We start from the raw sequence: 555560 nt of genomic DNA on the forward strand, positions 1-555560 counted from the left end.
TTGTATTCAAGGAACTGAAACAAATAAGTTTCTTACTAAGGTCATACGGCTAATTATATAGCTGGATTAGAATCCTAGTATTAGATTTAACCATCCGCTAGTATATTAGAAAAGAAGACATTAAGTAATTCCCTCCCACAGCCAAAATCCATTTGCAAAGCTATTTGCCTGGTCCCTGTCACACTTAGATTGTTTAACAAGGGAACGCTGGTGCCTCTAGCTCCTCCCATCGTCCCCTTGGCAGACTCCTCCTTCTTTCTCAGGACACAATTCAAGTATCACCTACTTTGCAAAGTATCTTCTCTCCTTCTCATGTCAGAGTTACTTACACACTCTCCTTTATAACCTTTCTTCTCTACTTTGTGAAGTCACCACCCTAATGACAGTTTACACCTATCTACCCCTCTAGATTAAGAGCTCCTCGATGGCAAGGTCTGTTTTCAATATATTTCTCTATTGTCAGACCCTGGAATTACAGCACGTGCTCAATAAAGCCTTCCTTCCTGCCTATGCTAAACATAACACATCCTACACCTTCAGATGCTGCCAACCTTCAGTTGGAATACCCAGTTACTTGAAATTCTCATCTTCAAAGCCTCAGCATATATACCACCTACTTCAAGAAGCCTTCTAGGAACTCCATACCCCCAACCTCTAAGTCGTTCTGATATGACCTTTTTTTTTTGCTCTGCCTTATTTGTAAGCGTTAGTTGAGGGCTTGTCTGCACCTCACTGCACTGTAAAATCCTTGAGGACAAGGGGCTGATTCACTACTATATCTACCTCACAGTTTAGACAGAGGCATCAATAAATGTATTTACCCAAATTGGTCTTAATTTCTCAGTCGTGGTGGCTTCCCATGACAAAAAACCGCAACTCTGTCAGGCCCACACCCATTATCATTATCATAGCAGTCCCTATGGTAGGAGAGACAACTGAACAAGACCCAGGATGGAGTTAGCCCCACCTAAGTTTTTAGACTATTGCCACCCCAGGCAAATCATTCTAGAAATTTCTGCAGGAACTCCTAATTCTACTCAGACCCCTTCTGGCAAACACCAGCTAACAAGAGCAAGCCATATAGGTCTGGTGAGCAACCACTTATTCAAGAGCATCTTCTTTGGCTTCTTTTTTTGCTGTTAATCATTACTTCGCTTCGGTACATTTATCAGCCATAACCACATATAACTAATGTTTCTACTGGTGTTTTCTACTTTGCATTAGCATATTTGAGTTTCACAACTCTAAAAGGAAGTAATCATCATACTCACTTTACAAATGAGGTAATGCAGGGTCACAGAGGCTAAGTGATTTGCCCAAGGTTATACAGCTAATAGCCAAAGCAGCTTAGTATAGTGAAATACACAGGGCTCAGACATTAGGAATGTCCAGGTTCCAGTCCTGGCTCTCCCATTCACTAGTTGTATGCCCTTAGGGTTATTGTGAGGATTAATGAGATAACAAATACGAAAGTGCCTAAAGTTGTAGCCACACAAATTATAAAATCTGAAAATCATGAAATAAATTGCTTTTGGAAGTACAATTTCACTTGCTTATTCAAGGGGACTCCTCCAAACCATATGAGATGTAAGATATTCCTCTCAGATGAATAAGATGGAATCCCTGCTGTATAGTTTCCTGGAAAAGCAGTGCCGAGTAGCAGAGAATATAACCATTTAACCTATCTGAGCTTCAATATCTCATATATGAAAATTAGTAAATTAATATTTACTAAAATAAGTAAATTAACATTTACTAATTTTGAGAAAATATAAGGAATTATTATTGTTATAACTTTTATATGATCTATTTTAAGTCAAAAGTCATAACTTAGCCAGGCACGGTGGCACATGCCTGTAGTCCTAGCTACACAGGAGACTGAGGCAGGAGCTCAGAGCACAAATTCAGCCTGGGCAACATAGAGAGACCCCATCTCTAATAAATAAATAATACCTTGTATGTATACGGTATTGCTTTTCAGAGTTTATAAATGTTTTTATTTTATGTTATTTTCTTTAAGACAGGGTCTCACTCTGTCACTGAGGCTGATCTCTACTTCCTGGGTTCAAGAGATTCTCCTGCATCGGCCTCCTAAGTAGCTGGGATTACAGGTGCCTGCCACCACACCAGCTAATTTATATATGTATATATATATATATATATTTTTCTAATAGAGACAGGGTTTCACCGTGTTGGCCAAGCTGGTCTCAAACTCCTCACCTCAAGTGATCCACCTGCCTCGGCCTCCCATACTGCTGGGATTATAGGCTTGAGCCACCATGCCCAATCAAATGCTTTTATTTATAGAATCTAGCACAACCCCTAAGTTTACTAGGTACATTATAAAAGTTTGTCCAGTTGAACTGAACACAATCTCATATGTAATTGTTATTTGTATCTTCACTTTCTCCCCATAAGAAAATCAAGGAACAAGTATTTTATAAGTAGCTTGTATAAGTAAGAGCCATTGACAGCACATTTGGGTCTTGGTTAACAAAAAATAAAAAGAATCAGATGCCTCAGCAAGGGAACACTTGCTTAAAATATTTATATGGGAATTGTCCCACATCCGCTTCCAGACCACCAGTAATTTGTAGTGACTTCTTTCTTCATTCGTAAGTTCTGGTTTAAATTAATGACATGTAATGGGAGAGGGGAACATGTCTATAGGGAAGGGGGTAATGGGCCAAACTCCCAAAAAAGGCCTAGAACTTCTAAGACTTTTTTTTTAATGACCCACCAATGACAATTTGCAAATGTGTGTCCCAGATCTCATCAGAGCACTGGGTCATATCCCAAATCTATTTTAGGAGAGGAAAACGTAGCCAGTCAAAGATATGTTATAATCTAATTCATTACAACAAGAATGAGCTTCATGGAGCAGACAAGAAGAATTTGTTTTTTTCTAGGGCAACTTAATGTCTTTGGGTCACTAAGCCTCGTTTTCCTCATGAGTACACTGAAGACAATAATATCTACTTTGTATGGATGGTTTAAGGATTAGCGCTCACGTATAATGGCCTACCAAAGAAACTGGCCTGGACTAGATGCTCAATAAGTAGTAGCTATAAGATACCATTCTTCAAGATCACCATGTAACTCTCTACCCTTCAGGCAGCCCTCCAATAACTAAGTTGGTTTGACAGATATATTAGTTACATGAATGGGGGTGCCAGACCAGATGAGGTAGCTCACACCTGTAATTCTAGCACTCTGAAAGGCCAAGGCAGGAGGATTGCATGAGTCCAAGAGTTCAAGATCAGCCTGGGCAACATGGTGAGACCTTGTCTCTGTTTTTTTTTTTTTTAATCAATCAATCAAATAAAAATAAATAAGAATGGGAGTGCCTTGAACAACTGACACATCCCTGTCATTTAAAAGGTAGGTGTTCCCTAGGTAAATAAAGTTGTATCTGATGACTAATAGTCCAAGGCATGGGGGCTCACACCTGTAATCCCATCACTTTGGGAGGCCGAGGCAGGTGGATCACCTGAGGTCAGGCGTTCAAGACCAACCTGGTCAAGATGGTGAAACCCCACCTCTACTAAAAATATGAAAAAAATTAGCTGGGCATGGTGACAGGCCCCTGAAATCCCAGGTACTCAGGTGGCTGAGGCAGAGAATTACTTGAACCCAGGAAGCAGAGCATGTGGTGAGCTAAGATCACACCTCTGCACTCCAGCCTGGGAAACAGAGGGAGACTCCAGAGACTCCATCCCAAAAAAAAAAAAAAAAAATCTGAATACTACTAATAACCAATAGTTGCTGCTTTCTTTTTGTTTTATTTATTTATTTATTTATTTATTTATTTATTTATTTATTTATTTATTTGAGACAGTGTCTCACTGTGTTGCCCAGGCTGGTCTTGAACTCCTGGGATCAAGTCATCCTCCTACCTTGGCCTCCAAAAGTGCTGAGATTATAGGTGTGAGCCACCGCACCCAGCCAAATTGGTGTTTTCATGTGCATTATTTCATTAATTCCTCATAGCAGCTCTACAAGGATTATTTTTAGTCTTTTAAAAAAAAACAAAAAAACAGAAGAGGAATTTGTCCAAATTCGTAATGACAAGGGTGGGAATTATACACAGGTCTTCCCACTCAAATGCACTTTTTCCTAGGGTGTGTTGCTGGTGTCCTGCAGACATTAATCACCCGCAAGAAGACCTGTTAAAGTGGTGCCCTTGAACATGGGAAGCTGAAGATAAGGCTCTGGATTTACAATAACCCTAAACCCAGGATGAGCCTAAAGAGGAGACCTTAAATCATAAACAGCTTTGTCACCAACCGTCTTTCCGACTCTAACTCCAATCCTCCTCCCAACCCATCCTTAAAGGAAATAAAAACTACTTTTATTTTTCTGATTTTCCAGCTTTTAGAGGCAACTGTCACATCAACTCTTCACGAACACTGCGTGTCTGTGATGTCAGCATCTAGAAAGTTGAGAAATGTGAGGTGATTGAAACTATGAAAAAAAAACTGTGAGGAACTCTCTGAATATACAAAGAGCTAGTTTATTTGCATGAGACTTTAAGAGATGGGCTTTCCATATAGATGGTGCTAAACTATATTTTAAAATTATATTACAATTCTAATGGTAATCTCAAGCTCATGCTTCTAGTTGCTTGTTTCATAAATATAGTCCATCATTGTTCGTGTTTGCCCAGGGCAGAAAGAATATGTGAGGCTGCACAATAACAACAATTGTGCTATGCAAATAACCATCCCTGTGCCAGGGACCGAGCCATGAAAAGAACAAGCAGTAAGAGATTTTTAAATGCCACACACTCATAGGGTGTGATAGGACAGTTCAAACTTGTCATCATCGCTAACTTTTCAGGGTAATGGAATACCCTGGAAAGAACTTGAGTTTAGTACTGGGAAGGCCCAGGTTGGTCCAGTTTTGGTACTGCAGCTTCTTTGTTTGGTGACTTTGCAGAAGTCAGGAACTATACCAAGTCATGGTATAGTAAACTGAAAGTAATAATAATACCTACCTGATCATGCTATTACAATGATTAAATGAAGGTTCACGGGAAAGCCTGGCACACAGTTGAAGCTAGATAAGCATTAGCTCCTTTTTCTTCCTACTGGAGAACATGTAGGGTTTGAGTAACCAGAATACAAAAATAGAAATTATTTTTAAAGGTTTTCAGTGGCCTTCCAAGGCCCACTTAATGTCTTTTCAAATAAAATTTATTTATCCATTAGTAATATTTATTGAGTACTATACAGTAAGGGAGATTATTATATTTATGTCTCCAAAGTGCCATTGGCTTCTAGTGAGAAAGCAAACACTGTTTTACCCTTGCCCTATTTCCTTCCTTTCCTCTCTGTCCTTTATGAAGAGTCCTGGGAGCCATAAGAAACCAAAAAGAACACCGTAGGAAAGAAACTATTTGCACTCATGGCTGCAGGTTCTTTCATCTGCAGGTTTCAAAGCATTTTCTACATAGGTAATTACTAGCCCTGCTTACCATGTGTGAATGCTGAGACACCATCAAATTAAGAAGCTTGCCCTAAATCACAAGGCTAGTCAGAGAATGGGCTACAGACAGAACAAAGCTGTCCTGTTTGCCAGGCTTGAGCTCTAAAGTAGGGCACATGAGAATCAACAGAAGACTTCAAGTGATGAGGAAAAAAGTTTGAGGAATCCTGGTTCTGAATTAGTGCAATAACAAAAACATGGGCTTCAGAGTCAAATCTGATTTCAAATCTCAGCTCAGCTTCATTTGACTGGCTGCCTGACCTTTGTCAAATCATAAACTAGATTTAGTTTCCCTTTCTTGTGAAATGGGGATATTCTTACTTCTGAGGATTTGGGGGAAAGTTAAATGATGCACTGGTGTGAGAGAGCCTCATTCAGTATCTGTCACTTAGCAGGTGCTGATAATGTTGGCTTATGTCATTGGGGAAAGTTAATATATCTCCCCCCCCAACACATAATAACAAATAAACAACTCTTTCAGTCAAAGATTTTCAAAGCTGTAATCACAGTTGTGTCTCAGTTTAAACCCATGACATCTCACATTATAGCACAAATAGAAGATGCCTTGTTCAGGCCTTTGTCACTTTTCTTCCTTGATTATGTGCTTTCTCTCATAGCCTGAGTCCAATCTATCAGCAAGTTCTGTTGGCTCAATCTCCAATATATATCCAAAATCCTAATTTCATTTTCAAAATGTATTCCAGGTCTGACCACTTTTCACCACCTCCACTACCATGGTCTTTCTCCTGGACTACTGCTAAAGTTTCTTAACCAATGTCCCCACTTCCATGATTTTGCCTGTGTTCATTCTCCATATCATAAACTGAATGATCTATTTTTATTTAAGATACATCACCCAGGCTGGGGCATGATTGTGGCTCACTGTAGTTTTGAACTCCTGCGCTTAAATGATCCTCTTACCTCAGCCTTAATGACTTCTTTTTTTTTTTAAGACAGGGTCTCACTCTGTCACCTAGACTGGAGTGCAGTGACCCAATTGCAGCTCACAGCAGCCTCCATCTCGCAGGCTCCGTTGATCCTCCTACCTCAGCCTCTGGAGTAACTGGGACTACAGGTGCACACCACCGCACCCAGATAATTTTTGTATTTTTTGTAGAAACAGGGTTTTGCCACATTGCCCAGGCTGGTCTTAAACTCTTGGACTTAAGCAATCCACCTGCTTTGTCCTCCCAAAGTGCTGGGATTGCAGGAGTGAACCACTGGCCTCTGCCTGAATGATCATTTTAAAACATAAACCAGATCTTATTATTTTCCTGGTTAAAACCCTGCAGGAAATTCTCAACAGGCACCTTAACATGGCCTGCCATGGGTAAAGTGTGTATCAGCAAAGCCCAGAAGAGCAAGCAGTTTGGTGAAATGGAGTATGGTAGAGAAGAACTAGAAGAGAGGGACTCATGGCTGGACTACAAGAGGCTGAGAGAAATGTTTCTCTCTGGAGAGTCTCGTTTTTTGTAAAATGAGGATGTTCTTACTTCTGAGGGTTTTGGGGAAAGTTAAATGATGCAACTGGTGTGAGAGAGCCTAGTTCACTATCTGTCACTTAGCAGGTGCTGATAATATTGGGTTTTGTCCTTGGGCAAAGTCGCTAAAGAGATTCCCAAAACTAGCTCAAGAGATTCACAGTCACCACTGGAAGCAGAGGAGATTCTTATTGTTTTCTGTTGATGACATTTTAAAATCTAGTGTCTGAATTTATTTTAGAGTCCAGTCAGGAATATATTTTACCCTTTTAAAAGAAAGAATTATAGGCTGGGAGCCCTAACATCAGGACAGTAGTTAAGAGGATGGACTTCGTAATCAAATTTGACATTGAATCAAGGTCCTCCACTTATATGCTACAACAACATGGTCAAATTATTAAAACTCTTTGACCCTCAGTTTCATGCAGACTACCATACAGAATGAGTAAAAGAATTAACTAGACAATGATTGTAAAGCACTTTCCACAGTATGAGACATAGGGAGTAAGTGCCCAACAAATGGGGACTATCCGATGATGGTGGTGGTGATGATGATGATGATGATGATGATGAAGAATTAAGTTATATGTATTTTTAAGTTTTCTTAGATACAGGGACTCACTCTGTCACCCAGGATGGAGTACCATGGTGCAATTATAGCTCACTGTAGACCCAAACTACTGGGCTTAAACAGCTTCCCACTTCAGCCTCTCAAGCAGCTGGGACTACAGACACTTGTCCCCACACCTGGATAATGTTTTTATTTTTTATAGAGACTGGGTCTCACTATGTTGTCCAGCCTGGTCTTGAACTCCTGGACTCAAGCAATCCTCCTGTTTCAGCCTCTCAAAGTGCTGCGATTACAGGTCCGAGTCACTATGCCTGGGATGAGATTTAAATTGGCTTTGTAAGCTAATAAAAAGTGAAGTCTATTTTGAGAGCAATGTGGAGTCATTGAAAGGTTCCCAGGGAGGAAAATAAAAATCCAAAATCATGTTATAGAAAGGTAACTCAGCGGGCATGGTGGCTCACGCCTGTAATCCCAGCACTTCGGGAGGCCGAGGCAGGCAGACCACTTAAGGTCAGGAGTCTGAGACTAGCTTGGCTAGCATGGTGAAACCCTGTCCCTACTAAAAATACAAAAAACATTAGCCTGGTGCAGTGGTGCACACCTGTAGTCCCAGTTACTCGGGAGGCTAAGGCACGAGAATAGCTTGAACCTGGGAGGCAGAGGCTGCAGTGAGCCAAGATCACACCACTGAACTCTAGTCTGGAGGCAACAGAGCAAGACTCTGTCTCAAAAAAAAGAAAAAGAAAGAAAGAAAACAAGAAAGGTAACTCTATTCAGCATTGTACTGGAGTTTCCAGTCAGAGCAACTAGGCAAGAAAAAAATACTTAAAAATCCACGTTGAAAAGAAGTAAAACTGTATTTGCAGATGAGATTTTCTGTGTATAGAAAAGCTAAGGAAACAAACAAAAATCTATTGAAATAAATGAGTTCAGCAAATTTGCAAGATACAAGATTAATATACAAAATTCAATTGTATTTCTATATTCTATATCAATGAATAATCTGAAAATGATAACAGGGCATGGTGGCTCATGCCTGTAGTCCCAGCTACTTGGGAGGCTGAGGCAGGAGAATTGCTTGAACCCATGAGGCAGAGGTTGCAGTGAGCCAAGATTGTGCCACTGCACTCCAGCCTGGGTGACAGAGTGAGACTCTGTCTCAGGGGGGAAAAAAGTCTGAAAATGAAATTTAAAAATTAATTCCGGCTTGGCACAGTGACTCACCTTTGTAATCCCAGCACTTTGGGAGGCAAAGGTGGGTGGATCGCGTGAGCTCAGGAGTTTGAGACCAGCCTGGGCAACATGGTGAAACCTTGTCTCTACAAAAAATGCAAAAATTAGCTGGGCATGGTGGCATGCACTTGTAGTCCCTGCACCTCAGGAAGCTGAGGTGGGACAATCACTTTAGCCGTCCCGGGCAGAGATTGCAATGAGCCCAGATTGTGCTACTGCACTCCACCCTGGGTGACAGAATGAGACTGTCTCAAAAATAAAGAATAAAAAATATCAATTTCATTTACAATAACATCAAAAAAACCTTAAGAATACATTTAATACAAGTATGAGACTTGTAAATAAAAACTACAAAATATCGCTGGGCGTGGTGGCTCAAGCCTGTAATCCCAGCACTTTGGGAGGCCAAGGCGGGTGGATCACGAGGTCAAGAGATTGAGACCATCCTAGTCAACATGGTGAAACCACGTCTCTACTAAAAATATAAAAAATTAACTGGGCATGGTGGCGTGTGCCTGTAATCCCAGCTACTCGGGAGGCTGAGGCAGGAGAATTGCCTGAACCCAGGAGGCGGAGGTTGCGGTGAGCTGAGATCATGCCATTGCACTCCAGCCTGGGTAACAAGAGCAAAAAAAAAAAAAAAAAACTACGAAATATCATTGAAAGAAAGTAAAGAAGATCTCAACAAATGGAAATATTCATGAATTGGAAGACTTAAGATTATTGATATGGCACTGATTGAATGCAATTCCTATCAGAATACCAGCTGGCTTCTTTGTGTAAATTGATAAGCTGATTCTAAAATTCATATGGAATTTCCAGTAACTCAGAAAAGCCAAATAATCTTAAAAATGAAGAACAAAGTTAGAACACTGACACTTCCTGATTTTAAACTTACTACAAAAGTACAGTAGTCAAGATAGCATGGTACTGGTATAAAGACAGCCATATAAACCAATGAAATATAACTGAGAGTTCAAAAATAACTCTATACATTAATAGTCAATTGATTTTCAGCAATGGTATGAAGATAATTCAGTGGTGGAAAGAATAGTCTTTCCAACAGATGGTACTGGGACAACTACATATTCACATGCAAAAGAATGAATTTGGACCCCTACCTCATATCAGATGCCAAAACTAGCTCAAAATGGATCCTTGACCTAAATGTAAGACTGTAAAATTCTTAGAAGAATCTAAGAGTTGCTTAAGTATCAAATTCTAAGAAGAAAACATAGATGTACATCTTTATTAGATTAGGCAATGATTTATTAGATAAAACACCAAAGCACAAGCAGCAGAAGAAAAATTAGATATGTTGGATGTCATCAAAACTTCTGTACTTCAAAGGACACCATCAAGAAAGCAAAAAGACAGTCCAAGAAACGGGAGAGAATATTTGCAAATCATGTATCTGACAAGTGCATTCTGACTAGAATATATAAAGAACCCTTACAACTCAACAATAAAAAGACAAATAAACCAGGCATGGTGGCTCACTCCTGTAATCCCAACACTTTGGGAGGCCAAGGTGGTAGGATCACCTGAGGTCAGGAGTTTGAGACCAGCCTGGCCAACATGTTGAAAACCCATCTCTACTAAAAATACTAAAAAACTAGCCGGGTGTGGTGGCATGCGTGCCTGTAATCTCAGCTACTCAAGAGGCTGAGGCAGGAGAATCACTTGAACACAGGAGGCAGAGGTTTCAGTGAGTCGAGATTGCACCATTGCACTCCAGCCTGGGCAACAGAATGAGTGAGACTCCGTCTCAAGAAAAAAAAAAAAAAAGGAAGTGATTAAAAATAGAATTTACCTCATAGAATTACCAAGAGGATTTGTTTATTTAATAAACACACCCAGCCTTTCATATCTTTGGGTTTTGCATCCGCAGAATCAACCACCTCTCTCAAAATATTTCAGAAATATTTGGAAAAAAATACAACAAAACAAGTTTAAAAACTTAAAAGTACAGTATAACAACTATTTACCTAGCAATTACATTGTATTAGGTGTTACAAGTAATCTAGAGATTATTGAAAGCATATAGGAGGGCTGGGCTTGGTGGCTCATGCCTGTAATCCCAGAACTTTGGCAGGCAGAGGCAGGAGGCTCAGCTGAAGCCAGGAGTTTGAGATTAGCTTGAGCAACACAGTGAGACTGCAGGTCTACAAAAATAAACATAAAAATGAATTAGCAAGGCATGGTAGTGCATACCTGCAGTCCCAGCTACTTGGGAGGGTAAGGTGGCTTGGGCCCAGGAGGCTGAGGGTTGTAATGAGCTGTGACCTCACCACTGCATTCCACCCTGGGCAGCAGAGTGAGACCCCGTCTCAAAAATATAATAAATAAATAAAGTATATAGGAGGGTGTACATAGGTTATTTCCAAATACTATGCCATTTTATATAAGGAACTTGAGTATCTGTGGATGTTGGTATCAGTGAGGTCCTGGAACTAATCCCCCATGGATGCCAAGGGACAACTGTGATGTACAAACTGCGTAACTGGTGTGCCAAGCACTGTTGTAGATATTGAGAATACAGCAGTAAACAAAACAGACAAAAATCCTACCTTCATATAGCTTATATTTCAATGGGGGAAATAGTAACAATTATATATGTTTTTATATATAAAATTATTTAAATGTATACACACACACACACACACACAGTCAGAAGCTAATGAGGAGAAAGATAGATGGAAGAGTATATGAGGGGGGAAGAGGATGAAAGTTTAAAGGTGGTTAGAAAAATCCCCATATATAAGTAGATACTTAAAAAAAAAAAAAAGACTTTTTTTTTTGAGGCGGAGGCTCACTCTGCTGCCCAGGCTGGAGTGCAGTGGCACAGTCTCGGCTCACTGCAGCCTCCACCTCCTGGATTCAAGGAATTCTCCTGCCTCAGCCTCCCGAGTAGCTGGGACTCCAGGTGCTACCATGCCCAGCTAATTTTTTCTGTATTTTTAGTGGAGGTAGGGTTTTGCCATGTTGGCCAGGCTGATCTGAAACTCCTAACCTCAGGTGATCTACCTGCGTTGGCCTCCCAAAGTGCTGGGATTACAGGCATGAGCCACCATGCCCAGCTGAAAAAAAGACTTCTAAGTGAAAAGGAAATATAACTAGCATGGAGAGCACTCAAGGCAAAAAGGAACAGCAGATGCAAAGCAAGGATGTGCCGGGGGGTTTCAGGAACACCAAAGAGGCCAATACGGCTGGAACAGAGCTAGAAAAATGGTGAATGATTAAAAAGAAGCCAGAGAGGTTATAGGGTCCCATATCATGGGAGGACCTTATGGACCATTTTGAAGACTTTGCCTTTTACTTTGAATGAGGTGGAAATGAGATGAAATGGAAAGTTACTAGAGACTTTTAAACAGAGGAAGAATGTGATATAGCTTAAGGTTTTTTGTTTTGTTTTTTGTTTTGTTTTTGTTTTTTTCTTATTTTTCTTTTTTTTTTATCCTTATTTTTCTTTTCACAAGTAGTTTCAGGATCAAAAATTTTAAAAGATTATTTGGAATATCATGAGATAACACCTCAGACCTATTAAGATGAATATTATTAAAAAATAAGTCTTGGTGAAGATGTGGAGAAACTGGAATCTTTGTGCACTGTTGATGGGAATGCAAAATAGTACAGCCACTGTAGCTATTTTTAAAAAATTAAAAATAGAATTACCGATTGATCCAGCAATTTCACTTTTGGGTATATACCCAAAAGAATTGAAAGCAGGCCAGGTGCAGTGGCTCACGCCTGTAATCCCAGCACTTTGGGAGGCCGAGACAGGTGGAACACTTGAGACCAGGAGATGGAGACTAGTCTGGACAATATAGAGAAACCCTGTCTCTACAAAAAATTCGAAAATTAGCCAGGTGTGGTGGTGGTTGCATGCCTGTAGTCTCAGCTACTTGGGGGACAGAGGTGGGCAGATCACTTGAGCCTGGGGAGGTCAAGGCTACAGTGAGCCAAGATTGCACCACTGCACTACAGCCTGGGCAAGAGAATGAAACCCTGTCTCAAAAAAAAATAAGGCCAGGCGTGGTGGCTCATTCCTGTAATCTCAGCACTTTGGGAGGCTGAGGCAGGGGGATGTCCTGATGTCAGGAGTTCAAGACCAGCCTGGCTAAAATGTTGAAACCCCATCTCTACTAAAAATACAAAAATTTGCTGTGTATGGTGGTGCATGGCTGTAGCCCCAGCTTCCTGGGAGACTGAGGTGGGAGAATCACTTGAACCCGGGAGGCAGAAGTTGTAGTGAGCCGAGATTGTGCCATTGCACTCCAGCTTGGGCAACAAGAGTGAAACTCTGTCTCAAAAATAAATAAATAAATAAATAAAGGAAGGAAATTCTGCAATATGCTACAATATGGATTAACCTAACCTTGAGGACAACAAATCATCGATGATTCCTCTCATATGAGATACTTAGAGTAGTCAAAATCATAGAGACAGAACATTCAGTGATGGTTGCGGGGGGCTGGGAAGATGGAGGGAATGAGGAGTTGTTTAATGGGTATAAAGTTTCAATTTTACATGATGAACAGAGTTTTAGAGATGAATGGTGGTGATGGTTGCACATTATAAATATATTTAACACCACTGAACTGTACATTTAAAAATGGTTAAGATGGTAAGTTTTATGTCATGTATACATTTAAAGAAAAAATATTATTTGGACTGTTGTGGAGAAATAGACTGTAGGTGAAGAAGGGCAGAAATTGATAAAACAAATATAAGATTATTGCAATAATCCAAATATTATGATGGCTTAGGGCAGAGTGTTAGCAGTGGTGAGCAGTGGTAAGAAGTGGTCAGATTCTGTACATATCGAAGGTAAGGCCCAGCAGATTTGCTAAAGGATTAAGGATGAGGTATGAGAGGAAGAAAAGTGTCAAGGATGATGCCAGGGATTTTGCCTGAGCAACTGGATCGATGAAGTTGCCTTTGACTAAGATGTGGAAGCTGTGGAAGAAGCCAATTTAGAGAGAATATCAGGAATCTGGTCTTTGACTAAATTTGATACACATTTAGATAGCCAAGCTGAAATGTCAAGGATGCAGTTGGAATAAGAGTCTGGAGTTTAGGGGAGAGACACAGATTGGCGATACAAGTTTGGGTATCATTAGCATATGGAGGCATTTAAAGCCAAGAGACCGGGTAAGATTGTCTGTACATCCAAGAAGTCCAACTACTGAGCTCTGGGCCACTCCAATGTTAGAAGTCAGGGAAAGGAAGAGGAATTAGCAAAGGAGATCAAAGAAAGAGCAACCAAGCTTGAAGGAAAACCAGGAGAGACTATGATGCCTGTCCTTAAGCCAAAATGAAGTACGTGTTTCAAGAAGGAACAAGGAAGGAAGTAGTAAGAAAGTGTGTCAAATCTTATTAAAGAGCTACTTAGGCCAGGCGCAGTGGTTCACACCTGTAATCCCAGCACTTTGGGAGGCCAAGGAGAGAGAATCACCTGAGGTCGAGAGTTTGAGACCAGCCTGACCAACATTGAGAAACCTCATCTCTACTAAAAATACAAAATTAGCCGGTTGTAGTGTGGATGCCTGTAATCCTAGCTACTCAGGAGGCTGAGGCAGGAGAATCGTTTGAACCTGGGAGACGGAGGTTGCAGTGAGCCAAGATCACGCCATTGCACTCCAGCCTGGGCGACAGAGCAAAACTCCATCTCAAAAAGAAAAGAAAAGAAAGAGCTACTTGACAATATCTAGAGTTAGCAACGTAGAAGTCTTTGCTGTCCTTGGTAATAGTTGCAGTGGAAGGAGAAAGAAAACTATAATTAGAGGAGGCTTAAGAGAGAATGAGAAGAGAGGACTCGGAGTCAAGAAAAACAGATAATTCTCTAGAGATGCTTAGCTGAAATGAAGAGCAGAGAATGGTGTGATACCTAGCAAGGGATATAGAGTCAAGAGAGGTTTCTTTTCTTAAGGTGAGCAATAACATGACAGTTTTTAAAAAGTGAATGGAATGATCTGGTGGAAGAGGAAACACTGATAATATAAGCAAGAGAGGGAATTGCTGGAGTGTAGTGGAAAGAATTGGCTTTGAGAATATGGAAGAGGGCTGAATATGTGGGCATGGATGCAGGTACCTGGGTTGTCTGCTGAGAGGGAGGAAAAGGAGAGGATATGAAAAGTTTGAGAAGAGAAAAGTTACAAAATAAGCGTTTTGGAAAAGTGGATGGACTTGAAAATGTAGTATGATTCCTAGGTAGCACTAAAAGCCCACTTGAGGTCTGTGGCGATGAATTTTAAGAATTCGGTTGGCCGGGTGTGGTGGCTCACGCCTGTAATCCCAGCACTTTGGGAGGCTGAGGCAGGCAGATCACGAGGTCAAGAGATCGAGACCATCCTGGTCAACATGGTGAAACTCCGTCGCTACTAAAAATACAAAAAATTAGCTGGGCATGGTGGCGGGTGCCTGTAATCCCAGCTACTCAGGAGGCTGAGGCAGGAGAATTGCCTGAACCCAGGAGGCGGAGGTTGCGGTGAGCCAAGATCGCGCCATTGCACTCCAGCCTGGGTAACAAGAGCAAAACTCCGTCCCCCAACCCCCTCCAAAAAAAAAAAAAAAAAAAAAAAGAATTCGGTTGACACAGATGTGGATTTTTCTTCATCCACTTTCCCAAAAGTAGAGAGCAGGTAGAGTTAGATTGTCCAGGGTAGGGGTCTTGTGAAGCAAAATGACAAAGTAAGAGGAGGCAAGAGAGAAGAGAACCTATCAAGGGAACGATTTTTAACATTGGACCTTGGAATTCTGGTGAGTAAAAAGGGAAGTGAGGACACAAGATAGGTGAGGAACTGCGAAGAGATATTAGGATCACTGGATTGCAAGGCCCAGCGAGGGATCAGAGAAGTGTTGAAGTCAGGGTGTTGGAAGGAGTGAGCTGAAAAGGCAAGAGAGTTGGAAAAATAAGAAAGATTATTGGTAGATTATTAATAAATGGGGGCAACTCCTAAAATAATCACAATATTAAAACCCAGTTCATGCCCTCTAGGTGCTCACTTAGTGGTGAGAAAGTCAAGACAGAATGAAATAAATGCTAAAGAGAAGTACATGCTGCTGGGTGCAGCGGCTCATACCTGTAATCCTAGTACTTTGGGAAGCTGAGGTGGGCAGATTGCCTGGGCTCAGGAGTTCGAGACCAGTGTAGGCAACATGGTAAAACCCCATCTCTGCTTTAAAAAAATATGAAAAATTAGCCAGGCATGGTGGTGCGTGCCTGTAGTCCCAGCTACTCCGGAGGCTGAGGCAGGAAAACTGAACCCGGGAGGCAGAGCTTGCAGTGAGTGGAGATGGTGCCACTGTACTCTAGCCTGGGCAACAGAGCAAGACTCTGTCTCCAAAGAGAGAGAGAGAGAGAGAGGGAGAGAGAGGGAGAGATCCAATGGCTGTGGGAGCCAAAAGGAAGCTGCGAGTAAACATGAGGGTCAGATCAAGGAAAGCCTCCAAAGCAGGTGGCATTTGAATCAAGCCTCAAAATGGAGCAAATAAACATGGCCTGAATAAATGTTCACAATTACACCATTGCTGTGAGTGCTCAGAAAACAGAAGTTGGGGTGCAGGTTGGGAGCTATGGAAGGACATAAGACTAGACAATCATCCGGGGACAGGCGAGGAATTATTGAACGCCAGTCTAATGCCTGGGCATTTTTTTTTTAAGCAGAGGAACAGATAATAGTGAGGTTAGGGGCCCTTCTAAATAATTGATCCCAGCTGGGCACAGTGGCTCACACCTGTAATCCCAGCACTGTGGGAGGCTAAAGTGGGCAGGTCACAAGGTCCAGAGTTTGAGACCAGCCTGACTGACATGGTGAAACCCCATCTCTACTAAAAATACAAAAATTAGCTGGTTGTGATGGTGTGAGTCTGTAATCCCAGCTACTCTAGAGGTGTAGGCAGGAGAATGGTTTGGACCTGGGAGGCGGAAGTTGGTTGCAGTGAGCTGAGATTGTACCACTGTACTCCAGCCTAGGCGACAGAGCGGGACTCTATCTCAAAAAAAAGAAAGAAAGAAAGAAAGAAAATTGATCCCATTTGTTTATCATGTTATGAGGTCATACTGGTTTATTTCGAACAGTCTAGTAATTTTATTCTCTATCATATCCTTAAGTCATATTAGGGAAGGTTTATGCTTCGGATTTTCTGATTATCGTTTTAAGATCATCTCCCCTCTATGGCAATGATAATGTTGTTTCTTTCCAAATAATGTTCTGTCACGTGCTCATTCACTTGTTTTTCCAATGGCCTTCAGTTTCATCCCCTAATGTTGGTAGGAAAGTCTAAGATCCCCTAGGAATCTGAAGCTCCTCTCAGAAAGTGGTGAGGAGTAGGTTGGATAGGATCAGAACTGTGCTGTTCAGGGCATTCAGACCTGTTGAAGTGGCTAAAAATTAAAGGTGAATAGTCAGATCCTCCCAGGAAGAGGAAGCCACAAGAAGCATAGCCTCACAACTGTGGTGTCAGTGTTTTCAGGAACTCAGTGCCAGTACCAACGATGGGGCCAAGCTCTTTGCAAGGGACGTTTTTTATGTCATTTGAAAACATCAGAATCTTTGTCTTCGCAGACTAACCAGATGAGTATTGAAACCATTAATTTCTCTACCATGTCAATGTGGCTTTGGGCAAGCCCCTTGCTTCCTCTGGACCCAGGGTCCTGCCTGTAAAACGAAGGGATTCTATTCATCCTCCTCTAGGATCCCTTTCAATTCTGACAGACTCTAATTTTTCTGTTATTTGTTATTCTTTATTAAACTTATAATACGTGCCAGCATTTTTCAAGATGTGAGACCCTCTCACCCTCTTACTCATCTCTTCAACCCCCTGTTATGACTTAAACCCCCTGTTGGGCTTTTCTTGTTTAAAACATTTGGGGAAAGTGGTGTGTTCACAGGGCCTTTATTAGCCTTAAGACATTTGAGAGAAAATCATGTGAAGGGCTTTGTTTTGTTCCAGCAGCCAAAACAATAAAACCACCAGAATCGCTGCAGCATCATTTTCTACTGCCCTCAAGTGGTGGTGGCCCAAATGTCTTTTCCTGGTTGTGGTTTAAGGAATAAAATGTGTTTTCAGAAGAGCTCCCATTACCTAGGAGTGGGTAGGAGAGTCACAGAGTCACTAAGGGCCTGAGTTGGAAAGGCCTTCACAGGATGTCTGATCTAAGTCCCTCATCTTAAAAGAGGGAGACTGAAACCCATCTTGGTTCTCTGATCAGTGAACAAACTTAGTTTCTTCTGTCTTTAAAGAGCTATTTTATGACACTGACTCCATTTCTGACTCCGTTTCTCTGCTCCCATTCACAGCCAAATTTTCTAAAGCATTATCTCCATACTGTTTCTGTGTTTTCATCTATCCTTTATCATTATTATTTATTTTAAAAAAATAAAACAATGATCTTTTACTCTGTCCCCCAGGCTGGAGTGCAATGGCGCAATCTTGGCTCATTTCAGCCTCTGCCTATGGGTTCAAGTGATTCTTCTGTCTCAGCCTCCCAAGTCGCTGGGACTACAGCAGAGCGCCACTGTGCCCAGCTAATTTTTGTATTTTTAGTAAAGACAGAGTTTCACCATGTTGGCCAGGCTGGTCTCAAACTCCTGACCTCAAGTGGTTCCCCCTCACCACTGCCCTTGGCTCCCAAAATGCTGGGATTACAGGTATGAACCACTGTGCCCAGTCTTATACTTTATTTTTAAAATTTTTACTTTGAAATAATTTCAAACTTGCAGGAAAGCTGCAGAAATATTACAAAGAATTCCCAGATGCCCCAGAAGTTCTCGTATGTGGGCATATACCTACATGCATGTACATGGATATGTATATTTTTTCCTGAGCCATTGGAATTGCAGTATTTACCCCTAATACCTTAAATATTTTAGTGTGTATTTTCTGAGAACAAGGACATTCTCTTATGTACCCACGTACCCACTCATTATGATGATCAAATTCAGAAATATTACATTGATAGAGTGCTTATATCCAGTCCATATTCAAATTTCACTAATTGGCCTAATAATGTCCTACATAGCAGTATTTTCCCTCATTCAAGTTCTGATCCAGTGCCTGATCCAGGTAATGCATTGTACTTAACTGTCATGACTTTAAAAGTTTTTATTTTGTATTTTTTAGAAACAGGATCTCACTCTGTCACCAGGCTGGAGGGTAGTGGTTCAATCACAACTCACTTCCAACCTTGGATCATGGTCTCAAGAGATCCTCCCACCCCTGCTTCCAGACTAGCTAGCTAGGACTATAGGCATGCACCACCATGCCTGGCTAATTTTTTAAACAATTATCTTTGTAGAGGTGGGGCCTTGTTATGTTGCCCAGACTGGTCTGTAATTCCTAGCCTCAAAGTAGTCCTCCTATCTCTGCTTCCCAAAGTGCTGGAATTTCAGGTGTAAGCCACCACACCTAGCCTGTTATAACTCTTTAGTCTCCTTTAATCTAGAATAGTTCCTCAGTCTTTCACTATTATTAATGATATTCACATTTTTAAAGAGTACTGGCCAGGTGTTCTGTAGCGTTTCCCTGTTTGGCTTTGTCTCGTCTTTTCTTGTGAAGGGATTTACATGTTTTTCTAGGCATTAATACTAGTTATGTGATGTTGTGTCCTTCTCAGTGCATCGTATGGGGAGAAACATTTTGTCACTTGATCCCATTATGGATGGTGTTGACTTTGATCAGCAGATTAAGGTGGTATCTATCAGATTTCTCCACAGTACAGTATTTTTTCCAGTGTAAGTAATGAGTAATCTGTGAAGAGGGACTTTGAAACTACGTAAATGTCCTGTTCCTCTTCAAACTTTTGCCCAATGGTTTCAACACTCATTGATAATTCTTGTCTGAATCAATTACTGTGATACTTGCAAACTGGTAATTTTCTACTTCTATCATACCATCTACATTTTTTAGTTGGCATTCTACTACAAGCAAGATCATTTCCTCCTTTCTAATTATTATCATGAGTATAAACTAATGTATTCCTAATTTATTTAATGAGTTATAAACCATTACCCTTATTATTATTTTTCAAATGTTCACCTTGTCCCAGGTTTGGCCAATGAGAGCCTCTTCAAGCTAGCTCCTGTGTCCCTTTGACATTCTTCATCTTTTTTTTTTTTAACACCTCCTTGCTTTCTGGCATAATAAAGCCTTGCTTTCAGGCTTATCTTGTACTTTTCCTGCCTAGTCTTGAAAATCAGCCATTTCTCCAAAGAGCTCCTCTTTAGTGGGGAATGGTGTTTAGAAACCAAGATATGGGCATCAGATATGATCATTCCTATTGGAATATAATTGCTTCTAGGCCATTTTAGTAAACAGAACCAAAGAGGGGAAAATAGCAACCTAATTTTATTCAATTATTATTATTTTTATTTTTAATTATACTTTAAGTTCTGTTATACATGTGCAGAATGTGCAGGTTTGTTACATAGGTATACACATACCATGGTGGTTTGCTGCACCCATCAACCTGTCATCTACATTAGGTATTTCTCCTAATGCTATCTCTCCCCCAGCCCCTCACCCCTCAACAGGCCCAGTGTGTGATGTTCCCCTCCCTGTGTCCATGTGTTCTCATTGTTCAACTCCTACTTATGAGTGAGAACATACAGTGTTTGGTCTTCTGTTCCTGTGTTAGCTTGCTGAGAATGATAGTTTTTAGCTTCATCCATGTCCCTGCAAAGGACATGAACTTACCCTCTTTTATGACTGCATAGTATTCCATGGTGTATATGTGCCTCATTTTCTTTATCCAGTCTATCATTGATGGGCATTGGGTTGGTTCTAAGTCTTTGCTATTGTGAATGGTGCTGCAATAAACATACATGTGCATGTGTCTTTCTAGTAGAATGATTTATAATCCTTTGGGTATATACCCAGTAATAGGATTGCTGGGTCAAATTATATTTCTGGTTCTAGATCCTTGAGGAATTACCACACAGACTTCCACAATGGTAGATCTAATTTACACACCTGCCAACAGTGTGACCATTCCTATTTCTCCACATCCTCTTCAGCATCTGTTGTTTCCTGACTTTTAATGATTGCCATTCTAACTGGCATGAGATAGTATCTCATTGTGGTTTTGATTTGCATTTCTCTAATGACCAGTGATGATGAGCTTTTTTTCATATGTTTGTTGGCTGCATAAATGTCTTCTTTTGAGAAATATCTGTTCATATGCTTTTCCCACTTTTTGATGAGGTCGTTTGTTTTTTTCTTATAAATTTGTTTAAATTCCTTGTAGATTCTGGATATTAGCCCTTTGTCAGATGGGTAGATTGCAAAAATTTTCTCCCATTCTCTAGGTTGCCTGTACACACTGATGATAGTTTCTTTTGCTGTGCAGAAGCTTTTAGTTTAATTAGATACCATTTGTCAATTTTGGCTTTTGTTGCTATTGGTTTTGATGTTTTAGTCATGAAGTCTTTGCCCATGTTGATGTCCTAAATGGTATTGCCTAATCTTCTAGGGTTTTTATGGTTTTAGGTCTTACATTTAAGTCTTTAATCCACCTTGAGTTATTTTTTGTATAAGGTGTAAGGAAGGGGTTCAGTTTCAGTTTCCTGTATATGGCTAGTCACTTTTCTGAGCACCATTTATTAAATAAGGATTCCTTTCTCCATTGCTTGTTTTTGCCAGGTTTGTCAAAGATGAGATGGTTGTAGATGTGTGGTGTTATTTCTGAGGCCTCTGTTCTGTTCCATTGACCTATATATCTGTTCTGGTACCAGTACCATGCTGTTTTGGTTACTGTATCCTTGTAGTATTGTTTGAAGTCAGGTAGCATGATGCCTCCAGCTTTATTCATTTTGCTTAGCATTGTCTTGGCTATATGGGCTCTGTTTTGGTTTCATATGAAATTTAAAGTAGTTTTTTCTAATTCTGTGAAGAAAGTCAATGGTAGCTTGATGGGGATAACATGAATCTATAAATTACTTTGGGCAGTATGGCCATTTTCACAATATTGATTTCCTATCCATAAGCATGGAATGTTTTTCAATTTTTGTGTTCTCTCTTATTTTCTTAAGTAGTTTGTAATATTCCTTGAGGAGGTCCTTCACATCCCTTGTAAGTTGTATTCCTAGGTATTTTATTCTCTTTGTAGCAAATGTGAATGGAAATTGACTCAAGATTTGGCTTTCTGTTTGTCTATTATTGGTGTATAGGAATGCTTGTGATTTTTGCACATTGATTTTGTATCCTGAGACTTTGCTGAAGTTGCTTATCAGCTTAAGGAGATTTTGGGCTGAGACAACGGGATTTTCTAAATATACAATCATGTCATCTGCAAACAGAGACAATTTGACTTCCTCTCTTCCTATTTGAACATCCTTTATTTCTTTCTCTTGCCTGATTGCCCTGGCCAGAACTTCCAATACTATGTTGAATAGGAGTGGTGAGAGAAGATATCCTTGTCTTGTGCTGATTTTCAAAGGGAATGCTTCCAGTTTTTGCCCATTCAGTACGATATTGGCTGTGGGTTTGCCATAAATGGCTCTTATTATTTTGAGATACATTCCATCAATACCTAGTTTATTGGGAGTTTTTAGCATGAAGGAATGTTGAATTTTATCAAAGGCTATTTCTTCATCTATTGAGATAATCATGTGGTTTTTGTTATTGGTTCTGTTTATGTGATGGATTACGTTGACTGATTTGTATATGTTGAACCAGCATTGATTGCATCCAAGGGATGAAGCTGACTTAATTGTGGTGGATAAGCTTTTTGATGTGCTGCTAGATTCAGTTTGCCATTATTTTATTGAGGATTTCTACATTAATGTTCATCAGGGATATTGGCCTGAAATTTTTTGTTGTCGTTGTTTCTCTGCCAGGTTTTGGTATCAGGATGATGTTGGCTTCATAAAATGAGTTAGGGAGGAGTCCCTCTTTTTCTATTGTTTGGAATAGTTTCAAAAGGAATGGTACCAGCTACTCTTTGTACCTTTGGTAGAATTCAGCTGTAAATCCATCTGGTCCTGGACTTCTTTTTGTTGGTAGTCTATTAATTACTCCCTCAATTTCAGAACTTGTGACTGGTCTATTCAGGGATTTGAATTCTTCCTGGTTTAGATTTGAGAGGGTGCATGTGTCCAGGAATTTAACCATTTCTTCTAGATTTTCTAATTTATTTGCATAGAGGTGTTTATAGTATTCTCTAATGGTAGTTTGGATTTCTGTGAGATCAGCAGTGATATCCCTTGTATCATTTTTTATTGTGTCCATTTGATTTTTCTCTCTTTTCTTCTTTATTAGTCTGGCTACTGATCTGTCTATTTTGTTAATCTTTTTTTTAAAAAAAACCAGTTCCTGGATTCAGTGATTTTTTGAAGGGTTTTTTTGTGTCTCTATCTCCTTCAGTTCTGCTCTGACCATAGTTATTTCTTGTCTTCTGCTAGGTGTTGAATTTGTTTGCTCTTGCTTCTCTACTTCTTTTAATTGTGATGTTAGGGTGTCAATTTTAGATCTTTCCTGCTTTCTCCTGTGGGCATTTAGTGCTATAAATTTCCCTCTAAACACTGCTTTAGGTGTGTCCCAGACATTCTGGTACCGTTGTCTTTGTTCTCATTGGTTTCAAAGAACTTATTTATTTCTGATTTAATTTCATTATTTATCCAGTAGTCATTCAGGAGGAAGTTGTTCAGTTTCCATGTAGTTGTGTGGTTTTGAATGAGTTTCTTAATCCTGAGTTCTAATTTGATTGCACTTGTGGTCTGAGAGAATGTTTGTTATGATTTCTGTTGTTTTGCATTTTCTGAGGAGTGTTTTACTTCCAATTATGTGGTCAATTTTAGAATAAGTGTGATGGGGTGCTGAGAAGAATGTATATTCTGTTGATTTGGGGTGGACAGTTCTGTAGATGTCTATTAGGTCCACTTGGTCCAGAGCTGAGTTCAAGTCCTGAATATTCTTGTTAATATTCTGTCTTGTTGATATTTATAATAATGACAGTGGGGTGTTAAAGCCTCCCACTATTACTGTGTGGGAGTCTAAGTCTCTTTGTAGGTCTCTAACAACTTGCTTTATGAATCTGGGTGCTCCTGTATTGGGTGCATATATATTTAGGATTGTTAGCTCCTCTTGTTGCATTGAGCCCTTCACCATTATATAATGCCCTTTGTCTTTTTTTGATCTTTGTTGGTTTAAAGTCTGTTTTATCAGAGATTAGGATTGCAATCCCTGCTTTTTATTTATTTGTTTGTTTGTTTATTTACTTTTTGCTTTCCATTTGCTTGGTAAATATTCCTCCATCCCTTTATTTTGAGCCTATGTGTGTCTTTGTACATGGGATAGATCTCCTGAATATACACCCCGATGGGTCTTGACTCTTTATCTAATTAGCCAGTCTGTGTCTTTTAACAGAGGCATTTAGCCTATTTACATTTAAGGTTAATGTTGTTATGTGTGAATTTGATCTTGTCATTATGATGCTAGCTGATGATTTTGCCCGTTAGTTGATGCAGTTTCTTCATAGTGTCAATAGTCTTCACAATTTGGTATGTTTTTGCAGTAGCTGGTACCGGTTTTTCCTTTCCATATTTAGTGTTTCCTTTAGGACAGACGTCCCCAAACTATGGCCCCGCGGGCCGCATGTGGCCCCCTGAGGCCATTTATCAGGCCCCCTGCTGCACTTCAGGATGGGGCACCTCTTTCATTGGTGGTCAGTGAGAGGAGCACAGTATGTGACGGCCCTCCAACAGTCTAAGGGACAGTGAACTGGCCCCCTGTGTAAAAAGTTTGGGGACGCCTGCTTTAGGAGCTCTTGTAAGGCAGACCTGATGGTGACAAAATCTCTCCGTATTTGCTTGTCTGTAAAGGATTTTCTTTCTCCCTCACTTACGAAGCTTAGTTTGGCAATATGAAATTCTAGGTTGAAAGTTCTTTAAGAATGTTGAATATTGCACCCCACTCTATTCTGGCTTGTAGGGTTTCTGCAGAGAGATCCGCTGTTAGTCTGATGAGCTTCCCTTTGTGGGTAATCCGACCTTTCTCGCCAGCTGCCCTTAACATTTTTTCCTTCGTCTCAACCTTGGTGAATCTGATGATATGTGTCTTGGGATTGCTCTTCTTGAGGAGTATCTTTGTGATGTTCTCCGTATTTCCTGAATTTGAATGTTTGCCTGTCTTGCTAGGTTGGGGACATTTTCCTGGATAATATCCTGAAGACTGTTTTCCAATTTGTCTCCATTCTCCCCGTCACTTTCAGGTACACCCATCAAACATAGGTTTGGTCTTTTCATATAGTCCCATATTTCTTGGAGGCTTTGTTCATTCTTTTTTCTCTAATCTTGTCTTCATGCTTTATTTCATTAAGTTGATCTTCAGTCTCTGATATCCTTTCTTCTGCTTCATTGATTTGGCTATTGATACTTGTGTATGCTTCATGAAGTTCTTGTGCTATGTTTTTCAGCTCCATCAGGTCATTTATGTTCCTCTCTAGACTGGTTATTCTAGTTAGCAATTCCTCTCACCTTTTTACAAGGTTCTTAGCTTTCTTGCATTGGGTTCAAACGTGTTCCTTTAGCTCAGAGAAATTTGTTATTATCCACCTTCTGAAGCCTACTTCTGTCAGTTCATCAAATTCATTCTTCATCTCATTTTGTTCCCTTGCTGGTGAGGAGTTGTGATTCTCTGGAGAAGAGGTGTTCTGGTTTTTGGAATTTTCAGCCTTTTTGTGCTGACTTTTCCTCATCTTCGTGGATTTACCTACCTTTGGTCTTTGATGTTGGTGACCTTCAGATGGGGTTTCTGTTTGGATGTCCTTTTCGTTGGTGTTGTACTATTCCTTTCTGTTTGTTAGTTTTCCTTCTAACAGGCCCTCTGCTGTAGGTCTGCTGGAGTTTGCTGGAGGTCCATTCCAGACCCTGTTTGCCTGGATATCACCAGCAGAGGCTGCAGAACAGCAAAGATTGCTGCCTGTTTCTTTGGAAGCTTTGTCCCAGAGGGGTACCCACCAGATGCCAGCAAGAACTCTTCTGTATGAGGTGTCTGTCAACCCCTGCTGGAGGTGTCTCCCCATCGGGAGGCACGGGGGCCAGGGATCCACTTGAGGAGGCAGTTTGTCCCTGAGCAGAACTTGTGCACTGTGCTGGGAGATCCACTGCTCTCCTCAGAGCCAGCAGGCAGGAACATTTAAGGCTGCTGAAGCTGTGCCCACAGCCATCCCTTCCACCAGGTGCTCTGTCCTGGGGAGATGGGAGTTTTATGTATATGCTCCTGACTGGGGCTGCTGCCTTTCTTTCAGAGATCCCCTGCCCAGAGAGGAGGAATCTAGAAAGGCAATCTGCCTACAATGGCATTGCCAAGCTGTGGTGGGCTCCATTCAGTTTGAACTTCTGGTGGCTTTGTTTACATTGTGAGGGGAAAACCACCTACTCAAGCCTCAGTAATGGCATGTGCCCCTCCCCTCACCAAGCTTCAATGTCAGACTGCTGTGCTGGAAGTGAGAATTTCAAGCAAATGGATCTTAGCTTGCTGGGCTCCATAGGGATGAGATCCGCTGAGCTAGACCACTTGGCTCCCTAGCTTCAGCCCCCTTTCCAGGGGAGCGAATGGTCCTCCTGTCTTGCTGGTGCTCCAGGCACCACTGGGGTATGAAAAAAACCTCCTGCAGCTAGCTCGGTGTCTGCCCAAATGACCGCCCAGTTTTGTGCTTGAAACCCAGGGCTCTGGTGGTGTAGGCACCCGAGGGAATCTCCTGGTCTGTGCGTTGTAACGACCATGGCAAAAGTGTAGTATCTGGGCTGGAGAGCACCATTACTCATGGCACAGTCCCTCATGGCTTCCCTTGGCTAGGGGAGGGAATTTCCTAACCCCTCGTACTTCCTGGGTGAGGCGACGCCCCACCCTGCTTTGGCTCACCCTCCAGGGGCTGCACCCACTGTCTAACAGTCACATTGAGATGAGCTGGGTACTTCAGTTGGAAACGCAGAAGTCACCCGCCTTCTGTGTTGATCTCGCTGGGAGCTGCAGACTGGAGTTATTCCTACTAGACCCTCTTGCCAGCCAACACTATTATTATTATTTTTAACAGAGACAGGATGTCACTCTGTTGCCCAGGTGGGAGTGCAGTGATGCTATCATGGCTCACTGCAGATTTGAACTCCTGGGCTCAAGTGATCCTTTCACCTCAGCCTCTGGAATAGGTTAGGACTACAGGCCACGACACTCAGCTAATATTTTTAAATTCTTTGTAGAGATGGGATCTCACTATGTTGCCCAGGCTGATCTCTATCTTCTGGCTTCAAGCAATCCTCCTACCTTGGCCTCCCAAAGTGCTGATATTACAAGCATGAGCCACTGCACCCATCCCTGTTCAACCATTTTAAATTAAGAATTCATTACTGATACTCTAATTCCAGTTTAACACCACAACATTCTTTCTCCTACTTCTTATTTGCATCTCCTTTTCCTCACAGTAAGAATTCTGGCTCTCAACAACATCAATGTCTTTATTAATTTATTTAAAATGATAGACCAGGCATGATGGCTCACACCTGTAATCCCAGCACTTTGGAAGGCTGAGGTGGGCAAATCACTTGAGGTCAAGAGTTCGAGACCAGCCTGGCCCATATGGCAAAACCCCATCTCTACTAAAATATACAAAATTTAGCAAGGCATGGTGGCACATGCCTATAATCCCAGCTACTCAGGAGGCTGAGGCAGGAGAAATGCTTGAACCGGGGAGGCGGAGGTTGCAGTGAGCCAAGATGGTGCCACTGCACTCCAGCCTTGGTGACAGAGCACAACTCCATCTCAAAAATAGATAAATAAATTAATTAATTAATAAAAAATTATGATATATGCAAAATAGAATTCAAAAATAGATAAATAAATTAATTAATTAATAAAAAATTATGATATATGCAAAATAGAATTGCTACATCCATTCTGCTAACATAAACAACCTACTAAACAGGGTTCAAGATTGGTTTGCAGTTTTGTTTTGTTTTTAGACAAAAGGTGTATATTCAAGTACTGTGTTCAAAAGTATTTGGATTAGTTTGTTTTTTCCTTCAGAGTGATTATATTACTTATTTAAATATAGTCTGGTTCACCTTTTTTTGTTCATATTCAGTTTTAGGATCCCTTCCATTCTTGTTGATTTAATTCTCTTTTTAAATATGTAAAGGTAAACATTGTCACAAAATTAAAATCCATACAAAAAGCATATAGAATGCTTCACAGATATGTGTCAACCTTGTGTAGGAGTCCATTTTCTCTGCGTTGTTCCATTTTTTTGCCTATGTGCTGTCAAAGCAAGCACACCTCTAATTCATTCTTCAACTTAGTTAATTCTTACTCAGACTACCTGCCCACTTCACTGACCCTACTTCTGCCAAGATCATCAGTGACCAATATTTTTCTTAGTCTTATTTGACCTTTGTACACTAAGCTGACCTCTCCAGTTTTCTTGAAACACTCTCCTCTATTGGTTTTTGTGATACCACATTCTTTTGGTTCCCACTCTCTTCGAAGATCTGTCGTCACTCCTTGTCTATTCTACCACTGTAAAATCTGCTGCTCCTCAGGACTCTTCTTGGCTCCCTTCACTTCTCTCCGCAGACTCTCTTCCTAGAGGATCTCAACTATTTCTGTGTCTTCAAATGCTGATCATGCTAATGACTTCCAAATTTATATCTTCATCTAAGACCTCTCTTCTGGTCTCCAAAATGTATAACCAACTGTCTAATAGACATCCACTTGGATGTCTCAAGACATCTCAGGTTTAACATGTCTAAAATAGAACTCCTGATTTCCCTGCCAAACCTACTTTGCCCAGGCTCCTAATCTCAGTAAATGTCACCTCCATCCCCCTGATTAGTCTAGCCAGAAACCTAGAAGTTATTTTTGATTCTTCCATTTTCCTTAACCCTCATGTCCAATCCATCTGCAAAATATGAAAATTTTACCTCCAAAATTACGTCAAATTAGTCCACTTCTCTCCACCATCACTTCGCTCGTCATCTCTTACCCAGACTACTCATGAGCCTCATCACTGGCCTCCCCTCCTCTATTCTTTACCCTCTTTTTTTAATCCCTCTATGTTCATTCTCCATACACTAGCTACAATGACCTTTCTAAAAACAAAATAATAATACAAGCTTACATGTATTAGTGTCTATTATGTGCCAGGAACTGTTTTACATACATCTAATCTATACAACAACTCCATGAAGTAAAACCCAAATCTACCTCAGTTTTACAGATAAGGAAACTAGGGCACAGAGAGATTAAGTAATTTGCCCAAGGTCACACAGCCTTGGACACACAGCCAGTAAATGGTAGAACTTAGGTTTGAACCCAGGCTGACTTCTTAGCCTTCAAGCTTATCTGCCATACTACGCTAGATCATGTTACTACCTAGCATCAAATATTTGATGGGTTCTTACTACACTGGAACAAAATTCCCAACTCCTTACCAAGGCCTGCAGAGACCTGTGTGACATGTCGTCTGCCCACACCTCCAAATTCATCTCATGCTTCCCTTTCTTTTCCCTTGCTCCATCTACATGGCTTTTGCCCCCAACCCCCATCATCTTCCTTGAACATGATAAGCTCTTTCCTGCCAGCAGGCTTTAAACATCTTCTATCTCAAATATTCTTCTTTTTTTTTTTTCTTTTAAATCCCCTATTCTGGAAACCGTCAAATATTCTTTTCTCTGATCTTCACACAGCTGGATCCTTCTCATTCTTCAGGTCTCATTTTAATTTTCTGTCCTGAGAGACTCTCCCTGCCATTTCTTCTTTAAATCATTATTTAATTTTTTTTTTTTTTAAGCTGGAGACCTTTAATTAGAACCATGCTATTTCTTAAGTAGGTTGCTCCTGATATGTTCCATCTTGGCCTCATGTTTGTTTTCTTCTTATCCTTTAAAACAATTTGTTGGCCAGGTGTGGTGGCTCATGCCTATAATCCCAGCACTTTGGGAGGCTGAGGTGGGCGGATCACTTGAGGTCAGGAATTCGAGACCAGACCGGCCAACATGGTGAAACCCAGTCTCTACTAAAAATACAAAAATTAGCCAGGCGTGGTGGTGGGTGTCTGTAATCCCAGCTACGTGGGAGGCTGAGGCAGGAGAATCGCTTGAACCCAGAAGGCAGAGGCTGCTGTAAGCAGAGATCGCACCACTGCACTCACTCCAGCCTAGGCAACAGAATGAGACTCCATCTCAAAAAAACTTAGCCAGGCATGGTGGTGCACACCTGCAATCGCAGCTACTCAGGAGGCTGAAGCAGAATTGCTTGAACCTGAGAGGCAGAGGTTGCAGCAAGCCAAGATCATGCCATTGCACTCCAGCCGGGCTAACAGAGTGAGACTCCATCTCAGAAAAAAAAAAAAAATGTATCTATTTATTTGATTGGTTGGTTGGTTGTCTCTCTTCCCCACTAAATTTAAATGCTGTGAAGGCAGAGGCTGTGTCTTAGTCACATTCGTTATGTTCAGAGCCAAACAGTTTCCAGCTCATAGAAAGAACTCTAGAAATATTTGTTATCTATACATATATTATTTTTTCTACTTCATAGATCTGTTCATTCACAATTTCTGCTTCTTCATCACTTTGGCTTGTCATGACCCACACTTCATCTCCTCCCACACATAACCCTACACAACCTCAAGGCCTTCCTCTTTACAGCCTGTTAGTCATAGTTTTTACTGCTGCTAATTGCCTCAATCACCTCATGCTGCCTGATTCAAATTCCTGAGAGAGAAATATTGATTTTTCCAGCTCATATTTTAGGAGCCAAGACACTTTTGTACGTCATTGGCAAACCCATGGGTTCCTTGCCTTTGGGTCATATTCCCAGTCCTAGTCTAGACAGCTGTGTGCACGTAGAATTGATTTTCATTCCTTAGGAATAATGAACAGGCAAGATGTCAGCATTATATTTGACTTGGGAGTCAGTTTCCATCCAAAGAGGACTACAGTCCTGAGGCAGCATAACTTACTAGTAGACTGGCCAGATAGCACACAGCTGAAAGCTTGGTGCAATGATGCCAAACATGGCTCCAGTTTCTCCTCTGCTTTGAGTTAGATGTGTGACTTTTGCCAGGTCACTTAAATTCTCTGAGCCTCAAAGTCCTGCGTAAAGCATGGAGGTTGTAAGAAGACCTGTCTCTTGGAGTTGTGGTAGGATTAACAGGATTATATATAATTTGGCCTAGGAGAAGATCTCAAGTTCATCAGACACAAATTCCAATCTCTTTATTGAAAATTTACCAATTTCCACTCTGCTACATTGTGACCATTTTGACTAGTTTAAGTGCAGGTTCTTCCTCATCTCTGATATATATAAGGTGATCTGTTTCCTTGGAGAAACTGTTATTCTTCTCCCAGCCTTATGTCTTCAGAATTTGGGCCAGGAATCCTTGCCCCAGGATTATAGTGTCACAAGAAAAAAAAAAAAAGATGTGAACATATACCATTTTCCAATCTCTTAGCCTCCATTTCCCCTTTTTTTGGGACTGGCACTCTGTGTTTCCTTTGAAGATCAAATACCCCTTGCTTAGCAACATTAATTCAATCAACACCTGACTCTTTGAGAATCAAACTTTGACTTTTGTGTGGGCTTTTGTTCAAACTGTAGAGAGGGAGAAGCTCTCTAAAGGCTATGGGTGTGAGTCTGAAGTTAAGGGCTACCACCATAGGAAAACAATATCATGTATGAATTTTAAACCAGCAGAAGATAATTCAGCCTATTTAATGAAAAGCAAAAATGGAGATTAAAAATAAAAAAGAATATACAGTAAATGGAGGATAGAACTAAATATTAATATGTAATAATAACATAAAATGTAAATAAGTTAATCTTACCAATTGGATTTTTAAAAATTACATCCAACAGTAAACTCACTTTAAGAGACATACTTTTTTTTTTTTTTTTTTTTTTTTTTTGAGTTTCCCAGGCTGGAGTAGTAGCCTGACCTCTCTCACTGCAACCTCCACCTCCTAGGTTAAGGCAATTCTCCTGTCTCCGCCTCCAAGTAGCTGGGATTACAGGTTCCCACCACCACACTCAGCTAATTTTTGTATTTTTAGTAGTGACAAGGTTTCAGCATGTTGGCCAGTCTTGTCTCAAACTCCTGACCTCAAGTGATCTGCCTGCCTTGGCCTCCCAATGTGCTTGGATTACAGACATGAACCACCATGTCTGACCAAGACACATACTTCAAACATAAAGAGATAGATTAAAAATAAAAGGACAAACCAGGCAAATGTGAACTGGGTTGTAATCCTAGTATCTGTCAAAGACGAATTTTAGTTTCAAAAGATGAGATTTAAAGTCATTATTTTATCTTAAAAGGAACAATAGAAAAATACATAGATACAGCAGGAAAAACACATAGATGCACCTAATTATAGTCTTAAAATATACAGAACTCAGCCTGGAGAAACATGGTGAAATCTTGTCTCTACTAAAAATACAAAAAAAAAAAAAAAGTTATCCAGGCATGGTGGCATACACCTGTAGTTCCAGCTTCTTGAGAGACTAAAGTGGGACAATCACCTGAGACTGGGTGACAGGAGTGAGATCTTGTCTCAAAAAAAAAAAAATTAAAAATATACAGAACTGAGCCAGGTGCAGTGGGTCACACCCATAATCCCAGTGCTTTGGGAAGCCGAGTTGGGAAAATAACTTAAGGCCAGGAGTTCAAGACAAGCACCATAGCAAGACCATATCTCTATAAAAAATAAAATAAAAATCAACTAGCATGGTGGCACAATTCTGTAGTCCTAACTACTCAGGAGACTGAGGTCGGAGGATCACTTGAGCCCAGGAGTTTGAGGTCACAGTGAGCCATGATCATGTCACTGCACTCCAGCTACGCACACACAAACACATACATAAAACAACTGCAGAGAAAGATCAAGAGATGCATAATTGTAGCTGAAGACTTTAACATCCCTCTCTCAGAAACTGACATACCAACGCTTGAATAGTATAATTACCATATGTCAACAATTCTATATCCTGTAAGAGCAGACTCTAGGAGGGTTAAAAACATAATAAATGTGGACTGGGTGCAGTGGCTCACGCCTATAATTCCAACACTTTGGGAGGCTAAGATGGGTGGATCACAAGGTCAAGAGATCGAGACCATCCTGGCCAATATGGTGAAATCCTGTCTCTACTAAAAATACAAAAAATAGCTGGGTGTGGTGGTGCACACCTGTAGCCCCAGCTACTCAGGAGGCTGAGGAGAAAGAATCACTTGAACCTGGGAGGTGGAGGTAGCAGTGAGCCAAGATTGCGCCATTGAACTCCAGCCTGGTGACAGAGCAAGGCTCCATCTCAAAAACAAAACAAAACAAAAAGCAAAATAAAAAACAAATAAACAAAAGCATAATAAATGTGAAAAGCAAAATTACACATAAAAATATATGAGATAATTATGGGAAGGCAAAACTTCAAATGCTCAGGCTGTAAGACAATTTTTTTTTTTTGAGACAGGTCTCACTTTGTTACCCAGGCTGGAATGCAGTAGCACAATCTCAGCCCACTGCAGCTTCAGCCTCCTGGGCTCAAGCGATCCTCCCACCTCAGCCCCTCAAGTAGTAACTGGGTCTACAGATACGTGCCACCATGCTTGGCTAATTTTCTGTATTTATTGTAGAGATAGGGTTTCACCGTGTTGCCTAGGCTGGTCTCGAACTCCTGAGCTCAAATGATCTGCCCGCCTTGACCTCCCAAAGTGCTAGGATTACAGGAGTGAGCCACCACACCTGGTCTGTAAGAAAAAAATATTAATGAATATAATGACTGTTCAACAAAGAACTTTTTTTTTTTTTTTTTTTGGAGACAGAGTCTTGCCCTGTCACCAGGTGCCAGGTTGGAGTGCAGTGACGCAATCTCAGATCACTGCAACCTCTACCTCCCAGGTTGAAGCAATTCTCCTGCCTCAGCCTCTTGAGTAGCTGGGACTACAGGTGTGTGCCACCGTACCCAGCTAATTTTTGTATTTTTTAGTAGAGACGGGGTTTCACCATGTTGGCCAGGATGGTCTCGATCTCTTGACCTCGTGATCCACCCACCTTGGCCTCCCAAAGTGCTGGGATTACAAGCATGAACCACTGCACCCGGCCCAGCAAAGAATATTGTTGAACAAAATAACTAGATAAGAGACAGCATAACTAGATAAGAGAATAGGAGAGTATTTTTGAAATATGAAACGCACAAATCTCTGGTGAATAAATAAGAGGGCAGCAAACCTTAGGGGAAAAAAAAGCAAAATATACAAATAGCTGGCACAAACATTATCACCAAAAAAAAAAAAAGAGAGAGAAAAAAATATAAACAGAGTAATTCCAAAAAGCAAAAGGCATATGAAGAGATGCCCAAAGTACCACAGAAATGCCAATTAAAACAGCAACGTACTATTCTTTTACATCTACTAAACTAAAGAAATAAGAATGCTTATGCCGGCTGGTGGAGTTGCGGGGATGCTGGAACTCTGGTGGGAGTATGCACTGGTACAGCCTTTGTGGAACACAATCTGACGTAAAGTATGCAAATTTAGAACTCATACACTCTATGAGCTTGGAGTTCAACTCCTGGGATATATTCCAAAGAAATTCTTATGCAAGCATATAGGAGTTCTGCATTAAAATATTCATTGTGTGGTGGTGGGAACTCAAAGGCAACCTGAGATCATACAGAGACTAGATAGCTAAAATGTGGCAGATGTTGTAATGTAAAGTATTATGCAACAATCAAAAGCAGTGGATTAGATGCATACACAGCAACGTGAATGCATTTTAAAACAGTGCTCAGTAAAAAATATGAAGAAACAAAATGAGATTAAAACATTATGCTATTCACAAAAATTAAAAATACCTTCGTACAAAACAAAAATTCACTTTTTGTAAGAACAGATACAAATAAAAATAACGGATACTTTAAATAAAACTTAGTTGTCTAAGCAGGGAAGAGAAAGGGAATAAAAGAAAAAAATAAATAAGTTGAGCATTGTGATTTACCTGTGGATCCCAGCACTTTGGGAGGCCAGGGCAGGTGGACCACTTGAGCCCAGCAGTTTGAAGCCAGTCTGGGTAACATGGCGAAACCCTAACTCTACTAAAAATACAAAAATTAGCTGGGCATGGTAGTGTGCAGCTGCAGCTGTAGTCCCAGCTACTTAGGAGGCTGAGGTAGGAGGATCGCCTTGAGCCAGGGAGGTCAAGGCTGCAGTGAGTGAGCCAAAATTGCACCACTACAACTCTAGCCTGGATGACTGGTGAGATTCTTTCTCAAATTTATATATATATAATAAAATAAAATTTAGAAGTGACATTGTCACCAACCAAAGATGATAAAGTACCATGTACTAAGTAGTGTGATTAATCAAATCCTCAAAACTGGAAGGAAATACAATAATATTGTAAATTATACAATAATAATATTAACTTTCTTCCTTATTTTCTTTTTTTTCCTTTACTCCATCTTGAGTTATAACTTTCTTCCTAATACATCTGTTGACTCCAGGTTTCTACACTGAATATCTATTAATTTTCAAAATTAAATTTACAATCACAATTTTAAAAAAATCCATCGGGAGGAGTATGGCTCAGTGGCAGAATGGTGGTATTCAAAAGATGTATCCTGGAAAGAAACAAAAACTTTCAAAATCTATGTGCAGAATGGGTAGAATTATGCATACATTTTTTTCTTGTTAAGATTACCATTTCTTTTTGTTTGTTTGTTTGTTTGTTTTGGTTTTTTAGAGACAGAGTCTTGCTATGTTCTCCAGGTTGGTCTTGATCTCCTGGGTTCAAGTGATCCTCCCACCTCAGCCTCCTAAAGTGCTGAGACTACAGATGTTAGCCACCACGCCCTGCCTGGTTTTGTGTTTTGTTTTGTTTTGAGACAAGGTCTTGCTCTGTTGCACAGACTGGAACACAGTGGCATCATCTCAGCTCACTGAAGTCTCGAATTCCTGGGCCCAAGTAATCCTCTAACCTCAAAGTAGCTGGGACTACAAGCATGCACCACCATGCCCAGGTAATTTTTAAATTTTTTGTGGAGATAGGGTTTCACTATGTTGCCCAGGCTGGTCTGCAACTCCTGGGTTCAAGTGATCCCTCCCAGAGTGCTGGGATTACAGGTGTGGGCCACCATGCCTGGCCTACCATAATTTCTGAAATTGGGTATGCACAATCCACAAAAACAAAAGGCAAAAGAAAATTTATCAAAGGTGAGGGCAGCAGATCTAAAAAATATATTCAAATGAATCCTTACTGTAAACAAGGATTACAAAATCCTGCCTGAAAATATCTTTATCTGGTGATACTGAAAATATGTAACAATTGGTAGAGCATACACCTGAGCAATCAGAGCAGGCTTTTTTTTTTTTTTTTTTTTTTTTTTTTTGAGACAGAGTTCCCCTGTGTCAGCCGGCTGGAGTGCAGTGGTAAAATCTCAGCTCACTGCAACCTCCGCGTTCAAGCAATTCTCGTGCCTCAGCCTCCCAAGCAGCTGGGACTATAGGCACCTGCCACCACACCCAGCTAAATTTTTATTTTTTTTACAGAATTTTACTCTTGTTGCCCAGGCTAGAGTGCAAATGGCATGATCTCGGCTCACAGCAACCTTCACCTCCTGGGTTCAAGCAATTCTCCCACCTCGGCTTCCTGAGTAGCTGGGATTACAGGTGCATGCCACCACACCTGGCTACTTTTGTATTTTTAGTAGAGATGGGGTTTCACCATGTTGGTCAAGCTGGTCTCGAACTCCTGACCTCAGATCCATCTGCCTCGGCCTCGCAAAGTGCTGCACTACGGGTGTTAGCCACCACACCTTGTCAATTTTTGTATTTTTAGTAGCGACGGGGTTTCATTATGTTGGCCAGGCTGGTCTTGAACTCCTGACTTCATGATCTGCCCACCTCAGCCTCCCAAAGTCAGAGCAGACATTTATAGCAAACAATGCCCACATCAGACTGGCATACCTAAAATGGACTGGTCACCATCCACACCGGTCCTCCAGCCCCAAAACAAAACATCTAGACTCAGCCCTTGAAGCTTAGCGCTTTTTCACAACAGAAAGACTCTTAGGCTGTAGAAATGGGTATAAAGTCAAGTTTTCCAAACCAGAATATTCCAAAGATTGTAAGACCTAGAAACCACACCAGGCACCAGTCTACAGGGAGGAAGGAAGAAGTTCTTGCTGCTCCTCCCTGACCTCAGCACCCTACTTCCTGTCTGGTGCTCTGCTCTTTGACTCTAAAATCTGTTCCACACATCCCCTTTTCCTTTGGGCAGACTCATGCATTCTTTTTTTTAACCTTCCCCAAAAGATGCATACTCATTCATTCTTTAAGATTTGACTCAAAAGTCACTTCCTTTATGAAGTCTTTTCTCAAACCACCAAAACCACGAGGCAGAGTTTTGTTCATTGTTTCAACTAGTTTTTACTGGGCATCTGCTACGTTGCAGATCCTATTAGTAGCCCTGGCTTATCATTTACTGAACTATATGGCAGTCATGTCTGTGGGTCGGACTCTGTGGCTGTTGAATACAATCATTTAAAAATATGCTTGAAGGCCGGGCGCGGTGGCTCAAGCCTGTAATCCCAGCACTGTGGGAGGCCGAGGCAGATGGATCACGAGGTCAAGAGATCAAGGCCATCCTGGTCAACATGGTGAAACCCCGTCTCTACTAAAAAAAATTAAAAAATTAGCTGGGCATGGCGGTGCGTGCCTGTAATCCCAGCTACACAGGAGGCTGAGGCAGGAGAATTGCCTGAGCCCAGGAGGCGGAGGTTGCGGTGAGCCGAGATCGCGCCATTGCACTCCAGCCTGGGTAATAAGAGCGAAACTCCGTCTAAAAAAAAATATATATATATATATATGCTTGAAGGCCAGGTACACTGGCTAATGCTTGTAATCCCAGCATTTTGGGAGGCTGAAATGGGCAGATTACTTGAGGTCAGGAGTAAGGGACCAGCCTGGCCAACATGGTGAAATGCCATCTCTACTAAAAATTATCCAGTTGTGGTCACCTATAGTCCCAAGCTACTCAGGAGGCTGAGGCAGGAGGATCACTTGAACCCTGGAGGCAGAGGTTTCAGTAAGCTGAGATTGTGCCACTGCACTCCAGCATGGACAACAGAGCAAGACTCTGTCTCAAAACAAAACAAAACAAAATACACTTAAAAAGGCATTTTTTTTTCCATATGGAGTGTTGCCTACTTTATGTTTTCTATAGCAACAGATATTCACTCACTCATTCCACAGCCTGGTGCAGTGGAAGGATAAACTGTTTTCTTTTATAGTGCTTTGAGTTATTGTTTTATGGAAGTATAAACTTTGAAACCAGACAAACTCAAGACTCTGGTCCTTTCCCTTACTAGCTGTTTGACCTTGAGCAAGTGACTTACCCACTCTGAGCAGTTTCTGCATCTGTAAAATGAAGATAAGAATGGTATCCTCTACAATGGCTGCTATGGGGATTAGATGAGCACATTGTAGAAGCTCCACGATTTATGGCCAAGTGCTTTCTAATCTATAATGAGCTGCAAGAATCTGCATGGTGATGTGTGAGCAGGTAGTACAGAAAAAAAATAATTGTGGGATTAGCAAACTTGCAAACAAGAGACAATTATTTAAAAGTTAGACAGGGTACAAAACAGCAGAAAAGCAAATGGATTTTCACAAAGTGTTTTTTCTCAGGAGGAAATCTAGTTGTTCAGTGCTTGATACATGTGCAAGAAGAAAACATCATCTGTCCACAAGTATAACCATCAGCACTACTCATAAATACTAATACATGCATTTATTTTGTTTTTGTTTTTGTTTTTGTTTTTGTTTTCAGACGGAGCTTCACTCTTGTTGCCCAGGCTGGAGTGCAATGGCACGATCTCGGCTCACTGCAACCTCTGCCTCCTGGGTTCAGGCAATTCTCCTGCCTCAGCCTCCCGAGTAGCTGCGATTACAAGCGCTCACCACAAGCCCAGCTAATTTTTTGTATTTTTAGTAGAGACAGGGTTTCACCATGTTGGGCAGGCTGTTCTCAAACTCCTGACCTCAGATGATCCACCCACCTCAGCCTCCCAAAGTGCTGGAATTACAGGTGTGAGCTACCATGCCTGGCCCCATACATTTAACAAAATAAAATCCCTGGGTCCTGGGATAAATTGAAAGTGAGGATTAAGTTTATACAGAAGTTTATTTACTGATAACTAATTTCATAAACAGCATAATGATGATAGTAATGATAGCAACCATATTTTCACTACATATTTATATCAGGCACTTCACATATATTAGTTCATTTAATCCCTACAACCTCATAACAGAGAAATGATCACTCCCTTTCCACTAATAAGGAAATAGAAGCCCCAAAAGGCAATGTGGCTTTCCCCAGATCACACAGATTAAAGGGAGTGGGATGGAAATGCAAATCCAAAGTTTATTTCAAAAAATAAGTTATTTTGCTCCCCAAATTATACCAATCTCATGAATATTTCTCCTCCTAACATTTGCCTCTGCAATCCCAGTTATAGTTCATCCTTCTGGTCAACAAGGACTTCTTCATTTTTACCCAGAAATGTCCTGTCAGCATCACATTCCTGCATCTGCCTGTCATTTCCTGGCTCTGCAGGGGGATACAATTCATTTCCCTCTTCTTCAATTCCCCAGATGTCATCTTCCTCTTCCTTCTCCTTTTCCTTTTTCTTCTTAGCCTCTTCTGCCTACTTTCTTTTTTCAATTTCTTTATACAGTTCTCACCATTGCTTCTCTAGGTCCTGTTTAGAATGTGGAATTTCAAGATAATTTACAGAGAGTATAAACAAAATTAACCAATAGAAATATCTGGTCTTCCCACAGTCAGTCTTTCCTTCTTTCTTTCTTTCTTTCTTTCTTTCTTTCTTTCTTTCTTTCTTTCTTTCTTTCTTTCTCTCTTTCTCTTTCTCTTTCTTTTTTCTTTTCTTCCTTTCTTACTTTCTTTCCTTCTCTCTCTCTCTCTCTTTCTCTCTCTCCCTGTCTCTTTCTTGAGACAGGGTCTTGCTGTGTCACCCACGTTCAAGTGCAATGGCACCTTCTTGGCTCATTGCAACCTCTGCCTCCTGGGCTCAAGTGGTCTTCCCACCTCAGCCTCCTAAGTAGCTGGGACCACAGGCACACACCACTATGCCTAGCTAATTTTTTTTGTATTTTTTGTAGGGACAGGGTTTCGTCATGTTGCCCAGGCTGGTCTTGAACTCTTCAGCTCAGGAGATCCACCTACCTCAGCCTTCCAGAGTGCTGGGATTACAGGCGTGAGACACCGTGCCCAGCCTTCCCATAGTCTTAAGATTTCTGGGATAGTGTTTATTTACATACAAAGTTTCAGTATGTGTAGGGTGAATAGAAATTTGTGTGTGTGTGTGTGTGTGTGTGTGTGTGTGTGTGTGTGTGTGTGTAGTTTGTTCATAAGTAAAATTGGTTCCAATTCATCAAACATTTATTGAATGCCTACTGCATTGCTAACCATGGTGCTATAACAGGCAATCTACACACATTATTTATATTCCTTACAGCAATGTATGAGGTATGTTACTTGTTCTACTTTCTAGATGAGGGGTCTGAGGTTTGGACTTCCTTATATGTTTCTTGTTGGTCTCCCCAAACTGAAAGTAAGCCCCATGAAGGTATAAGCTTCTCTATTTTATTTCATTGCTATATCCCCAGCGTCTACAACAGTGCTTTGAACAGGTACTCAAGTACTTGTCAAGTGAATGTAAGGCTTAATAATAATAGCTACCATGTATTGAGCACTTATTATATACCAGAAACTTATAAGATAGAGGCTATCATTATTCTCCACTTGATGAAGAGAGGTGAAATAACTTGCCTGAATTAATAAAACTACTAAATAATGGAGCTTGGATTTGAACTCAAGCAGTCTAGCTCCAAAATTCAAACTCTTAATCAATATGAAAAATCCTAATATTTAAAAACAACTTTAAATATAGTACTAAAGTAAAACAAGACAAAACCAGACTAAAAAGTATTAGAAGGTCTAATAATTTTTCCCAGAATGACCACTTCAATTTTTTTTTTTTTTAGATGGTATCTCATGCCATCACCCAGGCTGGAATCCAGTGGCCCAATCTCGGCTCACTGCAACCTCCACCTCTCAAGTTCAAGTGATTCTCCTGGCTCAGTCTCCTGAGTAGCTGGGATTATAGGCACAGGACACCATGCCTAGCTAATTTTTGTATTTTTAGTAGAGACGGGGTTTCACTATGTTGGCCAGGCTGGTCTCGAATTTCTGACCTCAAATGAACCACCCACTTTGGCCTCCCAAAGTGCTGGGATTACAGGCTGAGCCACCACACCTGGCCCTTAAATTTTTTTTTTTAAAGGAAATATTAAGTATCAAAGTTCTTTAAAAAAAAAAAAAACCAACTCTTTTTTTTGTGCCTGTGTTTTTGCAGGTGCTCCAAGCATAAGCTTAATCTGCCTATTGGATAATCAAGTACTGGCCACAAACTGGTTTTGAATCAACCTTCTTGCAGAACCAGGACATCTGGATAGAGCTTGTCACTGTCATGAGGCCATTGTCCCAAGTATCACTCCACCCATAAAATAGTTCTAGAAGGGCAGGGAAGCTGGTAAACAGCACATATCACCTTCCTTCTTTCTCATAGTCATTCATCAGAAAATAGGCTTAGGCCTGTCATTTCAAGACTTTGGGAGGCTGAGGCAGGAGGATTGTTTGAGCCCATGAGCTCAAGACCAGCCTGGACAACAGGGCAAGAACCCGTCTCTACAAAAACATTAAAAAAACAATTAACCTGGCATGGTGGCATGCACCTGTAGTCCCAGCTACTTGAGAGGCTGAGGCAGGAGGATCACTTGAGCCTGGGGGGTTGAGTCTGTAGAGAGCTGTATTCTCATCCCCACACTTCAGCCTGGGCCACAGAGCAAGACCCTGTCTCAACAACAAAAACCAAAACAAAGCAAACAAAAAAAAAAAAGAAAAAGAAAATGAGTTCAGTAGCTCTCTTCTAGATCAATGCACTAGAGCAGGCAGTCTGACGCACAAAGAGCATGAGAGGCCAGGAGTTAGAAACCAGTCTGGACAACATAGCAGGATCCCATCTTTAAAAAATTTTGTTTTTAAGTTAGCTGGGTGTGGTGGCACACTTCCACACTTCTGTAGTCCTAGCTACTCGAGAGGCTAAGGTGGGAGAACTGCTTGAGCCAAGTTTGAAGCAGCAGTGAACCACGATCAATGCCACTGCACTCTGTGCAGACAGAGCAAGACTCTATCTCTTACAGATATAGATATAAATGTAGATACATATACATATATGCACACACAGGGAGAGAAAGAGAGAAACTGCAGGGAAAAATAGATGCATAACTGTCGCTAAAGACTTGAATAGCCTCCTCTCAGAAACTGATACATCAAGTCTTGGCTAGCATAATTACCATATTTCAACAATCCTACATCCTATATAAGAGTAGACTTTAGCATGTTAAAAATATAATAAACATGAAAAGTTAAATTATAAAGAAAAATATAGGAGACTCTTATAGTTTGTGACTCAAAAGGGAAGGCAAAACTTCAATAAGTCAAAGGCTGTGGATGACTCTGGGTACTTTATACTATGAATCTCAGTTCCTATATCTGAAAAATAGCAGTAATAATATCTGTCTTGCTGGGTTGTTTTAGGGCTAAGTGGGATAACTTTTGGAAAGTGCTGACAGAGCCACAGGTGCAAAGCTATAGATGTCCAGTGAATGTGAGTTCTTTCTCCCACCTCTCAGGGCCAAGTGACCAGAAATGAGACAAAGACTATGTGGCTGATTTTTGAAATGCAAAGAACAGTAAACAACTGAGGAGTCAGACATTTGGAATTCAGAGTAGGGGAATATCTTACTTTTCTTATTCCCCAGGTCTTATTTCCAACTTCTTCAGCAAACTTTTTGTCACTTGTAAGAAGGAAATTTTCAAAGACGCTGCCTGATTTTACCTGTTGAAGTGAAAACAATGGGATTATTAAAACTAGGTGCCTACATACACACCATGGAATACTATGCAGCCATTAAAAAAAGGATGAGTTCCTGTCCTTTGCAGGGACATGGATGAAGCTGGAAACCATCATTCTCAGCAAACTAACACAAAAACAGAAAACCAAACACCACATGTTCTCACTCATAAGTGGGAGTTGAACAATGAGAACACATGGACACAGGGAGGGGAACATTACACAAAGGGGCCTGTTGGGGGGTGGGGGAGTAGGCGAGGGATAGCATTAGGAGAAATATCTACTGTAGATGATGGGGCGATGGATGCAGCAAACTACCATGGCATATGTATAACTATGTAACAAATCTGCACGGTCTGCACATGTACCCCAAAACTCAAAGTATACACACACACACACACATATATAAAGTATATATATATACACACATATATATAAAGTATATACATACATATATGTGTATATATATATAAAGTGTATATATATATATAAAGTATATATATATATATGTGTGTGTGTGTGTGTATATATATATGCTTTTTAAAGCCTTTCAACATTTAGGCACCTAGTTTATATATATATATAAAGTATATATATGTGTGTGTCTATATATATATATAAAGTATATATATGTGTGTATATATATAAAGTATATATATATATATATACATATTGGTATTTTAGTACAGACAGGGTTTCACCATGTTGGTGAGGCTGGTCTTGAATTCCTGACCTCAAATGATCTGCCCACTTCAGCCTCCCAAAGTGCTGAGATTACAGGCATGAGCCATGGCGTAAGGCCAGATTCTATACAAAGTAGATCATGTACTATAATTCTCTAGTTTTTAAATAACATTTTTATCATTTACAATTAAAGGAAAAGATTAATAAAATCCATGGTCTATAATATTTTCTGTGTTTGTCTATTGAATGAGAAAGGAACAGAATAAAAAGAGCACAAGTCATGGAGTCAGACCAGCTCAACCACATAGTAGCTGTGTGATCTCGGGCAAGTTTGCTCAATCCCTCTGAGCCTATTTCCTCATAAGTAAAGCAAGGAAAATAATAACTCCCTGAAAGTAGTTTCATGAGAATTAGCAATAATATATGCAAAGCACAGTGTCTAGCAGTTAACAGTCACTCAATAGATAGTAGAGGTTATTATCGTTATCATAACTTTTCAGTACCTGAATATGTTTCAAAAAGGGCAAAATGATGGTCATTTTGTAATTTTTACTTTTGCAGTATGCTAAATATATCATCAAGTCAATTTATGGGAGTAGTTATATGACCAAAAGGAAAGGCTGTAGTGTGAGTAATCTCGTGTCCCTCCCCTAGGCTTTGGAAAAAAACCCTGCCTTGAACTCTTGGAGATAGAGGGTAGAATGATGGTTACCAGAGACTGGGAAGCGTGGGAGCAGAGCCAGGGGCAGGGGGTAGTGAGTAGTGGAGATAGTTAATGGGCACAAAAACATAATTAGGTAATCTCAGGACTTTGGAGGCCAAGGTCAGGAGTTTGAGACCAACCTGGCCACACGGTGAAACCCCATCTCTGCTAAAAATACAAAAAATTAGCTGGGCATGGTGGTGGTGGGCGCCTGTAATCTAAGCTACTTGGGAGGCCGAGGCAGGAGAAATGCTTGAACCCAGGAGGCTGAGGTTACAGTGAGCAGAGATCTCACCACTGCACTCTAGCCTGGGTGACAAAGCAAGACTCTGTCTCAAAAAAAATATATATATATATTTGATATTATATATCCAATTAAGTAGAATGAATAAGATCTAGTATTTATAGCACAACAAGATGGCTACAGTCAGCAAATAATCAACTGTACATTTAAAAATAACTAAAAGAGTATAATTGGGTTGTTTGTAACACAATGAAAGGATAAATGCTTGAGGTGACGGATACCCCTTTTCCCTGATGTGATTATTACATGTTGCATGCCTATATCAGAATATCTCATGTAACCCATAAATATATATGCCTACTATGTACCCACAAAAATTAAAAATTGAAAACAAAAACAGAAAGCCCTGCCTTACTGTTTCATGGCCAAAAAAATTTTCTTGTTTTTAATACAAAAGGCTTTTATTTGACTAACATTACCCAACCAACCCTGCCTCCAAGAGAAAAACAAAGGATAAAATAACCACTTCGAATAGAGATAATTATTTTGCTATGTCATTTTTTAAAAATTAGTTTTTAAAATTCCTTCTGCATCTTTAAGATATTTTCTTACCTTTGGGATTTTTTTGAGTTGTCAGCAGTCTTGCTAAGATGACTGCCTATTTGTTGGCTTTTCCACTTTCCCTACTTTCAGAAGAACTGCTCCTATCTCTCTGTTCTTTTTAGTGCCCCTTTGCCCCCGTTGCCCTTACATTAAACTCATGGGCTGTGAAAGTGCCAGTCCTACATCCTGACTGGTGATCGTGGTCTACTTATGCCTTCTCTGTAAAAGAACTTTTGTGTTTTTTTTTTGGTTTGACTAAAGCCTAAGACCCTAAGAAATTTTTTTTTTTTTTTTTTTTTTTTGAGATGGAGTCTCGTTCTTGTTACCCAGGCTGGAGCGATCTCGGCTCACTGCAACCTCCATCTCCTGGGTTCAGGCAATTCTCCTACCTCAGCCTCCTGAGTAGCTGGGATTATAGGCACGCACCACCATGCCCAGCTAATTTTTTGTATTTTTAGTAGAGACGGGGTTTCACCATGTTGACCAGGTTGGTCTCGATCTCTCGACCTCGTGATCCACCCGCCTCGGCCTCCCAAAGTGCTGGGATTACAGGCTTGAGCCACCGCGCCCGGCCCTAAGAAATTTTTTAAAAGTTAATTCATTGCAAATTACCTGTGCTATCCCACTTGAGTAATAAAATGGAAAGAGGATAGGTTTGGGCACTTGTTAGCGATAGGCCCTGACAAGTCAAGTCTCCAGTCTCCTTTCAGTCGTCAGTGTTTTCATCAGTAAAATGGTAAGTTCTACTACTCTCTTGGCCTCACAGGGCTGTGGCATAGACCACATGGTGTGAGGAATATCAGTGTGCTTTGTATCATTGAAACTACCTTTGCAAAAATTATGACAGTGAGAAAAATTTGACATAGGAAAATTATGACAGTGAAAGAAATCTGATCTAATCAACTCTATCTTGCTTCACCTCCAAGCTGCCCTTGTTCATTCCTGGGCGTAGGCCAAACTAACTGTAGGAGAAATTTAGTTTATAACCTAATTTAAAAAGAGAGAGAGAGACAATAACAGCACCTTCCCAAAACAAACTCCCTACTTACTTGGTGACCAGACTGCCTTTGTAAAACTAGCAAAATAGAAATTATGGCTCAGGAGTCATGTGGCCAGAGGCCACAAGATTCCTAACCTGCCCAATTCTCCTGTAGATAACATCACTATTGTAAAACCTAAGATTGGTATGTGGGGTATTTTTCCACCTCTGCATTCTGACGAACCAGTTGGCACTACCCAAACTGATAAACTGGCTTATCTGGTCTTGTGGCCCCCACCCAGGAACTGACCCAGCTCAAGAGGACAGCTTCAACTCTCTGATTTCACCCTCGACGGGACCAATTGGCATTCCCCATTCCCTAGCCCCCTGCCTGCCAAGCTACCCTTAAAAAATCCTAGCCTCCAAAGTTTCAGAGAGGCTAATATGAGTAATAATAAATTCCTGTCCTTCTGTTTAGTCAGCTCTGCATTTTTTAAACTCTTTCTCTGTTGTGAACACTTGCTGTTCTCAGTGCTTCGGCTTTTCTGGGCAGTGGGCTAGATGAACCCATCAGGCAATGACATTATGGCTAGGTTATGCTCATTGTGGCTAGGCTATAGTCATTCCTTTAAAGGTCATAAGGAGTCCCAGCACTAAAGAGGAGAATATTCTTTGTTCCTACCATCTCCTCCCAGCCTCTGTGCTGATTAAAACAAAACAAAACAAAAACAATGAAGTCACTTCTACCTAGGGAAAAAAGGTAAAGGGGTTGTGTTTGGAGGTGTCAGAACAGGGTACAGGAGTGGTCAGGGACTAGGCAGGAAAATTAACCATCTTACTAGGCTGAGATCAAGGAGGGATGGGGAGGCTGACTGGGCTGCCAGAGCATCTGATGGCTGGAAATTGGGACAGGGACAGGTGAGGGAATGCCCATCGATCTCCATGCCGAGAGTCAATTGGCTTTTCCAGTAAAGTGCAAGGACCTCATGGTAACCTGGATATTCTGGACTGGCTGAGTTGGGTGGATGGAGTAGAACCTGTGAGTGCCAGACCCAATTAGAAGTTGGAAGGAAACATGCTGGCAAGGGTAATGTCAGCATTGGGCAGAATTCTCCCTCTCTTTCTCTCTCTCTCACACACACACACACACACATACACACACCTCACAAAGTTACGAGATAATCCTGGAATTTTAGAAATGTAGTCTCTTGGGCTTCATTCCAGACCCACTGGATCAGAAGCTGTATTTTAATAAGATCCCCCATTTTATTCATATACATGTTAAAGTTTGAGAAACACTCCTCTGGCATGGTTTAAATTCTTCAAATACTAAGGTTTGCCTACTTACACAGGTTGATAGAACCTAGAGCAATTAGTGTTAAATAGTACTGAATTTTGTATATGAACAAAGATACAGTTTAAAATGGGTACCTTAGTGTTTTCAGTGGTGGGGGGAAGCATTTTAATGAAATAACCAGATTAGGCATATTAATATTCTCACATATGTTTACAAGATGTAGGAAGTTCTTGTTATTTATCAATAAGAGACAACTGTAAAGAAGAAATGACAATGCAAAGTGTCTACATTCTTCAAATAAGAGAGGAAGAAAAAAAAGAAAAATGCAACGTATCCCTTCCTTCCTTTCCTTCTGAACCCTTCCCCACTCCCCCACGCATGCACCTGGTTATTTACATACATGACCTCCTTGTATGCCTATGTTGGTCTTCTTGAGCCAGAGAACCAAGAAAGTATAAACAAATAAAGTAGAAAATAAATAAGCCAACCAAGAAAGCGTCAAACAGAGGGTGTCTGTCCCAGAAACCTTCTGTGGCTCTGAACTGTAGACATCACTAATCAGAGATAGATTTCCACGGCCATGGGACTTTGCAGGATATGCACAAGAACAGGTGGCTGTGGCTTCCAGAGGCTGTTCTACAGTGGGTGTAACCATTACAGCAAAGGCTTTAGAGGCTAACAGACCTATGTTTGAATCATGTCTCTACCATGCATTAGCTGTGCGTTCTTGGACATGTCACTTGGCACTTCTGAGTTTCAATTCTCTCAAACATAAAACGGGGAAATAATAAAGGATAATATTACTTACCTTACAAAGTTGTGAGAATTGGGGGAGGTAATGCAAGTAAAGCACTGACCCCAGGCCAGTGTTTAAGAAAAGTGAGTTCCCTTCCGCTCCAGGGGAATTCTTCATCCACGACTTTGTAGATTATGGTTTCTAGCAGATTCCTGGGAGGAATCATGGCCAAGGCCTTTACTCTGGAGCCTTGAGGCATTCTCTTTTCTCCTGATTTGGGGAGGAGTCCTCTCCATCTTTAGTAATAAGTCTCAGAGAAGGAAGAGATGGAGAAGAGAAAAACTTTTCAAAGGCCGGAGTATTTGTCCCCTCCTCTTTACCTTACAATTAGAGGAAAGACGACTGGCAGAAAGAGGGAAGCTGGGTCAGGACTTATCATGGCTGGGGCAATCATTCCTAACATCTGTCCTGAGATTTTAATGTTTCAGAATTTTACCACGTCTCTGATTTCCTTTTATCCCTAGAACTACCTCCAAGGATCATGTAGGACCAGCAGAAGCAGTATAAAGTATTGGAACTCTGAATCTGACATCAGAAAGACTTGCACCTGACCATGCATGGTGGCTCACACTTGTAATCCCAGGCCAAGGTGCTGGATCACTTGAGGTCAGGAGTTCGAGACCAGCTTAGCCAACATGGTAAAACCCCGTTTCTACTAAAAATACAAAAATTAGGCAGGCATGGTTGTACATACCTGTAGTCCAAGCTGCTTGGGAGGCTGAGGCAGGAGAATCACTTGAACCCAGGAGGCAAAGGTTGCAGTGAGCTGAAATTGCACCACTGCATTCTAGCATGGGAAACAGAGTGAGTGAGACTCTGTCTCAAACAAACAAAAAAAGAGCTGTATTTAGATTCTAGCCTTTCTACTTACCTTAATGAATGTATGTCTTCAGGCAAATTATTTAACTGTTCTGCACCTCTCCTTTTCACATTTAGAAGTAGGAGACTTCCTCCGTGTCATATTTTTACCTCCATCAATATTATTGATGCAGCCGGGTGTGGTGGCTCACGCCTGTAATCCCAGCACTTTGAGAGGCCGAGGCGGGCAGATCATGACGTCAGGAGTTCCAAATCAGCCTGATCAACATGGTGAAACTCCATTTCTACTAAAAATAAAAAAAATTAGCTGGGCGTGGTGCTGTGCGCCTTTAATGCCAGCTACTCAGGAGGTTGAGGCAAGAGAATTGCCTGAACTCAGGAGGCAGAGGTTGTGGTGAGCCGAGATCATGCCACTGCACTCCAGCCTGGGTGACAGAGTGAGATTCCATCTCCAAAAAATAAAAAATAAATATTACTCATGCTTGATAATATGGGACCTGAAATTTACCAGGTGCTTAAAAAACCTTTTTGTTATTCAGATTCACTGATTTCAGGTAAATCAGAGGAACAAGCAACATGAATAGAAATATGTAGAAAATGCTATTATGCTGAAGCATACTTGTTCAGAAGTCCAGCATCTGGTGCACTTAACAGTAGAGAATATATTAAATTCTTTCCAAAATAAAAAAAAAGAAGTGGGAGACTTCATAGTAAAAATTACATGGCATTTGCAAAGTCTTTAATACAGCATTTGGTACATGAGAGGGACCCAGTAAATTTTGGTAACTATTAAAATTATTAGGAAGAATAAGACTTCCGCCATTTCAAAGATCAGCAGTGTGAGGCTTAGAAAGACCACAACTTATTCAAGTCTTGTGATTTCCAGCCTGAGGCTCTTTCTACTTTGTGAAAACTGAGAGACTGTGGCTCAGTGGCTCTGAACCCAGAGGGCATTACCTGCCAAAGGTCCAGGCTGAGAACCCTGATGTTATAACAATGACAAATAGTGGGATCAGGCTTATATTGAGGGTTGTCTATTTTTGGATGAATCCACTCCCCCTAGTAATTGGGATTGTCAATGATCCGAGGTTTCCATTGTTCCTAAGCAAAGAACCAAACGGTGAACATGGCATTAGTATTTTGTCATTCTTCTGATCTCATGCAATCAGAAAGGCCAACTGATATGGCTTGGATCTGTGTCTCCACCCAAATGTCATGTCGAACTGTAATCCCCAATGTTGGAGGTGAGACCTGGTGAGAAGTGATTGGATTGTGGAGGCAGAGTTCTCATGAATGTTTTAGCAGCATCCCCCCTTGGTACTGTATAGTGAGTGAGTTACCATGAGATCTGGTTATTTTTAAAGTGTGTAGCACCCCCTCCTTTCTCTCTTGTTCTTGCTCCCACCATGTGAGACACCCTGCAATCACCTTCTACCATCACTGTGGATGCCTGAGGCCTCCCCAGAAGCTCATGCCACCATGCTTCCTGTATAGCTATACCCTGCAGAACCATGATCCAATTAAACCTCTTTTCTTTATAAATTACCCAGTCTCAGGTATTTCTTTATAGCAATGCAAGAATAGATTAATATACCAATCAATTTATAAGGCAGTTGTGTATTAGACATAAGAATTCATAGAAGGATTCCGAAAGTTTCTTTCCTTTTCTTTGAGTTAATACGCAAAACTCTTTCAAGTTCCCCTTGCTACCCAGAGGAGGCCAAGTGAGGTGGCAGGGACCCATTCTGAGCTTGGCCCCCTCTCTGCACCAGCTCATTCGTGAAATAAAGAAAAGGTAGCAGCCATGATTATATAGTGGTTAGTACTCTGCATTGTGGCTGCAGCAACCTCAGTTCGCATCCAAATCACGGCACCAGAAAAAAAAAAAAAAAAAAGAAAAAAGAATTTAAAAAGAAAATGTAGCTTCTCAGCGAACATCATCTGAATATCCTGGCAACTGAGGCCATTCTCTTCCTGGTGTGTAGTGTAGGAAACTGTGGCCAAATAAAATCATGCTTGCTTCAGTCAGTTCTACCTTTGGACAATTTGACACTGATTCCTTTTGTTTTTCCTGGTTCTAACATGAGGTCAGGAGTTAGCTCTTAAAAATAAGTGTCCCAGCTGGGCACGGTGGCTCACGCCTGTAATACCAGCACTATGGGAGGCCGAGGCAGGTGGATCACCTGAGATCAGGAGTTCGAGACCAGCCTGACCAACATGGTAAAACCTCATCTCTACTAAAAAATACAAAACTTAGCCAGGTGTGGTGGTGTGCACCTGTAGTCCCAGCAACTCGAGAGGCTGAGGCAGGAGAATCACTTGAACACAGGAGGCAGAGATTGCAGTGAGATGAGATTGTGCCACTGCACTCCAGCCTGGGCAACAGAGCAAGACTCGATCTCGACAACAATAATAATAATGTGTCCCTTGGCCAGGTGCAGTTGCTCACACCTGTAATCCCAGCACTTTGGGAGGCCAAGGCAGGTGGAGTCAGGAATTTGAAACCAGCCTGGCCAATAGAGTGAAACCCTTTCTCTACTGCAAATAGTCTCAGCTACTTTTGGAGGCTAAGGCACGAGAAACTCTTGACCCAGGAAGCGGAGGTTGTAGTGAGCCAAGATCACGCCATTGCACTTCAGCCTGGGTGACAGAGCAAGTCTGTCTCAAAATAAATGAATAAATAAATAAAATAAAAAGAGTCCCTACCCCCTACCATTTTTGGCTCATTAATGTCCTACCCTTTCCCCTTCTGGCCTATTTCTAAGACTTCCAGTTCCTGACCCCAAACCCATGTCCTATTTTGACTATATTCCTGTGACTGGCTGCTTTTCACCACTCAGGACGAACTCCAGGCCCAGGGCTGCCTGGCCCTATACCTGTCAATGTTGACCTTTACCAGCCCAGTCTATCCCACATAGGCATATCCCTGAGAGCAGGGCTCAGATGAGGCTACAATCTTATTTGGTGGGTTTAAGGGAAGGGAGGATGACCAGAGAACCTCAGAATTTCTGTTTCATCAATTAACACTTACATCTCTTTTGTCTCATTTCTCATACCCCTTGGAAAGAGAGACACCCCCCCCCCCACCTTATACTTTGAGTTTGGTATCAGAGGCCTTTCCCACTCCCCATCCATAGCCTCATTCCAGTTGTCTGGCTTCTTGGCCTTTGGATCCAGGATGTATTTAAAATCTTCCCAGTCCTAAAATAAAATGTTCTTTCATGAGGATAGATGCATAGGCTGTGATGAAACTGGGGTCCAGACTGGGCGTTGTGGCTGACATCTGTTATCCCAGCACTTTGGAGCCCAGGAGTTCAAGACCAGCCTGGGCAATATAGTGAGACCCCATCCCTACCCAAAAAACTTTGAAAGTCAGACAAATGTGGGGTGGCATGCACCTGGAGGGAGTATCTCTTGAGCCTAGGAGGCAGAGGTCACAGTGAGCCATGATCACCCCACTGCACTCCAGCCTGGGTGGCAGAGCAAGACCATCTCAAAAAAAAAAAGAAGAAAAAAAAACAATAGAAAGAAAAGAGGCTGGGCGCAGTGGCTCACGCCTGTAATCCTAACACTTTGGAAGGCTGAGGTGGGTGGATCACGAGGTCAGGCAATGAAGATCAGCCTGACCAACATGGTGAAACCCGTCTCTACTGGGCAGGTAGAAAAAATTAGCTGGGCATGGTGGCACATGCCTGTAATCCCAGCTACTGGCGTGGTGGGGCGGGACTGAGACAGGAGAATCACTTGAACCAGGGAGGCTGAGGTTGCAATGAACCAAGATAGTGCCACTGCACTCCAACCTGGGTGGCAGAGTGAGACTCCATATCAAAAAAAAAAAAAAAAAAAAAAGAAAAGAAAAGAAATTTAAAAAAGAAAAGAAATGGGGGTGGTCCAGAGTGCTGTCAGGCTGGACCTGGCTCCTTTCTTCTGCCCCCTCCCATCATCATCTATATGAAGGTCCAGCTCCTGTTTACAGGACCTGTAAACAAATGCAGGGCAGAAAAGAAAGAGGCTTTAAACACTTCCAATCCCTCCTCCGGGTTCACTATCACTTTGACCTTGAGTTCTCTAAGCTTAAATAAGATGGGAATTTTCCTTGTCTCTGGCCACAGCCTCCCCCACAATCATGAGCCTTTACTGTTATAACAGGTCTTTTAGCCTCAGTCCCTCTTCTTGAAGGCTGTTTGATGACCTGCTTTGTATCCTAGTAAGCTCCCAGGTCTGCGTCAGTTTTTCCTTGTACCCCAGGACTCTCTGATTTCCCAAAACAGAGGTCTACAAGTTGTCACAAACAGCCTACCCCAACTTTTATATTTTTACTGCTGTGGAGCCTCCAAGACTTTGCTGTCTCCCTGGCAGTTCACTTTGGTTGTGACCATTGGTGCAGATTGACTGAAGGCTTCCATGCCAGCCCACCAAACTCACAGTCATTTAACACAACTGTGATTGGTAGAGTTCTCTGGTTCCTAGCCTGTCCCAGTTGTTTTATGATTCCTAAGATAGACAGTTAGCATACTATCCTGGGGACTATTGTTGTGACAGTGCCCTGCCGATTTAATCAGGTTCCATCTTGCCTTGGTCCACTCAGCAGATGACATAGAGGCCTGCAGCCTCTCTACTCTCTCTGAGCCCTTAAGCCAAGCCAACCCTAACTACATCAGGTGCATGGCCCTCACCAGGAGGGGAGGGTCCATGTTTAGCCTTCCTACCCTAAGCCTGCCTTCTGGGCCTGGCAGCAACCTAACCCCTTATTTTTCCATGGTGCTGAAGGCCCAGACACTTTGCCTGATCATCTGCATTAATTCTCTTACTGCACCTCCCTCCCCCAAGGATTGGGGCCCTTTGCTAAATCTCCCTAGACATGGCTAGGTAACTGCCCATCTCTGCAGGCCTCTCTTTAGGGGCTGGACTCTAGCTGCCTGGTCCCATGCTGACCCCTGCCTAACCTCAAGCATCTCTTCTGCATGACACTGACCCTGTTCTGACCTGCAGAGTAGCAATATGGTGGGTGAGGCCCTTCCTGGCCTGGCTCCGACAGACCTTTCCAACCTTATCTCCTACCGTGCCCCCACTTGGACCTTATGTTCCTCAAATACTGAACTACTGCTTTCAGTTCTTTACATAACCATGTCACTTCCCGCCTATCCACTGTGCCTTTGCTCCTGCTGTTCCTTGGCTCTGGAATGTCTTCCCTCCACCCCAGTTTTCCACTTAATTTTCTCTAACACATCGATTGTTTGAAATTCAGCATATTATTATCATATAAAGGCCATACATTAAGGACTTCCTATACGCCAGGAATTACATTATGTATTTTTTATTAGTTCATTTAATCTTCACAGTAACCTTCACACATAAATATTATAATGATCCCTGTTTGCAAAATTGACTTTCACAGCAGTTATGTTCCTTGCACAGTGTTAACCATTAGTAGGACGGGGTCCTATAGTTAGAAAATGGTAGTGCTCAAACCCATATCTGCCTGACCCCAGAGTTTATGTTCGCAGTTCCTAGGTTAACTCACTCCCTCAAGCATTTCCTTCTCTCTCCCAGACTATTGCCTTTCCCAGACCAACCCAGGATGGGCTGAGATCCTCTTTTGGGCTCTCACAGGCTTGCCCCCCTGGCTCTCAGCACTGATCACATATTTTGATCTTTGTTTTCTTATCTGTCTCCCTTACTAGATTCAGAATCCCTAGAGGGCAAGGGTTGTTCTACTCATAGCTATATCCAGTGCAGCTTTCCAGAATAATAATGAACCAATGAATATACTCCACACACTCCCCATATTGATAAGAGTCTAAAAGATGTCATTTCAAATCTTGGTTCTAACGCATACATGCTTGGGCAAGTTACTGTATTTTCTAAGCATCAGTTTCCTTATCCACAAAAAAGGGATCATAACGCACTGTTCATAGAGCCTGCTGGATACCCAACAAAGGTAAGTGGCTGCCCTCTTCCCTCCATGCCTCTTTGGAAAGCAGTATCTAGCTGAACACCTCCTTGAGGGAGTCATGTCCCCAGTCTCTGTCCATCATTCCCAGCCTCCTTCTCCTATCTCCACAGCCAAGATCCCACCTGCTTCCCAGCCAAACACCCTCCGATCAGGTTTCTCGTCTTCCGGATCTTCTATGTGCAGGCCTTCATCCCACTTCCTTGGTTTCCAGGCATAGCTGTCTTTTATTTTCCTGAGAGGCAAGAAGTCCCAGTCCTCCTTCAGATCCCCAGCTGCCACCTGCTGGTTGTCAATTTTGACCTCATAGGTAGCACTGGGGCGAATAATCAGAGTGAACAGGTGTCTCTGTTGATCTATAAAGGGAATGGGGGAATATTTCAGTTCCATTTTGAACATCTTTATTTGTTATTTTTATTTTTATTTTGAGACAGAGTCTTACTCCGTCGCTGAGGCTGTAGTGCAATGGTGCGATCTTGGCTCACTGCAACCTCTGCATCCTGGGATCAAGCAATTCTCCTGCCTCAGCCTCCCAAGCATCTGGGATTATGGGCCCCTGACACCATGCCCAGATAATTTTTTTTTTTTTTTTGCATTTTTAGTAGAGACGGGGTTTTGCTATGTTTGCCAGCCTGGTCTTGAACGCCTAACCTCAGGTGATCTACCTGCCTTGGCCTCCCAAAGTGCTGGGGTTACAGGTGTGAGCCACCGTGCCTGGCCTTGAACATTTTTAGATCCCAAGCATTAAATGCATGAGGCCTTCAGCTCCCTGAATGCCACCTCCCACATAGTCACAAACCCACCTTACCACACTCCTTAACTCGTTTCTCTGGTTAGCCCTATAAGGATTCTGGGTCTCTTTCCCTAGTAAATACTCCTCTGGTCTCCGTAACCTTCATCCTTCCCTGCACTGCAGCTCTCATCATTCTCTGATTTTGCCTGTCTTTCTGTCTCACTAGCCTGTGAGCAGGAGTCATATATGATTTATCTGTTGTGTCTGCAGCTTCTAGCATGAGGCCTGCCCCAGAGGAGGACCTCAGAGAGCCACTTCATGTTACAGCCTTTGTACAGTCTTGCTAAAGAAGGCCTTGGGTGTGAAATGCTCATTCTCCAGTGACTCCTGTGGGCTTTTCTAGACTTGAATCCTGCCTCTCTCCATGTTCCCGTGTGCAGTGCTACTCTTTCTCAAGTCACTTTAACTTTTCTCCTGTGATTATCTTTTCTAACAATTTAGTTCTCCCTAAACTTGTCTCACCATTTCACAAGATCAAGTCATGTTCCTCTTTCAAAGCACAGCTCAGGAGAAATCTTCTTGAGGAAGTATTTCCTAATCCTCCAGGTTGGGTAGGAGTCTGCTTCTGTGCTCCCACAGATGCCCATCATACTAGGTAGTCACTTTGCTTGACTCTTACCTTCACGGACTGTGAGTTCTGTGAAGTCACAGGCCACATCTGGCCATTCTATCCCCAGCCTAAGGCCAGCACAGAGTTAGTATTTGCTGAATACCTGTTGAGTTGCTAATGAAATCCACCTACTATCCTCTAGCCAATCTAGGTGTCTCTAACTTGATGTTACTAAGATAAACTGACCCCCTCATCCCATTTCTAAGCTCAACACTCCCCCCAACCCCGCCGTCTCCTCCCATGTCTAGCAGTGGGGAACCGGGCCATGCCAAGCATTGTTCCACAAGAGGACCTCATATGACTTCTTAGGCTTTCGGATCAACTGCTGTTTTATGAAATCCTGCAATTTACAGCATTTCTCTAGAGCTACTTTTTAATCTGTAAAATGGCGATGACAGTATTTAATTTATAGGATTTTTGTAAGAATCGAATGAAATAACACATATAAATATATCTCCTTGCCCTTTGGCTGTGGACCAGCACAGACTCACCCTGCACTTGATGGTCTTCTTGTTCTCATGGTATTTCCCTTGGTAATGAAGGATGACTCGTACTTTGTTGTTGCCAAAGCCACAGATCTCAGAGCCTGGAAATCAAACCCCAAAACATAATTTCACATTACTTTATGGCAGTTTGCCTGGTCTAAGGCCAAGACCCAAGACAAATACAGCATGTGTATTAATCAGGGTCCCTGCAGGAAATAGATGGCACACTCAAATTTGGGATTATTTGAGAAGGATATTAAAAAATGACTATTTATAAAGGCAGGGGGCAGGACATTGTGAAAACAAAGTATAGTGCTATGCTCAGGGCTAGCAACAACGGGGTTCTACTTCTAGGCCTGAAGGGGTAGAAGGAGTAATTGCCAGAGCCTGGAAGAAAGAGTCCTGTGGAAAAGACAGGCAGGAGAGAAGCTGACTTTCCCTTGAGGAATACAACTCTCTTTCCCACCTCTGATCTCCTCCCTCCGATTGATCAAATCCAACCAGAAACCCTTTCTGCGCCAGGCCTTTTATACCATGTCATTTAATTCTTATAACAAGTAGGTGTTACTATCCCCAACTTTTAGCTGGAAAATTGTGGCTCTGAACAGGTAAGCAGGTTGCTCAAAGTCGAACAGCTAATAAGTAGCGTTGTTGGTATTCAAACCTAAGCCTGCCTATAAACAGAGCCTGGGGCCCTTTACGCTTTATGAAAACTCTAGAGGGAACTCTAGAGTTGATCAGTGTCTCTGAGCCCAGAAACTCTTATCTGTCAAAGGTCAGGAAGAGATTATTTTATTTTATTTTATTTTATTTTTTGATATAGTCTTGGTGTCTTGCTCTATCACCCAGGCCGGAGTATAGTGGCACAACCTCGGCTCACTATAACCTCTGCCTCCCTGGTTCAAGCAATTCTGCTGCCTCAGCCTCCTGAGTAGCTGGAATTATGGATCCCCACCACCACACCTGGCTAATTTTTGTATTTTTTTTTTAGTAGAGAAAGGGTTTCACCATGTTGGTCAGGTTGGTCTCAAGCTCCTGACCTCAGGTGATCCACCTGCCTCAGCCCTCCAGAGTGCTGGGATTACAAGCATGAGCCACTGCACCAGGCATTAACTTAATTTTCAACCTTATCTCCCATGTTACCACTCTCTGACTAACCAAAACACACACGTGCTTAAGTAAGAGCTGGAATGCCCCAAGGAGTCCTAGTTACATATTTAGGTTACAGACGCAACACCCTGGACATATTTCAGATGCTTAAAAAAGGTCACTTCCCTGACCGCCTGTGCCTTTCTCTCACTGGAGGCAGAGTACAGTGCCTTACTGTGGTGTACCTTTGAGAGTCTACATAGCTGATGACCTCCTTCTCCTTGTCTGAGAACTGAAGAATGTCTCCCTGTGTTGTAGATTTCTTAATATGGTACCTATCTCTGTGGTTTATTTATATTAACATTCAGGTTTAGAGTTGCTTTTTTCAGGTCTTTGAAGAGTCCTACTGCATGGAGGCAGGGGTAGAGCTATCATATTAGACATGTTTTGTTCCAAGTGAATCTGAATGTTTTCAACTACTACAACAGGCTGTCATTAGGACCTAATGGAGCTGACTGACTGCTATCAGCGAGCTTACCACACATGACGTAATACTTGGATCCTGAGTGTATATCCTCCTGGTTCAGGGTGGCAGGAAAGAGTTTCATGTACCTGCCACCACAATCGATGCTTTGCTCATGTTTTACTGAAAACTGAACCACCAAGGTCTCATTCTCATTGCTGAATGGCTTAAATCTGGTTGAGAGGGCATAAAACTTGGCATCTTCACTGGTCTAGAGACTTAGGAGCAGAGAGCAAGAGTTTTCAGGCTTAAATACCCAAAAAGCAGCCAGAGAGATCCAGCGCTTGACCTCACCAGTCTCTGGTATTTTCTCGCACACCTGTGCTGAAAGCTTCGCACACATTCTTTTAATCAAGCCTCAGAGCAACTCTACAAAATGAGCATTATCTCCACTTTACAAATCAGGAGGCTGAGTCATAAGGAGGTGAAGTGGCCTGCCTAGGGCTAAGTAGCTAGTAAGGAACCAAGCTGGAGTTTTAAGCCATGTTTGCCTGATTCTTTCCCCATACCACGCTATTTTTGATTTTCATGAGATACTTGAAGACTGTTCTACAACTTTACAAAACAAAGACCTATTTTTCTGAGGCTCCCCTGGGTGACCAGAATGAGGTTCTGCCATACAAAAGTTCTGTGATAGACAAAGGCCCTGCACTTTCTGGACATCAAATAGTAATCATTGCTAACATTCACTGAACACTTACTCATTACCAGACAATGTGTGTCATTCACATATGTTACTGTACTTCATCTTCATAATAACCCCATGGAGTGGATCCTCCTAATTTCCCTGCTTTATCTTGAAGTCATTGAGGCTATTGCACTTGTGCAGGATCACTCAACCAGTTCATTTAATTCTGGAGCCTCCACCCTCAACCATAAGACTTTACTTCCTCCTCCAGAGACTATCAGGGCAATAAGAGATCTCAGATCCTTTCTGGTCTAACCACATTATTTTATAGATGAGCAAACTAGTCCAGAGAGGGAAAGTTACTTATCCAGGATCATAGAGTCACAAAGAAAATCATGCCATGCAAGCCAAGTCTCCTGGCTTCCAGGCTACTGGTCTTTCTATACTTCCAAGCTGCTGCCCAGCTTACTGGTTAGGGCTCTGTTAACTCTCTGAGTTTCAGTTCTTCATCAGCAAAACGTGGATAATTATTCCTGTCTCATAGGATTCCTGGTGAAGGTCAAGTGAGTAAGAGATATGAGAAGCACTTTGTAAACTGTGAACATAAAATGCAATGGGCTATCATTATTTGTACTTGGTAAGGGTTCTTCCCTTTTTTTTTTTTTTTTGAGACTGAGTTTCACTCTTGTTGCCCATGTGGGAGTGCAGTGATGCAATCTTGGCTCACTGCAACTTCCACCTCCTGGATTCAAGCGATTCTCCTGCTTCACTCTCCCAAGCAGCTGGCTTACAGGTGCCTGCCACCACGCCCAGCTAATTTTGTATTTTTAGTAGAGATGGGTTTCACCATGTTGACCAGGCTGGTCTCGAACTCCTGACAGGCGTGAGCCACTGCGCCTGGCCAGGTCCTTCCTTATGATCCCACAGCTTTCCTGGGTTACACTATGTTGAAACTAGGTTTCTTTCAGTCTCTTTGATTAATATTTAGCTTCTGAGGAACAGGGGCATCTTTATATTCCCTGAATCTGGAACAGGACCTGGCATAGAATAAAGGCTCAATAAATATGTGTTAAATTACACGAAGAATCACAGGTCCTAATTTAGACATCTCATAAACATTTATTGTACATCAGGCTCTGTGTTAAACACTTTCATATCTGACATTATGTTAGCAACTGTCTACATTTTAAAGAATATGCTTGGCCTGGCATGATGGTTCATGCCTCTAATCCCAGCACTTTAGGATGTTAAGGCAGGAAGACAGCTTGAGGCCAGGAGTTCAAGACCAGCATGGGCAACATAATGAGACCCTGTCTCTACAAAAAAAAATTTTTAATTCTGGACATGGTGGTGCATGCCTGTAGTCCCAGCTGCTCCAGAGGCTGAGGTGGAAGAATCACTTGGGCCCAGGATTTTGAGGCTGCAGTGAGCTATGATCACACCATTGCACTCCAGCCTGGGTGACAGAGCAAGATCCTGTCTTAATCAAAACAAAACAAAATTAAACAAAGTATGCTTACTTCCCCAAAGACCCCAAGGAGAGCTAGAATAACCAGGGAAGACTTCATGGAGGAGGGAGTGTGCACAAGGGAAAGAGCACCAAACCTGCCGGCAGAAGACCAAGTTTTGAGTCTCTATTCTGCCAAACCCTGCGTTGTAGCCCAATTCCATCTGCCTTCTCTCTGGGCTTCTTTTGTAACCCAGGACCCTTCTAGAGAACCAGGAGGAATCTAATGAACCTGAATGAGATACAATGTGAGTGGCAACAACCAAGAAATCACACTGAGAGGAGATGGGTGGCTGAGCAGACTACCCTCACTGGCATCACCAAGGCACAGCATCCCGTGGGTCATACCATCTCCAATTTCTCTCTACTCTGGAAACAGTTTTTCCTTTAATACCCTTTAGTACTCTGTAAACAGTTTTCCAGAGTGGATTTAAAATTTAAAATTCTCAAGCCAGTTCATAATTCTCTCCGTTAATCAATATGAAAATGAGATTCATAACAGTAGCCAGGAGGAAGAGGATGGGAAATCACTTCAGGGAATGATCAATGGATTCTACTTAGAGGACAAAAGCTTTCTCAAGCCTGTAGAATTTGTCCTCAGGGCTCACCCTTCCTCCACAGTATTATTTGGCTTTTAACAAAAGCCCTGTCTAATGAGCATGGCAGTCGATGGTTATTATCTCCATCTAGTATTGAAGCTCAAAGAAATAAGAATTGCCAAAATGATGCGGCTAGTAAGTCATGGGAGTCAGACCTAGGTCCGTCTGCTCCACTCTCTGCCACACTAAGCTGCCCTAGGGAAGAACATTTGGATGTTATACAGTGCCTTCCCCTGCTTCAAGTGCAGCGTGCTATTTTTAAAATCTTAGGGGGTTGGGGAAAGCAGCATAGTCGAGCAATAATGAATATTGCTAGAGTCAGACCCAGAATCAGGTTCTACCTCTTGCCAGCTGTGTATATAACCTTGGGCAAATAACTCAACCTCTCTGAGGCTCCTCTGAAAACTTGGGAGAATAATAGTAATCACATATTAAGGTTGTTAGGAAGACTATCGGGGATGTGTTTGAGGGCTTAGTTTTGAATGCCTGTTATTCAACGAATGGACATATTGTTTTTGTGGAGAGTTCGTTCTTTTCCATCTACTTATTTTTTATTTTAGGAAAGAGAAATGAATTGGGTGGGCTGGGCACAATAGCTCACACCTGGAATCCCAGGATTGTGGGAGGCCAAGGCAGGTGGATCAACTGAGATCAAGAGTTCAAGACCAGCCTGGCTAACATGGCAAAATCCTGTCTCAACTAAAAACACAAAAATTAGTCGAGCATGATGGCACATGCCTGTAGTCCCAGCTACTCAGAAGGCTGAGGCTGGAGAATCGCTTTAACTGAGGAGGCAGAGGTTGCAGTGAGCCAAGATCATACCACTACACTCCAGCCTAGGCGACAAAGTGAAACTCTATCTCCAAAAAAAAAAGGAAAAGAAAAGGGAAAAAAGGAAATGGATTTGGTGATTGGGCGATCACAGACAAAAACAATTGCATGAAAGTCAGAATTTTCCCAATCAATTAGTATATTAATATACAATCATTATATGTGCTAAAACAGAGTTCCAGTATTTACCTTTATCTTTTTCTTTGTTTCTATAAAATTTTCCTGCAGTGAGCTGAAATGTACCATAATATGGCTGATGTTTAGACTGCACCCATCATTTTTTCCATTCACCTATGGAGTAAAGGAGAAAAAAAAGAGACATGTTTTCTTAAAGACAAAGAGTGGTTAATACTGACCAAGGCTTACAGGAATGGTAAGGGTATGCCAAGGGATGATTCCAATATTCCTGAAGTTCCTGTCATTGTCCAATTATCTGAATCTGACTATTTGTGTACTACCATGTGGAGTGGCTTGAATACCAAGTAGTTGAGGCACTTACATTTTAATACCCTACCCCACCCTCCTCCATGACAGTTAAGAACTGAAAATCGCCATGGGAATGTATGGTTGAAAGGCATGAAACAAGCTAGGCGCAGTGTCTCACACCTGTAATCCCAGCACTTTGGGAGGCTGAAGCAGGCAGATCACAAAGTCAGGAGTTCAAGACCAGCCTGGCCAATATGGTGAAACCCCATCTGTACTAAAAATACAAAAAATTAGCTGGTCGTGGTGGTAGGCACCTGTAGTCCCAGCTACTCAGGAGGCTGAGGCGGAGAATCACTTGAACCCAGAAAGCAGAGGTTGCAGTGAGCTAAGATTGCGCCACTGCACTCCAGCCTGGATGACAGAGCAAGACTCCATCTCAGGCTGGGCACGGTGGCTCATGCCTGTAATCCCAGCACTTTGGGAGGCCAAGGTGGGAAGATCACGAGGTCAGGAGATCGAGACCATCCTGGCCAACATAGTGAAACCCCATTTCTACTAAAAATACAAAAATTAGCTGGGAGTGGTGGCACTTGCCTGCAATCCCAGCTACTCAGGAGGCTGAGGCAGGAGAATCGCTTGAACTTGGGAGGTAGAGGTCGCAGTGAGCCGAGATTGTGCCACTGCACTCCAGCCTGGGCAACAGAGTGAGGCTCTGTTTAAAAAAAAAAAAAAAAAAAAAAAAAAAAAAAAAGGCATGAAACATTTATTCTCATAAAAGTAGATGGAAAAATGTGCTTGGAAGGACTTAGCCCTTATACATATTTATCTTTAGTAAAATAAAATAATAAAATCAGCTCACCAAGTAAAGAGATTAGCAACAACATTTTATACCTTCTTGAATTAATAATGATGATAAAGAACAATCAATTTCCATTTACCCTGTTCTGTTGCTTAAACTTTTTAATCTTTTCCTTGTAGTTTCAAGGAGATGCTGATAAATTTGTTTTGCTTTAGCATAGATGGCATTTAGACAAAGAGGCATTCTTCTTGGATCCTGGCGCTCCATCCAAATATTCAGTGCCTTTCTGAGTTTATGATTCAGAGTTGCTGACTCCCATTTCCTGGGCCCACTATGGATCCCAGAGTCACAGGGCAATTTGGCAGCTTGAGCTGGAAAAGGCCTTCGGGGTAACTTGTATTTGATACTCTTCCTGTAGCTCAATGGATAGTTCTCTACTCCCATTCCTCAATATCTAGGGTTTGTTTGTTTATTTTGTTTTTTTTGTTTGTTTGTTTGTTTTTGTTTTTGTTTTTGAAGCAGAGTCTTGCTCTGTCACCCAGGCTGGAGTGCAGTGGCACAATTTCGGCTCATTGCAACCTCAGACTTCTGTGTTCAAGCGATTCCCCTGCTTCAGCTTCCCAAGTAGCTGAGATTACAGGTACCTGCCATCTCACCTGGCTATTTTTTTTTTAATTTTATTTTTTTTTAAGTTTTAGTAGAGATGGGGTTTCACCACGTTGGCCAGTCTGGTTTCAAATTCCTGACCTCAAGTGACCCATCTGCCTCAGCCTCCCAAAGTATTGGGATTACAGGCATGAGTCACCATGCCTAGCCCCCAATATCTAGGATTATTACTTTATCTCTACCCATGAATATCTCACATCAACACACATCCAATAAAACCACGCTGAGCTGGCTTTGTCAGCTCCTATTACTGAAGTCTGATGACTCAACTGTTTCTTCTTACGAGACTCAGGGGACTTGAGCTTGCTTTTGAAAGAGTTAAGAACATGCCACTCCAAAATATGCTGCTCTGGCATATCGACTATTTTGAATTAAAGGCACTTGTAAAATAGCAAGTGCAAGTAGATCACTCTGACCTTCATTCTATTTCTGAAAAGCAGGGGATAAAATTCCCACGTGAAAGATGTCTTCCCTATACCAAAAGGAAGGTAACATTTATATTATTAAAGGCAGGAAGTTGAAGCCAAAGGAAATCTACGTAAACAAACTTTGTTAAACTAACCCTTATCTCCCTGGTCACTTCTCCACCTAATTAATTATCCTGGCCCAAGTCCCTTTCTCTTACCACATTTCACAACTTACTATTCTTTGTCCAATTCACCACATAAGTAATTGACTCTAACTGCTTCATTAAGTCTTCGTTTTCTTAGGAAGGCTCCCATGTTACATAAAACTTACATTAAATACATTTGTATGCTTTTCTCCTATTAATCTGCCTTATGTCCATTTAATTTTCAGGCCCAGCTGAAAAAAGTCTAAAACGGAAGAAGTTTTACCTCCTCAACCCTTTCTGTGGTCTCCCCCTCTCTCTTTCAGGGTCATGGTTATTAGACAGGTCTTGGTGACCATCTACGCCACTCCCTCCTGAGAGAGGGGCCTCAGGAGCTTCTTTCTGCCTTGAGTGTCTGTGGCTTGAAAGAAGTGGATCCTGCTTCCCTGACCATCATTGACCCAGTGAACGATAAGAGTAGTTGCCAAGGCAAAAACATGTGTTGTGTGTTAGGCCCTCATAGGGCTCCCCAAAAACTTCACCTTATTCACCCTCATGGAAATGCTGTGAGATAGGTTTTTTGTGCTGTTTTTGTTTTTTGTTTTTAGGGTTTGGTTTTGTTTTGAGACAGAGTCTTGCTCTGTCACCCAGGCTGGAGTGCAGTGGCATGATCACGGCTTATTGCAGCTTCAATCTCCTGGGCTCAAGCGATTCTCCCAACTCAGCCTCCTAAGTAGCTGGGACCACAAGCACAACACTATACTTTGCTAATTTTTTGATTCTTTGTAGAGATTAGGGTCTTACTATGTTAGCCAGGCTGGTCTCTAACTCCTGGGCTCAAACAATCTTACTTTCTTGGCCTCCCAAAGTGCTGGGATTACAGGCATGAGCCACTACGCCTGGTTAGATAGATATTTTTAAATTTTGTTCCATGAAGGGCTTGGGGCATCCCCTTGGTGATCAGTGAGCTCTTGCTCTGAATTTGCTCTGAGATCTGGTCATTTAAAAGTGCGTGGCACCTCCCTCTCCTACTCTGTCTCTTGTCATTCCTGTTTTTGCCATGTGACATACCTGCTCACCCTTCACCTTCTGCCATGATTATAAGCTTCCTGAGGCCTCCCTAGAAGCTGAGCAGATGCCAGAATGATGTTTCCTGTAAAGCCTGCAGAATTATGAGCCAATTAAGTCTATTTTCTTTATAAATTACCTAGTCTCAGGCATTTCTTTATAGCAATGCAGGAATGGCCTAATACATTGCCTTTTCTCAGAAAGAAGAAAGAAAAAGTGCTGCATAGAAAAAAAAGTGTGTAATAATCATAACTGTTTAGAACCATATGTCAGGCATTGTGCCGAGCACTTGCATGCATCATGTCATTGCATTCTCATACTAGCCCTGTGCAAATCTCCTATTTTTTCTCCATTCAAAAGATAGTAAAACAGAAGCTTGGAATCTTGCCCGAAAGCCCAGTTGTAAGTGTTACCCAGGCTCAGACCCAGTTCTAAGCAACACCAAAATCTGTGCTTTTAACTTCTATATATGATGTCTCATGAAATCACATGTGAGAAAAGCCCTTTGTAACCCAAAGAGTGTGCCACAAATGTAAGATTCAATTATAGCACTTTACGGTCTGTAATTAATAGTTTGTGTATAATTTAAGTAATGTTTATCTTCCCTACCAGACTAGTAAATTCTATAACCATTCTGCTGACCATTGTGTGCCAATATCTATCACAGAGTAAATAACCAAAAATATTTGTTGAATGACTGAATGGATACATGATCATGCCTTTTGCCTGAGCTGTAAGATTCTTAGCCATATAAATGGATTGACTCATTTATTCTCCATCTGAAAAATGTTAATTGATTCTAACAAGCTTGTAGAAACAGTCGTACAACTTTGGACTTGAACTTTCTGGTAGAAGTTAGAACAGAATTCAAAACTTCTCAGTGTTAATTATTTTTCTGGGTGAACATTATCAATACAAATCAAATCTGATACAATTTAGGGTATCTCAAAATAAAGAGCCTCTCTTCTTGTTAGAAGAATAATATATGATTAATAAAATCCCTTTAACTTTTCACATTTTTTCTCTCAACATCATAAAAGGCTCAAGTCAGAATGATCCTTTAGTGATCATTTAATCTGACTTCCTCATATTAGAGGTAGGGAAACTGAAGCCCAGAGAAGGAAGTGACTTGCCCATGCACACAGAGTTCTCAGTTACAGATCTGAGACTAGAACCCAGTTCTTCTGCACCCTTGCTTTGGGCTCATTAATTTCTTTCTTCAAAAAACATGTATTGAGCATTCACTCTGCGCTAGGCATCAGGTACACAGAAATGAGAATCTGACAAGGTCCTTTCGGGGACCTGTGAGCTTTAAGGAGTTCATACTCTGGTGGAAGACACAGACAAGTAAACAATCAAACAGTAAACAAGAAAACAGAAAAGCTAAACAACAGTGTGGTAAGGGTAATAAGGAAGCACAGGGTAATAAAATTCAGAAAAACATTGCTCCTCAGTGTCAAGGCAGACTTAGAGAAGATACGGTTGAGTGTCGCATGAACTTATCTCTGTATCTGTACTTCCCAGAGTGCCTGGCTTATGATGTAATTCAAATCAAAGACCTGACTAGGGACTCATCTCAGCCACCAGCTTCAGCAATTTTTTTTTTTTTTTTTTTGGAGATGGAGTCTCACTCTGTCGCTCAGGCTGGAGTGCAGTGGCGCGATTTCAGCTCACTGCAGCCTCTTCAGCAGAATCTTGACCCTCTCTGTGATTCAGTGTCTTCATCTGCAGAAAGGGGTTACCTAAGGTATGGAGTTTCTTCTGGGAATTAAATGAAACCCCATGCAACACCATGTTAGGCACACTAGAAGTGCTCGATAAATACTACTTGAGTATTTGTGTGCATATGTAATCTGTGCATATGTATATATGTATACAAAGATATACATAGGTAAAGAGATATAAATATTTTTAGATTTACAGGTAAAGGTTGTGCTTTCTGGGCACCTAGTTCTTAGCCTCAGACAAAATAGATCCTTTAGAAATGCTTAATTAGATAAAAAATAAATTGCCGCCTTTGTTCCACATAATCAGATGGTATTCTGCAAAAGAGAATTTGCTAGATAAGCTAAAGCTTGTCTCTTCAGGTGCCAACATGTTGTCTACACTTTCAATGAGAAATTTTTCTAGGCATAATGAAAGACCCTGACCTCTTTATAGAGAATCCTAAACAAAATTTAAACTTTCCCAGGAATTTGAGACCAGCCTAGGCAATATGACAAAACCTCGTCTCTACAAAAAATAGAAAAATTAGCCAGGCATGGTGATGCAAACCTCTAGCTCCAGCTACTTGAGAGGTTGAGGTGGGAGGTTCACCTGAGCCCAGAGAGGTCGAGGCTGCAGTGAGCCATGATTGTGCCACTGCACTCCAGCCTGGGCAACAGAGTGAGACTGTCTCAGAATAATAATAATAATTTAAACATTCTTGAAGACTCAAGACCTGTATTAGGCTGTAATGTATAGCAGTGGTTTGGGTCTGATTTTGAAGTGTTTGTGTCTCCACTGTCCTTGTTCTGCGGTGAGCATTCACTTCTCTCTGAGATCCATGTTTGCCTCTAGCAATCCAAACAGTTCTCATGAGACCAGTAGACCTACATCTCTGCTTACCTGACTGCCAATTTACCTGCCTACTGCCTTTTCTTTCTTTTTGCCTGCCAGTCTACCTGTATGTCTGCCACATAGACCATAATAATTCAAATATTTATCAATTGTTAAAAAGCCTTGTGGGGTGATGAACAGCATGAGATAAGAATCTCAGCCTTTCCACCGATTTCTCATATAACCTGAGTGAATCACTTTTCTGAATCTGTGTCCTCATGTATAAATAAGGATCATATTTAAACTCTTTAAAGAAAGGAATCCTGTGTACATACTAGATTAGGCAGATTGCTTACACTTTCTGGGTCTTGTTTGTGGAATAAGAGATTGGCATGAGGGCCAAATTAATTAAGACAATAAATATAACTACTGTTGCTGTCATTGAATGAGAGCCTTTAGCAGGTCCTCCATTTATCTTGGAGGCTGTCATTTCTAATCAACTATACCCTAGAAAGCAGGCCAAATTTGCTGAGAAAGTATGCGTTAAATAAAAGCCTCTATGCTCAAAGCAGAAAAGAATATAAACTTTTCACTTAAATATTTACAGAGAACCTATGCTGTGCCAGTGTAAGTGCTAGATGCCAGGGTACTAAAGTGAGTAAGACAATTCCTCAAGCCCTTAAGCCCTCAAGGGATTCATAATCTAATTGGAGAGACAGACACATAAATCATCTGTGTTTCTTATTTTATATTTCTTTATTTTCAAAGTAAAATAATTTATTGTAGAAAATGTAGGAAGCCTAGAAGAAGCAAATAAACAGTAAAAACATCCATGATACCTACCCCTGGAAGATGACCATTGTTAACATTCTGGTATACTGTATTTCCTTCTGGCCATTTTTTTTTTTTTTTTTTTTAGACAGAATCTTGCTCTGTTGCCCAGGCTGGAGTGCAGTGCCGTGATCTTGACTCACCACAATCTCTGTTTCTTGGGTTCAGGTGATCCTTTTACCTGAGCCTCCTGTGTAGCAGGGGGACCACAGTCATGCACCGTCACACCTGGCTTTTTTTTTTTTTTAGAGACAGGGTCTCACTCTGTCACAAACCCAGGCTGGAGTGCAGTGGCACAATCATAGCCCAGTACATCCTTGAACTACTAGGCGCAAGAGTTCCTCCCATCTCAGCCTCCTAAGTAGCTGGGCATGTGCCACCACAACTGGCTTTTTTGTTGCTCGAATGTCTTTAGCCATTGGGAGCTCTTTCAGTTGGCTCCTATGTCCCTTTGACACATCCCCATCATTCTGATTTTTGAACACTTCCTTACTTTCTAGAATGATAAGATGCTCGAGGCTCATCTTGTATATTCCCTTCTTCAGCCCTAGATCAGTCATTTCTCTAAGGAGGCCTAGTTCTGTTTATTGGACAATAGTATTATAAACCATGAAGTGGGCTCTGGTTACTTTTTTGAAGTAAATGTTTTAATCACAGTATAACATTTATTCAAACCATAAATGTATAGCTTAATGAAATTTCAAGAAGAGAAATATAAGGCAAATTTCCCAGGTACCTGGAATTATAATTGTTAGCTGATGTATTAATTCCAAAGTCTCACTGCATCCAACTCATGCATCCCCTCCCATACCTTCAAAACAAAATTATCAAAACAGAGTGGTCACATTTGACAAAAGAAGAGGAAGCGGCTTCAACAGTATTGTCTTTTCTTTTCTTCCTTCCCTCCCTCCCTCCTTCCTTCCTTCCTTCTTTCCTTCCTTCCCTTTTTTTTTTTAGACTGAGTCTTGCTCTGTCACCCAGGCTGGAGTGCAGTGGCACAATCTCGGCTCACTGCAACCTCCACCTCCCAGGTTCAAGCGATTCTCCTGCCTCAGCCTCCTGAGTAGCTGGGACTACAGGCATGAGTCACTGTACCCAGCTAATTTTTTTTGCATTTTTAGTAGAGATGGGGTTTCACCATGTTGGCCAGGATGGTCTTGATCTCCTGACCTTGTGATCCACCCACCTTGGCTTCCCAGAGTGCTGGGATTACAGGCATGAGCCACTGCGCCCAGCTTTTCTTTCTCTTCCTTTTTTTTTTTTTTTTTTTTTTTTTTTTTTTTTTTTTGAGACAGTCTCTCTCTGTTGCCCAGGCTGGAGTGCAGCGACATGATCCTAGCTTACTGCAACTTCTGCCTCCTAGGTTCAAGCAATTCTCCTGCCTCCCAAGTAGCTGGGATAACAGGTGCCCGCCACCACATACAACTAATTTTTTTTTTGTATTTTTAGTAGAGATGGGGTTTCACCATGTTGGCCAGGCTGGTTTCGAACTCCTGACCTCAAGTGATCTGCCTACCTTGGCCTCCCAAAGTGCTAGGATTACAGGTGTGAGCCACCACACCTGGCCAACAGTCTTTTCAACAGATTTCCTTCCTACTTCCCTCTTTCTCTACATTCACTTGTTTAGTAAGGGTTTATTATGTGCCAGGCAGTGAACAAAATAAATCCTTTCCTTCATGGAATTACATTCCAATTGGCAGGTAAGATGACAGACTTTAAACAACATATAAAAGGGCTGGGTGCAGTGGCTCACATTTATAATTCTAGCACTTTGGGAGGCCAAGGTGGTTGGGGCAGATCACTTAAACTCAGGAGTTCAAGACCAGCCTGGGCAATGTGGTGAAACCCCATCTCTACAAAAAATACAAAAGTAGTAGCCAGGTGTGATGGCATGCGCCTGTAGTCCCAGCTGCTTTGAGGACTAAGGTGGGAGGATCATTTGAGCCCAGGAGGTTGAGGTTGAGGCTGCAGTTAGCTGAGATTGCACCACTGCACTCCAGACTGGGTGATAAATTGAGACTCTGTTTCAAAAAAAGAAACTCTATATATAAATGTGTAATATAATATCAGGCAATAATAATTCTATGGGGAAAATTAAAAGTAATAGGGTGTTATTTTAGATATGGTGGCCAGCCTCTATGCTGAGATAAGATTTGAACAGAGATTGACAAGAACAGAGAGTAAGCCACATCCCAGGTGAGCTACACGGGTAGAATGCCACAGAGAAGTGTGTAGGAAAGGGAGCTAGTGCTTACTGAGACCTTACTATGTACCAGACACTGTGCAGTATGGCTTCCACACTTCACTTTATTCAGTCTTCACAGTGTTCAACAAGGAAGTTAGAATAATCACTTCCATTTTATGGAAACTCTGAGAAGTTAGTAAATTACCCAAGGTCACCCACTGAGCAAGTGGCAGAATCAGGACTTGAAGTCTCATCTGCCTGCTCCAAGCCTTCACTCCCGCCTCCACATCCCTGTGGTCTCCAGAGAGATCCTTGCCATCAGTTTGTACTTGAGACCTGGAAAGGCCAGCTGGATCAGGCCTATTTGGTTTGGGCATCTGTCCAGGTTGATTCTTCCTCAGGCTCAGCATGTCCAAGTATCCACGATTCACAGACAGTCTCAATCACTTATCAGTCGAGGGCCTGAGCAACAGAATGTTCCTCGGCCCTGCTGAGCTGTCCTCAGTGGGTCTGAGCCAGCTGCAAACAGAGGCCCTTTGTCTCAGAATGTCTCTTTGGCCAAGTCTCCACAGTCGAATCTGAACATTGACAGAATTAACGTACACACACACACACACACACACACACCCACCCCTTGTGACTCCTGCATCATTCTGTCCCTCATTTGAATTCCTGTTTCTTTTTGCCTGATTTTGTATTTTTTCAACAGTCACTGCTGTCACCATTAGCCCTCCCCCATACCGATCTAATGATTCACAATTCAATCTACCAACATTTCTGCATTTTATTTATTTATTTATTTACTTTTTTTTTTTTTTAGAGATAGGGTCTTGTTAAATTACTCAGGCTGGTCTTGAACTCCTAGACTCCAGTGATCCTCCTGCCTTAGCCCTGCAAGTAGATGGGATTAAAGGAGCAAGCCACTGTGCCCGTTTTCTGCATATTTTAGTATGCCAGTCCCTATGCAAGGCCTGGAATTCCAAAAGCTCATGTTGTCCTTGAGGCCACTGGTATTATCATCTGCTGGTCACCTAATATTTGGCAGCTTGCAGAAGTGGCTAGTGAATCTTTTATGAGGGATGAGACCTAGGTTCAACAAACATTTCTGCCACTGACTCACCATGTGACTTTAGGAAAACCGTCTTTTCTGTCTGGGTCTCATTTTTCCCCATCTGTACAATGAAAGAGTTGGATTCTAAAGGCCTTGCATGGCTGGGTGCAGTGGCTCACACTTGTAATCCCAGCACTTTGGGAGGCCAAGGCCTGAAGTGAGGAGTTCAAGACCACCCTGGCCAACATGGAGAAACTCTGTCCCTACTAAAAATATAAAAAATAACCCAGGCATTGTGGTGGGTGCCTGTAATCCCAGCAACTCAGGAGACTGAGTCAGGAGAATCACTTGAATCCTTGAGGCAGAGGTTACAGTGAGCTGAGATCATGCCATTGCACACCACCCTGGGCGACAAGAGCAAGACTCCATCTCAAAATAAAATTAAATAAAAATTAATAAAGGCCTTGCACATCCTCTGGTTGCTGTGTGGCTCTGTAGCCTGGAATAGTCTGGGGAAAACAGTAGAAAGAAATGAGCCAGAATCAATCTCTGTCACAAACCCTTTAAATGCCCCTGACATGTTATGTTTCCTTCAGGACCTCAGGTTTCTCACCTGTAAATGGGGAAAAGGAGGGCATTTGGGGTTAGACAAGCCCTCAGGAGGCTTTCAGTTCTGACATTCAAAGAATCTCAGATTTACCTTCCAGGATGGTGCTAAGCACAACTTAAAATGTGAGTTAGCCGTGTGCAGTGGTGCATACCTATAGTTCCAGCTACTCAAGAGGCTGAGGTGAGAGGATCACTTGAGCCCAGGAATTTGAGGATGCCATAAGCTATGATCATGTCACTGTACTCCAAGCCTGGGTGAAAGAGTGAGGCCCCGTCTCTTAAAAAAAAAAAAAAAAAAAAAAAGTCAGATGGCCTTCAATTTATTGGACTCATGGGAGGCAGTAGGGTGGGTAGCAGGAATAATGCAAGAAAAAAAATTCAGTCCTGATTTAAGTCCTGGCTTTACCACTCAGTAGCTGGGTAATCTCAAATTAGTCAAATTCTCTGGGCTTCAATTTTCCCATCTATAGACCGGGAAAATAATAACTGCTTTGCAGAGCTGAGGTGAGGATTGGAGTATGTAAAGCATCATGCCTAGTGACTAAGACTGTGCTTAATAAAGGTTACTTAAGGCATCAGGTACAGTTTAGCTATAAAAAATAAAGTTTAAAAGCAGAAAATTTAACTCCAAGAACTGGAAATATCAAACAGTTCTCTTAATTTTTAATAGTTTTTTAAAATTAAAAGGGTAATGGCCAGGAGCGGTGGCTCACGCCTGAAATCCTAGCACTTTGGGAGGCCAAGGCAGGTGGATCACTTGAGGTCAGGAGTTCAAGGCCAGCCTGGCCAACATAGCAAAACCCAGTCTCTACTAATAATACAAAATTAGCTAGGTGTGGTGGTGCGTACTTGTACTTGCAGCTACTTGGGAGGCTGAGACAGGAGAATCACTTAAACCCAGGAGAGAGAGGTTGCAGTGAGCCAAGATTGGGCCACTGCATCCAGCCTGGGCAACAGAGTGAGATTGTGTTTAAATAATAATAATAATAATAAAAGGATAACACAAGTTCATTGTAGAAAATAATGAAAAAATTAAACTAATCTGAAATTTTATTATTTACCACTTACATTTGGGTACCTTTTCTCCTATATTTTAATGCACAAATATATTTTACATAGTGACAATATATACCTTAAATATAATTTTGTAAATTTTACAAAAAACATTAGATCATAAACATTTCCCTGTGACATTAAAAACTTCTCAAACATTCTATTGATATATCATATTTTACTTAATTGGACCTTTACTGTTGTGCATTTAGGTTTGTCTCCAAATATTTCCAATTACAAATAATGCTCACATGATTTACATTACATGTGCATAAAGTATTGCTCACATTTCTGACTATTTCTTGAGAGGAAAAAAAAATCCTAGGAAGGGAGTTACCTAGGAAAAGGATATGTACAATTTTAAGGCTTTGGGCAGAATTGCATACTGTGGCTTAGAAAGGCTGTACTCACAATCCTACCAGCCAGGTGCCAGGTGTTAGGTCATGATGGAAGCAGCAGAAGTTAATGCTTTGCTCCAATCCACTGGGCTGAGGCCCCTTGGGGTGGCTGGTTCCAGGGCCATGGTGGGAAGCTCTTGCAGATTGCAGGTAAGGAACTACCTGTGGAATCTTACATGCTCTGACTCATGTTATTGCTTTCTTGCCCTGATCATTCACCACTCCAAGTCCCTCCCATCACTTGCTGAAAACTGGCACCTGGGTCACAGTCTTCCTCACTACTCAGGTCCATCATGATCCAGGTGATGTCAATGTCTATAGGCCCATCCACTCCCTGGCCTCTCAGTTTCCTCATCTCTACTTCCACTTCAGGTTAGCCATTTGTTACTACATTCACACCCTGGGCCTTATCATCAGCAGAAACTGCTTTGAAATCTTAAACTCCAAAGTGGCTCACACCTGTAATCCCAGCACTTTGGGAGGCTGAGGCGGGCAGATCACTTGAGGTCAGAAGTTCAAGACTAGCCTGGCCAACATGGTGAAATCCTGTCTCTACTGAAAATACAAAAATCAGCCAAATGTGGTGGTATGTGCCTGTGGTTCCAGCTCCCTGGAGGCTGAGGTGGAAGAATCGCTTGAACCTGGGAGGCAGAGGTAGTGAGCTGAGATTGCTCCATGGCACTCTGGCCTGGGTGACAGAGCAAGACTCTGTCTCAGAAAAACAAAAGAAAGAAAGAAAAGAAGAAATCTCAAACTCAAACACCCACCTCCATGACCATGGCTTCCTATCCTCCAATTCTCACATTGTGTTACCTGAATTGCTCCTGTCCTTTGATACTTCCTGCACATTTCTTTTTAGTCACTTGGCTTCTTTCTGCCTAACTTTCACAGTCCTTCTTTCCTTCCTTCAAACTTGTAACACTTTCTGTGTGCCAGGTACAGGGGTTGTAAAGTGAAAACAGGTGTAGATCCATCGACTTGCTCTCACTTCTCAACCCCCTGGCCCATTTGCTTTTCTGCAAAACCCACTTCTTGTGTCAACCAAGCCTTCCACCTGCACTTTATATTCCAGATTGCTTCCTTGAGCTCTACTCTACTTCCCTCTCAACCAGAATTCTCCAAAATGTAACCCAACCCTGCTGTATTGATTTCCTCAGCTCCCCTCTACCCTTCAACCTAAGGTAGTCAGGCTTCCCCCTGCCACCACTCCACTGAGTTGTCAAACAGTCTTCCTAACCGTCAAATGCAATGAATGCTTTCCAAATGTTCCCTTCCTGGGCTTCTCAACTGCTTTTGACGTTAGCCGTGTAACCTTAGGAAAATCACCCAACCTCTCTGAACTCCCATTTCTTCATCACTGAAAGAGTGAATAATAGCATCTTCCTTATAGAGCTCATTAGAAATTCAATAAATGATGTCTAAAGAAAAAAATTCAGCTGGGCACCGTGGCTCACGCCTGTAACTTCAGCACTTTGGGAGACCTCAGGTGGATTACCTGAGGTCGGGAGTTCAAGACCAGCCTGACCAACATCTAGAACCTCTCCCCGCCCCGACCTACTAAAAATTCAAAATTAACCAGGCATGGTGGTGCATGCCTGTAATCCCAGCTACTCGGAGGCTGAGGCAAGAGAATCACTTGAATCACATTGGGAAGCCAAAGCAGGAGAATTCCTTGAGCCCAGGAGTTCAAGACCAGTCTGAGCAACATAGCAAGACCCCCATCTCTACTTAAAAATTTTTTTAAATAGCTAGGTGTGCACTTGTGATTTTAACTACTCAGAAGGGTGAGGTGGGATGGTCACTTGAGCCCAGGAGGTCGAGGCTGCAGTGACCCATGATAGCACCACTCCAGCCTGGGTGACAGAGTGAAATGCTGTCTCAAAAAGAAAAGAAAAAAGAAAAAGATACACTGGTACACAATGAGCATTCAACAGTATTAAATTCAGACTCATTGGTTTCCTGGGTCTCTGACAACCAGGAAGGGTTTACCTTGGCTCATGTGAGCATTTGGATCTCTGAAAAGGATAATTTCCCAGGGCAATTCATTCTTCATCAACAAAAAATTATTGAGCACCTACTATGTGCCTGATCCAGGCACTTTTCTAGGCTCTGAAGTTATAGCAATGAAGACAACAGAGCAACAGAGAGGTACTATGCCCTCAGGAAGTGGATCTAACAGTGAAGAAAGAGAAACAGAGAGAAAGAGAGAGAGGGAATGAGCATGCAAAGGCTTACATGGAAACTTTTTGGGGTGATGGAAGTGTTCTATATATTAATTGTGGCAGTGGTCACACAGGTGTATACATTTTTCTTTTTCTTTTCTTTCCTTTTTTTTTTTAAAGACAGGGTTTCCCTCTGTCCCCAAGGCTGGAGTGCAGTGGCACGATCTAGACTCACTGCAGCCTTGAATTCCCGGGCTCAAGTGATTCTCCCACCTCAGTCTCCTAAGTAGCTGGGACTACAGGCGCATGCCACCATGCCCAGCTAATTTTTGTATTTTTTGTGGAAGCAGGGTTTTGCCATGTTGCCCAGGCTGGCCTTGAACTACTGAGCTCAGGTGCTCTGCCCACCTCTGTTTCCCAAAGTGCTGGGATTACAGGCATGAGCCACCATACCCGGCCTACATTTTAAAAAATTCAATGAATAATACACATTAATCGAGTGCATATTGTTACATGTATATTATAGCTAAAAAAGTTGATTTTTTAAAGGTAAGTTACATAAACAGATTGAGTATAACCGTATACAGATGAATAATATTTGATAGGGCAAACAAGAAAATTCCTTCTAAGAAGAAAACATTTAAGCAGAAGCCTGAATGATGAGAAGGAGTAAACCATGTGAAGGTCTAAAAGAATATTCCAGGCAGAAATCACAGCAAGTGCAGAGGCCCTGAGACAGGGTTGAAGTCTGTGTGTCTGAGAAACAACAAGAAAACCCACGTGGCTGGAACATAATGAACAAGCAGGAGATAAGAGAGGCAGGCAGGGACTAGATCATGGAAGTTCTTATAGTCATGGTAAGAAGATTGGATTTTATTTAAAATCTAATAGAAAGGCAGTGGAGGTTTTCTTAAAGTTCCAGAATGACACAATCTGATTTACATTTTAAAAGGGTCATTCTGAAATGTTTATGAGGAAAGAGCAAGGAGAAACAGAAACAGAAGCAGAGGCCATTCAAGTTATTGCAGTAGTCCACTTGAGAGATGACAGATGGCTTGGACTAGATGGGTAGCAATATAGGAGGTTAAAAAAAAAAAAAGTCATGTTTGGGGTTGGGCGTGGTGGCTCACACCTGTAATGCCAGCACTTTGGGAAGCCTAGGTGGGCGGATCACATGAGGTCGGGAGCTCAAGACCAACCTGACCAACATGGAGAAACCCCATCTCTACTAAAAATACAAAATTAGCCAGGCATGGTAGTGCGTGGCCTGTAATCCCAGCTGCTTGGGAGGCTGAGGCAGGAAAAATCACTTGAACCTGGGAGGCTGAGGTTGTGGTAAGTCAAAATCTCGCCGTTGCACTCCAGCCTGGGCAACAAGAGCAAAACTCCGTCTCAAAAAAAAAAAAAAAAAAAAAATGACTTTTAGGATATGTTTTGAAGGTACAGTCAATTGAACTTGATGCTTTTTTTTTTTTTTTTGAGACAGAGTTTTGCTCTTGTTACCCAGGCTGGAGTGCAATGGCGCCATCTCGGCTCACCGCAACCTCTGTCTCCTGGGTTCAGGCAATTCTCCTGCCTCAGCCTCCCGAGTAGCTGGGATTACAGGCACACACCACCATGCCCAGCTAATGTTTTGTATTTTTGGTAGAGACAGGGTTTCACTATGTTGACCAGGATGGTCTTGATCTCTTGACCTCATGATCTGCCCGCCTTGGCCTCCCAAAGTGCTGGGATTACAGGCGTGAGCCACTGCGCCTGGCCTTTGATGCTATATTAAACAAAGAAGATGAAGTAAAGAATCAAAGACTCAAAGATGATTCTTTTTTTTTTTCCTTTGGTTTGAGATAGGATCTCTGTTGCCTAGGCTGAAGTACAGTGGTGCGATCATAGGTCACTATAACCTCAAACTTCTGGGTTCACACAATCCTCTTGTCTCAGCCTCCAGAGTAGCTGGGACTTCAGGCATGTGCCACCCTGTCTGGCTAATTTTTTAATTAATTAATTAATTTTTAGTAGAGATGAGGTCTTGTTATGTTGCTCAGGCTGGTCTCAAACTCCTGGCTTCAGGTAATCCTCCCACTTCAGCCTCCCAAAACACTAGGATTACAGACGTGAGCCACCATACTGGCCCACTCTTTAATTTTTGACCTAAACAACCAGATGAATGGTTTAGGCTATTTACTAAGAGAACACCAGGGGAAAATAGATTAAGTCTGGAGGAGCGCACAAAAATTTTGTCTTAGACATGTTAAGTCTAAGAGGCTTGAGAAATATTGGTATTTTGCTGGGCACAGTGGCTCACCCTTGTAATCCCAGCACTTTGAGGGCCAAGGTGGGCAGATCACTTGAGGTCAGGAGTTCGAGACCAGCCTGGCCAACATGGTGAAACCCCATCTCTACCAAAAATAGAAAAATTAGCCAGGTGAGATGGTGCACACCTGTAATCCGAGCTACTCAGGAGCCTGAGACAGAAGAATCACTTGAATCCTGAAGGAGGAGGTGGCGATGAGTTGAGATCATGCCACTGCACTCCAGCCTGGCAACAGAGCAAGACTCTGTCTCAAAAAAAAAAAAACAAAAGAAAAAAAGAAAAAGAAGTAATGGCATCTTGTTAAACATATGCCGCTTATGAGTTTGGATACAACAAGTCAGTGACTAACTCTTCTGAGTTCTGAGTACCCTAACACTGGATTTCTGGGTCCTCTAAGCTGAAGATAAGCCTCAGAACCTTCGACCCCACGAGCCAATCCTCCTCAACCAGTGAGCAGAATCAGGCCTTTGGCACATTTCTCTGATATTTCTTCATTCAACATAATAATTGCATTTTGGGTTGATTTCTTCAAAGTAACACCTGACTTCAACAATTACATGTTGCTAAGTCTTAATGTAGGAAGATTTCTTGTAATAGCAATTTTCTTCTTGGGGTGTTATTTTTTGGTGTATGTGTCAAGATTCAATCCAATAATTAAATCACTCAGTCATTGTTTACTGGGCTGGAAACACAAAAGAAAATAAATAGACAATCACAGTGTGGACAGGGCTGACATGTAGGAAGCACAGGGGCTAAGAGAAGTAGGGGAAACCTACGCAAGTCTTCCTGGAAGAGATGATGTCATGCAAACCAAGCCTTCTTGCACTTGAGGTAGTGCTGGACTGTGCTATGACTTTGGCCTCATCAACTGTCTTGGGGCTTGAAGCCCCTCTTTCCCTGATTCCAGAGCATTTCATAAATATTTATTGACAATATCCTTGGGTATTTGGGCATTTATTTTCCCATTAGACAAGCGGAGTTCAGTCCTTGGGGAAGTGATGGCAGGTCTGTGCATGTTCTCTCTGCCTTCTACCAGGAGGAATTATGGTGTGAGTAAAAGCCAGCCCAGGCAGGGAGATGGGCCCTCAAGCTAGCAGTCACAAGATTTAGCCTCACAGGCCTCATTGCAAAGGGTGGCTGAAGTCCATCAGGAAGTGGGAAACCTTGAACCTCTCCTTGGAAAAGGATTGTGCTTTGTTACAGTGAAGCTGAGGGGCTTCTTACATCCCACTTTTCATCCAACTCCTGAACATTTTTCCTGTTGGCCCCCTCCCCTGTACTCCTATCACTACCACTCTGGTATAGCCTCTCACCTTTTCACCATGAAGATTACAATATCACTTGTGGGGAAAAATGAGAGAGAGAAATAAATAGAAATAAATAAATAGTGGGGAAAAAAGACTACAATAGCCTTCCGGATGGTTTTTCTGTCTCCAACCTCAACTTCAGTCAGCTTCACAATCCACTTATTTTCTGAAGCACTTTCTGATATGCAGGTCAGATCTTGTTTCTCCCCACTTATCACCTTTACTAGTTTCCCACTGCCTTCAGCAAAAGGCCAGGCTCTATAACCCCCTTGGTATATGCCCCACCTGCTCTCCAGCCTCACCCTAACTCCCCTCCCCTCCACAATGTCCAGTTCCCTGAAGATCCCATTGCTGGCTGTATTATTGGTAATGCTGTTCTTCTTACCTGGAATACACTTCTCCCTCCTCTGCCCATCTGATAAACTGATGTATCCTTCAAAACACTGCTTAGGTTTCACCTTCTCCCTGAAGCTTTCCTTGCCTGGGCTTATTCCCGCCTTCTTCTGCAGCACCTCTATACCTTGCTACCTTTAATACAGTATTACTTGTATCACAAGTATTGTACCATTGAACATTTGTCTTTAGGTAAGTGTGATTGGGAAATTGAGTATCAGAAATGGGCAAGGGCTTATCCAGGTGTTCATAGCGGAATGTGGACTCAAATCCAAAACATCCTGATTCCTTGGCAAGTGCCCTATCTACTACACCCTCAAAGAATTAATCAGATTTCACACATATACACACATACACATACACACACACACACACATGCACACACACACACACACCGAGAGAGAGAGAGAGAGAGAGAGAGAGAGAGAGAGGGAGAGCGCATGGTTTATGGGCTGAAATAGTACCACTGAACATTTGTCCTTAGGTAAGTAAGCCTTTCCATAATTCACTGATGTTCATGAGGCATTCCAGGGAGGAGACTGGACAAGGTGACCTCCAAGAGCCTCTGAGCTCTGATATTTTATGAAACAGAAAATTTGGCCAGGCACGGTGGCTCACACCTGTAACCCCAGCACTTTGGGAGGCCGAGGTGGGTGGATTACCAAGGTCGGGAGTTCGAGACAAACCTGGCCAACAGGATGAAAACCCATCTCTACTAAAAATACAAAAAAATTAGCCAGGCATGGTGGTGGGCACCAGCTACTCGGGAGGCTGAGGCAGGAGAATCACTTGTACCCAGGAGGCAGAGGTTGGAGTGAACTGAGATAGTGCAGCCTGGGAGACAGAGTGAGACTTGCTCTCAACTACAAAAAAAAAAAAAAAAAAAAAAAAAAAAAAAAAAAACAGAAAAATGTCATGATCACAATTAATTTAATGATCCCCTTATCCTTCAGAGTTCACCTATTTGTGTTTACAAGATGAAGGGGAAGGAACAAACGTTTACTGCGTGCCAACTATATACTAGGGACAATGCTTTACTCACCTTACCTAATTTAATGCTCTCAACGATTTTGCAAGATCCGTATTGTTCTGATTTAATAGAGAAAGACATTGAAATGCAGACTCAGTAAACTACCTGCCCAGTGTCACACAGCTAGGAAGTAGCAAGTGAGGATTTCAGCTGTGGCTCTAAACGGGCTCCAAACCGGGAAAGTCGGCCTGACCGCTGGGACAGGTGACAGGCGAGCTCCTAGAGTCTGGTCTGTAGTCGTTGACCGGCACCGAAACGCTTACCCCAGTCTTCGAACTCCTCGAGCAGGTAGACCCAGCACTGGGCGCACTACCTCAGGGTGCAGGTCACCAGCAGCAGTGGCAGCAGCTGCAGACCCTTCATCCCACCGAGCCTCGAGTTCCAGCCTCTGCTACCCTGGCCAGGAGCTCCACCCCACTGCCGCCACCTCTACTTTGACCCTGGGGCGGGGGCTGAGATCACTTGCATCCCCGCACCTGGCTGCCTTCCATTCGAGGCCTAGGGGTAGTGAGAATAATGAGGACCACAGCCAACCCGGGAGCACCGCATCATTCCCTGAGAGCGCTGGAGGACGAAGGAGCTAATCAGGGCCAATCAGATGTTGAGGGAGCGGTAGGGGAGGGTCTCGAGGGAGCTGGGGAGTGGCAGGGGCAGCTGAGGCTGCCTCTGGAGTCCCTTGAACCTGCTCAACTTTGGTGTAGCTGGTTGAAGTCGTGCTCACATGATTCCTTTCATCATCTCTCTGTCCCTCCATCCTTCCTTCCCTCTATCCTTCTATCCTTCTATTCATCCATCCATCCACTGGGCCTATGAAGAAACAACGATGATATCTGTTTATTTTAACAGAAATGCAGGGCCCGAGGGGTCCAGAAGAGGCTCTGATCCAGCATGGAGTATCAGGGAAGGCTTCCTGAAGAAAGTGACAACAGGTTGGCCAGGGAGGAAGAAATGGGAGAGGGAGGAGGAGCAAAGAGAATACTATGTGCAAGGGCCAGAGGAGGGAAAGACCTGTAAATTCTTATCATTTCTATAATAACTCAATACTGCACAATCAATGTTATTTCCCCTATTGCGAGGAAAATGAGGTTCAAAGAGGGAAAAAAGCACCAACATTTGTTGATTATTGCACTATATGCTGAGCACCGCAGCAGGCTCTTAACAGGCATGATATCATTTAATCCTCACACTAGTGAATCACAACACTTCGGGAGGCCGAGGCGGGTGGATCACCTGAGGTCAGGAGTTGACATCTGTCTGACCAACATGGTGAAACCCTGTCTCTAATAAAAAATACAAAAACTAGCCAGGCGTGGTGGCAGGTGCCTATAATCCCAGCTACTAGGGAGGCGGAGGCAGGAGAATCTCTTGAGCCTGGGAGGTGAAAGGTGCAGTGAGATCCCACCACTGCACTCCAGTCTGGGCAACAGAGTGAGACCCTGTCTCAAAAAAAAAAAAAAAAAAAAAAAAAGGCCAAGCATGGTGGCTCCCACCTATTATCCCAGCACTTTGGGAAGCTGAGGCTGGTGGATCACCTGAGGAGTTCGACACCAACCTGACCAACATGGTGAAACCCCGTCTCTACTAAAAATACAAAATTAGCCTGGCATGGTGGCTCATGCCTGTAATCCTAGTTACTTGGGAGGCTGAGGCAGGAGAATTGCTTGAACTCAGGAGGTGGAGGTTGCAGCGAGCCAAGATTGCACCACTACACTCCAGCCTGGACAACAAGAGTGAAGCTCTGTCTCAAAAAAATAAAAACAAAAAGAAGAATCCAGCAACTGTTTATCAAGCTTCTCCTATCTGCCAGGCACTGGGATAGGTACAGAAGATACAGTGGAGAACAAGGCTGACAAGTCTTCTGCTCCCCTGGAGCTCCCTTTCCAGTGGGGGAGACAGTGTCATAGAAGAAGCAATAAATATTAGAGAATAACATGCATACTGAAAAAGACAAGGCGATGTTAGAGAGTTAGAGAGAGATGGAGAAAGCTTTCAGGCTGAGAGAGGAAAGGGGGTCAGGGAAGTCCTCCTTGAGGTGACACTTTGGTTGCCATGTATTCATCTGGGACAAGTGTTCCAAGCAGAGGCAGTAAGTGCAAAGGCTCTGAGAAGGAAGATGAGTTTGTCTCATTTGAGCATCAGAAAGAAAGCCAGTGTGACTCAAGCACAGTGAGGAAGAAGAACGATGTCAGGAGGTGAGGCTGGAGAAAGGACTGAGTCAGGACTTCTCATGGTGTAAGCCATGGGAAGGATTTATAACTGGTGTGGTGGGAAGCCTTTTAAGGGAGTGACATCATCAGATTTGTATTTTTAAGAGCTCACTTTGGCTGCTGTGTGCTAAGTTGGGATGTCAATGTATAATCAATCAGATGTCTAGTACACAGTTAAAATATACAATCTGTATCAATCAGAGTCCTGTGAAATATATATTATATATCTTATATATATTATAGCTATATATATAATATATATTATGTATAATATATTATCTATATTCTATTCCTATGGAATTTCCTATGGAATATAATATATATACACACATACATAATCCCACAGAAGAGGTCTTGACTACAAATATAAATTTGGAGGTATATAAGTGGTGTTTTAAGCTACATAACTAGATGAGATCTTTAAGAGAGAGAAGCAATTGGCCAAGAACCATGTCAAGTACCCAGCACTGGAGAAGAAAACCCCAGCCCTGGACCGGGAGCGGTGGCTCACGCCTGTAATCCCAGCACTTTGGGAGGCCGAGGTGGGTGGATCACGAGGTCAAGAGATCGAGACCATCCTGGTCAACGTGGTGAAACCCCGTCTCTATTAAAAATACAAAAAATTAGCTGGGCATGGTGGTGCGTGCCTGTAATCCCAGCTACTCAGGAGGCTGAGGCAGGAGAATTGCCTGAACCCAGGAGGCGGAGGTTGCGGTGAGCTGAGATCGCGCCATTGCACTCCAGCCTGGGTAACAAGAGTGAAACGCTGTCTCAAAAAAAAAAAAAAAAAAAAAAAAGAAAACCCCAGCCCTGAGAGTTGGGCACAGAAAATGGAAGCAGCAAGGAAAACAATGACTGGCTCTAAAAATAAAAGCCTCCTTTAGAATTCTAGGTTGTTTGCCCATTGGCAGGGTGGTCTTCCCTTAATGAGAGTGCCAAAATTGCAATTCAACCAATATTTACTAATCACCTACTATGTTCGAGGTGCTATGCCAAGTGCTGGGGAAACAAAAACAGATAATACCCAATCCTTGCTCTCCAGGAATTCTCAGGCCAGTTAGTGACCTGGATCTAACTAAGTTAGGTAACTAACTTAAGACCAAGGAAGCCTGGTTTTGGTACCCTAATAAAGGCAAGAACAGCAAGAGCACAAGGGCAGAGAGATGTACCAGATGTTGTGAAATGACTTTACTTGTATCATTTTATACAGTTCTCTCAATAGCAATAACTATTGTTTTCCTCATTTTGCAGAAGAAGGAACTGAGTCTCTAAGAAGGAGGATAGGCAACTGGCAAGTAGTAAAGCCTGGATACACAGCCAGGTCTGCCTGACTTCAGAGCCCAGGTGCTTAATCACTTTGACATTTTGTGACACTCTGATAGCTGGGACATAAGGTTCCTGCTTAGTCCTGGAAAGATGGAGGATCCAAAGAACAAGGCAGAGGGAGATTAAGAGAAAAGGGGGAACAGGGTCGAATTGGTCCAGGCCTTGAATGCCAGCTGGAGTTTGGATTTAGTTCCTCTGGGCCAGAGTTCTTCAGTCTCAGCACTATTGAAATCTGGCCCACATTTGGGGCCAGATAATTCTGTGTGTGGTGGGGGGTGGGGTGAGGGTAGAGGGCTGTCCACTGTATTGTAGGATGCTTAGCAATGTCTTTGGCTTTGACTCATTAGATACAAGTAGCAGTCCCCTACCCCTGACAGTTGTGACAACTTAAAATGTCTCCAGACATTACCAAATCTCTCCTAGGGTGTGTGTGTGTGTGTGTGTGTGCGCATGCATGTGCCAAATCGACCGCTAGTTGGGAATGGCTGCTTTAGGCACTAGTTGGGTGCAGTTTTAAAAGGAGCATGACATGGGCTGGGCACGGTGGCTCACACCTGTAATCCTAGCGCTTTGGGAGCCTGAGGCCGGTGGATCATCTGAGGTCAGGGGTCGAGATCAGCCTGGCCAACATTGTGAAACCCAGTCTCTACTAAGAATACAAAAATTAGCCAGGCGTGTTGGGGTACACCTGTAATCCCAGCTCCTCAGGAGGCTGAGGCAGGAGAATCACTTGAACCCGGGAGGCAAAGGTTGCAGTGAGCCGAGATCACACCACTGAACTTCAGCCAACAGAGTGAGACTCTGTCTCAAAAAAAAAAAAAAAAAAAGGAGAAGAAAAAAAAGGAGTGTGACATAATGAACATTAGAACGTTAGGAATGGTCTTTTAACACTAACAACTTAGCTCCGCATGGTGCTGCATGACTATAATCCTAGCTACTCAGGAGGATGAGGCTGGAGGATCACTTCAGCCCAGGAGGTCGAGGCTGCAGTGAGCTATGATTATGCCACTGCACTCCAGCCTTAGTGACAGACTGAGACCTCATCTCTAAAACAAAAAACAAAACACTGACTACTTCTGTTATAACAACCACTGTTATATTTATAATGTGTTAGCCTTTGTGAGAAATTGTATTGTTTCAATTCAGATACGTTGGAATCATGTATACTACTTTGGTTACATTCCCATAGAGTCTGTTCATTTTCTGTGAAAGGATAGATTGAGTTTAACATGTGCTCCTCAAGGGCAGTGAGCACAGTGGCTTCTTTGTTTTTATATTCTAAGTTCCTAGCACAGTGAATGTTAAATGAATAGACAAATTTTAAATAAATTATTATATACATATTTATATTAATTTTTAGAATATCATGCTTAGATCAGAGATTTGTCAAAAGTCTAATATATAGCAACAAGCATCTTTATTTGTAAGCAACAATGTCTGTTTTAATCTTTTGACCCAAAAATTATACAAGCTGATAAAATGTGCAGGCTTTATTTTCAGGTCTATTTTCCAGATTAAAAAAATCCACATGATATTCACAGCATCCACAGGGTTTTCTTCAATCTGTAGGAATATATTATTAATTATTCACTTGTCTTAGTCCATTTGTGCTATAACAAAGTACCTAAGACTGGGAAATTATTTATTTATTTATTTATTTTCTGAGACAGAGTCTCACTCTGTCACCCAGGCTGGAGTGCAGTGGTGCAATCTCAGCTCACTGCAAACTCTGCCTCCCAGGTTTAAGTAATTCCCTGCCTCAGCCTCCCGAGTGGCTGAGATTACAGACGCTTGCCACCATGCCTGGCTGATTTTTGTATTTTTAGTAGAAATGGGGTTTCACCATCTTGGCCAGGCTCATCTTGAATTGCTGACCTAATGATCCATCCACCTCAGATTCCCAAATTTCTGAGATTACAGGCATGAGCCACCGTGCCCAGCCAAGACTGGGAAATTTATAAAGAACAGAAATTTGGGCGGGCATGGTGGCTCACACTTGTAATCCCAGGACTTTGGGAGGCCGAGGTGGGTAGATCATGAGGTCAGGAGTTTGAGACCAGACTGGCCAATATAGTGAAACCCCATCATTACCAAAAATACAAAAATCAACTGGGCATGGTGGTGTGTGCCTGAGGTCTCAGCTACTCAGGAGGCTGAGGCAGAAGAATCACTTGAACCCCTGGAGGCGGAGTTTGCAGTGAGCCGAGATTGTGCCACTGCACTCTAGCCTGGGTGACAGAGCAAGACTCTGTCTCAAAAAAAAAAAAAAAAAAAAAAAAGAGAACAGAAATTTATTTCTCACAGTTCTGGAGGCTGGGAAGGCCAAGATCAAGGTATCAACTGCTCTCTGAAAGCTGCTCTCTGCTTCCAGGGTGGTGCCTCTTGCTGTGTCCTCACCTGAAAGAAGGAGGCAAAAAGGGACGAACATTGTGTCTTCACATGGCAGAATAGATGGAAGGACCAGGCTGCTCTCTGAAGCTTCTTTTATAAGGGCATGAATCCCACCTATTAGAGCAGGGTCCTTATGGCTTAATCACCTCCCAAAGGCCCCACTTCATCTCTAAACCTTGGGGTTTAAGTTCCAACATATGAATTTTGGAGGGACACATACATTCAAACCATGGCTGTATAAAGCACTTTGGGTTAACTCAATGTGATTTAATTCAATAACTATGGAGCTACCCCTATGAACCAAACACTAGGAGAGAAATAAAAGCACAATATTTATCCTCTAGATATGTCTAATTGAAAGGGAGGTCAGGCTTATAGTGTCTGCCTCACCGTGTTCTGTCCCTTTCCAACTACATGACCCTGAGCTAATTGAGGTCATATTACGATTTTGTTGGGTTCTAGGCACTTTTGCCTTCACGGACCCCTTCTTCCATAAAAAAGTATTTAAATATCTATTTGTGACTGCATTGACATAAAGACAAACATAAAACAGGCTGGACTTATTATTATATATTCACTTTTTTCTTCTGGTTTTAAAAGAAATTAAAATTACAACATTTTCTTAGGCTCCTGTATTATGGGCCCTAAGCACTCTACCTGCTGTACCTAATGGGTAAGTCGACTTTGGGGCCAATTATTGACCTCATCTAGTTCTCATTTCCCTCTCTGTAAAGTTTTGGTCTTGAAGGTTATTATAAGGATTATGTGAGGTACTTAGAAGCTGCATAAGGTCAGAAACCAAGCTCAATTTGTTTTCCACAGTGTACCTAGAGCACTTGGCACAGAATAAGCACTCAGTAAGATGAATGTGAAATTACTAACACAGAGTCAGGGTACAGTAAACACTTGATAAATATCAGATTTAGTTCACCAGACCTCCCAGGGGAACAGTTCAGGACATACATAATAGATATCAGAAAGCTGTCTTACATGGTACATACCCTGAATGTCACAGGAATTCAGATCAGGAAGGATTGTGTGGATCAGTCGCTTCACATGCTTTTTAATTTTTTATTCATTCAGTGCATCCATTCCACTTAACTGCAGCCATAATGCTCTCATTAGCAGTGTAGGTAGGAAAAGGATGTGTTCAAAACCATCAATTTTACATTCCAGCCTGGTATATGTACATATGCAGGGAGTTGTACTGGCATGGCCATGTAGCTCCAAATCCTCTGCAGATTTAATTACAAAGCTACAAAGTGAGTGCATAAATTATGCACTAAGGCCATGTTTGGGAAATTACTGTGCAGTCCTGGGAATTAGATAGGAGGTTAGATCTTTGTAATTGATACACTTCCACTTAAGGGTTGAAACCCTGCAGATCAGTGAGAACTGCTGTCTAAAGACAGTTTGTCTGTGGTTCTGCAGGGCTAGCTGGACATTTAAACTCCAAACACTAGCTATTGGGAGGAAAAAAACTTTTTAAGTTATCCAATTCTGTCTGGTCTCCCTCTTCAGCCTCATCTCCTTCATGGACTCACTTGTTCCATCACATCTGGGAGATGCACAATAAATAGTATCAAGCCTTTTTGCCTTTTCCTATACTGTGCTCTTTGATGGAATGTTCTTTCCCTCTTCATTCTGGGAAGCCCCAGAGAGAGTGCCTATTTCTAGTAGCTACTCTACAAGCATTAGTTTCTTCTCCCTGAGTAAGAAGGCAAAGGTTTCATGTCAGTAAGCTCAGCTCAAATACTTTTTCTTTTGGAAGCTCTTACTACCTTCCCTAGGAGGAAGGAAAGCAAAGAAATGCACATATATTGGACACCAATTGTGTACAAGCACAATGCTGGGTCCTTTACATTTATAATCTTATTTAATCCTCAGGGCAATATTATGCAGAAGATATTCTTATCCTTAGTACCTAGTCTAAATGGTTAAGTATCTTGGCCAAAATCTCTCTGCTAATAAAGAGCATAGATGGAATTGGAATCCAGGTCTGCCTGGCTGTCTCCCTCAGGCAAGTCAGTTGTTTCATTCTTGAGGCTCTTAAAATTCTTCCATAATATGTCTCTACCCTAATGCATGTCTCACTGTATGGTAATTTATTCATATAGTTTTATAATCTGTTTCATTCACAAAACTCTTTTTTTTTAATTATTTTTTTTTGAGACGGTGTCTTGCTCTGTTGCCCAGGCTGGAGTGCTGTGATATGATCACAGCTCACTGGAGCCTTGACCTCCTGGGCTGAAGGGATCCTCCCACCTCAGCCTCCTGAGTATCTGAGACTACAGGCACAAGTCACCACACCCAGCTAATTAAAACAATTTTTTTTTTAATAGAGACAGGGGTTTCACTGTATTGCCCTAGCTGGTCTCAAACTCCTGGGTTCAAAGGATTCTTCCACCTCTGCCTCCCAAAGTGGTGGGATTACAGGGATTACAGACATGAGCCACTATACTCAGCCAACTAAACTCTTGAATCAGAGAACAAATCTTCTTTCTGTATCTTTAATGCCTGGCACAAGGACTAGCATGCAGTGGGCACTCAAAATATGTTAATGGAATAAGGTAAATAATAACAAAACACTGGGCCTGGGGCAGTGGCTCACACCTGCAATCCCAGCATTTAAGGAGGCCAAGGCAGGAGGATCACTTGAGCTCAGGAGTTCAGTGTCAGCCTGAGAAACATGGTGAAACCATTTCTCTGCAAAAAATACAAAAATTAGCTGGGCATGACGGTGTGTGCCTGTAGTCCTAGCTACTTGGGAGACTGACGCAGGAGAATCGCACATCACTGCATTCCAACCTGGGTGACAGAGTGAGACCCTGTCTCAAAACAAAAACAAAAAGAAAAAGCACTTTGCAGTTTGCGAACCATTTTCAAATATATGATTTCACTTAAGTATGAATAAGCATAACAGTTCCTGCTTTTGTTAACTAGCAATATACATAAGAAAACAAGTCATGTACTGGTGAAACAAAAACGCACCAAGCAGTATCAGGAATAACTGTACTGTATACAGATAAAGTAAATTAACCGAGGCCAAAGAGAATGAGAACTGAGGACAAGATTTTTAGATTTGGAGAGAAAATGATCTTACAGCTCTATTTAGGGAACTGGATGGGGCATTTTAAATGCCTTATGTTATTTCATCCTCACAAAACGCAGTGAAGTGCATGATATTGTCCCTCTTTCCTAGAAGGAGGATAAAAAAAATCTTAAAGAAGTCAAGTGATTTGCCTTAAGTCACACAGCTGGGTCATAGCAGAGCCTATTCTATGTTCTAGTCTCTAAGACTCCTCTTCTTTTTTATTGTAGTTGTATTATTCTGTGCCAATATTTTAGGAGATACTAGTAGTTAATATATTTCTCTTTATAGGCAACAAAAACATTTCAGCAGGGGTCTTCTGGCTAAGCCCTGAGGTGCTTAGAAAAATTATGTGTCTTGGTTTGGGTTGGAGTACAAGCAAATTATTTAACACATGACATCAGTAAACCTGAGTAGGAGTTGGGTAGTAAGAGAGGAAGTGAAGATAGTAATGTATACATTATTAAGCTAGTTACCATAGTGGACAACTGGACCTCAGTTATGCTGTGGAACTCTGGGAGACAGTGCAGGGTACATTCACAGTATCCCAATGGAGGGGTGAGAAAACAGGGGTATTATTCAACTCCCTATACATCATTGGTTCTGATAACATGAAGTCTCCGAAACTCCCAGCTTGCTCTGTGCACAGGACAAGCATGTTCCCTGGTCAGAAAGAAAGAAAGAAAACCAAAACCCTCAGGCAATGAGCTGCATGTGCTCCCTTTAATAGCCTTCAGTGTCTGGAAGTAAATGTCAGGAAAATATGGATAGAAAACCAATAGCATCTGCTACAGAATGTAATGGGATGCAAATCCTGCCTCTACCACTTCATCTGATATTAAAAAAAAATTCATTAGGGCTGGGCGAGGTGGCTCACTCCTGTAATCCCAGCACTTTGGGAGGCCAAGGTGGGTGGATCACCTGAGGTCAGGAGTTCAAGACTAGACTGGCCACAGTGGTGAAACTCTGTCTCTACTAAAAATACAAAAATTAGCCAGGCATGGTGGCGGGCACCTGAAATCCCAGCTACTTGGGAGACTGAGGCAGGAGAATCGCTTGAACCCAGTAGCCACGAGATTGCAGTCTAAAAGGATTAGCAAACTGGTTTTGAAAGCCAAATATGATCAGCTTCATGGTTTTTTCTTTTCCTTTCTTTTTTTAAGATGGAGTGTCACTCTATTGTCTAGGCTGGAGTGCAATGGTGCAATCTCAGCTCACTGCAACCTTCACCTCCAGGGTTCAAGTGATTCTCCTGCCTCAGCCTCCCGAGTAGCTGGGATTACAGGTGCCCATCACGAGGCCCAGCTAATTTTTGTATTTTTAGTAGAGATGGGGTTTCACCATGTTGGCCAGGCTGTTCTCAAACTCCTAACCTCAGATGATCCACCTGCCTTGGCCTTCCAAAGTGCTGGGATACAGGCATGAGCCACTGCGCTCAGCCTAGCTTCACGTTTGTGTAAGTAAAGTTTTATTGGAATACAACCATGCCCATTCACTTGTGTTTTTGCCCTACTACCATGGCAGAGTTGGGTGTTTCTGATAAAGAACATCTGGCCCTCAAAGCCTAAAATATTTTACTGTCTGGCATTTTATAGAAAATGTTTGCCAATAGAGTTAGGTATTTGGGATAGTGAGATGAATAAAATTATTCCCCTGTCCTTAAAGAGTTTATAATCTAATGATCAAGATAAATGTGCAAACCAATAAAGGCAGAAAATTATTACAAGTGCTACAATAGCCATTTAAATAAGGGAACTGTGATTTCTAACTAGTTGGAGAGATAAATCAAGAAAATCGGCTGGGAGCAGTGGCTCACACCTGCAATCCCAGCACTTAGGGAGGCAGAGGCAGGAGAATAGCTTGAGCCCAGGAGTTTGAGACCAGCCTGGGCAACATAGTGAGACCCTCATTCCAAAGAAACAACAACAAAAAAAGATAAAAAATAAAATCTTCATAGCAGAGATGACAGACACTAATAGAGTCCTGAAAGATGAGTAGGTATTTTCCAGACAAACATAGAGGAGTAAAGGCATTCAACACAGAGGAGACAGAAATGGCAAAAATGTCCCACAGATCAATAATGACCTGAATTTAGGGAAATAGTATCATATTTGGAGGTAGGGAGACAAATGACACAAAAAGTAGTCTGGAAGTAAGTAACTAAATTTTGTCTTTTCCTTAGAAATATGACTGGCTCTCACAAATAGTGTGGAGACTAGGTTTAAGGTAGCAATAGTGGAGTGGATAACTACAAGCTATGTGGCAATCCAAGCGTGAGATGGTGCAGGTTTGAGACCAGTTAGCAGCAGTGGACATGGAAAGGAAAGGCTCTGTGTTTCTAACGCAGGCTGGTTTAGTTGCCCCTCTTTGCCCAGAACACATTTACTCCTGCCTAGGCATGTGTCACCATGTGTGGCAACATAGACTCTGAAATCCTTGAGGACAGGAACTATGTGAGACTGATTTCTGTATCTTCAGCGCTTGGTTCACGATTCAGCATAGAATTGCTGTTCAGTGAAGGTTACTTCCTTGGGAAAATGTAGCAAATGAATATACTGGAAATTTATGGCTGTGATGATTTCTCTTTAAGTTATGGGGACCTAGATGGCTATAGACTGAAGAAGAGGGCATGGGAATTCTGCAAGACTTCTGGTTGGCACAGAAGGCTGTTGCAATGTGACAGGTTGTCCCTGTTTGAACTATAATGCTTGCTCCTTAAGGAGGCAGGCATCTGATTATAAATGGCAGATGCCTGGCAAATTCAGAGCTGATATAATTACCTAGTGGTACTTTTCTTTCATATATTTTTTATCCTTTACAAAATTGCTTTTTTTTTTTTTTTTTTTTTTTTTTTGGAGTCTTGCTCTTGTCTCGAAAGCTGGAGTGCAATGGCATGACCTCAGCTCACTGCAACCTCTGCCTCCTGGGTTCAAGCAATTCTCCTGCCTCAGCCTCCTGAGTAGCTTGGATTACAGGCGCCCACCACCAAGCCCTGCTAATTTTTGTATTTTTAGTAGAGATGGGGTTTTGCCATGTTGGCCAGGCTGGTCTCGAACATCCTGACCTCATAATCCACCCACCTCAGTCTTCCAAAGTGCTGGGATTACAGGCGTGAGCCACTGCGTCTGGCCTCCAAAATGGCTTTTAAAGTAATTACAAGTACAACGTGTTACTTGTAGAAAATTTGGAAAACACAAAAGTATAATGAAAAAGAAAATAAAACCAGCCATAATCCCACAAACTGACTACAGATGTTTTTCTTTTCTCTTTTTGAGACAGAGTCATACTCTGTCACCCAGGCTGGAGTGCAGTGGTGCAATCTCTGCTCATTAGCAACCTCCGCCTCCCAGATTCAAGAGACTCTCCTGCCTTAGCCTCCTGAGTAGCTGGGATTAGAGGTGTGCACCACCATACCCAGTTAATTTTTGTATTTTTAGTAGAGATGGGGTTTCACCATGTTGGTCAGGCTGGTCTCAAACTGCTGACCTCAAGTGATCCACCTGGCTCAGTTTCTCAGAGTGCTACGATTACAGGCATGAGCTACCACGTCCAGTCTACAGATGTTTTTCTGTAGCATTTCTATATAGTCTTCTGGATAGATACGTATATTTTTAATAAAATTGGAACCATACTATGTGTGTATATACGCACACAACTTTCCATCCTCCCAGCTTTCTTATTCCCACTAAAGCTCTCTTTAACCTCACAGGAGATCCAATCCAATCTCTTGGCTTCTCCTCATCTGTTCTCCTTTCCTGCCACAATCATCCTAGATCCATGAGCTATGTGCATCTGTTAGCAGCAGTGAATCCATACAGGTTTGCAGCAAGCTCAATTCTTGCCTCCTTGGAGAAAAGAATTTGGCTAAGGGGCATAAAGCAGAGTGAGAGACTGAGTCAAGTTTTAGAGCAGGAGTGAAAGTTTATTAAAAAGTTTTAGAGGAGAAACGAAAGAAAGTACACTTGGAAGAAGGCCAAGCAGATGACTTTAGAAACCCAAGTCCCCCATGTGACCCCTGACTTGGGGTTTTATACATTGGCATAGTTCTGGGGTTAGTGTCTCTCTTCCCTTGATTTTTCCTTGGGGCAGGCTGTCCACATGCACACTGGCCTCATACATGGTGTATTTACTGAAGTTATGCATATGCTCATTTCAGGCATTTTTCCCTTATCAGTCTAGTGTTCCTAGAGGAAGGTCGTATACTAGTTAAACTCCGCCATTTTGCCTCTTAGTGCACCTGCTTGAGCCCACTTATCCAACTCCTGAGATATTCTCCAGAAGCTCTGTCCATTGAGAGACTGCCTTTCTCTGGCACCAGCTGCAACCAATTATTATTTAATTTTATTTATTTTTTTCGAGATGGAGTCTCGCTCTGGCACCCAGGCGAGAGTGCAGTGGCACGATCTTGGCTGATTGTAATCTCCAACTCCTGGGTTCAAGTTGTTCTTTTATCTCAGCCTCCCCAGTGGCTGGGATTACAGGAATGTGCCACCATGCCAGCTAATTGTTTATTTATTTATTTATTTATTTATTTTTAGTAGAGACAGGGTTTTACTATGTTGGCCAGGCTGATTTCAAACTCTTGACCTCAAGTGATCCACACTTCTCAGCCTTCCAAAGTGCTGGGATTACAGGCGTGAGCCACTGCACCTGGAACTCAATGATTACTTTAGAGATAGTTTAACAATCGCCCGACCATCATCTGATGGTCACTTGGCATTCCTGGATAGGGAGGCTTTCCTGCCCTGCTCATGTCTGCCTAACTACCTACTCTAACATATAGGCTAACCAGCTACTCTCAACTCCTTTCTTCCTAGTTTTTTTGCTTCATCTACCTTATAAATCTCTCTCACCTTGGGCAATTCCAGTGATGTACCTCCTTTGTTCCTAGATACAGGTTGCGGAGAATTGCTGCGGGGGAATAATCCCTCAGTCATTCAAAACAAGATAAGCCAGTGCTACCAATAGTTTGTATGTTTAAACTCAGCTGGACCCTTATTACTACTTCTATCCCTTTTTTTCACTTGACAGAGCCCCTCTGTCTCTCCTTTCACACTTCATCATCTTCTTAAATTTCACTATGTAAATCTATGACCTCCCCTTTCCCCTACCTATCTGTTAATGACCAATTCACATAGAAACAGAGTTCACCGAAGAGAATGCCTCTTAATTTCCTGCATTTGAGCTTGAAGATTTCCCCTAGGCCTTGACTTTCTCAAGCCACTCTCATTTTTCCTCATTCTAATTGTTCATTCTTAATCCCTTTTTCCTGGCTTCTCTTCTTTTTCCTCTTCTTTACATTTTGCTGTCCTCTAGGGTTCCATCCTGAACCATACACTCTATCCACATTCCCTGATCTCAACTGCTTCCCATGCCTTCAGCTACCTTTCTCTCTCTCTCTCTCTCTCTCTCTCTCTCTCTCTCTCTCTCCCTCTCTCTCTCTCTCTCTCTTAGAGATAGGGTGTCACTCTGTCACCCAGGCTGGAGTGCAGTGATACCATCAGGGCTCACTGCAGCCTTGACCACCTGGGCTCAAGAGCTCCTCCCACCTCAGCTTCCTGAGTAGCTAGAACTACAGGCAAGTGCCATCATGCCTGGTTTTTTGTTTTTTGTTTTTTGTTTTTTGTTTCAGTAGAGACAGGGTCTGGCTATGTTGCCCAGGCTGGCTCGAACTCCTGGCTTCAAGTGATCCTCCTGCCTCATGCCTCAACCTCCCAAAGTGCTGAAATTATAGGCATGAACCACCACTCCTGGCCAACTACCGCCTATGGATTAAAACTCTAATGTGTAATTACAGCAGTGGCTTATTTCTTGAGCTCCAAATTAGGATATCCACTTGCTTGCTGAATGTCTATTATTTCGTTTCTTTTCTGAGATGGAGTTTCACTCTTGTCACCCAGGCTGAAGTGCAGTGGCACAATCTCAGCTCACTGCAACCTCTGCCTCCTGGGTTCAAGCAATTCTCCTACCTCAGCCTTCCAAGTAGCTGGGATTACAAGCATGGACCACCACATCCAGCTAAATTTTGTATTTTTAGTAGAGACGAGATTTCACCATGTTGGCCAGGCTAGTCTCGAACTCCTGACCTCAAGTGATCCACCCCGTCTTCAGCCTCCCAAAGTGCTGGGATTACAGGCATCAGCCACTACACCTGGCCCTGAATGTCTATTTCAATCTGGGTGTGCTATATACTTCAAATTCAACATATTCTACATTATATTTCTCAATGTTTCCTTAAACTCACTTTTTTCCCTGTGCTCCCAACTTGGAAATCTAGAGTCCACCTGATTCTTCCCTTTTCCTAACTTCTTTAGCATTTGTTCTCTCCATTTTCTTCCTTTCCTTTCCCTGTGTATTTCATCCAGGCCACTCTGTCTCTCAGAGCCTTTGATCTCCGTGACTCCAGCATGACATTCATCCTGGTTACAGTAGATAGAGTTGCCCTTCTAAAACACACATATCTTTTTTTTTTTTTTTTGAGACAAAGTTTCACCCTGTCACCCAGGCTGGAGTGTAATGGCAGATCTCAGCTCACTGCAACCTCTGCCTCCCGAGTTCAAGCAATTCTCCTGCCTGAGCCTCCCTAGTAGCTAGGATTACAGGCACACATGCCAGCACACCCAGGTAGTTTTTGGTATTTTTAGTAGTGGCAGTGTTTCACTGTGTTGGCCAGGCTGGTCTCGAACTCCTGACCTCATGATCCTCCTGCCTTGGCTTCCCAAAGTGCTGGGATTACAGGCGTGAGCCACCATGCCTAGCCACACACATGTCTTACAATGTAGAATATTCTTGTCACAATGCACTGTGGATGAACTCAAAAAGGATGCTGTGAGAAAATTGCTACATTAATTTGAATATGTAATTTGCTGTAGAACATAGTAAAGGTAAGATTAGCTTTGTTTGGATGTGGGCACAGGTGTGAGTGTCCACAGAAACTCTCAAAAAGGAACTGATATTTGTTGTTATTGTTGTTTTTGAGACAGAGTCTTGCTCTCTTGCCCCAGCTGGAGTGCAGTGGCATGATCTTGGCTCACTGCAATCTCTGCCTCCTGGGTTCAACAATTGTCCTGCCTCAGCCTCCTGAGTAGCTGAGATTACAGGCATGCACCCACCATGCCTGCCTAATTTTGTGTTTTTGGTAGAGATGGGTTTTTACCATGTTGGCTAGGCTGGTTTTGAACTCCTAACCTCAGGTGATCTGCCCGTCTTGGCCTTCCAAAGTGCTGGGATTACAGGCATGAGCCAAGATGCCAGGCCAGGAACTGATATTTAAATTGAGGCATGAATAATCAGTTCCTTAGGCAAAGAAAGAAGGGAAAGATATTCTAGGAAGAGAGAATAACAGGAGAAAGGCAAAAAGCTAAATTCAGATAATCTTCATAAACATTCAACACGGGCTGCTATGCCCCAGGCAGTATTCTTATATTGGAGCTATAGTGGTGACTAAGTCACTGACCTCAATGAGATTTTAGCTAGCGAAGCTACTTTTTCCTTGACTATCATTTATTCAGGACAGTGGCTTGGGAGAATTAGCTCCCTAATCTCTATGAGCTCCTCTCAGCCAACCCAACTAAGTACGAAGTGTAAGCAAAAACGGTTTCTGGCAATCCAGCTTCCCTGGCCTTCCCTGACCCTTTTATTCAGATTGCCTGCTGCTGCTAAGCAGATTGCCTGCTGCTTTCTGTTCCATGCTGTCTATGTGAGGCACTGTGCTAAGCTTGTGGATACACATTTGACTGAGTCCTCAAACAACCGAAGAGATGGGAGAACCAGACATTCAATGAGTAGATGCAATAGGTTGTCCCAGACACTGTTACATGTTTGTTCAGGGTACAGATGGAGCTGTAGAGAATGAAGGGTCACTTCCACCTGTGAAGGAGGGTATTTGTAAAATGTTTAAGGCCCAGGGTAGCTGGGATGTGGGTCTCCAAGGGGACATTGGAAGGAGAAGGCAAAAGATCAGTTCATTCCTCTCATCTTTTATTTCCTTAGAAGACTTACGGAGCCTAACTCTCCTAAAATATTTTCTCTCCATTCCACAACTCCCTTTTTTCTGAAAGTCATAGCCTTTCCTAAACTTGATGTTCACTTTCTTGCTCTGTAGCTAGAGGTAAGGGTGAAAAAAATAAAAATAAAAAACAGGACTTGCTGTCTGTGAACAAAACAGGCTATATCTTATTTTGCTTCTCCCAAATGTAAGCATGATCTTGTTTTCTCTATACCCAGCAAAGGACAGTCAAGTTCTTGTAGGTTTCTGTGTTTTCCCTTAATAAAGCAGCAGTCTAGAAATGTTTTATTTGATACCCAACAAATGCCAATTAAGAAACATGACAACAATAACAGCAATAACAAAAAGCAGTTGCCGTGAAGTTTAGGAAGAGAAGGCAGCAAACCAACAACAGAATACATTATGAAGTAATTTGTACCTACACTCTTGGCTGTGAAAAAGTTGAAAATTATTTTTACTAGAAACTAAGGGGGAAAATTCATGGTCTAAACAGTTGAGTAAAGGAAGGAAACTTCCTATTGAGAAACACAAGCCATTTTTGTACTTCCTTTGTAAAAATAAAACAGTCTGGGCATGGTGGCTCACGTAATACTAGCACTTTGAGAGGCCAAGTTTGGGCGGGGGTGGATCACCTGAGGTCAGGAGTTTGAGACCAGCCTGGCCAACATGGAGAAACCTCGTCTCTACTAAAAATACAAAAATTAGCCAGGTGTGGTGGTGGGTGCCTGTAGTCCCAGCTACTTGGGAGGCTGAGGCAGGAGAATTGCTTGAACCTGGGAGACGGAGGTTGCAGTGAGCCGAGATGGTGCTACTGCACTCCAGCCTGGGCGACAGAATGAGATTCTGTCTCAAATAAATAAATAAAGAACTTGGCTACTTAAATAATTATTCAGTTACAAAAGTTAGAAACCTTGGTATTATCTCTGATTCTCCTTACTCCCTCTTCATTTAATTCCATTGCTTAGTGAGTTTTAAAATCTTATCTCCGAAATGTTTCCCAATAAATATAAAGAAGAATAACTTTCCCATTCTTCATCCATGCTGTCATTGTCCAAACTGAAACCCTCTGTTGCTTGATTAGCTTTTTAAAAGTCTCTGTGTCTTCTTATCCCATATTGCTCCTCTCCATTTTGTCCTCAATTTTAACGGTCTTTCAAAAATCATGTCTTTAGTTTAATATTTATTGATATTCTGAATCGCAGGATGAATCTGTCCCAATTCCTGTCCTTGACAAGTTTTTGATGTTTTATGGTTAACATTGACTCAACCTTTCAGTTCTGAGTCTAATCCCCTTTTTCTGCCATGCATCAGCTGCCACCTCAGTCCACAAGATGCCAGTCACTGAGGAATGTAGCAACGATAGCCAATGTGTCTCCACCATGTGTAATTTTAGCTAATTATCTAAAGTATGTAGTTTGACACTTTATGCAGAATGTAGAAAAGGTGCTGCGGAATTGGACATGGTCTTAGGAGTCAAAAATTGCACTTGCTTCTGGCTCTCCCTGATGACCTGTGTTTTGACATTTGAAGCTAAGTAGAGCCTGCTGATGCCTGGTGACCCTGATGAAAGTTAAAACTGATTTAGAAGTTGATGATGCTGGCTGTGTCATGTCCAAGATATTTATTTACTACACTTAATCTTAGCCAAAAGACCAAGAAGCAATGAAGACATTTACACATAGACAATGCAAATATAGCTTGCTGCTGGGGTGAAATGGATCTGGCATGAAAAGATCTAGATTCTAATTCTGGTTCTGCTGTTTACTAGTTATGTGAGCGTGGGCAAGCCACTAAATAACTCTGTGTCACAGTGTCCTTATCTGTAAAACGGGTATAACAGGACAAATCTTGAAGGATTGTTGAGGGGAATAAAGGAGACAATGTAAGAGATGGAGTTTAGCACAATCCTTGAAACTTTTTGGTCAGTTTCAACGGAACGCAGATTCAATTCAAACAATAATTATTTCAATGGAACATACCACTCAGATCAAACAATAATTACTAAGCACCTTCTGTGTTACAAGAACTGGGCTAGTTTCCAGGGCTACAAAGATAAGACCTGGTTAAGAAGCTAATGTAAGGGTGCTAATGAACACTATGTAAAATTTTTAACTTAATCTGAGTCATGATGCTTCAAGATCCCCACACTTTGCTTATCCCAAAAGACATCAGCAACATGAGCCTTTCTGCTGATTAGTCTGGAACATCAAGTTTTGATTGGAAGTGTATAGTGTGCTTTGAGGAGGCCACGTAGCATGATGAAAAGGCAGATCGGTGTTTATATGGACTCAGATGCTTGCTAATTCGCTAATTAAAACTCTTAAGTACTTGGGTAAGTTTGTTCATTTCTTTGAATCTCAGTTTCCTCATTTGTAAAATGTGAAGATTAAAATACTCACAGGGTTATTGTGATTGTTAAATGTGATAAGGTATATAATATTCCTGGCACAGTCCCTGGCATAGGGTAGATAATAAGTGGTGGAATTAATGAGACAAAAATATATCCAAAAGGAAAGAGAAATGGCTTTGTACTACACTCAGTTGCACTCATGCTTCATGTCCTGGTTAGCTCCTGAATAGGTACTATATTTCTTAATCTTTGGCCTCCTCCCCTCCCCTTCCCTCCGATTTCCCCTCCTCTCCTTTTGTTTTCTTTCTTTCTTCTTCTTCTTCTTTTTTTTTTTTTTTTTTTTTTTTTTTTTTGAGACAGGTCTTGAACTGTTGCCATGCCTAGGCTGGAATGCAGTGGTGCAATCTCTGCTCACTGTATCCTTGACCTCCTGGGTTCAACTGATCCTCTTGTCTCAGCCCTACAAGTAGCTAGGACTACAGGTGTGCACCACCACGACCTCACTGATTTTTAAATTTTTGGTAGAGACAAGGTCTCACTTTGTTTCCAGGCTGTTCTCTGTTGCCCAGGAGTTTCACTTTGTTGTCCAGGCTGGTCTGTAACTCCTGGGTTCAAGCGATCCTCCCATCTTGGCTTCCCAAACTTCTGGGATTACAGGCATGAGCCACTGAGTCTGGCCTGGCTTTCTTGAAGAAGCCAAACATCTGCCCTACTCTCAGAAATCTTTATTAAATTGTAATCTATAGAAAAGAGGCTATCCCAAGGAAAAGAAAGGAAGGGAGAAATAGGACACTCATTTTTGGCTGCTATCCCTTTCAGATATATTATTTACTTCTTTTGAAAATTTCTTGTAGATATATATTCTTATTTACTTCTTTTGAAAATTTCTTGCATAGACAGGATCTCACTCTGACATCCAACCCAGGCTGGAGTGCAGTGGCGTGATCTTGGCTCACTGCAGCCTTGAACTCCTGAGCTAAGCAGTCCTCCTGCCTCAGCTTCCTGAGTAGGTAGGACTACAGATGTGTGCCGCCACAGCCAACTAATTTTTTAAACTTAAAATTTTATTTTTTTGTAGAGATGGGGTCCCGCTATGTTGCCCAGGCTGGTCCCAAACTCCTGGCCTCAAGTGATTCTCCCACCTCAGCCTCCCAAAAACACTGGGATTACATGTGTCAACCACCAAGCCTGGCCCACCTCACATTTCTTTGGGAATATAATATAGTTCTTAGGATACATAAATAAATAAATATATTTATTTATATTATTTCTTATATATAGTTCTTATATATATTTTTACATATATAAGAATTATATATATCTAGTTCATATATATATATATATATATATATATATACATATATTTATGTATGTGTTTCCCCTGCTCCCAGTATAAATGCAGAATATAAAGAGCTAATATTAATTGAGTGCTTACTACCTACCAGGCTCTGTTCTAAGCTCTCTACCCATAAGAGCTCACTTAATCCTCAAAACCACCTTTGGAAACAGCTAGTCTTGTCATCCACATTTTAAAGAAGGGGAAACCAAGGCATAGAGAAGTTCACAAACTTGCCTAAGACCATATAATGATGAATCTGGCTATTAAAACCCTGGTACTATGGCACCAGAATCCACATTCTTAACTACTAAGCTTTGAGCCTCTCCTCTGCTAGAAACAGAAACTTGGCCTTGTGCAGTGGCTCACACCTGTAATCCCAACACTTTGGGAGGCCAAGGCGGATGGATCATCTGAGGTCAGGAGTTCGAGACCAGCCTGGCCAACATGGTGAAACCCCTTCTCTACTAAAAATACAAAAGTTAGCTGGGCATGGTGGTGAGCGCCTGTACTCCCAGCTACTTGAGAGGCTGAGGCAGGAGAATCACATGAACCCAAGAGGTGGAGGTTGCAGTAAGCCGAGATCCTGTCACTGCTCTCCAGCCTGGGCCACAGGAGTGAAACTCTCTCTCAAAAAAAGAAAACAAACAAACAAAACAAAAAACAAAAAACAAAAAAAACAGAAACTCATTCATTTCTATACCATCTAACTACTGACCCACTGGCATCTGAACCCATACTCTCTGCTCTTCCTTCTTACTTTGGATGAAACATCTCTGCTCCTATCAAAAGTCAACCCTTGCATTTGGGCTCAGGGTCTGTCTTTTCCTTTCTTTCTTTTCTGTATTTCATTCCAGTGTTTTGCCAACACAAAAAGAGATCTCAATCTTAGGAAGGGCTTCATGGCTGCTATTCTCTCCTTTCTCTGGGATGTCCCCAGTTTTTCCCTCTCCTGAAAATCAGCAAAATAATATTCTCTAGTGTCTTCAATCTAAGTAATAATTTTTAAAAAGGACAAAGAAAACCCTTCTCTTGACCTCACCTCCATTTCCAGCTAGTGCCTTACCTTTTAGTTTCCTTTTCAGCTCTTTCTCTTGGCTGGGTTTTTCTTATCCTCCATATCTAAGTTCAAAGCCACTTCCTAAGAGGCCTGCCCTGACCACCCACTATAAATTAGCTACCCATTGGCTTCCTATTACAGTAATTTATTAAATTATCTGCAGTATTAATCAGTATTGGATACTTTTCTTGTTTACTTGTTTAGTGTTTGCTTTCATCACAGAATTTAAGCTCTGAGAGAGCTTATTCACTGGTGTATTCCCAGGACCTCCAACAGTGCATAGATACTGCAGGTGGTCAATAACTCATTATTATTATTATTATTATTTTGAGATGGAATTTGACTCTGTTGCCCAGGCTGGAGTGCAGTGGTGCAATCTCAGCTCACTGCAACCTCTGCCTCCTGGGTTCAAGCGATTTTTGTGCCTCAGCTAGGACTACAGGATGCACCACCACGTCTGGATAATTTTTGTATTTTTAGTAGAGATGGGGTTTCACCATGTTGGCCAGGTTGGTCTTGAACTCCGGACTTCAAGTGATCTGCCTGCCTTGGCCACCCAAAGTGCTGAGATTACAGATGCGAGCTACCACGACTGGCCAATAAATACTTAAATTGCCCTTGTAGGCTGTTAGTGATCTAACCCTACTTCTCTGACCTTGTCTCTCACCTCTTCCTCCCTGGTTCACTGCTCCACCTACACTGACCTCCTTGCTGATGCCTCAAGATGCCATGCTCACTCCTAACATCTGGTCTTTGCATTTGCTATTCCTTCGTCTTGGAAGGCTCTACCACCAGGCTCCCTCCTTCACTTTCTTCAGTTCTTTGCTTAAAAGTTACCTTCTTGTTCAGGCTTTCCGTTTGGGAATTTAAAATAGCAGGCCCAACGCTCTTTCCTTGCTTATGTTTTTCTCCATAGCATTTATGAATTTTTAATGTACGGTATAATTTGCTATTTATTTTACCATTTCCCTCACCTGTCATGAAGGCTCTGCTGTATCCCCAATGCCTAGAAGAATACCTAGCACAAAACAGCGACTATTTATTAAATGAATGGATTTGTGGAATGAATGCATAAATGAATATCAGATATGAAATCTTTTGAAAGTAGAATGTATCATCACGGCTAGTAAAATATTTATTAATATGTTCATGAATAATATTTTTTTCTTTACTCTAAACCATGACAGATTATAAATAATCTTAACAGCAGTATTCACGTTTGCATTCTCGCATCCCTGGCATGGAGTCCAACACACAATAGGCGCCCAAAGAAAGCAAGTTTGACTTGATCGCTGGGGGCGTGGGTCGGCTAGTCTGCGCAGAGGAGCACCCGCTGGCCCCGCCCAGGAACCGCCCAGGACCCGCTCCGCCCCGGGAGGCTCCGCCCACCTCGTGCTGAATGCCATATAGGCGAGTGACGTCAGGCCGTTTGTTGTCATTGGCGGCTCCTAAGATGGCGTCCATCATGGAAGGTCCGCTGAGCAAATGGACTAATGTGATGAAGGGCTGGCAGTACCGTTGGTTCGTGCTGGACTACAATGCAGGACTGCTCTCCTATTACACGGTGAGTCCTTGGAGGGCTCAGCTCCGGGCTCCTTGGGGCCGCGTTTTCTGGGGGACCGGGGTTTTAGGTGGCTGAGTTGAGGTTGCTAGTCTGGGGGTGCCGCCGTACGAGAGGGTTCCCTTATGGGGGAGGGTTTTACGTCTCAGATAGCCAATGAGGGTGAGGGAGATAGGGGCGCAGCCAATAAGTAGAAACTAGCTGTCTGATTTATGGGTTGGGGGTGAGCCAAGTTTCTTTTTCAGGGTCTTCTTTAAGCGGTGGTGGGGTCCGGCACGGTTGTGAGTGGGTAAGGGTGGTCGTAGCCATGGTTTAAAAGGTCCAGTCGTGTGGTTCATGCCGTCTTCATATGTTGTCATGGACTTTATACTGTCCCACCAAGGCCCTGTAGTCGGCCGCACCCCTTAGCTTCCCTCCAGGGATTGAAGAGCTCTGCTTCCTCGGAGGAGTGGCCAGAGGAGCCGGGACAGGTCCAAAGGTGACCGGCCCTTGGGCAACACCAGGGGGTCCGAAATTCCTCCGGTCTGTTCAGGTTGTGTGTCTCATTCAAGGGACGCACGCCTCTATTCAGCAGGAGGCGAGCTCAAACGACGCCTTAACTTTTGAGAACCGAGGATTTCCTACACTAGAGTCTCTTTTCAGCGCAGAGAGAGAAGGGACATTGCAGTTTCCCCTTATAATTATATTCCGCGGAGGGCTGGGCTCAGGGCTTCACTGTTAACATAAGTTGGTGGCCGTGGACAAGTAGATATATTGCTATGAATCTTTTTTTTTTGGAGACAGTGTTTCGCTCTGTCACCCAGGCTGTAGTGCAGTGGCGTGTTCTCGGCTCACTGCAACCTGCCCCTCCCAGATTCAAGCGATTCTCCTACCTCAGCCTCCCGAGTAGCTGGGATCACAGGTGTGCCCTCTACACCCAGCTAATTTTTGTACTTTTACTGGAAACGGGGTTTCACCATGTTGGCCAGGCTGATCTTGAACTCTTGACCTCAGGTGATCCGCCTGCCTTGGCCTCCCAAAATGCTGGGATTACAGGTCTGAGCTACCGCGCTCGGCCTTGAATCGTAAGTTTTGACTGTCCCTTCCATCCTCATCGCATTTGATATGGAGGGTGGGTGTATTAGGGAGAAATATTACTTAGAAAGTTACTTTCTCTTAATGGTGTATAGTTAACGATAGCCGATATGAGGGAAGAAAACACTTAAAAGGACAAAATATAATGCCCAGAAAGCTTTAGAACATAATAGAAGACAGAAAGAAAAACATATGATTATGGAAGAAGGATTAATGTTCATGAGAGAAAGGGTACACTTAATTTATTTGTTCATTTAAAAAATATTATTGAGCTGGTTTGCAGAAGAAAAGAGACCGAAGTAAAATATACATATATGTGTGTGTGTATACATATGTGTGTATATATATATATATATACACACATATGTATACACACACACACACACACACACACACACACAGACACACACATAAAATTGAGCTGGTATGTGCGTTTTCATGCCAGCAAGAATGAACAGTAATAAAGACACTCACTGTTCCTCTTCTCTGGAGCTTATATACTAGCTTAGTAAGTCCTTTAATTCATTTTATTCCTAATAGCTCTGCAAGGTGGTTATTCATTATCTCCATTTAATATCCCCAGTTACAGTTTTGAAATCTGAGGCTCCAGGCTTTTAAAACAATTTACTCAACATCACATAGCACTAAGAGGTGGAATTGGGATGCCAAATTATTGACTTTTTCTACTAAACTTCACTTTCACTACAGGAAGGAGAAGTGTTAAGTTGTGAGTTACTAAAGGCAAGCTTTTGCAAGAGTAAAAGTATTACTTGCATCATCCTTCAGCTTCAGCTTTCTTTTTCTACATAGTTTTTAAAGGGAAAAAGACTAAACTGTAATGAGTCTTAAACACATTCTTCAAGATTGTCTTTAGGTAGGCATGAAAGAGAGGCAACTGAATATTATGTCCTGAAAACTCTGGAATTATGAAAGCCATGGCCCAGATAAAGTAAAAGCAATATTGGGTTTCAGTAGATGTGATAATCAGAAAATCCTGTGGACCTTATTCAAGGTAGTGATTTCAATTAGTGGCACTATGCAATTAAGTTACTCTACAAATCCCAGATTTGTGTGGATCTGAATCTAGGACCATACTGGAGAGGCCCCAAGCTGAGGTTCTTGGGAATGCCTAGCCCAGAAAGAATCTTCCTTTCTACTATTTTTCTTCCTTTCACGTATCCTTTTTCTGCTTTGGTGCCCTTTTAGTTTTTGAATACTTGGACAAATATCTCCTTGTCTTAATAGCTAAATATAGGTTTTAAAAAATATATTCTTTTTTCCCCCTCAGTATTTATCCTTTCTGTGACTAGATTCCATAAAACATTATCCTTGCCAGCAGAAGGAAGTATCATATTTCTCACTAATGGCTATTCAGAAGATATTTTTTCTCTTCTAATTCTTTGATATTAAAGTATTTGCTTACAGAGAAACAGCAGACAATTGTACCATCTTGTGAAAATAAAATGATACCCAATCTCAAATTAGAGAAGGTTCAGTAAAGATAGGAAAAAGATAGGTATTTACTTAAAAGGGAAAGTAGGAGCCACAGTGGATATTGGCAATGACTTTTACACATGTGACATTATTTCAGTCCATTCGGATTCGGAAGGATTTGAAGGTACATGTTAATGATTTGCACGTGGAATAACTTGGAGCCGCATCTTCCAGGAAGGATATCTGAATTAGTTGCATAGCCTTCCAAGCAAGGCAGTAAATAGCATAACTTTATTTCTTGTTTCCAAAACCACTTGGCCTGTTGTCTGTCTCTGTGGTTGTAAATGTATTCCAGGGTGGTCCTGAGAACCCGGACTAGAGTGGCCTTGCTTTAGAGTTGGCCTTACTGAGCATTGTTACTGAGATAATCTCAGGATTGGGTTGGGATTGTTGGGATTGTTGTGGACAGAATAGATTAACCCAAGCCTCACTTCAGCCTGTGTCCTCGCCAGACTTGGTCTCAGGGGATGGAATGTTCTTTATTCTTTTCTTTTGTTTCATAATTTCTTTTGTTTTAGTAATCTGTGAGTCTTTAGTTTTTTAAAAAGAGCTTGTTATATTTTTATTCTGCCCAATACAGGAACAGGGAAACTGATTATTTCCTTTAGGAAAGTAGATTTAGGCAGTCTTTTCAGCTCTAGCTCTCTCTCTTATTTATTAGAAATCTAATGTACCATAATTCATCCAGCAAGCATTTATATAAGGCTGACTGTAACAGGCATTTTACTTTATATAATAGGAGTGCAAACATGAAGGGGAGATAATTCTTCTATGTAGGAACTCACAGTTTAGCAGAGCAGATACCTAAACATCATTTCAAAACAATATGCCAAATTCTGCAATAGAAAAAAGAAGAGTGCTGTGGGAACATTGCCTGGAAAAGGCCAGAGAGATATTTGGGCTGAGACTAAAAGGATAAAGGTAGAAGAGAAGAAGGGCATTTCAGGTAATGGGAAAGGATATGCACAGACTGAGAAGCTTGAGAACACAAGCTGCATTAAGAGAATATTGAGAATTTCTGAGCAGGTCTAGTATTAAGGTGTGTGTGAGAGGTAACAGGAGATTATGTCCAGAAGGTATTTGGAGCCATGAGGTCAGGCCTGGAGATTATCTGTTGGAATATAGCACAGAATTTATTAGTTGAATTTTTATTAGATAAAATGGCCAGGGAGAGTTAAGGATATAAATTTGGGAATACTGTGTGAATAACCAATTGTCTATGTGGCAGATGATCACCAAAGACGATGTGAAAGGAAGGAAAATTGGGGGAGATATAGATTTATGAGGATTGGGAAGGTTAGAAAGTTAGTGGAATTTGTGCCTTTTGTTAATTTATCAAAGTTACTGAGTACCTACTGTGTGCCCGGCACTGTGTTAGGAAATGGGATTAAAGTGGCAGATAAGATGGAAATTGTTCATACTCTCATGGTACCTATAGTATGTTGGGGGTCATACCAGATAAGAGCCGTGATAAGGGAAGCACAGGGGGATACATAGGTGGGCTACTTGACTAAGTGTTGTAGGGTTAGGAAAGCTTTCCTTGAAGAAGCAGGCTTATGACTCGAATGATGGGTAGAGATTAGCCATGTGAACAGAGAGGGAGAAGTGCTTGAGACAAAGGGAATACAAGTTTTTTGGTGGAGTTTTTTAAAGGGAAAAAGACTAAACCGTAATGAGTCTTAAACACATTCTTCAATATTGTCTTTAGGTAGGCATGAAAGAGAGGTAACTGAATATTATGTCCTGAAAACTCTGGAATTATGAGTAAGCAGCTTGTCAGTCCTGAAGGTTGGGCTGTGAGGTAGGCAGTAATGAGAGGCAGGTAGTAGTGAGAGATGAACTGGAGAGCTAAGCAGGGGGACAGATAATGAAAGGCTTTCTTGGCAAACCATGTTAAGGAATTTGAACTTTATCACCAGGGCAGTGGAGAGCTATTTCAGTGTTGTAAAACCTTTTATTATTGAAAAAACTTTTATTATAGAAATTTTTAAAAAATTTAAATCTATTTTGTTTATTTATTTATTTTGAAACCGAGGTATAAGACTGGCTAATTTTGTATTTTTGGTAGAAACGGGGTTTCACCATGTTGCCGAGCTGGTCTTGAACTTCTGGGCTCAAGCAGTCCACCTGCCTCAGCCTCCCAGAATGTTGGAATTATAGGCATGAGCCGTTGTGTCCAGCCTATTATAGAAAATTTTTAATATTCATAAAAGTAGGGCTGGGCGCGGTGGCTCAAGCCTGTAATCCCAGCACTTTGGGAGGCCGAGGCAGGTGGATCACACGGTCAAGAGATCGAGACTATCCTGGTCAACATGGTGAAACCCCATCTCTACTAAAAATACAAAAAATTAGCTGGTGGCGCGTGCCTGTAATCTCAGCTTCTCAGGAGGCTGAGGCAGGAGAATTGCCTGAACCCAGGAGGCAGAGGTTGCGGTGAGCCGAGATCGCGCCATTGCCCTCTGGCCTGGGTAACAAGAGCGAAACTCTGTCTCAAAAAAAAAAAAAAAAAAAAAAAAAAAAAAAAGTAAAGAGGACAGTAAAATGAATTCATTTCATCCAGCTTGCACAAATATCAACATATGGCCAATCGTGTTATTAGTTATCCCATTAACTCCTTCCTCCTCTACTGAATTTTTTTAGAGCAGATCCCAGACACTGTATTATTTCTTTGTGAATATCTCAGTATGTGTCCAGGCACGGTGGCTCATGCCTATAATCCAAGCACTTTGGGAAGCTGAGGCCAGGGGATCACCTGAGGTCAGGAATTCAAGACCAGCTGGCCAACATGGTCTCTGCTAAAAATACAAAAATTAGCCAGGGGCAGTGGCAGGTGCCAGTAATCCTAGATACTCGGGAGGCTGAGAATTCAGCCTCTCCAGTTCAAGGAGAATTACTTGAACCAGGAGGTAGAGGTTGCAGTAAGCCGAGATTGTGCTTCAGCCTGGGTGACAGAGCAAGACTCCATCTCAAAAAAAAAAAAAAAAAAAAAAAAAAAAAAAAGTTAGAGTTCCTCTCTTTTAAAAAAAAGTTATCAAAATACTTTTATTACAGCTAAATAGTATTTATTAATATCAAATATCCAGTCTGTTCAGTTTCCTAGAATGTCACAAACATTTCTTCCATACCAGTTTGTTTGTGTCAGAATTCCAAACAAGATCTGCTTATAAAGTCTCTTTTAATCTCTAGTTCTCCCTCTTTTTTTTCTTGGCCATTTATTTGTCTAAGACACCCGGTCATTTATACTGTCCAGTTTTCCACATTTTGGATTTTGTTGGAAGCATCATTTTGGTATGTTTAAACATACTCCTTTGTCCTCTGTATTTCCTATATAAATTGATAATTTGAGCTGAAAGCTTAATCAAATTTATTATTTTTTTCTTTTGGGCAAGAATACTTGATAGGTGGAACCTATCAAATCAAGAGGCACATGTCAGCTTGTCTCTGTGAGTTAAAATTGATCAATCAGTTCAGGTGAAATGTGTTGTTTTTTTAAAGAATATGGTTGCAGAGAAGTAATGAGGTCACTTTTGATGGGATGTAGTAATTGTGAGTGAAAGGGGAAGAGTCTGAAGATATCTAGGTTTTCAGCTTGAGCTGGATGAATGATAGGAAGATAGGAAAGAACAGGTTGGGGAGAAAAGTGGTTGCCTTGGGGCATGTTGAAATTGACATAAAGATGCGTTAAATCTGGAGCTTAGGACAAAAATCTGGACTGCATATCCTCTTATCAGTCAAACTAAAAAAATAAATTTGGGTGGGCTGCTGATAAATATTATTTCAAATAGTATTTCAGTTTTTCATATATGGAGAGTTGAAAGGGTGAGTAAAATAGAGATCTTTGGATAGGACTCTGGAAAATACCACTGGATTTAATTATCTATTGCGTTATGACTGATTACTCCAAAACATAGCAACTTAAAACAACAGTTTGTTACCTCATAGTTTCCGTGGGTCAGAACTTCGAGTTTTGGCTCAGGGTCTCTTATGAAACTGTAGTCAATATATTAACCAGTGCTGCAGTCATCTGAAAGGCTTTACTGGAGCTAGAGGATCAGCTTTCACGATGACTCACATAGCTGTTGTCAGAAAGCCTCACTTCCTTGCCGGGTGTTGGAAGGTGGCCTCAGTACTTCACCAGGTAGCCTTTTCATTGAGCTGCTTAAGTGTCGTCATGAAAGAGCAGCTGGCTTTACTTAGGAGTGATCCAAGTGAGAGCAAAGAGGAAGCCTCAATGCCCTTTATGATCTAGTCAGAGACCACCACTTTTGCCTTATTCTGTTCATTAGAAACAAGCCATTAAGTTCCACTCATGCTCCTGGGGTTGGAAATTTCAGGCATGAGGAATTAGGCTTTACCTTTTGAAAATAATTTGTGGACAGATGTTAAACCACCACAATCACAATTTAAGGGATTGGCAGAGGAAGAGAGCCTGCACAGGAGAGTGAAAAGGGATTCCAGAGATGTAAGAAAAACCAGAAAAATTTACTACTGCTGCCTTGCCAGTCATGGATGGCAAGGTGGAAGTAGTAAATTGGCTTGAATACTGCTGAAAGGATTAAATAGATGAGGTCTAAAGCATATTCATTGGAATTATCAACTTGGACATCATTGATGTTCTTAGGGAGAGCAGTTTCCATGGAGTGGTAGGTATAGAATGCAGATTGGAGTGGCTTGAAGAGTAAATAGGAGGTAGGAAGAATATGAGGGGAATGGGGATTATTCAAGATTTTTTATGGTAGAAGGAACAAAGAGGTTATGGAATGTGTAATGGAGGGTAACAGTTTCTCAAATAGGAATATGCTTATATGCTGTAGGAATGGGAAGCAAGGTCCATGTTAAAAATGAGGATACAGTCAGTACTCAAGGAATATAGTAAAGATTTAGGACAGTGACACTGGGAACTGGAAAAAGGAATAGCTAAATATGATTTGTTTAGTCATTACCCACAAGTGTTTAACCCTCTCTCTTGATTTGTGTTGCTTTTGGAGAGAAGGTTAGAAACTGAATTTGTAAGTTACTTGGGCTACTCAAGATATTCTTTGTAAAAGGAGTCATTAGAGAAATCATTTGTTCTTTGCTGTTACACACTGTCTGGAAGAGACTTATAATGACTTTGCATTTTAAAACCACTGCTAGTCAAAACACATTTAAGTGTTATTTGGCAGTCTTTAGCGATGTTTAGTAGATGATAAAAAAATCTACCATCTAATTCTTGGATTTTAGATTTTTGAATAGCTTTAACTGTATATATTTCTCTTGCAAATATGTAAAAGAAGTAGTCTCAGATTCTCCTAGAAAGATATCAGCACCACTCCCATCAAATATTTAAAAGCAAATTTATTCTTTTCTAAGTAAACCATTCTTGAATATATCAAATATGATTTTTATTGTGTCTATATATGGTACTTTTTTTTTTTTTTTTTTAAACAGAGTCTTGCTCTGCCAGCCAGGCTGGAGTGCAATGGCGCAATCTCCGCTCACTGCAACCTCTGCCTCCTGGGTTGAAGCACTTCTGCCTCAGCCTCCCAAGTAGCTGGGATTACAGGTGCCTACCACCATGCCTAGCTAATTTTTGTATTTTTAGTAGAGACAGGGTTTCACCATTGGCCATACTGGTCTTGAACTCCTGACCTCAAGTGATCCACCTGCCTCAGCCTCCCAAAGTGCTGGGATTACAGGCATGAGCCACTGTGGTGGGCTACATGGTACATTTTAGTAGTTGAAATCTAATAGAGTAGCTTTAGAATTATATAAGGAACAAAAGAAAAATTGTATCCAAATCTAAATGAGGCAGACATGGTGGCTCATGCCTGTAATCCCCTAGCACTTCGGGAGGCTGAGGTGGACAGATCACTTGAGGTCAGGAGTTGACCAGGAGTTTGAGACAAGCCTGACCAACATGGTGAAACCCCATCTCTACTAAAAATACAGAAATTAGCCAGGTGTGGTGGTGCACTTCTGTAATCCCAGCTACTTAGGAGACTGAGGCAGGAGAATTGCTTGAACCCAGAAGGCAGAGGTTGCAGTGATTGCGCCACTGCACTTCAGCCTGGGCAACAGAGCAAGACTCTGTCTCAAAATAAATAAATAAATAAAATTAAAAATAAATCTAAATGCCCTGAAAAGACATAAAGAAACTCCCTAAGACAGTAAGTAGTATCAATGGGAAGAATTATTTGGAAATTTTATATCTTTTACTTTCCTTGAATACTTAAGACAGTCTTGATTTTTTCCCTTTTCCAAAACTCCTGAGCCTTGCTCATATAATTCTTTTGGGCATTAATAATTTTACATCTGCTACAATTAACTAACTATATCTCTAGTACATTCTTTATCTGTACAGCAAGCTTGTAAACTCCTTGATGGCAATACTGAACATTATAATCTTCAAGCCCTACAATGAAGCTATTATTCTCCTAGTGAATAGATTATGAATGGCTCTTCAAACTAGACTTATAGGTTAGTGAGATGCAGAATACTGTTTGGAATTCTTGTTTACACAGCCTTGTAGGTTTTTACAGAATATACTAATAGCAAATATGTATGTTTCCACAGTTTATGTAAAACCTGATTAAATTTATGTTAACAACAGAGGTTTTTTGTTTAATCGTCCAGAGCCTGTGGAACTGTGTGTGATCTTTTGCTTCCTGTGTTTTATCAGACAAGCAGTCAATTCTTGCTTCTGTTGCAAGCAGTTTTCTTAATGGTATTAAGTTGTAGAAAGATGCAGAGTTGTTCTTAAATATGCCACTCCAAATGTGGCAATTGTATGATTAGCTTTTCTTTTTAAAATTAAATTTATTTTTAACTAATCTAGACCATGCCAGTTGGAAGGATTAGATTTTCAAATAGGTGATCACAATTAAAAACTAGAATAGTGTACAGGTTATTTAGATTAAGGACTGAGTTTCTTTTACTGTTTATAGAGAAATACAGACAAAGAAATGGCCACCCCAATCAATTGTTTTCCTTCTCATTTATTTAATTGTAAAGGATTATCTTCTTCTTCTTTTTTTTTTTTGTTATGGAGTCTTGCTCTGTCACCCAGGCTGGAGTGCAGTGGCATGATTCTGGCTCACTGCAACCTCTGCCTCCCAGACTCAAGATCCTCCCACCTCACCTCAGCCTCTAGAGTAACTGGTACCATAAGCATGCACCACCACACCTGGCTAACTTTTTGTATTTTTGGTAGAGATGGGGTTTCACCATGTTGACCAGGCTGGTCTTGAACTCCAGAGCTCAAGCTATCCATTTGCCTCAGCCTCCCAGAGTGCTGTGATTATAACTGTGAGCCACTGTGCCCAGCCCAGGATTATTTGAAAAATGGAATTTACTTGCAGAAGATAAATTTACATGTTACATGGGATCATATAAATGGAATTATATTCAAGGGAAGTGTTTCCAGATATTCATAATTAATTTTTTGCTATTCACATGACAATGTTAAAATTATTATAAATGTCAATTCTCTATTTCTTGGAGTTTTGTTCCATTGAGGTCCCAGGATAATATTGTCTACTTATTTCTTGTATTTTATTTTATCAGTACTGTTATGGCACAGCTGGGTGAAAATATACTGGATAAAAATCTGATCTATTGCTCTGGCAGCTCTCTTCAGTGTCTCAATCCTCTTTTTTCTTCCTTCACTCATAGGAGATGCCATGCTTACCAGAGACAATAGTCCATTAGGTGGAAACACTCTCAACTCCTTGTTCTCTCACCTATTTTAATATGTCTGTTTTCCTCTATCCTTGTTGTTACCTTTCCCTATCATAGTGGAAGGAGGTAATCCTGTGTTCTGGATTCCATTTGCTCACAGACTTTTTGGGGATCTCAGTCTATAGATTTTCTCCTCTATCTGCTTTCTCTCCTCTCTATTTAACTTCCTCACTACAGATTTTTGTTATTTAAGAATATTACTATTATGCAACATGACAAATAGTTGTAACCATTTTATACAGACATTTTTAGATAGCCTGTTGCTTTTTTTCTTTTTTTTTCCCCTAAGACCACATCTCACTCTGTCATGCAGGCTGGAGTACAGTATGCTATCACAGCTCATTGCAGCCTTGACCTCCCAGGCTTAAGGAATCCTCCTGCCTCAGCCTCTTGAATAGTTGAGACTGCAGTCATGTGCCACCACACCAGCCAATTTTTGTATATATATATTCATGTGTGTGGATATAGGGTCCCACTGTGTTACCCAGGCTGGTCTTGAACTCCTGGACTCAAGTGATACTCCTGCTTTGGCCTCCCAAAGTGCTGGGATTACAAGTGTGAGCCATGACACCTGGCCATCTTTAATTTTTTAATTTTGGTGATGTCCAATTTTTTTGTTGTTTTGCTGCTTATGCTTTTGGTGTCATATCTGAGAAATCATTGCTTAATCTAAAGTCACAAAGTTTCATATCTATGTTTACTTCTAAGAGTTTTATATTTTAGCTATAATATGTAGATCTGATCCATTTTTGTTGGTGGTGTTTTTTTTGTTTGTTTGTTTGTCTGTCTGTTTTGAGGCAAGGTCTTTCTTTGTCACCCAGCCTGGCACCATCATGGCTTATAGCAGCCTCAACCTCCCTGGGCAAGTGATCCTCGCCTCAACCTCTCAGGGTAAGTGATCCTCCCACCTCAGCCTCCTGAATAGCTGGGACTACAGGCTTGTGTCACTATGTGAGCTAATTTTTTAAATTGTAGAGGATGGGGTCTTGCATGTTGCCTACACTGTTCTCCAACTCCTGAAATGATCCTTCTGTCTCATCCTCCCAAAGTGCTGGTATTATATGTGTGAGTTGCTGTACCTGGCCAGTTTTTTTTAATATGGCAAGGTAAGGGTTCACCTTTATTCTTTTGCATGTGGATATCCAGTTATCCCAGCACGATTTGTTGGAAAGACTTCTTTCTCCATTGTTTTGGCATTGTTGTTGACAGTTAACTAACCATAAATGTGAAGATTTGTATTTGGACTGTTAGTTCTATTCCATTGACATATTTGTCTGTACTACGCCAGTACTATACTGTCTCAATTACTGTAGCTTTGTAGTAAGTTCTGAAATTGGGAAACGTAAATCCTCTTTTTTTTTTTTTTTTTTTTGAGACAGAGTCTTTTTGAGACGGAGTCTTGCTGTGTCGTCAGGCTGGAGTGCAGTGGCGCAATCTCGGCTCACTGCAACCTCCACCTCCTGGGTTTAAGCGATTCTTCTGCCTCGGCCTCCCGAGTAGCTGGGAAGACAGGCATGTGCTACCATGCCCTGCTAATTTTTGTATATATATATTTTTTAGTAGAGACAGTGTTTCACCATGTTGGCCAGGATGGTCTCGATCTCTTGACCTCGTGATCCACCCACCTCAGCCTCCCAAAGTGCTGGGATTACAGGTGTGAGCCATCGTGCCCAGCAAATCCTCGAACTTTCTTTGTTCTTTTTCAAGATAGTTTTGACTATTCTGGGTCCTTTGAATTTACATAGGAATTTTAGGATGGACTGACTTTTTCATTAATGATTTAACATGTTCATCTTTCCTACATTGAAAAATGTCTCTCCTATTTCTGTGTCTTCCTAGAAATATCATCCTAACCTGTCTTCCTCAATATACATATGTCTGTTGAAATCCCTGTCTCTTTTAGTCCATCTTGCATTTACTTGACAGTACTCTTTTTTACCTCCACATTTCACTGAAAATTCCAGCAGAGGTCCTCAGTGATAGCTTTGTTGCTAAACTCAATGGGTGCTTTTTCCGCTCTTAATCTTAGCGCTGTCTCTACAGCACTTGATGACACCGATTACTGTTTTACAGCTTTAAAACTCATTTTACTGTTCTTGAAGAGGTGACAATGTATTCTTAATTATTTTTCCACTACTGTACTATTGAAGGTCTATTTTTTCTTAAGAAAGGACTGTTGTAGTATTATAAATTTGTAAAAGAATACTCAAACTATAGTGGAAGGTCTATACAGTATGAGGAAGAAAAGTCCCACCTGAAATCCTACTTATCTATGTTTTGAAGAATAGCTTTCCTAACAACTCTTTATGTACAAATACACATCTGTATACTTTACATAAATATAATCATTTTATACATGATACTCTACAACCTAAAAGCATTTTAAGATTTTTATGTGTAATTTATTGTACCATTTTTTATTGTATTTCTTCAAGAGGCACATGATTGAAATATAACATTTTTCCTTCATCTTTACTTAATAAGATTTTAGTCATCTGGGTTTGGGAGACTAAAATTCCTACACTGGCCTGGTGCAGTGGCTCATGCCTGTAATTTCAATACCTTGGGAGGCTGAGGTGGGAGAATTGCTTGAACCTGGGAGGCGAAGGTTGCAGTGAGTGAAGGAAGGAAGGAAAGGAGGAAGGAAGGAAGGAAGGAAGGATCCACATTTTTTTTACTATGACTTTGTGATCTGCCTCCCGGGTTCCAGTGATTCTCCTGCCTCACCCTCCTGGGTAACTGGGATTATAGGTACACACCACCACGCCTGGCTAATTTTTGTATTTTTAGTAGAGATGGTGTTTTACCATGTTGGCTAAGCTGGTCTTGAACTCCTGACCTCAGGTGATCCACCCACTTCTGCCTCCCAAAGTTCTGGGATTACAAGTGTGAGCCACTGCACCTACCCTTCACTTGCCACTCTCCATCCACTTTAGCTTTTCTTCTGTTCCTTTGAAGTTCTTCAAACTTGTTCTTGCCTCAGGGCCTCTGCATGTTTTCTGTCTTCTTGGACTGATGGTACCCCAGGTCTAGTGTGGTTGATTACTTATACAGGTTTTCATTCATATGTCACTGTTCAGAGAAGCCTTTCTATAACAAACCATCTAAAGTAGGCCTCTCACCCTCAGTCACTATCGTAATGATTTCCTTTGATTTTTCATGGCATTTATTGTTACCTGCTTTAATTATTTTGTTTTTCTTGCCTATTTTCTCTGTCTTGTATTAATAGAATATAAGTTCCATTACAACGGAGACTTTATTTGTCTTCATCATTTTATCTCCAGCATCTAGAGCAGTGCCTGACACTTAGTGGCTTTTCAGTAAATATAGTCATGGATTGCTTAACAATGGGGCAGGAGTGTGGGGAGATACCTTCTGAGAAATTTGTTAGGTGATTTTGTCATTGTGTGATTGTCATAAAGTGTCCTTACAAAAACTTAGATGATATAGTTTACTACATACCTAGTCAGAAACCTAGTCTGTGTGGTAAGCTACGGCCCTGTACAGTGTAAAACCATATGGGTGGGCCAAAGGGAAAACTTCTACTTTGGCCTTTGGTTTGCTGAAAATCATCTGACAAAAGGCAGAGTAATAGGAGAAAAGGCATACAGATTTACTAATGTGGCTGGGTGCGGTGGCTCACACCTGCAATCCCAGCACTTTAGAAGGCTGAGGTGGGTGGATCACCTGAGATCAGGAGTTCCAGACTAGCTTGGCCAACATGGTGAAACCCTGTCTCTACTAAAAACACAAAAATTAACCCGGTATGGTGGTATGCACCTGTAGTCCCAGCTACTTGGGAGGCTGAGGCAGGAGAATTGCTTGAAACTGGGAGGTGGTGGTTGCAGTGAGTTGACACTGCACTCCAGCCTGGGTGACAGAGCCAGATTCCATCTCAAAAAAAATTTATCAATGTGCATGGGGGAAGGGGAAGTTATGGAGTGATTACCTCATCTCCTAATGGAGTATAGTAGTTTATATACCCCTTTTCACAGGGGAGGGAGGAGATGGGGAGTGTAGACAATTCTTTTAAAGGGTACTAAATGATTATTGGGGAGAATTAATAGACCAGGGAGACAGAAAAGTCCATCCAGGTTTAGTTGCATTTCTCAATCTTCTTTTCTGTGATAGATAATGAGATTTCAGAAAGGGGATAGAAGACAATTGTGTTTCTTTCGGTAAAATGCTTTTTTGATAAGATAAGGAAATGCCAGGGTCCCTCCCAGCACTGGGTCAAGGAGAAACAAGACAAGATTAGAGGGACCTTGATCCTAAGATTTATTTCTGAGGCCTTTCAATTTTCAAAAGCACTCATCATGCCCCAGTGCCGTATTTTCTGGGGTAGTCATTTTGTGTACTACAATATTACTCTACTGAATACTTTAGGTAATTATAATATAATGGTAAATATTTATGTATCTGAATGTATCTAATCATAGAAAAGAGACAGTAAAACTATGGTATAAACTATTAAAAATGGTACACCTGTATAGAGCACTTACCATGAATGGAGCTTGCAGGACTGAAAGTTGCTCTGCATGAGTCAATGAGTGAGTGGTGAGTGACTGTGAAGTCGAGGGACAAGACTGTGCATTACTGTAGACTTTGTAAACACTGTACATTTAGGTAACAGTAAACATAAAATTTTTTTTCTTTCTTCAATAAATTAACCTTAGCTTACTGTAGTGCTTTACTCGATAAACTTTTATATTTTTAAAAACTTTTTGACTCTTTTGTATTCACATTTGGGTTTAAAACACAAACACATTGTGTAGCTTTTTGTACAACAAAATACTTCTGTTGTACAGAAGTATTTCTTTATATCCTTATTCTATATACTCTTTTCTATTTATAACTTTTCTTATGTTTTCATTTTAAGCTCTTTTTTGTTAAAAAAAAAAAAATACAACTGTCCAACAGGTTCTTTCTGCCCACTGTGCAAAGAAAATCAATTCATGGAGACCATGGCATTACAGTAAAGAACGTTTAATTGACACGAGACCGGCCTCACTCTGAGGTTAGCAGTTTTTCAAAGACAGTTTGGTGGGCAAGGGCCTAGGGTATGGGGAGTGCTGATTGGTTGGGCTGGAGCTGGCTTCTTGTGCTGAGTTGCTTCTAGGTGGGGCCGCTGGAGCGGCTGGCAAGTCCATGTGGAGCCATCAGCTGTAAGACATGCAAAAAACTTGAAAAGGTATCTCAAAAAGGCCACTTTGGCTGGGCACAGTGGTGCATGCCTGTAATCCCATTGCTTTGGGAGGTAGCAGCAAGAGGATCATTGAGCCCAGGAGTTTGAGACCATCTGGGCAACAAGTGAGAGCCCATTTCTACAAAAAATTTTAAAAATTAGCTGAGCATGGTGGAGTGTGCCTGTGGTCCCAGCTACTTGGAGGCTGAGGCAGGAAGATCGCTTGAGCCTGGCAGGTTGAAGCTACAGTGAGCTATGATCATGCCACTGCATTCTAGCCTGGGCGACTGAGCAAGACCCTGTATCAAAGAGAAAAAAACCCCCACCAAACTTAGGTTCTATAATAGTGATGTTGTTTGCAGAAGTAATTGTGACCTCCAGAATAATGACTGACAATCATTTATTAGCAGAATTCAGGCTCCTCTAATCTCCTAGACTGGTGGTCTCTATTGGCTTTACGAAGGCAGTTGAGTTTTGGGGAAGGATTATTATTATTATTATTATTATTTTTTTGAGGAAGAGTTTCACTCTTGTTACCCAGGCTGGAGTGCAATGGCGCGATCTCGGCTCACTGCAACCTCCGCCTCCTGGGTTCAGGCAATTCTCCTGCCTCAGCCTCCTGAGTAGCTGGGATTACAGGCACGTGCCACCATGCCCAGCTAATTTTTTGTATTTTTAGTAGAGACGGGGTTTCACCATGTTGACCAGAATGGTCTCGATCACTCGACCTCGTGATCCACCTGCCTCGGCCTCCCAAAGTGCTGGGATTACAGGCTTGAGCCACCGCGCCCGGCTTAATAATGTACATCATTATCACAATTAAACTTCTTTCTGCACTGGACTTTCTAAACTACAGTGATCTATTGTAATGCTAAGATTAACTAAGGACTCTTCCTCTTAACAGAAAACCTACTTTGAGGGGAGAAGTGGCAGGGAGCAAATACTGAAGTCTCAGAATTTGTGAATGATGGGTTTTTTATATTTACGTGGCATAAATGTAGAAAAGCAGTGGCAAATTCTCCAAGCAGATAGGGTATACCTTGGAATTTTAGTCACCTGGAAAGAGAGTAAGTTTATGTTTCTTATAGGCAACATCCTCTGTGACCATTTAAAATGCAAGTAATTTAAACTCTTCTGCCTTCATTTCTTTTTGAAAACCCATAAATTGTGAAGTGAAGTTAGACTTGATTAAAAACATGAGTTTTTAGATTGCCTTTAAACAAATACTTCTGTCTTTTTTTTTTTTTTGAGACGGAGTCTCTCTGTCGCCTAGGCTAGATCTTGGCTCACTGCAGTCTCCGCCTCCCGGATTCAAATGATTCTCCTGCCTGTCTCCCAAGTAGCTGGAATTACTGTAGCCTTGACCTGTAGGGCTCAAGCGATCTTCCTGCCTCAGCATCCAAGTAGCTGGGACCACAGGCACACTCAGCCATGCTCAGCTAATTTTTTAAACTTTTTTGTAGAGATGGGCTCTCATTTGTTGCCCAGATGGTCTCAAACTGTTGGGCTCAATGATCCTCCTTCTGCTACCTCCTAAAGCAATGGGATTACAGGCATGCACCACCACCCAGCCAGAGTGGCTTTTTTGAGATAACCTTTTCAAGGTTTTTGCATGTCTGACATGTTTGATGACTCTATATGGACCTGTCAACTGCTCCTGTGGCCCCACCTAATGTTTTGTATTTTTAGTAGAGACTAAAAATACAAAATGGTTTTACCATGTTGGTCAGACTGATCTCAAACTCCTGACCTCAGGTGATCCACCTGCCTTGGCCTCCCCAAGTGCTGGGATTACTGATGTGAGCCACTATGCCTGGCCACTTTTATCTTTATTATAAAAGTAAACTAAGGCCACGGTGGCTCACACCTCTAATCTTAGCATTTTGGATGCCAAGATGGGAGGATTGCTTGAGCCCAGGTGTTGAAGACCAGCCTGGGCAATGTAAGGAGACCCCATCTCTATTAAAAAAAAAAAAATTGAAAATTAACCAGGTCTGGTGGTGTACACCCATGGTTCCAGCTACTGGATGGGAGGTGGAAGGATCACTTGAGCCTGGGAGGTAGAGACTGCAGTATGCCATGTTCTTGCCATTGCACTCCAGCCTAGGCAACTCAAAAAATAAAAATAAACAAAGTAAAAGAAAATAAAAATAACAGTCTTGCTCTCTGTCACAGGGCTGGCATGATCATGGTCCACTGCAGCCTCAACCTCAATTGGGCTGAAGCAATTTTCTTTCTTAGCTTTCAGGTAGCTGGAACCAACAGATGTGAACCACCATACCAGCTAATTTTTAAAAAATTATAGAGATGGGGCTTTGCTGTGTTGCCCAGGTTGGTCTCAAACTTCTGGGCTCAAGTGAGCTACCTACCTCAGCCTCCCAAAGTGCTGGGATTACAGGTGTGAGCCGCCTTACCTGGCTTGGAAATAGTTTTTAACAGTTTCATTGTGAACATTTTTCCTAAGTCCCAAGCTCCAGATTTGAGCAAGGAGCTTTGGGAGCATAACCCCGTTCTAAATTAGAGTCTGTAGGATGAGACTTGGAATTAGGACTAAGCATCTGAAATTTCATGGATCTGGCTGTTATTCTTGCTAACCACATTTTTGTGTGTTGCACAAGTGTTTCTATATTCTACAAATTTTTGTAGTGCTCTTCTTGTTGTTCCCTTTTTATAATCTTATTATTCTGGACCCTGGATTAGTCTTTGCTAAATAGGAAAAAAGGTCGTTGGGCAATTTTTGAGAGAGGAGTGAACTTGAATGTTAATAATGGATTGTCATTTCACAATTTGGTGGGAGAAGTACTGATAGTGGAGGAGCATAAAACACTTCAAGTTTAACACTCCCTCATTATTTCCTTTAATCAACTCTTGTGAATAAACATGAATCAATATTTAGTATTTTGGGTGAATATCTGAAAAACAAAACAAAATAGAATATCTGCGTTGAGGTTGTAGGGAAGTTGCAACGTTCCCTCTCAGGGTTTGAATCCAATTCTGCTGAAGTGAGTGGACAGTTGCCAGATTAACAGGAGAAAAGGTATACAGATTTATTCACATGCATAAGCATGGTAGCCATACAAAATATGAGACTAAAGAAGGGCCAGCTGAAGTTTTATACCATATGGAAATGAATAGAGGCTTGGGGGGATCCTAGAGTTGTGGGGGAGGGGGATTGCCACAAGGTTGAGAGTGAGGGGAGGAAACATGGTGTATTAATTTGTTCTCATGTGGCTGATAAAAAGCCATACCTGAGACTGGGTAATTTTTAGAGAAAAAGAGGGTTAATGGATTCACAGTTCCACGTGGCTGGGGTGGCCTCACTATCATGACAGAAAGTGAAAGGCATGTCTTATATGGAGCAGGCAAAGAGAGAATGAGAACCAAGGGAAGAGGGAAACCCCTTATAAAACCGTCAGATCTCATGAGACTTTTTTTTACTACCATGAGAACAGTATTGGGGAAACTGCCCCCATGATTCAATTATCTCCCACTGGGTCCCTCCTACAACATTCGGGAATTACGGGAGCTGCAATTCAAGATGAGACTTTGGTGAAGACACAGCCAAACCATATCACGTTGCCAGCAAGGGCTGGGCTGTCTTGTTGTGCAGGATCTTGTGATCTCTCAGTAGTTCATTTTATCTGTGGGAAGTTTCTCTGTCAGACCTTGAAAAGTGTGTCAAGAGCAGAGTGTGGTGGCTCATGCCCGTAGTCCCAATCACTGGAGAGGCTGAGTTGGGAAGATCCCTTGAGCCTAGAAGTTTGAGTCCAGCCTGGGCAACATAGATAAACCCCCATCTCTATTAAAAAAAAAATCAGAACTTCAGTCTCATTTTCCTGTGAGGTAATCTTCCTAGATTAGATAAGGCAGATAAGGAGGTCTCAGAAAAAGGTGTTTGCGCCTTGCTGTTATTCCACTAATGTAGATTACCTTTACAGATACAGGTCTCTCCAACCAAAGGACAGCTTTTCAGAGTTATTCTTGTGTCTGAAGCCCCTCTGCATAGAACTTGGGCTACTATTTAGTATTTAATATCTAACGTTATGAAGGATGCAAAAACCCGAAGTCATCATGGCTGTACTTAATTGAACCCCATGAAAGTGGTTCTCTTCACTGATCTCATGGCCTGAAATTCTGACTTGAAGATAAAATTGTCCTTTTTTAAAAGCAGTGAAAAACCTGAGACTTGACAAATGTAATAGGCTACTAAATCAAAGTCCATAATCCACAATCCTTTGCCTGCAATTTTGAATCCCTAAAGCTCTGAATTAAAAATATTTTCTTCCCGTAAATTTATGATATACTCATTTGGAAGTAAAGCCTGTCTTGAATTGATGTGTGGCTATTTATAATATTTATCGTGGTTAGTGTAAATATATGTATATTGTAATGTAGATATATTAATATGCTTGGTTGTGAAATTAATATCCTTGACTACCCTAGACCTCACTGCAGGTGACACAGTTTATGTACTATATATATATCCTTTCTAAAATTGTTTTCTTCCTTCTTTCCTCCCTCCTTCCTCCCTCCCTCCCTCTGTCTCTCTCTCTCTCTTTTCTTTTCTTTTTGAACAAGGTCTTGCTCTGTTGTCCAGGCTGGAGTTTAATGACATGAACATGGTTCACTGTAGCCTCAGGCTCAAGTGATCCTCCCACCTTACCCTCCCCAGTAACTAGGAATATAGGCATGTTCTACCTTGTCTGGATGCCACTTCATTCTTTTTTTTTTTTTTTTTCCATTAAGACAAAGTCTGCCTTTATCACCCAGCCTGGGGTATAGTGGCATAATTCAGTTCTTTGCAATCTCTTGCCTCCTAGGCTCAAACTATCCTCCCACCTCACACTCACCAGGCTCATTTTTGTATCTTTTGTAAAGATGGAGTTTTGCCATGTTGCCCAGGCAAAAATGGTCTTGAACTTGTGAGCCCAAGTAAACCTTCTGCCTTGGCCTCCCAAAGTGCCAGGATTCCAGGTATGAGCCACCATGCCCAGCGTAAATTGTGTTACCTTTCTAAAATTGTGAAGGCTGGGCACAGTGGCTCATGCCTGTAATCTTAGCATTTTGGGAGGCTGAGGTGAAAGGATCACTTGAGGCCAGGAGCTCCAGGCCAGCCTGGGCAGCAGAGTAACATCCCATCTCTATTTTTAAAATAAATAAATTAAATTGTCAGTTCCAAAACACATCTGATCCAAAGGTCTTGGAATAAGGGACATGGACATGTATTTGTAATCTAGTGACCTAGGAATTTACATACTAGAGATGGTTCAGAAGTCAGGGGTACCACCCTCTAAGGCACTGCTGAGAGGCTTTACAGGGTGACATACTCCTCTGATTTCAGAAAGATCACTGATTTTATACCCAGCCTTTGTGGTTCAGAAAAACCTTTAAGGAAAACTTAACTAGGTTTATAGTGACTATGGTATAAATGTGCCTTTGGATCAATTATGGGTTCAAATCCTGTTTCTCTCACTTGCAATCTGTGAGTCCATGGACAAGTTACTCAAACCTTTCTGAGCCATTATTCCTTTGTTATAAAATGAGTATAATAGGCTGGATGTGGTGGCTCACGCCTGTAATCCAGCACTTTGGGAGGCTGAGGCAGACAGATTACCTGAGGTCAGGAGTTTAAGACCAGCCTGACCAACAGGTCATTTTTAAAAAAAAAAAATATTTAAACTGAATTTAATTAAATACAAATGTCACATACTTCCATCTTCCCAGAAATGGTCACTTCGTCTTAATTAAGGAGATGGAAACTATTGATGACTTAACTCTTATTCTGTGGAATGTGTTTAGACAAGTTCAGGCAAACAGCGAAAACTGAGAAGTCCCCACCACCATACCTACAATGTTCTAAAAATGCTTGAAATTAACTCCATTCTTTGTCTAGCCGTTCAATATGAACTTAGTCCAATTAGTCAGTTCCAAATAATGTAGGCTCTTTGGAATCTGGAACTGTGGAGTGGTGACAGTTCTCCTTTGACAGTGGACCAGGATGCAGGAGCTCCTCCTTTCAGATTCCTTCAGTTGGGTTGGGCAACTGTGGTTTCAGAACCATGGAAGTTCAACATGGTAGTAACCAACTCTGGAAGGTCAAAATCGTGTTTCCATCCCTAGTCTTTCTGGGCATTGCTGTCGTCAAAGTTCATCGGCCAACTATCCGCTATGGCTTGCTGGATGACATCCTGTCCAGTCTCTAATAGAAAGAGGAGTTCCCACAGTGATTGATGCTGCTTCAGGCTTATTTTCATTCCAGGAAGCCATGGTACCTTTCTGAAAGACAGCCAAAACAGTGAAACGTGTGCTGCTTTCTTTAACTTTGAGCTAAAGAAGCCCCATAGATAAAGAATTGGACTTTTGTGAGTAATTCTCTCTTTAGCTACCTTCAAGGTTCAGATCCCTTTTGAACAAAACATGTATGTTAACACATTTTTTTGAGTGAATAATGTTTTGTTGTGGAATGTTCATCCACTTTATCTAATAGGACCAGTGGTTTGTTGTTAACAGAATTGCTTTCTATGTCTGTGGAAAACAACATCTAGGCTAACAAAAATCTAGGTAGCAACTCTAACAAGATTGAGGCTAAATGATTTGAGTTCTTTATGGAAACAAATTTATGGGAAAATTTTGTTGTAGATTCTTCTGTTAAAAAGAAGCTAATAAATTTTTATAATTGCTTCTGAAAAAAAAATCTTACTGTTATTAAAAATTGAAAATGGCAAAACAAAGACCATAGAACTAAAAAAAATTGTAAAAAACCCAATACAAAGAAATAAAACTATAACCCATATCTTCTCATCTCTACCACCATCCACTGCTAATGCAGAATATCTTATTAGAATTTTTTTGCCCAAATTATTCATATGATTTGTTTATTTTGTTAAATTTCACCAAATGTTAACTTAGTTTTCCTGTTCTTATCCTATAGAAAGAACTTTAGCATGTTTATCTCAGCAGGTTGTGTAAATGTTGAGAGAGAATGTTAAGAGGCTGTGGAGCACTGTGCTAGGTATACAGTAAGTGCCCAGATATAACTATTATCATCATTAATATTTAGTACTTGTTTCTGCTTATAAAGATGATAAAATCATGGATTTCTTGAAGACTTCCTCATACCTCTGTCTAGTCTCAGGTATAATACAGTAGCTTTAACCAATTGTAATTTCTCCTATTCTTGACACATAGAGACTTTTATTTTTTCCAATTTATGGTTGAAAAATCTGCAGATTGTCCAGTTTGCTTATTTTTGATCTGTAGTCCTGATCCCATTTGAATTCCAAAGACAACTCTTCTGCTTGCTATCCAAAGACTAGTTTACCTTTCTCTGTCAATAGTTTCCCTTTCAGTTTCCTCTACTAGTTTGTTTCAACTCAATTGTATGTGGTAGCGAAGCTAGGCCATCTCTGTTTAAAAAACTATCAATAAAGAGTTATATTAAACTGTAAATATGTTGAAATGTAAGACCCTAAGTGTTGGTGTACTGAAATTTTATAAAAAATAATGAAATGTTCAATGTCTGAGTACAGAGATGTTAAAATTTTCTTTCTGCATATCGTGTTTGTTACTTTGCAATTCCCTGATATTCACTTTAATTCTAATACAAATTGAAGCACGTGTAAAATTAATTAATTAATTTTAAAAAATTCTCTACTAAAAATACAAAATTAGCCAGGCATGGTGGTGCATGCCTGTAATCCCAGCTTCTCGGGAGGCTGAGGCAGGAGAATCTCTTGAACCTGGGAGGCAGAGGTTGCAGTGAACTGAGGTCACACCACTGTGCTCCAGCCTGGGCAACAAGAGTAAAACTCTGTCTCAAAAAAAAAAAAAAAGTAAAAAAAAATAAAATAAAATGGGCATGATAAAAGAACCAATATTATAAGATTATTGTGAGAATTAAATAAAATAGTATTGAAAGCACTAGCACAGTGTCTGGCGTGTAAGTACTCAGTAAATGATAACAAAAAGCTCAAGTTTATGGAGGTGTTCAACATGGTAATATTCACTAAATGTACACTGTGCTCACCATTATATGAACCAGTATTTCAATGTATTAATTCATAACAAGAAATATAACTTAAGAAGACTCTACGTTTAGGCTATTTAACTGGTACATTTATTCTCTGAATGCAAACTATTTGAGATGCCAAATTATAAGCAGCAGACCAAAGTTATATGTTATAGGTATTTTGTAGCATTAGATATTAACATCAAGATGCAGTATCTCTATATTAGAGACATAACCTATTACCGGAATGGAATAGGTTTAATCTTTGGTTAAAAAAAACCTTCTGTCCTAGCCTTCTGATACTAGTTCTGGCCTTCTTTCTCTAGTTCTAAAATACTTGGTATAATGACCTACAGGCTGATTACATCTCTTAAAGGTGATCTTGTATATATCTCTGATATATGTCTCTTTTCTTTAAGGGAAGGCAGCCTTTTTCCCAGGATCTTGGAGAGATTCCCCAAAATCACCTTGTTTACTGATGTGCTTTTTTTGTGTGTTGAATCAACAGACATTAACTCTGCTGCTCAAAATGTGATAGGGAAGGGAGGGGATGAGAGAATTATCTTGATAACTTGAAGGAAGAGTGATGGAGAAAATTTCCCCATTATTGTGAGTCTGTAACTCCTCAAAGTATTTGCTGGTATAGTTTTCCAGGAGCATAATGAAATTTTGGGCTATTGAGTGACACAAGGCAGTAAGTAACCAGGGAAGGCTCTCTAGTACATTAAATGCTATCAGGATGGCTTTAGGAGTTTGCGTTCTCCTAAATAGAAAGAAGACTACATTCTGGGTGTGGTGGCTTACATCTGTAATCCCAGTACTCTGGGAGACCAAAGCAGGAGGATTGCTTGAAGCCAGGAGTTTAAGACCAGCCTGAGCAACATAGTGAGACCCATCAGTATTAAAAAAAAAAAAAGTTTTTTAAAGAAAAAAAAGGCCTGGCATGGTGGCTCATACCTGTAATCCCAGCACTTTGAGAGGCTGAGGCAGGCAGATCTCTTGAGTTCAGGAGTTTGAGACCAGCCTGGACAACATGGTGAAACCCTGTCACTACAAAAAATACAAAATATTAGCTGGGTGTGGTGGTGTGTACCTGTATTGAGCTATGATTGCACCACTGCACTCCAGCCTAGGTGACAGAGTAAGACCAGGTGCAGCAGCTTTTTGTATCAAAAAAATAAAAATCTGAGCAGGTGCAGTGGCTCTTGCCTGTAATCAGCACTTCGGGAGGTCAAGTCTGGAGGGTTGCTTGAGGCCAGGAGTTCAAGACCAACCTAACATAGAAAGAACAACCCCTCCTTAAAAAAACAAAACAAAACAAAAAAAAACTGCAGGAGTGAGTGAGAGGATATTGTTGCTATCATTTCCTATTTTGAAATTGTAATTAGTGTATCTGTGTAGAATTTTGGCAAGTACTATTTATAAATTTACTTTTATTGATGTATAATTTTCTTCCAGTAAAAACACATCTTTTAAGTGTATAATTGGATGAGTCTTTGCAATTGTTTACAGACTTGTTACCAATATCCCAATCAAAATATGAAGCATTGCTATCTTCCTGCATATTTCCCTCCTCTCCCTTTCCTGTCTGTCCCATGCCCTAGAGCCATCCTCTTGTGATTTCTGTCTTCATAGGTTAGTTTGCGTGTCAGGTTTTCCTCCTTAGTGCCAGTAGTAGATGGTCCAAGGTGCAACACTGGCTATGAGTGCAATCTCTTATGCTCTTGGAAATGAACCAACATGTCTGTCATTGTGGAAGCAGTGTTTACATTTATGTGAAAAGGAGAAGATCTGTTGTGTCATTTGTCCACATTCATTGTCCTCATGTCTTCTACCATCAATGTATTAAATGTTTATTCTTTGCAAAGTACACTGTAGCAAGGGTAGCATATTGGGTGGGTGGTGGTAGGGACAAGGATGAGTCAGAAACTACCTTCCAGGAGAAGTGATGAGACATGCACATACATTGTTATCATATAAGATAGAAATAATAAGTGCCTTAAGAAAAGTAAGATGGCATGCTATGTGTTAAGTTCAGAAGGAGACCTCACTTTTAGCTGTGAGAGGTTCATAGAAAGTCAGTGAGTTTCTTGCTTGATCTTTAACACAGTGTACTTTAAGCAAAGTAAATTAACATTCAAGTAAATTTAAGGGTCTTTATATAACAGATTTGGGGAGGCATTCTTAGCCTTTTTTTTTTTTTTTTTTTTTTTTTGAGGTAAGGTCTCTTGCTCTGTTGTCCAGGCCAGAGTGCAGTGGCTCAATCAGGGCTCATTGCAGCCTCGACCTCCTGGGCTCAAGAGATCCTCCTGCCTCAGGCCTCCAGTAGCTGGGACTACAGGCACATCCTACCATGTCCAGCTAATTTTTTTTTTTTTTTTAATTTCAGTTAAGAGGAAGTCTCACTATGTTGCCCAGGCTGGTCTCAAATTCCTGAGCTCAAGCAATCGTCCCACCTCTGCCTCCCAGAGTGCTGGAATTATGGCATGAGCCACCATACTTGGCCATTCTTTGCTTTATAAAAGGATTGTAGAATTATTTTAAATGGCAAGCAGATCTTCCTTACTGAGTTGTAAATATATTTGCGCAAAACTTTTTCAGACACGTTTATTTTGTGAAGCAGAGTAAATTCATATTTATATTTCCAATTAAACAGGTTTTTATTGATGGCACTATATACTGGCACCAAGCTAGATTTTATGAGTTAATTTGTAAACTTAATAAGATATTTTTAGTACTTAGTGTATGCTAGGAATATACTGAACTAATCTTCTGAAAGTTTGCAGTCCTGTTGGAGATACAATTAAAATATAATCAAGAAGTTACTTTTGTGCTTTTGATTTAGTGCTTATTATTAGAGATTGTTATTAATCTCTCATTGTTTGATGGCAATAATTTAAAATGCAATTTTAAAAATTTGGTTGATGAGGACTGAAAATTATCAGAAAGGGGAAGTAAGTTTCCCCTGTGTTACTTGGGAGAGTTGAATAGCTTGAATTGGGACTGAATGAGCATTATTTCGAGTGAATTATGTTTGTTGAATGAATGAGGTACCTGGGAAAGTAGGCTGGGACCATTCATTAAGCAGACCATTTATTTTATTATTTATTTATTTATTTTTGAGATGGAGTCTTGCTCTGTTGCCCAGGCTTGAATGCAGTGGTGTAATCTTGGCTCACGGCAGCCTCTGCCCCCCAACCCCTGGTTTCAGTGATTCTCCTGCCTCAGCCTCCTGAGTAGCTGGGATTACAGGCGCATGCCACTAGCCTGGCTAATTTTTTTGTGTTTTTAGTAGAGACAGGGTTTCACCATGTTGGCCAGGCTGGTCTCGAACTCCTGACCTCAGGTGATCCTCCCACCCCAGCCTCCCAAAGTGCTGATATTACAGGCATGAGCCACCACGCCTGGCCCACATTTATTTATCAATAATACCTTCCAGGTCCCAAGCATTACTTAGGTTCTGAAAGATAGGGTGGGAATAATAGTAATGTAAAGATATATATGTGTGTGTGTGTGTGTGTGTGTGTGTGTGTGTATTTTTTTTCTTTTCTTTTTTTTTTTTTTAAGATGGGGTCTCACTCTGATGCCCAGGGTGGAGTACAGTGCACTGTAACCTCTAACTCCTGGATCTAACAGGATCCTCCCACTGTAGCCTCCTGAGTACCTAGGATTATAGGTGTGTGCCACCATACCTGGCTAATTAAAAAACATTTTTTTTTTTTTGAGACGGAGTTTCGCTCTTATTACCCAGGCTGGAGTACAATGGCACGATCTCGGCTCACCGCAACCTCCGCCCCCTGGGCTCAGGCAATTCTCCTGCCTCAGCCTCCTGAGTAGCTGGGATTACAGGCACGCACCACCATGCCCAGCTAATTCTTTTAGTATTTTTAGTAGAGACGGGGTTTCACCATGTTGACCAGGATGGTCTCGATCTTTTGACCTTGTGATCCACCCGCCTCGGCCTCCCAAAGTGCTGGGATTACAGGCTTGAGCCACCGCACCCGGCCCTAAAAAAACATTTTTTAAAGAGACAGGTTCTCACTATGTTGCCCAGGCTGGTCTTCAACTCCTGGCCTGAAGTGATCCTCCTGCCTCAGCTTTCCAAAGTGCTGAAATTATAGGTGTGGGCCACTGTGTCTTGCCATATTAAAGCAGTTTTAAGACTTGACATTTAGCTAAATAGTTCTAAGTATGTCCTTAAAATTACTTTTTCCTAAGGATTTAAGAAGTGGACAGAGCAGGCAGACTGCTGTGTAATTTGAGATTACTGTGAGCTATTCTATTGAGAACGCAGGTCATCTCACTGTTGGTCATTACCTTGCTGTGACTGGGGCCTCTTTTATAAGGGAACTAATCTCTTTCATGAATGTTCTGCCCTCATGACCTAATCACTTCCCTAAGGCCCACCCCCTAATATCATCACCTTGGGGGTTAAAATTTCAACATAGGAACTTTGGGGGAATATAAACATTCAGTCCATTGTAGTATGTATTCCTATAAATACATGTTTCTCACATTAAGTAAGCCTTAGAAGAGTATTTTCTAGAATAGTTTGAAATTAATTTTGGCAAGGTAAGTTCTACTTTCTGATAGATTTGTATGATTTTTTTCAGAAATTTCTTACCCTGGGAAAGTAAAAATTGTTTCTGATTTTACTAATTTACTGATTTCCAGAAGGTTCTTAATTCTGTAACCAGCAAAAAGCTGCTTTTGGTTGCTTAACCCCATCCTATATTACTTCTAGCAGGGCTTGTGTATGTGCTGATTATATCACCAACTATTTTGATAACATAACAGTTAGAGGTTAGAATCTGTTTCTCAGCTTCCTGGGAGCACCAGTCAATGCCAAGGTAAATATCTGTTTACATTTAAAGAATAAATCAGTTTTGGCCGGGCGCGGTGGCTCAAGCCTGTAATCCCAGCACTTTGGGAGGCCGAGGCAGGTGGATCACGAGGTCAAGAGATTGAGACCATCCTGGTCAACATGGTGAAACCCCGTCTCTACTAATGGTGCAAAAAACTAGCTGGGCATGGTGGCGCGTGCCTGTAATCCCAGCTACTCCGGAGGCTGAGGCAGGAGAATTGCCTGAACCCAGGAGGCGGAGGTTGCGGTGAGCCGAGATCGCGCCATTGCACTCCAGCCTGGGTAACAAGAGCGAAACTCCATCTCAAAAAAAAAAAAAAAAAAAAAAAAAAAAAGAATAAATCAGTTTTGACATTGACAGTATACTGAAGAAAATCTAGATATCCTAAGAGGTTTGCTGCCTAGAGCTAGGCACACAGTATTGATTAGAATGTTTGGAATCAGCATTCCTTAGATGTTTCTTTACAGAAAAAAGTACTGATTTTTAAAAAAGAAAAGTGTCAAGCGGGTATAAAGATGGTAGCTAGCATAAAGGCCAAATGTCTTTTTCCTTCGAGTCAGATTTAACAGACTTAGTAACACACTAAAATCTATGAAGTTTAATTTGTCTTTGGGCAGCTAATTTTAGTTTTCTGACCAACATAATCAGAGTAATAATAGAAACATCAAATTACTGGCTGTTGAGGCATAGCAGATAGTTATGGGTTATGTTAATGAAAATTTAAATGGCTAGCTGTACTTATGTGTATCCTTCCTATCATTTATTCAATATTTTTTTGTTTCCTCTATGTACTAGGTCATTATTGTCCTAGAATTTAAGGCTAATATGGATGATGAAATTAAGCAATTTCGGAATTGTTTAATTATAGATTTACAGATTAAGTACTTGGCAGGCTCTTAATTACACATCTTTATTAATTTCATCATGAATGCACATATCTTTTAAGATATTCTGGATCAGAGACATTTTATAATAATAAATGTGTTGGCCTCCTTTTGCTCTAATTCTTACCTGTAGAGTGATGCTACAAAAGCGAGGTCAGTTGTCCTACATGAGTAGCTAGACATTTTGTAGGTGGCGGACAAGGAAAATTTATTTTTCTGTCCTATGAAGGGGAAATAGGCATCTGTCCTTCTCCCCTCATGAAAGGGTCACTTAGGAAAGGTAATAAGCCTAAATCCTAACTCCAACCCTTTGGCATATAAAAAGGTCTCTTCATCAGACTGAGTTCTGGAGTCTCATTTTACACACAGATATCTAGGGAAATAGCTGTACCCCTTTTCTTAGCACCTTGGAGGCTTCTCTGGGAAATGAGACAGGTTTTTATTATCCTTCCAGACCAGTTGAAAACAAAAGATCTAACCCTTATGGCATGTGGAAATGTTGCCAGGACCCTAGAGCTTTTTACAAGAACACCAAGAAATCCATGGACGTTTTATGTCTTAGTCTGTTTTCTGTTTCTACAACAGAAAACCACAGACTGGATATTTTATAAAGGAAAGAAGTTTATTTTGGCTCATGGTTCTAGCAACTGGAAGAGCACAGTGTCCTCCTTGCTCCTTTATAGCATGGTGGAGGGCATCTTGTGGTGAGAGAGCTGGAGCAAGAGAGGTGAGAGAAATAGCTTTTACGACATTAATTAACATTCTATTAATAATGAGCACACTCCTGTGATAGTGACATTAATCCATCGATGAGGACAGAGTCCTCATTAATCTATTCATGAGAACAGAGGCATTAAGTTTCTAACACATGAACTTTTGGGGGACACACTCAAACCCATAGCATTTTATTTTCCCACAGTATTATGGGGAAAAAGGGTTTTATTATGCCCATGGTAGAAGTGAAGGGTAATCTACTCTAGAGGTTCAGGTAAAGCTTTCCTTCTTAGGAACTGAGGGTAAGTAGGAATTAGCCAATAAAAGGAGTGAGGGTAGATGAGTAAAGACACTTCAAGCAATGAGAACAATCCATGTAAAAGTCCTTAGGCAAGAAAGTGATTGGCTGATTCAGGGAACTGAAAGATTAGTATGGCTGGGGCCCAGGGATGATGGGGTCTTTTGGGCTGGAGCCAGGCCAATCAGGGTCTTTATAGAGAGCAAATTAAGAAATTTGCATTTTATTTTAAGTGCAATATAGAGCCATGAAGTATTTTTTTGCTTGCTTGCTGCTTGTTTTGTTTTTTGTTGTTGTTGTTGTTTTTTTTTTTTTTTTGAGACGGAATTTCGCTCGTTACCCAGGCTGGAGTGCAATGGCGCAATCTCGGCTCACCGCAACCTCCGCCTCCTGGGTTCAGGCAATTCTCCTTCCTCAGCTTCCTGAGTAGCTGGGATTAAAGGCACGCACCACCACGCCCAGCTAATTTTTTGCATTTTTAGTAGAGACAGGGTTTCACCGTGTTGACCAGGATGTTCTCGATCTCTTGACCTCGTGATCCACCCGCCTCGGCCTTCCAAAGTGCTGGGATTACAGGCTTGAGCCACCGCAACCGGCCGCTTGTTTTGTTTTTTAATTGAAGAAGTAACCTGATGAGATTCATGTTTTGAAAAGACTCCTGGCTACTGTGTGGAGAAAGGATTAGAGGAGAGGAAGAAGAGATAGAGAAGAATTAGAAGGTGATACATGCTGAGTACAGTGGCTCATTCCTGTAGTCCCAGCACTTTGGGAGGCAGATGGGGTGGATCACTTGAGCCCAGGTGTTTGAGACTAGCCTGGGCAACAAGGTGAAACCCCTTCTCTATAAGGAAAAAAAAAATTAGCTGGGCGGTGCCATGTGCCAGTAGTCCCAGCTGCTCTGGAGGCTGACGTGGATCACTTGAGCCTGGGAGGCGGAGGTTATAGTGAGCCAAAATCATGCCAGTGCACTCCAGCCTGGGCAACAGAGTGAGACCTTGTCCAAAAAAAAAAAAAAAAAAAAAAAAAAAAAAAAAAAAAGAAGGTAATACAATACAGAGATGTATTGTAGAGTGCTGGATTCGGGTGGCTAATAGTAGAGATGCGGTTAAATGGAAGAATTTGAGAGTTTGTTTTTCTTTTTCAATTATGACCTCATGAAAGAAGATTTGAGAGTTTTTCTGAGGCAGAAATGAGGGGACTTTGATTGATTGGATGGAAGAGTGACAGGATCATGAGTTAGTTTTATACATGTTGAGTTTTCTTTCTTCTTTTTTTTTTTTTGAGACGGAGTCTTGCTCTGTCACCCAGGCTGGAGTGCAGTGGTGCCATCTTGGGCCACTGCAACCTCTGCCTCCCAAGTTCAAGCGATTCTCCTGCCTCAGCCTCCTGAGTAGCTGGGATTACAGGCCTGTGCCACCACATCTGGCTAATTTTTGTATATTTAGTAAAGACGGGGTTTCACTGTGTTGGCCAGGCTGGTCTTAAACTCCTGACTTCATGTGATCTGCCCACCTTGGTTTCCCAAAGTGGTGGGATTACAGGTGTGACCCACTGTACCTGGCCCATGTTGAGTTTAAAATGCCTGTGAGAAAGCCAGGTGGAGATGTGCTGAGGGAGAGAGCACAGAGAAAATGTGAGATAGCCCTTGCTGAGAATGGGAGAGCAAGTTTACTGATGAATCATTTCCTGCTTTTCCCTCTACCTGGGACTTTGCCCCGAGATTCTTCACTTCACTGGGTTCTCTAATTCAAATCTCAGTTTCAACTCCTTAAAGAAAACTAGCTGGGCATGGTGGTGCGTGCCTGTAATCCCAGCTACTCGGGAGGCTGAGGCAGGAGAATTGCCTGAACCCAAGAGGCGGAGGTTGCGGTGAGCCGAGATTGCGCCATTGCACTCCAGCCTGGGTAACAAGAGCGAAACTCTGTATCAAAAAGAAAAAAAAAAAAAAAATTTTTTTTCAAGCTGCTTAAGTTAAAGCAGAACCTCCTTTCCCAACAATAACTTTCTGATAATCTCTGATATAATGTAAATGTGTCCCCCAGCATTCATGTGTTGGAAACTTAACTGTACATGAATGCTGGGGGACAGATTTACATTATATGTTGGGAAATGGGGGCTAATGGGAGGTGTTTAGGCATTGCCTTCATAAACAGATCAACGCCATCATAAAAGGATTTCCTCACTTGTGCTCTTTGCTTTTCCACCCTTTGCTCTGCAGTAAAGAAGGCACGCACCAGATGCTGGTGCTTGGATCTTGGAATTCCCAGCCTCTTAAAGCTGTAAGAAAGTAAATTTCTGTTATAAATTATGCAGTCTCTGGTATTCTGTTTTAGTAGCACAAGATGCACTAAGATAATCACCTTCTTTTATTTTCTTAACACTTATCACCAGCTGAAACTATCTTTTTAACTTGGGTTTTTTAGGCAAAATATCTACTCACATCTTTTGCCCATTTTTAAATTGGGTTGTTTGTCTTTTTATTGTTGAATTGTGTGAGTTCTCTGTATATTCTTGATACTACACCCCTACCCAGATGTAAGTGATTTGCAAATATTTTCTCCTATTCTTTGTTTTGTCTTTCCACTTTCTTGGTAGAGTTTTTTGTTTGTTTGTTTGGTTTTATTTTTAAGACAGGATCTCATTCTGTTGCCCAGGCTGTGGTGCAGTGACATGATTATAGCTCACCATAACCTCAAACTCCTGGGCTCAAGGGATCCTTCTGCCTCAGCATGATAGTGTTCTTTGAAGTACAAATATTTTTAATTTTGATGATGCTCAGTTTATTATTATTTCTTTTATTGCTTGTGCTTTTGGTGTCATGTAACCATTGCTGATTCCAAGGTCACAAAGATTTATACCTACGTTTTTATCTAAGAACTTAATAGTTTTACCCTTTAAATTTAGGTCTTGGATCCATTTTGAGTTAACTTTTTTTTTTTTTTTGAGGCGGAGTCTCACTCTATCACCCAGACTGGAGTGCAATGGTACGATCTCGGCTCACTGCAGCCTCCGCCACCTGGGTTCAAGCAATTCTGCCTCAGCCTCCAGAGTAGCTGAGATTACAGGCATCTGCTGCTACGCCTGGCTAATTTTTTTATTTTTCGTTTTTTAGTAGAGATGGGGTTTCCCCATGTTAGTTAGGCTGGACTCAAACTCCTGACCTCAGATGATCCACCCACCTTGGCCTCCCAGAGTGTTGGGATTACAGGTGTGAGCCACCATGTCTGGCCTTGAGTTAACTTTTTTATATGGCATAGGGTAGGTATTCAGCTTCGTTTTTTTGCATATGGTTTCAGCATCATTTGTTGGAAAGACTATTCTTTCCCCATTGGATGGTCTTGGTAAAAAAAAAAAAAAAATTATTTGACTATGTACTTTTGGGTTTATTTCTATACTTCCAATTCTATTCCATTGATCTTTATGTATATCTTTTTTTTTTTTTTTGAGACGGAGTTTCGCTCTTGTTACCCAGGCTGGAGTGCAATGGCGCAATCTTGGCTCACCGCAACCTCCGCCTCCTGGGTTCAGGCAATTCTCCTGCCTCAGACTCCTGAGTAGCTGGGATTACAGACACGTGCCAACATGCCCAGCTAATTTTTTTGTGTTTTTGGTAGAGATGGGGTTTCACTATGTTGACCACGATGGTCTCGATCTCTTGACCTTGTGATCCACCCGCCTCGGCCTCCCAAAGTGCTGGGATTACAGGCGTGAGCCACTGCGCCCGGCATCTTTATGTATATCTTAATGTCAGTACCACACTGTCCGGGAGGCAGAGGTTACAGTGAGCCAAAATTATTACTGTGGTTTTTGTATTACATTTTGAAATTAAGAAGTGTGAGTCCTCCAATTTTGTTCTTTTTTTGAAGATTGTTCTGGCTATTCTGGGTCCCTTGCATAATCACTGAATTTTAGCATCAGCTTATCAACTTCTATAACAGAAAAGGGCAGTTGGGATTTTGATAGCAATTATATTGAATCTGCAAATTGATGCTATTATAAATGGAATTGTTTTCTTAGTTATATCTCCAAATTTTTTAAATCTAAGAGTATAGAAATACAATTAATTTTTTTTTTTTTTTTTTTTTTGAGACGGAGTTTCGCTCTTGTTACCCAGGCTGGAGTGCAATGGCGCGATCTCGGCTCACCGCAACCTCCGCCTCCTGGGTTCAGGCAATTCTCCTGCCTCAGCCTCCTGAGTAGCTGGGATTACAGGCACGCACCACCATGCCCAGCTATTTTTTTTGTATTTTTAGTAGAGACGGGGTTTCACCATGTTGACCAAGATGGTCTCGATCTCTTGACCTTGTGATCCACCCGCCTCGGCCTCCCAAAGTGCTGGGATTACAGGCTTGAGCCACCGCGCCCGGCCTACAATTAATTTTTGTGGCCAGGCATGGTGGCTCACGCCTGTAGTCCCAGCACTTTGGGAGGCCAAGACAGGTGGATCACAAGGTCATGAGTTCGAGACCAGCCTGGCCAACATGGTGAAACCCTGTCTCTACTAAAAATACAAAAATTAGCCAGGCATGGTGGCAGGTGCCTGTATTCCCAGCTACTCAGGAGGCCAAGGCAGGAGAATCACTTGAACAGGCAGAAGTTACAGTGAGCTGAGATCATGCCACTGTACTCCAGCCTGGGCAACACAGCAAGACCCTGTTTCAAAAAAGAAAAAAAAAAGGAAGAAGTACAATTCATTTTTGTTATTAAATTTGTGTTTGAAACTTTGATGAGCTCATTTATTAGCTCTAATAGTTTGTTTTTGGTGTGGATTCCTTAGGACAGGGGTCCCCAAACTATGGCCCACGCATGCAGCCCCCTGAGGCCATTTATCTGGCCCCCGCTGCACTTCAGGAAGGGGCACTTCTTTCATTGGTGGTCAATGAGAGGAGCACAGTATGTGGCGGCGCCGCAAAGCGTGGTGTCGCTCACGTGCAGTACTACTTCCGGTGACGCGGGACGCACGCGTCACGGCTCTGGAAGCGCATCATATGACGCACATCTGGTCTGCGGCTGCGGTGCCCCACGTCACCGAAAGCAGTGTGAGATAACAGCAGAAGTAGGAAGAAAGGCAAAGCACTATAACCATTACTACACAGTACAATGGCCCCCATACTTCCCCAAATGTACAACATAATGGCCCCTATAACCTCCCTTTGCCCAAAAGTCTCCCCCCACATTACTGCATACCGTGTTTTCCCTATTACATGACTCTGTCTTATACTAATTTTACCCCCAAAAGACGGGGGCTGTCTTATTTTTAAGAGGTGTCTTATGATAGGGGAAACATGCAGCAGTGGGCTTCCCACAGAAGAGGCCCACCACTGCTGCAGATGTCCAGGATGCTGTATACACAGTGTCACAGGCTGATCACCGCCATCCCTGTATACAGCACTGGAGGTGGTGCTGGGCCTGTGACACTGTATACCGCTGTCTGGGATAGTGGAGGCAGCAGCGCTGGCTGTGAAGGGTGTCACACCTTGCATAGTCTGGCCCTCCAACGGTCTGAGGGACAGTGAACTGGCCCCCTGTGTAAAAAGTTCGGGGACCCCTGCCTTAGGATTTTCTTTTTGTTACTGTTTTTTGTTTTTCAGTTGGAGTCTCACTCTGTTGCCCAAGCTGGGATGCAGTGGTGCAACCTCAGCTCACTGCAACCTCCTGGGTTCAAGAGGTTCTTCAGCCTCAGCCGCCCTAGTAGCTGGGACTACAGGCACCCACCATTCCCAGCTAATTTTTGCATTTTTAGTAGACATGAGATTTCACCATGTTGACCAGGGCTGGTCTTGAACTCCTGACCTCAAGTGATCCACCTGCCTCACTGCACCTGGCTCCCTAGGGTTTTCTGTATGTAAGGTTATGTCTTCTTCAGATAAAGACACTTGAAGTTCTTTCTTTCTAATCTAGATGCCTTTATTTCTTTTTCTTGCCTGATTTCTCTGGCTAGTACCTCCAGTATAGTGTTTAGTAGGAACGGCAAGAGAAGACATTTTTGTCTTGTTCTTAGTTATAAATCTTTTATCATTACATATGAGGTTACCTGTGGGCTTTTTATATATGGCCCTTATTAAGTTGAAGAAGTTCCCTTCTGTTTCTAGTTTGTTGAGTGGTTTTTATTATGAAAGGGTGTTAGATTTTTTTTTTTTAAAAAAAAACAAAAACCTTTTCTGTGTCTTTTGAGATGATCATGTGATTTTTGTTCTTTATTTTATTAATACGATATATTCTATTGATTTTTATACATTGACTCAACCTTGTATTCTTGGGATAAATCCCACTTGGTTATAGCATATAATCCTTTCTATGTGTTGCTGGATTTGGTTTGCTTGTATTTTGTGGAGGATTTTTGCATCTGTATTCAAAATAGACACTGATTTTTTTCTTATTATGCCTTTTTCTGGTTTTGGTATTAGAATAATACTGACTTTGTAGAAGAAATTGGGAAGTGTTCCATCTTCTATTGTTTAGAAGAGTTTGTGAAGGATTGTTGTTAATTCTTTAAACATTTGATAGAATTAACCATCTGTGCCTGGTCTTTTTTTGGGAGAAGTTTTGTGATTACCGATTCAATGTTTTTACTTATTTTACCTCTATTCAGATTTTCTATTTTTTTCTTTAGTCAGTTTTGACAGTTTATATCTTTCTTGGAATTTGTTGGTTTCATCTAATTTGTTGTTGATTGTATTTCCTTGGATTTTTTTATTTTTGTAAGATTGGTGGTAATGTGTTTTTCTTTCATTCCTGATTTTAGTACTTTGAATCCCCTTTTCCCTTGGTCAGTCTAGCTAATGGTTTGCCAATTTTGTTGATCTTTTTAAAGAATCAACTTTTGGCCAGGCACAGTGGCCTATAATCCCAGCACTTTGGAAGGCTGAGGCAGGTGGATTGCTTGAGCTCAGGAGTAGCCCTAGAACCTCTTCAGAGTAGAACATATCAGTTCAGTATTCCCACTTCACTGGGGTAATCCTGTTTTCTCATCCAGCTGAAAAGACTGTAGCATTCATTTCAGAGTAGTCCTTTTTAAGGTACGGGGCCTTGTAGCTGGAGACAGAGAGAGGGACAGTTACTGGGCTGTAGATCACGTATCTGTTTGTGCCAGTTTGCTAAGAAAAGTACATTTGTTAGCAGGTTTTGGAACACTGGTAAGATAACACTCAGCAGGAAGATTGTTGGGGTTATGTCAGCTACCTTTCATTACCAGAAGCTACTAGGATTCTTCAGAAATAACCTAATATTTGGTGAATGGCCTTGGCTTAGACAGATTTGCTTCAGACTAGGATGTAGCTGAAGCTCACTGGCAGCTGGGACTTTCCTCCTGATCTCACAGCTTCTCTTGCTATGTAGGCTTTCTTCCTTTGCATAGAACACACAGGACCGATGGCCTCCGTATCTCACAGCTTCAAGAACAGATAGGAAGGAGCTCTTCCCTTCACCCCAGTTGAGAAACTTCCTGAGAGATGATGACTCTGTCCGGACCTGTGGGGTAGTGGGTGCTGTGATTGGTCATCTTTCTTTGTCAGATAAGGCTGTGTCTGGTGGAAGCAGTCATACCAGCTTCCCTATTGCCCCACGTTAAAGCTGAGTGGGGAGAGTGATGCTATTAGAGCTCAGATAAGGTCTGGGGAGAATGATTTGCAGGACAGCCATTTCCAACTGTGCAACTCTGCTACAATTTACATGTGTAACACTGGGTAACTTCCTTGATCTCCCTAGTGTCACTTTGATTTATAATATGTGAATAATTCTTACCATGCAAAGGCTTGTAAGGTTTATTGTATATAACGTGCACATCACATAAGGGGCGTCAACGAGTGAGAATCTGCTGCTGCGACTATTGTTATTAATAATGTTGCTATTATCCCTTTCCCCAAATCTTCATATTTAACAGTGTTATTTTTCTAAAACACACCTTTATGAATGTTAATATCCTCCTTGTAAACCTTTAGTAGCTCCTCATTAACTATTGAATATAGTTGAATTTCCTTAACTACTCCATGTTTTTTTCAGACCCTTCAGGATCTGGTCCCTGTAATCTTTTCAGCCTCATTTTTTTTTTTTTTATGTTTAATTTTTTTTTTTTTTTTTTTTTTTGAGACAGTCTTACTCTGTTGCTCAGGATGGAGTGCAGCAGTGCCACCTCAGCTCACTGCAGCCTCCGCCTCCCAAGCTCAAGGGATTCTCCTACCTCAGCCTCCCAAGTAGCTGGGATTATAGGCATGTGCCACCATGCCCAGCTAATTTTTGTATTTTTAGTAGAGATAGGGTTTCACCATGTTGACCAGGCTGGTCTTGAACTCCTGGACTTGCTTAAGTGATCCACTCACCTTAGCCTCCCAAAGTGGTGTAATTACAGGTGTGAGCCACTCTACCTGGCCTTTAGCCTCATCTGTAAGTTCCTCTCTGTACCCTGTGCTCTTGTCTATACATTCTTCCCCTATGAATAGGAAAGTAAAGTGTTCTACATCTGTGCCTTTGCTGATGTTTTCTTGTGTTGTAATGAACTTTCACCCACTACTTTCCCTCTTTTTTTATTAGATTGCTCCTTTCCTCCTTTCTTTCTTTCCTTTCTCTTCTCTTCTCTTCTTCTCTTTCTTTTTTTGAGACAGGGTCTTGCTATATTGCCCAGGCTAGAGTGTAATGGCTATTCACAGACTCAGTCCCACTACTGATCAGCATGGGAGTTTTGACCTGCACCATTTTCATCCTAGGCTGGTTCACCCCTCCTTAGGCAACCTGGTGATCCCCCACTCCCGAGAGGTCCCCATATTGATGCCAAACTTAGTGCAGACACCCAATTGGCATAGTGCACTACAGCCCAGAACTCCTATACTCAAGCAATCCTCCAGCCTCAGCCTCCTGAGTAGCTGGGACTATAGGCATGCTCCACTGCGCCCAGTGTCTTTTATTTTTTTTGAGCCCTAGGTTGAAACTTGAAACCTGGTCATTTCAGTTTTGCTTCCCTGATCTTTTTCCTTGACAGGGAGGAGCCTTCTGAGTCCACAGCACTTATTTTTGCTCTGTTACAATTGTCTACATGTTAGTCTTTTTTCTTTTTTACATTTTGCAAGAATCTAAGCCAATGATTTTGTAGAATGTCACACATTCTGGATTTGCGTGATTATTTCCTAGTTGTATTTGTTTTAATTGTTTTCAGTTATCTCTCTTAGTATTTTCTTTTTTGTTGTTGTTGAAAAAGGGTCTTGCTCTGTTGCCCAGGCTAGAGTGCAGTGGTGTGGTGGTCACTGTTCACTGCAGCCTTGACCTCCTGGGCTCAAGCAATCCTCTTACCCCTCAGTCTCCTGAGAGCTATAAAATATTAGCTAGATGTGGCTAGCTAACATTTTGCATTTTTTTTTTTTTTTTGAGACGGAGTTTCGCTCTTGTTACCCAGGCTGGAGTGCAATGGCGCGATCTCGGCTCACCGCAACCTCCGCCTCCTGGGCTCAGGCAATTCTCCTGCCTCAGCCTCCTAAGTAGCTGGGATTACAGGCACGCGCCACCATGCTCAGCTAATTTTTTGTATTTTTAGTAGAGACGAGGTTTCACCATGTTGACCAGGATGGTCTCGATCTTTCGACCTCGTGATCCACCGCCTCGGCCTCCCAAAGTGCTGGGATTACAGGCTTGAGCCACCACGCCCGGCCTACATTTTGCATTTTTTAAAGATAGAGTTTCGCCATGTTGCCTAGGCAGATCTTGAACTCCTGGGCCTAAGCCACCCTCTTGCCTCAGCCTCCCAAAGTGCTGGAATTTTAAATTAGGAAACTGTTAGGATTATAATTGGCCCTCTTAGTGTTTTTTAATTTGTAACCCTAATAGTTGTATTACCACTGAGGCCTGTTTTGCCTTTTTTCTGTTTACTGTAATTTTATTTTAAAAATTGTGTTATAGTAGAAGAGGATCAAGGATGAATATATTTGTTCTTACCTTGTTTGAGTTAATTTTGCATTCTAGCCTTATTAGGGATTTTCAAACCTAATTATTACTTTTGTGTATTTCCTTCATGCTTTTGAAGGGAAGATAAGTATAGGGTACAGCAAAAGGGCTACTAAATGCTTAAGGAATTTTTTTTTTTTTTTTTGAGACGGAGTTTCACTCTTGTTACCCAGGCTGGAGTGCAATGGCGCAATCTCGGCTCACTGCAACCTCCGCCTCCTGGGTTCAGGCAATTCTCCTGCCTCAACCTCCTGAGTAGCTGGAATTACAGGCGTGCGCCACCGTGCCCAGCTGATGTTTTGTATTTTTAGTAGAGATGGGGTTTCACCATGTTGACTGGGATGGTTCAGCCTCCCAAAGTGCTGGGATTACAGGCTTGAGCTACTGTGCCCGGCGCTTAAGGAATGTTTTAGTCAACTGTTTTCCTTCACTAACTGTATGATTAGTAAAGAACTCTTTTCAGCTCTGCTTGGTATTGAGAAATTTTATTCCTAAAATATATGAGTCCTGATATTTATAGGTAGAACAAAAAGAATACTCTTTAGTATCTCAGTAATCACTCCTTAACATAAATTCTTATGGCTCAGGACTTTGGATGTTGGACATCTATAGTTTCAAGTGGGATAATCATCTTTAAAACATAATCTTGTTTTGCTTGTTTAGCTTCTTTCTCACACAGGTGGAATACAGGAAAATACCAGTTGTTCAAGTATTAAGTATTTGTTCAACTTCCATTATTTGAGATTTTACTTTATTGTATTACACATGACTAATTTACTTTTAGGAATATTTACTGAATGTAAACTTAGCACTTTTGCATAAGATAGGCTTTGCAGGCCGGGCGTGGTGGCTCAAGCCTGTAATCCCAGCACTTTGGGAGGCCGAGGCGGGTGGATCACAAGGTCGAGAGATCGAGACCAACCTGGTCAACATGGTGAAACCCCGTCTCTACTAAAAATACAAAAAAGTAGCTGGGCATGGTGGCACGTGCCTATAATCCCAGCTACTCAGGAGGCTGAGGCAGGAGAATTGCCTGAACCCAGGAGGCGGAGGTTGCGGTGAGCTGAGATCGCGCCATTGCACTGCAGCCTGGGTAACAAGAGTGAAACTCTGTCTCAAAAAAAAAAAAAAAAAGATAGGCTTTGTATGGTTCAGTTTAGTAAGGAACACAGAAAGGGTAAGTTACATTCCATCAGCAAATGTTTTTGAGCACCAAATGTGTATCAGACACTGTTCTGAAGCATAAGTCAGAAACAATTTCTACCCCCTAAGAAATGTGTAGTCTTGTGGGTGAAGTAAACCAGCAATTATAACGCAGGGTGATGCATATTACAACAGGGGAACGCACAGGAGACTCTGGGATCCCATGGTGGAAATCTAAATCAGACAGCTAAGGTGCTTGGGATGACAACAAGGCAGAACATTTGGGTCAAGGAAATTCCAAACAGAGGGAAATTGGATGAGAAGTCACAGAAGCAAAAAATATCACCCGTTTGGGGAATTGCAAAGAGGTAAAGCTAAAGCAATACTTAAAGTGTGGTCTTCTGTTTGCCTTTGTCAGAATTATCTGGGAGCAGCTGGGTATGGTGGCTCACGCCTGTAATCCCAGCACTTTGGGAGGCCAAGGTGGGCAAATCACCTAAGGTCAGGAGATAGAGGCCACCAGCCTGGCCAACATGGTGAAACCCCGTCTGTACTAAAAACACAAAATTAGCCAGATGTGGTGGTGGGTGCCTGTAATCCCAACTACTCGGGAGGCTGAGGCAGGAGAATCACTTGAACTCGGGAGGCATAGGTTGCAGTAAGCCAAGATTGCACCATTGCACTCCAGCCTGGGAGACAGACTGAGACTCCATTTCAAAACTAACCAAAAAAGAAAAAAAAAAAAGAATTATCTGAGTGATTCTTAAACCTCCAGGTGATTCTTAACCTTCTAGGTGGTTCTCTGACTCCCTAAAGTATGAGAAATATTCATACTTAAGAGAATGAAGAAGGAATGAAAATAATGATGTAATCTGGTGACAGATGCTGGCGACGATGTGGAGAAATAGGAACACTTTTACACTGTTGGTGGGAGTGTAGATTAGTACAACCATTGTGGAAGACAGTGTGGCGATTCCTTAAGGACCTAGAAATAGAAATTCCATTTGACCCAGCAATCTCATTACTGGTTGTATATCCAAAGGATTATAAATTGTTCCACTATAAGGACACATGCATACAAATGTTCATTGCAGCACTGTTTACAATAGCAAAGACTTGGAACCAACCCAAATGCCCATTGATGATAGACTGGACAAGGAAAATGTGGCACATATATACCATGGAATACTATGCAGCCATAAAAAACAATGAGTTCATGTCCTTTATAGGGACATAGATGAACCTGGAATCCATCATTCTCAGCAAACTGACACAAGAACAGAAAATCAAACACTGTATGTTCTCACTTGTAGGTGGGTGTTGAACAATGAGAACACATGGACACAGGGAGGGGAGCATCACACACTGGGGTCTGTCAGGGGGGAAATAGGGGAGGGACAGCAGGGGGTGGGGATTTGGGGAGAGATAGTATGGGGAGAAATGACAGATATAGGTGATGGGAGGAAGGCAGCAAATCACACTGCCATGTGTGTACCTATGCAACAATCTCACATGTTCTTCACATGTACCCCAAAACCTAAAATGCAATGAAAAAAAAGAGAAAAAAGAAAAGAATGATGTAATGCATGTTCTATTAAAGATATGTATAAATTTCTATGATTAGGTTAATTTATATAGACTATATAACATTTTCATTTAAAACCTATTTATTTTCCTATCCATAAATAATTTCTTTTTGGAAGGGAAGTCAGCAGAAGGAATGGGTATTACTGTAAATCTTGTCCTTTTATCTCTGGATGATTCTAAAAACAACCAGTCTGTTAATGTTTTATTCATTGACTACTTTGTTTTTCTTTTAGTCCAAGGACAAAATGATGAGAGGCTCTCGCAGAGGATGTGTTAGACTCAGAGTGAGTATTCATTTTTATGAAAATCAATTTTGACAGAAAGAAGAAAAACGTATTTTGATAGAATTATGGAAGTCTAAATTTAGTTTAGCTTCTTAATTGTTGGGGCAGCATCTAAGTCTCAGAGAGAAAATGTGATTTCTCCAAGTAACTGCTAGTCAGTGTCAGAACCAGGACTAGAACTCATTTATTTTGGCCCGTGATTCAATGTTGTATTTATGACTTAATGCATGTACTGATTTTCTTAAACCTCTACTTTACAGACAAGAGACAAGGGCTGGAAATTAAGTGAACTATAGTGTTAGTGGCATGTCAACAATAGAAAAAATGGAAAAATCCCCACTATTAGCTGCTGCTGCTTTGTTTTTCCTGTTTAGCACTATTTAATAATGGTATATATATCAGTGCTGTCCAGTAGAAATACAATATAAGCCACAACTATAATTTAAGATTCTCTAGTAAGCCACATTTCAAAAATAAAAAGAAACAGGCAAAATTAATATTTTGTCTAGGTCAGAATATCTGAAATATTATTTTACCATGTAATTAATGTTTGCAGTTTTTTTTTCATACTATTCAAAATCCAATGTATCTTTTACACTTAAGGGTACATCTCAATTAGCTATACTTCAGAGAAGGCGATCAATAGCCACATGTTGCTAGTGGCTGCCTTATGGGGCAGTGCAGACCTATAGCTTCATGCTGTTTTCAGTTTCCACCATTGTTCAAACAGGTAAAGGCAAGAAAGAATGGATGGCTAGGGATACAGTTCTAGTACTCCATCGTATATTAAAAAAAAGTATGCCTCAATCATAACTAGGTTAATCAGCTTCTAGGAGTCTTTTCTTTAGGACCCTGTTGCCTTCTTTCCTCCATCTGCTTTTTTTCTGCATCCTTACTTTTGAAGATGTGAATATATTTGGTAAACATATTATTGCCCTTATTAACAGTCCTTGATATAATTGGGAAATAACTTTGAGAAAGAAACCAAATTATAATGGAAAAATCCTGGCACTGAGACAGGAGTAAGTATGGGAGATTTGCAGGATGGAAATGAGACAGGCCTTTTTCAAGCAGATGGTATATGTGATAGCACAAAGATTTTTAAAAATTCAACTTCTAGTTTTTGTTTTTGTTTTTCCTAAAATTTTCCTTTGGTTTCCCTTTTGTCTGTTTGGTGTCATTACTTTTCTAAGAACTTGCTGTTGACCTCAGTCACCACTTAGTCTGGTATTAACTGCTCTTTTGGCTTGAGATAGGTTCAATAGTGAGACTTTGGCAGAACTGTCTTGAGAGAGCACTACAGTTGAATTCCATCTGGATTTCGGTCACTGTCTCATTGTTACAGTTAATCCACTGGTTTTGTCTGTCTTTATTTTTTTGTTTTTGCTTTTAAATATAGCTTAATTAATTATTAACCCTTCTAACTACCACCTTAAGAAATAGAATTTTGCGAGCCGGGCGCGGTGGCTCGAGCCTGTAATCCCAGCACTTTGGGAGGCCGAGGCAGGTGGATCACAAGGTCAAGAGATCGAGACCATCTTGGTCAACAAGGTGAAACCCCGTCTCTACTAAAAATACAAAAAATTAGCTGGGCATGGTGGCACATGCCTGTAATCCCAGCTACTCAGGAGGCTGAGACAGGAGAATTGCCTGAACCTAGGAGGCGGAGGTTGCGGTGAGCCGAGATCGCGCCATTGCACTCCAGCCTGGGTAACAAGAGTGAAACTCCGTCTCAAAAAAAAAAAAAAGAAATAGAATTTTACCAGCTGCACCTGAAGCCTCTCCACCTGCCCCAATTAAATAAATTTCATCCCTTATGTGTATGTGTCTCCTAAAGTAACCAATTACATTATAGCAATCATTTCTTGCATTTGGTTATAATTTTTTTACCCAAATGTACATCCCTGAGTCCTATAGTTTTCTTACCTATTTGTTTAGCTTGATGTCTTTTGTTTACAATTTGTCTGTTGAAGAATCTGGACTGGCCGGATGCTATAGCTCATGCCCTTAATCCCAACACTGGGAGACCACTCAAGGCAGAGGATCATTTGAGCCCAGTAGTTCGAGACCAGCCTGGGAAACATGATGAGATCCCCATCTCTACAAAACATTTGAAAAATTAGCTGGGTGTGGTGACACATACCTATAGACCCAGCTCCTTGAGAGGCTGAGGCAGGAGGATTGCTTGAGTCCAGGAAGTCAAGGCCGTAGTGAGCTATAATTGTGCCACTGCCTTCCAGCCTGGGTGACAGAGTGAGACCCTGAGACGATGTCTGAAAAAAAAAAAAAATCCAGACCCTTTGACCCATAGGAATTTGCCATAGTATAGATTTTACTGATTGCACAGTGGTGCAATTCACTATGTTCCTCTGTCCTTCGTTTTTGCTGCAAATTGGCAGCTGGATCCAGAGACTGAATCAGACTCAGGTTTGATCCCTTTGGCAAGACTCTAGGTGGTGGTGTGTTCCTTTAGCAGGAAGAACATAGTATCTAGTTTTTGCCCTTTGTTGATATTGGCAGCTATTGATGTTCAGTACCTACACCCATTAACTCATTGAGGGTTGCAAAATGATGACAGTCTATCATTTTGTTTTAATTTTTATCAGAAATAATTTTATAAGGAAACACTTCATCTATTATTTGGTTACCCATTGGTGCAGTTAAAATAGGATGACTGCTTGATTATTTCCTTTTATTTACCAAATTTTTAGGATAATAAATTGGCTTCAAAAACAACCATTTATATGTGTGTTTATATATATATATATATATAAATTTCCAAAAGAATTGGAAGCAGGGACTGAAACAGATGCTTATATATTCATGTTCATAGGAGCATTATTTCCGGTATTCACAGTAGCCAAGAGGTGAAAAGGATCCAAGTGTCCGTCCACTGATGAATGGATAAAAAATGTGCTATATAAATACAGTGGACTATTAGTCAGCCTTATAAAGGGAGGAGATTCTGACATATGCTGCAATATAGATGAACCTTGAGGATACTATGCTAAGTGAAGTAAGCCAGTTACAAAAAGACGAAAAAGGTATGATTCCACTTGTGTGGGGTACCTAGAGTAGCCAGATTCAGAGACAGAAAGTAGAATGATGGTTTCCAGGGGTTAGAAGTAGGGGAAATGGGGACTTAGTGTTTAACGAATATGGAGTTTTCAGTTTGGAAAGATGAAAAAGTTCTGGAGATGGATTTGATGATGGTGATCATCACATCATGAATAATGTGAATGTCCTTAATGCCACTGAATTGTACACTTAAAAATAGTTACAATAGTAAATTTCATGTTAGTATGTTTTATCATCACACAAAAATACCCATTATTTTTCAGTTTTATAGGTCAGACGTCTCAGTTGGGTTTTGTGCTTAAGGTCTCATATGACTAAAATCAAGGAGTTGGCTGGGTTGGGCCCTTATCTGGAGGCTCTGAGGAAGAGTCCTCTTCCAGGCTTACTCAGGGCATTTGCAGAATTCAGTTTCTTGTGGTTGTAGAACTGAGGCCCTGTTTTGTTGTTGTTGTTGTTGTTGTTGGTTGTCTGTTGTGTTCTGCTTTCAGCTTCTAGAGGCTGCACATATTCTTGGTCATGTGGCCTAGACCCCTCCATCTTCATGTCAGTGATGTGCACTGAATCCTTCTGGTTCTCTGAATCTCTGACTTCCCATTCTGCTGTCAGCTGCAGAAAATGCTCTGCTTTTAAAAGACCTCATGTGATGACATCAGATTAGGTTTACCAGATAATCTTCCTTTTGCCATGTAATGTAACATAATCACTCCTGCGATATCTCATCATATTCACAGTTTTCATCCATACTCAAGGGGGAGGACATTATACAGGGGCAAGGGTCTGTGAGAGTCATTCTTAAAATTCTGCCTACTACACAGCATGACAGAAAAGAGCCAAATGTACCTGCGTTTGAATCCCATTTTCACCCATTGCTTTGTTGGCTGGAAAAGGGAAGGTATCATAAGCTTTCTGAGCTTGAGTTCTTTTCTTTAAGGTGGAGATAATACTCTTCTTGCAGAATTTTGTGAGGATTAGGTCCTGGCACATAGATAGAACCTATTAATTAGAAATGTGTGTGTGTGTGTGTGTGTGTGTGTGTGTGTGTCCATGTCCCACCATGTGTGCACACGTGCATTTTACTAGGCTTTGTGGTATTTTCCAAAAATTAGACTGCTGAGGCTTCTTAGTCAATAAATATCTGGAGGGTTTGTTTACAGTACAGATACCAAGTCCACCTTCTAGATAGGTTGCTTTAGTGTAGTGTTCTGGGATCTTTATTTTTAAACAGATTATGCAGGTAACTGTTGTGTAACCCAAGTATGAGACCACTGGTGTAGAAACAATCAGAAAAATCTGGGGCTGAATTTTACTCAGCTCTTCCCTTACTGACTCTGACATTGGGCAAATTTCTTAACTTTTATGAGAATACCGTGATATAACTGGTAGGGTTGTTGTGAGGCTTATTAGTTATGTATTTATAGGAAATGGTAACTGCTATGGATGACGGTAACTGCATGATGATGATGATGATGATGATGATGATGATGGTAAATATAGTGCTGATAGACACTGCATCTAGATTCCAAATGAGCTTAATGGGCTATCATTGACTGCACCACTGATCTTGCCCCTGCCTCATCCATCCCATCCTATATTTGAATCACACGATGTTTCTTCCTGTTCCCTCATTGCTTCTGACTTTTTTTTTTCTTATATCATGGAAGTGTTCTGCACCCCTTATCTGATGAGCTCACCTCTTAAGAGACTTTTAAAATGTTACGTCTTCTCTGAAGCCTTTCTGATTCACATAGTTCTAATAGGTTTAATTCTCCCCCATCCTCTACTTTTTTTTTTCCTTCTCCTGCTCCTCTTCCTTTTCATTCTTCCCTCCCTCCTCTTTTGACAGGATCTTGTTCTGTCACCCAGGCTGGAATGCAGTGATGCAATCACAGTTCATTACAGCCCCAAATTCCTGGGCTCAAGCAATCCTCCTGCCTTAGCCTCCTGAGTAGCTAGGACTATAAGTGTGTGCCACCACACCAGGTAATTAATTAATTTTTATTTTATTTTTTTTTTTTTTTGGAGACGAGGTCTCACTGTGTTACCCAGGCCGGTCTTAAAATCCTGGCCTTAGGCAGTTCTCCTAACTCAGTCTCCCAAAGCATTGGGATTACAGGTACCAGCGACCATACCTGGCCTATCATTTTACATTTGTAATTCAGAGCCTTGAAATTACTTGTTACATTGTATTACATGTTAATGTTTCTGTTTTCCCTGCTTGGATAATAAGTTCCCATCCACTGTCATACTTGCCTGGCACATAATAAATACTCAAAAATATTTGTTGTTAATTTTATGTATTTATAAAAATAATCAGTAAATGTTGGGAAATTTGCCTTTACTATGATTTGTATACAAAAGAACTATGGGAGTTATTTATCTTAAACATAATATGAGCTAGTAGTATGATATATTTTCTGAAAAAGAAAGCAAAACATCCATGTGAGTATAAGCTATGTAAAAGAAGAATGGGGAAAGGAACCATAGAGGAAACCAGATCAGGCACTGTGCTAGATGATTTTCAGACACATTCCCATCATAACCCTGTAAGGTAAATGAGCTTATAATTTCGTTTTGCAGATGAGAACACTGAGACTCACATTACTTTTAGTAACTTATCGAGGTCACATAGACATGGTGAATCTGAGATTGGACTTGGGTCTTATTTCAAAGCCCTGTTCAGTTCTTGACGTTACTAGGCTCCCATTCCTCTGGACTAGAAGAGTGAATTCAGATACTGTAAGTTGTAAGGTAGTGTAAAATGAGTGGAGGAAAGCAGAAAATGAAAAACTTTTTTTGTGTTGGTTACGAAGTGTGTGCCACTAGGTGGTGCCCTTTCCTTGATGAAGAAGTAAAATGTTGCTTGAATCCTGTGATCTGTTCCCTTCGCATAGCAGTCAAAACCAAAACGTTGACATTTTCAGATAATATCTGGAAAATGGAGACGTAACAACATTAAAGAGGCAATGTGGCCTGGCCTCGGTGGCTTATGCCTGTAATCCCAGCACTTTGGGAAGCAGAGGTGGGTGGATCACGAGGTCAAGAGGTTGAGACCATCCTGGCCAACATGATGAAACCCTGTCTCTACTAAAAATACAAAAAACTTAGCCAGGTGTGGTGGCACACACCTGTGGTCCCAGCTACTCGGGAGGCTGAGGCGGAAGAATCACTTGAATCCAGGAGGCGGAGGTTGCAGTAAACCGAGATTGCGCCACTGCACTCCAGCCTGGTGACAGAGCAAGACTCTGTCTCAAAATAAATAAATAAATAAATAAATAAATATTGGGGAAAGGGGAGAGATATTTTTAAAGAATTGAGCCGGGCGCGGTGGCTCAAGCCTGTAATCCCAGCACTTTGGGAGGCCCAGGTGGGTGGATCACGAGGTCAAGAGATCGAGACCATCCTGGTCAACATGGTGAAACCCCGTCTCTACTAAAAATACAAAAAAAAAATTAGCTGGGCATGGTGGCGCGTGCCTGTAGTCCCAGCTACTCGGGAGGCTGAGGCAGGAGAATTGTCTGAACCCAGGAGGCGGAGATTGTGGTGAGCCAAGATCGCGCCATTGCACTCCAGACTGGGTAACAAGAGCGAAACTCCGTCTCAAAAAAAAAAAAAAGAATAAGGAGTTGGTCAACTTGCCACTCCAGATAATAAGGTTTTTAAATGAAAGTATGGTAATTAAAATGGTATAGTGGTGTTAGAAGAGAAAGAAATGATTAGCAGAATGGAAGAAAAAGCTGAAAAATAGAACCATTTGGACTTGGGTCTTGGAATAAGCTGGAAATTTGGTATATGATAAAGCATTACAAATCAGACATTATCACTTAGTAAATGAAGCTGGATAAATTGAGTGTCTATATGAAAAAAAGAATATTACTCTTTCTCCCATGTGATATACAGAAACAAATTTCAGGTGTATTAGAAGTATAAAATGAAATTTTGAACTTAGAAAAAAGGCATAGACGAATGTCTTTATGATGTCAAAATAGAGCAGAAAGCATAAACCATGATAGCAAATATTTGTGGATTTGGCAGCATTCAAAATTTTAAATCTTTGAACAAAAAAAGATACCTCAATCAAAGGGAAAGGACAATTCATGGATGAGAGAGAAAATACTGACAATACATAAATTGGCAAAGGATTAATACTCCATGTGTATAAATAACTTCTGCGTATTAATAAGACAAAAAGAAAATCCCCCCAAATGCATACACATCAGTAAAGAAGACAAAAGAATACTCAAAATGTAGAGAAGTTATATACTTTCTCTAGTTATAGGCCTGGTAGCAAAGAGGAGTTAAAAGAAAAAAAAAAGAAGGAAAGTTATATACTTTTCAATTCATATAAGAGGGAACAAGAAGGTAAAATTGAGTACAAAAAGCAAAGCAAATTGTTTACTGCTCTGTTACTGGCACCTAGGACTGTGCCTAGAAATTCGATAAATACTTGTTGAATCAATAAATGAATGATGCTAAAGTAGGTCCTCCATGCGACATCTTCTTTAGTGAGCAGGTTGAACCTCAAGCTGTCCTGCTTCCTTCTATGTTACTGATTCTCTCACTCTTCTCTAGACTGTATGCTCCTTCAGGGCATAGACGTTTTATATTCCCTGGCTGTTACCGTTCTTGGCCCAGAATAGGTATTTAATAAGTTTTTTTGAAGTAATTAGTGAATATTGTTTACTGTCACCATGTCCTGTTAAGAACAGCCTTTGGATCAGGGGTTGCAAGACCTATTATTCTTCTCCCTTTTAGTTGTTGGACCTTTGGCAAACTTAAAAATTTTTTGTTAAAAAAAAAAAAAATTTTTTTTTTTTTGGCCAGGCGCAGTGACTCACGCCTGTAATTCCAGCAGTTTGGGAGGCTGAGGCAGATAGATCACAAGGTCAAGAGATCGAGACCATCCTGGCCAACATGGTGAAACTCTGTCTCTACTAAAAATACAAAAATCAGCCAGGCATGGTGGCTCTCACCTGTAGTCCCATCTACTCAGGAGGTTGAGGCAGGAAAATCCCTTGAACCTGGGAGGTGGAAGTTGCAGTGAGCCGAGATGTTGCCACTACACTCCAGCCTGGCAACAGAGCAAGACTCCATCTCAAAAAAAAAAAAAAAAAAAAACAGAAAAAAAAATTTTTTTAACCTGAGTCTTAGTTGCTTAATCTCTAAAGAAGAGTAATAACCTGTTTTGCCTAAATCTCAGGGAGCATATTTAAATGCACTATGTGAATATGAGCAGACATCTAATGTGGTTGTGAAGTTATAATGGGAGTAACTATGCTGTATATTCTTAGCACTGTCTACATTCCTTTTAGGAGCATGTGAGCAATCTGTGTCCCAGAGGAGTCATCATTCTTTTTTTGTTATCTTTAGAACCAATTCACCAGCCCACTTTTCTCTTCTTTTTGCAAAGGGAGATTGGCCCTAAAATAGCCAGATTTCTGTTTCTTTCTTTCTTTCTTTCTTTCTTTCTTTCTTTCTTTCTTTCTTTCTTTCTTTCTCTTTCTTTCATTCTTTCTTTCCTTCTTTGTTTCTTTTCCTTTCTTTCTTTTCTTTTCATTCTTTTCTTTCTTTCCTTTCTTTTTCCCCCAAGCCATGAGAGCAAAACTATCTTTCTGTCTTTGGCATCAGAATGACGATTCATGTCTGAAGTATGTCTGTGTGTATAGCATAAAAGGAAAAGAAGGTAAAGTCAGGAAATTCATCCAGTTGGATAAGATTGTGTAACTCGGGTTTCTATTTGGTGCCAACAATGTTAAGCCCCAGGGACAGAATCTAAAAGCCACGTTGACCCTGGAGTAACAGGCATCTTGGTCACTTCAAGTACTGATAGAACTTTAAGAAGTTGACCATCTGAAACCTTCAGAAAAAAAATCGTGAGAGGTCACTGAAAGATATATATGTTTACTATGTTAGCCCAATGGGTCTTAGAAGTGGAGTTGATATAAAAATGATATTTTTGTGGGTTGGTATAACAAATAACTTTTCTTAACAATATAACACCATTTTATATACAGATTATCAAAGGGAGTTTTGCCTTACCAGATAGAAACAGAAAAAGTACTCTAAACCCAGATAAAGGGAGAGGAAGGATGAACGATGTTTGTCTCAGGCAGAGGGAACATGTGGAAAATGTGTTGATGGGAGAGAACTTGGGGCAGTTGGTAAGCCTTAAGCTATTTAAGTGTAGAATAGAGAAGTAGGCATGGAGCAAATCACTAAGGGCCTTGTAGGGTAGGCTGTGGCAGAAAGTGACTATGTCACTTAAACCAGAAGCACTTGAGAATGAAAGAGGATCTAGTCATTAGTGAGTCAGGATAACAGGAATAATCCAGGATTGTTTCAGCCAAACCAGGTTGTGAAGGTGAAGAAGAGCCATTGATATGGTAACATCCTCCAAGGAATGGAATATTAAAATAATTAATAGACTAGAGGATTGGACAGCTGAATTATCTTGACTAAAAGAGAGTAAGAGGGGCAGGCCGGGTGAGGCATTGCTAGGTGAGGACATGGAATTGAAAAGGGCTGTTGTTAAAGAGGGTAAAGTCTTGAGTCTTGAGGATGTGTTAATGCAGTTGGGAAAAAGAGAGAGACAGAAATTGAAAATTGGCAGGGATATGGAACATGAGTGTAGAAGGACTAGGTTTTAGATAGAAGAGTGGATGCCTTTTTTATTATGATAAATGGAAAGGAAGCACACTGAGTTTAGATGCAAGTGAGTCTTCAGATGGGAGACTATTGCAGGAAGGTTTAGAATTTCTACCCAGTGACTGCTTTTGTTGTTGGGAGTCCTAACCAATGAATAAAGCAGTAAAAGACATATAAGTTATAAGGATTGGAGTAGAAATATTAAGACTACTATTCACAGCAACTTAATTGAGCATATGGAAAATACAAAAGAATCTACAGATGGGCCGGGTGCGGTGGCTCATGCCTGTAATCCCAGCACTTTGGGAGGCCAAGGCAGGTGGATCACAAGGTCAAGAGATCAAGACCATTCTGGCCAACATGGTGAAACCCCATCTCTACTAAAAATACAAAAATTAGCCGGGCATTTGGCATGCGCCTATAGTCCCAGCTACTCGGGAGGCTGAGGCGGAAGAATCACTTGAACCCAGGAGGCAGAGGCTGTAGCAAGCCGAGACTGCACCACTGCGCTCCAGCCTGGTGCCAGAGCAAGACTCTGTCTCAAATAATAATAAAAAAAAGAATCTACAGATATAACTATTAGAATTGAGAACTGAATCTAGCAAGATAACAGGATACAAAGTCATATAAAAATCAATGCTATTTCTATCCTAACAACTAGCAATGAGAACATGAATTTTTAAAAATGGAGAACATTTATAATAGCATCAAAAGACATTGAGTTTTTAGGAATAAATATTAACAAAAGATGGGTGAGACCTCTACTCAGAAAATGATAAACATTATTGAAATTTAAAAAGACCTAAATAAAGGTAGCCTGTTTATTTAGACTGGCAAATTCCAGTCAGTTGAGTCATTGTGCTGACGTGTGTGTGTGTGTGTGTGTGTGTGTGTGTGTGTGTGTAATGTGTATCTGACTAAAAATTTATAAAGAACCAAGAATATCCATTCCTGATTCCTGCCTTCTCAGCCAACATACAGAACCCAGTAGAAATGATGATTTGCTTTCACCCCTTTGGTGATGGCTAGCTATGACTATGGTGATAATGTTTGTTTATTTAAAAAAAAAGAATTTAAAAATTGGATGATTTACTCTACCTGACATCCAAATGTAAAGCCTTCTAGAAGACAATGTAGGAGAATATTTTCATGGCCTTGGGACTGGGAAAGACTTCTTAAAGGAGACATAGAAAGCAGAACTATAAAATGTAAAGTCAATACATTGTACTATATTAAAGAATTCTTTGTTGAAAGATATGATTATGTGAGTGCAAAAGCAGGCAACAGAGTGGAAGTAGATACTTGCTTAATTTATAACCATTGACAGACTCATACCCATTATATAGAAAGAACTCCTACGAGTAATTAGAAAAAAATAGTCCAGTCTTGTCAATGGAGAAGAAACTTAAACTATTTCACAAAAGAGGATATTCAAATGGTCAAAAACCATGAAAAGATATTTAACCTCATCAGTTATTAGGGAAGTAGAAATTAAAACCGGTATGAGATGTCACTACTTAACTTGCCAAGAATAGCTAAGATGAAAAAGTATTAGTGAAGATGGTGGAACAGGTGAAACTGTCATATACCACTGATGAGCTGACACAACCACTTTTGAGGACCAGCTGATAGTATCTCCTAAAACTGATATATGTGATATATATGTTGCGTGAAAGAAGCCAGAGACACAAAGGAAAATAAGTGGTATGAGTTCATTTGTGTAAAATTCAAAGACAGGACCAGGCATGGTGGCTCGTGCCTATAATCCCAGCACTTTGGGAGGCTGAGGTGGGTGGATCACTTGAAGCCAGGAGTTTGAGACCAGCTTGGTCAACATGGTAAACCCTGTCTCTACTAAATATACAAAAAATTAGGCTGGGTGTGGCGGCTCACGCCTGTAATCCCAGCACTTTGGAAGGCTGAGGCGGGTAGATCATGAGGTCAAGAGATCAAGACCATCCTGACCAACATGGTGAAACTCCGTCTCTACTAAAAATACAAAAATTAGCTAGGCATGGTGATATGTACCTGTAGTCACAGCTACTCGGGAGGCTGAGGCAGGAGAATCATTTGAACTCGGGAGGTGGAGGTTTGCAGAGAGCCAAGATCACACCACTGCACTCCTGCCTGGCGACAGAGTGAGACTCTGTTTCAAAAAAAAAATTAGCCAGGTGTGTGGTGGTACATGACTATAATCCTAGCTACTGAGGAGGCTGAGGTATGAGTATCATTTGAGCCTGGGAGGCAGAGGTTGCAGTGAGCTGAGATCACGCCACTGCAGCCCAACCTTAGCAACAGAGTGAGACTCTGTCTCAAAAATAAATCAGTTCAAAGTCAGACTAATTTGTTATATTAGAACTAAGGATAGTATTTATCTTTGGAATGGAGGGTAGGGTTAGTGGTTAAGAAGTGTTACAAGGGGAACTTTTCTATACATTGAGCTTGTACGCTTATGATTTGTATATATGTTACATTTCAGTGTAATGTTACTTTCAAATGAGATAGTATGTGTAAGCTGCTTAGCATAATGCCTCACTCATGAAAATGAATTCAGTTCAATAGTTGGCAGCATTAACCATTTACTGTGATTTAGTGCTCTGTGGTGATAAGATTCACGGCTGTGTTATCCAGCAGAACTTTCTGCAGTAATTAAAATGTTCTGTATTTGTGCTGTTCAGTTTCACAGTCATTAGCCACAAGTAGCTGTTGAACATTTGAAATATGACTAGTGTGACTGAAGACTTATTTTAAAATTTTGCTTAACTTTAATTAGAACTTAAATACCCAACATGTGGCTATTATATTGGACAGTGCAGGTCTAGGGTTTTTGTCATAAGAAATGAATGACTAAAGGAGAATACCAATGAAGTTCATTTGCGTAATTGAACAAATCAGGAAACTGAGAGACCAGAGTGTCAGATCAATTGTGTGTACATACATTGAAGAATGTTCAGGATCATGGCAAGATCTGATTGGAGGAGGAGCCTGTTAGCTAGGTTCCAGAGTCTTCAAAGAAGCCTCAGTTAATGTTTTCTCCCATATAGACTATCTAAAGTACACAGAGAGAAAGGTTTCTGCAGCAGCAACAGATACTCCAGAGAAGTTTGTTTTTGTTTTTGTTTTTGTTTTTTAAGACAGAGTCTCACTCTATCATCCAGGCTGGAATGTGGTGGTGTGATCTCAACTCGTTGCAGTCTCTGCCTTGAAGTGATTCTCCTGCCTTGGCCTCCCGACTAGCTGGGATTACAGGCATGTACCACCATGCCTGGCTAATTTTTGTATTTTTAGTAGAGACACGGTTTCACCATGTTGGCTAGTCTGGTCTTGAACTCCTGACCTCAGGTGATCCGCCCACCTCGGCCTCCCAAAGTGCTAGGATTACAGACTTGAGCCACTGTGCCCGGCCTCCAGAGCAGTTCTGTGCAACCAAACTAGAGTAGGAATGTGGTCATTGAAGATCTGTGAGGCAGAAGTTTGATGCAGTGAGAGGAAGGAAGCCAGCGTGTAGGAGTGGATGAAAGATTAAGGTATGGCCAATTTTCAAAAAGCTCCTCTCTGAAGGCAATGTGAAGGGAGGTGGTAGCTAGAGGAAGATGTGGAATTTTGCTTTTGTTTAACAAATGCTGAGGAATAGAGCTTGAGAAATGACCTTAAAAAGTGAAATTTGTTCATATTTTTAAAAATTTAAAAGTTTAAAATATTAAAATAATAATAATTATTATTTTTTCGAGACGGAGTTTCGCTCTTGTTACCCAGGCTGGAGTGTAGTGGCACAATCTCGGCTCACTGCAACCTCCACCTCCTGGGTTCAAGCAGTTCTCCTGCCCCAGCCTCCCGAATAGCTGGGGCTACAGGCATGCACCACCATGCCCAGCTAATTTTTGTATTTTTAGTAGAGATGGTGTTTCACCATGTTGACCAGGATGGTCTCGATCTCTTGACCTCGTGGCCCACCCGCCTCTGCCTCCTAGAGTGCTGGGATTATAGGTGTGAGCCACCACGCTTGGCTTTATTATTTTATAATTAAAAAATTTTAAATAAGTTCCTCAGTCAACTAGTCATATTTCAAATGTTCAACAGCCACTTTGTGGCTAGTGACTGTGAAACTGAACAGCACAAATACAGAACATTTAAATCATTGCAGAAAGTTCTGTTGGATAACAGTGCCATGGATCTTGTCATCACAGAGCAGTAAATCACAGTGAATAGTTAATGCTGCCAGCTGTTGAACAGAACTCATTTTCATGAGTGAGGTATGTGGGAGAAATGTTGAGGCTGAGTTCATACAGGGTCTCCTCTGTGAGGTGGGGCGGAAGGAAGCTGGGTGACGATAGTGGAAATGTTGGTTGCACCAGATTTTAAATAGCCTTGAATGACATTATGAAGTAATGCTGACTTTATCTGTTAGTACATAGAGAGCCAAGGAAGGTTTTAAACAGGCGAGTCTCCTATAAGAGTCTGCGCTTCAGAAATATTACTCTGGCAATAGCAAGGACTGAGAGCTAACTGTAAAGTGTCCAGACTAAAGGCAGACAGATTGTTATCAAACAAGAAACAATAAAAGCCTGAATTATAGCAGTAGCAGAGAGGATGGAGACAAGTTGGTGAACTTAGTAGTTTAGAGGTGGAATGAGCACAACTTGTGGTGATGGAACAAGGGGAAGTTGTACAGACCTGTTTCTACTGGCGTTTACTAGGAGACTGGTGAGCTTACATTTGGGTTCTTTATTAAGGAGCTCAAAAGCAAGAACAGGCATTCGAGAGTAGAGTGAGTTGCAACAGCTTCATTAAGATATAATATCTATACTAAGCAATTAATCTACTTGGAGTATACAATTTATGTTTTTAGTGTACTCACAGAGTTGTTCAACCATCATCATAGTACATTTTAGAGTGTAAAAGAAACCTAGTATAGAAACCTAGTATACTCATTAGCAGCTATTCCCCATTTCACCCCAACCCTCCCAGCACTAGATAACTACTAAACTACTTTCAGTCTGTGAATTTGCCTATTCTGGACATATCTTGTAAGTAGAATCGTGTAACGTGTCTTTTTTTTTTTTTTTTTTTTTTTTGAGACGGAGTTTCACTCTTGTTACCCAGGCTGCAGTGCAATGGCGTGATCTTGGCTCACCGCAACCTCCGCCTCCTGGTTCAGGCAATTCTCCTGCCTCAGCCTCCTGAGTAGCGGGGATTATAGGCACGCGCCACCATGCCCAGCTAATTTTTTGTATTTTTAGTAGAGACAGGGTTTCACCATGTTGACCAGGAAGGTCTCGATCTCTTGACCTCGTGATCCACCCGTCTCGGCCTCCCAAAGTGCTGGGATTACAGGCTTGAGCCACCGCGCCTGACGTGTCATTTTTTTAAAATAGAGATGGGGTTTCACCTGGTTGTTCAGACTGGACTTGAACTCCTGACCATAGGTGACCCACTTGAGTCCCCTTCAGTGATTTCAATTCCCGTTGTTCGGGGCTCTGTTTTTATCCACAGCATACTGCTTCTCTTATCACCAACCTGAGGCATTTGACCTATTCTGTGTTCTTTAGTCGTTCTCTCTGGAATACTTAAGATACTTATTTCTTAAGGACACTGACCAATAGATTCCCTATTTTGCTTAGTTTTCTGTCTCTTTTCTTAATTTCTGTTGTCTTCACAGAATCCATATAGTTGAATATTTTTAAAAAGGGGGCCAGGTGTGGTGGCACACTTCTGTAATCCCAGCACTTTGGGAGGCAGAGGCGGGTGGATCACTTGAGGTTAGGAGTTAAAGACCAGCCTGGCCAACAAGGTGAAACCCGTCTCTACTAAAAATCCAAAGGTTAGGTGGGTGTGGTGTCATACACTTGTAATCCCAGTTACTCAGGAGGCTGAGACAGGAGAATCGCTTGAACCCGGGAGGTGGAGGTTGCATTGAGCCGAGATTGGGTGAGACTCGGGCAACAGGGTGAGACTCTGTCTCAAAAAATAATAATAAAAAAATATTTTTAAAAAAGGGTTAAAATCTACCCAGTCCGCCTCCCCAAAATAACTTATAAATGCATTTTCCCATTATATGTAACCGCCCACCCTCAGTTTGGAGAGTTGTTCATATTCTTATTTAGAAATATATACTAATTATGTACTTAAGTGCCATGTGTCAAATAATATAGTCCTTGATTTCTAAGATTTCATAGTGGTTCAGTAGGAAGAGGCTGATATATGAACACATAATTACAGTATATTGTGAAAAGTGCTCTTGCAGGGCAATGTACAAGTGGTTATGGGAGCACCTGGAAGAAGGGGTTGGGGCAATGTTTTGAAGCAAATGTCTCCTGACATTTCTACACTAACAAGTATATACTATCACAGAAGCAGCCTGATGAAGAGCACCTGCCTTCTTTCAGCCTTACAACAACCTGGTGAGGTGTAGGTTTTTGACTCCCATTTTACAGAGCATTCTGAAGTTCAGAAAGGCTCAGTGGCTGGCTCTTAAAACACAGATTCTAGATTCAGCTTCTGTGTTTGTCCCCTCCCCCTTCCAGGACATCTATGCCCTTCAGCAAGGCATAGAATGTACCTATGCACGGTACTAGAGTGTCCTCCCAGCTCCTCTCCTTTAGTTCTTTCTCCTTAAGCAAAACTAGAGTCTCAGATTCCTCTTTTCTGTGTCTAGCCTGCTTCCAGTGTCGTTGGTGCATTGAGTATTCCAGGACTGTAGCAGTAGTGAATATTGCTGATGTCATTGTTTGCCTTATTGGGATTTTGCTCTTTGTTTCACAGGGAGCTGTGATTGGTATAGACGATGAGGACGACAGCACCTTCACAATAACTGTTGATCAGAAAACCTTCCATTTCCAGGGTGAGCTGAAAGAAGAGATTCTTTCTCTTCATAGTCCCATCTGCTTCTTTCCTTCTCTTTTGGGTTGTTTGCTGGATGACTTTAATGGTTTTGCAACTGATCCTGCATGAACGAGTACACAGGAACGTTCTGGATGAAGTGGTACTGCAGGTTAGGCAGGGATTTGTATCTGCGGTGGATGTAGATCAATTTGAAACGACTGTGGATCTGGCTGCAGTTGGAGATTAAAAATTTTAAAGGATAAAAATCAGTGAAGGGAGAGAGTAATGGGCTGCTGCTGCTGCTGGCTTGTGTTTACAGAAGGTTGCTGATCTTTATCAAGGAGTATGGTTCTGCTTCTGCATGAAGAATCTAAAGACTGATTGCGAAGGTTGCAGTGTTTGTCTGTGTAAAACTCAAAATATAAATTAAATTGAAGCTTAGTGGCAACCTTTGACTTAAAGGTTTTCCTCTGCTTCAAGAACTACAAGTTTGCGTTCATTTCATCTTATTTCTGTTTTGTCTGCCAGCCATCATTTCTCTGCTGTTATCCTTTTTATAGTTAAAAACACCAATGCCATCTGCCACTGCTATGTTTCGGCATTGCATTCTATGGTTCACCGGTAGAAAGGGTAAGGTACTGTATGATCATTCTTATTTCATCTTGCTTTGAAAACTCTAAACCAGAAAATAAAAGTCAATTTTAATGATCTTGTCCTAAAGTATCTCTTGTCTGTTAGGAGTATCTGTTAGTTTTAGTATTCATGGTTTTGCTTTTTTGCCTTTTCAGAGTAATCATTCTTTTCTGATTAGAGCAGTCCAAGAAACTTAGAAATGAAAAGATTAGGAGACGTTAGCACTTTCTCCCAACTACAAGTAACAGTGCACTGTTAGAGATGCTAGGTATGCCAAGATAAATAAATATTAAATACATTTATTGCTTTAAAATGTTTTTGGTTATGAAGTCTAACAGAGGCCAGATAGGTTATGTGAGGTATTTAGGCAGCTGTTGTCTTTTTGTGCTAGGATAGTGAACTGCAGTTATTTTTCTTTATTGTCTTGTTTCAGAAATTGACACAGTAATGAAAGATGCAGGTTATATTTAACAAACATAAACCAGTGTACTCAATAGTGATATCTCTAATACTTTCTTCTGTGTATCCTTAAAGTATGTACTGTGTTTGGTGATATTATTTATTCAGAGCTGCTTAAATAATGATGCTCTCCTGAAATTTTCTGTGTATTTAACTTCATAAAACATTTTAAATCCTTTTATGAAAGCCCAGAGTCTTTATTTTTAGGTTAAATATGTAATGCTGCTTATAAACCAAAGCAGATAATTCCTACACCCCGGAACTCTACTTGAATGGAGTTGAATATTTTAATGCATTTCAAGAAAGAGCTGCTGGGTGCAGGTAGGGCTGCAGTATGGAATTCTCTTGTCTGTAGTTGCTAAGGAGATACCTCCTTTGGACCCTCAGAAGTTGTATTGTTTGCTTGTTTAAAGGAAAAGAGACTCAGATCTCTAGAACAAAGGTACTTCTACCTTCTGATTTACTTCTAAATTATTTATCTCCCCATTAGCACTCTCATATTTATGTGGCTTATAAAACAAGAAATTTTCCTAAGGAAGGATTTAAATGATAGAGTTACAATTTAAATATTAAAAATAATTGATTCATAATTCTGAAACTGTCAGAATATTCAGTTTATTTTCTATTGTAGTAGTTATGAGAGTCTTAGCTCTGGATTCTGGATTTTGCAAAGAACTTGGTAAGACTGTATTTTTTGTTGTTGTTAATAATGAGAGCTATTTCACATTCATAGGTCCTTCATAAAATCTCTGCAAATTTGATAAAAAGTTATCAATGAGAGATCTTAAATTCTTGATTAGAACTGAAAGCAGATTTTAGCTATATATGTGAACATATGTTTAAATGTACTGCAAGTTTTTATTGAATACACCAGGTTTTTTGAAAGCAAATGAAATATTAGTTCATGCATTTATAAAACAAATTCTACTCTCAGCTATTAAAGGGAAAGCTAGAGTTTGTTCAGATACATTCATTTATTCATTCAACATCTATTTTAGACATTATTCTGAGGATATAGTGGTATACAAAACAGATAAAACTCCTTGCTCTTTGAGTCATCCATTCCAATAAAAGAGAAAGTTAATCAACACGGTAAGTTCATAAAATAGAAGTAAATGAAAGTGGTAAGACCTGGGGAGAAAAACATAACATAGGAAAGGAGACAATGAAATAGAAATTCATGCAGGGAGGGAGAAGGTGTTGAAATTTTAAATAGGGTGGTTAGGGTAAGACTCACTAAGATGGTGCCCTTTAGTTAAAGAGCTGAAGAAAGTGAGGAGACAAGGTATATGGCTGTGTTGGGGAGGGAGATGGGGTCGATACGTCATTTCTCTGTCTGGAATGATGTACTCACTCTGCCTCCCTTCCCAACACTGTCATATACTTTGTCTTGTTTTTGTTTTTCTTTTTTTAGTTTATAGTCATATATTTGAAGAACAGCTGGAGGCCAGCTCTGATTGGAGTGCAGATAACCATGAGAGAGAGTAATCGGGGATGAAATCCGAGAGGACACAGGAAGTCCAATCATATTAAGCCTTTATATGGGCATCGAATTTGACCGAGATAAAAGGCCATTAGAGGCTTTTTGAGCAGAGGGGTGACATGGTGTGATTTATGTTTTAACAGGATGACTCTGGCCACTGTGTTGAGAGTAAAATTCAGAGGGGCAAGGGCAGAAGTCGGGAAACTATTTCTGCAATAGGAGACTATTGTAAACCAGAGGAGTGGTGGTAGTGCTCCCACATGTTAGCAGTGGAGATGGGGAGATAGAAGTGTTTGAATTGTGTGTATGTTTAATCAACTTTATTGAGGTATATTAACATATATCATAACTACCACCACAATCAAGATATAGATTCCATCATTCCAAAATATTCCTTTATACCTCCATCAGTCAGTCCCCAGCTGCAGCCCCTGGCTGCAAGCAACCACTGATGTGCTTTCTGTCATCGTAGAATAGATGTTTTGTTTGGAGAATTTCACATAAATGGAATCATACATTATGTACTCTGTTATCTGGCTTTATTTTAGCTCAGCATAATGTTTTTAAGATTCATCCATGTTGTTGCATATATTAGTAGTTTCTTTTACATTGCTAAGTAATATTCTGTTATATGATGGTATATTTATTCTGAAGGTTGAGCTGTAGCATATGACAGAAAGACAAGTCTAGGTCGAGTAACAAGAATGGAGTTGCCATTAGCTGAAGTGGAAGATCACAGGAGGAACTAATTGGGAGGGTGAGGGAAATGTGAGCATTGGGAGCTTAGCTTTGGACATATTTATTAAACAAGCTTTAGATATCCACCAAACAGGCAAATGGAGATGTCAAGTAGACAGTTGGAGTTCAGTGGAAAAGTTTGGACTGGAGAAATAAAGTCGGGAGTCATGGGCACATAGATGGTATATAAAGCCACAAGAATTTGGGAGTAAGGATGGAGAGAAAAGGGGTCTGAATAATGAGCCCTAGGGCACTCAGCATTTATTGAGAGGGCACAAGATGAGATAAAACCAGCAAGAGATTGAGAAGAAGCAATCAAAAAGGAGGAGGAAAACCAAAGGAATGTGGTATCCTGGAAGGCAAGAAAAGGTGTTTCTAGGAGGAGAGAAGGATCAACAACTGTGTTAAATTCTACTGACGGATCAAGTAAGATGAGGACTGCGAAACAGGTGCAGGATTTAATAATGAGAAGTTTATTGATAACCCTGAGAAGAGTGATTTTTAAGATAGGGGTGTAAGGCCGGGCGCGGTGGCTCACGCCTGTAATCCCAGCACTTTGGGAGGCCAAGGAGGGTGGATCACGAGGTCAAGAGATCGAGACCATTCTGGTCAACACAGTGAAACCCTATTTCTACTAAAAATACAAAAATTAGCTGGGCATGATGGCGCACGCCTGTAGTCCCAGCTGCTCAGGAGGCTGAGGCAGGAGAATTGCTTGAACCCCGGAGGCAGAGGTTGTGGTGAGCCGAGATGGCGCCATTGCACTCCAGCCTGGGTAACAAGAGTGAAACTCCGTCTCAAAAAAAAAAAAAAAATAGGAGTATAGACAATGCATTCAAATTTTGATGTAATGGGAAGATGAGAAACATAGCTGAAACTGGAAGGGGAAGTTGTAACAAGGGAGCTTTTGTTTTGTTTTTGTAGGATAAGAGAAATAATAGCATTTCTATGTTGTTGGCAGTGATTCAGTAAAGAGGGAAGAATTGATGATGCAAGAGAGAAAGGAAAAAGTTGCTGGATCACTGTCCTGGAGAAAGCAAGAGAGGATGAGATCTAACACACAGGTGGGAGCAGTGTCTTTGGCTTGGAGCATGGACACTTTATCTAAAGTGTTATAACACAGCTGTGATTGTTGATGAGACCTTAAACAGATTAAAGCAGTGGTAATAGGGAGGAAAACAGACTAGATTTGATATTTTAAAAAATCTATAGAACTGGGGCACAGTGGTGTCCACCTGTAGTCCCTGCTATTCGGGAGGCTGAGGCCAGAGGACCACTTGAGCCCAGGAATTTAAGATTGTAGTGTTCTATGATCACATCTGTGCATAGCCACTGCACTCTAGCCTGGGCAGTATAGTGATGCCCTGTCTCTAAAAAAAATTTGTTTTAATCTATAGGAACTGGTGATTGCTCAGAAATGGGAGGTGAGAGAATTTGGGTACTAAAGGTGATGCTCTTGGCTTGGCTTACTGTTGGATGTTGTCAACGTCTCCTTCCCTCCCTCCCTCCGTTCACTTTTTCTTTCTTTCTTTCTATTTTTAGTTATATATATATATATATTTCTTTTTTTTTTTTGAGACAGGGCCTTGCTCTGTCACCCAGGCTGGAGTGCAGTGGCATGATCATGGCTCACTGCAACCTCGACTTCCTGGTCTCAAGTGATCCTCCCACCTCAGCCTCCCAGGTAGCTGGGATTACTAAAAAAATTAGCCTGCACCACCATGGCCAGTTAATTTTTTTTTAATAAACTTTTTTACTTTAATAGTTATTTTTTGAGTTAAAACTCATATGTATGTATGTTTAATCAACTTCATTGAGGTATAACTCATTATGTTGCCAGGGCTGGTTTTGAACTCCTAGGCTCAGGCAATCCTCCTGCCTTAGCCACCCAAAGTGCTGGGATTTCAGGTGTTAGCCATTGTGCCTCACTGTCAACATCTGAAGTAGAGCATATAGGAGAGCAGAGGTGGTGGTGAGAGGGACCTCTTATGTTTGAGGTGTCTGTGGGACACACAGATGATGGTAATTGGATCTGAGTCTGGGCTGGAAATGGAGATTTGTGGTCATCAGCATACTGCTGGTAGGTAGAACTAGAAGTTGAAAATATGAATGCCTAACGGCTAGGCGGGTAAGTACAGTCAGGTGCTGCATAAGGACATTTAGGTCAATGATGGACCATGTATAAGTTTTTGGTTCTACAAGATTATAATGCCGTATTTTTACTGTACTTTTTCTATGTTTAGATATACAAATGCCGTTGTGTTGCAGTTGCCTTCAGTATTGAGTGCAGTAACATACTCTACAGCAGGGTATCCAATCTTATGGCTTCCCTGGGCTATGTTGGAAGAAGAATTGTCTTGGGTCACACATAAAATACACTAACGATAGCTAATGAGTTAAAAATGAAAATTCCAGAAAAACCTCATAATGTTTTAAGAAAGTTTATGAATTTGTTTTGGGCTGCATTCAAAGCCATCCTGTGCCACCTGCAGCCTGTGGGCCGCAGGTTGGACAGGCTTGCAGGTTTATAGCCTAGGAATCATAGCCAAACCCGATAGCCCAGGTGTGTAGTAGGTTTTGCCATCTAGGTTCATGTACTGATGTTTGCACAGTGATGAAATTGCCTAATATATGCATTTCTCAGGACACGTTTCTCAGAACAGATTCCAGTCATTAAGCGGTGCATGACTGTAAATGAGTGAAGAGTATGGCTGCGTAAAGACTAGCAAGTTGAAGCAGGGCGCAGTGGCTCACGGCTGTAATCACAGAACTTTGGGAGGCTGAGACGGGCAGATCACCTGAAGTCAGGAGTTTGAGACTAGCCTGGCCAACATGGTGAAACCCCGTCTCCACTAAAAATGCAAAAATTAGCTGGGTGTGGTGGTGTATATCTTTAATTCCAGTTACTTGGGAGGCTGGAGAATTGCTTGAACCCAGGAGGTGGAGGTTGCAGTGAGCCGAGATCGTGCCATTGCACTCCAGCCTGGGCAACAAAAGCAAAACTCTGTCTCAAAAAAAAAAAAAAAAAAAAGACTAGCAAGTTAGAGAGGTCACATCCTGTTTAAAGGGGTAGCTGCTACTTAGTTCCAGACAGTTGTAGACTTGGAATGTTTGCCCGGTGTTGTCAGTTCATCCATTTTTTTCAAGAGAAGCCAGAAATTTCATTTTTGTTTTTTATGGGTGGAATTAAGCCTGTGTGTGTGTGTGTGTGTGTGTGTGTGTGTGTGTGTGTGTGTGTGAAATCTCTAGTTTAGAAATAATTTTTTATGTAGACCAAATAAAATGCATCTAAGGGCTAAATAAAACCTTTGGATTTTTAGTCTTTGATTAAAATCAGAATAGTAATGGGTGTTATCCTTCTGGAATATCAGAGCGAAAAGAGAGCTGATTATTAAATCCTGGATCACACTAGGGTGGAACTGCTAACAGGCTCATAGGAATGATCATAGAGGTTAGGATGAAAGCTGTTAGCTTCAACCATATGAAATTACTTTTTTTTATAGGTGAAAAGTAGTTGCATATTAGCAGTTCATGTGGCTCAATCTAATAGAAGACTAGTTCACACTAATAATTAGAAAAAAATCTAATTATTTGAATTTTACCTTCAAATAAAATTTTATCTATTTAATGACTTAATATATATCATGATTCATAATGTTACTGATAATATATTGGGGTAATAATAATAATGGCCAACATTTATTGAATGTTCATGAGTTTTAATTGAATAGTGTCTACCATAAAATAAGCATTTTAACTCATGCAGTTTTCCCAACCTTATGAAGTAAGTACTGTTATAATATTAGTGTTTTTATTTTATTGATTAGAAAACTGGGAGCCACAAATACATAGCTAATAAGGCAGAACTGAAATTTTAACACAAACAATTGTGCCCTCGAGCCATTTTCCTCCTCACTGTTATAAACTGTATTGTAGAGATTTGTCAACTAGTTTACAATTAACATTTATCAGAAAAGATATTAAGAGGCCAGGCATGGTGGCTCACGCCTGTAATCCCAACACTCTGGGAGGTTGAAGTAGGTGGATCACTTGAGGCCAGAAGTTTGAGACCAGCCTGGCCAACATGGTAAAACCCCGTCTCTACTAAAAATACAGAAATTAGCTAGGTATAGTGGTGCATGCTATAGTCCCAGCTACTTAGGAGGCTGGGGCAGGAGAATCGCTTGAACTTGGGAGGTGAAGGCTGCAGTGAGCCAAGATTGTGCTACTGCACTCCAGCCTGGGCAGCAAAGTGAGACATCTTCTCAAAAAAGAAAAAAAAAAGGAATTAATATAAAATAAGGAACTTTAAATTACAATGCAGTTTAATGCAGTTAAAATTTTGGGCAATAACTAGCCAGGAGTATAGGTGATGTGCCTGTAATCCCATATAATCAGGAGGTTAAGGTGGGAGGATGGCTTGAACTCGGGAGGCAAAGATTGCAGTGAGCCAAGATCGTGCAATTGCACTCCAGCCTGGGTGACAGAGCGAGACTCCACCTCAAAAAAAAAAAAAAAATGACAATGACCACAAAAATAATGATAATTATGTGAAGTGATATATTTTTAAAAAATATATTTTATTGCACTTCAGGTTCTGGGGTACATGTGCTGAACATGTGGGATTATTGCATAGGTACATACATGGCAATGTAGTTTGCTGCCTCCATCCCCATGTCACCGATATCTGGCATTTCTTCCCATGTTATTCCTCCCCAACCTCCCTACCCCCTGTTATCCCTCCCCATTCCCCACCAACAGACCCCAGTGTGTGATGCTCCCCTCCCTGTGTCCATGTATTCTCATTGTTCAACACCCACTTAGGAGTGAGAACACACAGTGTTTGATTTTCTGTTCTTGTGTCAGTTTGCTGAGAATGATGGTTTCCAGATTCATCCATGTCCCTACAAAGGACACAAACTCATTGTTTTTTTATGGCTGCATAGTATTCCATCGTGTATATCTGCCACATTTTCCTTGTCTAGTCTGTCATTGATGGGCATTTGGGTTGGTTCCACGTCTTTGCTATTGTGAACAGTGCTGCAATGAACATATGTGTAGGGCATGTGTCTTTGTAATAGAACGATTTATAATCCTCTGGATATATACCCAGTAATGGGATTGCTGGGTCAAATGGAATTTCTATTTCTAGGTCCTTGAGGAATCACCACACTGTCTTCCACAATGGTTGAACTAATTTACACTCCCACCAACAGTGTAAAAGTGTTCCTGTTTCTCCACATCCTCTCTAGCATCTGTTGTCTCCAGATTTTTTAATGATTGCCATTCTAACTGGCATGAGATGGTATCTCCATGTGGTTTTGATTTGCATTTCTCTAATGACCCTTGATGATGAGCATTTTTTCATGTTTGAAAAATGCTCAAAACTGTTTGTTTTTTTTTTTCTGGTGCAGAGATGCTTTTATTTCCAGGATATTTTCACATAACAAAATCCCAACAAGTCCTCGAGGGGCCACACCTCAGGGGTGGGAAGCGGGGCAGGCCTGCCAGGGGGACTTGGTCTGTATCAGCACAGACAAACACAGTTGTGAGGCTGGGGAAGCCTCATAAATGTCTTCCTTTGAAAAGTGTCTGTTCATATCCTTCGCCCACTTTTGAATGGGTTTGTTTGTTTTTTTCTTGTAAATCTGTTTTAGTTCTTTGTAGATTCTGGATATTAGCCCTTTGTCAGTTGGGTAGATTGCAAACATTTTTTCCCATTCTGTTGGTTGCTGGTTCACTCTACTGATTGTTTCTTTTGCTGTACAGAAGCTCTGGAGTTTAGTTAGATCCCATTTGTCTATTTTGGCTTTTGTTGCCAATGCTTTTGGTGTTTTGGTCATGAAGTCCTTGCCTATGCCTATGTCCTGAATGGTTTTGCGTAGGTTTTCTTCTAGGGTTTTTATGGTTTTAGGTCTTATGTTTAAGTCTTTAATCCATCTGGAGTTAATTTTAGTTTAAGGTATCAGGAAGGGGTCCAGTTTCTGCTTTCTGTACATGGCAAGCCAGTTTTCCCAACACCATTTATTAAACAGGGAATCCTTTCCCCATTGCTTGTTTTTGTCAGGTTTGTCACAGATCAGGTGGTCGTAGATGCGTGGCATTGCCTCTGAGGCCTCTGTTCTGTTTCATGGTCTACATATCTCTGTTTTGGTACCAGTACCATGCTGTTTTGATTACTGTAACCTTGTAGTATAGTTTGAAGTCCAGTAGCATGATGCCTCCATCTTTGTTCTTTTTGCTTAGGATTGTCTTGGCTATGCAGGCTCTCTTTTGGTTCCATATGAAGTTTAAGGTGGTTTTTTCCAGTTCTGTGAAGAGGGTCATAGGTAGCTTGATGGGAATAGCGTTGAATCTATAAATTACTTTGGGCAGTATGGCCATTTTCACAGTATTGATTCTTCTTAACCATGAGCATGGAATGTTTTTCTATCTGTTTTTGTCCTCTCTTATTTCCTTGAGCAGTGGTTTGTAATTCTCCTTGAAGAGGTCCTTTGCATCTTTGTTAGTTGTATTTTATTCTCTTTTTAGCAATGTGAATGGCAGTTTGTTCTTGATTTGGCTCTCTGTTTGTCTGTTATTGGTGTATAGGAATGCTTGTGATTTCTGCACATGGATTTTGTATCCTGAGACTTTGCTGAAGTTGCTTATCAATGTAAGGAGATTTTGGGCTGAGACAATGGGGTCTTCTAAATATACAGCCATGTTGTCTGCGAATAGAGACAATCTGACTTTCTCCTTTCCTAATTGAATACTCTTTATTTCTTTTTCTTGCCTGATCGCGCTGGCTAGAACTTCCAATGCTGTATTGGATATGAGTGGTGAGAAAGGGCATCCTTGTCTAGTGCCAGATTTCAAAGGGAATGCTTCCAGTTTTTGTCCATTCAGTATAATATTGGCTGTGGGTTTGTCATAAATAGCTTTTATTATTTTGAGATATATTTTGTCGATACCTAGTTTATTGAGAGTTTTTAGCATAAAGGGCTGTTGAATTTTACCAAAGGCCTTCTCTGCATCTACTGAGATAATCATGTGGTTTTTGTCTTTGGTTCTGTTTATGTGGTGGATTACGTTTATAGACTTGCATATGTTAAACCAGCCTTGCATCCCTGGATGAAGCCTACTTGATCATGATGGATAAGCTTTTTGATGTTCTGTTGCAATCAGTTTGCCAGTATTTTATTGAAGATTTTTGCATCTATGTTCATCATGGATATTGGCCTGAAGTTTTTTGTTGTTGTTGAGTCTCTGCTAGGTTTTGGTATCAGGATGATATTGGTCTCATAAAATGATATGGGATGGTTTCCCTCTTTTTGGATTGTTTGGAATAGTTTCAGAAGGAGTGGTACCAGTTCCTCTTTGTCTGGTAGAATTTGGCTGTGAACCCATGTGGACCTGGGGTACATTTGTTAATTGGCTAGATCAAACCATTCCACAATGTGTATATACTTCAAAATATCATGTTGTATGTGATAAATACAATGAAATAACAATACCAATTTGGCATTTTTAATGGTCTACATGTTCCATTACTTAGTAGAAATAGTAGTGGCAGTGGTGGTGTTGGTGGTAGTTGATAACAACTATTATTACTACTACTAAATATCTGTTTTGAACCTGGCACCATAAAATAGGCTGGAGTGCAGTGGTGCGACCTAGGCTCACTGTAACGTCTGCCCCCTGGTTTCTACTGATTCTTCTGCCTCAGCCTTCCGAGTCACTGGAATTACAGGTGCCCACCACCACCCCCTGCTAATTTTTGTATTTTTAGTAGAGATGGGGTTTCACCATGTTGGCCAGGCTGATCTTGAACTCCTAACCTCAGGCAGTCTGACCGCTTCAGGCTCCCAGAGTGAGCCACCATGCCCGGCTTAAGTTTTCTGTTTTCGTACTAATTAAAATAATGGTAGTAGAGCCATTTATGGAAAACAGGATGGAGGTTTCTCAAGAAACTAAAAATTGAACTGCCGTATGATTCAGCAATTCCACTGCTGTATATAAACTGGGTATAAGGTTGTCTCTCAGTATCTGTGGGGAATTGGTTCCAGGACCCCCACTCCCCACCCCCAGTACCAAAATCACAGATGTCCATACCCCTTATATTAAATGGCACAATATTTGCATAAACCTTTGCATATTCTCCTACATACTTTAAACCATCAGTAGATTTCTAGATTACTTCCAGTACCTAATACAGCCTACATGCTATGTAAATAGCTGTCATACTATACTTTTAAAATTTGTGTTATTTTGGCTGGGCTCGGTGGCTCACGCTTGTAATCCCAGCACTTCGGGCGGATCATCTGAGGTCAGGAGTTTGAGACCAGCCTGGCCAACATGGCAAAACCCTGACTCTACCAAAAATTTAAAAAAATTAACCATGTGTGGTGGTGGGTGCCTGTAATCCCAGCTAGGCAGGAGGCTGAGGCAGGAGAATTGCTTGAACTGGGGAGGCAGAGGCTGTCACCCAGCCTGGGCAATGGAGAGACTCTGTCTCAAAAAACAACAGCAAAAGTTATATTATTTTTATTGATGTGTTATTTTTAATTGTTTCTTTTTAAAAATATTTTTAATCTTTAATTGGTTGAATCCATGGATGTAGAACGTGCAGATCCAGAGGGTCCACATAGATCCAAAGGAAATGAAATCAGTATGTTGAGAAGATATGTAATGCACTCCCTACATTCACTGCAGCATTATTCACAGTTGCCAAGATAGGGAATCACTCTAATTGTCCATCAATAGATGAATGGATAAAGAAAATGTGTATATTGTATACACAATGGAATACTATCCAACTTTCTTTATTCCTTTTTAATATTTTTTGGCCAGGAACAGTGTGTTGAGACCAGTTTTTGGTTTTTCAGTTTTTTTTTTTTTTGAGATGGAGTCTTGCTCTTATCATGCAGGCTGGAATGTAGTGGCACAATCTTGGCTCACTGAAACCTCTGTCTCTGGATTCAAGCAATTCTCCTGCCTCAGCCTCCCAAGTAGCTGGGATTACAGGTGGCTGCCATCATGCCCATCTAATTTTTGTATTTTTAGTAGAGATGGGGCTTCACCACATTGGCCAAGGTGGTCTCGAACTCCTGACCTCATGATCTGCCCATCTTGGCCTCCCAAAGTTCTGGGTTTACAGGCATGAGCCACAGTGCCTGGCCAAGACCAGTTTTTAAAATATATATATATTTAATATAAATATAAATATATATATATATATATATATATATATATATATATATCTCAAAATATATTCAAATAGTTTCCTGTGCTACTTGAGAGACAATGATGCATTAAATTGTATGGGCTTATAAGAGCAATAGGAGTTAAGGGAAGGGAATGATGAATGGACCCTAAATTTGAGACAGAAAAGTACATTTGTTATGGTAGAAGTCAGAGGATTGAGGACCTACAGCCCTTCCCAAGGGAGCCCTTAGACGCTTCTAGAAAATACCAGTGCTCAATTTATTCCCTTCTTGTAATACATCCATTTTTATTATCAAGCAATATTTGAGCATTTATTGCATAGCAGGCACTAAGTTGGTTTCTGAGTATAAAGGGTGAGCAAAGCAACATGCCTAATCCCAAGGTTTTCACATTTTGAAAATCATCCTTCTACAAGAGGCTTTCTGGTTGCACACAATTTCAGGCAGTTCTCAGAACCAGGTTAAGTATCTCTGAGTTGATCCTCTGGTGCTTCTGGTATGTGTAGACTGCATTCATCCTTGTTTTTACTTCTAGACTGCCAACTGGTAAATTCTCCAAGAAAATGCTTACTTCTATCATGATCATCTTTTTTTTTTTTTTTTTTTTTTTTAAGATGGCATCTCATGCTGTTGCCCAGGCTGGAGTGCAGTGGCATGCTCTTGGCTCACTGCAACTTCCGCCTCTGGGGTTCAAGCAGTTCTCTTGCCTTAGCTTCCCAAGTATTGGCTGGGATTACAGGTGCGTCATCACACCCGGCTAATTTTTGCATTTTTGTAGGAATGGGGTTTCACGATGTTGGCCAGGCTGGTCTCAAACTCCTGACCTCAAGTGATCCATCTGCCTTGGCCTCCCAAAGTGCTGGGATTACAGGTGTGATCCACCACACCTGGCCCCTACCATAATTATCTTTGTCTTTTCAACCTCCTCCATTAACCTCTTACAAAAGACTTCTACAAGGCATTCATTCTTATGATCATGGTGCTTTCATGAATGTACTCCATATGTAACATTGATCCAGCATATAAATTAAAGTTGAGTTTTATTGTTACATTTTCTTAATACTAAATTTGGGACCATAAGACAGTTTGAATACCCAGGAAAAAAGAAATCAAATAAATATAAGAAAGGCTCTGTCTTTGCTAGGGGACTGGCTTTAATGAGGACATCTGCTTTTGGTGACTGCCTAGTGGCAGGAATCAGTGGATCATGCAAAAGAAAATTGAACTGGTCCTTGATTATCAATATTTAAATCAAGTGGAGTTATGTATCAATGGGACTCTTTATTGGAGATGATGATTGTAAATTTTTTCTGGAGAAGATTATTATGATATAGAAGTGAGCCTTGGCCGGGCGCGGTGGCTCAAGCCTGTAATCCCAGCACTTTGGGAGGCCGAGGCGGGTGGATCACGAGGTCGAGAGATCGAGACCATCCTGGTCAACATGGTGAAACCCCGTCTCTACTAAAAATACAAAAAATTAGCTGGGCATGGTGGCCCCTGCCTGTAATCCCAGCTACTCAGGAGGCTGAGGCAGGAGAATTGCCTGAACCCAGGAGGCAGAGGTTGTGGTGAGCCGAGATCGCGCCATTGCACTCCAGCCTGGGTAACAAGAGCGAAACTCTGTCTCAAAAAAAGAAAAAAAGAAAAAAAAAAAAAAAGAAGTGAGCCTCTAGAGGTGCAGAGGATGCAGATGCTTACTTAGGGTTCAGTTAATGTTGTGCTAGGAACTGTAATTCTCCTAGGTACCTCACACCTACTTAAAAAGTAGATATTTTTATTTCCATTTTATAGATAAGGAAACTGAGGCTTATATACATTTTTATTACATGTCACACATGTAGGAAATGGCATAACCTGGAATCAAACCTATGTGTTTTTCATCACATGGTGCTGCTTGTTCATGCCTTTCCTTCCTTGTTACCCTTGGCCACACTCATGTATGTCTCTTTTACCATACCTTAGTCTCTTTGCAGCTCTAGCTTCACTGCTGTTCTCTCTGCTAAACAGTGTAGCACGCTTCCTACACTGATTGTATTAGCAATGTTTTCTTGCTGTCAGGTAGTTTTGGTTGTCACCTTTCTCCTGTGCTTAGTGTATATATATCTTGTCACTGAGCAGGGCCCCGCTGAGGCAAAGGAACCAGAGCATTGATTGGAAAAGATGGGCTTGAGTCATGGCATGAGATGAGCAAGTATGTTAACAAGTTTGTGGGAGGTTTGGAAACCTGGCCAGAGAAAGGCCTAGGGATGTTCCCCATATGGATTTAAGAGGGAGTAAAACATTAACCTGAACTCAATTTAATTTTAATCCTGTTCTGACACACAATTTTCTTACTATGTCAACTGAGGGAGTATTCCCAGGTTGTTGAGGGAAACAAACCAGTTTTTCTCATATTTACTCCTCCTTTGCAGAAGTCCTGCTTTCCAAAGAAGACTGAATGTAAAGCATGGGGTTACCGGTAAAATAAGGATGCCAATGCTGACTCTAGAAGTGTGAGATTAGAGAAATACATGTAAATACTCAACGTGGTGCCTGCCAAATAGCAGGGCTTGAAACACCATAGCTGCTGCTGTTACTTTGTATGAATTTACTCGTGATAATGTTGCTGCTGTTTCTGGGATTCCCCATTTCTCCTTTTTCTAGTCTAGGGTTTGGCCTGGAGATAACCCAAAATACGTTCTTGAAAATCTCACACGCTGAGGCATGGTACAGGGGATACAGAGCTTATTGAGTGCTATTCGGGGAGTCTCAGTTTGATAGGAGAATGATCAATGAGCATAGCAGCTGGTACAGCAGGAACTGTACCAAAGGCTTAATTATATTTTCTCATTTAATTCTTTTAACAACCCCAAAGACAACTATGAGGAAACTTAAGCATAGAATGCTAAATAACTTATCCACCGTATATAGTTTTGAACAAGTAATTATAGTACAACATGTTGTATAGAGACCTATGGATGTGTTGAAGAGAAAACTAGTAGAGGCAAGGAAAAGCTTCACAGAAGAGCTAATATTTGATGTGGGTTTTGAAGGTTGAAATAGAGGTGGAGATTGGCAAGGATAGAAGTGGAAAGAAGGATCATTTAGCAACCTGCAGAGAAAGGGGCAGCATATTCTAAGTGAAGGGAACCTTGTGTGAATGAGCTTGGACGTGTGGAAAAGGATGTCTTGTTTGAGAAATGTAAGAAGTGCCCTGTATTTTAGAATACATGGGAGGTGAGGAGAAGGCGGCTTGAGTTGAGCTGGAACTAGATAGATTATCAAAGATCTCATACACCAGAATGGTAGGTTAAAATACCTTTTCTGTAAATTAGGAAAAGGCAATTTTTTTTTTTTTTTTTTTTTTTTTGAGACGGAGTTTCTCGCTCTTGTTTCCCAGGCTGGAGTGCAATGGCGCAATCTCGGCTCACCGCAACCTTCACCTCCTGGGTTCAGGCAATTCTCCTGCCTCAGCCTCCTGAGTAGCTGGGATTACAGGTACGCGCCACTATGCCCAGCTAATTTTTTGTGTTTTTAGTAGAGACGGGCTTTCACCATGTTGACCAGGATGGTCTCGATCTCTTGACCTCGTGATCCACCCGCCTCGGCCTCCCAAAGGAAAAGGCAAATTTTAGTCAGGGAAGCCTCCTTATCACATTTGTGGCTCCGAGGGAACAGTAGGAACTGGTAGTGAAGAGAAGTGAGATTGGAGGAAAGGACCCTAGTGTGGAGCTTACTGCAGAGGCTCTGGTGAGAGGTGATGAATGTTTAAACCAAGGTAGTAACGGTAGTTGCTTTTACTTACACTGGATACACCCTGATTATCAATGGATAGACTATGTATGGAATATGACTATTTTAAGTATAAAAATTGATGCTTGACCATGTTCTCTGTGGGAGTTTTTAGATACCTCTCAAAACTTTTGAGTATGAATCTTTTAGGAGTTTACATTTTCAACTAATGAGATAAATCAGGATAATGCCATAAATGCAATATACAATTGAATTTTAGCAATGTGGACAGTTTGGTTCATGGTAAAGAGAAGTGAATCTGAGTTATAGCCTATCTGAAAAGAAATACCTTTTTATAGCTTTATATATAGAAACTAGAACTAAGTTTAACATCGTTGTCTAATTTATCTTTTTTGGTATGATTTATTATCAGTAAGAATTACCTGTGCCAGGTATGTATGTCTGTAATCTCAACACTATGGGAGTTTGAGGCAGGAAGATTGCTCAAGCCCAGGAGTTCAAGACTGTCCTGGGCAAAAAAGTGAGACCCTTTTTATAAATTACCAGGGCATGGTGGTGTGTGTCTATAATCCTAGCTACTTGGGTGGCTGAGGTGGGAGGATCACTTGAACCTAGGAGTTCGAGACTGCTGTGAGCTATGATTGTGCCAGTGCACACCAGCCTGAGCAACAGAGCAAGACCCTCTCTTTAAAAAATAAAAATAAACTAGGCCGGGCGTGGTGGCTCAAGCCTGTAATCCCAGCACTTTGGGAGGCCGAGGCGGGTGGATCACGAGGTCGAGAGATCGAGACCATCCTGGTCAACAAGGTGAAACCCCGTCTCTACTAAAAATACAAAAAGTTAGCTGGGCATGGTGGTGCGTGCCTGTAATCCCAGCTACTTAGGAGGCTGAGGCAGGAGAATTGCCTGAGCCCAGGAGGCGGAGGTTGCGGTGAGCCGAGATCGCGCCGTTGCACTCCAGCCTGGGTAACAAGAGCGAAACTCCGTCTCAAAAAAAAAAAAAATAAATAAATAAATAAAAATAAAAATAAACTAAAAAAAAAATTTTTTTTTTTAAATAATTTTAAAAAATGTTTTTCTTTGGGAGGCCAAGGCGGGCAGATCATAAGGTCAAGAGATCGAGACCATCCTGGCCAATGTAGTAAAACCCCATCTCTATTAAAATACACCAAAAAAATTAGCTTGGCATGGTGCTGTACACCTGTAGTTCCAGCTACTCGGGAGGCTAAGGCAGGAGAATTGCTTGAACCCAGGAGGCAGAGGTTGCAGTGAGCTGAGATCATGCCACTGCACTCCAGCCTGGTGCCTGGTGATACAACAAGACTCTGTCTCAAAAAAAAAAAAAATGTTTTTACACTTTGTACTTAATGAATTTGATTTAACCATAGTGATTGGTATAAATTATTGTAAATCCTAAATGTAGGGAGGACTGAATCTGTGACATTTTACTATAAATAGATTGTGTTTTATGAGATGGAGTTAAAGCTTTTGGAATGTACTTAGATTATGTCTAAGTTTATATTGCAGTCTTGGTCTAGGACTATATGCTCTCTGAAAGAAAGGTGAAGATATTATGTTAACAGCTTATGCCAAATATAGAGAAAGGAGGAAGTAGCTTACTGCTAGTTCTTTGCCCTGAGCAGAAGTCTTTGGAAAGCTACTGGGGGCAAAGAGGGAAGCCTTCAGAAAGGTGGTTTACTAGGAATATTATAAGAATCTAATGCAGAAATGCTTTCACTCTACCTTATACCCTGAAGAAATATTTGCATATTCTTTTTAAGTCTAAAGGGCTTCCTTACCTGCAATATGTAAGGAATAAAATCTAATTTCAGAAAACTCTCTAAAGATTTTATTTATAGTAACATAAATCAATCATGATAATTTCTTATAATCTGGTTCTGTTACTCTGTTAGGCTACATCTGTTTTGGCGTTGCTTGCCTTGGAAGCCGACAAAAGAATTCAGTAGCAAATTCTCTTTTCCTATAGATTTATATATTTGGCCTTGCTTTAGTTTCTTTCCTGAATTTTCTAACAGGCATTTTCCCTCCCTCTTTCTTTCCTTTCATTGGCTTACTCAAAAGTTGAGTGATGTATAATATTCTTCCTTTCTGAAACTCTTTTTTTTTTTTTTTTTTTCTTTCTGAAACTCTTAACCTTGGTAATCAATGGGCAGGTATTTTTGAAGTTCTATATTTTTCCTCATGAATTGAGATTTTGCTTTAGCTTCTTGTAATTACCTCCTGTCATCTTTCTTTCTCTTCTCTATGGTAAAGATACCTTTTATGTTGGCTTTTCCTGGAGAAGGAAAGTTAAATTAATAAATTCAATGAAACCTCTTTTAATAAGATTCTTGCAGAGGTCAGGTTTACCTAATTTCAGTATTAAATAAGCCTGAGGCTCTTCAAACCCCAAGTAAAACTTTGGTAACCTACCACCTCCTAATCTGATTTTCTTCCTGTATTCTCTGTGTTATGGAACAGCACTTCCATTTACCCAATTAGCCAAATTTGAAGCCTGTTTTCCCTATGTCTGCATTCCCGCTACATCTGATGAGTTACCATGTCCTTTGGTTTTCATCTTTTCTTTATTTCCTGTCAACGGGGCTCAGATTCATACTTTCTATCGCTTTTTAAGCTTTCTTTTCTCCCATTTTCTAGATTCTTTTCTGCCAGAGCAACCTCCTTATTGACATTTGAGTGAATTCTCTAAAACCATCCTATCTCTAACATTAGTCCCATCAGTATTATATTAATGTGTCTTAAAGATTGAAAACTCAAACCCTGATTTTTCTAGATTTCAAAATTAAGAAATAATGACCTAAGATTAGACCTCTGAAGCCTAGAGTTGAAATAGGAAATATTTACTGTAGGAGCTATATTTTTTAGGATATATTTACAGATAAATTTACTGAGGCTTTCTATTGACTAGGAATAGTTTAACTTAGAAATGTGTAATTTTAGAATGAACTGAAAAGAACCCATAAATCTGCATCTGGTTTTCATTGTCTGCTGATACCTGGTTGCCCAGTATAGTGCTGACTTTGTTCCGGAGACTTACAGCATTGCCTCATTATCGTCAAAGCAGAAGTTGTGGGGGAGAAACACTTTTGTAAATATTTGCCTGCGTTTTATCTGAGAGTTTGGAGACTCCAGCTAAAACTATTCATAAACTGTTCAAGGAGCCAATTGTGGCAGCTTTAATAGGATTATTAAGCAAAAATAATGATTTCTTAGGAAATCTGTTTTTAAGATTCTAAATGTAATAATGGAGCCCTACATAGCTGAATAATAAATTAGTGGATCATCATTCTTCATTCAACAAATATTTATTGAGGACCTGTATGCCTGACATGATTCTAGGGGCTTGGGATACATCAACATGTAAAACAAGTAAAGATCCCCGCTTTTGTAGAGCTTATATTTTAGAGGCAGGAGGGAGAAGTAAACGTGAATACGTATGCAATCATGTGTTGCTTAATAATGGGGATTCATTCTGGGAAATGCATCATTAGAGAATTTCATCATTGTGCCAACATCATAGAATGTACTTACAGAAACCCAGATGGGATAGCCTAGTATACACCTAGGCTACATGAAATAGCCTATTATTCCTAGGCTACAAACCTGTAGAGTATTACTGCAGTAAATACCGTAGGCAGTTGTAACACAATGAAAAGTATCTGTGTATTTAGACATAGAAAAGATACAGTAAAAATAGAGTATAAAAGGTAAAAACTGGTATGCCTGTATAGGGCACTTACCATGAACGAAGCTTGCAGGGTAAGTTGCTCTGGGTGAGTCAGTGAGTGGTGAGTGAATGTAAAGGCCTTGAACATTACTGTGTACTGCTGTAGACTTTGTAAACATGGTACACTTAGGTTACATTAGATTTATTTAAAATTTTTTCTTTCTTCAATTATAAATTAACCTTAGCTTGCTGTGACTATTTTTGCTGGATAAACTTTTTAATTTGTTTAACCTCATGTCTCTTTTGTAATAACACTTAGCTTAAAATATAAGCATATTGTATAGGTGTACAAAAATATTTTCTTGCCGGGCGCGGTGGCTCAAGCCTGTAATCCCAGCACTTTGGGAGGCCGAGGCGGGTGGATCACGAGGTCGAGCGATCGAGACCATCCTGGTCAACATGGTGAAACCCTGTCTCTACTAAAAATACAAAAAATCAGCTGGGCATGGTGGCTCGTGCCTGTAATCCCAGCTACTCAGGAGGCTGAGGCAGGAGAATTGCCTGAACCTAGGAGGCGGAGGTTGCGGTGAGCCGAGATCGTGCCATTGCACTCCAGCCTGGGTAACAAGAGCGAAACTCTGTCTTAAAAAAAAAAAAAAAAAAAAAAAAAAAAAAAAAAATTTCTTTATATCCTTATTCTCTTAAGCTTTTTTTATTTAAGATTTTAAAAAAATATATTTTAAGGTTTTTTCTAAAAAACAAAGATACACACATATGAGCCTAGACCTACATAGGGTCAGGAACATTAATATCACTGTCTTCTGCCTCCACATCTTGTCCTACTGTAAGGTCTTCAAGGGCAATAATAGGCATGGAGCTATCATCTCCTATGATAACAATACATTCTGCTGGAATACCTCCTGAAGGACTTGCCTGAGGCTGTTTTACAGCTTTAAAAAATAAATAGATAGAAGGCATACACTCTAAAACAATGATAAGAAGTCCGGGTGCAGTGGTTTACACTTACAATTCCAGCACTTTGTAAGGCCAGGCAGGAGCATTGCTTGAGTCCACAAGTTTAAGACCAGCCTAGGCAACATAGCAAGACCCTGTGTCTACAAATAATTTTTAAAAATTAGCCAGGCATGATAGCATGCACTTTGTATTCTCAGCTACTCAGGAGGCTGAGGTAGGAGGATCGCTTGAGCCTAGGAGGTCAGGGCTGCTGCAGTGAGCTGTGATTGTGCCACTGCACTCTAACCTGGGCAACAGAGTGAGACCTTGTCTAAAATAAATAAATAAATAAATAAATAAATAAATAAATAAATAAGTAAGTAATAAAGTAAAATAACATTTAAAAAATATAGTATAGTAAGTACATAAACCAGTCACATCTCATTTATTATCATTATCAAGCATTATGTACCATACATGATTGTATGTGTTATACTGTTATATGACTGACAGAGCAGTAGGTTTAGACCAGCATCACCACAAAGTTAGGACAGCATCAGGATGGCTATGTCACTAGGTGATAGGAATTACAGTCTTATAGGACCACTGTCAGGTATGCAAACCCTCCCTTTCTCCCCCTCTCCTCCTCTCCCTCCTTTCTTCCCTTACCTTTCTTTCTTTCTTCCTTTCTCTTTCTTTCTTTCCTTTTTTTTTTTTTTCTCTCCGAAACAGGGTCTTACTCTGTCACTTAGGCTGAAGTGCAGTGGCATGACCATGGCTCACTGCAGCCTTGATCTCCTGGGCTTAAGTGATCCCTCCTACCTTGCCCTCCCAAAGTGATGGGATTACAAGAGTGAGCCACTGCACTAGCCTGCAGTCTATCTTTGACTGAAATGTCATTATTGCAGCGCATGCATGACTGTATATGTTAGAAGGGATAAGTTCAATGGAGAAAACAAAAAGGTAGTACAGTATAATGGGAATTGGGAATGCTGGGTTAGGGGGCCAAGTTTAGTCTGTGCTGGTTAGAAGAGTTCATTGAGAAGGTAGCATTTGAAAAGATGACAAATTATCATTTGCCTTATAATTGTGACTACCAATTAGTTGCTAAGAAAATGTCAGGCTCTGAAAATTAGGAAAATACGGATCAGGCCAAGTGTGATGGCTCACGCCTGTAATTATTATATTTTGGGAGATAGGAGGATAGGTTGAGCCCAGGAGTTCAAGACCAGCCTAGACAACATAGCAAGACCCTGTTTCTAAAAAAAAAAAAAAAATTAAACCAGCATGGCACTTGCCTGTGGTTGCAGTCCCTTAAAAGGCTGAAGCCAGAGGATCGACTGAGCCTAGGAGGTCAAGGTTGCTGCGAGCCATGTTGGCACCACTGCATTCTAGCCTGGGCAACAGAGTCTTTTTTTAAGACTCTGTCTTTAAAAAAGAGAGAGAGAAAAAAAAAAAAAGAAAAGAAAATATAGATCACTTTTCATCCCAAACCTCGGGATAGCTGAACGAGGGAAGGGAAAAAAATGTAAACAAATTGGAGCATTATAGTGTTGTAGATGCTTTGATAGAAGCATATACAAGGTGTAGTAAGGCACACAGATCTTTCTAATCTGATCTCACCTCTGTTCTTATTATGATAGCAGTTTATTTAAATAATGACTCAAACTTCCTGGATATCAAAGCATGGGCTTTGATTACTTTAGAGTTAATCATAAGAATTGGTCATTCTCGGCCGGGCGCGGTGGCTCAAGCCTGTAATCCCAGCACTTTGGGAGGCCGAGGCGGGTGGATCACGAGGTCAAGAGTTCGAGACCATCCTGGTCGACATGGTGAAACCCCGTCTCTACTAAAAATACAAAAAATCAGCTGGGCATGGTGGCGTGTGCCTGTAATCCCAGCTACTCAGGAGGCTGAGGCAGGAGAATTGCCTGAACCCAGGAGGCGGAGGTTGCGGTGAGCCGAGATCGTGCCATTGCACTCCAGCCTGGGTAACAAGAGCGAAACTCCGTCTCAAAAAAAAAAAAAAAGAATTGGTCATTCTCTCTCCTCACTTCTTTTTTACCTTTTTAAAAAACACCATCTTAGGTTGAATTCATGTGAGCTAATTTTTAATTCTAAAAAAAAAATACCATCTGACTACTCAACATGTCCCAACTTGTTTCAAATTTAGTCAGTTGCATTTTGAGCCACCTAATTATCTAAGCAGAATATTTGTATTGAGCATCCATCCTGCTATTCGTAGTGTAACTACCCACAGATACATAATGAGCAAGACACTAAAATGTGCAAGGCACTTTGCAAAATGCTAGAGATACGGCAGTGAATAAGACTGACAAGCTTCTGCTTTCTAGGAGCTCACATTCTAGTAGAGGAAGAATCAAGTAAGATTTCACGTATATTATATGCCAGTAGTTCCCAGTTTTTGGTCTGAGGATCCTTGTATACTTTTTAACGTTATTTAAGGACTTTAAGGAGCTTTTGTTTATGTGGGTTATATTTATTAATATTTGCCAGGTTAGAAATTAAAACTGAGGGATTTTTAAAACAAACTTATTTATTTAAAAATAGCAATAAGAAACCCATTATACTAACATTCATGTGAAAATAATAATTTTCCCAAACAAATGGAAGAATGACATCATGTTAGATTTTTGCATTTCTCTTTCATAGAAGATAGCTAGATTCTCCTATCTGCTTATGCATTCAATTTATTATGATGTGTTACTCGGATTGAAGTGTATGAACATGTAGCCTCAACAGATACGTAGTTAGAAAGGGGAGGAATATTTTAATAACCTTTTTAGATAACTGTGAATATTCTTTGCTACTTCACCGAAATTTAAGTGATAGTTACTTACAGTTTCGTTGCAGTGTGAAATCTGAAATTGTATTAATGACATTGATATACAAAAATACTTTATCAGCCGGGCGCGGTGGCTAAAGCCTGTAATCCCAGCACTTTGGGAGGCCGAGGCGGGTGGATCACGAGGTCGAGCGATCGAGACCATCCTGGTCAACATGGTGAAACCCTGTCTCTACTAAAAATACAAAAAATTAGCTGGGCATGGTGGCGCGTGCCTGTAATCCCAGCTACTCAGGAGGCTGAGGCAGGAGAATTGCCTGAACCCAGGAGGCGGAGGTTGCGGTGAGCCGAGATCGCGCCATTGCACTCCAGCCTGGGTAACAAGAGCGGAACTCCGTCTCAAAAAAAAAAAAAAAAAAAAATACTTTATCACATTAAAATCCATTGGTTTGTGTGGCACCTTGAATGGACCTTTTATGCTTTGTATGAATTTGTAACATCATGCGTTGGTTATTTGAAAATATTGTTTACTGAATTATATGGATCTTCCAAATACTGACACATTTCATTTTATAACATAAAATAAATAACATTTGTTGATATTGCTCCAGACTCATCAGAAAAGGCTTTAAGTTTTCAGAATCTGTCAAGGTCATGCTGGCTGATGAATACATGTTTTCCAAAATTCTAATGTTTGCCTACAAGCTTGAATTTTGTAATTGCCAACAAATAGTGTCAATTTTTTGAAATGACAGACTTCATTCATCTTCAGGGAAATGTTTGCCAAATACCCGAGAGTGAATAATCCAGTTTGTCAATTGTTCTATTTTTTTTTTTTTTTTTTTTTTTGAGACTGAGTTTCGTTCTTCTTACCCAAGCTGGAGTGCAATGGCGCGATCTCTCCTCACTACAACCTCCACCTCCTGGGTTCAAGCAATTCTCCTGCCTCAGCCTCCCGAGTAGCTGGGACTATAGGTGCGCTACCATGCCCAGCTAATTTTTTTTTTTTTTGAGACAGAGTTTCACTCTTGTTACCCAGGCTGGAGTGCAATGGCGCAGTCTCGGCTCACCGCAACCTCTACCTCCTGGGTTCAGGCAATTCTCCTGCCTCAGCCTCCTGAGTAGTTGGGATTACAGGCACGCGCCACCATGCCCAGCTAATTTTTTGTATTTTTAGTAGAGACAGGGTTTCACCATGTTGACCAGGACGGTCTCGATCTCTTGACCTCGTGATCCACCCGCCTCATCCTCCCAAAGTGCTGGGATTACAGGCTTGAGCCACCGCGCCTAGCCTAATTTTTGTATTTTTATTAGAGACAGGGTTTCACCTTGTTGACCAGGATGGTCTCCATCTCTTGACCTCGTGATCCACCCGCCTCGGCCTCCCAAAGTGCTGGGATTATAGGCATGAGCCACCGCGCCCGGCCGTCAATTGTTCTTTGTAGTAAAAATGATATCCCATTAACAAAGTACCCGTTAGTTCACAACTCAGACATCTGCACAAGTGCTTTTCCTTGAGATAACCATTACACTTTAGTATGTAGCACAGGTACTTTATGTGTACTTCCCATTTGTCACAGAGACTATGTATTTAAACAATATTTACTCTAGGGTCGAAATTTGATAATGTTTAATGCTTTTCTTCAAGGGCATTCTTAAATAGGAATATTTTATTTTTTCCTGCAAGCATGTAGTGGCAAAGAACTTAGTGACTACCAGTTCTGTTTGGTGCCGTTGCCTTGATTTGTGCTCATGTGCCAGCAGTTTTACCACCATTTCTCTAACATCATCATTGCAAAGATGACAAATAGAGGCTGTTTTAGTATTAATGCGAAAATAGTTTTGCATTAAGGACCCCCTGATCTCATTGGATTCCCAGTGTTGTTAGGTATCTTATTTCCCTTGATTTTCACAGTGGAACCGTGAGGTAGTTGGTGATATTACCACCACTTGAACCCAGGTTTCCTAACCAGAGTTTCTGGCGTTCATTCTTTCTGTTTCCTACAATATCTCCAAACTGTGGGAAAGTTTATGTTGTCATTCCTTAAGAAGGACTTTGTTCAGCAAAACCAGAATGGGATAGGGTGAGTTTATTTAACAGAACTAGGGGTGTTTGATGCCTAGAGACTCCATTCTCGTTACTGCTTTTTAGGTGCCATGTCGTTGTGAAATACTAAACTTTTCTGTTTCCTTATTCTAGAAAATAAGGATAATAATAATAATACCTATCTCATGTAATTGTTGTGAAAATTTAGTTAATTCATGTTATGTGCTTCAAACCATGCTGACACAAATTAAATGCTCAATTGATTTGGCTTTTATTATTTACAATTAGAGATGGGGTTCAGGCATTCCAGCCGAGGGAACAACTTGAACAAAAGCAGAGAATTGTGTCATATGAGCAGTAAAAACAGTCTGACAGAAGTGTAGTGATTCATGGAAGAGTATGTTGGGACTTAAAACTGGGAAGGTAGATTTGGACCCTGATTACTGCTAGACTAGAGCTCTAAACCACTGCTCCAATTTGTGTCCCTAATGCCTAAGACAATGACTGGTACATGGCGTTATGTATTTTTATACTGCCTGAGCATTGGAATGTTTGAATAAATTTAAGGAAGGAGAGAGCAGGTGCTCTTATATTGAGCTACATATGGGGAGAAGGTGACATTTTAGCATAGCCCAGAAGAGTGAATAGAATTCTAATAAGCAAAGATATTAGAGGTGTGAGACAAAGCAGCAAATGTAAGAAAATGAGAATGTTTGCTTATTCTACTTGCCAGCAGAATTTCACAAAATTTCTTGCCAACAAAATTTCACAAAGACCCTGACTCAGTGACTGAGCATAGTCCTTCAAAAAAACAAAAAGCCCTGAAGACAGTAAATAGGGTAGAACACGGTTTCCCATGTCTCTAGTATAAATCACTGCATTTTCAGAAAAGGCAAGTTCATTGACCCTAGTTATTGCCTCTTTCTGCACATAAGGTAATGTCCAACAAGATTAGCAATTATGGCCCCATGATATATAATACCCTTACATCCAAATTTGAATCAGATTTTGCTCTAATTTAACTTCTAAGCACATACAGAACTGCCACCGTCAATATATAAACTGTGGTCTAAAACCCTACTTTGGAACAGTCTAACAAAAATTCTCTTTTTTTTTGAGACGAAGTCTTGCTCTGTCACCAGGCTGGAGTGCAGTCATGCAATCTTGGCTCACTGCAACCTCTGCCTCCTGGGTTCAAGCGATTCTTCCGCCTCAGCCTCCCAAGTAGCTAGGACCACAGGCATGTGCTACCACGCCTGGCTAATTTTTTTGTATATTAAGTAGAGACGGGTTTCACCATGTTGGCCAGGATGGTCTTGATCTCTTGACCTCGTGATCCGCCTGCCTCGGCCTCCCAAAGTGCTGGGATTACAGGCATGAGCCACCGTGCCCGGCCCAAAAATTCTCTTAAAGACTCTCCTAGGTAACAGTCCTCAGAAAGACTTCTAAATAAAACTAACTTTAATTCTTTAAAAGCTCTCCCTGTCCCTGTTTTGTTTTGTTTTGTTTTTTCTTAGTTGACAGAGGCTAATAGAATGGGTGAAGATAGCTGAGCACTGTGGCTCATGCCTGTAATTCCAGCTACTTGGGAGGCTTAGGCAAGAGGATTCCTTGAGGCCGAGAGTTCAGGACCAGCTGAGCAACATAGCAAGACCCCATCCCTCCATCTCTAAAAGAATAAATAATTAACTGGGCATAGTGACCTTTGCCTGTGGTTCTAACTACTTGGGAGGTTGAAGCAGGAAGATCACTTGAGCCTAGGAATTTGGGGTTGTAATAAACTATGATCCTGCCCTTGCTCTCCAGCCTGGGCAGCAGAGTGAGAAAATAAATGGATGAATGTAATACCTCACTAAATTATATACTACCCAACTAATTTATTGTACTTTTCAGGAGACTGTTAATTACTTGAGATCATGAATTGTTTTTATCCTTGCTCATATCCCAAACATAGTACCTCATAGGTTTTGGGGCTCAATAGCTATCTGAGCAGTGTCTCAGCAGTTAATCTTGTAAATGTGATTTTTGTGTAGTAATTTCACAGTAACTTTCAGAGAAAAGGAGGCCTTCCTGATTATAGAGGTTAATTTTTTTTAATTAAATAGCCATTTCCTTTTGCATACAGGCAGTAATATATTCATAGCTGTTTGTGTCTTAAAGGAGAGGATAGGACTTTAGGAGGACAGATTCCTAAGCAGTGGATCAGGAATGGTAATGTATAGGAGTTTTGGAAAGTTGTCCTAAAAGCTACTTCTTGTAGTTTAGATTGTGAAAGTTACACTGGAAGGGTTAAATCTTTTGAATGACTTCATGTTCTTTTTCAAATGTATGTAATACAGAAAATGTGATTAGATATGTAATAAATGAGCAAAGATTTTAATATCCTGAAAAATGAATTTTACATACTAGACAAATACTGTTTTCCTCTCTGCATCTTATATTGTTTCCATATAAGCCAGGCATTATTGGGAATTAGGAATTACTAGTAATCTCTTCTCTACTAATTTTCTCTGGCAAATTGTTCTCTGGATTAGTAGAGCTTGTTTTCTCTGTTGTATTAATAGAACATGTGATAATAACATTGATATTTTCATATATATCAGGCATTGTGGTAAATATTGTACAGATTAATTATCTCATTTAAATCTCACAGCCTTATAAGGTCTAGGTACTGTTACCATCCCCATAGGTAATATTATCATTCTTAGATTACAGGTGAGAAAAGCAAAGCTTAGAGAATCTCGCCCAAGGTCAGAATGAATAAGGTCAAAGCTACGTATCAAACCAGGATTTGGACCCAAGAGTCAGCCCTCTTGGCCTTTACACTTTGCGGCTTAAGAGATACTAAAAAGTAATAGCTTTGTGGGACATTGGGGTGGCTTACAGTAGTGTTTTCCAAACTGTGGATTGCAGTCCATTAGTGGATTATAAAAGTCTGTTTAGTGGACCCAAGTTGGCATTTTTAAAAACGAAATTACAACAGAGAGAAAAGCATCAGTTAAGAGCAAACACTCTTTTATGAAATAAATGTTCCAGTTTATATGCATATGTGTAGGTACACATATGTGTGATGTTATAAAATGTACATTGTGGGTCACAGTCAAACAAAATTTGGAGCCCACTGGCTTAGAGGATGGAAAGCAAGCTTGAAAACATAATGAATAGAAGTGGTAGATGCTAAAGAAGAAATTCTAGAGATAAACTGGATGTACAAATAACATTATTAAAAAAAGGGAAGAAGAGTTAACTTGTCTATATATTTGGTAAAAATACTGTAGTACTCAAAATGTTTTTTTTGAGACGGAGTTTCGCTCTTGTTACCCAGGCTGGAGTACAATGGCGTGATCTCGGCTCACCGCAACCTCCGCCCCCTGGGTTCAGGCAATTCTCCTGCCTCAGCCTCCTGAGTAGCTGGGATTACAGGCACGCACCACCATGCCCAGCTAATTTTTTGTGTTTTTAGTAGAGACGGGGTTTCACCATGTTGACCGGGATGGTCTCGATCTCTTGACCTCGTGATCTACCCGCCTCGGCCTGCCAAAGTGCTGGGATTACAGGCGTGAGCCACCGCGCCCGGCCTTCAAAATGTTTTAACTAACTCATTAAGTTAACTCATTCACTCAGAGTTAGTATAGCTTTAGTTTTATCTCTATAGAGAGCTGCCTCTGCAGGTGGTTTGTGAATTGTGTATATCATTACTGTATTTTTATTTCTCATATGAACAATCTGTTATGATTTAATAATAACCAGACCTCTCTGGTGCTTCATAGACACAAAGTCCCTTTTTCTATTAGATCCTTTTGAGTAGAGGTTTATTTACTGACATGCTAGGAGAATGGGAGAAGGTGGATTAGATTAGTCAGAATAATATTGACTCTTGAATTTTCAGCTGGAAGGGAGAATTTAGTTCACCTTCCAATTTTAAGGTGCAAAATGAATATTCATTTTTGAGACTATCATAAAACAGCACAAAAATGCGTATTCAGACAATGCAAGTGGCTTGTTAAAGTCAATACTAGAAAAAAGTAGCAAAGCTCCATCTTCAAAAGATGTCCTGCTCCCGCTTCTATATGTTAATTTGCTCTCGTTTGCTTAGTCTGTTTTTTAATTTTTTTATTTTTTTTTATTTTTTTATTTTTTATTTTTTATTTATTTTTTATTTTATTTTTTTTTTGAGACGGAGTTTTTGCTCTCGTTACCCAGGCTGGAGTGCAATGGTGCGATCTCGGCTCACCGCAACCTCCGCCTCCTGGGTTCAGGCAATTCTCCTGCCTCAGCCTCCTGAATAGCTGGGATTACAGGCACGTGCCACCATGCCCAGCTAATTTTTTGTGTTTTTAGTAGAGACGGGGTTTCACCATGTTGACCGGGATGGTCTCGATCTCTTGACCTCGTGATCCACCCGCCTCGGCCTCCCAAAGTGCTGGGATTACAGGCGTGAGCCACCGCGCCCGGCCTTCAAAATGTTTTTAACTAACTCATTAAGTTAACTCATTCACTCAGAGTTAGTATAGCTTTAGTTTTATTTCTATAGAGAGCTGCCTCTGCAGGTGGTTTGTGAATTGTGTATATCATTACTGTATTTTTATTTCTCATATGAACAATCTGTTATGATTGAATAATAACCAGACATCTCTGGTGCTTCATAGACACAAAGTCCTTTTTTCTATTAGATCCTTTTGAGTAGAGGTTTATTTACTGACATGCTAGGAGAATGGGAGAAGGTGGATTAGATTAGTCAGAATAATATTGACTCTTGAATTTTCAGCTGGAAGGGAGAATTTAGTTCACCTTCCAATTTTAAGGTGCAAAATGAATATTCATTTTTGAGACTATCATAAAACAGCACAAAAGTGCGTATTCAGACAATGCAAGTGGCTTGTTAAAGTCAATACTAGAAAAAAGTAGCAAAGCTCCATCTTCAAAAGATGTCCTGCTCCCGCTTCTATATGTTAATTTGCTCTCGTTTGCTTAGTCTGTTTTTTTATTTTTTTATTTTTTTTATTATTTTTTATTATTTATTTATTTATTTTTTTTTTTGAGATGGAGTTTTTGCTCTCGTTACCCAGGCTGGAGTGCAATGGCGCGATCTTGGCTCACCGCAACCTCCACCTCCCGGGTTCAGGCAATTCTCCTGTCTCAGCCTCCTGAGTAGCTGGGATTACAGGCACGCGCCACCATGCCCAGCTAATTTTTTGTATTTTTAGTAGAGACGGGGTTTCACCATGTTGACCAGGATGGTCTCGATCTCTCGACCTCGTGATCCACCCGCCTCGGCCTCCCAAAGTGCTGGGATTACAGGCTTGAGCCACCGCGCCCGGCCTTTTTTATTTTTTATTTTACCTGGAATGTCTTCCCTGTCAGTGCCCCCTTCTTTTCCACATACCCCTACTTCTTTCTCTCTCTCTTTCTCTTTCTTTCTCTCACCCAGACACACACATATACTCTCACATACCTTTGCCTCTAATTTCTACTCAGTTTTAAAACTCAGCTTTAATTTCCTTGCCTCAGAAGCTTTTCCTGCGTTCACCTTTACAAACACAAATCTTACTATTTTGATGCTCAATTTGTCCTCAATTTGGCCAGAGGAATCCTATTTAAGCTGACTTCTGTGTTCTTTTAACATGCCCCTGTCATTCTTTAAGTATTTCCTTACTTTCTGGTGCAGAAAGACATTCCAGGCTCATTTTATACCTTCTTTGTCCTAGTTCTGGAATCAACTGTTTTTCCAGGGAGTGCTGGTTTCTTCTAATGAAAATGATATTTAGAAATCAATACCTTGTGCTAGGTGTAGTTACTGCTTATGGAGTGTTATGGCTCCCAGGCCCTCTGAGAGCTAAGAAACGTATGAATGTTACATAAATAGGTGTGTGTGTATGTGTGTGTGTGTGTGCGTGCACGCGCGTGCACGTGTGTGTATACATGTGTACATCCATGTTCATATTTATTTCCATATGTATTTATCTACATGTATACTGAAAACCATTATGAGGTCATGCTGATACTTCCAGTTACAGTCTATCACAACAGAAATAATTCTGTTTTTTCCATTACCATATTTAACTCCATTTTCCAAAAGTGATAAAAACTCTATCTTTGTTGTATTTACTTATTTGATCAATCCTTCTGTATGGAATTATTTTCCAATCATCCACCTCCCTTTATAAATGTCACTATCGCTCCATTCAGCCTTGGAAACCTTGTGCCGGGTGGAGCCTGTTCACTGCAATGTGGACACCTTCCTTCCTTTTCTTGGGTTCTGTCTGACTCCCTATGTTGGACTTTCCCATTGTGTAGCTTCCTTATTTCTCTTGCTTTGGTCTCTGACGCCCTATGCTAGCTTGCGCCTTTACATGATGCATGCCCTCTTCACCCTACTCAGGCTCTGATGTCCTGAGCTGGATTTTCCACACATTTGGTACAGCACTTTTAACTTAAACTACAGAGCTCATTTGAATTTTCCCTCTAATGCTCCTTTTCTTTTCCAGGATTCAATCCAGGATGCCACATTGCTTTTAATTGTAGTAGTTCTTTGTTTTTTATCTTTCATGACCTTGACATTTTTTATGAGTATTGGTCAGTTATTTTGTAGAATGTCTCTCATTTTGGATTTATCTGATATGTTCTCATGATTCGATTGAAATTATGTATTCTTGGCAAGAATACCACAAAAATGATGCCATTTCCTTCTCAGTGGATTGTATTGGGAGTTATCGGATGTCAGTTAATCTTATTACTGGTGATGTTAACCTTGATCACTTGATTAAGATAGTGTCTACCACATTTTTTAATTATAAAATTATTATTCATTTGGGGGAGATACTTTGAGACTATGCCAATTTCCTGTTTCTCTTCACTTTTGCCCACTGATTTTAGCTGTCACTGTGCCATCAGTGGATCTTGCCTGAAGTAATTATTGCTGTGGTGTTGGTCTAATGGTGATTTTTAATTTTTCTCAGTCCTTCTACACTCTTCATTCTAATTCTTCTAAAGGGAGAGATGTCCCATTTCCCCTATTAATTTCCTTATTTAATTATTTTATATCAATATTGGATGCGTGGATATTTATTATATTCTATGGGTTACAGTCTAGTACTCTGTGAATTTATTTACCTAAAATGATGAGTTCATGCCGAAACCTCCAATTGTAGTTCAACATCAGAAGGTTTGTTCTATTCCTCTTCCTTTCTGTATTTCTAATTTTTTTCTCTGATAGTGAGAAACCTGATTCTTATTATCTATAATACATTCACTTGTTTGTAGTTACAGAATTGCTAACCTGTATTCCTATGAAAATCAGATTTACTAACTAGAGTATTGTATATGGTTCTTTTTTTCTCTTTTTTTTGCTTACCCTTTCACTATATAGTCAAAACACTGTTTTTCAAAGTTATTTCGTGTTTTAGTTAGTTTGGGCTGCTGTAATAAATTACCATAGATTAAGTAACAGCAAACATTTATTTCTTATAGTTCTGGAGGCTGGAAGTTTCAGTCAGGATGCCAGCATGGTCAGTTTCTGGTGAAAGCTTTCTTCCAGGTTGCACAATCAACTTCTTGTCCTTACATCCTCACATGTTGGAAAGAGAGTGAGACAGCTCTCTGAGGTGCCTCGTCACATTAAAAAGGGTTCCACCCTCATGACCTAATTACCTCCCACAAGTCTCACCTCATAATACCATCACATTGAAGGTTAGGCTTTCAACATAGGAATTCTGGGGTCACACAAACATTCACTCTATGGCATTGTTTCAATTATGTGAAACATGATGGTTCTGAGAGGCTGAATATTATACAAAAAGATATGTTCAGGGCCGGGCGTGGTGGCTCACGCCTGTAATCCCAGCACTTTGGGAGGTCGAGGTGGGTGGATCACGAGGTCAAGAGATCGAGACCATCCTGATCAACATGGTGAAACCCCGTCTCTACTAAAAATACAAAAAATTAGCTGGGCATGGTGGTGCGTGCCTGTAATCCCAGCTACTCAGGAGGCTGAGGCAGGAGAATTGCCTGAACCCAGGAGGCGGAGGTTGCAGTGAGCCGAGATCGCGCCATTGCACTCCAGCCTGGGTAATAAGAGCGAAACTCTGTCTAAAAAAAAAAAAGATATGTTCAGAGTGTCACTGCCTCCTTAATCCTTACTAACCTGTTCCCATTCTACCTGACTTCCCATCCTTTTTCACCCATGGCTTGTAAGGTGACCAATTTCTTTAGTTTTCTTTAGAATCTTTGTATTTCTTTTGCACAAATAAGCAGATGCAGGTATGTTTTCTGATACCCCTTTTTTCTTATAGTGAAGGCACACTTCGCTTTTTAAAAATTTGATGGTATATCTGAAAATCACTAAAGAAATCTTCCTAGTTCCTTTTTTTTTTTTTTTTTTAAGATAGGGTCTCGCTGCACCGTATTGTCCGGGTTGGTCTCTCAAGTGAGCTTCCCATCTCCTGGGACTGCAGGCGTGTGCTACGGCAACTGGCTTTTATTCTTTTTGATACCTGCATAGTACTTGTTGATTTATTCAACCACTCTCTGCTGTATGAGTATTTAAGGTGTTTCCAGTATTTTAAAGTTACAAAAAAAATGCCATAGTGAATAACCTTGTTCCATATGTATTTTCATGCTGTTGGATGTTGATTGATTTTTTTCACATATTCAGCCAACTTTGTATTTCTTTTTTTTTTTTTTTTTTTGAGACGGAGTTTCGCTCTTGTTACCCAGGCTGGAGTGCAATGGTGCGATCTCGGCTCACCGCAACCTCCGCCTCCTGGGTTCTGGCAATTCTCCTGCCTCAGCCTCCAGAGCCTGGGATTACAGGCACGCACCACCATGCCCAGCTAATTTTTTGTATTTTTAGTAGAGACGGGGTTTCACCATGTGGACCAGGATGGTCTCGATCTCTTGACCTCGTGATCCACCCGCCTCGGCCTCCCAAAGTGCTGGGATTACAGGCTTGAGCCACCGCGCCCGGCCCAACTTTGTAGTTCTAGAGTAAACCCAACTTGGATTTGATACATTAATTTTTTAAGGTCATGGTTATTCATTCACTTCACATTTCATTCTTACTACATTCAGCTGGGAGAGGAAAGAGTCATGCATCAGTGTATAGATTGTGCTATTCTATTGTAATGGTTTTATATAGGATTTTTGCATGTCTGTTATTCTGCTAGATTTGCCTACAATTTTTCTCTAATAACAGTCTTGTCAGATTGGTATCAAAGTTATGCTGGCCTTATAAAAGAGTTGTGGAGTGTTCAGTCTTTTTCCATTCTCTAAGAGAGTTTGTATTAGAGATTGGCATTATTTTTTTCCTTAAGAATTCTCTGGTGAAGGCTTCTAGGCTTGGATATTTCTTTGCAGGATGATTTTCAATTTATTTTATTTTATTTTATTTTATTTTTTTTTTTTTTGAGATGGAGTCTCACTTTGTGGCCAGACTGGAGTGCAGTGGCACAATCTTGGCTCACCACAATCTCTGCCTCCCAGTTGAAGCAATTCTCTTGCCTCAGCCTCCCTAGTAGCTGGGATTACAGGTGCGTACCACCACACCCAGCTAATTTTTGTATTTTTAGTAGAGACAGGGTTTCACTATGTTGGCCAGGATGGTCTCAAACTCCTGAGCTCAGGTGATCTGCCTGCCTCAGCCTCCCAAAGTGCTAGGATTACAGGCGTGAGCCACTGCGCCGAGCCCATTTTCAATTATTTTCATATTAGAGTGTTTTTTAACCTACCAAAAGGGTACTTTCCTGTGGCCCGACCTAATAGTTATAGCACTATCTAGGTTTTTAAATTTGTTATTGAGGTAGTTTTGGTAAATTGTATTTCTTTAAATATTTTCCGCTTAGTTAAAATTTTCAGTTTTATAGTCAGGGAGTTAAGAATATGTGCATCAGTTGTGGTGTTCTCTTTCCCATTTATGACATTAATGACCTGTGCCATCATGTTTGTGTTGTCTTCCTCCCTTCCTCCTCCTGTCAGTTTTGTTAGAAGCTGATCAATTTCATTAGTTATTTTAGGTAACCAGCTTAGGTTTAGTGACCTATCTATTGAATGTTTGCCCTCTATCTCATTAATTTATGTTCATTATCATTTCCTTTTCTACTCCTTTTGAACTTCTTGTTGTTTTCAGCCTTTGTGCTTTCATATATACATCTATGCAAATTTTAAAATATATTTATAAGCAAATATATTTGCTTATCATATATAAGCAAAAAGGCTGAAAACAACAAGAAGTTGTATATATACTTGCATATATAAGTTGTATATATAAATGCATACTTATATAGTTGGTAAATGTATATTTAAATAGTTGTGTATAAAATGCATATATATATATTTTTTTTTTCATTTAAGGCTACAAATTTCCCTTCATGTACTACTTTAACTGTATCCGATGAATGTCAGTATGTCATATTTTCATTTATTCAGTTCTACATGTTTTCTAATTTGTAGTGCAGATATTTTTTCCTGGCCTATGGATTATTTAGAAATACATATTTTTTAAAATTTCAAAACCTCTCAGTATTTTATTTTATTTTTACTTATTTATTTCTTTTTTTGGCTACATACAGGGGACTTTATTGATGGTACATGACAAGGTGGGGCCTCTCAGACCCCACCCTCTTTAGGGGGTCTGGCATGGAAACTGTCAAGAAGAGATTCTCATTGTTGGAGGGTACTGAGTACAGCAGGTATTCCCCAGAAGCTGAAGTCCTCTCTTATCCTTTAGTGCTCTTGCTGGGGCTGCTGGTCCTGGGGCACTTACTCCTTGGAGGATATGTGGAACATGAGGTCCATCTCCCTGCTGCTATAGCCAGATTCATTTTCATTGTCATTACCAGGAGTTGAGCCTCATCAAGTGGTCATTGAGGGCAGTGCTGGCCCCATCATGGAAGGTAGAAGAGTGGGTCACACTTAAGGTTGGAGGAGACAACCAGGTGCTCATATAGCCCAGGATGGCCTTGAGGGGGCCCTCCAGTGCCTGTTTCACTACCTTAATGTCATCGTATTTGACAGGATTTTCTGGATGGTAGATCAGATCTGACACGTAGGTGGTGGGGATGTGGAAGACCATGCTAATGGTCTTCCCATTCATCTTGGAGATAATCTTGCCCACGGCCTTGGCGGCCCAGTAGATACAGGGATGATGTTCTTGAGAGCCTCGTGGTCGTCATGCCAGCGTTTCCCAGAGGTACCATCCGGCCACGTCTTCTGGGTGGCAGTGATGGCATGGGCTGTGGTCGTGAGTCCTTCCATAATGCCAGAGTTGTCATGGATGACCTTCGATGGCGGCGGGTAATCAGTTAGTGGTACAGGAGGCATTACTGACAATCTTGAGGCTGTTTTCGTACTTCTCCTGGTTCATGTCCATCACAAGCATGGGGGTGTCATCAGAAAGGACAGAGATGAACCTTTTGGTGCTTCCCTCTAAGTGAGCCCCAGCCTTCTCCATGGTAGTGAAGATGCTGATGGACCCAACAACATAGCACCAGTGTCACCCCCATTTGATTTTAGTGGGATCTCACTCCTGGAAGATGATGATGGGATTTCCCTTGATGACAAGCTTCCCATTCTCAGCCTTGATGATACCATGGAACTTGCCATGGGTGGAATCATACTGGAACATGTACACCATATAGTTGAGGTCAAAGAAGGGGTCATTGATGACAATACCCACTTTGCCAGAGTTAAAAGAAGCCCTGGTGACCAGGTGCCCAATACAGCCAAATTCGTTTACTCCATCCTTCACTTTCACCATGGTATCTCAGGGACACGGCTGGTGCTGCCTGAAAAGAGGCAGCTGTCTGTTAGATGAGAGGAGCAGAGAGCATCAAAAACTCTAGCATTTTCTAATTTATCTTTTTTTTTCTTTTTTACTGTTTTCTAGCTTAAATTTTCACTATGGTTAGAGAATGTATTATTTCAGTCCTTTGATATTTGTTGAGACTTGTTTTAGGGTCCAATATTTAGTGAGTTTTTAGAAATATTCTGTGTTCTGCTTAAAAAGAATATCTTTTACATTTGTTGTATTCAGTGTTCTGTATATGCTCATTGAATCAAGTTTATCAGACTGTTTAAATCTTCTATATCCTTATTAATGTTTCATTTGCTTGGTTTATTGATTAATGAGAGTGATGTAATATATGTCTCTTAAGCATCATATAGTTTTATAAATCTTTTTTTTTTTTTTTTTTTTTTTTTCCGAGATGGAGTTTTGCTCTGTTGCCCAGGCTGGAGTGCAGTGGTGTGATCTTGGCTCACTGCAGCCAACCTCTGCCTCCTGGGTTCAAGCGATTCTCCTACCTCAGCCTCCCAAGTAGCTGGGATCAAAGGCATGCATCACCACACCTGGCTAATTTTTTGTATTTTTAGTACATCTTAAAGCTTTTTTATTTTAGTTAGCATATTTACTTCACTCACATTTAATTATTGATTTTTTAGGCTTAACCGTTTGCCATCTTTCTTTCGGTCTCACATATTCTATTTCATTTTTCTCCTTTCTTGTCAATTTTTGGATTATCTTTATTATTGGATTTATTAATTTTAGAAGTTAAACAATTAAAAAGCTTTTCTTTTAGTGATTACTTTAGATATTATAGCATGACTCCTTCAGTCATGCACATGTGCCTAACTTGTGAAATCATTGATAATTTTATCTTCTTCCCAATGTAAGAAACTTAAAACCTTTTATTCCATTTTCCCTTTTCCAATCCATATGCAATTGTTTTGTATATACAATCTATATGCAGTTTAGTTTTGCATATATTTATTTAAAAACCCACCAGAGTTCTTGGTCCCAGCAGCAGCAGAGCTGAGCCAGCAGCTCCCTCCCTCCCTCCACTGGCCACTGGCCAGCAGGATGGAACAGGCCACACTCCTTTGTCAAGAACTTACTGGATGGAAGCTTTGCTCTCACTGTCTCCAAGAAGGCAGCAACATGAGTTGAGCAGTTCAGGGCACTGCCGCAGGTGCAACATGCCAGTAAGCAGATCATGGTGACACAGTACAAAGGCATGGTGGGCTGCAAGATCTGCATCCCCAAGGAGCAAGGCATTTGTCCTGGAGGGGCACCTGGCCAGCATCATCTGCTGCTTCCTGACGCAAGCCCTCAACTTTGCCTTTAGGGATAAGTACAAGCAGGTCTTTCTTGTACTTATACACTGTGCTTCTTCTACCTCCTGGAATTCGCCAGAACCCATCTGGCTGCCAACATTGGAGAAATTGGGCACGGAGTGGGAGCTTAAAGGCCTGGCAGACTGCCTGGAGAAGGTCAAGGCTGATGGGATCCGGGGCTTCAGCGTCTCAGCAGGGCATCTGTATTGTACCTGGCAGCCTACCTCAGCGTGTATGATATAGCCAAGAGCATGCTCCCTGACCCCAAGAAGTGACCAGACCACATGATGAGCTGGATGATTGCCCAGGCCATGACAGTGATCCATGCATTCTCCTACCCACTCCTCACAATTCGGGTGGATGGTGATGCAGTCCAGACGCAAAGGAGCTGACATTATGTACACAGGCACCCTTGATTGTTGGCAGAAGCTCTCCTAAGATGAAGGGGGCAAGGCCTTCTTCAAGGGTGCATGGTCAGCATCCTCAGAGGCATGGGGCCAAGACTGGTCCTGTGTTATGAGCTGAAGAAAGTCATTTAAGTGCATATGTCTCCTCCATAGACATGGCAACCCAGAGAATCATGTAAAATACTTAACTATTACAGATTATGGACCTTCAAGAAATTCCTGTTTTCTTTGTCCCGGCCAGAGATCATGTCTGTAGAGGGCTGAGGTAGGCTCTAGAAAAGGGGCTCATTGTGATCACATTCCCCATTGGCACCTGATTCCATGTATTGATTACTGGGGATAGGAGAATCATGATGTTATTGTGAGCCTACAGGGTAGGAAACTCCAGCTCAGACCTAGAGTCCAGATGCTTATAGGACCTCAGTTGTGTTTCAGTATTTATTTAAATCAAAGGAATTGTGTTTCTCATTTGTACTTAAGCACTAACTCTTCTTTTGCAGTGAGTATTTGTAATTATGTTCTGTTAGGCATGCTACTGCAAAACAAACAAAAAAACAGGACGCTGAGAGCCAGAAAAAAACCTCACAAGATATTATTAAATATTATGATTGTATAGAGAGAATATTAGTTTTACCCACATACTTATAATTTCTGTTGCTCTTCATTCTGTGCAGCTCCTCCCAACTTCCATCAGACATTATGTCTAGAAAAGAATACTTTTTATAATTTTATTTAATGAGCATCTGCTGATAGCAGATTCTGGTTTTGTCAGTCTGAAAATGAGTTTATTTCATCTTAATTCCTGAAGGATATATTTCAGTGAATTCTAAATTGACAGTTATTATCTTTCAGCCATTAAATATAGTACTCTGTTGTCTTCTGGTTCTCATTGTTTCTTTTGAGAGCCTACCTGAATTTAATTGTTGTTTCTTTAAAAGTAATCTGTTCTTTTTCCTCACTAGCTGTTTTAAAGATGTTTATTTCCTATTTCTTTGGTTTACAGGAATTTTTACTGAGATGTGCCTAACTTGTGAATTTCTTTGATTTGTCTTGCTTGAGATTCCTAGGACTTCGGAATCCCAAGTCCTAGGAATCCCAAGTCTTTAATCGGTTTTGAAAAATTCTCAGCCAGATAATGCTTCTGTGCCATGCTCTATTTTGTCTTCTTCTGGGGATCCAATCACATGTTTGTTACACTTTATCATAGTCTGTGTTGCTTACCCTTTCTCTATATTTTCTGTCTCTTTGACTTTACCGTCTTTTGTTCCAGTGGGTTCCTTCTGACTGCTCCTAGTTTTGTAATTGTCTCTTTAGTTGCACTTAATCTGCTGTTAAACTCATCTATTGAATTTTTAATTTTGATTATTGCATTTGTCACTTTTGTAATTTATATTTGATTATTTTATAAATCTAAGTGAAAAACACACCAAAAACCCTAAAAATAAAAAAAGGAAAAAAAACTACATCATTTATAAAATAATTGAGCTCCTGTTGATCTGTTTCTGTTGTCTTTTGGTTCTCATTTGTGTGTGGTTTTGTCTCCAAATGTGTCTCCATTTATGTGTACTTGGTTATCTTTGTTTATGTGCTAGACATTGTATTTTTAAAATTGTTTATGTAAATTTAATTTAGCAGCTAAGATGATGTTCTCCTCCTACAGAAAAGATTTTCATTTGCTTTTGCTAGTAGATACCTGGAGTCACTAAAAATCTGGGGTCATTTAAATCAATTTCAGGCATCAAGATTTTTCTGGGCCACCCATATGACCAAGCAATTCTTTTAATTCTACAGAGAAGCTGTTTGGGGTCCCAGCCAGAACATGGCCTGTTTACTAGAGCTCCCATTGTTGGTGGGCCCTGGCTTCAAACTTTTGGCCTGAAAAGGCTTGTGTGGTTTGTTTTATTTTTATTCATTTATTTTAAGACAGAGTCTCTCTCTGTTGCCCAGGCTGGAATGCAGTGGCACAATCTGGGCTCACTGCAGTCTCCACCTCCCGGGTTCAAGCGATTCTCCTCCTGCCTCAGCTTCCTGAGTAACTGGGATTACAGGCACCCACCACCACAGTCAGCTAACTTTATTTTTTTATTTTTTTATTTTTTTATTTTTTTTTATTTTTTTTTTGAGACGGAGTTTCGTTTGTTACCCAGGCTGGAATGCAATGGCGCGATCTTGGCTCACCGCAACCTCCGCCTCCCGGGTTCAGGCAATTCTCCTGCCTCAGCCTCCTGAGTAGCTGGGATTACAGGCACGCGCCACCATGCCCAGCTAATTTTTTTGGATTTTTTAGTAGAGACGGGGTTTCACCATGTTGACCAGGATGGTCTCGATCTCTTGACCTTGTGATCCACCCGCCTCGGCCTTCCAAAGTGCTGGGATTACAGGCTTGAGCCACCGCACCTGGCCACTTTTTTTATTTTTAGTAGAGATGAAGTTTCACCATGTTGGCCAGGTTGGTCTTGAACTCCTGACCTCAGGTGATCTGCCCATCTCGGCCTCTCAAAGTGCTGGGATTATAGGCATGAGCCACTGTGCCTGGCAGTTTTTTTGTTTTTAAATAGACCTTATTTTTTAAAGAAGTTTTGACGTGGCGTGGTGGCTCATGCCTATAATCCCAGCACTTTCGAGGCCAAGGTGGGCGGATCACTAGGTCAGGAGTTCAAGACCAGCCTGGCCAACACAGTGAAACCCCGTCTCTAAAAAAAAAAAAAGAAAAAAAAAGTTAAAGGCTCACAGCAAAATTGAACAGAAAGTAGAGTCTCACATATCCACTTCCCCCACATGCTGACAAGCTTTTAAGTGCATTGTCCAGTCTGCAATTCCTCTCCTGGAATTTTCAATGCTTCCATGAGAAAAGTGTTCCTAAATACAAGATTTATATTCTAGATTTTTTGTCTTCTCCCACATTTTGGCTTGGTAATTCTTTACTACCTTGTTGGTTTGTGATACCATCAACCAGTTTTTTGTTTTGTTTTTTTTTTTTTTTGAGACGGAGTTTCGCTCTTGTTACCCAGGCTGGAGTGCAATGGCGCGATCTCAGCTCACCGCATCCTCCGCCTCCTGGGTTCAAGCAATTCTCCTGCCTCAGCCTCCTGAGTAGCTGGGATTACAGGCATGTGCCACCATGCCCAGCTAATTTTTTGTATTTTTAGTAGAGACGGGGTTTCACCATGTTGACCAGGATGGTCTCGATCTCTCAACCTCGTGAACCACCTGCCTCGGCCTCCCAAAGTGCTGGGATTACAGGCTTGAGCCACCGCGCCCGGCCCCAACCTGTTGTTTTTTAAAAATCAGTCCAGCTTTTCTAATTGTTTTCAATGGGAAGGTTGGTCTGAACTATGTAGCCTGATGTTATTGAACAGAGTTATTCCCTTTCTTATAAATTGTTGCAAGTAGATTGTGTATCTGGAAAAGATATTAATAGATCTAGCTGAACCCATTAAGGAAATGGTACAACTAAAAACCTTTTCTGTTAGCCATTATAGTTTTAAAATCATACTTTCAAATATAGTGATATAGAAATTAAACTTTTTTTTAAAATGTATAATCTTTTTTTCCAGCTCGTGATGCTGATGAGCGAGAGAAGTGGATCCATGCCTTAGAAGAAACAATTCTTCGACACACTCTTCAGCTTCAAGTAAGGGTCTTTACATGGCTTCCAGATAGTTCATTAGTTGTTGCTCTTTTCTTTTTGTCTGTTTCCTGTTTTTTTGTTTTTTTGTTTTTTTTTTTAAATAACTGTGATGTGATATAATAGGAACTTAAAATTTCTGAGTTGTTTATTCTTGCCTTTACAGTGTTATAATATATAGTAAAGTTATGCTCATTTATTTTCTCCTGCTTTCTGCAGGGTAAAGTACTGATTTTTGTCTAGAAACAAGACAGTGTTGAAAGTGAAATTCAGTGTTAAAAATATGCCAGATTCATTTTAAAATTTAATATCTATAGTTAGTTATCGATACAACCAAATTACATAATTATGCATGATAATAGGTAAGTGCTGAGAATTTGACCTCATTTTCTTGTTAAAGGATTTGGCTATTACCATATGTGTCATTTAGTACTCTTTTGTATGGTAGTGAAAGAAAACTTAACCCAAACTGATTCACAAAGAAGACAGTAAACCTGGTTAGATGTGGTTTGAACCCTAGGTAATTCATGTCATGAGGACTCAGATCTCCAAGCTCTATTTCCAGGTTCCACTTCTTTTGCTTTGGCTTCATTTTCGAATAGGTTCTCCCTTGGTGGTGGTGGTAAGGTGGTTGTAGCAATGTCAGCCTCACATTTTTGGAACTGAGTCCATAGCAGGCTCTTATTTCTAGACCTTAATAGGGTTAACACAGTTAGTGCTGATCACCTTAGCTTTGGCCATGTGTGGAATCCTGACCAATCACAATTTCACAGTCATAGATTCTACCCTGGAGCTGGAATGTTACTGGCTTCACTAGAAACACATTGCTGGTAGGTAGAAGGTGTGTTTATCCTACCCCACCACCCACACCAAAGTCAGAATAGGGAAAAACAGATGCTGGGTGACATGCAACTAATATTTGCTCTACTACACTGAAGATATTCTTCTGTTTATTCTCCAGCGAAACAGCTTATATTTGTGGCACATGGGGATTTTATTTTATATTAATTTAAAAGATTTAATTGTAGAAAACAAGTTTTATAACCCTTTCTCTCTACTTTGTTCTACATCAGGAAGTGACTTGATTAGATAGGTGTCATACGGTATCCTAGGCCCTACAAGATAGTAAGCCCCCACCCCCCCATCACTTGAAAGTGTTCAAGTAGAGGATTAAAAAACATTATTCAAGGATGTGGTTATTAAGGGACTTTAAGAAATAAATATGGGGCCGGGCGCGGTGGCTCAAGCCTGTAATCCCAGCACTTTGGGAGGCCGAGGCAGGTGGATCACAAGGTCAAGAGATCGAGACCATCCTGGTCAACATGGTGAAACCCCGTCTCTACTAAAAATACAAAAAAGTAGCTGGGCATGGTGGCATATGCCTGTAATCCAAGCTACTCAGGAGGCTGAGGCAGGAGAATTGCCTGAACCCAGGAGGCGGAGGTTGCGGTGAGCCGAGATCGCGCCATTGCACTCCAGCCTGGGTAACAAGAGCGAAACTCCGTCTCAAAAAAAAAAAAAAAAAAAAAAAGAAAGAAATATGGAATTGAAGTAGAAAATCTATATGCTACTCTATGAGTTATGCTTTTTAAAAGCAATTTGTAATTTCTGTAGATTTCTTGTAAATTTAGGCAGTTTCATAAATGACTATAGCATCATTTTAGCAAATTTGTGATACTATAAGAGGAGGAGAAGTTTTGTTTGTTTGTTTGCTTGTACATTTGAGACAGAGTCTCACTGTCCCCCAGAAAGTAAATCTGGTTAGGTGTGGTTTGTCTTGGCTCACTGCAACCTCTGCCTCCTGGGTTTAAGCAATTCTTCTGCCCCAGCTACCACACCTGGCCTAAGAGGGGGGGATAAGTGTTTTAATGATCATATTAGACTGAATGTGGCAGATGGGATTTCCCTCCCATTGTTAATTAGACTGACATTCAAGTTTTTGGCATGTTTTCACTTGCCCTTGTAGGCATTTCTGTCCCTATACCCCCACATAAACCTTCTAGAGTACTATTGCTTACTCGGTTTCCATCAAATACATTTTTTCATTTCTGGTCTCCACATTCTTGTGTGTGATGTTCTTTCTCTGTGAAATGTCTCTACCTAGTTTAGAACTGACCTCTTCTATGAACCCTCCCCCAACTGGCCTTTCCTTCCCCAATCCCCTAAGTTTAAAATGATCTCTTTCCTTTGAATACTGTAGCATTTGCACGATTCACTAAGTCCTTATCATATTCTTGTTGTTTATCTGTTGTCAGCTGATGTTGACATCATAAGTTCAGGTTCCTAACTAGATCCAATTTTGGAATTTTTAAGCTTTTGCTAAAAAGAGAGCTTGTATGTCTTTGGGAATAATGGGGAGAAAAAGATAACTTTGAGAAGTCTTAGACTTTTGATAGCTTTGATATTTAAAGTACATGTAACATGAGAGTTCTTTTTGTTCCCCAAACTTAATGCATAGTGAAGATAGGACATTTAGAAATACAGAATTAATGTTCATTTTGAAGCAGGAGCGGCTGTGAACAAAAGACATCTAGGACACCGAACTAGGAAGGAAGAGGTTTATTATGGCCTGGGAGCGAGGCAACAATTTGTCTAACCACCAAGCTCACCTAACAAAGAGAAGCTCTGCCTTTATATAGGCTTACACTCTAGATATTACAAACGAAAGAATCTTAGGTTCACAGCCTTAAAAATTACAAGTGAAAGGGTCTTGGGTTTACAGTTTTAGAAATCACATATGAAAGGGTCTTGGGTTAGGTTCACAGCCTTAAAAATTACAAGTGAAAGGGTCTTGGGTTTACAGTTTTAGAAATCACATATGAAAGGGTCTTGGGTTTACAGCTTTAGAAATCATGTATGAAAGGGTCTTGGTCAATTGAAGAGTGGGGAGGGGGGTTGATCTTGTTTAAGTAAAAACAGTGTCTTCCGAGAGATTCCCCCACACCATGCCTGCTATTTACAGGAAGGCGATTTAGGAGGCACCAGTTGGCCAGCCTTTTCTTCTATTGAAATGCAATGTGGAAGTCAAGGGGGAGGCGATCCAAATGCCTGGGTCTCCTTCCTCAATTTGACTGGCAAAAGATTATCTTCTCAGAGGTAGCAAAGTGTGGTAAAGAATTTCACTCTAGAGCCAGAATGTCTGTGTTTGTATCCCAGAGCCACCACTTCTGTTTAACCATTAACATTCAACTTATTGTCTCTGAGTTTCAGTGGCCTCATCTATAAAATGAGGATAATAAGAGTACCTACTTCATAGAGTTGTTTTGGTGATTAAATGAACTAACATAAACTTGCTAGAACTTGATAAACTAACATAAGATGAAAACTGGTTGAAATAATGCCTGGCTATAAGAAGAACTTGGAAAATGTTAGTTGCCATTACTAATATAACTACTATTCCTACCATTCCCTCTGCCAGTGCCTGGTATTCAGTAGCGCTCAGTAAATGTTAGTTAAGAAATAATTGAAGGAATGAATGAATAACCGGTTGATGTAGAGATTGCTTTTCCATTGTGGTTTATTGAATATTTTGAGATGTATAACATACTATCTATCTATTAGGCACTGTGGGATGGGCACTCATGGAACTGTCTTCCAAAGGGGTATAGGAGAGAAGACACAGTGATCTCAACAACCTACCTTTAAAACATCCTAATATCTGCTGCTGTGTTAGGTTATCTTCTTTTGCTTTTATTTCTCACAAAACTCTGATGTGTATTCCCCCCGCCCACTTCTGTTTATAGATGAGGACACTCCTACTACATAGTACTTTCCCAGTTTAACACTTGACCTCATTGTGTTTATATGTCCTTGTTTTTTATTTTTGAGACACAGTCTCACTCTTTGCCCAAGCACAATTAACAGCTAACTGCAACCTCTGCCTCCCCTGCTCAAGTGATCCTCCCACCTCAGCCTCCTGAGTAGCTGGGACTATAGGCTGCACCACCATGCCTGGCTAATTTTTGTATTTTTTCATAGAGATGGGGTTTTGCCAGGTTGGCCAGGCTGGTCTTGAACTCCTGGGCTCAAGCCATCTACCGACGTTAGCCTCCCAGAGTGCTGAGATTATAGGCATGAGCCACCATGCCTGGCCATGTTCTCCTTTTCCATTGAACTTTATCTCTGCTTTAGCCATTAAACTCCATTGCATTGGTGTCATTACTAAGAGCTGAACCACCTGCAAAATATTAAGTTAAAGTGTTTTCTTCAACAACAGTTTTCTTATCTTCATCTTCCTCTATCACTTTACTTCTTCTGAACTTTTCTTCTCTCATTTTGGTCTGAGCTCTACTTCTCCATTTTTCCTGGCCATTTAGTACTTTCTTGTTTTGCTCATCTCATTCCCAGTGTGGACCTTCTGGTCCGCTGCTTTAACATTGCTTTTGCTAGAAGACATACAAATGGCAAAGAGGTATATGAAAAGGTGTTCAACATTATTGATCATCAGAGAAATGAGGACCAAAACTACAATGAGATATCATTTCACCCCAGTTAAAATGGCTTTTTTTCCCCCAAAAGACAGGCAATAACAAAGTGCTGGTGAGGATGTGGAAGAAAGGGAACCCTCATACACTGTTGATAGGAATGTAAATTAGTATAGCCACTGTGGAGGACAGTTTGAATGTTTCTCAAAAAAACTAAAAATAGAGCTACCATATAATCCAGCAGTTCCACTGCTAGGTATGTACCCAAAAGAAAGGCAATCAATATATGAAAGAGATACTTGCACACCCAGATTTATCTCAGCACTATTCACAATAGCCAAGATTTGGAACCCAGTTGTCCATCAGCAGATGAATGGATAAAGAAAACATGGTACATAAACATAATGAAGTTCAGCTGTGAAAAAGAATGAGCTCCTGCCATTTGCAATCCTGTCATTGGATAAAACTGGAGGTCATTATGTTAAGTAAAATAAGCCAGGCACAAACTTCACATGTTCTCACTTATTTATAGGAGCTAAAAATTAAAACAATAGAACTCATAGAGCTAGAGAATAGAATTATGATTATCAGAGGCTGAAAGGGTAGTTCAGCCTATGTATGGGGTGAGTGGGGATGGTAAATGGGTACAAAAAAATAGAACGAATAAGGTCTATTTAATAGCACAACAGGGTAACTACAGTCAACAATAATTTAATTACACATTTAAAAATAACTGAAAAAGTATACTTAGATTGTAACACAAAATATAAATGCTAGTTTTTATAGGCTATCAGAAATGAAAACAGCAGATTGTTGTAGAGACTTTAGATTCAAGTTTGAAGATGCTCATGTAGATGTTTAACTGAGTGGTATAGACCTTTATGTTTCTTGACTTTATGCTATACGTGAGTTAATATTTTAAAAATTTAAATTAAATGGTTTCTATGATTATTCTTTGGGCTAAGAAATTGGGAATTAATTGTCCTTATATGTATCGTTTTTGCAGCCACTGCATGTACATTTTATTTTTGGTGGTTATCAAATGGATTTTTTTTTTTTGAGACAGAGTCTCATTCTGTTGCTCAGGCTGGCATACAGTGATGCAGTCTCAGCTCACTGAAGCCTCGACCTCCTAGGCTCAAGCAATCCTCCTGTCTCAGCCTTCTAAGCAGCTGGGACTACAGGCACGCACCACCACACTCAACTAGTTGTTTATATTTTTAGTAGAGTTGGGGTTTCACCCTGTTGGCCAGGCTGGTCTTGAACTCCTGGCCTCAGGTCATCCACCCACCTTAGCCTCCCAAAGTGCTGGGATTACAGGTGTGAGCCACCACACTTGGCTCAAATTATAATTTCATTGGTACTGCCTGTAATTTTATATTAATAATTTTGCTGTCACTAGCTTTGATCTAAAGCCCCTAGAAAGAAAGGTCGTGACACCTTGTATAAGAGTATACAAGGAAACAGGGAGGGCTGAAGGGAACAGTGCTAAAGAGAACAGGGAGGGCTGGCACAAGCCTCATTAGAAATACCATTGAGTCTGTGGGTAAAACATCATTATACAAAAAGGCGATATAGTATTAGTGTGGTGCAATTACTTTTGCACCAGCCTAATAGAATTACAAATCATTTTTGATGGAGACATTGTGAAGCTTTTTTTTTTTTTTTTAAAGAAGATACCCAGGTATGATAATTACAATGTTTGCACAACTTTTGTTATAGACTAACATAACTTAATTGTATTTAAGGTACAATTTAGGAGACTTGCTGAAAAATTAATCTTTAGTATTGAGATGCCTTGGTTTTACCCTCCGTAGCTATAATGGCTTATGTGTTTCAGTAGATAAATAAAATCTTTTGAGCATTTTCTTGATCATTAAACTACTTCACTGAAGATTAGCTTTTTAAGCATCCATTTTAATTTCTCAATATATAAGGATCTGCTTATGTAGTTTTGTTTTCCCTGGCCTCATTAGATTTTCATGTCATGTAGAAAAATAGGTGTGTTTTTTCTCCCTTGAAGTCCTTTGTTTCCCAAAGGAAATGGTTCCAATATAGATAGATGTGTCACCTCTTCCACAGCAGGTGTGTCACCTCTTTCACAGGTAAAGTAGAATGGAGAAGTAGCCAGTTAAATAGTGCATGCTCAATCTGGAACACATAGAGCATACAGGAAAGTTGTTTATTTGGTAAATATTTGTTGAGCACTCACTGTGTTCCATGCATTATACTAGTTGTAGAGGATATAAAATTGAATATAACTACACATAGTCCTTGCCTTTATGGAGCTAGTCTAGTTTAAAGATTTAAGATTGCCTGGCACGATGGTTCACGTCTGTAATCCCAGCACTTTGAGAGGCCAAGACAGGATTGGCTGAGGCCAGAAATTTAAGATCAGCTTGGTCAACATAATGAGACTTCTATCTCCACAACAGATAGATAGATAGATAGATAGATAGATAGATAGATAGATAGATAGTAGATAGATAGATAGATAGATAGATAGATAGATAGATGGATGTAGTTAGACAACACAAAGCAGTTTCACTCATCTTGTGGCAAGGAGTTATGTATTTCTAATCAAATTTGGCAACTCAAACATTTTCAATAAAATCTACATGTTGTTTCAGAATGAAGTTAAGTGACCAAAGCAGAATGTTACCTGTAAGAATCAGAGCAGTAGTTGCTATCTAAAATAATTTTGAAAATTAAATGGTACTGAAAAGCTCATATAGCAAAAATATGGCCTCGTGTCATTGTACTTTCTCTGTTCTACCCCCTAGACTCACCATTTTCAAATTTTTTTAGTAGTTTATTTTGCCATTTCATAGCATAGCACCTGACATTTCATTCATTCAACAGACATTTATTAAGTACCTAATATGTGCCATTCCTTGTTTGAAGATATGCTAAGGATACAGTGGTGAACAAGGCATTGTAGGGTTATATAGAGATTGTTCATCCTAACTGTGAACCGAATATTTCTTTCTGTTTGGATAATGCATTAAAAATTGCAGACAGTTTATAAACTTTTGGAACAATGATGGCCTTGATCATAAAGTAGGGACTGCTTCTACCATATATATGCTAAGTGGTATATTTATAACATCTGGCTAATGTTTCTACGTGGAAATTGCCTGACTTTAGTTTTGTGACTTCTAGCAACCAGTCTGGCAAATTGGTGAAGAGTTGTCTTTTAATGTTACCTGCTTCATTCATTTGGCCTGAGTTACTAGGTAAATGCCTAGGGTAAATATGATTTTATTAACTAACAACAACAATGACAACTATATTTTTTAGAGCAGTTTTAGGTTTACAGCAAAATAGGGCAAAATGTATAGAGATTTTCCCTATCCCCCTTCCTCTACACATGTGCAGCCTCCCCTGTTATCAACATCTCCCACCAGAGTGGTTTGTGAAACAGTTTATGAACCTACCTTGACACATCATTATCACTCAAAGTCATAGTTTACATTAGAGTCTACTCTTGGTGTTGTATATGGGTTTGGACAATTTTAGTGCCATTCATAATAATCTTGCTACCCTAAAAATCCACTGTGCTCCACCTGTTCCTCCTTCCCTCCTCCCTCATCCCTGGCAACAACTAAACTTTTTAATATCTCCATAGTTTTGCCTTTTCCGGAATGTCATATCATTGGAATCATACAGTATGCAGCCTTTTCAAATGGGCTTCTTTCCCTTAGTAATATGCATTTTAAGTTTCTTCCTTGTCTTTTCATGGCTTGATAGCTTTTTTCTTCCCTCCCTCCTTGTTTCCCTCCCTCCCTTCCTTCCTTTCTCTTCTTCCTCTTCTTTCCTCTTTCCTCTTTCTTCTTTCTTCTTCCATTTTTTTTTTGAGATGGAGTTTCGCTCTTGTTACTCAGGCTGGAGTGCAATGGCGCGATCTCAGCTCACCACAACCTCCGCCTCCTGGGTTCAGGCAATTCTCCTGCCTCAGCCTCCCGAGTAGCTGGGATTACAGGCACATACCACCATGCCCAGCTAATTTTTTGTATTTTTAGTAGAGACGGGGTTTCACCATGTTGACCAGGATGGTCTCGATCTCTTGACCTTGTGATCCCCCCGCCTCGGCCTCCCAAAGTGCTGAGATTACAGGCTTGAGCCACCGCGCCCGGCTCTTCTTCCATTTTTAAGAGACAAGGTGTCTCAGTCTATTGCCCAGGCTGGAGTGCAGTGACATAATCATAGTTTATTGTAGCCTCAAACTCCTGGGCTCAAGAGATCCTCCTGCCTTAGCCTCCTGAGTAGCTGGGATCACAGGGTCCAGTCATTTCTTTTTAGTGCTGAATAATATATCACTGTCTAGATGTACCCGTTCATTCACCTACTGAAGAATATCTTGGTTGCTTCTAAGTTTTGGCGACTATTAGTGAAATTGCTATAATCATTGTATCCAAGTTTTTATGTGGATATATGTTTTCAGTTCCCTTGGGCAAATACCAAGGCGTGCCACTGTTGGATCATATGGTAAGAGTATCTTTGGTTTTGTACAGAACTCTAGGTTGGTATTTTCTTCTCTCTCAGTATTTTGTTTTATTTTGAGACAGAGCCTTCTATGTCGTGCAGGCTGGAGTGCAGTGGGCTCACTGAAACCTCCGCCTTCCAGGTTCAAGTGATTCTTGTGCCACAGCCTCCCGAGTAGCTGGGATTACAGAAACGCGCCACCACGCTGCTGATTTTTGTATTTTTAATGGAGACAGCGTTTTGCCTTGTTACCCAGACTGGTCTCGAACTCCTGACTTCAACTGATCCACCTGCCTCAACCTCTCAAAATGTGTAGGATCACAGGCCTGAGCTACTGCTCCTGGCCTCTCTCAGTACTTTAAATAAATATTTCATTCCACTCTTCTTGCTTACATAGTTTCTGAGGAGATGTCATATGTAATTTTTATTTTTGCTCCTCTGTGGGCAAGTTGAGTTTTCCCTCCACTCTATCTTCTCAGGATTTTTTCTTTATCTTTGATTTTCAGTCGTTTGAAAATTATATGCCTAGGTGTCAGGTGTCAGGTTTTTTTTGTTTGGTTGGTTTTGTTTTTTTCAGATGTGACTCCAGAAACAATATAAAGAGGAGCTTTAGAATCTCTTTTCTGGGTTTTATGGAGACTTCCTTTACCCTTCTGTGTTAGCCCCTTAAAGCACTGCATCAACCTTAAAAGCACACAGGGAAGGGTGTCTATGCCATTTTTATGCCATTTATCCTGCTTGGTGTTTTCTGAACTTTCTTGATCTGTGGTTTGATGTCTCTTATTAATTTGTAGAAGTTCCCTGTCATTGTTTCCACTTTTTCTTCAGTTATTTTCTCTGTTTCTTCTTCTGGTGTATAGTTACACTTTTTGTAGTTGTCCTGCAGTTATTGGATATTCCATTCTGGGCTTTTTTGCCCCAGTCTTTTTTTCCCTTTGCTTCTCAGTTTTGTAGGTGTCTGCTGAGATATTCTCAAGCTCAGATATTCTTTCCTCAGCTTCGTCTAGTTTACTAATAAGCCCATCAAAGATATTCTTCATTTCTGTTACTGTCTTTTTGATCCCTAGCATTTTTTTGATTCTTTCTTAAAATTTCTATCTCTCTGCTTACATTGCCCATCTGTTTTTGCATGGTTTCTACTCTGTTCATTAGAGTTCTTAGGATATTTATCATAATTGTTTTAAATTTCTGTTTAATAATTCCAGCATCCCTGCAACATCCAAGTCTAGTTTTGATGTTTGCTCTGTCTCTTCCAGCTGTGTTTTTTCCTGTTTGTATGTCTTATTATTTTTTTCTTGATAGCCAGACATGATGTATTAGGTAACAGGAACTGCTATGAGTGGACCTTTAGTAACGTGGTATTAAGGTGTGCATGGAGGGGAAACATTTTCAGTCTGTTGGTGAACTTTTGTCAACTTCGCATGTGCTTCTCAAGTCCATCCTGTAAGTGGAACAGTAAGGCTTTTAAGGCTAGAGAGGACTGAAGTTGGGTATGGATTAAATACCTTCTCCTACAAAGAAGCTTAGAGGGTACACATTAGGGGATTTTTTCCCCCTAGTATTCACTGTGATGATCCTTATGGAGCTCCAGCAGGTAAAACTCACAAAACTGTGGTTGCCCCCACCCCTGCCCCGTGCCGATATTACTACATGTCCCTGGAGTTTATATCTTTCTGATTTGTCTGCACTTAGCTTCCACCAACTTGTCAAATACAGATAAGGTGTCCCTACCGCCCATGCAGTTGAAAACTCACATATACATTTTGACTCCCCCAGAACTTAACTGCACATGGCCTGCTGTTGACTGGAAGCCTTGCCAATAACATAAACAGTTGATTAACACATAGTTTATATGTCTTCTGTATTATACAGTGTATTCTTACAATAAAGTAAGCTAGAGAAAAGAAGATGTTATTTAGAAAATCATAAGGAAGATAAAATATATTTACTATTCATCAAGTGGTTCCTGTGGGTGCTGGTTCCCATAGAGGTTGACCATTGTGAGTTTTTGCTCAGGGAAGTTTTGATTCTCTATATTCGCCTGCTGGTCTCCTAATATGGGAGGCAGCAGTTTTCCCTGTGACCTCACCTCCCTCAAAGATGTAAGGAAGAGTTGTTGATTTTTCAGTTTGTTCAGTGTTTTACATGTTAGAACACAGTGGTACTTCCAAGCTTCTTAACATGCCAGATCAGAAACCTGAAGTTTCACCTGATTTGGCTTTTTATATTTTTTCTCCTTTTTTTTCCTGTTGCTACCGAAAGCATTTTTAAATCTGTATCTGGGATGACATTAGAGCAGAATGTGTTATCTAAGTAAACATTATTGGGCTCTCTAGCAGAAATAATATTTTTGAAAGTAATGCATGAATTCTGTATAATTAAAGTTTTCTTTTCATCTTAACAGGTATAGGTAATAGGCATGGCCTATTTTTTTGCTCAACAGACTAAAATAGTAATCACCTAATATATTACCTTAGTTATACAGTTGAAAGATGAGTTGAAAATCTGATTCATGGGTTGGAAATCACCTGTCATATATGAGTTTTAGGCATTGGTCACTTTGTTTTGAAACAGCTTTGGGTTTGTTTTTTTTCTTTTCTTTTCTTTTCTTTTTTGAGACGGAGTTTCGCACTAGTTACCCAGGCTGGAGTTCAATGGCACAATCTCGGCTCATCGCAACCTCTGCCTCCTGGGTTCAAGCAATTCTCCTGCCTCAGCCTCCTGAGTAGCTGGGACTACAGGCACGCACCACCATGCCCAGCTAATTTTTTTTATTTTTTTATTTTTGAGACAGAGTTTCACTCTTGTTACCCAGGCTGGAGTGCAATGGCACAATCTCGGCTCACCACAACCTTCGCCTCCTGGGTTCAGGCAATTCTCCTGCCTCAGACTCCCGAGTAGCTGAGATTACAGGCACACGCCACCATGCCCAACTAATTTTCTGTATTTTTAGTAGAGACGGGATTTCACCATGTTGACCAGGATGGTCTCGATCTCTTGACCTCGTGATCCACCTGCCTTGGCCTCCCAAGGGTTTTTTTTCTTTTCAACTTCTAATGGACTTTAACAGCTTGTAGTTTAGGTGGGTTTTTTTGTTTTGTTTTTTTTTGTTTGTTTGTTTTTTTAACAAAATGAGTTGTCAAATTTGGTTATAGTTGCTTGATACAAGATGGGTAAAGTTGCTTTGCATTGTGTAATTACTTTTCATTTTAAATGCTGCATCTTTTATGCAAACTTTACACTAAGATTAGGAAAATCAGAATTGTATGTCTGCAACAAATAGCAATCTCTAGTATTAAACTGTGACAATGTAGAAATGGGATCTCTTAATATGTAATTGTAACATAGAGTAAGTAAGTATTTTGTCCCTTGTAAGGTCAAACAGTACAGTACAGGCAGAATTAGAGATGTAGGCTTCCCCGCCCCCTTAGAGAACCATTTGATCAGCTAATATGGAATTAAGTCCTTAGGGCTCCCCTAGGCACAACAATAACTGCTAGAAAAGCAGGTATTAAAGGAAAATTTAAGACTATTAGTGAAGGTTAGTTTTTGACCATGGACATCTGGCAAAATTAATGTTTTCTTTCTCTCCACCATTGTTTATCTTTTATTATTATTTATCAGAGAATTAATGTTTCTTTTCAGAATCTATTAACATAAGAAATCCATTTGAGGACTTAGTATGTGCCAGGAATTCTGCTAAATAATGATGATATGGTGCTGAAGACAATTAGATGGGATCCCCACTTCGTTAAGCTTACAGTCTAGTGGTATAGATCAACATTAATCAAAGAATAACACAAATAGAAAGCAGAGCAGTGGTTCATGGGATTGACTGCAGAGAAGCATGAGGGAAGTTCCCAAATGATGGGAAATACTTTCTTTTCTTTCTTTTTTTTTTTTTTTACCAGTCATCTTTTATTTGGAGGTTAATTCCATTAGGATATGAAAGGATTCAGAAATAATCGAGACTGTGTTCCTTATGGAGGGGTTCAAGCCAAGAAGGTCACGGACGGGAGTGCAGAGCTTGTCTTCAGTGGTACTTGCGTCACCGCTCGTGCTTGAGTTCCTTGTAGGAAATGGTGTAGTTGAAGACTATGTAGCATGCCAGCACCATGGTAAGCCCCGCGATGCTCCCCTTCTTCACGTTGATATATTTGTTATAGTACCGGTAGTAACCTCTTCGAAATGCTCTGACAATGCCACTAGGGCTGAAGTCCCGCATCAAGATCCAGCTTGGCAGCTCTCCTAGTCTGACCTCCAGAAGTTTCCTGTCCTTCAATGGTACAATTGACGCCATCTTGGAGTACTGGTGTCCGCTGTGCCCGGCCGCGCGGGGGAAATACTTTCTTAATCATGGTAGTTACATGTGTGCATATGTTTATGAAAACATATTATACCTTTAAAACGGATGCATTTTATCACATGTAAATTATGACTCAATAAAGTTGATTAAAAATAATAACTCAAGTTAGGCAAGGTGGTATGTGTACCTGTAGTCCCAGCTATTCCTGAGACAGGAAGATCACTTTGAGCCCAGGAGTGTGAGTTCAGCATGGGCAACATGAGACCTATGATCTTGTCTCTAAATAAATTTAATTAATAACTAAGATAAATGTAAAATTACAGCTGTAGTAAGTTCCACAAAGGAGAGTTACATGGGCTGTGACGATGTATGATAGGAAGAACTGACATTGGCAGGGAGGAAATGATGAATAGAAGTAAATAAGTGAAGTGTGGGGATTAACGTTAAGGGGATGACATAAAAGAAATAAGAGCATGTGCCAAAGCCCTGAGATTGGAAGGTCCTTGGCAAATTAAAGGAGCTTGAAAAATGCCATTGTGTGCAAAGCAGAAAATAGGTACTACAAGGTAAAAGACGGAGCTAAGGGGTAGGGAAGGCTAAACCTTGGCGGCCATTGTTAAATATTGAATTGTATCCTAAGCACAACTCAGTGGAAAGCAGTTAAAGTTCATTAACTGGGGGAGGCAATGAAGGGGGTAATAAAATTGGTTATAGAAATACTGCTCTGGCTATAGTGTTGAGAATGAGTTGGAGTAGCCAGAGTAGATTCAAGACTTTAGTAAGATTATTCCAACAGGCCAGGACCTGTTCTAGGGTGGTGGCAATGGAGAGAGAGATGGACAGAATGGAGAGTGTATTTAGTAGGTAAAATGACAGAACTTGGTGATGCACTGAATGTGGGAATGGGGGAGGTGTCTAAGAGGACTGCTAGGTTTGCATATTAGGGTGGATGATGGTGGTTTCATTTACAGAGACAGGGAGCCCTGGCAGAGGACCCAGCTTTTAGAGTGGGTAGGGGGAAGAGGAGACTGCATCTGGTGTTGGGCATTTTGAAGTGATTTACATAAAACAAACTGAAGGTATCTTTAACACTGAGTCCAGCTTAGCATATTTATTCAGCAAGCATTGCGCCCTTTGTTTTTGGGGTCTTCAACTCTTGGCCTCGGATCCACCCCCTCCCGGCCTCCGCCTCCCAGAGTGCTGGGATTACAGGAGTGAGCCACCGCGCCTGGCCAGCATCGCGCTGTTTGTGCAGTGTGCCCTGTGCTAGGTTTGTAGTGGGTACCAGTAGAGCCATAAAAATACAAAAGATAATTGGACGTTTAGTAGAGTCCTGAAAAGGAGAAGAAACCTAACCATAGGAAAAACCAGCAAGAGGAGAAAAGGCGCTCGTCCTCCAGATCAGTAAGTTATATCACTTATGTCTGTGATTCCCTGCATTTTGGGTGATTCTCTGTCGAGGTCCTCCAAGTCCAAACTTTGGATATAATTTGCAGTTTGCGCCATTTGGATTCCTGAAGCATCTTCACAAGCCACCTACATTCCTTATGGAGCTGTGGCACAACAGCAAGCCCACGATGTCTCACCGGATTAATAAAAACAGAGGCGCCCACGCTTTTGTTTACCGATACAGTATTTCCTCCTCCCCTCACTACCTCAACCCCCAGGCGACACAGCTTTTCGGAAGTAAGCAAAATCCGTTATCAAGATGAAACTCCGGGGCCCAGGCCCTACAGCTGCCGGGAACTCACGCTAGAAGCCGGTGGGTGTACGTGAGGCACGCTGGTGCCCACGGGCCCTTCTCCAGTCGCTGCTTAGTGGGAATCAGCGGCCCTGGAGCCCCGAAGCCAAGCCGAGCTTCCCAGAGCGCAGCCTCGCTTTCCCAGGGCAGCCCCAACGCCGCGGAAGCCGCTTGTCCCCAGGCACAGTTCCCCTAGGTGAGCCCCCGCCCCTCGCAGAGGCAGCTGGGTCGCGGGTCTGGGCGTGGCCCTCGAGACGCCCGCCCGCCGCTGCGCACTCTTCCCGCGGGCGGCTGGCTCCCTCGGCCTCTCCACCCAAAATTGGCCCAACCGCCAATCGTCGGCCGCTCACCTCCTACAGCAGGTGACCCATGGCCAATCGCCAGGGGTCTCTTTGCCAGGAGCCGCCAGGGCCAGCCAATCGGGACGGCCCCTCCGCCGGGGAGGGGACAAAACAGGGGTTGGGGGGTGAGGTGGGGGTGTCCCGAGGGACGGGCTAAACCTCACTCTGGACCGCCTGCGCCGCAGTCCGGGGATCTGGTCGAAAGGGGAAGAAACTGGGGTGCCGGGAGCAGCCCCCGGCTCCCTCCCCTGGAGGCACAGAGGGCGGGGGCCTTGGCGAATGGCTTTCTTGCTGGCCACTGGCGGAGTGAGTAGACCCGGAGTATCTGGGAGCGGGGCCAGCCCCCACCCCTGAGTCCCCAGGGCCAGGCCGGGGCGCGAATGTCTAGCTCACCCTGCCTCCTTCCCTCGGCCCTCTGGGGTGAGTAGGACGACGTGGCTACCCGGGCCCCTCTTCCTGGGCAGCTCTCTTCACTTCCTCAGCTGACGTGGGGTGGAGGCTGAGGCCAGGGCCTCCAGTTCCACCGAGAGGGCATTCGCCTCCAAAGCAGACTCTGGAGGAAATCTTGTTTTTTAAATTCATTTTTGTGGAACTCTTATTTTCTTTTTGAAAGCTGTCTCAATATGATTTTAAGCAGAAAAGTTAAGCCTTCCCTTACGTGAAAGCTTAATGCGAAAGCTTAATTTAGACCAATTGCCCATTAGTAGTATCTCCAGTTGCATTCCAAGTGTTTTTTCACGGTGTTTTAGTTTTGGCACCGTGTTCATGCCTGGCCCTGTATTTTTTGTGCATAAAGTAATTATGGTTGCTATTGTTTTTGAGTACGTATGTAGGGAAGCGGGTGATTTTATGCTTTTTGGGTAGCTTGTGCAAAAATACTGAAAACTTTGGTATAGTTTATGGGGTTCTCAGCCCAGTCGAATTATGGAAAGTTGAGAATAATTAATGAACTAGAAAGCATATTTGAGTAATGCACTTTTTTGCTGACATTCATACTGTATTACAAATATTTCTTATGAAAGGCTGAGAGATGTATTGAACAAGAAAACTAGTTTTTGCTCATTTGGAGTAATACTTTGTTTTGCTTTTTGATTAAACTTTACTTTTAGCTGTATTAAGGAAGTTAAAAACAAATCAAGTAATGTCTAGTTTCTCAGTGGAGAAGCTGGAAGGATCTTAGAGTAGTAGTTGCAGTTTTAGGAATTTTTACAGTGAACTTTAAAAATGGAAATTCTCACGTAGTTATGTATGAATAATCTCTCTTGAACACTGCCTAGCCTATAATGAACTAAGTAGGTGGTGAAGCCCTTTAATGAATAGTGTTATCTGTCATTTATTTTTATTTTTTATTTTTATTTTTTTTGGTGCACCCCAACAGGAGACAACCTAAATAAAAATACCATATTACCTTTCCTTGTCCAGGGAAGGTACATGCATCATTAAATCAGATTTGGGCCAGACGTGGTAGCTCACACCTGCAATCCCAACGCTTTGGGAGGCTGAGGCAGGAGAATTGCTTGAGCTTAGGAGTTGGAGACCAGCCTGGGCAACAAAGCCAGAACACTGCCCCTGCCCCAATAAAAATTTTAAAAAGCTGAGCACAGTGGTGTGCACCTGTAGTCCCAGCTGCTTGGGAAGCTGAAATGGGAGGATCCCTTGAGCCCAGGAGTTGCAATGAGCTGTGATCGCACCACTGAACTCTGGCCTGGATGACAGAGAACAAGATTCTGTCTCAAAAAACAAAACAAAACAAAATCTCTTAAAAAAAAAAAACAAAAAACAAAACAAAAACAAATTTGTAGTCTGATTTGAGAATTTAAATGAGAAACAAGAAAGATACCATACAAGTTGCATCTGTTTCCAAAGTGTCCTGAGTTTGGCTTTGACAGAGATGGCATTGTATTTGAAAATGCCCTTCAGTAAATACTAGGCTGCAAAGGCTGTCTGCTGGTCCCATTCACTTGGGTATTTCTAAAGTTTTATGGTTTTTTTTAATGTGAAACTTTTCAAATTTTTATAATGTGAAAAGATGATTATATTTTGCATGCTCAGCCATCCCCACTTCAACCTCTGTTGATGTGAAGAATAGCAGGGAATTTAACTGTAAGTTTGGTTCAGCCAGGAAAGAGCATTATTTTTTTGGTAGCACCATGTTCTGCTGGATGGAAAGTCAGGCACTCTCATGGTTTACACTATTGATTAAGAAAGGGGACAATGACAATAAAGCAATCTGATAATCAGGCTTTTATTCTGAGAAGCAAGCTCTAGGATGTCCCCTGAGATATGTTGAGCTCTGTCAATTGCTAAACTTTATACTGTAGAGTGATAACATGTTTATGATGATTCTTTATATAAAGACTTTATGATTACTGTAGTATACTTAGAAAATTATATTTGGGAAGATTTTCAGTAAAGGTTTAAACAGATGTTATGCTTGAAAGAATAGTTCTTATACTAACAATGCAATTAACCCTAGTATTCCTCCTTGAATATTTTAATCAAGTTCTACACACAGTCATTTAAAGCTGCTTTCCATCTTATTTTCCATCTCCAGTCACCAGAGGTCCTATTATATTTACCTTAGTAATATTTTTCAGATTCAGCACTTTTTTTCTAGATGATAATACCTTAATTCAGACCCTTATGGTCTCTTACCTAGACTTTCACAAGGCTTTCTGGCTAGTCTGTCATTGGACTCCCCTTACCTGTCATTTTTATCCAAAAACAAATTCGGAGTGGATTGTCACTCTCATAGCTAAGAATGTGTATTGGCTCCCCCTCGCCACAGCATGTCCAGCTGCCCAGCATGTCCTGGAGGCCCTTCTTCATAGTCTGGTTCCGATTTATATCTGCATCCTGACTCAGTTTCAGGTGCTTTACTCACGACATCTGCTGTGAACTGTTTCTCACTGAGAACATGGCATAGCCTCCTACAGTTGTTTGTCTTTTCACAGCCTTTCTCTCTTAGATTACCCCACTATATCTCAAGTGATAGGCCTCCAATTCTTCCTTAACATACAGCTCCTGTGTTAACTTTTTCTATGATGCCTTCCTTCAGGCAGGGTGAGTTTGTTACTCTTGTGTGTGCTACTACAGCACTTTGTTCATCTCTATATTACAGACTTCACTAAGTTGTATTGTAAATTTTTTAACATCTCTGTTTCTTGCATTAGACCCTGATTTCCTAGAGATCTGGGGTTCTTACTCGTCTTTGTATCACCTGTGCCTTTTTCCCTAGTCCAATGCGTGGCACATAGATGTTCAACAGATGCTTAAGTGACCAAAATGTGTGACAATAATAGCCTAAGTGTGCAAACATTTGGCTCAGTTTTGTTGGAGTTAGGTTTTTCCCTGTGAGTTAAAAATGTTTCCTAGGTCACCAAGCTCCCTGATACCTACCAGACATGAGAAACAAGGGATTGGAAAAATGTTTAGAAACAGTGTTTGTCAGGTGCAGTAGCTCAATCCTGTAATCCTAACACTTTGGGAGGCCGAGGCAGGTGAATAACCTGAGGTTGGGAGTTTGAGACCAGCCTGACCAACAAGGAGAAACCCTGTCTCTACTAAAAATACAAAATTAGGCAGGCGTGGTAGTGCTTGCCTGTAATCCCAACTAAGGCAGGAGATGCTAAGGCAGGAGAAATCGCTTGAACCTGTGAGGCAGAAGTTGCAGTGAGCTGGCACTCCAGCCTGGGCAGCAAGAGCGAAACTGTCTTAAAAAAAAAAAAAAAAAAAAAATGTTGAAAATGGTGGGCAGAGTGGGGCACAGTGGCTCACGTCTGTAATTAATTACAGCACTCTGGATAGCTGGCGGATCATCTAGGGTCAGGAGTTTGAGGGCAGCCTGGCCATTGTGGTAAAACCCTGTCTCTACTAAACGTACAAAAATTAGCTGGGCATGATGGTGGGTGCCTGTAATTGCAACTACTCAGGAAGCTGAGGCAGGAGAATTGCTTGAACTCCAAGAGATACTGCAGTGACCCAAGGTCACATCATTGCACTCCAGCCTGGTTGACAGAGTAAGACTCTGTCTAAAAAAAAAAAAAAAAAAAAAAAAAAAAAGGTGGGCAGATTCCTGGGACTCCCCACCACCCTTTACCCAATCTAAAGGACCTCTAACATGATTAAAATTATAATAATAGTAGTACTAACACTAATAGGTTCTGGGGTGCTGTTAGTATCATAGGAAAAAGCATGCAGCCTAGCTAGAATGTCAGGGAAACTGCCTTAAAGGTGAAATTTTGGCTGATTCCAGATGATTAGGTAATGCCTGATTACATAAGCCGTTAATATTATCTCTATTGTCCTTGGACATCCTTTGAAGATGGTGATAGTACCTGGCCATAATAGACATTTATAAATATTTTTGTCATGAATGAATGAATGGTTTGGTTGCTGTTTGTGTGTACACGTGCGTGCACATGAAAGAGAAAAGAGAGCTGTAGTTCCTCCCATATTGAAGTTCATTTATTTCTGGAGACACCTTTAAGAACTTGGCTTCTTTACTGTATTGCCTAAACAACTCATTTTTTTTTCCAAGATGTGTCATTTCAGCCAAGTTATTCTGCTTACTCCGTTGTTTCTTTGCATTCTCTGCATTCCAGAGCATGTTTTTAAATCTGGTTGTGTTAGTCTCTCTTATTCAGTTTCAAGGTTACACTAAATGACGGAGTTTGCTTCTGTTTTGACATGTTTTGTCATAACATGGAGGAGTTAGGCTGCAGTTGGAACCTACAAATTGGTACTATGTTTATTTAAATGAAATTAATTTTTATTAAGGTGAATACATAGGCCCCAGGTTTTCCAATATGGTGATGAATTTATTCTCCTGGTGAACCTGGTTGTTTACCTGAAGTATTGGTATCACAGAATCCTAGAGCTGGAGAGAATTTTCAAGTTCTAATTCCATTTCTACTTTTTTTTTTTTTTCTTTAAATTGTGGAGGAATCAGTCTCAAGCCAAACAACTTGCTCATGGTCACATAGCTAGAGAGTAGAATGGCGAGGTGAGTGGATCACCTGAGGTCAGGAGTTTGAGACCAGCCTGACCAACATGGAGAAACCCCATCTCTACTAAAAACACAAAAATTAGCCGGGAGTGGTGGTGCATCCCAGTAATCCCAGCTACTCAGGAGGCTGAGGCAGGAGATTAGCTTGAACCCAGGAGGCAGAGGTTGCAGTGAGCCGAAGGCACGCCATTGCACTCCAGCCTGGGTAGCAAGAGTGAAACTCCGTCTCAAAAAAAAAGAAAGAAAGAAAGAAAAGGAATGACTAGGACTAGAGCCTAGAAGACTCTTGCTCTTTTATTTCCTCCAGAGAGAATCAGAGTGTTGCTCTGGCAAGCTCCATCCTATGGTCACCATGCCCCTCAAACCCTGTTACTTACTCCATTTTAGTCACTAATTTGGTTTCCTTGAGATTCAGCATCGAGATCCGAATCTTCTGTAAGAGACTATTGTTCCTCAGTTGGCCTCCTTGTGCTTCCTAGCCCCATCAAGGAGTATGCCTCTTCTGGTTATTCTCCATTTTCTTTTCTTTTCTTTTTTTTGGGGGGGATGGAGTCTCTTTTGCCAGGCTGGAGTGCAGTGGTGCAACTTGGCTAACTGCAACCTTGGCCTCCCGGGTTCAAGCGATTCTCCTGCCTCAACCTGGGACTACAGGCACGTGTCACCACACCCAACTAATTTTTGTAATTTTTTTTAGTAGAGACAAGGTTTCACCATATTGGTCAGGCTGCTCTTGAACTCCTGACCTTGTTGTGATCTGCCCTCTTCCACGTCCCAAAGTGCTAGGATTATAGGTGTGAGCCACGCGCCCGGCCATATTCTCCATTTTTTTTGCAGATTTGTTCTCTGCCCTTCTCTCCTGTGCTCTAGGAGGCTGACTTTTACAGCTTGTGGCATCTGGGATCCTTTATCCTTTGGCTTCTGGTTGGGGTTTAGCCAGTGGGAAGCAGTGACAGAAAATGGAAGGGACAAAAGGCCTTTGGAGTATTTGTTTCTTCTGTTCCTTCCCTACTTTGAGACAGTTCTGGCGGTGACTATCTTAGAGCCATCCATGTCCACTGAGTAGTAGCTCGTCCTCTGGCCTCTGGGAACCTTGTTTTTTTCCTTGCTCTTTCAGACTACTTGCAGCTCCTAATTCCTGAGTACCTCAGCATCCCTTGTTAGTTTTCTTAGCCCTACTCTAACTTCTATAGGTACTGTAGTCGCTTCATTAAAGAAAAGTTCAAACATTGTATCTGATTGTGCTGTTTCCTACCAGGGCCCACTGCTTTAGTACTTTACCCCTCCCATTTCTGTCCAAATCCTACACTCTCTAATGCTTCCTCTGTGAAAGCTTTCTCATCCTTCTAACTTTCTCCTTTGAATTTCGTAGCATCTTTCTGATAACATATTTGAATCAATTACTTGTAGACAGATACATATTTCCTCTAATAGAATGAACTCTTTTAGATCTATATCTGCTTCATCTTGGCATCCCCAAAACATCCAGCACAGGGCATAGTCATAAGAGATGCCCAGTGAATAATTATTATAACCCTAAATTCTAAGACCCAGAATAGTATGTGTAAAAATGTGCTCAGAATAAGATTTGGCATGAGAGAATGAGTTTTTAGAGGGACGCAACCATTGTCATTGCCTCATCTTGATTCTTGTTTTACTACCATTTATTTCAATGTCTTTTTCTCCTAGTCAATTTCTCTTTCTTCTTAAAAACTTTTAATTAGCCTTAGAAAAATTCAACAGCCATACATTACAGCAACCAACTAATATAATAAATCTCTAACAATGAGTCTGAGTTATTTATGATTTTTCCATGAATATTCTGATTTATAATCTGCCAGAACTTTCAGTTCTTTGATTACTTTTTGTGTTTAAATGTTAACAGGCACATTGCAGAATTCCTTAATTCATTTCCAGAATTTTTATTGAGGACTTGCTACAAACCAAACACTAGCCTGGGGGAGATAAAAAGAATAAAACAAAGTCCTGTCTTGATTGGCTTGTATTTTAGATCATCTTGATAGATTTCTGACAGTTAAGCTAAATCAGTAATTTTGTATGCACTTTTTAACAACTTTGGCAAAAACCAAATCAGTTTTTTTCTAACTGATACTCGTTGGCAGCTAAAATCAGATATAGGAAGGCAGCTTTAGCATGTATAATTTCTGAGAGATAAATGTCAGAACAATTGTTGAAACGTCTATTCAAGTCAAGGTCGTTGTTTTATTTTGTTTGCATGTGATTGATCATCTGTTAGTCTGATTAGCTATCCCCTTGAGTATTAATTTGTCAATTTGTTATATTCTGCTGTAGAGATCCAGTCTTGTTAGAAGACTATATTAGGTTTTGTTTCTGAAAACATTTCATAATCCAATTTTCAATAAGTATTAGGCTGTAAGAATTTTGCGGTTAGTTCAGAACTTGAACTACTAAAATACTCAGTTTTGAGGATTCATGTATTTAATGTTAATTTTTCCTAGTTTGTAGAACATTTGCAGGAAACTTACTCATTTTTGATGGATCCTTAAAAATAGACTCCAGATAGGTTTTCCAAAATGTTCTTAATATGAGATTGGGGAATGGAAGAATTTTTTTTTTCATCCTCTCAAGAGTTTATTTAGATCTGGAATGATTTACCCTGTGACTTTTAAGTAAGATATTACAAGTAGCCTAACCAACTAAAGTATTCAGAGGAAAAGCCTTGGCTGATTGCTGGCACCATGTAGTCCAACAGTGCTTTGTTAGGTGGTATGATGAAGTAGGTGTTTTCTTCTTTAAGAGATTGCTTTCTTGAATGTTGAGTCATAATCATGTTGGCAGGAAGGATGTGGAAAAAAAAACTTTGCCATTTCACTTTGTTTTATTGGCCACTTTTCATTACTTTATTTATTCCAGTATAGTAGTGATTACGAAGTTTTAAGTGCTTTTTGGTAGTGCATGCCTTACCTTTAAATGATATTATAAATTTGTTATCCTACTTTTTTGCTTGGAAATGTGCATCTGAGCAGCTTCAGCATTTGCCAGATTTACTCCTCAAAAACATTTTAGAATTTTATAGGTAATTTTAAAAGAATAATTCTTATGACCTTGCATGCTAAAATGGTTATAAAATTTTCTAAAAATGTTTATAACCTGTAGTTTCTGAACATTTTTACATAAAGCTTTTGAATGTAAATTATAAAATAAATGCATATTTATTTTAAAAATTAACATGAATTTGTAAAGTAAAAACTAAGAGTCCCTGTCTCAAATGCCCCCTTTCCTCAATCCCATTCCCCAGGGTTAACTGCATTTCATGTGTTGTGTCGCACATGTTTTGTTTCAGGTGTGTGTGTATGTTTGTGTACATTTTTAGAAATGAAACTTCTAGTGTGTAAGTAAAATAAAATAAAAATGCAACTCCAGTATTATTCATGTGTCTGCTTATCTAGCATAAGGTAACCACTCGGTTAATACTAACTGCGTTGAATTCCAGTGTTTTTTATTTCTGTAGTTTGCTTTCTGGATTCAGAACCTGTAAACTCATTTCATTTTAGGTTTTATAATTTTTTAAAAAGACAGTTTGCTGAATTCTGAATAATCTGAGGCAATTTTATATGCCTTTCATGACATTTATGTCTTAAAAATGCTAGCTACATCTTATATAGAGAGAGTGACTGTATAATTTAGTCACCCTCTCTGTATAGGATGCAGTAGCCTAAACTGGGATACTTGAAAGTGAAGGAGGCTGCTAATAATAATTTTGCTGAGACAACCAGGCATACACTGACTGTTCCAGGCAAACAAAAGTATGTGGTCATCCTATTTACAGACTTAAGGGTTTTGTTTGTTTTGGTTAGTTTAGTAACTTCTTATATGGCTTTGTTGAATAAACTGGGAGTGTCTGGGAAAGACAAGCTGTCAGTGATTTAAATAGAGGAAAATGGTACCAATCCCAAACCTTTACTGTTTAGTTGTTTAAGTGACCAAATCACATTACAGAGTTAGTATTTGTGTTTTGTTTTATAAATCAAAGGGTATAGTAGTATTAGATGAGGGTATCATGAAGAGTAAGAAATTGTGCCAAGGGTTATGATTGAAGTTCATGAATTTTAGCTGTACTTGATTCCTGTTTGTAAAGCGGCTCTTTTCTGTCAGGACCATATGTGAGCGATTCATACTGGTTTTGTGTTATTTATATTTTAACAGCAACTGAACCTCTCTTTGTAAATTTAAAGATAAAAGCAATTCTGGTTTTTCGAAGAACTAACATATGTTCAAAAATTAGATTCTCTTATGAAAAAAAACCTTTCTTTATATTGTTTGATTCTTTGTTACCAAGGTAGTAAGTACAATTTACCTTTTGTGGTTCAATCATAATACTCAGTGCTTTCCTGAACATCTCATATTGGAATATTTTTCCTGGTCTGTTTTCCATACTTTGTTTTACCACTTGTTTTGTCTGTTATTCATTCCTTTTTTATTACCATTCTCTATTATCTTCTTGGCAGTTAATCAACTTACAACTTGTTGTTTTTAAAACGTATGTTAAATACAATTTAACTTATGCTCATAGCCTTTACTTGATTGTAGATCTCTATGAAAATTGCCTGTGGTTATAGTATTATCTAGTTATGTATTCATTTTTATTTTATCCATCAGTACTCATTAAGTGCTTTCTATATGTAAGGGCCTGGAGATATAGTGGTGAATCCTGGTTATCTCAGGCTCCAAATTATTAAAGGGAAGTAGAACACCTACCACTGTGTTACTTTGCACCTGTTACTTATTTCATCTCTCCAGTGACCTTGAATGGTTTATTATTATACTCATGGATGAGAACATGGAGGTAGAAAAAGTAATTTGGCTAGATCACCCAGGTAATTCATTAGTAAGTTGAAGATTCAAGATTTAGAACTATTATTAGTCCTTAAAGCTTGTGCTCATTTCCACTGCGTCAAGAGCCTTCAGGCAAATTTTAGATTATATTTTAGTGCCCTGGTGTCATGAACTCCTTTTAAATATCATTGTGATTTAATAGAAAAGTATAATGGATTTGGTCAGAGGACTAGGTTGATATCCCAATTGAAAAAAAAAAAATCAGCTGGATGATTTAGGCAAGTACTTATAAAATAGGGTTTAATATCTGCCTACCTTACTGTGTTAAAATGACCAAATGAGAAAGCTGGAAAGTGTTTATTAGAGTACCTAATACTCTGAAAAATCTTTAATATACAGTGTGTATCCATGGTGTTAGAACTGCTTACTTAGAACTACAGAAAAAGACCTTACTTTTTAAGGCATTCTTGGAGTACCTAGCAGTTGGTAAGGTAGCTACAGCTACCATGTCGACAATAGAAAACCTAATTTGAAGGCTTAGATTATCAAGACATTGGCTTAAATGGAAAATAACTTCCATAAGGTACAGTGAAAGGAAAGGTTTAATACTAGGCTCAATTTTATGGATATTTTTGAATTGATGATCTTCACTCCAAATGAATTGATAGTTGAATATTCCTTAGGATTAAAAGAGGTGAAATTCTTAAGCTCAGAACTTCTCTGTTCTTCTAAGTCCTGTTCTTCCTTTAGCAGAAGTGAATAAACCACAGGGACAAATAGGGGTTTTATATATTTCCAAATTTTCAATAATCCAAGGAAATCACAGATTAGTATGCCTTACATAAAATCATGGTATAATTAATATTTCAGGTTTCTTTAATATGCTTTTTTTTTTCATCATCAAACCCACTTTTGGTAGGGAGACAAAATGTCATTTCTCTAAAGACTTAATTTACTAATTTAAATTTCTAAGGAACTGAAAGGCCATTATGTTTGGCATAATCTTTTTTTTTTTTTTTAACTTGCCACTTGCTGCTCATTTACCTACTTTTCCTCTGTGTAGTTACAGATTTTTCTCTTATTATTCCTTTACTTGATTATTGATGTTAGACTCACAGCATGGTAACTTTCTATTCTCTCTTTTCCTTACCTTTATGGAAGATCAGTACCACACTTGCTTTTTTCCAGTCTTCTGGTATCTCTCCAGTTCTTGAATTTTCAAAAATAATTGTAAGTGATTGAATTGTAAGTATGCTCTATACTTCTTTCATTGGATGAAAGATTATCTGTGATGCATGTCATCTCAAATTGCTAATTGTGAACATAAACTTTCCAATATTCTCATATTTTAATCAAAATGACGTTCCTACTAAGTTTTCATTACTTTTATTATAGGCTATGTGTTTTTGCTAATTTTTAAAAAATGTCTACTTTTGTCCAGATTCATGCCATTTATTTTTCATTAGGAGGCTAGTTCTGTGTTTTTCCTTTGTTAAGTTTTTAAGCTGTTGTTTTATTTTATGGTTCTACTACTGATAACTTACCTGTTTTTCTTGTTATTCTGAATTTTTCTATAAGACAAGAAATAACTTATTTATAATATATTTTCTTTCTCTTTTTATAACATTTTTATTATATATGATTTTGCCGTATTAAAAAAAGTACTGCATGTAGGGCACTTAATCCTTTAAGTTTTCACTGTGAAATAAAATTAGATATGAAAATAATTACTCATTTGTGAATTTCTTTTTAGAATGTTATTACTCAGCCTTCCTGTTCTACCTTATTCTCAGTTCCTCAGGTCACCCACAGGTTTCTTAATTTCCTGATTGTGGACTCAAGAAGCTCACCTTTATCTCAGCTGTTCATTACTCTTCCTCTGTCAGCAGGAATTACTTTAAAAGCTCCTTCTCTGCCTCAGGAATTGACTTGTATTGTTTTACTAAGGAAGTGTCTCTCCAAAGCAACTGTAATTCATATGTACTTAAGATAGTTTTAAGGACTTCTCTTTCAGTACTCCTTTTAATGGGAGTAAAACATTCAGTTATATATATGTGTAAATAGTGTTTAATGTCCCAACTAAAATCATTAATAAGAATTGATTTTGCTGAACATTTGTCAGCTTTTAAGTGCCTTCTGAAAAAAGTAGTGTTACTTTATTAGAAAGGTACTAGGAAGTACTGACATACAGTTTCGAGGCAGTTTGATATTCTTCTACAAGTCTAGATATATTATTTTAGAAATTCCCCTTAAATTGGTTTAGATGTATATGTTTCTCTTCTTCTGTTAAATTGGATACGTAGATCCCAGATGATAAAGAAGTATGTGTTACTGAATTTATGTATCTACTTTCTCTCTTTTTTCCTTTTGTTTCTCTTTCTTTTCTGTTCTTCTTTCTCCCTTCTTTCCCTCTCTCCTCTCCCTCTCCTCTTTCCTCTCCTTTCCTCTTTCCTCTCCTTTCCTCTCCTCTCCTGTTTCCTCTCCTTTCCTCTTTCCTTTTCTCTTCCTCTTCCTTTCCTTTCCTCTTTCCTTTCCTTCTTTCCCTCTCCTCTCTCCTTTCCTTTCCTTCCCTTTGTCCCTTCCTTCCCTTGCCCTTCCCCTTCCCCTTGCCCTGTCTTCGCCTTCTCCTTTCCCTTCCCCTGCCCTTTCCTTCCCCTTCCCCTTGTCCTGCCCACTTTATACCCTTCACCTTGCCCTTCCCTTTACCCTGCCTTCCACTTTCCCCACCCCTTACTCCTCCTCTCCCCTCCTCTCCTCTTCCCTCTCTCCCCACTCTTCCCTCTCTCCCCACTCCCTTCCCCCAACCTCTCTCCCTCTCTTTTTCTTTTTGTTTCTTTTTTTTTTTTTTTTCGAGACAGGGTCTTACTTGGTTGCCTAGGCTAGAGTAGATTTCCTTATTAATAAAGTGTTTTTGAAAACCGGAGACTTTTTTTTTTTTAGCATATTCACCACAGAAATGGTTTTTCTTTACAAATTTCTAAATTTTACGGTTAGATTGAAGTTTAATTTCTATTGAGATTCTTCTAATTTAATTTCTTGTTACATCACAGACCACTTTGTTTTTATTTCTCTAATAATTTAAACATTAAATGAATTCATACAGGAATCATCAAATTATAGCTGTGGCTCTCACATCAGTATAATAATCCAAAGAGCAGCAACCTCTTTGGTCCTGAGTGCCAATAATGTGACATAATTACTTCAGTTACTACTGAAGGACTTGGACAAAAGAGAAGGAAAGACAACATGAATAAAAGGCTTGAGGGAGTAGAGAAGAGGAGAAAGAGAACAGAAAGACAAGAGAAATCTCGGAAGAAGAGGTCATGAAGACCGATGTTGTGATATCAACAATTTCCAGTCGTGGTAGCCAGTGCCTTGAGCATTTATTTAAGACTGAGCTGGCCCTGATTAGGATACTGATGAATGAATGGCATAGTTCCTGCCCTTATGGAGTTTTAATCCTTCAGAGAAGTCACTCAGATATTCAATTATGATAAATGTTAGAGCAAGTACAGAGTACTGGAATGTGTATCTATTTGACTCCCAACTTACTAGTTCTCAAAAGCTACTGTAAGAAGTATGAATTCACACTGTCTGAAAGGGTCTGCCCTATTTCCAGTTCTTTTCAAGGACCACTCTCAACATGGTAAAGGAGTTAGTCCTGTTTAAAACTTGGTCAGGCACATTCATCCACACTTTGTAATCTCAGCACTTTTTGGGATGCTGAGGTGGGAGGATTGCTTGAGCCCAGGAGTCTTTATTTTTTTGTACAGACAGCTTCTTGCTATGTTGCAGAAAATAATAAAAATAACAAATTATTTGGGCTTGGTGGCACATGCGTATAGTCCCAGCTACTTGGGAGGCTGAGCTGGGAGCATTCCTTGAGCTCAGGAGGTTGAGTTGCAGTGAGCCCTGATTGCACTGCTGCACTCCAGTCTGGGTGACAGAGCAAGACCCTGTCTCAAAAAAATAAATAAAAATAAAACTCCATTAAAAAGGATTAATATGAATATTGTGCCTTAATCTTCTAAATATTGAATGGAAAGAGGAACAATTAATACTTAATTTTTATAAAATAATCTACATTAGGAAGTAATGGTTTTCTCATCTCGTGAGATACTTAAGACTAGATGACTTTCAAAGATGTTATGAAAGGAACTTCTGTGAGTGGGAAGTTTAATTAGGTGACTGATGCTGTAAGTCACAATATATAGTCATACTTGTGCTTTCTTCTAGTGCATTAATTAAGATTTGAGAAAACAGTTCTTGTTAACTACTGATTTGTATTATTGATGAATTTGTACATGATATTTTACTGGTTGCAGTTAGGGCAACTATATACATAAAATTTCCTTTTAAGTACATGAAAAAAAATTGTGAATTACTATGCAAGGGTGATTGGGCCAGTTCTGGGATTTTAAGCTGATAGCTGTCATAAACTTCCTGTTAGAAGGTTTACAAACCAAAGAAAAATGGGTTGATGAGTAGATCTTTGGCTTGGATCTTGTGAAGTGTGAAGTTTATTCTAGGGTTAAAAGAACGTTGTGGAAGACTATCTAGAGCAGGCGTCCCCAAACTTTTTACACAGGGGGCCAGTTCACTGTCCCTCAGACCGTTGGAGGGCCGCCACATACTGTGCTCCTCTCACTGACCACCAATGAAAGAGGTGCCCCTTCCTGAAGTACGGAGGGGGGCCGGATAAATGGCCTCAGGGGGCTGCATGCGGCCCCGGGCTGTAGTTTGGGGACGCCTGATCTAGAGGCAATTCCAAGAGCCAAGGTGAGCTTTATATGATTCTACGAACATCAGAGGGTTGCTTTTGAAGAATTAATTTAGGTAAGGTTCAGATAGCAGTAATGTAAATCTGTTTCCATTCAGTCATTGGATGATTTTTAATAGGATGTTTTAGTTAGATTTTTACCATGGTAATTCTAAATGGATTCAGAAGAGTGAAAATACTTAAAGATCACTTTTCTCCTCTCACTTAGATGCTTTTTTATTCATTTATGAATATGCCATTGATCTTTAAAAATATTTAGCATAAACAATGTATTTGGCTGATTTTAACTGGATCTTGATAGTTTATTGATAATCATGTTACACTGCTATGTGAAATAAAACAAAACCAAAAAAAAAAGCCAAACAGTTCTGATTTTTCTGTGGTACAGTAACATGGAAATAAATTGCTTCTTTCATAGTGCAGTACTCTAATATCTATGAAATATGATATATCCATTTCTATATCTTTTATCAAACTATATATATTAAATGTCTGTAATAGGAAATTCTTTGAGTCATCTTTATAAACAAAGATGTTTAACCACAATTTTATTAAAATACCTGGATTTTATATACATTGTTTATTAAAATTTTTTTCTTCAACTTTGTTTTTATACATATTATCTCATTGGGAAGGGGCTTTGTAATGCTCATTGTCAAATAGTTTCTTGACATGTATGTAAAAAAAATTAGACATATTTATCACCTTTGAGATAAGTTGATTTTTCCCATGGTCTTAATTGACTTAGATTTTTAATCAAATTCAATTTTTTCTTTGGTTCAAAATTTGAATTTTAGTTTGGGAAGAATAACGGAAGTACTATAATAGTAGTAATTGATATTGTTATTAGTTGTTGTCTTTAGTAGAAGTAGTAGCGGCTGTACTAATAATAGGAGGAGGAGGATGCCTGTATTTGGCAGGTAAGAAAACCGAAGTTTGGACAGCCACAATACCCTGATAGATATTAGAATTAGAAAGCAGATTTGCTAGCCCATTGCTATTTCCGTAATACCGTACCATCTCAATTTGGTGTTTTGAGATAATGGTTGTAAAAATGCTTTATGTTAAAGTATACAAAGATCAGGTGTTGCTGTAATATAAAATAAACTTTGGTTTCAGTTTACTAAAATGAGAACGTGAAAATTTATCAGCATGCTTTGGGCAAAGGCAGGGAAGAGATGACAAGTGAAAGTCAAGTGTGAGATGGATATGTTGAAGTATATTTTACCTATTTAGTGCAGAATTTTGTGGTTGGGTTGGGATTTTTACAGTAGCGGTTCCTAACCCTACTGCTTAACAGTATGACACTCCTGCCTAACAGTATGAAGACTGGGCATGCAAATGTGACATGGTGGTTGTGGTATTGTCTCCAGCTATTTTGTTTTACACCCAGGATTGATGTATTTTTTAGTCAGAGATGATTAAGAACTCAAAAAGTTTCTTTGGGTAAAATTAAAACGTAAGAATCCCATGCTCTTAAGTATGCAAAAAGTAGCACATGCAAATGCTGCACTTTTAGACTGAGATAAATAAGTAGGCCTTTTAAATAAACAAACGTTTATACCCTGTCTAGAGTGTAATGTTCATGCCAAGGGTGAAAGTGAGTAGGAAACTTGATTAGGTAGGAGAGGTGTTGCTACTTTCACTTAGAGTGGGGTCACCTCTTAGAAGAGAAAAATTCAAGGTTCTTTCTTTAATAGGGGAGGAGGGAGGAAAACTTCAGAGATCATGGGGTGGGTTGAGGAATGGTAGAACTAAACAATATGAAGTTAACATTAAGGGAAAGGAGGAATAAACTGAACAAAAAGGGGGAAAGTAGATAATCTAGGTGGGTTTTGTTTATCTTTGTTAAATTACTGTTGTTCTGGTGGTGATTGGGAGCCAATTATAGGGCTTGGGGGAAATAAGAAAGTGATTCTTTAGAGAAGAATAAATCCAGTCTGAGCAGCAGCATGTGTAACTGATGAGAAGGGAAGCAGTGCTCCAAGTTGATGAGGAAGATTGGTGTGCCACTATTGAAATAGACCTATTATTTGTGTCAAAGTAGAACTATATTTTAAAATTGAAATGTCTTCATGTATGAAGGAAGAAGTATTTTGTGTACTATTAAACATTCATTGCATGGGTTCTGGTAGATTTATTGCAAATTTTCTCTTTCTCTAGGGTTTGGATTCAGGATTTATTCCTAGTGTCCAAGACTTTGACAAAAAACTTACAGAAGCTGATGCTTACCTTCAAATCTTGATTGAACAATTAAAGGTATGGCATTAGTTTGTATATTAAATTTATAGAAATAGAAAATGTTACTGAGCTTGATTTTTGAGTAAAAACAGCCCTCATGTGGTTCAGCAGTTTTTAAAGCAGACTTCAAAGATCTAGGTGACTTATTGCTGATTATATTGGTAAATGGCATATTTACATAATGCTTTTTTTGGTCATTAAGAAAAAGGTAAATATATAGGCATAATTAGAAAAATAAGGCCAGATTTTGTTCATATTCTGTTTAAAATTTTCATGAAACTGTGTTTTAGTGGCTCAATTTTTACTACTATTTTAATTTGAGGGAGATGGAATATGGGGAGGTGATTTCTCTATCTCCTTTATCATTACTGAAATGAATCGTCTCCTTCAGTTTCTACTTAAAATTAATTAAAAGCAGAGGTGCTGGGAAAAGGACTGATCATAAACTTGAAAAACAAAGCAGAAAAAACTTCAAGTTTGAATTGATATTTTAATTTCTTAAAAGTCATCTGTTTTCTTTTACTTATAATTCTTCCAGAGTGATTGACCTTGATGAGTTAAAATGATTTCATACAATAGAATTTGACTTTGATTCAGTGCCTTGAAAAAAATATATGTTGTCTTGAAAATAACGTAAAAATCATCCCTGGAGGAAATGTGTTTAAGAACTAATGTATGCTTTTCTGTGTTTAGTAAATGTATACAGTGTAGCAAAGTGGCTTGATACTATAACCATTTTTTTAAAATCTTGTAGCTTTTTGATGACAAGCTTCAAAACTGCAAAGAAGATGAACAAAGAAAGGTAACTTCCATAACCATGATTTTGACTTTAAAGATTTGAAATTCAAGAGGCTTTTGGAGAACACTAAGTATTTTAGTGTGTTTTTACTTGCTATAATAATATTATTGACCTGTTATAATATTATTGCCATATGGACCACAAAGGGGACTTTTCTGATGAATTTCTGTTATGGTTTCATAATTAAACAAAAGGATAATGTACAGAGTTGTTTGTTTTTGAGACAGTCTTGCTTTGTTGCCCAGGCTGGAGTGCAGTAGTGTGATCTTGGCTCACTACAACCTCTGCCTTCTGGGTTAAAGCGATTTTCCTGCCTCAGCCTCCCAAGTAGCTGGGATTACAGGCATGCACCACCGCACTCAGCTAATTTTTGTATTTTTAGTAGAGATGAGATTTCACCATGTTGGCCAGGCTGGTCTCAAACTCCTGACCTGAGGTGATCCATCTGCCTCAGCCTCCCAAAGTGCTGGGATTATAGGTGTGAGCCACCACGCCCGGCCCAGAGTTTTAATATAATACCTTTTCTGTATCATATCCCTAGAAGTAACTTCTTTCCTTTTCATGTATCATATGTTGAAGGTAGAAAGTTATTATATTTACATGTGGTCACTTCAGATACCAATAAACCAGCAAGAATATTCAGAATAATATTATGAAGAAACAAAACAATAATGCTTTATTATGGTTCTGCTGTTCTCTCCCTTGCATTTCTGACAGCTGCTTTGTAGTTTGAATATTGTCTTTTTTCTAATTAACGTTTCCCCCCCCTTTTTTTTTTTTTTTTTTTTTCTGGCATTTCTGTTGACTCTATAGCCTGGCATTTGGCTCTTTTATGCCTGGTAATAGTAACTCATGTTCTAACTCACCTTTCAGTCAGTTTTGGGATTTAGTTCCATGTCATTTTAAAGCAATTTAGGGCTGGGTGTGGTAGCTCACGCCTGTAATCCAGCACTTTGGGAGGCCAATGTGGGTGGGTCACCTGAGGTTTGGATTTCGAGACCATCCTGACCAACATGGAGAAACCCTGTGTCTACTAAAAATTCAAAATTAGCTGGGTGTGGTGACGCACACCTGTAATCCTAGCTACTGGGGAGGCTGAGGCAGGAGAATCGCTTGAACCTGGGAGGCAGAAGTTGTGGTGAGCCAAGATGGCACCATTGCACTCCAGCCTGGGCAACAAGAGCGAAACTCACAATTTAGGAGAGATTAATGTGATTTTAAAATAAGTGAAGTTCATAGAAAAGAAAAAACTTGTTTTCAGGTAAGGAATAAGAATGTTTCATACTATTATTACAAACTTTAATTGAATCACATGAATTTTATTAAAGAGGGTATATAATTCATAAAATATCTGGAATTCTTATATAAATAATTGATTTAGATTTAAAAAAAAACGAAATAAAAAGTACTGCCTTCTCAACTTGGTTGTACTCACTTAGAATGAGTGCATTTTGGTGAAAATCTTTTTATTTATTTTTTTATTTTGTTTTGTTTTGTTTTCTCACTGAGGTCCTAGGTAGGTAAAATTCTTTAAATGACTAGTCAGTAAAAAACAATTTTGCTTCTTTATGCTTCTGATTATTTCTGTTTAAACATTATTTTTCACAGAAAATTGAAACGCTCAAAGAGACAACAAATGTAAGTTATGTGTTTGATACACTCTGACTTTGCATTAGAAAATGTTTTAAAATGTTATTTCTATTTTAAGCTGCCACTATTGATGAGAGCAATTGAGATGTTTTTATGAATTTATACAGGGATGCTTAAGAATTGTATTATTTTCTAAAGGAATTAAAAATGGCATTAATAGAATAAGCCCCATAATTGAAATTGACTTCATGTACCATTTTCCTGTTTCTGGTCTTGTCTGAAACCTTGGATAAAAAGTGTCATCAATGCACAGTGGATATATTCTTTCATATTTAAAAAAATTAATTAGTTGATTTCTTTGATTCTTGAGGCAGGGTCTTGCTGTATTGCCCAGGTCTCAGCTCCTGGGTTCAAATGATCCTCCCTCCTCAGCCTTCAAAAGTGGTAGGATTGTAGGCATGAGCCACAGCAGCTGGTCTCTTTCTTATTATAATGTACTGTAATTCAAGTTTTCTGATATAGTGGACTTCTGACATTATATGAGATGTGTCCCTTGATCAAAATTTTAAAACAGGCAAAATAATAGTTTGGTTCACCAGTGTTGTGACAGGATCCTTTATTCTCCATACTTCAAATTCTCCATACATCAAACTCTTTTTTATTTGTTTTAAGAAACAGGGTCTTGCTGTGTCTTCCAGGCTGGAGTATAATGGTGCAGTCGAGTATAATGGTGCAGTCATAGCTCACTGCAGACTCGAACTCCTCATGGGCTTATACAATCCTCCTGCTTCCGCTATTTGAGTAGCTACAACTACAGGCACCTGCTACCATGCATGGCTAATTTTTATTTAAATTATTTGTAGAAATGGAATTTTCCTATGTTTCCCAGGCTGGTCTCCTAGCCTCAAGCAATCCTCCTGCCTTGGCCTACCAAAGCAGTGGAATTACAGGTGTGCACCACCATACCCAGCCCATCAACATCTTAAGTAGATTTCTTTTTTTTTCTTCTTTTTTTCTTTTTAGCATTTTCGGAAGCATAAAGTAGATTTCTTAGGGTTACTGCTGTTGATGTAAGAACTAGAAAGTTAATCAGATTTGTATGTCTTTCTGTTTGAAGTGTTGAAAAACCGTTTAGAGCCAGGCATGGTCGCAAGTGTACATAGCGCCAGTTACTCGGGAGGCTGAAGGAGGGGGATGGCTTGAGCCCATGAGTTTGAGGCTGTAGTGCGCTATAATCATGCCTGTGAATAGCCACTGCAATAATGAGACCTTGTCTCATTAAAATTTTTTTTTTAATTTTAAAAAATTTAAAAAGATATATAAATAAATTAACAATTTGTGGCATTCCTTAAAGTTAATAGAACTGCTAATGAATAACTTCATTTGACATTTTCAGCATATTAGGGCCCACTAGATCCAAAGAAGATATTTCTTATGCAGTATGGACTTAAACCCTACACATTTGAACTGATTCTTGTATTTTAAGCTTTAACATTATACATCCTTTTATTTGGGCCAAGATCCTAAAAATCAGTGTTTTGTTTTTATAGAGCATGGTAGAATCAATTAAACACTGCATTGTGTTGCTGCAGATTGCTAAAGTAAGTAAATTTTACTTTCAATTTACCTTTATGCATGGAATTTAAAAATTATAATAGCGTTTTTCTTTAATAGCCAAAAAAACTCAGACCTGAAACATAGTACCTTTCTGTAGTAAACTGTATTGTGAGCTTATACTATGGAACAACTCTTGTGTTTGGATGTTATCTTAGCTACTGTTTCTGGTAATGTCATTTCTGGGAACCGGGAAGGGGGGAGCATGTTTGAATGACTCACCCCTTCCTTCCATTTTATCCATTATCACTGTTTGGGACAGGGACATATTTTACTAAACCTTCCACAAAAAAAAGTTTTTCTTAGAAAATAGAGAAGTAAGTTCTGGCAGTTATTGTGCAAAATGAAGAGTATAATAATGAGATACATTTTTAAAAATTATTATAGATTTGTTTCTGGTTGTGAACTACATGAGCGAATTTTAATTGCTTTTCTTTATTCATGAAACAAAACACATTTTGAATTATTGTGGGTTAAAAATTTCATATACGTTGTCTCCTTTTCTGAAAAATTTTGGTGTATTCAACCTAAATATATATTTTATTGCCTGAGATTTTCAGAAATAAGAATATTATTGTTTGAGAATAGGAATTATTTTTTAATTTTTCTACCTCACTATGCCCTTTATTTCCAGCAAGTGGCTAGCAAGGGGTGGGTGACCATCAGCAGCCAATTTGAGAAATGTTGTTTATATAAGTTTATAATTACTCATCTCTTTTACTTCTTCAGTTGCGTATGTTTATCAATTCATAGAGACTTGTTAGTGACTATTTTTTTACTGTTAATGACACAGTAGTATAGGACAATCCATTTGTGTTTGGATAGTAAGGATGTTTAGCTTGTAAATTAAATAGGGCAATGCCATTTTCTTTTCAGGCCAGATTTAAAATATACTTTTATTTTTTTTGAGACAGAATCTTGCTCTCTTGCCCAGGCTGTAGTGCAGTGGCACACTCTTGGCTCACTGCAACTTCTGCCTCCTGGGTTCAACTGATTCTCGTGCCCCAGCTAGGGTTACAGGCATGCGTAGCTAGGGTTACAGGCATGCACCACCACGCCTGGCTAATTCTTAGATTTTTAGTGGAGATGGGTTTCACCATGTTGCCTGGGCTGTTCTGAACTCCTGGCTTCCCAAAGTGCTGGGATTACAGGAATGAGCTACCAAACCCACCCCAATATATTACACTTAAAGTATCAGAACTTAGGGCTTAAATGTTCCGTTTCTAGATGTTAGTGATATATAGATTTCCTATGTATGTATCTAAATTTTTCATTTCCTATTGTAGATCATAGTATATTCTAAAGCTAAACAGAAGGGAAGTTAGGATTAGAGGCATAAAAGGGATTGGGTTTTATTTTAGTTTTTCTTGGCTCTGGAATTACATAGGTGAGTAGAAGCACCTACCCTTATCCAAAAGCTTACTTATAACCAGTAAATGACACCATGCCTCGTTTGAGTGACTAGGTATTTTAGGGAATTCATACTGCCTTCTCTTGAAGATTGAGGAAACAGGAGCTGATACAGTGTTTAGGCCAGTTTGAGTAATCTCTGAAGATCATTCAGGACTTTAGTTAGTTGTACAGTAGGTCAGCCTAGCCTATTTCAGTAGCTCACGGTTAGCCAATCATCAAAAGCATTTTTAGTGTTCTCTGTCTTTGAAATGTGTTATAGTTGAAATTTATAAAACTCTTTTCTAGAACTTTCTACAAGCTAATTTGTACTTGCTACTTATCTATCTTAGCCCAGCTTAATAAAACTACATTTTAAGGTTCTTCACAGTGGGTAACTTGGATCAAGTAAATTAAATTTGGCCTTTTATTTATTCCGGAAGGAAGTTTTATTGTTGTTAAGGCTTCTTAGGTACAAATACAACTCAATTATATTTGTACCATGTATGGACTCTGTATTTTTTTTTTTTTTTTTTTGAGACGGAGTTTCGCTCTTGTTACCCAGGCTGGAGTGCAATGGCACAATCTCGGCTCACCGCAACCTCCGCCTCCTGGGTTCAGGCAATTCTCCTGCCTCAGCCTCCGGAGTAGCTGGGATTACAGGCACGCGCCACCATGCTCAGCTAATTTTTTGCACCATTAGTAGAGACGGGGTTTCACCATGTTGACCAGGATGGTCTCGATCTCTTGACCTCGTGATCCACCCGCCTCGGCCTCCCAAAGTGCTGGGATTACAGGCTTGAGCCACCGCGCCCGGCCTAATTTTTTGTATTTTTAGTAGAGACGGGGTTTCACCATGTTGACCAGGTTGGTCTCGATCTCTCGACCTCGTGATCCACCCGCCTCGGCCTCCCAAAGTGCTGGGATTACAGGCTTGAGCCATCGCGCCTGGCCTTGGACTCTGTATCTTTAAACTTAATTTAAATGTAAATCACATCATGTCACTTGTCTGCTCAGATACCCCTGATGTTTTCCATCTCATTTGGAATCAAATAGAAACTACTTATGTTCACTGCCCTCGTATCTTCTACCCTTGCTTGATCACATCATTCCAATAACATTGGCTCTTTTCTTTTTCTCAGGCAAGACAAACTTTTTTTTTTTTTTTCTTTTTTTCCCTGCTTTAGAGATTTTTACTTGCTTTTGTCTTCACCTGGAGGGCATTTCCCACAGATTTCCACCAGGCTCACTCTTATTTATTCAGGCTTCTGCCACAAGGAACATCTTTGGAAAGACTTTTCCTGACTCTTGCATCTAAAGTAATCTCTACTTCCCACTAGTTTCTTTCTATTCATGGCCTTGTATCACTAGTCAAGTTTATATGATATATTTGTTTGTTTACCTCTTTATTTGCTGTCTACCCTAGAGTGCAATCTTGGTGAGGACTTTGGTTGTCTTACCACTTGTATTAATCTTTGTGGGCTGCCATAACAAAGATTGGGTGGCTTAAAGAACAGAAATTTGGCAGGTGCAGTAGCTCATGCCTGTAATGTCAGTACTTTGGGAGGCCTAGGCAGGAGGATCACAAGGTCAGGAGATCAAGAGTTTCCTGACTAACATGGTAAAATTCCGTCTCTACTAAAGTTACAAAAAATTAGCCGGGCATGGTGCACGCACCTGTAATCCCAGCTACTCAGGAGGCTGAGGAAGGAGAATTGCTTAAACCTGAGAGGCAAACGTTGCGGTGAGCCAACATTGTGCCACTGCAGTCCAGCCTGGGTTACAGAGCGAGACTCCATCTCAAAAAATAAAAACATAAAATTTAAAAAACCAGAAATTTATTTTCTCACCACTCTGAGGGCCAGAAGTCTGAGATCCACATTCTGTCCTGTTCAGTTTCTGATGAGGGCTCTCCTCTTGGCCTGTAGACAGCTATGTCTTTACATAGTCTTTCCTTGGTGAGTATGCACTCAGAGAGGGAGCGTGTACATGTGAGAGAGCAAACTGTTTGGTGTCTCTTCTTATGAGGGCACTAATCCTATTGAATCAGGGCCCCACCCTTATGTCCCCATTTAACCCTAGTTACTTCTGTAGAGGTCTCATCTCCAAATATAGCCACCTTTGGGGTTAGGGCTTCAACATAGGAATTTGGGGAGGGACACAAATATTCAGTCCATAACCCCATTGTAGCTTCAGTGCTTACAGTTGCTTGCCATATAGGAGGTACGTGATAAATAACTGAATTACTGAATGATTTTTCTAATGTATTACTTTTAATGGTTGCATGGTTTGGTATTTTCACTATATGTATGATTTTTTTTTTTCTCACTTAGCCACCTTTCTGATGTGCTGCGATGACCATCCCTATAAACTAAACTTTAGGTAGATTTAATCAGTTAATCTGTGATTAAGATAAAACATTTTAAAATAGTAATGACAATCAACTTTGCATAATCTTGAAGAGCGTGGATTCTGGACCCATACTGAGTTTGAATTCAAGACCCAACACTGGAGCAATTTTATTAATCCTCTCTGTGGTTTGGTTTATATGCCATATACAAGAGGGATAATAATAGTGCCTGTCTCTTACTGATGCTGTGAGACCAAATGAAGTATTATTTGTGATGCTCTTGGTAGCTGGCATGTAAGAAGCTCTAAATAGCGGGCCGGGCGCGGTGGCTCAAGCCTGTAATCCCAGCACTTTGGGAGGCCAAGGAGGGTGGATCACGAGGTCAAGAGATCAAGACCATCCTGGTCAACATGGTGAAACCCCGTCTCTACTAAAAATACAAAAAATTAGCTGGGCATGGTGGTGCGTGCCTGTAATCCCAGCTACTCAGGAGGCTGAGGCAGGAGAATTGCCTGAACCCAGGAGGTGGAGGTTGCAGTTAGCCGAGATTGCGCCATTGCACTCCAGCCTGGGTAACAAGAGCGAAACTCCGTCTCAAAAAAAAAAAAAAAAAAAGAAGCTCTAAATAAGTGTTCATTAAGTTAAAAAAATAGAAGGTTGCAAATTGTAATGTGACAGTAAAACATCTGGTAAAAATTGGAGAATTTCCATCGAGTACTGATGAAAATATAAATTGTTATGGCCACTTTGGAAGACTGTTACTCACTGACAGGTTGATCAAATATCGTAGTCAACTACTTTAAGGGAGATAATACCATTTGAAACCCCAAAGTGATATGAGAAGACAGCTGATTTGATACCTTTCTTGTTTGGGGCTGATTAGTATCAGCTTCTTAGAGACAGCATGCTTAAGTAAAAATTTTAATTTTAAGCTTCTTCCAGTTTTGACTCTTTCATTTGAATTCCCACTCCCAGTAGATTCTCTTCTGCCTAAATGATTAGTGTATTGGTTCCCGAACTTTACTGCACATTGGAGTCATTTGGAGATCAGTTCTGATTCCTGGCTCCCACCCCTAGACATTCTGTTATAATGCTATTGTGGTATGGAGTATCACCTGGGTATTGGGGTTGTTTTAAAGCCCTGGATGGTTTTAATGTGCAGCAGAGTTTTGAGACCATCTGGTTAAAGAAATTTTCAAGTGGGCTTTGTTATCTCAGAAGACATCCTCTCTCTTGCCCTTGGTGGAGGCAGCTAATGTTCTACTCGTGGGAAACTGCAGTGGAGCTGGGAGGTAAGGGGAGAAAAGGGGAGTAGGGCAGGACAGAGCAAAGATAAGCTGGGAGACTCCTGCAGGTGGGGACTTGACCAGTATTAGAGTCAGGTGATGTGACCACATACCACAACTCAGAATGCCTGCCAGAATGGCATGTGCAGAGGATTGACTGTGATTTACCAGAGCACTATTTTTGCTTTGTTTAATTATCACTGAAATTGAGAGAAAAGAGATGCTAGACATGTTTTGGTTGTGAAGTGTAGTTGGTACAAACTTAAACTCTGGTTGATTTTTTACCAAACAGTTAAATCATGCAGTAAAACAATATTTTAATGTAATTAAAATCAGGTACTTCAAATGGTTATTCTTACAGGCAAAGATAGAGACTATTAACATTTTTCAAGTTAGAGACAGATCAGTTTGATTTATGTAGTTTTTATAGTCTTGCATAAAATAGGTACAGATAAATACTGTTGATTACTTAGAATTTAAGGCTTTAATTTTGTCAGTTCCTATTGAATATCCTAAATTTAGACCAGTGCTATTCAATAAAAATATGAGAGCTATAAATGTGATTTAAAATTTTCTTATAACCACATTTTAAAAGGTGAAAAGAAACAAGTGAGATTAATTTTAATGAATTTTATTAACCCACTATACCAAAAATATCATTTCAATATGTAATCAGTGTAAAAATTTATTAATGAAATAAATAGTTCATATTCTCCCTCTCTTCTCTCTCTCTCTCTCTCTTTTTTAAGAGATAATGTCTTGCTCTGTCACCCAGGCTGGAGAGCAGTGTCACAATCGTAAATAACTCACTGCAACCTCAGACTCCTGGGTTCAGGCAATCCTCCTGCCTCAGCCTCCTGAGTAGCTGGGACTACAGGTACTTGCCACTGTGCCCCACTAATTTTTAAGTTTTTTTTTAGAGACAAAGTCTTGCTTTGTTGCCCAGACTGGTCTCAAAACTCCTGGCTTCAAGCGATTTTCCCTCCTTCGCCTTCCAAAATGCTGGCATTATAGACATGAGTCTTTTTCTTTTTGCACCAAGTCTTTAAAGTCATGAATGTATTTTATACTTTGAGCTAGCCATATTTCAAACATTCAATAACCATGTGTTACTATAGCTATCAAACTGAATCTCACAGACTAGATTATCCTTGTAGGACTGAGTTGTCTAACTGTAGATACTTTTATTATTATTATTATTATTATTACTATTATACTTTAAGTTCTGGGTTACATGTGCAGAATGTGAAGGTTTGTTACATAGTTACACACGTGTCATGGTGGTTTGCTGCATCCATCACCCCATCATCTACGTTAGGTATTTCTTCTAATGCTGTCCCACCCCAGTGCCCCACCCCCTGCTATCCCTCCCCTATCCTCCCACACCCCGACAGGCTCTGGTGTGTGATGCTCCCCCTCCTTGTGTCCATGTGTTCTTATTGTTCAACTTCCACTTATGAGTGAGGACATTTGGTGTTTGGTCTTACGTTCCTGTGTTAGTTTGCTGAGAATGATAGTTTTTAGCTTCATCCATGTCCCTGCAAAGGACATGAACTTACCCTATTTTATGGCTGCATAGTATTCCATGGTGTATATGTGCCACAGTTTCTTTATCCAGTCCATCATTGATTTGGGTTGGTTCCAAGTCTTTGCTATTTTGAACAGTCCTGCAACAAACATATGTGTGCATGTGTCTTTATAATAGAATGATTTATAATCCTTTAGGTATATACCCAATAAGGGGATTGCTGGGTCAAATGGTATTTCTAGTTCTAGATCCTTGAGGAGTCGCCACACTGCCTTCCACAGTGGTTGAACTAATTTACACTCCCACCAGCAGTGTAAAAGTGTTCCTGTTTCTCCATAGCCTCTCCAGCATCTATTGTCTCCTGACTTTTTAATGATTGTCATTCTTTTTTTTTTTTTTTTGAGACGGAGTTTCGCTCTTGTTACCCAGGCTGGAGTGCAATGGCGCCATCTCGGCTCACCACAACCTCTGCCTCCTGGGTTCAGGCAATTTTCCTGCCTCAGCCTCCCAAGTAGCTGGGACTACAGGCATGTGCCACCATGCCCAGCTAATTTTTTGTATTTTTAGTAGAGACGGGGTTTCACCATGTTGACCGGGATGGTCTTGATCTCTTGACCTCGTGATCCACCCTCCTTGGCCTCCCAAAGTGCTGGGATTACAGGCTTGAGCCACCGCACCCGGCTCTTAATGATTGCCATTCTAACTGGCATGAGATGGTATCTCATTGTAGTTTTGATTTGCATTTCTCTAATGATCAGTGATGATTAGCTTTTTTTAATATTTGTTGGCTGCATAAATGTCTCCTTTTGAGAAGTGTCTGTTCATACCTCTGCCCACTTTTGATGGGGTTGTTTGTTTTATGTACATTTGTTTAAGTTCTTTGTAGATTCTGGATATTAGCCCTTTGTCAGATGGGTAAATTGCAAAATTTTCTCCCATTCTGTAGGTTGCCTTTCACTCTAATGATAGTTTCTTTTGCTGTGCAGAAGCTCTTTAGTTTATTTGTCTATTTTGGCTTTTGTTACCATGCTTTTGGTGTTTTAGTCATGAAGTCTTTGCCCATGCCTGTGTCCTGAGTGGTATTGCCTAGTTTTCTTCTAGTGTTTTTATGGTTTTAGGTCTTACGTTTAAATCTATAATCCATCTTGAGTTAATTTTGTATAAGGTGTAAGGAAGGGATCCAGTTTCAGCTTTCTGCATTTGACTAGCCAGTTTGCCCAACAACATTTATTAAATAGGGAATCCTTTCTTTATTGCTTGTGTTTGTCAAAGATCAGATGGTTGTAGATGTGTAGTGTTATTTCTGAGGCCTCTGTTCTGTTCCATTGATCTATATATCTGTTTTGGTACCAGTACTATGCTGTTTTGACTACTGTAGCCTTCTAATATAGTTTGAAGTCAGGTAGTGTGATGCCTCCATCTTTGTTTCATTTTTTGTTTTTTGTTTGTTTGTTTTTTGCTTAGGATTGTCTTGGCTATATTGGCTGTTTTTTGGATCCATATGAAATATAAGGTGTGGGTTTTTTTTTTCCAATTCTGTGAGGAGAGTCAATGGTAGCTTGGTAGGGATGGCATTGAATCTGTAAATTACTTTTGGGCAGTATGGCCATTTTCAGGATATTGATTCTTCCTAGTCATGAGCATAGAATGTTTTTCTATTTGTTTGTGTCCTTCTTATTTCCTTGAGCAGTGGTTTGTAGTTCTCCTTGAAGAGGTCCTTTGCATCATCCCTTGTTAGTTGTATTCCTAGGTACTTTATTCTCTTTGTAGCAATTGTCAGTGGGAGTTCACTCATGATTTGGTTCTGTTTGTCTGTTATTAGTATATGGGAATGCTTGTGATTTTTGCATATTGATTTTGTATCCTAAGACTTTCCTGAAGTTGCTTATCATTTTAAGGAAATTTTGGGCTGAGACGATGCGGTCTTCTAAATATACAATCATATCATCTGCAAATAGAGACAGTTTGACTTGCTTTTTTCCTAGTTGAAGACCCTTTATTTCTTTTTCTTGCCTGATTGCCCTGGCTAGGACTTCCAATACTATGTTGAATAGGAGTGGTGAGAGAGGGCATCCTTGTCTTGTGCCGGTTTTCAAAAGGAATGCTTCCAGTTTTTGCCCATTCAGTCTGATATTGGCTGTGGGTTTGTCATAAATAGCTCTTACCATTTTGAGATACATTCCATCAATATCTAGTTTATTGAGAGTTTTAAGCTTAAAGCGCTATTGAATTTGGTTGAAGGCTTTCTCTGCATCTATCGAGATAATCGTGGTTTTTGTCCTTGGTTCTGTTGATGTGATGGATTATGTTTATTGATTTGCATATGTTGAACCAGCCTTGCATCCCCCAATGAAGCCGACTTGATCATGATGGATAAGCTTTTTGATGGGCTGTTGGATTTGGTTTGCCAGCATTTTATTGAGTATTTTCACATCGATGTTCATCAGGGATATTGGCCTGAAATTTTCTTTCTTAGTTGTGTCTCTGCTAGGTTTTGGTATCAGGATGATGTTGGCCTCATAAAATGAGTTAGGGAAGATTCCCTGTTTTTCTGTTGTTTGGAATAGTTTCAGATGGAATGATAACCTGCTCCTCTTTGTACCTATGGTAGAATTCGGCTGTGAACCTGTCTGGTACTGAACTGTTTTTGGTCGGTAGTCTATTAATTGCTGCCTCAATTTCAGACCTTGTTACTGGTCTATTCAGGGATTCAACATCTTCCTGTTTTGACTATAGGTACTTTAAAAGTAGATTATATCTTTCAGATGTCCTTAGATCCCAGGTTAGATGAATTAAATACATCTTTGACTTAATAATATTTTCAACTTAAGATATTTCCCCAAAACTTTTTTCTGCATAGACTTTGTTTTCATTAGTATTTGTTAATTTCTCATCAGCTTTTTAAAAATAAACAGCTTTAAAAATAAGCTTACCATCTTAAAGTACACACTTTAATGGTTTTTATAATATTTATAAAATTTTACAGCCATCATCATAATCTAATTTTAGAATTATTTTATCACCACAAAAAGAAACCACTTACCTATTAAGCAATCATTTTCTATGTAGATGGTCCCTGACTTAACAATGGTTTGACTTAGGATTCTTTGACTTCATGATGGCAAAAAAGCGATATGCATTCAGTAGAAACTGTACTTTGAATTTTGAGCTTTGGTTTTTTTCCCTAGCTACTGATAATGCTATATGATATTTCCTCACTATACTGGGCAGTGGCAGCGAACCACAGCTCCTAGTCAGCCATGCAATCACAAGGGTAACCAGCTGAAACTCTGCACTGTACTGTGTTGCCCAACTGTAGGCTAATGTAAGTGTTCTCTTAACACATTTAAGGTAGGTTATGATAAGCTATGCTGTTTGGTAGGTTAGGTGAGTTAAATGCATCTTTGGCTTACAATATTTTCAACTTAAGATAGATTTATTGGGAGGTAAACTCCTTCATAAGTTGAGGAGCATCAGTGCCTCCCTTAATCCTCCAGCAGCCTCCTACCCCGACTCCATCTAGCCCTTGAGAATCATTAATCTGCTTTCTGCCTTCAGATTTGTCTATTCTTGACTCTTCATGTAAGTTGAATCTTACAATATGTGGTCTTCTGTAACTAGCTTCTTTCACTTAACATCATGTTTTCCAAGGTTCATCCAGGTAGAGATCACTTTTCTCTAAAATTTTGAACATGACTGCAGTTCTACAGGATATTTCCACAGTGAACTTAGTAAAATCCCTGTATAGAAAAATAATTCCCATGCTGTTGGTATTGATTGTTGTGTAGCCAGTGTTTGAATTGTGTTTTGCTAAGAATGTACACATGGAATTAAAATCTTAGTGGAATCAGAGAAATCATGTTCTAACATTATTACTTACCTGGTAAAATACGCTTTCTTATAGTAGAAATACACGAGGAGTTACTTAAATGTAAGAATGAAGTTAATATTTTTAACATTTTTCCTTAAGGACCAGAGTAATGCGGAGAAACACGCAGATGGAATGATAGTAAGTTTAATCTAATCTTTCTGTTTCCCTTTACTTCTGCAGAGCATTATAACCAGTCATATCAGGAGAAGCCTGAATTACTACTCATTTTTCAATGCCAACTACTCACTGCTTTTTGTTGTTGACTCTTGCGATTTCCTTTGAGCTCCCATCTTTCAGCAGTCATTTGCAGGGGAAATGACAATCTTAAAATTTTTCTAAGTGTGGCTTCAGATTGAATCACTTTGCATGTATTAACTTGAAGGGTTAATCATGGTATGAGTACTCAGCTTTTACAATTAAATAATGCATAACTCAGTGCCACATTTCTTGTCTAACTTCTTTTTTTCTCAGATGAAAGAGGGGTGGGGGAGAGTACAATATTGAAACACACCTTAATCTATTTATATATGTTTATAGGTTCTTATTATTTTATCATTTGTGTTAAGTTTTGTGTGTATAACTGTCATTGTTAATGTGGTATGTACTGCATTTTTGTTGGGACAATTTACAGCGTGAATTCTTTCTCTTCTAGCCATTTTCTTATTCTTTCCTCTCTCTTGTCTTTTTACCTTTCCCTTATATTCAACTTCCCCTCTAAAAAGAAAGAAGAAAATTGTATTATTAGGATTGCCCATCTGGAAATAAAAAGAGTTTGAAGGTTTGTAGTTTGTGCTTACCCTAGTTTTATGGTAACTGAGTGACCTCTGTTCAGTCTGTATTCCTGAAGCAGGAGGCAGCCTCTTATTTTGTCCTAGACTTTACAAATGCCAGCTTGTCTGAGATCTGGAAAAACATTTTGTAAATCTTCAAAAAGATCTCATGATTGTACTTGAAAGGATGAGCATGTTATCTTTATATTTGGTTTAAAAATTTTTTTTAATTACATATCTGTGTTTGCATATTAAGAAAGCAGAAATAAACATGTTTGAAATTTGAATTCAGTACATCGGAATTTTTGTCAGTTCAAAGTGTGAGCCAGGGTGATACAATACAATTTATGATATAAATGTAATACAAACAAATATTTCTTTCTGAGATACTATCAAAAATGGTGAGCCTCATAGGAAAGGACTGTATGTATTGTCTAGCATTTTATGGTCTCCAGAGACTCCAAAACCAGGCAGGATTTTATAAAACATACCAAAAACACTTGATAGTTCGCAGTGAAAAAAATCTAGAAAGTTTGTGCTCATAGAAAATGTAACAGAAAAATATTTTTAAATCATTTGCTCAGGGACTAGAGCATATTTTCCTTAAGAGTTTTTATTTTGAAAAAATAGAGGAACTGTTTATGGTATAGGCCTTAGAGGCAGGCTGCTGGGGTTCAAATAAAATAGCCCTGCCACTCACTGCCTGTGACCTTGGGCAAATTACTCAACCTTTCTGAGTCTTAATTTCTTTTTATGTAAAGAAAGCTGACCTTAGAAGGTAGTTGTAAGGTACAGAACAAGCACAGTTAGCGATACATACATGTATTTGTATGTGTATGTACAGTACATTCCATTACACGGGTTTCATTAATGTCATAACAGATTAGGGCTGAGTAGTAGTATTTTCGCCTCTCAAGCTCTGCACATTTATTTTTAAAGCAAATCGTAGAATGTAATGTGACATATTTTAACCTGAAGTTGACTAAGAACTGTGGATAAGTATAGCATAGTTATTTTTTCTATCATAACAATAAGAAAAAAATTGAATACTTTTAATATACATGCTGTCAAAAGACAAAATTACAACAAATATAATCATAGATCTAATTGGCTTTTATTCAAGATGCATAAATTGGGTCAGCCTCCATTCTACAAAATAGAATGAAAGGTCCCACTAGGCAATGGCAGAGCAGTGGGTTTTGTAAGGTGGAAATTGTAACAGGAAAAAATGCTGACTGGTTAACATCAGATTACTTTTCTTTTAAGGGTTAAAACAGAGGGCACTTCCATATTACACTGACTCAGACAGGATTCTCCTATTTTCAGAAAAAAGAAAAAAAAAAAAAGGTCTTTTTTGAGATCTACTTGCTTTCTTAGAGTTTAATTATGTGGCATTTAGCAAGAGTGACTCCTTTTTGGTTTGGTCTAGTCTGTTGGGCCCTAGTGCAACAGCTCAATACAAAACAGTGGCCTCCCATAATTTTTTATTAGCAGTGCCAAAAAGTTTTAAGTGTTTTCTTTGGTTGACAAGCCTAATTGTAAGAACATTTCATCTGGAAAACAAAATATTGCATCCAAAAGAGAATTCTTGTCCCTGTTCCAAAGTTATTTTATTTCTTATTCTCTTCAATGGGAGGGGTAAGGAGGTGACATATTCACTCCTGTATATCAAAGTGTGTTAATGGTGGGATTTTGGTTTGTTTGTTTGTTTTGAGGAAAGCACTGTATGAACAAGGAATTTATTTTAGAAACAGCTCCAGGTTTGTTGAGATACTTGTTTAGTTATTTTGGCTTGGTCCAGTATCTGAAAATAGAATCAAAGTAATAACCAGAAAGTTCTTAGCACCCATATAAACACAGACTTTATTTTGCAGACTGGGAAACTGAGACCCATAGAGAATAAGAGACTTAAGGTTTCTTAGGAATTAAAAACTCCAGGTCTCTGTTTCTTTGCTTTTCTCAATGCTTCAAGATATTCCCCAGTTCAGTTTCTTCACTTTTTGGGTTTTTTAAAATTATTACTGATTGTTTTGGGTATGTCTTCTCTAAGTGTCCTTCATTTTTCAGTTAAAGTATTTATAGCAGATAGACTGTTGTAGTGACAAGAATCAGAATTCTTGTGTTCTCACTTGATTGAAGAGATCTTATTTAATGAGTTTTAAATAATCATGCAGAACGGGGGCTGGGTTTTTTTTTTTTTTTTTTTTTTTTTTGGTTTAAAATTTTTTTTCTTTAACAGTCCTGGACACCATGTTTGTTTGTTTTTCATGTGGCCAGGAAAGAAAAAGTCTTTTAACTTAGACATTACATGAGAATGCTACAAAAACTTTACCATTATCTCAGTTTCTATTATTAGATGATTTTAAGGGTCTTTTTTTTTGTGTGTTTTTGTTTATTTGAGATGGAGTCTCATTCTGTCATCCAGGCTGGAGTGCAGTGGCATGATCTTGGCTCACTGAAACCTCTGGCATCTGGGTTCAAGCAATTCTGCCTCAGTCTCCCAAGTAGCTGGGACTACAGGCGTGCACCACCATGCCCAGCTGATTTTTAGAAGAGATGGGGTTTCACCATGTTGGCCAGGATGGTCTCAATCCCTTGACTCATAATCCACCTGCCTTAGCCTCCCAAAGTGCTTGGGATTTACAGGTGTGAGCCACCACACCCAGCCAGATGATTTTAAGTTTCTACAACTGCTTTTTTGGGCTTATTCATTGGCAAAATATTTCTTTTACATTTCTGTTTAAGTATCTTCTGTTATAAGCACTACTTTATATATATATATAAAGTAGTATATATATATATATATATATATATATATATATGTATATCAAGTTCAGTTTTCCAGATCAAAGAAAGGTAAATAACTTAGGTTTTTATTTCTTGGGTTTGCCCAGTTTAGTCTTCTAAACGGTGAATGTAAACTTTGCTTTGGCAAAGACCTTGGTTTAACATCTACACACACCTCCCACCCAATCAGTAAGTTATGGAGTTTTCTTTTTAAAATGTCTTCATGCTGTCAGAATAATTCCTTGACTTACAATCAGGGAATCCTAGACTTTTCTCCCCTTTAAAATTAACTACATGTCTGAATTTTTTGTCTCTCTTCTAAATCCTCAGAAATCAAGCCCTCTCCTCCACACTCCCCAGTTAGAAGATACATCTTCTTTCTCTTCAGTGACCATAAACTAGACACTTACACAGTCAGCCTTCTGCATCTGTGGATTCAACCAACCATGGATTAAAAATATTGGAGGGGGAAAAATAAGTGCCTCTTTACTAAATATGTATATACTTTTTTCCTTGTCATTATTTCCTAAACAATACAGTAAATGATTTATATAATATTTACATAATATTAGGTGTCAGATGATATAACTTAAATGGGAAGATAGGTGTAGGTTGTATGCAAATACTACACCACATAATATCAGGGACTTGAGCATCTGTGGATTTTGGTATCCTCAGGGGGACTTGGAACAAATCCCCCGTGGATACCCAAGGAATGACTGTACTGTGTGATAGCAGCAGAATGGGATAGAAAGATGAGATCCTAGTGGTGCAGATACATTAGCTGGACATTTGGTATAACACACCAAAGCAAGTGAAAGAGAAAAACGAAGATTTGTGGTGAATTAAGAATTCAAGAGGCACTAAATTGACTTGAGAGGTGGTTTTGACTTCCTGGTATCTTCCCCACACCATTTTATAACTCCTCAGTTTTTCCATTTAGCTTTACCTTCTTCTGTAACAGAGATTCATTCATTTTCTTTCCTTACTGTGCTTTGTTAGAAGAAACTCTTAGACTTCTGTATAGAAAAGGTGTTTAATTTCCTCTTTTCATTTTGATCAACGTATCTATATAGCTACCCTCAGGATTTTGCGCTCATAAATGTGGGCATTTCATTCATTTGGGAGGGTAGCATGAGAAGAGCATTTAATTGAAAATAACCATACTGTGTTTCTTTATCTTAGAGTACTATTAATCCTGTAGATGCAATATATCAACCCAGTCCTTTGGAACCTGTGATCAGCACAATGCCTTCCCAGACTGTATTACCTCCAGGTAATTTGGGAAAATGTTTCACAGATTCATTGATTTAAAAAACTGAATTTATGTGGCTGTTATAGCAGTCTTAGCTCTTACTGTTTGTTTTTTCTTGTTTTTAATTTAAAAAAAAGGACTCAAAAAATACAGCTAAAAGTGAACTGGAAAAAGATGATAGTGTTTTGATATTGGGGCTTTACTGAAATGTGATGAAAGTGATTTTGGTATTCAAGGTGAGATAGAAAACAAACATGGTTACTAAGATTTGGATTTACTAGTAGGACAGAATCCTGTGACTCGGAATTCATGGCTAGCAAGGAAAATTTACTATACCTTAATTAGGGTAATCCAGGGATGTTCCGTTTTGGGGTATTCTTTGTAGCTCTGAACAATACAAATGGCATGTTTATGGTAGATTTTAAGGATAATGAGAAATGGAAGAAGGAAATAATATGATGCCTACTGATCAGATGACATCTGTATTTTATTTTTTAAGAATAGAGTAATAAATGCTATTTTTAAAAACTAGCAAAGAAGGGCTCAGGGCTAATACCTAGCTACACTAATTCCTTTTGCCCTTTTGTTGTATCTGACATTTCTGTGTTCTCAATGATGGCATAGTGAAGTCCGAAAGTATACTATAAAAGGGAAAAATCTTTTTAAATATATTAGTAAGTATGTGAAATCCTTTTGTGAATTTTTACTCCTTAAGTGAATTAGCTTAAACTTCCTCTCGGAGCTAAAGAGGAGGACGTACTATATGCCACTTCAGATTTTATGTAGTTTGAGGCTCAGAAACACATCAGAAACATTTGTTGGTTTTACAGAGTAGTTATACTGCAGTATTGGCCTACTATGGCTGGTCTTTTGATATCCTGCCTTTTATCTTAGTACCCTTTAGCCTATCATCGAGTTTAAGAAGCTAGGAAGTCAGAAGGAAGGAGTAGCGTGGAACTAGACTTAATGAAATAGAGTTTCAGAAATTACTGGTCTTCAGGATTTTGAATCCCAAACAATTATAGGCAACAGAATGTGTGTTTGGCTGTTTCTGTACTTTATTTTACATGTGCAAATTTCCTAGAACCTGTTCAGTTGTGTAAGTCAGAGCAACGTCCATCTTCCCTACCAGTTGGACCTGTGTTGGCTACCTTGGGACATCATCAGACTCCTACACCAAATAGTACAGGTACAGATTTGCAAAATTTCTTTATTTCTCATAACTCTTCATTAACATTTAATATTTGTGTGTGACCTGTGATGAGGGAGGGGGGAAAGTTGAATAAATGTGTTGTATATTTCTGTTGGAGATATCTTAGTTTTACCATTACAGTTCCATACATGAAGTGGTTAGCTTTGCGATTGAAAGAGAAGCTTTCGTAAGTAATTATTATTTATTTTTTTAAAAAACTTTTTTAATTTTTATTTTTGAGACAGGGTCTCACTCTGTCACCCAGGCTGGAGTGCAGCAGTACAATCAGGGCTCATTGAAGTCTTGACCTCCCAGGCCTCAGCCTCAAGTAGCAGGGACCACAGGCACACACCACCACATATGGCTAATTTTTTTATTTTTGTCGAGAGGAATCTCTCTGTGTTGCCCAGGCAGGTCTCAAGCCCTTGGGCTCAAGTAGTCTTCCTGCTTCAGCCTCCCGGTGTGCTGGGATTATACAGGCAAGAGGCATCATGCCCAGAATAATTATAGTTTAAATAAAATAAAATACTGCAGTTGTTTTTTTTTTGTTTGTTTGTTTGTTTGTTTTTTGTTTGTTTGATTTTTTTACCTTAAGATATATTTGGGTAATCTATGTTGACTTTGAAAAATTTACTCCAGCTAGACTTGCATACTGTCTTATTTGTGAAGCTGATACAGAAGTGCGCAGAATAAAAGCTGAAAGTCCTCTTTACTCTCCCCTTACAATTTGCATACATGTATGTACATGTACAACACTTATGTTGTGTATTTTCGTTGTTTTTGTTTAAACCTGTTAGGTCATGTGTTTCCGTGACTTTCACTTTTCCTTTAACAAAGAACACGTAGAGAACTCTCCATGTTTGTAAAATTAGATCTATAGCATTCTTTTTACAGCTGCCTGGGCAGATATTGTTTGTTTTTTCTACTGATGGACATTTAAGTTGCTTCCAGTGTCCTTCTGTTATAAGCAATACTTCAGTGATATCTTTGTACAGGACCTTTGGCATATGTGTATTTTTTTTAGAAAACATTTATTGATCTTCACCTTTTTGCCAATATTATAGTCAGAAAAAAGATACTTCATTGTGGTGTTTTTTGTTTTCGAGATGGAGTCTCACTCTGTCGCCCAGGCTGGAGTCCAGTGGCATCATCTCAGCTCACTGCAATCACGCCCCTATAATTTTTAGTAGAGACAGTGTTTCACCATGTTCGCCAGGCTGGTCTCAAACTCCTGACCTCAGGTGATTTGCCTGCCCCAACCTCCCAAAGTGCTGGGATTTCAGGCATGAGCCACTGTACCTGGCTTGCATTTTCTTAATTTGTTTAGACTTAGGGTCTTTATTTTTTTTTCTGTTTTACAGGGATGCTATCAGTGCTAGATACTAGATTTATTGTTTTAAAATTAATTAAATTTATGTTGAATAACTTGTAGAACAAAACTCAAGGAAGCACCTAGCATTTTTCACACTGTTAAAACTGGAAACCAGAATCACTCTTGAAGAGGTAGGAGATCAGAGATCAGCCTCTTTGTTCATCCTCAGATTTTTTTTTTTCCTGGGTAGGACTTTTCCTATGTAATAATGAATAATGGCCATGTGATTTAAAAAATTCGAATTAGTAAAGGTACTTATGCTATTACTTTAGTCTTTACTATTTAACAGCATGGGCAGGTGTCTTTGAATTTTGAAAGAAAAAAAAACAGCTCCCTCACTTGAAGCTCTTCGAAAAAGACTGATAAGCAATTTGATAAGCAATTTGAATAATAAAATTGAAATATTTTGGCTGACTTCTGTATTTCCTGAGCTGTGTCACCTCTTCTTCATTTAAAAAAATTACCTGTTTGTTCTTATTCATATTTTTATGTCAGAATTTTGAAACAGCCAAAATTCCAAAATTTTTCTGTATTGGAATACATAAAACTAGCAAGAGACTTTGAAAAAGTGAGGAGTTCAGCTGGGCTCAGTGGCTCATGCCTGTAACCCCAGTACTTTGGGAGGCCAAAGCAGGTGGATCACAAGGTCAAGAGATTGAGACCATCCTGGCCAACATGATGAAACACTCTCTACTAAAAATACAAAAATTAACTAGGCATGGTGGTGCACCCCTGTAGTTCCAGCTACTCGAGAGGCTAAGGCAAGAGAATTGCTTGAACCCAGGAGGCAGAGGTTGCAGTGAGTCGAGATCACACCACTGTACTCCAGCCTGGTGGCAGAGTGAGACCTCCGTCTCAAAAAAAAAGAAAGAGGCCGGGCGCGGTGGCTCAAGCCTGTAATCCCAGCACTTTGGGAGGCCGAGGCGGGTGGATCACGAGGTCGAGAGATCGAGACCATCCTGGTCAACAAGGTGAAACCCCGTCTCTACTAAAAATAGAAAAAACTAGCTGGGCATGGTGGCGCGTGCCTGTAATCCCAGCTACTCAGGAGGCTGAGGCAGGAGAATTGCCTGAGCCCAGGAAGCGGAGGTTGCGGTGAGCCGAGATCGCGCCATTGCACTCCAGCCTGGGTAACAAGAACGAAACTCCGTCTCAAAAAAAAAAAAAAAAAAAAAAAAGAAAGAAAAAATAGTGAGAAGCTCTTCTTATGTACATTAATTTTAGTAAAAATTATTTCCAGAAAATAAAAATTAAAGATTGTCTTCTGAAAACTATTTCAGTTGAAGATGTTCCAGAACTCTAACACTTTAAATAGATTTAAAGAAAATTTTAAAATTACGTTTCTGTGATTTATGTCTTACTTGATTTTTCATCCTAACTTCATTTACTCTACTTTTCTTTCCTTTACTTCTCTTGCTAATACAAAAAAGTAATAAAGGAATAGGAAATGTTAGCTCTCCTGAGTAAATCTCAGATCTTTTGTTTGTACTTCCCACTTATTTTCTTCTTAGATACATTTTCATTTGTGTGATCACCTGGAATATTTGCATATTACTTAATCATTTGCAATTCCTGGTCATTTTTTAAAATTCTAATAAGAAAAAGCTGCTTTTCTCTCTTATTTTTTCTGTTGGGTAATAAAGAGAATATGAATTTATTTACTAAGAAAGTGAGCTACCTTTGAAATTTCCAAAATAAGCATGACCTTTTAGTGGGTGAACTTTTTGTGTTATCTTTTACAAAGGGCCAGGCACAGGGGCTAACACCTATAATCCCAGCACTTTAAGAGGCCTAGGCGGGTGGATCACGAGGTCAGGAGATCGAGACCATCCTGGCCAACATGGTGAAACCCTGTCTCTACTAAAATCCAGAAATAGCTGGGCATGGTGGCACGTGCCTGTAGTCCCAGCTACTTGGGAGGCTAAGGCAGGGGGATCTCTTGAACACTCAAGGTGGAGGTTGCAGTGAGCCGAGACTGCGCCACTGTACTCCAGCCTGGTGACAGAGCGAGACTCTGTCTCAAAAAAATAAAATACTTTTGTGAATGTGATGACTAAATGTGGCAGACTGATATGTTCTTTTTCATAGCTATTGAACCATAGTTCTAGGAACAGGCAGAAATCCATAAATGACGCTGGATTCTTTTTTTGAGGCAAAGTATCACTCAGTTACCCATGCTGGAATGCAGTTGCACAAACACAACTTGCTGCAGCCTTGACCTCCTCAGATCAAGTGATCCTCCTGCCTCAACCTCTCATTGAGCTGGGCCCACAGGCACGTGCCACCACACTCAGCTAATTTGTTTTATTTTTTTTTTAGAGACGTGTTCTCACATTGTTGCACAGGCTGATCTTGAACTCCTGGACTCAGATAGTCCTCCCATCTGGTCCTCCCAAAGTGCTCGAATTACAGGCGTGAGCTGTTGTGCCTAGCCTGAATTCATTTTTATTGCTGTCTTCAATTTCTTCCAGAACTGTGGCCCTGGCTTTCAGATTGCCATCAATGACTTAATAAACTTTAGTCCTCACCAGACATCTGTAGATTAGTATAAATTGCCTGACAGCCCTTAGATGCTCAGTAAGTTATATTGATTTTAATACTCCATTTGTCGATTGGTTTGATACTTTTTTGTTCTTGCTTTATTATTAGACAAGGTACCAGATGATCATCTCAGAGATTAGATGGCAGTCCTCTTTCTCTGGGTCTCCATTAATTTCCATTTCTTTAGTTAGACTACTTAGGAATAGAAAAATCTTCTTCTGAATCCTTTTATTTTCTGTATTCTTCTCATAGTAGCCCTCTATTTTTATCTCCACCTCTGAGCTTCTGACTTAAGTGGAAGAGAAGAATTTGGATGGTTTGTGCATTTTCCATGTGATTGCTAAAAAACGTTGAATGATAGGAATGTGATATCCTGCAATATTTTAATGTTCATGTGGTCTTAATATTCTTTCCATTCTGCATTCCCAGTGGTTCACTGCTGATTTTTTTTTTTTTTCTTTGAGACTGAGTTTTGCTCTGTCACCAAGCTGGAGTGCAGTGGCACATCTCGGCTCACTGTAACCTCCCAGGTCCAAGCAATTACCCTGCTTCAGCCTCCTGAGTAGCTGGAATTACAGGTGTGCGCCAGCACGCCTGGCTAACTTTTTGTGTTTTAGTAGAGACAAGATTTTACTGTGTTGACCAGGATGGTCTCAATCTCCTGACCTCATGATCCCCCCACCTCAGCCTCCCAAAGTGCTGGGATTACAGGGCTGAGCCACCATGCCTGGCATCACTGCTGCTTTTTTTTTTCTTTTTTTGAGACAGAGTCTCGCTCTGTCACCAGGCACCAGGCTGGAGTGCAGTGGTGCAATCTCGGCCCACTGCAACCTCTACCTCCTGGGTTCAAGCAATTCTCCTGCCTCAGCCTCCCAAGTAACTGGGACTATAAACGCACGCCACCACGCCCAGCTAATTTTTGTATTTTTAGTAGAGACGGGGTTTCACTGTGTTGGCCAGGATGGTCTTGATCTCCTGACCCCATGATCCACCCGCCTAGTCCTCCCAAAGTGCTAGGATTACAGGCTTGAGCCACTGCACCCGGCTCTCACTGCTGCATTTTTAGGTATATGGATCTGCAGTGTAAAATAACAGCCCTGGTGTCCCATTGGTAATGGTATCTGTTGTGGGACTTGGAACTCTATAACTCATATGATCATAAGAGCTCCCTTCCTAATATTAATGATAAGCTTTATAGAATGAATGAGGACATGGCTTTTTGTTTCATTTAAAAGGCTGTGTCCCCATTTTATATCATGATTTGCCATTTTCTGTATGGAATTTAAGTGTGGATTGTTTTTTATAAATAGTGTAGTGACTTTTAAAAACTTAACCGAACTCTTGATTTTAGAAAAGTCTGCTTTGACTCCACCTCCCTAATTTTTTCTCTATCATCAACATTTTTCTCTAATTAAAGCCTTTTTAACCTCCTAGGCAGTGGCCATTCACCACCAAGTAGCAGTCTAACTTCTCCAAGCCATGTGAACTTGTCTCCAAATACAGTCCCAGAGTTCTCTTACTCTAGCAGTGAAGATGAATTTTATGATGCCGATGAATTCCATCAAAGTGGCTCATCCCCAAAGCGCTTAATAGAGTAAGTAGATGATTAGAATATGTATTTAAATGATTCTCCAGATTTTTAAAAATCTAACTTGATTTTGAGACTAGTGTTAATGACAGACTTGGCCTCATCAGTTATTATTTGGAAACAATAAAAAGGGCAACCTTTTAGTAGAATTTTTTTATTGATATGTAATAGTTGTATGGACAACTTGTTTTCATTTGGCTTATTGAGCAAAAGCTAGTTTCTGTGAGAGTTTTTATTTTAATCCTAAATTACTCCAAATGGAATAAATAGCATTACCTGTAGTAATGTGCCAGTGTTATTAGTTGAATTCTGTCCGTTTTTACAGTACCAGCATCAGGAGAGGGTACAGTGAGAGTGAATAAGCTATGAAGCATTATACAAATAGGTTTCTATTACTTTTTTCTTTTTTAAATTAGAGTGGAAATACTCAATACCTATCAGCCAGGCACTGTGCTAGGTTGATATCAAGGTTACAAAGACCCAGGCCCTGCCCACAAGGGACTTTTGGGGGAATAGGCAGGCCTTTATACTCTAATGGATACATGGTGTGGTATCTTGGTCCTGGTAGGCTGGCATAACAAAATATAGTAATCTAGGTAGCTTACAAGCAACAGAAATTTATTTCCTACAGTGTTACGGAGCAAAAGGGGCTCACTGTCCAATGCGCTAGAAGCCGTGACCTGGGTTTTCGAAAAAAGAAGAGTTTTTTATTGCAAGTCTACTTACAGGGAAACAGAAGTCCACCTCAAATCTGTCTCTCTGTGCCAGCTTTAAGGCACTAATTTTATTTAAAAACGTTTAGGGAGCCAGGTGTGGTGGCTTATGCTTGTAATCTCAGCAATCTGGGAGGCTGAAGCAGGAGGATCAGTTGAGTCCAGGAGTTTGAGGCCAGCCTGGGCAACATGGTAAAACCCCATCTCCAAAAAATATAAAAATTAGCCGGGCGTGGTAGCACACAGCAGTAATTCCATCTACTCAGGAGGCTGAGACAAGAGAATCACTTGAACCCAGGAGGCGTTCAGTGAGCTGAGATTGTGCCACTGCACTCCAGCCTGGGTGACAGAGTAAGACTCTGTCTCAAAAAAAAAAAAAACAAAAAACAAAAAACAACAACAACAGGTAGAATTACTGATTTACTTTCATTTTACTTGTGTTTGCTATAGATATATTAATAGTTGGCTTAGTTTTTCTTGGGAATTTTTTTCTAATTCTGCTTTCTCAGGAGTTGGTACTGTTACTATAGCTAGGGTTTTTGCTTTTTAAGACAGTACAAATTTGGAAATAATTAAATGTGAGTTTTCAAGCTAATTACCTGCAGCCAGTCCTTAGACCTTGAATGCTGGTTTCTTTATGAAAGGCTCTTCTCTTAAGTATGGTCATGAATTGCCGGGCACGGTGGCTCAAGCCTGTAATCCCAGCACTTTGGGAGGCCGAGGCAGGTGGATCACGAGGTCAAGAGATCGAGACCATCCTGGTCAACATGGTGAAACCCCGTCTCTACTAAGAATACAAAAAAAATAGCTGGGCGTGGTGGCGCGTGCCTGTAATCCCAGCTACTCAGGAGGCTGAGGCAGGAGAATTGCCTGAACCCGGGAGGCGGAGGTTGCGGTGAGCCGAGATCGCGCCATTGCACTCCAGCCTGGGTAACAAGAGCGAAACTCCGTCTCAAAAAAAAAAAAAAGTATGGTCATGAATTAAGAAATATAGCATTTGTGTTATGACTATATAATAGCTGCTCAAAATCTCAGCACATATATGGAAAGTGACTGTATTGCTTCATGAAGTTTCTGACTTAGGATCAATTCAGCTGTTGAATGTGGGAAAAAGTGAAATATATGTGGTCTAGGTAAATATATGTGGTTAAGATGTAGAAGGGAAGTTTGAATCTACAACTAGAGAAGCCCAGTATAGCAGAAAGGACTTAGTTTAGCATATTGGTTTCTTTTCTTCATTTTGAATATGAAAACATAAACTATTGAGAAACCATTGTTAGCAGTTTGCCAATAGAAATTTAATTTTGAAAAGAAGTTTTTATAATGGGGTAAAAAGAAAATAAGATATGGAAGAAAATTCCAAAATAAAAGGTTGTTACTAATTTTTGAAGGGCTCAATCATTATTTAATATTTAAAACAGAATTAAAGACAGTCATTTATTTATTTTGAGATGGAGTTTCGCTCTCGTCGCCCAGGCTGGAGAGCAATGGTGCAATCTCTGCTCACTGCAACCTCCACCTCTTGGTTTCAAACGATTCTCCTGCCTCTCAGCCTCCTGAGTAGCTGGGATTGCAGGCACCCACCACCACACCTAGCTAATATTTGTATTTTTAGTAGAGATGGAGTTTCGCCATGTTGGCCAGGCTGGTCTCGGACTTCTGACCTCAGGCAATCCGCTCGCCTCAGTCTCGCAAAGTGCTGGGATTTACAGGCATGAGCCACTACGCCTAGCCTAAAGACAGTCTCTTATATTGGACATTTGCTGTTGTTCTAAATAAAGTGCAACTGAATATCACTTGCTAGTAAATGCCATCCTTTAAAAGCATATGACTATATTCAGTAAAAGCTTGATAATATGTGGTTAGCTCTTGGTAACATCACTGATAGTCACTCTCTGGCCCCAGTTTAAGGGATTCTCCCAAAAGTTCTACAAAATCAAAACATTTAAAAAACTTACCTGTTGTACCTGTAATAGACAGGTCTACAAAGTCACACACAGGCTCATAGACTTCTCCTATTCCTGCTGTTAAGGTTCTTTCTGTGCTCTCCCTGTCCCATAATAAACACACAGTTCATGAATCTCTTTGAAAGGGTCCAAAGTTAAGTTTTTATGTCCAACTAACCCAGTCTGGGTTCCTTTTCTCCCTCAATTTCAGTCTTCCTTGTATACCCTAATCTAGAAGCCCAAACCAGCAAGGACTGCAGATGTTTTATTTGGGCACAGCACGGTGTTCTGTTGACTTGTTTTTTGTTTTATTTTAACAGGGCTTTAGATCCTTTCAGGTTGGGTATGCTGGCTCCCAGTTCCATATTATCTTCTGTCTTGGCCCTATCTACATATTTTCTGCCTGTCATCTGTAGGCATTTGAGCTTGTGACACCTGCTGGTCATCAGCTGCTACTGCTAATTTTCTAACTCGGAGGTCAAATTTATTTTTACTGTTTTTTGTTTGTTTTTCCATTTCTGAAGGAAGAGAACTTGAAAGCTTAAGTCCTTTCACTATTCTGTTTCTAAAGACCTATACTAATGATAGCTTCTATGTGAACTATGTTATTGAGCAGTGTAGTTTACACATTTATAAATGAGATGAAAGTATATGTTGGAAAGAACTTGTACTTTGGAGCCAGACATGTGTTATAAATAGCTCCACTACTCACGAGCTGTGTGACTTCAGGCCAGTCATTGAAACTCTGAGCATCTGTGTATTACGAGAATCATTATGTTTAGGGTTATGTAGATATAGACATAATGCGTATGGCCTATACAGGGTACACAATAAATTGTTATTATAATTCAGAACTTTAAATTTTTTAGCATACTTAATGATTTTATGCCTATATTGTAGACAACTTAGAACATTGCAGGCAAAACTTTCCTGTATACAGAGATGTTGTTTTTAACTGTTTTCTTTGTTCTGAACAAGGTAAATAATGAAATGGCTAAAAATGTATCCCATTTTTTCCCATTTACAGCCTTATTGAGTATCTCACTTGGCCCAGACATGGTTTCTAACCATGGGTAAGGAGAAAAAGCACTGCTTAAATAGGACCTTTGGAAATGCGTCTAAAATAAGATTCATATTTTATAGGATTGGGGGTTTTTAGGTCAATTGATTTTAAAAGACTTACTCTATTTCGAAGATATATCGCAGAGGCACAAAGCATTTTAAAGATAAGTTTCATGTACTTTTTTTTTTTTTTTGAGACAGAAGGTCTCACTCTGTCATTCAGGCTAGAGTGCAGTGGCACAAACACAGCTCACTTTAGATTCAACCTCATGGGCTCAAGTGATCCTCCCACCTTAGCCTCCCCAGCAGCTGGAACCACAGGCACACACCACCATGCCCAGCTAATTTTTTTTGTGACAGAATCTCACTCTGTCCCCCAAGCTGGGCTCTGCCTGTATTAGAACACTAGAATATTAGGATATTCTAAGATTATAATATATTATGTATTCTAGTTTGCCCTGGTTACTTACCTATTTTTCAAAATTCCTTGAGTAGCTGCATATTATTTCTTTGATAATTGAGTAGTATAGATCACAAGGTACCATAACTAATGTCCAACTCACCAGTTTTGAGAGGCAGTGGAAAATATGTCTAAAAGACCCAGGTAAGAGAAATCAAATTATCATTAAATGATAGAACTGGGGCCAGGCATGGTGGCTCATGCCTGTAATTCCAACACTTTGGGAGGCTGAGGCAGGAGGATCACTTGAGCCCAGGAGTTTGCAGAGGTGCGATCTTGGCTCATGGCAATTTTAATAATTTAGTAACTTATTTAATGATTTTATTTATTTTATTTAATCATTAATTTAATAAATTTAATAATTTAGGCCGGGCATGGGAGCTCACGCCTGTAATCCCAGCACTTTGGGAGGCCAAGGCAGGTGGATCATGAGGTCAAGAGATCGAGACCATCCTGGTCAACATGGTGAAACCCCGTCTCTACTAAAAATACAGCTGGGCATGGTGGCGCGTGCCTGTAATCCCAGCTACTCAGGAGGCTGAGGCAGGAGAATTGCCTGATGCCAGGAGGTGGAGGTTGCGATGAGCCGAGATCGCGCCATTGCACTCCAGCCTGGGTAACAAGAGCGAAACTCCGTCTAAAAAAAAAAAAACAGAAACACAAATTTAATAATTTAATTATTTTTTTTTGTAGAGATGGGATCTCACCTTGTTACTCAGGCTAGTCTCAAACTCCTGGGCTCAAGTGATCTTCCCACCTTGGCCTCCCAAAGTGTTGGAATTACACCACGCCTGGCCCCAGTTCTACCATTTAATGATAATTTGTTTCTCTTACCTAGGTCTTTTAGACATATTTTCCACTGCCTCTCAAAACTGGTGACTTGGACATTAGTGATAATACCTTGTAATATGCTAAATTATCGAAGAAGTAATATTTAGTTACTCAAGGAATTTTGAAAAATAGGTACGTAACCAGGGCAAACTAGAATACATAATATATTCTAATTTTAGAATATCCTAATATTCTAGAGGATATTCAGAGCCCAAAGGATTTTTAGAGCAGTGAAACTATTCTGTATATACAGTGGTGGATACATGTTGTCATATATTTATCAAAACCCATGGAACACGCAACTTAGAGTAAACCCTAATATAAACTGTAGACTTTGAGTTATAATGATGTATCAATGTAGGCTCATTGATTGTAAGAAACATACCTCTCTGATATGGGATGTTGATCGGGAGGTTTGCATGTTTAGGGATAAGGGAGTATTAAGTTTATTAATTTAAAAAAATAAAAAGAAGGTAAGTAACAAGGGCAAACAATGATTAGATTAGAAAACATAATGTTTTCATACCTGTAGATTTGTAATAAGACTGTTATATGTGTACGATTTTATAAATACAGTGTGAGAAATTTGATTTCAATTTTTACATTTAATAAGTAAATTATATGCCTTTTTGATTTTTTTTCTTTATTTGGGCGGCTGAGGTGGGAGGATCACTTGAGGCTAGGAGTTCAAGTCCATCCTGGGCAACATAGGGGGACCTTGTCTCTAAGAAAAATATAAATACATGCACACACAAACACACACACACGCACTTACTTCCCTGGATAAAATATGACTACAGGTATGATAATTTAATAATAGAAGAATCTTTCTTTAGACCTGTTAACTGGCTCATAAAAGCCAGTTAACATAAATTTACTTGTATAAATAATTTATTTTATTATTTCAAGTACAGTTTTTTAATGATTAGGAAGTGTTAATACCAACGTGGGCTTTTATTCAAAGGATCTCAAACGTAAAGACAAAGACATCTTTCTGAGACTTGCCGTTTTTGAGTTTCTGGAATTGTTGCCAAGAAATGTGACATATTTAGATTTATACCCGGTAACAAAATCAGAAAATGGAACTGTAGTTTTAAACTTAAATGCAGAGGCAAAGATCTTACTAAATTTTGGTGACTTCTCTAGGCCATGACTATCAACATGGCTATGTTGAGCATGTCCTATGCACAAAGGGTAATACAAGAGACCCTGTCATCACATTTTACAATGTTGGATTGAGGGTAGCAAGGAGAGAATTCTAAAGCATATGTATACATGCATGTAACCAGCATGCATATACAAGTCTAGCTTACCATAATTCTAAATTGCTTTCTTTAGCTTAATAAGGTGATTAATGTTTTTATAGTTCTGGATCTGCCTCAGTCCTGACTCACAGCAGCTCAGGAAATAGTCTAAAACGCCCAGATACCGCAGAATCGCTTAATTCTTCCATGTCCAATGGAACAAGTGATGCTGGTGAGTGACCTTTGAGAATTTAACTTTCTTTCTTTAAAAATATTTGTAATTCTAGTAGCAGCGGAGATTGGCCCAATTTAGCACCAGTCTAATAAGATGTGCTTTATTTTAGACCTTTTCGATTCACATGATGATAGAGATGATGATGCGGAGGCAGGGTCCGTGGAGGAGCACAAGAGCGTTATTATGCATCTCTTGTCACAGGTTAGGCTTGGGATGGATCTTACTAAGGTAAGAACTAAATTCGCTTTAAGTCTAAATGGGTATGTGTGGATTCTCAGTGATTGCATGGTGAGTGTGCCTGCAAATGTAGAAAAATGACATAACTTCTGTTTATACTTGTGTTTTCTTGTGATTTCATGTATGTGTAGATAAGTAAAAATTTTATAAATGATAAAATAAGTGAAGCTAGGATAATTTCATAGAGAATAGTGTGTATGAGTTGTATGGATTAAGATTTGGTAGAGTTCTAGCCAGGCGCGGTGGCTCAAGCCTGTAATCCCAGCACTTTGGGAGGCCGAGGTGGGTGGATCACGAGGTCAAGAGATCGAGACCATCCTGGTCAACAAGGTGAAACCCCGTCTCTACTAAAAAAAATACAAAAAATTAGCTGGGCATGGTTGTGCGTGCCTGTAATCCCAGCTACTCAGGAGGCTGAGACAGGAGAATTGCCTGAACCCAGGAGGTGGAGGTTGCGGTGAGCCGAGATCGCGCCATTGCACTCCAGCCTGGGTAACAAGAGCGAAACTCCGTCTCAAAAAAAAAAAAAAGATTTGGTAGAGTTCTAATCTTAGGGTCAGAGGATCTGTGTTTTCATCCTGCCTCTGCTATTAGCAAACCTTGCATGGGCTTCAGTGAGTTTCTTCCTCTGTGGACTTCCGAGTTCTCTATGCAAATTGGACACACAGTAACCTGTTTCAGAGGGTTGTTGTAAGGACTGGAAGAGACTGTAGTGAATGTAAAATTGTATGACACATATTGAGTCATACAAAATTATCATAGTCTGGATTTGAATTTGAATTTTAACTTGGAGCTCTCAACAGAATGCACACATGAATTAGGAGACTGGTGTATGGGTGCCTTTGTATATTCCTGCCACTGTGCTTGAAGGCTTACCCTTTCACTTAATTCTCACCACAGTACCACAGTGTAGGCATTATTGTTAACTTCATCAGGAAACTAAAACTCAGAGGTAAAGTAATGTGGCAGAGTCGTATTAAGTCATATCAAGTGGCAGACTGAAATTCTAATCTGGTCCATGATTTTAAAACCTGTAATCTTTCCATTGCTGCCTTTGTCTTGAAGGCTTGAACTGTAGTAGCTTTCATATTGATTAAATTAGTGTTCTGCCCAGCTTTGGGGAGTTTATTAAATTTAGGGTTTTCACTTGTGTTAGAGCAAAATCAACTCCAGTGCTATTGTCTTTGTCAGTAGTTAACTCCATTTTGTTTTGGATTTAGAGGACCATTAAGAAAAAGACTGATTCATAATACCTTCAAATAAGTGTCTATAATTAAACCTTATGCCCCTAATCTAAGTGAGAACAGAAACACAAGGAGCACATTTATTTGTGGAGCCCAACAGACTTACCAGGAATATTCTAGGTAGGAGAATATTTGCAGGAGTTTGTCCCTAGAAATGCTTCCGTAATCTTTAGATTGCACAGCTGCTGGCTCTGTTGTTGTTGTCGTTGCTGCTGTTATTAGGAAGGACATTCTTTTCCAGAAGTGACCCATTAGGCCTCCTGTTAAATCTCATTGGCCAGCATCAGGCATATGCTCGTGCCTAAACCTGTCACTGGCAAGGGGGATGTTCAAAGATTGGTTTAAATTAATCCACATTCACCCCTTGAGACGTGGGAGAGGGCCATGGCAGCGCATAGCTGAACCTGAACTGAATCAGAGTTCTATTGGGGTGAAGCATGGATGTGGAGAGGCAACCAAATATGTTTGCCACAGTCAAGTTGTAATTCTTGCCTCACACACTTTTCTCTGCAAATCCATATTTGAGTCCATAGCTGCTAAAAGCTTGTTATATTATGAAATTAATCATAATTATTTTTTACTGAATGTGTTTAAAATATTTGAAATATTTATTGGCACAGATGGCTATGATTGCCAACAGATTCTGAAGTCTTGATTCCTTTTATGCAGTCCAAAGTATTATTATAATCATGTCTTAAATTTGTGTCTTTTATAAGAATGTTTTCTCACTTCAGAGACTTCCCAAAAAGTTTGTTTTCCAAATACTTTGTAGTTAAAAATACTACACAGTCACCTCCCATTTAACCTCACTTAGTCTTTAAAACAACCCTAAGATATAAGCAGGACATGTAATTATCTTCCTTTTCAGGAACTTAGAGAAAGTGAGTTAATTTTTTAGGGCCTCCTCAGAGGCTAAGAAGAGACTAAACAAGCCCTTGAACCCAGGTTGAAGACAACCAAACCCAGCTCTCTTCATCATTGTTGCAGCAATTTGACATCATGGCATGTATCAATACAGCACTGCAAATATTGAAGAAAATCTGTTAAATGAGAGTTCTCAGAAAAATCCCAAGTAGAAGAAAAAATATTTCTATTTCAATTACATGTGAAATTAAACTTTTTTTTTTTTTTGAGACAGAGTTTCGCTCTTGTTACCCAGGCTGGAGTGCAATGGCGCGATCTTGGCTCACTGCAACCTCCGCCTCCTGGGTTCAGGCAATTCTGCCTCAGCTTCCTGAGTAGCTGGGATTACAGGCACGCACCACCATGCCCAGCTAATTTTTTGTATTTTTAGTAAAGACGGGGTTTCACCATGTTGACCAGGATGGTCTCAATCTCTTGACCTTGTGATCCACCCGCCTTGTCCTCCCAAAGTGCTGGGATTACAGGCGTGAGCCACCGCGTCCGGCCAAAATTAAACTTTTTAAAAATGTTTTTTGGCTATTCTTTTTCCTTTAAATTGGCTGTTCAGTTCCTTTGTCCATTTATCACTAGAGTAGTGATCTTCATCTTGAATTGTAAGAGCTGTTTATATATTAAAGGTATTTACCCCTGTTTTCTTCTTTAGCCTTCTTACTTGGTGGTTTATAATTTCTGAATTACCTAAAGTGGTAAGAAGTTGCACTAAGTCAGTTTATCAGCTTACCTGCTAATCCACCCCTATTTGGATTATGAATTTACGTGTTCTGTGGAAAAAAAATGTTTACCTAAAATTTAAATGCTGAGAGTCTGATAATAAACACTCTAAGTGTTACAGTCTTAGTGTCCCTTTCCAAACTTGTGTTCATCAGCCCACTTTATATTTTCATTGTATATCCAGCCACACTGGTTCACTGATTAATCGCTGTCACACCCCTTTTCCTATCCTTGTCTTTTTTTCTCTCTCTCTTCTCCATGTCTTCTTCTTTTATCACAGCATTACTCTTTAAGGCTTTTCTCTAGTGTCATCTCAATGAATTGTTTCCCAGCCCTGCCCTCATTCTGGTCCCCCAAACAGAACATGGTATTTCCTTGAACTGAACTTCCAAGGTGCTTAGAGCATTTATTGTATGATGTTTGTCACAGTCCATCTACAATTTAAATGCTCTTGTAATTCTCTCATACTTACCTTTGCTTCCACCATAGTTTGCATTCATTCATTCATTCATTTAGAGATGGAGTCTTGCTCTGTCCCTGAGACTGTACAGTGGCGCAATCTTGGCTCCCTGCAACCTCCACCTCCTGGGTTTAAGGGATTCTCCTGCCTCAGCCTTCCGAGTAGCTGGGACTACAGACACAAGCCACCACACTCAGCTGATTTTTGTATTTTTAGTAGAGATGGGGTTTGACTATCTCAAACTCCTGACTTCAGGGAATCCACCCACCTCAGCCTCCCAAAGTGCTGGGATTACAGGCATGAGCCACTGCACCCAGCCTCCAACTGGGCTGGGTCTTGAATGTCCACTATATTCAAGGTCCTGTATTAAAAGGACCTTGAATATAGTGGATATGTAGTTATTACTAAATGTGAAGAAATTTTTGCTTACTCTGGTGTTCTGCTTCATAATGGATGATTGATAAGCTGATACTCATTTCACAAACTCTTCTTCCATTCCCATTCTGTAATGGAATTCTTCTCTTTTTTCATTGGTTAATCCTCATCTTTCTCATGTATTCCTCTATTCCAGTTTGTTGGTTCCCAGTCTATATTCTCTTCCTTTTGTTTATTCCTTTAATTGCTCATTTAAAAGTTTCTTACTGTATAAATAGTAATGAGAGCACAAGTGTGAATAAAACTTAGTTCTTGGATTGTAGGTGCTTATCATAGATTTTCTATACACTTGTCTAATGATAGAGCAACAGCAGCAGAGAGGAAAGTGCACACACACTCCAAACTCAGATCCAGTTTTGAATTCCACATTAATAATGGGACAGTGAAAAAAATGTTTCACCCTTTCTGGGCTTCTTATTTCTTCATTGTGATAATTTCTTCATTTTAGGGCTAATAATTTCTTTAGGGCTGTTGTAAGATAATGTGTATGTAATATACAAATAATAAAATAATGTATCTGTAATGTCCAGCAGATAGGAGGCATCACAGGATTTCTCTGAATGAGTCTGTTGAGTAGTGTGTTGATGTTACTGCACTCAGGGAAAAAAGGAAAGTTGCATAGAGGAAGTGACATTTGAACATTCAAAACCCCTTCTTTGTTTTTGATCTGCTGGGCGGGTTAATGGGCATTTCTGAATCTGAACAGTTTGATAATTAGTTTTTGGAAGCATGCCTGGGCAATATGTGGTGGATGTTACCATGATTTGAATGAGATGGTTTTTTGTTTTTTCTTTTTAAAAGATCTGTTTATCTGAAGAGAAATTTCTTCAAGGGTCAAATGTGTATGTTTTTCAGGTAGTTCTTCCAACATTTATTCTTGAAAGAAGATCTCTTTTAGAAATGTATGCAGACTTCTTTGCACATCCGGACCTGTTTGTGAGGTATTTGACTGAACGTGGTAGTTTCCAACTTTTAAAGATGTTACTCAATAGCTTTCTGCCTTTTTTGCAGGATAGATGGATTCCTTGTTACCTTTCAAACATTTCTAGGTATTTTGTGGTATTGAATAATGTATTTATACTGGATACCTATCTGTTTGATTAAGTTATATGGGGGTGATGTTGTTAGGCAACCAAGTTTAACACTAAAAAATTCTCAGGAACCCATTAATAGGTAGCCAATATTTACAAGACCAATGGTATAAGTTTATTTGATCCAGGTACTGGCAATTACTGTTAAATTATTTGTACTATATCCTAATGAAGTTTAATTATCTGAGTTCAGCAAACCTTTTTAAAGCACCTGTTGTTTGCTAGGCACTTTCTTAAGAGTTGGAGAAAGGAAACGTCAGTGTCTGTCCTTGAGCTTACAATTTAGTATCCAAATTATAGGTGATTTATAAATTTTAAATGTAAGGCTTGCAATATTATGTATGTATGAGAGATGGAAGTAATGTAAAGGTGAATTCATTTACAAGGAGGTGAGTTTACATTGCCTTGGCTGGCAGCAAGAAATTTTTTTGTAATGGGGAATGTTGATAGTTCATCTTCTCTTCATTCCTTAGTCTTGAACTGTGGTTTACTGAGACAGATACATATCACTGAAGTTTCATGCTGGGTAGACACGTTGGCTGACATTGATAAATACATTTTTTTTCCTTGAAGATTTAAAAGAATAACCAATTCCCAAAAAGCAGAAATTTAAATAAATATGGTAGTGTTTAAATTAACAGATAATTTTAAAAGTAAAATGTAAGCATTTATTTGTAACATGTGTAAGTAAAAATGGAACATACCTGTTGTTCATTGGGTATAGATTTGAGATTTAAGGGTAGTTTTTAATGTGTGAAAACTTAAACTTTCAGGCCACCAAAACAACCACTTTATTTACAGGTCGGGTGCAGTGGCTCATGCCTGTAATCCCAGCACTTTGGGAGGCCAAAGGGAGAGGATTGCTTGAAACCAGGAGTTTGATTCCAGCCTGAGCAAGATAGCATAACCCTGTTCCTACAAAAAAAAATTTAAATAATAAGCCAGGCATGATGATGTGTACCTGTAGGTCAAGCTACTTGGGAGGCTAAGGCAAGAGGGTCATGCACTCCCAGGAATTCAAGGCTGCAGTGAGCTATAATCACACCACTGCAACCTGGGTGACAGAGGAAGACCCTGTCTTAAAAAACTAAAAGTACAGCTCAAAAGCCAATAGATAAGATTAAACAGAATAGTACAAATACTCCATTACTTCTAAGAAAGGAGAAAAGGAGAAATCATGGAATAAGAAACAAAGGGGAAATGTGGAAAACCTATCAAGATGGTAGAGTTAAACCCAACTATATCAACAGTTACACTAAATGTAAATAGAATATACACTCCATTTCATGTCAGACTGGATTATAAAAAGCAGGATATATCTATATATTTTCAAGAGACAAACTTTAATATAAAGATACTGGTTAAAAGGATGGACAAAGATACACTAAGCACAGCAAAATTGGCGTAGCTGTGTTGGTATCAAAGGAGACATTTTTTTATTTTTTTTTTATTTTTTGAGATGGAGTTTCGCTCTTGTTGCCCAGGCTGGAGTGCAATGGCGTGATCTCGGCTCACCGCAACCTCCACCTCCTGGGTTCAGGCAATTCTCCTGCCTCATCTGGGATTACAGGCACATGCCACCATGCCCAGCTAATTTTTTGTATTTTTAGTAGAGACGGGGTTTCACCATGTTGACCAGGATGGTCTCGATCTCTTGACCTCGTGATCCACCTGCCTCGGCCTCCCAAAGTGCTGGGATTACAGGCTTGAGCCACTGCGCCCGGCCCCAAAGGAGACTTTTAAGACAAGAAATATTATTAGAGACAAATAGGAATATTTTGTAATGATAAAAGCATCTATTTATCAAGAATAAATAATACTCCTAAATGTATATGTACCTAATAACAGCTTAAAAACACATGCAGCAACAAAAATTGACTAAAATGAGAAATAGCCAAGTCCACAGATTCTCCCTCAAGGTCTGATTAAGCAAGTAGCCTCTGCCTTCACCACCTCCCTGCCCCCTAAAAAATCAGGAAGGCTGTAGAAGATTTAAACAGCATTATCAAATCAACTTGACCCAATTGACCTTTCTAAACACTACCCAACAATTGTATGACACATAGTCTTTTCCAGGTGCATGTGAAATGTTCATCAAGATAGAACATATACAGAGAAGTCTTAATAAATTTAAAATAGTTGGAATCATACAGGGTATATTCTACACCTATGAAAGAATTAAATTAGTAATTGATAACATGGAGAAAATATCCAATTATTTGACAATTAAGCAATGCACTTACATGGACTTAATCTATGATACTAGAAACCAGAATCGGTATTACCCTCAGGGTAAGATGTGGTGATTGTTTGCAAAGGGAAATATGGAAACCTTCTGGATTAATGGAAATATTCTATTTTTTTTATTAAGTGATGATTAAATCAATATATGCATTTGTCAAATCCTCAAACAAAACACTAAGACCAAGGCACATAGACCAATGGAACAGAATAGAGAACCCAGAAATCAAGCAAAATACTTATAGCCAACTGATCTTCGACAAAGCAAACACAAGCATAAAGTGGGAAAAGGACACCCTTCTCAACAAACGGTGCTGGGATAACTGGCTAGCCACATTGTAGAAGAATAAAACTGGATCCTCATCTCTCACATATACAAAAATCAACTCAACATGTATTAGAGACTTAAATCTAAGACCTAAAACCATAAAAATTCTAGAAGATTCCTTCTACTAGTGTCTGAAACAAACAAAAAAATTCCAGAAGATAACATTGGAAAAACCTTTCTGAACATTGGCTTAGGCAAAGACTTTATGACCAAGAATCCAAAAGCAAACGCAGCAAAGATAAATAGATGGAATTTAGTCAAATTAAAAAGCTTTTGCACAGCAAAAGAAATAACAGAGTAAACAGTCCACAGAGTGGGAGAAAATATTTGCAAACCATGCATCCGACAAAGGACTAATATCCAGAATTTACAAGGAACTCAAACAGATCAGAAAAAAAAAAAAAAAAAACCATCAAAAAGTGGTTTAAGGACATGAATAGACAATTCTCAAATGAAGCTAATGATAGTAAAACAAATGGCCAACAAACATGAAAAAATACTCAACATTATTAATTATCAGGGAACTGCAAATCAAAACCACAGTGAGATTATTCCTGCAAGAATGGCCATACTCAAAAAATAATAGATGTTAATGTGGATAGGTGAAAAGGGAATGCTTCTATACTACTGGTGGGAATGTAAGTACAACCACTATGGAAAACACTGGAGCTGCCTTAAAGAACTAAAAGTAGATCCACCATTTGATCCAACAATCCCACTCCTGAGTATCTACCCAGAGGAAAAGAAGTCATACGAAAAAGACACTTGCACATGCATGTTTATAGGAGCACAATTTGCAGTTGCAAAAATATGGAACCAGCCCAACGCCCATCAGTCAAAGAGGAAATAAATTGTGGCATACATATACTGTGGAATGCTTCTTATCCATAAAAAGGAACAAAAAAATAGCATTCACAACAGCCTAGAGGGAGTTGGAAACCATTATTTTAAGTGAAGAAAAGCAGGAATGAAAAACCAAACATCGTATGTTTGTACTTATAAGTGGAAGCTAAGCTAGGGGGATGCAAAGGCAAAGGAATGATACAGTGAGTCCACTTCGGGGCTTCAAGGGGAAGGGTGGGAAGGGTGGGAAGGATAAAAGACTACACATTGGGTACAGTGTACACTGCTCAGGTGATGTGTGCACCAGAATCTCAGAAATCGCCATTTAAGAAGGTATCCGTGTAACCAAACACACCACCTGTTCTCCAAAAACCTGTTGAAATTAAAACAAAACACTAAGACCAATGCACTTAATTATATATATTATACCTCTATTTTAAAAAGAAACTTTGAGCTAGCTCCTGGTCCTAGGTCCTCAGTCCTCTCAGCCTGACTTAGGTGGACCTGCTGGGGGTTGCTGCATCATCTTGTCTTCTGTCAAAAAGAAGGACATTAAATTTTGTCTTTCTCCCTTGTAGCATTAGTGACCACAAGGATCCCAAGGATCGAATGGTTCAGGTTGTGAAATGGTACCTCTCAGCCTTTCATGCAGGAAGGAAAGGATCAGTTGCCAAAAAGCCATACAATCCCATTTTGGGCGAGATCTTTCAGTGTCATTGGACATTACCAAATGATACGGAAGAGAACACAGTGAGTTCTGCATTGACATTTTTAAATTATCTTAAGTTGTATACTGATTCAAGATTTCATTTTATTTAGGGGCAAATAATGATGAAAGCAATGATCAAAAGATGGTCACCACCCATAGAATAAATTTTTGATAGATCAGTATAGTTTGAATTTACTGAGAAGGGGAAAAAGAGTAGGATGAGATGTGGATAGGGATGTAGAAATCAGATCTTGCGAGGCCTTATAGGCCATATTATAATTTTATGGCTTTTCAGGATCTCATTTTTGTCTTGAGAAGATCATTAGAATGATTTTGTGAAAAATGAATTGAGAAGGGGCATAAATAGAAGCATGGAGACCATTGTGGAGGTTTTGACATTATTCCAAAAGAGACATGGTAATTCAGGCTTTATTTTGGAGGTAGAAATGATTGATGGACTGGGGGAGGTAAGGAACGGGAGACAGCATGGGCACTTAAGCAGTGGCAGTGTCATTTACTGATAAGGAAAAGATTGGATTTGCGGAGAGAAAATCAAAAGTTCTAATATAAAATATAAAGTTTCAGAGGTCTGTGAAGCTAGTCAAGTAGGGAGTTGGAATTTAGGAGTGTGGAGTTGAAGAGAGGTCTGAGATGAAGATGGGGCTTTCAGAGATTATAGTGTATTCAGATGGCATTTTAAAGCCATCTGAGTTAGGCACACAATCCTTGCCTTTAAGAATGTGTTAGTCTACTCAGGGAGACTGACACAAAGCAATTAAAATGTTGTAATTAAGTGCTATAGTAGAGATATGTATGTAGAGTGCTTGGTGTGTGTAGAGCGAGCAGAGACCCCAATTATCAGATTCTCAGAGATGTCATTTGTGTTTTCTCATCAAAAGAAAATTATATTTGCTTGCAGGAACTAGTTTCAGAAGGACCAGTTCCCTGGGTTTCCAAAAACAGTGTAACATTCGTGGCTGAGCAGGTTTCCCATCATCCACCCAGTAAGTTACAGAGCTGTTCTGCAATCTCTGCTCTCAAACTCTTCTGTCTAAAGTGGGTGATTAAAAGCTCCATGGCTGTGTGGCTAACTGTGTCTTTGCTATTCCCTGAAATGGAAATGATTGGTTCCTCATATCTTTTACTTTTGTAAGCTCCAGACTCTTAGCTTCACCAATTAAGTATGTATAAAAAGAAGGGATTTAGGAAACCAACTTTTAATGCTTCCAAAGTCATCTTACATATAGTAATTTGTGCTGTAGAGACCTCAGCAACTGTGAGGCTGTTTATATAAGTGATATGTAGTTTCTACACAGTATATTCCTGGTACAATGCAGATACCAAAACCGGGGATGCTCAAGTCTCTTACATAAAATGGTGTGTTTTATATTCATATAACCTATGTGCATACCCTCTTATATACTTCAGTCATCTCTAGATTACTTATAATACCTAATACAATGTAAATGCTATGTAAATACAAATTTTTACTGTATTTCTTTTTATTATTTTTTTTTCTTTTGAGACAGGATCTTGCTGTGTCCCCCAGGGTGGAGTGCAGTGGCACAGTTATAGCTCACTGCAGCCTCCTAGACTCAAATGATCTTCCCACCTCAACCTCCCAATTAGCTGGGACTATGGGCATGTGCTACCACACCCAACTAATTTTTTTAATTTTTTTGTAGAGTCAGTGTATCACTGTGTTACCCAGGCTGGTCTCAAACTCCTGGACTCAAGTGATCCTCCTGTCGTGGCCTCCCAAGGCCTCCCAGGCGTTAGCCACTGAGCCCAGCCTCTGAATACTTTAGATCCACAGTTGGCCGAATCTGTGGGTATAAAACCCATGGATATGGAGGATCAATTGTAAATACCCTCAACATCTTGTTTGTTCAGTGCAGTATTAAAACTGGAAACACTGGATGGGCCTAGGTTGGGGCTGGGGCCTGGGCGTACTTGCAGACCAGAACAGATAGCCCTTTTGATTTTAAGCTTCCTGGATCGATCACAGCATCGTTTCAGGGATGGTCCTGCCCACATGGCTCTGAATGAATGCCTGCATTGGGGAAAAGGGTATAAAAGGCAGGTGGGTACCTTCTGGCCTAATTGGAGGCTGTTTGAGATGTAAAGGATTTCCCTGTGAAGCAAGTTATTTCCCCAGGTTATGTGATTTTGGAGAGGTGGCTGTAGGTACATAATGTACTTACGGAAAATTTCTATTCAGTTTCAGCCTTTTATGCTGAGTGTTTTAACAAGAAGATACAATTCAATGCTCATATCTGGACCAAATCAAAATTCCTTGGGATGTCAATTGGGGTGCACAACATAGGGCAGGGTAAGTCTGTTGGCACTGGGTGGACTACCGTGTTACAGGATTTTATGTCATTCTAATGTGTGATGTGGACACTGTCTAGTAAAAGAAAATGGCCCTGAAAGCCAGACTAGATGTCACTGTTAGCAAGTAAGCATTGGTGTTGGGGGTAAGAGCAAGGGAGGGCAACTGGATAGGTTGTCCCTAAATTGAATGGAGTATCCATCAACTCAACAAGAAAGCCTTGTAGCCACTTGACACTACTCATCAGATATTCTATCCCTTCTCTCCACAGGCTGTGTCTCATGTCTAGACTATGATGAACATTACATTCTCACATTCCCCAATGGCTATGGAAGGCAAGTGTGTCCATTTCCTCTGATCAGCAGTAGACTCTGCTGTTCCTTGAGACATGCCCCCTTCCCTGTCTTTCCTCTTAACTGTCAGCCTTACCTAAAAACTTTTGATTTTGCAGGTCTATCCTCACAGTGCCCTGGGTGGAATTAGGAGGAGAATGCAATATTAATTGTTCCAAAACAGGCTATAGTGCAAACATCATCTTCCACACTAAACCCTTCTATGGGGGCAAGAAGCACAGAATTACGGCTGAGATTTTGTAGGTATTTTTTCTGCCTCAGAGCCCTAAAGCTTTTCTGAAATAATTGCCTTTTGTCTTGAACTATAGCTTCTGGATTAGGACTGTCAAAGAATGGTTCTGTCTTTGTAAGCTTGTTTCACATTTGATGTGTCATGTCTTTTGTTAAAATCCCGTATCAGAAGACCTAAAACCGATATTCAGAGCAGTCAGAGGTCATTGATAGGTTTCCTTCCCAAGAACCTGACTTGAGATGTTGAACTGAAAGAGGGCTTTCTAGGTTGGCTAGCCAACCCCAGTTTGGATTGCTAATTTATTCTTGCCAGACTGGACCATGAGCTGGTCCTTACAGCAGATTTTGTGACCCCCGCAGCAATGCCTCCAAGTCCTAACATCTGTGCCTTTGCTGGGGAAAAACAGTAACCATCACATTTTGCAGGCATCTGGCTTGTTTCCATTTGACACTCTTGGGTTAGATGAATGAAGATGACAGTGCCAGTCAGTTGGGCCGGTCCAGAGCCTAGAAGAGGAACTTCTACAGTGATGCCACCTTGACTTTCTCTGCCTCTGAAGCCTTTCACTGGGGGGAAGGGGACAGTGGGAAAGAAAGTTTCAGGCGTTGATAGCAGCTCTCCTCCCTCTGCCCTGTTCATTTCTCCCTTTTCTGGCCTCTTTCAGTCTTGTTTATGCCTTGCCCTTCCTAACCAGGCCATTGTTGTGTTGCTTAGTCTTCTCTCATTCCATACTTGTGTGTCCAAGTAGAGGTCTGTTACGGCTTTTGCAGAATGGATCCTTGCTCAGGGAAAGTGTTCACACCATTTGGCATAGAGGTCCCTTTCAACCTGAGGATGAAAGCCTAGTCTCCAGCATTATATTCTGAAGCAGAACTTTCCCTGACCCTGACGTCAGCAGTTTTTTACTCCTGAACCCCAGTGCCCACGTAAGCTCACCACAGCACTTACCACCTAGAATCTCAGTGGTGATGTCTGTCTCCACTAGGCTGTAGACAGCTTGAAGTTAGGGAATTTTCCAAGTCTGTTATGGTCCTAGCACCCAGAATAGGACGTTCTTGCCCCTACCCACTGTTCCTGGGATCTCAAGTTCATAAGCATCTTGTTGAAGGCCCTCATTCTTAAAGTTAGCCCTGGGGAGTCCAGTTCTGTTGATACTTTTGTCAGAAACTTCACAGTTGCTCTTCTGCCCTCTATTCTGTAGTTGGGCCACATTGAGCAGATTCTTTGGTAGAATAATTTTCAACTTGAGACTAACACAAGTATTTCCTTTTCTGTTCAGTTCTCCAAATGACAAGAAGTCTTTTTGCTCAATTGAAGGGGAATGGAATGGTGTGATGTATGCAAAATATGCAACAGGGGTAAGATCCTCTATTTTGCCACTTGTTTAGGCTACGTTAGATTGTACCCTACCCCTTGTTCTGGCTTCCTTCATTAGTACTTCTGTTATAATGCACTTCCTTCTGTAGTACATTAGAGCTGGAACTTTAAGACAGCTTCCCCCCACCTTCTCCCAGCAGTATAGCTGATTATTACCATTTTTACTTTTCTCTCTGCTCTCAAACAAAACACTTGAGAATAATATATGTAAAACAATGCCTGGCACATAGTTAAGAACCCAGTAAATGTTAGGTATGTGTGATATGTTTATAAAATGAAGCAGTAAATGGTGTGTATGCATATACACACAGTTAAAGATTCTGTATAATAAAATTTGCTGACTGCCTGGCACCAGAGATACTGAAATGAGGAAGATGGTCCTTTCCTTCAAGGAACTTGCACTCTGTACTCCTCTGCACTCAGTGTTCTCCTCAAGGAAAGAGGAAAGCTGGTATGAAATTAACAGGCGGAGCCAGTAAACTATGTTTTGGACCTAGAGAATTTGAAATGTCAAAAGCACTACAGTGCGCTTAACATTCAGATTAGGGGTTTATGGGTCTAGTTCCCCATCTACCTCTATTGTTTTCTAGGAAAATACAGTCTTTGTAGATACCAAGAAGTTGCCTATAATCAAGAAGAAAGTGAGGAAGTTGGAAGATCAGAACGAGTATGAATCCCGTAGGTAAGCCGACATTAAGTGGAACTATTGCTGCAATGCTTAAACTGCCTAGGCGGAGGCACAAGGCTGGGTTTTACAAACAGTAGAGCAGAGCCTAACAGAGTATAGACCAGGCTTGAATGCCTGGGTTCGATACATCAGAACTACCACTTACTACCTTTGTAAGTAGTAAGTGGTAGTGGATGACTAAGTTAGCTAACTTCTCTTTACCTTCTTTCCTGAAATGGGAATAAAGGCCACATCTTAACTACCTTAAGCCACTGTAATTTACATCTTGATCCTTATTCTCTCCATTCATACTGTTTTTTCCACCACCTTGTTAAATCCAAGGGAGTTAATCTGAAGTGGGACTTCTCAGTTCCTCTAACACTTTCAGTATATAATAAGGGACACTCAAGCCCTAGAGAGGTAAACTGATTGACCCAGAGTTGCACAGTCTTCACAGAGCCTGAAGTAGAATGTCTCAGCTTCCCTATTTTTCTTCTGTTGACCTTATCATGTTATCAGGCAGCCCTTATTTCCTTGTTTGACAACTAGCCGTGGAGTCTTCTGAGCCCGTATCTCTGTTCCTTACTCCAGTGCCCTGGTGCCAGCATAACGAGATTTAGTCCATGGCCTACAGCACTTGAAGCCATTTGACTTGTGCTATACTAGATTCAGGGTGGTGGTAGGCTTTCATTCCCAACATCTCTTATCTTCTTGTTTTAGCCTTTGGAAGGATGTCACTTTCAACTTAAAAATCAGAGACATTGATGCAGCAACTGAAGCAAAGCACAGGCTTGAAGAAAGACAAAGAGCAGAAGCCCGAGAAAGGAAGGAAAAGGAAATTCAGTGGGAGACAAGGGTAAGCTTTCCTGCCCCACCCTTCTAGGTGCTACTCCTCCTATACCTGAGCAGTAATTTATTTCGGTGAATGTCGAAGAAGTGATGTGCCAAACACTGTTAATAAACAAGGTGATCCCTGGTCCCTACTTAACTCATTTCAGTCCAATGGTGGGGCGGGGAGAAGACATGAAGTAAGTATAGAAGTACAAAGCAAATATGTAACTAAATTCTCCCCCTTTCTCTTACAGTTATTTCATGAAGATGGAGAATGTTGGGTTTATGATGAACCATTACTAAAACGTCTTGGTGTTGCCAAGCATTAGGTTGGAAGACGCAAAGTTTATACCTGATGATCAGGGCAGTAGGCATAATTCAGCAAGAAATAATCTTCCTTTGGGAGAAACCTGTTTACTCCCTTCTTATTACAGTGGTTCCTATCTCAGGGATACTGGACTTTTCTGACACAGATGAACAATTAAAGTGGGAAAGTTCTCTTTTCCCTCTGTGGCAGTTAGGATTTTGACTTCAGTCCTGAGAAAAACTTCAGGTTTTGAAAACAAAGTGATGTCTGCTCCTTTTCCAAACCTCACATGTTGAAAAGCATTTATAAATCCATGTCTGAAACGCCACACTCTAGTACTGCTGTTAAGATATACAACCTGTTTCTTAGTCCATATAATCTTGGGATACATACACATACACATCTATATACACACCACATACAAACACGTATGTCTACACACACACACACACACACATATATATATATTAAAATATATCTGATGCCAGATTTTTTCATAAATACTCTGCCTAGTGTAAATATGGGTTCCTCTGAGTTGTTTTAGAAAATTAGCACAATGTATTAAAATCAAGTGTTAGGAAATTTCATGGTCTTACCTACAATAATTTTTATTTTGGAACTGAACTATTATTAAATTGTATCTAATCCTGAATTAGTTTAATTATTCTTAGTGCTTAAGGCTTCATAAAGTAATTTTTTCCAACCTTTTTTTAAAATGTGCATCTTTATTTATCTTTACAGTTAAACCTGGAAGCCAGTTACTCAACAACCTTGAATTCAGGAGCTAACTTTTCAAAAAGACACTTTAAAAAAATGGAGGATCTATTATTTTCCTTTTTCCTCTCTCAGACTCTGTTTTCTGTCTGTAGCCCCTGCCAGGCGACGACTTAGAATCTTCACTGAACTCATGTTGCAAATGTAGGGCTACCTGCCAACATTTTATCCAAAAATGTTTTATTGCCTTAGAGGATTTGGGAAGAGTGTATATGGATCCCCACCCCATAGTGAACCAAAATAGATCCAGTAAAATGAATGAATGCCACAGCAGCAGATGGCTCATTCTGAAGGGAAATACTATCTTTATTAAAAATACATCAAAAAAAAAAAAACAAAACAACTAGGTATTAGTACCTATCATCATTTAGGTACTAACACTAATACCTAGCATTTAGTTATTCAATATACTGGTTTCACAGGGCCTTTCAAGAAGTAGATTCTCAGTCTCAGGACGCAGGCCAGGGCTTCTCAGAAGTGCTGCTGTAAGCTTTCTGGTTTCAATTGGCCCACTCTGCTAATAATTTTTCTCCAGCTCCTATAGTAACCCTGGGTTTATTAGTCTCAACAAAGAAAGGATAAAAAGTAAATCAAATGCTATGATGCCAGTGCAAAAATTCAAAGGCAGTAGTAGTATAACTCCATAAAATACAAACACATTTTAAAACACACATTGCTTCAGGCCAACGCGACTGCAGTTTATTTGACTATTTTATGGTAGGGGAGAAGGTTGAGTGTTGATGTGAAAGCCCTGATATCAGTAATGGGGATGATACAGTCTGCCAGCAGAGGAGACGTTGGCAGGTATGTTAGCTCCATCACTTCACAAGAAGAATTTGAATCCTCACCAGAAGAGGTACCATCCTCTTCCAATTCATACTTCCCATATCCAACAACCTAAAAAAGGTCAAAGACAAAGGTGAAAAATATGCTGACCAGACTTAGGGGTTTAAGATCTCTGATAACCACCCAAACTCAGTAAGTGACAACTCTAGAAAGGACGGAGTTAACCATACTCACATGAACGCTGAGCATTTTACTTCCTGGTCCTCTATGAGCCTTGAACCAGTTGACCAGGTCTGATTTTGAGAATGACTTCAGTGCTTCAATCTTACAAGTGAAGGGAGGATAGGAAAGAAATTAGAAGAAAATAGCTCTGGTTAGGTTACTCCTAACCTTCCAGACCAGAATGATGAAGCTCTCTGGCATACCTTGACGTTTTATGATCATCTACAATGGCCAGAGAGGTTAGTAGATGCTATAATTACAGCTAAATACCAGACACTGAGCCCAGCACCCAGATCTCAGTAGTGTCACCTCCCAATTACATGGTAACTGCATACTGTGGCTTTAGGAAATCTACCTTCTATTAAGAAAACTAAAGTGTGTTAAGGTGAAGCCTCTTGTTGAGTAACCTCTTTCCATCACAGAGCAATGATGTCCTATGGTAATTCACCATATAGGGGCTATATATTGCCGAAAGTCACACTGGACTGCAGGATCCAGATCTCTTTTTCATAGGTTTTACTACTTGGGAATAGAAATTGTCAAAAGACCTGCCTGGAAAAATGAACTCCATAAAAACAAGAGTCCTCAAATTTTCTTTAAATGGCAAAACCTTTTTTCTCCACAAAATCACGTAAACCTCAATATAAAGCACAAAAATAGAGCTTCTCTAACTGAAATTGGTGGTAGTGTTACAAGGATTAGCACCCAGCTCACATGGCCACCTAAGGTGCTAGAGAGGCCAGTATGAAAACTCAAGAAGTGAGCGAGTAACCAGGCCAGGGCTACTGTTCAGGCTTCTCCACATGACGCTGGTTTGCATGGACCTGTGACTACTGTAGAATCAGGAACCTTCACCAGTTTGTCTGGGCTGTCTTATTCTGAAAACCATGTTACCTCATGGGCAAGGCGGTCAAAGAGGTACTGCTGTGTCACCACTTCATTCCAGTTCCTATCCACCTCCTCCCCAAGGTGGGTATCCTCGCACTCCTTCAGCTTGATAAGAGCTGTGACCTGTTCCCACCGAAAAGAAAATGCTCAGGTATGGGAACATATCACTTCCCCCAGAACACACCTGGTCATGTCCAGCCTGGCTTGTGATGGAGCCAGCATGATAGAGAGGGATGAAGCTAGGGGGACACTATAGTAAGAGTAAGGTGGGGCTGCAAAGCTAAAAAGCTAGCCAACAAATAGACCTGTTAAGACTTGTAGCTGGGGGGCTTCTGTGAGCCAAAGGCCAAAAGACCAGGCTGGCTCAGTCACCTGAGTGTTGAATGCCTCTTCAGTGAGGTTCTCGATCTTCTCCTCAAAGCTAGAAAGGAACTCTTCTATCTTCTTATCAACAACTTCAGAACTGAAACAAAACACCTTCAATTCAGTCATCAAAAACCTGATCTCAGGCACAAGGCAAAGAAGGAATTAAAACGTATTTCCAGGAAAAAAGGCTAACGTGTTTTCCTTAAGTTGAAGAAAGGAAGAAAACAAAATCTCCCCTTCACCCCACCTCCAGCCCAGTTTCCTGGTATCCTCATAATGAAGCTGTCACAACCATGTTTGACCATTCCAAAGCTGAAAACAGGATTCAGCATGCATGTCAGATCAAGCATCCTTTCCCTTCTTGTCCTCAGGTCTTCCTGAAGAGAAGAAACATTGGCAAGCCCTGCACAATGACCACAGGACTTGAATCAAGTCCTACAGGGCCACTGGAACTATTGATCAGTCCTAGAACAGGGCATCTATAACAACCACCATCTTCCCAGCTTCCACTGACTAAACAGAACAAACCTAAGGTTTCAGGAAGCACATGTAGCCCTCGGCTACTCTCCATGTCCCATCTATTCACTTCCTTACTCACTTGTATTTGGTTGCCTGAGTCCCCACGGTGACAGAAAATCCTAGAATCCCAGATGTGTTCCTACAGGTAGGGTAGACATGGTACCTACAGCCAAAGAAAAAAGTTATATGAGCTCAGGTGGTCATCTGGGCCCTGGCCTTGGAGGCATTAGATCTGAGTGGGAAACATTTCTGCCCATCCTTATGGAACTGGAGGTCCTGAAAGAGGACCCAAAAATGTTACGGTGGCCATACCTCTCCTGAATTGGGGAACATGAACTAGGTTTTTTTCTTATCCTGAAACTTGGCCAAACTGAAAACCTGATTATAGTCCAAGATACGAATTCCAAAAGTTTGGATGAGTAAGTGTCACCCTATGAGATGGAAGGAAGCTCTAACAGGCTGCTCAGTAAGGATATCTAATAAACTTCAGCCCTAAGCCCTTATTTGAGCTCAGGGCCTTGCCAGCAGACTTACCCAAGAGTCTGCTTGGTTCGAAGGAAGTCAAAACAAGGTTCTTCCATGTGCATCTGTAATTCAACATATCGCCCATCAGCCCAACTCCTCCCAGCAGAGAAACTTCCATTTCTTCCCCAAGTCCAGCCTCCCTTAGTGCCTTTTTCCTAATTGGCCCAGGCCTCCTGCCCATGCTTATACTGGGTGAGAACAGTAAATGACCATCTCACCTTGGAATCAGGTCTCTGACCACCCCATGTCCTTATCCCAGGCAGAAAACGCCAGGCTTCACAGTGGGTCAGGGGGCTGCTGAAAACCTCAGCATCTCCTTTATACACTTACCACCAGCAGCTCCATAAGAGTATATTCTCTTAGACTCCTGGTACCTGACTGAAAAGAGAAGGTAGTCAGGCCAACTGAATATCCAATGGTTTATAGGGCTTTTAAATAATCCAGCTATTCTAGGCAACCACTTAGGCATCGCCACCAATGCTCTCCCCCAAGAGAGTTAATCATACTTTGGTGGTGGTTACATATCTGCCTTCCCACCAGACTGAAGGTCTATGAGGACAGGAGTCATGCTTGATCATTTGTACTCCCAGCACTAGCATAGAATTGCGGGTGCAAAGAAAGGTGGGATTAATAATCTCTGACTTTACCAGATCCCGCCTAGAGGACTCAAAGGACCCAGAGGACACATTCTAAAATTAAGTACTTCCAATTCAAAGCCCTAAGGAAGACAGCAGGAAATGTTTGGGGATCCTAAAATGTATGTGGGTCTATTCCTCAGAAGGACAGAAAACAGAGACTTGGTGCCACACACAAGGAACAAAACCAGTTGATAAGAAAAATACTTAAGAGGAAGAAACCATGCTTTGGAATCACATGCTAGCTGCCGAGGTTGGCAAAATAATGCATTCAGAATGAAAGGGCAGGAGGCCAGTAAACAAGGATGTTGCTAGTGCAGCCCAGAGTCAGCATCTTGTAGGGTCCTCTGACACAGTCATTTGTTTCCCACTTACCAGAGGAAGAGGCTAATGCCCATGTGCCTTTGCAAGCCCTGATTAGTCAGCATTGAGATTTTCTGCTTCCCTCCAAAAGGACCACAACAAAACCAATGCTCTATGTGAGACAGGATATGGTTTCCTAAAGGAAACAATTTGTACTAGAAGCTAGTGCTAAAAGGTGACTGATGGAAAGCATTTCTGTGAACAGTCTTACAATAGGAAATCCTGCTGAAAATGAGAGGTTCTCCTGTTCTGGGGTTGTAAGCAGTCAGAGACACTGAAAATGTAGACTAGGTTAAGAAAGCCTAGGCCATACCATTTGTGGAGTTTGAGATCTGGAAGTCATAACCTAGAAAAGACTGCAGGTTGGAATGCTACAGCCACAGAGGCGCCAGAGAGAAGCAGGGCCTCTACAAAAGGACAAAAATTTATCAACCTAGCTCCAGAACTGCTGATTCTTCCTGAATCAAAGTACCTATAAAGATGACTAGGACAAGACACAACTTCACTAACAATCAAAAGATGACTGTGACCTCGGGCAAGTGAATTGGCTCCTGACAACCACACCAGGATAATGTCAGAATAAGGCTGAGGCCCAGGACCAGAAATAGAAGACACAGATGATGATAATCAGAACATCCCACCAAAAGCCCAGTCAGGGATCTTCACAAGACCTAATAAAAAGTGAATTCCTGATGCAGGGAACCCAAGATGACAGCAGTAGCTAGAGGAGCCCCAGAATTCGGGAAGTCAGCAATCAGACTAGACATGCACAGGTTTAAGGAAGGTCTCCATAGTTCTAGAAGCGCGTGGGACAAACCACAGGTTAAAGCAGGCTATGGGCTAGCTAACTGTGATTATTGCTAAGTGCTTCCTTACTTTAAATACCACCCTCCCCAATAGAATGACATGGAAAGAACACAGAATCTGAAGATAAAAGGAATAAATTTAAGACCCAGCTGGTAAGACTTAAGAAGAGGCTCTGGGCCATGGAGTTGTCACCCTAAAACAGAGGTGATAAATCCTTCCTCTCAGGTGCTTTAAAACATTTATGACTCTGGTAGTCATTCTGTTTGCTGTGTCTTAATTGTTTGGCTATGTTTACTTCTGTATCCTTTTCAAAACTGTCCCTAAACAAATGTCCTTCTGCTACTTGGGAGTTCTATCAGAGGCATATGTACGGATTTCCATCCACACCTCAGTTTCTGGCCCTCTAGATTAGTACTTAGGTGATTAATAAAGCAATACCTCACTGTGATTGAAAAAGGATCAATTTTACCAACAGGAGCAATTTTTAAATGTAGTTGCTTCAAGAAGACAAATGGCCCCAAGCATGAAACGACAGAAGTAACTATAAAAGGGCCTTGAAGGTCACTGGGTCAGGTACTGAATCTTCCACTAGTCTTTAATACCCCCAACTGACCTGGTAGTACACAGTGACTTCAGAGTTGGCATCACCCTTGTTCAGAGCTTTCACTTTGCATAGATGGTGGCCCCTGGGCAGCTCTACCACCTGGAACTGCACAGGCATCTCCTGCTCCAGAGGCATGAAGTTTAGTTTGCTGCAAAAAAATTAGTATGGGTCACTGAGGCACCTAAAAACTGTAAGTAGCTAGGCCTTCTACAGCACCTTTTCAATTGCTTTGTATACCAGCCTCGAAAAAAAATCTACCACAAGCAGTATTTCAATTGTGTGTTTAGTAACAACTGGATTGTGGCTCCATGCCCTCTCGCTGGTAAGAACACATAACCCCAAAAAGAAAATTCAAACACTTACTCAACAACATATTTCAGGAAATCCATAGATTCCTATGAGGCAAAAGAGAATAACTACATTAGGCTCTCTAGACATTCATTTCAGCCAGACTCAGCTAACATCAATGTTCCAATTGCTTGGGGAGCCCTGCATAGCTTTAGAAAAGCAGATAGAGTTGGTGACCTAAATGCTGGACAAGTTATTCATTGACTGATTCAAGACTGATTATGTTTGTGGAACACTCAGTGACTCTTAACTGTTCTGGCTCCCATGGCAATCTATTTACCCATATACAGTTTCCCAAATGGATCAAAATTAATTGTACAGTGTTAGTTTACCCAACTAGGCTGTGGCCTTTATGACAACTATGGACTATGTTTCAGAATCCTGAGCCCACTGACATAGAACCTGGATTAAAGCAAAGAAAATAATATTTAATACTGAGTGAATACATTCTCTTCCCCTTTTAAGAATTATGTGTTCTTATCTATAAAATAAGGAATAAGTGGAGGGATGAGCTCTTCTGTGAAGTGATTTCTACTGGTGAAAATTCATGGTAGTAAGTATTCTGTGCCAAAAGCCTTTGCCTGGAACTCCCACGGGGCTCAGGAAAACAGGCAACTATTCCTTCTCTTCCCTTTGTGGATTGAGACTTAAAATTTTTTTGGAGACCAAGACGGAAACTAAGGCTGGTTTTGGGGTTGGAGAATGAAGATAGAAAGAAGGGGAGGATAGCAGCCACAATTTCAAGAGTGACCATTTATGTATTCCAATCAAAGGGCCAGCCCTGAGAAAACAGGAAACCATGGAGGAGGATGGTTAACAGCCAGACAGTTTAAGGAGAGAATCTTGAACAAGTATCTGACTGAGGAAAAGGCCTTAGGTGCAAGGCTCCACAGACATGTCCAACTCAATATGTACCAGAACAAACTTCTCACATGCTCCCAATCTTAATACTATTCCTGCTCCACCAACCTACTGCTTCAAGCAAGACCTTTGGGCATCATTCTAGATTCCCTTCTCTCCCACCCCCACTGAGTGAGTTCTGGTCATCTTCTATTTCTTAAGCACTTTTTTTTTTTCTTTCTTTTTTTTTTGAAACACAGGTTATGGATAACTCATATGAGTGAAATCATATCTATACAAGTTTTTATAACAGCTTCATAACTTGTCTCTCTGGATATTTCTTAACCACAAATCTTAAATCCTTTAACGGTTCTCCATTTCTACAGGATAAAGCCCCAGCACCTTAGCTTCACAAACAGGCTTAACATACTTGTTCTGGCTATGTATGTATGTATGGATGGATGGACACACATCCCTCACATTTCCTTCTATTTTAGTCTCTATACTAAATTGTTTATGGTTTCCACAAACAATCTTCAACAAATCTAAGTCCTGGTCTATTACCAGCAATCTATTTTTTAATTTCTCTATTTCTTTTCTTTTGAGACAGGGCCTTACTCTCTTGCCCAGGCTGGAATACAGTGGTGCAGTCATAGCATCCCGAGCCCCAAACTCCTGGGCCCAAATGACCCTTCTACCTAACCCTCCCAAGTAGCAGAGACTACAGGCATGTGCCATCATGTCTGGCCAATTTTTTTTTTTTTTTTTTTTTTTTTTTCCCGTAGAGATGAGGTCTTACTATGTTGCCTAGACTGGTCTTGAAATCCTGGCCTTAAGTGATGCTTCTGCCTTGGCCTCCCAAAATGCTGAAATTATAGGTGTGAGCCATCATGCAGCCCAGCAGTCTTCATTATAAGAAAACTGCCCAGCATCAGAGAGGTCAGGTTCCCTCCTAAACAGAATATGATAATGCTGGCCTGACAAAACTACAGTTTCCCCTTTAGGGAAGAATTAATGCAATTCCAAAGTTCACAACTGCATTCAGACCTGGCCTATGCTAACAGAGCATCTCACACTCACTGTGCTTGTGACATTCCCTTGTACCAGGCCCTCAACAAAGAGCTGAGATTTGAATTCTTTGACGAAGCTCAGCAGACACTCAAGGGTAAGGCCATCCATCAACGCCTGGTACTTGTCAATCATAGACCAACGGGCATATTCCAGGATTAAAAGCCGCACATCTCTGTACAGAGGGCAGAAAAAAAATATGCAAAGTTATGTTATCAGAAATGAATCTTGAGAATAAAGGAGTATTTGGTCAAATTTCTATAAAGAATGATTTTCTAAAGAGAGACCATTTTTATCTCAATATAAGATGGGAAAACAGTATCATAATCACCAAAAAAGTACTTAAAATCGCATATGCAAACTTTTAAACAAATTTGCTTAACACTACAAAAATGCACTTAACTGTCTCAGTTGCAGAGTAAAATATTTCACATAAAAGTAAAGCTGCCAGATGAGTAAAGATTACTTAGTTGTACATTGACTTAAAATTATTACTATTTTGGTTTGAAATCTAGTATTTTATTAATTTCTAGAGGCCATCATTTGGGTATCTATTACTTTAGTGACAATATAATAGAGGTAACGGCTCCGGTCCAGAATCAGATTAACTTCATCCCCCATCTCCACAACCCCAATCTGAATTAGCTGTTTGAATTTGACAAGTCTACTAACATCTATGACTCAGTTTCTTCATTTGTAAAATAGGGGAAGTAATTTATAAGAGGTAACCATTTTGGTTAGAATTAAATTAATCAATGTATATAAAATTCTTAGATCTAGCACAAAAATCTTCAAAAAACAGGTTTATTATTCTAGCTTTTATAAATTTCAGGAGTTGAATTTTAATAAAATAGAAGGTAGTATTTAATAATGTGGTATTTTTATAAATAAATAAAGTAGTATTCTTGAGTTATTGGCAGGGGTATTATCATATCAATCGTTACAGATAACTCTACTTTCTAACATACATATATCTGGTTAATAGTTTTTGTAACTTTCCGTGATCAGAATATCAGTTATTACATGCCTGACTCCTAACCCCTTCTAATTCTGGAAACTGATGGGTTCATTATAGCTGTGTCAAAAGCAGAACCTCTACATAATGTTGTGCTGTTCACTATTTATAGATCCCCAGAGCAAACTATTTATAGACCCCCAGAGCAAAAAGGTCAAGTAGGGGCTAGCCAGCCACGTGCACAAAGGGCTATGTCTGTTCAGAAGACTTTTCTCTCCCTCCCACAAAGGCTCCACCTGCTAATGAAGGGTACCCCTAAGGGATACTTTTTTCTGATTCGCACAAACCTGTCCTACAGGCTACAATTAGCCCTGGACTAAAGTAGTAAGAACAGGCTCTGATGGAAGGCCCAAGGGGGTTGCCTATAGGCAAAGGGTTTAAGTATTAGCATACAGAGTGTTCGGCTACCTTTCTGGTCTCTTCTGGAACCTTGGCTGAATTTGGAATAGTTAAGATTGCTAGATAAGTGACATGGTTAGAAATTTAACTCAGCTACTAATCACCAACATACTAAAATCACCAATAAATCATTGAGGGCTACAATAAAGCCAGTATTTCTTTATGGTTTTTTTGTTTGTTTGTTTTTTATGAGACAGGGTCTGTCTCTGTCATGCCGGCTGGAGTGCAGTGGCATGATCATGGCTCACTGCAGCCTCAACCTCCTGGACTCAAGCAATCCTCCCACCTCAGTCTCCCAAGTAGCTGGGACTGCAGGCATGTGCCACCACACCCAGCTAATATTTAGATTTTTTGTAGAGAGAAAGTCTTGCTATTGCTCAGGCTGGTCTTGAACTTCTGGGCTCGTGATCTTCCCACCTCAGCCTCCCAAAGTGCTGGGATTACATGCCCGGCCCAAAACAAGCGCATCTTTAACTGTTATTTAGTTATGATGATTGGGGAAAACACCCTTCTTTACTTTTAGTCTCTAAGTACAGTAGGCTGCTTTCAGTCCCATTCACAGCTAACTACATAAGCTGGGTTTAGAAATACTATAACCCTCTGGACTGGTTTCCTAAACAGCACAATTCAAACATGGCTAAAAATTAGCACTGGAATATAGTGTTCCCCCACACCTACCCACTAGGAAGACTAATACTTTCAGGCCCTCAAAATATAAGCTCATCTCATTTATACTCACTTGGCCAAAGTCTCTGGCTTGATGAGGATGTTAAAGTAAGTCTTCTTCAACTGCTCAGTTATCATTGTAAAGACAGCTGGTGTGGAACTGAACTCTGCTAAGTAGTTAATAATGAGCTGAAACAGTAACTAAAAGAAAAAGAATGAAGCATTTTAAGAAGCATGGAAATCCGCTATGTATTAGGGAGGAAAATGCTTTTCTTTGGTTTTTACCAGGGGCTCAGCATGGTACTAGGAATGTGGGGGGACATAAGAAAATTACTAATAACTCAATTTTTTGTTTGTTTGTTTGGATGTTATTTGGAGACAGGATATCATTCCAGTCATCCAGGCTGGAATGCAGTGGTATGGCCAATCATAACTCACTGCAACCTCAAATTCCTGGGCTCTAGCGATAATCCCATCAGCCTCCTGAGTAGCTGGGACTAGAGGCACGCACCACCATCCCAGCTAATATTTTTGCTTTTGTAGAGATGAGGTCTTGCTATGTTGCCAGGCTAGTCTCAACTCCTGGCCTCAAGTGATCCTGCCTCCACAGCCTCCCAGCCTCAAAGAATCTTAAGGGTCCAAAATCCTAAATATTATCAAATTTGAAACAATTCTTCCTTTTTTAATCATTTCATGGGTGTTCTCAATAAGATTTGTAGTTTGTCTTTAGATAGGACCTATACTTTTCCTGTTTATTAGCCATTTTATTGTTTTTTTTCCTCAATATTGTAAATAAATTTAAGACTGTTACCATCCATTTGTTTATTTTTTTAAGAGACAGAGCCTCGTCATATCCCCCAGGCTAGTGGCACAATCATAGCTCACTATATGCTCAAACTCAAGTATTTCTCCTGCCTCAACCTCTGGAGTAGCTGGGACCACAGGCACATCCACCTGGCTTCCATTTCTAAGTGGTTATTGCTACTATGCAGGAAAAAAAGCCATTGATTCTGATATACAGCCATATCACACCTAATTTTTTATTTAATTTTAGTGGTATGTGAGGTTTTCTAAGAATATAAATAATCATATCATCTGCAGGGAAAAATATTTTTCCAAAAAAGTTTTCATTTTTTCATCTTACTGTAATAGCCAGAACCTCTAAAACAATAATAATAATAGAGATGATTGTGGATTATTCTTTGATGTCAGTGTTCATCATTTTATCAGTTAATATGATGTCTGCCGATAGTTCTTTACCTGAGGTTTTTATACTTAAGTAATTTCCTTCCATTCCTACTTATTGGGAATACCAACTCAAATATATCAAATGATTTATCAGCAGTTATCACTATATTCATATAGTGGTTCTCCTTTGACTTGTCTTATGGTGACTTATGATCATCATTTTCCTAATACTACACACCCTAGCATTCCTGGTACTTGAATTACTCTTTCTGCTATACTGGATTTAATTTTCAAATTTTAAGAAAGTTTACATTTATATTCTATAGGTAAAATTGATCTCTAGTTTTCCATACATATATATATATATATAGATATGTGCTCTATATTAGGTTTTAATATTAAGGCTAAGCAAGCCTCACAAATTCGGGGCCGGGCGCGGTGGCTCAAGCCTGTAATCCCAGCACTTTGGGAGGCCGAGGCGGGTGGATTACGAGGTCGAGAGATCAAGACCACCCTGGTCAACATGGTGAAACCCCGTCTCTACTAAAAATACAAAAAATTAGCTGGGCATGGTGGTGCGTGCCTGTAATCCCAGCTACTCAGGAGGCTGAGACAGGAGAATTGCTTGAACCCAGGAGGTGGAGGTTGCGGTGAGCCGAGATCGTGCCATTGCACTCCAGCCTGGGTAACAAGAGCGAAACTCCGTCCCAAAAAAAAAAAAAAAAAAACCTCACAAATTCAAGAACATCAAATACTTTTCTATGGTTTGTATCTTTAATAAGCTCTCCAAGTAATTCTAAAACATATCTTTTAATTGACAACCACTGAATTAGGCTTTAATCTGCTTGAAACTTAAGCTACATTATATTTAGGCCTTAGAAGGTTGACAAAGTAAAATACTCCATGGTGTCTCCTTCTGACACCAATTTTTGTTCCCTGGGGAGATGGAGAAGGGAAAAGGCATAAAAAGGTGGGAGCTGTACTCTTCACTTGTGTTTTTTGCCAACATGGAGGCTATTACACCTAGCACAGGTCTTTCTGGCAGGTGCTTTTCTCTAAAATCTTTCTTATATAAACCTATTTACCTAAATATTAAAATAATATATATTATACCCAAGAAACCTAGATATAAAATTTATTATTGAGTATATTATATTACTTTACCTGGTATTCAATAATTAACTCTATTTGCTAATAACTCATTATTTTTTTCTCTTCTTTCGAAGTTTCTAATGAAGCAATACTGGAACATATTCCTCACTAAGAGATTAATAATTGACATGATACAGACCCTGTTTCAAAAAGGTTCATAAACTTAGAAAGGAAACAGGACACACATACTTGAAACAATGAGAGGGAGCATAGATGAAGAAGTAAGGGCACAAGCATTTGAGTTCTACTCTATTTCAGGCAATGTACCAGTCAAATTTGTTATTCCATGGCTGGCATGGTGGCTTATGCCTGTAATCCCAGCACTTTCAGAGGCCAAGGCAGGCAGATCACTTGAGGTCAAGAGTTCAAGACCAGCCTGACCAACACGGCAAAACCCCATCTCTACTAAAAATACAAAAATTAGCTGGGCATGGTGGCATGTGCCTGTAGTCCCAGCTACTCAGGAGGCTGAGGCACAAGAACCAATAGAACCTGGGAGGCAGAAGTTGCAGTGAGCCAAGATCGTACTACTGCACTCCAGTCTGGTATGATGGAGTGAGAGTATGTCTCAAAACAAAAATTGTTATTCCTGTTTGGTAAAAAAACTTAACTAGAACCAATCCTAAATGCCAATGTTGCTGTGGAGAAACCGATAGCAAAGGAAGTGAAATCAATCCTAAAGCACAGGCTATAATCCTATGTACTGCCAGTAATTAATGAAACATATGTTGTTCTTACTATGGTTAAAGTTAGAATAGTTGTCATCAGCCAAGAATACTCATGATAATCCATATTAATAAATATTTTTTTCTCTGTACAGCATCCCATGCACAAATCTCCATATAAATATGGTATTTTAATGCTCTCTACAAGGAAAACAGAGTACTTATACTTACAGGTAATTTGTGGTTAAATCCTTTTACTCGAATAACTAAACCATATTCTCCAGCTACCAGTTTATACTCCAGCTGTGCCACATCTGCTTCATAAGCTGGTTCCGCAAGGTTATGAGTAAGGATATTGACAAAGATATCAAAGAGGACCACACTAAGAAGTACAAAATGCAAATGGCATCTTTAATTAGTAAGAAAAACACATGAAACAGATTTGCTTCAATTTAGGGTAAGCAGCTTCATTTTTAATAATTGTAAATTCTCTACTCCAAAATGTAAAACTGTATATTAATTTAGTTCAAAGGTAAAAAAGCTTACTCAGAATTCAGTTTCAGAGGTGCGTTACAGAATTCCTACATTCAGCAGTGTTTCCCAATCTTTATCATGTCATATACACATAGAAAATGATAGTATTTATACTTCACACTGAGGTAAATAGAATGGGCAACAGCAGCACTGGCCTGAAGGCTCTATCTACCTTGAAGCCTTGGCGTTCAGACTAATTAAAAATATGAGGTATGGGTTGCATTTTTTAGAGTGAATGTTAACAAATTCTAGTGCTGCTTGTCATTTTAAGTTTGGATTTTACAGTTAAGTGGGAGAAGAAAGAAGAACTGCACCAACATTTCCCAAGTATCTCCTATGTTCAGATACATTTTAGGCTCTCTGGCTTTCCACAATGAAAGTTATCTATATAAATACTAAGTGATTTGCTAAAAACAGAAACAATCACATTCCTTTGTATTCTGTAAACACAGAATCAACAGATCCATCAGTCTCATTATAGACTGGACACTCACCCAAAGTGATCTTTACTTTAAGGACTTTTCCCCATCCAGTAATTGGGAATGAACTGCTCTAGTCTACACTACCCCATCCAGTAATTGGGAATGAACTGCTCTAGTCTACACTATCAGCATGTTTCACCTATATGGGTACTAGCAATGGAGCAGCAACATAGCTCAAATACAGATAGAGAAAATGAAAGAATGATTTAGAATGAAACAAAACAGTTTTTCAATAACTAAAAAATATATTTTTCAAAAAAAAATTGCTTACTTTGCTGCAGATTTCTGTATCAGGGGTGAAATTAGATGGAAACGTATATATGCTGAAAGAAAAAAGACCATTTTTAAAAAAGGTTAGGGGCCTCAAATATTTTATACATCTGTTATTTCCCCCTAATATATATATGTATTTAATTCTGAAAAAAACTACTAATCCTTAAATCCTCATTACATCTTTATTCTTAAGGGTCTTTAAAAAGTGGTATTTACCATTCCAAATAAGGAGTTCCAGAAGGTACTCTTTAATCTACGGGAAGACCAAGACATATGGGCAGATACATAGAGAGGCCTATAAACACTCATATTTATTAATAGCTTCAGTCAGGAAAAATTTTTAGAGCACAGATGTTAAGAACATTAAGGGAACAACCCCAACATTCACACAAATTTCCTTGGAAAGCAGAGGCTTTCCCAGGAAACTGAATAAACATTAAGGAGATTTTTAGAAACTCATAAGCTATTAAAAAAAAAAATGAAAATACCTTCCCAATAAACTCAAGAATCCCACAAACCTACAATATAGTTGTGTTTTAAGGTTGGGGATATGGCTTAAATGACATACAAGAGCACCCAGCCTATGATTCCATGTTGCTTCAATAAGTTCCTTATTCCATGTTCAAGAACAGAACAGTAAAAAGCAACACAATTAGGACCACAACATTAAAGATAAGGACTTCAGAGTCTACTTAACCCTATACTATACGTCCTTTATGCTGAAAACAAAATGGTAGAAGGAGGCAGTTGGTGGGGATTTCACATTTGTAATGCTGAACTAGGCTATTATGTCTATGAATAATCCCTTTGTATATTCTAATCTCTTTTTAAAAACAATGTTCAATCAAATAACATCACCAATTCCTTAAGAAGGCCAAACACCTGGCTCTGCTTTCATTTAACTGAAAGAAAAAGATCTAAAAACAAAATTTCATTCTAGCCTTAAATTTTCATTTCCTGGATACTGGAGTATCCATAAGGATTTCTGTGACAGCACAGGAGCACAGTATAAATCTGGTAGAATAAGCATAGAAAAGGTCTTCAAATGGAAGGGGAAAGGAAAGAGAAGCAGGTGATATACACAGGGGAAACGAGTTGCTACAAAGTGGAGAAACATTTGATTTACTTATTTTATTCCTTTTAGGAAGGATGAGAGGGCTTCAAGATGACTGATAGAGGCACCCAGCACTAGCCTCCTCCACAAAGGAGGACCAAAACAGCAAGTAGATTGTCACATGTCAAACAAAGCATCTAAAGAGAACACTGGAATTCAGCAGGGAGGTTACAGGAGGGCAACATTTTACCTTTGGGGATTTTGAATTTGTTGTCTTTCTTATACCACAGGCAACCTTGTGGAGTATTCACAATTTTAACTGGGTATTCTGTTTCAGGGCAATCGAAAGCCTTCAATGTAAAGTCCGTGGCTAACAAAATAAAAGAATAATAATTTACTCAAGTATTTCAGCAGGAGCTCCAGTAATCTGTTACTGGCTTCAGGGGTCTAAATAAAAGCCAAATTCAGATGCTGGAATACTTTAAATTAGTAGATCAATACTGAAAGAAAAACTCTGTTGGCCTTAAAGTAAATAAACTGAAGATCTGGAATATCCCAAGAATTGATTCCGAGTACTATACATTCTGCTTCATTCCCTTTCTTAAAACAGGAACATTTAGCCAAATAGTTTCATAAACCAATTTATGAAATGATCCATTAATTCATGAGAATGCCTTTTACTAACCTTATGTATTAAAACATTTAAAAGGTTACAAAATAGTTCTGCTCAAACAAAATCAAACTTGTTCTTTTGGTTAATTAAAACAACAGTTTCATCAACACACAGGTGAAAAACAGCTAATTTTAAAAATTTGAGTACTTGCTATATTTATTTAAAAGAGCTGGATTTGGTACAAATGGTGGCTCATGCCAGTAATCCCAACACTTCCAAAGGCTGAGGTGGGAGGGCTGCTTGAAGCCAGGAGTTTGAGACTAGCTTGGGCAACATAGAAAGACCATATCTCTAGAAAAAAATTAAAAATAAGCTGGACATTTTGGTGCACACCTGTAATCCCAGCTACTCAGGAGGCTGACACAGGAGGATTGCTTGAGCTCAGCAGGTCAAGGCTGCAGTGAGCCATGATCATGCCACTGCACTCCAACCTGGGCAGCAGAGTGAAACTCTGTCTCAAAAAACTAAACTAAAATAATAAGCTAACTGGATTGTTTAGATTATTTACAGTTCAAGATGTGAAACTGAAATGTCTAAAATATTTAACACTTTTTTTAAAGGCTTTTTTCCCCCTAATTGAAGGGAGAATCACATAACATAAACTTATCTGAAGTGAACAATTCAGAAGCATTGATACATTCACAATGTTGTGCAATTACCACTTCTATCAGGTTCCAAATCATTTTCATCACCCGAAAAGGAAACCCTCTGCTCCTTAAGGGATTGCTCCTCATTACCCACTAACCTTAGCCCCTAGCAATCATCAATCTATATTCTATCTATGTTATCTATTCTGAACATTTTGTATATATGGACTTATCTGTAACCTTTTGTGCCTAGCTTCTTTCACTTAGCATGGTTCTTCCCAATTATAGCATGTATCAGTACTACATTTTTTTTTAATGAGTAATATTCTAAAGTATGTATACACCACCGTTTGTTTATCCATTCATCCACTGATGGACATTTGGGCTGTTTCCATCTTGTGGGTATTGTCAACAGTGCTGTGAACATGAAGGTCCATAAGCAACTCTAAAACCTTGGACCTAAGATTGGTAGCTTTCAATTTTCTTTTTCTGCAACTCATACTTAGAAATATGTTTTCCACTGCAAGCTAGTAGACAGGCAGAGAGACCTATTTGAAACAAAAGTTCTTAAAATAATATTCTTTCTATATTCAATGAAACATTTTGCTATTTTCTATTCTGATTGATTTTTTAATGCTTTCATGGCTCATTACACTGACTTTACAATCTATTACACTGACTTCTCAACCTTCTAATGGGCTGCCACCTGCAGTTTGAAAGCAACAGAACAACCTGGCAACATAATGTCAATCCCTAAGGAGACTGGTATGAAAGGATCGGCCAGCTATGCTACACAAGATACAGCATCAACTTCAGAGTCCCAAGATCTGTGTTTAAGTCCTGGTTTCTCATTCACCTACTGAATAGTCTTGCACCAGTCACTTTGCTTTTTTGACCCTCAGTTTTCTCATTTGGAAAAGTAAGAAAATGGTCATCTCCACCTCAGAATATTACTGGGAAACTCAAATGTAAATTCCTATGATACTTTGTAAAACATAATGTGCTATACAGGTGCCTATTAGCACATGGATGGATTATGTATAAAAACTGCTATTTTACTGACCTATGTACTTGTTTTCAGCTGGAAGATGAAGATCTGGATTTGATTCAAAATTACTATTCCACAGCTCAGCCCAAGAGTTTTCAATATCTGTAAAGAAGAAAGACAAACTGACCCAATAAGCAATGTAATGTTCAACATTCTCTTAATAATAAACTAGTTATCAATTGGCCTTCACAAATCAATTCCAGGAAAAACTGTGACTAACACATATCCAGGCGTTCTAGAATCATACTACTCAAAGTGTGGTTCCAGCAGCATTGCCATCACCTGGGAGATGGTCAGAAATGCAGAATCTGATCGGGTGCAGTGGCTCACACCTGTAATCCCAACACTTTGGGAGGCTGAGGTGGGTGGATCACCTGAGATCAGGAGTTCGAGACCAGCCTGAATAACATGTGAAACCCTAGACGGATTTCTACTAAAAATACAAAATTAGCCAGGTGTGGTGGCATATTCCTGTAATCCCAGCTACTCAGGAGGCACAGGCAGGAGAATTGCTTGAACTCAGGAGGCAGAAATTACAGTGAGCCAAAATTGCGCCACTGTACTCCATCCTAGACAAGAGCAAAACTCTGTCTCAAAAAAAAAAAAAGAAAGAAAAAGAAATGCAGAATCTCAGGTCCTACTCATACCCTCTGATCAGAATCTGTATTTTAGTAAGATTTCCAGGTGACAAACATGCAGTGGCATTTGAGAAGCATTTTTCTAAAACTAAGTCAAAACCTGCCCCCAAAATACCAAGACAACAGGATATTTTCACTACCTAGTAAATATAAACATAGCATAAAATAACTTCCTGTGCAATAGTAGTATAAGTAATTTTCATTTCAAAGTGAGTTTTTAAAAAAAATACTTTTCCCCCCTCTAGAACCATTAAATTATTAAACAATAAACATTTCCAGGTAAGTCAGATATACCTAAATGTAAGACAATTCATAAAATATTTTACCTTCTATACTATACTGAGTTCCAAACCATTTCTCCTTGAGGTCACATTTTCCCTCATTAGCACCAGACAGTAAAACAAGATTTGCTTTTTGAGGAACTAGCTGATTCAAGGCTTCAGCAATGACCTAATAAATTGGGATGAGAGATACACACAATTTTAACCTAATGCATCTCTGTTTAAAAAGGCAAAAATTACATTGTTAGGCATCTCCAAGATCTATGCTCATGAAAGTATCTACAGTTCATGAACACCCTAATTTACAAAGTCTTGTCAGTATTTCAAAAACTTTTTTCCTACTTTATTGAGATGTAATTGACAAATATCAAGTATGTACTTGATAATGCTTTAAACAGTGATTATCTCAAATCCTACATATTAACAGCATTAGCAGTAAAAATAGGTATCCTTGACTGCTAAGCTTCTACTGTGAGCCAGGAAGTATTTAACATATATTATTTCATTTATTCCTAAAAACAATCCTAAGGTATACTCACTTACAGGAAATAACACACAGCTTCTGAGGTCGATGCTTAAGTAATTTGCTCAGGTTAAAGATTATATAATTTGTATAGAATAACACAGCTAGAAGTGGCAAAAGTGAAGTTCTAACTAAATTTGTACATGCTACCAAAGACTATGCTCTTAACAGCTATGTTTTATACCACTTCATATCCAGGAATCAGTAAAACACTGCCAAGGTAAGGCCTCCTTCAATAATCCTCCAACTACGATAAGGACTAAACAGAACTTTGTGGCTTGGTTTGGAACTCTAACTACTATTAAAACACTATTTATTTGAGTAAAAATCAACAAATGGTGGTTCAAAAAGAAAAACACAACCAGCCACCGAGCACAGCCATCCTAGTGACAATGGCAAGAATGTGTAGTTGTTCCTTCCTCTTTTACCTTTCCCTGTCCTCTTTAAAAGTTTAGGAAGGTCCTATGCTAAAATTTCTCAGTCTTAGCGCTATTGACATCTTGGGTCAGACAACTATGGTAGAATGCTGTCTTCTGCATTACAGAACACTTAGCAGCATTCCTGGCTTCTACCCACTAGATCCCAGGAGCACTCCACCACCCACCCGGAGTTGTGACAACCAAAATGTCTCCAGACATTGACAGATATCCTCCGGAAGGCAAAAGTCACCTTTGGTTGACCCCTGCTATTCCTGTGTCAAACAAAATGACTTATTCTCCCCTAGTGAAGAAATGACCCTGACCAACAATTTATTGGCATGTAACATGATCCATAGGTCATATGTTTCTAATTAAGGGAATCCTACATTTTTCTTATAAATATGTTCAAAATGATTAAAAACTTAATAGTCCTGACTCTCCAACTAAATTAAAAAGTAAGCTAAACAACTAAGCATTTTTCACAGGGAAACCAGATAGTTCTTAGGAATCACTTCAACTATTTCAATAGATGTTTCAACATTTTAAAACTATTAAAACAGTACCTAAGAAGTAGTGGTTTTGATTGATTTTCTCCTCTTACATTAAAACTCAATTATGTAAAAGAACCATGAGAAATGATCCACAAAACTATTGATACTTCTGTTTAAACAAACAAAAATCCTGACTAAATATAACTAAGTTTTCTTTGCTCCCATGGTCCTTAAATACATCTCCGTACTTTCTCACTCTCCTCTTTCCCTAAAAGTAAGTTTTAGAAGTATAAACCTCCTTACTTTTGGGTTGTATTCAAAAAGAAGCTGATCTCCAGTGAGAATGTCCTGCAGTGGGTACAGCTGCATGTTCTCACACATGTTTTCCACATACTCAACTGGATCTGTCTGTAAAGAGGTAAATTATTTCACACCAGAACTTCTCCATTATTTGATTTACCACAACATGCAAATACTTTCTCCCTTTTTTATTAACAATGAAACCAAAAGCTTCTGAACAGATACAACCAGATATAATTGCAGCTTAAGAATCTGATGCTCAGGCCAGGCACAGTGGTTCATGCCTGTAATCCCAGCACTTTGGGAGGCCAAGGTGGGCGGATCACCTGAGGTCAGCAGTTCGATACCAGCCCGACCAACATGGAGAAACGTCATCTCTACTAAAAGCCCAAAATTAGCCGGGCGTGGTGGCGCATGCCTGTAGTCCCAGCTACTCAGGAGGCTGAGGCAGAATTGCTTGAACCCGAGAGGCGGAGGTTGCAGTGAGCTGAGATAGTACCATGGGCAAGAAGAGCAAAACTCCCATCTCAAAATAAAAAATAAAATAAAATAAAAATAAAAAGAATCTGATGCTCAGTAGGCCAAGCACAGTGGCTCACACCTGTCCTAACATTTGGGAGGCCAAGGTGATTAGATTACTTGAGACCAGTCTGGGCAACATGGCAAAACCGTCTCTACAAAAAATGCAAAAATAAGTCAGGCATGGCGGTGCAAGCCTGTAGTGCCAGCTACTTGAGGAGCTGAGGTGGGAGGATTGCTTGAGCCCAGGAGGTTGAGGCTGCAGTGAGCTGAGATCATGCCACTATACTCCAGCATGGGCAACAAAGAGAGACCCTATTTCCAAAAAAAAAATTCTAAGAAAATAAAGCCATAGCTAATCCCTTAAGGAGCTTAAACTCACATCCCTCATGCCACCATTCTGAGTCCTACAACCCACTAGGTTCTAATCATATCACAGCCTCTTCATGAAAGCAATTACTACACTGAACTATGAATGCTTGTTTACCTGTCAAGTGCCCCACATGACTGTGTGAACAGTAAAGACAGGTGACCCATCACTACAGCACTATCAACTAAAAACTATTTGTAAGCATGAATCAAATCAATGTAGAAATCAAAATGTATTGGGCTAGGCACAGTGGCTCATGCCTATAATCCCAGCTATTTGGGAGGTTGAGGCAGAATCACTTGAACCTGGGAGGTGGAGGTTGCAGTGAGCCGTGATCTTGCCACCGCACTCCTGCCTGCATGACAGAGCAAGACTCCATCTCAAAAAAAAAAAAAAATCAAAATGTGTTGACTGGGCATGGTGGCTTATGCCTGTGCTCCTAGCACTTTGGGAGGCCAATGCGGGAGGATGGCTTGAGCCTGGTTCAAGACATGCCTGGGCAACATAACAAGACCCCTTCTCTAATTAAAATTTTAAAAAATTAAAATGTGAGTGTCAAATAAAAGTCTTGAGATAAGAAGTCATATTAATAAAAATATTATTTCAATTTAAAACTGAAAGAATGACCACCAGTTCACTGATACAAGAAATGGAAATTTTTTTCCAGAGGAATGCAATCAATTCACGTATTTACTGAGCACCCACATACACACTCTTAAAACTGACAGGTCTTTCAGATACCAAGTGGTTCCAGTTCCATGTTTTACAATGAGGAAACATATTCAGATTTTTCGTAACTAGATGGCTAGATGGCTTGCCTAAGGTGACACAATGAGTAAACGACAAGCAGAGTAGTCATCAGAACTCTGACCTCCTAACATCCACATACCCTTCTCAAAACACCACACTGCCCAGTCCTTTACTAGACTTCTGGGCTCAAGCAACCTGCCTGCTCAACTTCCGAAATGCTTGGATTACAAGCATGAGCCACATCACCCAGCCTCTGAGCCTATTTTAATCAAGAGAAATGCCCTCCTTCCCCTAAATTCCAAAGCACAATGTTTCTAACATTATATGTGGTAAATATAAATTCAAATACTGTGAATGTCTTCACAATATTTGAATTCCCAAAATATTAAATATCATAACATCTCCATTAATGTTTATTGAAGAGATGGATGGATGACTATATAGATTAAATAATTACCACACAACATCATCTGTGTCATCTGCTTAATCCTCTCACTCCCTTTATCTTAGTCAATATAAATACTCAAAAACATGGTAATTTTCAGATAGCTTCAAGGCTATCTGGAGACTCACGTGACAGAGAATGGCAGAATTAAAATTCCACTGACACTTTCAAAAAGAGGAACAATGTTCACACCAGTTTCAACTTAGTCACAGGCAACATGCAAAAAGAATTTGACTTCCAGTACCTGTTCTTGATAATGAAATTCATTATCCTCAATTTTCCGAATCTCTTCAAAAATTCTGTGAAAGGGAAAACTATAATTAGAAGACACATTAAAATTTCTGCCTACTTGAAGGAAAAGGGCAGGAGGAAGGAGAGGATCAGAAAAGGTAACTGTTGGATAGTAGGCTTAGTACCTGGGTAACAAAATAATCTGTACGACAAACCACTGTGACACACATTTACCTATATAACACACCTGCACATATACCCCTAAACCTAGAATAAAATATTAAGAAAAAAAAAAAATCTCACTAGAAGCATCAAGAATAAAACAGAAACATGAAAATAAAGGGACTAGCCACATATGTGTAAAGCCTTAGTGTACACTCACATGTAGAAGGGTAAAGATATGGAGCCACTAAAGGAAACAGAGCAGAAAATGCCTGAAAAACCATCAAGTCATGCCTACTGGCACCCTGACGCCTCAAATATACTAGGACTGGCTCCTGGACTCATTCCAAGAAATGTTTATTACCTTTTTTCTGGGCCTAGTTTCTGCAGCATTTTTAAATACTGAAAGACAGTGTAAGCAACCTGAAAACAAAACATCCGATTAGTCTTTTCCATAAAACATTATCTACATAAAAGGAAAAAACTCAATTTGAATTATTTACCTCATAAAAATGTTCATAACCCTCATCAGTCAATGTAATAGAAATGCTGAACACTGAATAAGTAGAATTTTGCTCAAATCCCGTCTCACCATTTCCACCAAACAGTGCAAGAGCCCAGCACCTACACGTGGGGAAAAAACCCAATCAATGCTCCTGGACTGACAGTCTACAGACATGTCAAATCAACAAAATATAGAGGCTTTCTATGTAAAATCTGAGAACCTCAGTCTTTGATGTAAACATATAGTAGTAAATCTAAAAGTACAAATTTTAAAAGCACAGAATCATCAGAAGGAAATAACAGTCCTTTATAGTACAACATTAACAGTTTTAAGCCAAAACCATTCCTTTTGAAGACAACAGCACAAAATATTAAAATTATGGCTGCTGGAAGGCATTTCGCTTATTTTTTTTTTTTTTAAATAGAGACAGGGTCTTACTATGTTGCCCAGGCTGGTCTCAAACTCCTAGGCTCAAGCAATCTTCCGCCTTGGACTCCCAAGTGCTGGAATTACAGGTGTGAGCCACCGTGCCCGGCCTCACCATTTTTGAACCTGTCTTCTAGGAGAAGCCTTAAGACACTTCTAATACATACTTACACCAAATGTCAAGTGAGTTCTTTAAGGCTGTCAGCTAACCTACATAGGCTGTCTAAGAAAGAAGCAATGAGACTATACCTTTCCCTGACTAGATTAATTCTGAAAAATTAAAAAGAGAGGACGCCAGAATAGAGTCTGAAATTCCAATAAAGCTTAATAAGGTAGAAAGGTTGTGCACAACTCAACGCATATAACATACATTGTGTAAGGTATATATGAACCCAATATCATTAGTTTATTATTTCATAGTAACTCTGCCCTTTTAGTTTTCTTTGAATGTTCTAGCACACACAAGTGCCTTAAAAATACTCACTTAAATTTCTCATCTGTCTTCCATTCTCACACTATTTCATTTATAGAAAAATCAAACAAGGAATTACTTTAATGTATTAGTCCTGATTCTAAAATTATATTTCTATGATTTGGCTATAGTTGACTTAAACGAGTCCTTTAATGCTTAGGAAACATTCTGCTAACAGGGCTGCATATACCATTTGCAGTCCCACATGTTAATTATAATTTACCTACCCAATGAAGTTTTCATTAAAGTCTAGCTTTTGGGTTGGGAAAGCCTGGAGATCCATAGTATTTAAATAACTGACTTCTTTACCATTCAGTCAAATATAAATCCTTGATTAGAGCTAATTCTTTTATGTAATTCTGGAATCTATTAATTTCATTTATGATTTTTTAAAATTTTGCATACAAATACTTCTAATAATAGGCTAAAAGCTAGCGTACAAGGAAATACACAAATATAACATGGCCATTAAAATAACATAAGCTATTAAGATGACTGTAATTAAGATAGTTATTAAGATGACTATAATATAAAATGTATTATTCTAGGCTTCTGGGCAGCTAAAGCAGAAGAATGCATTATATAATACTTATCGTCTGTTATTTTTCAGAGATTGCTATACTGAAAATACTTATAAACTGAATACTTGCTTTTTCCTAAGGAAAGAAAGAATGCTGCCTTTGCCTTCATGTCCAACCAGCCATGATATGTAATGAAGTGGCTTCACCCTTTTAAAAAAGTTTTATGATCAGAAAAAAAAAAAAAGGTATAAATACAAAAGAAAATCTAACCTTTAAGGCTACAATAATTTGAAAATATAATTACAAACTTATTCTCACATATGTCCACCAAACATGAAATTGTAATTAATTTAATAGCAGCAAGATAAAAACAGAAAATATAGTAAAATTAACTCTTACCTGAGAAGGACTACAATCATCCCAAAATTTAAGGACATTACTTTTTCTCTTGGACACCAAACTTACCTGCTTTCATGATTTATCTTTTTGCTTCACCCAAAATGAAAAGTAGATTCCTTATCAGTTTAGAACCTAATATAGATATGAATAACTGTCTATAAAAGCTTTTGGTATTACATTGGGCTCTGTGGTAAAGTAAAACGTGTTGTTCAAAGAGTCAGAAAATCTTGGTTCTAGTTTTAGATTTTCCTTTAAGTAAATCAGGAACTAGAGCAAGATACCTAACTGTATTCTTCTTTTACTCTTCACTTGCCCAACTACTTAGCGTTTTCATGAAAATGCAATAACAAGTATAAAAATGCTTTATCACATACTAATGACAGTCTGAGTAAATGTGCATACTCTGTTCAAATTGTCTTTCCCACTGGGTTCTACTGTAATTTTGGAAAAGTATTCCTACCACAAAGACACATAGAAAAAAACTGAGTTTTCTGCATATTTCTATATATATTTTATTATTTTATTTAATTAGGTTGCACAATTAAATTCTGTAAACAGTTGAAAGTCAAGATATGATTTTCGACTATGGGCAGTCCTTAAAGCCCATATAACCTTCTTTAAAATATTTATTTGGCTGGGCACGGTGGCTCAAGCCTGTAATCCCAGCCCCAAGGTCGGAGGCCAAGGTGGGCAGATTGCTTGAGCCCTGCCCCCTCCAAAGTTAAATTTTTATCAGATCATTAGTATTTATTTCTAATTAGAAAAGCATTTGTAGGCATCGACTGATCCTTATCTTAAAGAACTGTCTGGCCCATGCTATACTGCTCATATAAGGTAACTACATAGACAAGTAGAAATCCTTCCCTAATTTGCATAAACCTGCTTTAATTCAGAGGAGTAAATCCTTGGGATTTATGTACTCTAGTCATATTACCAGTCCAAATTATTATTATCATTTTTATTTTGAGACAAAGTCTTTATTTTGAGACAGAGTCTTTATTTTTATTTTTATTTTGAGACAGAGTCTTGCTTTGTTGCCCAGGCTAGAGTGCAGTAGCACGATATTAGCTCACTGCAACCTCCACCTCCCAGGTTCAAACAATTCTCACGCCTCAGCCACCCAAGGAGCTGGGATTATAGGTGTATGCCACCATGCCTGGCTAGGTTTTTGATATTTTTAGTCGAGACAGGTTTTCACCATGTTAGCCAGTCTGGCAGGCCCAAATTATTTAACTTTACTTTTAACAAGATCAAAACAAATTACAAAAGTTAGCATTCACACTAAACCCTTAATTTCAAAGACTTAAGAAAGGCAACTATAACCAAGAAGGATCTAGTTTTTATATCCAAAAAATAGTAAAATACATAGCAAGGTTTAAAAGCTCCTGGAGTAATCAAGTTCCAGGTTACTGTATTGCTATGTTTATAAATTCAGAACCCCCAAACTTAAACCATTTAAAAACAATTCTCACTCCGTTCTAATGAAGTAAAATTTCCCTTAAACTCTTACCTGTAATGTTGCTGTTGAGGAGGAAGTGCCCATGTGATGGTCAGAGCATGAATTTTTCTGATTGGAACAACTAAACAAAAACATTTTCCAGAAGAAAAGATGTAAGTGTTTCTCTTAAACTTTTACTATATTACAAGAATGTTTAAAATTCTATATATTTATCCTCCAGTAAACAAGGGAAGGTTAAGTACAATGCACTTATTATTTCAACTTGCCAATTTTCCAATTTAATGCAATTTTTATAAATTTCTTTTTGATTTGTTTTCAGAGGCAGAGAAAGCAGGGATAAAAGAACTATGAGGATATGAAATGTGAATGGATCTCTTCCAGGAGTCAGGAGACCCATATCTGAAATCCACTCCTACCACTATCTTGCTGTATGTGCTTATATGACCTTGAGAAAATTACTTGCATTTAAATCTTTCTGAATCTGTTTACTCACAGTAAAATGAGTAAGTTGGGTTAAAGAATCTCCAGGATTCTTCCCAATGCTATTAGTCTATAATTAGAACATCATAGAATAAAAGCCAGAAAGAATACAATCAAAAGTAAGTTGTCTCTGGGAAGAGTTAGCTTAATATTAACAGAATGGAACCAGCAGCAGACTGTAACAAAACAGTCACTGATCAGAGGAGGGGAAAAGGAAAGAGACTGGTAATGGGGTGAAGAAAGAGGGAATACCTAACACAATTAGGAAAAAGAAAAAATATATATATCTTCCATGATGAAAAGAATAAAGAGAGAGAGATGATGAATTAAGAATATTTCTCCAAGCCGGGCGTGGTAGCTCACGCCTGTAATCCCAGCACTTTGAGAGGCTGAGGCGGGCGGATCACAAGGTCAGGACATCGAGACCAGCCTGGCTATTACTGTGAAACCCCATCTTTTAAAAAATAATAATAATAAAATAAAAATAAAAAAGAATGTTTCTCCAATATTCACTGTGGGTAGATTGTTCAGTAAATTATAATGTAATCACACGACTCACTATGCAGTTATTGCAGGTATACTATTAAATGAAACAAAGCAGAAGACAGAATTATGTATGTACTTTATAATCTCAACTTTGTTAAGAAAATATACCCGCCGGGCGCGGTGGCTCAAGCCTGTAATCCCAGCACTTTGGGAGGCCAAGGCGGGTGGATCACGAGGTCGAGAGATCGAGACCATCCTGGTCAACATGGTGAAACCCCGTCTCTACTAAAAATACAAAAAACTAGCTGGGCGTGGTGGCACGTGCCTGTAATCCCAGCTACTTAGGAGGCTGAGGCAGGAGAATTGCCTGAGCCCAGGAGGTGGAGGTTGCAGTGAGCCGAGATCGCGCCATTGCACTCCAGCCTGGGTAACAAGAGCGAAACTCCGTCTCAAAAAAAAAAAAAAAGAAAAAAGAAAATATACCTATCAGAAAATCGTAAGGAAATCTGAAGGCCAGGCACGGTAGCTCATGCCTGTAAATGCAGCACTGGGGGAGGCCAAGGCAGACTGATCACTTGAGGCCAGGAGTTTGAGACCAGCCTGGCCAACATGGCGAAACGCCATCCTTACTAAAAATACAAAAATTAGCTAGGTATGGTGGTGGGTGCTTGTAATACCAGCCACTTGGGAGGCTGAGGCAGGAAAATCGCTTGAACCTGGGAGGCGAAGGTTGCAGTGAGCTGAGATCGTGCCATTGCACTCCAGTCTGGGCAACAGAGCAAGAATCTGTCTCCAAACAAAAAAAAAAAGAAAAGAAAATAAAGAAATCTGACACAAATGACTTCCCTTGATGGTAAGATTTAAAGGTGATTTTTCTCCCATTTCTTGACACTTTATATTTTTATTTAGCAAATGTTGCTTTCACAATGAATTTAAAAGGAAACAATTTCCAAAGTGTTTTCCCTGTCCTCTATTTTTCCTCATTTAAAGGTGAAAAAAAAAGAGCAGAATATAAATAAAATGAAGAATAAATGAAATCAAACAACACAGAGAACAAAAGGGAACAAAGGTAAAGCAAGGAGAAAGCGTGAAATAGACTGAAGTAGCAGCAGGGCACCAGAATCAATCTATCTGCAGCTAGTCAATGGTGTGCTATCTATTACTAATTAGATCTCCATTGTCCATCTTCTCCCTTTCCAACCCAGCTGTATTTTCTGTTGTGTTCTCATTTTCAATGAAAATTGGCAACCTCAATTAGGTTATAGAGAATGTGCTAACATTATTTCAAACAGTTTTAAACCTTTGGTTCACGAACCTCTATAAAGTTTGTTAAATGCTGGTGTGTCAAATGGATCCGTTAAATGGCCAAAGTTTGGTTTGGGTAACCCACTGAAAATAAAACAAATACATACAAATTTAATTGGCAAAAGCCTTTATGAGCAATATCTTTAGGGATATCTAACTGAGAGATATTTAAAATCTATTCTACATACTCCTTTTTGGAAAGCATTTTAGGTATGAACAAACAGATGGCAACAAAGCCGCAAAATCTTGGATTACACAATCTGTTCTTAATCTCAGCCCAGTAACTCAAAAGTCTTTATAACTCAAGAGATAGAGAATAATGAATTTAAAGGATCCCCTCACCCCAATATTTACTGCCTCTATCAGCCCCATTCAATCAGTTCTTTTCCTATACAGAGCCATCTCAGAAAGAAACTTACACTAGAGATAGTATTTTCTTAAAGTCAGTGATTATACATGAAGTGAATACTAGGTATAAAGCAGTATATTAGGCACTATGGTATTTAAAAGATCCCTTGGTCCCTCCTGGAGGCTTCTAATCTGGTTGAAGATATTGTAACTTTCATATTTCTTCCAAAGCATAGTCAATGCAAGTTAGTATTAAATGCCTCAAAGAATTTTTAACCTGTCTAATTAAGGAACCAAAGTTATTAGTGAATAATACATAAGATTTTTATTAATGCTTATCAGATTGACAGGACCTAATGAATTTCTCTATTAAACATACTTCTAATTTGATTAAAGTTTCACATTTGACATTTCCATAGTTCACACTCCAGACTTCTAATCAGAAAAAAAAAAAAAAGCCCCACAAATTTGTCATGGTTTTGATGACCATTACATACTTTTTAAAAAGCACTGCCAGCTTTCAATGGAAATTTATATAAAGCCAAATCAATAATGATCAATCAGTTGTCATTATAAATTATTCTAATATTTTATGCTACTTTCTTTCAAAACTTTAAAATAATTATGTGTTAGAAGAATAACTGGGAAAATCCACTAGATTACTCATCTGATACAATAAAAAATATCTGATTTTATTAATTTTGTTAAAATGAAAACTACTACATGTGGGAAGAACATGTGCTTCAGAATTAAATTTTTTTTATAAACTTTGTAACAAAAATGTAGCAGAAAAGTATCTTTTAAATATCTGTATTATTTTGATGAATTGGAGGTGGAGAAAAAATGCTTATATCATCCTAAACTGAAGCGCTACATAATCTGGTTTGACTATATGAAATAAGTTTTTCAGGCAGTATGGAAAGTCAGCCATCATCTAAAAAATTCTTTCTTTTATGAGGAAAACCAGTGCAATATCCAAACAACTTATTTAAAAAAAAAAACTTTCAGAACACAATTTTTCCCAATGCGGGGGATTTAAGGGTGCATATTCTTCTGCCTCTCACATACTACTTTCTTTTGTATTACAGAAAAGCTCTTAATCAATGTAAAAGGAGGCATAAATTTTTCAGAATTATTGCTTACTATAACCTGTAAATTTTGAACTACGGAAACTTGGACTTGTCATCTTAGTTTACCCACTCAAAAGCTGTGTGATCTTGACAGTCATTAAGTTTCGTTAGGGTTTAATTCTATCACCTGTGTAAAAATAAAAAAGCAAAAAAACCTTTGGGACTCATACAAGATAAGGTCTCTTTTAACTCTGAAGCTGTAATAATGGTCTCTTTAACTCTGAAGGTGTATGATGTATGAAAAAGAAATATCTTACTTGTTTGGTATCTCAGAAAATATTTCAGTCACCCACTTTTCCAAAGTATCCAGTGTTTCTTGAGAGGGGAGGACAGGGAAGAGACAGAAAAATGCAATGACATTATTCAAGGTAGAAATGCAATTAAATTTCTCACAGTTTCAGATAAAAAACAAAGGGATATTTTAATTTGGCCATTATTTGACACTCTTTAACCAATAATGAATAACAGGAAAAATAACAGTAGGGAAAAAAAACCTTAAGACACAGATAACTTTGAGACTCCTTTATTTCTCCCTGGTAAAATTAGAAAAGGCACACAAGTTTAACAAAAAATATATCTTTATCATTAGGCTACTGTGAAGGACCAAGAGATAATAAGATTATGCCAACCATCCTACACCCATTCCAAAATGTACACCCTCTTGGAATATTTCTCTATGCTAACCCATATTACATTAACCTTTCCTTTTTGGCATCTCATCAGTAATTTTATATTCCACTTGTTTTACATTAATTTACACTCATAAGTCTTTTAGGCTATATATATATATATATATATATATATATATATATATGTATATATAAATCATAAATATATATGATCTATTTTTCCTTTGATTCATTTCTTATATTTAATAAGAAGTCCTTTTGAAATTTCTAGTAAAAAACAAGATCTGAAAAAGGAAACCTTTTGCTTTATCTGAGTGACCATCACTAGAGAGCCATGTGTTAGTTCTACCAGGCACATGAATTTCACTAATTCTTAACAGAGAACCCCACTATATAAAACATGGGATTTAGACTAATCAACTTCTAAATTTATATTATACTACTTATATAGATGTTTGACTCTTAAATGGTATAATTAATGCTAAAACTCTAAAATCTATGAAATCTACACCATACAAAGTTTTCATCAAAACTCTAGGCTAGGCACAGTGGCTGGGGCCTGTAATCCCAGCTATCCGGGAGGCAGAGGCAGGATGATCACCTGAGCCCAGGCATTTGAGGCTGCAGTGACCTATGATTGTGCTACTGCGCTATATTCTGAATGACAGAGCAAGACCCTGTCTTGTTAAAAAAAACAAAAAACAAAACTGTAGGACTTGTTTTAAAATTTTGAAATAAGCATTAATAAGCTCTTATATTTGTCATCACAGAGGAAGAGAATACAAAAGAAACAGAGTAACTACTTCAAGAAAAATGCATAGAATTATTCGCAAACACAATAATCAATTAAAAATTATGAATTAATTTGTATACCAAATATGGAATTAACTAATTTAGCAAATGTAAAAGAAACCTAGAAGCAATCTGAACAAAAGAAGTTGACTTGAAGGTATAAAGTTATGTGATATGATAGATACCTATACATAGATATCATACCACATAACTTTATACCTTCGAGTCAACTTTAGTGAACTTGTTTTGATCATAAATGCGAAAATGTTTTACATGTCAGTGCCAAGTCAGATTTGATCTTAATTTCAACAATATAAAAAGCAAAACTTTATGAAAGGAGAATCACATTAGGGTGAGAGGATTCGCCTTTCAAAAAGAAATGTGCAAACTGTAAGTTACATTAAAAGGAATAATTTAGCAATTTATTGACTTAAAAAACAAGTAGGTTGAAATGTAAAGAAAACAAAAGAAAGCTTCCATGTTTTCCTTAATGAGAAAAGGTTAATATGAGTTACTGAAGACAATGATAAAAGAAGGAAAATAAAAATATTCATCAGTCTTTATATTTAAGATACTTCTGCCATTGTCACCATGATCAATCTCAACTAATCATGCCATTTTCATAGGACCTTATGTAAGTATGAACAAACCATTTGCCCTGTATGAGTTTGTAATCAATATAGAGTAAATGCAAAACCACAGATACAAGGGCAAGTGAAGTGGCTTAAGAGATCAATTCATGACCTATTAGTATATTAGTACATTCATAAACCAGCCTACAGATAATACCTATATATGTAAGAGAAAAGCATTTGCCTGAGAATCTGATCATCTTGTGTTTCCCTCCCTGAGCTTTGCCACTAGCTGCGTGACATCGAGAAGTTCTGATTTCCTTTACTTTGTATTAAGGTCAAGCACTAAAATAATTAATAGTACATTCCAACACTGATACAGGCAAACAAATCCTAAGAAAACACTACTTCAAAATAACTCTACTAGCCATAATAAATAATGTTACCTTTGGATTGAACCACTAAAGTCATGTAATGAGCAGAGTAGTAACGTGTCCAGAATTCTTTCAGTCTAGAATGTGTATCAATATTATTCTTTTTTGGCTCATGCTTGAGCGTCTCAGCATTTCCTATAAAAGGATGAAAAAAAAAGTCACAGTTACAACTAAGTTCACTTGGTTAAAAGTCTTCTACACCATCAATGCACATTTTGCTACCATACATGATTAACAAAATAAGTGACTCAAGAATACTGAACCAGTATGTAATAATGTATTAATATTAGTAAGACAAAAATGAGTAAGAAACAATTCTGAAGTATATTTTAATAGCCAAAGAATTAATCTCGGGTTGGGAAATCCTTTAAAAAATAGACAGAAACTCCCTAAGCTTCCTTGCTTAATAATTAAGTCTAGCAGTATTCAATCCAGGTTTTCCCTTTTAATTATTTTAATAATATTTTTGTCTTATTCTTAAAAATAAAACACAAGAAGAATGTCATATGAAATATATATAACTGTACAAAAATATACAGGAAAACAAAACACACTTTGAAGAATAATTTAGATAGGCCAGGCAAACTTTGGGAAGCCAAGGCAGGTGGATCATGAGGTCAGAAGTCTGAGACTCGCCTGGCCAACATAGTGAAACCCTGTCTCTACTAAAAATACAAAAATTAGCCAGGCGAAGTGGTGGGCACCTGTAGTTCCATCTACTTGGGAGGCTGAGGCAGGAGAATCGCTTGAACCAGGGTGGCGGAGGTTTTGGTGGGCTGAGATTGCGCCACTGCACTCCAGCCTAGGTGACAGAGTGAGATTGTGTCTCAAAAAATAAATAAATACATACATACATACATAATAATAATTTAGATCATCTCATCCTAAATTTTACTCTATAATCAACAGGACTAATATGAGGATGTAACTAAATCCTACCACTAAGAAAATGCCATTATGAAAAACAGATACCAATTAAACAGTTTACCAGATGAACAAAATTAAGTCACAGTTCAAAAACTCTTACAGAAACCATTGCTAACTGCTGACAAATGGAAATGTCAGGCTGAGGTGAAGCACAGACTTCATAAAAATCAGATAAACATGTTCAAATCCCACACCCCCCATTACTGTGTATGTAACTTAAACAAATTAGGTAACTTAACAGAAATTTAAAATAGAGATGGGGTCTCACTATGTTGCCAAGGCTGGTTTTGAACCGGGATCAACTGATTCTCCCACCTCAGCCTCCCAAAGCATTGGGATTACAGGTGTGAACCATCACACCTGACCTAAACCTGTTTATCTTTAAAAGTTGAGATTATCTCTGAAAACTGTGATAATGATCAAATGAAACAATTTATGTAGTGCTACCATAGTATCTGGCATCTAAAAAGCATTCACAAAATGTTAGGTGTTACTCTTGTTATAGTCATAGTCAGAGAAACAAATACAGACATATTTAACAACTTCGTATTTGAAAGGCTATCTAGCTATCCTAAAAGGTAAAAGGTAAAAGGTACCTAGGGGCCCTAGCTTTATAATTTTCAATGCTTTATCAACTTTCCTTATTCTAAATCTGAACTAGAAAATATGAAATAAAATGATGTATTTAGTATCTTACCCCAAAAAAATTTCCCCATAGGATGTCCAGGTCGAGCAAGGCTTCCAAACAACATTTCCTTTCTGTTTGCATCAGAAGGCCTTGCAAGTTGATATTCTGTCAATTTTAAAGAAATACTTAATAAAATTCAGTATCTCCTTCACTATATGAAAATTTAAACTTACAGAACAAAAAGCAAGGAAGTAACAAAAATTAACTTCATGAATCACATGTTACAAGACTGAAGTGGGAAGCTCAATGATCCAGGCCTGGCTCTATGACTTAATATGACCTGTAACTTTGGGCAAATCAATTCACCTTACTAAAGTTTACCCTTATTTTTCAAATGAAACACAAGGTAGCTAAAGATCTGAAAGTTTCAGCTCTAGGATGCTATGTACAAGATTTTACTGATGAAAGTGCTAATAAAACACTGAACCTCATATCTGGAAACTTGGTCATATGCCAAGTATAATGGCTAAGAACAATCACTTTCAAGTCAGAAATATCTTAGCTACCGCTAAATGTTTGTGTCCCTCCCACCCAAAATTTCTATGTTGAAACTTAATCCCCAATGTGATGGTATTTGGAAGAAGGGGCCAAGAGAAATGATTAGGTAATAGGGCAGAGCCCTCTTGAATGAGATTATTGCCTTATAAAAGAGTCCTCAGAGTGCTCCCTTGCCCCTTCTGCCATACGAAGATAAAGAGTGAAGACAGTTGTCTATAAACCAGAGAGCAGGCTGTCACCAGACACCAAATCTGCCAGTTCCTTGATCTTGGACTTCTCAGCCTCAAAAAACGGTAAGAAACAACTCTATTGTTTATAAGACACCCAGTCTGTACCAAATGGACTAAAAGTGCTAGAATTGTAGTTCCGACACTTACTAAGCTGGATAACCTTGAGGAAGTTAACGTAATGTACCTAATTCCATTCCTCCAAAACTGTAAGAAAATAAATTTTATTTTAAGCCACTATGTTTCTGGTAATTTGCCCAGCAATAACAGATAACTAACATAGCAGACACACAAACGTATCAATAAAATGTAATTTAAGACCCCTTACAACTGATGAGACTAGAATATAAATATCTGAACACTTAAAGACCAAATTTGGCAAGGAAACAAACATTAAAAATAAAAAAGAGGTCAGGTGAAGTGGCTCACGCATGTAATCCCAGTACTTTGGGAGACGAGGTGGGTGGATCATGAGGTCAGAGATCAAGATCATCCTGGCCAACATGGTGAAACCTTGCCTCTACTAAAATTACAAAAATTAGCTGGACGTGGTGGCATCCACCTGCAGTCCCAACTACTCAGAAGGCTTGAACCCAAAAAGTGGGAGTTGCAGTGAGCCAAGATTGAGCCACTGCACTCCAGCCTGGGCAACAAAACAAGACTCTGTCTCAAAAAAACAAAAAAATAAAAATAAATGTATTCAAGGAAATTATAAAATACTAAACAAATCTACCAGCATCTTACAAATAAATGTTTATAAATGTATGTGTACACATATATTTATACAATGACCTAGTAATAAAGTTACCACTAGTTAACAAATTTAAAAGCCAGGATAGAAAGAATCTCTTCCATACCGAGAAAGACTAAGTCTACATGAGGGAAAAAAAAAGAAAGAAAGAAAGAATCTCTTCCAGCCGGCTGCAGTGGCTCATGCCTGTAATCTCAACTCTTTGAGAGGCAGAGATGGGTGGATCACGAAGTCAGGAGCTCGAGACTAGTCTGACCAACATGGTGAAACCCCATCTCTACTAAAAATTAAAAAATTAGCCAGCCATGGTGGTACATGCTGGTAATCCCAGCTATTCAGGAGGCTGAGGCAGGAGAATCACTTGAATCCAGGAGGCAGAGTTTGCAGTGAACCAAGGCCACTGCACTCCAGCCTGGGCAACAGAGCAAGACTCCATCTCAAAAAAAAAAAAAAAAAAAAAACTCTTCCATAAGCAGGTGGAGACAAAAAAAAGGAAAAGGAAAATGACCGTATAAGATGAATCTGCCAGAGCTGCTGATGGCTCAACAGCCTTCATTTTCTTACACATAGACCTGGCCATCCAATCATGCAGGCAACAAAAGAGAGGTGAATGAGACAAGTAACACCTGAATGACAGAGAGAAGACCCTCCCATCTGAATAGACTAGAAAAAAGTAACACCTAATTACTGAGCTTTCAAAACTGGTTAATAAGTAATTTATTTTATCAGTTACAACTGTTAGATCAGATTGACTTCTAGGTCTCCTATCATTAAAACAAAAAAAGAAAGAAACAAACAAATGAACAAAAGCACAACAGAATTTTTACTTTAGTTCAGCATAAACCAAAACTGCATACTCGTGTGTGTGTGTGTGTGTGTGTGTGTGTGTGTGTGTGTGTGTGTGTTTCTTCCAGCATAATTTTTCAAAGCATAATATATTGTGGCTTAAAACTGTAAAATCTAATTAAAGGTCTGCTTTTTCAAACACTGATGTCAACCCACTCTAAAAAACTGTATAAAGGAAAACATACTAGAAAGCATTTAAGACACAGATAACAGTTCTTGAGTCTCAAAATATGGAAAGTGCTTTTACAGTGATCCTTAGTTGTTTTGTTTTTTCATCCATTCAACAGACATTTAACTAGGATTAAGGTAAAACAGACACTGTGGTAGGCAAGTAAAAAAATAATATAAATCCTTGATTTCAAGGAGCTACTACAGCTAGAAGGAGCTTAACTATTCCATCCTCTTTTACAAATAAATGGAATACCACAGTTGGAGACATTTCTGCAAGTTAAACAGGGGTCTGCTGACTTCCAGATAGATCACTTTTTCTAGCCATCTGTAGTTTATTCAGTCTAGTGAATGTTTTAAGTCATTATAGAAGTAGACACTGAATCAAACCAAGGAGGAAAGTACTACAAAAAGCGGAATACAGTAACCTATATGAAATGGAAGTCTCTCCAAGTCTAGTATTAAGTGCTTCTAATACTAAAATAAATCAAGCAGGGATAATAGATAATAGTGATATTTATTAATACTACGTAATTAAGGAATATTTATAGCACAGGGCCATAATGAAGACTCACTCTATATAAGTACATTGTTTTCCTTTATAGTCTTCAATCTTTGAATCTCAAAAGATTAGCCCCTATGGTAAACCTTCAAAAAAACAAAACATGAAAAATATCCACCACCTTCCTTTTCATTTACTTCAAATTTACACTGAATTAGATGTTTAATGACTTCAAGAATAAACATAATACATATTTCAATTTAGTCCTTTAAAATAGAAAGATAAAATGGTCTAGAGATAAAGAAGGATAAATGTAATAAAAAACGGTTTCATAATGGAAAAAAACTGTAGTTACACATAAAATACTCCTCTTACCACTATCAACAGCTTCAACTTCACGGTCAATAGCATCTCTGATCATTAGCGGATGGATGAAGAACTGAGCCCATCTGAACAAAAAACAAAACTGGCATTTCTGTTTTTGTTCATCAGTCAACATCTATTATTTTAATTAAGAAACTTATTAAGTTAGAGATTTAATTCACAATCATAAGTATATAAAATGTAAACCATCTGCATTTCTATATTTCAAACTAGTATCAGTTAATTTAACTTTTTCATTGTGAAATATATTTAATAATCACAGAAAAATTAATAAAACATGAACATATAAACTACACCTGAGTGGCCCACGCAGGTGAAGAAACCAACCATAGTTGACACTCTAGAACAGGCGTCCCCAAACTACGGCCTGGGGCCCACATGTGGCCCCCTGAGGCCATTTATCCAGCCCCTGCCGCACTTCAGGAAGGGGCACCTCTTTCATTGGTGGTCAGTGAGAGGAGCACAGTATGTGGCGGCCCTCCAACGGTCTGAGGGACAGTGAACTGGCCCCCTGTGTAAAAAGTTTGGGGACGCCTGCTCTAGAAGCACCCAGCACCTGCAAAGGGTTATCAAGAACCATCCTGAATGTATATTAGTAATTTCTCTCCTTTTCTTTATAGTTTTATTACCTATATAGGTAGCCTTTTCAGAAATTTTATCCTATACATTCCCTTGTGAAATTTTAATATCATAGTCTATTTATGTAATGTTACATATATCTATGTTCTTATATAGAGAGTATATAAAGCTTACTTTCTTAATTCAATGCAAGACTACAAATGACTAAAAATGTTTCATTTAAAAGTTAAATTAGAATTTTAAAGACTATTGGTATCTAAATTAATCTTATAATTGTATCTGCTTTTTAAATTAATTTTTAATTATATAACCTGTGACGTATCAAATTACATATACAACTACCACTTATATAAATACATAATCATAGCAATACAATTAAATTGTTAAAAATCATTCAAAATTGGGCCGGGCAAGGTGGCTCATGCCTGTAATCCCAGCACTTTGAGGGGCCAAGGCTGGCGGATCACCTGAGCTCAGGAGTTTGAGACCAGCCTAACCAACATGGTGAAACCTCCTCTCTACTAAAAATAAAAAATTAGCTGGGCATGCTGGTACATGCCTGTAATCCCAGCTATTCAGGAGGCTGAGGCAGGAAAATGGCTTGAAGCTGGGAGGTGGGGATTGTGGTGAGCCAATCTTGCCACTGCACTCCAGCCTGGGCAAGAAGAGCAAAACTCCATCTCAAAAAAAAAAAAAAAAAAAAAAAAAAAAAATCAAAATTGTTATTTTTCCAGCAAGATAAAACAATAAAAAAATTAATTCCCTAAAATGTTTAGCAAACATTTTTTTTAGATATATAGTCTCACTCTATGACCTAGTCTGGAATGCAGTGACACAATCACTGCTCACTGTGGCCTCAAACTGCCAGGTTCAAGCGATCCTCCTGCCTTAGCCTCCCAAGTAGCTGAGGCTAGAGTTGTGTGCTACCCTTTTTTTTTTTTTTTTATTTTTAAAATTTTTGGAGAGACGGGTTCACCCTACATTGCTCAGACTTCTTTAATAAACTTTTAACTTTTGCTTGCAGTAAAATAACTTCTAACTACCTGCTAGATATATTGGAGCTTTTTTTTTTTCCCCCTGGAGGGAGTTTAGCTCTTGTTGCCCAGGCTGGAGTGCAATGGCACCATCTCAGCTCACCATAACCTCTGCCTCCCAGGTTCAAGCAATTCTCCTGCCTCAGCCTCCTGAGTAGCTGGGATTACAGGCATGCGCCACCACACACAGCTAATTTTGTATTTTTAGTAGAGATGGGGTTTCTCCATTTTGGTCAGGCTGGTCTCGAACTCCCAACCTCGGGTGATCCACCTGACTTAGCCTCCCAAAGTGCTGGGTTTATAGGCATGAGCCACCTCACTTGGTCTCTAGGGGCATTTTTGTTTTCTTTTCAGAACCTGGTGTGATTAATGATGGGTTGAATAATTTCTGTTGACTAAAATAATGAAACTAATTTCATTTAATTCTACAGCCCAGGCTGAAGTATGTAGTGGCACATCACGGCTCACTGGAGCCTTGACCTCCCCAGGAACAGGTGATCCTCCCACCTCGGCATCCCAAGTAGCTGAGGCTACAGGTATCATGCCCTGCTAATTTCCACCCCACCTCCTACCATGTTGCCTAGGCTGGTCTCCAGTTCCTGGGTCCAAGTGATCCACTTGTCTCAGCCTTCCAAAGTGCTGGGATTACAGGCATGAGTCAGCATGTCCAGCCTACTAACATTCTTAAAAGACATGTTTAGTGTAGAATTTGTGATTGCCTGGTAGTTATTTTCCTTCAGAGCACTGAGGTTGAGTAGTCATCTGTCACTGTAACTTGTATTCCTTTGAAGAAAATTTTCTCGTTTATCTGGCAAAAGTTTTCTATATTTCTTCTAATGTATACTTTTGGAAGTTATTAGGTTTGATGTCTTACAACAGGTTCTCAAAATTTTCTAGTGATCAACCCTTCAAATGTTTCCTCTACTTCAATTTGCTCTCTCCTCCTTCTAAGAGTCCATGTAAAATATAAGGGATATTTTCATTCTATTCTCTAAGCTTCATATTCTTTATATTTTTAATTTTGTGCTACATGTAATATTTGGGTTATATATGTTCTTCATGCTATATCTGAGTTAATTTATTCTGGCTTATCTTCTGGCTTACTAATTCTATCCTCAACTCTATTTGCTCTTTTCTTAAACTTGTCCATTACGTTTTCAATTTTTTAATCATAGCTCAGTTCTTTTCATTTTACGAATCTCCTAGATCATATTTGACAGTTTCTTATTCCTTGCAAGTGTATTATAATGGGGAGTGTATCCTGTTAGAAGTCCTGCCTTGCAGACATCCTAAGCTTTGATATTTGTCACTCTTACCCTGAAATACTGATAAAATAAAGTTCAAATTCACTGAAAATAGAAGATGCCACCATGGTAAAGACAGTTTCCATTCTCATTTACTTACTGGAGTAAAAGTTTAGTCATTGCCTCAGCTGTTTATTTAAGTGATCCAAGATACTTATAAACAATGTGGCCTGTGTAAGGGAATCAGATTTTGCCAACCTATTAAAAACAGGCACTTAATCCATGTTATATAAGAGCGTATTACATATGATATAAAGGCTTTTCATTCCTTATACATTGAAAAGTGTAATATTACAGGATTTATTATAGTATTTGCATTCTATAATGTTCTTACGGCATAAATTTATTTGATATTCGTTTATCCTATTAATGCAGTGGCTTTCTTCTTATTAATTGGGTAGGTTTCTTTTTAAATAAATGTGCAAGGTGATATTCTTTGATGCTGAAGCTGTCCTTGTACAAAAAGTATTTAAAACAACTATTTAAAAGGAAATAAATTTCTTAACTATATTGTATACCAAATTTTATTACCTCTGAGACAACCAGAATGTATTCATATCATACATAGTATTTGCCTATCCTTTTTCCCAATAAAGAGTTTTTATTTTTCCTTCCTTATATATGGACATAGCTAAATATAAAGCTGTTAAGAATTCAACTTTTCGGCCGGGCGCGGTGGCTCAAGCCTGTAATCCCAGCACTTTGGGAGGCCGAGGCGGGTGGATCACGAGGTCGAGAGATCGAGACCATCCTGGTCAACATGGTGAAACCCCGTCTCTACTAAAAATACAAAAAATTAGGGGGGCATAGTGGCGTGTGCCTGTAATCCCAGCTACTCGGGAGGCTGAGGCAGGAGAATTGCCTGAACCCAGGAGGCGGAGGTTGCGGTGAGCCGAGATCGAGCCATTGCACTCCAGCCTGGGTAACAAGAGCGAAACTCCGTCTCAAAAAAAAAAAAAAAAAGAATTCAACTTTTCTTCTGCTTAAGATTTCTTCACACATACAAAGACCTGTTTGGATTTTGGAAACCTTAAGAGCTGAGAACTTCAAAGATGCAGTTTTCTTCAGAGTTGTATGATTAAAGTCTTCCCTGAAAGTATTGCTGATCCTCTCTAAATTTATAGGAAAGATTATCTCAGGCACCATTTGCATTGCCTTCATTAATTTCTTCTTTTTTTTTTTTTGAGACAGGATCTTGGTCCATCACCCAGGCTGGAGTGCAGTGGTGCAATCTCAGCTCAATGCAACCTCTGTCTCCCAAGTTCAAGCAATTCTCATGCCTCAGCCTCAAGAGTAGCTGGGATTACAGGCCTGCACCACTACACCCAACTAATTTTTGTTATTTTTGGTAGAGACACGATTTCATCATGTTGGCCAGGCTGGTCTTGAACTCCTGGGCTCAGGTGATCCACACATCTTGGCCTCCCAAAGTGTTGGAATTACAGACATTGTAATTTGTCTGCAAATACGTAATGGCCATTGTGTCCAATCTTCTTCATTGATGTCTTTTATCTCTGTTATTTGGCATTAAAGGTACAAGTACATAAATTCTGAATATAAAATATATATTTTGTGGCATATCCTCAAGTACATAATTAGAGCTATTAAATAGTTTATTGAATACATACACACAGCCATGTTATAGATTAATAAAATCTGTCATTTTGTATCCTAAATAATGTTATCAAAAACATTGTGTTAATTTTAATAGAATTTTGGCATTTCTTTAGCATAAAAGTTAATTTTGGGAGTTCGGAACACCTATTTATTCCATTGAAAATAGTGGCATGCTGGGTGCAGTGGCTCATGCCTGTAATCCCAACACTTCGGGAGGCCTAGGCAGGTGGATCACCTGAGATCAGGAGTCTCACTCTGTCACTCTGGCTGGAGTGCTATGGTGCCATCTCAGCTCACTGCAACTTTCACCTGCTGGGTTCAAGTGATTTTCCTGTCTCAGCCTCCTAAGTAGCTGGGATTGCATATGCGTGCCACCATGCCCGGCTAATTTTTGTGTTTCTTTTTCTTTTGAGACAGAGTGTCCCTCTTGTTGCCCAGGCTGGAGTAAAATGGGCAACTGTAGCCTCAGCTCACTGCAACCTCCGCCTCCCAGATTCAAGCGATTCTTCTGCCTCAGCCTCCCAAGTAGCTGCAATTACAGGCATGAACCACCACACCCAGCTAATTTTTAGTAGAGATGAGGTTTCTCCATGTTGGTCAGGCTGGTCTCGAACTCCTGACCTCAGGTGATCTACCCACCTAGGCCTCCCAAAATGCTGGGATTACAGGCATAATCCACCCCACCCGGCCTAAGTTTTGTATTTTTAGTAGAGCGGTTTCACCGTGTTTGCCAGACTGGTCTCAAAACTCCTAGCCTCAAGTTATCTGCCCGCCTCGGCCCCCACAAGGTGCTGGGATTATAGGCATGAGCCACCACACCAGGCCAATTTCTTTTTAAAATATTAGATCTAGGCCGGGCGCAGTGGCTCAAGCCTGTAATCCCAGCATTTTGGGAGGCCGAGGCGGGTGGATCACGAGGTCAAGAGATCGAGACCATCCTGGTCAACATGGTGAAATCCCATCTCTACTAAAAATACAAAAAAATTAGCTGGGCATGGTGGCGCGTGCCTGTAATCCCAGCTACTCAGGAGGCTGAGGCAGGAGAATTGCCTAAACCCAGGAGGCGGAGGTTGCGGTGAGCCGAGATTGCATCATTGCACTCCAGCCTGGGTAACAAGAGTGAAACTCTGTCTCAAAAAAAAAAAAAAAAAAAAAAATTAGATCTGTCTTTTTTTTTTTTTTTTTTGGCCATTTATCTTTTGATTTTATGGTAATTTTTGCTATAAAGGAACTCCATTAATTTATTTAACAAATCTGAGTACCTACCAAATTCTTGATTTGCAGACATATCAACAAAAAATTGACAAAAATTCCTGCTCTCAAGGAACTTATATTATACCAGATAAATGTGAGGCTTCTTCTTTTTCCTGAGACAGCATCTCACTGTTGCCCACGCTAGAGTGCAATGGCACTCTCTCAGCTCACTGCAACCTCCATCTTCCAGGTCCAAGTGATTCTCCTGCCTCAGCCTACCCACTAGCTGGGATTGCAGGCACGTGCCACCACACCCTGCTGATTTTCGTATTTTTAGTAAACACAGGGTTTCACCATGTTGATCGGGGTGGTCTCAAACTCCTGACCTTGTGATCTGCCCTCCTCAGCCTGCCACAGTGCTGGGATTACAGGTGTGAGCCACTGCACCTGGCCCCCCACCTTTTTTTTTTTTTTTTTAACATTTCAATCTTGCATTTATCTAGCTTTTGGTGTAACTTTGTTCTACTTTTCTACATTTTTCCAGTATAGACTCTGGTCTGCAACTTTATAATCTCAAGCTTCTACTCTTGTAGTGACAAACTTTCTGGCAAACCATTTTGTAATGAATAGCAAAAGCATAAAGAAAAAAAGAGTCTTAAAAATATGCCTCTAATCCCAGCACTTTGGGAGGGCGAGGCAGGCAGATCATGAGGTCAGACGATCAAGACCATCCTAGCTAACACAGTGAAACCCCATCTCTACTAAAAATACAAAAAATTAGCTGGGCATGGTGGCGCCTGCCTGTAGTCCCAGCTACTAGGGAGACGAGGCAGGAGAATCGACTGAATCCCAGAGGTGGACATTGCACTGATCTGAGATCACGCCACTGAACTCCAGCATGGTCAACAGACAAGACTCCGCCTCAAAAAATTATATACATATATATTTGCAAATATACTCAGCAATTTCAGTTCTTTAGAACTTAATAATTAAGGATATTCACAGAGATTAAGATAGTCATCACACCATTCCAGTATTAGAAAACTGGAAACAATTCAACTGTCCAATGATATGTAACTGGTTAAACACCTTATGGTATTCCTGTACAATGTAAATAATATACAATCACTAAAAATAATGTTTTATAAATTATATATGTTAAAATGATACATCTTGTTTAAAACTAAAAATTATAAAATGGTATGAACAATAAGATCAGTATACATTAAAAAATATAGATGGTTCTATACCAAAACATTAATGGTGGTTATCTCTAGATTGTAAAATTAGAGGCAATCTTATCCATTTTTGCTTCTCTGTTTTTCCATATTTTCTATTAAACTGTGTTTTTTAAATGGCTAGCAAAGTGGTTCACATTTATAATCTCAGCACTTTGAGAGGCTGAGGCAGGAGGATCACTTGAAACCACCCTGGGCAATACCGTGAGACCCCCAATTCTACAAAAAATTAAAAATTAGCTAGGGCTGGTAGCACATTCAGCCTGGGAGACTTCGGTTGCACTAAGCCACACATGCATGCAATTGATGGCCAATCGCACCAATGCCCTCCAGCCTGGACAACAGGGCAAGACCGTATCTCTTAAAAAATTCTGGGCCGGGCGCGGTGGCTCAAGCCTGTAATCCCAGCACTTTGGGAGGCCGAGGCAGGTGGATCACGAGGTCAAGAGATCGAGACCATCCTGGTCAACATGGTGAAACCCCGTCTCTACTAAAAATACAAAAAAAATTAGCTGGGCATGGTGGCGTATGCCTGTAATCCCAGCTACCCAGGAGGCTGAGGCAGGAGAATCGCCTGAACCCAGGAGGCAGAGGTTGCGGTGAGCTGAGATCGCACCATTGCACTCCAGCCTGGGTAACAAGAGCGAAACTCCGGCTCAAAAAAAAAAAAAAAATTCTGTAATAATGAGTCAATAGAGCAGGCGTCCCCAAACTTTTCACACAGGGGGCCAGTTCACTGTCCCTCAGACCGTTGGAGGGCCACCACATACTATGCTCCTCTCACTGACCACCAATGAAAAAGGTGCCCCTTCCTTAAGTGCAGCAGGGGAGCCGGATAAATGGCCTCGGGGGGCCACATGCGGGCCGCAGGCCGCAGTTTGGGGACACCTGCAATAGAGAATACATTATTAATAAAACCCAAAAGGTTTTGAGTTTTATTTTAATCTGTAATACAAAGACTATGCATTACAGAATAAGAGTCAAAGTGTATATAATAGTTTAACAGCTCTTTTTTTGCAAATAAAGTTTTGTCTGTTTGAGACAGGGTCTCACTCTGTCACCCAGGCTGGAGTGCAGTGGTGTGACTGTAGCTCACTATAGCCTCAAATTCCTGGACCCAAGTAATCCTTCCACCTCAGCCTCCTGTGTAGCAAGGGACTACAGATGTGCACCATCATGCTTGGCTAATTTTTTATTTACCTGTTTTTATAGAGACAGGGTCTCACTATTTTGCCCAGGCTGGTCTCAAACTCCTGGCTTTAAGCAATCCTTCTAGCTCAGCCTCCCAAAGTACTGGAGTTAGGGGCATGAGTTACCGTGCCTTGTCCAAGTAAAGTATTGTAACAATTTACTCTATTTACATTTTCAAAGTGTCATTAGATCTTTAAAATTAAAATATATTTGGAGTTAGTTACCTGTCCAGGGCTTCCTTGAAGTACTTCCTCTGGACATCAAACTGAAAGACTGTGCGTTCACAATCAGTTGAGGCATTATCACTACCCCCATGCTTCTTCAGGAAGGCATCAAACCCATTCTCATCTGGATATTTCAAACTACCCATGAATACCACTAAATGGAAAGAACACAAAGTCACACAACACAAAGACATAGACAATATATTTATCACATATGAACTTATATTCATAGAAAAACTGAAAGATTTGGCTGTGAACCGAATAAAGAGAAGAAAAAAAAAAAAAAAAAGAAAAACTGAAAGAAAATAGACCAACACATTAAATGCTTATGTCTGAATTTTTTTTTTCGTTTGAGACAGAGTCTCTCTCACTCTGTTGCCTAGGCTGGATCTTGGCTCACTGCAATCTCTGCCTCTTGGGTTCAAGTGATTCTTGTGCCTCAGCCTCCCAAGTAGCTGGAATTACAGGTGCATGTCACCATGCCTGGCTAATTTTGTATTTTTAGTAGAGATGGGGTTTCACAATGTTGGCCAGGCTGGTCTCCAACTCCCGACCTCAAGTGATCCGCCCATCTTGGCCTCCCAAAGGGCTAGGGCGTGAGCCACCACACCCGAACCTAAATAATACTTTCCTCATTACATTTGTTTTTGTAACTTTCTGTAATAATCATGTTACTTTTAAGATAAACATATAATTTATAAAGAAATTAAAAAGAGATTTAAGTTTAAATAGATTAAAACATTTTATTAAATAGATTAGAATTCAAAGAAATGCACATAAATGCAGATTAACTGCTATAGCTTTTACAATGTAATCTCTTAAATTTAAAGAGATTGAAATTTAAGTACAAACATATATGCAGATTAATTGCTACTGTAAGCAATTAATCTGTAAGTAATTAAGTAAGAAGTATACCCTCAAAAACTTTAGAAAACCAGACCATTAAAAAATGAGTAATTCAGAAAAATAAATATTTATAACTGTGTAACATCCCCATAGGTTTTATTTAGGCACATTCCAAATTAAATGGAACGTTTCTATTGTTTTGTTTTTATATTATAATCATGCCTTTTGAATTTCCAGTTTTTTGTTTTTGTTTTTTTGAGGCAGAGTCTCACTCTATCACCCAGGCTGGATAATAGAGTGGCACAACCTTAGCTCACTGCAACCTCTACCTCCCAGGTTCAAGCGATTCTCTTGCCTCAGACTCCCAAGTAGGTGGGACTACAGGTGGCCACCACCATACCTGATTAATTTTTGTATTTTTAGTAGAGATGGGGTTTCACCATGTTGGCCAGGCTGGTCTCAAACTCCTGACTTGAAGTGATCCACCTGTCTCAGCCTCCCAAAGTTCTGGTATTATGGCATGAGCCACCTCACCCAGATAATTCCCATATTTCTAATACTGGGGGCCTTGCTAACCCTGGAAGGGACTGCCTTCCCCAGGGCTAGCCAATTCCTAGAAAATGGCAATCATCTCCTGATCTGTTGGCCTTATCGCAGCTCAGTAATAGTAACATCTACAGTTTAAAGGTTTTCTATGTAGTTTCATTCTAATTCTCAAACTAAGTACACCCAGATTAAAATTAAAAGTTTCACCCATGACATTCATAAATCAAGGATTTTTTTCTTAGCCTTTTCTCTTGCTAAATATATCATAGTTCTGTCAAATCAATTACTAATCTTTGATATCAATTCACATATGTTTGGAGGAAAAAAAAAAACAGGGAATGATATTTTACAAATTCTTACTGTGCTCCAAAAAGTGTGCCAGCCCTGGCAGGTCATCTGGATCAGCGAAACTCCCAACTCCAACACAAAGAGCCGCAGCAGACTGGAGTAATTAGAATACATACAAATAGTTGAGTCAACCCTAAAGGAATAATATTCGCAGACTGGAGTAATAAGAATACGTACAAATAGTTGAGTCAACCCTAAAGGAATAATATTTGCATCTTAAGGATTCATTTGAAGATGGATATTTTCCAATAGGAAATAACAAAATTCTTTCCCTGAGAATCAGGAGGAGCAGCAAAGTGAAACTCACCAGAACTGTGTCAGTTTCACCCTGCTGCTCCTCCACTTGACATCCTGCCAAATGCTGAACAGGTGCAGACCTAAGGAAAAAAGCAGAAACAGACAGAAAAAAAGGGAAGAGGGACTGGACAGCCCTCCCAAATATCATTTCATTTCACCATTTCAGAATTCTGAACCAAGTTTTTTCCTTGAATTATTAGATTTTGAAATCTGCAGAAGTAACGTATCTAGGTGGGTATTTCTAAAGATCTCTAAGCAATTAAAAGCTTTGTGTTGAGTGACTCAGTTACTAGACGTGAAACCTCTCAACATGTAACTTACAAAATTTTATTAAAATAGAACAAGAACATTTTAGGAAAACATCTAACAAAAATAGTAAGTGATAAAAAAGATAAAAGCGGTAGCTATTAAAAAGTATAACTAAAATTTAAAGAGGCTTTTTAGTTCTTCCCTTCTAATTGAAGATATATAGCATACATTACTTCTCAGTATATATTCTCCCAATACTTTGGGAAAATCAGTTTTTAACAAAATTGATGGCCAAGAGGTACACCAAACTGCACTTAAAACAATTGGGGCATAATTTTTTTTTTTTTTTTTTTTTAAGACTGGGTCTAGCTATGAGGCCCAGGCTGGTCTCAAACTCCTGGACTCAAACAATCCTCCCACCTCAGCCCCTCGAAGTGCTGGGATTAAGGCGTGAGCCACTGCACCCAGACTGTTGGGGCATAATTATAGTAAGTTAAAAAACAAAGTAAAGCGAAAAATCGGTCAATTTGAATCCTTGAAGACAGAAAGGTGAATTACTAACTTTCCCAAATTCATTTGTTTTCTTCAAACTTTGCAAATGTCAATTTTACAGGGCTAACATATTTGGTGAAACAGATTATTCTGATAAAGTTACCCTCTTAAAAAAAGAGCTTTTCAAAAAATAGCATGTACCTGGCATAAAGTCTAGCCATGTGTCATAAAATGAAAGTGTATTTTCAGAAGAACCAAACAGCCTCATTTGATACTGTAAACCCCATTTTGAAGACTTAGGCACATAAAGTCAGTTAAAACATGGGGGAATATCCAGTTCTTCAAACCACAATCTAACCTGTTCTGTGATGTTTTAATAGGTGCCTAACCTGCTTTCAGCTCCAACTACCCCATAAAGATTTCTTGTCTGGACCAGCAGGGTTGAAGATATTTTTGAATAAGTTGACTTAAACCACAGTCTATCAGTCAGCTTTGACCACAGCAAAAACAGGCTCTGCGATTGCTAGAAAAGAAATTCATACTTGAGAATTTTCTACCTAAAAAATTCATACCTGAGAAATTCGTACTTGAGAATTGAATTAAGAAAGCCCTGAACAAATCTTAATTCAGTGTATATCATACTTAAATTTCAATCTTGTTAATTTATCAAACTTTTAAAATAAAGAACAACTTCCTTTGGGAGGAGGAAAATGGAGAGGGATAAAAAAGATGCCTCAGAAAAGTAAACTTCTTAATTAGGTAAATATTCTCCAAAAAACTATCAAATACTTTTCTTCCCGCTTCCTTTATTAATTCTCATATTTACCTTAAACAAGGTTCATATTTTTCAAATAAAAATTAGTTCATAAAACCACTTCAAAGCCCTATACCACTCTTAAGCCACCTCTTACCAAGACTAATCTACTTTATTTCCTTTTTTCAGAAAGTTATTCAATGAATATAAACATCTACCACTTACGATCATGGGATCTTTCCTTTCAAAGATCCCTTCACTAGTGAACCCACTGCTTTTGAATCAAAACAATTTGATCTTGTCCTCAAACTACTTAGGTTCCACTTTCCCAGTAGGATAATCCATAAAATCAGCTGTCAATATCTTATAAGGATTACATCACACTGAGTTCTCAGAAAAGAAAGGTAGCATCTAAGCCATTTTTAAAATGATCACTAGACTCTGACCTTGCTGCTAGAAAAGGTAAACTTAGAATTTGATCTACCTCAGCAAAATAAAAAGGGGTACCAGAAAAGCTGAACATATATCTTCATTTGTCAAAGGTATTCACAATTGCTGTATAAATGTTAAGTATTTTATAACGTCTTGACATTAAAAATGGCTGTCAAAACAATTTTTAATAGTTGTAAAATGTTTTGTCAATTAATAGGAAATATAAAGAAATCAGATCATGGGAAAAGCTACTTATAGATAGATGGAAAGATATAGAAAAAAATGTATGCATGAGAAGCATTCAGTTAAGAAGTTATAACATGGTCAGGCTTAGAGCTAAAATGGGCCTTAGAATTTATATTCTTGTTTTAAAATTGAGGGGGAAAGAAAAGAAAATGAAAACACCTAAAATCATATAGAAAGACAGGAATCGAGCCAGAATTAGAACCCAGGTTTCCTGACTGTCAGTGTTCTATTCATTTTGTGACTTTTATAATTTCTTCCTTTTTATTAATGCTCTATTTGGAATCACGAGATTTAAAAGCAAATCTATCAATTTCCAATCTGTTCATAGAGGCCTTAGCATATAGACTATATATAGACTATCAAGTGACATGTATATACCTTTTTCCCCCCGAAGTGTTTTGGTATCCATCTCTAAAGCTTTCCAAGTTAAAACTATTTAATACTTGGCCTATCATGCTACCCAAAAACAGGATCACTAATAATCTTACTAAACAGCAAAATGCTTCTTAAAAATATTACTCAATCCAACAACTGAGTAAAATAACTGGTACAATCTTTCTTTTGAAAAAAATAATTTTTTCCAAGAAGAATGACTATTAAATGATACCTACTACTTATATCTCAAATCTTCACATCTTTAAGGGTGACCACTTTTTTTTTTTTTTTTTTTTGAGACAAAATCTTACTCTGTCAGCCAGGGTGGAATGCAGTAGTACAATCACAGCTCACTGCAACCTTGACTCTCCAGGCTCAGGTGATTGCAGCCTCTCAAGTAGCTGGGATCACAGGCATGTGCCACCACACCTGACTAATTTTTTTTTTTTTTTAATATGTTTTACAGAGACACGGTTTCACCATGTTGCCTAGGATGGTCTCAGAACTCCTGGACTCAAGTGATCTGCCCATCTTGGCCTCTTCGTATGTAAACTGTACCATCCTGAATATATTATCAATATTCAAGAAACTAGCTTTAACCAACTTTTGCTGGTCAATTCCACCGTAAGCATTCCGAAAATTATCCTCTGGGTACTACCTACTACAAAATTGGAGGTATTCTTCAAAAGATATTAAGAAATTCTCCCTATCAAGCCCTGTTTATCTATTCACTGACTGTTGTTATATATTAAATAAGCTCAACTGCCCTGTTTCTATTCCAACTCTTCCAGAGTACTCATTTATCCAGAGCTTTGCTTTCTCATAAAAAGAGCTAAATCAAACTCAATTATCTATATAAAAACTACCCATGCAATAACTGTCAGAGCCCTAAGCCCATGTAAAGAGTTCACACTAGCCCCATTATTTTCTTCTTCTTTTTCTAGTCTTACCAAGGGTAACATACTCTTATTTCTCTAATCCAGGCTAAGAATTTTGCAGATCCTCATCAACCAGTATTTGTTTTTAAAACATAAAATGTATACAACTACGCATAAATTCAAATACCTCTGAGTGCTGATTACCTCTGAGACATATAGCTATGGGAGATATTTATAATTTTGTTTTCTTTATATTCCATTAGTTTCTATAATGAGCATTTATTACTTTTATAATCAGAGCAAAATGTTTTCAAAATGTAATCCTGATACAGAATAGACCTTTACTGAAGACCAAAAGATAAATATATACTTCCTTTTTGCCATTAAGAAATAAAGCTTGAGTTTAGAAGCTGTCCCAAAGAATTCCCAAATTAGAAGAAAACAGACATGACTCGCACCTGTTTTTCAGTAGTTTTCTTTCTAGCCTCTGCCCTCTCTTCTAATTCTTCCAATTCATTATTCTCAGTATCAAGATCATCATCATGTTCATCATCAAACTCATCTTCATCATCAAAACCCTCTTCATCATCATCTTGTGTTTCAGCTCCAGAATCTTCATCATCATCTTCTTCTTCCTCCACCTCCTCTTCTTCTTCTTCTTCTTCGTCTTCTTCTTCTTCTTCTTCTTCTTCATCTGTTGTATTTCCTGTTTTACCTTCCATATTACTTAGGTCTGAAATCAAAAGTGCCTGCAAGCCATTCTGTAATTTGATGTATCTGGGGAAAAAAAAATAATCATCACACATTTTGATTCAGGGTGTGTGTGTGTGTGTGTGTGTGTGTGCATGTATGTGTGTGTTCAGAGTTTCACTCTTATTGCCTAGGCTGGAGTACAATGGCACAATCTTGGCTCACAGCAACCTCCACCTCCTGGGTTCAAGCAATTCTCCTGCCTCAGCCTCCCAAGTAGCTGGGATTACATACATGCGCCCCCAGGCTTGGCTAATTTTGGATTTTTAGTAGAGATGGGGCTTCTTCATGTTGATCAGTCTGGTCTTGGAACTCCCGACCTCAGGTTATCCGCCCTCCTAGGCCTCCCAAAGTGCTGGGATTACAGGTGTAAGCCACCACACCTGGCCTATTCAGCTGTTCTTTACACCCATACAAGTAGTCAGCTTAGAGCTAAAAAAAAAAAAATCCAAGTGTATACACACACACACACACACACACACACACACACACACATAAAACTAACACTATCTGTAAACCAACAAAATTGGTTGCTCTGGAGAAGGAATCCCAAAAGTTAATCAGTTTTTGAACGGCTGGAGGGAAACAAAGGTAAGAATACTTCATAATATACCGTTTGTATTTTTAAATTTTGAACTATAGAAATATATTTACCTATTCAAAAACCACATTTTAGTTAAAGACATTATACAACCCACCACTAGGCCTCCCCTATTTCTCAGTTTGTAAGTAAACATTCTATCATACCAGAAGACTTAGCCTAAGAGAAATGCATCCCTCAACATATAGAACAGTCATGTCAGCCTAAGCATTAATATTAAAGCAAAATCACATAAAATTAAACTGCTGATTTTCTTTTCTATAAAATATTTGACATATCCATCTTCAAAGCTGCTTTTATAAACTGAAAAATGGTTATATCTCTATGAAAATGAAATCCCCCCCAGACTGGTATCCCCGCAGGAAGATTGAGATGGAGTTTGCTATACTTCCCAGTCAGGTCTCAAACTCTTGGGCTCAAGCAATCCACCTCAGTCTCCTAAGTGGCTGGCATTACAGGCATGTGCCATGATGTCAGCCTCCTCATTCTTTTGTTTGTTTGATTTGGTTTTTTGTGTGTGTGGTTTTTTTTTTTTTTTTGATAGGGAGTCCTGCTCTGTTGCCCAGGCTGGAGTGCAGGGGTGCAGTCTCAGCTCACTGAAACCTCTACCTCTCAGGTTCAAGTGATTCTCCTGTCTCAGCCTCCTGAGTAGCTTGAACTACAGGTGCCCACCACCACATCCACCTAATTTTTGTATTTTTAGTAGAGACGGGGTTTGACCATATTGTCCAGGCTGGTCTCAAACTTCTGACCTCAAATGATCCACCTACCTTGACCTCCCAAAGTGCTGGAAATACAAGCATAAGTCACCATGCCCGGCCCAGGCTCCTGATTCTTATCTGCAAAACCACTGTGCCAGTTTGATGATTAGGTGTCTATTACAGACCACTCCCATTTACACTAATTTTTTCTTTTTTTTTTTTTTTTTGAAACAAAGTCTCACTCTGTTGTGTAGGCTAGAGTGCAGTGGCACAATCTCAGCTCATTGCAGCCTCAACCTCCTGGGCTCAGGCAATCCTCCCACCTCAGTCTCTGGAGTAGCTGGGACCACAGGCACATGCCACCATATCAGGCTAATTTTTGTATTTTTTTTAGAGACAGGGTTTGCCATGTTACCCAGGCTGGTCTTGAACTCCTGGGCTCAAGCAATCCACCCACCTCGGCCCCCCAAAGTGCTGCGACTATAGGCATGAGCCACCACATCCAGCCCCATTTATACTAATTTTTTCATGTATTTCAATAGGCATTTATTTAGCACTCTTTATATATCAGATACCATGCTGTATTAATGATAAAAAGAGTAAAAACCAAATTCCTCATCATCAGGCATTCACTGTCTAATAATGAGATAAACCAGTATAATACAGAATGACAGATAAATAAAGAATGTAAGAAAGAAGAAAGCAGTCAGGGAAATAGTCTAAGACAAGGTACACTTAAGCAGATCCTTGAAGATGATCCTTAAGGTACACTTAAGCAGATCCTAGAAGACGATAAAAAGCAAAAACTAAGAATAATATTCAAAGAAAGACAAGGAAGGGAACCTCAAGCCTAAGATGAGAAGATTGAAAACTGGGATTTATCTGTTTTTCAAATAATATAATCAATTTAGAGCTCAGCAGTTCGAGACCAGCCTGGGCAAGGTAGCAAAACCTTGTTTCTACAAAAAATACAAAAAAATTAGCCAGGCGTGGTGGCATGTGCCTGTGGTCCCAGACGATTTGAGTCCAAGGGGGTCCAGGCTGCAGTGAGCCCAGATTCAGCTACTTCACTCCAGCCTGGGTGAAAAAGTGAGACCCTGTCTCAAAATATAACAAATAAATAATCTAAAATAATCACCTATAAATGATAGAAAAAAAGTCTATTTTTTGGCTGGGCATGGTGGCTCATGCCTGTAATCCCAGCACTTTGGGAGGCCAAGGCGGGTGGGTCACAAGGTCAGGAGATCGAGACCATCCTGGCCAACATGATGAAACCCCATCTCTACTACAAATACAAAAAAAAATTAGCTGGGCATGGTGGTGCCCACCTGTAGTCCCAGCCACTTGGGAGGCTGAGGCAGGAGAATTGCTTGAACCCAGGAGGCAGAGATTGCAGTGAGTCAAGATCTCGCCACTGCACTACAGCCTGGGTGACAGTATGAGATTCTGTCTAAAAAAAAAAAAATAACTTATTTATTTTGGTTTGTGAGAATAAAATGATGACAGAAAACAGGAAAGGACACTGTTAGCAGATCATAAATTTTTATAAATCATTAGAAGATATTATGCAAATTTGATCAAATTAATGGAGAAAACAGCCAGAAAACCATACACCTATAAACATGTGGTAAAATACTGGTTTTTCCCAGGAAACCCCAGAAAAAGCCTAAGCTCCAGATCAATAAATAAGAGCAGAGAGAGTCTCAGGACAATAAGCTCAATTATTTAAACTGGAAGCAATCCAAACGTCTACTGACAGCAGAACAGAAAAACTGTGGTATATTCATAAAATGAAAATTTTCTTCACAGTGGAATATTGCAACACAGGGAAATACATAATTCAGCAACAAACTACAACAGTGGTTAAGCCTAAAAACATAAGTGAAAAAACCAAGTCACAAAAAAAGAACTGTATGAGTACCATTAATATAATGTCAAAAACAAGCAAAAGTAAACAGCGTATTATTTAGGTATACAAATATAAACGATAAAACTTTTTTAAGCAAAGGAATGATAAACACAAAACGCTATACAGGGCCGAGGCACAGTGACTTGTGCCTGTGATCCCCATACTTTGGGAGGCCAAGGCAGGCAGATTGCTGGAGTCCAGGAGTTCAAGATCAGCCTGGGTAACATGACAAAACCCCATCTCCACAAAAAGTACAAAAATTAGATGGGGATGGTGCGTCTATAGTCCCAGCTACTCCAGAGGCTGAGGTGGGAGGATGGCTTGAGCCCAGGAAGCGGAGGTTGCAGTGAGCCCGCACTCCAGCCTAAGCAAGAGCAAAACATTGTCTCAAAAAAAAAAAAAAAAAAAAAAATACTTGTTGGGGTGGGAAGGCAGGGCAACATGTAAAAATACAGATGGATTAAAATGATCAAGAACACCAGAAGTAGATCCTAGTTCTTAAATTGATAAGTTTTGGATTTGTCATTCACCGCTTACAAAGAAGCTGCCTATTTTCTTTTGTATATATCAAATATTACCAGTTTTCGAGGTTTTAAAAATGATAGTTAAAGGCCTTCACTCTATAATAACTTGGCCAGTCAGTCCATGTACTTCTGTGCCAAATAGTCAACTGTGGGAGACTGCAATATGCCACCTCAGAATATGCCTCCTTGGCATTAAGGATTGTTGAACTGAAGGCAATTAAAAAGCAGATACAGGAAAGCTCTTAAATTTACTCCAACGACAACAACCCACCACCTTTTTACCAAGAACACAAGTTAACCACTGAATACAACTTTAGACCTTATTAGTCTGGAAATGACACCAAAGGAATCCACATTAACAAGTTTACTAATTAGGCAAACTAATTAGTTTGCCTGCCATTTATTTGCCTTTCTACAAATTGCTGCCACTACAGACTCAAAAGTCCTTTTTCTCCGTCTTGACACTTTTCTGAAAATTTACTGTTCTTTGTTAAAGATGTTGTATAAGCTGGAATTCAAAGCCAACTTATTCTGAGTATCTCTCACGTGTTTACGCATTTTAAAACCCCAAAACTATTACTACTAAATAGAGTTCAGCAAATTACGCAAAATCAAAGAACTATAGACAAAAATCAGTACCTTTCCTAGACATCAAACGTAAGATGTTTTTTAAATCCCTTTGATGAAAGCAATAGAAACTATAAAATGCATAGATATACCTAATAATCGCTCACATTTTAAATGTATCAACTTATGTCTTGACCCAGTTAATCTTCATAATAATCCTAATGAGTTATTATTCCCATTTTATGGATGAGGAAACTAAAGCACAAAAAAAGGTGTTATTTGCCCAACTTCATTGCGGCTTAGTAGGAACTGACTCTAGGTAGCATGACACTAGAACACATTCTTTTCAATACTACTCAACACAGCCAACATTAGGAAAACTAGAAAACTTTACAGGTGAAATTAAAGACCTCATTAAATAGTCATACTATATAAGTGGGTGGGAACATCCAATATTATAAAGATACCAATTCTTCTCCCAAATTAATCTATAAATTCAAGGCAATTCTCATTAAAAAAATCCCAACAAGATTTTTTTGTGAACTTGACATATTGATTCTAAAACTTGACATATTGATTCTAAAATTCATGCGAACAAAAACATACAAAAATGCCAATAACATTTTGAAAAGAAAGAACAAGGAGACGGAACTGCCTTACCAGGTATAAAAATACAGTCTTTAGGCTGGCTGTAGTGGTTTATGCCTGTAATTCCAGCTGAGACAGGCAGATCACTTGAGACCAGGAGTTCATGATCAGCCTGCCCAACATGGTTAAACCCTGTCTCTACTAAAAATACAAAGATTAGCCAGGCAGGATGGTGCACGCCTGTAATCCCAACTACTTAGGGAGGCTAAGGCACAAGAATCGCTTCAACCCAGGAGGCAGAGTGAACCAAGACTGTGCCACTGCACTGCAGCCTGAGTAACAGAGTGAGTCTCTATCTCAGAAACAAACCCTAACAAATAAAAATAAAAATAAAGACTTCTAAGGTGACTGAAATGAAACTGAACTACCAACAGGAACACCAACAGATCAATGAAAGAGAATAGGTTCTAAAACAGAGCAGTGTATATAATATTGTTACAATGCCATTTACTACCATGACTCAACAAATGATGCTGAAACAATAAGCTATTCGTTTAGTGAGAAAAAATAGCCATGTCTACCTTACACTCAACATATATAAATTCCAGATTCCTAAAGCTGGAACAGAATAGGGACACCTCTTAAGGGCCTGTGGGCCCTCAAGCACAGAAATAAAGGAAAACCTTGAGTTCTTTCAAGGGAAATTTCTGGCACGTAGCTAGCCTCGGAAAGTAAATGTGCATGCAACTTGATAAGTAAGAAAGTAATAGTAACTTAAAAACAGCCAACGAAGTTAGAGTCAGGAGACCATTTGCTTCCCTACAAAAACTAAAGGTAACATCTTAACATCTGTCTCTTCAGTTGTTTTTCAGAAACCTGGACTCCCACCAAAAGGATCTGCAGGCATATAGATCTCAGATAAGGAGAAACTGGGGACTGAACTCTTCCTATCCTGAAATTTACCCTTGCCTTTAAAAACTGTTACCTACAAATCACCAGGAAGGTCAGAATTTACAGGTTAGTCATCTGGTCCTCCTTGCTTGACACCCTATAAATAAACACCATGCCTTCCTTTCTACTGCTGCAAAAATCTTGGTGTGTATATTTTGTATATTTAAAGTGGAGAGTTCTATAAATGTTAATTACATTTACTTGTTCCAGATCTGAGTTCAAGTCCTGAATATCGTTGTTAATTTTCTGTCTCATTGATCTGTCTAATATTAATGTTGAAGTTTCCCACTATTACTATGTGGGAGTCTAAGTCTCTTTATGTCTTGTATGTCTGCATATTCCTGTATTGGGTGCGTATATATTTAGGATCTTTAGCTCTTCTTCTTGTTGCATTGATCCTTTTATCATTATATAATGTCCTTCTTTGCTTCTTTTGATCTTTGTTGCTTAATTGTAACTTCTGCTTTTTATTTATTTATTTTAGCTCTCTGTTTGGTTGGTAAATCTTTCTCCATCCCTTGTTTGGAGTCTTTGTGTATCCTTGAATGTGAGATGGATCTGGATGCAGCATACTGATGGGTCTTAGTTTTTTATTCAAATTGCCTGTCTTTGGATTGGGGGATTTAGTCAATTTAAATTTAGAATTAATAATAATATATGTGAGTTTAATACTGCCATTAGCTGGCTATTTTGTCCATTAGTTGATGTAAATTCTTCATTATATTGATGCTCTTTTTGATAATTTTTTTAGAAAGGCTGATACTGTTTGTTCCTTTCATATGTGTAGTAGTTCTTTCAGAAGCTCTTGTAAAGCAGGCCTGGTGGTGATGAAATCTCTGAGTGCTTGCTTATTCACAAAAAACTTTATTTTTCCTTCACTTGTGAAGCTTAGTTTGGCTGGATGTGAAATTCTGGGTTGAAAGTTCTTTTCTTTAAGGATGTTGAATATTGGCCCCCACTCTCTTCTGGCTTGTAGGGTTTCTGCTGAGAGATCTGCTGTAAGTCTGATAGGCTTCCCTTTGTGGGTAACCTGACCTTTCTCTCTGGCTGCCCTTAGTATTTTCTCCTTCATTTCAACCCTGTTGAATCTGACGATTATGTGCCTTGGAGTTGCTCTTCTTGAGGAATACCTCTGTGGTGTTCACTGTATTACCTGGAGTTGAATATTATCCTGCCTTACTAGGCTGGGAAAATTTTCCTGAATAATGTCCTGAAGCGTATTTTCCAGCTTGGATTCATTCTCTTCGTCACATTCAGGTACACCTATCAAGCGTAGATTAGGTCTTTTCACATAGTCCCATATTTCTTGGAGACTTTGCTCGTTCCTTTTTATCCTTTTTCCTCTAATCTTGTCTTCTTGTTTTATTTCATTGAGTTGGTCTTCGACCTCTGATATCCTTTCTTCTGCTTGATCAATTCGGCTGTTAAAACTTGTGCATACTTCACGAAGTTCTCCTATTGTGTTTTTCAGCTCCATCAATTCACTTATATTCCTCTCTAAATTGTGTATTCTTATTAACATTTCGTCAAATCTTTTTTCGAAGTTCTTAGTTGCTTTAGATTGGGTTAAAACAAGTTCTTTTAATTCACAGAAGTTTCTCATTATCCACATTTTGAAGTCTGCTTCTGTAATTGGAACACACTCGTTCTCCATCAAGCCTTGTTCCGTTGCTGATGAGGAACTGTGATCCCCCGCTCAGGGAGAGGCGTTCTGATCTTGGGCATTCTCAGCCTTTTTTGGCCGTTTTCCTCCCTTCGTTATAAATTTATCCATCTGTGGTCTTTCAATTCACCGTCTTTGTAATTAGGTTTCTGAGTGGACGTCCAACTTACTGATTCTCAGCGCCGAAATCTGAGCAACCCACTGCACCGACCAAATCAGCGGCGTTAAGATTGATGGTGCTTTTCCGACTCTGCACCAAGAACTGTCGCTCCAAGGCGCCGGCAAAACCGCCTCGCCGGTCACAAGAGTCGCGCTGGCGACCCGTGGGGCTCCTCCACTGGGAATCTCCTGGTGCGTGAGCAACAAGAATTCATGTGAAGGTGTGGCGTCCTCTCATTCTTTGCGCTTTCAGTGGGAGCTACAATCCCGAGCTGTTAGTGATCAGCCATCTTGGATCTCTCTCTTCTGATACACTCTTATCAGTACCACATCATATCAACTTAGAAGTTTAAAAGAAATCTTGGTTGGCTCCTTGTTTGCTATTCTCTTCCCTCATTTTCTTTCATGTCCCCATTATTAAGGACAATTATAGACATACCCATATTTAGACTGCATTCTAGCCCGGGCAATAAAGCAATACCCCCATCCTCTCTCCCTCTTCCTCTTTCTCTTTCTTCCTCTTCTTTATTCTTAAAAAAAAAAAAAAAAAAAAAAAAAAAAAGTATAAATAAAGCTGCTGTAAACAGTTGGATGTAAAAATATATATATATATATAAAGGACATAGCCTTTATAATCAGACAAAAGAGGATGTGAATTTCATCTTTGTACTTACTCTGTAGCTTCACACAAATTATTTATCAGCACTTATTTTAATTTTCTTTATGTATAAAATATAAATAATAAGTTCTGCTTCATGACATTGCAAAGAAAAAAAAAAAAATCTTGGTGTGGATATCCAGCCTTATTGCATTGAGTGAGGAGGCTCTGGTTAGGTTCTCTAAACATTTGGCAACCACAAAGGGACAAAAGGCCAGTTTTGTCCCTGGCCACAGCCACCCTCAGGCCCAATTCAGCAGCTGCCTAAATTATTTTATTCAGACAGATCCATGTATTTGGTGGGCAACCAGTCATCATTGTCCTGTGGTGCTTTTACTTTCTCAGCATTAAAAACAAATCACCTGAGAAGACGTCTTTTGGCAAAGTGGTGGGTTCATGGGTGATAGCTCCATAGCATTTTTCCTTTCAGCACAGGAAATCTGGCCTTGCTTTAGCATTTAGAATGCATTTAATGGGAGATACCCCAGAGCTGAAGATCGAAACCTTCAAAAATCACATTTTGATTGTAACTTCTCAAATCTATTTAATACTTAACACCTAGCCAAGGCATTAAAGGTTTGTCACCAAGGTTTTATGACAAACCTTTAATGCCTTCCAGGCTTTTGTTTCATTTGAGAAACGTAAGTTCTATTTCTTTTGTAGCCCATTAAGGGTGCATTCTGCAGAACTAGGCCATTTTTAGATTTGGGCCCAAGGAAAAAAAAAATTTTTTTTTTTATTGCAGTACTGCTTGGCCACAACATTCTTTAGACTCCAGATAGAGTCTAAAGACTAAAAAAAGTAGTCTTAATGGGAAACCTTCAAACTGGACCCTAAATTTTAAAAAAATCTTAGGCATCTCTCTAAACAATTGATTTTACAAAAAAAAAAAAAAAAAGTAACTTTCTAAACAGGTTTTACAAAGGACACTTAATAGTGTTACAACTAGTCTTGAGAATTCATTTGACTAAGTTAAAGAGCAAATATCTCACCTAAAACAAGGTTAAAATCCTTTGCAAGCTCAAAACTGCCTGCTTTAGATCCCCTCCAGCAACAGTAGTGGTAAAGCACTGAGGCTGCCTGGGTTGAATTTCCAGGAAACACGTCATTTTTTGGTTTGATATTTATGTGATTTCTGTCATTTATTGATCTTTTTTTCTTCTTTTTTTTTTATTTTAGATATTTTTATTTCTCCAAATTTGTTATTTCTCAGGAGTGACTGAAATAAAAAATATAATTGAGTCCCATCATCATCATCATGGAAATGGCTTTAAGAGAAAACTGGTCAGATGAATATTATTGCTTTCCATTTTCAACCAGTAAATAGTTGCCACAGATAAATTGACAGCCAGGAGTCTGCCAAGAATGCTCAAGATACCTTATATAATACAACATGCCTGTTCACAGGGGGAAAATTCCCAGGAAATAACTTATGTGTATTTCTTGATTTCATCATACAAGACAAGTACAAAAGCACCACCCATGCCTCTGAGAACATTGGACCATGCGCCCTTGAAGAAAGCTTTGCCTCCTTCATTACGAAGGAGCAGCTTTTGATTTCCTGTCCTCCATAGGGGTGGGGTAGTAAGTGGGTTTTCTGTTATGTCTATTGGCACAGGTTTTGTGTGTCGAAGGTCAGCTGAGAAACTGAGGCTCTGGAGAATATGGCCAAATAGAAATGTGTTCTCTACTCCATTTATGGCTGACAAAATTTTCCTTTCTTTTAGCTGCCTTTGGGCTAGTTCTGAATCTTTTGAAGACTGCTTTCTACCTCTTTTTAGACCTCATGTGTCCTTGTTGAAGTCATAACCCTGGCTAACACTTATTAGTTTCACGGGGGGAGAATACCTTTGGGGTAAAAAGAGTTCAAAAGCCAGAAATAGCAACTGTTTGTCCCAGCTAAAAATCTGATAAGAGATTTGAAAGGATTTTTTTTAAGAACTCTACAGTCAAAAGTCTAATTAAAACTACTATTTAGGCCATACTTGTGGGTATGTATATATATATAAAACTAAGCATATAAAATTATATAACTATAACTGTATGACATATAACTATATATGCATAACTACATATACAACATATATGAGGCCTTAAAACTATATAGTTTCATAAATTTGTGCCTATGTATATATAACTATATATATAACAATATATGTAAAATTACGTAACTATTAACTGTATGACATACTTTTACATACATAATTATGTATAACACATTTATGAGGCCTTAAACTATATATTATATATACATATATAACTATGTATATTTATCCTCTATAGTTGTATCTATCTATCTATCTAGTTTCAAGGCCTCTGTTCTCTCTCTGAGTAAATTTCTCAGTTTACTAAATTTCTCTCCTTAAACCCCTGCTACACACGTGTACATCTTTTGCTTCTCCATTTACTTCTGCTGACATCCCTTCCTCTTGCCACTCTTGATGCCAGATGAGAGGACCAAAATTTTTTGTAATACCCTGGGATCCCTTAAAGAAAACAGAAGAGGTGCCACACTCTTCTTTGGGAGGAGCCTGTTTTTCCTCTGGAAATCCCATTAATTGTAAATGGTCAGCATGCTCTCAGATCCAAAACTCTCCTCTCTTTTGCACCGTATTACCTGATCTCTTTGGCTTTTGGAGGTACCAGAAATTACTTTTTTTTTCTTTTTTATACTTCAAAGCTACTGCAAATCAAGAGAAATTACTTTTTATTATGGAAAAACTAACCTTATAAAATACTATGGTAAATTCCTATGGTTTTGTGTTACTATAGTATCTATTTTTCATCTTCCTCTAGCATGGCCTAAGCTCCTTCTTAAAGTAAAAGATTTTTAGGCTTTGCGATATAGCTTGCTTCCTCTAGGGGTTGGTGAGGACTTGAGACATGTGAGACAAGTAGATTTTGACTTCTTCCATTTACAGAGGCATAATTTGAATCCAGCTGTCCTTTTGAACTAGTGAGTTTTGCCAGTCACATGGCTAGTTTTAAAATCAAGGCTGTAGGGCCTTTGTTTACATTTGTTTATGAATGCATACATATGTCTTTATGTTATCTATGATACCAAACTAGCTTATAAATAAAGGACATCTAGACACAAGAAAAGCAATTGTGGCTGGGCACAATGGCTCACACCTGTAATCCCAACACTTTGGGAGGCCAAACCAGGCAAATCACTTGAGTCCAGGAGTTTAAGACCAGCCTGGGCCAATATGGCAAAACCCCATCTCTACTAAAAATATAAAATTATCCAGGTGTGGTGACACATGCCTCTAATCCCAGCTACTTGGATGGCGGAGGCACAAGAATCACTTGAGTTGGGGAGGGGAGGTGACTCCAGCCCGGGTGACAGAGCCAGATCCTATCTCAAAAAAAAAAAAAAAAAGAAAAAGAAAACCAATTCTATATGCAAAAGATGTAAAGAAAATAGAATATGTTTTTTATTTTAAAGGTTATAAAAAGGTATGGGAATGTGCCTTTATTTATTTATTTTTTTTTTTTTTTTTTTTTTTTTTTGAGACAGAGTCTCACTCTGTTGCCCAGGCTAGAGTATAGTGGCGCAATCTCAGCTCACTGCAGCCGCTGCCTCCCGGGTTCAAGCAATTCTCCTGCCTTGGCCTCCCAAGTAGCTGGAACAACAGGCAGCACATACCACCATATCTGGCCAATTTTTGTATTTTTAGTAGAAATGGGGTTTCTCCATGTTGGCCGGGGTTGTTGAACTCCTAGACTCAAATGATCCGCCCACCTCAGCCTCCCAAAGTGCTGAGATTACAGGCATGAGCCACCTCAACCACCCAGGAATGTTTTTTTGTTAAAGGAAAAGTAAAATATAAAGAGCATTTGAGCATAATTTTTTCTTTTACACAAGAGAGAACTCTGTACAGTCAAAGTGATCACGGGAAAAAACTAAACTTTTGTCAAGTTAAAATGATAGGACAAAACTGTAAAAGGCTTGTGAAAGACTGATCTTGTGAAAGGAATTCTGTGTATGCTTAAGTTGGCTAAAATTAAAAAGAGATTATTTTTTAAAAAATTAAACATTAATATCAAAAGTAGATGGATGCAAGGCCAGAGTCTGGGCTACTGTGTCAAAGTAACAGTTTTCTTGGAGCACTGATCTGCTCTTTAATAAAAATTATATACAGTTTTTAAATAAAAGACTTATCTTTTGCGGTCAAAACTGAAATTGGATTTCTTTATAAGGTTTTATTAAAATTAGCTTTAGCATTAATAACACACTAATGCAATGATAAAATTAAGTTTTCTTTTTTGAATGAGATTTTCCTGTAATATTAGTAGGAGGTAATAAAAGATTTGTTTACCTTTTTAGTAAACTCCAAAAAAATTAAAAGGGGGAGAGAGAAAAACAGATTCAATTGGCCTCCTGCTGTCTTTATCAGGTTTCATGATTGTTTGGAAAAGTAAGCTTATCCAGGCATCCCCAAAGCATGGCCCGGGGGGCCGGCCCCCTGAGGCCATTTATCCAGCCCCCTGCCGCACTTCAGGAAGGGGCACCTCTTTCATTGGTGGTCAGTGAGAGGAGCACAGTATGTGGTGGCCTTCCAAGGGTCTGAGGGACAGTGAACTGGCCCCCTGTGTAAAAAGTTTGGGGACGCCTGTTCTTCTCTATCAAACAGTAAAGGGTTTTACTTTTTGAAATCTTTGAATTATCAGTTTGGCTAATGAATGACTTACCAAAGAAATTCCTTGTGAGCCCCTAAATCTTTCAAAATACATATCCCCCTATAAACTAGACCTAAAACAGAGTTCTGTTAAACCTCATACTGACAATGTCAATTATCAATTGACATTTCTTACATCTAGTTGTATCTTCACAGGTACAGAACAAGACTAGAAATCACCCAACTACCTACCCTGGGACAACTTTATAACTGATTTTTTCCTCTACTCCCTTCTCTTTTCACATGTTATTTTACATAAAATATAGATTTATTGAGCACTAATAAGATTGTAACCATGTGCCACTTGCCTTACTGTCTGGCCTCCCTCCCTTATTTTCCCTTTTTGCTTGCTCTTTCCCCTTTAAATACTGCGTTCCCAAAACCGTCTTTGGAAAAGCACAGGTCACACATGCTGCTGTGAGCTGTGTTCTGCCAGGGTACATCCTCGAATTTTGGCTAAATAAACCTTTATCAATTGAAACTCTTGTCTCAGTCTTGTTTGTTGTTGTTAATACTCCAATATTTGGAAACTATGTTTGAGTAGTCTTAATATATAGCAATATACTTATTTGCATAAATTCAGTAAGAATCTATTTTCTCTTATAAGAAGATACAAGTAGAGACACTGGTTATTTTACCAGGGGTTTGACTGAAATGGCATATTTTAAGATATAACTAGACTGCATAGAGGAACTGAGGTTAACTTTATAGAGCCAATAACAAGCCCCTATGTTCCTGACCTTGCTCTAAGTAAAATATGTCACCTTTTCTTTTCACTTTTTTTTTTTTTTTTTTTTTGAGACAAGGTCTCACTCTGCTGCCTAGGTTGGAGTGCAGTGGTGCAATTACAGCTCACTGCATCCTTTATCTCCTGGGCTCAAGCAATCCTCCCATCTCAGCCTCCCAAGTAGCCTGTGGTCACGTGCCACCCTGCTCAGCTAATTAAAAAAAAATTTTTTAGAGAAAGGGTCTCACTACATTGCGTAGCTGTTCAACTCCTGGGCTCCAGCGCTCCTCCCACCTCAGCCTCCCAAAGTGCTGCGATTAGCATGAGCCAAAGTATGTAACTTTCTGACAGACCCAGGAACCTCAAGACATTTGGGGCATCATAAAGAGAAGTCACCAATTCATAAAGATATCTACAGGCACACACAAATTGGCTTGGTTCACAAGGTTTTTAAAAGTCTAATCTGAGATTTCTTATAAAAAACATTCCAGCCAGGCCAATTTAAAAGGAGCCTATATAGCCAGTAACTATTCTTGCTGCGCTTCATGCAAATAATTAGGCAAAGTATAATAAGACTCGAACTTGTTTAACAAGTAAACTGGTCCTATTGTAAGTTGTCTTTGGTTGAAATGGGAGACTGGATAAAGAAAAATTATGTTTCAGAAGGAAACTAGAGTATACCAGTTATTAGATGCTAGTCTTGTCCATTGTTCATGAGATTCTATTTGAACTAAATCCTGAATTCCTTCCTGGCTACAAGTCTTCAATAACGTTTCTTCTATTTTTCTCACCTGAACTCATTAAAATTGCTACTACCTCTTTCCTGAGTCCCTGTAAATTGACTTACAGAAGAAGGAAACATCAGATTGCTGCTGGCATTTTCCATTTTAACTGACGATGCTTTGAGTCTAATATCTGGACATCTCAACTGACTACTCTCCAGACTCTAAGAAAACTGGTTTAAGATAAACTTCATCCTGGATGGAACCATATGAGGTACTACTGATGACTCATTCCTAAGTAAAACTGGCAAAAGCCAAACCATAGATCCACCATTCCCAGGTTAAGCAGGTTCCCCATGAGTCTTCTGGCCCTAGCTCTGTGAACACAACAAAAAAAGGAACTGCACCATAAAGAACATTACGGTCCTCACCATCCAAACCTGGAAAGGTGGCACACTCCTAGGAATGACAGATCTCAGCCGGGCACGGTGGCTCAAGCCTGTAATCCCAGCACTTTGGGAGGCCGAAGCGGGTGGATCACGAGGTCGAGAGATCGAGACCATCCTGGTCAACATGGTGAAACCCCGTCTCTACTAAAAATACAAAAAACTAGCTGGGCATGGTGGCGCATGCCTGTAATCCCAGCTACTCAGGAGGCTGAGGCAGGAGAATTGCCTGAACCCAGGAGGCGGAGGTTGCGGTGAGCCGAGATCGCACCATTGCACTCCAGCCTGGGTTAACAAGAGCAAAACTCCGTCTCAAAAAAAAAAGAAAAAAAAAAAAAAGAATGACAGATCTCAAGTTGCTATTCAGAAGACAGACTGCTAAAGATAAATAATTAGAAATACTAAAATACTTACACTATTATTTGTCATCGCTTTTTTTTTTTTTTTTTTAGATGGAGTCTTGCTCTGTAGCCCAGCCTGGAGTACAGTGGCGTGAGCTTGGATCACTGCAACCTCCTCCTCCCAGGTTCAAGCAATTCTCCTGCTTCAGCCTCCCTAGTAGCTGGGATTACAGGCATGCAGCACCACCAGGCTGGGCTAATTTTTGCATTTTTAGTAGAGATAGGGTTTCACCATGTTATGTTGGCCAGGCTGGTCTCTAACTCCTGACTTCAAGTGATCCGCCCACCTCTGCCTCCTAAAATGCTGGGATTACAAGCGTGAGCCACCGCACCTGGCCACTTTTCTTATTTTCTCTGTCTACTACTGGCTAAGCAAATTCCGTGTGCTGCCCTGGGGTCTTAATTACTTCAGGTGATCACACTGAACTATAAACATAATTGCCTTTTTGTTACGATTCCTTGTGGGCTTTCATCCACCCAAATTAAAAGAGCAATTTTATAATTAGAATTTCTCAGAATGACAGACAGGTAACCTACAGATGCATCATCCGACCCAGTTAATAGAACAATAATACTCGAGTTCCTTCAGTTGTCATATTCCGAGGGCCCCTTCCAGAATATTATATAAAAGAATTCCTTATTTTTGAAGTCCCTTCACTTGAAGCCATCTCAAGTAAATTTGCCAGAAATAATGAGACTCTACCTCTATTTAAAAGGCTTACAGCTGGGCACGGAGGCTCACGCCTGTAATCCCAGCACTTTGGGAGGCCAAAGCAGGCAGATCACAAGGTCAAGAGATCGAGACCATCCTAGCCAACATGGTGAAACCCTGTCTCTACTAAAATACAAAAATTAGCTGGGCATGGTCCCAGCTACTTGGGAGGCTGAGGCAGGAGAACTGCTTAAACCCAGGAGGCAAGATGCTGTGAGCCGAGATCACACCACTGCACTCCAGCCTGGCACCTGGCAACAGAGCGAGATTCTGTCTCAAAAAAAAAAAAAAAAAAAAAAGGCTTACTTGATTTTGCCTCTTGAAAGGAGCAAGGGCCCTACTCCCTCCTTAGAAGCCTACTCTTTAAACATGTCAGAAGCCTCAGATCTTAGTTCCAAGTAAATTAACTCAAGTAAACAAGGCCAGATGTGGTGGCTCATACCTGTAATCCCAGCACTTTGGGAGGCTGAGGTGGGCAGATCACCTAAGGTTGGGAGTTGGAGACCAGCCTGACCAACATGGAGAAACCCTCTCTCTACTAAAAAAATACAAAAAATTTACTCAGGTGATGGTGGTGCATGCCGGTAATACCAGTTACTTGGGAGGCTGAGGCAGGAGAATTGCTTGAACCTGGGAGGCAGAAGTTACAGTGAGCCAAGATCACACCTTTGTACTCCAGCCTGGGCAATAAGAGCAAAACTCTGTCTCAAAAAAAAAAAAGGAAACAAGTCCAATACAAATATATTCTTGCCCTGGTACTAAAAAGATGGAGCTGCGTATTTCTTTGGATGGACTGCTACCTTGGTGAGGAGTGGTGTCCTATGAGCACATGATTAGAAATCTCTCCCTTTAGGAATTCTTGCTAAGGAAACTTCAGCAGCAGTAGCTGCTTCGGAGAAAAGAATTAATTCATTGGCTCAGGTGTCTTAGATAATAGGATAGCCTCAGATTACATCTTAGCCAAGCAAGGAGGAGTGTGTATGGTTGCAAATACCACATGCTGTACTTATATAAATGAATCTGCTAAGGTAGAAACTCATCTAAGATAAATTAGAGAACAAGTCACTTGATTACAACAGGTATCCCTGACTTTCCCTAAGGAATGATTTTCTTCTTTATTTTCTTGGATTCCTCATGGAATACAATCCATGTGTTCTGGATTGCTAAAGTTACGCATATCAATCTTGCTAATTTTTCTTATGCTTTACATCATAATCAAATGTGTGTTAAAATGTAATAAAGCAGTGACCAATACAAATAATGACAGCTCAGCACCATGGTGCCATGCCTGGGACTCATGGATACCTTGAATTCTGTGCTAGAAACTTACTATCCTCATATCCTAGTCCCCAATCTTTGTCCCAATTCAACAGGAAGTAGGCAGAGCAGTCAGCACCCCAGTACCCCATAAGATTGAGGAGTGACAAAAAAACAGGGAATTGGTATGAACCAGGGACCTTAAGCATAGAAATAAAGGAAGATCTTGAGTTATTTCAAGGGAAACTTCAAGCACCTAGCTAGCCCTGAAAAATAAATGTGAAACTTGATAAACAAGCAGGTAATAGTAACAACAGCCAAGCTGGCCCAGCATGGTGGCCGACATCTGTAATCCCAACTGTTTGAGAGGCCAAGGAGGGAAGATCACTTGAGGATACGGGGGTTCAAGAACAGTCTGGGCAACAGAGACCCCATTTCTAACAACAACAACAACAACAAAAATAGCCAAGGGTTAGAGTCACAAGAATGTTTGCTTCCCTACAGAAACTAAAGATAGCATCTTAACATGTCTCCAGTTGCTTTTCAGAAACCTGAGCCCCCACCAAAAGGATCTGTCAGCACAGAAACCTCAGATATAGAAGAATTGGGGACTGAACTCTGACTACCATTCTTTGTTCTAAATTTCTTTCTGAGGGACCTTAAGAAGGTTATACCCATGAGCCAGAGCTAACATTCTTTTCTGCTGATCTCAAATTTTTAGACAAAGCTTTGTCTCCTTAACCAATTGCAAATCAAAATCTTCTATACCTATGACCTATACACCACTTCTAAGATAACCCACCCTTTTAGGCCAAAATCAACGTGTAACCCTCCATGCATGGTTTATGATTTTGCCGGTTTAAGGTCTGACCGTGCGGTGGATGGCATGGCGACCCCCATGAACCACACGTACACCTCTAGGGGGCCTTCCAGAATTGGAAAACCTAAAATAGCTGGAAGATGATGAAAAGAGGAAAAAATGATAAACCCTGCACCTACTTAACTTTGAGACATTCTCTATTGTTTCTTATTCAGGTCTCAATTGACAAGGCCATTGGACTTTGTAAAAGACACCCTGTAACCCCCTCCCAGCTTCACCAACCTCATGACTCCACACCCTACAACCCCCTCCCAGCTTGCAAAAAAACACCCTAAACTGTAACTTGTAACTTTCCACTGCCTTCCCCACAACCTATAAAACCAAATCCTATCCCATCGCCCTCGCCGACTTCATTTTTGGCCTCAGCCCATCAGCACCTGAGTAAACAAACAGCCTTGTTGCTCACACAAAGCCTGTTTGAGGGGTCTCTTCATTCAGTGCAAATGTTTTAACAGCCTGTAACTTCTGCTATCCTGAAATGTACCCCTGCCTTTAAAAATCCTTACCTGTAAACCATCGGGGAGGTCAGGATTTAAGCTTTAGCTACCTGGTCCTACTTGTGTAGCGTCCTGCAAATAAATGCCTTTCTTTCTACTGCTGCAAAACCTCGATGTGGTTATATCCTTATTGTGCCAGGCGAGCAGACCCAAGTTCAGTTCTATAACAGAGCTAAAAGGAAAGAATGTTTTTAATTTAAGAAAAAAACTGGTATATTTGGGTGAAGAAAATTTGTGCCAAACAAGATAAAAAATCCAGACCCTATAAAGAAAAATAAAAAGTGAAAAGATGTCATTGTGTACTAATTTTAAGCTTTTATAAAACAAAATATCGTAAACAAAACTAAATAGCAAATTGCATACTGGGACAAAAAAAACTAATAACATGTAAGAGTTCCTTCAAATCATTAAGAGAAAAAAAACTCTAATAAAAAATAAGTTTAAAAATATATACTACACAGCCTGGCCGACATGGCAAAACCCCATCTCTATAAAAAATACAAAAAAAATTAGCTGGGTGTGGTGGCGTACTCCTGTAATTCCAGCTACTCGGGTGTCTGAGGTTGGAGGATGATTTGAGCCAGGGAAGCACAGGTTGCAGTGAGCCAAGATTGCTCCATGGCACTCCACCCTGGGCAACAGGTGAAGATTCTGTCTCAAAAAAAAAGAAAGAAAGAAAAGAAAAAATTATATATACTACAAACATTACAAGAATACAAGATGTCAAATAAAATGATGAGCAATCTCACTAGAAATCTAAGATAATCAAAATAATAAACTATTTTTCGTCCAACAAATTAACAAAAAAATTAAAACCATGTGCTGATAAGTGGACAGATTATTCTCACACATTGCTGATGAATCCCAAATGGCATCACATTTATGTAGGGAAAATAGCCTTTTTTTGTTTTGTTTTTTGAGACAGAGTCTCACTCTTGTTGCTCAAGCTGGAGTACAATGGCATGATTTCGGCTCATAAACTCTGCCTCCTGGGTTCAAGCAATTCTCCTGCCTCAGCCTCCAGAGTAGCTGGGATTACAGGCATGTGCCACCATGCCCAGCTAATTTTTTATTTTTTTTAAGAGATGGGATTTCTCCATGCTGGTCAGTCTAGTCTCCAACTCCTGATCTCAAGTGATCCCACCTCGGCCTCCCAAAGTGCTGGGATTACAGGTGTGAGCCACCACACCCAGCCACCATTTTCATTTTTAATGTAAACTCTGAATACTCTTAATCCAATAATTTCATTTCTAGGTATTTGTTTTGGAAAAACTCTCAAACTGTTTTTTTTTCTCTCATACTACTACAATGGTCATCAACCAAAGCCTTCTGTGACCAAATGTGTGCAATTAATTCTTCAATGGACACCAACTAGGTATCTTCCAAATCGGTTCCAACGCTACCTGGAAACAGTGTCAGTTCCCCAAGACGAGGGCTCAGTTCCCAAGACTGCCCCGCAAACAAATAAACATACCAGTTTCAAGTCCAGACCTCTGGAACTTCTTGACTTACCAGCTTTCAAGTTGAGGTTCCCACGACTCCCTCTTTGGGTTTAATTTGCTGGAGGGCTCACAGAACTTTGGGAAACACTTACTTACATTTACTGGTTTAGTGTAAAGGATATGACAGATGAAGAGACGCACAGGGTGAGGTAGGGGAGAAGGGGCACAGGGCTTCTACGCCCTTCCTGTGCAGGCTACCCTCCAAAAACCTCAGCGTGCTGAGCTATCCAGAAGCGTCTGGAACCTGGTCCTCCTGGGTTTTTAATGGAAGTTTCAAAATATCAGCATTCCTTCCCCCAGGGATAGAGTGAGACACACTCTGAGAAGGGTCTCATAACTCCCAATCAGAAAGGCTGGGAAGATTATAGGGTCTTGTCTTGGGGAAGCTGAGATAAGGGTAGGAGAAGGTCTGAAGAGATTCTGTTTCCTAACGCCAACATTCTAACAAAAAGACTTTAACAAGGGCTATGGGAGTTACAAGCCAGGAACCATGGATTAAAAACAGATATATATAACATCTGTTAAATTAAGTTTAGCCTAAAGCTACTTCCCTACATATTTTAAGTTTGGCCTAAAGGTTTCTCTGTACACAGTGAACTGAAACTTAACTAGATGTATAAACAGACCATAACCTACTTTTGTGCCAATTACCAAGTTTCAGCCAATCAAAGGCAGCCAACTCTTCAAACTACGTTCAAATATGACAAACGCCAAACTGTAATAAATTTGGCTGTTTCTGTACCTCACCTCTGTGTTCTGTACATCACTTTCCTTTTTGTGTCCATAAATCTTCCATCATTAGGCTGCACCAGAGCCTCTCTGAACCTATTCTGGTTCCAGGGCTACCCAATTTGTGAATAATTATTTGCTCAGTTAAACTCTATTAAATTTAATATGTCTAAGATTTTCAATAGATGGTATCCCCAGGAGCACAGTGACCAAGCAAGGTAGCCCTCAGACTCATTCTGGCCATTGCTTTCTGGAAGCAACTGATACCTTGGGTAAGTTCTCTCTGAGATTCTGAAGGTTGACAGATTTGTGTTTGGAACTATCTGAGTTTGAGCAAACTTCTGATCCAAACTGGGTCTGGAAGTCACAACAGAAACTGGACTGGGTCCATGATTGGATTGCATCTGATAATTAACTGACTTGGATCCAGTTAGAGGCCCCAGATGTCTAAATGGGTCAGGCAGAAACTAGCAGTAAATGATAATACTACAGGAGGTACAAACTTCAGAAATTTGTAGAGATTCTTGTGTTCTATGTTCTTTTTCTTATACCCTTAGGTAGGGAAAAATCATTAGCTAAACTGATCAAGGGAATCTGAGAGCCAAATCTAAGATTCAGGGGAAATACCGGATCCTTTTTATCTGAAGAACACAGTAGAATGGTATAAATATTAGGAGGTAGAATGTATAAATATTAGGCCTCAGAAGCACTAACCACTTACAGAAATGGCAAAATCTTAGTAACTTAAAATTACAATGGACTGTTCCTAATGAACAACACGGCTCTTGAAAACGAGGGCTCCTAAATTAGTCTCCAAGGATGCCTAATGATGTGCAGAAGCTTCTAAAAACATTTCAATATTTTTATTGCTTTATTAAAAGACTTTCATAAAAGGCAGATAAGGCAGGTGTGGTGGCTCATGCTGTAATCTCAGCACTTTGGGAGATCAAATGAAGATTGCTTGAGCACAGCAGTTTCAGACAAACCGATGCAACATAGTGAGATCTCCTCTCTACAAAAAATTAAAAATCAGCTGGATGTGGTGGTACACACCTGCAGTTCCAGCTACTCAGGAGGCTGAGGTAGTTCCAGCTACTCGGGAGGCTGAAATTCACTTGAGCCCAGGAGGTAAAGGCTGTAAATCAGCTGTCTGATTGTACCACTGTACTTCAGCCTGGGAGACACAGAAAGAGACCCTGCCTTTAAAAAAAAGAAAAAAGCCAAATAAAAAGCTTAGGTGACTAATTGACAAGAAAAATTAAATCTGCTAACCTTTTGCCTTAGATACTATCCTGCCTCAAGGGTAAAAATAAAGATATCCTGGATAAAATGTTTATGAAATGCAGACCAGTGGGTAATGCAGACTTGCTTCTTGTTTAGATCTACCCAGTCTCAGTCCAAGCATACAGAATGCTTTCTTTGCCCTATTCCTTAATGGGCTCCATCTACCAGGAACTCAGTAATTCTAACTAAGAAACACCAGCTAAGTTAAATAAACAACCTACCCAACTAAAATACACCTTTCTGGCATTTAACTGGCTATCCTGAAACCCTTTTGTAAAAGAAATTTACATCTATAAAGGAAATCCCCATTTTCCTGTGTCTGCCTGTATAGATTAGAAACTTTTACCATAGTTTTAAATTTATGTAACAAGTCAAAACTTTGTTTAAGGTGCTTTTCTAGACATCCTAACTGAAATTTTACTTCACCATATTTTCCTTGGTTTAAGCAAATGATGGCACAATATTTAGGCCTAAGTCTTAGGCTGTGCTTTTGAGATATAAATTTTCCACCTTAATTCACCTAAGAGTTGTCTCATTGGAAATGCAAATTTAAGGTTGTCTAGCTAACAACTGCTTAGGGCAATGAAACAGGTAATGGAAGAATGATAGTCTGAATGGGGAAAAGAAAAACTATTTAAAAGCCAGCAAATAAAAATCCTTTAAGAAAGTTATATTATCTGCTCCTGTCTTTGTGTCTGTGTGTCTACATGTGTTACATGTATGAAATATTTGGTAAATAAAGGTAGTTTTAAATTGTTAGTAAAACAGAAGTGGCTTCAAAATTATCAGTTAAATATAATTCGATACTTGTTGATTTGACTGTTTTTGGTTTTGAGCTTCTGGAGTCAGAGGTCTGGATGCATGCCTACAGCGAGGCATGAAGACACACTACATTTTCCATGCCTAGGCCACCAGTTGCAAGGCAGAATCAAGCCCAATACATCCCCTTTTCTCCTGGCCTAGCTTTGTCTCCTGGCTATTCTGAGAGGGTTCCATCGTCCAGGCATGTCTTCCCATTTTCGTCTTCTGTCATGAGGTCTACAGCTGCTATGTAAATTCAGGACTCAGACAGGCCCTGCCCTTCATACTCATCCTGGGTGCCATGTGGCTACGTGAGACCCAGGATGACTAGGAAAAACATTAGGGGGAGGATACCTGTGTCACAGTTTCAAAAGTCTTTACAGTAACTTAAAATACTTCTAAATATTTAAAACTTAAATATTTCTAAGTATTTAGAAATGATGTAGTTAGATGTAGGAGACCCAAGTCTACATCATATTCTCAGTTTACCCGGATCTCATGGAGTGTAAAAATTGGCATGAAGTAAACTGTGCGAGATTACTAGAACCCCAGCTCATTTGCTTTGTATTGAGACGGAAGGAGAGGGGTTACGACTATGGTGCCTACTCTCATCACTGCTTCCCTTGGCCGTAACAGGACAAGGGAGATATTGAAGGCATCTTGAAAATTGTAAGGAGTTCCAGATTTGCCTGTCTTCTACTTTGGCCATAGTAGTGTCTGATTCTATTATAAACTAATAGATGGATTTATGCTGCCAGATCCTCAAACGCTTGCTTTAGAAGATGACATCCATGCTTCTCCAACGCTTATTTTATTCATACAAGATTGGATTTGAGACCCATCAGTGTGCTTCATCACCTCAGAGATAGTCAGAGATGACTTGGATTGACTAGTCGGTTGACTTAGGTAAAGCTGATCTTCCCATTCCTTAAGTTTCTCTTTCTAAAGAATAAAACTTCCCCAGATACAATTGCTTTTTCTTCAAAAATATAGGATAGTTGTTCTAGAACTTTTTTATCTGGAGACAGTTTGACTACAGTTGTATACAGACTTATGTCTGTCATTCACATTCATAGCTGCCTCTTTGTTCACTGCCTCTGTCATTCACATTCATAGCTGCCTCTTTGCCGCAGCTAGCTCACTGTACAAGCAGCACCTCCTCTTTCTCTTACTCAACTCTCCCAGTGCCTTCTGGCCACTACAGCTAGCTTGAAATGGCATTTCATATATACCATGGTCACCTGCAGAGTTTACTTCTGTCTACTTTTTCATCCCCAGTAGAAAGTAAAAGCTTTCTTCCAATTGGTCTTCCTGTTGCAATTACTATTTTTCTCTGAGGTGACTTTAAATCAAAACCAAAAATATCTTCATCCAGAGTATGGATGAACATGTTTAGAATAATAAGGAACATGTTTAGAATAATAAGGAACAGAGAAGGGCTACCTACAAGAGTAATGAACCTTCCTTTCCCTTCTTACCACCACCACCTTTGTGATATAAGCAGCTAGAATATTACGAGGTAGGTAGTGGGAGACAGTATCAGCCTTAAAAACATCTTTATTAATTAGACCTACTTACTCTACTTTTGTTAATATTTCCTAATTAAGTTGCCCAGAGTATGAAAACTATATGCACAAGGATGTTCCAGAGTACAGTGGCCTCAACTTGGCTCACTGCAACCTTTGCCTCTCGGGTTCAAGTGATTCTCCTTCCTCAGACTTCCAAGTAGCAGGCATCACCACGACCAGCTAATTTTTGTATTTTTAGCAGAGACAGGGTTTCACCATGTTGGCCAGGCTGGTCTCAAACTCCTGACCTCAGGTGATCTGCCCACCTTGGCCTTCCAAAGGGCTGGGATTACAGGTGTGAGACACTGCACCCAGCTGCTCAAGTGGAATTACTTTTTTTTTGAGACAGAATCTCATTCTGTCGCCCAGGCTGGAAGGCAGTGGTGCACTCTTGGCTCACTGAAATTTCTGCCTCCTGAGTTCAAGCAATTCTCCTGCCTCAGCCTCCAGAGTAGTTGGCATTACAGGCACACACCACTACACTCATCTTATTTTTATATTTTTAGTAGAGACGGGGTTTTGCCATGTTGGCCAGGCTGGTCTCAAACTCCTGACCTCAGGTGATCCACCTGCCTCAGCTTACCAAAGTGAGTGTTGCTTTTAATAGCCCAAAATATAAACCACTTAAAAGTTTAGGGCTGGCCAGGCATGGTGACTCACGCCTGTAATCCCTGCACTTTCGTGAGGCAGAGGCAGGTGGATCACCTGGGATCAGTCTGACCAACATGGTGAAACCCTGTCTCTACTAAAAATACAAAAATTAGCCATGCGTGGTAGCACCGGCCAGTAATTCCAACTACTCAGGAGGCTGAGGCAGGAGAATCGCTTGAACCCAGGAGTCGGAGGTTTCAGTGAGCGGAGATCGCACCATTGCACTCCAGCCTACACAACAGAGCAAGACTCCATCTAAAAAAAAGTTTAGGGCAGGGGTCAGCAAACTTTTCCTATAAATGGCCAGAAAGTAAATATTTAGGCTTTGCAAACCGTACTGTCTCTGTCATAACTTGTCAACACTGCTGTATGTAGCAAAAAAGCAGCCACAGACAATATGTAAACAATATAAGCATGGCTGTGTTCCAATAAAACTTTACCTACAAATGTGGGGCCATAGTTTGCCATCCCCTGATCAAGGAAATAGTCAACAAACAGATATTTAGTAGTGGCACATTACATTCTCATCAAAAATTGGTAATGTCAGTACTGTCTTGGGTTACAGAGAAAAAAATAATGTTTTTAAAATCAGTAATGAATATTATTAAAAACATAAGAAAATATCATATTAACTAAAAATTTTAAGATACAAAAGTGTATAAATGGGGGTAATCATGTATGCAAATATAGCAAGCATATAATAAAAAGATGACACCAGCCTGGGCAACAGGGCAAAACCCCATTTCTACAAAAAATACAAAATTAGCCAGGCATGGTGGTTTGCACCTGTGGACCCAGCTACTTAGGAGGCTGAGGTGGGAGGATTACCTGAGCCCAGGGAGGTCAAGGCTGCAGTGAGCCATGATTACGCCACTGCATTCTGACCTGGGTGACTGAGTGAGATCCTGTCTCAAAAAAAAAAAAAAAAGAACAACAACAACAAAAAAATCACAATGTAAATTACTAACCATGGCTATAGTAGGATTGGAGGGCAGTAAATGTATGACTTTGTCTTTTCTCAATATTTTAGTTTTTATTTGTATTGCATTTATAATAAAAACTTCTTAAGATTAAAAAAATAGGCCAGGTGCAGTGGCCCACACTTGTAATCCCAGCACTTTGGGAGGCCAAAGCAGGGGGGATCATGAGGTCAGGAGTTCAAGACCAGCCTGGCCAACATGGTGAAACCCCATCTCTACTGAAAATACAAGCCAGGCATGGCAGGTGCCTGTAATCCCAGCTACTCGGGAGGCTGAGACAGGAGAATCACTTGAACCCAAGAGGCAGAGGTGGCAGTAAGTAGAGACTACAACAGCACTCCAGCCCAGGCAACAGAGCAAGACTCCATCTAAAAAAAAAAAAAAAAGATTAATAAAATTAGCTTTAGTATTGATAGCATACTAAATACAAAAGTAAAATTTGATTTTCTCTTTTAAGCAAAAATTTCGTGCAGCAGTAATAATACACTAAAATATTTCTGTTCACCTTTTGAGTAAACTGCAAAAAATAGAGAGAAGAACAGATTCTGTCTTATACTATCTTTCTCAGCCCTTTGAATGTTTGGAACACTGTCTCCTATCTATCAAAGAGTAAAGGTGTTTGCTTTTAGAAATCTTTTTATTGTCACTTTGGCTATATGAATGACTTATTTTACAGCAACCTGCAACCCTATTTTGGATCCTTTTTTTTTTTGAGACAGAGTCTTACTCTGTCGCCAGGCGCTAGGCTGGAATGCAGTGGCACAATCTCGGCTCACTGTAATCTCTGCCTCCCATGTTCAAGAAATTCTCCTGCCTCAGCCTCCCGAGAAGCTGGGACTACAGGTGCACGCCACCACGCCCAGCTAATTTTTGTATTTTTAGTAGAGACGGGGTTTCACCATGTTGGCCAGGATGGTCTCGATCTCTTTTTTTTTTTTTTTTTTTGAGACGGAGTTTCGCTCTTGTTACCCAGGCTGGAGTGCAATGGCGCGATCTCGGCTCACCGCAACCTCCGCCTCCTGGGTTCAGGCAATTCTCCTGCCTCAGCCTCCTGAGTAGCTGGGATTACAGGCACGCGCCACCATGCCCAGCTAATTTTTTGTATTTTTAGTAGAGACGGGGTTTCACCTTGTTGACCAGGATGGTCTTGATCTCTCGACCTCATGATCCACCCGTCTCGGCCTCCCAAAGTGCTGGGATTACAGGCTTGAGCCACCGCGCCCGGCCGGGTCTCGATCTCTTGACCTCGTGATCCGCCTACCTCGGCCTCCCAAAGTGCTGGAATTACGCTTGAGCCACCGCGCCCGGCCCTTTTTTTTTTTTTTTTTTAACCTCTAACTCTGGGACACTACAGAGGGCCCCCTGCAGCATCCAAAAGAGAGACAAACATAATTATTTTATATGTTAAATTACATAAGACACACTGTCAAATAAAAATGATGTTTAACCTTGAGTTATATTTTTATTATGTTATTAATATATGTTCCAAAATTCTATAAGATTCCCACAATTCTGATATGTCTGGGCATATGCTATGCCATACGCTATCAGTCATAATTACAGTTATTATGTTAAATTGTAGGCCATAGAAATAACCAAATTTCCTTGTCAATTCTATCTTTAACTATGATCATTTTAAGCTGCTTCCACAATTAACTGCTTAATTCTGATGCAGTTTCTCAAAACTTCACAGACAAGCGAAATCCTAAAGTACTGTGTCTTCAAGGAGGTTCATGAAAAGATTGGAAAGGTCCCTGACAGGCACTCTTAAATACAGGTTTCTGATAACTTTAGGATACTATCATTTGAACTGAAGAGTTCCCAGAACTCTAATGAAAAGACTGACCAATTTCTAAAACTGCTAACCCAAGCAGAACACAAATTAATTGAATACCAATTTCTAAAACTGCTAACCCAAGCAGAACAAAAATTAACTGAATACCAAGAAAATACCTTGCCAGATTTTCATGCTAAATCAGCCAATGCTAACATTGTTTAGATATGCAATTTGAATGAACTCCATGGTCCAAAGTCAAATTATCTATGATAACTATTCTCTTTTTTTTTTTTTTTTTTTTTTTTTGAGACAGAATCTCCTTCTCTCTCCCAGGCTGGAGTGCAGTGGCAAGATCTTGGCTCACTGCCACCTTCACCTCCTGGGTTTAAGCAATTCTCCACCTCAGCCTCCGGAGTAGCTGGGATTACAGGAGTGTGCCACCATGCCTAGCTGGTCTTGAACTCCTGAGCTTGTGATCCACCCATCTCAGCCTCCCAAAGTGCTGGGATTACAGGCGTGAGCCACCACTTGTCATTTTCAGTGTATGTTTTATGGTGGTACAGAATCTTTCTCACACAGCCAGGTTCAGTGACTCAGGCTTGTAATTCTAGCACTTTGGGAGACCAACACAGGCAGATTGCCTGAGCTCAGGAGTTCAGGACTAGCCTCAGCAACATGATAAACCCCATCTCTACTAAAATACCAAAGAAAAAAAAATTAGCCAGGCCTCATGGCATGTGCCTGCAGTCCCAGCTGAGGCACAAGAATTGCTTGAACCCGGGAAGCAGAAGTTGCAGTGAGCCAAGATGGTGCCACTGCATTCCAGCCTAGGTAACAGAGCAATACTTTGTCTCAAGATTTAAAAAAAAGTCTTTGCCATGTAAAAGGGCTGATGCTGTAACGGTAGCTAAAAGGCTATTAGGAAATGTGTTTTCTACCTGGGCCATTCCTCATGCAGTCTCCAGTAACAGAGGTACTTGTTTCACTGAACAAGTTGTAAAATAGTTAAAACAAGGGATTACAAATAAAATAGCATTAGGCGAAGCTAACTGAATTGACTAGATTGCCTTGGTAAAAGGTACTGTAGATTGATGACAATCAGATCGACTTAGAGTGAAAACATAAGTTGACCCTTTATAAAACAGTCACTGGAACGCCTACACACCTAACAATAGAACCTCATGTATCTTCCACTACTAAACTCTGAATGAGTAAATACTGCAAGATTTAATGCATTATGCCAAAGTGTATTTTCACCAGGTAAAAAGAAGGCTTTCCATGGTCCACTGACTGAAGACAATCAACTCCTTCACAATCAAGAACCTGGAGAATGGATATCTGGAGAACATCATCAGAGAAAGACGGTCTTTGCAATTCGAACCACAGCAAAACTTAAGGACCTTGAACCTTGCTCCTCCACATTCTTGTAACTCTATACACATCGGAGACCTTAAGGTAAAGTTAACCGGAAAGTTTCTCCCCAGAAGCAGACAGCAACCTCACATGGACAGCTTTTTCCCAAGATCACAGATCAAGATTTCTCTGCTACCATGAGACTCTCATCTCTCAACTTTCTCCTTGCTTATGCCTCGATGAACAAAATAATTGAAAAGGTCTCCTGTGTACACTCATGACGTATACTTTCACTTGCAGAGGAATTGTACAGACAAATTTATATCTTGATAGATGGAAGATAAAGGGCCAATGTGGGTGAGAAATTTTAATGGTACCTTTGATGCTTTGTAATCAGACACAGAACATTAGTCTACTCCTCTTAACCAACATCATCGGTTGAAGAGAAAACTGTCGGGTGGTCATCACCCTTCTGGATGGGCATCAATTGTGAGGTCTCTTTTTCCATGGTTTGGAATAAATGAGGCAATGCTTTGTAGATTAATGAACAGGCTGCTTGGTTAAAATGAGTAGACTCTTTATCTAGCTCATTCTTTGATCTATTTGATTTTAGTTGGTTTGGTTCATCGGGACCCTGGCTAAGAAGCATATTCCGGGGAAGATGGCCGCCTAAGAACAGCTCAGGACTTCAGCTCCCAGTGAAAGTGCAGAGGGTGAGTGAACGCCGCATTTACAGACGAACTGTTATTGCCCACAGACCAGGAGATACCCAGGCAGAGGGGTCGCCAGTGTCGCAGTCCCAGCCGGTGTGGCTGTTTTGGCCCCTGTGGGGCTGATTCCGCCCTCGCGGCTGCTGTGACCACTCCCTGTTGCTGCGGTTCTCCGTACAAAAACCACTGGTCTGGGAGCCCTCTTAGCTGACGAGCAGAGCCCTGAGACGGCAGAGTGGGCCATTCATCTGAAATAGCGAGTCAGGCCAGGAGATTCCTAGGCAGAAAATCCACCAGGAGCCGGCGCCGCAGTCCGAGCCGACTCCGTGAGTCGCAGTACGGGAGATCCCGGCGCCTTTTCAACAAGCGACCGGAACTCGGGGTCGTTCAACTTAAAAGAAAAGACTCGGAGTCAGGGAGCCAGGTGATCAGGCTCGGTTGGTCCCAGCCTTCCACCCCCAACAACAACCAAAACAAAAACAGTAATTGGAAACCCTCTGGGTTGAGCCCTTCAAACCAAGCACAGCTGAACCTGGACGGCCCGGCTCGGTGGGGGAGGGGCTTCCGCCATTACTGAGACTCTCCACCGCTACGGAGGCAGGCTGCCGTTGCCAAGGCAACCTCCCACAACAGAGAGAGTCCGCCATAACAGAGGCGGGGCCACCGTTGCCGAGACAGTTCTAACTACGCCCATATAAAAAGGACTACAGGGAAGAGCTCAGGGCAGCTGGGTGGAGCCCACAGCAGCTCAGCAAAGTCCCTGCGGGCAGGCAGTGGCTAGGCGTGCTGCTAGCTGGGCGGGTCCGACCTGAAAGAAAAATCAAAAAAAGGCAGTAGTGCAACGGAAACTCATAAAGCTCCAACTCCCTGGGACAGAGACAGACAACAGGTGGATAAACCCACAAAAATGGGAAGAAACCAGCGTAAAAAGGATGAAAACTCCCGAAACCAGAACACCTCTCCTCCTAAAAGGGATCACAACTCCTCACCAGCAAGGGAACCAGACTGGATGGAGAAGGAGAGTGATGAAATGACAGAATCAGACTTCAGAAGGTGGGTAGTTAGAAACTACAGCGAGCTAAAAGAACATGTTCTAACCACACGCAAAGAAAATAGGAACCTTGAAAAAAGATTGGACGAACTGCTGACGAGAATGGACAGCATAGAGAGGAGTATAAGTGAATTGATGGAGCTGAAAAACGCAACGCGAGAACTTCGTGAAGCATGCACAAGCTTCAACAGCCGAATTGACCAAGCAGAAGAAAGGATATCAGAGGTCGAAGATCAACTCAATGAAATAAAAAGAGAAGGCAAGAACAGAGAAAAAAGCGCAAAAAGGAATGAACAAAATCTTCAAGAAATGTGGGACTATGTGAAAAGACCTAATCTACGTCTGATAGGTGTACCTGAATGTGATGAAGAGAATGAATCCAAGCTGGAAAATACTCTTCAGGATATTATCCAGGAAAACTTCCCCAAGCTAGCAAGGCAAACCAATATTCAAATCCAGGAAATACAGAGAACACCACAAAGATATTCCGCAAGAAGAGCAACCCCAAGGCACATAATCGTCAGATTCACCAAGGTTGAAATGAAAGAGAAAATGCTAAGGGCAGCCAGAGAGAAAGGTCGGGTTACCCACAAAGGGAAGCCCATTAGACTCACAGCAGATCTCTCAGCAGAAACCCTACAAGCCAGAAGAGATTGGGGGCCAATATTCAACATCCTTAAAGAAAAGAACTTTCAACCCAGAATCTCCTATCCAGCCAAACTAAGCTTCATAAGCGAAGGAAAAATAAAATCCTTTGTGAACAAGCAAGCGCTCAGAGATTTCATCACCACCAAACCTGCTCTACAAGAACTCCTGAAAGAGGCTCTACACTTATAAAGGAACAACCAGTACCAGGCACTCCAAAAACACACCAAATGGTAAAAAAGCATCGACACAATCAAGAATCTGCATCAACTAACCAACAAAACAGCCAGGTAGCCTCAAAATGACAGTATCAAAATCACACATAACAATACTATCCCTAAATGTCAATGGACTAAATGCCCCAATCAAAAGACACAGACTGGCAAACTGGATAAAAAGCCAAAACCCATCAGTGTGCTGTATCCAGGAAACCCATCTTACATGCAAGGATACACAAAGGCTCAAAATAAAGGGATGGAGGAAGATCTACCAAGCAAATGGAGAGCAAAAAAAGGCAGGAGTTGCAACTCTCATCTCTGATAAAATAGACTTTAAAGCAACAAAGATCAAAAGAGACAAAGAAGGACATTACATAATGGTAAAAGGATCACTGCAACAAGAAGAGCTAAGGATCCTAAATATATACGCACCCAATACAGGAGCACCCAGATACATAAGGCAACTTCTCAATGACCTACAAAGAGACTTAGACTCCCACACAATAATAGTGGGAGACTTTAACACCCCACTGTCAATATTAGACAGATCATCCAGACAGAAAATCAACAAGGATATCCAGGACCTGAACTCAGACCTGGAACAAGCAAACCTAATAGACATTTACAGAACTCTCCACCCCAAATCCACAGAATATACATTCTTCTCAGCACCACATCACACCTACTCTAAAATTGACCACATAATTGGCAGTAAATCACTCCTCAGCAAATGCAAAAGAACAGAAATCATAACAAACAGTCTCTCAGACCACAGTGCAATCGAGTTAGAACTCAGAATGCAGAAACTAACTCAGAATCACACAGCTTCATGGAAACTGAACAACTTGCTCTTGAATGTTGACTGGATAAACAATGAAATGAAGGCAGAAATAAAGATGTTCTTAGAAACCAATGAGAACGAAGACACAACATACCAGAATCTCTGGGACACATTTAAAGCAGTCTCTAGAGGAAAATATATAGCAATGAGTGCCCACATGAGAAGAAAGGAGAGGTCGAAAATTGACACCCTATCATCAAAATTGAAAGAGCTAGAGGAGCAAGATCAAAAAAACTCAAAACCTAGCAGAAGACAGGAAATATCTAAGATCAGAGCAGAACTGAAGGAAACAGAGACACAAAAAACTCTTCAAAAAATCAATAAATCCAGGAGCTGGTTTTTTGAAAAGATCAACAAAATAGACAGACCACTAGCCAGATTAATAAAAAAGAAAAGAGAGAATAACCAAATTGATGCAATAAAAAACGATAAAGGGGATATCACCACAGATTCCACAGAAATCCAAACCATCATCAGAGATTATTACAAACAACTCTATGCACATAAATTAGTAAACCTGGAAGAAATGGATAAATTCCTGGACACCTGCACCCTCCCAAGCCTAAACCTGGAAGAAGCCGAAACCCTGAATAGACCAATAACATGGTCTGATGTCGAGGCAGCAATAAAGAGCCTACCACCCAAAAAAAGCCCAGGTCCAGATGGGTTCACAGCTGAATTCTACCAGACATACAAAGAGGAGCTGATACCATTCCTTCTGAAACTATTCCAGACAATCCAAAAAGAGGGAATCCTTCCCAAATCATTTTATGAGACAAACATCATCCTGATACCAAAACCCGGCAGAGACTCAACAAGAAAAGAAAATTTCAGGCCAATATCCATGATGAACATAGATGCAAAAATCTTCAATAAAATACTGGCAAACCGATTGCAACAGCATATCAAAAAGCTCATCCACCATGATCAAGTAGGATTCATCCCGGGGATGCAAGGCTGGTTCAACATACGCAAGTCCATAAACGTAATTCACCACATAAACAGAACCAAAGACAAAAACCACATGATTATCTCAATTGACGCAGAGAAGGCTTTTGACAAAATTCAACAACCCTTTATGCTAAAAACCCTCAATAAACTAGGTATTGATGGAACGTATCTCAAAACAATAAAAGCTATTTACGACAAACCAACAGCCAATATCATACTGAATGGGCAAAAACTGGAAGCATTCCCTTTGAAATCTGGCACTAGACAAGGATGCCCTCTCTCACCACTCCTATTCAATATAGTACTGGAAGTTCTAGCCAGAGCAATCAGGCAAGAAAAAGAAATAAAGGGTATTCAAATTGGAAAGGAGGAAATCAAATTGTCTCTATTTGCAGATGACATGATTGTATATCTGGAAGACCCCATCATCTCAGCCCAAAATCTCCTGAAACTGATAAACAACTTCAGCAAAGTCTCAGGATACAAAATCAACGTGCAAAAATCACAAGCATTCCTGTACACCAGTAATAGACTTCAAGAGAGCCAAATCAAGAACGAACTGCCATTCACAATTGCTACAAAGAGAATAAAGTACCTAGGAATACAACTAACAAGGAACGTAAAGGACCTCTTCAAGGAGAACTACAAGCCATTGCTCAATGAAATAAGAGAGGATACAAACAGATGGAGAAACATTCCATGTTCATGGTTAGGAAGAATCAACATTGTGAAAATGGCCATACTGCCCAAAGTAATTTACAGATTCAACGCTATTCCCATCAAGCTACCAATGACCTTCTTCACAGAACTGGAAAAAAACACCTTAAACTTCATATGGAACCAAAAGAAAGCCCGCATAGCCAAGTCAACTCTAAGCAAAAAGAACAAAGCAGGAGGCATCACACTACCGGACTTCAAACTATACTACAAGGCTACAGTAATCAAAACAGCATGGTACTGGTACCGAAACAGAGATATAGACCAATGGAACAGAACAGAGGCCTCACAGGAAAAACAACATACCCACAACCATCTTATCTTCGACAAACCTGACAAAAACAAGCAATGGGGAAAGGACTCCCTGTTTAATAAATGGTGTTGGGAAAACTGGCTAGCCATGTGCAGAAAGCAGAAACAGGACCCCTTCCTGACACCTTACACCAAAATTAACTCCAGATGGATTAAAGACTTAAACATCAGACCTAACAACATAAAAACCTTAGAGGAAAATCTAGGCAAAACCATTCAGGACATAGGTGTAGGCAAGGACTTCATGACCAAAACGCCAAAAGCAATGGCAACAAAAGCCAAAATAGACAAATGGGACCTAATCAAACTCCACAGCTTCTGCACGGCAAAAGAAACAGTCAGTAGAGTGAATCGGCAACCAACAGAATGGGAAAAAATTTTTGCAGCCTACCCATCTGACAAGGGGCTGATATCCAGAATTTACAAAGAACTAAAGCAGATCTACAAGAAAAAAACAAACAAGCCCATTCAAAAATGGGCAAAGGACATGAACAGGTACTTTACAAAAGAAGAAATACAGGAGGCCAACAAACATATGAAAAAATGCTCATCATCACTGGTCGTCAGAGAAATGCAAATCAAAACCACATTGAGATACCATCTCACACCAGTTAGAATGGCGATCATTAAAAAATCGGGAAACAACAGATGCTGGAGAGGATGTGGAGAAATAGGAACACTTCTACACTGTTGGTGGGAATGTAAATTAGTTCAACCATTGTGGAAGACAGTGTGGCGATTCCTCAAGGACCTAAAAATAGAAATCCCATTTGACCCAGCAATCCCATTACTGGGTATATATCCAAAGGATTATAAATCATTCTACTACAAGGACACGTGCACACGAATGTTCATTGCAGCACTGTTTACAATAGCAAAGACCTGGAACCAACCCAACTGCCCAACGATGATAGACTGGATAGGGAAAATGTGGTACATATACACCATGGAATATTACGCAGCCATCAAAAAGGATGAGTTCACGTCCTTTGTAGGGACATGGATGAACCTGGAAACCATCATTCTCAGCCAACTGACACAAGAGCAGAAAATCAAACACCGTATATTCTCACTCATAGGCGGGTGCTGAACAATGAGAACACAAGGACACAGGGAGGGGAGCACTACACACTGGGGTCCGTTGGGGGGAAATGGGGGAGGGGCGGGGGGTGGGGAAGTGGGAAGAGATAGCATGGGGAGAAATGACAGATACAGGTGAGGGGACGGAAGGCAGCAAACCACACTCCCATGTGTGTACCTATGCAACAATCTTGCATGTTCATCACATGTACCCCGAAACCTAAAATGCAATGCAATAAAATAAAATAAAATTAAATTAAATTTAAAAAAAAAAAAAAAAAAAAAGAAGCATATTCCAAACTCTTGGTATTACTGTCTTTATAGTTGTAATAATAGTCTCCCTGGTACACTGTATTCTCTCAAAAAGCTTTAAAAATGTTTGCATGCAACCATCCATAAAATGTCAAATGGTATCTCTTCGACTAGAATGACAAAAACTCAAAGAAACATGTAACTGTAAGGACACTGTAACCTACAAAAGACGTGCTGAGATGGGATACCCAAAATCATGGTAACTGTGAGTGGCACTAAGACCCTACATTTTGGTTATACTCATTTAAGTGAGTGCCTGACCAAAAAGGGGGAATTTTAAAACAAAATTATGGGAGGTCACTGTTTTGGATTGAGCTTGTGCACCAGGCCCCAGTAGACCAGATCAAATCACAATGGAGTCACTCATGCTAAATGCAACATAATTAAGCCAAAACTCTTAAGGAATCAGAGAGGTCCTAAACAGACTAGGGTTTATTTATCTCCTGTAAACAGGAGAATCCAGCACAAGGTTTCCTCTACCCTAACACTTAAAAGTTACCTGGCATCCTTGTTCGCACCACACAAAATCCACTGTTATTTCCCTGTGGGATTTGAGACCAAATAAGTATATTTATGATGGTGACAGAATGACATCAATGTGCAAAGTTCTGGTCAACCTCGCAGAAGTAAGTTCAGCCTAAAGGTTTCTCTGCACTAGTGAACTGAAACCTAACTAGATGTATAAACAGACCATAACCTACTCTTGTGCCAATCACCGAGTTTTGGCCAAAGGCAGCCAACTGTGCAAACCATGTTCAAATAAGGCAAACACTAAGCTATAACCAATACGGCTGTTTCTGTACCTCACTTCCATTTTCTGTAATCACTTTCCTTTCTCTGTCCATAAATATTCTTTGACCATGCAGCCATGATGGAGCATCTTTGAACCTATTCTGGTTCAGGGACCACCCAATTCAGGGGCTCTCAATTAAATTCTGTTAAATGAATTTTGTCGAAAATGTGGACACACCACAGTATCTTATGGAAATGTTAATACACATGAGCAAAGATAAATCAATTTTCACTGCAAAAATGGTTATGATAAAGTAGAAATCATCCAAATGTTCATACATAAGGGAATATGCAAATAAACTATTCTATAACCATACCATGGAATACTATATACTCTTCAAGACCTCATTTTCATATATAGAGGAACTGATAATTCAGTTTTTAGCCTTAAATTGCTATTTGTAGGCCTGTATAGATAGATTTGTAGGGCTGTGCTAAATCATTTTAGGTCAAAAGAGGGTAGTTGGGAGCTAATTAGGTAATGACTTATACAGCTTGTCACTACCTCCTCTCAAACCCTGTGGTCTCAAGTATTTATATAAGTGTATATACATATATTTTGTGGGGTGGGGGTTCTAAGATGTCAATCTTTCTCTAAGAAAATCTCTTTTACCCCATTAAACCTGTCTTCTTTCATTTGGTTTCATTCTCCCACTACTCCTATACTAAGGATAAAGACTGAAGTAGATTTTAAACCATGTCCAAGAATCAAGAATGTGGTATTATTCTCTTTATAATGAAGTACCCACCCACTCATTTTTGTTTCTGAATACAATAAACCAACCTTTTGTGAAGAAGCTGCTTTTAGTCACTAAAAATTTAAAACCACAGTTAAGAGTTTATGCATTTAAATTCAAAAATACAAGGAAAAAAATAAAAGGACTTGAGACTACATGGCTGAAGAGAGAGATGACATGTAATTATAGGCATACCTAATTTTATTGTGCTTTATTAAGCTTCACAGTTACTTTTTTTTTTTTTGAGACAGAGTCTCGCTCTATTTCCCAGGCTGTAGTGCAGTGCCATGATCTCACTCACTGCAACCTCCACCTCCCAGGCTCAAGAAATCTTCCCACCACACTCAGTTAATTTTTTTTTTTTTTTTTTTTTTAAGACGGAGTCTCGCTCTGTCACCAGGTTGGAGTGCAGCAGTGCAATCTCGACTCACTGCAACCTCCACCTCCCAGGTTCAAGTGATTATCCTGCCTTCAGCCTCCCAAGTAGTTGGAACTACAGGCATGCGCCACTACACCCAGCTGATTTTTCCATTTTTAGTAGATATGAGGTTTCACCATGTTAGTCAGGCTGGTCTTGAACTCCTGACTTCAAGTGATCTCAGCAACAAAGTGATAACCCCATCTCTTAAAAAAGAAGCTAGAAATGATTAAACTTAGTGAGGAAGGTATGTCAAAAGCCAAGATCAACTGCAAAAGAAGCTTGGCTTCTTACAGCAATCAGTTAGCCAAGTTGTAAACGCAAAAGAAAAGTTCTTGAAAGAAATTTAAAGTGCTACTCTAGGGAATGTATGAATGGTAAGAAAGTAAAACCATCTTTTTTTTTTTTTTTTTTTTTTGAGACGGAGTTTTGCTCTTGTTACCCAGGCTGGAGTGCAATGGCGCGATCTCGGCTCACCGCAACCTCCGCCTCCTGGGTTCAGGCAATTCTCCTGCCTCAGCCTCCTAAGTAGCTGGGATTACAGGCATGCACCACCATGCCCAGCTAATTTTTTGTATTTTTAGTAGAGACGGGGTTTCATCATGTTGACCAGGATGGTCTCGATCTCTTGACCTCGTGATCCACCCGCCTCGGCCTCCGAAAGTGCTGAGATTACAGGCTTAAGCCACCGCGCCCGGCCCAGTAAAACCATCTTATTGCTCATAGGGAGAAAGCTTTTGTGATATGAATAGAAAATCAAACCAGCCACTACTTGGCCAGCTTACTATATCCAAGAATATACCAAAATACAATTGTCCCTTGGTATACAAGGGGGATTGGTCCCAGGATCTACCCTGTATATCCAAATCTGCACATACTCAAGTCCTGCAGTCTGCCCTGCAGAACCCATATGCACAAAAAGCTGGTTTCCCATCCTGAGAATACTTTATTTGCATTTCTCCTTTGGTTGAAAATTACCACCATATAACTGCAGTTCAATCAGTGTTGTTCAAAAGTCAACTAACTCTACTAACTGTCTGTATGCTGAACTGAAGAGGGGAGGGATGAAAAAGCTAAGCTAGGCATGCCCCAGGTCATTCTACCACACTCACTTATCAGATGTTACTCCTTTTGTGGGGAGGAGTAAGAGAGAAAAAGGGCCCAGGCGTGGTGGTTCACACCTGAAATCTCAACATTTTGGAAGGCTGATACGGGAGGATCACTTGAGGCTAGGAGTTAGAGACAAGCCTAGGTAACATAGTGAGACCCCCCTCTCAACTGAAAACTAATTAATTAAGCAAATTAGCTGGATATGTGCACCTGTAGTCCTAGCTACTTAGGAGGCTGGGGCAGGAGGACTACTTAAGCCCAGGAGTTTGAGGCTGCAGGGAGCTATGATCATGCTACTGCACTCCAGTCTGGGTGACAGAGTGAGAACTTCTGTCTCTAAAGAAAAAAAAAAAAGAAAGAAAGAGGTTAAAACCACTACCTTAGCAAAGTCCTGCCACATAGAACCTGTAATCTCTCATATTATATAGTAGTTTCAGAGAAAAAAAAAAAAAAAACAGAGGGGAAGCATTAGTAAAAAAAAATACATACATACATATATATATACATATGGTCCCCCCACCCCCCCAAAAAAAACATCCATCTGGAAGCAGTGGCTCATGCATGAATTACATGGATGGAATTTCAACACTTTGGGCGGCATAGGCGGGTGGATCACTTGAGCCTAACAGTTCGATGCTGCAGTGAGCTATGATGGCACCACTGCAGTACAGCCTGGGTGACACAGTGAGATCAACTCTTCAAAAAAGAAAAAAAGAGACTGAGTGTGGTGACTCATGCTTGTAATCCCAGAATTTTAGGAGGCTGAGGTGGGAGGACTGCTTGAGCCCAGGAGCTCAAGATCAGCCTGGGCAACACAGGAAGACCTCATCTCTGCAAATAATTTTTAAAATTAGCCAGAGGTGGTAACACACACCTGTGGTCCCAGCTATTCAGGAGGCTGAGGTGGAGGATCACCTGAGCCAGGGGGGTTAAGGCTGCAGCGAGCCATGATCATTCCACTGCACTTCAGCCTGGGGAACTGTCTTAAAAAAGAAAAAAGAAAAAAAGAAAAGAAAAGCCAGGAGCAGTGGCCAAGGCAAGCAGATCATATGAGGCCGGGAGTTTGAGACCATGTGGACAACATGGCAAAAACCCGTCTCTACTAAAAATACAAAAATTAACCAGGTGTGGTGGCGATGCCTATAGTCCCAGCTACGCAGGAGGCCTAGGCAAGAGAATCACTTGAACCTGGGAGGTAGAAGTTGCAGTGAGCCAAAATCGGACCACTGCACACTAGCCTGGGTAACAGAGGGAGACTCTGTGTCAAAAAAAAAAAAAAAGCAATAATCAGAAAAAGTAGAAAATTAAAAACATACTACCCTATCACTGTAGAATTTCTTCAGAAAAGTTCAAAATGAGGCCAGGCATGGTGGCTCACACCTATAATCCTAGCACTTTGGGAGGCAGAGGCAGGCAGATCACTTCAGATTAGGAGTTCAAGACAAGTCTGACCAACACGGAGAAACTCCATCTCTACTAAAAATCCAAAAATTAGCTGGGCATGGTGGTGCACCCTTGTAGTCTTTCTCAGCTACTTGCAAGGCTGAGGCAGGAGGATCACTTGAACCTGGGAGGAACTGGCTGCAGTGGGCCAAGATCACAACACTGTACTCCAGCCTAGGTGACAGAGTAAGACTCTGTCTCAAGAAAAAAAAAAAAAAATAGCCTTTGGAAAAGAAGAAAAATAAAAATAGCCTTTGGTGCAGACTTAATGTTTCTTTAATGAATTCAACCTAAAATTACAAGACAAAACAGCACTTAAGTCATTTCAATCAACAATGAATGTCTAAATCACAAGTAATGGAAAACTGCTTTATATACTTCCTGTGCTATAAAAAGTTAAAACAAGAAGCAATACCTCCATTCCCCTACAAACTATAGTTTCAGCAGTGCTTTCCAGACCTTGCTGCAACCACAAGGAAACTTCCATATTTCAAAGTTTGATTAACTGTGCAATTGAGGATATTCCACCTAATTCAATTGGAAGTGACTGATCTGCAGTGTTTGATCTATTTAATCTATAATACACGTTAAAAGGAAAAAATATCAGAGAAGAATCTAATAGAATTATATAAATGTTTTCCAAGCAATGAATATACTCAATTAAAGTCATATACAGATCCTCCTTGACTTACAATAGGGTTAGGTCCTGATAAACCAATCTTAAGTGGAAAATATTGTAAATTGAAAATGCATTTAATACACCTAACCTACTGAACATCAATAGCTTAAGCTAGCCTACCTCAAATATGCTCAGAATGCTTACATAAGCCTACAGTTGGGGAAAATCATCCAACACAAAGTCTATTTTATAATAAAGTGTTGCATGTCTCATGTAACTTATTGAATACTATACTGACGTGAAAAACAGAAAGATCATATGGATACTCAAAGTTCGGTTTCTACTAAATGCCTATCACTTTTTTGCCCCATGGAAAGTGGAAAAACCCTAAGTTGAACCAACATAAATCAGAGACCATCTGTACTCATGGATTGCTATCATTATTTCAATATTAATGTATTGGTAGTACCTAGCAATATGGGAAGACATTTTCAAAGGTAAGATATGTAAAATCTCATTACAAATCAGATTTAACAGATGAACACTGGCAACTGACTGATGAACACTGAATTTTAAATCCCAATAAGCCAAAATGTTACCCCAATAAGAACAATTCCATCATTCTTACTAGAGGAACTGTATTTCCAAAAAACACACTATATTTTGAACTTCATAAAAATTTTCACCAAAAATTTGCAGAAATTTGTTTTCTTTTTTGATATACAAGTACTTAAATAACATCCTCAATTTTGACAAAGTCAAAATTGACTGACAAAGTCCAAAGCTGGACCTTTTACAGAAGACATTTGGTAATGTCCGGGATTTAGACTTTTTTTAAAAGCATGACTGGACAACTGGTTATCCATTTTTTTAAAAAAAGTAATAAAATTAGATTTTTGCCAGGTATAGTGGCTCACACCTATAATCCCAGCACTTTGAGAGGCAAAGGAGGGAATATCACTTGAGGTCAGGAGTTCAAGATCAGCCTGACCAACATGGTAAAACCCTGTCTCTACTAAAAATACAAAAATTAGCCAGATGTTGTGGTGGCGCATGCCTGTTGTCCCAGCTACTCAAGAGGCTGAGGTGAAAGAATTGCTTGAACCAGGAAGGCATAGGTTGCAGTGAACTGAGATCACACCACTGCACTCCAGCCAAAGTGATACAGGGAGATACCTCATCTCAAAAAAAAAAAAAAAAAATTAGATCTTTTTGTATTTGAAAACAAAACTATAATGAAGCTTTTAGAAGAAAATAAGATACAAAAAGTACAAACTATAAAAGAACAATAACTGATTAAATTTTATGACTTTATAAACAAGGAGCAAACATAAGCTATGGAATTAGAGAATACATTTGCAACTCATATAATCAACAAAAAATTAGCATTCAAAATATAATAAATTCTTACAAGTTAAATTTATTGAAAAAAAAAAATCAATAGAAAAGTGAGCAAATCATAAAAGGAGAAATCCTGATGTCTACAAATTATGAAATAATACCTGATCTTACTGGTAATAAGGGAAAATACAAATGTATTTATTTATTTATTTTGAGATGGAGCTTCACTCTTGTTACTCAAGCTGGAGGTGCAATCATGTGATCTCTGCTCACTGCAATCTCCGCCTCCCGGGTTCAAGCAATTCTCCTGCCTCAGCCTTCCGAGCAGCTGGTATTACAGGTACACACCACCATGTCTAGATAATTTTTTTGTATTTTTAGTAGAAACAGGGTTTCACCATGTTAGCCAGGCTGGTCTCTTGAACTCCTGACTTCAGATGATCTGCCCACCTCAGCCTCCCAAAGTTCTGGGATTACAGGCATGAGCCACTGCACCCAGCCTGGAAAAATTTGAAAAGCTTTTTTTGTTTTTTAAAAGCTTTTTTAAAAAAGCTTTTTTGAGATGGAGTCTTGCTCTGTCGCCCAGGGTTGGAGTGCAATAGATTGATCGCAGCTCACTGCGACCTCTGCCTCCCCAGGTGCCAGTGATTCTCCGGCCTCAGGCTCCCAAGTAAGCTGGGATTACAGTCACCCGCCATCACGTCTGTCTAGTCTGTATTTCTGTAGAGATGGGGTTTCACCATGCTGGTCAGGCTGGTCTTACACTCCTGATCTCAGATGATCCACCCACCTTGGCTTCCCAAACTGCTGGGATTACAGGCGTAAGCACCACAGACTTTTCTTTTTTAAGAAAGAAAAATATAGGCTGATCTGAGTACAGTGGTATTCACAACTAATTGATGCCTTCTCCATTCCCACTGCTTCACTTGACTAGCTTTTTTTTTTTTTAAAAAAAGCAAGAAATAACAATTTTCCACAGATCAACAATTTCTTTAAAACCCTAACAATATCAGCCAAGCACGCTCACGCCTGTAAGCTCAGCAATTTGGGTGGCCAAGGTGGGAAGACTGCTTGAGGCCAAGAGTTTGACACCATCCTGGGTCCCCATCTCTTGAAAAATTTTTAAAAATTAGCTGTGTGTGGTGGCAGTCCCAGCTATTCCAGAGGCTGAGGCAGGAGGGACACTTGAGCCCTGGGCTTCTAGGGTGCAGTAAGCTATGACTACATCACCGCACTCCAGCCTGGGAAACAGAATGAGACCCTGTCTTAAAAAAAATAAAAGAAAAAAACTAACAATATCAATAACTGCTAAGAATGTAAGAACATGAAGCAGTAACTCTCATGTTCTATTAGTGTCAATGTGAAAGAGCACAACCCATTTAGCAATATATAGTGAAGTTAAAAATGAGTATGCCCAGTCATTTAACTTATAGGTATGTGCCCTAGATAAATTCTAAAACGTATGCACAGGGAACCATATATAGTCCTCTGAAACACTAGAAACAGCTTAAATGAAAAACAAAAAGAGAAAAGATAAATTGTGGCATAGTCATAAAACAAAATATAACAGAAAACTGTAACCAAATGACAATAGGAAAAGAGATAGTAATAACGTATTCGTACAACAAAATATTAAACATTAGTTAACACAAATAACTACTATTACACTTACTGACGTGAATAAATCTCAAAAGCAATGTTAAACCAAAAAAAGGTTATGAGACATCTGTGATACTATTCTATTTCTGTAATGCTTTAAAACATGCAAAAACAATGATATATACTACTTTAAAAGTGTGTTTAATGAAAGTATAAAACTATAGATAGAAATGGTATGGCAGCTACACAAAATTTAGATAATAGTTAGAGAAGGTAATAGGAAGAGGCGATATAAAGAGGGGCTTCAACTGTATCTATAAGGTTTTGTTTCCATATATATGTCTTACATATACATATATGTTTTCTATATAACATGTCACAGATATACTTAAAGACGGGGTCTCAGTCTGTCACTCAGGCTACAGCATAATGATGCAATCATAGCTCGCTATAACCTAAAACTCCTAAGCTCAAGGGATACTCCTGCCTCAGCCTACCAAAGCCCTGAGATTACAGGCAGGATGAGCCACTGTGCCCAGCCTACACATTATGTTTTGATCCAAACAAAAACAAGAATAAAGGGACAAAACAAACAAACAAAAGCAGACTGAAAAGTATATCCTTATGTAACAATTAAGCCAAAGGAGAAAAGGTAGAAGACAGAAATGAAAGCAAGACTTTAAAACAGGCACTATTCTAGCCCAGCATGGTGGCATGTGCCTGTAGTTCCAGCTACTAGGGAGGCTGGGGTGGAAGGACTGCTTGAGCCCAGGAGCTCCGAACTGTAGTGCACTATGCCAATCGGGTGTCCGCACTAAGTTCGGCATCAATATGGTGGCCTCCCTGGAGCAGGGAACCACCAGCTTGCCTAAGGAGGCACGAACCCGCCCAGGTCAGAAACGGAGCAGGTCAAAACTCCCATGCTGATCAGTAGTGGGATGGCGCCTGTGAACAGCCACTGCACTCCAGCCTGGGCAACATAGCGAGACCCCGACTCAAAAATAAAATAAAATAAAATAAAATAAAATAAAAAACAGGCACTATTCTAGCCACTGGAGACATAAGCAGTAAACAACACTAACTCCTTGCCCTTGTGACGAAACATTCCAGTGCAGGAGAAAGACAATGCACAAGTAAATATATGTCAAATGAAAATAAGCACCACGGAAAAAAAAAAAAAGAAAGAACATGGAGGTAGGAAAACAAAATTTATTTTATACAGGCTGATATTTAAAGTCATGGGACTGGACAGCATAGGGAGTAAGGGTAGATGAGAAGTCTGAAAATTGAGCCCTAGACAATCCAAAATTTAGAAGTCAGAGAAATAAGAAGAGACCTGTGAATAAGCAGGAAGAGAACTAAGAACAATGGTGCCGGGCACGGTGGCTCATGCCTGTAATCTCAGCACTTTGGGAGGCCGAGGCCGGTGGATCACGAGGTCAAGAGATCGAGACCATCCTCACCATGATGAAATCCCGTCTCTACTAAAAATACAAAAATTAGCCAGGTGTGGTGGCACGCGCCTGTAGTCGCAGCTACTCAGCAGGTTGAGGCGGAAGAATCGCTTGAACCCAGGAGGCGGAGGTTGCAGTGAGCCGAGATTGCACCACTACACTCCAGCTTGGCAACAGAGCAAGACTCCGTCTCAAAAAAAAAACAAAAAAACAAAACAAAAAAAAAACAGTGGTGACTTGAAAGTCAACTGATGAAAGCATTTCAAGAAGGAAAGAATGGTGAACTATGCAATATGATGCTGATAGGTGGAGTAAAACAATTTGAGAATTGACCAATGTAAATATATTGGTGATCTTGAACTTTGAACTTAGCTATTTCAGTGTACCACCAGTGGCAGAAGTCTACTATGAGTAAGCTTAAGAAATAATGGGACTAGGCTAACGCCCTTTTCGTTCTTAGCACACCTGCACCCAGGTGAATAAATTTAATTAAAGTAAATTAAAGAAATAAAAGAAATAATGGGAATAGACAAATTGCAAACTGCAACAAGTTTTGCTCCAAAGTTAAGAGAGAAACTGAATAGCTAGAAGGACATAGCTCCAAGGGGATACAGAATAAAGACATTTTTTTCTCCTGAAGATGGATAGAATTACAGCGTATTTGTATGCTCCTGGGGATGATCTAGTAAAGGACAAACTAATGATGCAGGATGGAAGGAGAACAATTGCTAGAATAATTAGTAGAACATAAAAGGTGTGAGGAGATGGGATCCATGCACAATTGGAGAGGACAGACAGGTCTTAGGAGTACTGACTATTCATTTATTAGTAATAGAAGAGAAGGCATGCAAAGACTCAAAGAGACAAATTCCCTCCCTTCAAAAATGTCAGCATAACAGAGTAGAAAGACAAGTAGCAACTACTAAAATAGGAAATTGTTTGGAAAAAACACTGCTAGAGGGCCATACAAGAATCACTAACTGCAAGTGGGAAGGGACTATTGAAGGAAAAGAGAAAGGATTCACAGAGGAGATACTCATACATGAATTCAAAAGGCAAACATGATCAAAGAAAACATGTGCCAAGAAAAGGAGCACAAAATAGCACAACAGAAGACGAAGATGGAATGTTAAGAATGAAAATAAGAAGGCCTTGGACATTATCTGCCATTATGAGGAGTTTGTTTAGAAGGAATGAAATGAGAGAATACAATCCATTTATACTCTAATTACTGCTTAGTACCAGCTCAGTCATGTATTTATTTTCATAGAACAGCACTTAAATCTATCATGTAATAACGGTACTGTCTGGCTGGGCGCAGTGGTTCATGCCTGTAATCCCAGCACTTTGGACCACTTGAGTTCAGGATCCTGGAGTTTGAGACCAGCCTAGGCAACATGGTGAAACGCCATCTCTACAAAAATTGGTCAGGTGTGATGGCACATGCCTGTGGTCCCAGCTACTCAGGAGGCTGAAGTGGGAGGATCACTGGGAAGTGGAGGCTGCAGTGACCCAAGATCACACCACTGCACTGCATCCTGGGAGACAGAGTGAGCTACCATCTCAAAAAATAAGAAAAATAAAATAAGGCATAGAAATTATTTAAAATGCTACCAGTGGTCAATGCAGGGTACAATAATTGTGAGAATATTATATGGAGAATAATCATGGAGAATTCTCTTGTTTTGAGATAGGGTCCCACTTTGTTACCCACACTGGAATGTAGTGGTGCGATCATGGCTCACTACAACCTCAAATCCTGGGTTCAAGCCATCCTCCCACCTCAGCCTCCCAAGTAGCTGGGACTGAGGGTACACACCACCAAGCCTAGCTAATTTTTTAACTTTTTGTAGAGGTAGGGTCTTGATTTGTTGCCGAGGCTGGCCTCAAACTCCAGATCTTGAACGATCCTCCTGCCTTGACTTCCCAAGGTACTAGAATTACAGGCACGAACCAGTGCACCCAGTCAGAAATTCTTAAATTTTCTTTTTTTTCTCAAGTTCCTTCCCTATGATGACCACGTAATACTTGTTTATTGTTATTTAACACTTATCTTCTTGTAATTACTAAAAAATAAAAGTCAAATCCCTCCTTCCTTTCCCCAGAGAAATAAGCTTGCTGAATACCATTCCTAATCATTTCTGTATATATATATATGAATATGATAAAAACTATAGGTAAACATTTAACAGTAAAGTTTTTATGGGTTTTCTCCTTTTAAAAATGGAATTACACACTTTGTTTTGCCGCTAGTTTTCATTCAACAATAAATCAGAGATCTATTTCAATATATAAAACAATTACCTTTTTTTATAGCTATGTATTTTCATTGTAGAACTATATAATAATTTAATTTTTATTCAACCAATGGAAAACAAAGTTGTACCAAGTTTGTACTACTACAAAAAATGCTACAAAGAAAGCTTTATTCACAGCTTTATCCAATAACTGTAAACATATAAAAACAGTAATAGCTAACATCTGAGTGTTTACTATGCCAAGCACAAGCTTCCACATAAAATATACAATATCAACATATGCACTTGTACTATCTGCATTATTTGTACTTTTGTAACCTGTCATATTTTTTTGTGAAAATCAATTGCTGCCAAAAAAAAAAAAAAAAAAAAACCTGGCCAAAATATGCTTTAAAAAATTTTTTTTTAAGAGATGGAGGGGTTTCATTTTATTGTCCAGGCTGGTTTTGAACTCCTGGGCTCTCCCACCTCAGCCTTCCAAGTAGCTGGGATTACAGGCATCTGTGCCCAGCTTCAGAATACAATTTTAATCTAAGAAATTTCTAGCAAAATATCCCCATGAATTCTGTGAAAATGCCTGGCATGTAAGTACTCATACATTCATACATTCTACAAATATCATTTGAGAACCTAAAACGTACTGGACACTGAGTGAATAAAACAGACATGGTATACATACTCATGGGCATTTAGCCTAGCAAATATTTAAAGTTAATTAAGTAGAAAGCAAAAAGAAAACTGAAGAACACTTCAGCTACAGAAAGACTGGTACCAGTCTGAGACAGTCTTTCAATTTGTGTTAGTGCACACTATTCAACACACAATTATAACTGACTTAAACCAGTCTGCCACATCCTATGGATTTAAACTACTGGTTTAATCTTAAAATACTGCTTTACTTATGCCATTTTCATGCTCAAGAACCCACAAATTATCTTAGTATTTACCACGTATACACTTCACCCATTTTCTACATTAGCTATTTCAAACCTTCGCACTCAAGGTTTCCCCTATGCTTCCCACTACTTCCCCTACAGTTTCCCAGAGGACCACCTAAGTACATTTCAATGACTCCTTTACAAAAAAGGGGAGAAAAGTCACCCTTTCGTGTTTTCACTGCCTGCATGCACACTCATTACAACTTCCTTCACTTTAAGAGGAGATATTTTCTCATCTAAAACGAGTCTCTCTGTGTATATTCTTAAGATTAATCCCGCCAGGCACGGTGGCTCACACTTGTAATCCCAGCACTTTTGGAGGCCAAGGCAGGTGGATCACCTGAGGTCAGGAGTTCGAGACCAGCCTGACCAACAGGGAGAAACCTCATCTCTACTAAAAATACAAAAAAAAAATTACCCAGGCATAGTGGCACATGCCTGTAATCCCAGCTACTCAGGAGGCTGAGGCAGGAGAATCACTTGAACCCAAGAGGCGGAGGTTGCAGTGAGCCAAGATCTCACCATTACACTCCAGCCTGGGCAACAAGAGCAAAACTCCATCTCAAAAAAAGATTAATCCTATCACCTCACAACCATCTAAGGATCTAGTAATCTATTACTGTCTATCTTCAACTTCTCTACTGATTCTTTTTTTTCTCAAGCAAGACATGCTCACCTCTTATTCATCTTGAGAAAACACTCGTTTGCTACAATTTGCTGTTTTTATCCTAAAATCTCCTCTCATTCCTTCTCCTTTAAAACCAAACAGTGTGTACCTCACCATTTAAAATTTCTCACTCTTGGCTGAGTGTGGTGGCTCACGCCTGTAATCCCAGCACTTTGGGAGGCGGAGACAGGCAGATCACTTGAGGTCAGGAGTTCAAAACCAGCCTGGCCAATATGATAAAACCCCCTCTTTATTAAAAATACAAAAATTAGCTGGGCATAGTAGCACATGCCTGTAAGCCTGGCTACTCGGGAGGCTGAGACACAAGAATCACTTGAACTTGGGAGGTAGTGGTTGTAGTGAGCTGGATCAGGCCACTGCACTCCAGCCTGCGTAACAGAGCAAGACTCCATCTCAATAAATAAATAATAAAATTTCTCACTGTCTATTCGTTCTTAACTCACTACAATTTGGTTTCTGCCTCCATATCATTCCTTTGAAATGCTTTCGCCAGTAATAATTTCTTGAATCTCTAAAAGACTATTTAGTTCCTGTACTACTTGACCTCTCAGTTTTATCTATCATCACACCTTGCTTAAAGCATTCTCCGGCCGGGTGCGGTGGCTCACGCCTGTAATCCAAGCACTTTGGAGGCCAAAACGGGTGGATCACCTGAGGTCGGGAGTTCAAGACCAGCCTGACCAACATGGTGAAACCCCGTCTTTAAAAAAATAATAATAAATAAATAAATAAAATTTGAAGGAAAAAAAAAAGCATTCTCCTCCACTGGTTCATTAAAAAAAAAAAAAGTCACTATCACCTGCCTCCAGACTGCTCCTTTTCAATTTCAATTGTCTATGAGTTGCTCTTCTATTATGTCCTTATGAGGATCCTTAGTCTTAGGGACATTAGTTAACTTGCTAAAGGTCACATGACCAGTAGATAGCAAACTAGAAACACAAATGACAAAACAAAAAGTCATACTTTACATATTCCTATTCTAGCACCTATTATATTTAATGCATTTCAGTTTCAGTATCTGAAACTCTCCTCTGAGAGGAGAGCTCCCTGACTCTCCCACTGCACATCATAAGCTCCTTAAAAGGAAAAGAGGTTTTACCATCAGTTCTTTAAAAAGAGGGTGGTGTTTTTTTGAGACAGAGTCTGGCTCTGATGACCAGGCTGGAGTGCATTGGGTACAATCTCGGCTCACTGCAACCTCTGCCTCCCCAGTTCAAGCAATTCTCCTGCCTCAGCCTCCCCCGTAGATGGGATTCCAGGCGCCCACCACCATGCCCGGCTAATTTTTGTATTTTAGTAGAGACAGGGTTTCACCATGTTGGCCAGGTGGGTCTCCAATTCCCGACCTCAGGTGATCCGCCCACCTCAGCCTCCCAAAGTGTCGGGATTACAGGTGTGAGCCACCATACCCAGCCATAAAAACAGAGAGCTTTTTAATGCTAAATCTTATTTTCCTAAAACACACAAATACACACATTTTAGTTAGAAATGACATATATTCTTTCTATTCTTACCAGCCCATCAGCTCACATTGAAGAAATCATTCAGGCCCAGTGTGGTGGCTCATGCCAGTACTCCCAGCACTTTGGGAGGCTATGGTGGGTTGATTGCTTGAGCTCAGGAGTTTGAGACCAGCCTGGGGAACAAAGCAAAACCCAACCTTTACCAAAAAAATTACAAAACTTAGCTGGGCATAATGGCATGTATCTGTAGTCCCAGCTACTTAGGAGGCCAAGGTGGAGAGGATGGCTTGCACCTGGGAGGCAGAGGCTACAGTGAGTTGAGATCATACCACTGCACTCTATCCTGGGTGACAGAGCCAGACTGTCTCAGAAACAAAACAAAATAAAGAAATCAGTCCAAGGAATAGTAAGAGACAAAAGCTATGTTTATTAAAGTTTATACTAGTATTCATAAAATTTAACATATTTCATCCTTAAAAGCCCTTACTTTGTTAAATGAATTTGAATCTCATGAAGTAATACCTAGGTTATCTCTACTTTACAAGATGAGTGGAAGTGAAAAAAAAAGAGATTTGGATTCATTTGTTCATTTGTATCAGGCTAAGGAATTGTTGTCAACATCCTGGAATTTATACATGGAAGTCATAATGATTTCTTCTGTAGCTGTGAGATTTTGTGATCATTTCAGCAATATTTGTGTGTCTGTGTGTATGTGAAATGAAACACACACAAATGAAATTACTGGCTCACATACTGAATGAAGCATTTACTGTTCCAGGAGTTTTCTTTGTAACTATTAACAAAGAAACCTATCTTATTCCCATCCAATTAAAAAAAAAAGTTATCTTGTTTTCTGATTTATAGTTTTCTTCTGATACCTTAGATTTGCATAAGGCTTCTGGTGAGTATATGTGATGCCTAAGTGAACAAAAGGCTTCTGCTCAGGAGTGAGCCACTTCACTAGCAAACTATTCAGGAAGCCAAGAAATGTTAATGTTCTCAATGCAACTGTTCTGCTCACTTGAACTGTGATCCTCCTCCTGTTCAACAGCATACAAAAGTAAACAACATAATATTCAGAAATAGCCTGTACCTTATTCAGCATACACCCACCCATTATTTTCTATGAAATGTTATTTTATTTATTTTAAGGCAGAGTCTTGCTCTGTTGCCCAGGCTGGAGTGCAGTGGCACAATCTCAGCGAACTGCAATCTCTGCCTCCCGAATTCAAGCAATTCCCCTGCCTCAACCTCCCGAGTTTGGATTACAAGTGCCTGCCACTACAACCGGCTAATTTTTGTATTTTTAGTAGAGACAAGGTTTCACCATGTTGGCCAGGCTGGTCTTGAACTCCTGACCTCAGGTGATCCACCCTCCTCCGCCTCCCAAAGTTCTCAGATTACAGGGGTGAGCCACTGCACCTGGCGTGTAAATTTATTAAGATAACCATCTCCTCACTTGTAACAGTCTAACCGGAATTTAAATTAGAAGGCTTGCCCTTCAGAAGTGTATATGTCTTTTCATTTGTATGGTAGCTCACACATGTAATCTCAGAACATCGAGAGGCGGACGTGGGCAGATCCCTTGAGGTCAGGAGTTCGAGACCAGCCTGGACAACTTGGCGAGAGCCCCATCTCTACAAAAGATTAGCTGGACATAGGCCAGGGGCGGTGGTTCATGCCTGTAATCCCAGCACTTAGGGAGGCTGAGGTGGGCGGATCATGAGGTCAGAGTTTGAGACCATCCTAACCAACATGGTGAGACTCTGTCTCCAATAAAAACACAAAAATTTGCTGGGTGTAGTGGTGCGCACCTGTAATCCAAGCTACTTGGGAGGCTAAGGCAGGAGAATTGCCTGACCCCGGGAGGCAGAGGTTACAGTGAGCAGAGTATTGTGCCACTGCACTCCAGCCTGGCGACAGAGCCAGATCCTGTCTCAAAAAAAAAAAAAAATTAAAAATTAGCCAGACGTGGTGGGGCAGGTTGTGATGCCACCAAGTACTCTAGCCTGGGTGATGAAACCCTGTCTCAAAAAATTTTTTTAATCCTTAAAAAAAAAAAAAGAAGAAGTTTATATACTTTTTCATTTGTTCTTTCCTCCTCCACAGCTTTTTACAAGCAGGTTAAACATGGAAAGTGTTTCACATTTGTTTAAGTCAATCCAAACTACCTAACATTAAGTGTTCTTCATTGTTAAAATAATTTACTATTCAGAATGCACCACAGCCAGGCCAGGTGCAGTGGCTCACCTGTGCCTGTAAATCCCAGCACTTTGGGAGGCCAAGGTGGGCAGATCACCTGAGGTCAGGAGTTGGAGACCAGCCTAGGCAACATGGTGAAACTCCATGTCTTCAAAAAATTAGCTGGGCATGGTGGCATGTGCCTGTAGTCCCAGCTACTGGGGAGCCTAGCTGGAAGGATCACCTGAGCCTGGGAGGTCAAGGCTGCAGTGAGCCATGATCATGCCCACTGCATTCCAGCCTGGGTTACAGAGTGAGACCCTGTCTCAAAAATAAAAAATAAATAGAATACACCACTACTAATACTGTCCATCTAGACTTTCCACTCAACACCAATAAAAATTTGAGTATCAGCCAGACACGGTGGCTCATGCCTGTAATCCCAGCACTTTGGGAGATGGCGGCAAGGGGATCACCTGAGGTCAGGAGTTCAAGATCAGACTAACCAACATGGAGAAACCTCCTCTCTACTAAAAATACAAAATTAGCTGGGCGTGGTGGCACATGCCTATAATCCCAGACTTGGGAGGCTAAGGCAGAAGAATCACTTGAACCTGGGAGGCAGAGTTTTCAGTGAGCCGAGATCATGCCATTGCACTCCAGTCTGGGCAACAAGAGCGAAACTCCATCTCAAAAAAAAATTGAATATCAGTTCCTAACCTGAAGTCTCTTAATCCTTCCAGAAGGGAAGGGAATCAACATTTGGTAAGCATTTAATACAGATCCCTAAAAAAGCATAATAGATGTCCTAGAGATATGCCCAACATTTCAAAAAAGCTGAACAGAAATTATACATATGCTGAAGTAAAATTCTGCAGGCTACTAATAAATGCAGACTGGTAAATCCTTCAAGGTATTATTTCACCACAATATTCCTTTAAATAGGTCCTCTTCTGAGGCTTATTCAAAAGATATAGAATATGATGCTATGTACTGTAATGGATCATGTACAAAATCTACTGAAATACTACGGAAGGAAGAATTAGCTCTGCCTAGAAAGACTTCACACAGAGAGAATATCACAGCAGAATCTGGAAAAATAATTCAGCTTTCTGGGCTATAGATGCCTCATAAGTATGTTTCTGGTTACAAAAATTCACAGAATTTAAGTTGGATAAGACTTTAAAAATCACCTAGTCCTGAGGTTTTCCACCTTTATTTTAAACTAATAAAATCTTTTATTTAAAAGTCTAATTGAAACTCCAGTACATAAAACAGGTAATATGGAAGAACTGCTCTTTTGAAAGGGGAGGGTTATTGAAAAACACAATTGTTCTAATCAATTCCCTTCGTTTTTAAAATAAGTGAGACTCTAAGGACAATGACTTGGCAAAAGCCATATAAAGACAAAACCCAACAACTGATTCAAAGAACAACTCTTAAGCAAGCATTATCTCCTCTTTGAAGGCTTTCCTTTCTCCCCAGGCGGAATTTACCAATTTATTTCATCCCTCCGTATATCTAGGACATACTTCCATTATGGCTTCTATAAAACTTTAGTGCCCTAATTTTATTTTTGAGACAGTGTCTCACTGCTACCCAGGCTGGAATGCAGTGGCACGATCAGGGCTCACTGCAGCCTCAACTCCCTAGGATAAGGGATCTTCCTACCTCAGCTTCCCAAGTAACTGGAACTACAGGCACACACCACCACACCCAGCTAATTTTTTGTGTGTAGAGATAGGGCCTCACTATGTTGCCCAGGCTGGTCTCAAACTCCTGGGCTCAAGTGATCCTCCCAGCTGGGCCCCTCATGTGCTGGGATTACACGCGTGAGCCACCACAACAGCCTTTAATTTTATTTTTTTATGTGTCTGCATCCCTCTCTACTATTGTAAGCTCCCTGAAGGCAGGGATTGGCTTAATCATTTTTGCATATTCACCCAGACTAACATGTTATTTATTACATTATATTTGACCAAGTTTCAGAAAATATTTAATCTAGCTTGATGCCTGGCACATAGGACTTAATAGATATTTATTAAATAAATTTACCAAAAATGAGGTAAGTGAAATAACGTATCTAAAACAATTACAACAGAACAGGCGCAGTGGCTCACACCTGTAATCCCAGCACTTTGGGAGGCTGAGGCAGGTGGATCACCAGGTTAGGAGATCAAGACCAGCCTGGCCAACTGGTCTCTATAAAAAAAAAACAAAAAAAAAAAAACCAAAAAGTAAAACAGTTACAATAGCAGCTGAAACATACTGTCTATTCCATAAACATTAGTTACTATATAACTTTATATAGGCAGAAAAAAAACCCTGAAACTATTATTGAACGTCTGATCTGGAAGACAAAAACTAAGCACCTTTTATCAAGTTTTCAATCTGCTCGTTTATACATTGCCAATACAGGTTGAGTATCCACTGAAACACTTGGGACCAAAAGTGGTTCAAATATTGGATTTTTTTTAATTTTGGAATATTTGTGTATACATAATAAGGTATCTTGGGGATGGGACCCAGTATGAATACAAAAATCATTTATGTTTCATATATACCTTATACACAAAACTTGAAGATAACTTTATTCAATTTTTTAATAATTTTGTGCATGAAACAAAGTTTGTGTACGTTAAACCAACGATCAAAAAGCAAAGGTGTCATGTGTGGAATTTTTCACTTGTGGTATGTTGGCACTCGTGAAGTTTCAGATTTCTGAGAGTTTTGGATTTTTGGATTAGGAATACTCAACCTGTACAACCACATCTTTAATAAGAGAAAATTCAGCTCATTTATAAAGATCTCTTGACCCCAGCAGCCTGGGGAAAATATTATCTAGACTTGAAGTAAAAGGAGAAATTAGGCTGATCCTAAACTTGAGGCTAAGACACTTCTTTCTAGACCTCAGTTTTGGTCATCTGTCAAAGCCGGGTGGTGAAAAGTGGAAAAGATTATCTCTAAGGTTCTTTCTTGCTCTAATGCTATAGGGGCTTATAACAAATTTAGAGCTAGAATTCTTCTTCAGCTTTCAACTCACATGAGCAAGAACTTTGTGAAAAAAAAATCAGCAAATGGGCCGGGTGTGGTGGCTCACGCCTGTAATGCCAGCACTTTGGGAGGCCGAGCTGAGCGGATCACGAGGTCAGGAGATCGAGACCATCCTGGACAACATGGTGAAACCCCATCTCTATTAAAAATACAAAAACTAGCTGGGCATGGTGGTATGCACCTTTAGTCCCAGCTACTCAGAGGGCTGAGGCAGGAGAATCGCCTGAAATCGGGAGGCGAAGATTAAAAGAGCTAAAATCACGCCACTGCACTACAGCCTATGACAGAGACAACCTCCTTCTCAAAAAATAAAAAAAATTAAAATCAGCAAATGATGCACTGGATTTGGTATCAGGAAGGGTCATCATGCCAGTTCTGTTATTATTTAGCTGTGTGATTCTGAGCAAGAAGCAAAGTCTCTGGGTCTCAATTTCCTCAACCTGTTCAACGAAGTTGTTGGACAATATGAACTCTATTTAAAATACATCAAAGTCCAGGCCGGGCACAGCGGCTCACGCCTATAATCCCAGTACTGTGGGAGGCCATGGCAGGAGGATTGCCTAAGCCCAGGAGTTTGAAATTAGCCTGGGCAACACCACAAGACCCAGACTCTTATTTAAACACACACACACACACACACACACACACACACACACACACACGATACATCATAGTCACGATATTCCATGAAATAAGTACCTCTGAAGGAAAATGTTCAGGTGGGTTCTGAATCACCAATTATTAGAAATGGTTAGAGGACTCCTGAACAAACCAAAAGCAGAGAATTTCAAGATTAGAAGAAACCTTATACCTCACCAACTGAGACCCAAGTCCTCTCTAATACATTCCTGGAAGAGGTCGCCCAATCATTTTGGTAACGGAGAACTACCCACGGAAACAAGCCACTTCAACATAGGTCAAATAGGATGCAAAGTTACTTTACTAAAGCCACACTATCCTCTGGTAACTTTGGTCCACGAGTTTCACCTCTCCATTACTTAAGGGTCCCTCAAATATTTTGGATAGTGATAATATGCCCCTTAGATAGCCTGTCCTCCAAAATTAAAGTACCCAACTCCATCAACCTTTCCTGGCAACATAATACCAAGACTCCCTCACCATTCAGGCTGCGTTCCTCAAAGAAACCTCCATTCTTGCTTTAGTGACTGTATTCAAATGGCTCGAAAAGCTTCTGCCATTCTGACATCCTGGAACCCAAGATTTCCCACTTGCCCAGCTGACACCACAGGGAAGCCCTTAACCACGCTTGTCACCTCCACCCAAGGAAGCATTTGGGGTGGAAAGTGTGCCCTGTTGCTCCATTGGGAGACATGGAGACAAGAAGTGACAGCGGCACCGACAGAGAGGCCTGCACACTGTTCTCCCCAGTGCAAGCCTCCTCCCTCACCGGTATTGCTTGGGGTCGCTGGGAGACTTGACGATCTCAGGGTCCCCGGCATTACTGAGTGACCCCCTCCGTCCCTCTTCCTCAGATTCATCCGCTCCTAGACGGGCAACCCGGCTGTTTTCGCCCAGATCTTGTCCATTGGGCTGCAGGTCAGGGCAGCTGCAGGTAGACTTCGCCTTGTTCCTTCCAGGCATGGCCAGAATGGGAAAGGGTCTGGCAGCAGCAGAGTCTTCGCACCGACCCCGTTCTTCGATTCCCCAAAGTGCCGCGAGCTCCCGCCCGGCCTCACACAACTTCCTCCGGGTGGCACAGACTGCAGCAACCGTGACTCTCCTCAGCATTCACCACCACGCTGGAGCGATGGACATCCCGCTTCCCAGGACCTACCTCCTCCACGTTCCAGAGGCGGTGGCGGCCGGCGCTGGTGCTGCAGCCGCCGCTGAGAACAGGCCTGAACCCCTCCCCCAACCCGGTCTCTCTCACGCCAACTTCCCTCATCCCTCCGCCCTCCTGGCCGCCGATGACGCTACTGATTTTAGCCAATCATGAAGCAAGAAAATAGTCACGCGCACGCAGGCAACCAATGAGGAATGGAGAGGGACTAAAGTGACCCGGACTGATTCTCGGAACAGCCAGCGAGCGTTTCGAAACCCAAAGTGGGAGGGGCGAGGGAGAAGAGGCGGAGGACGACGGGAGAAGGACGCCTGGGCGGCTGCGCAGCGTTTGTGACGTACCGGGGAAGTGGATTGTGGCGATCGCAGAGTTAGTGCTCCGCGTCTCAGAGAAAAATATTCCCCTAATGAGAAAACCGACAAACGAGTAGAGAATATTAATTCTAGAATTTTTAAATTTTCCCATTCGTGTCATATTTTGGGCACCCTGCCCCTCAGACCTGAGGCGAGCCTTCGGCTGTGACTCAGCACGTAAAAAAGCCGAAAGCCGAACGCCGGAAGTCTTTTACTACCCCGCAGGAGGGACGCTGGTCCCGAGCGCCGCAAATAGTATTGGCTCCTCTCTACCCTGTTGCCTGCCCGACCCCGGTGGGTTTTCACCCTCAAAGCCTAAGAAAATTCTAAAAAGACCAGTGTGAATGTGCTCACTCTTCTGTGCAAAAACGTTTTTTAAGCTCCTCTAGCCTGCTGTTAAATTCGGCCAATTTTTATTGAGCAGCTTCAGCGTCTGCTGCCTTCAAGTCTTATTTCCCAGTTTTTGCCGCTTGCGTCTTCGGTGAGCAATGTAAATGTGACGGAAATACAAACATAAACGAAAACCGAAAAGCAGCCGAAATTATAAGATGCAGTATACTGACACCATGGGATAACAGATCCTAGCCCATAAAAAGAATAGAGAAAACAAACAAACAAATATTTATATATATGAATGAATGAATGGAGAAAGACTTAAAGCTGGGAGGTGTGTTGATGGTTACTATTTCTTCAAGGTTTTGGAGGCCTCCCTGAGTTCCAGATGCAAGGAATACAACCATGAACAAAACAAAACTCGCCTTAGGCCGGGCGTGGTAGCTCACACCTACTAGAATCCTAGTACTTTGGGAGGCTGGGAGGATTACTTGAGGCTGAGAATTTGAGACCAGCCTGGGCAATATGGTAAGAACACTGTCTCTACAAAATTATTTTTTAAAATTACCCAGGCGTGGTGGTGCGTGCATATGGTCCCAGCTACTCAGGAGGCTGAGGCAGGAGGATTGCCTGAGACCAGGAGGTCGGGCTGCGGTGAGCTGTTATTGCACCACTGCACTCCAGCCTGAGTGACACAGTGAGACACTGTCAAAACAACAAAAAATTTTCAGCCTTGTCTTTGTGGAGCGTGCATTCTAATGGGAAGAAACAGTAAAATATGTCAACTAAAGAAAATCAGGCTTTTAAATAATTGAGGTTGGCTTTCTTCAGAATTCTTACTGAGGACTGCCACCTGGAAGAGTCACAGAGTTTGTTAGACTGCCCCAAAGCAGTGTTTCAGCCCACAGCTTATATACAGGTGGTGGTGGCTCTGCATGTGCTTGGAAATTACATCACGTGCTCAGAAAGGCTGGAGTGGTGGCTTGGGCCTTCAATCCCAGTGCTTAGGAAGGCTGAGGCAGAAGGATTGCTTGAGGCCAGGTGTTGACAACCAGCCTGTGTCACATATCAAGACTGTCCCCACACACATTAAAAAACAAGGCTGGAAAATAAATTTTTTTAAAAAAAGAAAAAAACAAAACAAACAAGGCTGGTAGAACATGCCTGTGGTCCTAGCTACAGAGGTGGCTGAGGTGGAAGGATTGCTGGAACCCCTGAATTTGAGGTTACAGTGAGCTATGATAGTGCCACTGCACTCTAGCCTGGTGACAGCAAGACCTTGTCTCTAATAAAAAATTTTTAAATGAACTCGAGTTACACTAGAGCAAAATCTCATAAAGGTTTCAGTGGAAGGGTACATCTTACAGATTATGGAGGCATAGTCATTAATCCTGTCAGTCATCTTATTTACAGGAAGAGGCAAAGTCTAGGATCATTGGATTTATCTTTTCCAAAAAAACGGTGATTCAGACACGGGAACTTGTACCCATCCTGCTTATTGTCTTCAGGTTATTCTGGAGGGCTCTACGCAGTCACAGCCTGTGAAATTCTGCCGGCAAGAGAGTTTGTGAAATTCTGCTGGTAAATAGAATGAGCAAACATGGCTTTGTTTGCTACTTTGTCTCACATATCCAGAAAACAATAAATGCAATGAAGACAAATTGTATGGGATAGAACGATTAAAGAGTTGGGGAGGAAGGGTACAATGATTCAGGTAGAAAATGATGGAACCTAAACTGGAGAAGTAGATGAGGTAATTTTTATTTTTTATTTATTTATTTTTTTTATAAAGACGAGGTTTCACCATGTTGGTCAGGCTGGCTTGAACTCCCGACCTCAGGTGATCCACCCGCCTTGGCCTCCAAAGTGCTTGGATTACAGGCGTGAGCCACCACGCCCGGCCGTAGATGAGGTAAATTGAAAAATATTGTTCATATTCCAGTTTGTTTCCATTCATCTTTTCAAGCACTTAACCAGTTTTTAAACTAAGCAACTCCACTAGACTTCCTTTCTTCAAAGTAGTGGATTGTTGTTGGTTTTGTTTCATGTATTTGTTTGTTTAGAGATGAGTTCTCACTGTTTATCCCAGCTGGTCTCAAACTCCTGGCCTTAAGTCAGCCTGCCACTTCAGCTTAATCCCCTCAACATTGGGATTACTTTAGGCACAAATTACTGCACCTAGCTTACAGAAGTGGTTTTTAATTAAATTTTTCTAACTAAAACAAAGGTGGGCTGGATGCAATAGCATGCGTCTATAGTCCCAGCACTTTGGGAGGCCAAGGAAGGTGGATCACTTGAACCCAGCGAACATAGAGAAATCCCATCACCACAAAAAAATACAAAAAATTAGCTGAGTATAGTGGTGCGTGCTTGTAGTCCCAGCTACTTGAAAGGCTGAGATGGGAGGATCACCTGGGCTCAGGAGGTTCAGGCTGCAATGAGCCATGATCACACCACTGCACTCTAGGCTGGGTGACACAGTTAAGACCCTGTCTCAAAAAAAAAAAAAAAAAAAGACAAAGATTGCATCCTGAAGTGTGAGCTGCTGCTTTAAAAAGCGGTCTCTGGCGCAGGTTGCAGTGAGCTGAGATTGCACCACTGTACTCTGTCAAGACTCCCTCTCAAAAAAAAAAAAAAAGAAAACCTCTCTGAATTTTACAGGTCACCAGACTAGAAATGCAGTAACACCCACAGGAAAAATACCTCTGATGCTGAGCCCAATATAATTCTAACACCATAGCACATGTGAGGCAATCCATTATTCATTCAACCAACAAATTGAGCTGGTGGTATGTGCCAGACACTGGGAATACAGTTATTAACAAATGTTTCTGTTCTCTTGGAACATACAAGAGAACTAGTGGGAGAGACAGACATGGAACAAACACAAATTTTAAATTTATAATTGTGAGTAGTTCTGAAAAGAGATATACAAAGGAACCTAGACTGGTCAGAGAGTTTCCCTAAAGAAGGGAAATGGACCAGGCACAGTGGCTCATACCTATAATCCCAGCACTTTGGGAGGCAGAAGCAAGCAGATTATGAGGTCAGGAGTTCGAGACCAGCCTGGCCAACATGTTGAAACCCTATCTCTAAAAAAATACAAAAAATAATAATAATAATAATAAGCCGAGCATGGTGGCATGCATCTGTAATCGAAGCTACTCAAGAGACTGAGGCAGGAGAATCACTTGAACCTGGGAGGCAGAGGTTGCAGTGAGCCAGGATCGTGCCACTGCACTCCAGCCTAGGTGACAGGGGAGACTCCATTTCAAAAAAAACAAGTAAATAAGGGAAATGTAAATTAACATTTGAAAAATGTATAGGAATTGGTGTAGGAATATATATAGTTGTTCAAAAGCCCTGAGAAAGCAAGTCAGTATGGCTAAATTGTAGTGCACTAATCTGGAAGAAAAGGGCAAAGGAGTAGTGGTCAAGATGACACAGAACCTTCCCAGGAGTAGAAGGTTTTATATATCTGTTTTATATATCACTGGATTCCTAGCTTCTAGAAGATTTTCTGGCGCACATTAGGTATTCAGTAAATAATGGCTGAACAAATGAAAAGAGAGGGTATGATCACAAGTGTTTTCCAAGCAGACCACTCTGGCTCATGTACGAAAAGCATTGGATGGTGGGGGCAAAATTCCAAGACGGGAAGAAAAGAGCAGTTAGAAGGCTATTAAAGTAATATAGGCAAGAGAAGATGATACCTTGGATTTGAGGAGTGATAGTGGTGATGGAAAAATGTAGATAAAAATATATTTAGGAGGTAGAATTGACCAGTTTTAAGTAGAGATTGATTTGATGTAGGAGAATGAAGAGAGAAGTGTTAGGTATAACTCCCCGATGTCTGGTTTTCTGAATGGATAGGTGATGGTACCAGTAACTCAGTAAACAGGAAATCCTGAAAAAGGAGCAGGTTTGGTAGGAGAAGAGTTCTAGCTAAGTTTTGGACATATTAAGTTTGAGTCATTTGTGAGACACACAGAAGAAGATCATGTCTGAAAGCTCAGAAAAGAGACCTAAATTGGAGATTAAAAGTTGAGGTTTATTGGTTTCTAGGTGGCAACCAAAGCCTATTGAATGAGATCACCTATGCTGAGATTGTGAACTCAAAAAAGGGCCCAAGGAGAAAGCCTTAAGAAACTTACAGAAGAGGAAGAACTCACAAAAGAGACTGAGAAGGAACTAACAGGGGTGTTAAGAAAACCTGTGTTATCACATGAAAAATACCTCTGATGCTGAGCCCAATAAAATTTTGACCCCACAGTGTATGTCCAAAGTGTCAGATCAGAGGCCCAGTGCAGTGGCTCATGCCTGTAATCTCAGCACTTTGGGAGGCCGAGGCGGGAGGATCAGTTGAGGCCAGGAGTTCAAGACCAGCCTGGCCAAGGGCAAAACCCTGTCTCTACTAAAAATACAAAAATTAGCCAGGTGTGGTGGTGCACACCTATAATCCTAGCTACTTGGGAGGCTGAGGCAGGAGAATTAAACTCCATCTCAAAAAAAAAAAAAAAATCTCAGACTAGGTATATAAAATATAAGAATTGGCAAGGGATCTCAGAAGTATTTTAGTCTGGTGTCTTCAGATATAAAGAAAAATGTGCCTATTCAGGTGAAACTCACAAATGACCAACGGTTATAACCAGGACTTCCAAACCAGAACTATTATTTTCCTATCAAAAGTAATTTAGGAAGTTACCATCTCCCATTTGTATTATAAAGAGTATTCCTCAGAGGAAACAGCTAAATCAAGCTGTTACTTTTTTTTTTTTTTTTTTTTTTTTTTTTTCCTTTTTGGAAACAGTCTAGCTCTGTCAACCCAAGCTGGAGTTCAGTGGCACAATCTCAGCTCACTGCAAACTCTGCCTCCTGTGCTCAAGAGATTCTCCTGCCTCAGCCTCCCAAGTAGCTAGAACTATAATCACAGGTATGTACTACCACGCCCAGCTAATTTTTTACTTTTTGTAGAGGTGTGATTTCTCCATGTTGCATGGACTGGTCTTGAACTCCAGGGCTCAAGTGATCTGCCCACCTCTGCCTCCCAAAATCCTAGGATTACAGGCATGAGCCACCATGCCCAGCCAAATTATAACTATTATATAGGAAACTGAGGGCCATGGTTGCAATGAACCAAGATAGTGCTACTTCACTCCAGCCTGGGCAACAGAGTGAGACTCTGTCTCCCAAAAAAAAAAAGAAGGAAAAGGAAACTGAGGCATCAGAAAGTTAAAAAGATCTCGAGATCCCTGATAAAGTTAAAGAATACAAAATTATAACTTTTAACTTCATTTACCCAGACTTTTTTTTTTTTTTTTTTTTTTTGAGACTGGGTCTTTCTAGCCAAGGCTAGAGTGCAGTGGTGCATTCATAGCTCACTGCAATCTCAACCTCCTGAACTCAAGCAATCCTCCCACCTTAGCCTCCCAAGTAATTGGGACTACAGGCAGGCACCACTATGCCTGGCTAATTTTTTTTTTTGAGGCAGAGTCTTGCCTGGAGTGCAGGCTGGAGTGCAGTGGTGCAATCTCAGCTCACTGCAACCTCTGCCTCCCAGGTTCAAGTGATTCTCCTGCCTCAGCCTCCCAAGTACTGGGACTACAGGTGCCCACCACCACACCCAGCTAATTTTTGGATTTTTAGTAGAGATGGGGTTTCAACATATTGGCCAGGCTGGTCTCGAACTTCTAACCTCGTGATCCGCCCTCCTCAGCCTCCTAAAGTGCTGGAATTACAGGCGTGAGCCACCGTGCCTGGCCTAAATTTTTTAAGAGATGGGGGTTGGGCCGGGCGCGATGGCTCATGCCTATAATCCCAGCACTTTGGGAGGCTGAGGCGGCTGGATCACGAGGTCAAGAGATCGAGACCATCCTGGTCAACATGGTGAAACCCCCGTCTCTACTAGAAATGCAAAAATTAGCTGGGCGTGGTGGCGTGCCCCTGTAGTCCCAGCTACTCGGGAGGCTGAGGCAGGAGAATTGCTTGAATCCAGGAGGCGGAGGTTTCGGTGAGCCAAGATCGTGCCATTGCACTCCAGCCTGGGTAACAATAGTAAAACTCCGTCTCAAAAAAAAAAAAGAGATGAGATTCTCACTATGTTGCCCAGGCTGGTACTGAATTCCTGGCCTCAAGCAATCCTCCCACCTTGGCCTCTTAAAGTGCTGGGATTACAGCCGTGCACCAATGGGCTCAACTCAGACTTTTTCTTTACGTTTATTTTTATTTTTTTAGTATTTCTTCAGTTTCAGACCCTGACAGACTTTCTTAGAGTACAGTATTTAAATCCTTTTTTACATTTTCCACTCCATCTTCAGCCACCCAAAACTCCTTTCCATTTTTACCTCAGGGATTTTCTTCCCGTCAGATTTGGTGAGACTTGTCTCCCCATTATTCTGGCGACAGTTTAGAAATCAGGAAAATTAAAAACATCTCATTTCTGTGTTTGATCCCTGCCTCTGAAAGCTAATTTAGTCAATGCAATGACTATCTACCTGCAAGAAGGACAGAGCTAAGCCTTACTTTTTTTTTTTTTTTTTTTTTGAGACATAGTCTCCCTCTGTTGCCCAGGCTGGCATGCAGTGGCGTGATCTCGGCTCACTGCAACCTCTGCCTCCCAGGTTCAAGCAATTCTTCTGCCTCAGCCTCCCAAGATGCTGGGATTACAGACATGTACCACCACACCTGGCTAATTTTTTGTATTTTTAGTAGAGATGGTGTTTTGCCATGTTAGCTAGACTGGTCTCCAACTCCTGAACTCAGGTGATCCACCTGCCTTGGCCTCCCAAAGTTCTAGGGATACAGGCATGAGTCACCTTGCCTGGCCTGAGCCTTACTTTTAAAAATAAGGCCGGGCAGAGTGACTCATGCCTGTAGTCCCGGCACTTTGGAAGGCTGAGGTAGGTGGAGCACGAGCTCAGGAGTTGGAAACCAACGTGACCAACGTGGCAAAACCCCGTCTGTACTAAAAATACAAAAATTAGCCAGGCATGGTAGTGCACACCTGTAGTCCCAGCTACTCGGGAGGCTGAGACAAGAGAATCGCTTGAACCTGGGAGGTGGAGACTGCAGTGCGCGGAGATTGCACCGCTGCATTCCAGCCTGGGCGACAGAGCGGGACTCCATCTCAAAAAATAAATAAACATCATCTTGAATTGAAAAAATAAATAAGTAAACAAAATTTTAAAAAGATAAATTATTTTTTTTTTATTTTTTATTATTTTTTTTCTTTTTTGAGACGGAGTTTTGCTCTTGTTACCCAGGCTGGAGTGCAATGGCACGATCTCGGCTAACCGCAACCTCCGCCTCCTGGGTTCAGGCAATTCTCCAGCCTCAGCCTCCTGAGTAGCTGGGATTACAGGCACATGCCACCATGCCCAGCTAATTTTTTGTATTTTTAGTAGAGACGGGGTTTCACCATGTTGACCAGGATGGTCTCGATCTCTTGACCTCGTGATCCACCCGCCTCGGCCTCCCAAAGTGCTGGGATTACAGGCTTGAGCCACCGCGCCCGGTGATAAATTATTTTTAACTTCATTATTTTTATAATTGAAAGTCAGGATAAGGCAGAAATGTGGAATGTTGATTCTCCATTGAGTAGTTTGGGAATGGTATGAGCCCATTAAAGTCTCAAGCCCAAAATTATCTCCCCCTTGCTTTAATGTCTAAAATTCCTCCATGAGTGATTCATGTCCCTTTTTATAACTCCTCTTAAATGCCAATAACATCCTCGAAAGAAATGAAAAACTAACCCATTTTGTGAATGGATATGTTTTATTTTCTCTAATTTGAAGCACACTTTAGGCAACTTGAGATCACTATGAACCTGGGGTAAGTGAAGAGATTCCTAAATCTGGTGGGAAGGACACAGAAAGAAGAGGTAGGTAACAAGAGAAATATTACCCACTTCAATATTTTGTCCAGAGCCCACGCTCTAAGAAATTATGCCTTTGGAGCTCTAGTTATTAATTGTTCTACCCACTGATTGCTATCCACCTTTGGCAGCTTTGTATCTAGGTCAAGAAGTAGGCATATTCTTAGGGAGCCTTCTTCCCTGAAACTGAATGTGTGCACAATATACCAAGGAATTTGTGTGACCATAAAAATAGTTTTCTCAGCCAGGCATGGTGGCTCACACCTGTAATCCCAGCTCTTTGAGAAGCTGAGGCAGGTGTATCACCTGAAGTCAGGAGTTCAAGACCAATCTGGCCAACATGGTGAAACCCCGTCTCTACTGAAAATACCAAAATTAGCTGAGCATGGTGGCTAGTGCCTGTGATGCCAGCTACTTGGGAGGCTGCAACAGAAAAATCGCTTCAACATGAGAAGAAAAGGTTGCAGTAAGCCAAGATTACACCACTGCATTCCCGCCTGGACGACAGAGCAAGACTCCATCTAAAAAAAAAAAAAAAAAAAAAAAAAGTTTTCTTCTATACTGTAAACATAGTTCTAGAAGGATTTGATGTTCAAAACTTCATGACAAATTAGTTTTAAAATATGACAAATGAAAGATGATTTTAATCACAAATCCAGCTAAATGCTCCTCATCTCTGGACTAAAGATACACATTTTGAGACTCTCCCTGGAAAGAAGAATGTGAAGGCACAAAATGATATTTAAAAATCGAATTATTTTACTCCCTTTTAAGAAACCCAACACGGCATTCCTTTGCACTTTGAATAAAATCCAGCTGCTTGCTGTCCCTTATATGGCTTATTAATTATTTCTGTCCTTCCTCTAAGTCTACTGTCTCATCTACCATTTAGCTTTTTGCTCCAGCCACACTGGCTTTTTAATGTCCTTCAACACACTAGAGTAGTTCCTGCTTTAGGGTCATTACCTCTACTCCTCTGCCTGGAGTGTTCTTACTTTAAATTTTGCATAGCTGAGTTCTTCACACCAGTCATATGTCAGCAAAAATGTCACTCTTAAGAGAGGCCTTTTCTTATCATTCTGTCTAAAATAGTACTCATGGTCAGGCATGGTGGCTCACACCTGTAATCCCAGCACTTTGGGAAGCTGAGGTGGGTGGGTTGCTCAAGCCAGGAGTTTTGAGACCAGCCTGAGAAACACAGTGAAACCCCATCTCTACAAAAAATACCAAAAAAAAAAAAAAAAAAAAAAATTAGCCAGGTGTGGTGGTGCACACCTGTAGTTGCAGCTACTTGGGAGGCTGAGGTGGGAGGGTGGCTTCAGCCCAGGAGGGTGAGGTTACAGTGACCTTGATCATGCTGCTGTGCTCCACTCTGAATGACAGAGCAATAACCTGTCTCAAAAAAATTAACTAATTAAAATAATACTCATCATTTGAAATTATATTATTTGTCTATTAGCTTACTGTCTGTATACCCTCTCTATATTATAAGCCCATGAGAAAGTTGGTACTTCATTTGTCTTGTTCCCCACTATATCCCTGAGTCAAAAATGGGGCCTAGCACCTAATGGGCATTCAGTAAATACTTGTCAAATTGATAAATGAGTGAATGATACAGGAAATTGAAGTTTCACGATCCCCGGAGAGATGGAAGAGTGGAATTGGCCTTAAATTGGAGTGGAACACCTTTATCATTGGGTCTAGAAGGAAAGAGACACAGATAGGTGCAAATGCAGCAAAAAATTTAAATAGTGTTAGGAAGAAAGAAGCAGCAGGAATTTCGTTCCTGTCTGACAGCCCCCAGCCTCCTTTTTTCTTTTTTGAAATATGATACAAAGTCAGTGGTGGGACTGGTAGTATAGAAAGTCCTGCTTTCATGAGGACTGGTAAATGTGATATTTGCCTTTTTTTTTTTCTGCTTGTTTTAATTTCACCTGTTGAAGCCAAGTCCAGCTGGTAGTTTCTGTTTCTTGAGTAACTGTAATACTTTGTGCTAAGACTGTTACTTTCATTAACTCACTTAATCCTCACAGCAACCTAAGTCTGTTTTTCCAGTTTATAGATGAAGAATTTGAGGTTCAGAGAAGTTAGATAACTTGCACAAAATCAACAATAAGAAAGTGGTACTACCAAAATTGCAAACCATGAGTGTCTGATGCCAAAGATTATATTCTTTCATCTTTTACATATTGCCTGCCACATACCTAGAATAAATAGATTTAAAATGAGTTAATTTGATCATTGATATTCCCTCTTGTGGTTAACCCCAAGTCTAAGCTTTATTTATTTTGCTACCATGCCCAGCCAACCCCCTAGTCTAAGCTTTAAATATAATAGGCAAAGTAATAAATGTTATAGCACATACACCAAAATGACAGTTGATAACTCTCATTAAGAAAGCATCTGGCTTTCCAAAAGCCTTCCTTCTTTTCTAAATAATTGTGTCTAAAAGTCATTTGCTTTGGAGCTAAGCTAGCCAGGCACCTGTGCTTAGCATGTGTAGTAACAGCATGCTGATATTTGTTAGAGTATGCACAGTTAAGGAGGGTGACCACGTAGAGTAATGGTACAAAGTGTCAGAATCCAAGCAGAGTTAAGGAGGGGAGGGGTGAGGGCCGCAGTAACAATGGGAGATTGGTTACAAACCGGGGTGCTTTACCAAATAAATAAATATATTGAAAATGATGGGAGATGGGAGCCTGGGTTCTCACTGTGGGTGTAAGGAGTTACAAATATGGAAAGGCAAAAAATTAGAAACCAAAAACTCTGTGGTGCTGGACTGGAATTGCAGGTATTTTTGTAAACTCATGATTTGCAATAGATAGACATAGAATAAAACATAGATGTGGGGAGGGGGCGCAGGGCATGGTGGCTCACACCTGTAATCCTAGCACTTTGGGAGGCCAAGCTGGGTGGACCACCTGAGGTCAGGAGTTCAAGACCAGCCTGGCCAACATGGCAAAATCCCATCTTTACTAAAAATACAATAATTAGCCTGGCATGGTGGCAAGTACCTATAGTCCCAGCTACTCAGGAGGCTGAGGCAGAAGAATCACTTGAACTCAGGAGGTGGAGGTTGCAGTGAGCTGAGATTGCCCCAACCAAGGTTGCAGTGAACCAAGATCGTACCACTGCACTCCAGCCTAGGTGACAGAGCAAGACTCTGCCTGAATAATAATAATAATAATATAATAATAATAAAGATGTGTGTGTATGTGAGTATATATATATATATATATATATATACATACATATATTTTCTAGCTATGTTCACTAAGAGAACCTAGGAGCAGTGACACCCCAACAGCAATGAGCATACCTAATACCTCCATTTTGGTTTCTAAATGCATTCTTCACTAAAAGACCATTTTCTAATAAAAAGAACCAGGACTTCTTGGAGGAAGGACTGATTCCAAGGCTAGGGTAGAGAAGGTACAAGATGAACCTGGAACATCTTGCTAAGCCACAAAGTAAAGAAGTATTCATAGAATAATGAGGACATGTCAAAAAGACATAGAGTCCAGCTTGAAGGAACTCCCACTCCCAGGGCCAGAATGTGAACAATTTGAGCCTCAAAATAAATAATGATAGTAACAAATTATAACTCATTGTATAAAATAAGAATTCATGTGTCTAAACTGCTGAACGAATGAATGAGAGTAGAAAACTTTTTGTTACAGTATAATGCCAACAGTAAATGTACAAGCAATGATGGAATTAGAAAATCCCCATTTGGGAATCATAACAGTAATAAATCAACCAAGAAACATCTATGTATGCTAAACTTCTTGGTACACATTTGATGAGGAATGGAATATTTACATAGTCTCAAATTACTTCCCCACAAAATACTTATTAAGAAAGAACAGCCGGGTGCAGTGGCTCAAGCCTGTAATCCCAGCACTTTGGGAGGCCGAGGCGGGTGAATCACAAGGTCAAGAGATCGAGACCATCCTGGTCAACGTGGTGAAACCCCGTCTCTACTAAAAATACAAAAAATTAGCTGGGCATGGTGGTGCATGCCTGTAATCCCAGCTACTCAGGAGGCTGAGGCAGGAGAATTGCCTGAACCCAGGAGCCGAGATCGTGCCATTGCACTCCAGCCTGGGTAACAAAAGCAAAACTCTGTCTCAAAAAAAAAAAAAAAAAGAAAGGACAAATAATAACTTTACAGTGGAAAATCCTGGCAAACCCCACTTAATCTGTAAACTAATATTATTAATAAAGAGACAACTTGAAATTATTACCACCTGATAGTATGTCATGAGGAAAAACCCACTATTACTTCTGTGCTATTCCTGCCCAAAAATGCATAACTCAAATCTAAACAAGAAGAAACATCAGACAAATCACATTGAGGGATATTCTATAAAATAACTCACCTATGGCTGGATTCAGTGGCTCATGCCTGTAATCCCAGCACTTTGGGAGGCTGAGGTGGGTGGATAACCTGAGGTCAGGAGTTTGAGACCAGCCTGGCCAACATGGTGAAACCTCGTCTCTACTAAAAACACAAAAATTAGCCAGGTGTAGTGGCAGTTGCCTATGATCTCAGCTAACCTCGGGAGGCTGAGGCAGAAGAATTGCTGGAATTTGGGAGCGGAGTTTGCAGTGAGCCGAGATCGTGCCATTGCACTCTAGCCCAGGCAACAAAAGTGAGACTCTGTCTCAAAAACAAAACAAAATGAAAAAACAACAACAACAACAAAAACACACACAAAAACTCAGCTATAACCTTTACAAGTAGCAAGGTCATGAAAGTTGAAGAAAGACTAAATAATTGTTCTGATTAAAGATTAATGAGACACAACTAAATGCATCACTATCAATGACATTATTGCGACAACTGCTTAGACTTGAATGGGTTCTATGAATTAGATGATAATAATACATCAATGTTAATTTCCTGATTTTGAGAATTTGTGGATGATGGAATATCATAGGGGTAACCTACTCTCAAAAGGTTCAGAGGGGAAGAAAATGACTGCTTTGTTCTGTTCTTACAACTTTCCTGTAAGTTGGAAATTATTTCAAAAGAAAAAATGTTACAGAAGGGAGACAAAAAGAGTACCATTTGAAACATTGGAAATGACTATCAGTGTCTTACATGAACAATGTAACTTCCTGAAATTGCTGGCAGAAAAATGGTGTTTGTGGGGTTAACAGTAGCAATTATTCTTCTTCTATGCACACTCTCCAAGATCCTGCTGAAGACCTACCACCTCTTAGAAGCCTTTTTTGACTATTACACCCACACTCATTCCATACCTGAACTTTGACCATTATAGCCCATATTCATTCCATTCCTGAACGTGGGATACATATTGTTGGTATCACTTCCTTGGCAGTAAATCATGTATAACCTGTGACTTCTCTTAGACTACTGTCTTACGTAAATTTTGAATTCCTGTTTAAGTATTCTCATGACTATTATCTTCCTAATTATATTGTAATTAATTTAGGAGTAGATACCATAGATGATCTCTTTTCCTCCCCAAAGTACCTAACACATGTTTTGCAATCACATTTTTACATCCCAAGGACTGTCAAATAATAATTAGTCTCACTTAGCAAATGTTTTTTGCATACCAACTATGTATCAGGCACTGTAAATAATAATTTCCTACATGTATAGGATGCATTGGCAGGGTGTGGTGGCTCACGCCTGTAATCTCAGCATTTTGGGAGGCCGAGGTGGATGGATCACAAGGTCAGTTCAAGACTAGCCTGGCCCAGATGGTGAAACCCCGTTTCTACTAAAAATACAAAAATTAGCCAGGCATGGTTGAGGGCGCTCGTAATCCCAGCTGCTTGGGAGGCTGAGGCAGAGAATTGCTTCAACCCGGGAGGCAGAAGTTGCAGTGAGCCAAGATCATGCCGCTACACTCCAGCCTGGGTGACAGAGCGAGATTCCGTCTCAAAAAATAAGTAAAATAGAGAGTCAGAGGAAGATACAACTACGGAAGAAAGACAGAGAGCTGTAAGGTTGCCTGCTTTGAAAATGGAGGAAGAACACACGCTAAAGAATGTGAGCAACATCTGGAAGCTGGAAATAGCCAGGAAACAGATCCTCTTCTAGAGCCTTTAGAAAAGAATCCAACTCTGCCAACCCCTTAATTTTAGGCCAGTGAGACCTGTGTCAGACTTCTATTCTACAGAACTGTGAAATTATACATTTATATTCTGTAAGCCACTACGTTTGTGGTAATTTGTTACAGCAGTAATAGAAAACGAATACAACACACATAAGTCCATCACTGTGTCCAGACTTGTTACCTGTTTCCTGTAGTGGAGTGGAGAAAGCACTGCACTTGGAACTTTTTTGTTTGTTTGTTTTTTGTTTTTTGTTTTGGAGACGGAGTTTCGCTCTTGTTAGCCAGGCTGGAGTGCAATGGCGCGATCTCGGCTCACTGCAACCTCTGCCTCCTGGGTTCAGGCAATTCTCCTGCCTCAGCCTCCTGAGTAGCTGGGATTACAGGCATACGCCACCATGCCCAGCTAATTTTTGTATTTTTAGTAGAGACGGGGTTTCACCATGTTGACCAGGATGGTCTCGATCTCTTGACCTCGTGATCCACCCGCCTCAGCCTCCCAAAGTGCTGGGATTACAGGCTTGAACCACCGCGCCCGGCCACTTTTTTTTTTTTTTTTTTTTTTTTTTTTGAGATGGAGCCTCACTCTGTCATCCAGGCTGGAGTGCAATGGCTCAATCTTGGCTCACTGCAACCTCTGCCTCCCAGATTCAAGCAATTCTCTGTCTCAGCCTCCCAAGTAGCTGGGATTATAGGTGTGTGCCACTACACCCAGCTAATTTTTGTATTTTTAGTAAAGGCAGGGTTTCACCATGTTGGCCAGGCTGGTCTCACTTGAACTCATGACCTCAGGTGATCTGCCCGCCTCAGCCTCCCAAAGTGCTGGGATTACAGGCATGAGCCACTGCGCCAAGCCTGGACTTGGAATTTTAAGACAGAGGTTGGCATCTCAATTCTTCTATTCAATAGTGTGTGACTTTCAGTAAATCACAGTTTCTCTCTGTGCATGTTTATCATGTGGCAGCACCTGCCTCAGAGAATTGTTCTTACAACAAGTGTGCTAATGGATGTGTGTTTCATAAACTGTAATTTTTTTTTTGAAATGGAGTCTCACTCTGTCTTTGTCAATTTGGAAGTCAAATTGTCTCTGTTTGCAGATGACATGATGGTATATTTAGAAAACTCCATCATCTCAGCCCAAAAACTCCTTAAGCTGATAAGCAACTTCAGCAAAGTCTCAGGATACAAAATCAATGTGCAGAAATCACAAGAATTCCTATACACCAATAATAAAGAAGCAGAGAGCCATATCATGAGTGACCTCACATTCACAATTGCTACAAAGAGAATAAAATATCTAGGAATACAACTTAAAACAGATGTGAAGGACGTCTTCAAGGAGAACTACAAACCACTACTCAAAGAAATAAGAGACAACAGAAACAAGTAGAAAAATATTCCGTGCTCATGGATAGGAAGAATCAATATCGTGGAAATGAACATACTCCCCAAAGTAATTTATAGATTCAATGCTATTTCCATCAAGCTACTGTTAACTTTCTTCACAGAACTAGAAAAAAAAAACTACTTTAAATTTCTATGGGACCATAAAGGAGCCTGTATAGCCAAGACAATCCTAAGCAAAAAGAACAAAACTGGAGGCATCTTGCTACCTGACTTCAAACGACACTCTAAGGCTACAGTAACAAAAACAGTATGGTACTGGTACCAAAACAGATATATAAACCAATAGAACAGAACAGAGGCCTCAAAATAAAACCACATCTCTACAATCATCTGATCTTCAACAAACCTGACAAAAACAAGCAATGGGGAAAGGATTCCCTATTTAATAAATGCTACCAGGAAAACTGGCTAGCCATATGCAGAAAACAGAAACAGGGCCCCTCCTTACACTTTATACAAAAATTAACTCAAGATGGACTAAAGACTTAAACCTAAAACCTAAAATCATAAATACCATAGAAGAAAACCTAGGCAGTACCAATCAGGATATAGGCATGGGCAAAGACGCCATGACTAAAACACCAAAAGCAATGGCAACAAAAGCCAAAATTGTCTAGTGGGATCTAATTAAACTAAAGAGCTTCTTCACAGCAAAGGAAACTATCATCATAGTGAACAGTCAACCAACAGAATAGGAGAAAATTTTGCCAACCTATCCATCTGACAAATGTCTAATATCCAGAATCTACAAGGAAGTTAAACAAACTTACAAGAAAAAACAACCCCATCAAAAAGTGATGGAAGGATATAAACAGACACTTTGCAAAATAAGACATTTATGTGGCCAAGAAACATGAAAAAAGCTCATCATCACTGGTCATTAGAGAAATGCAAATCAAAACCACAGTGAGATACCATCTCGTGCCAGTTAGAATGGTGATCATTAAAAAGCCAGGAAACAACAGATTCTGGAGAGGATGTGGAGAAATAGGAATGCTTTTACATTGTTGGTGGGAGTGTAAATTAGTTCAATTATTACGGAAAACAATGTGGCGATTCCTCAAGGATCTAGAGCTAGAAATACCATCCGACCCAGCAATGCCATTACTAGGTATGTATCCAAAGAATTATAAATCATTCTACTGTAAAGACACATGCACATGTATGTTTATTACAGCACTAATTATGATAGCAAACATCTGGAACCAATCCAAATGCCCCTCAATGATAGACTGGATAAAGAAAATGTGGCACATATACACCATAGAATACTAAGCAGCCATAAAAAAGAATGAGTTCGTGTCCTTTGCAGGGACACGGATGAAGCTGGAAGCCATCATTCTTGGCAAACCAACACAGGAACAGAAAACCAAACACCACATGTTCTCACTCATAAGTGGGAGTTGAACAATGAGAACACATGGACACAGGGAGGGGAACATCACACGCTGGGACTTGTCAAGGGGAGGGAAAGCATTAGGAGAAATACCTAGTGCATCTGGGGCTTAAAACCTAGATGATGAGTTGATAGGTGCAGCAAACCACCATGGCACATGTATACCTATGTGACAAACCTACACGTTCAGCACATGTATCCTAGAACTTTAAAAAAAAAAATGGAGAGAAAATGTTCTATTCTCTCAGCCCAGAATAAGCTGTCCTGAGATCATTTGTTCACTCCCCTGTCCTTCTCTTGTCCTCAGTTACAATGCAATTTTGATGATCCCAAAGTCACTGTTTTAAGAGAGCAAGTTTTACATTAATGCTTATTTACTGTTGATCTGGTATTTAACAGAGCAGCCTGTTGAGAAGTATGCACCTATTCAAATATCCCTTCTGATTTTAAACTTCAACCATCAGGAGCCACATAACCTACTCACACCACTCTGCGCGGACTTTGTTATATCTGTCCTTTCTTATCCCACTTCCTGGGAGGCCCTCTCAACTCTCTCTCATCCCTAACATCCAGACATTTATGCTTAGAGAATACCTCCTAGTTCTTCAGCCCTGTTTCTAAACTTTCTTCTGCTCTCTAGGTACAAATATTCTGTCTTCTTTCCTTCAGCACTTGGTGTTATCATTCATCTCACAACTCTTGAATTTTCTGTTCCGTTGGCAGAAGGACAGAAAGTGTTTGCATGCAAAAGGAGGACATCAAAAAAAAGAAGGAAAGAAAGAAAAGGCAAAGTCAAGCAGTAAGAGCAATGTCATCACAAAATATACTTTGCATTTAATGGATTTTAATATTAATAATCATTTCCATTAATCAAAAGTTATGAACCCCAGTGGTCCCTGACCTGGGATAATTTTTAACATTGTTAGAGGGCCAGTTTAGATCACCCACCATAATGCTGGTCTGTGGGAAAATGTCCCTTAGTAAATCAGCCTAGTCAATCTTCTAGCATCCAAGTTCCTTTGCCTCCCCAGCTCAACCAATACAGCCTCTCAAGTACCTGGGACTACAGGTGTGTGCCACCATGCTTGGCTAATTTTTGTATTTTTTGTAGAGACAGGGTTTTGCCAGCCCAGCTAATTTTTATATTTTTTGTAAAGTTGGGGTTTCTTTATGTTGCTCAGACTGGTTTTGAATTCCTGAGTTCAAGTGATCCACCCACCTTGGCCTGCCAAGGTGCTGGGATTACAGGCATGAGTCACCATGCCCTACCACATCCAAGTCTTAACTTTGCTTTACTGTACTCCTCATTGTATATGTGTCTTATTTGGAAATTATATTCTACAATGACACTCCTAAAGTAGGGGATTTCGCAAGAGTCTTCAGGTGAATTTTTTGGTAATATCAAGGAACTATTGACAAGAAGTTGTCAGGAGTCATCACAAGTCAGCTTGAGAAGTTGCATGTCATTAATATAATTGAGAAGGAAGTCCTGGGTTAAACTCACTACTTAGGAGCCCTATGACCTAGGGAAAAGTAGGTCATTTCTCTAAGCCTCACATTCTAAAAAGAGATATGAATTCCCACTTAATAGAGTTGTTGTGAGAATTAAATAAAATGATTGATGTACAAGTGTGTTGTAAAGGAAAAGAGAAACGGCCGGGTGCGGTGGCTCAAGCCTGTAATCCCAGCACTTTGGGAGGCCGAGGCAGGTGGATCACGAGGTCGAGAGATCGAGACCATCCTGGTCAACATGGTGAAACCCCGTCTCTACTAAAAATACAAAAAACTAGCTGGGCATGGTGGCGCGTGCCTGTAATCCCAGCTACTCAGGAGGCTGAGGCAGGAGAATTGCCTGAACCCAGGAGGCGGAGGTTGCGGTCCAGCCTGGGTAACAAGAGCGAAACTCCGTCTCAAAAAAAAAAAAAAAAAAAAAAGAGAAACGTGATAGATGTGCACATGAATGTATATATAGACAGTTGTGAAAGGAAAGAAAGACCTAGAAGATGTTGGGTTCAAATCCTGACTCTGCCACTTGTGTGATCTTAGATAAGTCCTAAATTCTTGAAACTCTCTTAATCTTGATTTTTCTCATTATAAAATACATTTATCATAAGAATACTGTGAGGATTAAGTGTCGTTATGCTCAAAGAGCACTTATTACAGAGCCTGGCCCAAAGTACGCAGTCAAGAGCTATTGGTACACACAGTATAAAGATCTTGGCTTTTTTTTAAACTAATTCACCAGTCGTGGCTGGAATAGGTGATTTCTTGATAAACCTCAAGGTGGAGCTAGAGACACAGAAGTGGGTGTCTTGTTCTTCAGCAAGAATGTTCGGTCTTAAGGGCGAAAAAGAAGCAGCCTTTTCATCTGAATTTTGCCTATCTCCCTTTAAATTATCACCCATGTTCCTCCATTATGACAGCCTTTGGGATTTTTTGTTTGTTTGTTTTGGGTTTTGTTTTCAAAAAAAAGAGTCAGACAAAGGAGCATTCAGTAGATGTTGTTCAGGTTTTGGTTTTGTTTTGTTTTGAGACTAGGTCTCACTTTGTTACCCATGCTGCAGTACAGTGGCACCATCTTAGCTCACTGCAGACTCTACCTCTGGGGTTCAAGCAATCCTTCTGCCTCAGCCCCTCAAGTAGCTGGGACCACAGGCCTGAGCTACCACACCCAGCTAATTTTTGTATTTGTTGTAGAGACAGGTGGGGGAGGTGGGGAGGATGTGTGGGGGATGGAGTTTGGGGGAGGTGGGTGTTTTTGCCATGTTGACCAGGCTCAAGCAATCTTCCCACCTTGGCTTCCCAAAGTTCTAGGATTACAGGCATGAGCCACTGCGTTCGCCCTAGAAGTTCTTTAATATTGTGAATTCACTTCTACTTGGAGAAAATATTACTTGGTACCTAAAAGATGACTATATAGTTTTGAAAAAACACACTTTATTACACTTTATTTTCTTTTTTTCTTCTTCCTTTTTTTGGTCTGGAGTGCAATGGCATTATCTTGGTTCACCACAACCTCCACCTCCCGGGTTCAAGCAATTCTCCTGCCTCAGCCTCCCAAGTAGCTGGGATTACAGGTGTGTGCCACCACACCCAGCTAATTTTGTATTTTTAGTAGAGAGGGGGTTTCTCCATGTTGGTCAGGCTGGTCTCAAACTCCTGACCACAGGTGATCTGCCCACCTCAGCCTCCCAAAGTGCTGGGATTACAGGTGTGAGCCACTGCACCCGGCAATTACACTTTATTTTCTTCTCATTTTTCAGCCCACAGGCTAAAAGCAGCTTTTGTCTACATTCCACTCATGTGACTGATTTCCCGTCTGTCAAAGCCCAGTCACCTTTCCAAAAGGAATAATTGTCATAGCTCCTATATTTTCCATTGGGTCCCAATGCAAATAGGACTCCTAGAAGTCTATCTTAGCATCCCAGGATTCCAGGAATACAGATTAGGCTTCAGTAGTTTTCCAATGATCACTTTGGAGGTATACATTGATAACCTCATTAAAAACTCAACTTTCAGTACCATCTTGTAGGCTAAGTACCTACCATGTATAATTAGAATCTCATGAGAATCACAAAAATCCATTTAAAAGATGAAGTACTACCAAATATTAGCCTCAACATGTCACTACTTTCAGGACTCAGAAAATCATTGCTACTGGCCAGGCACAATGGCTCACGCCTGTAATTCCAGCCACTTAGGAAGCTGAGGCAGAATCACATGAACCAGGGAGACAGAGGTTGCAACGAGCAGAGATTGCACCATAGCACTCCAGGCTGGTGACAAGAGCGAGACTCCGTCTAAAAAAAAAAAAAAATCGTTGCTACAGAAACAGAGCTTAGATTCTCCCAAAATTTAGCTGGGTAAGACAAACCCCTTCATTTCTTTTCTTTTCTTTTTTTCTTTTTTTTTTTTTTTTTTTTTGAGATGGAGTTTCGCTCTTGTTACCCAGGCTGGAGTGCAATGGCGCGATCTCGACTCACCGCAACCTCCGCCTCCTGGGTTCAGGCAATTCTCCTGCCTCAGCCTCCCGAGTAGCTGGGATTACAGGCACGTGCCACCATGCCCAGCTAATTTTTTGTATTTTTAGTAGAGACGGGGTTTCACCATGTTGACCAGGATGGTCTCGATCTCTTGACCTCGTGATCCACCCTCCTCAGCCTCCCAAAGTGCTGGGATTACAGGCTTGAGCCACCGCGCCTGGCTAAACCCCTTCATTTCTATGTTTAAATAAAGGATGAGTAGGAAATAGCCAAGTGAAGGAGAATGAAAGGGGAGAAGGATCATTCCAATCAGAGTTCCAGGACACGAGAAAGGTCAGAGAAAGGAATGCTCTTGTAAGTTTGAAAGTAATTACATAGGGCTCAACTGGAAAAGTTGAAAGGAAAATGGCAAGAGTTAAAACTGGAGGGGTGCCGGGCGCGGTGGCTCACGCCTGTAATCCCAGCACTTTGGGAGGCCGAGGCAGGTGGATCACGAGGTCAAGAGATCGAGACCATCCCGGTCAACATGGTGAAACCACGTCTCTACTAAAACTACAAAAAAATCAGCTGGGCGTGGTGGCGCGTGCCTGTAGTCCCAGCTACTAGGGAGGCTGAGGCAGGAGAATTGCCTGAACCCAGGAGGCGGAGGTTGCGGTGAGCCGAGATCGCGCCATTGCACTCCAGCCTGGGTAACAAGAGCGGAACTCCGTCTCAAAAAAAAAAAAAAAAAAAAAAAACTGGAGGGGTAAGCGGAGATAATTACTAAGCCTTGCATTTTATGTTGTCTAGACTTTATCCTGAGAGAAATGGGGAGCCACCAACGTGCATCAGATGAGGCAGGACAAGATCATTTTCTGCTTTAGAAAGATCATTCTGGCTGTAAGACAAAGAATGGAGGAGGGCAAGGCTAGGTGGAAGATGTGCTAGATATTTTCTGTTTTCATCTCCAGATACAGTAAGTCCTCAATGTCATCGATAGGTTCTTGGAAACTGTGACTAAGGGAAACAACATATAAAGAAACCAATTTGGCTATAGGCTAATTGATATAAGTAATTAAGTTCCTATGGCATATTTCTGGTCACAAAACATCACCAAACATCTAAATAAAGATCCAAAACACTTCTAATATTAAACCTTGAATGTGAGCTATACATACATTTAAGAAAGATTAATAAAAATTATAAGATAATTATTTTCCCAATTATTCCAGGTAAGGATTACAGGTAGCCAGAGCCTATCCCAGCACAAGGGCACAAAGCAGAAACCAGCCCTGGACAGGATGCCATTCCCTCACAGGGTACACTCACACACACGCCACACTCACTCAGACTGGGACCATTTAGACATACCAGCTCACCTAACGTGCACATTTTTGGGATGCGGAAGGAAACCAGAGTATCCAGAGAAAACCCACGCACTCATGGGGAGAATGTGCTGACTTCACACAGACAACGACCTTTGCCAGGAATCAATTTTTTTCATCAATGTTAAAAATAAACTTTGTTGAACATGACATTATTCAAAGACCTGCCATACCCCCTCTACTCTATCTGCTGCGTATCCTAGAAGTTTGACCTATGTGGGCTCCTGCTGGACTCCTTTGCCCTCTGGCTTTTTGTTGGGTCCAACACTAGGAAATAGCAGTAGGAGATCAGAGGTCAGGGGAAAAGACAGGTCCAGGAATTTATCCCCCAGCTCCCTCCCTAGTCAATCTTTGTGTGAGGACACTTCTCTCCACCAAAGGTCACTGCTTTTAGCAGGCAGCATCTGCCACACAACTGCCCTCTTCAGATTCTGATAATCAAATCACTCCCACCCCATCCATTCAGACTTTTGGGTAGTGATGATTAACTAGCTGTTGCTCGCTGGCACTGGGGAAACTTTGTATCCCTTTTTGGTCTCCCTAAACTCTGCACACATCTTGTAAATGATTCCTTTCTTAAGCACTCCTCAAATTAACTAGTTTGAGCGTGCCATCTGTTTCCTGCCAGGACTCTGATACAGAAAGAAATCAGTAACAGTATGGTAGCTAGCATTTATTGCCTCCCAGGCATTCTTTTAAGCTGTTTATGTATTTTTTCATTTAATTCTCGCAGCAACTCTAAGAAGTATCCCTTCTTTACAGATGTGGAATCTGAGATATAGAGAGATTAAGGAGATTAAGTCATTTTTCCAAAGATGCACAGCTAGTGAGCCAGAATTCAAATCTACAGAGTCTGCTTCCAGAGCCCATGTTCTTAACTACTATGCTCTTCCGGTGAAGTAAGAGTTGATGGTGAAAATTACAGCAATATCAACAGAATGGAGAAAACTGAAGAAATTTAAGAAAGATTGTTGCTAATTCCAGGAGGATCAGTTGGGATCAAGAAGCAATGAGATGCATTGGTTATGAACACAGATTTTTTTTATTTTTTTATTTTATTTTTTTTTTGAGACAGAGTCTTGCTCTATTGCCCAGGCTGGAGTGCAATGACACAATCTTGGCTCACTACAACCTCTGCCTCCTTGGTTCAAGTGATTCTCCCGCCTCAGGCTCCTGAGTAGCTGGGATTTGTAATGGTGCCTGCTACCATGCCCAACTAATTTTCGAATTTTTTTTTTCTCTTTTTTTCTTACACATTGCTACAAAGTCATGTCCAATACATATTTTTTATCTTTATCATATATATATATATATATGTTGCATTTTAGGTTTTGTGGTACATGTGAAGAGCATGCAAGATTGTTGCATAGATACATACATGGCAGTGTGATGTGCTGCCTTCCTCCCCATCACCTGTATCTGGCATTTCTCCCCATGCTATCCCTCCCCAACTCCTCACCTGCTGCTGTCCCTCCCCTAGTTCCCCCCCGAAGACCCCAGTGTGTGACACTCCCCTCCCTGTGTCCATGTGTTCTCATTGTTCAACACCCGCCTATGAGTAGAACATGCGGTGTTTGATTTTCTGTTCTTGTGTCAGTTTGCTGAGAATGATGGTTTCCAGGTTCATCCATGTCCCTACAAAGGACACAAACTCATCGTTTTTTATGGCTGCATAGTATTCCATGGTGTATATGTGCCACATTTTCCCTGTCCAGTCTATCATCAATGGGCATTTGGGTTGGTTCCAGGTCTTTGTTATTGTAAACAGTGCTGCAATGAACGTTTGTGTTCATGTGTCCTTATAATAGAAAGATTAATAATCCTTTGGATATATACCCAGTAATCGGATTGCTGGATCAAATGGAATTTCTATTTCTAGGTCCTTGAGGAATCGCCACACTGTCTTCCACAATGGTTGAACTAATTTACACTCCCACCAACAGCATAAAAGTGTTCCTATTTCTCCACATCCTCTCCAGCATCTGTTTTCTCCAGATTTTTTAATGATCGCCATTCTAACTGGCATGAGATGGCATTTCAATGTAGTTTTGATTGCATTTCTCTAATGACCAGTGATGATGAGCATTTTTTCATATGTTTGTTGGCCTCATATATGTCTTCTTTTGTAAAGTGTCTGTTCATATCCTTTGCCCACTTTTGTTTGTTTTTTTTCTTGTAAATCTGTTTCAGTTCTTTGTAGATTCTGGATATTAGCCCTTTGTCAGTTGGGTAGATTGCAAACATATTTTCCCATTCTGTTGGTTGCTGATTCACTCTAATGACTGTTCCTTTTGCTGTGCAGAAGCTGTGGAGTTTGATTAGGTTCCGTTTGTCTATTTTGGCTTCTGTTGCCAATGCTTTTGGTGTTTTCGTCATGAAGTCCTTGCCTGTGCCTATGTCCTGAATGGTTTTGTCTTGTCTTTTTTTTTTTTTTTCAAAGTAGAAACAGGGTTTCACCATGTTGGCCAGGCTGTTCTTGAACCCCTGACCTCAGGTGATCCACATGCCTCGGCCTCCCAAGTAAAGTGTTGGGATTACAGGCATGAGCTACCACACCTGGCCATTATAAATCTTTATTCATAAATCTACCCAGAGAAACAGAGGGGCACCTGTTGGAATTTAGAAATGTTAGCTCTAAAGTGCCATCCTCTGTGGCTGAAGACACCCCTGAGATCAAACCAGGCCTTCCTTTCCTTTGGATGCCCACTGTACTTTTGTTGTTTTTATGGCTGTCTTTAACTCTGATATCACATTTATTGGTTTATATGTCTCCCTCCCTGCTGAGTTCCACTAGTCCTGATTCATACCCTTATCCTTATTTACTTTCATCATATGAAGCACATAGTAAGTGCTCAATAATATTGTTGAATGAATGAATGACTCAGTGCTCCTAGAAAATTATTCCCTGAGCTTCATTCCAATTCTCCTTCCCTGCTATCATGTAGCTGAGAAAATTACTCTGCTGCTTTATTGATTAGTCTTATTTATTCACAAAGTCTGGTGCACACTAGGTGCTTAGTAAAATATTTGTTAAATGAATGAACTAACATCAAGAAATTACAGTAAATTGGCAGCCTAGAACAGTGGAGGATGTGGAGTCAGATTAGCTGGATTCAAATCCTGGTTCTAATGCTGTGAGACACTGGACAAGTTACATCTTCTCAATGAGCTCCAATTTCCTCCTGTGTGAAATTAGGATAATAGAATCTCTTATAGACATAAACGTAGTGTGAGAACCAAGTGAGATAATACTGGCTGGCTCATAGTCAGGGTCTAACAAATGTTATCTACATGGTGCTGAGAATCAGGGAGTTGCTCTGGGGCTACTATCCATTCTTTCCTTTTTTTAGGTCAGTGCACAAAGTCTAGTGCTCAGGGCATTACTCTGAACCTGGGCCCCCTAACAATAGGTTGCAATTTGCTGAGATCGCACCACGGCACTCCAGCCTGGGTGACAGAGCAAGACTTCATCTCAAAAAAAAAAAAAAAAAAAGAAAGTATGGTAGTAAACAAAACAATCCATTTTAGGAGTAGTCTTGGTTAAAGTCCTAGTCCCTTGAAAGCCAGACCTAGCCTTTGTGACCACATTTCTGTATATTTGAACTGCTTTGCACTAGGCAGATACTCATTACATGTATAATTGAAGCATGGCTTGCTGATCCATGTTCTTGATTTTCTTGCTGCCCTGAATGAACACCAAGGCCTGGGGAGTATGATTTGCCTATTGTGATGAACTGCGTAAGTAAGAATCAAAAGGAAAGGGATGAAAGTGTGTGATCCTGTTATGGGCTGAACTGTGTTCCCCCCAAAATGCATATATCGAAGCCCTAATCCTCAATGTGACTATTTGGAGATAGGACCTTTAAGGAGGTAATTAAGACAAATGAGGTCGCAAGGATGGGGCCCTAATCCAATATAACTGGATTGAGAGGAGAAACACCAAGGCTACATATGAGGACATAGCAAGAAGGTGACCACAGAGAGAGGCCTCAGAGAAAACCAAACCTGCTGACACCTTGATCTTGGACTTCCAGCCTCCAGAACTGTGAGAAAATAAATTTCTGTTGCTTAAGACACAAATTCTATGGTATTTTATTATGGCAGTCCAAGCAGACTAATACAGACTCTATTCCATTTGCTAATGAGAGTAGTTGGTGGTACGCGCCTGTAATCTCAGCACTTTGGGAGGCCGAGGTGAAGGGATTGCCTGAACCCAGGAGTTCAAGACCAGCCTGGACAACATGATGAAACTCTATCTCTATACGAAAATTAGCTGGGCATGGTGGCACACACCTGTACTATCAGCTACTTGGGAGGCTGAGATGGGCAGATCACCTGGGCCTGGGGAGGGAGAGGCAGCAGTAAGCTGTGATTGTGCCACTGCCCTCCAGCCTGGGAGACAGAGTGAGACTCTGTCTCAAATAAATAAACAAATAAATAAATATGGGCCAGGCATGGTGACTCATGCCTATAATCCCAGCACTTTGGGAGGCCAAGGTGGGAGGATAACTTGAGGCCAGGAGTTCAAAACCAGTCTGGCCAACATGCTGAAAACCCAACTCTTCAAAAAATTTAAAAAATTAGCCTGGTGTGGTGGGTTATGCCTGTAATCCCAGCTACTCTGGAGGCTGAGGCATGAGAATCATTTGAACGTGGGAGGTAGAGGTTGAAGTGTGCACTACTGCACTCCAACCTGGGCAACAAAGTGAGACTCTGTCTCAAAATAAATAAATAAAACAAAAAGTCAACTTTGCACAGTGGCAGTATCACAGCCAATGAGATTTATCTGAGGCACAATTATTGCTAATTGAAAACTTTTCCCAATACCCTGCTGTGATGACTTGCAATATAGTCAGCATTGGCAATTTTTGACAGTCTCTCCGGAGACTGAAAACAAGAGCAACAAGAAAAAGTCTGACAATTCCTTGACTCTCTAATGGACTGGGGAGGTCCAGGGCCAATGTTATATATCCTTTCAGTCAGTGTCAAACACATACCTGTCGAGCACTATGTGTCAGCACCGTTCCAGCTAGAAAGAAGAGGAAACTCTCTGCCCTCACATTACTTTCTAGTGGTGTTTATTATATTTTATTTGTAACTTTTACTATGAAATATATCATATGCTCAAAAGATTGTCTGCAATGTACGGGACCATGTTAATGAATAAATACACACTTACAAACAACCTAGTGTAAGAAATAGAATATTACCAATACATAATGGGTCCTCATGTGGCTTTTTTAATTTCATCTTTCCCTCCCCCACAGAGGTAATGCCCCTCCTAAATTTTGTGTTAGTAATTCCCTCGCTTTCCTTATAAGTCTTACCACAGTGTCTGTGTATACCTAAACAATCTTCTATTAGTCAGGGTCCTCCCAGGAAATAAATGGCACGCTCAAATTAAGATAATCTGAGGAGAGTTTACTAAAGGAACTATTTACAAATGTGCAAGCAGGATATAGACTGTGATAAGAACACAAGAATAGGACATTATCCTGAGACTGGAAACAGGGCTCTTACCATCCAAGGCCTGAAGAGGAGAGGAGGAATTGGTTATGGGAAGTCAGAGACAGAGTGGGCTGTGGAAGGGGCCATCTGATAGAAGCCCAGATCTACAGTGGAGGGAATCCAGCCAACCCACAGCAACCCCCAATGAGATCAACAGAGAATAAATCCCTGACCCATCTCTCCTTTAGTTCTCCAGTCATCCCTGGCTCATCCTATCAGCCAAACCTAACCAGAGGCCAGAAATCAGAAGAGTTCACTGATGCACGCCACGTAGCTCAGCCTACTGGAAATCAGTTAAGTGAAGAAAGTGAATCTGCAGGGGCAAATGGAAGATTTCTGGCCTAAACAGATTGTTTAATGTTGCCTGTTTAAGATTACATAAATAGAACCATACAGTATTATTCTTCTATGACTTGCTTTTTTTGCTCCTTCATTAATTTGTGTATACCTATGGTTCATTAATATTTAGTTCTGTATAATATTCCCTTATATAAATTTAACACAATGTATTTATCCATTCTATGTTTGATAAGCATTTAGCCTGTTTCCAGCTTTTGGGGGTTTTGTTGTTGTTGTTGTTTGGTTTTGATTTACAAAAAATTCTGCTATGGACCTTCTTATGTATATCTCTTGGTGCAAGAAGGCATATATTGTATATGCAATTGCTGAGTCATAGGATGTAGACAAGTTAGACTTTAATAATGCTAAAATATTTTCCAAAGTCATACTAGTTTTCATTCCAAGTAGCATTAAATGAGGGTTCCTGTTATTCCACAATCTAACATTTGGTATTGTCAGGCTTGCTAATTTTTGTCAATCTGTTGCATGAGAAATAGTGTCTTGTTGTGGTTTTGAGTTTCCTTGTTGCTAGCATGGTTAAATATTTTTTTACATACTTATTAGTCATTTATGTTACATCTTCTGAGAAATGATTATTTTCTTTTACTAATTTTTCTATTGACTTTTCTTTCTTTTGTCAGTTAAATGTGCTATAAAAATCTTCTCCCCCTTAGTACCTTGCTTCTTCACTCATGGTATCTTTTGGTGCATGCAAGTTAATTTAACATAATTGAGTTCTTTTTTTTTTTTTTTTTTTGAGATTATGTCTTACACTGTCCCCAGGCTGTACTGCAGTGGCACAATCTTGGCTCACTGCAATCTCTGCCTCCTGGGTTCAAGCAATTCTCCTGCCTCAGCCTCCTGAGTAGCCGGGACTATAGGCATGTGCCACTACCCCTGGCTAATTTTTTTTTTTTTTTTGTACTTTTAGTAGAGATGGGGTTTCACCATGTTGGCCAGGATGGTCTTGATCTCCTAACCTCATGATCTGCCTGCCTCGCCTCCCAAAGTGTTGGGATTACAGGCGTGAGCCACTGTGCCTGGCTATACATTTTTTCTTTATGGTTTGCATTTTTGGTTCATGTTAAAGAAGTCTTTCTCTACCCTGAAGTCGTAAAGATATTTCCTATTTTGTCTTCTAAAAGTTTGTCTTACATTATGCTATAAACTTTAAGACATAGGGCCTTTTGGGAATTAGGGAATTCCCTAATTGATTCCTTAATTGATCAATGGGATTATTGCCCTTATAGAAGATGGCAAAGAAAACACACTGTCTTTTTTCCTCTTCTACCTTGTAAGGAAGCAGCAACAGGCACCATCTTTGAAACAGAGAGAACCAGCCCTCACCAGACACTGAATGTGCTGGCACCGTGATCTTGGACTTCCCAGCCTCCAAAACTGTGAGAAATAAATTTCCATTATTTATAAATTACTCAGCCTGAGATATTTTCTAATAGCAGCACAAATGAACTGAGACATGTTTTATATCTACCTGGAATTGATGTTTTTGTATGATGTAACATAGAAATCAAATTTATTTTTATTTTTATTTTTTTTTTTGAGCCGGAGTTTCGCTCTTGTTACCCAGGCTGGAGTGCAATGGCGCCATCTCGGCTCACTGCAACCTCCGCCTCCTGGGTTCAGGCAATTCTCCTGTCTCAGCCTCCTGAGTAGCTGGGATTACAGGCACGCACAACCATGCCCAGCTAATTTTTTGTATTTTTAGTAGAGACAGGGTTTCACTATGTTGACCAGGATGGTCTCGATCTCTTGACCTTGTGATCCACCCGCCTCGGCCTCCCAAAGTTCTGGGATTACAGGCTTGAGCCACCACGCCCGGCCTCAAATTTATTTTTTTTCAAATAGATAACCAATTACTGAATACAGCTGTTCCCCCCTTATCCTTGGGGATACATTCCAAGCCCTCCAGTGGATACCTAAAACCATGTAGTAGTACTAAACCATATATATATACATATATATGCATAGATGATATAGATATATGGGGCTATGTTTTTTCTAGCTCATAACTGAGAAGTCTACAAGTAACTAATGGGTAGATAGTGTATACAGCATGAATCTGCTGGACAAGGGAATGATTCATGTCTTGGGTAGGATTAAACAGAGATTTCATCATGCTACTCAGAATGGCACACTATTTAAAATTTTTTAATTATTTCTGGAATTTCTCCATTTAATATTTTTGAGTTGCAGTTAACCATAGGTCACTGAAACCTTGGAAAGTGAAACCATGAATTAAGGGGAACTACTCTAGTCCATCTGTTTCCAACTGATCTGTAAATACTTTTTGTGACATAACTTTTGTTTTTATTTGTTAGTCTTTTCCTATGTTCTCTGTGTATTTTTCTACATTTTTTATTTTATTTTACATTTTTATTAAAACAGAGATGGGGTCTCACCATGTTGCCTGACCTCCTGGCCTCAAGTGATCCTCCTGTCTCAGCCTCCCAAAGTGTTAGGGAAACAGGCATAAGCCACTGTGCCAGCCTATTTTTCTATGTCTTTGCCAACAATACAGTATCTTAAGTATTTTAGTTTTATAACAAGCTTTAATATCTGGTAGGGCAAATCTCTGCCTAGTTCTTCTTTAGGAGTGACTTGGGTCTACACATAATTTTGAAGATAATTAATATCTTTTCATGTTTGTTATTATAAAAGTAAAAATATGCATTGTAAAAAGAAAATATAGATGACCAAAAATAAGAATGTATAGAAATATTTCTACAACCCTGAGATTATTACTGTTAACATCACAGGATAATACATCCTTCTAGATCTTTTGTTTTATCATATAATAATTGACAATTTATAACATTGAGTCTGTATTCTGGAAATGGTATTTCTCTCCATTTATTTAGATCTTTAATGTCTTTCAGTAAGGCCAGCTACTGTAACCTCCACCTCCCCAAGCTCAAGTGATCCTCCCACGTCAGCCTCCTGAGTAGCTGGGACCACAGGCATACCACCATGCCCGGCTAACTTTTTGTATTTTTTGTAGAGACAGTGGTCTCACCATGTTGCCCAGGCTGGTCTTGAACTCCTGAGCTCAAGTGATCCACTTGCCTTGGCCTCCCACGGTGCTGGGATTACAGGTGTGAGCCACTGCACCCAGCCTTAAATGTTATCTTTTAAAAAATTACTAAGAAAAAAGGACCATCTCTGTTTTGTTAATTATTATATCCCCAGCATCTAGTCGAGTGCCTGGCAGGTAGTATGTGCTCAGGAAGTATTTCTTAAATGAATGGATAAAAACACCTAGTACTCTGTTGAGAGAATTAATGAAGTATTGATAGGGGATTTTCTTGTTATTTTCTGCTGGCCTGCCATAGTGCCCAATAGCCTACCATAAAGAACTTGGTGGAATGACATATTAAGCTGTTATCTTTCAGACTCTCATTTCAATAGAATAGTTTATTAGCATCTATCACCCAGCAGGATCTGAGAATATGGTAATTTTAATGCTGGGAGAAGAAAGAACAGGCTCTAAGGCAACGTGAAGACACTGGTTACCTAAAAGGTCATGCTATGGTTTGAATGATGATGCCCCCTCCAAAATTCATGTTGAAATTTAATACCCATTATGGTAGTATTAAGAATTAAGAGGTGGAGCCTTTAAGATGTGATTGAGTCATGACAGCAGGGCCCTCATGAATGGGATTGGGTGCCCTTATAAAAGGGCTTGCTGGGGCAGGGCATGGTGGCTCATGCCTGTAATCCCAGCACTTTGAGAGGCAGAGATGGGCAGATCACCTGAGGTCAGTAGTTTGAGACAAGCCTGGCCAATATGATGAAACCCCGTCTCTACTAAAAACACAAAAATTAGCCAGGTGTGGTGGGCACCTGTAATCCCAGCTACTTGGGAGGCTGAAGCACGACAATCGCTTGATCCTGGGAGACAGAGGTTGCAGTGAACTGAGATTGTGCCATTGCACTCCAGCCTGGGCAACAGAGAAAGACGCCATCTCAAAAAAAAGCGGGGGTGCTTTCTGGAGGGGGTCTGCCCTTTTTGCCCCTTCTGTTTTTTCTACCATGTGGGGATGCAGCATTCCTCCCCTATGGAGAATGCAGCAACAAGGTGCTGTCTCAGAAGCAGAGAATAGCCCTCACCAGACACCAATCCTGCTGGAACTTTTATCTTGAGCTTTTCATCCTCCAGAACAGTAAGGAAATAAATTTGTGTCCTTTATAAATTTCCTTGTCTTGGATATTTTGTTATAGCAGCACAAAGATGAGTGGTGTCCTTTGGAAAAGGGAACAAGTGAAGGAAGGGAAAGAGGTGACCCTGATCCTAGTAGTCAAGGGATATTTATGCAGATCTAATCTACTGAGGATGAGCAGTCTTGTGGAACAGAAGTATTTCTAGAATCATATTTTCAATATAACGTAAAGAAATCTGCTCATGTGATGGGTAAAATACATACATATGCATATGTATACACACACACCCCTATGTTGAAAAATAGCTACTTATTTTTAGCTACTTTTCTTTAAAACAGTCAGTTTATTGAGTCATACAGAGACAATCCAAGTACTTAATGTAGACAATTAATAGCTGATTCAAAGGAATCCGGTATATCCACTGTGCACAGCAGAAGCACACCATTAAGGAGGGGCTACAGGCCTCCCTTGCTATGGGCACAATTTTTATTCAGGCAGCTCTTGCAAAAGCTGGGAGTTGGAAAAACAGCTCCCTGGCTGGGCATTGTGACTCATGCCTATAATCCCAGTGCTTTGGGAGATTAAGGTGGGAGGATCACTTGAGGCCAGGAGTTCCAGAACAACCTGGACAACATAACAAGATCCCATCTCTCAAATAAAATTTTTTAAAATTAGCCAGGCATGGTGGCGTGTGCCTGAGTTCTAACTACTTGGGAGGCTGAGGTGAGAGGACTGCTTAAGCCCAGTAGTTCAAGTTTACGGTAAGCTATAATTGCACCACTGCACTCCAACCTAGGTGACACTGGAAGACCCTAACACTGCCCCTCGCCCCCAAAAAGAAAAAAAAACAGTTCCCATAGGTACACAATAGTGAACTCTGTGTACTATTACCAACTTATCCTTGAATAAAAATAGGGAAACGTGTTCTCTGACTTAAGCAGACTGCAGAGGTTTTAGGAAAGGATTTAAATAAGATCTTGGGCCAGGAAAGACTTTAAATCTGTGATGGCTTGGACAAACAATTTTCTTCACAGACCTCTCCAGAACTCGCTTGACTATGATTTCTCCATTCTCTCAATGCTCTTCCAAAATACCATCACTACCACCACCCTTCAGCTAAAACATCAAGATATCAACAACTCCCTTATCTAAGTGTCATCCCGTCTGTTCAGAATGAACATTCAGTTTTCTTCATTCAACGAATAGGCACTGGATACCCTTAGTGTGCCAGAACCTGTGTGGGACCAAGGGATTGAAAAGGAAACAAAATAACCTTCCCCATCCTCCAGAAGCTTACTACTTGTGGTGGCAAAGACGCACATAACTAGCTGGGTCACCTAACACTTTGTATCTTAAAGGATCTCCCAGTAGTGTCCCATAAAACACTGGGTGCAGCTGCCAAGGCCAGAGGAGGTTGAAATGTGAATAGCTGAAAGAGGTCCTCTTCTTTGCTTCTCTTACTGCCAGTGCTGGAGTGGCTTATTTGGCAGTGTCCCATGAGATGTGATGGGGGCTGTGTTTCCAGCACCAGTCCATATGCTTGCTATCAGTGTGAATTCCTGTCCAGGTTTCAGAGGCTCTCCAGGATGTGAAGGAAGACAATACCAATCCCAGTGCTACACTCAGCCAAGAATTACTGTGCTCCTTCCTCCTTACTGCATTGTAAATTTTTTAATTATTACAATTATTTTTTTCTTAGACAGAGTCTCACCCTGTCACCCAGGTTGGAGTGCAATGGTGCAATCTCAGCTCACTGCAACCTCTGCCTTCCAAGTTCAAGCAACTCTCCTGCCTCAGCAAGCCAAGTAGCTGGGATTACAGGCACACGCCACCATGCCCAGCTAACTTTTTGTATCTTTAGTAGAGACAGGGTTTCACCATGCTGGACAGGCTAGTCATGAAATCCTTACCTCATGATCTGCTCGCCTCAGCTTCCCAAAGTGCTGGGATTACAGATGTGAGCCACTACACTCAGCCACTGCATTGTAAATTGACCCTCATAGCCAATTTTCCAGACCCAAGCCTGCTCACAAGATAACATAGATGCAAATTCCAGTATCACTGCCTCACAGATCCCAAGCCACTGTTCCCCTTCTATACCTGTCCTGAGTCCTGAGTTAGCTTTTTGGTTCCGTCTCTTTCCATTTTCTTGGTAACTGTATTCATTCAAGGATTTATACTAGGTAGCAGTACAATGTAGAGGTTAAGGGTGGACACTCTGGGAGTTCAATCCCAGCTCTGCGTTTACTAACTGTATGACCTTAGGCTGATTAACTGTCCTTTTTGTTTCCTCATCATAAATTGGTGATAATAATATTACTTATAAGGATAATAATAAAACCTGTCCTCATAAGGTTGTTGTGAGGATTAAATTGAGGAACATATAAAGGGATTAGAATAGTGTCTGGAACCTAGTAAGAGCAATGTAAGTGTTAGCTAGAATTTATCTAAGTTCTAATATTAACTCATTTAATTCTTACAATCACCCTAAGGTACATTTATCAATGAGAGATTTTGTAACACAGGTTTTAAGTAAAACAGAGGCTAAGTGACTTGCCCAAGGCTCTGACACAACAAGCAAGATTTCTGTTATCATGAAACTTTCATTAAACAAATAATAATTTCATGATGATAAATGAAACGAAGAAAACAAAATAAGATGAAGGTAGGCCAGGCGCTGTGGCTCATGCCTGTAATCCCAGCACATTGGGAGGCTGAGGCAGGTGGATCCCTTTGAGGTCAGGAGTTGAGACCAGGCTGGCCAACATGGTGAAACTATGTCTCTACTAAAAATACAATAATTAGCTGGGCATGGTGGTGCATGCCTGTAATCCTAACTACTTGGGAGGCTGAGGTAGGAGAATCACTTGGGAGGTGGAGGTTGCAGTGAGCCAAGATTGCATAATGGTACTCCAGCCTGGGCAACAGAGCAAGACTCCAACTTAAAAAAAAAAAAAAAAAAAAAAAAAAAAAAAAAAAAAAAAAAAAAAAGATGAAGCTATGTGATAGGGTCACTTCTCTAAGGAAGTGACATTCCAGGGACCTGTTACCCTTCCCTTCTACTGGCCTGTGTTCAGAGCCACTGTGGTTTACCTCAGCACACTTTGATAACTCTGCATCTTGATGAAACTATTGGAGTCTCATTTCCTTTGTTTAAGGAGGTCCCCAGACCCCTTAATGGCCATTTGCTTACTGCTTATTTGCTTTACTTCACAAGAAAATATATTCTGCATCATTGGACAATCTACTCCACAGGTAACCAGAAAATTACAATACGGCACACAAAGTTCTATGGCAAAGGAAAGCAAAAGGGGCTGTGGTTTCCCAGAGGAGGTGCCTAACTGAGCTTGGTAGACAGAGGGTACAAAGAATAGCATATGCAGAGGCTCTCTTTGCAGTAAGTGTCCCCAGAAAAACAAAAAATTAAAAATAAATAAATAAAGTGTGCCCTAGTCATCTTAAACCAATTAGAGCTTGCCTCTCAATTTTCTGGTAGCCCCACAGTTTGAAAATACTCTTTGTGTGTGAAGGTGGAAGAAGCAGGTATTTCCAGGATACTGTTAGGTAGTAGTACCCATGAGGAGGTCCACATACTTCTGCTGTGATCTCTTGCGTACCTTGAGTGTTTTTCTTCCACCAGGACACTGTGGGGTCAGGGCGGGAGAGCCTTACTCTCAGGGCTGCACCTGGATTAATTTCCTAGGGCTGCTGTCACAAAGTACCACAAAACTGGTGGCTTAAAAAAACAGAAACAGATCCTCTTACAGTTCTGGAGCTGGAAGTCAAAAATCAAGGTGTCAGCAGGGCTGGCTGCCTCTGGAGGCTCTGAGGGAGCACCTGCTCCATGCTCATCTCTTTGCCTGTGGTGGCTGCCAGCAATCCTTTGCATTCCTTGGCTCATGGCTGCAGTGTCCCAAGCCCTGCCTCTGTCACTGGAAAGCCTTCTTCCCTTTATCCCTCTGTCTGAATCTCCCTCTCATTTCTTTTCTAAAGACATCAGTTAGGCCGGGCGCAGTGGCTCAAGCCTGTAATGCCAGCACTTTGGGAGGCCGAGGCGGGTGGATCACGAGGTCAAGGGATCGAGACCATCCTGGTCAACATGGTGAAACCTCGTCTCTACTAAAAATACAAAAAATTAGCTGGGCATGGTGGTGCGTGCCTGTAATCCCAGGTACTCAGGAGGCTGAGGCAGGAGAATTGCCTGAACCCAGGAGGCAGAGGTTGCGGTGAGCCGAGATCGCACCATTGCACTCCAGCCTGGGTAACAAGAGTGAAACTCCGTCTCCAAAAAAAAAAAAAAAAAAAAGACATCGGTTATTGGATTTAGGGTCAACCCAAATTCAGTATGGCCTCATCTTAGCTTGATTACGTCTGCCAAGATGCTATTTCCAAATAAGGTCACACTCACAGGTACCAGGGCTTAGGGCTTGAACATATCTTTTGGGAGGAAATGATTCAACCCAGACAGTGCCCGCTCTGGATGGATGCTGCCGCTCTGTCCCTGGCTTAGTGAGGAGAGAACACCCTTGTGTGAATTAGACTAAAGAGCCCTTTCGCCTAGTGCAGCTCCACACCAGGACACAAGGCTTTGCACTTGGAGCCTAGGCTGATTTCAAGTCCCATTTAGCCTCCCTCTGGCCTCCTCAGCAGGACACAGCCTGTTCAATCATATGCACTGACCTTTGACTGCTCTGCCCTCGGCTGGCTGCTTCTGTTCTGCCCCTCCCCACAGCCCTACCCATCCTCTTCCATCCATCCCCATGTCCTGAGGATATAACCCATTCTCATTCTCAGTCCAGTTTTTGGATGCCTTTTGTGGAATGATCTGATTCTGTAGCTCCTGTGGCTAGCTGGTATATTTGCCTGGACAACATCTATCCTCTTCTCTTCTCTTCTGGAAACAGCACCCTAATTTTCCTTTGGGGGCAACCATCCCTCTCCCACTTGCAGTTCATCTGGTTTGGGTGGGATTAACCCCATATTCCAATTTGAGATTGGCGTAAAATCTAGTCTTGGCCAACCAGAACACCCTATCCCCTGGCAAAATGATTGATCCTAGACTGTTCTAAACATGACCAGGACTTTTGCCAAAACTCCTGAAGGAAAGGCATTCTCTCTCTGTCCAGATGGCTACATGAGTAGGATAGGCCTGGAGTGGCCTGAGAATGAAGCTAACCCAGAGGAGAGTGATGCTGAGAGAGAGAAAATCCTGATAATAAAATTTAGTCACCTGATTCTATCTTTGCCTGAAGCTTGATATAGCCCTGGACTTTACATGTAACATGAGCTAACAAATTTCCCTCCCACCACTATCCCCTCTTTTACTCTGTGACTACTAAAAGCGGGTCTATGTCCCTTGTAATTGAAAGAATCCTATACAGGGATTCTTTAAAATGGAAGAAAGGAAGGGAGGAAGGGAGGGAGGGAGGGAGGGAAGGCAGGTAGGGGAAAGGGGAAGTGGGGGAGGGAATGATGAATCCCGACTGAATGCATCTCTGACACCTCCATTATCTCTGCTCTGTGCTTCCAAAGCTCTATGTCCTCCCTGGCCCACCAGGGTCTCCATGCCTGAGTGCTGGCAGATGAGTAGGAGTTAACTGGGTTAAGAAAGGGGAAAGGTTTCCTAGCACATCGTAGTGGTGATGGGTGTAAAATTGGACTAAATATGCTGCCTACTTAGACTTATTACAGTTTTTGAGGAGAGGTGGGGGGTAGGGAGTAGGTTCTGCCCCTTCCTGGGGCTGCAAGTTCTGTCTGCATTTGTTTTCATTTTCCTGTGGGCTGCCTACTTTCCAGCTCAGCAAGCTTGTTCCCATGTGCCATCCAGCAGTGTCTCTTAAAGCTCTGCTATGAGTTAATACTGAGCCAAGCTGCTGGGAGGCACACATTGCCCCTTGTTATTCTCTGCAACTTCTACACCACCTAGCACAGAGCCACAGCCCAGCGGGTCTCCAGAAGTGCACACTAATTGGCATTCCCTGACTTCTTGCACTGTCAATCCTTCCTTCACCATAAACCCTTCCCTGACTGTTGTAGTCCACCCTGATCTCCCCCTTTCTGGAGTCCATCATGAGCTACTGCATCATATTGGATCTTTTGTTGCATTGGTGCTGGACCTGTTTCCTAGTTCCTCTTAAAGATCTCTAATGCAAGAATCTCTGCCCGGCTGGGCACGGTGGCTCACGCCTGTAATCCCAGCACTTGGAAGGCCAAGATGGGTAGATCACAAGGTCAGGAGTTTGAGACTAGCTTGGCCAAAGTGATGAAATCCTGTCTCTACTAAAAATACAAAAATTAGCTTGGTATGGTGGTGCATGCCTGTAGTCCCAGTTTCTCAGGAAGCTGAGGCAGTAGGCAGAAGTTGCAGTGCCATTGCACTCCAACCTGGGCAACAGAGGGAGACTCTGGCCCCAAAATTAAATAAGATTACCATGTGATCCAGCAATTCCCCCTGTAAGTATATACTCAGAAGAATTGAAAACAGAATCTCTGCCCAAAGTTTGTTTTGTTTTGTTTTTTGTTTTGTTTTGTTTTCTCAAGTCTTACTCTGTCACCTAGGGCTAGAGTACAATGGCATGATCTTGGGTCACTGCAACCTCTGCCTCCTGGGTTCAAGTGATTCTCCTGCCTCTGCCTCCCCAGAAACTGGGATTACAGGTACCCAGCACATCATCTGGATAATTTTTGTATTTTTGGTAGAGATGGGGTTTTGCTATGTTGGCCAGGCTGGTCTTGAACTCCTGACCTCAAGTGATCCACCTGCCTTGGCCTCCCAAAGAGCTGGAATTACAGGCATGAGCCACTGTGCCCAGCCTCCTCTGCCCAAAGTTCTTAGCACAAACTCAGGAAAGAGTCACTCTACAAATGACACATTATTCAGAAGAACTTTAATGTATATACCATCATTTCCACTATAATAGAGATAGAAGATACATTAAGAAAATTCAGTTTGTATCAATAAAACAGATCAACACAGAACAAGGAAACACTATAGGTATTTGCAAATGAGATCTTCCCTTTTGCTACTGTGTATATATATTCCTTTATACAAACTCATAACACCACGCTTGTGACTTTTCATATTTCATATGCCACTGAGAAGAGGTGTTAGTATATAGAACATACGAAGAATAAAAAGCATGAGAACATCTGCTTAGTTAGAATCTGATGGGGAGAGATATGAGAACTATTGTTTCTCTCTCTGTTCAAGCCTATTGAAAGACAACTCCAGTTTTTGCTAATTGTTCCTCCTGAGGAATTCTGCTCATCCTGCTATGGTACATCTCCTAGGTTGGCATGAGACCAGCCTGGTCCCCAACTGAATAAATTAGAAAGAGCAGTTGGTGGAATTGAAGATGATATGCAAACTGGATAAGGTAACATCTCTCTGTGTGGCTGCAGAGATAGATCATCTGCCCCTGATTCCTTGATCTGAGGAAAGCCTCTGCTGCTCAACCTGCTCCAGAGCTTAATTTTGTTGGGTTGTAGGGCTGGCAAGGGGAACGTGTCTCTTTCCTTCTTTCTCTCCCACAAGCAGAGGAAGCCATATGTAGACAAAACAGATGGTAGGTTTTCTCTTCAGCAGCCTTCCTTTTGCTCCCCTCCATCACCCCCAGATAGGTGAAGTTCAAAATTAGGACTGCCCACTGTTGGGGGGTGCAGACCCTACCCTGTTCTGAGACTAAACTAACCCTGCCATTTACTGCCTTCTCTATGCAGTCTTGGATAGGTTGCTTCACTGATGCAGGCCTCAGTTTTCCTCATCTGTACTGGGAATAATAAGACCTACATCACAGTGTTGTGTCAAAGATCATCAGGACGTAGATGGGAAAGTGCTTTGGGAACTGTAAAGTACCGAACACATGATTGATGATTTTTGTTATAATATTTGAATCATGGTGCATATGAACTCTCTGCCTGCTCTTTCTGGGCCCCAGCCCCACCACAGCTCACTGCTCTGTTCATCCAGGCCCAGCATGAAATGGCTGATGCTTCTTGGCTGCTTTTAGCCTCCAGAAATTTCTCTGAAGCCAACCAAATCTCTGGGAGTAAGGCATGTTGGCCCTGGTATTTCTAGGTGAGGTTAGGTTCCCGGGACAAGAACATGTATTGGCGGCGGGGAAGGGAGCTGAAGGGAGGAGGGGATCCTTGGCAAGGGCTCTGGGAGGGATGTATTCAGTTTCATTCTGAGACGAATACCATCTACCCCACAAGACCCGTGGCTCCACCTTCAATGTCCATAGCATTTCACTTTCTAAAATGTATTTTTATTTGACTTTAATAACTATTTTGTGAAGTAGGGAAGATTGTCAATCTCATTTTATAGGTGAAAATACATTGGTTCAAGATCACACAGTGAGTATGCTGCAAAGTCAGGACTCAAACCCCGGTCTCTGGAATCCTAGTTTTCTGAGTGTTGGAGGGCACCTCTAACAAAGGCTCCAGAGCACTCTGAACTCTAATTCTGGGCTCATTCCTCACTCCCAGAGGCTGGTCTCTAGGGGAAGGAGGAAATGTATGAGTTACTTTCTGTCAGGTGACTGGTAGCAGCTCCTACTTTAACGCACCCAACAAGGTCATGCTATAGGGCTGCTCAGGGCATTTTCCTGGACTCTCCTCCCTTGGTCTGACTGGATTCTTCTACCCTGATCCACTTAGTAAGTCCAGGTTCCATCTCCTACTCACACAACACCCCTTCTCTTTGCTCACAGTATTTACACTGGCTTTCTCCAGTCTCTTGTTCTCAGCCTCCTTACAAAGATCCTTAATTAGATTTGCCTCTCTAGCTCTGCCTGATTCGGATGACTCTGTGTAGTGCCAACATCACACATTCAGCAGCTACCATGTGTACATGGTACTGTACTAAGGGTTTTATACCCATTCTCCATTTAATCTTTCAACAGCCTTGTGAAGTAGACATTATTTCATTTACATATGAAGTAACTAAGGTTCACTGAGATTCCAGGAGTCATCTTCCAAAAGTCACAAAACTAGTAAGTGACAAAGACCCAGGATTTGAACCCAGGTTTGTCAGACTGTAAGCCCTGTGTCCTTAACTACTCTGCCTCACGACCTTCTGAAACCTCATCCTGTGGTCTGATGCTTACAGTGGTTTGAAGATAGTTTACTACATGCAGTCCTTTTAGTTTCCAGGCTTCCAGCTGCATGGAGTTTGCATGATCACAAAGATTTTGCCCTGCTCAGCCTGGCACATGCTGGTCCATAAATTATGTCCTCCTTGAAGTAGAATGCATTTCTGGCACATAAACATGGCTGCCTGATGTCTCTTCTTAAACAAATGGGACTGTGCTCTATTCTCAACAAGTGTCAGAGATTCTTGTTTCTCTTCCTCTTATTACTCTTTAGAAACCTCCAGCCTGGGATAGTCAGGCATGGACCATCCAGACACACATTGCTAAGATGCTTTCTGGCAGGCTCAGAAACCAGGATCATATGCCTGGCTAACTGATGAGGGGGATACCACCTTGGCTCTTTTCACTGTACCCAAAAAGAAAGGAGGCTTTAGTAATGGAAGGATTGCTGCCAAAATCCTGTTTGCCCTTGCAGCTCTTAGGAAAACAGCCACAGAATCCCAAAGCATCAGCACCAAGAGAGCCTGTAGAAACCACCTGGTCTAAGCTCCTGAAGCCCAGAAATAAGAATGACTTAACCCAAACTGCACAGCCTCTTAGGTTTATCCCAGTTCAGTCCACTGTTACCCCCAGGAGTAGACGCATTAGAATCTAAAGAGAGACAGGAATCCTAATCCTACTGCTCGGGGACTTGTCAATTTACTCTGCTGTCCTTTGCCATTTCTGTGACATGATTTTCTACCAAGAAAAGTCTTTTATTCAAGTCTTCCAGAGATTTCCTATTTAAGCATTTGCCATTTGGCCAATGCTTTACTTAAAAGTAACAGAAGAAAGTAAACAGAAGCATATACCACACAGCTCAGTCCAGCCAGTAGTTGACTCTCAAGATGGCAGATGTCACTGAGATGACTAAGAAATAGGAACAAATGCGGAAAAAGGAATGGCAGAGGAGTTAGCCGTTTTGTCTACCTGCTAGATACCTGGGAGGTCAGACTCTGTATGGACCAGTGATCCCTAGTCATAGGAACCTTTGCCTGTGCTGTCATCAGTGTTCATGGAGAACTGCTTCTCACCTTGAGAAACCACTCTTCTTCATGCTTTTAGGTACAAGAAGAGAGGATTGAGACAAGGGTAGGCTTCTTTTCCATAATTACACAGTCTTGATCAAAGTCCATATTAGTGGGATTTTCTAAAAGACTCAGCTTTTTAAAAATTAGAATTTCTGAACTTTGGAGCTAGGATATATAAATGAGAAAACTGAGAACCAAAGAGGAGACCATATATTTTTGGTTGGTTGCAAGTTGTAAGATCCTAACTCCAACAAGCAAAGCAAATGGGGGTTTTATTAGAAAGATACGCTGAGCTTTCTAACAGAATCAAAGGAAGAGGTGATCAGCCAAACCTCAAGAAATAAGAATAAGGGTCTGGAAAACAATAGGCCACACTCTTTCTCACTTTATGTCTCTGCTTCCCTCTGCCTAATGGCTTTGTTTTCTCTTAAGAGACCAGAATTTACACAGGAGTTGAGGATAGGCCATCACAGTTTTAGACCTCATATCGTCACATATTTGCCACTCAAATGGAAAAACAATAGGTCCCACTTTTTAATAAAAATCTTAGGGAAGGATTCTGATGGGCCCTGCTTGATCACATGCTCCCGTTATTGACAATCTTCACTAGAATCACTTGGTTTGGGTGAGAGAGTAGTAGTACTACAAAAGAAGAAACAAGGAAGAAGTGATAGCTAATTATTATAGGAAATGATTTACCCACGATCCTATGGTAAGTTAGGGGCAGATTCAGGGCTAGAAACAGAATCAGTATTATTATTATTATAGTATTAATAATAATGGAAGTCTCTGAATTCTCTTTCCTTTTTTTTTTTATTTTTGAGGTGGGGACAGGGTCTTGCTCTGTCATCCAGGCTGGAGTGGCATGGTGGTACAATCATGGCTCACTACATTCTTGACCTCCAGTGCTCAAGCAATCCTACCGCCTCAGCCTCCCAAGTAGCTGGGACTACAGGTGCAGGTCACCATGCCCTGCTAATTTTTTGTAGAGACAGGGTTTCACCATCTTGCCAAGGCTTGGATTGTTTTCATGTGTGGTACTGAAGTAAACCTCAGTGTTACTGAGCTATTCATTTATTAAGATTTTTAAGAGATTGCCATTGAGACTGGACATGGTGGCTCATACTTACAATTCCAGTGACTCAGGGGGCCAAGGCAAGAGGAGTGCTCGAGGCCAGAATTTGAGACCAGCTTGGGCAACACAGCAAAACCCTGTCTCTACCATATACATACAAAACATTGCTCCTGTGTGGATAATGGAATAGAGAGGAGTAATTATGTGAGTAGGGAAATATTAGACGTTAGGAACTCTATGGCAGCTCTCTAGGGGAGAAAACAGTGGTGGCCTGGACCAAGGTCATGTCAATGAAAATGGAAAAAAGTAATCAGATTTGAGATACAGTTAGAAGTAAAACCCCAGGACCTGCCACTAGATTAGATGAGGAGGCTAAAAAAAGAGAAAAATCAAAGAATTAAGGACAGCACCTGGTTTTCTGTGAAGACTGGGGTTCAAACAAGTTTGGGGCAGAATGAAGAGTTTCAATTTGGACATGTTAAGTTTGAGACATGAAAAAGTCCAGCAGGGACTTAGGTACACATGTTATTATCAAAGGCTTGGCATCTAAAGCCTTGAGACTAGACAAGGACGTTAAAGAAGGAAGGAAATACAGTTAGAACAGAAAGCGTAACTGTTCTTGGAGCCATCTTTTTTGCATATACTGAATCTTTCTGCTGGGCTTCTGGTTGGGAACTTCAGGTAGAAATTACAACCATTATCTATGGTGAATCCTGTGCGACGAGAAGCCAGATTTGTCCCTCAGGGATAGCTATGAAGTAACCAAGCAGACTGTTTAACAAGCACAAAACTTCTTTATCTAGATGTGTCTTGATTCCTCCAAAGCAAATCCTTTGGATAACTACTAAACAAATGATAAGAACTAAACCAATGCTAAGACTGCCCTGCCCTAAATGATTTTGGCACTTGTCTTTGGTGATATCATCAGAGCCATGTTTTAAGATCCTAAGACATCTACCAGAGTTTCAGAGGACTGAGGGTTCTTCCCATGGTAGATTGAAAAGTTGGCCACTGTATTTTATAGCTCCTCCCATCAAAAGATGACATCTATTTTTTTTTCTTTTTTTTTTTTGAGACAGAGTCTGGCTCCATTGCCCAGGCTGGACTGGAGTGGTGCAATTTGGGCCCACTGCAACCTTTGCCTCCTGGTTTCAAGCAATTCTCTTGCCTCAGCCTCCTGAGTAGCTGAGATTACAAGCATGTACCACCACACACAGCTAATTTTTGTACTTTTAGTAAAGATGGGGTTTCACCATGTTGGCCAGGCTGGTCTGAAACTCCTGACCTCAAGTAATCCACATGCTTCGGCCTCCCAAAGTGCTGGGATTACACGCACGAGCCACTGTGCCTGGCCCTATTTCTCCATTTCTTAAAACTGTGCTTGGCCATGGAACTTGTGTTCATCAGTGAGAGATTCGCAACTGCAATGGAAACAGATCTTGAAAAGTGCTTCTGTTTTGGATCTTGACCTCTCTTGCTTTGAGAAAAACTCCTGCCATCATATGGACAAATCTAGGCAGCCTTCTGGAGGACAGCACCACATGGAAAAAGGCCTCAACAGCCCCAGTCATCTCAGCTGGGACCTCAGACATGTGGATGTAGCTATCCTAGACCATCCTGCTCCAGTCAGAAGAACCACCCAGACAACTCACAGAATCATAAGAAATGATACATGTTTGTTGTTTTAAGCTTATAAATTTTCGAGTGGCTGGTTATGTTCTTCAGAGAACAACAATGAACTCCTAGCCAGGCAGTCTAAAAATGTTTCACAGGTACAGGTATTTTTTCTCCTATCCTCACTCTTCTTGGGGGATTTGTATTTGATCAGCATCAAAGATTTGCACTAAAAGATGAAAGCTTAATTGAGGATTGTAGAGCAATGGCCAGTGAGTAGCAGAGGTATTTGGGAGCAGTAGAATCTTCCGAGAGCCCCTGAAACAGTTCCTCAAAGGTGATTCAGGTTTCCCAGTTGAGTGTTCTCATAGCATCCTGTGCCTTCCCGTTAGAGTATTTTGCAGTTACATTTGGGTGATGATTTGACAATGTTTAAACTACATCATGAAGCTATATGGTTCATGAAAGCAAAAACTGTGTCTAATTTGCCACTACTTATATTCTGGCACATACTAGATACTCATTTGTTGAGAAAATAAATGAATAACTAAATTTGAATTTTGCCTACTTCATATAAGGGATCAGGGCCTTTAAAAATCATCATTTAACAGTATTTATATCTCATGGACTAGTCTTTTGCATGTACTTCCAGCCACAGGATGCTACTTGATTCCCCAGCTGTGGCAGGAAATAGGGTGTAGGCTTGAGACAGGGAATCTGAAATCAATGAGATCCCAGGACACTGATTATTGTAGTTCCTTCCCCTTCCCCCAAACTGTTGGCAAACAAAGTCAAACAAACATTCCTCAGGACACTCCAGGAAACTCAATATCCAGGTAAGGATCTTAGTGGCAGGCAGGAGCAGGTGATATGAGTTGGGGAGTTAAGTCTGGAGGATGGTCTTATAATTCTGTGGATGTTATAAGGCTTCAGTCACCAAGCAATTGTGGTTATTTATTTAACTAAGGTTATTCAACTCCAAGAATCCTTGGGAGTCTGGTACTACCAGAGGGTATACCCCATCTACCCTTCTTCTAAGACAATCTGAAGAAAAAAATTTGAAAGAGCGTAAGTCAGAGGAGGGTTCAAATGATACTATTGGGGTGACTTGAGCATGTTAACTTTTCCAGGGCTGTTTCCTTGACTGCCAAATTGGGATAATAATATTTTAGAGACAGCACCTCCATTAGATCATAAGGACCTTGCAGGCAGGGATCATTTCTTTTCATCTGTACTTATCTAGTGCTTAATAATGCTAGGCCCTAGTTGATACTCAAATAGCTAAGTGTCTTCTTAGAGGTGGTCCAGGACCTAGTCCTGGCTCTATCACTGAGGTACTCTCAGAGTAATTAGGAGATTTCCTTCAACTCCCTGGATGTCGACCTTCCCTTCTATAAAATAGGAGCCTGAAACAGATCTTTTCTAAGCACCTTTCCAGATCTACTAATCAATGAGTCTATGACCATTCAGTACACTCTACCCCACTGCTGCTCCTAGAAGTTAATAATGCTACAGACTGAGGACACAAAATGTCACGAATCACTTTATATTTACAGATACACATGCACTTCAAACAGATTCTGTAAACAACCACAATACTGTATTGTACTTTTGGTCTACTTCTGCCTCTTTAGAAGTCAAGAGGGTTTCTTTCTTTCTTTTTTTTTTTTCTTTTTGAGACAGAGTCTTGCTCTGTTACCCAGGCTGGAATGCAATGGCACAGTCTTGGCTCACTGCAACCTCTGCCTCCCAGGTTCAAGTGATTCTCCTGCATCAGCCTCCCAGTAGTTGAGATTACAGGTGCCCACCACCATGCCTGGCTAATTTTTGTATTTTTAGTAGAGATGGGGTTTCACCATGTTGGCCAGGCTGGTCTTGAACTCCTTACCTCAGGTGATTCGCCAGCCTTAGCCTCCCAAAGTGCTCAGATTATACACATGAGCCACCATGCCTGGCCAGAAGTCAAGAGTTTTTAAATCTTTTATTTGGATTGTTTAGGAAGATTAAATCCAAGACAAGTTGCCACTCACACATATTATGCGGCTTGAACCTTGGTGGCTAATTGTGCTATTACCGTGATTGATGACCACTATGCTGCAATCAGCTGAGCTGCTGCCTTTTACTCGACAGAAATGAGGTCGCAGACAGGGCTGGGGAGCTACCATCTCACAAGCAGGTCTGGGTTGTCTGTTGTCCAGTAGAAGAGCTTGCCACTATAACATTTAAGTCTTGATTCCATCTACTGTGAAGATGCTTGTTCCCTTGAACTGGCTCCTGAATTTTACAGAATTTGACAGTTTTAAAGAAAAATATTTGATCTTTGCCTGGATATCCAGTAGGAGAGAAAAGATTATTGGATATAGATACTAAAATATCCAGGGGTCATGAGGACCTTGGTCTGAAATCTTAGTACTAGATGAGTGCTAATGATCAGAAGAAAATAGTAATTATCTGTGACACAGTGTCACACCCAGAACCACTGCCCTGTGAATCAACTATATTCTACTCATGATCAGAAAAGTTAATCAAGTCACTCTTCACAAATGCCCCATTGCTGGAGCATGGAGGCTGTTTGAAGTGAAGCATGGAAACTTGACTGCTTGGGAGCCTGTTAAGTGTTGCCTGGCAGAGGCAGATACAAGGAGAGCAAGCACTGGGCTTTTCTACCTAGGCCCATGCGATCTGGTTGCCTCAGAGACTAACTTGCCTTTCCTGAGCATTAGACATCCATCATCTCAGATTAGTCTGAGTAGTTGAGCAATTTGTTAACAGATTAGAGATTTAAGTCTTTTCTCCAGTGGACTTGGAATCTGATGGCCCTGGAATTGAATCCTAATGTGGTTTTAACACTCTCGGTATGTGATCCGAGTCTCGTAACCTCTCTGGATCGTAGTTTGTCTATAAAAGATGCATCCCAGAACGTGGTTAAGAGCACAGACCTTGGAGCCCACTGCCGGGATTTGAACTCCAGCTTTACCATTTACTTATGATATGACCTTAGAGGTCAGGCTTAGAACCACTTTGTACCTTTATTTCCTCGTCTTTAAATGAGGCTCAATTTAGTGCCTCCCTTACAAGATGCTGGGAAGATAAATGAGTTGATGCATATAAAATGCTTGGAACAATTTCTAGCACAGAGTAAGCAAGACATCTGTGTTAGCCAAGCTAACACTGGGATGCCAATCCTGATCTCTCAGGTTTGTTTGGTGGATCAACTGAAAGGGTGAAGGTGAAAAAAAAGTCACCAAGTTATTAGTGCCAAAAGGGACCTTAAAGATCATCCAATTAAGCTCTCTCATTTTATAAGTAGGAAATCAAGACTCAAAGATGGGGAGTAACTGGCCCAGAGTCACAGTCGATTTAATGACAGAGTCCAGGTCTCCAAGCCCAAAGCTCTGTTCTCAGCATGGCATCAAAGAAAGCAACATCTTTTATAGAGCTGACTCTGGATGGTTCTTTAAAAAAGAGAGAGATAGAGAAAGACAGACTGGAATGCAGTGACATGATTACAGCTCAGTGCAACCTCAAACTCCTGGACTCAAGCAATCCTCCTGCCTCAGCCTCCCAAGTAGCTGGGACTACAGGCGTGTACCACATCTGGCTAATTTTTTTTTGTAGGGATGGAATTTCACCATAGTGACCAGGCTGGTCTCGAACTCCTAGCCTCAAATGATCCTCCTGCCTTGGCTTTCCAAAGTGCTGTGATTACAGGTGTGAGCCACAGCCGCCCTGGATGGTCCTTTTTACTCATTGGACTGGTTGCTAGTTAATGTACTTTTCTAAGCCAATGAGCCTCATTTGAAATGAAGAGAAAACTGGGAAGAGACTCCCCCTGCCACTGACTTTTGACGTGGCTGAGGATTCTGGCCATGATTAAGAAGAAAGATTTTCTGGAATCATTGCCAGTTCCGTGTCATTATTTCAGCCAAAACCAAAATATGTCCCTGTGGCCAAGCAAGCTAGAATAATGAGACAATCCATTCTGGTCTCTGAATTTCTTTTTTTTCCTCAGGTGTTTAATTAAGGGGCTTCCACCAGAAGTGGTTTGCCATGCTCTCTGGTAAAAGCTAAGGTTTCACCCCCAGGAGAACGGGGTTGGGATCAGGACCTCTGAGTTCAATTTTCTCAATTTTTTCAGGGTCATGCTACCTTAGATTTATTTTTCTTTGAATTGTACTTCTCAATTAGACTGCTCAGAAGCAATTAAAAGATAGATTGGAGGAAAGGGGCAGGATGGAGAGAAGACCCTATGGAGAACAGCAGGTGGAATTACAGAGGTATTTGACCTAGAGAAAAGGCGAATCCCAGGAGTCATGATTCCTGTTCTCAAGTAGTCTGAGGGTGTCACAGGGCAGAGGGCGCAGAGACTGTGAAGTCTCTAACAGCAGAACTGGTACCAATAGGGTGGGAAGAAGAAGAGTTTCCAGGAGACAGATTTGAGCTTGCAGGAAGGAAAACATTCTATGAGAGTTGACCAAGATGGTGTGGAAAATGAGCTCCTGTCCCTGCCTACAAGGTGTGCTGTAGAAGAAAGAGATTTGATTGTTAGGCTTGACAGTCACTTATCAGAAAAAGGAAAGTTAGAATTGACTACATCAGACTAGGTAAATTTGGGAATCCCATCAACTCTAAAATCCTCAGGTTCTAGGAGTCTAAGAATCAATAACCAATTTCACTAAGTTCCCACAGTTAAGAACCCACTGGAAAAGCAGCAATCTGTTTCTTGACCTTGCCTGTGTTTCTCTTTTTCTTTTTCTCTTTCTCTTTGTCTTTCTTAAGCTTACTTGCCTGCTCTTTCATATAACAGGAACTTCTGACATTTTGCAGGGGATAATCTTTTTCTCTTAAGTGTGTTTCTGACTCAGCCTTTGCTCCATCAGCATCATTAGAGAGTCTGAGCTCTCTGAAGAATAGCTCTGCCTGTCACCACAGCAACTGCCCAGGCCCTGTGGGCATCTGTGGTAACAGGCACAGGTCTTTGAGAGCCCAAGCTTTACTTGTAGTGAGTGAAAGCCCCGCAGGGAGCCCAATATGAAACAAGCATGCTGTGCTTTGGGAAGTTATCTTTAATAGGATTAGCTATGTAGGCAAGCCTCACTTTACACAACTGGCCTGCCCCTGAAGAGTGTGTGTGTGTCAAATCTTGATAAACGGAGGAACTCTTATTTTAAAAGCAGAGAAGAGACTGCTAAGTCCCTGTAGTGAATCCCCTTTCTAAAACAGAGTCTTCTTTTGTAAAGTGAATCTCCACCTGTGTAGTGACCTGTTCTGTTAGTCTAGTGCTGAGTATCTATTACTGGGACCATCTGCAGAGAACCCCAGGGGCAGGCAAAGAATAGCAGCAATTCATCTTGCTCAGGGCTGAGAGTGGACAATGTGTAACAGAGAGAAGCAGACTGGGTGTGGGGCCACAAGGATGGGAGGTCAGGAAGGTGGGCCTTGCCTAGCATGAGCAGTTCTGCTGCAGCAGCGGCGGGGTGTCCGAGAGACGCGTGTTCTTGGAGGAGCCCAGCATCGAGGGGTCTGTGTCCATTGAATCAGACATCTTGTCGCAAATGGCATCCACCAGGCGCTCGAAGGCCTGCCTTACACTGATGTTCTCCTTTGCACTGGCTTCAAAGAAATCAAACCCTGGAAAGAGAAGAGGTAAAGATAAGGACTTTTCCCATCCCTTCTGCTGGAACCCTTCTGTGCCCTCAGCCCAAGAACTCTGGATTAATGTGTCCAGTGCTCAGGAGTGAAGCAAAGAGGCCCAATTCCATGGGCAGGGGATTCTGCCTCAAGGAGATGGTACATGGCAGGAGTTTCCTGTTCCGGTCTTACAGTCAGACTGATCCTAGCTCTACCACGGCCCAGCTGTTTAATTTTGGGCCAAGTCATTTATTCTCTTTACAAATCAATTTCCTGGTTTGTAAAAAGGGTAATTCTACCTATGTCACAGAGTTATTTCAAGGATTAGGGAAGACAATGTATGCAAAATGCATAGCCCTGTGCCTGACACAGAGGAGGTCATTAGTGTTTGCTGACAGAGCAAATGCATAAATGTGTGTGCACAGGACTTCATAGTTTCCAACCCACTTATCACATCGATTATTTTATTTGATCTTCATGTTGCCCCTGAGGAAGGAGTGTCAGTCAGATTCTCTCCACTTCACTAATGCAAACACCGGCTTACAGAAGTAAGCTAGTTTGCCCAAGATAAAGAAAGGTACCAGTATGAGAAGCCTTAGTTTTGGACTTTTTCACAGGGATTTTCCTCCTCCTTCCCCTGCCTCTCATTCCCCCTAGGCTGGCCAATTCTGGTCTGGGCTCTGGGAGGCACCTCAAGATTCACGCTGACTGTCTTCTTTGCCCTTTTCACCCATAGCCACACTGGTTTATTTCCACTCCGTGGGGTTCCTTTTCTCTGAATCCCACTGAAATGATTCAATAGAGCTCACTCTGCCTCCACAAACCCAACAAAAGGCCCAGGGACAACTACATCTAAGGTGTGCAACATTCTTGTCTATTTTGTATCTTGAAATCCTTAGCAACACTTTCTGTGATGAACAGAACTTGGTTGTCCAAAGAGACACAGTGAAGGCTCTCCTGATTCAAAAAGGCTGCTTTCCACCCGAGGAATCTTGGTCAGCTTGGTGGAAGCCCTTAGAAGCCCTCTTTATCAGTCCCTGGCCCTCTCTCCCACTTCTCTTGTCTGTCTGCCTTCTTCTTTCCCGTCTTTCAGAGGTTTTCGCCTGTGTTCCTTGTACTTTCTCCTTGGGATTTCTAATATCTTTGGGGCAAACACTATATGCCAGACACTATGCTAGGAACTTTACTGATATCATCTTCTTTAATCCTCACAACAACCTGTTGGGTAAATAACATTATCTCCATTTTTTAAATGAGAATATGAGAAACTGCATAACTCACACAAAGTCATGTGGCTGTATTAGTGGAAACTGGGTTTAGGTCTGGGTTTGGCTGTCTCCAAAGTCCACACACAATTCTGCCTCTCATTTCTTCCCCTTTTTCTCTTTCACTTTGCTTTTTTTTTTTTTTTTTTTTTTTTTTTTTCCTGCTTACACCTTTTTCTTCCTTTACAAGTCTTTTGGCCTCCTCTGCTTTAATCCAACTAACAGTGTCCAAGTCTGGGCAAGTCACTTCACCTCTCTGCTCACTTAACCTTTCTAATTCTCAGACTCCTTGTTGTCAAATAAGAAAAACATCAGTGTCTTCTTACCAAGAGCAGGTGGGAGGAATGAGTGAGATGCTGAATACATTTCTGTAAAAAAGTGGCCTGTTATAAAGACAGTTTATTTCCGTTCTTTCATCTTGTTCCTCCCACCTCCTCTCCATCTCTTTCTCCCTCTTTTATCATCTTCTCTAACACAGGAGGGATCTCTTTCCCCCTCCTTTTTTCTCCCATTATTCCACCTTCCACAGAAGGGCTAAAGCCCCCAGGTATAAACAAGGCCCCTCTTTCCCCAGCCTTCCCAGCTGGAAGGCACATGGTGTTCCTGCCAGCCCACCTGCAGCTGACAGCCTCTCTCCTGTGGCCCATTTCCTGACCTGAGAAAGACAAGCAGCAGAAGTGCTGCTAATTGTGGACATGTGATAAAGAAAGAGGCAGTTGCTAGCTCATTATCCTCAGGCCATAGAAACTCAGCTTCAGAGATTCTCTAGCATATCGTTTTTCCTTAATGAACACCACAAAAATGGACTCCCCATTGTTTGACTGTCTTATTGCAAATGGCAGTGTTTGGGGAGGTGCAGGGAGTGTATTGCTTACCTAGAAAAGAGACAGGTAAATAAGTAAATAGGTTTTCAGTTCAGATGAAGATAAGGACACAGTTCAAGGTCAGGAGCACAAATCCCTTGTGAGGAAGTGGCACTGAGGGGAGGAGATGCTGCATTGTACAGAGGGCAGCTACTAGCTGTGTGTTCTTGGGTAATTGCTCCTAGTCTCTGTTTCCTCATCTGTAGAATGAGGTGAATATTACCTACCCCATAGGATGGTAATAAAAATTAAATTCACAAAAGTATGTAACATGATTGGCATGTGAATACATGGCAACTGTCTTTCCTATGTGTTCCTGGCCCACCTTAGTCCCAGCTTCCTTGTACCTCTATTGTCTCACAGGGCCTTTGAGTAAATCCCTTTGTCTTCATCACTAAGAGTCAATCAATAAGCCAGGTATTTTTATTTTATTTATTATTTATTTATTTTGAGAGACTGAGTCTTGCTCTGTCGCCCAGGCTGGAGTGCAGTGGCATTATCTCAGCTCACTGCAACCTCTGCCTCCCAGGTTCAAGTGATTCTCCTGCCTCAGCCTCCCGAGTAGCTGGGATTACAGGCACCTGCCACCACGCCTGGCTAATTTTTTGTATTTTTAGTGGAGACAGGTTTCACCATGTTGGCCAGGCTAGTCTAGAACTCCAAACCTCAGGTGATCCATCCACCTCAGCCTCCCAAAGTGCTGGGATTACAGGCATGAGCCCCCACACTTGGCCCACCAGGTCTTTATTGAACACTGACTTTGTGCCATGTCTTGTGTTGAGTGTTAGAGATACAGATAGATCAAACACAGTTGTGGAAAAGACACACTAACAAAGGCATCAGTCTCTCACACCTGCAATTCACATTAAAAGTTCACAAATACAAAAACAACCATGTGAGTGAGGTTGGGCAAGGCAAGCATTATCACTTGTAATTGGCAGACAGGAAAACAGACTCAGAGATGGGCCAGGGGTCTGTCCCTTATGCCTCCTTGTCTCACTGTCAGTTGGAACAGTGACAGAACAAGCTGTAACATTCTAACCCAGGTAGAGGAAACCAGAGGTCATGCAGGGATGCAAGAGAGGGAGAGGCTGGCAGGGAAGGAGAGGAGGAGGAAGCTTCTTGAAATTAGTGAGGATGTGAGCCTTTAAAGTCTGAACTCAGGCCAGGCATGGTGGTTCACACCTGTAATTCCAGTAGTTTGGGAGGCCAAGGCTAGTGGATCACTTGAGATCAGAAGTTTGAGCCCAGCCTGGCCAACACGGTGAAACCCTGTCTCTACTAAAAATACAAAAATTAGCTGGGTATGGTGGCACACACCTGTAATCCCAGCTATTCGGGAGGCTGAGGCAGGAGAATTGCTTGACCCTGGGAGGTGGAGGTTGCAGTGAGCCAAGATTGCACCATTGCACTCCAGCCTGGGTGACAGAGTGAGACTGTCTCAAAAAAGAAAGAAAAGAAAAGAAAAGAAAAGAAAGAAAAGAAAAAAGAAAAGAAAGAAAACAGAACTGAGCAAAATTGGCTAGATGCCAGTGGCTCAAGCCTGGAATCCCAGTGCTTTGGGGGTGCCAAGGCAGGAAGATTGCTTAAGGCCAGGTGTTCAAGACCATAAATAAATGAATATGTAAATATTAAATTAAATTAAATTAAAAGGAATTAAGTAAAACTCTTCACCTAACTTCTCATTCTTCAGGACTCAGCTTACATATAGTGCCTTCATTCTCCTCTGTGCTTCCTTCTGCATGACAGAAGTCCATGTAGACAGGGAGCTCCCCAAACAGGGACTATGTCATTCTGAGCCCCTGCACCAGCTGGAAGAGTAGGTGCTTAGTGAATGTTGGTGGAATGAATAGTTGAATTAAGGAGGTGGGAATGAGCGTGGAGGGTGTGGTTGAGGGGATACGGATAGTGTGGGTCATGAAAGCTCAGCTCAATAAGCACATCAGACCCTGTGCTGGGCACTGGGGACAGTGAATTGAATCAGACACAGCCCCTACCTTTAAGTAGCCCCTAGTCTATTGTGGAAGATAGACATTTTGATAATATTTAGGATAATAAGTGTTGAAATGGAGAGAAGCCAGGGGACTGTCAGGGCACAGAGAAAGCATCTAACTAAGCCTGGAGACCAGGGAAGGTTTCTTGGAGAAGCAGATGCCTAAGCAGATATCAGCTAGACAAAGACATGTCACTGTGAGTGTATGTGTGAGCACAGGCATGTCTAGCACAGCACAAGAGGGAGGGGAGACAGTGTGAGCACACATAAGGGGGCAAAAACCAGCCTTGGGCTACGCCAAGAGTCATAGCAGTTATCCTTAGAGCAGAAAACTTTGTGGTGGGAAATGAGTCAGTAGGATGGCAAACAAGGGGAGTTCTTGTGTCATGCCAAGGAGATGTCTTTACTGTCATCTCAAAGGTACCCAGAGTGTGAGAACTCTGACTCAAGTTACCAATTCATGGGTCTAGCCATTTCAAGGGCCTCTTTTGCTTAGCAGAATAACCCCAAATGCACCCCACTCAATTACTGTCAAATTCCTGGAATAGTCTTCATTAGAAGGTCCAGATGGTAACCTTTTCCTCAGGTTCATTAATAAGGATTCTTAGGAGCTGAGAATCTAGTGAGGCCAGGAAGATGACAACCAATTAACCAGACTAGCCCCCAGTCCTTCCTTTTTTCCTCCTAATTGGCTTCAGACCAATGACATTTTTGCTATCTTTAATGGGGCTGAATTCTTAACTGAATCCGAGCTGTTCCCCCACCCCCCAAAATGAGAAGCCAGGGATTATCATGTTTATCTATTCTGTCCAAAGGCAGCTGTCACAGACCCATAGACTGCATCCATGCTGCCTGCTTCTGAATATGACCTCAGAATTCTACTCAGAAACTTGCAACCAGCTAAACTCCTCTCCTCATCCCAACATTGCTCCAAAACATTTCTCCCCTACCATTCAAATCCCTTCTCCATCCTGCTCTGACACAGCCTCATCTCTGTCAGTTACCAACCTTCAACTCACCTCCTTTGGTAACTGATGATCTGGGCTCAGTGGAACTCACTCTTCTTTTCTACCCAAGCTTGTTTTCATTCTCAGGAACTTTGAGTGTCATGTGGACAATCCATCCAGCACCTTGGCCTCTTAATTTCTTAACCATCTCATCTCCAATGACTTTCTCTTCCAGTTTGCTTTAGCTATTCCCCTGTCCCTATAACTTAAGCTATTCTGATTTGGATTTGTGTCACTGGAATTGAAAGAGGTCTGATCAATTCAATATCCAGCCTTACTGGCTGAACACCCAAGACCTGGCATGGGCTGGTCTCTACTTCCCCAGCTTCATCTTCCTGGCTCACAGTATACTCCAGAAACATCAGCGCTTCCTAATCTTGTGCCTTTGCTCATGTTATTAATCTCTAGCTCCTACTCCTAATCATCTTAATTACTCACTTATGCAATTATTGATCCCAGGGAAGCTTCACTTTTTCTTCCCCAGGACACCTCCACCACTCAGAACATACAATATATCTCTCCCCTGTACTCTCATGGCACTTTCAGTCAGATTCCAACCAGAAAAATGGGAACTATTCTTCAAACCAGAGGGAAATGCTTATATAGGTGATGGAAGAACTAAGAAGAAGCTACATAGAATACCGAGAAAACCCAAGATTATCAAAAGCAAAAAATACTAGTATTCGAGCTAAAAGAAGCTGGAACCATGAGAGCAGGAGTCAGAGCAGAGGAGCAGCCCCTGCTAGGGGACCAACAGAGGTAGGGGGGAAATACCTGGCTTTCTCCCTTTTCTGCATCTCCAATCACCTGCCAATATCTTCCCTTGGCTAGTCCCAGCCAGAAGCTACTATCACAGGAGCATAGGAAACATAACCTGCAAAGGTCAACCCCTCATAGGGGTTTGCAGAAAAAAGACAGAACAATAGCAAACAGGCTGAGGACTGGCATAGCCATCTACCCAAAGAAGGTCATAATTATCTGTTTAAAATTTTGTTTCCTTGGTCAGTGTGCATCTTGAGGGAAGGGAACCTGTTCACCTCTGTGTCCCCAGAGTCCATTGTGTGTTCGGTAACTGTGAACCGCCCTCTCTGCAAGAGATTTTATGCCCCACCCATTACCACTAGCTTGCAGTGCCTCCTTGTGGGAAGAATACATCTCCCCATTCTATCAACATCAAGTTTGATTATGTAACTTGCTCTGGCCAGTGGATGTGGGCAGAAGTGATGTGATCCAAGTCCCAAAGAAGCTTTAAGAGCCTTTGTGTGGTTTAGCCATCCCAAATGGACCCCAGAGTAGGAAAATACATGGAACTGAGTTGCAGCTGACTTGTAGCTGGTATGTAATGAGTGAGAAAGAAAGCCTCATTATCTAAGCCCCAACTCAGGTTGTGAGTCATAATCTAAAGAATAAAGAAATCTCACCAACATTGTGGCTGAGGGTGGAAATTTGAAAAGAAACTATAGCACGCTTTTGTGAAAACACCATTGAATGATATGAGAACATTAGGATTTTGAGTCCAAAGTCTGAGTTTGAGTACTGGTCCAGCCATTTATTCCTTATATGGCTTAGAAAAGTTTCATAATCTTCAAGTGGGTAAATAAAGACACAGAAGTGTGGCATAGCTCATTATGCGCAAGAAAACACAGTGGTCTGGACTCAGCTTCTTCATCAAGAAAATCACTGATTTACTGTACTGATGACAATATACTATGTGCTATACAGTAACACAGATACTGCATTACTATAGCTGATGATAATGCATGATAATGCAGCCTTACATGCTAGGAGTGACAGCAGAGGTCACAAGAGAATTTTCATGAAACCATATTGTAAATTTTAAGTCATTGTTAGTTATTATAAATGCCAACTAGGCCTTTGTTCCTCTGTAACCAGACTCAATCATGCAAGGTTCCTATAGTTCATCTCAATCTAAAACACACACACACACACACACACACACACACACACACACACACACATTTATTGAGCACCTAAAATAAGCAAGGCAGTGTATGAGGGCCTGCGGGGTCTGAGTGATAAATGGGGAATTGGGTAAATTGAAAACACAGAAGCAAAGAGGGATAAGGCCAAACAGATCTTCCTATTCAACTAATCCAAACTGCATGTTTTACAGATAGGTAAACTGAGACCCAGAGACAGTAAATGCCAAAGCTCAAAGTCACACAATGAAGTAGTAGTAAAGCAGGATAAAATTCTGAATCTCCTGACTCCTAGTCTGGGCATGCTTTTCCCACTACACTATGCTGGTATGTGTGTTTCAAAACTACATTTTGGGCTGGGCATGGTGGCTCATGTCTGTAATCCCAGCACTTTGGGAGACCAAAGGTGGCAGATCATTTGAGCCCATGAGTTTGAGACCAGCCTGGGCAACACAGTGAAACCCCATCTCTATCAAAAAAAGCAAGCACATAAACAAACAAAAAAACATAAAAATTAGCTGGGCATGGTGGTACCTGCCTGTAATCCCAGCTACTTGGGATCAGAAGGCTGAGGCAGGAAGATTGTTTGAGTTCAGTAGGTGAAGTTGCCACTGTACTTCAGCCTGGGTGACAGAGGAAGACCTTGTCTCAAAACAAAACAAAACAAAAACCACATTGTGGATGGTCTGTCCTTCCTTTGTAGGCAGAAGCATATTTCCCTTTTATTAGCATCCCTGGGTTCTGGCCAGATCTCCAGTCAGATCCAGGAAAGGGACAAGAAGCCCCTTTCTGAGGGGCATGTGGAGGCAGAACCCTAAAAGGTCATGCTTCCAGAAATAAAAGTCCCTAAAACTCCTCTACTCTCCCAAAGACCCACCTGCCTCAGCATCTATATGACCTCAACCAAGTCCCAGGAACTTTGAGAATGTGGAAGGCTGGCCACAACTCACAGCTTTAATAAATGCAAGTTGTTGGCTATATCAATAGTCTTGGTTGAGTGAGCTCAGAAAAGCTACAAGAAAGGGAGTCCTGAGGAGGGATCCCATAAAGCAGAGAATGGCATTACTGCACTGGCAAAGAAACCACTGAAACTGACTTAATACCTAAGACAGCAGAGGAATAGGCACTGGGTGAGGGTGAGGAAGGCTGAGCATCCCCCACTCACTGTTGCCAGATCTGATCATACCCTTGCAAAATTCTTAACATGATCCGGTACCATCTGATCTCTGCCCATCTGTCCATCCTCATCTTAATGCTACTCTCCTTGATGATTTAGTCCCTGTGACATGGCCTTCTTTCAATTTCTTGAATATTTCAGGGTTTAACCTACATTGGAACTATTCTTGATGTGGAACATGCCCCTCCCCACACTCTACTCTTTGCCTGGCTAGCTTTTTCTCATCCTTTTGTTCTCACCTTAAGCATTACTTTCTCAGAAAACCCTAACTCTCCAGCCTAAAATTAGGTTTCTCTCTTACACTTTCTTCATAGCACTTGTGGTGGACTTATCTTAACTTTTATCTGCCCCCTTCATTCCCTCATTTAGGAAGCCACCATTTTAAACAGTTTTATTGGGAATATGTTGCCATATTTGCCACTGGGATGGGCACATGACTCACAGGTGACTAATCATAGTATTCCCTTGGGATTGATACATAGTGGTTGGAAGAGAAAGGAGGTCTCTTTTTGCAGGAATTGGGAAGCTACAAATCTGCCATCATCTCTCTAATTCCCCAGGCAGAGAGTCTGGTTATAGAAGGAGGCCAAGGGGATAAGTAAAGCTGAGAAGTGGAGAGTGCAATTGAGTCCTGGGTCTAGTGGACTTCCCAGTTACAGGAGCTAATACATTATCTCTTCCTCCTCCTTTTGTTGAGATGGAGTATTGGTCTGTCACCCAGGCTGGAGAGCAGTGGGGGGCTATCTTGGCTCACTGCAACGTCCACCTTCTGAGTTCAAGCAATTCTCCTGCTTCAGCCTCCCGAGTAGCTGGGACTACAGGTGCCAACCACCACAACTGGCTAATTTTTGTGTTTTTAGTAGAGATGGGGTTTCACCATGTTGACCAGGCTGATATCAAACCAGGCTTACCTCAAGTATCCACCCACCTCAGCCTTCCAAAGTGCTGGGATTACAAGCATGAGCCATTGTGCCCAACCAATTCTATTTATTAAAGCTAGTTTGATTTGTGATTTTATCACTTGCCATAACAGAAGTCCTAACTCAAGTAAAACATCACAATTTTAACAGCTTTATTGAGATATAATTCACATACCATACAGTTCCTTTACACACTTTTTAATTAATATTTGTGTAAGTATTTGTTTAATGTCTCTTTCCCCGTTAGTCCCATGATGGTAAGGATTGCAGCTGTTTGTTCGTCATTCATTATATCCTAAGTGCCAGAGCAGAACTTGGCTTAGTGTGCTCAATAAATGTTTTTCACTGAATAAGTAAAATGTATTAATGAATATCTACCCTGTGCTGGGTCCTTAGGATCATGAAACAAATCAGACACAATTCATGCTCTCAAAGCCTAGGAGAAGAGATAAACATGTAAATAGGCAAGTTCTGGTGATCAGTAGCAGAAAGCTCAGGGAGTTGAGTTGGGCAGAGATGGGTTACCTTGACCTGCCAAAATCTAAGCAATTCATTAAGTCTTCTTCAAGTGCCTTCCTAAAAACAGTGCACTAAGATTTAATCTCATGTGTTCTATCTGTGTTCCTCACCAAGATTTATACTGATTTCACCACTTGCTAATAGTATAAACTTGAGCAAGTTATTTAATCTCTCTGAACTTCATTTTTGAGAATATTGGACATGCTCTATAATATCTACCTTAAGGTTTATAAAGAGACTTAAGTGAGATAACTAATACTAAATATTTTACGTAGTGCCTTCTTCAATATATATCAACTATGATTACCACATTTGCTGTTTAGTAAAGTTAAGTGGTTAAGAACACAGGCTCTGGGAGCCAGACTACTGCCTGGGTTGAAATCCTGGTTCTACCCTCTCACAAGCTGTGTGACTTTGGCAAGTTACTCGACTTCTCCGTGCCTCACTTTTTTCATCTGTTAAACACACACACACACACACACACACACACACACACAATGTGGAGATAGGAAAGCATATATCTTGAAGGATTTTAGGGGGATTAAATTAGATGTATAATACTTTAAAACACTTAGAATAAATAGTGCCTGACAGCGTAAGCAGCTAATAAATATTTAACCAATTCACCTTTTAAAAATCTCAGAATGGTCATACATGGTGGCTCATGCCTATAATCCCAGCACTTTGGAAGGCCAAGGCAAGTGGATCACCTGAGGTCAGGAGTTCGAGACCAGCCTGGCCAACATGATGAAACCCCATCTCTACTGAAAATACAAAAAATTAGCTGGGCATGGTGGTGGGTACCTGTAACCCCAGTTACTCAGGAGGCTGTCAGGAGAATTGCTTGAACCCTGGAGGCGGAGGTTGCAGTAAGCCGAGATCGCCCCAACCTTACCCTGGACCCCAGCACTCCAGCCTGGGCGATAAGAGTGAAACTCCATCTCAAAAAAAAAAAAAAAAAAAAAACCTTAGTGAGAAGGGCTTGGCATGCTGGTTATATTTTTTTCTAATACATACCCAAATATGTATTAGAAAATAAATACAGAAAATCATCCTGCACAATTCCAGTAGCATGAGCTCCCCACCTTGGGCAACATTACTCCAGACTCATACCATCTAGTGATTTATGGTTCCCTGACCAAGGGCTCCTTGTCTTTGCCCCGACTGGGGAGCCCTTAGCTCTCTTCCTCACTTGACTCACCTACTTATCTTCAAGACTCCACTTGCGCATCATGTTCTCTGACCTCAGCAGAATCAGGTTCCTCCTCTATGCTGTCCCAACATCCCTCTATCACAGTCCTCACCACCTGGGCTATGACTGTCACTGTAGGCTCTCACTAGATCGAGCTTCTTCAGGTCAGGGAATGCATCCTATTTCACAGCTCAGGGCCTAGTACAGAGTAGGTACTCAGGAAGTCTTATTGGACAATAAAATGAAGTATCCGAATACTTACCATCATAAAGTTAATCAAATATATTTTTGCATCCTCCATGCCCAGCTGTATGCTAGGCACAGTAGGCACAAAGACAAACAAGACTCATTTCCTGTCTGCAAGGAAATTTCAGGAGACAAACAAGTAAATGAGTGCATCCAAGTGTGATGGGTACTGTGACACTTCTATGTATGGGGTGCCTTAAGTGAGAAAACAAAGTAAAGAACTCTGGCAGGGAACTAAGAAATGTTTCATAGAAGATGTGAAGTTTGAGCTGTTTTGAAAGCTGAATGGGGGCTCGTCCGCTGGATGAGGGTGGAAGATGGGGTGTAGAAGAGAGCATTCCAAGCAAATGAAATAGTCAGTCCAGGGAGAGTGCTGGGAGCCTCCCGGGAGACTGCAGGTTGAAAGCCTAAAGCAGGCGTCCCCAAACTATGGGCCCTCGGGCCGCATGTGGCCCCCTAAGGCCATTTATCCGCCCCCCGCCGCACTTCAGGAAGGGGCACCTCTTTCATTGGCGGTCAGTGAGAGGAGCACAGTATGTGGCGGCCCTCCAATGGTCTGAGGGACAGTGAACTGGTCCCCTGTGTAAAAAGTTTGGGGATGCCTGGCCTAAAGGGACAGTCTGAAGTTCTCCAGGTGTGGACTTCATCACTTGCTTATTGTTCTATGGACCATGTGGAGGCACTTTCTGGACTCCGAGAACCTCTGTGATAGTGTAGAAACAGCAAAGCCCAAGATGACCCAACCTCCCTGTTTATTAAGCAGTTATAGTTTGCTACAGTTTACAGGCCACCTTGAGGAGAAAAAAGTATACAACACACACATATATACTCATAATACACATAATACAAATATATACAATATACAATTCACACTTATATATTATACAGATTACCCACCTACAAGCCCAAATATCTGTACTTCAGAAACTGTCAGAGAGTGTAACCTTAAACTCTCCACTCCTCAATACTTAACAACACTTAGGATGTGAGATATACTTAGACTGGCTAAAAGCTAAGCAGTACATCTATTCTAGAGGAAGATTTCAAACTTTCAAACCTACAGGCATGGAACTCTTTTTGTAAGGCAACCTTAACCTGGACCCCAATACATAAAATAAAAGCTCTTCTTTTAAGCAAAGGTAGGTAGAGTTCTGCTTTGGGGCTACTGAGACATACCTGGGCCTCAAACAAGCACAGAATATTTTAACCTTGGAAAAAGTCAGGACATCAATGAGCTACATACTCGAACGACACAGTTTTGTTCCTTCATACAATTACTTTTGTTGTGAATTGTATTTTGGTGAGAAGCATGAATTTGCATTGAGATAAACTGTAAGAACAGCATATAAATACTTAGTGCTAAAAGGATGTTTGATATTCAGGACGTGGTCACGTTCAGCATACAGTCTGCTCTACAGTTGACAATGAAGAGCAGTGCTTCTCTGGAATAATGGGTTTGTTTTTACACTAGGACACTCCCAGCACTTTGGGAGGCCGAGGCGGGTGGATCACAAGGTCAAGAGATCGAGACCATCTTGGTCAACAAGGTGAAACCCTGTCTCTATTAAAAATACAAAAAATTAGCTGGGCATGGTGGCTCGTGCCTGTAATCCCAGCTACTCAGGAGGCTGAGACAGGAGAATTGCCTGAACCCAGGAGGCGGAGGTTGTGGTGAGCCGAGATCGTGCCATTGCACTCCAGCCTGGGTAACAAGAGCGAAACTCCGTCTCAAAAAAAAAAAATTTTTTTACTTACATATTCAATATAACAAATACATACACATCAAAAATGACGAATTATCTAAAACTCACAGTATAAAGCCCATATGTACATTGTACAAATATAAAAACAGATCACATAGGTACATAATTCATAATTACAACCCTAATGTCATAAATACAAATACACTCATGCCCTGTTTATCCCACTCTCATGAGCATGTGTACACATGCACACGTGCACACACATGTGTCATCTACATACCAAGCTGCTCTGCGAGAAGCCGGCCCTTCTCAGTGGGAACAACCCTCTCTTCCTCCATGTCACACTTGTTCCCCACCAGAATAACTTGTGCATTGTCCCAGGAGTAGGTCTTGATCTGAGTAGCCCTAAAATGACATGGAAAGAGATGCGTTAATCATGTTCCTATAGGCTGAATGTCTGGTTCCCCACTCCAGATTTACATCTTGAAGCCTAATCCCCAATGTAATGGTATCTGGAGGTGGAGCCTTTGGGACATCATTATGTCAATGAGGCTAGAGTTCTAATAAATGTGTCCATCTAAGAAGAGAAAGAGGGTAGAGCCTTCTTTCTCTCTTGGCCATGGGAGGATACAAGAAGCCAGCTGTCTCCAGATACTGTAGCTGCTGATGCCTTGATCTTGGACTTCCTAGCTCCAGAACTGTGAGAAAGAAATGTCTGTCATTTGAGCCACCAAGTCTATAGTATTCTTGTTATAGCAACCCAAACTGACCAAGACACACACCCTCCTATGGCAAAAAGAAAACTGCAAAGTGTGAAGCAATGGTTTCTCTTCCACAGGACTAGCAACACCCAAGTTACTGCCAATTAATTCAACTAAGGACGTAGAGGTGCTTGCCCCTGCTGGCTGTCGCAGATGCTGACTCCTAAGCCCTGGCTGCAAACCTCATCCCTCTCTCTGAAGTCCACCTCTACCATGTCTGGCCATCCCTCTCCTCACTAGGCAGAGAGCTCTTTCTAAAACAAGTATTTGATCACAATGTATCCTTTGTTAAAAGCCTTCTCTGGCCCCCAGCTAGCTATGTGATCAAGTCCAGATTCCTCAGTTCAAGACCATTCATGCTCTCTCTCTCCAGCCTCATTACCCATTCTCCCACCCCTCAAACCTTTTTACTCATTTCCCAAAAGCTCTTCCATGGCTTGTGCCTTTGTCTACACTGGGAATTCCTCCCCCACAACTAACTCATCCTTCAGGGCCCAGTGCTGTTCCCACAACAACTGGAGGAGAGCCTTTTCAAGCTCCCCTAGATCCACTTAGCCTCCACCTCCTCCTCTGTGATTCATAAACCTTCCCTGAAGTCTTAGATTATGATTATTTGCAGAAACCAAAATGTCAGCAGTGGTTACCTTCATGTAAGATGATTATAAGACTTTTTAAAAATGCTTTTCAAATTTCCATACTTTTCACATTTTTGAAAGTGAACAAGTATTAATTCTATAATTAAAAACAAAATTTTAAGAGGAAATAAAATAGGAAATCTCTTACATTATGGAGACAACTTTTTGTGGACATGGGCCTAACATTCCCCAAAGACCCCATCAGGTAGAAATGATTACTTCCTCTTTGCTGAATTTCTATCTCTCCCTGAGGGCAAGAACTGGCCTATTCATCTTTGGGATGCCAATACCCAGCACAGAATGACAGAGCAGAGAAGGTGTCAGTGAATGTTTGATAAATGAATGAGCCAGTGAACGGTTAGTCCTGAAGCAGATCTTGAATCTGACCCTACCCTGACACTGACAATCTAACTCAACCCTAACTGCAACCTGAACCTATTACTGACCCTGCTCCTAAAGCTGATCTCACCACCAACTTTCTCATTTATGGTGAGAAGCCATTCCCTCAAAGGATGTAATTCACTCAGCCACCATTTGTTGTGGGCCCACAAGAAACCAGGCCCCATTCTGGTCACTGGGGCTTAGATGGCAGGTAGGGGTGAGGCTGAGACCAAGTTGCCCACAGACAAAACTCAAAGGCTGGGGCTTGGGAGAGACAGATACTCAGTCTTCAGACTTAAGGCAGGCACCTGGGGCCAGCTCTCCTTGTCTCCTATGCTACTCTTTCTTTCATCGTCCTCCCTCCTCCCACCCCATTTCCTCTCAGATCCCAGATTAGCAACAAACTCAGGTTATTCTTGGAGGAATCGTCACCAGGTGTTAAAGTCATTGTGTTCCTGAGGCAGAAAGAATAGAGACTGAGGGAGGAAGGGAAGGGGGTCAAGGCCAACAGGGAATGGGCAGTGTGGAGACACTTCAGGGGAGATATGGTGAGAGAGAAGAGGAGAGGCAGGGAGAGGGAATGAAGGGAGGAAAATAATGAGTGGAGAGAGTAAAGGGAAGGGGAAGAGAACAGAGAGGAAAGAGAGGAGAAAGATCCAAGGCAGAGGGAAGAAAGAGTTGTTAAAAAGGAAGGGGCAGAAAGGAGGAAGAAGAGGATAAGAGGTAGAAAAGGAGAACACAGACCCCCAAGGAATGACAGACATGCTGATGACACCCTGAACTGCTGGTCAGAACAGGGGAGTGCAGTAGGCAGCCCACAAGGTCATTCTCAGCTCAAGCTGTGTATGTGAAGCCAATGCAGCTTCACACAATTACAACTGCTCCTTGGGAAAAGTGAAGTCCTCGAATGGTCACTATTAGGCAAAAGGAGCAGGAGACAAACCCAGCACTGGCCAGCACTGCTGCTGTGTGCCTAGCCTGCTCAGCCTCTGACTCTGAAGGACAGCCACCACACAGATGTCCCACCTTCCCCCATCCTCATCTGAGCAGGGACACTGGGTTTTGGCCCTCCGTCTCACATGTCCTTCCCCTCAGGCTCCCTCTCTGGGAATTGTGCCCCAGGAGGAAAGCTGTATGTTGCTCAAAGGTTGCACCTCTGAGGTGCTATACTGATTTCCATTGCGTATTGAGCCTTGATGGACTTAGACTATATGTGCTCCTGGACACCCTGCTCAGCCCAGGGATAAACTTTATAGAGAAGTGCTATGTGGATTCACTCTCCACTAGAGCTATAATAATATTCCTAAAACACAAGTCTGAACCTGTTGGTTTCCAATTCATATGTCATCACCTATGGGACAGAATCGAAACACCTTATAGTGTCACACAAAATCCTTCATGACCTGTGCCCTTCAACACTTGTGCCTACTTTCTCGCCTTTGCACATCTGTACTCTTTTTCTGGAACATCCTTATTAATTTGTCCCTCGGGCTAACTCCTGTTAATCTTACAAAATGCAGCATATGTGTCAGCAACTCCAGGGCACCTTCCCTGACTCCCTAAACTGGGTCAGAGAGCCCTCTGCTGGGTTCCACAGCCCTGATGCCTCTCTTCCTCACTGCAGCCAGCACAAGATATTTTCTTTTACCTTTTTTTGTTTTGTTTTGAGATAGAGTCTCACTTTGTTACCCAGGCTGGAGTGCAGTGGTGCGATCTCAGCTTACTGCAACCTCTGCCTCCCAGGTTCAAGCGATTCTCCTGCCTCAGCCTCCTGAGTAGCTGGGATTACAGGCACATGTCTCCACACCTGGCTAATTTTTTTTATTTTTAGTAGAGACAGGGTTTCGCCACGTTGGCCAGGCTGGTCTCGAACTCCTGACCTCAGGTGATCTGCCCACCTCAGCCTCCCAAAGTGCCGGGATTACAGGCGTGAGCCACTATGCCTGGCCTATCACATGATATTTTCATTCCTTCTTACGGATCTGTCTTCTCTCATCTGTGAACTCCTGAGGGCAGGAGCCATGTCTGATTCATCTGGGCTTCCTTAGCACACAATCCAGGACCTCACAGCACATGTCAGGTTTTAATGAACAATTTGCTAAATGAATGAATGAATGAATACGAGAGTCTCATACCAGTCTTGGACAGCATTGAAGGACTCCTCATTGGTGATGTCATACATCAGAATGAAGCCCATGGCTCCACGGTAATAGGCTGTTGTGATGGTCCGGTACCGCTCCTGCCCAGCTGTGTCCTGGGCAGGAAAAGGAAAGAAGCAATCTCTTAGAAAGTCTGCTTTGATTCCCAAAAAGTCCCCAAAACAATTAACTAATAACCCAAGGCATATTTAAGGAGCATCTATTATGTGTCTTGTATTATGCTTTGTGACTAGAATGAAATGATTTTTAAAATCTCATAGAAATTAATAAGAATAATTAAAATCCTAATAGAAAAGTAGACAAGGGGCATGAACAAGTCACAGAAGAAATGTTGAGTGGGCACTTATTACATAAAAAGTTTTAACCTTATTTTTGTTTGGTTGTTTTTTTTTAAAGACAGAGCCTTACTCTGTTGCCCAGTCTGAGTGCAGTGGCACCATCATAGCTCACTGCAATTTTGAATTTCTGGGTTCAAGCAATCTTCTCACCTCAGTCTCCAAGTAGCTGGGACTAAGGGTTTGTGCCATTGCTCCCAGCTCCCTTTTTAAAATAATAATTCCCATTATTGATAAGCATGCAGTAAAACATGCAACTTTACACCTTGCTTGTGGGAGTGGAACTTGGTTCAGCCTTTCTGGGAATCAGTTTGAAAGTCTTAAGAGCATTAAAAATGTTCATACTCTTTAACCCAGAAATATTTATTCTGGGAATTTCTCCTACATAATTAGAAAAATGTTCCCCATAAAAATAGAAATTCAGACAAATATGTATGTACAAAAACACATTTGTTACAACTTTACCTAGACAGTAAAAACATATCATCAACTTATATATTCAACAATAGGAGAATGATTAAAATATAAGAATTTTTATGTAAGTTCATGTATGTAAGAATATTCAGTGACATGAGGCAATGCTTATATGTGTGATATATTAGTTTTGTAACTATATGTGCACAGAAAAAAATGGAAGAAATACATCAAAGGTTAACAGAAATTATTTCTGAATAAAAGAACTACTGAGATTTAAATTTTCTTCATGTAATTTTTTTTTTTTTTTTTTTTTTTTTTTTGAGACAGGGTCTCACTCTGTTGCCTAGGCTGGAGTGCAGTGGAGCAATCTCGGCTCACTGCAACATCCACCCCCTGGGCTCAAGCAATCCTCCTATGTTGGCCTCCTGAGTAGCACACCACCATGCCCAGCTATTTTTTGTATTTTTTAGTACAGACAATGTTTTTCCATGTTGCCCAGGCTGGTCTCAAACTCCAGAGCTCAAACAATCTACCACCTTGTCCTCCCATAGTGCTAGGATTACAGGTGTGAACCACTGTGCCTGGACTTCTTTATGTGTTTTCCTTATCTTTACAATGTATTACTTATTATTTTTTTGTATAGTGTCTCTTGCCTATGTATTACTCTTACAATAAGGAAAAATAAATATTTTTTCAAAAAATGACTTTAAGACAATTCTTAGTCGCAAGTAGCTCATAGCCTAGTTGGAAAGACAAATACGTAAACAAGCAACAAAGACAAGACCAACAGCAAAGGGTTATTGGAGCACACGGGGATGCTTCCAAATTTTCCACATAATCATGTGAGGGACCAGTCATCTTCTCTGTATCATTACAGTTTTAGAATGTGTGATCCTTAAGCAGGTATGAAACATTTCCTCACATATTATCTCATTTAAATTTGATGAGATTTCAGTGAGGTAGGTGTCATTATTATTTATATTTTATAGTTGAGAATGCAAAATATGCAGAAAGGGTCAGTGACTTTTCCAAGGGCAAGCTCACAAAGCTGGTGACAAAAGCTAGGCCTTAAATCCAGGACTTTTTCTTTTTTTTTTTAAAGATAGGGTCTCACTCTGTCACTCAGTCTAGAGAACAGTGGCACAATCATCATAGCTCACTGCAGCCTTGGACTCCTAGGCTCAAGTGATCCTCTACCTCAGCCTCCCAAATAGCTAGGACTACAGGCACCCACAACTGTGCCATGCTTTTTTGTTTTGTTTTGTTTTGTTTTGAGACAGGGTCTTGCTCTGTCATTCAGTCTGGAGTGCAGTGGCATGGTCACAGCTCCCTGCGGCCTCGAACCCCAGGCTCAAGTGATCCTCCCACCTCAGCCTCCTAAGTAGCTGGAACCACAGGCACATGCCACCATGCCTGGCTAATTTTTTTTTTTTTTTTTACTTTCATAGAGACAAGATCTCACTATGTAGCCCAGGCTGGTCTGGAACACCTGAACTCAAGTGATCCTCCTGCCTCAACCTCCCAAAGTGCCGGGAGTACAGGCATAAGCCACCCTTACTCTATGTCTAATGCAGGTACCACCACACCTCCATCAATGAAGGACTGATTTATTCACAACCATCTACTGAACACCATCTATAGTTATAATAAAAATAAATAATGAGAACAATAATTTCATTATGCCATTATTTTTACACAGGTTGCACCTGTTATCCACAAATGTTGGAAAACCCTGGAGAATATATGTTGTTACTCTATCTTACAGGTGAGGAAACTGAGATTCATTCATAACTAATCTCTTTCCTGCACCCATTACAAAATATTGCCTTAGCTATGAACTATACTTAGTGTGATAATAACAAGAAACAAGCACCAGCCCTGACCTCAGGAAGCCTCAACAGAGTTGTGAAGGCAGCTAAGATATAACAGCAAATTGATAATTAGCAATGTGAGGCAAAATGTCATCAGCATCAGATGAGTGGTATAAAGAAAATGAGTTGGCTGGGCATGGTGGCTCCTGCCTGTAATCCCAGCACTCTGGGAGGCTGAGGTGGGTAGATCACTTGAGGTCAGGAGTTTGAGGCCAGCCTGACCAACATGGCAAATCCTGTCTCTACTAAAAATACAAAAGTTAGCCAGGCGTGGTGGTGTGCACCAGCTACTTGGGTGGCTAAGGCATGAGAATTGCTTGAACCTGGGAGGCAGAGGTTGCAGGGAGCTGAGATGGCACCACGGCAGCATTCCAGCTTGGGTGAAAGAGTAAGACTCTGTCTCAAGAAACCAAACCAAACAACAACAACAACAAAAAAAACACAACAGGAAATGAGTCATACAAGTTCAGGTAAAGCAGAAACATGGTGGTTTGGGCTAGCTATGGAAGATATCAAAGTGGAGATAATATATTCTTTAAGATAGCCTGGGTTCTTCAGGAACAAGCAATCCCAAATCTCAGTAGCTTAAACAACAAGGTTTTATTTTTTATTATTATTACATGTCCATTAAGGATTGGCTGAGTGTTCTGCTTTTTGTCATCTTTATTCAAGGATAAAGACTGACAGCAGCTGCCAGAGGGGAAGAAAGTATGAGAGTCATATATTGACTCTTAAAACTTCTACTTTTCCCATTTCACTGGCCAAAGCAAGTCACATATCCACACCCAACTTTCAAGGGGTAAGAAAGTACAATACTATAATATGCTCAGGAAGAGAACTGGAACTATGTGGCAGACAGCATAATGATTCCCATGGGCAGAATCTTCACTGAGCCCAGGAGCATCACATGAAGATGTGCTTATTTGGCAATATAAGGAGAACAACTATTCTATCTTTTTTCCCTACTATATAAAGTACATCTGAGCAGAACAACTTTTCTAAAGAAGAGTTTTCCAAGCAGAAAAGTAAAGGAAAGGTATTTTGGCAGAAGGGAGAGTTTTTGACAGTGAGTACTCCTGAAGAACTTAAGGAATGGTGGGAAATGGGACATAGGTAGGTGATGAAGCTAGAAAGAGCTCTGAATAGTATGCTATGGGATATGGACTTTATCTTTTAAGATCAAAGATTTTGAGCCAAGGGATTAACATAATTAGATCTGAGATTTAAAAAACGATCACTCTGACAATGGTGTAGAGAATAGACTGGAAGAAGAGATAGGAGAAAGGAAGGCTGGTTAGAAAATCTTTGCAATAGTATAGGTCAGACTAGATAAGAATTTGAGCCGGGTGCGGTGGCTCAAGCCTATAATCCCAGCACTTTGGGAGGCCGAGGCGGGTGGATCACAAGGTCAAGAGATCGAGACCATCCTGGTCAACATGGTGAAACCCCGTCTCTACTAAAAATACAAAACATTAGCTGGGCATGGTGGCGCATGCCTGTAATCCCAGCTACTCAGGAGGTTGAGGCAGGAGAATTGCCTGAACCCAGGAGGCAGAGGTTGCAGTGAGCCGAGATCGCACCATTGCACTCCAGCCTGGGTAACAAGAGTGAAACTCTGTCTCAAAAAAAAAAAAAAAAAAAAAAAAAAAAGAATTTGAACTAGAGTGGTAGCAACGGGGATCGAGTAAGAACAGATTCACTGAAGTATTTAAAAGGTAAAATTATAAGGAATGGTGATAGATTATATGTGAAGAGAAGAAAAACAAAGATACCAGTTGTTTCTGCCAGGGTTTGGCTTCTCCATGTTCTCAGCAATTCAGCTCCAGCCCAAACTTGCATTAACTTCATAAAACAAAACCTGCATCTAACATACTCACCCTCCTTGGAGAGCACTCACCATCTCCTGTTAATTGAACAAGGTCTTTATGCATCTTACTCTCCATCTCAATCAGCTTATCAGAGTATTCCTTCTGATCACATATAGCAGTTGTCCCTATGATTTCTGGAAGATATCATTTTCTCCAGCTCATGAGTGAGTGGGAGGATAAATGAATAGATGAATAGATGAGTGAATAAATGAATGAATGAATGAACATTTCACACTGGAAATCTTAGGCATTATTGAAAGAAATCTGTCATATCCACACCAAAGCTCTGTGTGTTTGTGACTAAGAAACACTGCAGCAGTATTTGATCCACTCCTCCTTGCCTCTGCTTCCTGAGCTCCTTAGAGCCAATTCCAAAGAAGAGACCTCCCAACCAATCTGTAGGTTCAGTCCCTAAATCCTGTTCTGCAGGATTTGGAATTAAGTCACTCTTCCTGGTCTAGAGGCCCAGGCAGGATTTCTGAGCTCTTGCACTGCCACCAGGTCTCAGCTCTCCTCAGTCTCCCTACATTATGCCCTGTTATTCCGTGAGAGTGTCTAGTCTCACAGACACTCTGGAGCCTAGCCCTGTACCCAAGCTCTCCAACAGAAGAGTCTTGTCATCCAACTGAATCCCAACTAATTGGAAATTCTGGTATATACTCATAAATGAGCTTGGACCTGGCGTCAGTTTTATCTCTGTACTTTCAGTGTGTAGCACAGGGCTGTGCACCCAGTAGCAATTCAACCACTGCTTGTTAAACAAAAAGGCCATATAGTCTTGAAGTTAAAACCATGATCTTTGGAGTTAGGCTTCTGGATGGGAATCTCTATTCTACCACTTACTCACTATGTGATGAGAGTAGCAGCCTCTAAAATGGCTTCTAAAATGTCTCCTGATATTCATGCCTTTGTGTAACCCTCTCTTTGGGCAACTTACCTATTGGAGCCTTAGTTTCTTCATCTATAAAGTAGGAATTAAAACAATATCTCATTTTACTGCACTTCAACTTATTATGCTTTGCAGATATTGCATTTTCACAAATTGAATGTTTATGGTGACCCTATCTCAAGCTTGTCTATCAGAGCTATTTTTCCAACAGTACGTGCTTACCTCGTGTCTCTGTGTCACATTTTGGTAGCTCTTACAATATTTCAAGTATTTTCATTATTATTATATCTGTCATGTTTATCTGTGATCAGTAATCTTCGATGTTACTATTGTAATTGTTTTGGGGTGCCATAAACCACACCCGTATTAAAACAGTGAACTTAATGTTGTGTGTGTTCTGAATGCTCCACCAACCAGCCATTCCACCATCTCTCTCCCTCTCTTCAGGATTCCCTATGCCTTGAGACACAACAGTATTAAAATTAGGCCGGGCATGGTGGCTCATGCCTGTAAATCACAGCACTTTGGGAGGCCGAGGTAGGCAGACAACTTGAGGTGAAGAGGTTGAGACCAGCCTGGCCAATATGGCAAAATGCTGTCTCTACTAAAAACACAAAAATTAGCCAAGCATGGGGGAGGAGACACCTGTAATCCCAGCTACTCAGGAGGCTGAGGCAGGAGAATTGCTTGAACCCAGGAGGCGGGGACTTCAGTAAGTCAAGATCACACCACTGCACTCCAGCTGGGGCGACAGAGAAAGACACCATCTCAAATTAATAATAACACCACAATGGCCTCTAGTGTTCAAATGAAAGGATGAGTTACATTTGTAAATTACTTTGGGCAGTATGGCCATTTTCATGATGTTGATTCTTCCTAACCATGAACATGGAATGTTTCTCCATCTGTTTGTGTCCTCTCTTATTTCGTTGAGCAGTGGCTTGTAGTTCTCCTTGAAGAGGTCCTTTACGTTCCTTGTTAGTTGTATTCCTAGGTATTTTATTCTTTTTGTAGCAATTGTGAATGGCAGTTTGTTCTTGATTTGGCCCTCTTTAAGTCTGCTACTGGTGTATAGGAATGCTTGTGATTTTTGCACGTTGATTTTGTATCCTGAGACTTTGCTGAAGTTGTTTATCAGTTTCAGGAGATTTTGGGCTGAGACAATGGGGTCTTCTAGATATACAATCATGTCATCTGCAAATAGAGACAATTTGATTTCCTCCTTTCCTATTTGAATACCCTTTATTTCTTTTTCTTGCCTGACTGCTCTGGCTAGAACTTCCAGTACTATATTGAATAGGAGTGGTGAGAGAGGGCGTCCTTGTCTAGTGCCAGATTTTAAAGGGAATGCTTCCAGTTTTTGCCCATTCAGTATAATATTGGCTGTTGGTTTGTCATAAATAGCTTTTATTATTTTGAGATACATTCCATTAATACCTAGTTTATTGAGGGTTTTTAGCATAAAGGGCTGTTGAATTTTGTCAAAGGCCTTCTCTGCATCAATTGAGATAATCATGTGGTTTTCATCTTTGGTTCTGTTTATGTGGTGAATTACGTTTATGGATTTGCATATGTTGAACCAGACTTGCATCCCTGGGATGAATCCTACTTGATCATGGTGGATAAGCTTTTTGATATGCTGTTGCAATCGGCTTGCCAGTATTTTATTGAAGATTTTTGCATCTATGCTCATAATGGATATTGGCCTGAAGTTTTCTTTCCTTGTTGAGTCTCTGCCGGGTTTTGGTATCAGGATGATGTTTGTCTCATAAAATGATTTGGGAAGGATTTCCTCTTTTTGGATTGTCTGGAATAGTTTCAGAAGAAATAGTACCAGCTCCTCTTTGTATGTCTGGTAGAATTTGGCTGTGAACCCATCTGGACCTGGGCTTTTTTTGGGTGGTAGGCTCTTAATTGCTGCCTCGACTTCAGACCTTGTTATTGGTCTATTCAGGGTTTCGACTTCTTCCGGGTTTAGGCTTGGGAGAATGCAGGTGTCCAGGAATTTATCCATTTCTTCCAGGTTTACTAGTTTATGTGCATAGAGTTGTTTGTAATAATCTCTGATGATGGTTTGGATTTCTGTGGACTCTGTGGTGATATCCCCTTTATCATTTTTTATTGCATCAATTTGGTTATTCTCTCTTTTCTTTTTTATTAATCTGGCTGGTGGTCTGTCTATTTTGTTGATCCAATGCTATTCCCATCAAGCTACCAATGACTTTCTTCATGGAACTGGAAAAAAACACCTTAAACTTCATATGGAACCAAAAGAGAGCCCGCATAGCCAAGTCAATTCTAAGCAAAAAGAACAAAGCAGGAGGTATCACACTACCAGACTTCAAACTATACTACAAGTCTACAGTAATCAAAACAGCACGGTACTGGTACCAAAACAGAGATATAGACCAATGGAACAGAACAGAGGCCTCAGAGGAAATACAGCATATCTACAACCATCTGATCTTCGACAAACCTGACAAAAACAAGCAATGGGGAAAGGATTCCCTGTTTAATAAATGGTGTTGGGAAAACTGGCTAGCCATGTGCAGAAAGCAGAAACAGGACCCCTTCCTGACGCCTTACACCAAAATTAACTCCAGATGGATTAAAGACTTAAACATCAGACCTAACACCATAAAAACCCTAGAAAAAAATCTAGGCAAAACCATTCAGGACATAGGCGTAGGCAAGGACTTCATGACCAAAACGCCAAAAGCAATGGCAACAAAAGCCAAAATAGACAAATGGGACCTAATCAAACTCCACAGTTTCTGCATGGCAAAAGAAACAGTCAGTAGAGTGAATTGGCCACCAACAGAATGGGAAAAAATTTTTGCAGTCTACCCATCTGACAAGGGGCTGATATCCAGAATTTACAAAGAACTAAAACAGATCTACAAGAAAAAAACAAACAAGCCCATCCAAAAATGGGCAAAGGATATGAACAGACACTTTACAAAAGAAGACATACAGGAGGCCAACAAACATATGAAAAAATACTCATCATCACTGGTCATTAGAGAAATGCAAATCAAAACCACATTGAGATACCATCTCACACCAGTTAGAATGGCAATCATTAAAAAATCTGGAGACAACAGATGCTGGAGAGGATGTGGAGAAATAGGAACACTTTTACACTGTTGGTGGGACTGTAAATTAATTCAACCATTGTGGAAGACAGTGTGGCGATTCCTCAATGACCTAAAAATAGAAATCCCATTTGACCCAGCAATCCCATTACTGGGTATATATCCAAAGGATTATAAATCATTCTACTATAAGGATACATGCACACAAATGTTCATTGCAGCACTGTTTACAATAGCAAAGACCTGGAACCAACCCAAATGCCCATCGATGATAGACTGGACAGGGAAAATGTGGCACATATACACCATGGAATACTATGCAGCCATAAAAAAACGATGAGTTTGGCCGGGTGCGGTGGCTCAAGCCTGTAATCCCAGCACTTTGGGAGGCCAAGGCAGGTGGATCACGAGTTCAAGAGATCGAGACCATCCTGGTCAACATGGTGAAACCCCATCTCTACTAAAAATACAAAAAATTAGCTGGGCGTGGTGGCGCATGCCTGTAATCCCAGCTCAGGAGGCTGAGGCAGGAGAATTGCCTGAACCCAGGAGGCGGAGGTTATGGTGAGCCGAGACCGTGCCATTGCACTCCAGCCTGGGTAACAAGAGCAAAACTCCGTCTACAAAAAAAACAAAAAAAACGATGAGTTTGTGTCCTTTGTGGGGACATGGATGAACCTGGAAACCATCATTCTCAGCAAACTGACACAAGAGCAGAAAATCAAACACCGCATGTTCTCACTCATAGGCGGGTGTTGAACAATGAGAACACATGGACACAGGGAGGGGAGCACTACACACTGGGGTCCGTTGGGGGGAAATGGGGGAGGGACGGGGGGTGGGGAGTTGGGAAGAGATAGAATGGGGAGAAATGACAGATACAGGTGAGGGGAAGGAAGGCAGCAAACCACACTGCCATGTGTGTACCTATGTAACAATTTTGCATGTTCTTCACATGTACCCCAAAACCTAAAATGCAATTAAAAAAAAAGAAAGAAAGAAAGGATGAGTTACACATGTCTTGCTTTAAATCAAAAGATAGAAATAATTAAACTCAGTGAGAAGGCATGCAAAGAGCCAAGATGGGCTGAAAGCTAGGCCTCTTGCACCAAATATTAGCCAAATTGTGAATGCAAAGGAAAATTTATTGAAGGAAATTAAAAGTGCTACTCTGGCGAACACATAAGTGATAAGAAAGCAAAACAACCTTATTGGCAATATGTAGAAAGTTTCAGTGGTCTCTGGATAGAAGATAAATCAGCCACAATCTTTCCTTAAGATTAAAGCCCAATTCAAAGCCAGGCCTCAACTCTTCAATTCTATGAAGGCTGAGAGAGGTGAAGGAGCTATAGAAGAAAAGTCTGAAGCTACGAGACTTAAGTTCATGAGGCTTAAAGGAAAGAAGCTATTTTCATAACATAAAAGTGCAAGGTGAGGCAGCAAATGCTGATGTAGAAGCTGCAGCAAGGTTATCCAGAAGACCTGGCTAAGATCATTGTTGAGGGTGGCTGTATTAAATAAATGATTTTCAATGAAGACAAAACAGCATTGGAAGAATATGCCATTAGGAATTTTACAGCTGGAGAGAAGTCAATGCCTGGTTTCAAAGCTTAAAGAACAGGCTGACTCTCATAAGGGGTTAATGCAGCTAGTGACTTTAATTTGAAGCCAATGCTAATTGACCGTTCTGAAAATCCTAGGCCCCTTCAAAATTAGGCTAAATCTACCCTGCCTGTGCTCCAGAAATCGAACAACTAAGCCTGGATGACAGCACATCTGTTTACGATATGGTTTACTGAATAATTTAAGCCCATTGTTGAAACCTACTCTCAAGAAAAAATATTCCTTTCATAATATTCCTGCTTATTAACAATGTGCCTGGTCACCCAAGAGCTCTGATAGAGACATACAAGAAGATTAATGTCTTCATGCCTGCTAACACAACATCCATCCAGCAGCTCATGGATCAAGGAGTAATTTTGACTTTCAAGGTTTATTTGGATCTGGGCAAAGTAAACTGGAAACCTTCTGGAAATAATTCACCATTCTAGATACCATTAAGAATATTTGTGATTCATGGGAAGAGATAAAAATATCAACATTAATAGCAGTTTGAAATAAATTCATTCCAAACTTTGGAATTACGGATGACTTTGTGGGGTTCGAGACTTCCGTGAATGAAGTAGCTGCAGATTTAAGATCTTGTGGAAACAGCAAGAGAACTAGCATTAGAAGTGGGACCTGAAAATGTGACTGATTTGCTGCAATCTCACAATAAAACTTGACTGGATGCAGTTGCTTCTTACAGATGAGCAAAGAAAATGCTTTCTTAAGATGGAGTCTACTCTGGTGAAGATGCTGTGAACATCCTTGAAATGACAACAAAGGATTTAGAATATGACATAAACTTAGTGTGGATAAAGTAGTAGCAGGGTTTGAGAGGATTGACTCAAATTTTTAAAGAAGTTCTATTACGGGTAAAATGCTATCAAACAGCATCACATACAAAGGAGAAATCTTTCATGAAAAGAAGAATCAATTGAAGCAGCAAACTTCACTATTGTCTTAAGAAATTGCCACAGCCACCCTAGTCTTCAGCAACTACCACATGATCAGTCAGCACCCATGAACATCAAGGCAAGACCCTCCACCGGCAAAAAGATTAACATTCACTGAAGGTTCTGATGATTGTTAGCATTTTTTAGCAATAAAGTATTTTGTTTGTATGAAACAGGGTCTTACTATGTTGCCCAGGTTGGAGTGCAGTGGTGGGATCATAGCTCAACCTCCTGGGCTCCAGTGATCCTCCCACCTCAGCCTCCCAAAGTGTTAGGATTACAGGTGTGAGCCACCACATCTAGCCTAAAGTTTTGTTTTTGTTTTGGTATGGAGTTTTGCTCTTGCTGCCCAGGCTGGAGTGCAATGGCATGATCTCGGCTCACTGCAACCTCCACCTCCTGGGTTCAAGTGATTCTCCTGTCTCAGCCTCCCAAGTAGCTGGGATTATAGGCATGTGCCACCACACCTGGCTAATTTTGTATTTTTAGTAGAGACAGGGTTTATTCATGTTGGTCAAGCTGGTCTTGAACTCCTGACCTTGTGATCCACCTACCTCAGCCTCCCAAAATGTTGGGATTACAGGCATGAGATACCACGCCCGGCTGGCCTAAAGTATTTTTTAATTAATGTATGTTAATTGTTTTAGACATAATGTTACCACACAATCAATAGACTACTATAGTATAAACATGACTTTTATATGCACTGGGAAACCAAAAGAGTCATATTACTCCCTTTATTGCAATATTGACTGTGGTGATCTGGAACTGAACCTGCAATATATCCAAGGTATGCTTGTACCTACCTCAGAATTTTGTGAGGATTAATAACATTATTATATGCAAAATGCTTAAAACAGTTCCTGGTGTGTTACTGCATTTCCAAAGACAGTTTTTGCATTTCCAAAGTCAGTTCCAGGAGCAGGGCCAGCTTCCCAGAGTCTGCCCTGTTAGAGTGGATGGTTCTCATGCTATATGCATTATTTCCCATTCCACTGAAACCTGCCCAGGGCTGCCTCCAGCCAGAGTGTCAACAGGGTCTCACTGGTAGAAAGAGAAAGGGTGAGCTTCAGAGTTGAGTAGGCCTTGGCCTAACTCCCAACTCTGCCATTCATCAGCAATGTGATTTTGGACTGGTTGGTTATTTTCTCTCTCTGAGGCTCAGTTTCCTCACATCTGGAATTGAAATAAAAATGCCTACTTGGTAGGGTTTTCATAATTAAATGTTTTTTAAGTGTCTAGCTCATAATAGGTATCCAAATATAGAAGTATTTATTATTATTTAAATTTTAATTAATTTTTAAAAATAAATGAGCCTGAGCTTCCTCAACTCTAAGGTGGTGATAATATTATACTTTGAAGTGATTGTGTGAGAATGATAGATAATGTAGGGGTAGAGCCTAGCAGAGAGAGCATGGGGCACATGGTAGGTGTTCAATAAAGCTCATAGTAAGTGCTGCTGTTACTGTTGATTATTGTTGATATTTTTATTTCACTTAAAGAAAAGCAAGGTTAGAAATGAAACAATTCAGCTCTTATTATCCTGTGCTCTATGGAAAGCAGCCCAGAGAATCACTCCTGAACCTCTCCCTTTTATTTTTAAAAATCACATTGACGAACATTGATTCTCCTCCTACTGATGAGAGTCAGAAATAGAACCACAGAGGAGAAGGCAAAGAGGAGAAAGAAAAAGGAATGACTCACTGGCTACTTGAGGAAGAAGACCATGTCATCATGAGAAGTCAATTCACTTGTACGCAACATTCATTGAGCTCTTCCTATGGGCAGAGGATTATGCCAGAGACCAGACACGAGAGTGAGTACCACTGCTCTGGTCTCCCATAGCCCAGTCAGTGTGGCAGGCAGACACATGGGCAAGAGAGAAGGGGATTAATGTTAATTGAACACCCACTATGTTCTGAGCACTTTAATAGGTGCTTTATATATGAGATCCATTATATTATTTCTGATAACAAAATAACACTGTTAGTTGAGCATTACTATGTGCCAGGTATATGTTAGTAGGCACCTTTCTTATTTTATTGAATTTTCAAAACATCCTTCTGAAATACTACTATATCTATTTATAGATAAGGAAAAATTTTAAATAACTTGCCTAAGATCTTGCAGTCAGTTCATTTCAGACTGAGATTCAAACCTGGTCTGTCTGATTCCAAAGCCTGTGCTGTTTCTAGGATGCCATTTACATTATTTCTCTTAATTGCTACGTCAGCTTGAAGGAGGACAAGTTTGAGTCCCCATTTGATATATGAAGTAACTGAGGCTCACAGAGGTTAAGTAAATTGCTAGGGTCACAAGCAATAAGGAGGCAGACAGAATCCAAACTCTGGTCAGGCACGGTGGCATATGCCAGAAATCCCAGTATTTAGGGAGGCGGAAGCAGGCAGATCATTTGGGCCCAGGAATTAAAGACCAGCCTGGGCAATATGGTGAAACCTTGTCTCTCCAAAAAATACAAAAATGAGATGGGCATGGTGGAATGCTCATGTAGTCCCAGCTACTTGGGAGGCTAATGTGGGGGATCACTTGAGCCCAGGAGGTAGAGGTTGCAGTAAGCAGAGACTGCACCACTACACTTCAGCCTGTGACAGAGTGGGACCTTGCCTCAAAAAAAAAAAAATCAAATTCTGTCTCTTTTGACTAAAGCGTGTGCATTTTCAATGCAGCCTAAAGTTCAACCTGACTTGTGTTATTGATCCTCTTCAGTCCCCAAGATGCTCTGCATTCTCCCAATACAGGAGGTCCTCTAACCATGTCTTGGGCTTCCAGAGACAATCTCCCTCCACCAGAGCATAAGGTGGGAAATCACCTGCAAAGCTTAAATAAAATCACATGTGTCTGGCACACAGGTGCTCAACTAATATTCTATCTAACACACATCATTTATTTCTTCCTAAAGTTTCCTCATGGTCATCACACATGCCACGTTTATTTCTGCTCCATATCTCTGTTCATGCTACTCTCTGCCACAATACGCCCTCTCCCACCTTCTCTTGACCATCAGATTGTTGAATCGTAGAGTTAAAAGAAAACCTTAGAAGTTATTCAATGCATATTCACTCAAAATAGGAATTCCTTCCACAACATCCTTGTATTGAGTGCTTCCAACTTGGATACCCACCACCTCACAAAGCAGCCATTCCACTGATGGACAGTTTTGATTATTAGAACATTTCTTCCTGTTGTTGAGTTGAAATCTACATACAGTAATTTCTATCCATTGATTTAATACTGTTCTCTGGAGACACAAAGAATAAATCTAATTCTTTACTCATGTGGCAGCCCTCCAAATGTTCAAATCCTTACATGTCCTTATCTCTTAGAGTTTACAAAGGTTTTTTCTTATTATCTGTTTATCCCCTGAGAAACCATGTGAGAGGACCAATGTCTCTATTCCATAAAAACAGCAACTTAGGCTGGAAGAGATGAATGACAGTGAATCATGAAAAGGGACTTAAATTAAACCAGATCTTCTGTCTCCCAAAAGACCGTCCTTTTTCACAAGGCTACTTCACTGGTTTAAATCTCTTGTCACAGGGACCTTGACAACTAGCAGAACAGCCAGAGAAGAGTGAAGGGAGCTTGAAATCAGCTGAAGGAAGATGTTTAGTACTATCCCTGGGGGCGATAGTACTTCAACTATTTAAAGTGCTTAAAGACACTTCTCTTTTCCTTTTTTTAAAATCTTCACTTGGTATTGATTCTGTGCCAAGCATTGGTTAGGTCCTAAAGATAACCAGATGATACAACCCGGTACTTGCTTAAAGTCTACAGTGTCTGTTACCATAACAGGCATCCCCAAAGCCAGTTGACTGTCCCTCAGACCGTTGGAGGGCCACCACATACTGTGCTCCTCTCACTGACCACCAATGAAAGAGGTGCCCCTTCCTGAAGTGCGGCGGGGGGCCGGATAAATGGCCTCAGGGGCCACATGCAGCCTGCGGGCTGTAGTTTGGGGACGCCTGCCATAGGAGGTAAACATGTATTAAGCAGGGGTTCTGAAGCAGAAGAGGCCCATTCCCAGAGAGCCTTCCTAGTGCCCTTCCTTGAGGTAATGCTGTCTCTTCAGAGCTCAGCTCAGCAGAGAAGCTGAACATCCTGGAAAAGTTACATGCTCCAATTATATGCTTTCCTGGCACCATGAGCTTCTCCTTTGTACCCTTCACTTCCACTGTAATTTTGTATTTATTTGTGTAATTATTTGATTAAGGTCTGTCTCCTTTGCCAAACTACCACTGCTACAAGAACAGGATGTCTGGTTTTGCTTACTATTGCATCTCCAGTACATGGCACAGCACCTGGAACATAGGGCCAGAGTGTTCCAATAAATATTTGTTCAAAGGATAAAAGTATGGGGGTGTCTGCAACAATTTGGATGGGAGCACACAGAATGTTAGATGGTTCTTTTGTAAAATCCAAACCTCACCATCTCCCTCTGTTTCAAAACTTCTTCATCTCCATCTGCTGACTTCCCAAAGCCCACAAGATGGGGTCCAGGCTTCTTAGTAGATACAGACCCTTCAAGATTTAGCTCAGGCTTCCCTGCTAATTCCTTTCCTTTCATTCCTTGACTAAACCAGTGAGCTCCTGTTTTACCTTAACTACCTGTGGTTTCCCAAACACACAGCTCCTTCACACCCCTGGGCCTTTGCATATGCTGATCTTTATCTAGAATGCCCTTGCCTTCTATAATTCACAAACATATTCAAAGGTCACATCCTCTAAAAGCCCTGACCTTCTTTCCCCACAAATTCCTCCCCTGCCCTTTAAATGTTTGCCATTATATTCACACAAGACTTTTTTCAGTCCCTTTGCCAGGCTCCAGAAGGAGATGCCCCATCAACTTGGCCTGCTGGGCTGCATCTGAGGGCAAACCTCTAGCACGAATCCCGTGCCCACCACGACTGCACATTCAGTCTCAGTGAGAGAATTGCTTGAGCCCAGGACTTAGAGACCAGCCTGGGCAACAAAGTGAGATCACATTTCTACAAAAAATCAAAAAATTATTCAGGCATTGTGGCCTATGCCTGTGGTCCCACAGCTGTTCAGGAGCCTGAAATGGAAGGATCACTTGAGCCAAGGAGATGGAGGCTGCAGTGAGCCATGAACATACCACTGTACTCCAGCCTGGGTGACAGAGTAGGACCATGTCTCAAAAAAATAAACTAGAGTCCAAGGACACATAGGTAGCAACTGGTTAGGTCCTCAAGGGCAGAAGGTAGGAAAGAAGACACTAGAATCCAGGACTAAAGGATTCTAAAGCACCTCCCTGTCCTCTGTAATCCTATCTAACCTTTGAGGTCCAGGTCAAATACACGTATTTTGGGAAGCCCTTCAGGATCCTATCAAAATTCATCACTATTACTTCTGGCCTTCCATAAAATATACTTGGACCTTTATTTTAGTGACAGCAGAGCACAGACCATTAAAGATAGAAATTACTCTTATGAGAGTAATTAATTCCACATATATTTGCTGATCTTAGCCCATGCCATGTGTGATCCCTGCCCTCAGAACACTCACAGTCTAGTGGGGACACATGTGATGAATCCTATGAGAGGTATACACAGGGTCAACTCCTTCATTTTACAGTGGGGAAACAGGACCTGAGAGAGATAAATGCCCTGTATTCTTATTTTTGGCATTGGTCTCTCACACAAAGCCCTCAAATACTCTAAACTCAAAAACTCTCATGGATATGGCTATTGATTTCCATGATTTCCACCAAGACATAGGCACTACTTTTTACTTCAAGTAGATTAACTGAAGGTCATAGGGCTTCCTTGAGTTGTTCCTCAATGTATGTGGCATATCTTAGGTATTCAATAAATATTTTTTAACAAATGGATCATAGCACCTATATCAGGAATTCGCTTCCACTCTCACCTATATCTCTCATTTAGGCTGTGCCTTGTTGTTTCTGTACCCTCAGTATCTAGAGCAAACTTGGCACCTGGAAAATACTCTCAAAACACTGAATGAACAAAGGAATGAATAAATGAAAGAAGGGTGGATAATATAATCTCCTTATTGCCCTAAATTAAAAACATGACATCACGCCCAAACATACCCATTTTCTCAAAACTCCCCTTTCCTCAGCTTCTGTGAAGTCTCTCTTCCCTGTTCTCTCCCTTCAGCTCTGCTGGCTTCTGCTGTTTCTCCTACACTGGCTCTTTATCCTCCCCTGGGCCCTCACTTTCAAGTTTCAGGTGGAAATTTCCAACTGTCTGCTGGGCATCTCCACTTAGTCTGAAACTGTTCAACATGTATACGGTTGACTATTAATTATGACCTATTTCATTTGTGTCTTATCCAGCTATTAAGCCCTTATGAGTACCCCACACATATCTGGGCATATAGCAGTATTCTAAAGATGCCTGCAGAATGAACCATCATCCATAATACCCCAGTAATTTGGCATGGACAAATTTAACATCAGAGTTGCCAATCCATTTCCTTATCAATCTTTTTGCCTCCAAATTGACATCAGCACCATTCACAGCATTCTGAGAAGTCTCTCTGGGGAATTTATTTCATATGCCACCTGCTGTACCCTTTATATGACTCACCCAACTCCCCTTGAAGACAGAAAAATGTGGGGAGAGAAGTGAGGTAGGAGAGAGCCAGGAGGAAAAAAAGAAGCATGAAACAAGATTATACTTAATACATCCCCAGGTCACAGCAAGTAAAAAGAAATGAAGAGAGTCAGGCCTTGTGTTGAGAAATTGCAGGTGATAAAAGCAGGACTCTTGTCAAAAGACAATTCACAAGGTAGGCCAGGCACAGTGGCTCGCTCCTGTAATCCCAGCATTTTGGGAGGCTGAAGCAGGTGGATCACCTGATGTCAGAAGTTCAAGACCAGCCTGACCAACATGGTGAAACCCCGTCTCTGCTAAAAATACAAAACATAGCTGGGTGCAGTGGTACATGCCTGTAGTCTCAGGAGTCTGAGGCAGGAGAATTGCTTAAATCTGGGAGGCAGAGGTTAGAGTGAGCCAAGATCCTGCCACTGCACTCCAGCCTGGGTGACAGAGGGAGACTCCGTCTCAAAAAAAAAACAAAAAAACAAAAACTAATGGTTAATACATATCTAGATGATTTGTTTAACAAATAATGAAAGAAATGCAACTGAAATTATGAGATACCTTTTTAAACCCATTGAATTAGCTAAACTAAAATTAAAATAACATTCAATGTTCACAAAGGTAAAGTAAAATAGAAATTTCACTACTGAGAATCTGTCTAAAGGAAATCATCTGAAACCCAGGAAAAGTTTGACACACAGGGATGATCACTGCAACATTATTCATAACAGCTACAAACTGGAAAGTAGTTAAATATCAAACAATGGGGGAAACTAAGCTTTGAGAGGCCAGAGATTGGGCCTCACTCTTTTACCACTGTTGAGAGTGCCTGACACACAGTAAGTGCAACAAATATTGCTGAATGAATGAATGGATATGGTTCATATTTCATATAAAGCACAGTGAAATCATTAAAAACATATAAAGATTCTCTAACAATATTAACTATGCTTATGTTATAATGTTAAGTTTAATAAAATTGAATATATAATCTGGCCTCAACTATGTTAAAAATTCATAGAAAAGAAACTGGAATCAACTCAAATATCAGTAACATTTTCCTCTTTATGCTTGACTGTAATTTCAATATGTTTTAAATAAGCATATATTAACTTGTTTAATTAAGAAAAATACTAAATCCTTAGAAAGCACTGGTAATTGCTATTCTTATTATTATTATTACTAGTCGACGGAGAAGGAAGTATAGGAAAAACATGTGAACCAACCATGACATTGATCATCATTGTAGCTGGAGGATGGAATTCATGTACTACTTATTCTCCCTACTTGAGTGTGTACTTGAAATTTTCCATAATAAAATAGCTTAAAAAATAGAAAAGCCTGAAACAGCACAGCATCTGGGGAAAAGGCAAGCAGTTCCATTTTCACTGGTTTGTAAAACACCGTATTTCATAGATTCTAAGATGTTTACTCTTTTACATTTTAGCATATTTAAAAAAGGATGTATCTTACAATTGATAGTATGTTAGATTCTCAGAAACACAGTACTTAAAGTAGTAGACAGAAGAGGAAGTAGGAAGTGAGGCTATAGCTAGATCATGGAGGTCTTGAATGCCAGGTCAAGATGCTTGGATACTGTCCTGAAGAGAAGAGAAAGCCATTGAGGGATTTAGTGTGCCCAACATAGGGCCTATGCCCTGGAGGACATTCATGGATTAAAGGAGCATAATTCAATGGGTTAAAAAAGGTATCTCATAATTTCAGTTGCTAAATAGTAAGGCCATTGAGGATCAGGTCACCGCTGCTTATGCCAAAGGCCAGGGGACACTGACCTTTGTGGGTGAAGTTTCAGGCCTTGCCCTCCCTCTTATTCTTGTCATCTCACGAGTTTCAGTTCTTTCCAGTTTTGAAGGGCAGAACCATTGGATTGTATATTAAGGTGACTTTTCTCCCTCTGATCTCCCACATTACTTCTATTTTCCTGAAAGTAATAAATATTTCCCCAAAACCTCAGCCAACACCATAGCTAATATGAATATCCACAGCCCCTGGGTTCCACAGCACCCTCTGACATCACATTCCAAAGCCAAAACCTTGGCTTGGCTTTTTTTTTTTCTTTCTTTTTTGAGACAGAGTCTCTGTCATCCAGGCTGGAGTATAGTGGAGCAATCTCAGCTCACTGCAACCTCTGCCTCCCAGGTTCAAGCGATTCTCCTGCCTCAGCCTACTGTAATCCCCCAGTAGCTGGGATTACAGACGTGTGTCACCATACCTGGCTAATTTCTGTGTTTTTAATAGAGACAGGGTTCTAACATGTTGGCCAGGCTGGTCTCAAACTCCCAAACTCAAGTGATCTGCCAGCCTCAGCCTCCCCAGGGACCTGTTTCTGAACTCATTTCCAAATGGAGACACAAGGAGTTAACATATACAGGGCAGGCAACAAGAGTTCAGAGACTTAACTAGAAAGAGAAATCAGGAGTCCAGGATCCCCATCCCACCCTGGGCTGTGTTTTCCCTCTGGTGTCATAGCTGCTTTCTTTCAGGATTTGGCCCAAGTCACCATAGCAGATGAGTCTCCTGAGGATCATTTGCATACAGGTGGCAGAGTGTTCTAAAAATAGAATCAACATTCATCTCCACAAAGCAAATACCTTGAAATTTATTTACAAGAGACAGGGGACAAGCATCTGAGGAGGGAAGAGGAACCTGTTAGAGGCAGCGTGACAATGAATGGTAAGGGAGCCACACAGCTGAGGCTGGGAGGCAGGAGGCCTGGGTATGGTTTAATCTACTACTAACTTGCTTTATGCGCTTGTTAACACTGTGCACCCTGGACCTTGGATTCTCCTCTTTAAACAGGGTAATTAGACTCAATGTTTTTTAGGGCCCCTTCTAGCTCTAAGGAGTCAGGATAAATAGTAATAATTATTATAATCAAATAATAATTGTTAATGTGAATTGAGTACTAAGTGTCAAGCCCTGTGACAAGCGCTTTTCATGAACTACTACATCAATCTTCACAACCAGCTCTTTGAACAAAGAAACTGAGGCACAGAGAGGTTAAGTACTTGCCCAAGTTAGCAAATGTCAGAGCTGGGAGTTTAACCCCCATGTTATACTGCCTGCTAGGATGCTAAATTTATCCTTCCTTTTCTAACCTAACAATTTCACTGCTTTCAGCTCTTGCCACCCCTCTCCATTCTTTTCTCCTCAGGTTCTGACCACCCTGGACAACTCCATAGGCCCCAATCATTGCGTTCCTCTAAGTCTTGGTGCTTTGCTCATGCTGTACCCTCTGCCTGGAACAGCCTTTTCCCCTTCCCTGCCAACCCAGTTGCTAATTACCATTGCAGTCCAGCTCAAACGCTTCCTGCTATATGACTTGCATTTCCTCCAATACCCACAGGCAGAAATAATGACTGGCTGCCATTTGTTTAGACGGGCTGTGCAGGCACTGTGCTGATTCTTACAACTTTCTGAGTGAGGTTTCATTTTCGTGCTTATTTTACAGTGAAGCAATGAGGTTCAGAGATTAAACACCTTGCCTGAAGCCATATATCCAGTAAAGATCTGAACCAGTTAGTGAGACTTCACAGCCTTCCTAACTTCTATCTTCTCTCCAGTGAAACTGGGTATATGAATTGCCAAGTTGCTTGTCTTTCCACCAAACTATAAAATCTTCTAGTGGTTTTTACAACTCTATATAAACTCTTTTAGTGGTTTTATTTGTTTGTTTCTGAGTGATCAAATGAACTGCTGGGGGATAATCTGTAGCAGCATAACAAGGAAAAATTAGGCTGGAGTTAGGACCAAACTAAGAGGAAAGAAAAAAAGGTGAAGGCCCTCACTCTGTCGATCTTTCCCTGCCACTTTAAGTCCCTTTGGGAATGAGACAAAAATATATTTTAAAAATATTCCCTGCATCTTGGCACCCACTTCTGTCCTCATCACACCCTCCAAGAAGCCTCTTAAAATTACCCTCATTCTCATCCTCCCCTTAATTTTAGTGTCCCTTCAGCATCTATGTGTCATTTAATTAAACACTGTAAGCACTTAATGAACAGAGGAGCAGCAGAAAGAGTATGGATTTTGGGGTCAAGCAAATGCTAGCTTTGACACTTCTTGGCATGTGATCTTGGACCAGTTGCCATCTTTGACTTTCTGAGCTGTAGATCTGTTAGCTGCAAAACGGATTTGATAATAATATCCTTTTCTCGGTATTGTTGGGAGGATAAAGTAAGTGTTGTGACAGTGCCTTGGTAACTGTAAAGCTCTGTATATAAACAGTCGTGTTCATTTAATTTACTGCTTGCCCTCAATAATCTGTTTTTCCCCTGGTGTCAACACCCAGAATGGGCTTCAGATTCCTGGTGAGCTGGAGCTGCAGGAAAGTGAGAAGAGGGAGGGGCCCAAGAAATCAGGGCAGGGAACCACCTGAGCACACTTCCGCTGGAAGGAAATTAAAGGGCTAATTAAGCCTCTGTTGGTGGTAAATTTCCAAGCCAGCCTTTGGGCTCAATCAGTTGACACAGCAACACACCGGTGGGGGAGGCCTGTATCCTGAGAGGATGTTTTCTCTCCTCACAAAATGGCAGCCTGAAACAGGCTCCAATTTCAGAATCGCTACTGATTTTCCCTGTCTTCCCCTTCTCTTCTCTCTAACCTTCCTTATTTCTTCCTCCTCATGTTCTAGTTGAGGAACCTGAAGGGATCAGCTGGGCACAGAGGAGTCTGGGATGTCCTGGGATGGCTACTTGATTATTCACTGAGGTTAGGTCTCACTTTTTACATGCAGAAGTCGGGTCCAGTGGGAAGATTCCAGGCAAGGGAATGAGTCCCAAAAGCCTCAGGTCCCACTTAGCCTACTTAACAGCTCTAATAAAGTGCAACACTCTACCCCTCTGGGCCTCAGTTTCCTCAAGTGTATAATGAGTATGGCAAGACCTCCTCTTGTGATCAAATGAGATCTTATATGTATCAGATGATCTGACTGGACTGGTGTCCACAGTGGTGCTGAGAGGAAAGCTGGTAAGAAAGTGGCATACTTGTTCTAGAGAGACTAACCCCAGAGGGGCAGAACTGATAGGGGTGGGGGTGGCACAAAACTTGATCTAAGGCCAAGAGACAGATCAGGCACTGCAAGTGCGGAGACAAGAGATGGCCTCAACTTTGAAAGGTATACAGCCTTAGCTTGAGCATTCACTTTTGTGTTGCCAATCTTTATTAAACTCTTACTATTTGCAAGGCCTTGTGCCTGGTGCTGGAGCTTTAGACATGAGTCAGACTTGGCCCCTGCCCTCAGGGAGCTTGCAGTCTGGGAGGAAGACAGGTAAGTTCCAGATACATGCAATACTGCTGCTTAGAATGGAAAGTTAAGGAGGGGTCCTTAACCGCCATTGAGTTGAGGGCAGGTGGGTCAGCAGAGATTTCCCAGAAGAGATGATAGTTGAACTGTCTTTAAAATCAAATGGGAGTTTGCGGATAGAAAATGGAGGAGGAGGCCAGGTGCAGTGGCTCATGCCTATAATCTCAGCACTTTAGGAGGCCTAGGCAGGAGGATCACTTGAGCCCAGGAGTTTAAGATAGATAGCCTGGGCAAAAAAGTTAAGACCCCGTTTCTATTTAAAAAAAAAAAAAAAAAAATAGTCGGGTGTGGTGGCACATACCTGTGGTCCCAGCCACTCTGGAGGCTGAGGTAAGAGGATAGTTTGAGCCCAGGAGGTCAAGGCTTCAGTGAGCCATGTTCAAACCACTGCACTCAAGCCTGGGTGAGAGAGGAAGACCCTATTCCAAAAAAAAAAAAAAAAAAGGAAGAGAAACAAAAAGGAAATGGGGAGAGGGGGAATCTCTAGAGAGGAGGAAAAAACCTGGGCAAAGCAAGGAGCGGAAAAAGTGCATCCTGACTCCAGCCCAGAAGAGCATAAGGAGACACAACAGTCCAAGTCAGTTGTGTTCCAGATGGGATCCTGGAACAGAAAAGGATTATTAGGTAAAATCTGAGGAAAGTGGAATAAACTAGGGACGTCAGCTAATAATAGTATGTTGATACTGGTTAATTATAACAAATGTACCATACTAATGTAAGATGGTAATAACAGTGAAAACCCAGGTGTGGGGTCAATGGGAACTCTCCATACTACCTTCACAATTCTTCTGCAAATCTGAAACTGTTCTAAAAAATAAAGGTGTTTTTTCTTTTAACTGCATCCTGTGTTTGGGTTGGGGGTTTAGAGTACATGTGGGTAGAGCATGGACGGCCTGAAGGGTGAAGATGGGGCTGGGGAGGCAGAAAGGGCCAGAATGTATGGAGGGGGATACAGGAGAGAATCCCCTGGGTTTTAAGCACTGGAGTGACAGCAATTATGGAGGGCAAGCCTGAGGGCAGGGAGCACCACCCAGGCAGCTGCAGTCCAAGAGGGAGAACAGGAATCTGAGGTAGTAAAGGGCAAACAGGAGAGCCAGGCTCACAGTCCGCCCTCAATAAATGTTTATGAGACAAAACTGACCAGGGGATACATTCAAGAGGAATTTGGGAAACAGAATAGATATTTATCATGAACAACCAGATGAGTAGGACAAGAGCAGACAGAGGTAAAGGATGACCCACAGTTTTGAGCTGGGGGCAGTGGTGGGGCACTCAGAAGAGGGGGCATAGTATCCCCTGGAACCTTCCCTCTCAGCCTTCTAGGCCTGAGTGCAGAGCCCCTACGTCATGAGCACAGAGTTAACAGACTTCACAGAGGAAGGTGAGAAACACAGGAGCACAGACAGGATAAGAGTTTCCAGCTGTCGCCTGGCAACCTAAGGTGTGGAGCAATGGTGTTGGGCAATGGTGTGGAGGAAGCAGGATTCTGCAGAAGGAAGGGATTATAAATCCTCAGTTGAATGGCCTCCCCTATCCCAGCCCTGTCCTTAGCAACACACCAGGCAAGTTCCAAGCAAGCTAGGAGAATCTCCAGCCTTAGACGGCAACTGGACATCTTCAGGGGCAGAGCACTGCTGCTCTGTCCATCCACTGAAAGTGGAAGTAAAAGGGCCACAACTCACAACTAATTTCTCTGTTGATGACTCCACCTTGTAAGTCCTGTGGCTCACAATCTTGAAGTGGCCATCTTAGATCACAATCTAAGATCACAATCTAAGTAGAACAGCATAATAGAACACTCATGGACTAATCCTAGCTCTCCCTATCAGTTTATGACTTTGGGTAAGTTTATTGAGCATCTAATATTTTACAGACATCATGCTAGGTCCTTTCCTTTATTGTCTCATCCAATCTTTACTACAACACCAAGAAGTAAGCATTAATATTCTTCTATTTTACAGCTGAGGAAACAGAGGTTCGAAGACATTACTTATCACACTGCTGGTGTCATGTGCTCATTCCACTTACACCACTGCTGAAGTAAGCAAGCCCCCAACCACTCCTCTCACCCTGTGCCAGACATGCAGCAGCTTCTTCAGAGACCACTACATTCAGTGCCAAGCCACTTAATTACATACCTATACACCGGTGTTGCTCAACCTTGGATGACCTTTAGACTGCCCTGTGAAGTTGTAGTGGACAGAGAGAGGGGAAGGCTGGTAGAAAGGGAGGGGAGCTGGAAGCTAAAAGGTGATAGTTTGCAACAGATAACACTTTCCTTTCTGAGTGTTTGCTTGGAGGTTCTGACTTTTAGCTGTGACATTGACTCTCAACAACCTGTGAGGTCCCTGAGGTATCACAGGGCAGTGGAAAGAGTGGGGAGGGCAGTTTGGTATAAAAAGAACACTCTGGTGACAAACATTCCGAATTTTTGAGTCCCAGATGTGCTATTTTCCAGGTTTGGTAAAATTTGGTCAAGTCCCTTAACTTCTCTGAGTCTCGGTTTCCTCTTCTGTTCTGGGCACCATCACTGTGATATTTACAAGGAAAATACTGCAAGTAAAGCACCTGTAAAGTATATAATTGTTGCCCAAAACATTATACTTCTTAACATTTTCACCATTTACAGAATGCTTTACCTATATGAAGATATAACAAGGGAAGGAGGGGGGCAGGGCATGGAGCATATATGGGTTTTGAAGCCAGACAGAACTTTATTTTTATTTTTAGATATTCTCACTCTGTCATCCAGGCTAGAGTGCAGTGGTGCGATCTCGGCTCACTGCAACCTCTGCTTCCTGGACTTAAGCAATTCTCCTGCCTCAGCCTTCCAAGTACCTGGGACTACAGGCATCAGCCACTACACCCTGCTAATTTGTTTTTACATTTTTAGTAGAGACAGGGTTTCACCATGTTGGCCAGGCTGGTATTGAACCTCTCACCTCAAACAATCCACCTGCCTTGGCCTCCCAAAGTGCTGGGATTACAGGCATGAGCCACCACACCTGACCTGAAGCCAGATAGACCCTGATTCAAATCTGTACTCTACCACTTACTATTTGTGTGAACTTGAGAAAGCCACCTAATTCCTCTGGACCTCAGTTTACTTCTCTGTAAAATGGGGATAATGACAGCACCTAGTCCACAGGGTTTGTGTGAGGATAAAATCAGTTCATAAAAGCACTGAGCACAGTGCTGGCATGAAAGCCAGTGCACTGTCAGCTCACATTGGCCTTGTGGGAGATAGTATTAGCCCATTTACAGGCGAAGGTCTAAATAAAAGCTGTTGTTCATTGCCACAATTATTTGATATGTGAAGTCAAAAGGGATGCCAGGCATTCAGAATAAGAACAGCACCTTTGCCAGACACTGGGCCTCTAAATGCAGGGACCAAAAGGAAGCAGGGATCCTCCCACACATGCCACACAATCACTGTCTGTCCTGGAGCCACCTATCTGCTTTATAATTTATTTTGTATTCTCTTTATCCCTCTGTTCATGTCAAGTATGGCAAGAAGCCCATCCAAAGCCATCCCTGATCACTGGACTCCAATTGCCATATAGCTCACTACATTATCTTTTCTAACACTATCTCCTCTCCTCTCCGCTGAAACCTTTCCATGAATCTTCTGAAATTCGCAGTCAGTCATCAGAAAAATCTATTTTCGCTCAGCCTCTCATCAGAATGTTTCCTTTACCTCCTTGCTGTAATCGAAACCCGGCTCTCCCTGAGGACATGGCTTCTCCTAAGCCTCTAAATTGTGGGTCGCTTCCTCTCTCATCACGCTTGAGTCACTGGGCCTGCAGGTAGGATAGATGTTGCTTCTTACCCCTGCTTTCATATCACTGTCTTTCCCTCCTTCAAAACACAAAACAAAACACCTCCAGCTTTCAATACCATGAGATTATAACACCCACTTATCTGTCTCCTGGCCAGTGAACAGCTCTTGGTTCACTGTTACTCTTTCCATAATTCTTGGTGATTTTAATATCCACATAGATGAGCCTTCCATCACCTTGGACTCTCATTTCCTTGAATGCTTCTCCAGTGATACTGATCTCTGATCCTACCTCAGTCACTCACTCTTACAGTCATATCCTGGACCTTATCATTACCAACAGTAATTTCAAGCTTCCCATACTCAGACCACTGTGCTCTTTCTAGCTCACTTCTCGTAGATTCCCAGCATCAACAGTCTTCATTCTCTACCATCTTTTCACTGTCCTTCATCCCTTGTACTGTTACCTCCCTCTCGGCCCAACTTGAATTCTATGGTCAATCATGACAACAGCCTCCCTGCACATGCCCCTGACTCCCCAGGCCCTCTTGCTTTGTGATACTCAGCAAACCCACACTTTCTTAAAGTCAACTCTCTGCCAGCCAGGCATGGTGGCTCACACCTGTAATCCTAGCACTTTGGAAGGCCGAGGCAGGCAGATCAGGAGGTCAAGAGATTGAGACCATCCTGGCCAACATGGTGAAACCCCGTCTCTACTAAAAATACAAAAAAATTTAGCTGGGTGTGGTGGTGTGTGCCTGTAGTCCCAGCTACTCGGGAGGTTGAGGCAGGAAAATTGCTTGAAACTGGAAAACAGAATTTGCAGTGAGCCAGAATCAGGCCACTGCACTCCAGCCTGGCGATAGAGTAAGACTCCGTCTAAAAAAAGAAAAGAATAGAAAAGAAAAAAGTCAACTCTCTGCCTATTCTAAGCCTGTGTCCTCAGAGCAAATCATGGCTGGAGAAAAACACACAACCATGCTTCAAATTCATGAGCAGATGAATTTAAATTTATGATCACTAATTTCAAGTGAAGCCTTAATGGTAATCAGCAATCAAATTACATTTCCCCAGTCTATTCACTCTCCCACCTTCCTAGATGACATTCTCCTCTCTCATAGACTCTCAACTTCCTCCCCACTCCTCACTCTCCACCGATGACTTTGCTTTATCAGAAAATTGTACTCAAGAGAACTCAAACTGCACCTGTGTCCAAACCCTCTTCTTTCTCCTCTGGGAATGTAGGTGCACAGTCTGTGCTCCTAGCAAGGACTGACCTATGCATGTGATTATATCTCCTCTCCCCAATTCAAGGATATTGTCCCAGCAGTTCTCCTAGCTTTCCAAATTATCAGCTTTGTATTTTTGTTTCTTTATTGGCTTGGTTTGTTGATCTCTATTCAATTGTTGTACCAGCATACTACTGGTATGCTACTACTTCTCTCAACTTAAAAAACAAAAACCTCTTCCGATTCACTTCCCTACTGGCACTGCAATTGTCTCCTTTTCTTTTTCTTTTTCTTTTTTTTTTTTTTTTGAGACAGAGTCGTCTCCCTGGTGGTCTAGTGGCTAGGATTCAGTGCTTTGAGACAGAGTCTTGCTCTGTCACCAGGCACCAAGCTGGAATGCAGTGGTGTGATCTTGGCTCACTGCAACCTCTGCCTCCCATGTTCAAGAAATTCTCCTGCCTCAGCCCCCCGAGTAGCTGGGACTACGGGTGCACACCATCAAGCCCAGCTAATTTTTGTATTTTTAGTAGAGACGGGGTTTCGCCATGTTGGCCAGGATGGTCTCAATCTTTTGACCTCGTGATCCGCCCGCCTCAGCCTCCCAAAGTGCTGGGATTACAGGCATGAGCCACCATGCCCAGCCATCTCCTTTTCTTTAGAGCAAAAGTCCTTGAAAGTGCTATGTTGGGCCAGGTGCAGTGGCTCACGCCTGTAATCCTAGCACTTTGGGAGGTCGAGGTGGGTGGATCACCTGAGGCCAGGAGTTCAAGACCAGCCTGGCCATCATGGTGAAACCCCACCTTTAAAAATAAAAATAAATAAATTTAAAAAAAAAAAGTGCTATGTTGGGCAGAGCATGGTGGCTCAGGCCTGTAATTCCAGCACTTTGGGAGGCTAACTTGGGCAGATCACAAGTTCAGGAAATTGAGACCATCCTGGCTAACAGGGTGAAACCCCACCTCTACTAAAAATACAAAAAATTAGCCAGGCGTGGTGGCACGTGCCTATAATCCCAGCTACTCAGAAGGCTGAGGCAGGAGAATCATTTGAACCCAGGAGGCAGAGGTTGCAGTGAGCCGAGATTGCACCACTGCACTCCAACCTGTGCAACAGAGCGAGACTCCGTCTCAAAAACAAAAAGAAAAAGAAAGTGCTATGTCATACTTGGTGTCTCCAATTTCTCTTCTGCCATTTTTACCAGGCTTTCACCCCTCCTACTCCACCAAAACAACTTGTATCAAGGTTACTAATATACTCCATGTTGCTAAATACAGCAGTCAATCTTCAGTTTCCATATTCATAAACTAGCAGCCATATTTGACACAGTTGATCTCTCCTTCCTCTGAAAAACTATCTTAACTTGGCTGCCAGGACACCACATCTTCCCATTTCAGCTGTTGTCATGATTGACCATAGAATTCAAGTTGGGCCGAGAGGGAGGTAGTGACACAAGGGATGAAGGACAGTAAAAAGATGGTAGAGAATGAAGACTGTTGATGCTAGGAATCTACAAGGAGTGAGCTGGAAACACCTTGGTGTTGGAATGTCTCCAGGCTCAGTCTGTGAACCTTTTCTTTTCCCTGCCTTCACTCTCTCCCTTGTTGATCTTATTTGGCATCGTCATTTAAAATACTACTTGCTAATGTATACATGCAGACTCATTTATCCAACTGCTTATTCTATATCTCTACTTGGTTATCTAATGGGCATCTCCAACTTAGCATAACCAAATGAATCCCCAACTATCTCCCTAAACCCTGTTCTTCCTGCAGTCATCCCCATCTCAGTTAGAGAAATCTCCAAACTTCCAGTCGCTCAGCCCAAACGCTCAGCAACATCCTTGACTTCTCTTCTTCTTTCTCTCTCCACATCCAATTCAATACTCAATATTTTCAGCATATAGGCAAAATCTGACTAATCTCACTACCACAACTACTACCTCCCTAGTTCAAGCCACCATCATTCCCAGCCTCAATTGCTGCAAATCTTAAATGGTTCTCCCTACTTCTGCCCTTTGCTCATTATAATTTATTTTTGAAAGAGGTATAACCCTGCCTCAGAGAAATCCTGGTAAGAGTTAAGATGTAAGTCACTTGGCCAGCCACAGTAATCCCAGCACTTTCAGAAGCCAAGGCAAGCAGATCACTTGAGGCCAGGAGTTCGAGACCAGCCTGGCCAACATGGTCTCTACTAAAATACAAATATTAGCATGGTGGCATACACTTGTAATCGCAGCTACTCAGGTGGTTAAGCATGAGAACTGCTTGAACCTGGAAGGCAGAGGTTGCAGTGAGCCAGGATTGCACCACTGCCCTTCAGCCTGGGCAACAGAGCAAAATTTGTCTCAAAAAAAAAAAAAAAAGAAAGAAAGAAAGAAAGAAAGAAAAGAAAGGTGTAAGTCACTGAAATGTTAAAATGTTCTGGAATTACTGATGATAGTTGCACAAGTTTATAAATATATTAAAAATCACTGAACTGTATACTCTTTAAAAGGGTGAATTTTATGATATATAAGTTATATGTTAATTTAAAAATATTAAATGCCATTTGGTATCTTGGATTGGATCCTGCAATCATAATAAAACACTAGTGGAAAAAACTAGTGAAATTCAAATAAAGATGGTAGTTTAGTTAATCATATTGTACCAATGTCAATATCTTAGTTTTGACAAATCTACCATGGTTATATAAAATGTTAACATTAGGCAAACTGGGCAAAGGACACATGGGAACTCTACACTATGATTGCAACTTTTCTATAAACTACTACCCAAAGATTTTTAAATGTATTAAAACAACGTAAGTCAGAGCATGTCATTCCACTGCTCAATGTTTGCAATGCATTTCAATGTGGGCATGCCTGTTGTATATCCCTCTCCTCCCCTGCTTCACAGAGTGCCTGCCCCTTAGAGGTAGAGGTGTTGTCTCACCAATCCCCGCAGAGCCTATCACAGCCAGGCACACAAAGGGTCACTGAAAGCAATCATCTCTTGCAAATGTCATTTCTTCCACCTGTAAAGCTCTTTCCCTACATTAACCTGAAAAAATTCACTCATTTGTCAAGACCTTGCAAAATGTCCCCTCCTTCATGAGGCCTGCAATGACTTTCCCAGGTAGAGGTAGCTGTTCCTATAACACTTTCTTCATCCTTTTATAACTTGTATCATATTGTAGCTGTTGCTTTGCCCTCTCCTGACAGCGCCTGGCATATAATATGTACATGACACATGTTCACTGAATGAATACACAAATGGCTTACAGATTCTTTCTTTTTCTCCCATGCCAATTTGAATGGAGGGAAGGGGGATTGTGGCCATATATGTGTCTTGGAGATCCCTTGAATAGTCAGTCAGGATGGCTTGTTAATTCATTTGAAAATTACAAAGGCTGACTAAGCCTGATTTGACTTCCCATGGTCTTTGTTGTGATTTTTTAAATCAGATTAGACCTCCTCTAGCAGCTGGCTCCTACAGGCTTTGGTGAGATAAAAGTGTCAGCATGTCTCTGCAGCCCCACCAGGAAACCTGCTGCCTAGAAAAATCAATTCTGATTATCATAGGAGCTGAGCACAGGATGGTGTACCCAGAAACTGTCTTCACATTCCTGGAGCCACAAGGATTGTCAGAGCACCAGTTTCTCTGTTCAGCCTCCAGACCCTTCTGTGCTGCCAGGTGATCTCTCCACAGGTCTCCAGCTTACATCCAAGACTAGATTGCACCTTCTTTTTTTTTTTTTTTGGGGGGGGGGGGTGGGGGACGGAGTTTCGCTCTTGTTACCCAGGCTGGAGTGCAATGGCGCAATCTCGGCTCACCGCAACCTCTGCTTCCTAGGTTCAGGCAATTCTCCTGCCTCAGCTTCCTGAGTAGCTGGGATTACAGGCACGCGCCACCATGCCCAGCTAATTTTTTGTATTTTTAGTAGAGACGGGGTTTCACCACGTTGACCAGGATGGTCTCGATATCTTGACCTTGTGATCCACCCGCCTCGGCCTCCCAAAGTGCTGGGATTACAGGCGTGAGCCACCGCGCCCGGCCAATTGCACCTTCTTGAAGGTGGCAGGAGAAGCACTGGAACGTGTCAAGAGACATCACCATGAGCCCTCAGTAAACTCCCTATCTCACTATGAGCCTCGGCCTCCTCCTGTCTAAAATGAGAAACTGAGGCCAAGCATGGTGTTCCACACTTGTAATCCCAGCACTCTGGGAGGCCAAGGCAGGAGGATCACCTGAGGTTGGGGGTTCGAAACCAGCCTGGCCAGCATGGTGAAACCCTGTCTCTGTTAAAAATACAAAAATTAGCCTGGCATGGTGGTGCATGTTTGTAATTCCAGCTATTGGGGAGGCTGAGGCAGGAGAATTGCTTGAACCCAGGAGGCGAAGGTTGAAGTGAGCCAAGATCATGCCATTGCACTTACAGCCTGGGCAACGAGCAAAACTTCACCTCAAAAAAATAAATAAAACAAAACAAAATAAAATGAGAGACTGAGATGTGATGAGCTATAAATTCACAGGCTTGTTGACACCTAACAAGGTCACAGGAAATCTCAATCAGCAGCATGAACTTAACACATGGAAACTACTCGTGTCAGAGTCTTGAAGGATGGGGAGAATTTATATCAGTTCCTTTCCTTTCCCCTTTTTCCTTTTTCCTTTCCTTCTTTTTTTGAGATAGAGTCTTGTTCTGCCACCCAGGCTGGAGTGCAGTGGCATGATTATAGCTCAAGGCAGCCTTGAGGTCCCAGGCTCAAGTGATCCTCTGTCCTCAGCCTAATGAGTAGCTGGGACTACAGGCACACGCCACCTCGCACATACGGCTAATTTTTTTTTTTTTACACAGCTAATTTTTTAATTTTTTGTAGACACAAGGTCTCAGTATGTTGCTAGTCTCAGTCCTAAGCTCAAGTGATCCTCCTGCCTTAGCCTCCCAAAGTGCTTGGAGTACAGGCATTGAGCCACCACACCCAGCCAGATCTTTTACGTGTTATTAACAGATGCTGTATTAGTCAAAATAATAATCTCCCAAAGATATAATCCCTAGAATTTGTGAATATGTTACCTTACATGACAAAAGGGATTTTGCAAATGTGATTAAATTAAGAATCTTGAAAACAAGAGGATTGACCTGGAATGTCTAGGTGGGCCCAATATAATCACAAGGGTCTTTTTTTTTTTTTCTTTTTTTTTTTTTTGAGAGAGAGAGAGAGAGAGTGAGTTTGCTCTTGTTGCCCAGGCTGGAGTGCAATGGCAAGATCTTGGCTCACCGCAACCTCGGCCTCCTGGGTTCAAGTGATTCTCCTGCCTCAGCCTCCCGAGTAGCTGGGATTGCAGGCATGCGCCACCACGCCCAGCTACTTTTTTGTATTTTTAGTAGAGACAGGGTTTTACCATGCTGGCCAGGCTTGTCTCGAACTCCTGACCTCATGATCTGCCTGCCTCAGCCTCCCAAAGTTCATTGCTAGGATTACAGAGGTGAACCACCACACTCGGCCACAAGGGTCTGTATAAGAGACAAGCAGGAGGTTCAGAGAGGTTGAAAGATGTTCCACTGCTGGCTTTGAAGATGGAAGAAGAGGACCCAAGCAAAGGGATGCAGGCAGCCTCTCGAAGCTGAAAAAGGGCCTACTAGACACTAGGCAAGGCCCTACAGAGGGAACACAAACTGAAACTGGCCAACAACTTGATTTTAACCCAGTGAGACCCATCTTGGACTTCTGACCTCCAGAGCTGTGAGATAATAAGTTTGTGTTGTCTTGAGCCACTAAGTTTGTAGTAATTTTAGTACAGCAACAGGAAACTAATTCAGAAGCCCATTAGACAGCTACCCTATCCCATATAATAATCCATTACTATACATTCTTAAATTCTAGGGAAAAGTCTCTTGATACCCATTTTTCTTCCTCTAATCAGAACAAGAGAACTATGGTATTCATGTTATTTCACTTTTGGACTCATAATTTCAGTCCCTTTAATTCCTGGAGAGCAGGGAATGTCACATTTATATTAATATCTCTATCCCCAATATCTAGCACAGTAAATATTTGTTAAATGGCTGCTAAAGAGCCACAATCCTCCTCCGTCTAAGTTTCTGATATGATTACCTTTCCCACATTGCTACGCTCCCTTACATTTCACTTACTTTTATGTTACTGGCCCTAAGATACAGATCCTTAACATTCCCAGATTTAATACTCACTAGCTTTAATATTTATAAGTGACTCCAAAGCCATGTTGTGACCTAACGTTTCATGGAAGTTGCTGTGTGGACATAACGCATTTGACTGATAAGCTTACCTCGCTGACTGCCCAGCACCCCATCTCACCCTGACCTTGTTCTCAGTTCCTGTTTACACGGGGAGTTATTCTCATCACTATAGAATTTAGATTCCCAGGAAATCTTCTAAGACTCCCCCCATTGGTCCCAGTGTTCATAATTCTGTCTAACCCCCCTTTGGAACCCATGGTCATTCTTATCTATGTCTTTAATTATAGTAAGAGCTGTTGGGCAGGCGCAGTGGCTCATACCTGTAATCCCAGCACTTTGGGAGGCCTAGGTAGGCAGACCACTTGAGCTCAGGAGTTCAAGACAAGCCTAGGCAACATGACAAAACCCCGTATCTACAAATAATGCAAAACTTGGCCAGGTGTGGTGGCATGTGCCTGTAGTCCCAACTATTGTGGAGGCTGAGGTGGGAGGATTGCTTAAGCCTGGGAGGTTGAAGCTGCAGTAAGCCATGAGCATACCACTGCACTCTAGCCTGGGCAACCCTGTCTCAACATTAAATACATGAATAAAACGATAATTAAATTAAAAGAGCTATTGGAGGAGAAACCTTTCTTTCTCCATCCATGAGGAAGGCTGTCCATGGAGACAGAGGCTTCTCCTACAGATCTGAGTGGAATGCTTTAGGCATTAAATGTTAGTAAATCTGGACCACATGAACTTTGACTTTGAGTGAATGTTGTATGGGTTAATTGTAGCCAGCAGGCCACACTGGCCTATGACTGGGTTTGTGTGTCTTTCTGACTCCAGAGTAAAATATTAGCAAGACCCACTTGCCAAAAGATTTTAGCTATGTGCTTCATCCTAGCTTTTATGAGTAACAAGCCTTTTTCTTTTTTTACGTTACTCCCCATCTTTCTGACTCCTGCCATCTATTTTTCAATGGATTTAGGTGGGGAAGAAAAGGAATGCTATTTATCAATCTCCCTAGAATCTTAATAAAAACAACGATTTGTTGAGTATTTACCCTGTGCCATGCACTATGTTAGTGCTTTATACACATTGTCAATGTATGTCTTTAATTACACTAAGAGCTTTTAAATCATCACCAACACAGCAAAACCAGTGAAATAACAGAAGAGCACACAAGTGCCATGGTGACTGAGAACTTCAGAGGAAGGAATTGTAGAGAAAGAAAGAGGAAGGAGAACAGCAGTACCAGGACAGGCCCAGGAGCAAGGACAGTGGCTTATAAATCCTTCATGAAAGACAGAGTTCATAAGTCTCTAATAAAAGAATGCCAGATAGCCCTGCCAGTTTGTTCCCCAATCTTTATACAAATAATCCCAGACATGGGAAATACTCCTGAATTTAAATTCTTCTTGACATGCGGGTCACCAAAAAAGCCTCACTAGTGGGAATAGGAAAGAGGAAATTCTGTCTTTCCACAATGGAGGCCCCTGCCTCTGTATTCTCTGGCAGAGGCCAGGCCTGGGGTGAGCTGGTGTAGTGAAGATCACAGCTAGGCAAGGCTTTTAATTGTGAATAGAGTTGAACCTGAATTCCAGCTACAAGTCTAGGGATGAGGCATCGGTCACAATTCAGGGAGTCCCAGTGCCTGAAATAGAAACAGGTCTGCTCTTTCCTTCGAGGTTCTTACCCCAGATAAAATGAGATCCTTTCTTTCTATTCATATATTTTGTGTCTATCTTCCCTACTAGAGTGTAAACTCCATGAGCGTAGGAAGGGTATATCCCCACCCCAACATAATGCCTGGCACAGAGTACACACCAGATGAGTGTGTACTGAATGAATGAAATAATGGAGTTTACCATTTGTCTCCACACAGGTAACTTCACATCTCTGGCCGCAACCACCCAATCTTTAAGGAGATAACTACCTCTCTAAGTCAGAGGGAAGGCATGAGAGACACAAGGAATTATTTGAAGCATATTCAAGAAGAATTTACAAGGCTAACAATAGGCACAGTCCTTCCAATCCACTTAAGGCTTCATAGTTCTCCACGAGCTTCCCTCCATTTCCTCACTTGATCTTCACAATAATCCATGAGACAAAGAAAGCAAAGGTTATGTCTTCATTTGATAGCTGGGGAAACGGGGTCACTCCAGATCACATGATGACTACAGGGCAGAGAAAGACTAAAGACTGGGCACCATGGCTCATGCCTATAATCCCAGCATTTTGGGAGGCAAAGGTGGGAAGATTATTTGAGCCCAGGAGTTAAAGACCAGTCTGGACAACATGGCGATGAGACTCAGTCTCTACAAGAAATAAAAATATTAGTCAGGCATGGCATAGCCAGGCATACCTGTAGTTCCAGCTACCTGGGAGGCTGAGGTAGGAGGACCACCTGAAGCTGGGAGGCAGAGGTTGCAGCAAGCTGAGATCACACCACTGCACTCAACTCAAACCTGGGAAACAGTTAGACCCCATCTCAAAAAAACAAAAACAAATAAACAAACAAAAAACAAACACTAGACCCCAGACCAGAGTCCCAGGTGAGCTCAGTCCTCCCACAGACCTCTGGATTGTTCTCCTAATCAGCACCAGACAGTCTCTGCAATAGGCCCCACATGGAGGTAGTGAAAGCCCCCTCCTGCTCTTCTATTCCCACAGGTCTCCGGGAGTTGCTTGGCAACCAGCACCCAGCAGTAAGTGGCCTCTAGTTGGATCTGCTGCTGTGGGGTTACCAAGTCTCTTCACACCTGCACATGCTCTTGCTCCCTAATAATGAGGCTTCTCTCCTATCCTCACCTCCCCAGTAAGACTTTCTTCTCTGATACATAATAATGAACTTCTTAGGAAACAAAGGGAGCTCTCAGGGACCTTTGTGGTGAGGGACTCCAGGAAATAAGGCACTACCAAGACCCTCATCCCCCAGAGATGACAGAAATTCCTATTGTGGATGCCCTGCTCAGCAATGCTCATGACCTCCTCTTCTTCTGTCTGAAATCCCCTGAGACAGATCCAATGGGCTGGAGGAATTTAACTGAACATTTCATACTGTGCTATAGAGTCACTAAATGCTGTTCCAAAACTCCTGGAACCACAGATGGAAAACCTTAGAAAGCAACCCAGTGACCCTTTGCATGTGCACCCGAAGACAGAGAAAGGAGGAACCCAGTATTTATTGCATTCCTCAGACACAATATTAAGTTATCACATTTAGGCCCCCTCACCACCAGCAAACCTAGAGGCTTTTATAGTTGAAGACATTATCTGTTCATAAAAATGAAGTGATTTACCAAAGCACAACCGAAAAAAAAAATCACAAAACTTTTACTCACAGAAGTGAAATATATAAACCAGGCGTCCCCAAACTACGGCCCGCAGGCCGCATGCGGTCCCCTGAGGCCATTTATCCGGCCCCCCCGCCACACTTCAGGAAGGAGAACCTCTTTCATTGGTGGTCAGTGAGAGGAGCACAGTATGTGGCGGCCCTCCAATAGTCTGAGGGACAGTGAACTTGCCCCCTGTGTAAAAAGTTTGGGGACGCCTGAATAAACTCATATATACATTCCCCCCTTTCCCTTTACAATAAAAGCAGTCTCCCCCTATCCTTGAGGGATAAGTTCCAAGATCCTCAGTGGATGCCTGAAACCTCAGATCATACCTAATCATATAGAGTATACACTATGCTTTTTCAATTTGATAACCACAGTGGCTACTGAGTAGCTAGTGGGCAGGTAGCAAATACAGCATGGATATGCTGGATGAAGTGATCATTCATGTCCTGGGCATGACAGAGCAAGATAGTGCAAGATTTCATCATACTATCAGAATAGTGTGCAATTTAGGCCAAGCACGGTGGCTCACGCCTATAATCTCAGCACTTTGTGAGGCCGAGGTGGACAGCTCACTTGATGTCACAAGCTGGGCCAACATGATGAAACCCTGTCTCTACTAAAAATGCAAAAATTAGCCAGGTATGGTGGTGTGTGCCTGTAATCGCAGATGCTCTGGAGGCTGAGGCAGGAGAATTGCCTGATCCTGGGAGGCAGAGGTTTCAGCGAGCTGAGATCGTGCCACTGCACTTCAGCCTGGGCAACAAAGTGAGACTCCGTCTTAAAAAAAAAAAAAAAAAAGAACACTGTGCAATTTAAAATTTATTTCTAGAATTTTCTGCTTAGTATATTCAGATCTAGAGGACTCCAGGTAACTGAAATCTTGGAAAGTGAAACCAAGGATGAGAGGAATCAGTAATTGATTATCAAATTCTGTAAATTCCAGTTATAAATATCTCCCTTCATTTCCATCCCTTATGTCATTTTGTCACTCTTGGCATTAGGGACTGAAGGTCTGTGTCCTCCCAAAATTTGTATGTTGAAGCCCTAACCCTCAGTGTGCTTGTATTTGGAGATGAGGCCTCAAAGGAAGTAAAGTTAAATGACGTCATTAGAGTGAGTCCCTGATCCAACAGAATTTGTGTCATTATAAGAAGAGGCACTAAAGAGTTTGCGCTATCTCTCCCCTATGCCCATGCACCAAGGAAAGGCCACAAGAACAGAGTGGGAAGGTAGCCCAAGAGGAGAGCCCATATCAGACATCAACCCGGCTGGCACCTTGATCTTAGACTTATAGTCTCCAGACTGTGAGAAAATTAATTTCAATGTATTTTATTATGGCAGCCAGAGCAAAATAATAAGTTAGTTCAGCCCCATATAATTTAGTTCAGCCCCATATAATTTATCCAAGCCCTTGCTTGCTAGCTGGCTTGCTTCCTTTCTTTGTTTTATAGCTGATCACTACTTTATTAATTTTTAGATAGCTTTATAAGATATAATTGATTAAAAAATACACTTATTTAATATATATAATTTGATGACTTTGGATCCAAAACCCTGGTTTCTTTGCCTCATTTCCATCTACCCTTCAAACTGAAGCCAGGAATTTTTCTTTTTCTTTTCTTTTTTTTTTTTTTGAGACAGAGTTTCGCTCTTGTTACCCGGGCTGGAGTGCAATGGCGCGATCTCGGTTCACTGCAACCTCTGCCTCCTGGGTTCAGGCAATTCTCCTGCCTCAGCCTCCTGAGTAGCTGGGAATACAGGCACGCGCCACCATGCCCAGCTGATTTTTTTGTATTTTTAGTAGAGACGGGGTTTCACCATGTTGACCAGGATGGTCTCGATCTCTTGACCTCGTGATCCACCCACCTCGGCCTCCCAAAGTGCTGGGATTACAGGTTTGAGCCACCGCGCCTGGCAGGAATTTTTCTAAAATGCAAATCTAACTTGTTTAAACCCTTCTATGGCTCCCCAGTGCCTCTGGTGGTGGTCTCCAGCTTAAATCCCTTTAACTAAGAAAAATTTAGGTACAGCATGCACATTATATGTGTAATCCTTTGATTATATATCTATATGTCTACTTCTATACACAAAAGATATTAAAATATATAAAATTAAAATAAACATTTAAATGTTTAAAATCTAAAGTATTCATAAACAGTCCAGAAAACTTTATTTTTACTATATAAAAGCACATACACACACATTAAAAACCACTTGCTAATTTCTTCTTCAGCAAAAGCGGTGAGATTGACCATGTCAGATCTAATTAGATTATCAATGATTTTTACTTAGAAACGTGGCTGACAATGAACTTGTGTTGGGAGTTGGAAAAACATCAGTTCAGCCGTTTCGTTTATGCTCAGTTGGGTTCACCATAATCTTCTAATAAAGAACTGCAATCAGAGGTTTCTTTACAGAACTCTTTAAAAGCCACACATCCATTATGAGGTTTCATTTAGTTAAAACTAGATCATGTAATCAATAAATCCACTTAACCAAGCATAGGAAAACCACAAAAGCTCACAACTGGCTGAAAATAAAAGAGTGAGTCAGGCCAGGTGTGGTGGCTCATGCCTGTGATTCCAGCACTTTGGGAGGCCGAGGTGGGTGGATCATAAGGTCAGGAGTTCAAGACCAGCCTGGCCAATATGTTGAAACCCTGTCTCTACTAAAAATACAAAAATTAGCTGGGCATGAAGGTGGCATGCACCTGTAGTCCCAGCTTCTCAGGAGGCTAAGGCAGGAGAATTGCTTGAAATTGAGAGCTGAGATAGCGTCATTGCACTCCAGCCTGGGTGACAGAGCAAGACTCTGTCTCAACAACAACAACAAAAGTACTAAGTCAGTCCACTGTCAACCCCTTAGAAGGGCAGAATGCCTCCTCCTATCTCAAGATTTTTTTAGTGTAGGCTATCTGACCATCTGATATGGGGATCAAACAAAGACACTTCTGTCAATCCACATAGTAAATATCAGCTATATACATATATATATATATATATATATATATATATATATATATATATTTTTTTTTTTTTTTTTGAGACAGAGTTTCGCTCTTGTTACTCAGGCTGGAGTGCAATGGCACGATCTCGGTTCACCGCAACCTCTGCCTCCTGGGTTCAGGCAATTCTCCTGCCTCAGCCTCCTGAGTAGCTGGGATTACAGGCACGTACCACCATGCCCAGCTAATTTTTTGTATTTTTAGTAGAGACGGGGTTTCACCTTGTTGACCAGGATGGTCTCGATCTCTTGACCTTGTGATCCACCCGCCTCAGCCTCCCAAAGTGCTGGGATCACAGGCTTGAGCCACTGCGCCCGGCCAGTAAAATATATTTTATGTTCAAAGATTAAAAGCTCACTCTAATAATTTCTTCAGAGGGATCCAAGATGGCCAAATAGGAGCAGCTCTGGAGTGCAGTCCCCAGCCAGAACAACACAGAGGGTGAGTGATCACTGCATTTCCAAACAAGTTACTACTGCCCACAGACAAGGAGATTCCCGGGCTGAAAAGTGCCACAAATTTCCAGCATGGCTGTTTCAGCCGGTGCAGCAGGTCTCCACACAAAAACTCACACAAATCTGGGCAGCCATTTCAACTGGTGCCTGGAACACCTGGAAGACAGTCACCCACTCAACTGAAAAAAAAGGGTCCTGAAACAGGGAACCAGGTGATCTGGCTCGGCGGGTCCCACCCCAACAAAGACCAGCAATCTGGACTGAGAGTTTCATAGCAAGCGCAGCTGGACCTAGGATGGTTCAGCTCTGTGGGGGGAAGGGCATCTGCCATTACCGAGGCAGTCCACCACTACCGAGGCAGTCTGCCATTACCAAGGCAATCTGCCATTACCAAGGCATTCCGCCTTTACAGAGGCAGTCCACCATTACTGAGGCAGACTACCATTACCAAGGCAGTTCTAACTATACCTCTATAAACAAAACCACAAGGAAGTTCACTTAACAGCTAGGCAGAACCCATGGCAGCTCAGTGACGCCTCTGCTGGCAGATTGTGACTAGGCTACCTTCTTGCTGGGCAGGGCAACTCTGAAAAAAGGCAGCAGCACATCAGGAACTTATAAATAAAGCCCCACCTTCCCAGGACCGAGCACTTGTGGAAAAAAAGGCAGTTATGAGTTCTGCTACAGCAGACTTAAACGTACCTGCCCAGCAGCCCTGAACGGAACAACGGAACTCACAGCTCAGCACTTGAGCTCCTATAAGGGACAGACTGTCTCCTCAAGCAGCTCCCTGACCCCCATATGTCCAAAGAGACACCTCATAAAGGAGAGTTCAGGCTGACATCTGGTGGGTATCCTTCTGGGACAAAGATAACAGAAGAAGAAACTGGCAGCAACCCTTACTGTTCTGCAGCTGCCACAGGTGATCCCCAGACAAGCAGGGTCTGCAGTGAACCTCCAGCAGTCCTACAGCACAGGGACCTGACTATTAGAAGGAAAACTAAAAAATAGAAAGAAATAACTTCATCATCAACAAAAAGGACATCCACTCAGAGACCTCATCCAAAAGTCACCAACTACAAAGACCACAGGTAGACAAATCCACAAAGATGGGAAGAAACCAGCACAAAAAAGGATGAAACACCCAAAACCAGAACACCTCTCTTTCTCCAAGGGATCACAACTCCTCACTGGCAAGGGAACAAAGCTGGATGGAGAATGAGTCTGATGAATTGACAGAAACAGGCTTCAGAAGGTGGGTAATAACAAACTTCTCTGAGCTAAAAGAACATGTTCTAACCCAATGCAAATAAATTAAGAACCTTGAAAAAAAGGTTTGACGAAATGCTAGCAAGAATAAACAGCTTAGAGAAAAATACAAATGACCTGATGGAGCCGAAAAATGCAACACGAGAACTTCGTGAATGATGGAGCTGAAAAACACAACATGAGAACCTCAAGAAGCATATAAAAGTTTCAATAGCCAAATTGACCAAGTAGAAGAAAGGATATCAGAGATTGAAAATCAACTCAATGAAATAAAATGAGAAGGCAAGATTAGAGAAAAAAGAGTGAAAAGAAATGAACAAAGCCCACAAGAAATATGGGATTGTATGAAAAGACCTAATCTGTGTTTGATAGATGTACCTCAATGTGACAGAGAGAATGAATCCAAGGTGGAAAACATTCTTCAGGATATTATCTAGGAGAACTTCCCCAACCTAACAAGGCAGGCCAATATTAAAGTCCAGAAAAATACAGAAAACACCAAAAAGATATTCCTCAAGAAGAGCAACCACAAGGCACATAATAGTTAGATTCACCAGGGTTGAAATGAAGGAAAAAATGCTAAGGACAGCCAGAGAGAAAGGTCTGGTTATCCACAAAGGGAAGCCCATCAGACTCATGGCAAATCTCTCAGCAGAAACTCTACAAGCCAGAAGAGAGTGGGGGCCAGTATTCAACATCCTTAAAGAAAAGAACTTTCAACCTAGAATTTCATAACCAGTCAAACTAAGCTTCATAAGCGAAGGAGAAATAAAATCCTTTATGAACAAGCAATTGCTTGGAGATTTCATCACCACCATGCCTGCCTTACAAGAGCTCCTGAAAGAAGCACTAAACATAGAAAGGAACAACCAGTACCAGCCACTCCAAAAACATACCAACTGGTAAACAACATCGACACAATAAAGAAACTGCATCAACTAAAGGGCAAAACAACCAGCTAGCATCAAAATGGCAAGATCAAATTCACACATAACAATATTAACCTTAAATGTAAATGGGCTAAATGTCCCAATTAAAAGACAGACTGGCAAACTGGATAAAAAGTCAAAACCCATCGGTGTGCTGTATCCAGGAAACCCATCTCACATGCAAGGACACACAAAGGCTCAAAATAAAGGGATGAAGGAAGATTTACCAAGCAAATGGAGAGCAAAAAAAAAAAAAGCAGAAGTTGCAATCTTAGTCTCTGATATAATAGACTTTAAACCAACAAGATCAAAAGAGACAAAGAAGGGCATTACATAATGGTAAAGGGATCAATGCAACAAGAAGAGTTAATGATCCTAAATATATACGCACCCAATACAGGAGCACCCAGATTCATAAAGCAACTTCTTAACAACCTACAAAGAGACTTAGACTCCCACACAATAATAGTGGGAGACTTTAACACTCCACTGTCAATATTAGACAGATCAACAAGACAGAAAATTAACAAGGGTACCCAGGACTTGAACTCAGATCTGGACCAAGTGGACCTAATAAACATCTACATAACTCTCCACCCCAAATCCACAGAATATACATTCTTCTCAGCACCACATCACACCTACTCTAAAATTGACCACAAAATTGGAAGTAAATCTCTCCTCAGCAAATGCCAAAGAACAGAAATCATAACAGTCTCTCAGACCACAGTGCAATCAAATTAGAACTCAGGATTAAGAAACCAACTCAGAGCCACACAACATCCTGGAAACTAAACAACTGGCTCTTGAATGTTGACTGGATAAACAATGAAATAAAGGCAGAAATAAAAATGTTCTTCAAAACCAATGAGAACGAAGACACAATGTACCAGCATCTCTGGGACACATTTAAAGCAGTGTCTAGAAGAATATTTACAGCAATAAATGCCCAAATGAGAAGCAAGGAAAGATCTAAAATCAACATCCTATCATCAAAATTGAAAGAGCTAGAGTAGTAAGAGAAAAAAAAAAAGGCTAGCAGAAGACAAGAAATAACTAAGATGAGAGCAGAACTGCAGGAGATAGAGACATAAAAAACCGTTCAAAAAAATCAATAAATTCAAGAGCTAGTTTTTTGAAAAGATCAACAAAATAGACCACTAGCCAGATTAATAAAAAAGAAAAGATAGAAAAATCAAATAGATGCAATAAAAAATGATAAAGGGGATATCACCACCGATTCCATAGAAATACAAACTACCATCAGAGATTACTGTAAACAACTCTATGCACATAGATCAGTAAGCCTGGAAGAAATGGATAAATTCCTGGACACTTGCACCCTCCCAAGCCTAAACCAGGAAGAGGTCAAAACCCTGAATAGACCAATAACAATGGCTGAAGTTGAGGCAGCAATTAATAGCCTACCAACCAAAAAAAGTCTAGGTCTGGATGGGTTCACAGCTGAATTCTATCAGACATATGAAAAGTAGCTGGTACCACTCCTTCTGAAACTATTCCAAACAATCCAAAAAGAGGGAATCAATCCCAAATCATTTTATGAGACCAACATCATCCTGATACCAAAACGCAGCAGAGACTGAACAAAAAAAGATGAGCCCAATATCCATGATGAACACAGATACAAAAATCTTCAATAAAATACTGGCAAACTGATTGCAACAGAACATCAAAAAGCTTATCCATCACAATCAAGTAGGCTTCTTCCCAGGGATTCAAGGCTGGTTCAACATACACAGGTCTATAAACGTAATCCACCCCATAAACAAAACCAAAGACAAAATCCACATGATTATCTCAATAGATGCAGAGAAGGCCTTTGACAAAATTCAACAGCGCTTTATGCTAAAAACTCTCAATAAACTAGGTATCAATGGAACGTATCTCAAAATAATAAAAGCTGTTTACGACAAACCCATAGACAATATTATACTGAATTATCAAAAACTGGAAGCATTCCCTTGAAATCTGGCACTAGACAAGGATGCCTTCTCTCACCACTCCTATTCAATATAGTACTGGAAGTTCTGGCCAGAGCAATCAGGCAAGAAAAAGCAACAAAGGGTATTAAATTAGGAAAGGAGGAACTCAAATTGTCTCTATTTGCAGAGGACATGATTGTATATTTAGAAGACCCCATCATCTCAGCCCAAAATCTCCTGAAACTGATAAGCAACTTCAGGAAAGTGTCAGGATACAAAATCAATGTGAAAAAATTCACAAGCATTCCTATACACTAATAACAGACTTAAAGAGAGCCAAATCAAGAACGAACTGCCATTCACAATTGCTACAAGGAGAATAAAATACCTAGGAATATAACTAACAAGGAACGTAAAGGACCTCTTCAAGGAGAACTAAAAACCACTGCTCAAGGAAATAAGAGAGGACACAAACAGATGGAGAAACATTCCATGCTCATGGTTAGAAAGAATCAATATCGTGAAAATGGCCATACTGCCCAAAGTAATTTACAGATTCAACGCTATCCCCATCAGGCTACCAATAACCTTCTTCACAGAACTGGAAAAAGACCACCTTAAACTTCATATGGAACCAAAAGACAGCCTGCATAGCCAAGTCAATTCTAAGCAAAAAGAACAAAGCAGGAGGCAACACACTACCAGACTTCAAACAATACTGCAAGGCTACAGTAATCAAAACAGCATGGTACTGGTACCAAAACAGAGATATACACCAAAATGGAACAGAACAGAGGCCTCGGAGGCAACACTACATATCTACAACCATCCAATCTTTGACAAACCTGACAAAAACAAGCAATGGGGAAATGATTCCCTGTTTAATAAATGGTATTGGGAAAACTGGCTAGCCATGTGCAGAAAGCAAAAACTGGACCCCTTCCTAACACCTTACACTAAAATTAACTCCAGATGGATTAAAGACTTAAACATAAGACCTACCACCATAAAAACTCTAGAAGAAAATCTAGCAAAACCATTCAGGACATAGGAATAGGCAAGGACTGCATGACTAAAATACCAAAAACAATGGCAACAAAAGCCAAAATAGACAAGTGGGACCTAATCAAACTCCACAGCTTCTGAACAGCAAAAGAAACATTCATTAGAGTGAATCAGCAACCAACAGAATGGGAAAAAAATTTTGCAATCTACCCATCTGACAAAGGGCTGATATCCAGAATCTACAAAGAACTAAAGCAGATTTACAATAAAAAAACAAACAAGCCCATTCAAAAGTGGATGAAAGATATGAACACTTTACAAAAGAAGACGTACATGAGGCCAAAAAACATATGAAAAAATGCTCATCACTGGTCATTAGAGAAATGCAAATCAAAACTACATTGAGATACCATCTCATGCCAGTTAGAATGGTGATCATTAAAAAATCTGGAGCCAACAGATGCTGGAGAGGATGTGGAGAAATAGGAATACTTTTACACTGTTGGTGGGAGTATAAATTAGTTCAACCATTGTGGAAGACAGTGTGGTGATTCCTCAAGGACCTAGAAACAGAAATTCCATTTGATCCAGCAATCCCATTACTGGGTATATATCCAAAGGATTATAAATCATTCTACTATAAGGACACATGCACACGAATGTTCATTGCAGCACTGTTTACAATAGCAAAGACCTGGAACCAACCCAAATGCCCATCGATGATAGACTGGACAGGGAAAATGTGGCACATATACACCATGGAATACCATGCAGTCAAAAAAAACGATGAGTTCGTGTCCTTTGTAGGGACATGGATGAACCTGGAAACCATCATTCTCAGCAAACTGACACAAGAACAGAAAATCAAACACTGCATGTTCTCACTCATAGGTGAGTGTTGAACAATGAGAACAAGTGGACACAGGGAGGGGAGCATCACACACTGGGGTCTGTTGGGGGGAAAATAGGGAAGGGACAGTGGGAGGTGGGGAGTTGGGGAGAGATAGCATGGGGAGAAATGCCAGATATAGGTGATGGAGAGGAAGGCAGCAAATCGCACTGCCATGTGTGTACCTATGCAACAATCTTGCATGTTCTTCACATATACCCCAAAACCTAAAATGCAATTTAAAAAAAAAGGGAGCCAAATCAAGAACGAACTGCCATTCACAATTGCTACAAGGAGAATAAAATACCTAGGAATACAACTAACAAAGGATGTAAAGGACCTCTTCAAGGAGAACTACAAACCACTGCTCAAGAAAATAAGAGCGGACACAAACAGATGCAAAAACATTCCATGCTCATAGTTAGGAAGAATCAATATTGCGAAAATGGCCATACTGCCCAAAGTAATTTATAAATTCAAGGCTATCCCCATTAAACTACCGATGACCCTCTTCACAGAACTGGAAAAAAACACCTTAAACTTCATATGGAACCAAAAGACAGCCCACATAGCCAAGTCAATTCTAAGCAAAAAGAACAAAGTGGGAGGCAACACACTACCAGACTTCAAACAATACTGCAAGGCTACAGTAATCAAAACAGCATGGTACTGGTACCAAAACAGACATACAGACCAAATGGAATAGAACAGAGGCCTCAGAGGCAACACCACACATCTACAACCATCTGATCTTTGACAAACCTGACAAAAACAAGCAATGGGGAAAGGATTCCCTGTTTAATAAATGGTATTGGGAAAACTGGCTAGCCATGTGCAGAAAGCAGAAACCGGACCCCTTCCTAACACCTTACAGTAAAATTAACTCCAGATGGATTAAAGACTTAAACATAAGACCTAACACCATAAAAACCCTAGAAGAATACCTAGGCAAAGCCATTCAGGACATAGGCATAGGCAAGGACTTCATGACTAAAACACCAAAAGCATTGGCAACAAAAGTCAAAATGGGCAAATTGGATCTAATTAAAATCCAGATCTTCTGTACAACAAAAGAAACAATCATTAGAGTGAATCAGCAACCAACAGAATGGGAAAAAATTTTTGCAATCTACCCAACTGACAAAAGGCTAATATCCAGAATCTACAAAGAACTAAAGCAGATTTACAAGAAAAAAACAAACCCATTCAAAAGTGGGCGAGGGATGTGAACACATACTTTTCAAGAAAAGACACTTATCAGGCCCACAAACATATGAAAAAATGCTCATCATCACTGGTCATTAGAGAAACGCAAATCAAAACTATATTGATATACCATCTCATGCCAGTTAGAATGGTGATCATTAAAAAATCTGGAGCCAACAGATGCTAAAGAGGATGTGGAGAAATAGGAACACTTTCACACTGTTGGTGGGAATGTAAATTAGTTCAGCCACTGTGGAAGACAGTATGGTGATTCCTCAAGGACCTAGAAATAGAAATTCAATTTGACCCAGGAATCCCATTACTGGGTATATATCCAAAGGATTATAAATCATTCTATTATAAAGACACATGCACATGTATGTTCATTGCGGCACTGTTCACAATAGCAAAGACCTGGAACCAACCCAAATGCCCATCGATGATAGACTAGACAAGGAAAATGTGGCACATACACCATGGAATACTATGCAGCCATAAAAAACAATGAGTTTGTGTTCTTTGTAGGGACATGAATGAATCTGGAAACCATCATTCTCAGCAAACTGACACAAGAGAAAATCAAACACCACATGTTCTCACTCATAGGTGGGTGTTGAACAATGAGAACACATGGACACAGAGAGGGGACACCACACACTGAGGTCTGTTGGGGGAGAATAGGGGAGGGACAGCGGGGGGATAGGGAGGTTGGGGAGGGATAACATGGGGAGAAATGCCAGATACAGGTGACGTGGGGATTGATGCAGCAAACCACATTGCCATGTATGTACCTATGCAACAATCCTGTATGTTCTGCGCACGTACCCCAGAACCTAAAGTGCAATAATATATGTGTATATATCTATACATATATAAAATAATAATAATATTAATTTCTTCATCTTCCTATGGAATCATCAAGCATGAATCCTCTGGCTGATGAAAAGAACTTTTTGTTTGCCCTGGAAGGTCTCTTTGACCCCCAATCTGCCGCCTAGAGCCTCTCTAGCAAATTTCTCTCTTAGCACCCACTCCCTCCTCTTTCACAACCTTGATCCAGTTTCACTGAATTGCTCACCATGCCCCAAATATTCTGTGCTCTCACGTGCCCCTGTGCACAAACTGCAAGGATGATGTCAGATAACACAAGTGAAAGCACCTAGGTGCTTTAAGTAAATGCTTGTTGACTTTTACCTCAAGCTAGTTAAGCTAAGTAGTTCTACAATGTTAGCCTGCCGCAAAACCAACTGGAAAACTTGTTATCACACAGATTGTTGTCACTCACCCACCACAGTTTCTGATTCAATAGTTCTGAGATGGGCCTGAGAATGTGCATTTCTTTCATTCTTTCTTTCTTTTTTAGAGACAGGGTCTCACTATGTTGCCCAGGCTGGAGTGCAGTGGCTGTTCACAGGCACGATCCCACTACCGATCAGCACGGGAGTTTTGACCTGCTCTGTTTCCGAACTGGGCCTATTCATCCCTCCTTAGGTAACCTGGTGGTCCTCCACTCCCAAGAGGTCACCGTATTGATGCTGAACTTAGTGCGAACACCTGACTGGCATAGTGCACTACAGCCCAGAACTCCTGGGCTCAAGCGATCCTCCCACTTCAGCCTCCCAAGTAGCTGAGAATACAAGCACACGGCACCACGCCCGGCGAGAATGTGTATGTCTAACAAATTCCAAGGTAATGCTGATGCCATGGGTCTGGAAACCACACTTTGGGAATCAGTGAACTAGACAACCCATGTAGCTTCTATTTCTAATGATCTCTGATTCCTCAATGCCTTTAATAGAGAGCAAATGAGCAAAATCAACTTTTATCTCTATATAAATTAATATTTGACATTATCATGAAGGGAAATATGGACTAAGACCTCAGATGGACAGTGTACAGAAAAGAGCACATACTTTAGAATCAGAAGATCTTGTTGAAATTCCACTTTATAGCAGTGTTGTTGACCTAAGGCAAGTTAATTAATCTCTGAGTTTCTTATTCTGCAAAATAGGATTGTATTAAAGTAGTACCTACCTTATAGTGTTAATTGTGAGATAATATATGGGAAATAATTTGTAAAAAGAAAAATACTACATACAGACTGCCCCAATAAGATACATAGATGATGTATTAACGTACATTTAACACATAGAATAGAATGATAACAAATAATACATGTTCTGGCTGGGCATGGTAGCCCACACCTGTAATCCCAGCACTGTGGGAGACCAACACAGGTGGATTACCTGAGGTCAGGAGTTCAAGACCAGCCTGGTCAACATAGTGAAACCATGTCTCTACTAAAAATATAAAAATTAGCCAGGCATGATGGCACACACCTATAATTATAGCTACTCAGGGGGCTGTGGCAGGAGAATCGATTGAACCCAAAAGGCGGAAGTTGCAGCGAGCCAAGATAGTGCCACTGCACTCCAGCTCAGAGTGAGACTCTGTCTCAAAAAAAATAAAATAAAAATAAAAATACATGTTTTGAACACTTTAAATTACAAATTTTCAAAATTTCCAATCCAGGTACTAATTCATTTTTGAAAATAATATGATTTATATGTTGCTATATCATCTAAAATATGTACATAATTAATTAGTACTATTGGTAGATAGTAATAATAGTAGTAGCTGTGGTAGCCAGCTTCGAAGATGGTCCCCAATGATACTTTCCTCCCAATATTCACATTTTTGTGTAATTTCCTCCCACACTGAATCAGTGACCAACAGAATGCTTTAAGGCTAAGGCTAACTCATAAGAGACATTGCCACTTTCTCTGGCCTTTTATGTCTCTCACTCTGGGAAAAGTCAGGGTCTATGCAAATAATGACACTTAAGCAGCTCTGTGAAGACACTCTAAGAGGCCAAATGGAAAATAAGTAAGGCCTCCTGACAACACCCATCACCAGACATGTAAGCGTGCAGCCTTATGATCCTCTAGCCCCAGGGTGGGCATGGTGACTCACACCTGTAATCCCAACACTTGGGGAGGCTGATGTGGGTGGATCACGAGGTCAGGAGTTCAAGACCAGCCTGGCCAACACAGTGAAACCCTGTCTCTACTAAAAATACAAAAATTAGCCAGGCATGGTAGTGAGCACCTGTAGTCCCAGCTACTCAGGAGGCTGAAGCAGAAGATTCGCTTGAACCCTGGAGGCACAGGTTGCAGTGAGCTAAGACCACGCCACTGCCCTCCAGCCTGGGGGACAGAGCAAGACTCTGTCAAAAAAAAAAAAAAAAAAAAAAAAGATCCTCAGCCCCAGTCTACGATTCAGATGATTGCAACCCAAGCCAACATCTGGCTACACCTCATGAGAGGCCCCAAGCCACTTCCAAATGTTTGATTCATAGAAACTATGAGATAATCAATTATTATTGTTGTTTAACACTACCAACTTATTTATTTCTTATTCGAGATGAAGTCTCATTCCATTGTCCAGGCTGGAGTGCAGTGGCATGATCATGACTCATTGCAGCCTCAATCTCCTAGATTCAAGCAATCCTTCCACTTCAGCCTTCCAAGTAACTGGGTCTACAGGTGCACACCACCATGCCCAGCTAATTTGTTTTATTTTTTGTAGAGATGAGGTCTCACATTGTTAACCAGTCTGGCACTACGAACTTATAAAGCGATTTGTTATACAACAATAGGTAACCAATACTGTAGCTAACATTTACTGTGCATTTACTATGTTCTAGGAACTAAGCCAAGGATCTAATGACCCAACAGCCTTATGATGTAGATGCTATTACAATCCCCAAAGAAGAAAGGGTGGCCCAGAGAAGTTAAGCAATTCAGTCAAGTTCCATGGCTACTAAGTGACAGAAGCAGAATTTGAACCCAAGTCTCTAACTCCAAATCCCAGTTTCTTGGTCACTCATTTAGACAAGCCAACATAAAACCTCTTGAAAAATTAAACAGCAGAAGCAACTGAACCCCTGAAAGACAGCAAACTTGTATAAAGCTAGAAGAAGGTAACCCAGGGGCCACATCTGAAAGAGCATTAATGCCTCATGCTATAATGCCCAGAAGTTCCAAGCTGGCCCTACCTCCCAGCCCTTGTACTGACAGACCAGCCCCCTCTCAGGAAAATCCTCCCCAAGATTCCTGGGACTCACCCAGATCTGTAGTTTCACTCGCTTCTCCTGACGGTAGACGGTCTTCACCTTGAAGTCGATGCCTACAGTGCTAACGAAGGCTGGGGTGAATGTGTCATCAGCATAGCGGAAGAGGAAGGAGGTCTTGCCAACACTGCTGTTGCCAATGATAAGCAGCTTAAACATGTAGTCAAAATTCTGGTCAGAGGCATCTTTGACTCCAGTTTTACCATCTGTCACTGAAGCCATCTGCAAGAAAGACCTAGAGTCACTCAGGAACAGACCTCCAGAGTCATCTTGAGTCACCAACCTTCTAATGGTCACCCCACCATTCACACACTCACTCCTTACCCCAGCATCACTGAGGAAATCCACACTACTCAGAATCCCCCATCACTCACCTACCCCAAATGTTGTCTCAGCACTGGGGTAGAACCCAGCTCCTCCCATTCATTCTTTCAGCAAATATTTACTGAGCACATTGATCTGGGGCAAGCCCTGTGCTGGGCATGGGGCTTATGAGTCAGACATGGTACCTGACCTCTGGGTGGACACAGACTAGAATAAAAGGTGGGTAAACACAGAGTAACAAAGCAGTAGATAGGTGATAAAACAGGAGTCCTGGTTGAGAAAGTCTATGGGAAGTATCCCACTCAGCCTGGAGGCCTGATGATCAAGGAGAAGCTCCTGGAGGAAGCAGCTCCTGAGCTATTTTGGAGGGAAAAAAAAAAGGCCAAGAACAGCAAACACACACACATTCTAGGAAAGACCCAGTATAGGGCTATCACTCTCTTGCTTTAAAAACTTTTATGACTCAGGAGGTTGAGGTAGGAGGATCACTTGAGCCCAGGAGTTCGACGCTGCAAGGAGCCATGATCATGCCACTGAATGCCAGCCTGGGCAGTAGAGCAACATCTCATCTCTAAAAAATTAAATAAATAAAATTAAAAATAGAAACTTTTGCCGGGCGCAGTGGCTCACACCTGTAATCCCAGCACTTTGGGAGGCCAAGGCGGGTGGATCACGAGGTCAAGATATTGAGACCATCCTTGTCAACATGGTGAAACCCCATCTCTACTAAAAATACAAAAAGGGGCATGGTGACGCATGCCTATAATCCCAGCTACTCAGGAGGCTGAGGCAGGAGAATTGCCTGAACCCAGGAGGCAGAGGTTGCGGTGAGCCGAGATTGCACCATTGCACTCCAGCCTGGGTAACAAGAGCGAAACTCTGTCTCAAAAAAATAAAAATAATAAATAAAAAATAGAAACTTCTATGGCTTTTCACAGCTCTAAAGATCCAGTCCAAACTGTTCAACTTGACAAATAACCAACTAACCAAACAGCCAACGCTCTAAGCTTTATCTTCCCATACCCCTTCTCTTCACTAACCTGTGCTTCCCCTGGATCCAATTAAACACTTTATGCCAAATAAGCCACATTATTTCTTGCCTTTGTTCCTTTATATATGTATTCCTTCTGCCTAGAATTGTCTTTTCCTCCTAACAAACTCCTATTCATCCTCAGAAGCCAAGGTCAAGTGCCAGCTTCCCTGTGCATGGCAGAGGCAGGTATTCCTGCTCCTATGCTTCCAGAACACTGGAACGGCCCTTCTAACATTTCAGGATGGTTGGACTGAGCATCTGGAGCTTAATGAACTTCATTCCTATATGTCTGGCTTCCAGCATGAATCCTAGCATATAGTAAGCACTCAGTAAATGTGTGCTGAATTAATCACAGTCACTTCATCACTCTGAGTCTCAATCTCCTTATCTGGAAAATGTTGAGAAAATTTCTGCCCTGCTCTTTTCACAGAGCTATCACAGGATTCAAATGAGATAACAATGGGTGAGGCCGGGCACAGTGGCTCATGCCTGTAATCCCAGCATTTTGAGAGGCCGAGGCGCATGGATCATGAATCAGGAGTTCAAGACCAGCTTGGTCAAGATGTTGAAACCCCATCTCTACTAAAATTATAAAAATTAGCTGGGTGTGGTGGCACACGCCTGTAATCCCAGCTACTCAGGAGGCTGAGGCAAGAGAATCCCTTGAACCTGGGAGGCGGAGGTTGCAGTGAGCCGAGATCATGCCATTGCACTCCAGCCTGGGTGACAGAGTGAGACTCTGTCTCAAAAAAAAAAAAAAAAAAAAAAAAAGAAAAGAAAAGAAAAAAAGGGACAACAATGGATGAAACCATTATCAACTGGTAAATTCCACACAGGGATGAACATATGTCCTTATTCCAAAGCCTCCAAAGCCGAGGTCTTTTATTTGTTCATTCATTCATTCATACAGCAAATATTTAATACAGGCCAGGCCTTTCCTGAGACCCCAGCCTTTCAGTTCTGTCACCATCTTCTTTGCTAGAACACCTAAATCTGAACTCCAGAATTCAGCACTTGGTCACATGGTCTTATTTGCATCTTTAATTGCTTCTCCTATGTCTTAGAAGCCTCAGGTACCCTGCTTCTCCCCCTGAAATCTGGGGGTACTCCGATGGCTAGATGAGCAGTCAGAGGAGGGTGGGAGGACAGCATTCAAGTGTGATGGTGTCTGGGTTTTCGGTCTTTTTAGGAACTTCTGCTTTTTTCCCCAAGGGAAAAGAAAGATCATGAGACTGGTGGATGTGGTTCTTTGGGCCTCTCGGGTGAGCTGTAAGGATAAGGAGCTGATAAATGTAGGTTTAAAGCTCTCTTGAAGAAAAGTTAGACAAATATTTAAGACTGTTAGCAGCCTTTTAATAAAAGTTCCTTGCATATGTTACCACTGGACTCCTGTGGTCTCTGTTCTTTCTTCTCTTTGCTCCCAGCTCTCAAGCCTTTTCTGACACTTTCAGCTCCATCCCTGTATCATCTGTCCCATGACAAGACTCACTAGGCAAGTGTGGAACATGCCTAGGACAGTTGGAGATCGAGGCGTAGCACTTACATGGAGCAAGAAAGTGAGGTTGGAAGGGAGGGTTCCATTGCCTGCTTAAATTGTCTCACAGTCTTAACTTTTCAGCTTTTCATGGTACTAGGTGCAAAGCCTGTTGCAAGAACTTGCCATGCAAAGACACTATTCTTTTTTTTTTTTTTTTGATACAGAGTCTCGCTCTTCCATCCAGGCTGGAGTGAAGGGTTGCAGTCTCGCCTCACTGCAACCTCTGCCCCCGGGTTCAAGCAATTCTCCTGTCTTAGCCTCCCAAGTAGCTGGGATTACAGGTATCCACCACCAAGCCTGGTTAATTTTTGTATTTTACTAGAGATGGGGTTTTGCCATGTTGACGAGGCTGGTCTTCAACTCCTGGCCTCAGGTGATCCACCTGCCTCAGCCTCCCAAAGTGCTAGTATTACAGGTGTGAGCCACCACACCTGGCCACATTATGCTTTTTCTACATTAAAACAAGGAAAGCAACCACAACTTCACACCATCCTCCACTCTGCTGCCAGTCATCTTTGTTTACAAGAGAAAATTTCTTCTATGAATGTATTCATTATAAAAAATTTGAAAATTATATTATACAAAAGTATAAAAAAGAGAATTTAAAATTAACTGACATCCTGCCCACTCAAAAACTATGAATGTTAACATTTTAGTGTATTTTCTCCAATATTTTTTCATACAAAAGAGTGCCACCTAAGGCCAGGTGCAGTGGCTCATACCTGTAGTCCCAGCACTTTGGGAGGCCAAAGTGGGAGGATGGCTTGAAGCCAGGAGTTCAAGACCAGCCTGAGCGACATAGGGAGACCCCCCCCTTTCTATAAAAAGTAAAAAATTAGCCAGGTATGGTGGCACACATCTATAATCCCAGCTGCTTAGGAGGCTGAAGCAGGAGGATTATTTGAGCCCAGAAATTTGAAGCTGCAGTGAGCCATGATTGTGCCACTGCACTCCACTTTGTGCAACAGAGCAAGACTGTCTCTACCAAAAAAAAAGTACCATCTATTTTAATATATTTTACTTGTTAATTTAAAAGATAATACATACTTACGGAAAATAATTCAAGTATGTACTATTTGCAAGTATTACTTTGCATTATTATACATATGTGTGCATATATATATATATATATATATACATTTTTTTTTCCCCCAAGACTTGATCTCACTCTGTCACCCAGGTTGGAGTGCAGTGGCACTATCTCGGCTCACTGCAGTCTTGACCTCCCGGGCTCAAGTGATTCTCCTGCTTCATCCTCCCGAGTAGCTGGGACTAAAGGCATGTGCCATCATACCCAACTAATTTTTGTATTTTTTGTAGAGATGGGGTTTCACTATGTTGTCCAGGCTGGTCTCAAACCAGGATCAAGTGATCTGCCCTCATTGGCCTCCCAAAGTGCTAGGATTATAGGCAAGAGCCACCATGCCCAGCTGCATTATTTTCTTAATCCCTAGCATAAAATACAAGTAATATTTGTATTTTACACTGAAAAGTAAGTCTTGATTCCATCTCTGATTCCTAATCTAGTTCCCCTCCCCAGAAGCATACACGTTATCAATTCACATATCCTTCGGAGATAGCCTTTGCATATATAAGCAAAGAGATCTATTTATAATTTTTATTTACGTATAAATAACACACCATGAATTCTAGCCTATACCTTCTATGCATATTGTAATAGCTGACATCATATGCACAGAAGATATAGACTAGAATATATGGTATGTTATCATTTAGCAAAAGCACTTAAATTTTAAAAGTACAATCATGCACTGCATAACAATGTTTCAGTCAGTGATGGACCACATGTACAACGATGGTCCCATAAGATTATAATGAAGCTGAAAAATTCCTATTGCCTAGTGACATAGTAGCCATGGTAACATTGTAGCACAACACATTGCTCACTTGTTTGTGTTGATGCTGGTGTAAACAAAACTACTACTGCCAGTTGTATAAAAGTATAGCACATATGATTATGTGTAACGCATAATACTTGATATTGATAATATGACTATGTTATTGGTTTCTGCATTTACTTACTATACTTTTTATTGTTATTTTAGACTGTATTTTTTCTACTTAATTTTTTTTTTTAAGTTAACAGTAAAACAGCCTCAGGCAGGTCCTTCACAAGGTATTCCAGAAGATATTGCCATAAGAGATGACAGCTCCATGCCTATTATTGCCCCTGCGGATCTTCCAGTGGAACAAGATGTGGAAATGGAAGGCAGTGATCTTGATGCTCCTGGATCCTGTGTAGGCCTAGGCTCACGTGTGTATCTGTGTCTTTCTTTTCAATAAAAAAATTGTAAACATAAATTTAAAAAACAAGGAAGAAAATAAAGAAAAGGCCAGGCTCAGTGGCTTACGCCTGTAATCCCAACACTTTGGGAGGCCATGGTGGGAGGATCACTCCAGCCAAGGAGTTCAAGGATGCAGTGAACCATGATTGCATCACTGCATTTTAACCCAGCTGACACGGTGAGCCTTCATCTTAAAAAAGACCATACAATGTATTTGTGCTTTAAGCGAAATGTTATTTTTATAAAAGAGTCTATGGCTGGGCACAGTGGCTCAGGCCTGTAATCCCAGACTTTGGGAGGCCAAGGCAGGTGGATCACTTGAGGTCAAGAGTTCAAGACCAGCCTGGCCAACATGGTGAAATTCCATCTCTACTAAAAATAAAAAAATTAGCCAGGCATGGTGGCGCACGCCTGTAATCTCTGTTACTCAGGAGGCTGAGGCACAAGAATTGTTTGAACCCAGGAGGCAGAGGTTACAGTGAGCAGAGATCGTGCCACTACACTCCAGCCTGGGTGACAGAGTAAGACTCAATATCAAAAAAAAAAAAAAAAAAAAAAAAATTAATAATTTTTTTAAAAAGAGCCTAAAAATTTTTAAATTTTTTAAATTTTATAAAGTTTAAAAGTTATAGTAAGCCAAAGTTAATTTATTATTGAAGAAAAATATTTTTAAATAAATTTAGTGTAGCCTAAGTGTACAACGTTTATAAAGCCGCCTGTAGTGCACGGTAATGTCCTAGGCTTTTACGTTGACTCACGACTCACTTGTCAACTCCCCCAGAGCAACTACCAGCCCTGCAAGCTCCATTCATGTTAAGTGTCCTACAAAGATGTACCATTTTTCATCTCTTATCCCATACTATGGCTGGGTGTGGTGGCTCACACCTATAATTCCAGCACTTTGGGAGGTTGAGGCAGGTGGATCACTTGAGGTCAGGAGTTCAAGACCAGCCTGGCCAACATGATGAAACCCTATCTCTGCTAAAAATACAAAAAAAAATGGCCAGGCGTGGTAGCAGGTGCCTGCAATCCCAGCTACTTATGAGGCTGAGGTTGCAGTGAGTGGAGACTGCACCACTGAACTCCAGCTTGGGTGACAGATCCAGACTCAATCTCAAAAACAAAAAACAAAAAACATATTTTTACTGTACCTTTTCTATGTTTAGATGTGTTTAGATACACAAATACTTAATACTGTGTTACAATTGCCTGCTCTATTCAATATAGTAACACGCAGTACAGGTTTGTAGCCTAGGAGCAATAGGCTATCTACTCCATATAGATTATGTATATAGAAAGCTATGTCAAATACCATATAGGTTGTGTTAGTATACTCTATGACGTTCATACAACTATGAAATCGCCTAATGACAGATTTCTCAGAAATATCTTTGTAATTAGCAATGCATGACTGTACTAAATTCCAGAAGTACTACAAAAGTATGAGATTTTGAGGCCAGGCACAGTAGCCTAGGCCTGTAATCCCAGCACTTTGGGAGGCTGAGGCAGACAGATCATTTGGGGCCAGGAGTTCAAGACCAGCCTGGTCAACATGGTGAAACCCCATCTCTACTAAAAATACAAAAATTAGCCAGGCATGGTGGCGCACGCCTGTAATCCCAGCTATTCAGGAGGCTGAAGCACAAGAATTGCTTGAACCTGGAAGGCAGAGGCTGCAGTGTCAAGATCATGCTACTGCACTCCAGCCTGGGCAACAGAGCAAGACACTGTCTCAAAATAAAAACAAAACAAAAAAAAAGAAGTATGAGACTTTAAAAACTCTTTAAAAACATCATTTCAGTTGACTACATTATATTCCATCCTATATACATGTGTCATAAGATCAATTCTTTTTTTTTCTCTTTTCTTTTTTTTTTTTTTTTTTTTTTTTTGAGACAGAGTCTTGCTCTGTCCCCCAGACTACAATGCAATGGCACAATCTTGGCTCACTGCAGCCTCCGCCTCCAGAGGTCAAGAGAGTCTCCTGCCTCAGCCTCCCAAGTAGCTGGGACTACAGATGCCCACTACCATGCCCGGCTAATTTTTATATTTTTAGTAGAGATGGAGTTTTACCATGTTGGCCCAGCCAGATCAATTCTTTAATGTTTTCATTCTCTTTAGGAAGTTCTTTTTAAGTTGTTTTTCTACTCTTAATTTTTATAAATTAAACTGCAGTGAACATTTCTTTACACAAATTTTTCATTTTCCTAATTATTTCCTTGAGAGAGATTTCTTGAAGTGGAATTGCTGGTCAAAGGGTCACTTTACTAAAACATAGATTTGATCTTTACCACAATTCCATATCCTTTGTCATATTTTATCCTCTAAATAAACCTGGGAAATAAAGTTGGAAAAACAGGGATTATTATTTCCATTTGATCAAGAAGGAAACGGAAGGTGAGAAATTAAAACGATTTGCCCAAATCTCACAGCTAACAGCTGAAACTAGACTGAGTACCCTGCAGTGTTATGAAAAAGTTTAAAATCAATGCTCTACCCCTCAGATGAATTCTTAGATAAGTCATATTGCCTCTCTAAGCCACAACACTTTTATCTTAAAATAGAGAAAATATCACCTACTTCACAGAGCTTGGTACAAATAGAATGAGTAGTATATAAATATGTAAACAATTTGGCACAGTTTCTTGACCCATGGAGGTACTGAATATATATTATTTCACTGGCCCCTTTAATTCACTCCTGCAGGCAAATCTTGTTTAACTGCCCTTTCCCTGATCATGGTTCCATTACATGGGCCTGTTTTACAATTAACTGTTTGCTTCCCCTTCTGGATTCAAGGGGGCTTTATCCAACCTTATATCTCGTCAATACTAGACCTATAGCAGGGTGTTATGTCTTTCAAGAAACACATATAGAGCATTTTTCATGTGCCAGACTATCAGTGTAAATGTCAAATTATTGGTCCTCATTTTTCTAATGTAGCCCAGCTTCACACTCTTTTTTTTTTTTTTTTTTTTTTTGAGACGGAGTTTCGCTCGTTACCCACGCTGGAGTGCAATGGCACGATCTTGGCTCACCGCAACCTCCGCCTCCTGGGCTCAGGCAATTCTCCTGCCTCAGCCTCCTGAGTAGCTGGGATTACAGGCACGCGCCACCATGCCCAGCTAGTTTTTTGTATTTTTAGTAGAGACGGGGTTTCACCATGTTGACCAGGATGGTCTCGATCTCTTGACCTCGTGATCCACCTGCCTCGGCCTCCCAAAGTGCTGGGATTACAGGCTTGAGCCACCGCGCCCGGCCCCACACTCTTAAATTGTTAGAACTAGAAGGGACTTTGGAGTAGCAGCTTTATTGTAACAAAAAGCCTGGCTACTGGGCCTACCTTTCCCAGTAACTCAATTTGTAAACTTGGTCAAGTTACTTAAATTCTATGCCTCAGTGTCCTCATCTAACAATAATACCTACTTTAAGGTGCTATGAATTTTAAATAAGAGAATGTATATGTTTCATTTGGGTGCCTTTATTAGCTATGACTCCCACAGATTTGAGACTGGGGAGTGATGACAAGAGTAAAAAATTGTTTCATATCTTCAAGGGTTTTCTTCAAGTAAGGGAAAAAAGAAAAAATTGTTTCAGTTCCTATCTACCTCTGTTTATCTTATAGGTTTAAAAAAAAAAAAATTGAGGCTCTGCAAAGAGAAGTGATTTGTCCAAATTCAGCAAGTCAGATTAAGGGTGATGAATGGAACTTCTGTTACCTAATGGCTTCCAGGTTTGACTGGGATTAAGGAAAATGAAATCATAACAATTTTTCAGTGAATAAAGAAGCATCCTGGCTGGGCATGGTGGCTCACACCTATAATCCCAGCACTTTGGGAGGCCAAAGTGGGAAGATCACTTGAGGCCAGGAGTTCAAGACCAGCCTGGGAAATGTAGTGAGACCCCATTTCTACAAAAAAAAAAAAAATTTTTTTTAATTAGCTGAATGTGGTAGTGTGCACCTGTAGTCCTCGGTACTCTGGAGGCTAAGACAAGAAAATCACTTGAGTCCAGAGGTTCGAGGTTACAGGGAGCTATGAATACACCACTGTACCCCAGCCTGGGTGACAGAGTGAGATCCTGTCTCTAAAAATTTAAATTAAAAAAAGCAGCATCCCCAACATCCTGAGTGTCTTGCTGCTGTATTGTACTTGCCATACCATACTGTCAACATCTGCTTATCCACACACAGCATGGCTTTCCCAGTAGGTGGTATGAGAACCAGGAAAGGCAGAGAGCTGAGTTCAGTTGGAAGGCTCATTCAGTTGGAAGGCTCATTCAGATGGAAGGCTCCAAGGGGATCATGGTAGAAAGGGGTGGCTAGGAGCTACTCAGACATCTGGAAGACAGGCAGAAAGCATCTCAGCAGGCAGCTGCCTGAGACAGATCTAAGAAGACAGGTCACTTGCACAGTGGCACGTGCAGAATCACATTTGTAAGATAAGCATCAATCAAATCTTTCCTCTATTTTGTGACAGTCATATAAAATGATAGAGCTGTCTCCATGACAAGCAATACAGATGAAGGCCCAGGGACCATCTGGGAAGTCATCCCTGTCCCAGGCTGGAGGAAAGAAAGAAATGGCTCCTCAAAGGGTGGCTGTGAAAAACAAATAACCCTTTCAGTCTGATAGGCGGCAAAAATAAGCACTTAAGGAAGAAGCCAACTTCAGCTAGGAAAGATGGGGGAAGAGGAGAGAGCCCTAAAATCCAGAGAGAAGAGATCAGCTCAATAAATGGAGTGAAGAAATAAATGAAGGAACTTCCCTTTTTCCCTTGTATTGGAAAGAACACGAGACTGAGTCCAAGAGACCTGGCATTTGAAAGATAAGCCATGGCTCTTTCAGTGGTTCTGTAAACTTATGTAAATCACACTCTGGGCCTCAGTTTCCTCATCTGTAAAAGGAGTTCATAAAATAGCTTCCTGGCAAAACCGTTGCAAAAATTAAAACCAGTATATGGGGCCGGGCGCGGTGGCTCAAGCCTGTAATCCCAGCACTTTGGGAGGCCGAGGCGGGTGGATCACAAGGTCGAGAGATCGAGACCATCCCGGTCAACATAGTGAAACCCCGTCTCTACTAAAAATACAAAAAATTAGCTGGGCATGGTGGCGCGTGCCTGTAATCCCAGCTACTCAGGAGGCTGAGGCACGAGAATTGCCTGAACCCAGAAGGCGGAGGTTGCAGTGAGCCGAGATCGCACCATTGCACTCTAGCCTGGGTAACAAGAGCGAAACTCTGTCTCAAAAAAAAAAAACAAAAACCAGTATATGGGAGGGTGCTTTGTAAACCCCTTATTTTTTGTTTTGTTTTGGTTTTTTGGTCTCCATGCTTACTGGTTTCTTCTAGCAAGTCATCCTGAGTAGTGGAAATAGTTTGGGGTTCCAAATCAAACAAACTAGATTCAGTTACCAGCTCTATCATTTATTACCTATGAGACCTTGGCAAGAAATTTTACATGATTAAGAAAGTTTCCTCATTCATAAAACAAGCATTCTTGGGAAAATTATAGGTAATGCGGGTAATACATCTAGAATAGTACAGTAATTTCTTGGCATAGGCAAGAGATTGGTTCCAAGACCCCCATATATACAGAAATCCACACCTACTTAAGAACCACAGTTGGCCCAGTGGAACCCACCTAGACTAAAAGTTGGCCCTCTGAATATACAGACTTCACCTCCCTCCACTACTGTATTTTCTTCTCTTTTTCTTCTTTTTAAAGAGATGAATGTCACTCTGTCTCCCGAGGTGGAGTACAGTGGCCTGGTCATAACTCATTGTAGCTTCAAATTCCTGGGCTCAAGCAATCCTTCTACCTCAGCCTCCCAAGTAGCTGGGATTACAGGTTCAAGCCACTGTGCTTGACCCAGCAAGCTGTTTTTTTTCTTAATTTTTTTTTTTAGAGACGGGGGTCTTGCTATGTTGCCCAGGCTGGAGTGCAGTGGCTATTCACAGGCACTATCCCACTACTGATCAGCACGGGAGTTTTGGCCTGCTCCGTTTCCGACCTGGGCCGGTTCACCCCTCCTTAGACAACCTGGTGGTCCCCTGCTCCCGGGAAGTAACCATATTGATGCCGAACTTAGTGCGGACACCTGATTGGCATAGCACACTACAGCCCAGAATTCGGTGGGCTCAAGCGATCCTCTCACCTCAGCCTCCCTAATAACTGGGACTACAGGCATGTGACACCGCGCCCAGCTACCATGGTATTTCTTAATCAGTGTTTGGTTGAAAAAAAATTGGGAAGATCAAGTTCACAAACGTTCTAGAGGAATAAAAAATGAAATAAAATAATAAGAAAAAATAAGAAAAAAAATGGGGTATAAGTGGACTTGCACAGTTCAAACCCATGCTGTTCAAAGGTCAGCTGTATACACAATAGAGCAGGGGCTCAATAAATGTAATTCTCTGTCTTCCTACATGGAGCATTTCAGCAAGGATAAGAAGAAAGTTGGGCAAATGTGGACCTCGCCTTCCTACCTAAAGCCATACTCTACTTTTCTAATTCAATCTGTCTTAAGACCATTCCCCACTGCTGACCCATCACCACCTTCACTGTTTTCCCAGGTCTCTTAGAGCTACAGAAACAGTATCATAATAGCTACCATTTGTTGAGCACCTACTAAATGTCAAGCATTCTACATGGTGCTTTCAATGCATTCCATCTCACACACAACAGATGCTTGATATTCATTTCCTTCCTCCTCCAGCTTGGAATGAGATAGCCATAGGTGTGTCCACTGACAGAACGGAGACACACCTGCAGAATAACATCAGTGGGTTCTCTCTTTGTACAGTGTTTTACAGTTTACAAAGTTCTTTTCACCCACATTATCCTATTTGATTCTCACAACAACTCCTGGAGTGGATGAAGAAATTGAGGCAGGAGCACCACCACAGCTCAATTATTTATTAAATTAACATTCACTAAGCACCTACTATGCACCAGACCCTGTGCTATACTTTGGGGAGACAGAGAGAAACCCTAAGGACTTCAAGCTTAGAGGGGAAACCTATTTAAAGATTTTCTGTATGTTACTGATGCCTCCCTTCATGTCACAATCTTTAAGAAACTGAAGGTTTATTTCTTGGACTGGAGATGCTTTTAGATTTTTGCCTTTTCCCATACGGTTTCTTCTGATAGGAACACTCTTTCCTCCACTACTAGCTAAATCCTTCATGACCAGGAAGTCTTCCCGGACTCACCCACCTCCCCCACAATGCCTCTTCTCTGGCTCCCACAGCACCAGGGTTTTCCACTTCTATAGATAGGGCCTTTTATGGCTTCCATTGTCTTCCTCTGTTTATAGGCACAGAGCAGGTGAGCACCCACCAGCTTCCATTGTCTTCCTCTGTTTATAGGAACAGAACAGGTGGGCACCCACCTGTGCCCGCCCCCCCCCCCACACACACACCCTCTCCTTTTACCGTCTTCCACCCTTTTCCATCTGGATTCCAGGAAGCTGAGGGAAGAGGGCCCATTTTTCTCCCACCCCTTCCACATCTCTCTTAGCTTCCAGAGGCTGCTGCCCTGCCCTCCCCAAAGTTCCTTCCATGCTTGGACTCCAGAACAGAGTTGGCCTGTGGATGAGTTTTTCTGTCCAAAATTCTTTTCTTTTCTGTGATCCCGGGTGCCAATGTAACAAGGTCTAGTGTCTGTGTCCCCTTGTCAGACTCCTGAGTGGCCAAGACACCGCTAGTGTCTGGGCTCCACTCAAGCCTCCATTATCTTTTCACCCTTACACCACAACCCACACCTGGCGTCTTCCCTAGCCTGACCCAGTGCCCCACCACCCTGAACTCTTCAAGTTCTCTCACGATTCCTCCACTTGCAGCCACCAGACCCTACCCTATTCCAGTCTCCTTCCCAGTCCTGACCAGAATATAGGCCCTGTGTCCATTTCCAAGGCCACTGTCCTCTTATCTCCACGGGCTCACCGCCCCCTTCCTCTGCAGCGGGGTAGACCCAGCCTGGCCTCTCACCCTTTTATTCTCCCAAGCCCCACCCCTCGCCCTCCATCGACGGACCCCTGGGCTCCAGCTCCGACCCCAGCTATCCATACCCACATCCCCCACAAATGACCCTATTCCGACCAGACACTCCCCAGCTGCCCAGCGCCCCTTCCCTTCGGCACCTCAGGCCCCTCCAGCTCCAAACGACCCCCGCAGAGCCAGTCCCCTCCCCTCAGCTCCTCACCTCCACGCCTCCCCAACGCCCCGCCGCTCCCCCTCCCCCGCTCCAGCTCCCCTCAGTCCTCTCCCTTCGTCGCCCCCTTTGCTGTCCCTCGGCTGCCCGGTACCCCCTTTCCGCACAGCCCCTCTACGCCCTCCTCGCGGCTCCCACGCCCCCGTTTCCCCCCGCGATCCCTCACTGCCCTCCAGCCGCTCCTCATCTCTCCCCTCCGCCCCAGCGCGGTCTTTCTCGCTGCCCTGCCGCCCTTGGAGCTCCTTCGGCTGCCCCCACGGTCCCGGAGGCCCCCCGCTCTCCCTGCCGAGGCGAGCCCCCTCCCTCGCGCCTCCCCCGGCTCCCCTCCGCTGCCCCGCGCTCCTTCTCAGCGCCCAGCGCCGAGACTCGGTCCCTTTTCCTCCGCGGGCTGGCTGCCGGGGCCGCGCCCCTTACCGTGGACTCCGAGTGCGGGACGACGGGTTCGCCCTCGGACGGTCGGCGGGACGGCAGGACCTGGCGGCGGGAGGGCGCGGCGGCGGCCGGGGCAGGGCGCCGCGCGGGGCTGCGAGCGGGTCGGGTCCAGTCAGCACAGCGGCGCCTGAGGGCTGAGGGCTGAGGCTCCGGAGCTGCTCGACTCCGGCCGCATCCAGGCCCCGCCCAGGGGCGGAGTCTGCGTTGGCCCCGCCCTGGCCCTCAACTCCTGGCAGGTGTAAGGAATCCGAGATGACTCAGGACCCCCAGATCCCTCATATCTGTGTGATTATAGTAATTTATCTTAATTGTCATGCCTCGTTCCATTGACTGCACTTACTAGGGTGATCAGAGAGCTTTGATGATAATGTAGCTGATGATGGGTAGCAGTTTTGCCATTTCCACGCTGCTTTCTGGTCCGTTCTATCATTCTGCCTTCACAAAAGCCCAGGGAGGGAGGCTGACTACAAGCGGAAACGAAGCCAGAAACCTGGACGCTGTCCTCTACCCTATCTGTGCTTCCTTCACACCCCACATCCCACCACCTTAACATATCTCTGCCCTTCCTCTGTGTCTCCCTTGCCCTTATTCTAACTCCAGCATCATCACTTCTTGCTTGTACTAATGCAACAGCTTCCTAATTCCTGCCTTCAATCTCTAATTCATCCTAAAAATCCAGGAGGTGGGTTAGCATGGCCATTTCCACCCTTGCACAAAAATTCTTTCTCCTGGGCTCTCCAGTCATACCACCCACCACCCCTCCTCATTACTGACACCCAGTTGCTACTTACACATTAAAGATTGCAGCCCCTGGCTCATGGTCATTCTCACTAGCCTCTGTCCTGCCATCCTCGTGGTGCTTCAGTAGCTATGGGATTTCCTGGTCCCATTCATTCTGAGTGAGATACCAAAACCATTTTTATACAAGCCCAAGCAACCCTTTAAAATGTCATCATGGCTGGGTACAGTGGCTCATGCCTATAATCCCAGCACTTTGGGAGGCCAAGGCAGGTGGATCACTAGATCAGGAGTTCAAGACCAGCCTGACCAACATAGTGAAACCCCGTCTCTACTGAAAATACAAAAGAAAATAGCTGGGTGTGGTGGCATGTGCCTGTAATCTCAGTTACTCAGGAGGCTGAGGCAGGAGAATCGCTTGAACCCAGGAGGTGGAGGTGGCAGTGAGCCAAGATCGCACCACTGCACTCCAGGCTAGGTGACAGAGTGAGACTCTGCCTCAAAATAAATAAACAAAAATAAAAAATAAATAAAATGTCATCATGTTACCATCAACCTTGTTTTAAAAAACTCTCAGCTGGGTGCAGTGGCTCACACCTGTAATCCCAGCACTTTGGGAGGCCAAGGCAGGCAGATCACTTGAGGTCAGGAGTTCGAGACCAACCTGGCCAACATGGTGAAACCCTGTCTCTACTAAAAACACAAAAGTTAGCCAGGCATGGTGGCACATGCTTGTAGTCTCAGCTACTCAGGAGGCTGAGGCAGAATTGCTTGAACCCGGGAGACAGTGGTTGCAGTGAACTGAGATCACTGCACTCCAGCCTGGCCAACAGAGCAAGACTCTGTCTCAAAAAAAAAAAAGCAAACAAACAAAAATCCCAATCGTTTCCCATTACTAGGAGGCTATCAACAGGAGTGGGAAAATGTTCTTGTGTGGCCCTAGGAAGTCCCAGTTCTACCAGAGAAGGCAGATACAGGAGGCAATTAACAACTTGTCTGTACTTTTTCACCATTTGGGAAGAAACATTAAAACAAGTTAAATGATAAAAACAAACAAACAAAGAAAACGCATGCTATGCTGAACTGCTCCCTCACTCCCTTCCTCCCACAAGGCCCTAGTTTCCTCATTTCAAAATAGATAAGATGATAATGATTATTCTTTCTTCCCAGGAATAATGAGATAGCTTATAGAGCCATCCTTTTAAAGTTGTGAGACAATGTAAGAACAGATGGTACTGCTTTTATGTAGCCTCAGTTCTTCTGGTTGCTTTCTCCTTCTCCCTCCCCTGAAAGGCAGTGTAGTAAATTAGAAAGGGCACACACAGGCTCGGGGCCAGGCAGACCTGATCTTCGGTCCTTGCTTGCTGTGTGATCTTATGCCAATCACCTCATTTCTCCCGCACGCACATCCCTTCCTCATTGTAGAAACAGCAATAATGAGAGCTCCTTCTTAGAGTTGTCGGGAAGATCAAATGAGAACACAAGCTACTGGAGAGCACTTGATAAAGTTCTAGGCATACGGTAAGCATTCAATAAATGGGAAATACTGCGGTTCTTAGGAAAAAAAAAAAGTGCTATTTTTAACCACAACTGCCTTCCAGGAATGACAGATCCCAGTGCGCAGAAGGTCCTTTTGTCCTGCTTGGGACCTCAGTTGATAAGTGTGAATATGTAAGTTTGGGAGAAGAAGAAAAATCAAATTGCTGTTTATGTTTTAAAAAGGGGTGGAGTAGGCAGGGCGTGATGGCTCACACTGGCAATCCCAGCACTTTGGGATCACCTGAGGCCAAGAGTTTGCGATCAGCCTGGCCAACATGGTGAAATTCTGTCTCCACTAAAAATACAAAACTTAGCCAGGTGTGGTGGCGGGCACCTGTATTCCCACCTACTCAGGAGGCTGAGACAGGAGAATCACTTGAACCTGGGAGGCGGAGGTTGCAGTGAGCTGCGATTGTGTCACTGCGCTCCAGCCTGGGTGACAGAGTAAGATTCCCATCTCAAGGAAATAAGGAATGCGGGGGTTGGAGGGGAGGAGAATTTGGAATTCACTTGACAAAATGGGAGGGCAAGTTAATAGACAGAGACGGGAGGAGGAAAGGAAAAACATGAGTAAGAAAATCAATGTAGCCCTAGAATGACGCGAAGACTCCACTCCCCCGCGGCCCGCCCGCCCGCCGGCCTAGCCGCCGCCTCCCTCGCTTCCTGAGCGCGCCAGGCGAGGGCCAGCTGCTGGGGCGACGCGGGGCGGAGAGGGCGGGCGGGCGCGCGGGCTGTGGAAGCGCCGGTCTCTACATGGCGGCGGCTCTGTCGGGCCTGGCTGCCAGGCTCTCGCGCTCGGCCGCCGCCCGCTCCTATGGGGTCTTCTGCAAGGGGCTGACTGGTACGCTGCTCATCTTCTTCGACCTGGCCTGGCGGCTGCGCATCAACTTCCCCTACCTCTACATCGTGGCTTCCATGATGCTCAACGTCCGCCTGCAGGTTCATATTGAGATCCATTGAAGGCCCTCCTGGACTGACAAAGGTGTGACCTCAGGCCCATCCCATCCAAGAACACGAAGCATGAGGGACAGAAGAGGGCCCCTTGGCACCAGCCTGGCACCAGTGCAGCGGGCTGGAGGAGGTGATTTGGACAAACTATTACACAGCCTCAAGAAAAGAATGCTGAAGGAGGGCCCCTGGCCTGCAGATGCACCCTCCTGGATCAATAAGCCTGCAGTTGACAGAAATTCACAGAGTGCTGCATTATCATTGGAAATGAGAAAGGATCCTAGCGGGGCTGGCCTCTGGCTTCACAGTGGTGACCTAGTGCTTCCACATGTGAAAGAATCAATAAGAAGAAATCTAGCCTCAGTAGCTGCTCCGAGCGCAGCCATGGGTTTGTTCTCTGCTCCAACAGAGTATTTTGCTGGGATGTCCTGCAGTGGTGTTGAAGCTCTGAGGTGGGACTGGCTGGGAGGAGGGCCCGAAGCCACCAACGGCCACAGAGGACAGTGCCCCAAAGGAGAGCCTCGGGTGTCAGGACTGCCACACCATCAAAAACTGGAAATGGGAAGTTGTCAGGATGACCCACCAAGTGCTTTTCCCAAGGGTCTGGGCTCTGAGCTGGAACTCTCTTGCTTGCAATCCATCCTGCCTGCAGTGCTGCACGTGTTTCTAGAAGTGCTCCTGAATGATGAGACAGAACGAGTTTTCCTTGACGGTTTAAAGCCCATGTTTTCAAAGCAAACAACAGAATTCAAGAAAATGCTTAAAAGCACCTCAAGGCCGGGCGCGGTGGCTCAAGCTTGTAATCCCAGCACTTTGGGAGACCGAGGCGGGTAGATCACGAGGTCAGGAGATTGAGACCATCCTGGTCAACAAGGTGAAACTCCGTCTCTACTAAAAGTACAAAAAATTAGCTGGGCATGGTGGCACGTGCCTGTAATCCCAGCTACTCAGGAGGCTGAGGCAGGAGAATTGCCTGAACCCAGGAGGCGGAGGTTGCGGTGAGCCGAGATCGCGCCATTGCACTCCAGCCTGGGTATCAAGAGCGAAACTCCGTCTCAAAAAAAAAAAAAAAAAAAAAAAAAAAGCACCTCAAATGGTCTCCAGATGACAGTGGGGTTACTGGCTCTGCAATCTTTTGAATTAGCAAATTCATTATGCCATAGTTAAGGTCCAAGCAGAACAATAAAAATAGGTTAATTTTAAGAGTTGTCTTAGAATGATTTCTTTCATATTAAGTCTGGATGCAAACCGCGCAGCCCTTCGGTTCCTGCTGTGGTTTTTTACGACTCGGCAGACTTCAAGTAAATTGAGTTGAAATTCAAAGCTGGTTGATGCAGAAGAAACTTTTTTAGCATGTGTTAAATTGTGCTTTCAAAGACATAAAGAATTGGGAAACATTTCAGGAGATGATCATAGCCTGTATAAATATCAGATTAGAACATACAGATTTACCATGAAATTCTGTCTTCAACACTCATTCTAAAGGGCTACTGTCCCAAGTCCTGTGTGTCCCTTCGGCTTGTCTGATCACCCAATGGAAGTGGATATTCATGAAGTTTACACCGCTGTACTTGGCGTTAAGCCTTGCTGAATTCGTGGTAAGCTGTTACCATTTCTGCATTTTGTAGAATGGTTTTCTTCTGCAGCAGAATTCGATTTCCCTTCTCACACCCCTTTCCTTCCACGTGAAATGCGATTTAGACAGAGGCCCTGTGGTGAAAGTTGCAATATTAAGCTTACCTTTAGAGGAGTCCCTTCTCAAACTCGGAACCCTAGCAGTGTTACCTTCAGTGAAAAAGAGCTTGAGAAAAAGGTAGCTCCATTACAGAGAAGCAAATCAAGTTACTTCCCTTCTAAAAAGTTTCCCAGGCCAGGCGCGGTGACTCATGCCTGTAATCCCAGCACTTTGGGAGGCCGAGGCGGGTGGATTACGAGGTCAAGAGATGGAGACCATCCTGGTCAACACTAAAAATACAAAAAATTAGCTGGGCATGGTGGCGCGTGCCTGTAATCCCAGCTACTCAGGAGGCTGAGGCAGGAGAATTGCCTGAATCCAGGAGGCGGAGGTTGCGGTGAGCCGAGATCGCGCCATTGCACTCCAGCCTGGGTAACAAGAGCGAAACTCCGTCTCAAAAAAAAAAAAAAAAAAGTTTCCCAGATTCTAGGAATTGCAGTATCTTGTACCCTCAGATTTTTCAGGTGACTCCTTTTGTTGTTTGCTGATAACTTTAATAAAGATAATTTAAGGGCATAAGTTTTTAAGGACTCCCAAAGTGAGACTTAACCATTTTGGGGATTACTGACTGCATACACCAGTTTATATTGTGTGCTGAATTATGCCATGTGTTTGGAGGAAATGAAAAATAAAACTTGTTTTTAGCTTAATAAATGTCTTATTAAAAAAAACAAAAACAAAAAAAGAAAATCAATGTAAGGATAGGTGCTGCATAGGTAAGGAATAAGAAGAAACTCTCCCATGGTAGGTTGGCAAAAGAGTGTTTCAGCAGTGGAATGCCTAAGTGATCCCATTTTAGTGATTTGTTACACACAGGACGTGGCCATCTTATGTGACTCTCAAGACTTCAGGAAGGGTTATTACACCCAGGAATCCTTTTTAAGAGAGGAGAATTGTGAGAGTACATGAACAGGGAGTTGAGCAATGTGCTTTGTTAGGTCTCAACTGAAAAAAGAGACTGGAAGCAGAGGTAACTGTGGCAGCACAAGCCCTTGTGGAACTTGCAAAAACTTGTGTAGGACTTTGCTCTTATGTGAGTTGGGAAATGTGAATACTGAGGTTCAAGCCCACTGCATTTGGATCTTAAAGAGGCAGGGAGTTGGCCAGACATGGTGGCTTACACCTGTAATCCCAGCACTTTAGGAGGCCAAGACTAACCTGGCCAACATAGTGAAACCCCATCTTTACTAAAAACACACACTCCAGCCTAGGTGACAGAGAGAGATAAAAATTTTGCTCACCCTAGGCACAAAGTTCTTCCTTGGTCTCATAAGTTATCACCCACCACTGACCAGATCCCTTTCTGGACCACCTCTGTTAAATGAATTAAATTAAATTAAAATAAGTATAACCACCAGGGCTTTGGGGGCTTCCACCTGTAATTCCAGCACTTTGGGAGATCAAGGAGGGCAAATTGCTTGAGTCCAGGAGTTCAAGACCAGTCTGGACAACATGACAAAACCCCGTTTCTACTAAAAATACAAAAAATTAGCCAGGCGTGGTGGCATATACCTGTGGTCCCAGCTACTCAGGAGGCTGAGGTGGGAGGATAACTTAAACCCAGGAAGTCAAGCCTGCAGTGAGCCTTAATTGTGCCACTTCACTGCAACCTGAGCAACAGAGTGAAACCCTATCTCAAATAAATAAATACATAAGTAAATTAATTAATATAATGTAATATATTTACGTTTTGGAATCAGGCAGTTCTGGGTTCAAATCCAACTTTCACCATTCACTAATTATGTAATTGAATTTCTCTAGACTATAGTTGCTCATCTGTAAAATGAGGATGAGGATTATTTCACTGACTCTGAGAGAGTTAAATTAAAGGTAATAATGTATGTAAAATAGGTGGTGTATACCAGACTATTTAATAACATCAGCTACTTTAAGCATGATAACTAAGTACATTATGCTTGCCAGTAAGTTCACCTTCAAATATGTGTCCAGAGAATGAAGAACAGTTACCAATGGATTAGAATCTATAAAACAAGTCAGAGTAAGCTCAGTGCAGTGGCTCATGCCTGTAATCCCTGCACTTTGGGAGGCTAAGGCAGGGGGATTGCTTGAGCACAAGAGTTTGAGACCATTCTGGGCAACATGGCAAAATCCCATCTCTATAAAATGCAAAAGTTAGCTGGATGTGGTGGTTCATGCCTGTAGTCCAAGCTACTTAGAAGGCTGCAGTGGGAGGATCACCTGAGCCCAGGGAGATTGAGGAGTGATTGCACCATTGCACTCCAGCCTGGGCAACACAGTAAGACCCTCTGTTTCTCAAAAAACACTCTGTTTCTCAGAAGAAAAACAAAAACAAGACGGATGCCTTTCTAATTTTGGAAGAGTGTCTCCTATTGGTCGGTCTTTCCTGGAGGGCTTGCTAAGTAAGGAAGGCTGTTAGGCGAGTCTGCGACCTTTGGCAAAGGTAAGTCTCATACTCCCTCTTGTGTCCAAAATTGGAACTGTACTCTCTCTGGACTAATCGGTAGCCGCGGTGCTGAAATCAACATGGGTATAGTGGCTGAATGGCAGGGAATTAAGGTTTGTTAAGCACCTGCTATGTTCCAGGAAGCTTCTGAGGTATCGTCCATGTATTATAGGCAGATAGGTTCATGTCTCATCAACCATTCAACAGAAGAGAAAACTGAAACTCGCAAGCTTAAATGACTTCTCCAGGTTTTCATGGATTGTAAGATATAAAACAGATCTAAAGGGAAAAACTGGAAAAAATCAGTGATATTGATTGTACTACAGGATAAAATCCAACCTCCTTAGCAAATATGATTAGATTCTTTTATCTTCAACTTTATTTTCAACCACCTAACCCCTTTGGTCCTTGTGCTCTGGCCACACAGAATGACTTAGGGTTCTCAGAAATTGCTTTAAATCTCAGCATTTTTGGCCGGGCAGGGTGGCCCATACCTGTAATCCCAGCACTTTGGGAGGCCGAGGAGGGCAGATCTTCTGAGGTCGGGGGCTCAGGACTGGCCTGACCAACATGGGGAAACCCCATCTTTACTAAAAATACAAAATTATCAGGGCACGCCTGTAATCCCAGCTGCTGGGGAACCTGAGGCAGGAGAATCACTTGAACCCGGGAGGCAGAGGTTGCAGTGAGCTGAGATCTTGCCGTTGCACTTCAGCCTGGGCAACAAGAATGAAATTCTGTCTCAAAAAAAAAAAAAAAAGTCAGCATTTTTGCCCAAGGCTTTATCTCTTTCTTAGGTGACTTCCTTAATTCCCCTCCCTGATCTAGAAAATTCCTTCCTACTCATCCTGCTATCCCATCCACCTTAGGTGGAGATTTAATTTAATCACACCTTCCTTTGTAGTACTTTTGGACCTCAGACATTATTATATACACACATATATATTCAAATAAATACTTTGGGAATGGCTATATATATATATATACCATATATATACACACACACACACACACACACACACACACACACACGCCAGGTAGGTTTTTTCTTTCTTTTTTGTTAACAATATGTTTGTTTGTTTGTTTTTTAAGACAGAGTTTTGCCCTGTCACTCAGGCTGGAGTGCAATGACACAATCTTGGTTCACTGCAACCCCTCTGACTCTCCAGTTCAAGTAATTCTCCTGTTTCAGCTTCTTGAGTAGCTGGGATTATAGATACACACTGCCATGCCCAGCTAAATTTTGTAATTTTAGTAGAGACAGAGTTTTGCCATGTACACCAGGCTGGTCTCGAACTCCTGACCTGACCTCAGGTCATCCACCTACCTCGGCCTCCCAAAGTGCTAAGATCACAGGTGTGAGTCACCATGCCCGACCTCTTTTACAGTATCTTAATCACATTCAATATATTCAATGTTGAAGGCACATGAGCCTGGCCAACATGATGAAACCCCATCTCTACTAAAAATACAAAAATTAGCTGGGCGTGGTGGCAGATGCCTATAACCCCAGCTATTTGGGAGGCTGAGGCAGGAGAATCATTTGAAACTGGGAGGCGGAAGTAGCAGTGAGCCAAGATCGTGCCATTGCACTCCAGCCTGGGTGACAAGAGTGAAACTCTGCCTCAAAAAATAAAAAATAGGCCGGGCGCGGTGGCTCAAGCCTGTAATCCCAGCACTTTGGGAGGCCGAGGCGGGTGGATCACGAGGTCGAGAGATCGAGACCATCCCGGTCAACATAGTGAAACCCCGTCTCTACTAAAAATACAAAAAATTAGCTGGGCATAGTGGCACGTGCCTGTAATCCCAGCTACTCGGGAGGCTGAGGCAGAAGAATTGCCTGAACCCAGGAGGTGGAGGTTGCGGTGAGCCGAGATCGCGCCATTGTACTCCAGCCTGGGTAACAAGAGCGAAACTCTGTCTCAAAAAAAAAAAATAAATAAATAAAATAAAAAATAAAAAAAAGTTGTTGGCTAGGTGTGGTGGCTCGTGCCTGTAATCCCAGCACTTTGGGCGGCCGAGGCGGGCAGATCACAAGGTCAAGAGATCGAGACCATCCTGGCCAACACGGTGAAACCCTGTCTCTGCTAAAAATACAAAAATTAGCTGGGTGTGGTGGCGTGTGCCTATAGTCCCAGCTACTCGGGAGGCTGAGGCAGGAGAATCACTTGAATCCAGAGGCAGAGGTTGCAGTGAGCTGAGATTGTGCCACTGCACTCCAGCCTGGCAGCAGAGCAAGACTGTCTCAAAAAAGAAAAAGAAAATGTATACCTATTATTCAGCATAAGACATTGACGGTATTCTTGAGTTGGTTGACTTGAATACAAATTGCATAGCATCATACAGTGGTTAAAAGCATGAATTCAGAAACGAAACTGCCTGCATTCAAATCCCAGCTTTGATACCTGCTAGTTTAGATAAATTACTTAATTGCTCTGTGCCTTAGTTTTCCTGTCTATAAAGCAGAGATGATGATGAAGGTAATAGAACCAAATTCATTCACGTTTTTGTTAGGATTAATGTAAGTGGAGTGTTTACAACAGTTCTTGGCACATAATGCTACATAAATGTTTGCATTATCAAGTGAGGAATATTTGAAATCAGTAGTCTTGAAACTCCTTTGCCTGCACTATCCCTGAAAGACTTTTGGAAAACACGGAGAGAGATCCAAGATGGCTGATCACTAACAGCTCGGGATTGTAGCTCCCACTGAAAGCGCAAAGAATGAGAGGACGCCACACCTTCACATGAATTCTTATTGCTCACGCACCAGGAGATTCCCAGCGGAGGAGCCCCACTGGTCGCCAGCGCGACTCTTGTGACCGGCGAGGCGGTTTTGCCGGCGCCTTGGAGCGACGGTTCTTGGTGCAGAGTCGGAAAAGCACTATCAATCTTAACGCCGCTGATTTGGTCGGTGCAGTGGGTTGCTCAGATTTTGGCGCTGAGAATCAGTAAGTTGGACGTCCACTCAGAAACCTAATTACAAAGACGGTGAATTCAAAGACCACAGATGGATAAATTTATAACGAAGGGAGGAAAATGGCCAAAAAAGGCTGAGAATGCCCAAGATCAGAACGCCTCTCCCTCAGCGGGGGATCACAGTTCCTCAACAGCAACGGAACAAGGCTTGATGGAGAACGAGTGTGTTCCAATTACAGAAGCAGGCTTCAAAATGTGGATAATGAGAAACTTCTGTGAATTAAAAGAACTTGTTTTAACCCAATCTAAAGCAACTAAGAACTTTGAAAAAAGATTTGACGAAATGTTAACAAGAATACACAATTTAGAGAGGAATATAAGTGAATTGATGGAGCTGAAAAACACAATAGGAGAACTTCGTGAAGTATGCACAAGTTTTAACAGCCGAATTGATCAAGTAGAAGAAAGGATATCAGAGGTCCAAGACCAACTCAATGAAATAAAACAAGAAGACAAGATTAGAGAAAAAAGGATAAAAAGGAACGAGCAAAGTCTCCAAGAAATATGGGACTATGTGAAAAGACCTAATCTACGCTTGATAGGTGTACCTGAATGTGACGAAGAGAATGAATCCAAGCTGGAAAATACGCTTCAGGACATTATTCAGGAAAATTTTCCCAGCCTAGTAAGGCAGGATAATATTCAACTCCAGGTAATACAGAGAACACCACAGAGATATTCCTCAAGAAGAGCAATTCCAAGGCACATAATCGTCAGATTCAACAGGGTTGAAATGAAGGAGAAAATACTAAGGGCAGCCAGAGAGAAAGGTCAGGTTACCCACAAAGGGAAGCCTATCAGACTTACAGCAGATCTCTCAGTAGAAACCCTACAAGCCAGAAGAGAGTGGGGGCCAATATTCAACATCCTTAAAGAAAAGAACTTTCAACCCAGAATTTCACATCCAGCCAAACTAAGCTTCACAAGTGAAGGAAAAATAAAGTTTTTTGTGAATAAGCAAGCACTCAGAGATTTCATCACCACCAGGCCTGCTTTACAAGAGCTTCTGAAAGAACCACTACACATATGAAAGGAACAAACAGTATCAGCCTTTCTAAAAAAATTATCAAAAAGAGCATCAATATAATGAAGAATTTACATCAACTAATGGACAAAATAGCCAGCTAATGGCAGTATTAAACTCACATATATTATTATTAATTCTAAATTTAAATTGACTAAATCCCCCATCCAAAGACAGGCAATTTGAATAAAAAACTAAAACCCATCAGTATGCTGCATCCAGATCCATCTCACATTCAAGGATACACAAAGACTCCAAACAAGGGATGGAGAAAGATTTACCAACCAAACAGAGAGCTAAAATAAATAAATAAAACGCAGAAGTTACAATTAAGCAACAAAGATCAAAAGAAGCAAAGAAGGACATTATATAATGATAAAAGGATCAATGCAACAACAAGAAGAGCTAAAGATCCTAAATATATACGCACCCAATACAGGAATACACAGACATACGAGACTTATAAAGAGACTTAGACTCCCACATAATAATAGTGGGAGACTTCAACATTAATATTAGACAGATCAATGAGACAGAAAATTAACAACGATATTCAGGACTTGAACTCAGATCTGGAACAAGTAAATGTAATTAACATTTATAGAACTCTCCACTTTAAATATACAAAATATACACTCTTATCAGTACCACATCATATCAACTTAGAAGTTTAAAAGAAATCTTGGTTGGCTCCTTGTTTGCTATTCTCTTCCCTCATTTTCTTTCATGTCTCCATTATTAAGGACAATTATAGGCATACCCATATTTAGACTGCATTCTAGCCCGGGCAATAAAGCAATACCCCCATCCTCTCTCCCTCTTCCTCTTTCTCTTTCTTCCTTTTCTTTTAAAAAAAAAAAACAGGCAATAAGATAAATGTTAAATTTTGAATAGAGAGAAAAAAGAATTTGGCTAATTCCTTGGAATTCATTTTCATGGTCAAAGGGTTGAAAGCCTCAGATTAAACTATATACTCATTAAGTGCCTATGCCTTGACAAAGACCCAACTTAGCAAGTATGGTTGCTTGAAGTTAAAAAGTATTTTATGTTTATATTAAATATTTGATGGGATAAAATAATACTTTGGTTAAACTATATAATATTTTGATGTACAGATATATTTCTTCATTACATTTCTGAGTATTAAGAAAAACTTGCTTTATTTCTTGGGATTTGGCTTTAAATATACAAATGGAAAATTAGGTAGTGAAAGAAAGTTGTAGTAATTACTTTCATAGGAGGATATCTAATAAAAAAAAAGTGATTTAAAAAAAAAAAAAAAAAGAAAGACTTTTGGAAAACAATATACCCCTTCACATAACTTTTAAGTTGATACCTCAAAGTTTCATCATCTAAATAGTTGCAAAGAGTATACTTTCTGGCACACTATAAATATTAACATTTAAAATAAAACAGGGCTGGGCGAGGTGGCTCAGACCTGTAATCCCAGAATTTTAAGAGGCTAAAGTGGACTGATCCCTTGAGCTCAGGAGTTTGAGACCAGCCTAGGAAACATGGCAAGACCCTCTCGTTAACAAAAAATACAAAAAATTAGCTGAAAGTGGTGGTGCATGCCTGTAGTCCCAGCTACACTCAGGAGGCTGACGTGGGAGGATCACCTTGTTAGATATAGTGAACCCCAAGTTTCTCTTCAAATAATCAGTATGTCAGTATGTTCAGCTCTCTTATTCTTCAATTCTCTATTTTAAAGTTTAATTTCCTCGTAGTTTCAGTAAACAACCTTTTCCACCAGTTCTAATCAGTAGTTCACATCTGTTCCCCTAGTCCCCTCCCCCATCCTGACTCATCCTGGTCACCTGCTTTGACCTCTGCTTACCTGCTCTGACCTGCCCATAACTGTCCTTCCAGCCAAGCTACCCACCCCACCACTCCAGCTCATACCCCGCTCCCTTTAAAATAGCCAATCAAAATTAGACTAAACTGTGCAGTCTAACCCTGGCCAACAGGGAAACAACACAGCAGTAGGGGCAACCTCTGTCAAGGCATAAGTACCCCTTCCCCTTCTTGTCCAGGTGTGTGCTCTCCATTGTTCCTTCTGTGAGCCACACCCATCTATAGTTTAAATTGCCTTGCTGAGGAAATTTACATTCAAGTGCTACTTCTTTTTTATTTTGTTTTATTTTTTTAGAGACGGAGTCTCGCTATGTTGCCCAGGCTGGAGTGCAGTGGCTATTCACAGGTGTGATCCCACTACTGATCAGCATGAGAGTTCTGACCTGCTCCATTTCCAACCTGGGCCAGTTCACCCCTCCTTAGGCAACCTGGTGGTCCCCCGCTCCCGGGAGACCACCATATTGATGCCGAACTTAGTGCGGACACCCAATTGGCATAGCGCACTACAGCCCAGAACTCCTGGACTCAAGAGATCCTCCAGCCTCAGCCTCCCAAGTGGCTGGGACTACAGGCACACACCACCACATCCAGCCAAGTGCTACTTCTTTTTCGGCATTGAAAATTCTACTTCTAACAACCTGAGCCCAAGGAAGTGGAGATTGCAGTGAGCCAAGATCGTGACACTGCACTACAGCCTGGGAGACAGAGAAAGACTCTATCTCAAAAAATAAAATAAAAAACTGTTATATCTTTTTTTTTTTTTCAGACAGTGTCTCACTCTGTTACCCAGGCTGGAGTACAGTGGTGTGATCACAGCTCACTGGAGCCTCCACCTCCAGGGCTCAGTTGAGCCTCCCACCTCAGCCTCCTGAGTAGCTGGATTTTACATGTCTGCACCACCATGCCCTGTTAATTTTTGCATTTATGTAGAGATAGGGTTTCATCATGTTGCACAGGCTGGTCTTGAACTCCTAGGCTCAAAGAACCTGCCTTCCTAGGCCTCCCAAAGTGCTGAGATTACAAGCATGAGCTACTGAGCCCAGCCTGTTATATCGCTTTTCAATATTTATACGCTACACTCTAAGTACCACAGAATTTTGATACCCAGATTATCCACTTAAAATTAATACATGCACAAGCCCTTGTTAATAGTTGAAAATTTTACATCATTTTGTTTCCCTTTGAACTTGTATTTCTTTCACTCCACCCACAGAATCTTAACCTAATTGTGGAGTCCTAATTAAGGAAAAGAGGTCACGCTCGCAGGAGAAGGGAAAAGCAAAAAGAGAAGGCAGATAAGTTCCAAGTTTGCATTTCTTCATGGTCCAGGACACATAGCCCTCCTATGCAGATAACTCACATAATTCACAATCTTCCTGCGCCCTATTTGTAACTGCCCAATGGGTTCACCTTGCCCGCTGCCTAGATAGAGCTGATTTATTGAGAAAGGGGAATTACAGTAGAGAAAGAGTAATTCATGCAAAGCCATGTATACAGGCTCAATATACTCAACTCAGTCTCCCTGAGCACTGTGGGATCAGAGTGTTTGTTTGTTTGTAGAGGGAGTCTCGCTCTGTTGCCCAGGCTGGAGTGCAGTGGCACAATCTCTGCTCACTGCAACCTCTGCCTCCCGAGTTTAAGCAATTCTCTGCCTCGGCCTCCCAAGTAGATGGGATTACAAGCATGTGCCACCACACCTGTCTAATTTTTGTATTTTTAGTAGAGAAAGGGTTTCACCATCTTGGCCAGGCTGGTCTTGAACTCTTGATCTCGTGATCCACCCATCTTGGCCTCCAAAGTGCTGGGATTACAAGCCTGAGCCACCACACCTGGCCTAGGATCAGAGTTTTTAAGTATAATTTGGTGGGTGGGGGAGGCCAGTGAGTTGGGGGTGCTGATTGGTTGGATAGAAGATGAAGTCATAGGGAGTAGAAGCTGTCTTCTTGAGCTGAGTCAGTTCCTGAGTGGTGACCACAAGACAAGATAAGCCAGTTTATCAATCTAGCTGATCCATCAAGTGTAGGTTCTACAAAATATCTCAAGCACTGATCTGACGTTTTATAATAATGATGTTATCCCCAGGAGCAATTTGGGGAGGGTCAGAATCTTGTAGCCTCCATCTGGATGACCCCACCTAAACCATAATTTCTAATCCTTTGGCTAATTTGTTAGTCCTACAAAGACAGTCTAGTCCCCAGGGAAGAGGGGATTTGTTTTGGGAAAGGGCTTGTATCATCTTTGTTTCAAAGTTAAACTATAAACTAAGTTCCTCCCAAAGTTCTTTAGGGCATACACCCGGGAATGAACAAGAACAGCTTGTAAGTTAGAGGCAAGAGGCAGTTGGTTAGGTCAGATTTCTTTCACTGTCTCAGTTACAATTCTGCAATGGCAGTTTGAAAAATGTTTCAGAAAAACTTGGCCAGGCATGGGCGCTTATGCCTGTAATTCCAGCACTTTGGAGGCGAAGGTGGGTGGATCACCTGAGGTCAGGCGTGAGCTGAGATCATGCCCTTGCACTCTAGCCAGGGCAATGAGAGAAATCCCGTCTCAAAAAAAAAAAAAGAAAAGAAAAGAAAAGAAAAAAAAAAAAACCACACACATTTAAAAACTTCATTCTCAAACAGATTCTGAACACTTCAATGTTTTAATTAATCCATTCTCAAAGACCAGCAAGATGACAAACCAATTCATAGGATACAAAAACTTGCATACATACATACCGTCAGTGACAAAAAGGAATACTAAATCAGATTGCTAAATCAGAGATAAAACTGGTTAATCACTTACAGGCAATAAAGCCATAACATTTGAGGTAACCTCCTTAGGAAAGAAAGAATTCACATCTAATTAGTGTTGTATAAATTAAAATTCAACTCCATAAAGTTATAAAATGTTTGGACCTTAATAGTAAATAAAAACTTTATATTCTCTTGGAAAGTCAGGTAACTGTAGACAGGCTTCTTACAACAATGCTTTATAATTACATTAAAAGTTTTGAACTGCTATGCAAGGTGGTTCACACCTATAATCCCAGCACTTTGGGAGGCCGAAGCGAGTGGGTTGCTTGAGCTCAGGAGTTCAAGACCTTTGTGGGCAACATGATGAAGCCCTGTCTCTACAAAAAAATACAAAAATTAGCCGGGTTGGTGGCATGCACCTGTAGTCCCAGCTCCTTAGGAGGCTGAGGTGAGAGGATCGCTTTAGCCCATGAGGTTGATCACAGGCTACAGTGAGCTGTGATTGAGCCGCTGCATTCAAGCCTGGGTGAGAGGCTGAGTGAGACCCTGTCACAAAAAACAAAACAACTAAGTTTTGAACACTTTTTCTTAACAGTGGTTATTACTTCTAGAGATATTATTGCTGAGAAATAATATTCACATAAAAAGTACATGAGAGGCTGGGCATGGTGGCTCCCACCTATAATCCCAGCACTTTGGGAAACAAGAGGATTGCTTGAGCCAGGTGTTCAAGACCAGCCTGGGCAATATAGAGACCCTACCTCTACCAAAGGAAAAAAAAAAAAAAAAGTAGCCAGGTATAGTGGCACAAGCCTGTAGTCCAAGCTACTCAGGAGGATGAGGTGGTGGGATTGCTTGAAGCCAGGAGTTCAGGGTTACAGTGGGCTAAAATCAGGTCACTGTGAAGCAGCTTCATCGTCTGGGGTATAAACCCTGGGGTTCATTGTCATGCGCCAGGAAATTGTCATGCCCTGTCATTTCAGACAGGGATGCGCACGAGGAGTTTAGGAGCAGAAGTTTAACAGGTGGAAAAGAAGAGAAAGGGAAACAGCTTCCTCCACAGAGGAAGGGGTCTCTGAACAGAAAAGACCCAGGGGTGGTGGATGCACCAATTTTTTTTTTTTCTTTTTTGAGAAAGAATCTCGGTCTGTCAACCAGGCTGGAGTGCAGTGGCGAGATCTCAGCTGACTGAAGCCTCCGCCTTCCGGGTTCAAGCCACAGCCTCCAGAGTAGCTGGGACTACACCCGTCTGCCACTACGCCTGGCTAATTTTTGTATTTTTAGTAGAGAACACTATATTGTTCAGGCTGATCTTGAACTCCTGATCTCAAGTGATCCACCCGCCTCAGCCTCCCAAAGTGCTGGGATTACAGGTGTGAACCATGCCCTCCTGGATGCACCAAATTTTATAGTCAGGTTTGAGGAGGTGGTGTATTGATATACACATGGCTCACAGCTTGGTTCCATCAGGCATGATTTTTACTTAGCATGCAGGGAAGGCTGGTTGCCCAAACCCAATCTTATTATGCAAACGGACTTCTCAGTTGATCTGCACCATCTTGTCTGCTTCTTACTGTACCGTGGCTGGCATAAAAGGGGAAGTGGAGCCGCCATCTTGAACACGTTTAGTCCCTAGTTCCTGCCAGCATTCATCTGTGCAAGCTCCCGGCCTGCTTGTCTATGTCTGTGGCTGGACTTCACAGGCTGCTCTTTGTTAGAAAATGATTTGGGGCTGCTTTTCATTAAAAAGAAAAGCCTTACTGCTTGAACCGGGCAGGCGGAGGTTGTAGTGGGCAGAGATTGTGCCACTGCACTCCAGCCTGGGCAGTGGAGCGAGAGAGTCTCAAAAGAAAAAAAAAAAAAGCCTTACTGAGGACTCCCATTCTCTTACTATCTGCCCAAGTAATTTGTTCTTAACTCCTGTATCAACTGTACTTCAGCCTGGGCAGCAGAATGAGACGCTGTATCTAAATATAAGTATATGGAAATAGAAGGAGTTTCTTCATTGCAGTGGCATTAAATTCTTTGAACTCTTTCTGAGTTATATGCCCAAAGATCACAGTGATCTAATAAAAAAAAAAAAAAAAAACTTTGAGACAAGGCCTCACTTTGTCTCCCAGGTGTAGTGCAGTGGCACAATCTCGGCTCACTGCAACCTCCCAAGTTCAAGAAATTTTCAGCCTCCCGAGTAGCTGGGACAACAGGTATGCATCACCACACCCAGATAATTTTTGTATGTTTAGAAGAGACGGGGTTTCACCATGTTGGCCAGGCTGGTCTCGAACTCCTGACCTCAAGTTATCCACCCACCTTGGTCTCCCAAAGTGCCGGGATTACAGGCATGAGCCACCCTGCCCAACCAAATTGATCAGTTTCTAAATAAGACTTTATTTCAGAAATAATTCATTTTGGAGAAAATTGGAACAATTGTTTTAAAATCAAATGTAAAATCAGGCATAGTGGTTTATGCTTGTAATCCCAGCAGTTTGGGAGGCTGGGGCTAGAGGACTGCCTGAGTCCAGGAGTTCAAGACCAGCCTGGGCATCATGATGAACCCCTGTCTCTCAAAAAAAATTAAAAAAAAAAAAAATTAGTCAAGGATAGTGGCTCACTCACACCTGGAATCCAAGCTACTCTGGAGGCTGAGGTATGAGGATCACTTGAGCCTAAGAAGTCGAGACTCTAGTGAACCATAATTGTGTCACTACACTCCAGTCTGGGCCACAAAGCAAGACCCTATCTCAAAAACAAACAAACAAAAAAAATCAAACGTATGGAGGTATAAATTACACGCAATAAAATGTTCATGTCTAGCTTATGATTCAATGAGTTTTGACACCTGTGTAACCACTGCAATCATTTCCATCACCACAGAGTGTTCCTATTGGTGCCTTTGCAGTCAAACCCTTCTCACCGCCATCCCGAATGCCATGTAATCACCAATCTGCTTTCTCCTGATGTAGCTAAGTTTTGCCTCTTCCAAAACTTTATGTAAATATACCTTTTTTTTTTTTTGGCATATCTTTTCACTCAGTATGTTTCTGAGATTCATCCGTGTTGTTCTGGTTATATACCTAAAGGGGAAATTGCTGGATCACATGGTAATTTTAATTTTTTCTTTTTTCTTTTTTTTTTTTTTTTTTTGAGATAGAGTCTCACTCTGTCACCCAGGCTGGAGTGCCGTGGTGTGATCTCAGCTCACTGCAACCTCTGCCTCTCTAGTTCAAGCAATTCACCTGCCTTAGCCTCCTGAGTAGCTGGGATTACAGGTGTGTGCCACTACACACAACTAATTTTTTTTTTTTTTTTTTTTTTGAGACGTTGTTTCGCTCGTTACCCAGGCTAGAGTGCAATGGCGCGATCTCGGCTCACCGCAACCTCTGCCTCCTGGGTTCAGGCAATTCTCCTGCCAGAGCCTCCTGAGTAGCTGGGATTACAGGCACGCGCCACCATGCCCAGCTAATTTTTTTGTATTTTTAGTAGAGACGGGGTTTCACCGTGTTGACCAGGATGGTCTCGATCTCCTGACCTCGTGATCCACCCGCCTCAGCCTCCCAAAGTGCTGGGATTACAGGCTTGAGCCACCGCGCCCAGCACAACTAATTTTCATATTTTTAGTAGAGACGGGGGTTTCACCATGTTAGTCATGCTGGACTCAAACTCCTAACCTCATGACCTACCCACCTTGGCCTCCCAAAGTGCTGGGATTACAAGTGTGAGCCATCGCACCCAGCCGGTAATTTTAATTTTTTGAGGAATCCTAGGAAATCACTTTTAGGAAGATGAAGATCTAGAAAAAAATTCACTAAAGTTTCTGTGCCCAAGTATTCCTTGTAAAGTCTTTACATATCCCAGATTGAAAACTCCTGGGCCGGGTATGATGGTTCACACCTGTAATCCCAGCACTTTGTGAGGCCGGTGGGTGGATCTCCTGAGTTCAGGAATTCAAGACTAGCCTGACCAACATGGCAAAACCCTATCTCTACTAAAAATACAAAATTAAAAAAGAAACAAAATGTAAAAAAAACAAACAAAAAACAAAAAACAAAAAAAAACCAAAACCAGAAAAAAGAAAAAATAAAAAATAAAAACAATGCAAAAATTAGCCAGGCATAGTGACACCTGCCTATAATCCCAGCTAGTCGGCAGGTTGAGGCAGAAGAATCACTTAGAGGCAGGAGAATCGCTTTAACCCAGGAGGCGGAGGCTGCATTGAGCTGGTATCTTGCCATTGCACTCCAGCCTGGGCAACAGAGCAAGACTTAATCTCAAAAAAAAAAAAAAAGAAAAAGAAAAGCTCCTGTTCCCCAGCCTGGGCAATGTGGTGAAACCCCATGTCTACAAAAAATTGAAAAATGAGCTGGGTGTGAAGGCTGGTACCTGTGGGCCCAGCTATTGGGTTGGGAGGATCACTTGAGCTTGGGAGGTGGAGGTTGCAGTGAGCCAAGATTGTACCCCTGCCCTCCAGCCTGGGCAACAGAGCAAGCAGAGCAAGACACTGTCTCAAAAAAAAAAAAAAAAAAAAAAAAAAAGGCTGGGCATGGTGGCAAACACCCATAATCCCAGCACTTTAGGACTCCAAAGTTGGCAGACCACTTGAGGTCAGAAGTTCAAGATCAGCCTGGTCAACATAGTAAAACTCTATTCCTACAAAAAATACAAAAATTAGCCAGGTGTGGTGGCACATGCCTGTAATCCCAGCTACTTAGAGGCTTAGGCAGGAGTGGTGTGAACCCAGGAGTCGGAGGTTGCAGTGAGCTAAGATCGCACCACTGCACTGCAGCCTGAGCAACAGAGCAGGACCCTGTCTGAAAAAAAAAAAAAAAAGAAAAAGAAAAAAGAAAAAAATCTCCAGTTCCAATGAGATACCTCAGAACGTAAAGGAAGTAATGTGGTTGGAAAAGCATAAATTTGGAATCAGACAGTGCTGGTTAGAATCCAGTATTTATTTAGTTTAGAACCTGAAGGCTGCCAAGCTTGGTAATTCACGCCTGTAATCCCAGCACTTTGAGAGGCCGAGGTGGGTGGATAACTGAGGTCAGGAGTTTGACACCAGCCTGGCCAACATGGTGAAACCCCATTTCTACTAAAAATACAAAAATTAGCTGGGCGTGGTGGTGGGTGCCTGTAATCCCAGTGACTTCGGAGGCTGAGGCAGAATTGCTTGAACCCGGGAGGCGGAGGTTGCAGTGAACTAAGACCTCGCCATTGCACTCCAGCCTGGGCAACAAGAGCAAAACTCCATGTCAAAAACAAAACAAAACCTGAAGGCTAGTCTTTGCCTTCTCTAAAGTTCCCTCTAAAATGAGGCTAGTGGTCAGGAACAGTGGCTCACATCTGTAATCTCAGCACTTTGGGAGGCCAAGGCAGGCAGATCACCTGAGGTTGGGAGTTCGAGACCAGCCTGACCAACATGAAGAAACCCTTCTCTACTAAAAATACAAAAAATTAGCTGGGTGTGGTGGTGCACGCCTGTAGTCCCACTACTCAGGAGGCTGAGGCAGAAGAATCACTTGAACCCAAGAGGTGAAGGTTGCGGTGAGCCGGGATTGCACCATTGTACTCCAGCCTGGGCAACAAGAGTGAAATTCCATCTCAAAAAATTTTTTTAAGATAAAATAAAATGAGCCTACTAATACCTATTCCACAGGACCACTAATGGTGTTTAGAGAATAGATGAAGAGAACCTACCATAGACCTTGGCAAGTCACTCAAAAGTTTTAGGACCTTGGTACACAGGATAGAGGACTAGCTTCTGCCCTAGAGGAGCATGGCCACCTGATGACAGCCCCAGATGTGCAATTGGGTTACTTCAGTATAAAATGGTCCAGGGCTATGATAGATGAATTGGGAAAAGGACATTTTATCCTCATGAGAAAGATCAGGGAAGACTCTCTGGAAGAGGTGGCTCAAAACAGGTGTGAAGGAAGAACAAAAAGAGAATATATTTTATGCTGAGGAAACAAAATGAACAAAGATAGAAAAGCATAAAACAGCATGTTGTCAGGAAAACTCAAAGGATTTGGTGTCACAACAACACATAATGCAAAGACATGAATGGGAATAAAAGGTTGAAGAAGAAGGCAGCTTCTTAAAGGCCATGGAAAGATCTTGACTTTATCCCGTGTCTTGGCTTCCTCATGTTTCAAATTCTTCCTCTGTACTCTGAGATTACAGTAGTACCTTTCTCACAGGACTGTAAGAAGTACCAAAGTGCAACTAAATGGGATAACACATATAAAGCACTTAGAAGAGCACTTAGCAAAGACTGAGTTTCCAGTATTTCCTACCGTTAATACTATTATCTGAGAGGTGGCAGGAAAGGTTTTTTAAAATTTTATTTTAGACACAAGTTTTGCTCTTGTTGCCCAGGCTGGAGTGCAATGATTTTGGCTCACTGCAACCTCCGCCTCCTGGGTTCAAGCAATTCTCCTGCCTCAGCCTCCTGAGTAGCTGGGGTTACAGGCATGCGCCACCATGCCTGGCTAATTTTGTATTTTTAGTAGAGACAGGGTTTCTCCATGTTGGTCAAGCTGGTCTCAAACTCCCAACCTCAGGTCCTCCAGGACCTTAGGTGATCTTTATCCCTCCCTCCATTCTCCAATAACAAAAAGGCCATCACAGCACATTTCCTTTTAAATTTTTATTAAAGTTTTATGGAACAATATTTTATCTCTTTTTTTGTTAATGCCAGTACAAAAATACAGTTGATGACTTGACAAAATGGCTACACCTACAACTTGAAGGTTTGAGTTTCTCCAACAGTAACAAGGGAAAGCATGCTTCCACCCAGAGCCCAGTCAAAGCACACAGCCAGTCCTGCACACACATGCGTGCAAACAGGGAAGCCCAAGCACAAGAAGAGGAAAGGGGTTGTAGAAATTTGGGAAGAAGCCCCCAGTTATTCCCAGGAGAAAAAAGGGAAAAAACAGGCTGATATCCTTGGTAGGGGGTAGAGGTACTGATTTACACTTAGGATTTATTGTTGTTTTTTTTTTTTTTTTTTTTTTGAGATGGAGTTTCGCCCTTGTTACCCAGGCTGGAGTGCAATG

The 555560-nt window shown here is 40.8% G+C and overlaps 5 protein-coding genes, 1 long non-coding RNA gene, 2 other non-coding genes and 1 pseudogene across 19 annotated transcripts; 4 read left to right on the plus strand and 5 right to left on the minus strand.

Moving 5' to 3' along the window:
• Positions 1–86352: 86352 nt before the first annotated feature.
• On the minus strand, positions 86353–104543 carry LOC141580254 (uncharacterized). Its single transcript, XR_012512410.1, has 3 exons — positions 104438–104543; positions 87115–87209; positions 86353–86375 (listed from the first exon to the last, which is right to left on the minus strand). It is a non-coding gene; the product is annotated as an uncharacterized LOC141580254 (long non-coding RNA).
• On the plus strand, positions 104433–287370 carry OSBPL9 (oxysterol binding protein like 9). Of its 8 annotated transcripts, none has more exons than XM_039474568.2 (25): positions 104433–104612; positions 147744–147794; positions 164277–164355; positions 207154–207230; positions 233506–233574; positions 239288–239383; positions 240120–240167; positions 241773–241802; positions 243305–243355; positions 253892–253930; positions 258535–258625; positions 259689–259793; positions 265144–265303; positions 271676–271785; positions 271898–272016; positions 276655–276740; positions 280881–281052; positions 281931–282015; positions 283233–283343; positions 283615–283678; positions 283795–283935; positions 285208–285286; positions 285896–285987; positions 286693–286828; positions 287058–287370. In XM_039474568.2, exons 1-25 carry the CDS (start codon positions 104448–104450, stop codon positions 287130–287132), a joined length of 2331 nt encoding a protein of 776 aa, XP_039330502.1. In that variant the 5' UTR covers positions 104433–104447; the 3' UTR covers positions 287133–287370. The 8 variants fall into 8 exon arrangements, with proteins under 8 accessions (XP_039330502.1, XP_010347490.1, XP_003921612.2 ...); XM_074380813.1 differs by lacking the exon at positions 104433–104612 and adding an exon at positions 115765–115787; XM_010349188.2 differs by lacking the exon at positions 253892–253930.
• Positions 216709–216830, minus strand: LOC120366239 (small nucleolar RNA SNORA26). Its single transcript, XR_005580974.1, has one exon. It is a non-coding gene; the product is annotated as a small nucleolar RNA SNORA26 (small nucleolar RNA).
• On the minus strand, positions 220012–220582 carry LOC101042526 (ATP synthase F(0) complex subunit f, mitochondrial pseudogene; annotated as a pseudogene).
• A 796-nt stretch (positions 287371–288166) lies between the features above and the next one.
• Positions 288167–398392, minus strand: NRDC (nardilysin convertase). 5 transcript variants are annotated; one of them, XM_003921562.4, is made up of 33 exons: positions 397894–398392; positions 339972–340290; positions 337218–337351; positions 336098–336167; positions 335803–335884; positions 334051–334204; positions 325661–325734; positions 322303–322398; positions 320691–320813; positions 318509–318566; positions 316784–316857; positions 314554–314623; positions 312774–312851; positions 311224–311344; positions 311085–311143; positions 310572–310626; positions 308247–308351; positions 306556–306679; positions 305607–305693; positions 303534–303653; positions 302228–302279; positions 301172–301322; positions 298009–298136; positions 295868–296030; positions 293963–293994; positions 293609–293747; positions 291521–291568; positions 291200–291252; positions 290745–290828; positions 290153–290243; positions 289787–289903; positions 288905–288994; positions 288167–288781 (listed from the first exon to the last, which is right to left on the minus strand). In XM_003921562.4, exons 1-33 carry the CDS (start codon positions 398232–398234, stop codon positions 288584–288586), a joined length of 3690 nt encoding a protein of 1229 aa, XP_003921611.1. In that variant the 5' UTR covers positions 398235–398392; the 3' UTR covers positions 288167–288583. The 5 variants fall into 5 exon arrangements, with proteins under 5 accessions (XP_003921611.1, XP_010347424.1, XP_074236910.1 ...); XM_010349122.3 differs by having other exon boundaries at positions 398281–398391; XM_074380809.1 differs by lacking the exon at positions 397894–398392 and adding an exon at positions 391302–391423.
• A 27441-nt stretch (positions 398393–425833) lies between these two features.
• Positions 425834–425974, plus strand: LOC120366282 (U4 spliceosomal RNA). Its single transcript, XR_005581009.1, has one exon. It is a non-coding gene; the product is annotated as a U4 spliceosomal RNA (small nuclear RNA).
• A 12009-nt stretch (positions 425975–437983) lies between these two features.
• On the minus strand, positions 437984–532687 carry RAB3B (RAB3B, member RAS oncogene family). Its single transcript, XM_010349095.3, has 5 exons — positions 532511–532687; positions 518681–518908; positions 466333–466451; positions 462701–462825; positions 437984–449595 (listed from the first exon to the last, which is right to left on the minus strand). The coding sequence occupies exons 2-5, from the start codon at positions 518906–518908 to the stop codon at positions 449408–449410; spliced, it is 660 nt and encodes a 219-aa protein (XP_010347397.1). The 5' UTR covers positions 532511–532687; the 3' UTR covers positions 437984–449407.
• Positions 532688–535558: 2871 nt separating this feature from the next.
• On the plus strand, positions 535559–535854 carry LOC141580399 (small integral membrane protein 10-like protein 3). The gene has a single exon (XM_074381507.1). The coding sequence runs from the start codon at positions 535559–535561 to the stop codon at positions 535763–535765; it is 207 nt and encodes a 68-aa protein (XP_074237608.1). The 3' UTR covers positions 535766–535854.
• On the plus strand, positions 535826–536920 carry LOC104649877 (protein FAM220A-like). Its single transcript, XM_039474137.1, has 2 exons — positions 535826–536529; positions 536839–536920. The coding sequence occupies exons 1-2, from the start codon at positions 535826–535828 to the stop codon at positions 536918–536920; spliced, it is 786 nt and encodes a 261-aa protein (XP_039330071.1).
• Positions 536921–555560: the final 18640 nt, after the last annotated feature.

This window comes from Saimiri boliviensis, chromosome 11 (assembly GCF_048565385.1).
Source record: "Saimiri boliviensis isolate mSaiBol1 chromosome 11, mSaiBol1.pri, whole genome shotgun sequence".
Classification (NCBI taxonomy): Eukaryota; Metazoa; Chordata; class Mammalia; order Primates; family Cebidae; genus Saimiri; species Saimiri boliviensis.

Coding starts and splice junctions, on each gene's coding strand:
- OSBPL9 (XM_039474568.2), top strand. CDS start 104,448: ATGCCATATAGGCGAGTGACGTCAGGCCGTTTGTTGTCATTGGCGGCT. Junction 259,794..265,143: donor TCCTACACCAAATAGTACAG/GTACAGATTTGC, acceptor TTAACCTCCTAG/GCAGTGGCCATTCACCACCA. Junction 283,936..285,207: donor AGAATTACGGCTGAGATTTT/GTAGGTATTTTT, acceptor TTTTCTGTTCAG/TTCTCCAAATGACAAGAAGT.
- NRDC (XM_003921562.4), bottom strand. CDS start 398,234: ATGCTGAGGAGAGTCACGGTTGCTGCAGTCTGTGCCACCCGGAGGAAG. Junction 318,567..320,690: donor TTTAGTGGTTCAATCCAAAG/GTAACATTATTT, acceptor TCCCCTCTCAAG/AAACACTGGATACTTTGGAA. Junction 290,244..290,744: donor ACTCAGGCAACCAAATACAA/GTGAGTAAGGAA, acceptor GTTTTGTTTCAG/TTCTGAAGTTGTTGATAAGA.
- RAB3B (XM_010349095.3), bottom strand. CDS start 518,908: ATGGCTTCAGTGACAGATGGTAAAACTGGAGTCAAAGATGCCTCTGAC. Junction 466,452..518,680: donor GAGTGAAACTACAGATCTGG/GTGAGTCCCAGG, acceptor TTTCCTGCCCAG/GACACAGCTGGGCAGGAGCG. Junction 462,826..466,332: donor TTCAATGCTGTCCAAGACTG/GTATGAGACTCT, acceptor ATGTCATTTTAG/GGCTACTCAGATCAAGACCT.
- LOC141580399 (XM_074381507.1), top strand. CDS start 535,559: ATGGCGGCGGCTCTGTCGGGCCTGGCTGCCAGGCTCTCGCGCTCGGCC.
- LOC104649877 (XM_039474137.1), top strand. CDS start 535,826: ATGAGGGACAGAAGAGGGCCCCTTGGCACCAGCCTGGCACCAGTGCAG. Junction 536,530..536,838: donor ATGCTTAAAAGCACCTCAAG/GCCGGGCGCGGT, acceptor AAAAAAAAAAAG/CACCTCAAATGGTCTCCAGA.